This window comes from Tachyglossus aculeatus, chromosome 27 (genome assembly GCF_015852505.1).
Source record: "Tachyglossus aculeatus isolate mTacAcu1 chromosome 27, mTacAcu1.pri, whole genome shotgun sequence".
Taxonomy (NCBI): Eukaryota; Metazoa; Chordata; class Mammalia; order Monotremata; family Tachyglossidae; genus Tachyglossus; species Tachyglossus aculeatus.
The window spans coordinates 2,906,037-3,345,870 of record NC_052092.1 but is presented as its reverse complement, the minus strand read 5'-3'; the positions used below and the strand labels follow the sequence as shown (position 1 = coordinate 3,345,870).

Genomic DNA, 439,834 nt, shown 5'->3' with positions numbered 1-439,834 from the left:
ACTGACTGACTGATCCATCCTGGCTTTTGAAGGAACGTGCCAGCGGCTCTGGGAGGAGCGCATAGAACAGTGCTTTGCACATAGTAAGCGCTTAACAAATGCCAAAATTATTATTATTATTATTATCCCCACTCCTCAAAAACCTCCAATGGTTGGCCATTCTTCTCTCCTTCAATCAGACACTCCTTACCTTTGGCTCCAGGACACTCCATCAGCTCTCTCCCCGTTACTTATCCTTGCTCCCCTCCCACTACATCCCAGCATGCAGGCTTCATTCCTCTCAAGCCAATCTACTTTCTATACCTCGACGCCGCCCCTTTCGCCACTGACCTCTTGCTCCGTGGCTCAGTGGAAAGAGCCCGGGCTTTGGAGTCAGAGGCCGTGGGTTCAAATCCCAGCTCCGCCAATTGTCAGCTATGTGACTTTGGGCAAGTACACTTCACTTCTCTGTGCCTCAGTTCCCTCATCTGAGGATTAATTAATTAATGAGGATGGAGACTGTGAGCCCCACGTGGGACAAACTGATCACCTTGTATCCCCCCAGCGCTTAGAACAGTGCTTTGCACATAGTAAGTGCTTAACAAATACCATTATTATTATTATTATTATCTAAGCTGTCCGATTCCTCGCCTTCCAATCCCCTCCACCGGGGAACCTTCGCTGGGAGAACGGCCCTGTCAAAATAGGCTGGGGCCTTGAGTCAGCCCTGACTAAGGAGGAAAAGACTCCACCTTCTGAATCACCGTCTCCACTTCCAGTAACGCCCGAGCCTCCTCCTGGACGGGTCCCAGCTTCTCTGCTGGCCACGCCTGACCGGCTTTGATCGAACCAGTCGGTTGGTCAGTCAATCGAATTTACTGAGCGTTTACTGTAATAATAATAATAATAATAATGATGATAGCATTTATTAAGCGCTTACTATGTGCAAAGCACTGTTCTAAGCGCTGGGGAGGTTACAAGGTGATCAGGTTGTCCCACAGGGGGCTCAGAGTCTTAATCCCCATTTTACAGATGAGGGAACTGTGGCCCAGAGAAGTTAAGTGACTTGCCCAAAGTCACACAGCTGGCTATTGGCAGGGCCGGGATTTGAACACATGACCTCTGACTCCAAAGCCCGTGCTCTTTCCACTGAGCCATGCTGATTCTCTGAGCCATGCTACTGTGTGCAGAGCACTGTACTAAGCGCTCGGGAGAGGACAATATAACAAAATAACTGACACATTCGCTGCCCACAATGACCTTAGGTGGGATGGAAGCCTCAAAGCCCGGGCTTTGGAGTCAAAGGACCTGAGTTCTAATCCTGAGTCGGCCACTTGCCTGCTGCGTGACCGTGGGCAAGTCATTTGCTTCTCCAAACCTCAGTGACCTCATCTGTAAAATGGGGATTAGGACTGCGAGCCCCATGGGGGAGAAGGACTGTGTCCAACCCAATTAGCTCGTATCTACCCCGGCACTTAGTTACAGTGCCAGGCACGTAATAAGCGCTTAACAAATACCAATGAAAAAACAAAAACTCGGCTGCAGCTGTCCTATTTCCTTCAGGGAGGAAGTCGTCGCTAGCTGGATGCCCCAGTAAGGTTTTCCATGATCCACTGCTTATCAATCAGCCGGTGGTATTTATTGAGTGCTTCCTAGAGTGCTAAGCATTCAATAAATACCAAGTGTGTCAACTCTGGATTCATTATCATGATCACCATCATCATCAATACCTATCGAACATCTCCCCCTCCATTCATTCATTCAATCATATTTATTGAGTGCTTACTGTATGCAGAGCACTGTACTAAGCACTCGGGAAGTACAAGTTGGCAACATATAGAGACTGTCCCTACCCAATGATGGGCTCACAGTCTAGAAGGGGGAGACAGACAACAAAACAAAACATGTAGACAGGTGTCAAAATAGATTGAAAGACCTCTAGACTGAAAGCTCCTTGTGGGCACAGAATGTGTCTACCAACTCTGTTCCATTGTCCTCTCCCAAGCACTTAGTCCAGAGCTCTGCACACAGTAAGTGCTCAATACAGTAGCAGTGATTGACTGCACGCAGTAAACACTCAATAAATATCATGGATTAGTTGATCTGTTCAGTGCAGACCACTGTACTGGGCATCTAATCGATCAGTATTTCTTGAGCTCCTTCCATGCGCAGAGCCCTGTACTGAGCTCTGTGGAGAGGACAATAGAATTAGTAGACATGCTCCCTGACGTCAAGGAGCTTACAGTCCCAGCGGGTACAAAGACACTGAAATAAACTTTGGGAAGCGTTAGAGTTTAAAAATTTGTGCATTAGTGCGACAGTGAGACATGAGTATCCAAAAGTAAGCACTCAATAAATATGACTGACTAGACGAGTGAATGAAAAGCTTAGGTGACAAGAAGGGTTGAAGTAACTCTATTTATATTACTTGTACATTTTGTCAATGATGTCCATCTAGCTTTACTTCTATTTATTCTGATGGCCTGACACCTGACCGCATGTTTTGTTTTGTCGTCTGTCTCCCCCTTCTAGACTGTGAGCCCGTTGCTGGGTAGGGACCGTCTCTATATGTTACCAACTTGTACTTCCCAAGCTCTTAGTACAGTGCTCTGCACGCAGTAAGCGCTCAATAAATACAATTGAATGAATGAATGAATGAATCTTGGAGGAGATAATAACTGTTATTTGTTGAGTGCTTACTCTGTGCCAAGGACTATACTAAACACTGGGGAAGATACACAGGGACTTTCCCACATGGGACTCACACCCCAAGTAGGATGGAGAACAGGTATTTAATCCCTATTTTACAAATGGGGAAAGTGAAGTGACTTGTCCAGGGTCACCCAGCAGGCGTGGGGTAGAGCCAGTATGAGAACCCAGGCCTCTGCTCTTGCCACTAGGCAATGTGCAAAGCTGATCCAGTAATGTGATGTCCGTCAGGTCCTTGGGAAGGCGGCCACTACCCCTCCCAAGGATCTGGCCTGGGGCCTGCAGGCGAAGACAATTCAAAAGGCTGATGAAGAACTTTTACTGGGAGTGAGCGCAAGGCGGGACGGGAGCAGAGAGGAGGAAAATCAGTCGGTTGTATTTGTTGAGCACTTACTACGTGAAAAGTACTGTACTAAGCGCTTGGGAGAGGACAGTACAACAGAAAAGGCATCGCGGAACTCCTGGCCTGGCCACTGAGGGAAGGATCAAACTTGGGATCCACCACTTTCTCTCTCCTCATCCCCTAAGTGAAAGAAGCCAATAGAGTAACTGGAGTCAGATATGTGGAAGGCAAGAAAGGTGACTGCGAGTGGAGGTAAAGATTCGTAAAGACGCGTAGGTGGAAAAGCCGAGGGGTTCATCTTCGATTCTTAAATTATAGATTATAAATGATGTATTTATACGAATGTCTATCTCCCCCTCTAGACTGTAAATTCGTTGTGGGCGGGGACCATGTCTGCCGACTCTTGTCCTCTCCCAAGCGCTCAGTCTACTGCTCTGCACATAGTAAGTGCTCAATAGATACCACTGATGATAGTGATAATAAATTCTCAAATTCAGTACTGGTACTTATGGGGAAGCAGCACGGCATAGTGGATAAAGCCCAGGCCTGGGCGTCCTAATGCCAGCTCCGCTACTTCTCTGTGCCTCAGTTCCCTCATCTGTAAAATGGGGATTGAGACAGTGAGCCCCGCGTGGGACAGGAACTGTGTCCAATCCAATTTTCTTGAATCAGTCCCAGTGCTTAGTACAGTGCCCAGCACATAGTAAGCACTTAACAAATGCCATAATTATTATTATTATTGTTATAATAGCGGGCACTTCCTATCAGAATAGAGAGCCCGGGCTTGGGAGTCAGAGGTTGTGGGTTCTAATCCCGGCTCCGCCACTTGTCTGCTGTGTGACTTTGAGCAAGTCATTTGACTTCTCTGTGCCTCAGTTACCTTACCTGTAAAATGGGGATTAAGACTGTAAGCCTCACGTGGGACAACCTGATTAACTTGTATCTACCGCAGCACTCAGAACAGAGCCCGGCACATAGTAAGCGCTTAACCAAATGCCATCATTATTATTATTATTCCTCAAGATGCCCGCCACGCCTAAGCAGGGCAGCTCAGATCACGCTGGCTTGGTCACTCCTCCTTTGCGGGCAGTGGATGATTTGGAATGACAGCTATTGAAAGAATGCAGCAGGGAGATTTTCCGTAGGGAACGCGGCATTGTACACTCAAAACGTCTTATCTCCTGGTCAAGGCGTGGGCGCTGGAAAGGGCAGGAAGCAAAGGCAACTTGGGTGTGTTACTCTTCCTCGGGTCCGGAATCAAACGTTTGCACGTGCATCCTCTCGGGGTTGGGGGGTGGTCTCTGGTCTCACTGGCTTCGGAGGCTCTTAATGCTTGCAGTGAATCTCTCATCCGTCCCCCAGTCCTGGACCTGGATGGAAAACCCTGGACCTGCTTCTGGGGGGAAGTCCAGTGGATGGGAGCTAACAGAGAGGCTGGAGGCCTGCAACAGCTCATTCATTCATTCAATCGCATTTACTGAGCGCTTACTGTGTGCACAGCACTGCACTAAGTGCTTGGAAAGTACAATTCAGCAATAGAGACAGTCCCTACCCACACCGTGCTTACAGTCTAGGAGGGGGGAGACAGACATCAAAACAAGTAAACAGGCATCGATATAAATAAATAGAATTATAGATCGATACACATCAAAACAAGTAAACAGGCATTAATATAAATAGAATTATAGATTCCATCCGCCAAGCTAGCTCTCTTCCTCCCTTCAAGGCCCTACTGAGAGCTCACCTCCTCCAGGAGGCCTTCTCAGACTGAGCCCCCTCCTTCCTCTCCCCCTGTCCCCCTCTCCATCCCCCTCACCTTACCTCCCAAATCCCTGGGGAGGATTTTGGGAGAATCCCCCAAAACTCACCCTGCTGATCCCTCGCCCCGAAACACAGCTTTTAATTCTTGGACACCAATTTTTTTTATGAGACTCATTGAGCGCTTTCTATATGTCAAGCACTGTTCTAAACACTGGGGAATTAACAAATCAATCAGGTCGGGGACAGTCCCTGTCCCCCATGGGGCTCACAGTCTAAGTAGGAGGGAGAACAGGAATTGAATCCCCATTTTTAGAGTTTAGGAAATCGAATCCCAATGAAGTGACTTGCCCAAGGTCACTCGGCTGGCGAGCGGTGGAGTCAGGATTAGAACCCAGGTCTTCCGATTCCCGTGCTCTTTCCACACTGCTTCCCACTTAGGCCCCTGAAATTCCAGCCCCCCGTGATCTAGAGGAGAGGACATACATCTTCCCGGCATTGTGAGATGATAGTTTAAGAAGGAGATGCCTCCTGGTTAGGGGTGGGTATCGGGCCTACAGCTACTGGGCTCTGTGTGAGCTAATAATAAACCACCACCTCTCTGGCCTAAAGCGAGAGGGACTGAGAGCATCTCTATAAAGCCCTTTGAGTGCCTTGGGAGAAAATTGCTTTAGAAACCCATGCAGGTCTATGATTATGACTGTATTATGATTACTATTATTAGGTAGGTACCTGGGGCAATCATGGAAGCATAGAATCACGGAGTCCTAGAGCTGGCTGGGGCCTTGAGAGGTCATCCCATCCAGTCCCTGCCTCCAGGCAGCAGCCATTCCAGTTTTTTCCTGCACTTAGGGTCAGGAAGCTCTTCCTTCCATCCTTAATCTCACCTGCTCACTCCTGGGAGGGCTGTTTTTCCTGGCTTGGCCCTTAGCTTGGTCTCCAACCCTCAAACCAAACCTTATAGCCACGAGATGGTATACGCTCCTTGTGGGCAGGGAACGTACCAGCTAATTCTGTCGTATCGTACTCTCCCAAGCGCTGAATACAGTGCTCTGCACATAGTAAGCGCTCAATAAATACCATTGATTGATTGATTGAGAGTTGGCACTGCCCCTGATGCCCGTGGGAGATGCAGGCTTTGCAAAAGTGAGGCCACCTGAGCCAGAATCAATCTGGGACACTGTTTCTTTCATTTCAGAATTACATTCCACCCCATTGAGGGCAGCCCGCCCCGGGGACCCTTCTGGAATTCAGGAAAATCAGGAAGCTCCATCACTGACTAAATAGATTTACATTGTCTTGCAAAATCTTCCTAATTATCTCACAGTTCATTTAGTTTGATTTCGCTCCTTTATGTGGTGAGTTAACAACTCCGCTTATGTCCACAGAGAGGTAGCTGGCCTAATGGAGAGGGCACGGGCCTGGTAATAATAATAATAATAATAATGGCATTTGTTAAGCGCTTACTATGTGCAAAGCACTGTTCTAAGCACTGGGGAGGTTACAAGGTGATCAGGTTGTCCCACGGGGGGCTCACAGTCAAACCCCATTTTACAGATGAGGTAACTGAGGCACAGAGAAGTGAAGTGACTTGCCCAAAGTCGCACAGCTGACAATTGGCGGAGGCGGAATTTGAACCCATGACCTCTGACTCCAAAGCCCGGGCTCTTTCCACTGAGCCACGCTGCTGATAGTCAGAAGGACCTGGGTTCTAATCCTGACTCTGACAATTGCTTGCTGGGTGACCTTGGGCAAGTCACTTCATTTCTCTGTGCCTCAGTTTCCTCAACTGTAATACGGGGATATCTGTTCTCTCACCCTGTGAAGGACAGGTACTGTGTCCGACCTAATTAACTTGTACCCACCCCAGCACTTAGAACGGTGATAATCACATAGTAAGTGCTTAAAACACCATAAAACAAACAGTTCACTTACTTTGAATCGGCTCCTCAATGTGACAAATTAACAATACTTCCACTATTGTCCATGGAATCAAGCTGCTGTTTTGAAAGATGACGTCTGGAAAAATCAGCCCTTTTTAAATGCATTATACATATTTTTTCCCTATAGCTATTTTCTCCCCATTATAAAGCCTAGGGAAGTGGTTGGCTTTTGCTCCTCTTTTATTTCACTGCTGGTCTAACTCCAAAATGTGGCTGTTAACCCAAACATCAATCAATTTTAATTAATGAGCCCTTATTGTGTGCAGAGCACTATACTAAGTGCTTATTAAGTTTTGGATTGATGCTGAAGTCCAATTTCCTAAACTAACTGAGGTGACCTAGCCCTGTTTAGACTGCTAAGTCTCCAGGCAGGTAGGCGTGATACTATAAATGCCAAAACTGACCCTCCACATCTGTAAACCTTGGAACGAGCAATTTGACCGGGGAAATATTTGCAAGGCAGATGTTTGCTCCATGTAAATCATTTAAAGATAAAAATGCTAAGTGGAAACCCAAATTTAGAAACTTGCCAACTTCACTTCTCTGTTCCTCAGTTACTTCATCTGGAAAATGGGGATGAAGGCTGTGAGCCCCACCTGGGACAACCTGATAACCTTGTAACTCCCCCAGTGCTTAAAACGGTGATTGGCACGTAGTAAGTGCTTAGCAAATGCCATCATTATTATTATTATCCGACAGTTTGGCAGACACCTTAGCAAACATCACCAGTATCAACTAAAAGGAAGCATAATGATTCCCTCTGAATGATATTTATCTTTTCAATTCACGAGAGGAACTCAATAAGTACCACTGCTATATATTCGTACATATTTATTACTTTATTTTACTTGTATATATTTACAACTCTATTTTATTAATGACGTGCATATAGCTATAATCCTATTTCTTCTGACAGTTTTGACACCTGTCTGTTTTGTTTTGTTGTCTGTCTCCCCCTTCTAGGCTGTGAGCCCGTTGTTGGGTAGGGACAGTCTCTGTTGCTGACTTGTACTTCCGAAGCGCTTAGTCCAGTGCTCTGTACACAGTAAGCGCTCAATAAATATGATTGAATGCATTGGGAGTCAGAGGTCATGGGTTCTAATCAGCCCGTTGTTGGGTAGGGACCGTCTCTATATGTTGCCAACTTGTGCTTCCCAAGTGCTTAGTACAGTGCTCTGCACACAGTAAGCGCTCAATAAATATGACTGAATGAAGGAATGAATGAATCCCAGCTCCACCACTTGTCTGCTGTGTAACTTTGGGCAAGTCACTTAACTTCTCTGGGCCTCAGTTCCATCATCTGTAAAATGGGGTTTAAGACTGTGAGCCCCCTGGGGAACAACCTGATCACCTTGTACCCTCCCCAGCGTTTAGAACAGTGCTTCTCACATAGTAAGCGCTTAACAAATGCCATCATTTATGCTTATTATTTTTATGAATGAATTAATGGTGGATTCATTATTTATTTTCTTAATTTAGGGGAGGCGGAATCCGAGGCCAGGAGAGACAACCTGTTCACCTCGTATCCTCCCCAGCGCTTAGAACAGTGCTTCGCACATAGTAAGCACTTAAGAAATGTCATCATTTATTATTATTATTATTATAAATGAACGGTGGATTCATTATTTAATTTTCTTAATTTAGGGGAGGCGGAATCCGAGGCCTGGAGGGACAACCCGATCACCTTGTATCCTCCCCAGCGCTTAGCACAGTGCTCCGCACATAGTAAGTGCTTAACAAATGCCATCATTTATTATTATTATTATAATAAATGAATGGTGGATTCATTATTTAATTTTCTTAATTTAGGGGAGGCAGAATCCGAGGCCTGGAGGAACAACCTGATCACCTTGTATCCTCCCCAGCGCTTAGAACAGTGCTTCGCACCTAGTAAGCGCTTAACAAATGCCATCATTTATGATTATTATTATAATGAATGAATGGTGGATTCATTATTTAATATTCTTAATTTAGGGGAGGCGGAATCCGAGGCCTGGAGGGACAACCTGATCACCTTGTATCCTCCCCAGCGCTTAGCACAGTGCTCCACACATAGTAAGTGCTTAACAAATGCCATCATTTATTATTATTATTATTATTATGAATGAATGGTGGATTCATTATTTGATTTTCTTAATTTAGGGGTGGCGGAATCCGAAGCCTGGAGGGACAATCCGATCACCTTATATCCTCCCCAGCACTTAGAACAGTTCTTCGCACCTAGTAAGCGCTTAACGAATGCCATCATTTATGATTATAATTATTATAAATGAATGGTGGATTCATTATTTAATTTTCTTAATTGAGGGGAGGCGGAATCCGAAGCCTGGAGGGACAACCCGATCACCTTGTATCCTCCCCAGCACTTAGCACAGTGCTCCGCACATAGTGCTTAACAAATGCCATCATTTATTATTATTATTATGAATGGTGGATTCATTATTTGATTTTCTTAATTTAGGGGAGACGGAATCCGAAGCCTGGAGGAACAACCTTGTATCCTCCCCAGCGCTTAGAACAGTGCTTCGCACATAGTAAGCTTTTAACAATCAATCAATCAATCGTATTTATTGAGCGCTTACTTTGTGCAGAACACTGTAGTAAGCGCTTGGGAAGTACAAGATGGCAACATATAGAGACAGTCCCTACCGAACAGTGGGCTCACAGTCTAAAAGGGGGGGTCTAATTATTATTATTATTATGAATGAATGAATGGTGGATTCATTATTTAATTTTCTTAATTTAGGGGAGGCGGAATCCGAGGCCTGGAAGGCTTTACCTCACCGCCTTCCCGAAATGCTTTGCGACACGGGGCGCTGCCCGGGCGACGGTTACCTCAGCCGGAGAGCCGGGCCTTCGCCGCGCGCATGCGCGCGTCCCTCCCACGCCATTGGTCGGCGTGCCCGGCGGAGCCCCCGGTCGGCATCCTCCCGGCAAGCACCGGGGCCGAGCGCGGCGCTGATTGGCTGGCGGAGTTGGCGCCAGGGGGAGGCGGTAAGTACGAAAGAGCGGCTAAAATGGGCGCCTCAGGGGCAGGGCAGGGCTGAGGCAAATGGGGGGCTGGGCTACCAGGTGGGGCCTGTGGGCCACTGGACACCCAATCCCCCGCCATGGCCACCACAGGAGGAAGAGAAGAAGCCACAGGCCGCCCTAACACCTTTGGACAGGCGGAATAAATCCCTTTTGTCTGTGGGACTCTCCTTCTTCTTGCCCCTCACTGCCCTTTAGGTGGGCTCCACCACAGGGAGCCATCTTGGTTTCTTCCCCATGGCCCACCTTGGCAGAGGGAGGAGGTCTTTTGCTGGCAACCCTTCTGCTTCGCCCTGACTTGCTCCCTTTGCTCTTCCCAGGCCCACACGACTTAATAATAATAACTGTGGTATTTGTCAAGCGCTTACTATGCGCCAAGCACTGTTCTAAGCGCTGGGGTAATAATAATTGTGGTATTTGTTAAGCGCTTACTATGTGCCAAGCACTCTTCTAAGCGCTGGAGTAATAATAATTGTGGTATTTGTTAAGCGCTTACTATGTGCCAAACACTCCTCTAAGCGCTGGGGTAATAATAATTGTATTCGTTAAGTGCTTACCATGTGCCAAGCACTCTTCTAAGCGCTGGGGTGGTAATAATAATTGTGGTATTTAAGCGCTTACTATGTGCCAAGCACTTTTCTAAGCGCTGGGGTAATAATAATTGTGGTATTTGTTAAGCGCTTACTATGTTCCAAGCACTCTTCTAAGCACTGGGGTAATAATAATTGTGGTATTTGTTAAGTGCTTACTATGTGCCAAGCACTCTTCTAAGCACTGGGGTAATAATAATAATAATTGTGGTATTTAAGTGCTTACTATGTGCCAAGCACTCTTCTAAGCACTGGGGTAATAATAATTGTGGTATTTGTTAAGCGCTTACTATGTGCCAAGCACTTTTCTAAGCACTGGGGTAATAACTGTGGTATTTGTTAAGCGCTTACTATGTGCCAAGCACTCTTCTAAGCACTGGGGTAATAATAATTGTGGTATTTGTTAAGTGCTTACTATGTGCCAAGCACTCTTCTAAGCGCTGGGGTAATAATAATAATAATTGTGGTATTTAAGCGCTTACTATGTGGCAAGCACTCTTCTAAGCGCTGGGGTAATAATAATTGTGGTATTTGTTAAGCGCTTACTATGTGCCAAGCACTTTTCTAAGCACTGGGGTAATAACTGTGGTATTTGTTAAGCGCTTACTATGTGCCAAGCACTCTTCTAAGCACTAGGGTAATAATAATTGTGGTATTTGTTAAGTGCTTACTATGTGCCAAGCACTCTTCTAAGCGCTGGGGTAATAATAATAATAATTGTGGTATTTAAGCGCTTACTATGTGGCAAGCACTCTTCTAAGCGCTGGGGTAATAATAATTGTGGTATTTGTTAAGCGCTTACTATGTGCCAAGCACTTTTCTAAGCACTGGGGTAATAACTGTGGTATTTGTTAAGCGCTTACTATGTGCCAAGCACTCTTCTAAGCACTGGGGTAATAATAATTGTGGTATTTGTTAAGTGCTTACTATGTGCCAAGCACTCTTCTAAGCGCTGCGGTAATAATAATAATAATTGTGGTATTTAAGCGCTTACTATGTGGCAAGCACTCTTCTAAGCGCTGGGGTAATAATAATTGTGGTATTTGTTAAGCGCTTACTATGTGCCAAGCACTCTTCTAAGCACTGGGGTAATAATAATAATTGTATTAAGCGCTTACTGTGTGCCAAGCACTCTTTTAAGCACTGGGGTAATAATAATAATAATAATTGTGGTATTTGTTAAGCGCTTACTATGTGCCAAGCAATGCTCTAAGCGCTGGGGTAATAATAATAATAATTGAGGTATTTTTTAAGCGCTTACTATGTGCCAAGCACTGTTCTAAGCATGGGGGTAGATACAGGGTAATCAAGTTGTCCCACGTGGGGCTCACAGTTTTAATCCCCATTTTACAGACGAGGTAACGGAGGGCCAGAGAAGTTAAGTGACTTGCCCAAAGTCACAGAGCTCTGTCACATACTTATTTCTATTCATATCTGTCTCCCCAACTCTATAATAATAATGATGGTCTTTGTTAAGCACTTACTATGTGCCAAGCAGTGGGGTCATCAGGTTGTCCCCCGTGGTGCTCACGGTCTTGATCCCCATTTTACAGATGAGGGAACTGAGGCACAGAGAAGTGAAGTGACTTGCCCAAAGTCACACAGCTGATAAGGGGCAGAGTGGAGATTAGAACCCACAACCTCTGCCTCCCAAGACCGTGCTCTTTCGGCTAAGCAGACTGTAAGCCGCTTATGGACGATTGAATGAATGGTTGAAAGCCAAAGACCAGGGGAATAATGATAATAATGATGGTATTTGTTAAGCGCTTACTATGTGCCAAGCACTGGAAAAGCAGCGTGGCTTAGTGGAAAGAGCCCGGGCTTGGGAGTCAGAAGTCATGGGTTCTAATCCCGCTTCTGCGACTTGTCAGCTATGTGACTTTGGGTGAGTCACTTAACTTCTCTGGGCCTCAGTTCCCTGATCTGCAAAATGGGGATGAAGCCTGTGAGCCCTATGTGAGACACCCTGATTACAATGTATCTACTCCAGTGCTTAGAACAGTGCTTTGCACATAGTAAGTGCTTAAGAAATGACATCATTACTGTTATTATTACTATTCTAAATGCTGGGGATCCAAGGTGATCAGGTTGTCCCACTTGGGGCTCAGCCTTCATCCCCATTTTACAGAAGAAGTAACTGAGGTACAGAGAAGTTAAGTGACTTGCGTAAAGTCACACAGCTGGCAAGTGGCAGAGACAGGATTAGAACCCACGACCTCTAAGTGAGACCAACCTTCTAAGAAGAGTCGAAATCATTAACCCAGGATCACATAGGAAGGCTGGAATTCTGGCTCCCGGTGTGTTGTTCTGGCCACATCTCCATCGCTGCACTTTTCCATCAGTCATTCCATCAGTGGTATTTGTTGAACACTTACTGTGTGCACTGTACTAAGCACTTGGGAAAGTACAGCATAACAATATAACAGACACATTCCCTGCCCACCACCAGCTTAGAGCCAATGCTCCCCCACAGTGACCCTCCAGATGGATTTTGGAGTGGTTGGATCGGAGCAGAAAAGGGGCTTAAATATCAACCGTTAGAGAAGCAGCGTGGCTCAGTGGAAAGAACCCGGGCTTTGAAGTCAGTGGTCATGGGTTCAAATTCCGGCTCTGCCAATTGTCGCTGTGTGACTTTGGGCAAGTCACTTATCTTCTCTGGGCCTCAGTTACCTCGTTGGTAAAATGGGGATGAAGACTGTGAGCCCCTCGTGGGGCAACCTGATCACCTTGTAATCTCCCCAGCGCTTAGAACAGTGCTTTGCACATAGTAAGCGCTTAATAAATGTCATCAACTTGGGGCACGGGGTACAAAAAGGTCAGGGGCTGGGGTGCCATCCAAGCAAATGGAGCAGATCCTCGGCTTGCAGGGAGACTGTGGGGCGAAACCCATTTTCCCCTCCCTGCCCCCATTTTTCCATCCGCTCTATGGCATTCTCCCAGGTGCTTAGTACAGAACTGACAAAACGGACTCTCCCTCTCCCGCTGGCCTCGTTTGGTTCCTTGTCCCGGCCCTTCCACTCCCCCACCTCGGAAACGCTGGCCAGCCAGTTGTGGGGATCATGGCAGCAGCCCCCACCCACCGCCCTCCCACAGGGCAGGGGTCCCCACCCAGGGAACCGGGGCAAAGGGAAAAAACAAAAGCGGCCCCATGGGCTCTTCGGTTCGCAGTCAGGGTCGGGGGCTGTGGAAGAAGGGGGGGCTGGGGCTGTCTAGTTGGCTTTTGGTTGGCCTGGCCCTGCCCCTGCCAGCCGTCATGGAGACCCTCGTGCCCAGCCTTGCATTCCAGAGCCCAGCCGAGGTAATGATGTCCGGGAGTCGGGGAGCGAGCGGGGAGAGCCTCGACAGTCAGTCTGCCCGGCCCGGAGATGCCACCTTGTGCTTTGGGCAGGTAGGTTGTTGCTGCTGTTCCCCACCCTCCGCCACCCCTGGGCCCTGGGGGCCCAGGGCTCGAGGACCATAATGGATGGCCCCAGAGGCCCCCCTCTGTGGGTCCTGCTAGGAGGTTCACCCCCCACCCCGCCCCCCAGGCCTGGGCACTTATCATTAGGCTTGGAGAGCCAAGTGGGTGTCTCTTTCAGCTCCCAGGTCTTCCACCCCACTCCAAGCCTCTAGGCCCGGGCATCAGCTCCTGGCTCCTCCGCTTCCCCCGCCTCCCCGCAGGTCCCGCTACGTGGGTCACCACCATCTCCCCCGCCCCGACCGCCCATCCGAATCGGGAAGATCAAATGGGGACAGGAAGAGCCTTGAAAGGTGGCCGGGGAGTGGCCGCAGCGGGGAAGAATTGTGTCTATCCACCCCCGCCCCACCACGCCCCGACTCCTGAGCATCCCTGGCCGCTCCAACCTAGGAGGGTGGACTCCCGGCAGGGTGGGATGGGCTGCGGGAGCAGGGGGGTGGAGGGGCTCACGTCCCGTCCCGTCCCGTCCGGTCCCGGTGGGGTCCGCAGTACCAGTACACGGCCGCCGAATACCAGGCCATCCAGGAAGCCCTGCGCCAGAGGCTGGGCCCCGAATACATCAACAGCCGGCAGGCCGCCAATGGACAGAAGGTGGGCGAGCTCATCGGGCCCAGTGCCCTCGGGTGCCCACCACCTGGCGGGCGAGGGCAAGGGCACGCGGGGGCCGAGGCGGGAGGGGGTCTTCAGCCTGCCGGACTCGCAGCCCTTCCCGGGAGCAGGAGGAGCGGGTCAGGGGCCGGGTGGAGCCGAGGGGAATGGGAGTAAGCCTCCCTCGGACTTTGGCCCCCTTCTCCCTCCCTTCCCGCCCCCCAGGTGTGCTACATCGAGGGCCACCGGGTCATCGGGCTGGCCAACGAGATGTTCGGCTACAACGGCTGGGCTCATTCCGTCACCCAGCAGAACGTGGGTGAGTGGGGGACTGGGGGCGGGCTCGCCTTCTTCATCTCCCTCCCCCGTTCCCCAAATCCTCACCGGCCAGATTTTCCTGTCTCCTTCCTGCTCCCCCAGATTTTGTGGACCTCAACAACGGCAGGTTCTCCGTCGGGGTCTGCGCCTTCGTCAAAGTCCAGCTGAAGGCGAGTGGAGGACGCCGAGGCCCGGGCTGGGGGCGGGCCCCCTTTGGGCCCAAGGACACCCAGCCTGCCCCAGCCCCGGGATTCCCCAGATGGAGGATGGCTCTGATCGCCCCCCTCCAACCCCTCAGCTTCTGGACCCAGGCCCCCGTCTCTCCCGCAGGACGGCTCATACCACGAGGACGTGGGCTACGGTGTCAGCGAGGGCCTCAAATCGAAGGCCTTGTCCTTGGAGAAGGCGAGGAAGGAGGCCGTGACGGACGGGCTGAAGCGGGCCCTCAGGTGAGGCTGTGGGAAGGTCAGCCCCACGGCCCGGGCCCCGCGAGGCTCCCCCGAACGCCCGGGGAACTTGGTCCTCTCAGGCCTGGGTCAGGCGCGGCCGCCGTGCCCTCCTTGGCCGGCATCCCCGGGGTCTGGAAGCTCGGCCGCGGGCGTCCGGGCTGGAGAGCCTGGGTGGGCCCCCGGCGGTCGGGCCCGGCTGCCCGCTCCGTCCCCCGCCCCCCGCCCACCTCCATCCGTCACCAGGTGCTTCGGGAATGCGCTGGGGAACTGCATCCTGGACCGGGACTATCTCAGGTCACTGAGCAAGCTTCCTCGTCAGGTGAGCGGAAGAGCCGGGGTAGTGCTGGGCTCTGACCCCCCGAACTTCCAACCTCACCGTGTGGCTCCTGGGGCCAGGATCAGGCTGCTCCCTGCCACCTCCTCTTCCTCCCCAAGCTCCTCCCAACGTTCATCTCGTTCAAACAAGCGGCATTCCCTACTGGAAAGAGCCCGGGACCGGGAGTCAGAAGGACCTGGGTTCTAATCCCGGCTCTGCCCCTTGGCACTGTGACCTTGGGCAAGTCACTTCACTTCTCTGGGCCTCAGTGACCTCATCTGTAAAATGGGGGTCAAGACTGTGAGCCCTATAGGGGACAGGGACTGAGTCCAACCTGATGACCTTGTATCTACCCCATCATCATCATCAATCGTATTTATTGAGCGCTTACTGTGTGCAGAGCACTGTGCTAAGCGCTTGGGAAGCACAAATTGGCAACATATAGAGACAGTCCCTACCCAACAGTGTGCCCACAGTCTAAAAGGGGGAGGCAAAACCAAACATACTAACAAAATAAAATAAATAGAATAAATAGAATAGATATGTAGCGCTTAAGCTCCCAGCGGCCCCCTCCCGGACCCCCCACCGGGGACGGGGAGGGGTTCAAACAACACCATCGTGTCTCCGCCGCTCCCTCCAGCCGCCTCTCGAGCTGGACTTGAGCAAAGCCAAAAGGCGGGACTCGGAGCCGCTGGTGGAGCAGGCCAGATACAGCAGCTGCTCCGGGGCCTGGCCCAGCCGGCCCCTGCCAGCCGCCGAGACCCCGGCCTCCTCCTCCTCCTCCCCTCGCCCGCCGACCCCTCCAGAGACGTCCTGCCCCCGGGAGCCACCGGACTCCAGCGCGGCCTCTGGGTAAGGGACCAGCACCTCCCCCTCTGCGGCCAAATCCTGGCCATGCTGACCGGACTGACTGGAATTCGTCCATCAGTGGGATTTACTGGGCGCTTACCATGTGCAGAGCGCTGGGAAGAGGCGGAGACTCCGTCCGAACTGCGTGGACACCTCGTCCACCTCGCTTGGTGCCGCCGGCTCCTGTTTCCCTCGGGGGGCTGAGCCTGCGGGCGGGGAGCCGGGGCGGTAACGGGGGGTAGGGGAGGCCGGGTTGGAGCCAAGCCTGAGCCCGGGCCCTCCTCTCCGTCCTGGAGCCTGGTGGCCTCGGCCGCGGCCGGGGATGCCACGTGCCAGCGGAAGCTGAGGCAGAAGCAGCTGCAGCAGCAGTTCCGGGAGCAGATGGAGAAGCGGCAGTGGCAGCAGCAAGCAGGCCCTCCCACGGACCCCGCGGGCTGGGGGGCGATAAGCGGTGGTAGGCTGACCCCGGGGACGGCGGGGACGAGGGCGAGGGACACGGTGGGCTCCATCTCGGACGCGGCGGCCTGGCCGGCCGGCTGGGAAAGAGGACAGGCGGTGGGGCACCGGGAATGACAGTCATCCCTTACACTGGATGACCTTCGCGTCATTATTTCATTAAAATTGAGCAGGGGAGAGGCGGCAATCGTTCTCCCCATTATACTGATCAGGTGGGGGAGGCCCTGGGGGGCGGCGACCTGCCTCAGGTCCCCCAGCCGATCGATGGCTGAGCCAGGACTAGATAAATCCGTGCCCCATCAGGCCAGACTGCCTGCCTCGGACCACGCTGGCCGGCATCCTTTGTTCCAAGCCCACAGGCTGCAAAGGCATATCGTGAACCCTGATGGTCCAGGAGGGGCTCCAGCCTGGCCCGTTCCTCCTCCACCTCCTCCACTCCAGGGACCCTCTGTCCCTCCCCGTGCCTGACACCCGCCCCCTCTCTCCCTGCCCCCCCCGGGGACAGCTCTACCGGCTCCCCCCGCAAAGCCAAGCCTTCCCTCGGCCACCACCGTCGCCGCCTCCCTGGAATCCGTGTCGGAAGAGGAGTTGCTCGCAGGTCAGCAGCGGGCGGGCGGCCTAGGGGGATGTGGGAGTCCGACCCACCGTGTTCGGGCCCAGGTGAGAGTCGGGGGAGGGCAGAGGGGTTGAAGTCCGCTTACCTGAACGGCCCCCGCCGAGGGCGGAGGCCGGGGGAGCTCAGCCTCTCCCTCGGGCTCCCTCAAAGCGGACCGGGTCAGTTTGGAGGGGGAGCGGAGGCGTCGGCTTCTACTGTTTGGCTCTCAGAGTGGGGGGTCTCCACAGATGACCCCGAGATGTGGGCGAGCGTGGAGGCGGGCGATCTCACCCCGCCGGCCCCGGCCCCCGCCGGCTACAACCTTGGGCCACCGACTTTACCAGACACCCTCTACGAAACGGGCCGCTACCACCTCCACTGCCCACCAGGTACAGGGCGCAGCAGGGCACATGGGTTTCACCTGCAGCCCGGGCAGCTCACCTCACCTCACCAACTTCCCTTCGTCTCTTCAGGAGCCGCTAATCAGGGCCCAAAGAAGAGGAAGGTGGACCCTTCCTAAATCCCCGGCCGGGTCCTCGCTCCCCGCACCCCGTGCGGCCCTGCTCCCGGTGTGGCCGGTCCGAGCCCACCCGGGCTCCCGCCTTCCTCGCTGGTTGGATCCGGCTGTCGGGGAGAATGGGAATAAAGCTGCAAGTTTGATTTTATGACCCACACCCTGAGGCCTGCAGTTGTGTTCTCGTCACCCCTCCCGCCCTCAGTCCCCTGCCCGTTCTATGCCAGGGCGCCAGCAGCCAAGGCGGCTGGCACCGTCTGGGCTAGGAAGGGTCACCCGGGCATCGGGGGTTACCGCACAGGCGTCCGCTAAACCCGGCTGCCTCCTCAGCTCCTCTCAGGGCGCCCCGGCCTTCTCCAAAGGGACAGGGCCGTTTCACGGCGGACACGCTCACCTGGTTGCTTTCCGTGGGCTGGCCAGGTGGGCCGGAAGCAGAATCCAGCTCCAAACCCGGGGTCCCGGGGAGGAAAAAAGGAGGGGGGGGGCTTGAATGCGGGGACGGGAGAATCCGCTTCAAATGAAGCCCGCGGAGCTCAACAAAAGCAGGTTTGCTTTATTGAAAGGTTTCATTAAATAAGTCTACAAAGAAGGTAAACGGCAGCACAAAGCGCAATCTTACAAGAAGCCCTGCGCCCCCGGTTAGTGCAAAGTTTACAGTTCCCGTCCTGGTGGCCGACGGGGGGAACGGAGGCCCCCCCACTCCTCCCCGCCCCCCAAACTTGGGGGGGTGGCGGCCCCCAGGGAACACAGTTAAATAAGGGAAAGCAAACGGCGCCGAGTCAGAAACAGGTTTCTTTAATGTGGAAAAAAGATACGCAAAGTGTACTATTAACACAAAATAATTTAAACAGTTCAGTAGCATTAGTTTATTCCTCTAGGCTTTCAGTTATTTCATCCACAGGAGGGAAAATAAAGAGATCAACAGGAAACAAAACCAGTTCTCGAGTCGCTCTGGAAGCGAGAAGACCTCCCGACAGATTCCGCCACTAGCATGAACCGTATGCCCCTGACGGCAACACTGGTTTCGGAGCCTTTGGGGCGGGGGAAACCTTCCCACCCCCATTTCTTTTCCTTCCCACTGCTCAGCCCTCACTCCTCGGCAAATCAGCTCTGCCCAGCCCTCCCTCCCCTGGAGCCCGGCTCCCTTGGCCCTTCTCTGATCCAAGCGCGTAGGCCGGCCGGGAAGGGTGCAGTTACGCGGGTGACAGGCCGGATCCAAAGAGCAGGGAGCCCAGCGCCCCCAAACCGGCTCCGCGTCACCCGGCGGGAGCTGCCGGGGGAAGGGAGGGGGGAAATCTGCGGACCCAGGAACCGAGTAATACTGGTTGGCCTGCAGTATCGTGACTTTGAGCAGGAACTTGTGTTCTTTTAAATGGGGAACGGCGAGGGGGGCCGGGTGGGAGGGGGCCTGCCCGGTGAGGGATGCCCTCGGTGGAGGCAGAGGCTGAAGAGAAAGGAAGAGCTCCTGGCCTCCGTCCCGAGCCCCTCTCACCCTCCTCGGGGGGGCAACCACACGGCCCTCCCGGCTCAGCCTTGTCCACACTCTAAACCATCCACACTTGACTAACTCCTGCTCCACTGCGGCCCCCGTCCTCCCACCCCATCTAGGGGGGAGCTCCCCCGTCACCCAACTTGGCCATGTCAGTCCTCCCGCCTCTTCCACTTGCCCATCCGCCTCCTCCTCCTGCCCCCTCCGCTCTCCCCCCCAGCCCCCCGCCCCCAACTCCTCTCTCTGGCCCCGCTGGATGGGGGGCGGCTCTACCTCCTCACGCCGCAGAAAGGCCCCGGCTTCCCCCTCGCTCTGCCGCCCCTCGGCCGGGCTGGGCGCCGCTGGGGACGGGGCACGAGCTGCAGAAGCAACGGGGCTCAAGGCACTAAAATATCCAGCAAGCAATACTGGGGGTGGGGTGGGGGGGGGGGCGGGAAGAGGAGGGAGGGGAGGAGGGGCAGGGGGACAGACGCGTATTCAAGTTTGGTAATTTGTACAATTTTACATTCACATTTATTTATCTAATACGATGGAAATACCAAAGGAAAAGTTAAAGTGTCTCCAATAAGTGTAACGGTAGAGCTAGCTCTGGGTTGGGTTCCGGGAAGGGCTTTGGGGGGGTGGGGGTGGGGGGGGAAACGTTTTCAAACCCTTTCTAAGCCACCCCTCGTCCCGACTACTGTTGTCCGGCGACATTTCTACGTCACAGTGCTTCCACGCCATCAAAACCCAAGGCCAAGGCAGGGACGTCTGCGGGGAAAGTCGACGGATTTCCGAGAACGGTTTCAATTGCTAACGCTGCTGTCGAAGCCGTAAATATCTTTTCCTTAAAGCGGTAATGACCTATCTGGAGCGAGGCTGCAGCGCTCCGCCTCCCCTCCCCCGGATCCCCTGACCCGCAGCCCGCCCGCCCCGCCGCTCGGGTCCAACACCGGGCCCCCCCGAGATGCTCGGGGAGCGGAGGGGGCTGGCGACAGGGCCGGAGGGGGGCGGGGGGAAGGGGAGAAGGGAGATCAGAAGCCTCATGCTGGGGCTAAGCTTTGCCCATTCGGGGCCTCAAGGGTAGGGATGGACAGCAGGGGCACCCCTGGCACGGGGGGGGGGCAGGGAGGGTCGCCCCCTCTCTCCCCCTCTCCCGCCCCCTTTCCATCCCCACCCCGGAACGGGGTCGCCCCTCGGTGGGAACCGCCGACGCTCCCCCCTGCTGAGCGGAGGCGGAGTCCGGCCGTCCAGCCGGCCGTCGCCCCCCCACCCCTCCGCTCCCCGGGCCCGGCGGGGCCCCGAGGCCGGGCTAGGTGGTCCGCAGGTTGGAGCCGGGGGGGTTGCTGATGGATTTCTGCAGGTTGCTGATGTTGAAACTCTGCAAGGAGGTGGTCCCCACGGGCTGGTACTGGCTGAGGGGCGGCTGGGCCGGGGGGCCCCCGGGCCCGCTCCACTGGGCGCTGAAGGGGGCCCCCGGGAAGCCGTACTGCGGCGGCGCCGGCGCCGGGGGGCCCATGGCCTTGGCGAAGTGGCCCAGAGAGGTAGCTGCCGCGGTGCAGATGGGGGCCGAGCCGCCCAGGTTGGAGATGCAGAGCTGACCTGGCGCCGAGAACTTCCTCGCCATGCCCGGGCCCTGCAACGACAATCGGCGTCAGGGGGCTCCCCCGCCGCGGGCTCACTGGGAGCGGCGGGACGCGCGCACACACGAACGCGGCTCATCAGGTCACACCCGGTCCCCGTCCCGCCGCGGGCTCCCAGTCCAGGGGGAAGGAAAGACGAGCGTTGAAGCCCCATTTTCTGGAAGCGGAAACTGAGGCCCGAAGAAGGGAAGTGACTTGCCTAAGGTCGCCCAGCGGGCAAGCGGCGGAGGCGGGATTAGAAGCGCCAGCCCTGGGCCCGCAGGGCTCCCGCGGCCGACACCCCCGGCCCCTCGGGGTCACCCCCTACATCCCCCAATCTGGAGGGTCTTGGGCAGGGGGCTCCGCGGGGGGTGGTCACCTCGTAGCCGGTGTGCCCCTTGCTGCCCCTGCGGCCGGACAGGTTCATGGCGTCGCGGGCCCAGTTGTCCACCAGCTTATGCAGGTCGTCGGTGAAAGTGCCCTTGCGGCTGGCGGTGGCGGCGTTGGCGGACGTGGCGTTGGCGGGCGGGGCCTGGGTCGGCGGGGCCTGGCTGGGGGCCGTTCCCCCGACCGTGTTGGTGCTGCTGGTCCCTGTCGGGGGGGGAGAAGGGGCGAGGGGTGAGCCGGGCGGGGGGCGGGGGCGCGGGGCGGGCTGCTCCAGGGCCGTGCGAGGGAGGGGCGCAGTGCAGGTGGAGAGGATGACGACGAGGAGGAGGAGGAGGGAGCCATGCACATAGGGACGGGGGGGCGGGCTGGCTGCCGGCGTCGGTTGGCCAGATTCTGCGCGCAAAGGTGCATCCGAGGGGTGGGTGAGGTGAGATTCCGGTTTCAGGCTTGGCAGGGAAGGGGCAGGTGGGAAGTCGGGCTGGCTGCTCTGGTTGCTCTCCGGTCTGGGTTGAGCGACAGCGTGTGTGATTGAGAGTGAGAGAGACAGGCGGGGCATGCGCGGGACTGGGTGACAGATGAAGGCTGGCACCTCCCTACCCTCACCCCCCTGGCCCACACCGGCCCTACTCGGCCAGTCAGAAATCCCACCAGGAAGCAGCGAGGCACCGCCAAGCTCCCAGGCCCTCGTGGCGGGCGGAGGGGGGGGGAGCCCACCCCAAACCAGAGCAGCCAGGCCCCTCTGGCGGGGACGCCCAGGACGAAAGCGGAGGGGGGCTGTGTGGCCGGGGACGAGGAGCCTGTTTGGACGGAGGCTGAGGAGAAAGGAGTCCGTGTCCTGCCTGATTTCGGCTCGGCCGGAGGGCACACTGACGGTGGTGGTTCGAGGAGGCGAGGAGGAAGAGGAGGAGGAAGAGGAAGAGGAGGAGGAGGAGGAGGGAAGAGGGAGAGTAGAGTCACCACCCGATCGCGCCCCCTCCCTCCTGGCAGACCCGTCGGAAGTGGCGGCGGACGGAGGTCGGCCCTCGGGGACCCGTCTCCTTGCCTGCCCCCGCCGCCGGGGCCCCGGCCTGCTGCTCCCCACTAGCCACCTGTTCATGCAGGGACCCCGGCCTGCGCCCGGTCACCCGGGGAAGCCGCGGGCTCCACCCAACGGAGAGTCCATAAGGGGCCCGGGCAGGAAAGGCTAAGAGGGCACCAGAGCCAAGGGAAGGTTGAGGGATGGGCAGGAGATGGGGCGAACGGAGAGGGGCGGGCTGGAGGGAAACGGGCAGACCAAGGGAAACCCGGGTGCCAGGGCCCCCCGGGCCGCAAGCGGACAGATGGGAAAGGCTAGGCCACAGCCGGGGGGCAGAGGAGAGGATGGGGCACAAGAGGGGGCCGGACTCAGACCCAACAGCCACGTCTGCCGGTCCTAGCTCGGGCGAAAGTGACGGTTCCCCGCCTTGCCCTGTTCTGCCCACTGGGGCATGTGTCTGAGGGTGAGGGGCGGGGGGCCGGGCCACCGCCAGCATGCCCGAAGGCTGGCCGAGTCACTGCCCGGCCTGGGTGCGAGGGTTGGCACCACCCTGCCGGGTACAGCCCCCCTCTGTACAGCATGCTCTCTGACCCAGAAATGTCTGTGGGGATTGGGCCGGGAGCGAAGAGCTGGACGGCTTGAGGCTGACCGTGCCCACCCCCGCTGCCCCCGGGCACCCCTCAGCCAGCACCCCGCTTCATCTGCTCCCCAGAAACCTCCCCCCCGACACTGCCCAAACCCAATCCACTCCTACAGTGGGGAGCTGCTGCCTGCTGGGCTTCCTGCAGCCCCCAGGACCCCTCCTGCCCACCCCACGCCAACCCACCAGCCCCCAGAGCGGCTACGGGGGCGGGGAAGGGGGTGTCTAGCCGGCCCCCGGCCCCACCCCCAAACGCTCCACCCCAGACCCCGACCCGGGCGCTGGAGGCCTGGCAGGTCTCTGCAGTGCCCACCCTGGGGGTTGGCCGGGCCGGGCCGGCCGCTGGCGGGCACCCAGAGATGGGGCCGCTGCCCGGGGAGCCACGCGGGCACCGGACCGGAGTCAGACTCGGGGTGGGGGTGGGCGGGGCAGGGGTCAGAAGAAACAGAAAGATAATTACTACAGAGCTGGTTGCAGGGACAGACTTTTTTCACCATCTTCCCTGAAGCACAAAGAGAGAGCAGTGGGTTAGACGGGTTAGACGACAGACGGCAGCCCGCGAGCCCACGAGTCCAAGCGCCAATCATCCTTCACTGTCGGCCGTGGCGCGGCCCTGGGCCAGCAAGAGAGTTTGAGAGGGTCTCTGGGCGGGGGGGCGGTCCCCACCCCCGGGTTCAGGCCATCCCTCCCCCAACCCCAACTGGAAGCCTCCCGGTAATAATAATAATAATAATGGCATTTATTAAGCGCTTACTATGTGCAAAGCACTGTTCTGAAGCGCTGGGGAGGTTACAAGGTGATCAGGTTGTCCCACGTGGGGCTCACCGTCTTAACCCCAATTTTACAGATGAGGTAACTGAGGCCCAGAGAAGTTAAGTGACTTGCCTAAAGTCACCCAGCTGACAACTGGCGGAGCCGGGATTCGAACCCATGCCCTCTGACTCCGAAGCCCGTGCTCTTTCCACTGAGCCACGCTGCCTCTCCAGCCAGTCTCCCGGTAGCTCGGGAGACCGGCTTCCCCCCGTCTCGGCCTCGGCACGTGGAGCCCACGAGCCCAAATCGGGGCTCTCCGCCGCCCCCGGCCCCTCTCGGTCTCTCCTGCTGGCAAGGCCACCCCAACGTCCTCCCAGGCACACCCGCCCCCCACATTACGCACACCCGCAGTCCACGGAGCCGCGTGCCCCAAGGGAGAACCCCCCGACCCCGGCACCCCCCTCCCAGACCGCCCTCCTCGGCGCCGATGCGGTGGGCCCCGGGCTGGTTCAGGCTCCCAGGAGCTCCCCAGGATCCGCCCCCTCCCCCAAGACGGACCCCCTCCCATCGCCCGACGGGCCCCTTGCTAACAGGAGGCCCCCAGGGCCAACCGACCCCCACCTCACCCCCCTCGGCGTCCACACGGCAAGTTCCACATGGGGAACGGGGCCACCGACGAGGCCCCGGGGGCCGCGGGAGGAGTCCTGAGCCAGGCCGACGGCCAGCCGGGCAGGGGGCACGGGGACGCGCAGGGGGCAGCAGGGGACAAATGGCGGGTGATGGGTTGCATGAAGGCAGCTAGGCGGCACCGATCCCCCCCACCCCCGAAAAGCAGCGTCCCTCACGCCGGGGGGCCGCCCTCCCTCCCCTCCTCCCTCCCTCCCTCCTCCTGCCCGGAGCGCATTCAGGATCCCGGCGGGCGGGTGGGTGGCGGGTTGGTCCGGCCGAGCGCATGCACACAGACACCAACGGGTCACGACCGCATCAGAAGTTTGAGGCTTGGACAGCCCAGACCGTCAGCTGACTCCCGGAGGGCCTCACTCCAGCCCCGGCCTCCGAGGAAGTGGGCCTGGGGGTGGGGGGCAGCTGGCTCTCCCCTCCGCGGCCCGCCTCCCACCCCCGGACCCCTTCAACCGCTCCAGCCACAGAGGATCGGGAGGCCAGCCCGACCCCCGAACCCGTGAGGAAATCGGGAGGAGACGGAGACAGGTCCCCACAAGCGGCCCCACCTCCCTAATGGTAATTATAGTAATAACTGCGGTCTTTGTTCCGCACTTACTATGGGGAGGCACTGGGGAGGCACTAAATAGGCAGCTCAGACCCAGACTCTGCCCACAGGAGGCTCAGAGTCTAGGTACCTGGGAGAACAGATAATAAGTCTCCAAGTAAGGAAACTAAGGCTCAGAGGAGTGGAGTAGAGGCAGGATTAGAACCCAGGTCCCCTGACCCCCAGGCCCGAGCTCTTTCCACTAGCCTGCCCTGCTCCTCCTCCTCCCTGGCCCCGAGCACTGGGTGTCACATGGGACGGAGTACGGACCCCCAGGGCGCTCCCGGCAGCCCGCAACTTCCTCGGGCTCCGTCTTTGGGGAAGAAATCCTTCTGTCAACACCCTCCCCAGCGCAGAGACAGTGCTCCGCACTGGGCCGATGCCCAGCGGAGGGAGTGAAGGCCGCCCGCTGAGCCGCTGACTGACGGACGGCGATCCCCCCGGCCTGAGGAGGTGCTTTGCCCACGGCAGGGAGGGCCACGGGGCTGTGGGCTGACTGACAGTGCCCTGCTCCGCTCAGCAAAGGCCTCCCGCCGAGCCACCGGGTGACGGGGAGCGCTCTCCCCAGCCCCAAGGCCGTGCCAGCCAGGGAGCCACCGGCACAGGAGCAGGCCCCGAGACCGCAACGGGGGCACCTCAGACTTCTGACGGTGACGTGAGAGCGGATGAGCCGTGCGGGGGTGGGAGGGCGGACGGAGGGCGCGGGGGCGGGGGGCGCGCGGCGGACACACAGACCAGGAAGGAGTAAAGGTTACACACAAAGAGCCAAGCAGGGCGTACTCAGAAATCGCGTCCTCCTGCTGCCAGGCTTGAACGTCACTCGCTCGGACGCACAGTTAAACTTCGCAAAGCCTGTGGGGAGGAGAGCGGGGGAGGACGGGGGGGCAGGGGGCGAGGAGGAGGGCGAAGGGAGGAGGAAGAGGAGGAGAAGGAGGGGGAGGAGGAGGAGGAAGAAGAGGAGGAGGAGGAGGAGGAAGAGGGGAAAGAGGAGCAGGGGGGGGTGAGGAGACAGAACACACTACAAGATGTTAGAAACTGGAGGCCGGAGAGGGGAATGCACTAAGATGAGCGCACGACAAAAAGCCCGTGGAGTGGAGTGGGGCGGGGTGGGACGACGACGACCATGACGGCGACGGGGCGTTGGGACGACGAAAGGGCGGGGGGCGGGACGACGGGGCGGACCCCCAGCCCAGGCAGTTCTGAGCCTCCACTCCCCGCTCCTGCCACTCCTCCCGGCGCTGACCGCCCCGCCAACTCGGCAGCGGCCAGGCAGCCATCGTGCCACGCGGGCCCTTCCAGCCCCCCGAGCCGGGCTCCCGAGGGGCAGCGGGTCCGATCCAGAGCGGCGCCCGCCCCTCTCCTGCTCCTCCGTGGGCCCTCGGTCCCCGGGGGCGTGAGAGCCACGCCGACTTCGGCCCGGCCGGGAGCAGGGGCCCTCCTGGCCCACGGCCCCTCTAAACGCCCCTCGGCTCCCAGCACCGTCCAGGGGCCGGGCGGGCCGCTCTCGGGGTCCTTCTCCAACCTCCAGCGTGTCCGTCTGTCTGTCTGTCTCCCAGGCCGAGGCGGGCCGCCCGCCGGGCCGCCCCCGTCTCTTACCTTGGCCTGGAGCAGAAAGGCTTGGCACCGAAATGGCACCATCACTGGTGAAGGCGGAACAGAGGTTGTCGCTGGAGGGAGACGGTTTTAGGGGCTGGAGCAGCTGGTTCTGCCCCGTCTCTGGGACGCTGCCGGGAGGGTGGAGGGCCTGCTGCTGGGGGTGCAAGACTGACGTTGCACTCTGGGCAGACAGCTGGCCTGTGAAGAGACAGAGGGGCATCAGGACCCTGACGGGGGCGTTTCCCAGCGGGGTCGCCTTCGCCACTGCGTCGTACTGGGGCCGCGCCCGTTCCTCCGACTGTCCTGGGGAGAGCGGCGGGGGCCGGGGGCCGGGGGCCGGGGCGGAGGGACGCGACTACTAGCTCGACTTTTCACAGACTGGCGGCGGAGCCCAGAGGAGCTGAAGCGACGTTCTTCCCCCAGGGTCCCCGGCGGTTCGGGCTGGGCGGGGAGGGGGACTGCGGGAGCCCCATCAGAGGCGGTGTCCCTGGGGGACCGCCGAGCCCCTCGAGGGCCCTTCTCGGCCCAGGACCCCCGAGGACTCGGGCGTCCGGACGGGTCAGAGGGCCAAGGTGCCCGTGGCTGATGAGGTCTGGCTGCCGATGGACCCTGTGTCCCTCAAGAACAAGGTCGACACCCCCAACGCCATTCACAATGGGCCATCCACCCCCAGCCTGCCCACATCACTAGCGGGATGGCAACCCTGCTTAGACACCTCGAGTCTCCCTGCCCAGATCGGCTCCCGGGCCCTCCGGGCCAGCCCAGGGTGCCCGATTTCATCCGTTGGGGCACCTGCAGCGTCACCGTGCTATCTCTCTCCGGAAGGAACACCAGGGTCCTCGCCTCTGCCGGGAGGCCAGGAGACAACTGGGCACGTTGGCCCCATTCAATTAATCCATGGCATTTACTGAATGCTTACTACGTGCAGAGCACTGTATGGAGCACTTAGGAGAGTCCAATACAACAGAGTCGGCAGACACATTCCCTGCCCACGCCAAGCTTCTTATGGAGTGGCGGCAGAGCCCACAGCCCTCCCGTCCCTAGGCCGGCGAGGAGCCTGTGGCGACGGCCTTTGGGACTGGGGTCTTGGAGGCTCCCCTTTTGGCCACCCCCTACCCCCACCGCCTTCAGCCCGGTGGAGTCTCAGCGCGCCGACACCGTACACCAAGACTGTGGCCCACGGGGGTCCGGCTCCTGCCTCCCCATGCCGCCTCGTCCTCAGGGGTCTGGGTGGTCCCGGGGGGTGCCGGCGGCTGGCCAGAGGCTACACTGAGAGGGCGCACGTGACAACTTGTGACGCAACCCGGGCTCGCCCACAGCCCGGACAGACCGTTTACGCCACCTCCCCAAAAGCTGCCGACGGCGAGACCCAGTTCCCGCCACCGCTGAAGAAGACGGGCCCCGCTCACCCTAAACCCGGGCCGGGCCCGGCATCCCCCTCCCCCTCGCGCTTCTTGGGAACAGCGGGAGCTGCGTCGCCGGCCCCCGGCGGGAAACTCCAGCCCTTCCTTCCGGCTACGGCTCGACCACGAGAAGAGCCCGGGACCCCCACGGCCTCGGGGACGGGCGCGGACACCGGCCGCCGACCCTGGAGCCGTCCAGGGCTGCGGGAGGCGCGACTGCTAAGATCAGATACCGGGGAGGACAAGCCAAAAGACACGGTCCGGTGGCCACCCCTGCGGCGAGAGCTAAGGGGAGGGAAGGGGCCGACGGCGAGGCCCGGGGGCGGCAGGAGGGACTTACCGGACAGCTGAGGGCTCTTGTTCCCCAGGGAGCTGCTACGGCTCGACTTGCTGCCTTTGCCCTTGGTGGGCCTCCGCCTGCGGCCCGACAGCGGGGCGGCCGGGGGGATGATGACCGCGGGCGGAACCTTGCCCAGCTTGGTGTACAGGCACTCGATTTCCTGCTTCTGCCGGCTCTGCAGGTCCTGGATCTCTTTAAGGTGCCTGCGGGGAGGATGGGGCGTGTGAGGGAGCAGCCCGCCATGTGACCTCCTCGCCCTCCCCCACCTCAGCCCCTACGTCTTGGGGGCGGTGGGCACGAAGGAAGGCCTCCCCCCACCACTCTAGGCAGAGAACAGAGGGTCCCATTCTGGCCCTTCCCCGCTCTCTTAGCGGCCTTAGCCCTCCTCTACAGACAGAGCCGGAGCCGACACAGGGAATCAGTTTTCCTGCGCTTCTGGGAGTGGGATTAGCGGAAATAAGAACCCAGGTCCTGGCTCTTTCCGCTAAGCCACGCCACTTCCCGGGAGGAGACGATCCTCCTCCTCAGGAGGAGACGACACTCTGCACCGTGGTCGGCCGGAGGGGCTCGGAACAACCACAGAGTGCAGCCCCAACTTCCCCCCGCCCCAGATTTCCATCCTCGAAGCCCGGACCCGTTCTCTGGACCTGGGGAAGGTGGGGTGTCGAGGCGGGGAGGAGGGATGGAAGGGGGGGCCCGAGGATTTCCCAGAGTACTAAGGGGCCCTTACTTCTCCCTGAGCCGGCGCAGCTCCGATCTCAAGTCTTCGTCCTCGATGTCGGACTCGTTGTCGCTGCTCATGTACGACGAGTTGAGCGAATTGGTCAGGCTCTGGCTGAGGCCCGGGATGGGGAGGCCGCCCTTGGAGCCCAGCTGGCGGGGCGAGCGCGGGCTCTCCGAATCCTCGCCCAGCCCCCGGGCCAGGAAGGCCGCCTCCAGGTCCGAAGATGGCCCGTTCAGGTGGGCCGGGTCCGGCGGCGCCCTCTTGGCGGTCGGGGCGGTTGGCTCCCCATCCACGGCCGGGGGCGTCCCCGGGGGCTCTCGCTCCCCGGCCTGAGTCCTCGACACCGAGAAGCGGCCCACTCGGTGGTCCGCGGTGGGCGTCACCTGGAAGCGACCGACCTTGGTGAGCTGCCCGGCGTCCGGCGGCGACTGTTGGCCGGCGGGACCGTCCACGATGTCTCCCCGGGCCGTCCGGCCTGGTCCCTGCTTCATCAGGGTACTCTCCGGGCTGCTGCCGCCGCCGCCGCTGCTGCCGCTGGACAGGACGGAGGACTCGGACGTGCTGGACTCGAAGTGCACAGACTTGGCTTCTTCCGACTTGTTCTCGTCCGGTGCCAGGCTGTCGTCCGCCGCCACGGAGACCTGGCAGGGGAGAGGGAGCCCCGGTGAGAAGGGTGGGCCGCATCGTCTCCAGCGGGCTCCGGGGTCCGGCCCGCCTCCCTCATCACCCAGTCGCCTACTCCTTGCCCTTCCGTGCTCGGGAGCCCCAGCTGGGCCCCGCCATTTCCCAAAGCAGGGTCCGCCCCCCACTACTGCTCGCCAAAAGCGCCGAGGAGAAAGGGCGGCCACAGTGATAGAGCCTGGGCTGAGGCGCCAGTCCGGAGCAAACGTGCAATCCCGGGGCTTTTCCAGGTTGCTGCTGGGGCCACCCCAGAGAATAGGCCGAGGGCAACGCTAGCCACTCAGCCTGGGGTTCCCCCGCTTCGGTCTGGTCCCAGATTTGGCCGCCTTTCAGGGCCAAGCCGAACCCCAGAACGGCACCCCGATTCTGACCCTCGGCGTTTTGGAGGTGGTTCCAGCCAGCCCCAAATGGTGCCAGAAGGAACGCTTCGAAACGGGAGAAAGTCCCAGGCTGGGAAGGAGGGAGTGGGACAGATTTTAGCAGCCAGCTCCTGGGCTTTTCTCGCATGCCACTCTGCCTAGGCCAGGGCCTCCCTGCTGCCCCTAGCTAGGGCTGCTTCTACTCAAGCTACAGACTGCACTGAGGTCCCCGCTTCTCGGGCCCCCCCCACCAGAGCCTGGTCTGTTGCAGCCCCGGTTTGTCGCTCAGAGAGGGGGCTTGCTCACTCCTGCCCTTCTCTGAATGCACGCCGGGGGATAATCACATCGGCCTGACGCTCGGCACCCGCTTGACCCAGGACCCGCACCTCCTATCTGGCATCCCCCTCACCCCAGAGCCAGAGGAGTGCGCTCCCGGCTGGTATCCTACCTGAAACCGGCCCATCTTGAGGACTCCGACCCCCGTACCGGTGCCTTCAGTGCCGCTGCCGCTTTTCTCCGGGCCGGGAACGGCTGAGACAGCTGAGTGGAGAAGGGAAACGTCAGGGCAGTCGAAGAGGCCGGCCCTCGTCTCTGGCCCGGTCTCAAGAAGGATCCCCCACAGGCGATACCAGAGACGTCCTGACCGCTTCTAGGCCGGGCCCCTAGATCCCGCCCAAAGGGGTCAGTCCGTTCCTACTCAACTGCAAATGGACCCAAGGTGCCTGAAGCACCTCCACGGTGGGCCCACACCGACCAAGTGACTGTCTGAAATGCCGGGGGACCATCGCCGAGCAGATTCTGCGCTCGAGGGGAACGGACAACCCACCCGGGTCTTCGAAAGGGCCAGCACCCTGAGGAGTACTCATCTCCCATCCCCAAAGCAGCATAAAAGCCCACTGGGTTCTGAGTGGTGCCAGGCATTCTGCTTCTGCCCGGCGGTGGATTCTCAGCAGCCTACTGCCAACTGGGGACAGACCCCACCCCAGTGAATCTGCTCTAAAAGCCTTTTGCCCAGAAGGGGAAACTCCACCCCAGAAGAATGGAAGAGACCTGTGGATGTAGCCCCGGCGGAGGGGGGAATGGGGTGGAGAGCATTGTGAAGATGTACCATCAGTCAGCAGGGCCCAGGCCTGCTATCGACGGGCAACCCTCATCCAGCCCCTGTAAGGACTGTGGATTTTTACTGCCCGTGGACTCCTTGGAAGAGAGGATGCTGGGATACTCTGATGCATTAGTGGGTCTTAGCCATCGCGAAGACCTACCAAGCCAAATACATCTTGGCTGAACCACCCCAATCCGGTGGTTGGGTGAGGGGGTCTAGAAGGGGAACTTTGCATGTTACGTCAAAACACTGAACATCCATCCCCGCGGTAAACCAGTCGGGCACGGCAGGGGCCAGAAGCCCAACTCTGGAGAGGGTACTCCCCCCCACCGTATAGCGACCTCCAGCACCCTTTATATCCCCCTTCCTACCCCCAGCACTGGTGAACGTTTGTCTAGTGAATGATCCATTCAGTTATTTAGTCTGATATTTCATTCAGGCCTCCTCTGTTCTTCCCGTATATAGACGCTTTAATGTCCGTGCAATGCCCATTACAGAACAGGGTTCTTGGAAGTGATGGGGGACGGGAAACAAGTTTTCTGTTTCTGTCGCCTGTCCGTCCCTGTCTGCCCAAAGGGAGGGTGGAAGTGAGGGGAACCGTGAGGTGGAGTCTGAGCGGGAGGAGGAAAATGGCCAGACAAAATAGGGAGGGGAGGAGGAGTCTACTAAGGAGGAGGGTGGGAGAGCGAGGGGGAGAGACAGAAAAGTCTTGGGAGAGTAAAGGGGAGAGACAGAGAAGTCTCAGGAGAGCAGAGGCAGACCCAGAGCAAGGGAGAGTGGAGGACAGACACAAGAAGAGCAAGAGGAAGAGGTGGAGGTGGGAAAAGAGAAGGAAGAGAGAGAGAGACCCCGAGACCAAAGAGAGAGTCAAAAGGGGAGGAGAAACCCAAGAAACCAAGAAGGGGGCAGAGTAGAAGACGGGGTGGACTAGGTTGGGACATAAGACGGATAAACTCAAGAGCAGGAGGAGAAAGGAAACAGAGAGGAGGGGACATGTCCGAATCCCCAGAGTGCTTTGGGGTCGTCCCCGAGTTTTCCAAGTCGGAGAGGGGAGGGATTGGGAGGTCCGGAGCTCACCGTCTCTCTGAGGTGGCGTTGCTGTCTGGACGGCCACGGGGGCCGGCGCTGAAGTCACCGCTGGTGTGGGCTGCTAAACAAGGAAGGAGAAAGGGTCATTGCCACCCTTGGCCGGTCGTGGCTGAGGTTTCTCTGAGCTCAGCCTGGCTTTCTTCCTGGCTTGGACTGACCCCCACACCATGAGCCAGACTCCCTCAAAGGCTTTTCCAAGCTAATCCCGGTGGCCACCGCTGCCACTGCCTTTCCACCAGCACCTCCCACCGGCCCCCAGGATTCGATACCACTTCTCTTTCCGTGGCCCCAATCTGGGGGGGAAGGGAGAAAGTGGGGAAGAACATGTGTGCCCCAGGGGAACCTTCTCTCTCCCCTGTTCACCTGTTTTCTTCCCCTTACTTAAACTGTGAGCCCCACGTGGGACAGGGACTGTGTCTGACTTCTCTTGTACCTGTCCGAGCGCTTAATACAGTGCTTGACATGTAGGAAGGGCTACACGAATGCAATAATAGTAATAATAATGCTATTAATAACAACAATGATAATCACTATCATCCCAGCTCGACAGCTTGCTGCTGTGTGACCTCGGACAAGTCACTTAACTTCTCTGTGCCTCAGTTTCTTCATTTGTAAAATGAGGATTATATCATCCTCCTTCAATACCTGGACTATGAGCCTCACGTGGGACATGTTGACACTGTGTCCAACCTAATTATCTTATCTCTACGCCAGCATTCAGCACAGTGCTTTTCATTCATTCACTCATTCTTTCTATCATATTTATTGAGTGCTTACTGTGTGCAGAGCACTGTACTAGGCGCTTGGGAAGTACAAGTCTGCAACATATAGAGGCGGTCCCTACCCAACAGCGGGCTCACAGAAGTGCTTAACAAGTACTATAGAAAAAGAAATTTCGTCCCCACGTCAGGCATTTAATAAATGGTACCGACTGACCACGGAAGGGCCGGCTCAGAACAGGGCTTCCGCCTCACACGCCCGGGGGAACAGGGAATCCTCTCGGTTGGAAAAAGACACCTGGGAGTGTGGCAGTCTGGGAGGGCGGGCTCTGCCAAAACAGCCAACTTACCGCCACAGGACTGGGGGCCACCGGGACGGTCTCCGGACTGAGGGTTCGTCTCAACTGAGCATCCAGATCTTCCAGAGGCTGCTGGGACTGAAGCAGAAACGCACGTTCATCAGTGGGTGTTCCTTGGGCAGGGTGTTCTCTTTGGCGCTCGATAAATACCAGCGATTAGATTGATCGACTGACACGGGCTGAGCCTAGAGAAGCATCAGACTTAACCTGCACTCGGAGGGAAATCCGGCTTCCGCTCGTTCTCCGGCCTCACCCGGATATCTTGCTTGGCCCGGCTATAGAGGCTGGATCTCCGAACCATTGTTTTGCTGTCTGTCCGTCCCTCCCCGCACCACCCTCTTCCCCACTAGCCCTTGTCCCACATCAGAACCACTGTGTACCCAGGTGAGGGCAGGGGGGAATAACACCAGGAGGTGGGGATAACTCCAGACGGTGGAAAATTTGTGCCGTGGCCTAGAGGCTTGATGGGAGATTTAACACTGCCCCAAGAAGAGGCAGCGCCTCAAGACCAAATTCCCCTCAGCAGACACTCGGGCTTACAGTCCCCTCTATGCTGTAAACTCACGGTGGGCAGAGAATGTGTCTGTTATATTGTTGGGTTGCACTCATGCAGCTCTATTCTATTTATTTTATTTTGTTAGTATGTTTGGTTTTGTTCTCTGTCTCCCCCTTTTAGACTGTGAGCCCACTGTTGGGTAGGGACTGTCTCTATATGTTGCCAACTTGGACTTCCCAAGCGCTTAGTACAGTGCTCTGCATACAGTAAGCGCTCAATAAATATGATTGATGATGATCATGTGAGGGCTTAGTACAGTGCCCCCAACACAATAAGAGCTCAATAAATACAATTGATCGATGGATTCATTGACCCTGAAGCGGCCCCGAGTAATTCTGGGCATCTTTTCCCCCTTGTTCTTCCAATCACAGGGCAGGGGGGCCTGCCAGCTACTCCCACCCAACCCTCTTTCATCACTCAACCCTAGAGAGGCTGCCTGCCGCCGCCAGCCATCCTGGGACGGCCCATGAAGTGCTGCAGCAGCGCTTAGAACAGTGCTTTGCATATAGTAAGCGCTTAATAAATGCCATTTTTTTTTTTGTGGACAGAGCACGGGCCTGGGAATCGGAAGGGTCCTAATCCTGGGTCGACCACTTGTCTGCTCTGTGACCTTGGGCAAGTCACTTCACTTCTCTGGGCCTCAATTACCTCAACTGTAAAATGGGGATTAAAACCGTGAGCCCCATGTGGGACACGGACTGTATCCAACCTGATTACCTCGTATCTACCCCACTGTGTAGAACAATGCCTGGCACACAGTAAACGCTTCGGCGTGGCTCAGTGGAAAGAGCCTGGGCTTTGGAGTCAGAGGTCATGGGTTCAAATCCCGGCTCCGCCACGTCTGCTGTGTGACCTTGGGCAAGTCACTTAACTTCTCTGAGCCTCAGTTCCCCCATCTGTAAAATGGGGATTATGACTGTGAAACCCCACATGGGACAACCTGATCACCTTGTATCCCCCCCAGCACTTAGAACAGTGCTTTGCACATAGTAAGCGCTTAACAAATGCCATCACTATTATTAACAAATACCATATTAAAAAAAAAAAAGCAACAGCCTGGCTGAGGTGCCATTCAAACCCTTTGGGTGGCTCGTGCTCATGGAGAATCAGCTGGGCCAAGTCTTCCTGCTCCGGGGATATGCCGATCCCGGGATGCGGCCCCCCGCAGCGGGAAGGGCCGATGGAGCACATTTTGGATAGGAACCAACCCCGCCCCTTGGCTTCCAGGGTCTGTGTGTATCTGTGGCCTGGGGGCACCCTGTGGGCACCTCAGAGTTCCTAGACGCTGCTCCGCCAAAGCTACCCCCAGGGAGAAATGGGCATCTCCTTGGTTAGGGTCTCCCGACGGCTGAGGGGCGGGAGGCGGGAGCCTCCTCCGCTCCGGGAGCACACATCCCCCTCCCTGGCTCAGGCACTGTTCCCATTCCACAGAAAGGGGGCTACTCGGGCAGCAGAGGAAGAGGGGAAGGCAGTGGCCAAGTCCAGAGCATGCAGCGGGGAAGCGGTTATTCCGGCATGCCATTAGAAAGACCAAGCAGGAGAAGCAGAAGGATGGCTCAGCAGAGGGCAGGGAGGAGGGGGCACCTGAGTTAGTGAAGGTCCCGGAAAAGGCGGCAACTGCTCGCTGGGTGGGGTACCAGCTGGAGGTTCGGTACCTACTGGCAGCACCTACGGACAACGGATGGGAAATTTGAGTCCATCAGCTACGAGCGGAAGGAGAGGGGTCAGAGGGCGGGCGAACGACTACTGCGTGCTCCGGGGCCGAGGCCGGTTCCCTACCCGGAAACCGTCCGCTTCACGGGGCGGGGGTTCCCCGGAGCGCCCGCTCAGAGGGGACCAGAATCAGCTGTTTGGAGACTCGGGGTGGGCCCCTCGTGGCCCACGCCGATTAACTCCGGCGATTCGTGAACGGCGGAGGGAGGCGCTCACCGGGAACGTTCACGGTCGCTAACCGCTCGCCGTTCACCCTCCAGAGCCGCCTGCCACCTTTCCAAAAATCTTCCACAACCCATCGGCCGGACGAGAGGCCGGGACGTGCACCCGGCCGAGGAAACCCAGCCAGGTTATACAGAAAGGGTTAGAGAGGTCGGAGAGAGGAGGATGCGGGATGGAGACACCCAGCCCGACGGAATCAGGAAGTGCCTGCCAGGTAGTCATCTCTCCCCTGCCCTGAAACCACGCCAGCACCTCGGCGTCGACACTAGCCTCCCACCCCTCAGCTGAGTTCCCTGCCTGAATCTGGGGACCGGCCAGAGAGGCCTTTCCCCGGATGGTTTCTGTCTCTCACTGCCACCAGGCCATGCCACCGGCCCCGACTCTTTCTCAATGCCTCCCGGATGGAGGGGGGAGGTCAGCTGAGGTTCGGCAGGCCAGACCTCCCCCAAAACCCCCGCAAAGCCCCGAGGAACGTCGCCCTCCAGCCTGCCCCGGGGACTGGGTCCAGTTCCCTGCCCGACCCAATCCCAGCAGAGCCCAATGGGAGCGAATCCCCAAGGAACCCATCTCCGTCTTGGCCTCCCCGCGGCCTTCCCTTCTGTCCAGTTCCGGCCTCTCGGATCGTGTGGGCTCCGGGCCAGACCGGTCCTTACCGGGACCCTGGTGAGGGGTGGCTTCGAGGGTGGCGTGCCCGGCTTGGGCCCCGCCGCTAGGCTGACCGGCGCCGGGGCGTAGCCGATGGGAGTGGCGGCCTGGCCGGGCGAGGCGGCGGGCGTGACCCCCGGGAGGCCGGTCGGTCCCAGAGGCAGGCTGGCGGGCGGCAGGCAGGTGCTCGTGGTGGAGGTTAGGAGCTTGCTGGGGGCGATGGCGGTGGTGGGCACGCCGGGCGGCACGGGGGTCTCCATGACCAGGGACGTCTCCAGGGAGACGGGGGCGTGCGGGGCGCCGGCCGAGCCGTGCTCGCTGAAGAGGGAGCGCAGTTTTTCCTCCAGGGTCTTAATGTCGTCGATTCCCGGGGCTTTAGGCTGGGCTTCGGGATCCATCTCGGGGTGGCTGTGCGGCTGGTTGGGGAGCGGGGCCGGCTGGGGCTGACCGTGGACCAGAGTCTGCTGCACGGCCGGCACGCTGGCCACGGGCTGCGCCAGGGGCGGGAGGCCGGTGAGCAGGCCCTGGGCCGACGGAGGCGTGGGCAGGGCTCCGGCCGCCTGGGGCAGGATGGGGGTGGAGGCCACGGCCGTGGAGATGAGCAGCGGGTGGACGCCCAACGCCCCCGCGGAGGAGGACGGAGCCGAGAAAGACAGGGATAATCCCACTCCGGGGCCGGCCGGAGCCCTGTCCAGTGAGTGGGCGCACTCGGGCCGGGGGTGCAGGGCGCTGACCACCACCGTCTCCGCCAGGCTTGGGGCCGAGCAGCTGTTGCTGAGCAGAGCCGGGGGCTGGGCGGCCAGGCTCGGGCCGGGGGGCGCGGCGGGGGCTCCGCCCACGGCCGGCTGGACGGGCTGAGACGTCACGGCCTGGGGGACGGCTGTCGGGGCAGGAGCGCCGCCCGCTCCGGGAGGCGCCAACGGGGCGGGGACCGTTCCCCCGGGTGGGGCCGTCGCAATCGCCTTGGACCCGGAGGGTAACGGGGCCACGTCGGAGACCCCGACAGAGGTGGCCACGCTAGTGACCGGCGGCGGCGGCCCAGCGAGAGCGACGGGGGCCGCTCCGGTCGCCCCCTTCTCGGCGGGCACCGTGACCACGGACTGGATGATCGGCACTGGAATCCCGCCGAATGGACTGCCGGTCGTGGGGCCGGAGGCCGGAGGCACGGAGACCGCCACCCCTGGAGGCGGGGCCCCGGCCGCGCTGGTCACGACTGGGAAGGCCGGCCCGGCCAGGCTAAAGTTTGGGGGAGCGGTGCTGGGTCCCTCCGCCAGCTGGCCATGGCGGAGCTCCGAAAAAGCCTGCTGCAGGCTGAGGGACGAAGCCGAGTGAGACAGGTTCATCCCGGGGCCGTGGGATGAAGAAGCAGCAACTGCAACGAGACGGACAGAGGGAGAGGGTCGGTCGGTCCGCCACTCGACTGTCGGCCCCCTGACGGCAGGGATCCTGATGCCCGACTCTCCTGGACTCTCCCAAGCTCTGCGCCCGGTCAGTGCTCAATAAAAAACCTTGGATGGACCGCATCCAAGGCCCTTACCACCATAAATTGGCTGCAGCCTCCACCCAGGAGATAATCACCTTTACGAGGTACGGGGAAGCTGGGCGGGCTAGCGGGAAAGGCCTGGGCATCAGAGGACTGGGTTCTAATCCTGGCTCCCTGATTTGTCTGCTGTGTGAACTCGACAGAGCTATTTCACTTCTCTGGGTCTCAGTTTTCCCGTCTGTAAAATGGGGATTCAATCCTATTTAGCCTGGGAGCTCCAGAAGGGGCTGGGATGGTGTCGATCCTGGTTATCGTGTATGGACACAAAAATAAGTGATTAATAAGTACCACAAAAAGGTAGTGGGGCGGGCACAGCCGGGGCTTGGGGCTTTCAATACCCACCCAGCTAGTGCTCCCCTCTCTCCACATAGTCTTTCCTCCCACCCCGAGGTCTCTGCTCTCCAACTTCCTCAACCATTTGAGCCTAATTTTGTGCATCTGTCCGCTGAGTCTGTCTGCAATCCCTTCTCTTCACTTAAATTCTTCAGATCGTGAGAGCATGGCCCCTTTCACGCTGAGACCCAGTGACCGTGTCTAATTTCTCCCTTGTGTAGTCTCTCCCAGCGCTTAGCCCAGGGCTCTGCCCTCCACAAGTGCTTAGTAAATATGGCCATTCTTTCCCCGAGAAGATCGCCACCTCCCACTCATGGTCGCTTCCCCCTCTGCCATCGACCCTCTATTGACGCCCGTGTTTCTTTTTTAAATTCCTGCGCAGGGAGACTCCGCATGGTACAGGGCGAGCACTGGCCGGCTCTCCCCTCTGACCCAGAACCACTTTCCCCAGGGCCGTTCAGCAGAGGGACAGCAAAAATGCACCACTCACCCAGGTCGGAGGCTTCGCCGGGCGCCACTCCCGCCATCGTGAAACACTTGGGTTCTCGTAACCGACTCTCGGGCACGGGGCTGACGATGAACCGCCTTCCCGCGGAATGGACAACTTGGGTGAAAGAGTTGGCCGGGACGCCTAATCCGTGGGAAACAAGACCCTCGGGTTACAACACAGCTCCCTGAATCTCCTGAGCTCACCCCTCGCTCCAGATCGGATGAATCCCAAGTCTGCCGATTCCCCTGGCCAACTCGGGGCATTTGCCTGCAAGGAACTTAACGGCCCAAACCCCAGGGTGGGCTTTCGCGAAGAGGCACGAGAAGCACTACACAAATACCGCTCACGGTCTGAAGTAGGAAGACTGCTTACCTATCCGCTGGGGCATGGACGATGTCTGATTTGGCTGTTTGAATTCTCCCTCCAATTTCTGCAATGAACGGAAATGATTCAGCCCGAGGTGAGGACACGTGGTGCTCCAGAGGGGCGACCAAGCTCCCACCAAAAGGCGAAAACCCGGTATTTTCCCCTATAAGCGGGAGCCCGAGGATACACTGAATCCAGAGCCTGGGACCGGTAGACCAGTGGAAACAGCGAACCGCTCTGTGGGAGGAGCACACCAGGTCGGGAGCGATCCGTTAACTTGTATCTACCCCAGCACTTAAGACGGTGCTGGACCCACACTAAGCGCTTAACAAATACCAGAAAGAAAAAAAAAAGAAATGGGGCTGCACTCACAGGTTAAGTTCTTTGGCATAACTCCTGCCCAAAGCACTCTGGGAAGTCAGGCTTGCCAAACCCACCTGGGAGGCTGAGAAGCCATAATCATCCTTTCCCTGCAGGCCCTCCAGACCCTGCTCCCCCTCTGGTTCCGCGCTGACGTCTTCGCTGAGCATCTCGTCGGCTTTCTCGATGATTTCTCGGACCTGATCCACGAACGAGTCCCTCTCCGTGGCCAGGATGAAATCGTTGTTCACCTGAAAGACAAGCCGGTCACCAGAGTGAGTCTTTCTGACAAAAACGGACCATGGAGCCTCCCTTGGTCACCTGAACCCCCGGGAGTGAGGGACTGGACAGCGCAGGATCTATGCTGGCTTCCCACCCTCTAGGTCAGTGCCTCCTGCTGGGAAAGCAAGACTGTCCATTCCCGGGGGCGTCCAACTCAGAGTCCCAACTTCCTCCCTCCTCTCCCTACCGCTCAGTACAGCGCTCTGCACTCAATAGACCATGTTTTTCGAGGGCAGGGATCGTGTCTACCTACCCTACCGACGGCCCTCTCAAGCGTTTAATGAACACCCTTGGCATGAAAGACAGCTGGACCGATTCCAAATGCCACCCACACCCAGCCTACCATGATGGATGCGATCTCCTCGGGGTTATCGCCGTCCAGGTCAAATTTGAAAGTGACCATTTTCCGATTGTGCGTCTCCAGCTGGCACTCCACCACCCGGTCTCCTTTGTTGGAAACCTGAAAGAAATTGGTTTCCCGGCTTAGAAGTAGCTCTTTGGGACGAGTATGGGGTACGAAGAGATATTCCAGGCACGAGAGCGCCCAGGGTCTCCCCGAAGACCACCCCTGAACACACTCACTTCATTCCTGCTGAGCCGGGCAGGGGGAACCAAGAGGAAAGAGATCCAAACTGTGGTCGGGGAGAAAAGGATGAACGAGCTCATCAGGGAAAACACGTGGCCTGCTTTCGACTTCCAAGAGCATGCCAAGAGAAGGGTCTAATTCCGAGGTGGGATGGCCGTCCTCTGATTCGTCATCATCCCCATTGCCAGCTATCTCCCGAACACGGGGCAAGCAGGCCAGTTGCTATAAATGCCTTCTTAGCTTACAACATGGCCTACCGGCTATGCAGACAAAGGCGATGTTCCACTTAAGGCTACGTTATTTTAGACTCCTTCACGCAGTGGAGAGAGGAACACGGGGAAACCACGAGGCCCAGTGGAAAGAGCAGGGGCCCAGGAGCCAGAGGACTCCTGCAATCTAATCCCGGCTCTGCGAACCTCGGCAAGTCACTTGACTTCTCTGGGCCTCCTTTTCCTCATCTGTCAAATGGGAATTCAACGCCTGTTCTCCCCCTCACTTAAGACTTGCACCCCATGTGGGACAAGGACCGGATCTGACCTACCCCAGCGCTTACAACAGTGCTTGACACATAGTAAGTGCTTAAAAAATACCGCAGTCATAACGTAACACTTGGACTGTGAGTCCCATATGGGACTGTGGCCTGCAGGCGACCTCGCGGCCCAAACCCCAAGGTGGGTTTTTGCAGTGGCTACGGCTGGGGCAGAGGCTGCGTCTGATTCTAGTCAGGTGTCCACCACGGGGCCTGGCAGAGAGTAAGGATTTTCGTTGTGGGCAGGGAATGTGTCAGTTTATTGTTATATTGTACTCTCCCAAGTGCTTAGTACAGTGCTGAGCACACAGAAAGCACTCAAATATGATCAAATTAATGAACAGATAGCTCTGTGATTAATTACTCTTGCTATTATTACTATTATTATTATTATTATTACAGGGCTCGGGAAAACCTCCCATTGCGGCCACCGGCCGGAGCCAAGATGACTCACATTGAGAATCCTTAGCTTGGGCCGCGCGGTCTTCTCGTGGCGCGAACGGCTCCGGACGGACCGCCGGTAGTGGCGCTTGGCGGTCCTCCCTTCGTGTCTTCCACTGGTTGACGGGACGTTCTCATTGCCATCGCTCATCCCGGAAGCGACGTCTGAATGTGCGCTGAGAAGAAAAGGGCACCGCCATGAGTTTCCCCACACGGGAGCTCCATCCCGTACCACGACGGCCAACTCGGAGGTGGAAAAATGTGTCTCCGATCGGAGTGACATCAACTGCCCGGATACAGGCAGGGAACAAATCTGCGGGTTCTGTTGTCTTGTACTCTCCCTAGAGCACAGTACAGTGCTGTTAACACCTCTGACCTGGGGCCGGGTTTACCCCGCCGGTCCTTTGGGTTCTGGCGATCTCACGGCCCCGTTGAGAGCAGCTAGCTGGAATCGTCCCTTTCCTGTGCCAGGTTTGGCCGGGATCGGGCTCAGGACTCCCTAGTAGCGACGGCAAAGCTGTGCTCCCCACATCCTACTTTAAGCTCTCTGTGGGCAAGGAATGTGTCTGTTTATTATTGTATTGTACTCTCCCAAGGGCTTAGTTCAGTCCTCTGCACATAGTAAGCACTCGATAAATGATTCAACGAATGAATGAATGTGAATGCTTCAGAAAAGAGAGAAGTGTCACATGAGGCTGCGTGGTTACCCCTGGGACTACTCGGCTACTTAGCTATTTGGCTATCCTGGGGCCATCAGGAGACCTCAGAGAAATCAATTCCCCAGCTGCGAGGCGGCTCTTTGGGGCGCACGGGTGATGGGGAGATTCCAGGCAGGAGGGAGCCCAAAGTCTCCCATTTAGAGAAAACGCTCCCTGGACATGCTCACTTCCGTCCTGCTGAGCCGGGCGAGCAGAACCAACGGGCCGCCGCCACCCCCCGACCCCTGCACCATGGCTTAACAAATCCTGCCAGCATTTCACTCCCCTGACACCGAACGTCCTCGCCCATTGGCCCAAGCAGCGGGAGCCACGGTGCCAGTAGCTTGGGTCCCAGGAGTCCCAGGAGTCTCAGGCTGCTGGCCGGATCTCCCAACGGAGATCTGGTGTGATTCCCGGAGACTCCTCCGCTTACCTGTCTATAGAGGAGACCAGCGTGGTGGTCGGGGCGGGCTGCGCCTGGGTGACCGCAGCTGCCTCCGGAGGCGCGGGCTGGGGGAGGACTGGAACGCTCTGCAAAGACACACAACCGTTTGAGTCCCCCGGGGCTGCCACTCCCTTCCTCCTCCCCGAGCCTGCTCCGCTTCCCCTTCCAGTCCTTCTATCCAGCCCTGGAGACCTAAAAGCGCTACCTCTCTGCCCCTGGCCCCAGCACCTGAGCAGCTAGTGACCGGAGCTCCCCGGGAGCACCCGGAAGCCAGTCTCCGGTTGGGGTGGGCCAGTGAGAGCAGCCACTGCGTCCGCTCGGCCTGTTGTGACACTACCGCTGGCCATGCAGCCGGCCGCTCGCCGGGAGGACGGACAACAGGGGCAGGCAGGCAGAGTGAAGGACAGAGGGCAGAGGCAAGATAGAGCTCCCCCCTGGCAGGGCGGTAGACTGGCGGAGGCCCAGGCGGTGGGGCATTCGGGCCCCCTCCCCACGCAGGTTGGTGGCCAAGAGAGTGGAGTGAGAGGGCAAGAACGAGAGCTACGGAATGTGCGATGAGGGAAGTGCTACCACTCACTTCCCAACAGAACAGCCAGTGGCAACAAGGTCCCCACATTGGCATGTCATTCTGCTGGAAGAGAAAGTCATCGCAGAGGTTAGAGGGGACGGATCCTGAGCTGGCCCAGCCGAAGTGGACCCTGGGGGTGGCCCCCTGCCCCAGGCTCAAACGGGGCTCCACCCGCGCCCCCAGGAACCCGCAAACACATGTACGTACACACCCAGAAACGACATTTACCTCCGAGGTTGCTTGCTGGGGGGATGGAGTAGGGGTTGGTGTTGCTAGGCTCAGTGCTGGCTGGGGCACTTGTCCCTGCCCTCCTAGGCTGCCCAGGGGGGCCGAGAGGTTTGCGTCCACGTAAGGCTGCACCCCGGAGGAAAGGTAGCCAGGAGGGGCCCCGGCCTCGGGGGGTAAAGGAGGGGAGAGGACGGCGGAAGGGACGCACACAGAAGCCCCGGACGGGGAGGGAGCGGCGTTAGCGTCTCTGGGGTATTGAGGCGGCAGTCGAGGCGAAAAGCCCTGCGGCAGAGAGGGGAGGAGGGGAAGGCGGGTTAGTTTGGGCAGCAGAGTGAGCGGGTGACACAAACGAGACCCCCCCAGGGTGAATGGGGAAGGTGGGGAACGGCTGCAGGGAGAGGTGTGAGTCCAACACCCTCAGGGAAAACCGGACCCTCTGGAGAGGCCCACGGCTCCGGGAAAGGGGTCCGAAACCACCCCAGTAAGACAATCAGTGTTGAACAAATCCTATTATTAACATTATTATTATATCCTTAGAGGTTTTTTCATCATCAATTGTATTTGTTGTTGGAGATGTTTCTGGGTGCAGGGTGCTGTACCGAACCCTTGAGAGAGTCCAATCTAACAGACTGGGAAGGCATGTTCCCTGCCCACAAGGAGCTGACGGCGGGGCTCGGTGGCCTGGGGAAAAACCATCGCCCGCTCGGCAGCCGCACCTCTGGGGCGGCTCCAGATGGTGATCGGAAACCCTGGCCAGGTAAGGGGGCAACTGATAATTACTGTTGCCAACGAGAAAAAAAGGCGATCCTCCAGAGCAAATTCTCCCCCACCAGCAGAGGCTGGTGGGGTGGGGCGGGGAAGGGAGAGCCGGGTTGAGGACCCCACCTTCAGACCCACAGGCAGGATTTCTTTTTCTTTTTTAATGGCATTTGTTATACTATAGAAGTATAGTATACTGTACAGGCACAGTACTAAGCTCTGGGGTAGATACAAGCAAATCAGGTTGGACACATAGGCCTGAACATCTTAATCCCCATTTTACAGATGAGGGAACTGAGGCCCACAGAAATGAAATGACTCGCCTAAAGTCACACAGCAGACAAGTGGCAGAGCTGGGATTAAAGCCCAGGTCTTTCTGACTGAGACTGAGCCCTCCCAGCATTTTTTCCTCTCCTCCTTCCCCTCCCCACAGCACCTGTATATATGTTTGTGCGGATTTACTACTCTATTTATTTTACTTGTACATATTTACTATTCTATTTATTTTGTTAATGATGTGCATCTAGCTTTATTTCTATTTATTCTGATGTCTTAACACCTGTCCACATGTTTTGTTTTGATGTCTGTCTCCCTCTTCTAGACTGTGAGCCCGTTGTTGGGTAGGGACTGTCATCTCTATGTTGCCAACTTGTACTTCCCAAGCGCTTAGTACAGTGCTCTGCAACACAGTAAGCGCTCAATAAATACGACTGAATGAATGAATGACTTCTAGGCCCGGGATCTATCCACAACACCACACTGCTTCTCATTAAAATAATTTATTTTAAGGTCTGCTCCCCATCTTAGACGGCAAGCTCTGTTGTCCTCTCCCATGCGCTTAGTCCAGTGCCCTGTAAACTGTAAGCGCTCAATAAATACCACCAATTGACCCTACTGCCAAAGAAAGACAGAGACAGGAACTCTCTCCCTTCCCGTCTCTGAGCAAACTACTCTCCGGGCATCACATTTGGCCAATAATAATTATGATAAGGGAAGCAGCACAGTCCAGTGGAAGGATTCCAGGCTTGGGAGTCAGAGGACCTGGGTTCTAATCCCAGCTCCACCTCTTGTCTGTTGTGGGACCTTGGGCAAGTCTCTTCACTTCCCTGGGCCTCAGTTACGCCATCTGTAAAATGGGGATTCAATACCTTGTCCTGCCTCTTACCAAGATTGAGAGCCCCAAATGTGACCTGATTGCCTTGTATATACCCCAACGCTTGGCATAGGATAATCTCTTAACAAATACTACTATCATCACGTGCTTTGCACATAGTAAGCGCTTAACAAATGCCATCATTACTTCATTATTATTATTATCATCGTTATTATTTATGATAATTAGGGTACCTGTTAAGTGCTTACTATGCGCCAGGCACTGTACTAAGTGCTGGGGTGGTAACAAGTAATCAGGTAGGGCCCACTCCCTTACTCTATTTATTTATTTACTTTATTTGTACATATTTATTCTATTTATTTTTATTTCGTTAATATGTTCTGTTTTGTTGTCTGTCTCCCCCTTCTAGACTGTGAGCCTGCTGCTGGGTAGGGACCGTCTCTATATGTTGCCAACTTGTACTTCCCAAGCACTTAGTACAGTGCTCTGCACACAGTAAGCGCTCAATAAATACGATTGAATGAATGAATGACCTCCATGGGGCTCCCAGCCTAGTATTCGCCCCCCTTGGCAGTCCACCCGGCCTTGTGCGGGTCTGCGCTCTCATTCCAGGTCGCTGGTCACCCCCGGTTACTCTGCCTCCCCCGAGGATGGATAATGAAACACTGCTGCCCAAGCCCTCCCATTCTCAGCTTCACTCTCCCCCTCTGCCCCCCATCTGAACCCCGTTAACCTGTGGGTGGACAGAAGAAGCCCGAGGGAAGAGCGTGGCTTAGCAGATAGAGCACGGGCCCAGAAGGGAGAAGCAGTGTGGTCTAGTGGAAAGAGCAGATCCTTAAACGGGGATTAAGACTGCGAGCCCCATGTGGGACAGGGACTGGTCCTACCTGATCGGCTTATATTTACCCCAGTGCTTAGTACATTGTAAGTGCTTAACAAATCCCACAATTATTATTATGGATCTGAGTTCTAATCCCGGCTCTGCCACTTGTCTGCCGTATGACCATGGGTAAGTCACTTAACTTCTCTGTGCTTCAGTTCCCTCATTTGCAAGATGGGGATTTAGACCATGAGCCCCACGTGGGACAGGGACTGTGCCCAATCGAATTAGCTTGTATTCAACTATGCAGTTAGTACAATGCTTGGCACACAGTTAGCGCTTTCCAAGTACCGAAAAACAAAACAAAAATGGAGCGAGCCCAGATGAAGGGCAGGAGAATCTCTGGCCCCTCTCTGTCCCCTACCCTCCCCAGGCGTGATGGCAACTGCCCGGCACCTGCCAACACTTTCTTCTCTTCCCCCAGAGTCCCCCGGCTGTGCGGTGAAGACTGCTTGAGGGTCCGGGTTTGAAGTCGGGCCCTTTCGTGCCCCTCCTTGGAAGGCTCTAAACCTTCACGTCTCTTAAGCCCCTGACACCTCTCTGATTGGCCCCGACTTAAATCGCATTTATTGAGCGCTTCACCAAGCAGTATGGCCTAATGGAAAGAGCCCGGGACTGGGAGTCAGACGGCCTGTGTTCTCATCCCCGCTCCACCACCTGTTGACCTTGGGAACATCACTTCACTTCTCTGTGCCTCATCTGGAAAACGGGGATTAAGACCGTGAGCCCCACGTGGGACAATGGAGCTTGTCTCTACCCCAGCGCTTAGGACAGTGCCTGGCACACAGTGAATGCTTCAGTACCATCAAAAATAAAATCCCCGCCATGATGATGATGATTAAGGATGCCCTTCAGGAAGGGGCAAAGTACAGGGAGGGTGCTGAGGACGGAGCCGGGCACCGGAGGAGCCTCGCTGGCTGGCACAATACCTGATACAGAGAATCTCCAGGGGGAAGAGGTGCCTTGGCAGCTTGCCCGGGGTGGGCCGGAATTCCCACGGGCTGCAGGAGCTGGGGGATTGCCTGGCTCGGCAGCTGCATCCCGGGCTGTAGGAGGGTGGGCACGTGGCTAGGGACCACTGTTGAGCCCACAGGCCCAGCGGCCGCGGACGGGGCCAGCTGGAGTAGGGGCTGGTGAATCCCGGCTGTCGCGGGCCCGGGCAGCGGGGAAAACCCCGTCTGGGCCGCGGCCACCTGAGGCACCGGTAGCGGCAGTTGAGGCACGGAGAACTGGGGGGCTAAGGGAGCCGGGAGGGGTTGCCCCAAGGGGAGGAAGTGCGTCCCGGGGAGGCCGGGGGCCACTGAGGGGTGGGGGAGGGCGGGCGCGGCAACTGGTATCTGAGGATCGCCTTGGATGGTTGGTACTGGCTGGGAAACAGGAAGCTGGGAAGGTAAAGAAAAAAACAACGACAAAAAAGACAGACGTTTTAGGAAGCAGGGCTGGAGAAAGCAAAGATTTACATGTTAGCCAAAAAGACGAAGTAAAAAGAGGCTTCTTTCAGGAGGGTGCACTGCTCAGAGAAGAGGACGGGGAGGTGACAGAATGGCTAGTGGGTGGGCTTTTGCTCCCAAAAGTTTTGCAGGTGTCCTTGGTCCTTACTGACCCTAGGCACGCTAGAACCTACCCCTCCCCACCGACAGGTATCCTGGCTGATCCCGGACCGCCAGCCTCAGGCACGCCGCTGAAGCGGAATAACGACTCCGCCCCCTGCCCTTCTGGGAAATCTTCCTCCATTCCTCTGGGGGCTGCGGCCTAGTGGACAGAGCCTGGGCCCGGGAGTCAGAAGGATCTGGGTTCTAATCCCAAATCCGCCACATGTCCACTGCGTGACCTTGAGCAAGTCACTTCACTGGGCCTCAGTTACCTTATCTGGAAAATGGGGATTAAGAGTGTAAGCCCCATGTGGGACAGGGGCTGGGTCCAACCTAACTTGCATCTATCTATCCCAGCACTTAGAACAGTGGTTGGCATATAGTAAGCACTTAACAAGTACCATAATTACTATTTTGTAGCCAAAAGTCTAACTCCTAATGGATGATCATTGAGACCAGCCACTGGGCCACCTGCAGCGAGCCAGGAGGCTGTCACCTCTAGTCCTGTGAACATAAATGCCGTTAGAATAAAAGCACTCTGCAACAAAAACCCTGTTGCTCCATCAGCGGGCAACGCTTGGGGCACAGCCAGGGTGCTGTTTGTTTGGGGGAAGCCACCAGCCACTAGAAAACACAAAGCAGAGAAAATGCGCCCCAATGTTCTGCCCTTGTGGCTCGGAGATAAGGAGTGGAAAGCGAGAAAGGGGTTCTGGAGGGGAAGGGGATAGAGAGGAGTGGGGTTCCCTACCAAGAGAACCGTCCACAGAGGGGCTCGCTCCATCACGCCAACGCGACAGCCTCACGCACGACTCCCGGAGGGAGCCGCCGTCACGCCTGTTCCCTTTCAGGGTCCTTGTCTGTCTGCCACGTTTCTTTCAGTGGCCCGAACCCCCAGGGAGGGGCAGGTGCCATTGGAGCCCTTCTGCCTCAACCAATCCTTCGTCTACTCCGATCCCCCAAGCCGCCACCTCACTCTCCGTCCTCCCATGCTTTGGTGGAATCGAGCCGCTCCCCGCTGCCCACGGAGACGTTCCCCAAAACAGCACCCAAATTCCCCAAAATGGCATCCGTCGGTGCGAGGTGGGGAGACGGGGCAGCCCATACCACAACAGACCTGCAAGTTCAAAGTTTACCTGATTCCCGGCCGACGTCTGCGGCCCCTGGGATTGAGGCCCGGGCTGCACCGTGGGGGCTGTACTGGACGCCGGTTGTTGCTGCAGCGGGTACTGTCCCGTTTGGGGAGGAGGGGGCACTGCCTGTTGAACTCCCTGTGGCTGGGGAGATGAGGAGGAGGCAAGTCAGCTTTACTTCGAGGCACCCGCTCGAGGAAGTCGGTTGTCCCAAAATGTCCGCGTCCCCGGGAGGTTCGTTATCCGCTCCCGAAGTGAGCGACAGCATAATCGGCGCTCTCCTCCCCGGGCCGGGCTCCGTTCTAAACCCGAGAACAAAAGCGGTCCGCCTTCCCGGACGGTGTTGCCCGGCGGTAAATAGTCTGAGTGGCCAAGGGGGCGGGGAGGGAGGGGTGGGTCATGAACTTCTCCCTTGACCAGGTGATCGAGAGGCGGGTAGCATTAGCCAGGAGAGGGTGAGGTCATTCACTTCTCTGGGAGTGCCAATGCTCTCCTCCAGATAGCCAGCCCACCCTGTGTCAAAAGGGGCTGGTTTTGACCCTAAGATGGCTATTTGGGTGCCCCTTTACGGGGAGCTGAGAGCCCGAGGATGCGGGTTCTAATCCTGACTCCACCACTTGCCTGCTGGGTGACCTTGGGGAAGTTCATTCATTCATTCCATCGTATTTACTGAGCGCTTACTGTGTGCAGAGCACTGTACTAAGCGCTTGGGAGGTACAAGTCGGCAACATATAGAGACAGTCCCTACCCAACAACGGGCTCACAGCCTAGAAGGGGGAGACGGACAACAAAACAAAATATATTAACAAAATAAAATAAATAGAATAGTAAATATGTACAAGTAAAATAAACAGAGTAATAAACCTGTACAAACATATATACAGGTGCTGTGGGGAGGGGAAGGAGGTAGGGCGGGGTGGTGGGGAGGGGGAGAGGAAGGAGGGGGCTCAATGTGGGAAGGCCTCCTGGAGGAGGTGAGCTTTCAGTAGGGCTTTGAAGGGAGAAAGTCACTTCACTTCCCCGGGGCCTCTGTTTCCTTATCTGTTGAATGGGCATTCAATACCTCCCTACTTAGACTGTGAGCCCCATGTAGGACAGGGACTGTGTCCAGCCCGATTATCTTGTATACTACCCCAGCGTTTTGTACATTGTTTGTCGCACAGAAATTGCTTAAGAAGTATCACTAAGAAATATATATAAGTGGAGCAATGTGGCCTAGTTGAAAGAGTATGGGCCACAGAGTCAGACGACCTGGCTCTGCCATTTGCCTGCTGTGTTGCCCTGGATAAACCACTTAACTTCTGTGGGCCTCAGTTTCTACAACTGTAAAACAAACTGTGAACTTCATGTGGGACAGGGACTGTGTCTGATCTGATTAATGTGTCTCTATCCCAGCGCTCAGAACAACACTTAACGAATCCCCCAATTATGAATTACTAGTAGAAAGTTGAGCTTCCTCCCTTTGACTCGTCTAAGGCCCCGGACTCAAACTTGAGAAAAAGAAACTTGGATAGCTGAACAAAGTTGGGTGTGACGGAGCTGGACGTAGTCCATCCAGGCCTCTTCCTTCTGGCATCCTGATTTTTTCTTTAGATTACCATTATTATTATTACTTCTGTAGTATTTATTAAGTGCTTATTTTGTGTCAAGCACTAAGCGCTAGGTAGATACAAGTTAATCACGCTGGACACAGTCCCTGTCCCACAAGGGCCTCAAAGTCTTAATCCCAGTTTTATAGATGAGGTAACCGAGGCCCAGAGAAGTAAAATGACTTGTCCAAGGTCATACAGCAGACTGTGAGCCCACTATTGGGTAGGAACTGTCTCTATATGTTGCCAACTTGTACTTCCCAAGCGCTTAGTACAGTGCTCTGCACACAGTAAGCGCTCAATAAATACGATTGATGATGATGACAAATGGCGGAGCTGGGATTAGAATACAGGTCTTTCTGACTCCCGGGCCTGGGGTCTATCCATAGGCCATGCTGCCTCTCATCGTCTACGAGAGTCCAACGGTCTCCGTAGACACATTCCCTGCCCACAACAAGCTTACGGTCTAAAGGAGAAAACAAATACTAATATAAAGAATTTACAGCACATAATTTAGAGATCTGAACCTAAATCCTTGTGGAGCTGAGGGAGAGGCGAATACCAAATACTCAGAGGTCACAGAGGCAAGTGCAGAATGGTCTATTTATCATCCTCGAATGGGTGCTTTCTTTCTGTGGGCTGAGGCGGCCCAGGTATGCGACCTTATCCCCTGTGCCACGCCTTTCCAATTGCCTTCCCACGCTACTGTGTTACTTTGTGTGAGGGCGAGGAGGCCACGCCTTAGAGATACAGCTCGGGACCCAGGCACCTCCCAGGCTGGGAGAGACATGTCAGTCAGTCGATCGTATTTATTGAGCGCTTACTGTGTGCAGAGCATTGTACTGAGCGCTTGGGAGAGTACATTATAACAATAAACAGACGCATTCCCTGCCCACAACGAGCATACAGTCAAGACTGAGAAAGCATGTGGCATGTGTGACGTGTCAACTGCAGAGCCCTTTGGGGCACCGAGCAGTGGCAGAAGGGACAATGGGGCATCAATCCATGGTTTTTACTGAGCGTTTACTATGGGCAGAGCACTGTACTAAGCGCTTGGGAAGTCCAAGTTGGCAACATACAGGGATGGTCCCTACCCAACAACGGGCTCACAGTCTAGAATTTAGTACAGTGGCTAGCACATTTGTGACAGCTTAGAACAGTGCTTGGCACATAGTAAGCGCTTAACAAATACCACAATTATTATTACATAGTAAGCGCTTAAATACCAGAAAAAAGTCACCATGGCCACCACTAGAGGGTGCTCTTTTCCTCGGCACATAGTGAGCACTCAGCAAATACGAAAACCAAACGAACAAAAAGCCTATTACAGCTCTCCTAAGACTGGTTACGTTTGGTCTGTTCAGGATGCTGTACTGAACTGCTTAGAAAGCAAAGACTTGAACCCCCTCCCCTGGCTCTGAATGGCCTTTGGGGTCAGCTGACTCAGGCCCAAACCCGGCTTCCATAGGCCTTTGCAAAGAGCCCAGGGCGAGGAGTCAGAGGACCTGGGATCAAATCCAGACTCGCCCGCTGTGTGACCTCCGGCAAATCACTTAATTTCTCTTTGTCTAAATTCCCTCACTGTTTTCAATCACTATTATCTCTCCTACTCAGACTGTGTGAGCCCCATGTGGGCGGGGGCTGTGCCCTACACCATTACCTTGTCTCTCTTCCAGCACTTAGAACAGTGCTCAACACATAGTAAGCGCTTAAATACCACAATTATCATTATCATTACTGTGGGTTGTTTCTGTTGCCCGGCAACTGATCTTTCTAGCCTTTAAGCTCGTTGTGAGCAGGGAAAGGGTCTTCCCACTCCACTGGAGCGTTCTCTCACAAGCATCATCTAGTGCTCTGCACGCAGTAAGCGCTCAATAAATAACAGTATCACCGACTAAGTGCTTTGCACATAGTAAGCGCTTAATAAATGCCATTAAAAAACCCCCAAAAACTCCAGTGTGCCCTTTTTCCTCTCCTCCTCCCCATCCCCCCTGCCCTACCTCCTTCCCTCCCCCACAGTACCTGTATGTATGTTTGTACCAATTTATTACTCTATTTTACTTACACATATTAACTACTCTGTTTTGTTAATGATGTGCATCTAGCTTTATATTTATCCTGATGACTTGACACCTGTCCATATGTTTTGTTTTGTTGTCCATCTCCCCCTTCTAGACTGTGATCCCGTTGTTGGGTAGGGACCGTCTCTATATGTTGCCGACTTGTACTTCCCAAGCGCTTAGTACAGTGCTCTGCACACAGTAAGCGCTCAATAAACACGATTAAATGAACAAATGAATGAACCAGAGGGAGTCACATGGGGGCAAAGGTGGAAGGGAGCATTACTGCCATTCTCTGGAATGCAAGTGGATTCACCCGAGTGGCCCCACCACCGGCTGGCAGGATCAGGGCACATGGGAGACGCACGGGCATACTGGCTGAAGTCCACAAGTTGCTGCCCACTGGCCGCCCCTTACCTGTGGAGCATGCTGGGTGGTGGTTTGGGAGATGGGGATGCCCGGTAGGCCACCTGCAGCTGGCTGGCCCTGACTCTGGCCCTGGGCCTAAGGGAAAAAAGAGGACAGCGTTAGAAATCAGAGACAGCGAGAGAGATCCCTACAGAGGACGAGCTTTCGGGACGCACGACTGGCATCTAGCTTCTCACGAGGCGGGGACTGGGCAGGGAGGAATCTGCCGCTCGGGTGTGGACCATATGTACCATTTCTGTTGTGGGGTGGGGGGCGTGAGGGGAGAGCTAATTACACAGGAAACCCTTCTTTGGGGTTCAATCTTCCAGAATGCACTGCAACCAGCGCTCCTCTGGATTCGATTTCGGGACGCACAGGGTGGAGAAAGGTGTGTCCACCTCTGGTCTGCATTTTGGAGGCAGGAAAGAGATCAGTTTCATGGAGGGGGAAAAAAATCCATAACCTCACGTATGCGTGCACACACACACAGACACGACACATTCTTGCCTTGGAGCCACTAGTTCAAAGAAGCTCCAGTTTGAATCACAATCAATACTAGGCCAGACTGCCACGACACGGCAGACCCGTACCCCATGGCACATCCGCTTAGTGCCAGTCTGGTCATGTGGAGGGGTCAGAGGCCGGCCGAAAATGTCACCTGCTTTGGAGAGAAGAGGGCTCGGGACTCTGAGGACACCCTGAACCCACCCGGGAAGGACCAGTTTGACTGAGTGAGCAACAGATGGGTGGATGGATGGGTGGACGGGTGGATGGATAGACACGTAGGCAATGAAATGGCATCGCTCCGATGTTGCTTTGTTCCCCCTGGCATAGCTCTCTGGGCTCACACAGGGCACCATCCCCTAACCAGAGCCTTAGCTGTAGCTCACCTGGGTACTTGACAAACAAAATCATTTTCCACCTCTGAAATCCGGGCAGGGCTCTTGGTCAGAGACTGCCAGGGCCTTAAGCGTATTCAAAAAGGGGTTAAGTGGGCAGAGTACATACCATTTCCCAAGGGAGATGGCTGATCTCTCCTGATTTGGTCCTGGTTTGTTTTCCTTTAATGGTATTTGTTAAATGCTTACTATGTGCCCAGCGCTGTAGTAAGCTCTGGGGCAGATCCAAGCAGACTGTGTTGGACACAGTCCCTGTCTTAGTCCCCATTTTCCAGATGAGATAACTGAGGCCCAGAAGTGAAGTGACTTGCCCGACGTCACACAGTAATAATAATAATGATAGCATTTATTAAGCGCTTACTATGTGCAGAGCACGGTTCTAAGCGCTAGGGAGGTTACAAGGTGATCAGGTTGTCCCACAGGGGGTCACAGTCTTCACCCTCATTTTACAGATGAGGTAACTGAGGCCCAGAGAAGTGAAGTGACTTGCCCAAAGTCACACAGCTGACAAGTGGTGGAGCCGGGATTTGAACCCGTGACCTCTGACTCCAAAGCCCGGGCTCCTTCCACTGAGCCACGCTGCTTCTCCAGTAGATGAGTGGAGGAGCCAGGATTAGAACCCAGGCCCTTCCGACTCCCCAGCCTCGGCTCTATCCATTAGGCCATTCTGCTTCTTGATGGGTTCTACATACCACAGAAGAAGAGTGACTTCAAGGGAACCCGTTGATGCCGGGGGTCTCAGACACCATGACAGACCCTAGGGGTGATTTTTTTTTCCCCTTGACCTTTAACATCTCCCAAGTGATTTACCTTTCGGTAACGCCCTGCAAGTCCTTTATTTTTTTTTTTTCCATTAAAATAGTCTAAGTGGGGTGAAGGGCATGTCGATGAGGTACAGGAATTACAGTGCTGTGAATGGAAATCACTCGCTGTAAACAACGGCCCTAATTCGGGCACGAGGATGCGGATCTGCATGTTCCCAAAGACTGGGGAGACACTTGAAAAGCTAATTAAAGTTCCAGTATTAGAACCAGGCGCTGGGGGAGTTTTAGAAAAAAAGAAAACCAAAAAACAGTAATTGCTTTTCACCTGGTGTGGAAAGAGCAAGCCGGCAAGACGTTAATTTAGGTTTTGCCTGGCACTCGCTCAACCCAGATTCAGACACGAAGAAACCAGCCTATTTTCTTCTTTTAAGTGCTGATTTTGTGACATGTCCCTAGGTGTCTTTTAATGGCCCAAATGGTTGCAGCCTGCAGCCACTTAGGAGCCACAGATTCTTCAAAACCATACCCCACCAGTCCCAGTGTCCTTTCCTGAGCTAAAAATAGTACTTGGCTAAAATCGCCCTTCCTTTCCGACCTCCAACATTTATCACATAAATAAATTCTTTCTGCTGGGCTGATTTGGAGGAATCTTTCCTTTCCTTACAGCATCCTTGGTTTGCAAACTGAGTTTCTAAATCTGCATCTGGTGCCCGAATCCGGGAGACACTGAGGTCCGGGTTCCGGCTCCAGCCCTGGCCCTGCTGTGTGACTTCGGGCAAGTCGCGTCCCTTCCTGGGCCTCCCGTTCCCTCACTGGGAAAACGGGGATACTAAAATCCACCTCTCCATATCTAATGGGGGCGTTGAGGGGGAGGACCGAGATAACTGTTGTGAAACTGCTTGGGAATTCCTGGATAAGTTCAAGGGAATCTTAGTGGGACAACCCCATCCCAAATGAATAAAAATTCATTTGGGGTTGGTTCACCCCCAGCAACTCAGAGGTAAGTATCCTCAGCCTTTTGGGGAATGTCCGCACGAGGGTTGTGTTACATCTGAAGAGGAAATGCTTTCTCTGACCGAGAAACCCAAGAAACCTTTGCTTCTCCCCAGCGCAGTCAGGAACCGTCTACGGCTCCCACGGATTCTCCGACTTCCCGAACCTCAACCCCAAGCGTGAGCTTCATGAATGCCAGCAGATGCCTGGGGGTTCCCAGGCCGGGGGGAAGGGGAGGCTTCTCACACATCGTGGCAGCCATCGACCGGCCGGGACCCATTCCCGATAACAGGGGGCAACTTATTCCAGGGAGAACCAGGAGGCTTCCAAAAGAGAAAGGGGTGGAGATCGGAAACCCGGGTAGAAAGGTCTGCCACGGTATGAGGGGGGTGTCTCTCAACACAAACTCAAACGGCGTGGGAGCGGGTTGAGGGGTGGGGGAGGAGGCATCCCAGAAGAGAGGGTCCTGTAACCTGAGGGTAGAACGCAGATCCTCCCGCCGATGGGAATGAGGAAGACAAGGCCTGCTGTGCCGTGGCTCCCTGGGGGAAACAGACGAAAAGCGGGGATTCCTGCAACAGGGCCGGAGGCAGGTGGATGTAAGGCACCGGGCAGTCGGGGAAGAACGGGGCCGACGGCCCTCCGGAGGGCGGGGGCGACTGATAGTCCCCGGTGTCGGAGGAGGTCATCTGGGAGGAGTCGCTGGAGTACTCGGGGCTCCCTAGGGGCCGGCCGGGGTAGCCTTGCTGCTGCTGTTGCTCCTCCGTCACGGGCTGAAGGCGGCCGAGGGCCCCCGCCGGCTCCTCCTGTCCCAGTTCCGCGGAGCCCCAGCGGCTCCGGTAGACCCTCTGGGCCGCGGCCCCGCCTCCGTCTCCAGGGGCGGCCCCCGCCGGGGGATGCACGTGGAACTCGAACACGCAGCTGGTCCGGCCCTCCCCACTGTGGGTCAGCACGGCGGGCGCCGAGTGGGGGACGAAGACGGGGTGGAGTTTCACACGGGCAGCGTCGGCCATCGGGGGCGCGGACCCCCCGGGCCCGGGAGACCCTGGGCTCCCCCCGGGCTCCAGCCTCAGGCTCTGAAGGTGTCCCACCAGGAAGGCCTGCCCCACCGGGAATTCGAACACGGAGCCGGCGGGGGGCCCCCCGAGGGCTGGGCTCTGGTCGGGAGGGCCCCAGCCCAGGGGGCCGGGGGTCTCGTACAGCTCTGCCACCTGGGCCGGGAAGCGCAGCCCGGTGAGATACACCGCCTCCTGCGGGAGCCGGTAGTGGGCCTCCTCCCACGTTGGGGGCCCCAGTCTGCGGTCGGCGTAAGCCAGGGCCGGCGCCTCGGGGGGCTCTGCGGCCTCGGGGGTCCAGGGGCCCGGGGGGAGGAGGAGGCTCGGTCCCGCCGGGGCCGGGAAGTGGCGGGCCTGGGCTTCCAGGAAGGAGGTGCTCTTGCGTCGCTGGGAAATGGCCACCTTCGGCGGGCAGCTGGGAGGTGGCGAGAAAGAGACTGGACGCTCGCGAATGGCGGGGAAACCGAGCTGGGAGTCTGGGGGTGTCGAGGTCACCCCATAGGGGAGCACCACGGACTGAGGCTGCATCGACAGGAACGAGACAAGCAAGTCACACGTTTAGCACCCAACGCCTGGATCATCCCGCCCAGCTCGGCGGCCCCGTGCCTGCCGGGTTAGGAAGGCAAAAAGCCCCCAGGCTTTTTGCGAGTTACGCGAACGGCGGATACGATCCATTAAATACATCCGGGGCCGAGAGGGGTTACGCAGGGGCAGTCTTGGCTTTGGTGAGGAGCTGCTCCCCTCCGCACCCCAGCATGGCCTGACTCTCAGAAACTCTTCCCTTAATGCTGCTTCTCGGGGCCCCTGGTGAGTCACAGAGATGCTTCCGCTCAATCATTCGTATTTACTGAGCACTTATAGTATGCGAAGCACTGTACTGAGAGTTTAACACTGTACTAAGGCACTTGGGCCCGACTGAGGGCAGGATGGGGAGCTGAACTGGACTTCAGTTCCACGACCGCCTGATGGCCGATTCCCCATTTAGGGCCATCCCATCCCGGAGGCTGCGCAGTCCTGATTTTGCCACGGACCGTCCACGGAGCAGCAGTTGGGCCTGGGAGTCAGAAGGACCTGGGTTCTAATCCCCTCTGTCGCTTTTTTGCCGTGTGAACTTGGGCAAGTCACTTCGCTCCTCTGGGCCTCAGTTGCCTCAACTCAAAATGAGGATTAAGACCGAGAGCCCCAAGAGGAACACAGACTGTGTCCAACCTGAGTAACCTGTATCTACCCCGGCGCTCAGTACAGTGCCTGGTGAGTAGTAAAGATTCACTAAAATAAAATCCTCATCACCTCTAGCAAACAAGGGGCTCCATCCTGGCCAATGGACCCGCTTAGACTCCGTGTGAGACGCCCATCATCACGACTCTACCGTGCTGACGTCAGAGACGACTCATCCAGCACGAGTGGGTGGGGCCGGCTGGACCCTCGCTCGGAAACGCTCACTTGCGTCCCCCCCGCTCCCCGCCTAGAAACCCCGCAGCTCGTTCACATTGCCTAGACGTGTTAAAAGCTCTTCATGCACCCCTGTGAGGAAAGAGAAGCCATTCAGGCCGTGAATTCTGGAGGCCCGTTTCCCGGGGATTGGTCCCTACAAGGAGGCGTTCTCCCCCCACGAAACATAGCAATATAAACCAGTTGGTTCCTGCGGCTGAAGCTCTGGTCCCAACCATTAGGCTCCTAGCCCTCTTTCTGGGAAACAAGCCCCTCCCCCCGGGGGTTGAGGGGATCCTCTGGCTCAGGCAAAGATTTCTACCAGGATAGGGGCGTTCATCCTCACACCAGGTGACAGGACAAGGAATCGGAAACCTCACATCCACCCTGAACCTGTCTCCCAACTCGCGACGGCTGCTGGAAGTTTGGCTAGGCTCAACTTGGAAAAGTGTCATGCATTTAGCCTTGCCCCCCTCTTTTCCCAGGGCCTAATCCTCTCTCTCCCCACATCCTCCCAGCCATGGGGTGGGCGAAGGCAATCTGAATTTAACCCCCGAAACATCCCAGCTTCACCAGGGACACGGGCACTCCAGAAGCACATGGCTGAAGAGAGGCTTCTCTAGTTTTCAGTATTGTTTTTCTTTCCCCCGCCACCCGCCCCTTAGGAAAATCCCAGAGGCCAGGATGTATTTAATGGTAACTTATCTTCGTATGCCCGGAAGGCATACAGTGGCACATACGGGATTGAGAGGGAGGGAGGGTAGGCTGGAACGTCGCTGCTTGCGTGGAGAGGCGGAGCGCATAGGCAGGAGCCTCTCCAGGGCTCCGGAAAGCCGCTCGGCCAAGGTCTCTTCGGGGGCGGGCCGGAGGCGGGTAGGAGAAAGAGGTGCGGATGGCGGCGGGGTGGGAGGAGCGCTGGGAGAGATGCGGGGCACGGGGGGAGCAGCACAGAGATGGGGGACACAGACCGACATGCTACGACCACGGCGAGGCTACACAGAGACAAAAATGAAAATGAGAACGGGGCTCGGAAAGTCAAACCGGATGGAACGGTCGCTTGTGGGGGCCCCCCGGTTTGAGGGTGAGGCACGGCCAGGACAAGGGCAGGATCGACTTATCTGAGTATCGTGGGGCACGATGGGAGGGCCGATGGAGGGGAAGAAACGAGGTACATTGTGTATGTGTGTGTCTCTGGACTCTGCAGGTTTTTCGTATAGAGGGGGGAGCAGATGAAATTCTCATTCTCGTAATTCTCATATTCTCTCTCTCTCTCTCACACACACACACACACTCACACACACACACACACACACACACACACACACACACACACACACACACACACAAGCAGGGCTGAGAGATCTAGCAGGCTTTATTCATGGCACACTGGTTAGCATCAAGGGATCTATCTGTGGCAGGGGTTTAGCACTAAAAGGGTGGAGAATCTCCAGAACCAGAGCCTTCTGGCTCTTCAGCCTCTGAAATGGAAGCTAAGACAGCCCTCCGTAAATCGGCGAATCCTGCTGAGAGGATCTGCGCAGGAAGGTCCCTGAGGTGGACTTCTGCCCTTTAAGGAGAAATGAATCTTGCCCTCTGCCTACATCAAAGAGATGCTGGGAAAATTTCTGATAGTCTTTGGAAGAAAACAACCACAGATCCCTCTTCCAGAAACCCCCCGTTCAGTCTTCTACTAAACTCCAACTTCATCCCCACGTAATTCCCAGCCAGGATGCCTTGGGCTGGGAGCTGAGCCTCCCACCCATGCTCTCCCTTCTCCAGCCCCAATGAAAAACAAGGAGAAATCCCAGAAGCAGCATGACCTAGTGGATAGATCCCGGGCCTGGGATTCAGAAGGACCTGGGTTCTAAACCCCGCTCTGCCGCGTGTCTGTTGTGTGACTCTGGGCAAGTCGCTTCACTTCTCTGAGGCTTTAATTCCCTCATCTATAAAATGGGGATTAAGACCATGAGCCCCATGTGGGACAGGGACTGTGTCCAACCTGAGTAACCTGTAACTATTCCAGCGCTTAGTACAGTGCCTGGCACATAGTAAGCACTTAACAAGAACCATTAAAAAAATAAATACAGAGCCGGCCTGAGGGTGGCCCTTACTGTGGGGTTCCTTGCCACACCCCAACTTCTTTCCTTTTGGTCCTGGCCAGGATCCAAAGATACAGAGAAGCCCCTCCCTGCTTCGAGGATTGATATTTGCTCTAATCCCACAGCATTTACGTACATATCTTTGAATTATATATTCTAAATGACATTTATTCACATTAATACCTTCCCTTCTCTCTAGACTGTAGTTCGTTAAGGGGAAAGGAGCTTGTCTGTTACTTCTGTTGGTACTGTCCTCTCCCAAGTGCTTAGTATAATGCTCCACACACAGTAAGTGCTCAATAAATATCACTGACTGATTGGTTCAGTGTCCTGTGGGCGGAGTGGGCACTTTTTAAAAAAATGTTATTTGTTAGGCGTTTACTCCGTGTCACCGTTCTAAGTGCTAGGGCAGGTACAGGTGAATTAGGTTGAACATAGTCCTTGTCCCACTCTGGATTCACAGAGCGCTTGCCAGTTCAGGGCGGGGGGCTTCTGGAAGAGGGATCTGTGACTTCTGATACCGTGGGGGTTGTGGTCTTCTACTGAACTCCAACTTCATCCCCACGTACTCCCAGCCAGGATGCCTTGGGCTGCGCTGTGCTTCCCACCCATGCTCTCCCTTCTCCAGCCCCAATGAAAAACAAGGAGAAATCCCAATTTCTCCCCCGCCAAACACATTAGTATTTTTTTATAAAAGCACTGAAATGGAAACTGTACTTTCTCCCAATGTCCCTACACCGTAGGCGAAAAAAGCAAGGCTCCTGCTTAAATGCCACCTGCCGCCCTAGTAGGATACGGATCAAAATCCAAAGTCCGTGAGAAGGCTGATTCCCTTTTCAGAGCACAGCCTCAATCAAACAACCACACAGACTCCTACTGGTTCCCTCTCCCTTGTGCTACTGGAAAAAACAATTCATTACATCAGACTGTATGAGGCAACAACAGCTATCTTTGGGACATCCACTTCTCCTGAGTTGTTTTCTTAAAAACCTACGCAGATTCCTCGCTTTGGGTGGTTATCTTTCACGGCGGGAACTAGGGAAATTTCTCCTGCCTTTCCAGCTGGCTAAGGGGCTGCGTTTCCCTGGGGACAGGCATCTTAACCTTTGGAGAGTCTCGATTCGACCGCTTAGGATGGGTCAGTGATCGCCGTGGAGTGACCGTGGCCATTCACCCCACCCCGGGGAAGCCAGCCAGCAAGATGGCTTAACGGCCTGGGAGCCGACGCTTTGTCTTTGGGGTGCGAGGCGGCAGCAGGAGGAACAAAGTGCTCTCAACATATGAAGACGGGCATCGGCAGGGTGCCAAACCTGCAGATTGGGGTAGGGGGGCTTTCAAAAAAGACGGAGGTACTGCTTGTTACCGTGCCCTTGCTCCTGGGGGTGGAGTGAACCGGGATTGAAGGCTCCTTGTGAAGCAAGCGAGGGCCCTGGTGTCTTAAGTTACCCCCTCTCAGAGGAGGTGACGCCCAGCCGGAGGCACCTCAGAGGAGGGCAGAGGGCGGCTGCGAAAATGGCGATTACCCGAAGGGATACCCTCAGCGAGCCGTCACCCCTTTAAGAAGCTAGGGAGATGGGGATCCCCGTCAGGTTCGGCTGGGGCACCTCACCAAGGGCGGATTTAGCCAACGGTCCCTCAGAGTCGCTTTTACACTGAACCAGAAATCAAATCAAGGGAAAGGGCAAACACACAGAGAGTGCGGGAGGGGTTTTGGCCCGGTGCAGACTCTCCGGGAGGGGAAATGTGCAAAGCAACTGATAAGTTGTTTGAAACAAGCTAAAGAGACCAAAAAATAAAAAATAAAAATATCAACAACCAAAATAACCGGGCACGGGGACACGGGGGTTTCTCCAATCTGGGGTGTTCTTGGCATGCAGCATTCTAGAAAAGGTGTGAATGTCTTACCTTGGCCTTCTGTCACAAAACAAAGCTTTCGGAACACACACTTATCGAGTCACGCATTCTCTCGCGCCTTTCCCCTTCTCTCCCACCAACTGCCTTCGGGACTTCTAACTCTCAAAATATCTCCCACCGCTGGGTTGCGAGCGGCGACACCCTCCCTCCCGCCCGCCCCCACCCCCCGCCCAGCCAGGGCTAAGGCTCTATCCGGCCCCCACGGTGGGCCTGGAGGGTCCGGCTACTTTGTCAATGATAACGCTGACAATGGTAATGGTGTTCCCAGTGGTGGCATTTGCCAGGTGCCAAGCGCTAGCTTACAGATGAGATAATCATGACAGCCACATTCCCTGTGCCACAGGGGGTTCACCTACCCCCTAGGCCCCAACAAAAAGGATCCCCTCAACTTTGGGGCAACAATCAGACAGTCTGCCCAAACTCCAGGGATGACCAGAGAATCCAGGCACTCCCCTTCAACTCCCCCCGCCCCCCGCAGTGCCCCCCCTGCTCTCACTTACCACTGAGGACGGTGGGTAACCTCCGTGCGGCTGGGGCGGTGCTTGACCCCCTGACGGGGTGTACCCAGGAGGCGGGGGTCCGCTCGCCGACAGCCCCTGTTCGTGCTGGGAACCAAACGACACCGTCTGCTGGCTGCTCACTCGCGACTCCGTGTACACCGAAGAGCCTTGGCCACTGTCCACCGTCCTGTCAGCTGCAGGGAGAGAGAGGGCCCCGAGACCCCCGTCAGGTTCAGACACCTAACCCACCCCCAGGTTGTCCTGCTGCCTGAAGTACAGAGGCGGCGTGGCCCAGTTACAGAAGAGGAAATTCATCCAATCGTATTTACTGAGCACTTACTGTGTGTAGAGTACTGTACTAAGTGCTTGATAATGACGGTGTTTGTTAAGCGCTTACTATGTGCCAAGCACTGTTCTAAGTGCTGTAGGGTAGATACAAGGTAATGAGGTTGTCCCACATGGGGCTCACAGTCTTCCTCCCCATTTTACAGATGAGGTAACTGAGGCACAGAGAAGTGAAGTGCCTTGCCCAAAGTCACACAGCTGATAAGTGGCGAAGCCGGGATTACGACCCACAGCCTCTGGGCCCCAGGCTCTTTCCACTAAGCATGCTAAGCTAAGGTCGCCAGCCAATGGCTGCTATCTGAAGAGGAGCTTTGCTGGGTGATCCGAGGGCAGTTGGGGCCGATTACGCCAAAGGCAGACCATTTTCCATTTAGAAGACATGTTCTGACCGCAACTGGAACAACTGTTTGCTCTCTTCTTCCCAAAGTCACCTCCCTCCCGGCTCTCCCCACACCCTTTCAGATGGGGTCGTTTACGAACGCCAGGCAAGTCAAATGCTAAGCACTTTGCATCTCATCTCAGGCAGGCCATGGCTTCCCTGTTATTAGCCACCCAACCTGGGGCGATGGCCTGCTAGACTACAAGCTCATTTTGGGCAGGGAACGTGCCCACAACCTCCGTCGTATTGGACTCTCCCAAGCGCTTCATGCAGTGCTCTGCACGTGGCAAGAACTCAATGAACACCACCGGACGATTCTTCCCAGAAAAAACGCGGGGCCCTGGAGGGGTGGAGGGTGGGTGGGCCCCCAGAACTGTCCGGGGAGGGAGATACTTACACAAGATGGATACGCTGGGCTGCTGGTACTGTAGTTGTTGATGCTGATCCGCCTCGGGTTCTTCCGGCTCCACTTGGGTGGAAACGGAAGCGGACGTGGAAGTCGTGGTGGGGCCGGGGCCGGGGCCCGGGCCGGTGGCAGGGGGGAGAGGCTTGCTCCCTGCCTGGGAGAGCCCTCCCTGGGGCTCCCCTTGCCCTTTCAGAGTGATCTCTTCCTGCTTCCTCTTCTCCTGCTCCTCCCGGACCAGCTGCCTCTGCTCCCGTTTCCGCTTGATCAGTGATACCCGGTCCTTGATGGCTTTGGCCATGGTCTTGTGGTCTCCTTCACAGACGTAACCTGACTCCACCTAGGAGACGGCGGAGCACATTTTAGGGGGCAGAAAGGAGAAAAGGACCCCCAAAAATATCAATTTCCCATGTCCGTGGCCTCCCCTAACCAGGACAACTGTCCCAAGTTCTTCCCAGCGTTTAGAACAGTCCAGAGCTTAGAACAGTGCTTCGCACATAGTAAGCACTTAAAAAATACCATTGTTATTATTATTATTATTATTCTATGGGCCCAGAACACCATCCCACTTCATATACAACAGACTCTCCCCACCTTCAAAAACCCTCCTAAAATCACAGCTCTTCCATCATCATCAATCGTATTTATTAAGCGCTTACTATGTGCAGAGCACTGTACTAAGCGCTTCCAAGTGGTCTTCCCTATGTAAGCCACTATTTCCCCTTTCTGCGCAGATCTTTCACTTGGCTGCATAGCCCTTGAGCACCTTGTTACTTCACGCAGCTCCGCAGTCCTAATGTAAAGCTTCTCATACTTTATCTCCCCACTCTATCTATTCTAATGTCAGTGGCCCCCTGTAGCCTGTAAGCTCCATGTGGGCAGTGATCACGTCCTGTCACTCTACTGTATTGCAATCAATGGGTTTTATTGAGTGCTTACTGTGGGCAGAGTAAGCTAGAACGCTTACTAGCGCTTGGGTGAGCACGCTAGAACAGAATCGGTTGACACGTTCCCTGCCCTGCCAGCAAGGAGCTTACAGTGTATTTGTACTTCCCCAAGTGCCTCATTCAGTGCTCTGTCCATAATAAGTGCTCAATAAATCCCACCGCTTGATTGATAAACTGATTTAAAAAAAAAAAAACAAGCAAAAAAAATTAGTCCCTTGATCCCACAGCTGGAAACTTTTCAGAACCACCTCACATGGTCATCAGGCAGACCACAACTCTCCCTACCTTCCAAGCCCTCCTAAAATCCCACCTCCTCCGAGAGGCCTGCCCTGACTAGGCCCTCATTTTCCCGACTCCCTCCCCGACCACATCGCCTATTCCCTCGGATCTGTCCCCCTTTAAGCACTTGATAGTCGCCCCCCAGCACTTCTGTCCGAATCTTCATACCCTGCCCTTCCTCTCTCTGTATTTCTCTCAATGTCTGCCTCCCCCTCGTGACAGTTAAGTGCTTTGTGAGTGGGGATCTAGTCTACCAACTTTGTTGTATTGGACCCACCCCCTGAACTCTTAGTCCAGCGCTCTGCACACAGTCAGAGCTCAACAAATACCACTGATGGAGCATCATCAACACTGACCATTTCTTGGGCTACATCTTCCGGGACATCTCTCTCCAAGTCAAAGGAAAACTCGATAGCCTCATTGTCTTTATATTTGCCCTTCAGCTTCTTAATGTCTTCAATGCGTAACCACAGTTTAATGGCAATCTTCTCCCCGTCATCTTCTTCTGCTAGTTCCACCCGCACACCCGTCTCCTCCTGGAAGAAGGCGTGGTTCAAAAGGTCCTTGATAGCGTATCTAGAAAGAATGAGGGAGGAGAGGAAAAGCAAGGAATGGACGTTAGTCTCTCCCCACTTCAATCCATGCTGCGCTCTACCGCCCAGATCATTTTTCAACAAAAACATTCAGTGCATGTTTCCCGACTCCTCAGAACCTCCAGTTGTTGCTCATCCACCTCCACATCTGCTGGAAACTCCTTGAGATAGATTTTAAAGAATTCAATCACATCGCCCTCTCCTACCTCCCCTTGCTGCTCTCCTATTACAACCTGGACCGCACACCGTACTTCTCTCAGGTCAACCTTCTCACTGTACCTTGATCTTGCCACCCACCTTTCACTCACGTCCTGCCTCTGACCTGGAACTCACTCAAACGAAAACCCCGGGCCTGCAGCAAAGGCACTTACCTTTCGTCTTTGTTTTGACGGATGCATCCTTCGATGATTTCCTTCACTTCGGGAATCGCTACTTTGTCAAAGCTGGCTGGCTTCACCCCCTGGAAAACAAAGGAATCCCAATGGAGAAGCCTGATGGAGATCCTGCCCCGGAGGATCTAGGGCTGCACCCAGTGACAATGGTCAAGGTAATAATTGACAATTGTGTTGCTTATTAGGTGCTTTCTCCCCCTCTGGACTGTCAGCTCCTTGTGGGCAGGGCCTCTCCCAAGCTCTGCACTCTATAAGGGCTCAATAAACACCACTGATTGATTGACTGCATACTAAGCGGCAAGCACCATACTAAGCGCTGATGTAGATACAGAACAATCTACATGGGGCTCACAGTCTTAGTAGAAGGGACACATTCCCTGCCCACAACAAGCTTACAGTCTACAGGCTGCAGGGGACAAGCTGGGGTAGACTACAGTCCAGTCCTCTAGACCGTAAGCTCGTGGGCAGGGAACGGTGTCTGTTGTATAGTGTTATACTGGACTCTTCCAAGTGCTTAGTACGCTGCTGTGCACACAGTAAGCGCTCAATAAGTATGACTGACTGGCTGACTAGAGCTATGCGCAGTCGGCTTCAGCTTCTCCGCTGTTTTTTGGAAACACGGCTGGGAACCGAGTGAGGCAGCCAACTCTCGGCCGGGGCTTCCAACGAAGTTGATCATTTCACTCAAAAAGGAAACCGGGTGCAACGGCTCGATTTTGGCTTTAGCACAGGAGGTGATAAACCGAATCCTGGACATTTGAGTTCATTTTCCAGAGCACCCTTTCTACACCCTTCTGAGCACTCAATCCAGGGCTCCTGCAAATGGTGAACAGGAAGCTGCCTAAAGGCAGGGATCAGGTGTATTAATTATATGTATTATATTCTCCTGGCACATGCGTAGTCTGTCAGCTCCTTGAGGGCAGGGAGCTGCCATGCTTAAATAGCATATGAAAGGGAAGACATTCTGTCCGCCTGAGGTAACGGATAAGCCTTTTGTGGCATTCCTGACATAGGAATCTGACCCTCTCAGTGGGTTTTCGGGAGTGGAACTGCCAAAGAGAGTTTCCACAGACTAGTGACGGGAAAGCAACGGGCCTAGGGGCCAGAGGCCTTAGGTTCTAATCCTGGCTCCGCCACTTGCCTGCTGTGCGACCGTGGGCAAGTCACTGCATTTCTCTGGGCCTCAGTTACCCCTCCCTGCAAAATGAGGATTCAATCCCTGTTCTCCCTTCTGCTTAGACTGTGAGCCCCACGTTAGACCTGATGACCCTGTATCTCCCCCAGCACTTAATAGTGCCTGGCACATAGTAAAGCACTTTCTCCAAATACCACAGTTATTATTACCACCTTTTCAAAAACCCTCCCAGGAGCACAAGGGAGATAAGGTTCTTTCAGCTTGAGGGAAGTGTGGGCCTAGACCTTGGTGGGGAAGATTCAGTCACGTAACCTACTTTTCTGCCCTCCCCACACCTTGCTACACCAAAGGAGACTTGGGGCCATTAAGTGCAGCAGTTTCCCTGGGACAACAGTGTAGAATTCACAGGAATGCAGAACCCCACCTGGACTTGAACTGTTTTTGGTTTTTTTTTTAAAAAAAAGCCAAACAGTGACTAGGCTAAGGGACCATATGCCCCTCCTACGGCGGGGAATTCACCATGGCACAGAAGCAGCATGGCTAGTGAGAAAAAGCGTGACCTACTGAAGAGAGAGCCCGGGCCTGGGAATCAGAGGCCCTGGCTTCTAATCCTGGTTCCACCATTTACCTGCTGTGTGATCTTAGACAAGTCGCGTCGATCCCCCGGCCCTCAGTTCCCTCATCTGCAAAATGGGGATTCCATACCGATTCTCCCGGTACTCTGTGAGCCTCATGTGGGACCTACTTATCCTGGATATACTATGTGCTTGGCACTTAGTAGCACTTAAATACCACAATTACTAGTCCTCACCCTGTTCTTGGTAAACCAAGCTAAAATACAATGGTACTCTGAGATTCCAAGCGTTCGATACACCACTCGGCACAGAGGAAGCGCTTAATACAACTGACTGATTGATGAGGGTCTGGTTGTTTGGCTCAACTGGGAGGTCATTTCGTCTCAGTTTCAGACAAGTATAAGAGAGGTATGGGATTGTGGAAGGCTTTTTGTTTGAAAGGCGGGAAGGAGGTCAAATGGACATTTCTGACAACTGGCTGACAGTTATCAACGAGTTATCCATGACTTAGAGGGCTCTGCACATAGTTAGCACTCAAAAAATACCACTGATTGATCAATGAAATACCCTCTAAACTACAAGCTAACTGTGGGCAGGAAAAGTGTCCACCAACGCTGTTGTACTGGCTTCTCCCAAGGGCTCAGTCCAGTGCTCTGCACATGTTAAGCGATCGATAAATACCATTAAGTCTTAGAAGTTCTTAAATTCAGTCCCTATTAATTTTTTTCCCTTTTGGTATTTGTAAAGTGCTTATTATGTTCGAGGAATTTTTCTAAGTGCTGGGCTAGTTAGGTTGGACACAGTCAATTTCCCACATGGGGCTCACAGTCTCAAATCCCCATTTTCCAGATGAAGTAATGGAGGCACAGAAAAGTGTAATGACTCGCCCAAGGTCATTCAGCAGACAAGTGACTGGGCCGAGTTTAGAACCCAGGTCTTTCTGATTCCCAGACCCTAGCCACTAAGCCACACTGCTTCTCTATAGTGATCCGCCATATGTCTGCTGTGTGACCTTGGGCAAGTCCTTTTACTTCTCTGAGCCTCAGTTACCTCATCTGTAAAATGGGGATTAAGACTGTGAGCCCCACGTGGGACAACTTAATCACCTTGTCTCCCCACCAGCGCTTAAAACAGTGCTCTGCACATAGTAAGCGCTTAACAAATGCCATCATTATTATTATTATTATCCGTTGTAATTGAGGCTGCCGCTGTTCTCGTGTACCTTCCACGAAGCAGGAGAGGGCAGAGGGGCTCCAAAATCCTGGGGAAACCAACTCTGGAGACTCCAACTTTCATTTTGGGCCCCTTCCACATAAGCTGGCAGTTCTGAGGTGCCCCACACTCTCCCGAGGAAAGTCTAGCTCGCCACCAACCTCTTGCCCATATCCTGCCTCTGGCTTGGAGTACCCTCCCCCTTCATATCTGACAATGACTCTCCTCCCCCTTCAAAACCTTATTAAAGGCCCATCTCCTCCAAGAGACCTTCCCCTATTAAGTCCTCCTTTCCTCTTCTCCCACTCCCTTCTGCATTGCCCTGACTCGCTCCCTTTATTCACCCCGACCCAACCCCACAGCACGTATATCCAGATCCATAATGTCTATCTCCCCCTCTAGACTATAACCTTGTTGTGGGCAGGGACTGTACTCTCCCAAGCACTTAGTCCAGTGCTCTGCACACAGTAAGCACTCAATAAATATGATCGACAGTGCAGGGAGAAACCAGCTTGAGACTGCTGGAAATCCTGACAGGTTGGCGAGGGATCAGTCAGCCAATCAATGGTATTTTTTGAGCACATACTTGGTGCAGAGCACTGGACTAGGCACTTGGGAGAGGACAACAGTACACACTGGGTGGTAGGAGGGGGTGGCTCCTACTCACCGCCACATCCCCTCAGCTGCCCTGAAAGCTATTTAGCCCCCTTCCTCCTCACTCCCATCCCATGCGACCACTCTGGAGCAGGCTGAAGGTAGCCCAACCCATTTCACTTGATCCTGGGGTTCAGCTACTGAGGCCTCACCTTCCCTTCATCCCGACTGGGGGTCCTGGCCTTCCTGAAAACCCTGCCCATCTGCCAGAGGGAAGAAAACAACCCTCTATCCCCCCTTACACACAAACATGCTCACACTCTGAGGCACGAAGAATTTAAGTGACTTGCCCAAGGTCAAACAGCAGACAAGCGGTGGAGCTGGGATTAGAACCCAGGTCCTCAGACTCCCAAGCCCAGGTTCTTTCCACTATGCCAAGACGCTGCTCCCTATGTGTCTGTCTCTGTTTCTCAGAATGCATAAACTTCACAGTCTGGGACCAGTTTCCACAGCTAAGGACCCAGACTCCCTACACAACCAGGAAAGGAGGGCAGAAAAGGGAAGGCAGGAGGGGGAAGGAGAAGGGAGGGGGAAACTGAGGTCAGAGCAAAGAAAGACAGACATGGAGAGACCAGTAGGGAAAAAAAAAAATAAGGGCAGGTCGGGGGAAGGAACACTGAATGAGATTACAGGAGGATCGGCTACCTAAACAGGGTGGAGAAATAGTATTTCTGCTGGTATTTAATCCCCAGTTTACACTTGAGGAATTGAGGCACAGACAGAGTGAAGTGACTTGCTCAAGGTCACACAGCAAACAATTGGTATAGCTGGGATCAGAACGAAGGTCCTCTGATTCCCAGGCCCAGGCTCTTTCCATTAGGCCATGCTGCTTCTCTGAACTTATTCTTCTTCAACAACTGTAAAACAGGGATTCATACCTGCTCTCCCTCCTACTTAGACTGTGAGCTCCACGGGGAACAGGGTTTGTGTCGACCTGACGAATTGATATCTACCCCAGTGCACAGAACAGTGCTTGACACATAGTAAAGCTCTTAACTTAGCACTTAGAACAGTGCTTCACACATAGTAAGCGCTTAACAAATGCCATCGTTATTATTATTAACAAATGCAATTCAAAAAAAATAATTCTAATCCCAGCTCCGCAACTTGTCCGCTGTGTGACCTTGGGCTGGGCAAGTCGCTTTGATTCTCTGTGCCTCATTTACCTCATCTGTAAAACAGGGATTAAGACTGTGAGCCCCATGTTGGACATTAACCGTGTCCAACCTAATTAGCTTGTATCTCCCCAAGCACCTAATAGAGTGCTCGGCACATAGTAAGTGCTTAACAAGTACCGTAAAAAAAAACAACAAAAGAAAACACAAACGACACCATACCTCCCTACAGAGAGATCTCCAATTCCCAAAGTAAGATGTACAGAACGCTCAACACAATCTCTACACAGAAAAAAGGAGACTCTGTACCTTGCTCTTTCCCTCACTCTGTTCACTCCCCGTCCTCTCCCCCCTTTCCTCTACTCTGCCAGACCCAATGCCAACGCAGATCAGAGGGGCCTGTTCTGAAAAAAATCCGGGTTTCTTACCGCCCCGACTGGAAGACCCAAATGAACCGATACCCTTCATCCTCTCCCCAACATGCTCGGGCTGCTATCTGAGTTTCTAACCCCCGACGTGCCCAGGATCGAACCACGGCTACCTGCTTTGCGAAGCGGAAAGTCACCCTTGGCAGGCCTGCTAAAGAAGGGCATGCCATCTTCAACGGATTTGCTCTGCTCCGATTAAAAGACTATTCAACTCACTTTGAATGCTGTGAACTTTCCTTTGTAGTCCATGTGCTTAGGGACTTTCCCGTTGGTAGCCCAAAAGTTCAGCTTCCCCCGCCGAGCTGTGGCATACCCCCTCAAACTCCCTCAGCGTGTGGTCTTCCCTCACAAGGCTTTCTTCTATAAAGGCGCCAGGTTCCCCGTGGGATCTGCTCGTGTCTCCGAGAGGGCTCTTCCTGACTCTTCGGAATTGAGCAAACCCTCCCTCCCTGTACGATATGGGGTGAAAAACCACATCAAATATTTGTTTAAGCTGCGTCGTACCTGTTATCGAACTGGCCCCACAGGCCTTCTCGACACAACTATAAAGAAAAAATGCCACAGTGCAGAATGCCAGTCTCCTGATCCCTAATAAGAACAATAACAATGATAATAATTGTGGTATTTGTTAAAAACTTACTATGTGCCAGGCACTGTACTAAGCTCTGTGGTGGATATAAGCAAATCGGATTGGACACAGTCCCCGTCCCACATGGGGCTCACAATCTCAATCCCCATTTTACGGATGAGGTAACTGAGGCCCAGAGAACTGAAGTGACTTGTCCAAGTTCACAAAGCAGACAAAGTGCTGGCCCAGTTAGGGGGCCGGGGGCAGGAACATCTCCGAGACCCAGACTTCCAACGGGGGCGGCCCAGGATTCTCACTCACCTCACTCGCACAGTTCCTCTGGGAGCAGCAGCAGCAGTGAGAATTCACCACCACCCATAGCGAGCAGAAATCTTGTTTTGTAAAATCCATTGGGACGGAAGAGGGAAGAAAAAAAGAAAAGAAAAAAAAACCAAAAACCAAAAAACAAGGTAGCCCCTTAGCTGTTATGGGGGGAGGTGCAAAAAATCAAATCAAATCAAGAGAAATGGTCTATTGAGAGAGCAGCTGGATTAACCCACAGCACAGGGAAGACAGACATCAAAGTTTGCATGTAGCAGAGTTTCCTGTCTGACACTGGCCATGCTTTTTCTGCTCGGGGACATGGGTTTGCTGTATTTGGCTGCTGTCTGAGGGGCTTTCTCTCTTTCTCTCTCTCTCTCTTTCCTTCTCTCTCTCTCTCTCAGCTCCACTGACCACCTGTCTACATACTAAGCAGCAGGAAACCTGCTGTGCCCCTGCAACTCTTCCTCTTCCTCCGACAACCGAAGGCTCAGGGGCAGGTGAGAAGGGATTTTTTATTTGGTCGAGGCCACACCCCTCAACTCACATGGTCAGCCCCCACCTCCCCTCTCTAATCCAACTTGGGCCCCGGGGCCTTAACGAATATGAATTAGAAATCCGTTGAGGTGAACTCTCACCTTTCAGCAAGGGCAGGAGATGGGTTTTGTTCGGAGAAGGAGAGGGGGCTGGCTTCTGTGTTCAGGGCAGAGAGGGTGGCAGGTTGATATCGTTCGAAAAGCCAACAAAGCTAAGTCTTTCTTTGAAAATATTTAGAGAAGCAGCATGGCCTAGTGGAAAGAGCCCGGGCTTGGAAGTCAGAGGAAATGGCATGCCCGCTATGTGACCTTGGGAAAGTCACTTCCCTTCTCTGGGTCTCAGTTTCTCATCTGCAAAATGTGGATTATTATTAATAATAATAATAACAATGACAAAGACAAAAACTGTGGTATTAACTGCTCACAGTCTAGGTAGGAGAGAGAGCAGGTACTGAATCCTCAGCACTTTGCTAAGCGCTGGGGTGGATAAAAGCTAATCGAATTGGACAGAGTCCATGTCCTACATGGGGCTGACAGTCTTAATCATCATTTTACAGATGAGGAAACTGAGACCCAGAGAAATGACTTGCCCAAAATCCCACAGCAGACAAGCGGAAGAGCTGGGATTCTCTCAGGCCTCGGCTCTATTCACAGGCCAAGATGTTTTCTCACTAGAATAGTAATTCTCTCGGACTCTCCCAAATGCTTAGTCCAGTCCTCTGCACAAGGTGGGCGCTCAATAAATGCTACTCTGTTGACTGTTTTACAAAGGATGCCACTGCAAAGAGAGAACTGATATGCCTCAAGTCCCACAGTAAACGGGGTACAGGCTATTCAAGGATAAAACCCTTTGCTAACGTGTGCTTTGGAGGTTTCACAAAGGAACACAATGGCATCACACGGAACCCTTTGCGGCAGCCCTTGGGACATTTTCCCTCTCCCTAGTCCAGTGCAAGTGCTTAGTACAGTGCTTTGCACACAGTAAGCACTCAAATACAACAATGAATAATCCACTTTAATGCCTGTCTTCCCCTGTAAACTGGAAGCTCATTGTGGGCAGGGATGGCATCCGCCCACTCTTTTGTATCGTACTTCCCCAAGAGCTTAATACACTGCTCTGCATCCACCATTGCTCCATAAATACCATGTAGCAGCCTGATTCTGCTGCATCTACCACAGCACATATCATGGAGCTTGGCACACAGTAAGTGTTTAACAAATGCCACAATTACTGTTACTACTAGAAACGAAGTGCTCGTTTTGAGTTGAGGTAAAACTGATTATCCTCTATATACCTCAGCGCTTAGTACTCTGCTTGGCATACAGTAAGGGCTGAATAAATACTACAATTATTGTTGTTATTATTATAATCAGAAGCTCGTTTAGAGCTGAAGCATCTCATAGATTCACAGACCGAGGGTACTGTAGCAAAACAAAGGGATGCTCTCTCAAACATCCTGTAGGGAGGGTGGGGGATGGAGGGAAAACAGGTGGAAAAGACGGCTGGGAAAGACAGCTGAGACCCTGGGCACCCCCTAAAGTTTTTGTGGGTTTCAGATGGTTATGGACCAAACGGCCAGGAAGCTGAAATACAGATGAGTTTACGGGAATATTCCAAGTCAACATGGGGTTGAAAGGCTCCACATCACATAGAGAATTTGCTACACTCTCAATCAATCCATCAATGGTATTTTTTGAGTGCTTACTTTGTGTAGAGCACTGTCCTAAGTGGTTGGGAGAGTACCATACAACAGAGTTGGCAGACATGTTCCCTGCCCTCAAGAAACATACGGTCTAGAGATCGATCGGTGGTAGTTATTGAGTGCTTACGGTGTGCAGAGCACTGTACTGAATGCTTGGGAGAGTGCCATACAACAGAATTGGTAGACACATCCCTTGCCTGCACAGAACTTAGCGTCTGGAGGGAGTTTAGATTATTTCATAATCATTTCCACAAAGGTCTAGTGGCTACCCCCAAAAAACCAAGCATCTCACAAAGTATTTTCTATTTCCACCCAGCACTCAATTTCAAGAACACAGTTTATTGGAGACGCGGCTGGTTTCAGTGATTATTTTTGCTGGCTGCAGTGGATTCACTCATTCATATTTATTGAGTGCTTACTGTGTGCACAGCACTGTACTAAGCACTTGGGAAGTACAAGTTGGCAACATAAAGAGACGGTCCCTACCCAACAACGAGCTCACAGTATAGAAGGGGGAGACAGACAACAAAACAAAACATGTGGACAGGTGTCAAGTCATCAGAACAAACAGGAATAAAGCTAGATGCACATCATTAACAAAATAAATAGAATAGTACATATGTACAAGTAAAATTAGTAGAGTAATAAATCTGTACACACATATATACAGGTGCTGTGGGGAGGGGAAGGAGGTAGGGCGGGGGGATGGGGAGGAGGAGAGGAAAAAAAGGGGGCTCAGTCTGGGAAGGCCTCTTGGAGGAGGTGAGCTCTCAGTGGAGCTCTCCCCTTCTAGACTGCGAGCCCGCTGTTGGGTAGGGACCGTCTCATATGTTGCCAACTTGTACTTCCCAAGCGCTTAGTACAGTGCTCTGCACACAGTAAGCACTCAACACGATTGACTGACTGAATGAATGGATTCTACCCAACGTGTTGTGCTATACTCTCCCAAGCTCTCAGTATAGTGCTCTGCACACAGAAAGCGCTCAGTACATACCACTGATGATGATGATGGAGCTCAATAAATACCATTGATGTTGGATTGGGAGAATCCAGTGCCGATGGTAAACCCACCTACCTACTGTAGGCACTGGCGTATCCCCCAACTCTTTAAATCTCTAACTCAATTCCAAGATCAATCTCACTGTTTCTGGAAAAGGGCAGGGTGAATGGTGTATTCAGCTGTGCAAAAGCAACCAGGAATTTCCCCCTAACTGCATTAATCCCCTGTCTTTGCACACAGAACGTTCAGCCCTCACCGGCCAGAGGCTAATGGAATCAGCGACAAAGTCAAATCACACAAACAAAGTCATTAAAAATCTCCATTACTTCTCGCTCGGTTGTTACGGAGCTGGATTCAGCCAGATGCTTACTGCTACAAACCATTAGGTTCCGGGAATTTGAGCAGACCCTATGATCCCGATGGAAAATAAAGTTCCCTCAAACTTCTCCCTCAAGTCCCCTAGGCAATATTGTCCAGTGCAATTAGCTTACTCTAGGAGCAGAACACATCAAACCTTGTTACACCAGACTCACGAAGATTGGCCTGATCCCCCCACCCCCCGACCTCTTTTATGTTCACCAAGTAGAATCTTTGAGGTCTTGGGATAAGGTTAAATACAGAAGCTCTCAACTCCGCCTTCTGCCTACTTTTTGCCAGAACCATTAGGGAGTTATAATTTACCTAATTGAGAAACTTTGTCGTTGGATCTCTGGGCGATGCTCCTCTTGAAAATTTGAGCTCCCTTCTCTAGTCAGAACTTTCAATCCGAGATAAATACCTGGCTGCGGACTGAAGAGGATTGATAGGTCCTGAGATTACATTCTGTCAGACCTGCCCTAAATACCCTTTTGAGGTGATGGCATGAATAATACCGATAACTGTGGTAATGGCAGTGAAAAAGATGGCGGAATTTTAAAGAGGGCGGAATTTGTAAAGTGCCTACCATGAGCCAGGTACTGTATAACTTATTATTATCAAATGCAGTCGAGTCATTTCTGATTCATAGCGACTCCATGGACATATTTTCTCCAGAACATCCTATCTTGGGTGGGGAGGGAAGAGGTCCCAAATTTCCCGTCCTCACCCCAGTGCACTGCACTCTGTCAATGCTTAATGACTGCTATTATTAATAATAACAGTTTCAAGTGACAGGGACAACAGGAGCCTTGTGCTCCCTGAGGCAGGCTCAAACACGCAGGGCATTCATGGGTCATTCCTCCCCATTAACTCCTCTGGCCCTGGGTCAAAGATTTGAGGCAACCCACTTCTTTGGGGGTGCCCTGGGGAGAGAGGGGAGTTGAAGAGTCACCTTTGAGGGTCAAACAGATCGTCTGAGACCTTCCTGTCCCCGCAAAGCCTGCCCAAAAAGGCATGACTGTCCACCACAATTCGTGACACCTGAGCCTACGAAAAGCAGCGTGGACTAGTGGAAAGAGCCCAGGCCTTGGAGTCAGGAGACCCAGGTTCCAATCCCGGCACCGCCACTTGTTTGCTGCGTGACCATGGGCAAATCCCTTCACTTTTCTTGGCCTCAGTTCCCTCATATGTAAAGTGGGGATTAAGACTATGAGCCCCATGTGGGACAGGGTCTGTGCCCAACCTGATTACCTGGTATCTACCCCAGTGCTTTGTTCGGGGCCTGACACCTAGTAAGTGTTAAACACCATTTTTCTTTCTTCTTTGACATTTAACGAGGGGTGTTCCATCCCACCACCCATTAGCTAACAGAAAGCCCACGGTTAAGACCTAAGCGATAAAAACCTTAAAAAAACCAAAAAGACCACGGCCGAACACATCTCCCGGCAGACAGGCCTCGGGGATTGTTTCTGAGTGGCATCCTGGAGAGAGAAACACCCAGAAAGTCCAAGCTCCTCTGAGCCCATTTCAGAGGCTCCGCGTGTGGAAAATGAACCGGGAGTTGGATTCCCTAGGATTTATCCGGAGACGTTTCGAGCGAAATAACAGACACGACCCGGCTGGGGCATCTCCGATAGCAGCCTTGCAAAACAGCAGAGGCATTGTCTGTGTGGCAGGGTGGAAATCTATGCCGGTGCCAGACCGGGACTAATGCAGCATCATCGACCACGGCTGCTGGTCGAGAGAGATATCACATGATGTTTCGGCCTGTAGGTCCCGAGTGGACCCATTCCTCCCTTCCCCGACGTGGGTGCGTTAGCAGAACGTCTGACGGGGCCCCGTGTAAAGGTATCTGACGCTCGCTTGTCCGATCGCTCCTTTGTCTTGGGGGAAACCGAAGCAACCTAGGCACTGGGCCAGCTGCAACGGGGCCTGCTTTCGCCGGGAGGCAAATACCAAGGGTGGCCACAGGTCCCTCCTCCCCTCAAACGCCAATTATTCACATGAACTGGGACCAAGAATGGTTTAGGCCTTAATCAAAGCCACCTGGGTTTGGCTCTCTTGATCAATCAATGGTATTTACTGAGTGCTTAAGGTGTGCAGAGCACTGGACAGAGTGTTTGAGAGAGGCCAATATCACAGAGGTGGTCGACCCGTTCCCTGCCCCGACAAGCTGACGGTCTAGAGGGGGAGACGGACGTTAACAGAAATCAATAATTGACGGATATGGACGTAAATGCCGGGGAGCCGAGGGAGGAGTGGATAAAGGGGTACAAATTCAAGTATAAGGGACTTGTCTGTCAGTCAGCCAATCGTATTTATTGGATGCTTGCTGCACGCACAGCCTGGGAGAGTACAACATAACAGACATATTCCCTGCCCCTAACAGTCAAGGGACCCATGTTGGGATAATCAGGTTCCCACTATGGTAGAGACCAGGATACTGCCCAGGCTGAAATTCCGAGTTTTGGCCCGGCCTGAGACCAGCCTTCTTAGGCTGGGTCGGACCGGCTTCTGGGTGGGGTGACGGGAAGGAAGAAGTGGGGGGTAGTTATAGATGTAGGCCACTTTGCCGGCATCCTGTCATCGGTTTCACCTGTGGGGAGGTGGAATCGTAGCAGCTCTATCTTGACCTGCACAGTAGACCGGGTTAATAAGCTTCTCATGGGGCCTCAGGCTAGGCCGGCCAGTCAAAAAGCCTCACGGGAGCGACAGAAGGCACAGGCCACCTTGCCCAATCAAAGCGGAGATGCAGCGTGGCCTAGAGGATAGCGCACAGGCCTGAGCATCAGAAGGACCTGGGTTCTAATCCCGGCTCCTCCTCTGGTCTGCTGCATGACTTTGGGCAAATCACTACTCTGTTACCTCAGTTTCTTCATCTGTAAAACAGGGATTTAAATTGTGAGCCAAGTGGGACAGGGAATGTCCAACCTGATTAGCTTGTATCTACCCCAGTGCTTAGTACAGTGCCTGGCACATAAGAACTGAAAAAATAGCACTTTTTTTCTTTAAAAAAAAAAAAAGCTGTCTCCTCCCTTTCCACGGGCCCAAGCCTAAACACGGTGCTACTATTCATTCATTCATTCAATTGTATTTATTGAGCACTTACGGTGTGCAGAGCACTGTACTAAGCGCTTGGGAAGTACAAGTCGGCAACATATAGAGACGGTCCCTACCCAATAACGGGCTCACAGTCTAGAAGGGGGAGATAGACAACAAAACAAAACATATTAACAAAGTAAAATAAGTAGAATAAATATGTGCAAGTAAAGGCTTGCTACGTGCTAGGCACTGTTCTAAGAACTGGAGTAAATACAAGCTAACGAGGTTGTACTCAATCAATCAATCAATCAATCGCATTTATTGAGCGCTTACTATGTGCAGAGCACTACTCTGTCCCTGTCCCACAGTGGGGCTCATAAGTATTCATTTCCATTTTCCAGATGAGGTAACTGAGGCCCAGAGAAGGGCAGTGACTTACCCAAGGTCACCCAGAAGCCAAGGGGTGGAGCCAGGATTAGAACCCAGGTCCAAGCTCTACCCATTAGGCCCCGCTGGTCCTGCAGATACCATCTGAGAATGCTTGGCTCGCACATTCTTTGCCCGGCTCCCTTTTCCCGGCCCCGGCTCACGTGCCCGGTAATGGATTTCCCTAATGACCAGGTTAAAGCCTTCTCCCCGGACGGCCGGGGAGAGGGGCCCTGCCCGGACGGCGGCCAAGGGCACTTCAGGCTGCCCTCAACCGGTCACTTCACCTCGCCGGAGGAGAAGCAGTGTGGCCTAGTGGATAGAACCCGAGCCTGGGAAACAGAAGGACCTGGGTTCTCATCCCAGCTCTGCCACTTGCCTGCTGTGGGACTTTGGGCGAGCCACTTCACTAGGCCTCCGTTCTCTCACCTGCAAATTGGGGGTGAAGACTGTGAGCCCCGTGTGGGACAGAGACTGCATCCAAACTGATTAGCTTGTAACTACCCCAGCTGTGAGAACAGTGCCTGGCACAGAGTAAGCGCTTAACAAATACCATTAAAATAATATATCATCATCATCATCAATCGTATTTATTGAGCGCTTACTGTGTGCAGAGCACTGTACTAAGCGCTTGGCAACAAATTGGCAACATATAGAGACAGTCCCTGCCCAACAGTGGGCTCACAGTCTAAAAGGGGGAGACAGAGAACAAAACCAAACATACTAACAAAATAAAATAAATAGAATAGATATGTACAAGTAAAATAAATAAATATATATATAAAAATATATATATCAAAAACCCAGGTAATGGTTGGGGAGAAACTACAGGGATTACCTGAATTTGGACACACACAGAAGATAACCCCATATTCCCTACCCCTGACACACTCCTTCACCCTCCCTCACAAATAGTGGGATAAAGCCAATGATCTCTGTGCAATCTTTGTGTGTGTGTTTGTGTGAATGTACACAAAGTGTCTATCAACTCTGTTGAACTGTACTCTCCCAAGCATTTAGTACAGTGCTCTGCACACAGTAAGCACTCAATAGATTCCACTGATTGATTACACCAGATCTTTTCCTGAATGGGAAGCAGGCACCCCACAACCTGGGTTAGTGACCTGTGAGAATAACTCCGTGCCCCCATGAATTTTTTGACTTTGTATCTGCCTGAGTACTTAGTGCAATACTGGCATAGAGTAAGCGCTTAAATACCACTATTGGCATTATTCCGTCAAGGAAATCAACCGTCACACTGTTCCGTAGTGGGTAATTTTCATGGCATTTGGTAAGTGCCTACTGTGTGCCAGGCACTGTATTAAGCACTGGGGTAGAGACAAGCCAATCACATTGGATGCAGTCTCTGTCCCACATGGGACTCACTATCTTCATCCCCATTTTACAGATGAGGTAACTGAGGCATAGAAAAGTGAAGTGATTTTCCCAAGGTCAAACAGCAGACATGCGGTGGAGCCGGGATAATTTGTTCATTTGCTTCCCTCGTTAAATCGATCAATCCGTCAAGGGTATTTATTGAGCCTTTACAGTGAGTAGACCACTGGACTCCATGAACTTGCCTCACGACCTGGTCTATTTCAACCTGATCTTTTGGCTCCTTCCTCGTGTAAGCGTGTTGTGGGTACGGAATGTGTCTGTTTATTTTTCTATTGTACTCTCCCAAGAGCTTAGTGCAGTGCTCTGCACACAGTAAGCGCTCAATAAATATGACTGTCACCCCCTGTTATTTTTATTTTTATAGTCTTGGTTATGTGTCAAGCCCTGTCACAGCACCAGAGGACTGTAAAGGTCTACCCATAGATTCTTCTCCTTCTCCCCCGTTGGACGGGAAGCTCCTTGAGGGCAGGAACCCATGTCTCGCTTCTGGCGGAGCCTCCCGAGTTTAGCGTAGTGTTCCCCTGAACATGTCGGCTTGTCTTTCCCCAGCAACCCCTCTGACCAGGGGAACTGTTCGCCTGGATAAGGCCCCATCCCAGGCCCGGAGCAAGATCTGGGGTCCGCTGAGGGGCCCGGGGCACGGGGGTTGGGTGGAGGGAATCGGAGAAATGGCGAAGAAACACTTACGCTGGTTACTCTCCTGTAGATCTGGGCGGCATTCTGACACTCCGAATAAGGGTATTCAGATGTGGCCATCTCAAGCATGCACATCCCGAAAGCATAAACGTCAACGGATTCATCATATTTCTCCTCATACATCTCAGGGGCCATGAACTCTGGGGTACCTTAAATTAAAAGAACGATTCAGACTCTAAAGGGTCTCAATGCGAGCGGGGGAGGCAGGCGTTACTCACCGCCGGGAGAAGTGGAAGGGTAAACCTGTGAGAGAAAACAGAAAGTGGAAGGGGAGGGAAAAAAAAAGAGGGAGGAACCTTTCTTAGTCAAGTCCGTTCCATCAACGTACCTCAAGGATCTTCCATTGCAAGGCCTTTAAAAGAAAACAGGGTGATGCGGGGATGGTTGGGGGGGGACCCATGTTTATTACTTCGATCTCATCCAGCTCGGCCCGGGCCAAAAGTGGGGGTTCCCATGGTGCCCCAGTTTGGGCTGGAGGCCAACGGAGGGAGAAGAGTGAGAGACTAGCCAAGTCGGGCCCCTAACTCAGCCCAACACTTGCCTCTCGCCCCGGAGATTACGGGAAAGATTCCCCCTCCCCGCCTGCCGTAGAGAGGGGGCACCGGCTAAGAGGTCCGGGCATAGTCTCTAACCATCAACGCTCCGTCGACTCCTGGCTGGGAAGGGTTCCGCTAGGGAGAAGGCCTTGCAATGGGAAACCCGGGTGTTTCCGTCAGAAGGCGTGAGGGGGGAGATCGGAGTGTAACTGGCCTCAGATGCCACTCACCACAGCCCTCTTCTTCACGTACTTACCGCGCCCCCTGCAGTACACAACATATGCCTACTGCAGAGACAGGATATAGAGTGAGGGGCATGTCCTACAGGCAAAAAGAAATACTCAGAAATACAGAGAGATTGAGTAAGAGGCAGAGAGGGCGCGAGGTGACGAGACGGATTTCGGACTTTCCGAGGGCCGGGCGCTCCTCCGGAGACGCCCCAAATCGGAGGGCCCATTCCCACAGGCGGCCGTTTGAGATGCTCTCTGTGGGGATGTGGTTCTCGGACGGAGGCGGGGGGTGTGCCCGACCTGGGGGGAAACCCAGCTCGGCTTGCCCTCCTCCCTCTCCCAGGAATCCAGAAGTGAACACCGCTCCGGTTCACCGTATCGTGACGCAGAGACAAATGGCAGAATTTTGAGTGGGAGGAGCCCGGACTGAAGTCCGGTTCTGCTCGGAGGCAACACTTGTGTTTCTGGAGGGTGTGTAAAACACGGGTAAGCAGGCGATTTTGCCATCAGATCTGGAAAATCTCCTGGACTCCATTTTTTGGCCGGGAAAGTGGGGGTAAGCTGTGCATCTCAACGCCCGTGACCCTCCTGAAACTGTCCTTAAACAAAAGGTCGGTCTGCAATAGATAGAGGATGCTGCATTTCCACCCCCAGAGATGACCGAAAGGAGACTGAAAAGGTTGCCTCGCTTATTTGTTCGACTACAACCACTTTGGAAGATCGGTAACGAGAACGGAGTTGATAAAACCGATGCCAACCGGGCTAGTAAGATAGATGGATATTGGCGTGCACATTGAAACGTCCAAGCTCAATATAAATTCCCATTAAAAACAGGGGTGTCTTTGTGTATCTCTCCCATAAACCTGGAGAAGCAGGTAACGGATTAACGGATAGAGCATGGGCCTGGGAGACAGAAGGACTTGGGTCTGAATCTCAGATCCGCCACTTGTCTGCTGTGTGACCCTGTGCAAGTCACTTCACTTCTCCGGGCCTCAGTTCCCTCATGTGAAAAGCGGGGATTAAGACTGTGAGCCCCATGTAGAACAGCGACTGTGTCCAACCTGATTATCTTCGATCCAACCCAGCGCTTACTATGGTGCCTGGCACATAGTAAGTGCTTAAAAAAAAATACCACCAAAAAAAAGTACTAATCAGGAGCGGGCCATCTCCCCGTGCAATAGAATCTCCCCACCGGAAAGAACGGTCTCAATGCCTGGTTTTATCAACGCCACTCGCCTCCCCCATGTCCTCTCCATGACCTCTTCAGCTCATTATGGGCAGGGAGATCGTCTGTTAATCCTGTTGTACAGTCACTGAGTTAGACAAGGGTATTTACTGAGCGCTTACTGTGTGCAGAGCATTCATTCAACCGTATTTATTGAGCGCTTACTGCGTGCAGAGCACAGTACTAAGCGTTTAGGAGAGTACAATAAAACACTATAACGGACACGGTCCCTGCCCACAACGGCCGTACTGTCCTCTCCCAAGCGCTTAGTTCTGTGCTCTGCACGTACTGAGCGCTCAATAAACATCACCGATTGGTCGATCGATTCGATCGAGGAAGGCCCGGACGCTCCGGCTGACGAGAGCCGGCCGGGTTCGAGACGGGCAGATTCAAGAAGGGTCGCGGCTGCCCGACGTCCTCCGGGGGATGCCCGCTGACACCTACCTATCACGCTCTTGGCAAAAGATGCCCTCTTGAGGGTGGCCAGGCCAAGGTCGCCAATCTTGACGGAACCGGTAGGTCCGGTGATGAAGATGTTGTCGCACTTGAGGTCCCGATGGATGATGGGCGGGGTACGCGTGTGAAGGAACTGCAGCCCTTTCAGGATCTGCCGGCACCAACTGCGCAGGACTTTGATCTTCATCACTTTAAACCGCTTCAAGTACCTGCGCAACGAAAGGGCGTTCGTTCATTCATTCAATCGTATTTATTGAGCGCTTACTGTATGCAGAGCGCTGTACTGAGCGCTTGGGAAGTACAAGTTGGCAACATAGAGAGCCGGTCCCTACCCAACGACGGGCTCACAGTCTAGAAGGGGGAGACAGACAACAAAACAAAACATGTGAACAGGTGTCAAGTGGTTAGAACAAATAGAATTAAAGCTAAATGCATATCATCATCATCATCATCATCAATCGTATTTATTGAGCGCTTACTATGTGCAGAGCACTGTACTAAGCGCTTGGGAAGTACAAATTGGCAACATATAGAGACAGTCCCTACCCAACAGTGGGCTCACAGTCTAAAAGGGGGAGACAGAGAACAAAACCAAACATACTAACAAAATAAAATAAATAGAATAGATATGTACAAATAAAATAAATAAATAAATAGAGTAAAAAATATGTACAAACATATATACATATATACAGGTGCTGTGGGGAAGGGAAGGAGGTAAGATGGGGGGGATGGAGAGGGGGACGAGGGGGAGAGGAAGGAAGGGGCTCAGTCTGGGAAGGCCTCCTGGAGGAGGTGAGCTCTCAGCAGGGCCTTGAAGGGAGGAAGAGAGCTAGCTTGGCGGATGGGCAGAGGCAGGGCATTCCAGGCCCGGGGGATGACATGGGCCAGGGGTCGATGGCGGGACAGGCGAGAGCGAGGTACGGTGAGGAGATCAGCGGTGGCGGAACAGAGGGTGCGGACTGGGCTGTAGAAGGAGAGAAGGGCGGTGAGGTAGGAGGGGGCGAGGTGATGGACAGCCTTGAAGCCCATATCATTAACAAAATGAATAAAATAGTAAATCTGTACAAGTAAAATAGAGTAATAAATCTGTACAAACATATTGTTGTGCTGTGGGGAGGGGAAGGAGGTAGGGTTGGGGGGACGGGGAGGAGGAGAGGAGAAAGGGGGCTCAGTCTGGGTTAAGTGCTTACTGTGTGTCAGTAAGCACTGGGGCAGTTGCAAGCTAATCAGGTTGGACGCAGTCCACGTCCCCCCATGGGGCTCAACAAATATCCTTGTTGAGGGCTTAAATGACCACTAATTTTTTTTAAATAAAAAAAAGCATCAGTGAGACAACCTCAGTGAGGATGCTATTGTGTACTCTTACTAGTGTTTAATCCTACAATTACCCCAACTTCAAAATCTTGTTGATTAAATCGGTCCAACAGAACTACGGACACATCCTGAATTTATTCATTAATGTCCATCTCCCCGTCTAGACTGTAAGCTCTTTGTGGGCAGGGAACGTGCCACAAACATCCCAGACTAAACTCCCCATTTTCCCAGACTAAGCTTCCTTTTCCCAGCTCTCCCCCCCTCCCACCACCCCAACTCACTCCCCTTGCTCTACCCATCCCCGCCCCACGGGCACTTGTGCATATATGTACATTTCTATAATTCTATTTATATTAATGCCTGGTTACTTGTTTGATGTGTACATATATATCTATAGTTGTATTTATTTATATTGATGCTATTGATGTCTGTCTTCCCCCTTCTAAACTGTGAGCCTGCTGCGGACAGGTATTGTCTTTTTGTGGCTGAATTATACTTCCCAAGTGCTTAGTAAAGTGCTCTTCACACAGTAAGCACAGAATAAATACAATTGAATGAATGAATGCCTACCAGCTATAATGAACTGGCATCTCCTTTAAGAGTATAAATTCATCCAACTAATACCAGCTACGCATTTATAAGCGACTTACCTGCCTTACCTTACCCTCACCTGTAAAATAGGGATTCAATACCTGTTCTCCCTCTTACTCTGCACAAAGTGCTCAATAAATATGATTGATTGATTAATATTTAGACTGTGAGCCCCCCGTGGGACCTGATTCTAGACTGTGAGCCCACTGTTGGGTAGGGACCGTCTCTATATGTTGCCAACTTGTACTTCCCAAGCGCTTAGTACAGTGCTCTGCACACAGTAAGCACTCAATACGACAATGAATGAATGAATGAATGAATGATCTTGTATGTACCCCAGTGAACAGTACAATGATGGCACCTATTAAGCGCTTAAATGTCACAATTATTATTATTATTAGTTAACTACTCAAAGGTCAGAGTCCACATCATTTCAAAGGCTCACAAAGAAGAAAGATTTAGAGGAAACTGTTCTAACTGCGAACTGTAAAGGGCAAGTGGAAAGCCTAGATCTAAATTTTTTTTTTAAATGATCAGGGTTCCATGATGAGATCTAAATTTTTTTTTAAATGATCAGGGTTCCATGATGAGGCAAATCTGAAGGACAAAAAATTCCTTATGCCATTGAAAACAACACTGGGGTTCCACCTTCTAGTTAAGACAGAGAGTTGTGGCTTTCTGTTTCCAATCTAAATGGATTTTTTTTCCTCAAAACTTCCCTGGTGTGAAAAATAAAAAACATAACCCGAGTTTTACTTTTACTAAAATTCTGGAATTTCCCCCACAAAGGTGAACTGCGGCATCTCCTCTCCCCTGCCTCTCCACCAGAGTTCATCCTTGCCCCATGCCCCTACTTGTCAAAGGGCAGTGGAGGAAGGGGTAAAACTACGCTGAGAGGACCCAGGCCCAGAAAGGGCTGGGATCGGGGGGCGGGGTAACATCTTACAACCACTCTGGACTATCAGCTCCTTGGGGGCAGGAATCATGTCTACCAAGTCTGCTGTATTATCCACACCCACGCACTCAGCCCAGTGTTCTGCACAGAGTGTGCTCTGAAATACCACTGATAGCCTGATTGATTACTGTCACCCTTTTCTTTTTACAGTATTCATTAAGTTATTTCTATGTACCCTACACTGTACTAAGCACTGGGGTAGATACAACATAATCAGGTTGGACACTGTCCCCATCCCACATGGGGCTCACAGTCTAAGTCAGAGGGTGGAGGATTTAATTCCTATTTTACAGATAATAATAATTATGATTATGATAATTATTGCTGTTCCTTTCTCCATCTCTCAGCATGATTTTCCTTTTTTTAACCAGTTTGGCCGGGCGGGGGGGGGGGGGGACGGGACACCTATAAGCCCCCAGTGTTTCCTGGAAAGATACAAAGGACTCTAAAGACAGTTTTGGGGCCCAGTGTAGCTTCTTCTAAAGGCCAACAGACGGGCACTACTATCTCCACGGCCTAAAGAGGTTCACTCAATCGGTCATTAAATTGTACTTATTGAGCGATGCGTGCGGAGCTCTGTACTAAGCGCTTGGGAGAGTCCAATACAAAAGTAGGGGTTCGAGGGGCCAGGTCTTCGAAAGCATCTTTGTGCACCAACCTGCCCTACGAGGAAGTCAGGATTCTCCCACAGAGCCCAACTGGAAAATCCCTCTCCAGAACTAATGCCACTGGTATTCCCCCAGCCTGCCCCCCAAAAGGAACTCTCCTCATGAGTCGCACCGCTAAATTAAATCTGTTTCACATATGCACCCACATAAGCAGCATGGCCTAATGGAAAGAGCACGCCAGAAGACCTGGGTTCTAATCCTACCTCCGCCACTCGCTTGCTGTGTGATTCGGGGCGAGTCACTTCCAATCTCTGGGCCTGTTTCCTCAACTGTAAGATGAGGATTCAATACCTGTTGCCCTTCGCACTTAGAGTGTGAGTTGCTGTGCCTCAGTTTCCTCAACTGTAAAATGGGAATTAAGGAGTTTATGGTCTCTTGTGGGCAGAGCACTGTACTAAGTTCTTGGGAGATCACAAGAATCAGTAGACAGGATACCTTCAAGGAGATATCAATTGAGTCAGTTGATCCAGTCAGTGAAAAGGCATTTTAAGACATCTTAAACCTCCTCCCTTAGGTCTGAAAATGGACAACGGTCAGACAAATGATAATTGTGGCATTTATTACATGCTTACTATGTGACAGGAACTGTACTAACTGCTGGGGTAGCTACAGGTAAATCAGGTTGAACGCAGTCCCTATCCCACATGGGGCTCACACTCAGCCCCCATTTTTGCAGATGAGGAAACTGAGTTTCAGAGAAGTGAAGTGACCTGTCCAGAATCACACAGCGGACACGTGGCAGAGCTTAGATTAGAATCCAAGTCTTCTGACTCCTGGACCTATGCTCGTTCTCCTCAGGCATGCTCCTTCTCAATTCCCTTCTAAAACGGTTCTGGGTATAATGGTGATGGCATCCCACCTGATAATCTTGCATTTACCCTCGTGCTTTGCTATATACGCAGTGCTTGAAGAACACCACTGTTATCGTGACTTCTCCTATCGCGTGCCATGTGGAAGTTCAGCTCTTGGGACTGGAATATACAGCAGGTGACAAGGTAGCTAGAACTAGCCTGTTCCCGGGTGGAAGACAGAACACAAGGCTTGGTGGGCACGGATCTCACTCTGGGCCAGCGTCACTCTCGTTTCCCCGATACGGTGCTCCGCAAAGAGTGGAAGGCAAAGGCCAGGGAGGAATTTTCTGCCAGGAATCACTCCCTTTGGTACCCGGCCCACTGGAAAGGCAGTGACATGGTTGGGAAGGGAGGGAAGGAGGCCCCGTTCCAGCTCCTTAAAGCTCCAAGCCGCTATTTCTCTCTTCACTGGCCTTTCCTGTGGGGATGGAGACCCCCTCGCTCACCGCACACATAAAAATCCAGCCTCCCTCCTTGCTCCCCAGTAAAACGGAAATCCAATCCCTCCTCACCTACAAGTGCTCAACACCAAAAGCACGTTACGGAAACTTTTTTAAAAAAGATGGTATTTGTTAAACACACCCTACGCGCCAGGCCCCGTACCAAACGCTGGCGTAGAATCAAGCCGACCAGGTTGGACGCGGCCCACGTCCCACAGTCTTCATCCCCGTTTTACGGACGACGGAACTGAGGCCCAGAAGCGACACGGCATTCAAGTGGCGGGGCCGGGATGGGAACCTGGTCCTTCTGACGGCCCGGGCTCTAGCCACTAGGCTGTGCTGCTGCTTCTTTAGTTTGAAACTTCAGCTCAAACAGCATTGCCGCAGTCATGTCCCTTTCCTTCCCATCTCCTTCCCCATCTCCTTTCCTCCTCCTTCCCCACCTCCTTCCCTCCTTCCCCATCTCCTTCCCTCCTCCTTTCCTTTCTCCTTCCTTTCTTTCCCTTCTCCTTCCCCATCTCCTTCCCTCCTCCTTTCCCATCTCCTTCCCTTGTCCTTTCCTCCTCCTTCCCTCCTCCTTTCCCATCTCCTTCCCTCCTCCTTTCCCATCTCTTTTAGACGGTGAGCCCACTGTTGGGTAGGGACTGTCTCTATGTGTTGCCAGCTTGTACTTCCCAAGCGCTTAGTACAGAGCTCTGCACATAGTAAGCGCTCAATAAATACGATTGATTGATTGATTGATTGTTGGGTAGGGACTGTCTCTATATTTTGCCAACTTGTACTTCCCAAGCGCTTAGTACAGTCCTCTGCACACAGTAAGCGCTCAATAAATACGATTGACGATGATGATGATGTCTACTGTCCTGTTCTCGACAGTCTCACGCCCCTCAGGGACGTGACGAGTGAGTGGGTTGCGTGTCCCTGATGGGTGTGAGGCAGTGAACCCCACGCGGGACGTGGGCTGGGTCCGACCTGATGGGCCTCTGAAGGGCTTCGACGCCCCGTGACCACTAGGGGGCTCCCCTGCCTCATCCTTCCGAGCACTTTCTGGGGACTCCAGTGAGTATTTGGGAGCTCGGCCCGGAATTTCAGGAGCGGCGCTCCGATTCCATCTCCCCTTCCTGTCAAGAGATGCCCGGCAAAGGCGGGGGCCTCCTAGAAAGCAGCGGCATTCGCATGCCTATGTTCAAAGGGAAGGGGTTCTTTCTAGACCGTGAGCCCACTGTTGGGTAGGGACTGTCTCTATATGTTGCCAACTTGTACTTCCCAAGCGCTTAGTACAGTGCTCTGCACACAGTAAGCGCTCAAATACGATTGATTGATTGATTTCTAGCCCCTGCCTGGAAGCTCCATAATAACAATAATAATAATAATAATGGCGGCATTAAGTGCTTACTACGTGCAAAGCACTGTTCTAAGTGCTGGGGAGGTTACAAGATGATCAGGTTGTCCCACGGGGGGCTCACAGTCTTCATCCCCGTTTTACAGATGAGGTCACTGCAGCCCAGAGAAGTTAAGTGACTTGCCCAAAGTCACAGAGCTGACAATTGGTGGAGCCAGGATTTGAACCCCTGACCTCTGGCTCACAGTCTTCATCCCCACTTTACAGATGAGGTCACTGAGGCACAGGGAAGTTAAGTGACTTGCCCAAAGTCACACGGCTGACAACTGGCGGAGCTGGGATTTGAGCCACCGACCTCTGACTCCAAAGCCCGTGCTCTTTCCACTGAGCCACGCTTTCTTCAAGCGCTTAGTACAGTGCTTTCTGCATATAGTGCGCACTCAATAAATACCACTCGTTAACTGATTGATGGCCAAAGACACCAGCTGTACAATGAAACCGAACAATCCAGTTAAATCCCTTGCTGGCGTAGGAAGTTTGAAATCTCCTCAGTCATCAATGGTATTTACTGAGCGCTTCTTGTGTACAGAGCACTCTACTAAGCACTTGGGAAAGTCCAAGCCAAGAGAATTCGTAGACGCGTCTCTTGCCCACAGCGTGCTCTCACTCTAGAGGCTGTAAATCGGACAGAAGGACAGAGGCCTCCTGACCTTTTGGCGGGTGTGCTGACTTACGTTTTAAGGGTTCCGGATGTCATCAGTTCAGTCACCAGAACGATACACTTCTTCCCTTTTACTGTAGACTCCCAGGAATCGTAGAATCGAACAATATTGGGGTGCTGAAGCCCCTTCAGCATTTCAGCCTCCTCTTTAAATCTCTGTCGCTCTGACTTGGTCAACTTCCGATCCTGGAAAAGAGGAGAAAAGATGCAACGTGTGAGTGGATCGGGCCAAAGTGGTGAAGCGTCATATGGTGCTACTCAGCAAGTCAGAAATTCATTAACACTCAGGGGAGGAGAAGACTGGATAGTTCCCTCAGATCTAAAAGTACTATCATCATCATCATCATCATTATTATTGTATTTGTTAGGCATTTAAACCACCAACCACTGTTCTAAACCCTGGCTGGACACAGTCCCTGTCCAATATGGAGGAAGTAGAATTTAATCCCCATTTTAAAGATGAAGACACTAAGGCTCAGAGAAGTGAAGAGACTTGTCCAAGGTCACACAGCAGACTGCTGTGTTGTACTCTTCCACGCACTTAGTACAGTGCCCTGAACCCAGTAAGCACTCACTGATTGACTGACTGATTGAGACTTCTCTAGACTGTAAGCAAGCTGTGGGCAGGGAATGCGTCTACCAACTCTGATATTGTCCACTCTCAAGCACTTAGTACAGTGTCTGCACACAGTAGGTGCTCAATAAATAGGATTGATTGATTCAAGTGGCAGAGTGGGGCTAGAACCCAAGGCCCCTGTCGCTCAGGACCATGTTTTTTCCACTAGGAAATGCTGCTTCCCAGCCTCACCCTGGCCTTCCTAATAATTCTCATCTTAGGGCAAAGGACACATTTGCTTTTAAACTTGTAATTTCCTTTTAGTTGGCTTAAAAAGACGTCATTCATAAAAAAACAAAGAAGTACACAGTGTTTCTTGGAAAACCTGGACGACGACTGTCACTGTCTCTACCAATGGATTTCCACATTGATGCCCACCTCTCTGTTGATCCTTTGGAATTTTACAGTTTGCATCTCAAGTCCAGGATCTTCCACCTCCACATCAATCAGTTGTATTTACTGAGCACTTACTATGTACAGAGCACCATACTAAGCTTCTGGAAGAGAACGATGCATCCAAATCATCCAATGATAACCCTAATTTGTTAAACTCTTATGTGGCAAGCACTGTACTAAGCACTGGGGTGGATCCAAACCAGGTCGGACCCAGTCCCTGCCCCACATGGAACAGGGAATGTGTCTACCGACCGCTCAAGTGTCCTCTCCCCAGTGCTCAGTACAGTGCTCTGCACACAGTAAGCACTCGCTAAATCCCACTGATGATGACAGAGCTCACAGTCTAAGTAGGTCACAGGACAGGTAATCCCCATTTTACAGATGAGGAAACTGAGTGAAGTGTCTTGCCCAAGGTCACCCAGCAGCTAAGTGGCAGAGCCGGGATTGCAACTCAGGTCCTCTGATTCCCAAGCTGCTCCTCAAGCCTGCCAACCAGCCACTCGTCACCTTGGGCTGAAGCAATCGCTGAAACTCCTCCCCAAACGGACTTCTGAGGCCTCTCGTATTCACGGACGGTGAAACTCTGCAAAGGGCGAAGCTTTAAGAGCTACTACAAAGAACCGGCATTGTGAAAAATCCAGTTTCTCTGATAAAAGGAACGCGAGAGCCTTGAGCAGCTCGGTCTAGTTGATCGGTCATGTGAATGATCACCGCGGCCTGGCATATTACTCAGCCTTTGAAATGAAGCTGGACGCTCTCCTGTCATAAATAATGACTGACACACTTTCAGCATCATTCTACCCGACGAGAAACAGGCTCAGCCTTGCCTTGCTATCAGGCAACCTTCACAAATACACCCTGCTCCCACCGCCCGCTCCGGGAATGGAGGTCACTTCCTGCTGTTCCTCAGGGAGATGGAACTCGGCTGCAAAAGCCCATCCGTGCCGGGGGGATTTAATGAGCACTCCTGACCATCTCCTGTTGGCCACAACCCGAAAATTTGGATTAGTCAAACGTATTCCCCCCCAAATGAAGGCGGGTCACCTAGTGGAGAGAGCCTGGGTTCTGATCCTGACCCCACAGCTCATCTGTTGGGTGGCCTTGTTACCCGTCCTCCGTTACCTCCTCTGTAAAATGGGGGATCCCTCCTACTTAGGCTCACAGTCCAAGTAGGAGGGAATCCCCATTTTCCAGAAGAGGTAACAGGCACAGGGAAGTTGGAGAGCATCGCTGTCTGACCTGATTTTCTCCAACCTACCCCAGTGTTCAGCAAAGTCCTTGGCATACAGTATGTGCTTAGCAAGTATCATTTACAAACGGGGGGAGGGGGGTGTCATGGTCTCTCCTGCATTTTGGGGACAAGCCCTGCATTAGGAGCTGTGGTCCCACTGAGCAATATGAGATTAGGACACTGAGTTTGGGGCGTCTAATGGCCATACGGGCGTAAAGTCCACTTGCCATTCTGTGACTCCCCCCACACACCAAAAAACACACACATACACACCTCAACACCGCCCCACACACCAAAACATACACATACACCCGCCCCACCCACCAATCAATAACCAGATCAGTTAGCTGGAAGCTTCCTGTTGGGAAGTATCACTATCATGAGGAATTCTTCTCCCAGGAGCAATCTCATCTCTCTGTTCCCCTAAAGGGAGTGCCCTGGTACCTCAGATTTATGGATGTTGGGGTGGACTTCGAATCGCGGACTCCAGAGATCGAGGGATTTGCTGGGGTTTGGGGAAGAGAGTAACATATTCCCACGCTAGAGAAGATTTATAGCCAGCCAAGTGCTCGGACAGCACTGGGGGACTAAGTCCTCCTTCTGCCCATTTAGACCCTGAGCCCCGGGCGGGACAGGGACTGTAACCAACCTGATCATCTTGGGTCTACCCCAATGCTTACAACAGTGCCTGGCACATAGTAAGTGTTTTTTAAAGTTCCATTTTTTATTTTAAGATTGGAAAGAAGGAGGAGCATGGACCACAGTGTTCTACAAAGTATAACTCGCTTGAGTCTCCTCCTCTAGTCAGCCATATTTATTGAGCGCTTACTCTGTGCAGAGCACTGTACTAAGCACTCAAAAGAGAACACTATAACAATATATAATCTATGAGCTCCCTTCGGGCAGGGAACATGTGTGCCAGCTCTGCTTTATCATATTCTCTCAAGCTACTAGTCCAGCGCTCTGCACACAGTAAGCACTCAAATACTGATTGCTTCCTAGAATTGAAAAATCTCCAGACTTCCCCTGATACCTAGCTTGAACTACGATGAAGCATTAGGTATGAAGCAAAATGATGAACATTCTCCATTTTTCACCTTTGTTTCCTTATCTGAGGAACTTTTCTGTTCAATGAAAGCATTCCATTCTACGGTTTAGACCATTCTTTCATTCATTCATCCAATTGTATTTATTGAGCGCTTACTGAATGCAGAGCACAGACCAAGGCTGTGGGGAGTGAAGAGCCCTCTTGCAAACATCAGGGCAGCACGTGAACAGGTTTCTTAAAATAACCACATCCCACATTCACCTATCAGATCATCAAAAGTTTTTTTGTGTTTTTTTTTAAATGGCATTTAAGTGCTATGCGTCCAGCACTGTTCCAAGCACTGGGGTACATCAAGTTTCTTTAAAAAAATAAAAATAAAAAATAAAAATAAAATAATGGTATTTGTCAATTGCTTACTATGTGCCAGGCACTGTACTAAGTGACGGGGTAAATGCAAGCTAATCAAGATGGACACAGTCTGTGTCCCACAGGGGGTTCTCATGGGCTTAATCCCCATTTTACAGATGAGGGAACTGAGGCCCAGAGAAGTGAAGTGACCTGCCCAAGGTGACACAATAGACAAGTGGCAGAGCCCATATGAGAACTCAGGTCTTTCCAACTCCCAGGCCCATTCTTATTAAACTTCACGCCATAAACCATTTACCCGCTTTGGGCCTTGAATCCCATCACCCCATCATTCAGGATCCTTTGCATCAAATACAGAAGCAGCCTGGGGGTGGGGGGCTCTCAATCAAAGGTATTTATTGAGTGCATCCTATGGGCAGAGCACTATACTGAATGCTTGGAAGAGGACACAGAATCAATGGATATGCTCCCTGCCCATAAGGAACTTACAGTCTAGAAGGGAGAAAAACGTCAAAATAAATAATAACAATAATAATAACAACAGTATTTGTTCAGTGCTTGATATGTGCCAAGCACTGTTCTAAGCGCTGGGGTAGATACAAGGTTATCAGGTTGTCCCACACAGGGCTCAGTCTAAATCCCCATTTTACAGATGAGGTAACAGGCACAGAGAAGTTAGGTGGCTTGACCAAAGTCACACAGCTGACAAGTGGCAGAGCTGGAACTTGAACCCATGACCTCTGACTCCCAAGCCCATGCTCTCTGTGAGCCAACTGTGGGCAGGGATTGCCTCTGTTGCTGAACTGCATTTGCCAAGTGCTTAGTACAGTGCTCGGCACACAATAAGCACTCAATAAAAATGATTGAGTGAATGAACGAAAATAAACGATGGAGGTGGATTTAAGTGCTGAGGGGTCGAGGGTGGGGTACAAATCCAAGTGTGAGGGCGATGCAGATGGGATTAGGGGAAATGAGGGGTAGTCAAGCAAGGCTTCTTGGAGGAAGTGTGATTATTAATAAAGTTTTGAAGGAGGGCAGAGTGGTGGTCTGTCTTTGGTTGTTACAACTAGTGTTTCTATCCTATCATTCCCCCCACCCATCTCTCCCCAAACCCCTTGGGACACACCGCTCCCACCCCCCAAGAATCACCAAGGGGCAAGGATGGCCAAGCTGCCCTTCCACTTCAGGGTGGAATAGCGTCGGATGTGCGACCTTGGGTGGGTCACTTCACTTTTCCGGGCCTCACTTACCTCATCTGTAAAATAGGATTCGTGCAGTGCCTGGCACGCGGTAAGCACTTCACACATACAAGTACCCCACGGAGGAGGGGAGGTGGGATGGAAAAGCAGAAACGAGAACCTATTTTGGGGAGACGTGGAAGAAGGCAGAAAAGGAAATCCTTCTTGTGGACAGAGAGAAGTGGGGCCAGCTGGCTAGAGCCCAGGTTTAGCTAGGGGCCTTCTCCCTGAACAGGAAAAATCTTGTTCTATTTTTTTTTTTACGTTATTTGTTAAGCGCTTACTACACACCAGGCACTGTACTAAGCGCTGGGTGTGGATATAAGATGATTGGGTTGAACTCTGTCCCTGACCCACATGGGGCTCCCAGTCTTAAACCCCATTTTGCAGAAGAGGCACAGAGAAGGGAAGTGACTTGCCCATGGTCACACAGCAGCCAAGTGGCAGAGCTGGGATTAGAACTCACGTCCTCTGACTCAAAGGCCCGGGCTCTATCCACTAGGCCATGCTGCTTCTGGGGAAATGCATCTAATCACAGGGGAAGGGGCTAGTTTGGCAGTTTTCCCAATTTCAAAACTCCTGTCCCCCTTTGAAATATTCCCGACACTCACCCCACCTGGCTCCAGTTACTTCAACCACTCTAGCAATTTCCTTAAGACTTGAGGAATACGTCTGTTTGGCTGTAATTGGTTATGTCAATGTTTACCGGCCCCATCGTTTGTGTTTATGTGTGTTTTTCTAAGCTTATTCAGTCTCCTTCATCCGACTTTCACTCCTCAAGGGCAGGGCCTGAATACTACACTTCCTTTCTAACGCCTCACGGTACAGAACACTGAGCCCTACACAGATCGGATGCTGAAGAAATTTGAGTTTATCCACTTAAGTATATCCATAAAAGTTGGCCTTTCCCGAGGCGATGTGCAAAAGGAAAGGATCTTTCGGAAAATGGAAAACGAGCACGCAGTTTGGATCCGTAGGCAATCAATGAATGAATGAGCTTCTGTACATCTTCAATGAACACCCTCCCCTCTTTCATCTAGATTTACAGATGCTTATTATGATCTACTACCCCAACGTGAACACAGCATTAAGCCTTCATCTCTTTTACCGCAATGCATAATTTTCCCTACAGATACTGGCTCGGGAATGAATACTTAATGATAAAAATAATTACGGCATTTAAGCATTTACAATATGTCAAGTGCTGTACTAAGTGCCAGGGTAGATACAAGATAATCAGGTCCCACATGGGGCTCACAGAGTAAGTAGGAGGGAGAACAGGTACTGAATCCCCATTTTGCAGATGAGGAAGCTGACGCCCAGAGAAGTGAAGTGACTCGCCCAAGATCACACAGCAGGTAACTGGCGGAGCCAGGATTAGAACCAGGGACTTGTGATTCCCAGGTCAAGACTCTATCCACTAAATCACGCCGCTTCCTAGATATCAGGGTACGTTTGGTCACCGGAGGGGGGTTGTTGGAATATTGATGCATATCAGGATAGTCATTTCCACGATGGTCTGTTGGGTTTGAAATGGGAAGGGGTGAGAGGTCGGCGGCAGAAGAGACGAAAACGAGGCACCAGTGGGGGAGGCTGGTCGGTGAGGGACGCGGGGTGCGAGCTGGGGTGTGGTGGGAGGAGAGAATCGATCGCTACGAGGGAGAGAGCTGAAGAAACTGGAAAGGTCTCCTGGCCCCCGCGTGCGGCAGGGGCCTGAATACCACAGCCCCGGTGCCCTACGATCCAGAACCGGGTGGGCTGTCGAGGAGACGTGCAGACTGGAATGGCTCAGTGGAAAGAGCAGGAGGGGCTTGGAAGTTGGAGGTCATGGGTTCTAATCCCCACTCCCCCACGTGTCTGCTGTGTGACCTGGGGCAAGTCACTTAACTTCTCTGAGCCTCAGTTACCTCATCTGGAAAATGGGGATTAAGACTGTGCGCCCCACGTGGGATAACCTGATCACCTTGTATCTCCCCCAGGGTTCAGAACATTGTTTTGCACATTAGTAAGTGCTTAACAAATGCCATTATTATTATTATTATTATTATTATTATTATTAATGGGAAATTTTATTTTAGGCAGGCGGGTTTTTAGTTATTATTACAAAGCCTGGCCAAAGAGCAGGTGACTACCTTTATCTACAACCCCGGTAACAACAAGCGATCTCGATTCCTTACACGATGGCTTCAATTCGAAGTGGCCTGGACACAGTTAAACCCATTTTTGGGGAAGTGAGATCTAGGCAAGTTGGATGGCCTGCATATTTTTAGTAGTCCCCGAAAAATGGACAGCATTGTTCTTCTGAAACGACAGCTCACGGGGGGTGGGGTGGGGTGTGTGTGTGTGTGTGTGTGTGTGTGTCGGGGGGGTGAAATGTTGTTAGGCTCACTCATTTGTAGGGTTGCCTTTAGAATAAACTGGAGTAGACACACAAAAAGCCCACTCCATTACATTCATTCCTTTCCACCTACATTAAATTGTTTTGACAAGCCAGATCAACAAAACCCAAGGCTGCCTAGCATGTGATTCACAATCCCCTTCCCCCTCTCCAGTCCCCTTCCCCCAGTGAGTGGAATGAGACAATTGTTCAACTCTGTACCATCTGGGCCAAATGGGCTGAAAGAGAATTGTTCAATTTCTGGAGAGGTTTCCCTCTTTCAGTCTAAGAACGGTTAGGGTTGGGCACTGTGGCGGTTGGACACCCCCCAAACCCCAAACCCTCCCCACCCCTCCACCACACTACTCTGAGGCAACATTGTAAAGAGCCCCCTTTACTGGAACAGAGCTGTAAGCTTGTAGCGGACAGGGAATGCGTCTGTTCTATTGTTCTCTTCCAAGCACTTAGTACAGTGCTCTGCTCTGGCCTCTGCCTCAGGTATACTGGGAGTTCTAGGTGGGACAGGGGCTGTCTCTACCCCAGTGCTTAGTGCAGTGGCTGGCACGTTCGAAGGGCTTAACAAGCACCATTAAAACAAAACAAAAAGCCGGCCTTCAGGCAGCACCATGGTAGGTGAGGATTTGATCATGGCTGTGTATCTGTCTTTTTTATTACTATTCTTCTTATTAGTAATCATCATCATAGCGGTATTTGCGAAGAACTTACTTTGTGCCAGGCATTGTACTACGCACTGGGGTAGATAAAAGCCAATCAAGTCAGACACAATTCCCATCCCACGTGGGGCTCACGGTGTTAATCCCCATTTTATAGCTAAGGGAACCGAGGCACAGAGAAGCCAAGGGCCTTGCCCAAGATGATCCAGCAGACAAGCGGCGGAGTCGGGATGAGAACCCGGGTCCTCCTGACTCCCCGCTCCGGGCATCCTCCACTCGGCCCCACTGCTTCTAGGCTTGGCGATGGTCGTGCTGTTGCGGCCGTTGACTTTGGGCGCTATCAAACCTCAGCCCCGGAGCGAAGCCCTCCACCGCCACTTCTCCGTATTGCCATTGGGGTGGGGCCACGGGCCTGAAATTGCTTGATTGCAAGTATTTTTAGCCACGCTCCAGTCCTCCCTCGTTATCATTGTCTGCACCCCACTGACCTACCCGGGCCCCGCGCCTTCCCTCCACCTGTAAAAGGTGATATCCTCCAAGATGCTTAAGGGGCTACAGAGCAGGGAAAGACACGGGGTGAGGGGACAGAAGTAGCACAGTTGATCCCTCTAGATTGTAAACTCATTGTGGGCAGGGAATATGTCTGTTACGTTGTCCTCTCCCATGCGCTTAGTAGCATGGGATTTACTAAGTACAATTACTAAGCGCTCAAGAAGTACAACTGACTGACATATCCTGGCCAAGTTTTTTTTTCTCCTTTAAATGGTATCTGATAATAATAATAATAATAATGATGGTATTTGTTAAGCACTTACTACGTGTGACACACTGTTCTAAGTGCTGTTAAGCACTTACTATATGCCAGGCACTATTCTAAGTGCAGGGGTAGATACAAGGCTAAGCAGGTTGGTCATGGTCCTGCCCCATATTCATTCATTCTTTCAATTGCATTTACTGAGCACTTACTGTGTGCACAGAACTGTACTAAGAGCTTGGGAAGTACAAGTTGGCAACATATAGAGACAGTCCCTACCCAACAACAGGCTCAGTGTCTAGAAGGGGGTGACAGACAACGAAACAAAACATGCGGACAGGTGTCAAGTCGTCAGAACAAATAGAATTAAAGCTAAATACACACCATTAACAAAATAAATAGAATAGTAAATATGTACAAGTAGAGTAATAAATCTGTACAAACATATATACAGGTGCTGTGGGGCGGGGAGGAGGAGAGGAAAAAGGGGGCTCAGTCTGGGAAGGCTCCATACAGAGCTCACAGTGAATAATACCAATAATTACGGTATTTATTAAGCACTTATTATGTGCCAGGCACTAAATGCTGCACAGGTACTGAATCCCCATTTTGCACATGAGGAAATTGAGGCCCAGAGAAGCTAAATGACTTGCCCCAGGTCACACAACAGAAAAGTGGCAAAGCCAGGATTAAAACCCAGGTCCTCTGGCTCCCTGGCTGGGGCTAAATGGGGATTAAAAGTGTAAGCTCCACGTGTGACAACCTGACTACCTTGTACCCCCCCCCCCCAGCGTTTAGAGTAGTGCTTGGCACATAGTAAGCGCTTAATAAATGCCATCATCATTATTATTACTACCAGACCACGCTGCTTCCCATCATAATCAACATCATCACCTCCCAGCACTTTCCTCTTCCCAAAACATGCGGCCAGGAGGGGGAGACAGGAGAAAGATAATCAGAGTGATATTTGTTAACCACTTACTATGTGCCACACACAATAATCCCACATGAGGCTCACAGTCAAAGGGACAAAGACAGCAGGTATCTAACCCATTTTATAGATGAGGAAACTGAGGCCCCGCTCAACGTCCCAGAGCCGTCAAAGTGGCAGAGTTTCCCCAACTCCCAGGCCCTTGTTCTTTCTGCGAGGCCACACCGCTTCACAATAATAATAATAATAATAATAATGGCATTTATTAAGTGCTTACTATGTGCAAAGCACTGTTCTAAGCGCTGGGGAGGTTACAAGGTGATCAGGTTGCCCACGGGGGGCTCACAGTCTTAATCCCCATTTTACAGATGAGGTAACTGAGGCACAGAGAAGTTAAGTGACTTGCCCAAAGTCACACAGCTGACAATTGGCAGAGCCGGGATCTGAACCCATGACCTCTGACTCCAAAACCCGTGCTCTTTCCGCTGAGCCATGCTGCTTCTGCTTCATGAGAATGAATTCTGAAAGCCCTGGTCATTTTTCTTCTTCCCACTCTAATAAACCCGTCAACAGCCAAATGACTGGGTATCTCCGACACCAGCTGATAATGGAGCATCAGAAGGGCTGGTGGAGAGGACGCCTAGAAGAAAGGGATAGTTTAAGCTTCGCAGAAACTGTGGAACCCAACTATGTCCTTGTGGATGCTTCCAAGCCCCTCTTCCCAGGAAAGACCAATGACTAACAAAAGGAGGAATCTGGTCTTCCAAGAGCCAAGTCAGAGAGGGAGAATTCCAGCGGAGGCGGTTCTACATTTAAGATCTGTCAATGGATGCAACATCAATCTGTCCACCCAGCGGTAGCTGCTGAGTGCTTACTGTGTGCAGAGCACTAGACTAAGCACTCGGGAGAGGCCCATATGCAGCGTGGCCTAGTGGACAGAGCACGGGCCTGGGAGTTAGGGGACCTGGGTTCTAATCCCAGCTCTGCCACTTATCTGCTGTGTAACCTTGGGTAAGTCACTTCACTTCTCTGGGTTTCCGTTCCCTCATCTGGAAAATGGGGATTAAGACTATGAGCCCCACGTGGGACAGGGACTATGTCCAAACTAACTTGTATATATCCCAGTGCTTAGTACAGTGCCTGCCCTATACTAAGCGCTTAATACCATAAAAGATATTTTTAAACCCTCTATTATCTTCCCAAATGCTCAGTCCAGTGCTCTGCACACGGTAAGCGCTCAATAAATACTACTGATGGATTACATGACCCTCTCGTGTTGGGACAGATTGCACAATGTCCACTGGAAATCAAAACCGAGCTCAATACTTAACCACTCTCAAGCACGCACAGAAAAAGTCTCTCCCATGACACGACACCAGCCGAAATTAACCAGAATGAGAGGGAAATTGTTGTCAGGTCCCAAATGCCTCAAAGAAAGGCTCTGACCCGAGGCTTCCTGGAGGCAATGGAGAGCTGAGAGTCTCAGTCTGGGGGAAGAAGGGGAAGACCACAGAGGGGTGGGGAGCCCTGACCCACTATGCTGGAATGAAATTTTACACCCCAGACAGAGACAAGCATTGCTCTGTGTGGTTTGAGGGGGAGATAAGAGAGAGGGCTTTCTGAGGCTTTTCGGCTGGGTTAGCGAGGGGTCAGCGAGGGAGAAGCTGGCAAGGCAGAGCTCAGACGTTCGAATGGCGGGTGTTCCAACGGCAGGGAGGCCCTGTGGACCAAAGTGCTGTCATCCTGCAGGAATCCGGCCACCCTGGGGGAGGAGAAGCTCCGCGCCCTTCACAGGAGTCTCCCAGAGCCGCCGAACAAAGAGGCCACTGAGAGAGTCGCCCAGAACCACTCGCTTTTTGGCCCCGAATGGAACCGGAGAGAGACGGTGGGGCAAGTGTCAACCCCTCGGCGGCTCTAGCGCTTGAATGGGGTCCTGACCTTTAGCTCTATGCGTCGCTTCCCTGGGCCTCAGTTCCCTCATCTGGAAAATTGGGAGGAAGACTGAGCCCCATGTGGGGACAAACCCATTTGCTGCTATCCACCCGGGTGCTTAGTACAATGCCTGGTACATGGTAAGCGCTTAAATACCACAATTATCACCATCATATTATTTTACAGAAGAGGGAACTGAGGCCCAGAAGTGGAAGTGACTTGCCTTAGGTCACAAAGCAGGCACCTGGTGGAGCCGTGATTAGAACCCAGGTCCACCTGACTCCCAGGACTCTGCTCTTTCCACTAGGCCATACTGCTTCTATGTATAGTGCAAATAAATAGGTGGACTCAATGCTTGCCCACAAGGCATGCACTGTCTAGCGTGCACAGAGCACTGGACTAAGCACTTGGGTCTGCCTTCCATTCTATTGTATTCACTGTAGAGCAGAGCACTGTACTAAGCACTTGGGAAAGTACAATAAAGCAATAAGCAGACACATTCCCTGCCCACAACGAGCTCAACGTCTCCGCCTCCAACTCAGCCCTCGTTTTCTCCTCTCCCACTCCCTTCCGCATCGCCCTTGCACTAGGATTTGCCTGGCTGCGGGTAGCTTCCACTCCTTTGGATTCCTATCTTTTGCCAATCCAGATTCCTGCTGTGCTTCTCCCACCAGTCCCAGGTGCTCCCTACACTCTCGGCCCCGGGACTCAGCCTGGTGTCATCGGCTGACGCCGAATCGTGTTGCTGGGGAATTTACATGATGGGGCACAGCCCTGATTCATCAACCAATAGTATTTGGTGAGCGCCTACTGTGTGTTGAGCGCTGCACTAAGCGCCACTGAAAGGACAATCCAACAGGGTTGGGAAGCACTTTCTCTCTCTGCCCATGAGGAATTTACAGTCTAGAGGGGGAGGGGGGCATTAAAATAGGGACATATGCCCAATAAGTACAACTGATTGATAAATTTTGTGGGGCTTAAAGGGATTGGCTTAAAGGAAACAGATGCAAGTGCATAGGTGAGGCAGAATGGAGAGGGGGCGGGGGGAAATGCCGGGAAGGCTTCTTGGAGGAGATGTCATTTTATCCCTCCAGCAAAATCCATGAATCCCACGACGACGCACCCAGTTCATCTGCCATTTCCAGGTTTCCCTTCCATTCTAGGGCCGCCCCCTCATCCTTTTCTCTGCTTTTATTCTCCTCCAGTAGACAAAGCTCTCTACTCTGCCTGGAATGCAACAGGCGTGAGGTCAATCGATTGTATGTATCAAGAGCTTACTGTGTGCAGAGCGCTGGACTAAGTCACGGTAAAAACGCCACCCAAGATTCTCCAAGTGGGTTTCCAGAGTCTTTTCAGACAAGCTCGGCCTTCTCGGGCCAGTCGGAACATGGAAAGCCAGCGATCCATAAAGAGATTAAGCAAGGATTTGAGGATCCGACATGAGCCCGGTCTGTCAAACCCTCCTTCTCGTGTCTTCCCTTTTCTATTCTTAGACAATCCAGTCATGCACTCTTCTGGTGTGGTGGGATTGGAACAACTTTCAGGGAAGGGTCCAAGAGGCACGGGATGGAATGGAGGATTTAAATCTTTCTATCTCTCTCCCCACCACTCCCTTCTGTCTGCCCCCAGAGTCAAGTCGCCAACTTGAACGGTTGCTTCTTTTCTTCTACTTTTTCTAGTTTTTGTTGATTGCTTACTATGTGTCAAGCACTGTTCTCAGCACCAGGGTGGATACAAGTTAATCACGCCGGATGCGGTCCCTGTCCACGTGGGGCTCACAGTCTAAGCAGAAGGGAGCACGGGTATTGAATCCTTACTCTGCAGTTGAGGAAACTGAGGCACAGTGAAGTGACTTGCTCACAGTCACACGACAAGTAAGTGGTGGAGCCGGGATTAGGACCCAGGCCCTTCTGACTCCCAAGCCCGGGCTCTATCCACTAGGCTACACTGCTTCTCCATTTTGACGGCTCAACCTCAAATCCATACAGTAGCAAGACCCCGATCCCCACCACATCACAGCTGGAAAAGTAAGGAATGAGAAGGAGAAGAATGAGAAGAATTTGATTTCTGCATTGGGAATTTCTCCAAAACCACCACGGACTTTAACTTGACTAATCTGTAGGGTCACCTCGATACCGGGTCGTCAACACCAGGACAAAGTCAAGTGAGTTAAGTTCTCCCTTCCCAGTCATCCAGAGTGACAACCACACAATTTGGAGTGTCCTTTGGAATTTTAAACAATGCAGTGCAGTGCACACTCTGCCCAATGTTCCACCACCTTTGGTGCCTGGCACTTGATTTTGGTGCCACTTCTCACAGCGTGGCATGAAGCTGTGAGGTTTTAACCTCCCCAGAGCCCTGTCAAACACAAGACTTGTGGACTCGGAGCAGGTTAATCATAACTGCGGTCTTTGTTAAGCATAAGGTGAGCACCGTACTAAGAGCCGGGATGGTCAAGAGATCTTCAGGTTCCACATGGGGCTCACAGTCTAAGCTAGAGGGAGGATGGAGGTCGAACTCGTATTTTGCAGACAAGGGAGCTGAGGCCCAGAGAGGTGAAGTGACTTGTCCAAGGTCAGCCAGGAGCCAAGTGGCGGAGCCGGGATTAGATCCCAGGTCCTTTGACTCCCAGGCCTGGGCTGTAGCCACTAGGCCAAGCTGTACCGCTCTAATACAGACCAGGCCTTGGATGCAGGCAGGAAGAAGGTTTTTCGCAAGACAGCGTGACTCACAGTACTGTGGTTTTTTCCCCCCCTCCACCCACTAGGATATTTAGGGCGGAGGGAAATAAGTGAGTGTATAGAGCTGTATTATTATATAACAGTCCCCTACTAAGTACTGGGGGAGATATAAAATGATCAGATCAGACCCAGGCCTTGTCTCACAAGGGAAACACACAGGGTAGTGGGGAGGGAGGACGGACCGAAACCTCATTTTACAGATGAAGAAGCTGAGGGTTAGGAATTAAGTGACTTGTCCAAGGTCCCACAGCAGCCAAGTGGTGAGGTGGGGATTAGAACCCAGGTCTTCTGAGAACCAGGTCCATGCTCTCTCCACTAGGCCAGGCTGCTTCTCAAATTCCATGTTTTAGGGCAACTGACAAGCCCAAGTTAAAAATACATGCAGCCTGGTAGGCTTCTAGGCAAAGTACAACCAAAGCCAATAATTCACTTGTTTGGGGGAGTAAATCTATATTGCCCAAGTTTTTGTGGGGGTGGGGGGGTACTTACTATGTGCCTGACACTGTACAAAGCGCTGGGGTGGATACAAGTAATCAGGATGGACACAGTCCTTGTCCCACATGGGGCTCACAGTCTTAATCCCCCTTACAGATGAGGAAATGGAAGCCCATTTATTCAATCGTATTTATTGAGCGCTTACTGTGTGCAGCACTGGTAGCGCTTGGGAAGTACAAATCGGCAACATATAGAGACGGTCCCTACCCAACAATGGGCTCACAGTCTAGAAGACAAGTGACTTGCCCAAGGTCACACAGCAAACAAGTGGCTTGAGCTGGGATTAGAACCCAGGCCCTCTGACTCCCACTTCTGGGCTTTAACCAGGCCTCGCTGCTCCTCCGTAAATGTCAGCGAGGGAGAAAGGAAGTCCGAATACCCCAAAGTGAGTTAAACCAATCCAGACTGTGGCGGGGAGAAGACGTGGCTCAATGGAAAAAGCCCGGGCTTGGGAGTCAGAGGTCATGGATTCAAATCCTGGCTCCGCCAATTGTCAGCTGTGTGACCTTGGGCAAGTCACTTAACTTCTCTGAGCCTCAGTTACCTCATCTGTAAAATGGGGATTAAGACTGTGAGCCCCACGTGGGACAACCTGATCACCCTGTATCCTCCCCAGCGCTTAGAACAGTGCTTTGCACATGGTAAGTGCTTAGCAAATGCCATCATTATTATCACTATTTTTATATTCATTTCCAAGTGACTTGGATCCACCAATTGAGAGCTGCCTAATAATCAAAAGAAGTCATTTCTAGCTCTAAATTACCATGAGATACTTAACACCAAAAGTTGTTTTTCAAAGGCAAAACCAGGACAATGGGGAAGGGAAAAACAAACACTTTCAAAGAAGTGCATAAAGGCATCAGAGACCCTGAATATTCAATCCAGAAGAAATCTGACAGGGGACGAAATCTGAACGGCTCTAATGGAATAAGGAGCTAGGCGTGGATTTCAACGGTGAAATAACAAGGTAGCTATCTTGGCTGCCGGGAGACCAGTTCTATTTTCTATGCATTTCAGAGCAGCATCATATTACAGAATTAAACTGCCACAGGGAAAGAAACTGCATTCAACTTTTGACAGAGTAATACAGAAACGTGGTTTAGAACTGAGTTTTTTTTCCTAATGGTATTTGTTAAGTGCTCACTATGTGCAGGCCCTGAACTAACCACTGGAGTAGACACAAGCTAATCAGGTTGGACACAGTCCCTATCCCACATGAGGCTCAGTCTTAATCCCCGTTTTACAGGTGAGGGAACTGAGGCCCAGAGGAATTGAAGTGACTTGCCCACAGTCACACAGTAGACAGGTGGCAAAGCCAGGATCAGAACACAGGTCCTTATGACTTTTAGGTCTGGGCTCTATCCACTAGACCACACTACTGCCCTACCCAGTGGAGCAGGTTGAAAAATTACAACAGAGGGAATGAGAGGGAGGATCCAAGCACTGAGTTACAAAAACCCAATTCCATAGAGTTGGTATTCCCGTTCCCTGCCCGCGACTTGTCCTCTTGTAATTTAACATCTGTCCCCATGAATAGAGGTAAGCTCCTTTAGGGCAGGATTTGGGTCCACCAGTTCTACTGGCGGGAAAGCAGCATGGCTCAGTGGAAAGAGCACGGGCTTTGGAGTCAGAGTTCATGGGTTTGAATCCCGGCTCCGCCAGTTGTCAGCTGTGTGACTTTGGGCAAGTAACTTAACTTCTCTGTGCCACAGTTACCTCATCTGGAAAATGGGGGTTAAGATTGTGAGCCCCCCCCGTGGGACAACCTGATCACCTTGTAACCTCCCCAGCACTTAGAACAGTGCTTTGCACATAGTAAGTACTTAATAAATCCCATCATTATTATTACTACTATACTGTGCTCTTGCCAGCTCCAGTAGAGCGTTCGATAACCTTTCCCCTCTTCTAAACCCTCAGCTCGTTATGGATAGGAAACATCTCTGCTAATTCTGTTCTATGTATTCTCCCAAACGCTTAGTACGGTGCCCCACACAGTGAGTGCTCAATAAATATCACCGATGGATTGATTCAACAACGCTGATGGATACCTGAAAAAATTCAACTCTTCCGCAAAGCACTCTCTCAAGCACAGTGCTAGAGTGAGTGAGCGCTTAATAAGCAACGCTGATTGATACCCCCAGAAAAATTCAGTGAGGACGTGAGACTCTTAGCAGCCTCTTCAGGGCCAACGCTTGGAATCTCAAGAAAGGGATCGCACGGTATAAAGGGGCCAGACAAAACACTTGAAAACAGAATGCAAAGAAGAATTCAAGGCTTGGCAAGGGGCAGGACAAGATGACCTAATGTGCCTTTTCCAGCTCAGATTTACAGGATTGGAGGAGGATTCTCTGACTCAGACATCCAGGCCTCCTGGCTCTCCCCGGCAGAATCTGTTTTTCATTACGCAGCACTTTCGGCACACACTGTCCTTGGTTTGGTGCCACTTGGTCTTTGAATGGTATGAAGAGGATCTGCTGGGTTTGTTTCTTCTTTCAAAAAAAAAAAAAAGATTGTGTGTACGTATGTCTGGGTGGGTGAATATCGAAAGAAGACCCGGAAAACCTGGACAGAAATGGCAGAGCAGAGGGAGCAGGTGAGAAGAAAAACCGTTCAATCAATCAATCATTTACGGAGCACGGACTGTGCGCAGAGCACTGGACTAAGCGCTCGGGAGAAGAGAATATGACCAAATTGGGAGACATTCCCCCACCCTACAACGTTCAGGCTGCTGTCGCCGTGGTACCAAAAATGAGACCTCTGCCGGAAGGCCACGATGGGAAGCAGTGTGGCCTAGTGGACAGAGCCCAGACCTGGCAATCAGAAGGACCCGGGTTCTAATCCTGGCTCTGCCACTCGTCTGTTAGGTGACCCTGGGCAAGTCACTCCACTTCTCTGGGCCTCAGTTACCTCATCTGTAAAATGGGGATTAAGACTGTGAGCCCCATGTGGGACATGGACTGTACCCAACCTGATTAGCTTATAACTACTCCAGCACTCTGTACAGTGCCTGGTGCACTTAATGAGTACCATAAAAAAAAAAAAGCCCAGCAAGAAGCAGACTCACAACCTTAATACGCAGAGAAGTAGCAAGACCTAGAGGCAAGATCCAAGGCCTGGAGTCAGAGGATGGGGGTTCTAAATCTAGTTTCATCTCCTGTGTGACCTGGGGCGAGTCACTTCACTTCTTAGTGCCTCCAACACTCCATCTATGAAATGGGGGTTCAATACCCATTCTCTCTCCTCCTTAGCCCGTGAGCCCCACCGGGGACAGGAACTATGTCTGCCCTGCAAGAACTGCATCTTCGGTGGCACCTGGCCAAGAGAAAGCACTTGATACCACAATGCTTATTATTAGACTCTGCAAGGCTGGCCATGGCAACTGGAGTTATTTATTATTTATTTTTTTTGTTCTATGCAGCAGCAGCAGCTGACAGGCCTGTTCTCTGTGGACGACCGACAAGCAAGGCGATTGACTGAAACTTTAAGACGGCCAGAACAGAAGTTGCTTGAGATGGCCTATGAGACCAAAACTAAGCCTACCTAGTATGGAAGTGGGGCTTCACACCTTTTTTTTTTGGGGGGGGGGGGGGAGGGCACGGAGGGAAGGTGAGACTCTGCTATAGCCTTGTGCCCCCATTTTATACGAACCCACCGCTCTCTCTTTCCACAGCCAAAGAAGCAAAATATCACCAAATCTAGTTTTAAACATGTGGATTTGAGACTCACCTGACCAGAGTGATGACAGAAAAGTCACTATTCCCAAACCGAAAAGCAGTGTGGCCTAGTGGAAGAAGCCCAGGCCTGGGAGTCGGAGGACCTGGGTTCTAATCCCAGCTCCACCACTGGTCTGCCGTGTGACCTTGGGCAAATCACTCAACTTCTCAATGTCTCAGCTTCCTCAATTGTAAATGGGGATTCAATCCCTCTTCTCCCTCCTACTTAGACTGAGCCCCAAGTGCAAACTGATGATTCAATCAATCATTCAATCATATTTATTGAGCGCTTACTGTGTGCAAAGCACTGTATTAAGCACTTGGAAGAGTACAATACAACAACTAATGGTCATATTCCCTGCCCACGACACGCTCACAGTCTTAGAGGGGGAGACAGACATCAATATATATATAAATAAATAAGTAATCTAGCTCTTTAAATAATCTGGCCGGGCTCTTTCCACTAGGCCACGCTGCTTCACTTCAGTTCCCTATGCCTCTGTTTCCTCAATTGTCAAACAGGGCTTCAATATGACGTAGTGGATAGAGTAACGGGACAGAGTCAGAAGGTTATGGGTTCTAATCCTAGCTCCACCACTTCTCTGCTGTGTGACCTTGGGCAAATCACTTCGTTTTTCTGTGCCTCAGTAACCATCTATAAAATGGGGATTGAGATTGTGAGCTCCACATGGGACAAGGACTGTGTCCAAACCGATTTGTTTGTATCTACCCCAGAGCTTAGAACAGTACCTGGCACATAGTAAGTACTTAAATACCGTAATTATTATTATTATTATTACTTAGATTATAAGCCTCAGGTGGAACAGGTACTGTGTTTGACCTGACTGATTTGTAGCTCTCCTGCTTAAGTATTGTTTAAAAAAAAAAAAAAAAAAGCTGCTCATTTCTCTGGTGCATCACTTAAAAACCAAGACCCGACCTCTGTATTCTTGATTGGTGGCAGGACGGCAGGGAGACGGCAAGGCGGGCCTGACATCTCCATCTGCTACGGGGTGGAGAAAACGGACCACGGCCCAAGTGAGTCACCACCCCGGGCCAGATCGCCACCCTAAATACGCCGTCAGGATCCCGTCTTAGCTGACGAACTTCAAAGCCCGCTCCAGTTTCCGAGGCGAAAAACCCACATGGGTTTCTTGGCTTTGCAGAGACGGTCGCCTGAGCCGACGGGGTGTATCGGAAGGTTTCGAGTCCAGATACACTGCTACCTCTCCACACTGGTTCTTTCTCCTCCCTGATTTAAGGAGGACTCAGAAAATAAACACCTTTCGAGGACTACCCTTCTATGTGGATGGCGCTTGAGAAATTCCAACCTCTGAAGCGATGACAAAGAATTCCCAGAGTTGAGGTTCTTGATACGAGCAGGGACCAAGACTGCTAATTCTGTTATATTATCCTCTCGGTCAGTCAATCATATTTATTGAGTACTTACTATGTGCAGGGCACTTTACTAAGCGCTTGAGAGATTACAAATATAGCAATACGACAGACACATTCATTGCCCACCATGAGCTTACAGTCTAGAAGGGGACACAGACATTAAATAAAGTTACAGATACTGACCTAAATGCTGTGGCACTGAAGCAGCGTGGCCTAGTAGATAGAGCATGGGCCTGCGAGTCAGAAGGTCATGCGTTCTAATCCCGGCTCTGCCACTTGTCTGCTGTGTGACCTTAATATTTCACTTCTCTGGGCCTTAGTTACCTCATCTGTAAAATGGGGATTGAGACTGTGAGCCCCAAATGGGACTGAGACTGTATACTACTCAATTTGCTTGTATCCACCCCAGTGCGTAGTACAGTGCCTGGCACATAGTAAGTGCTTAAATACTATTATTACAATTATTATTATTATTATTATTATTATTAATAGAAGGAGCAACTCAGGGTGATGCAGAAGGGAGTGGAAAAAGAGGAAAGGAGGGTTTTGCCAAGGAAGGCCTCTTGGAAGAGGTGCTTTATACAGCGCTGTGCACATAGTAAGAGACAGATCAATATACCACCAATGGATTAAAATTCCTCCGCCTGAAGCACATAACCTGAACTGTGATTGCCCGTCTCCTGAAACCATTTCCTTGTACTGCCATGCAAGGGCCGGAATCACTTCACTGGAGTGGGTGACTTGCTTACATTTCCGCTTCTACCGAGCACTTTCTATAGCATACTATATTTACTGGACTACAGGAAGCACTTTTTGACAGGAAGAAACCGCTCTCAAATTTCCTCTTCCGAAAATTTGCATGCGAGCCTGTCGTGAGTTCAACTGACGGGGGACGAATAATGACAGGAGAAGATGACTAGACAGGAGTTTAGCTATTGTGCTGCTAAACCTTCTTAAAACTGATAACAATCATGTTAATAATGACAATGATAACAACAACTGGTTATCTTTAAAGTGCTTACTATGTTCCCAACGTCTTACGAAGCGCTGGGGTAGACACAAGCTACTCAGGTTGGACACAGTCCCTGTATCACATGGGGCTCACAGTCTTAATCCCCATTTTCTAGATGAGGAAACTAAGGCTCAGATAAATGAAGTGACTTGCCCAAGGTCACCTAGCAGACAAGTGGCGGAGCCAGGATCAGAACCCACGTTCTTCTGATTTCCCAGCCTGGGCTCTATCCACTAGGCCATGCTGCTTCTCAGTGTTTGGCATAGAGTAAGCACTTAACTACCACAGTCCTCATTATTATTAGCTCTCCACTCAGGTCCTCAGATCAGGTGTTGGACAGTGAACAGGCTTCCCAATCCTGAGGCTCTGCTCCAAATTTCAAGCCACGCAGGGCCCTGGAAGGCCCATTGGTGGCCACTTCAAGCCACAAGGCTAATCATTCCCTCACTAAAACTACTTTTTACTGCCTGGGCAAGAAACCCAGAGAAGCAATGTGGCCTAGTGGATAGAGCCCGGGCCTGGAAGTCGGGTTGGACACAGCCCATGTCCCACACGGGGCTTACAGTCTTAATCCCCATTTTCCAAATGAGGTCGCTGAGGCAAATAGAAGTAGTGACTTACCTCAGGTCACCCGGCAGACCAGCAATGGAGACAAGATTAGAACCCAGATCCTTCTAACTACCAGGCCTGTATGGGAGGAAACGTGTCTGCCGACTCAGTTCATTCATTCATTCATTCAATCGCATTTATTGAGTGCTTACTGTGTGCAGAGCACTGTGCTAAGCACTTGAGCACTGTACTAAGTGCTTGCCCTCCCCCAAGGCTTTGGCACCATGCTCTGCCTGCAGTAAGCGCTCAATAAATACGACAGATTGACTCAGAAACAGCTTAGATATATACACGAAGAACACATGGACTGTGTTCAACCTGATTACTCTGCCTCTCCCGCAGCGCTCAGAACAGTAGCTGGCACATAGTAAGCGCTTAATACCATTAAGGAAAAAAAAAAGCTAGGGAGCCATCCTGGATAATTTAATGGAAGGATCTGGTTTCCTGGTTGAGCGGATACCTGCTCTCCAGTGGATCATCTGGGGGTGTCTCCTTGCTTCCAGGGAGTTCGGGGTTGAGGGGAGAAACGTCTCCTCCACCAGTGGGAAATAATTATCATGATGGCACGTGTCAAGCGCTTGCAATTTATTTATATTTATGTCTGTCTCCCTGTCTAAACTGTAAGCTCATTGTGGGCAGACGATGTGTCTGTTTCATTGTTATAGTGTACTCTCCCAAGCACTTAGTACAGTGCTCTGCACACAGTAAGCACTCAATGAATGCAACTTAGGGACTGACAGGTGCTGAGCACTGTACTAAGTGCTGGGGTAGATACGAGATAATCAGGTTGGACACAGTCCCTGTCCCACATAGGGCTCACGGTCTTAAGAGAAGCAGCGTGGCTCAGTGGAAAGAGCACAGGCTTTGGCGTCAGAGGTCATGGGTTCAAATCCCGGCTCCGCCACTTGTCAGCTGTGTGACTTTGGGCAAGTCACTTCACTTCTCTGGGCCTCAGTTACCTCACCTGTAAAATGGGGATTAAGACTGAGCCCCCGTGGGACAACCTGATCACCTTGTAACCTCCCCAGCGCTTAGAACAGTGCTTTGCACATAGTAAGCGCTTAATAAATGCTATCTATTATTAATATTATTAACCCCCATTATAATGGTGAAGAAACTGAGGCAGAGAGAAGTGAAGTGACTTCAGCGTAGCCTAATGGTTAAAGTATAGACCCGGGAGTCAAAGGACATGGGCTCTAATTCTGACTGCCAAGTAACTGCTATGTGACTTTGGGCAAGTCACTTCACTTCCCTGGGCCTCAATTCCTTCATCTGAAAAATGGGGATGAAGACTGTGAGCTCCATGGGGCACAGGGGACTGTGTCCAACCAGATTAGGTTGTATCTACCCCAGCGCTTAGTACAATGCCTGGCTCATAGTAAGCACTTAAATAGCACAAAGAGGAAAAGAAATGATACTGCAGAGTCTCATCTGGTAGGGAAATGGGGAATGAGCGGCATATATGTTTGTTCGTATTTATTACTCTATTTATTTATTTTACTTGTACATATCGATTCTATTTATTTTATTTTGTTAATATGTTTTGTTTTGTTCTCTGCCTCCCCTTCTAGACTGTGAGCCCACTGTTGGGTAGGGACCGTCTCTATATGTTGCCAACTTGTATTTCCCAAGCGCTTAGTACAGTGCTCTGCACACAGTAAGAGCTCAATAAATACGATTGATTGATTGATCTTGGAGGGATTTGGGAGCTGGCACCTTCCAACTGTACTGACCTCTCCCGACCACCTCGTCCAGTGCTCTGCACACAGTAGGTGCTCAATAAATCCCACTTACAGACTGATGGAGTCCTGGGCTCCCACACTGCCAGATTCATTCATTCAATCATATTTACTGAGCGCTTACCGTGTGCAGAGCACTGTACTAAGTGCTTGGGAAGTACAAGTTCCCCACTCCGCCAACTGTCAGCTGGGTGACTTTGGGCAAATCACTTAACTTATCTGTGCCTCAGTTCCCTCATCTATAAAATGGAGATTAAGACTGTGAGCCCCCCGTGGCACAACCTGATCACCTTGTAACCTCCCCAGTGCTTAGAACAGTGCTTTGCACACAGTAAGCGCTTAATAAATGCCATTATTATTATTACAAGTTGGCAACATATGGAGACGGTCCCTACCCAAAAACGGGCTCACAGTCTAAAAGGAGGAGATGGATCTCTTCCTTTTGGCCACCAACAGAAACTGCAAAATTCCCCAAATTCCTACAGTTGGAAAAAGAGGGCCAGGAACAGGCTTCCCTTTCCTCTAGGAAGTCAAGCGGCAAAGCTTTTCAAGATAGAGGTGGCCCCTTGGGAAAACAAAAAGGAGTGGAATTGAGCAATAGGGTAATTCAGCAGCTACTGACTTAGGGAGAGAGGATGGGGGAAATGGCACAAGATCTTATCTCTGAACCTGATTGCTTGTGAGTCAGTCAGTGCTATTTATTTAGTGCTTACTGTGTGCAGAGCACTGTACTATAGGCTTCGGAGAGTATGACAACAATTTAACAGACATTCCCTGCCCACAATGATTTTATGGCCTAGAAGGGAGGAAAGACATTAATATAAATAGATTACAGATATGGACCTAAATGCTGTGTGGTTTGTGATTAACAGAGAGAAAAGAAATATGTCTCGGTGTAAGCTTTTGGGGCTTTTTTAAATTGTTTTGGACACCATATTATGAGTCACAAAGGAGACAATCGAAAAAACAGAGCAAGCACAGGGATCGAGAAGATTGATATTAGCAGATGTTCATAAGGAGATGGGTGGGGGGGAAGGGAACGGAGATTTAAAATTCCACGTCAGCTAAGCTATTGTCACTTTAAAAAATACAACCGGTGCTTTGGGTGTTAGATTTTAACCCTGTGGTACTAGTATCAAGTTTACTCACGGAGGGAGAATTCTCACCTGCCTGGAAATCATCTATTTAAGGCTCATATCCCAGAGAATGAGAAAATGCTCCCTTTCTGAAATGGCTTGAAAAATTACAAAAGTCGCCGCACATTAGCGGAAGAAAGTCGCACTACCATAAGCCACTCGGGAGTAGGGAAAAAACTTCTCTAAATTATGGTGACAGGTAAAATAATTGTTAGCAGACTATGAAGTTTTTGAAAGGAGTCAGAAGTTTCTTCAACATGTTGAAAAACTCTGTGGCCATACGGAAAAGTCAAAAGTGACAAAGGAAGAAGCAAATCCAACAGGTGCCCAGTTAATTCCCAATTTAAATCTAAAAACGAGAAGCAGTGTGGCCTAGTGGATAAAGCATAAACCTGGGCATCAGAAGGACTTGGGTTCTAATCCCAGCTCTTCCACTGGTCTGCTGGGTGACCCTGGGCAAGTCACTTCAATTCTCTGGACCTCAGTTCCTTCATCTGGAAAATGGATATTAATACTGTGAGCCCCATGTGGGACATGGTCTGTAGCTTGTATCTACCCCAATGCTTAGTACAGTTACTGGCACTAGGGAGCATGACAGCTAATTCAGCTGTATTGCACTCCCCCGAGAGCTTAGTACAGTGCTCTGCAAGTAAAAAGTGCTCAATACCATTGATTGATTAATATATATAAGTAAAAAGACTAAAAGATTTTTTTAAAAATCCAAATACATACTAGATGGGAAACAAAAAAAGCAGCTTTTACAAAATATGAGAAACTGCCATGTTTCATGAACTTTCCCTATCCACTCAGTTCCCTCAGGATTTCGCTGATTTTGAAAAATCAGCAAATATTCTCCAGAGTGTATAACTTAATATGAAGTTTGGTTTCAGCCCCACACCTGGAAATTACATTCGGGTTCTACGATATTACTGAACTCCTGAACAGATCTTCGCTTCAGCACAAAAACCAAAAAAGTTAAAAAAAAAAAAAAAGGCAAGGCTGTGCCACTTGCCAACTTCAAGAGCTTTTCTTTTTTTTAAAGCACTTGTTAAGTGCTTACTAAGTGCCAGGCACTGCACTAAGCACTGGGGAAGACACAAGGTAATCATGCTGGACTCGGTCCGTGACCCATAAGAGGCGCACAGTCTTAATCCCCATTTTACAGTTGAGGAAACCGAGGAAAAGATGAAGCGAAGTGACTTGCCAAAGGTCACACAGAGCAGATAGATGGCAGCAGGATTAGAACCCAGGTCCTCTGACTCCCAGGCCACGCTGCATCTCAATCAGTGATTCTTTAACTTTATCACTGGGGCAGGCTGCTTACAAGACTACTTTACCAGCAACGATACATTAAATCAAATCAATGCTATTTACTGAGCACTTACTGTGTGCAGACCACTGTACTAAATGCTTAGGAGAGTGCACTACAACAGGGTTGGTAGACATTTCCTGCCCACAACGAGCTTAGCATCTAAGGGAGGAGACAGACATTAATATAAATAAATTACAAATACGGACATAAGTGCTGTGGGGTGGGGGTGGGGGGTGAATAAAAGTGAGTAAGTCAGGGCAACACAAAAGGAAATGGGAAGAGAGGAAACGATCGCCAGAGCCAACATGAAAGTTTTCCATTCTCCAATGGGAAGACGCAGAGTCCGTACTTCAGCTGCTGTTTTGTCCCCCATTAAAGTCAGGGAGCAAGCAGGTAGTACTCCAAATCCCACAACCACGCAAGACATTCAGACCAGGAGAAGCAGTGTGGCCTAGTGGAAAGAAGGACCTGGGTTCTAATCCCTGTTCCTCCACTTACCTGCTGTGTTATCTTGGGTCAGAGACTTCACTTCTCCAGGCCTTGGTTCTTCTATTCTCCCTCCTACTTAGACTGTGAGCCCCTGGTGGGGCAGGGACTCTGTCCAACCTAATTAACCGTGTTCACCTTAACTTAATTAATCCAAGCACCTACAACAGTGCCTGACACATTGTAAGTGCTTAACAAATACCACAATACTACTACTATTAATAATAATTCATTGTATACTTGTGAGTATACAGTGAGTACAGAACACTGTACAAAGCGCTCGGGAAAGTACAGAACAGCGTTGGTAGACTCCGCTGGCCACAAGGGCTTACATTTTAGAGGCGGAGGCAGACAGAATAAGACTAGGGATAAGGGAAAAAGTATATGCAGTATTTTGGGGTTAGGTGGAATATCAAAGTACTTCAGGGATACAAAGTCACAGTGCGAGGTTGACGCGGGGTGGGGGGGGTGTTCATTAGGGTAATAAAGGGTTTAGTCTGGGAAGGCCTCTTGGAGGAGACGTGATTTTAGGAGAGCTTGCTGAAGGTGGACCGTCAGACATGAAGGGGAAGGAGCATAAAGACAAAGCAACAAGGTACTGTCACTACCTGTTTCCTCCCCTTACGGACAGCAAAAGGAGAAAAAAGATATCGAATTTTCCCCCTTAACCAACCTACCTCTAGTACTATATCGGAAGAAAAAAAATTTCACTTTTCCGGCTGGATATATTTGCGGCCTCTCTCCAGATCTTCTGGCCCTAATTATGGCGATCGGGTCCAACAGTATCGAGTTATAAATGTTCATTTCTTCCCCCAGAACCTAGAGCCAGCATCTGGGAGAAATTTTCTAACAAGCCAAGCTGGTGAGTAAATGATAAATCAGGTCCAAATTAAGGAGTCAATGAGAGCGAGGGGCTCGGCCATTTTGAAACAGCGGGGGAAGAGTCTGGGGAGAACTCAACAGAAAAATGGATGTTGCTAAATTTCTCTCTTGCTGAGCCTGGAAAATAGTTTCTACTTAATGTTCACGTTGGAGACAAACATTTGGATCTTGCACAGCTCTGAGGAGAGGCCAGTGGCCGGAGAGAATGGGGGCTTTGTTTGATGCTCTGTTGAGGAAAAGAATCCCGTGTTTAAATATTTTATCAAGTTGGCTACTTGTGCAATCTGTCCCATTGGACAATGGGGCTGGATTCTCTGTTCGAGTTCTGTGGCTGTCTGACCGACTGTGTTTGTTATCATTTGGCGGGGGGCAAGTGAGGATTTCTTGGAAGACACAAAAATACCAGCGTGGGGAGGGAAGGAGAAGAGGACGAGAAGCGTTCATCTACAAGGAGCCTGAACTGAGAAGTGGAGAACAGAGATCTGGTTCACCCTCGCACTTGGATTTGAACCCTTAGCACTTACCTTTCAGCCCCACAGCACTTCTGTACATACCCAAAAATGATTTATATGCCTGTCCCCCCTTTAGACTCTAAGCTCCTTGTGAGCAGGGCATGTGTCTACCAACTTTATTTTACTGGACCCTCCCAAGCGCTAAAAACGGTGCTCCGCACACAGTAAGCACTCAGTAAATACGACATCTGCCAGTCAACGTCACAAGGACCAGGTTAACAGAATGAAGAGATGAACAAAATATGCTTAAATTGAAGTTGGGGGTCGGGGGGGGGGGGGGGCTGAAAACCCCATTTTAGATTAGGCCTCAATGTTGTCACTGGCAGCCAAGCCTGAAATCCACTGGAAAGAGTTCTCATTAATTAATTAATTCGGATATTTGTTACGTGCTTACTATGTGTCAGGCACTTTACTAAGCCCTGGGGTGGATACAAGCAAATCGGGCTGGACACAGTGCCTGTCCCACATGGGGCTCATAGTCTCAATTCCCATTTTACAAATGAGGTTACAAGCACAGAGAAGTGAAGTGACTTGCACAACGTCACACAGCAGACAAGTGGTAAAGCCAGCATTAGAATCTATGACCTTCTGTCTCCCAGGCCCATGCTCTATCCACTATGCCACGCTACTTTTCCACACTGTCATTCATTCAATCATATTTATTGAGTGCTTACTGTGTGCAAAGCACTGTACTAAGCACTTATAATAATGGCTTTTATTAAGCGCTTACTATGTGCAAAGCACTGTTCTAAGCGCTGGGGAGGTTACAAGGTGATCAGGTTGTCCCATGGGGGGCTCACAGTGTTCATCCCCATCTGACAGATGAGGTCACTGAGGGACAGAGACATGAAGTGACTTGCCCAAAGTCACACAGCTGACAAGTGGCGGAGCCGGGACTTGAACCCATGACCTCTGACTCCAAAGCCCGGGCTCTTTCCACGGAGTCATGCTGCTTCTCCAGTCCACCAATCAGTGGTATTTATTGAGCACTGACTGTGAGTAGAGCCACTGTACTAAGTGCTTGGGAGAGGTCAACACAAGAGTCAGTAGACCTGTTCCCTGCCCATAAGGAGCATACAGTCTAGGATCTCAAGCCCTTCGCAGAATGCTCTGTGCTCAGTAAGTGCTCAATACTGATCAATCAATTGATTGATCAATGAACTGATCATGTTTATCAAGCGCCTCCTGTGTTCTCGATGAGAGAATATCAGTTCGTAGGGTTTACAAGGCATCAGAAACAAGTGCAAATCCTCGAGAATTTGGGAAGTTGGGGGAGGTAAAAGTAAACCTTTAATACTACAGCAGTTTAAACCCCGATAAAGAGAAACAAAGCTTGCATATGATCTCCGAAAACCCTCTGACAACTTCAATTAATACTCCATTTGTGTTGTTCTGATACGGGCTCAACAGCCAGAGGAGGAACACTACATCTCTGAGTCCAGGGGGTGGGGGGGGAGCGCATTGTAACTTTCCAGCAGGCTATCAAATGGATGAGGTCACTAACGTGCCTCCCATCCAGGGTGTCAACATTAGCTCCACGGAAATGTGAGTGCCGAGGTTCAGTTGTTCGTTAATCGCCTAGGTAACAGCAAGTGGAAAAAAAACAGGATGCAGGGCAATGCTTTTTTTTTTTTTTTTGAAAAGCCGGAGCTGGCTTGAAATGACTAGAAATCTAGCGAACGGCCTGGCTTAACGGTACCCACCCGACCGGAAGATAAAGGAACTAGAAAGACGTTCGAAGGTCTCGTTCTGCAGAAGCTGGGGAAAGCAACTGTATTTCTGCAGGGACGTGAGTTTGGTAAAGCACGTGGGGCTCTGTGAGAAGGAAGCTCCTGGGGAAAATCTGAAGAACTATAACTTAGGCTGGTTAGCAGCAAGGGGGGGGGGGGGGGGGGGACATCCGTTGCCCCCCAAAATCTGAGGAGCAGCATGGCCTAGTGGAAAGAGCCCAGGCCTGGGGAGTTGGAGGACTCGTGTTCTAATCCCTCCTCTGCCTCTTGTCTGCTTTGTGACCTTGGGCAAGTCATTTCTTTGGGCCTCTGTTCTTTCAACTGTAAAATGGGGATTAAGACTGAGAACCCTATGTGGGACAGGGACTGTGTCCATCCTGACCAGCTTGTATCTACCCTAGTGCTTAGTACAGTTGCTACCACATAGTAAATGCTTAACAAATACCATATTAAAAAAAAAAGTGTCATCCATCTGCTCTACTCGATTTTAAGAATGGAAGCCTAGGAATAAAATAGATTGGATTGGCAGAAAAAGGCCTGTGGAGCAATCTTTTCGTCTTTGAACTACAGCCCAGGAAAACTTTTAAAGTTAAGGATTTGACTTCCAAACAACTTCCAGAAATTTCCAAACCCATTCAGAACATAAAGACAAAATTCCAGGCCTGGGGGCCTCCGGGGTATTCATACAGTCACTTCCTCAAACTGCCGCCTCTAATAATAATCATTGTGGTATTTATTAGGTGCTTACTATGTGCTCACTAAGCACTGGGATAGACAGATATTAGACAATCAGGTTGGACACAGTCCCTGTCCCACATAGGACTCCCAGTTTCAATCCCCATTTTACAGATGAGGTAACGGAGGCACAGAGAAGTGAAGTGACTTGCCCGAGGTCACCTTGCAGACAAGTGGCGGTGCCAGGATTAGAACCCAGGTCCTTCTGACTCCCAGCCCATACTCTATTCACTATGCCATCCTGCTGCCCCAAGCGTTATCTATTCAACAAGAAAAGGGTCCTCTAGATTAGAAGCAATGTCTTTCACATTCAGAATGAACACCACTGACAGTGAAGTTAATCTGTGGGTGAGAATGTGGCTGAGATAGGTAGGTCCTGACCTCATGATGCACACGCACATCCTATATTTTAGCATCTGCCCATATACTGTATTTACTCGCAAAAATACCTTTACCGCATGCTCTCCCACCTATGTTTGAGGAAGAAATCAGAGATTATTTTGTCATCAGTGATCGTCAGCATGTACTGGGATAGGAAGTACGGTTGGAACATAAGCTTGTAACAGCAGGAGTTTCTCTGTTGCGGAGGAAGACAGGTTTCTCCGGCTGTCCTCATCGATTGGCCGAATTCCCTGCCTAACAGCCCCACCCCTTTTTGGGAGTTGCACATATTTTGCCTAAAAAGTGGGAGAATTATGTTAGTGGATATGGAATAGGTAGCTCACCTAACATATTTCACTGGCAATCATACGTATTTATTGAGCGCTTACTATGTACAAAGCACTATAACAACTGCTTGGGCGAGGACAATATAACAGAGTTGGTAGGCATGTTCCCTGCCCACAACAAGCTGAAAGCACCCAAGAGCTGTCCTTCATTTCCAAAGATGACAATACAGTAATAAAAGTGAATCATCAGGACATTAAACAAAGCATCAGCCAAGAGTGAGTTTAGGATTAGCTTCACTTAGATTTCTGTCCAATGTAAACCTAAATCACCAAATGCAGTTTTCTCCCTCAGCACTATCCTCAACCAGTTAAGATTTCACTTTATTTTTCCCTTTGCTAGGTCTTTCAAGACGATGAACGTCCAAAGAATAGTCTAATCAGTGTTACTTCCAGTGTGGAATCTCATCACCGTGAGAGAGATGCTTTGTCTGATAGAGAGTGACCTTGATTTTGAAATTGATTTTTAAGGACCGTCTCTATAGGTTGCCAACTTGTACTTCCCAAGCTCTTAGTACAGTGCTCTGCACACAGTAAGTGCTCAATAAATACGATTGAATGAATGAATGAATGGAAGTTGAACCAACAACTTAAAAACCAACAATTTAGAGAAGCAGCATGGCTCAGTGAAAAGAGCTCGGGCTTGGGAGTCAGAGGTCACGGATTCAAATCCCAGCTCCACCAACTGTCAGCTGTGTGACTCTGGGCAAATCACTTAACTTCTCTGTGCTTCAGTTACCTCATCTGTAAAATGGGGATTAAGACTGTGAGCCCCCAAGTGGGACAGCCTGATCACCTTGTAACCTCCCCAGCACTTTGAACAGTGCTTTGCACATAGTAAGCGCTTAATAAATGCCATTAAAAAAAAACCTTTCCAACCACAAGCCTGTCCGCCATTTTTATTTTTCAATTCAGCAATCAAATTTGGGTTTATCAAAATCCTGTCACTTCAGATTAGGAAGTGGCTCTGCTGGCTTTTTTTTTTAAGGATGTTTGTTTTGTTTTTAATGGTGTTTGCTAAGCGCTTACTATATGCCAGGTACTGTTCTAAGTGCTGGGAAAGATAAAAGCTAATCAGGTCGGGCACATTCCATGTCCCACATGGGGCTCACAGTCTTAATCCCCCATTTGACAGATAAGGGAACTGAGGCCCAGAAAAGTGAAGGGAATTGCCCAAAGTCACACAGCAAACAAGTGGCAGAGTCCAGATTAGAACCCTGTCCCGCATGGGGTTCACAGTCTAAGAGCTGGTTGACTTTTACTAAGTACTTTTTTACCAGAAATATACTACATAATCACTTAGGGCTTTGCAACAACTCCCTTCCTTTCACTACATCCAACAGGTTCCCAATCCCTGGCCTATATGCAACAAAGCCAACGAAGGGAGAACAAAAGCCATCCCACTGATACTTAGAAGCAAAACAAACTGAGATGTAAGATTGAGTTTGGGGGCAAATATAGCATCAGGGCCAAGGAAGGGAGAACAAAAGCCATCCCACGGATACTCAGAAGCAATACAAACTGAGATGTAAGACTGAGTTTGGGGGCAAATATGTATTAATATAGATATATATTTCTACACATAAAAGTGCACTCAATCTTGCCATAACACAGCTCTGCAAGACACATCTTGGTTAAAATGCTATCAACAAATCAATCAGTGATTTTTTTTTAATGGTATTTGTTAAGCACTATGTTCCAGGAACTGTTCTGAGCACTGGGGTAGATAGAATGTGATATATATATGTTGCAAAATCCCCCTTCCAGGAGAATACCAACTACACCTTCAACATGTGAATGGCCTCAGCACAGGAGACCCTAGGGGGCCTGTTCCTCTTTTGTGCTGCTCAACTAGGCCTGGGACCCCTGCCACCCCACCCCCAGCCCATCTTCAAGTCTCCTCAGAGTCCTAAGCCCCTCTGAGGGGCCGGCTGGCACCTTGCCCATTCAGCTGGGTGGGGGATCTTCAAAATAGCCGGGCTGAGAAAGGGGAGCCAGCTGTCTCAGGATTCCGGGACCGTGTGTTGCTCCTTAAAGGGAGGGCCGGCTGGCCCAAGAGGCACGGGAGAATTTGGGAATGGGTATTTTGGAGTTCTCCAGTTGGGCATGAACGCCAAGAGCATTTGGTGAGCTGGGCTTTCAAAACAACTGGCGCGGGGGTAATGGATTTGGGGCCTGTTGAGCTGCAAACTGCAGGAGAAGCAGTACAGGCTAGTGGAGAGAGCACACACCTGGGTGTCAGAAGGACCTGGGTTCCGATCCAGGCTCTGCCAACTGCTTCCTTTGCAACCTGGGGTGAGTCACTTCACTGGTCCTCAAGTTTCCTCAACTGTCAAAATAGGGATACCTCTTCTGCCTCCTAAACTGTGAGCCCCTAACAGGACAGGGACAGTAACCAACCTAATTAATTTCTATCTACCCCAGTGCTCAGAACAGTGCCTGATGCATTACCAGCACTTAGCAAATACCATCATCACTTAAATACCATTAAAAAAAAAAAAACTTTGAAAGCAGCCCCCTACTCCTCCTGCAGACCTGACTGCACATGGCCCTTGTACAGCGAATTAAAAAAAAAAAAAAAAAACCAGCTAATAGAAGAATTTGTGGTTAAAGTGAACTAGCTCCTTGTGGGCTGAGAATTTGCCAGTCAGTCAATGGTATTTACTGAGTGCTTACCGTGTGCAGAGCACTACGCTAAGCGCTTGGGAGAGGACAATTACACATTCCCTGCCCACAATGAGCTTACAGTCTAGAGGGACTCAGACTGGACTCCCAGGCCCCAGCTCTAGCCACAAGGCCACGCATCTCATTCTAGGAGGCTGCCTGGGCTCCTTCCTGATAAATATGAGATGTCCGCTCTATGGCCAGACTTCTGTTAGTGGAGTTACGCTTTTACTTCCGCTTTTACTTCCAACTTCCAGGTGGCTCATATGTACCTAGACACTCAGGGCAGGAAGCCTGGTACACATCCTGGTTACTAGGACACTAAGCTGTCACGAGATCCATGCGATAAAGAACGGGCCGGTGAGCCAAGCCAAAGAGACCCCCTGCCCAACTACAGGCCTTTCTGGAAGAGGGGGGGTTTGAGCTATTAAACAAGAGCAGCGTGGCTCAGTGGAAAGAGCATGGGCTTTGGAGTCAGAGGTCATGGGTTCAAATCCCAGCTCTGCCAATTGTCAGCTGTGTGACTTTGGGCAAGTCACTTAACTTCTCTGTGCCTCAGTTACCTCATCTGTAAAATGGGGATTAAGACTGTGAACCCCACATGGGACAACCTGATCACCTTGTAACCTCCCCAGCGCTTAGAACAGTGCTTTTGCACATAGTAAGACTTAATAAATGCCATTATTATTAAGAGCACTTTTGGAAATGCCCATTTAAAAGGCTTATTTTTGCAATGCAATTAGGAGAAACATAGGTCATCTTCTCTCCCCAGGTCAATGCTGTTAATAAAATAATAATGACAATGATGATGATGATAGAATTGTAGTATCTGTAGTATCTGCATCTCGTTCTGCAGGTGAAGGAACTGAGTCCAGAGAAGTGAAGTGACTAGCCCAAGGTCACACGGCACACACATGGTAGAGCCGGGATGAGAACCCAGGTCCTTATGACTCCCGGGCCCGGATTCTATCCACTGGACTACGTTGCTTCTCCTTTAGGACGTTGGCTCTGACACATTCTTCCTTGTCCCTGGGGTCTAATACAGGCTAAGGACGTGTAAAGTCAGGCTAGGTAATGGCAGGTCTTGCATGGGTAATTACCCTGGTTGCTGCTGGGCTCTGTAGCTACAGCAATCAATGCTATTTATTGATCACTTCCTGCATGCAGAGAACCATACTAAGCGCTTGGGAGAACTCTACAACACAGTTGTTAGATGATATCGCTGCCCCTGGGAGCTCACAGTCTACAGGTAACATATATGGCTCTATAGATTATAAGCTCATTGTGGGCAGGGAATGTCTCTACTGTTCTATTGTACTCTCCCAAGCGCTCAGTGCAGTGCTCTGCACACAGTGTGTGCTCAATAAATAGGATGGAATCGAATGAAAAGCCACTGTGGCTATTGTGATGCTTTCCCCTAGTTTAAGGGGCACCAGGAGGTGGCCCTCAGACAGGATTGTGGCCACCTCAGTCGGATACACACTGGCCAAGCAGGTCTCTGCTCCTCACCCGACCAGGACTGAATGAGCCCGGCAACATTCAATTATCTTTGCTAATGGAGGTCAGGGCGAGCGTGGATTCATAAGCTCCACAGATAATCCTGAAGCTTTGGTTTGGCCAGCTTCAACCTACTTCCTAATTTTTTTTTTATAGGGAGTTAAGCTCCTGGAGGGCAGAGGCCAGGGTTGTTAAACTTGGCTTATTCAACATAAAGCTCCTTTAAGGCAGGGAACGGTTCCATACATTCCCGAGTACCTAGTAAAGTGCTCTGAGCACTGAGGATGCTCAGTAATGCTGCCCATGACAACTCTTCAAGAACATCCAGTGGTTGCCCACCCACTCTGTATCGTATAGAAAGTCCTTATCGTCGGTTTTAGAGTGCTCAGTCACCTTGCCCCCTCCTACCTCACCTCGCTGCTTTCTTACTGCAACCAAGCCCACACACTTCGCTTCTCTAATGCTGACCTTCTCACAGCACCTCCATCTGGTCTATCTGGCCACCGACCTCTTGCCCAAGTCCTACCTCTGACCTGAAACTCCCTCCGCCTTCATATCCGACAGCCTTTCAATCTCCCCACCATCAAAGCCTTATCGACGGTGAGACTTCTCCACCAGGTCTTCCCAGTCTAAGCCCCCATTTCCTCCCCTCCCTCTCAGTTCTGTGTCAGATTTGCCCCCTTTATTCACCCCTCCCTCAGCCCCACAGTACTTATGTCCACATCTGTCATTAATTTCTTTTTATCAACGTCTGTTTCCCCCTTCGGACTGTGAACTCGTTGGGGACAGGGAACGCTTCTACCCACTCTGTTGCAGTGGACTCTCCCAAGCACTTAGTCCGCTGCTCTACACATAGTAAACGCTCGATAAATACGATTGATTGGCAGCCTAGGGCAGCACATGAGCAAGTGGGGAAGGAATGCCTTCCAAGGGGTAACTGCCGATCCATCTTCATTTACTAAACATTCCCATTATCGAGAAGGGGTTCTCCTTTCTCTGAACGGTAAGCTCATTGTGGGGAAGGACTGTGTCTGTTCATTGTTATACTGAACTCTCCCAAGAACTTAGTACAGTGCTCTGCATACAGTAAGTGTTCCATAAATACCACTGATTGATTCCTGCCTCATTCTCCAGCCTTGCACAACCCAATACTGTTTCCTTAAACTTAGTCTACTGGCCTTTGTTCAAAGGCTCAAGGAAAAGCTTTATTCCTCACTGCTAAATTAGATGTTGGGAAGAGTTATTAAAGCTCTTCAAAATTACACAGTTGAGCTCTCGTGAAAAAAATTAAGAGGCCTAAGGTTTTTTAATGTAAAGTTGGTTTGCACCGCAGAAATATTTCAGAGAACTGAGTAAACTATGACTAATATAGTCTTCCTAACCAAAATGGGTCACCTTTATTTACTCAATGCCATAGCTACTTCAATGGCAACACACTCTTGGGGCTATCTGCTATGGTCACAATGTTAATCACCAACAAAAGAGTATAATACTCCACACCCAGCGTTCTCACCCTCTAACACACAAGTTTCAAGTAGATTTTCTGGTCCAGAATATGAGCAAAGTATGTTCACCATCATCATAATAGTTATTACTGTGGTATTTGTTAAGCACTTACTTTGTGCCGAACAGTGCACTTAGCAAAGGGGTAGATACGTGATATGGTTCCCATTCAACACAGGGCTCAAAGTCTAAGTAGGAGGGAAATCCCATTTTACAGATGTGGAAACTGAGACCCAAAGAAATTCAGCAATTTAGCCACGGTCACACAGCACGTAAACGGCCGAGCCGGAATTAAAAACCAGGTCCTCTGACTCCCAGCCCTGGGTTCTTTCCACTACACCATGCTATTTCACTCTAGAGTGATTTCTACATAAATTCATTACCTAAATAGCTTCCCAATCTTTTGTCTGAACCTAACCCCTTCAATCTGTTCCTGGTTTGGCTCAAATCCTTGGCTTTCAGAATCTTTGAATACTCCAGCAGCTTAATATTCTACGCTTTGCCCCGAATGATTATTGACTAGTCAGACTATTATATGGTCTGGCCCAGATGTTCAACTCTGAGATACTGGAATCTTTTATATTCAGGCAATACTTAACAGAAATTTGAATTAAAATGGCTTCAGTAGAGTTATCCTAATAAATAAAAACCTCCTTGGGAGATTTGCTTCTTGAAATAAAAGAGCCCCAAAATGATTAAAAACACAATTAGATTTCCCCTAACATACCAGCTTTCCCCCTCTAGACTCCAAGCTCATAGTGAGCATGTAACATGTCTACTAACATGTCTACCAACTCTGTTATATTGGACTCTCGAAGCGCTTAGTACAGTGCTCTGCAAACAGTAAGTGCTCAGCAAATACAGTGGATTGATCCAGACTGTTTAAGACATGCCAATCTGAGCAGCTTTCGACGCAAATCATGACACTCTGCTATTTGGGGAGAAAAAACAGGAAAAACCACAATCAAGGCTGGTCATCATGCTGGCGGTGACAAACATGACTTTGGACAATAGTCTGTCCCGCTGTGAAAATGGATCTTCGGGCCTTTCGTGGCCCCACAGCTCTCACCCCTCCTCAGGGCCTGAGGGATTTCAAAATTCCCTCGGCTCTCGTTTCTCTTTCCAGGCATCTTATCAGTGTGAACTCACCGACAATGAAGTCCAATTCAAAGTTCATAAAGATAACCACCTCACAGTCTCAGGCTACAGTGCCAGGGTGGACAAAACTGTGGTCCCCTCACCAGGGCCAAAGGAGGAGGTCCAACTTTTCCCCTCACTGGCACCAGACCTGCCGTATATGACTTCAGTGACCCCCACGTGCAAGCTCGTAAGGGAGGCAGTATGGCATAATGGATAGAGCCTGGGCATCAGAAAGACCTGGGTCTGTCTACTGTGTCATCTTGGGTCACTCTCTTCACTTCTCTGGGCTTCAGTCTCCTCATCTGCAAAATGGGATTAAGACTGGGAGCTCTGTGTAAGAGTGGGGCTGTGTCCAACCCAGTTACCCTGTATCTACTTCAGCACTTAGTACAGTGCCTGGCACATAGTAAGCACTTAATAAATACATAAAAAATAATGGCAGGAAGGAAGCAGTGGGGCCTAGTGGAAAGAACACGGGGCTGGGAGTTCTAATCTCGGCTCTGCCACTTGTCTGCTGGGTCTGTTTTCTCATCTGAAAAATGGGGTGGAATCCTACTCCTTCCCACAAGTTGTGAGTCCCCATGTGTGATTATCTTATATCTACCCTAGCACTTAGTACACTTCCCAACACAGAGTAAACACTTAAAAAGTACCTTAAAAAAATGCCAAGGCCAGAAGGGGTAGGCTTAGTGATAGTCAGGAAACACCAAGAGATAAAATGATTCCATTTTCCCCTTTTAGAACCCACTCTCTTGCCCCTGTTTATCACCATGGCCCCAGGAGAAGTTTTTCTGGAGAGCCCTGATGTGGTCTCCCGGGGCAAATAAGGACCCTCCGACTGCTGGCCAAAATAGTGGGCAGCTCTGCTCGAGAGTGTTTTAGAGACTAGACACACAGTTAACGTCACATTCTCATGCTCATCTCTATTTTTAGACTTTGATTCTTTAGTAATGTCAAGGTGCCAGATGTAATTTAGTTTGGGTACACTGACAATCTACACATATTAGAGAGTGTTCTATTGGGTTTAGTTACAATCTCATTTGCTCTACAAGATATTCTCCTTATACTCAAAGGTAAAAGATGCCTTCCAATGTGATATTGAGTTTATGGGGAGGGAGAATGCTGGATGGGGAAGGGAATAAGCTCTTACAAGAAGTTCTTGTATTATACTGTGGTGAGAAAGGCCAATAAGGCTTTCAGCTGAAGGGAAGACAGGGATAATAAAACAGGGATTAAAATACTGAAAGAATCTGCACAACCCGCTTGAGACAAAAAACTGACCAAAAAGAACCATTGGAGGGTGTTCTGTAAACAGAGCTGGCTACAGTTTTCATCGTGGTCCCCAAAAAGTCCCCCCACACTGGAAATGGAATAGTTAATAATGATTAGTAAAGTTGGGGCTGTTAGGAAAGACGAAAAAGTAGTATATAAACACACACCAGTGTTCTGAATGAGAGTCAGAAGATAAACTAAGTGCCAAGACAGAGCGATCAATAAGATTTGTGGTGCATGAAAGCGGTCGGGCGGCTTTCTCAGAATAATAATTGTGGCATTTGTTAAACGCTTACCATATGCCAAGCACTGTGCTAAGTGCTGGGGTGGATACAAGATCATCATCTCAGTCCCAATCCCAGTCCTACTAGGAGTTCCCAGGGCAAGGGGGAAGGACAACAGGCTCTGAATCTTCATTTATAGAAGAGGCATAGAGCTCAGCGACTTGGCCAAGGTCATGCAGATGGCAGAGCCGGGATCAGAACCCAGGTCCTCTGACTTCCAGGGTCAGGGCTCTTTAGGTCCGGGCTCTTTCCATAGAGTTTTGGGCCAGTTAAACCTAACCAAAAAACAAGCCATTTCCATGTTTCCAGCTGGAACGTGGTTGGGCGAGGATAAGAGTATGAGAGGCAATAAAGGAAAATTTAAAATAAAATCAATCCATTCCTTGGCCAGGGTTTTGTCTAGAGGCTCACGTATGGCTCCTGATGGGAGACTTCCACCAAACTCAAGGAGAAGCAGGTCAAGGATAGTTCTTAGCCAAATTATGATGAAGCCTTAAGAGTGCAGCATGTCCTGGTGGCTTGAGTCCTGGCCAGGAACTCAGAAGGCACTGGATTCTAATCCTGGCTCTGCTACTTATCTGCTGTGTGACCCTGGGCAATTCACTTCACTTCTCTGGGCTTCAGTTCTCTCATCTGTCAAATGGGGATTAAGGTTGTGAGCCCCATGGGTGGCAAAAACCGTGTCCAACCTGATTATCTTACCCTGGTGCTTAGTACAGTGCCTGGCACAAAATAAGTGCTTAACAAATACCCTTAACAACAACAATCCTGCTACTGGAGTTAGATCCTCAGTGTGGTGAAAATACACCCTAGACAAGGAAATTTCACATCGGCCTAGAAATTTAGGTGGACGATGTTATATAGCATTTCCAAAAATTTAAAGCCCAAGTTAGCTTTTTCTCCCCTGATAAGAATATTCTTCTACTGCGGTCAATCCACCCATTGTATTTAGAGTGGTTACTGTGTAAAGAGCACTGTACCAAGCACTTGGGAAAGTCCAATAGAACAGAATTGGTAGACACGTTCTCTGCTCACAACAAGCTTACAGTCTAGAGGGAGATGGGCATTAATATGAATAAATAAATCACAGAGAAAGGCATGAATGATGTAGGGCTGAGGGACGGGCGAAGAAAGGGTGAAAACCCAAGGGCAATCAATCAATGGGCTTTATTGAGCGCTTACTGTGCGTAGAGCACTGTACTAACTGATTGAAAGATGACAATACGACAGCGTTGAACATGCTCCTTTGCCCTCAAGGAGCTTCCCCTTAGGGCACTTGCCCAGCTGAATGTGTAACCGGTCATCTGTTCCAGCACTAACTCAGATGCTTCTCTGCCAAGAATAAAGGAAGCTGCCAAAAGAACCCCGCGTGCCTCGGGCAGTCCGATCATTTCAGCTACATGATCGGGTACAAGGGTGACTGTGCGGCAACAAGAAACACGTCACGGTGGGGAAGTGAGATAAAGCAGGGGAAAGGAGATTGGAAACCGTTTACGGTCGACCGTTTCCCCTGCTCTTTCCTCTCCGCTCCTGGCGACTTTGCCCTGAATCTCAGAAGTCTGGCTGGAATCGGTCAATCCTATTTATTGAGTGCTTACTATGTGCACAGCACTGAGCTAAGAGAATGGGAGAAGACAATGCACAGTTGGAAGGCACCGTTCCCGACCACAATGAGTAAGGGTCTAGAGGGGGAACCCTTCCCACCCCCGCCCCCCCAAACCCATCCTCAGATGAGAATGAAACTTATGGACAGAAGAAGGTAACCGGACACTGAAGGCTGGCCGGGCGGAGGTGAGATTCAAGGCAAGAAATATCCTGCAGGTGAAGATAATGCATGTCATACCACAAACAAGTCACTACATGTTCTCCTAAGAAGCCAGTGACGCATCTCTCATTCTAGGTCAAACTGGATTCTGAAAGAAATGTATCAACTGACAGATGAGCAATGAATGTAGTTGGTTGACTGGCTCCTTTATACGAGTCTGAAATTCAAGGCCCCTCCTTCTGTAACAAACGCACACACACACGCATTAGCACAGATGTATTAAAAAGAAACGCAGGGCCCAATAAGGATTGTCACCAGGTCACAGTTTGCCGATATTAAAATCAATGTTTTTTCTTGGGCACTTACTGTGTGCAGAGCATTGTACTAAGCACATTTGGTTTTGTCCCATTAAATAAATGTGAGTTCATCCGCTCAGTTTAAATTGTGAGACCCCTGGGGAACAGGGACTGTGCCTATTTCCCGGCTGTGTATTCTCTCCCGGCGCTTAGCACAATACCTTGCACACAGCCTTTAACGAAAACTACTACTACTAGTTCTTTGGGTGACAGACATTTGGCTTGGTTGGTTGCATTTTCACTAATGAACTGGTAAAAAGTTGGGAAGCAGCATGGCTTAATGGATAGAGCACAGCCTGGGAGTCAGAAGGTCATGGGTTCTAATCCTGCCCCCACCATCTGTCTGCTGTGTGACCTTGGGCAAGTCACAACTTCTCTGTGCCTCAATTACTTCTGTAAAATGGGGATTGAGACTATGAGCCCCACGTGGGACAGGGAATGTGTCCAACCCAATTTGCTTGTATCCACCCCAGTGATTAGTACAGTGCCCTGCACATAGTAATCAATCAATCAATCGTATTTATTGAGCGCTTACTATGTGCAGAGCACTGTACTAAGCGCTTGGGAAGTACAAATTGGCAACACATAGAGACAGTCCCTACCCAGCAGTGGGCTCACAGTCTAAAAGGGGGAGACAGAGAACAGAACCAAACATACCAACAAAATAAAATAAATAGGATAGAAATGTACAAGTAAAATAAATAAATAAATAAATAAATGAATAAATAGAGTAATAAATATGTACAGCCATATATACATATATACAGGTGCTGTGGGGAAGGGAAGGAGGTAAGATGGGGGGATGGAGAGGGGGACGAGGGGGAGAGGAAAGAAGGGGCTCAGTCTGGGAAGGCCTCCTGGAGGAGGTGAGCTCTCAGCAGGGCCTTGAAGGGAGGTACTTTAATAAGTACTTTAATAGAAAAATTATTAATTATTATTATTATTATAAAGAATGCTACCTCTAATACAGTCAATTAACAGTATATACTGAGCACCTCCTAGTTCCAGAGAACTATGCTAAGCACTTGGGGGAGTGCAATAGTATCTGTCCTCAGGGAGTTTACAATCCAGCAGGGGAGACAGACAATGAAATGAAGTGCAGGGAAGAGGAAGGAAAAGGGCTACTTAAGACTGTACAGAAGCCCTACAGACTTCATGAATACTTCAGGTTTCAAAGGTGTTGAATTAATTTCCTCTTCTCCCACTCCTTTCTGTGTCGCCCTTGCACTTGGATCTCCTCCCTTGATTCACCCCTCCCTCAGCCCCAAAGCACTTATGTAACCACACCCATCATTTATTCATTTATATTAATGTCTGCCTCCCCTCTCTAGACTGCAAGCTTGTTGTGGGCAGGGAACGTGTCCATCAAGTGTTATACTGTACTCTCCCAAGCGCTTAGTACAGTGCTCTGCACACAGTTAGTGCTCAATAAATACAAGTGATTGACTGAGGGATGGGGAAGAGAAGCAGGGGAGATCTTCCCTGAAACTGCTGGTACCGCAAGCCATAAATCCGCTCCAGTGAAGAAATCTCACAACTAGTCATTTTTGAAATTACTGCGTTGGCAAAGATGCTTTAAGCTATAACATACATCCCAGAGACAAGGACATACACTGAACCGTCCCGGTATTTCAACTTGCTATTCCACAATTATGATGCACGTTAAACATTTGGGGAATTAACCAGAGAAAAGAAAATGACCAGTCCTCTATAAAGGCGAGAAAAGAACTTCTGAATTTCCACCATATTTGGCACAGATTGACTGGAGAAAGACCCATTCAGGTCTACAATGAGTCAGATAAATTCAACAGGTAATCTGCTCTCGTGTTTTCGTAACCCCAACTCCAAAGCCCTAATCAAATAATATTAATCCATCAATGGTATTTATTGAGCGCTTACTATGCTCAGAGCACTGTACTAAGTACTTGGGAGAGCACAACAATTAGCAGACATATTTCCTGTCTATAAGGAGTTTAATTCTACTTCAGATTTGGTTACCACTTTATCAGGATGGGTAGAAAATAGTTGGCAGGATGGCCATGTTTTTCCAGTCAACTGTAATCAATGTTATCAGTACTTGCAAATTCTTTTGGCACACTTTTCCAGGATGCCATGGAAATGTCCCAGGGAGACCTCACGCCAATTTTCACCCCTAAGCTCCCATAGGTAGTCCCCCCCTGCCCCGCCCCCCCAAACACACACAAACTCACCCACTCTCTCTCTCTCTATCCCCCTCACCCCCGTCCCGAGTCCCTGCAGAAGGAGGCCGTGTCAGCTCAGGCCTGGGTGGGAACAGCTGCCGATAAGGCCCGATGCCAGGGCTCGGGTTGGCAGGGGCGGCTGTGCCCGTGTGACAGCCAGGGACTTCTGCGCCTGGCCTGGCATGATGATGTCATCACGTGGCGCTGGGCACAGAGTGATGTCATTCTGTTTGGCTTGTCTGTACAACTGAGACGAACTCAAGCTCCCTAGAATTCCCGTGCACACAAGGGGCTTCTGTGGCTACGAGATTATTGGAAGGGGCTGGGTGTCGGCAGCGTATACAGCTTTCAGGGTATTAGTGCTCCCTTTATTCATTCCGCCCACCCTGAGCCCCACAGCACTTACGTCCATATCTGAAATTTATTTATATTAATGCTGTCTCCCCCTTTAGACTGTAAGCTCTGTTGTGGGCAGGGAATCTGTCCTAGTGTACTCTCCCAAGCCCTTAGTACAGTGCTCTGCAGACACCAAGTGCTCAATAAATGGAACTGATTGGTACTTATAGAGCTCTATGGGCATCACTGTAATAAGGATAATAATTCACAACTATGGTACTTGTTAAGCACTTACTATGTGTCAAGTCGACAAACTGTAAGCTCGTTATGGGCAGGGAACAAGTCTTCTAATCCTGTTTTGTTGTACTCTCCCAAGTGCTTAGCACAGTGCTCTACACATAGTAATCACTCAATAAAGACCACTGACTGACTGTCAAGCATGGGTCTAAGTGCTGGAGTAGACATAAATTCATCGGATTGGACACAGTCCCTGTCTCACATGGGGCTCACAGTGTTCTGACCCAAGTTCACTGTGAAAACACAGGTTATGGCAGAGGGAATAAATACCCCTTTTGCCTCTAGCATATAAAGCTAAACAACATTATCCACACAAAATTCCGAAACCAAGGATAATGTGCTTTTAATAATAATAATAATAATAATGGCATTTATTAAGCGCTTACTATGTGCAAAGCACTGTTCTAAGCACTGGGGAGGTTACAAGGTGATCAGGTTGCCCCACAGGGTGCTCAAAGTCTTACTCCCCGTTTTACAGATGAGGGAACTGAGGCAGAGAGAAGTGGGGTGACTTGCCCTAAGTCACACAGCTGACAATTGGTAGAGCTGGGATTTGAACCCATGACCTCCGACTCCAAAGCCCGTGCTCCCTCCACTGAGCCACGCTGCTTCTTTGCGGGTGCGAGGCTACTACATGCTGAGCTTCTAAAGAAGGTGAGATTTTTTTCCTTATGATTTACAAATCATTTTCTTAAAAGAAAAAAAATAAATGGCAGGCTTTTTTTTTTCAATTAAAATCTACAGAAAAATAAACTTCATAAAATGGCTATCAAAGCCGAATGAAAGATAATGAACCTAGTTACCTGAGAAGTTTAACAGACGGGCAAACTATTTTAACATCATAATCAATGGTACTTATTGAATGCTTCCTGTGCCAGAGCACTGTTCTAAGCACTTAGGAGAGTACAACAGAGTCTGTAGACACATTCCCTGCCCACAAGTCTACAGTCTATAGGAATAATAGCTATACTGCAATGATTGTTATTTCTTGTATTATGATGGTGATAATAGTTATTTCAGGGATAAGCAAGTTTATGTATGCTATATTTGTAGATATATACACAAACACATATACCTGTGTATACATACATGCACACACATATATACATGTATACATGTGCATGTGTACACACACACACACACACAGAGTTTATATTTTCACTATTGTCAGAACAGACCATGATATGAGTGACCCGAAACTCCAGGAATTGGGTATCAAAAAAGAAATTTAGATTCCTTTAGACAGTGGATTGGGCCTTTAAAAAAGACATATAAAACTGGTAATTTACTGCTGTTAGTCTGTGAACTCCAAAAGGTACTGTGATTTAACATGCACAATCGACTCCACAAAACCCGCTCTGGCAGATTAATGACCGTGCCTGCTCTCCCATTAGGGACTTTTCCCAGCTAGTTACTTGGTACTTAGCTTTTTATGGCACTTTTCTTTTCGCATTATGCTCAGCAGTGCATGCAAGAACCGGCATTTGGCAAATGCAGGGCCACTGGTGCCATAAAACATCTCCCGGACCCATTTTGGCAGACAGTCCGCCTGCCCTGGGAAAAAGCACATCCCTGCAAAACTGAATCCAACCTAACCCAAACCATCGAGCAAGAATTTACCACCTTTCGCTCCTCGAGAGTAACTTCAGCCCAAGTACCGATCTTTCCATTCAGCCCCACTGAGCACAGGGAAAGCGTGAGAACACCAGGTAGAGTGTGCAATTTGCAATTTGTTTGATGCCCATTCATTGATCTTGAAGCGGTGGCCTCCAGTGAGAAGCAGTGTGGCCTAGTGGATAGAGCATAGGCCTATTCTGGGAGTCAGAAGGACCTGGGTTCTAATCCCAGCTCTGCTATTTGTCTGCTGTGTGATCTTGGGCAAGTTACTTCACTTCCCTGGGCCTTCGTTTACTCATCTGTCAAATGGGGATTCAATTCCTGCTTTCCCTGCTACTTAGACTGGGACCTCCATGTGGGATAAGGACTGTCTGACCTGATTAACTTGTACCTATCCCAGTGCTTAAAACAGTGCTCGACACATAGTATACACTTAACAAATGCAATAATAATCATAATAACAACAACAGCAACACCACTACACTGGAACAATTCCATTTCCATTTGGAAATGATATCCTTGATACCGGGTCCCAGCTGCTGAGGATGGTAGCTGGGAAACAATCAGAATATTTCCGCCGAAATCTGACGGGCAGGCCAGAACACGCTTCCAAACAAAACGCAGGGAAGAGGAAAGGGAAACTGATGAGGTGCTCTGTCCTTGACACCTAGACAAAGAGAGGAAAGACTTCTCTCAGCTGGCACTGGCTTCTCAAATGAACCAGAGCCTAGCATTGGGGACGGGTGAAATCCAACACGTCAGATGCCGTCCAATTCAAAGCGTTTCTTTTTCCTTCCTAAGGAAAGGCCGAGGGAAATTCTTTATGGGGGGCAGGAAAAAAAGTGGTATTTTAACCAAATGTGGGTTCAAAGAGTAATGTCCTTGCCAAGAGGCCTAATACAGATGAAGTGCGGTGCGTTCGATCTGTTGGAATTAAAGAGGAAAGTGAAAATTAATTAGTGTTGCACATTCGAGCACGATATGGATTGAACTGCAGCTGCTGCTCGGGACCCGGAATTCTTTGGGATAAGAATCTAAACCCTATTTAAAGAAAGAGGAATATCATACTCTATTATCAACCCTTGGGGATTTTCCAGGAGCTTCAAGAAGCAGTGTGGCCTAGTGAAGAGAGCCCAGGTCACGGAGTCAAAAGGACTTGTGTTCTAATCTGGGTTCTGCCACTTGTCTGTGTGACCTTGGGCAAGTTCCTTCACTTTTCTGTGTCTCAGTTAACTCTTCTGTAAAATGGGGATTAAGGCTGTGAGCCCAGGTGGGACAGAGACCATGTCCAACCAAATTTGTTTGTATCTACCCCAGAGGCTGGCACATAGTAAGTGCTTAATACCATTTATAAAAAGAAATGGCCACTGGGCTAGCAAGTCTGGATACTGATGGCCAGCTTCGGCTTCTTACTCTCATTCTGAATTTAGTCTTGAACCAGAGGCTAAATCATGTTCTCAGCTCAAATCAACAGTTAAGTTCCTCGAGGGTGGGGGATCCTGTCTTTCTCCTTATAATTTTCCAAGGGGCTTCAGATAGCACCCCCTCACTAAATAAGCCCTCAAACACTGTGGATATTCCGGGCGAAGACGAAGTCAGTGAACTCCACGCCACTAATGGGCTTTCAGAGGGCAGGCAAGGCGAGTGGAGAAAAGTTCTAAAAAGGAGCTTTTCCTCCTTCAAGTAATGGCCATTTATTTTAGAAAGCTCCCAATTAGCAATGGACTAAAGAACTTTGTGCTAACCAGGGATGGAAAGAGGCGATTGACTTCGAATGGGCAGGGAAATTCCTCAGATCCGTGACAATGCCAGAATGGAGATCTGGATTCCAGTACCGACTGCTTAGAACCGAGATTCCACCACCAACTTGCTGTCAACTGTGACATTCAACACTTTCACCAGGCAGCCACACCTGATTCTGTTAAAGGTGCAAGACATGTTCCAAGAAATCAAGATTTAATCAAAGCAGACCTGCGACCAGTGTTCCTGGGACTTCTTGCACCTGAGACAGAAGGTCAGTTTCTTGGGAGTCAAATGCAAATAATAATGATGGTATTTATTAAGCGCTTACTATGTGCAAAGCACTGTTCTAAGCGCTGGGAAGAGGAGTTCTATGGATGATTCATGAAAAGACTATGACCCTCTGTCCACATGCAGCTAGTGAGGGGCTATCTTTAAATAGCACTTCAGTGCTTGGTACATAAGTGTTTAACAAATACCATTATTATTATTGTTGCTATTACTTAGATCTCGGGCACCAACTCCTCAATGGAAAATCCACTTGGATCCAAAGCAACTTAGAGTCATTTTTTTTGTTTTTAATGGTATTTGTTAAGCACTTACTATGTGCCGGACACTATATTAAGCTCTGGTTACAAGCTAATCAGGTTGGACACAGTCGGTGTCCTACATGGGGCCTGCAGCCTTAATCCCCATTTTCCAGATGAGGTAACTGAGGCCCAGAGAAATGACTTGCCCAAGGTCACACAGCAGGCAAGGGGAAGAGCCAGGATTAGAATCCAGGTCCTCCCAACTCCCAGGCCCGTGCTCGCCCCATGAAACTAAGCTGCTTCTCAAGTCCCACTTAACTGGACCATGCTGGAAGTCAGCCCTATTCGATGCTTTAATTAATGATGGTATTTGTTAAGCACTTACTATGAACGAAGCACTGTTCTAAGCGCTGTGGGGGGGGATACAAGGTGATCAGGTTGTCCCACGTGGGGCTCACAGTCTTAATCCCCATTTTACAGATGAGGTAACAGGCACAGAGAAGTTAAGTGGTTTGCCCAGGGTCACAGAGCTGACAAGTGACTGAGCCGGTATTCGAACCCATGACCTCTGACTCCCAAGCCCGCTCTCTTTCCACTGAGCCACGCTGCTTCTCTTCGACAATTGGACAATTCTCCAATTGTCAACTGTGTGACTTTGGGCAAGACTCTAGTTACAGGGAAGTCTGGGTTTCAAAACTGGCTTTCACTGTGCTACCCACAAAAACCTCAGCCCCCCAATCTCTCCCTTCCTTGCTCCCCCCACAAAGTAACAGAAGCGGCATGGCCTGCTGGAAGAAGCCCGGGCCTGAAAGTCAGAGGACCTAGGATCTAAGCCCGACTCGGCCACTGCCTGCTGTGATCTTGGGCAAGTCACTTCACTACACTTGGCCTCAGTTTCCTCAGCTGTAACATGAGGATTCAATACCTGATCTCCCTCCTGCTTAGGTTGTGAGCCCCATGTGGGAAAGAAACTACGTCCAACCTGATTACCTGTGCATCTACCCCAGTGCTTAGAACAGTGCTTGACACACAGTAAGTGCTTAACAAATACTACTAAAAAAAAGCATCTCAACAACACAAAAACTACCACTAGTCCAACATCATCCCCAACAGCGTGCAATCATCACGTTAGAAGGATCAGCAGCTATCTGACAACAATAAACTCTCTCGAAACTGTAAGCTCATTGTGGGTAGGGAATGCGTCTACCAACTCTGCTGCACTGTACTCTCCCAAGCGCTTAGTACAGTGTTCTGCACACAATAAGTGTTCAATACCTACAATTGATTGATCCATCTTCTATTACCCAGTCGGGGCAAGTTAGCTCCCACCTTTGGGTTCTGTATATTGCTGGAACTCTTACTTCCATCTGGAGGTCAACTTTTCTCAAAGTTGGTTAAGCATCCTCCTCCCTCCCTTCTCAATGGAGGTCAGAGTGGTACACAACAATGGAGCTAGGAGTTAAGTTGTCAGCCTCAAAAGCAGAAGTTTGTATTGGTGATGACACAACGTTTTCGTGTGCAGTAGCAAAAAGCACAAAAGTGGAAGTTATCATTTTATGGTAGTGGTGGCCTACTGGAAAAAGCAGGGGCCTGGGAGCCAAGAGGACCTGTGTTCTAATCTTGGCTCCGTCATCTGCTCTGTGCACAGAAAGCACTCAATAATACCACTGATTAATACAGTGCCTGACACAGAGTGAGCGCTAACAAACTCCATAAAAAAGATCAGAATTCCTTTTCTATTTAATGAGGCTGATCTTATTTCAGTTCTTGAAAAACAGAGCACTGAGACATTATCCCAAGCTTGAGTGCTTCCCTTTCCTCTTGAAGACCATAAAAGCTGGGGGGAAGGGAGGGTGGGGGAGAAGAGAAGGACCACCATATTACTACAAGTCCTAGAATGCCTCGGGAGTGACCCTGAAAACATCCTGAATAAACACCAGCTCAGTCTTTTCAAGAAGCAAAAAACAGTTGCCAGTTTGGGACCAGCTTAACTAGGCCACTCCTAATTTTTCTGAAATTGCCTAGGAGAACCTGCTAAGTATCTTCAAGTTTCAAAAAAAAAAGGAAAGTGGCTTACAGTAACCCATCAGAAATGGGTCCAATCTGGAATTAGTAATAAAAGCAATAATCCAGGCCTCCCCCCTTCAAAAAAAAGTAGTCATAGTAAATACAAAATAGTAATAATAATAATTAATAATGATGGTACCAAGTACTGCCAAGCACTGAGTGCGGGGTAGATGCACTTTAAACAGGTTGGCTATAGCATCTGTCCCAAATGGGGTTCACAGTTTAAGTAGGAGAGAGTAGGACTGAATCCCCATTTTACAGATGAGGTAAATGAGGTCCAGAGAACTGAAATGACTTGCCCACAGTCAGACGTCAGATATGCGGTGGAGCCAGGATTTAGAACCCAGGACCTCTGTCGCCCAGGCCCTGGGCTCTTTCCATTAGGCCACACAGCTAAGAGAAAATGGCAAGTGTCAAAGAATATGCACAATTGAGAACTATGCTTAGCTTCGGAATAGCAGATGAATCAAACGAGCCGAGGGCGCAGGGGGAAAACCACAAAAAGGAAGGTACGATTTTTAAAAGGGAAGTTGTGAGCGTAACTTGCTGTGGCATCAGCTCTTTTTTCAGAATTCATTATTAACGGACTCATCTCGCATGCCACGTGCTTCTGGTTAAAAAAGAAAAAAAAAGTCAGGGAGCTCACGAGTGACAGCCCCAAAGGGGACAGAAGCAACATGGCCTACTGGAAAGATCCTGGGGCTAGGAGTCAGGACTGGGTTCTGATCTAATACCACTTGTCTGCTGTATGACCTAGGGCATGTCATTTTGCCTATGCCTCAGTTCCCTCATCTGTAAAATGGGTATTAAGACTGGGGTGAAAGGACTGAGTCCAACCTGATTACCTTGTATCTACCCTAGTGCTTAGTATAGTGCCTAGAGCACAGTAAGTGCTTAAATATCATGTGAGAGAAAAAGAGTGACTGTGTGCGTGTTAGAGTGAGTGAAAGAGAAAGCACTAACACATACTGAAAGTTTTCTCCATTCTGCCTCCCCAAATGCACAACCCTTTGCCTTTTGTTAAAAAAAAACCCAAAAAACACCTTACTCTGAATCTTGCCTCAGGTATACAACTCCTTGAGGGTGGGGGCTGTACCTGTTACTTTATATGCTTTGGCACAGTGGCATACTTTGAAAAGTATTTTTATACCATATCCATGAAAAACATGGCCTTAACCTCTCCAGCCAGAAATTAGCTCAAAAAAGTAGTTCGGGATCCCAAAGAGTTAAGACAAAAACTCATTTTCAGAAGGCAATGCTTAAGGGAGTTTCGTGATTGAGCAATTCAGGCCATACTGAGGGAAGGTACCAGGTTTTGGTTTAATTTAATCAATGCAATTTATTGAGTGCTTATTGTGTGCAGTGCACTGTATTAAGTGCTTGGGAGAAGTACAACAGAATTGGCAGACACGATCCCTGCCCTCAGGAGCTTCCAGTCTATAGAGGGGATTCAGCAATGGCAGTGGCCAGAGCAGGTTGTACCTACTGACCTGAAGGGCAGTTTCTTTGTCCTCAAAGTACCTGGTTTCCCCCAGAATCTTTTGTTTTCAGGTTGATAAATAGGACACAAAACAGTTCACGGGAACTGACTTGTTCCCTTTATTCATCATCCCACAGCACTTATGTTCGTATCTGTAATTTTATTTATTTCTATTAATGCCTGTCTTTCCCACTAGACTTGTAAGCTCACTGTGGGCAGGGAATATATCTGGGAATATATATGAATATGTCTGTTATATGGACTCCCCCAAGCATTTAGTACAGTGTTGTCTGTCACCAGTCTACATGTTTTGTTTTGTTGTCTGTCTCCCCCTTCTAGACTGTGAGCCCGTTATTGGGTAGGGACAGTTTCTATATGCTGCCGAATTGTACTTCCCTAGCGCTTAGTACAGTGCTCTGCACACAGTAATCACTCAAATACAATTGACTATTTCAAGATTAAAGATGGCCACCCACAAAACCATGTTAATGTCAAGAATGAAAGGATTTCCTTTCACCACTGCTCTGCGAGACAAAGCTGCCCAGATGCCCATGAATTATAACAAAGTCATGCTAATGGGGACAGGCTTGGCAACTGCAGTCTAAACTGGCATTTCATCCAGGGGCACCTCATTTCTGTGGCTGACAAGAGACGGTTGGAAATACTCTCCTGACCATCAGCTCCACGTGGGCAGGAATCCTGTCCACCAACTCTGCTCGCCTGGACTCTGACAAGCGCTTAGACCATTGCTCTGTTAACGGGAAGTGACCCATACATACCGACTGATTGATTCTGACACCACACATCTGTCCGAAGAGAACGGATATGGCTTTAGAAAACAGGACCGGGTGGGTGTTCTCGTTGCTCGTGGTTTGACTGCACGAGGCCTGGGCTTGCCTGGCACAATGGCATCCCCATTCCTCAAGGGCATGGTCCCCTCCCCTCCACACCGTGAGACTGGAGAAGCGGCTACAACGGTTACCCAAATCCAAACCACCTCCTTGCAGCTAGCTCAGAGCACAGAAAAGTGCGGGAGAGACATGTCGTCCCCGCCCAGGGTTTTGGTGAGCAGTACGGTAATCCAACTGAACAGAACTTTGACTCTAAAAAAAAGTTCTGGGTGACCAGGGATGGGGCACCCACAGCAAATCAATCAGTGGTATTTATCAATCGATAAATGTAACTGACTGACACACAGTCCATGTCCCACATCTTAAGCCTTAATCCCCATTTTACAGACGAGGGAACTGAGGCCCAGAGAAGTGAAGTGACCTGCTCAAGGTCAACCCAGTGGACAAGTGGAATATCAGGGTTTAGAACCCAGGTCGTTCTGACTTCAAAGCTCAGGCTCTAACCATTAGGCAATGCTGCTTCTCTTCAGTTGCCACCTCTGCCTCAGATCTTCTGGGGAACATTTCAATAAACAGTGGGGAAAAAAAAAATCACTCAATGGTATTTGCTGAGCACAGAACTAAACCCTTGGGTTAGTATAATACAACAGAGTTGGTAGACAAGATCCCTGCCCTCAAGGTGCTTACAGTCTACTCTGTGGAGCACTGAGCAAAGTCCTTGGGTGAGTACAATAGTGAGTTGGTAGACAAGATTACTGCCCTCAAGGAGCTTAGGGTTTACTGTGTGAAGTGCACTGTACTTGGGAGAGTGCTTGGGAAAGGACAATACAGTTGGTTGTATTGGTAGATCCCTGCCCTCAAGGGAGGAGAAGCATACCCGCACCCTCTGCTCCTCTGCCGCTAATCTCCTGACCGTGCCTCGTTCTCACCTGTCCCGCCATCATCTCCCGAGCCTGGAATGCCCTCCCTCTGCCCATCCGCCAAGCTAGCTCTCTTCCTCCCTTCAAGGCCCTACTGAGAGCTCACCTCCTGCAGGAGGCCTCCCCAAACTGAGCCCCTTCCTTCCTCTCCCCCTCGTCCCCCTCTCCATCCCCCTCATCTTACCTCCTTCCCTTCCCCACAGCACCTGTATATATGTATATGTTTGTACATATTTATTACTCTATTTATTTATTTAACTTGTGCATATCTATTCTATTTATTTTATTTTGTTAGTATGTTTGGTTTTGTTCTCTGTCTCCCCCTTTTAGACTGTGAGCCCACTGTTGGGTAGGGACTGTCTCTATATGTTGCCAACTTGTACTTCCCAAGCGCTTAGTACAGTGCTCTGCACACAGTAAGCGCTCAATAAATACGACTGATTGATTGATTGATTGATACCAAGTGAAATGTACCAAGTTTGGCAGCAGTGGAGGGGATTAGTAGCCCCAAAAAGCCCACCAATTGGCTAATTTGTTCCTGAATAAGAGCTATTAATCAACTGTATTTACTGAGCCCTGACTGTATGCAGAGCACTTGAGAGAGTCCAATACAACCCACAGTGAGCTCAGAGTCTAGAGGGGAAGACAGACATTAATGTAAATGACAGATATGGACATAAGTGCTAGGGGGCTGAAGGAGGGGTGAATAAAGGGTGACACAGAGGCAGCATGACCTACTGGATAGAGAACGAGCCTGGGTTCTAATCCCAGGTTCTACCACTTGTCTGCTGTGTAATCTTGGGTGAGTCACTTCCCTTCTCTGTGCCTCAGTTACCTCATCTGTAAAATGGGGATTAAGACTGTGAGCCCCATGTAGGACATGGACTGTGTCCAACCTGATTATCTTGTCTCTACCCCAATGCTTACAACAGTGCCTGGCATATAGTAAGTGCTTAAATACCATATTTTTTTTAAAAAGGGGGGGGGGTGGAAGAGTTGGAGGTTCGCCTGGTCATCTCCTAATCAGTCCACTGTGATTCACGATTATATTGCTCCATCTTTAAAATGGTTACTGGTTCCTCTTCAAGATACACTCCCAAAGAAATATGGGGAGGAAATTGGCAGAACAAAAGCCAACTGCCTTCCAAGCTAACATTTCAAGTTACATTAAAGGAGACACATACACAAACGTTTGCCTAGATTCTAGCACAAACAAAAGAAGGTGCTTATTAACAGATGTGGGTCACATAAATAAAGCAGACGTTTAAGCCCTTAAAATAACCAGGCAGGTCTTGAGTTTTTAATGGCGATGCTTATGGGTAGCATTTAAGTGTCATTAGTCATTTTAGAAAGGAGAGAAAAAAAGTGTAGGTTTTGAATCGAAAGGGACAGAAGTGTCGGCAATATTAGTTGTTGGCTGGCCAGAAGAGGGGCCGTCAAACATGACTAGTTTGATTTCAAGAGGGATGACAATGGGGCGGGGGGGGGGGGGGGGGGGAAGAGAAGAAAAGCAGGCTATAAATAATAACAGAAAATGGATTATTAGTGCAACAAGAAAAACTGAACCAGGGTGCATGTCTAACTAAAGACAATGGCCATCAGACTGCTAAGCACAAGCCCCTCCTCAACTCAACAGCCCGTCAATGGTGAGAAAATGACTTGCCACAGAGTGGCCATATCTAGCAACATATTGGAAAACGAGTCCATTTCGCTGCATTCATGGTTAAGAAATTTTATTGCATGCTACAGACTCTGGTTAAGCCTGCTTCCCTCTGACAAAGCTTTTGTTTTGCTTTTTCCCCAAAACACCACAACAATATAAAAATGAAGCAAACTTTCCACATGCTAAATATTAAGCGGCATGGCCTAGTGTAGAAAAAGCACCGGTTTGGCAAGCGGGGGACCTGGGTTCTAATCCTCCCTCCGCTGCCTGCCTGGTTTGTGGCCTTGGGCAAGTCACTTCACAACTCTGTGCCTCAGTTTCCTCATCTGTAAAATGGGAATTCAATACCTGTTCTCTATGCTGCTTAGCTGGGAGCCCCAAGCAGGACAGCGACTGTGTCCAACCTTATTATCCTCTACCTACCCCAGCACTAAGTACAGTGCTTGGCACATAGTAAGTACTTAAATACCATTATCATTAGACCCCAAGTACCTTTTAAATCAAACACAGCTCCACCTCAAACACATCCACCTCATGATACAGTAATTGTTTCCCAGACATTAACAGATATCACATAAGCTTGACCTTTGGGCTTTTGGTATTCACCCCACCCTCAGCCCCATAGCCCTTATGTACATATACAAAATTAGATAGTATAAATTATTGATATTAATGCCTGTCTCCCTCCCTATACTGTAAGCTCGCTGTGGGTGGGGAACATACCTACCAACTCTGCTCCACTGCCCTCTCCCAAGCGCTTAGTCCAGTGCTCTGGACAGAGTAAACACTGAATAAATACCATCAAATGACTGAGAAGCTAACACTGATCTCAGATACAGGGATGTCAGAGGTCCTGGGGATTGGGATGCAACCCAAACCACCAAGTGCTTAGTAATGGCGGGTTGCCGACGCCATTATAAAAATGTAAAGAACTTGCACTCGCACTGGAAATTAGGGACGTTTACCGACAGCAACAGTGGAAAGAAATTTCCAAGTTCTTTTCTTGAGGTATTAGGTTTATTCCACCATCCCTGGCAATCTCGTATTTATGAAGCGTTAAGAGTCTACGCAACTTCTGCCTCCTTGACTAATGTATCATTTTGGTCAGAGGTGGAAAAATGTACAATTTAGAAAGGATAATATTAAATATCAGGCTCCCAAATGAATTTTTGACAGCAAAACGGCTTCAAAATTTAGGTGTATCCAACTGCAAAACTGTCAGTGTTTAGAACAGTGCCTTCCACATAGTAAGTGCTTAACAAATACCATCATTATTATTATTACTTGGCCATCTTTGGAATGTCCTAATTGACAAAGGGATACAGAGGTCCCCCTCAAGACTGTCAGCTCCTTGTAGGCAGAGATTAGGCCTACCAACTCTGTCGCATCGTACTTCCCCCAAGTGCTTAGTGCACTGCTCTGCACGTAGTTAGTGTGTAATAAATAGCACTGATTGACTATCAGGGGAAATACTTCTGGAATCTGGGAGGTGACAATCCTACGGTAGTGGAAGAAATCCCTTTCCCAATACAAGTTGGGCAAAAAACCCAGATAAGGGGGAAAATATAGGAAGGAAAGGAGAAGTAGAAACGGCTATTTTAAAATTTTCTCCCTCTGACCGTGTGGCTGGAAAAGTAAGCCTACAGTCTTCCAACTTTCTTTGCAGTATCCCAAAAACCAGTGGATAAAGAGTGCATCCATCTGACCGAATGATAATTAATCACCGTGACATTTATGAAGTATTTTTTGCTAAGCACTGGGGTTGATTCAAGATAATCAGGTAGGACACAGTCCCTGTCCTAAGGGCTCAGGGTAGGACTAAGAATGAGTATTGATTCCCCATTTTGCCTAAGGGGAAACAGAGATCCAGAGAAGCAAAGTGACTTGACCAAGGTCACACCGCAGGTGAGCAACACGGCTGGGATTAGAACTCAGGTCCTCTGATCTCCTAGGCCCAAGCTATTTCGACTAAGTCATGCTGCTTCCAGCCCCATACTCCCCAAGCACCCCTGCTTACTCCCTGCCTTGCTACTTTGCATTTAAGGGGTTTTTTTTAGTGCTTACTATGTATTATGTTCCTGCCTGCCTATACAAGCTCTTGAGGTAGACACAAGCTAGTCAAGTTGGACACGGTCCATGTCCCACATGGGGCTTTCAGTCAGAATCCCCATTTCACAGATGAGGGAACTGAGGCCCAGAGATGTCAAGTGACTTGCCCAAGATCACACAGCGGTCAAGAGGCGGAGTTGGGATGAGAACCCAGGTCCTTCTGATTCCCAGGCCCGAGCTCTATCCAGTAGGCAACGTTGCTTCTCTACATTTACACTTCTTCAGTTTACCCAACTCGGGTTTTCAAAAAAAAAAAAAAAAAAAGCTATGGGTCACAGAATCTTACATTCATCAAAGGAAATGCTTCTCAGAACTTTAATCTAATAACGGGGCCGTTCTTTTCAGACCGCAAATTCAAATCCCCACTCTAGCTCTTCAAAAGCAATGGAATACAGTCATGTCTAGCTATAAAGACATTTTACGGCTGAGAAACTGAGTCACCAGAGGTGGGCAAATCCCAACCTAGCCTGCAGAGGAGGAGATCATCCACACCAGGGTAGAGTCAAATAGAGGCTTGGGGGCAGACTGAAAGGAAACAGAGTGGGAGGCTGTAGCCGAGCTAACGTGGGGGCAGGGGGAGGGGGGCAGCGGTGCTTAAATCCGGCATCAACTCAGAGTCTCACATCTGGTAGCAGCTAACAAAAAAAAAAAAAAAAAAAGGCCCGGGTTCCTTTTTTGGGTGGATAGGAGAGGGGGGCTGGGAGAAGACACACTGTATACAAAAACGGGGAGAAAAGAGAAGTTGGGGGTGGGGAAATCGGATCCTTTATCTCCTTCCTGTACCACCAAAGCCCAATAAAGCCCCTTCTATCTATGGCTGGTCCCTGTCATCTTGTCCAGTTTCGGGTCCCCGATTTCCCACCCTCGCGAACCTGTAGGGTCCGCACTCGTGTTATGCTGGAAGTTCTAAGAGCCCCAAATATACATTATAACTTTCCTATTTAAAATGATATAATATCTGTCATTTCCTCCTCTTCCCTTCGCTCCCCTTTAACACTCTTCCTTGCAGACACCAAGGGGTACACCCTACCCCAGTTTGTACCCACTGAATTTCTTGCATAATAAAGCTAAGAACCGGAGATTTTTGGTGTTCAAATAATTGGGGGTGGGTGGGTCTTCAATTTTTTCTAAATTTGGACACAAAGATGGGCTGAGATTCCAAATCTTTCAAAATCTGGGTTTCTTTAGCTCATCTGTATTGTTTCTACACTATAAGCTCTTTGTGGGCAGGGAACATGTCTACCAACTCTGTTCTACCATACAGAGAAGTCCTAGGCTCTGCACACAGTAAGTACTCAATAAATACTACTGATTGACTGATTGATTATACACATCTACAGGGTACAAGTTTATTATTAATAATAATATTACCATTTGCAAATGGCTTAATGCCCACTCTAAATAACCGCTAAGTATGCCGACAGGGATGCAGTGATCAGAACCCTATTTAATTTAGGATTTAGGATAGTCTAGAAGGCTATTTAATTTAGTCTTCTAGACTGTGAGCCCACTGTTGGGTAGGGACCGTCTCTATATGTTGCCAACTTGTACTGCCCAAGCACTTATTACATGCTCTGCACACAGTAAACGCTCAATAAATATGACTCAGTGAATGCACCCAAGTCAACCTAAATTCAACTAAGCCCTCATTTCCTCCCCTCCCTTCTGCATCGCCCTGATTTGCTCCCTTTTTTCACCCCTCCCTCAGCCCCACAGCACTTATGTTCATCTCCGTCATTTATTTATATTAATCTCTCTCCCCCCTCTAAACTATAAGATCACTGTGGGCAGGGAACGTGCCTACCAACTTTGTGATATTGTCCTCTCCCAAGCACTCAGCAGAGTGCCCTGCACACAGTAAGCGCTCAATAAATACCACTGATTGATTGAATAACACCCATATCTTGGTTCTGAGGTGAGGGATGTAACTCTGAAGTGAGAAGAATCCTGAGATTCATACAAGAGCAATCTGTGGATGTCCCAGCTACTCTAGGCTTTACAGCAGAGGGAAATAGTCCAGGAGAAAAAAGGAAAAAAAAAAGTATGATTCACTTTTAGATATGACATTCCAAAATAAGTGTTCATTCAGAGGATGGCGGCAGAGAAAAGGACAATTCATCCTACAAACACACAAACCGACTAAGTCGATAAGGGTAGAATTTACATGCATTTGGAGATCCATGTGGGTGGTAAAAGTGTTAAAAAAAAATGTTTACTCTCACTGGGAGAGGAGAACTAGTGTGGCCAAGTAGAAAGAGCTCAGGCCTGGGAGTCCAAGGACCTGGGTTCTAATCCCTGCTCCGCCACTGGGCTGCTATGTGAGCTTGGTCAAGTCACCTCACTTCTCTGTGCCTCAGTTCCCTCACCTGCAAAATGGGGATTCAAAAGTTGTTCTCCCAAGTTAGACTGTGGGCCCCACCTGGGACCCGATGATGTTGCATCTACCCAATGCTTGGCATGTAGTAAATGCTTAAATACCACAGGTACAAGAGAAGAGAATTCAGATTCAATTGGGTAAAAAAAAACAAATCCAAAATTCATACCCTAATGATCCACCACCATGATCACTGTAGCTGATTGAACACAAAGCCCAGTACTTGGGTTGTAAAAGTGTTAAGCAAGTTTTACCTCTTTGGAAGAGGAAAAGCAGAGTGGCCTGGTGGAAAGAGCCAGAAGAGTCAAAAGGACCTGGATTCTAATCCCAATTTTGCCACTAGTCTGCTGTGTGACCTTGGGCAAGCTATTTCACTTCTCTGTGCCTCAGTTACCTTCTCTGTAAAATGGGGATTAAACCTGTGAGCCCCATGTGGGACACAGACGGTGTCCAAACAGATTAGTTTACTCCAGCACTTAGAACTGTTCCTGGCACTCAGTAAACACTTAACTAAAATCATAAAAAAGTTACATACCACTGAAAGATATTCAAACGAGGGGAAGAGTACAAAGAAATCCAGGCAATTAAAGGCACTTTCCTCCAAAGTCACTAAACAGGGCCCAGAGTTCAGCAACATTGTGGTCAGTCACGCCACCAGCAAACAAAAGGCAGGAACCGATGCTTCGAAGCCACCCATTCATTAACTGTGAAAAGCCCCTCTCCATCACAGTCTGAACTTGGACAGGCCAGAGGAAACTGCTGTTCTGCAAACCTGGACTTTTTCCTAGAGTACTCCTGACCTCCGACGACATCAGAGGCCAAAGGCTCCGAGCAGCAGACGCCAATGAGGCGAGAAAAAACTGGTCTTGGACTGGTTTATGAGAGAGAAGCCCTCCACGCAGCCCGAGTTTTGACCTGGGAATACAGAGTTTCCGAAATCAGCCCTGGCCCAGGTGCCGACCAGGCCAGGGAGAAGAATTCCATGATGCAGCGACTGACAAAAACAAAAAGCCAAAATCAATTAGACCAGCCCCTGATCCGAGAGACTGGCTGGCTAATATCGTGGACCCAAACTATCAAAATCCAGAACTGAATCTTTTCAGAAGGGGCATGTTTAGCCTCCCTCTAAGATTTGATTTCAAACCAAAGATAATTAACTTGAGGTCAGGGGTAATACCAATCATATTTACTGTAATTTATTTATATCTATTAATGTCAGTCTCCCCCTCTAGACTGTAAGTTCGATGTGGGTAGGGAATGTGTTTGTTACATTGCACTCTCCCAAGCTCTTAGTACAATGCCCTGCACAACGTAAGCACTCAATAAATCCAACTGAATAAATGAATACTGAGCAATTGCAGTGTGCAGAGCACTGTACTAAGAATTTGGGAGAGTACAATAAAACAGAGTTGGTAAACATAAGAGGGAGCTTGGCCTGGTGGAAAGAGCTCTGTACTTCTAGACTGTGAGCCTGTTGTTGGGTAGGAACCATCTCTATATGTTGCCGACTTGTACTTCCCAAGCGCTTAGTACAGTGCTCTGCACACAGTAAGCGCTCAATAAATACGACTGAATGAATGAATACTAGGAATCACATGACCTGGGTTCTAGGACCAACTCTGCCTCCGGCCTACTGTGTGCCCTTGGGCAAACCACTTCCCTTCTCTGGGCCTCAGTTTCTTCATCTATAAAATGGAGAGAAGGTACCTCCTTCTCTCTCCCTCAGACCAAACCCTGGATAAGACAGAGACTGATTATCTTGTCTCTGTCCGGACCTTTGGCACAATGCTTGGCAAATAGTGTTATCACCACCACCATGGGAAGATTTATCAGCTGAGAAGAGCTGGAAGCAGCGTGGCCTAGGGGAAAGATGCTGGGCCTGAGAGTCGGAGGACCTGGGTTCTAATCCACACTCTGCTACATACCTGTTATGTGACCTTGGGCAGTCATTCCCTTCTCTGTGCCTCAATTTCCACAACTCTGAAATGGGAATTAAATACCTGTCCTCACTCCTACTTAGACTGTGAGTGCCACGCAAGACAGGAACTGTGTCCAACCTAGTTAACTTGTACCTAACCCAGCACCAGGACAACCTCCCAGGATAAATAATATATAATAAATAATCATTTATTTATATCAATGCCTTCCATTCATTCATTCCCCCTCTAGACTGTGAGCTCATTGTGGGGAGGAATGTGTCTGTTGTTATACTGTACTCTCCCAAGAGCTTAGTACAGTGCATCGCACACAGTAAATGCTCAATAAATATGGTTGAATGAATGAGTGACCGCCCAGGACTTGCAGGAGTGAATCGAGGGCTGCTTCCAGCTCAGCCCAAACCCGACCTCAGCCTGGGCCCTGGCAGGTTGGATTTGTACACACCTTAACCCAGAGGGCACAGATCCCATGGGATGCCCAGAATGGTCCATCCACGCAGACCTTTGTTTGGAGAGGCCTGGAAAATGCCGGCCTTCACGACACAGGGCAGACCCCGACTCACTGCTACATGGCTTCCAACCAATGTCTAAAAATGGTATTCTGAGTGTGGCAAGGAATGTGCACATGGCCCTGGCATAGGGCTGACAGTGGGAGAAGGACGGAGAGACGGAAGGACGGACACACACACATACGTTGCCAAGGCCAGGGCTGGGACTGTAGACAATGAAATTTGGCTCCTCCGGCCGCTGTTACCTACTGTCTTTGTTTTTTCTCTTTACGCTGTCTTGGTGTTTTGTTTCATCTCTCTTTAGGTAACCATCACTAGTCCCCCTTTCTCCCCCTCTTGTGATATCTGGACTGTGAACTCCCTGAGGAACAGGGATTAGGTCTATTCGTTCCCACTGCTTAGTACAGTGCTTTGTGCACAGCAAGTGCTTAATAAATACTACTATTACTCCTCCGTTCCCAATGCCATTGTATAAATTTTATCAAGAGGACTTCCCCAACTAAGCCCTCATTTCCTCTCCTCCCACTCCCTTCTGCAATCACCCTTGCACTTCAATTTGCCCCCTTTATTCACCCCTCCCTCAGCCCTACAGCCCTTATGGACCATTTCCAGACTTTATTTCTATTCATGTCTGTCTCACCCTCTAAACTCTAAGCTTGTTGTGGGCAGGGAATGTGCCAACTCTCCCAAGCGCTTAGCACACAACTCTGCACCCAGGCAGTGCTCAACAAATACATTTGAATGATTGATAAACTGGATCAGGAATTGGAAACCCTAAGCAACCCTGTAAAAAAGGAGCTAGGACTCCCCTGCCCCCAACCCGTCTCATCCCTCCCATCCCCTCACTGATTTGTCATTTGGGGGCTGGACAGTGTACCATAAGAGATCCAGGAGGCCACAAACCATCTTGCCTGGCCCATGGTTCAACCACACAGATTTACATCATAATTGAAATACAATCTACACACATACACACACACACTTTCCTTCAGCATGTGTTCAGCACAGCCTGCTCCAAAAATTCCCAGTAACTCCACCCCCCGTAAGCGATTTTCAGACCCTGACCTTTCTAGAGGAACTGAGCAAGTGGTGAGCTGGCTTTCTTTGCCCGTCACAGAAGCCCAGCCAACGAATCGACACAGTTGGCGAACCGAACCGAGTCACAGAGCAACGTCCACACACCGGCCGGCTGCTCCAATCTCTGTAAACTACGCCCACCGGGCATTGTGGGTCAGGAATGAGATGCAATGGCCGAGAAGACGGAGAGGATTTGACCCCGGACAAAGGAGGAATTCAAACAATGATGTCAGTCCCGGTTTCACAGATACTTAATTGGTTAAACTCCATGAGTCCTTTGTAATGCTCTTATCCCTGTCCCACACAGCAAGCTTCTAGGAGATAGCACTGTTCCCAAAGGGGAGGTACCAAGTTTTCCACATTTCTTGGGTTGTCTAAGAGTTCAGTTTTACCTCGCTGCAATACCACATCTCTCAGTCCGCTGGCCCAAGGTAGAAGGTGGACAGGCTCTGATGAATGAAAAGTCACCCCCCAGGAATCCGACCTAACTTTTGGAAAGCTCCAAGTCAGTAAAGAAGGAAAAAGATCACCTCAACTCTGTAAGAACTGAGAAGCAGCGTGGCTTAGAGGGAAGAGTCCAAGCCTGGGAGTTGGACGGACCTGCGTTCTAATCCCAGCTCTGCCACTTAACTGCTGTGTGACACCTTGGGCAAGTCACTTCACTTCTCTGGGCCTCAGTTACCTCATCTGTAAAATGAGGAGTTTGTGAGCCCCAGGAGGGACACGGATTGTGTCCAACCTGATTTAGGACTTTGTACAGTGCCTGGCACAGAGTAAGCACTTAAATACGGAAAGAAGGTTAAGGAGGAAAAGAAGGAAAAGAAGGAAAAGAAGGAAAAGAAGGAAAAGAAGGAAAAGAAGGAAAAGAAGGAAAAGAAGGAAAAGAAGGAAAAGGACTTCCACTCATACCGGACTCACTGAGAACCCAGGAAAAACTTGGGGCTTAGCTCAAGACTAAACTCACTGCAGGTGGATAACGTGTCTACCAACTCTCAGTACCAAACAGTACTGTACTCTCCCAAGCGCTTAGTTCGGTGCTCTGTACACAGTGAGCACTCAGTAAAAACAATCGATTGATAGCTCACAAACCGTGCTATTCCAGTTACAAGTCAAGCAGCTGTGTTGGCTACTGAATTCTTAAGGGAAAAGAAAAGTTCCCTGGTAACTGCTACTCCACGCAGACCTAAAACAAATACTCCGGAACAGGAGATTTGAGTCCGATTAACCTAGGGAAGCCGGAGTATTACCGGTCTCATTTTACACCTCTAAACTAGCCACTCTTCCGTTCAGTCACCTGCAAAGGGACGGGTGTTTTTCCACTTCTAACCTATCAATCGTATTTGTGGGTGTACTGCGTGCAGGGCACTGTACTAAGCGTTTGGGAGAGTACAATATAACAGACGTATCCCCTGCCCACAAGCTTGCAGTCTACAGAGAGAAGCATCACAGCAAGGCCATCAATTGGTATAAATTAAAGCCCAGTCCTGACTTACGGGAGCTTCACTTCGTTAAAGTATCAACCAGGATTTAAAGTATCAACCCGTGATACTTATTAAGCGTTTACTGTGTGCAAAGCACTGTACTAAGCCCTTGGAAGAGGATGGTACAAAGGAGTTGGCAGACATTTCCTGCTCACCACGAGCTTGCAGTCTAAAGGGTTGAAACTCCTCTATGGCTCAGCACTGCCAGTGAATGCAACACAAGTCAGGACACCTCAAATCTAAATTTCCTGTTCCAGACTTCTAATTTCTTCAATTTGTAGTTCAATTCAATGAGAAGCAGTGTGTCTTAGTGGACAGACCACAGGACAGAGTCAGAAGGACCTGGATTCTGATCCTAACCAGCTCTAACGCTTGTCTGCTGTGTGACCTTGGGCAAGTCATTTCACTAGGCCTCAGTTATCTCATCTGTAAACCTGTCTCATATTTCTCTTGCACTGTACTCTCCCAAGTGCTTAATACAGTGCTCTGCATAGAGTGAAACACTCAATAAATACCACTGATTGATTGTAAAATGGGGGTTTAAGACGGTGAGCCCCATGTAGAACATGGACTGTGTCCAACCTGATTAGCCTGTATCTACCCCAGTGCTTAGTATTGTACATAGTAAGTGCTTAACAAATACCATAAAAAAAATTAGGATATACAACTTGGCTAACACACCAGGAAAAGGGTACTTCCATCATTTTAATGCTAACTCATCATCAGCTAAAGTTTTAGGTCCTTATTGTGACATACACTTGGGGGGGGGGGGGGGGGGGAATACTTGGCCCTGACTATAATAGCAACCTAAAAACATAAGAAAATGGCATTTCTGGAAGAGACTAATGTAAGCTCATTGTGGACAGGGAATGTGTCTACCAACTTTACTCCCAAGCACTTTGTACAGTGCTCTGCACACAGTAAACACAATTGACTGATTGAGCAATGGGCCAAGGAAGCCAGAATTCTCTCATTGTGGAAAGAGAATGCTTGGGGAACACCAGAGGAAAACTACTTTCTTTGACATGCAATTCTTAAAAGCTTGTGGGCGACTTGTTTGCTTTGCTTAAACACCAATACGGCTGAGTAGAAATAAAGCTCAGAACACTAGAGTGACTAAACTGTGTGAGTGCACGGCCACACACACCCACCCCCGCCCCTTAAGCAGTTTTAACTCTCCAGCTAAACAAAGCCAAAACTTAATACATAGTTAAAAGTACCCTGAGAAGTCGGGGGAGACCTAAATGCTTTGATCCCTCTAGAATGTCAGCTCAATGCGAGCAGGGAAAGCATCTTCCAATCTGTCCTGCTGTCCCCTCCCAAAGCACTTAGTATAGAGCTTTGCACACAGTGAGTGCTTAATAAATACGGCTAGTTGACTGACCCAAGCTTGAAGTGTTCAGTGTACGGGTTTCAAAACCTGATCATCCCAGAAAGGCAGGGGTCACACTGCCCGGGGGGGAGGGTTGGGGTCTTGGAGATTTCCTTAGAAAGTGACAGCGTTTCAGACACCATAACCTGCTGTAGCTAGATGATTTTCCAGCTCTTCCCCTTCAGTAGTCTCACATTTCCTCCTGCCTTCAAGACATCTCTACTTAAATGTCCCGCCACCTCCAACTGAACCATCCAAGACAGGACTAAAACCCTGTGCCCTCCAACGATTTTCCCATCATTGTAGGCAACACCACCAACCTGACCACAGAAAGCACTTGATAAATACGCCCAACTGATTCCCACCACTCTCAATGGGAGGGAGACTTTCAACCTGTGCACAAAAACCAATCAGCAAGGGTACTCGGAAGAGAGACAAGCAGAGCCCAACGTTGGCAAAAGTGACTTGAGCATCGGGCCAGGGCGCCGTGACGCAAAAGGAGGCTGCCGATGGTGGCCGACTCGGTCTCACCTTCCTCCTTAGGATTCTGGCCAGACCTTGGGGATTCTCCAGTCAGAAACTTGTAGCATATGTCCACGGCCAGCTCGGGCGACTGAAGTCCGGCTGAGACCCTGGTAGGGCAGTGGATACAGTGCTCTGCACACAGTAAGTGCCCAATGAATATGATTGACTGACTTTACCGTGACTTTCCTGGAAAGGAAGCTAAGAGATAGTCTCATCATCACCCTTAAAGTTCTTGGCCAGTTTAAAGCCTCAAGCCTACCTTTTATTAGGGAGGCAGCATGGCCTAGTGGATAGAGCCCAGGCCTAGGAGTCAGAAGACTTGGGTCCTAATCCCAGCTCCACCACTTATCTGCTGTGGGACGTTCGGCAAGTCTCTCTGTTTCTCTGGGCCTCAGTTCCCTCATCTATAAAATGGGGATTAAACAGAGCCCCAAGTGGGACACGGACTGTGTCCAGCCTAATTATCTTGCATCTACCCCAGCACTCAGTAGAGTACCTGGCATATACAGTAGACCTTTAACAAGTACCATTTTATATATATACACATACATACACGTGTGTGTGCGTGTATTTTAGTACTGAAAAAACTGAATCCTTTACCAAATAAAACATCCCCCCCCCACCCCAAAGCTGAAAACGTTACTTGTCCGGGCTCGAGACTGTCAAAAACCTGGCCGCTGACTTTAGTACAGATCTACACGAGAATAAGCAAACGGAAATTTGCCACCCTAGCATTTCACACTTGGGTCCGTGCTCTCTAAGTACTTTGACACTCACGCTACCCCAAACATCAGCCGACCCTTAGATTCCAGTGCTTACCCTCCTGGTCATTATTTTATTTTCCTTTAATGCCTGTTTCCCTACTGCCTAAGGGCAGGGATTGTGTCTACTGACTACCACCCCCTCCCAAGCGCTTAGCACAATGCTCCGCACACAGTGAGTGCTCAATAAGTACCACTGATGGATGGATTCCGGAGAGAAGGTGGGCGGGCCTCCTCCTCTGCTGCCATGACAATTTTTCCAAAGTGCTTTTAGCCTTATCCTCGTGAAACAAGTTTAAGTAGAAGTCAGCACCCCAAGTTCAGGGGCACATGGAAAATCCGCCCCACTTATCCCAACCCTGGGAGACACAGAAGAGGGAACTCCCTCTCCCGCTGCTGGGGAAAAGCAAGAGAGGCAAGCTGTCCCTGCCTCCACACCCTTCCTTGCACTTGGAATCGTACCCTTTATTCACCCGACCAAGCGCTTACTACAGTGCTCTGCACCTAGTAAGTGCTCAATAAATCCGATTGATGGATGGGCTGGGCTACCAATCGGCCAGCATCCCCCACCACCCAGAACTGGGAGTAGAAAGCTCGTTGTGGGCAGGGAACGTGTCTACCAACTCTGTTACAGTGTCCTCTCCCTAGTGCTCAGTACCGTGCCCTGTGCACAGTAAGTGTTCAATAAATACTCTTGATTGATGAATTGAGAAAAGAGTGTCTTCCATGTCTTGGTGGGAGAGGAGCAGGTGGAGGCTGTGAGCCCCAGTTGGGACTTCTTCCCCAGGTGACCAAGAAGGGGCTCTATCCTGGGCAGGACTACCATTTGTCATTACATTGTTCATGCCCCCGTGTGCCAAGATCCTGCTCTGCCAAATCCCGTCAACACAGGGAAGCCCGGCAGGAGTCGCGTCTGCATGGGGATCCGCACTCTAGGGAAAAACGGAGCTGCTGTGGCTAAGTTCTTTTCAAGCGTGAAATTAGTATGTGATTCCTGCCTCGACCCAAGGGGAACGAGGAGCTGTTATATTTCCAAAGAAGCAAGCAGCGTGATCTTACTTCTACTGAACGCTTCCCAAGTGCCTGGCACAGTGCTCTGCACTCAAGTACTGATGCTAGTTGACAGAAGGGCCCAGGTAATATAAACAAAAGCTTCATCTGTTCATGACACTGGAAATTCGGAGCAGCCCTTATTTGAGTTTGACTGACAGTCACCTTCGCAGAAAGAAATAAATCCATTTGGGATCCCTCCCCACCCACCCCCACCCCAGCTTCTCAATCAGTAGTATTTACTGAGTGCTGGCCATGTGCAGAGCACGTACTAAGTGCCTGGACAAGTATGACAGGGCAGATTGACCTGATTTCTGCCCACAAGGACCTTACAGCCTAATAATGATGGTATTTGTTAATAAGGACAGTATCTGTCAATAAGGATGGTATTTAAGCGCTTACTGTGTGCCAGGCACTGTTCTAAGCACTGGGGTAGATTCAAGATAAACAGGTTGGACAGAGTCCTTGTCCCACATGAGGTTCACTGTCTTAATCCCCATTTTACAGATGAGGGAACTGAGGCCCAGAGAAGTGAAGTGACTTGCCCAAGGTCAGGCAGCAGACCAGTGGCAGAGCCAGAATTAGAACCCAGATCCTTCCGACTCTCATGTCTGGGCCTTGTAACCTCCCCCGCGCTTAGAACAGTGCTTTGCACACAGTAAGCACTTAATAAATGCCATCATTATTATTATTATTATTATTTCCACTAGGCCATCCTGCTTTCCCTGCAGTCTACAGTTGGATGTTGCCGCTAGCTGCAATCAACGAGAGTTTGAGTCATGTCGAACAGGAAACAGTTAATAGGAGAAAAATGCCAAGGGGAAGAGGGAAGTTGGTGGGCCTTACCCTCCAGGGAGACCAGACTGAATCATCGCGACGCAGAGTCCGGGCGCAAAGCAAAGCGGTGGGAGGTTAAGCAAAGGAGACTCAGACCAAGGAGCACAGGAAATCTGGACTCCAAAGTAAGCTCCACCTGCCAACATGCTGAACATGTGTTCCCACGCAAGACAGGGAAGCAGCGTGGACTAGCGGAAAGAGGCCGGGACTGGGAGTCAGAAGACCTGGGTTCTAATTCTGGCTCCGCCACTTGTCTCCAGAGTGACCAAGTCACTTCACAGCTCTAAGCCTCAGTTCCCTCTCAGCTCTTAAATGGGGATGAAGAGTGAATGACAGGAACTGTGTCTGATCTAATTATCAAACCCCAGTGCTTAGTGCAGTTCCAGGTACATATTAAGCACTCAAATACCATTAAAAAAAAAAAGATATGATAAAAATGTTACCCATCACCTACCACTTGAACAACGCTCTCATTTAACAGGTCAGTTGTAGAGGGGCTGAATTGTTAGCAGTAGCTGGGCTCAGCCACTCATTTAGATTTCAGTTCCCAGTTCCATGTGCAGTTCTTTAGTTCTTTACATTCTCTCACCCTGGGTGCTGCTACAACGGTGGGCGGTTTCGGGGTACGGAAACCGTGGAGCACTTTAGCCATTTTAGCCCGGGTGGTTCAATACCATTTACCAGAACAGACTTCAGTCGGCTGTCATCTCGTCTCTGTACTTTCAATCAAACCATCGCTCCCGTCCGATGTTGACTGTTCTAGGCAGCTAACTGCCTCTCAGGTCAGTCAGGGAAGAAGCCAGGTCTAGTGAGTCGTGAGAAAGACCTCTGGGTTCTAATCCTGGCTCCGCCGCTTGTCTGCTGGGTGACCTTGAGCAAGTCACTTCACTACTCTGGGCCTCAGTTCCCTCGTCTGTAAAATGGGGATTAAGACTGAGAGCCCCATGTGGGACATGGATTGTATCCAACCTGATTACCCAATATGTACCACTGGCACATAGTAAACTCTTAACAAGTACCATAAAAAGAAAACAAAAAAGTTCACCAACATTCTTCCTGAGTTTTAAACTGTTTCAAGACCCCTGCTGGTGAGGGCACAACTACACAACTGACAAATCAGGTGACAGAGACAGAGAGTCCTCTGACAGGGCCTGCACAACCTTTCCATTCAGGAGCAACAGCTTCAAACTAAGGGCATTAAAATAATTATAATAATTATGACAACCACCACAACACGAATGCTGCGGGGGGGGGAAGCACAACCTGTGAGTTGACAGCAAACTGGAGGAAAAGATTCCATCAGCTGTTACCGAGGTTTCAAGGGGAACATTTATCCTCGTCACACTGCACACCAGGCACCGAGATAGAGAAGCAGCTCAGTGGACACAGCACGGGTTTGGGAGTCAGTGGTCATGGGTTCTAATTCCAGCTCCCCCACATATCTGCTGTGCGACCTTGGGCAAGTCTTAACTTCTCTGAGCCTCAGTTACCTCACCTGTAAAATGGGGATTAAGACCGTGAGCCCCATGTGGGACAACCTGATCACCTTGCATCTCCTCCGGCGCTTAGAACAGTGCTTTGCACATAGTAAGCGCTTAACAAATGCCATCATTATTATTATTATTATCATCATCTATTGGAGGGTCTGATGAACATGCCTCAGATCCACGCTAGCAACTCCAAGACCAGTTTAACATCATTCAGCCCAGATTAGAACCACCACCCACCAAACACACTAGTGCATTCTGTTAGCACCTAGATAGTTCACCGAGCCAGTTGTGTTGTGACTCACAGTCCGCATTCACGAAAAGCCCTTCAATGAGGGGATGTCTCAGAATCTCTCTCTCTCTCTCTCTGCTCTCTTGAAAAGGAAAATTGGTTGTGGACGGTTGGAAGCGGCACAGCTAAGGTGTTTTCGCCCCCACTGCGGTGCTCTGGGGAACTTCCTGGACTTCCCGGTGATGCTCCCGGGGCTTTTTTTTATTCCTCAAAAGCTGGGACTCTCCGTTCTCAATGGAGTTACCGGTCACAGATAGCAGGGTCATTTCTCAAACTGCCCAACAGGTAGCCCCAATCCTCCTCCAAGATCCTTAAACCAACTGGACTTGTCCTGAAAGCCCCTTATGGCCCGTGAATGCATCCACTAACTTTGTTTTACATACTGTACTTAGTACGGTGTTCTGCACACAATTAAGTGCTAAAAACCATGGTTTGATTGATGACTCCTATAGGCAGAGCTTCCCACAGACCCTCATTATATGGGGAGTAACGGATTGAGAGAATTTTATCCCAAACAGCACAACTGGGACTCGTCTAACTCAGTCGTATTTATTGAGCACTTACTGTGTGCTGAACACTGTACTGAGCGTTTGAAAGAGTACAATACAACAATAAAGAGATTCCCTGACAACCACGAGTTTACAGTCTACTAACTCTATTGCAACCTCTCAAGCGCTCAGTCCAGTGTCCTGCACCCACTAGACTGGAGGCTCCTTGCAGACAAGGATCATGTCTAGTAACTCTCTCCTAAGTGCTCAATCCACCGCTCTGCCCGCAGTAAACTGTAAGTTCCTTGAGGGCAGAGATTTTGGCTACTAACTCTACAGTCCTCTTCTAACAGTAGCCTGTCTCCGAGCGCAGGGATTGTGACTACTAACTCTCTTGAACTCTCCCAAGTACTGAGTCCAGGGTCCTGCCCACAGTAGAACAGAAGCTCCTTTAAGGCAGGGATTGTCTACTAACTCTACTGAGACCTCTGAAGTGCTCAGTCCAGTCCTCCATCCACAATAGACTGGACTCTCCTGGAGGTCGGGGATCTTGTCTACTAAATCTATTGCACGCTCTCAAGTGCTCAGTCCCATGCTCTGCCCACAAAAAAAGCACAATAGAAGCAGCATGGCTTGGTGGAAAGAGCCCGGGCTCGGGAGTCAGGACGTGAGTTCTAACCCTGGCTCCACCACTTGTCTGCTGTGTGACTTTGGGCAAGTCACTTAACTTCTCTGTGCCTCAGTTACCTCAGCTGTAAAATGGGGATGAAAACTGTGAGCCCCCATGGGACAACCTGATTACCCTGTATCTACCCCAGCGCTTAGAATAGGGGTAGGCACACAGTATGCGCTTAACAAATACCATAACTATTATTATTATTATTATTATTAATAGAGGTCATGGATTGTGTCTACTATTGTGCTCTCTCAAGTGACTTCTAGACTGTGAGCCCACTGTTGGGTAGGGACTGTCTCTGTATGTTGCCAACTTGTACTTCCCAAGCGCTTAGTACAGTGCTCTGCACACAGTAAGTGCTCAATAAATACGATTGATTGATTGATTGATCAGTCCAGTGCCCTGCCCACAGTAGATCGGAAGATCCTGGAGGGCAGGGATCTTGTCTAACTATTGCGCTCTCTCAAGTGCTCAGTTTGGTGCTCTGCCCACAAGAGGTCAGGGATCATGTCTATAATGCTACTGCGCTCTCTCAAGTGTTCAATTCAGCCCTCTTTCTACGGTAGACGGGTAGCTCCTGGAGGGCAAGGGGTGTGTCTACTAACTCCTGCTCTCTGCTAAGCGCTGTGCTGAGAGAAAGCGCACAGTACAGCCCCCCAGAGCGTTGGGCTGATGGGTTCGGGTCCCCAAAGGGCAAGTGAGCAAGCAAGACCCGGCAGTGTGTGGGATGAGAAGCAGCGTGGCTTAGTGAAAAGAGCCCGGGCTTGGGAGTCAGAGGTCATGGGTTCTAATCCCACCTCTGCCACTTGTCAGCTGTATGACCTTGGGCAAATCACTTCCCTTCTCTGGGCCTCAGTACCCTCATCTGTCAAATGAGGATGAAGACTAAGCCCCACGTGGGACAACCTGATGACCCTGTATCTTAGAACAGTGCTTGGCACATAGTAAACGCTTAACAAAACACCAACAATAGAGAAGCGCTGGGCATAGTAAGGGCTTAACAAAACACCACCAACAATTGAGAAGCCCTTGGAACATACTAAGCGCTTAACAAAACAACAGAGGTTGAACTGAGGCGCAGAGAAGTTAAGTGATTTGAGCAGTCACGTAGCTGACAAGTCACATAGCTGACAAGCGGCGGAGCTGGGATTAGAACCCATAACCTTTTTCCACTGAGCCACGCTGCTTCTCACCTGATCACCTTATAACCACCCCAGCGCTTAGAACAGTGCTTCTAAGTAAGCGCTTAATAAATGCCATCATTATTGTTATTATTGTTAAGTGCTTACTATGGGCTGAGCGCTGTTCGAAGATACAAGGTGATCAGATTGTCCCACGTGGGGCTCACTGGCTTCATCCCCACTTGACAGGGGAAGGGACTTGCCCAAAGTCGCCCAGCTGACAAGCGGCGGGGCCGGGATTAGAACCCACGACCTCTGGCTCCCCAGCCCGGACTCCTTCCACTGAGCCACGCGTGGGCTCACTTAACTTCTCTGTGCCTCAGTTCCCTCATCTGGAAAATGGGGATTAAGTCTGTGAGCCCCCGGTGGGACAACTTGATTACCTTGTATCTACCCCAGTGCTTAGAACAGTGCTTTGCACATAGTAAGCACTTAATAAATGCCATCATTATTATTATTATCTAGACTGTGAGCACACTGTTTTGTAGGGACCGTCTCTATATGTTGCCAACTTGTACTTCCCAAGCGCTTAGTACAGTGCTCTGCACACAGTAAGCGCTCAATAAACACGATTGACTGAATACAGGGCTCCGCACGTGGTAAGCGCTCAATGAAGCAGCGGGGCTCAGTGGAAAGAGCCCGGGCTTTGGCGTCAGAGGTCATGGGTTCAAATCCCGGCTCCACTGCTTAATAATAATAGTAATAATAATGATGGCATTCATTAAGCGCTTATTATGTGCAAAGCACTGTTCTAAGCACTGGGGGGATACAAGGTGATCAGGTTGTCCCACGTGGGGCTCACAGTCTTCATCCCCCACTTTACGGATGAGGGAACTGAGGCACAGAGAAGTGAAGTGACTTGCCCAAAGTCACGCAGCTGACAGCTGGTGGAGCCGGGATTTGAACCCATGACCTCTTGACTCCAAAGCCCGTGCTCTTTCCACTGAGCCACGCTGCTTCTCTACTTGTCAGCTGCGTGACTTTGGGCATGTCACTTAACTTCTCTGTGCCTCAGTTCCCTCATCTAGAAAATAGGGATTAAGTCTGTGAGCCTCCCATGGGCCAACTTGTATCTAGCCCAGCGCTTAGAACAGTGCTTTGCACATAGTAAGTGCTTAATAAATGCCATCATTATTATTATTATCTAGACTGTGAGCCCAAGTCTGTGATTACCTTGTATCTACCCCAGCGCTTAGAACAGTGCTTTGCACAGAGTTTAAGCGCTTAATAAATGCCATCGTTATTATTATTATTATCTAGACTGTGAGCACAAGTCTGTGAGCCCCCCGTGGGACAACTTGATTACCTTGTATCTACCCCTGTGCTTAGAACAGTGCTTTGCACATAGTAAGTGCTTAATAAAAGCCATTATTATTATCTAGACTGTCAGCCCGTTGTTGGGTAGGGCCCGTCTCTAGATGTTGCCAACTTGTACTTCCCAAGCGCTCAGCCCAGTGCTCTGCATGCAGGGCGCGATCAACAGATACGATTGAATGAACGACTGAATCAATCAATCAATAATAATAACAATAATGATGGCATTTATTAAGCGCTTACTATGTGCAAAGCACTGTTCTAAGTGCTGGGGAGGTTACAAGATGATCAGGTTGTCCCATGAGGGGCTCACACTTTGAATCCCCATTTTACAGATGAGGTCACTGAGGCCCAAAGAAGTGAAGTGACTTGCCCAAAGTCACCCAGCTGACAGTTGGCAGAGCTGGGATCAATCAATCATATTTATTGAGCGCTTGCTGTGTGCAGAGCACTAGACTAAGCGCTTGGGAAGTCCAAATTGGCAACATAGAGAGCCGGTCCCTACCCAACAGCGGGCTCACAGTCTAGAAGGGGGAGAAATGGACTGAAGGGGTATTATTCATTCAATCGTATTTATTGGGCACTTGTGTGCAGAGCACTGGACTAAGCGCTTGGGAGGTACAAGTTGGCAACATTCATTCATTCAATCGTATTTATTCATTCCTTCATTCAATCGTATTTATTGAGCGCTTACTGTGTGCAGAGCACTGGACTAGGCGCTTGGGAAGTACAAGTTGGCAACATTCATTCATTCAATCGTATTTATGCATTCAAATGTGTTTACTGAGCGCTTCATCATCAATCGTATTTATTGAGCGCTTACTGTGTGCAGAGCACTGTTATTATTCAATGCGACCGAGTGAAGGGTGGTTATTATTATTATTTTTCAATACGACCCGGCGGAGGGCCGAGTTCTGTCAATCAATCAATCGTATTTATGGAGCGCTTACTGTGTGCAGAGCACTGTACTAAGCTCTTGGGAAGTACAAGTTGGCGACATATAGACAGTCCCTACCCAACAGTGGGCTCACAGTCTAGAACAGGGAGACAGAGAACAAAACCAAACACATTAACAAAATAAAATAAATAGAATAGATATGTACAAGTAAAATAAATAGAATAATAAATGTGTACAAACATATATACAGGTGCTGTGGGGAAGGGAAGGAGGTAAGACCGGGGGATGAAGAGGGGGACGAGGGGGAGAGGAAGGAGTAATAAATCTGTACAAACATATATACAGGTGCTGTGGGGAAGGGAAGGAGGTAAGACAGGGGGATGAAGAGGGGGCCGAGGGGGAGAGGAAGGAGTAATAATAAATACGTACAAACATATATACAGGTGCTGTGGGGAAGGGAAGGAGGTAAGACGGGGGGGATGAAGAAGGGGGCCAGGGGGAGAGGAAGGAGTAATAAATCTGTACAAACATATACACAGGTGCTGTGGAGAAGGGAAGGAGGTAAGACGGGGGCAATGAAGAGGGGGACGAGGGGGAGAGGAAGGAGTATCTATTCCATTTATTTTATTTTGTTAGTACGTTTGGTTTTGTTCTCTGTCTCCCCCTTTCAGACTGTGAGCCCACTGTTAGGTAGGGACTGTCTCTATATGTTGCCAACTTGTACTTCCCAAGCACTTAGTACAGTGCTCTGCACACAGTAAGCGCTCAATAAATACGACTGATTGATTGATTGATTAATAATAAATCTGCGCAAACATATATACAGGTGCTGTGTGGAAGGGAAGGAGGTAAGACGGGGGGATGAAGAGGGAGAGAGGAAGGAGTAATAATAAATGTGTACAAACATATATACAGGTGCTGTGGGGAAGGGAAGGAGGTAAAACGAGGGGGATGAAGAGGGGGACAAGGGGGAGAGGAAGGAGTAATAATAGATCCGTACAAACATATATACAGGTGCTGTGGGGAAGGGAAGGAGTAATAATAAATCTGTACAAATATATATACAAGTACTGTGGGGAAGGGAAGGAGGTAAGACGGTGGATGAAGAGGGGAACGAGGGGGAGAGGAAGGAGTAATAATAGATCTGTACAAACATATATACAGGTGATGTGGGGAAGGGAAGGAGGTAAGACGGGGGGATGAAGACGGGGACGAGGGGGAAAGGAAGGAGTAATAATAGATCTGTACAAACATATATACAGGTGCTGTGGGGAAGGGAAGGAGGTAAGACGGGGGGATGAAGAGGGGGAGAGGAAGAAGTAATAATAAATCTGTACAAACATATATACAGGTGCTGTGGGGAAGGGAAGGAGGTAAGACGGGGGGATGAAGAGGGGGACGAGGGGGAGATGAAGGAGTAATAATAGCTCTGTACAAACATATATACACGTGCTGTGGGGAAGGGAAGGAGGTAATCAATCAATCAATCGTATTTATTGAGCGCTTACTGTGTGCAGAGCACTGTACTAAGCGCTTGGGAAGTCCAAGTCGGCAACACATAAAGACAGGCCCTACCCAACATTCATTCATTCAATCGTATTTATTGAGCGTTTACTGTGCGCAGAGCACTGGACTGAGCGCTTGGGAAGTCCAAGTCGGCAACACATAAAGACAGGCCCTACCCAACATTCATTCATTCAATCGTATTTATTGAGCGTTTACTGTGTGCAGAGCACTGGACTAAGCGCTTGGGAAGTCCAAGTCGGCAACACACAGAGACGGTCCCTACCCAACGGCGGGCTCACAGTCTAGAACGACAGTCTAGGTAAGACGGGGAGGATGAAGAGGGGGAGAGGAAGGAGGGGGCCTGAGCCCGGGAGTTACCTGCAGCTCGCACCAGGCCACCTCCACGGTGGTCTCGGTGTCCAGCCCCCGGTAGACGGTCTTGAAGGAGCCTCGCCCGATCTCGATGTCGAACTTGAGGAAGCGGCCGTCGTTGGAGAAGCCCACCGCCTTGGTCTCCAGCTCCTCGGTGTCGTCCTGCTGCCGCCGGCTGCGCTCCTCCGCCTCCCGGGAGCCCGCCGGGCTGCCCCCGGCGGGGGCCCTGTTGGGCGGGGACGACGAGGACGACGACGACGAGGAGGACGAGGAGGAGGAGGACGGGGCGGGGGGCGCCGACGACGACGACGGCGCCGACGCCGGCGGCGGCGGGCGGGCCGTCGGGGCGGCCCGGGGCAATCCGGGCAGCTCCAGGGCGGTGGTGTTGGAGTCGCAGATGACGCTCCGGCGGAAGAAGCGATGCTCCGGCTGGGCCGCCCCGCGCCGGTCCTTGTCCATGGTGTGGCGGCGGCGCCGGAACGGCGCGGGGAACGGAGGCGGCGGCGGCTCCTGCTCCTCCGACGGCTGAGGGGGGCCGTCCGGGGACTCCCCCGCCGCCGGGACCCAGCCGGACCCGTTCTTGGCGGGCGGCGGGGCGGCTGAGGCGGCGGCTGCTGCTGAGAGGAAGCGGTCCGCCGACATGTTGATCACGGACGGGCGATGAGGAGGAGGAGAAGAAGGGCGGCCCGAGCCGCCAGCAACGCCCGAGGCCTGGCCATCGCGAGGAGGAGGAGGAGAAGAAGGAGGGCCTCAGCGGGGCCTCCCCCCATGCCCGACGGGGGAGGGGGGAAAGGAGGCCGCCCCTTCGTCCCCTCAGGCCCGTCGACGTGGAGCGCCTTCTTTCCGCCCCTCACGGCCGGGGGACGCGCACGCGCAGCCCCCCCTCCTCCCGCTCCTCCTGTCAGAGGGGCTAAATGGCGACGGGCCCCGCGCCCTCCGCGCAGCCCCTCCCGTCCGAAGCCTCGCTCCGCGCAGGCGCAACCGCGCCCCCCCTCCCCGCAACGCCCCCTGGGACTCGTAGTTCGGGGCCGCGCGCCGAAGGCGGGAAAGCCGACGACGGCGCCCCCGGGGCATTCTGGGAGTCGTAGTTTTCTCCTCAGGCGCCCCCCCCCCACCCCGCTTTTCCTGATGATGGTGTTTCAATCAGTCAATCAATCAATCAGTCGTATTGATTGAGCGCTTACTGTGTGCAGAGCACTGTACTAAGCGCTTGGGAAGTACAGAGAAGCAGCGTGGCTCAGTGGAAAGCTACTGTGGCTGTGAGCCCACTGTTGGGTAGGGACTGTCTCTATATGTTGCCAACTTGTACTTCCCAAGCGCTTAGTACAGTGCTCTGCACACAGTAAGCGCTCAATAAATACGATTGATGATGATGATGAAAGAGCCCGGGCTTTGGAGTCAGAGGTCATGGGTTCGAATCCCGGCTCTGCCACATCAATCAATCAATCGTATTTATTGAGCGCTTACTGTGTGCACAGCACTGTACTAAGCGCTTGGGAACATATAGAGACAGTCCCTACCCAACAGTGGGCTCACAGTCTAAAGCTGATCAGGTTGTCCCATGTGGGGCTCACAATCTTAATCCCCATTTTACAGATGAGGTAACTGAGGCACAGACAAGTGAAGTGACTTGCCCGGAGTCACACAGCTGACAAGCGATGGAGCTGGAATTTGAACCCATGACCTCTGACTCTCAAGCCCGGGCTTTTTCCACTGAGCCTCGCTGCTTCTCTGGTAGTAGTATTGGTAGTATCAAAAGCTGGAGAGAAGGAGTAAACTATTTGGAGCCACCACCTCTTTCATCCCATGCCAAATGAAGGCGCAATTCTTCCTGCCCCTCCAACAACAGCATTACATTCATTCAGTCATATTTATTGAGCGCTTACTGTGTGCAGAGCACTGTACTAAGCGCTTGGGAAGTACAAGTTGGCAACATCTGGAGACGGTCCCTACCTAACAGCAGGCTCACAGTCTAGAAGGGGGAGATGACAGACAACAAAACAAAACATATTAACAAAATAAAATAAATAGAATAGTAAATAAGTACAAGTAAAATAGAGTAATAAATAAATAATAAATAAACAGCAGCAACCTGAGTCACCCCGAAAGAAGATGCTAGGTGTGTGACCTCGGGCAAGACACTTCACTTCTCTGGGCCTCAGTTCTCTCATCTGTAAAATGGGGATTAAGACCGTGAGCCCCACGTGGGACAACCCGATCACCTTGTATCCCCCCCAGCGCTTAGAACAGCGCTTGGCCCATAGTAAGCGCTTAACAAATACCATCATTATTTTTATTGCAGAGTTTCTCCTTTGCAGCTCTACTCAGAGTTGGGTTCAGCCATCGACAGACCTAATAGTAACAACAACAGTGGGCAGGGAACATACCCATCCCGCCGTCGACCCCCGGCCCACGTCCTCCCCCTGGCCCAGGATGCCCTCCCTCCGCACAGCCGCCAAGCTAGTTCTCTTCCTCCCTTCAAAGCCCTCCTGAGAGCTCACCTCCTCCAGGAGGCCTTCCCAGACTGAGCCCCCTTTCCTCTCCCCCTTCCCATCCCCCCGCCCTACTTCCCCACAGCACCTGTATATATGTTTGTACAGATTTATTAAACTATTTATTTTGCTTGTACATATTTACTATTCTATCTATTTTATTTTGTTACTATGTGCTGTTTTGTTGTCTGCCTCCCCCTTCAAGACTGTGAGCCCGCTATTGGGTAGGGACCGTCTCTATATGTTATCAATTTGTACTTCCCAAGCTCTTAGTACAGTGCTCTGCACACAGTAAGCGCTCAATAAATACGATTGAATGAATGAATGAACGAATGTGACTTCCTGGCTCGCCACAGCAGTCCGCAGAGCATAGGAGAAGAGCGTGGCTCAGTGGAAAGAGCACGGGTTTTGGAGTCAGGGGTCATGGGCTCAAATCATCATCATCATCATCAATCGTATTTATTGAGCGCTTACTGTGTGCAGAGCACTGTACTAAGCACTTGGGAAGTACAAGTTGGCAACATATAGAGACAGTCCCTACCCAACAGTGGGCTCACAGTCTAAAAGGTAGTCACAAGGTTTCTGCTGCATAGGGACGGGGCATGGGCCTGGGAGTCACAGGGTTTGCTGCCATTTGTCTGCTGCATGGGGTTAGGGCACGGGCCTGGGAGTCATCATCATCAATCGTATTTATTGAGCGCTTACTGTGTGCAGAGCACTGTACTACGTGCTTGGGAAGTACAAGTTGGCAACATGTAGAGACAGTCCCTACCCAACAGTGGGCTCACAGTCTAAAAGGTAGTCACAAGGTTTCTGCTGCATAGGAACGGGGCATGGGCCTAGTAGTCACAAGGTTTGCTGCCATTTGTCTGCTGCATGGGGCTAGGACACGGGCCTGGGAGTCATCATCATCAATCGTATTTATTGAGCGCTTACTGTGTGCAGAGCACTGTACTAAGCGCTTGGGAAGTACAAGTTGGCAACAGATAGAGACAGTCCCTACCCAACAGTGGGCTCACAGTCTAAAAGGTAGTCACAAGGTTTCTGCTGCATAGGGATGGGGCATGGGCCTGGGAGTCACAGGGTTTGCTGCCATTTGTCTGCTGCATGGGGTTAGGGAACGGGCCTGGGAGTCATCATCATCAATCGCATTTATTGAGCGCTTACTGTGTGCAGAGCACTGTACTAAGCGCTTGGGAAGTACAAGTTGGCAACATATAGAGACAGTCCCTACCCAACAGTGGGCTCACAGTCTAAAAGGTAGTCACAAGGTTTCTGCTGCATAGGGACGGGGTACGGGCCTGGGAGTCACAAGGTTTGCTGCCATTTGTCTGCTGCATGGGGTTAGGGCACGGGCCTGGTAGTCATCATCATCAATCGTATTTATTGAGTGCTTACTGTGTGCAGAGCACTGCTCTAAGCGCTTGGGAAGTACAAGTCCTGGCTCTGCCAATTGTCAGCTGGGTGACTTTGGGCAAGTCGCTTAACTTCTCTGTGCCTCAGTTCCCTCATCTGTAAAATGGGGATTAAGACTGTGAGCCCCCAGTGGGACAACCTGATCTCCTTGTAACATCCCCAGCGCTTAGAACAGTGCTTTGCACATAGTAAGCGCTTAATAAATGTCATCATTATTAGTAGTAGTAGTAGTACAGTGCTCTGCACACAGTAAGTGCTCAATAAATACGATTGAATGAATGAATGAATGAATGAATGAACTTCCTCCTGGCTTGCCGCAGCGGTCTGCAAAGCATAGGAGAAGTAGCATGGCTCAGTGGAAAGAGCACGGGCTTTGGAGTTGGAGGTCATGGGTTCAAATCCCGGCTCTACCAATTGTCAGCTGGGTGACTTTGGGCAAGTCACTTCACTTCTCTGGGCCTCAGTGACCTCATCTGTAAAACGGGGATTAAGACTGTGAGCCCCACGTGGGACAACCTGATCACTTTGTAACCTCCCCAGCGCTTAGAACAGTGCTTTGCACATAGTAAGCACTTAATAAATGCCATTATTATTATTATTATCATTATGAGAAGCAGCGTGGCTCAGTGGAAAGAGCCCGGGCTTTGGAGTCAGAGGTCATGGGTTCAAATCCCAACTCAGCCACTTGTCAGCTATGTGGCTTTGGGCAAGTCACTTAACTTCTCTGTGCCTCAGTTACATCATCTGTCAAATGGGGATGAAGACTGTGAGCCCCCCGTGGGACAACCTGATCGTCTTGTAACCTCCCCAGCGCTTAGAACAGTGCTTTGCACATAGTAAGCGCTTAATAAATGCCATCATTATTATTATGGGAGCCTGAGGCTGTGCCACAAACGCGGCCACCAGGGGGCGCCAGGCCGGGTCTGGAAAGGGGGGCGCGGGCGGTCAACCCCGGTGGAGCGCGCCCCCTATGGGAAAGGATTGAGTGGTGCAGCCCAGAGGTCCCAGCTGTTCCAGCGCCCGTCGACTTTGCGGGAGAATTTGGATTTTTGTCCCTCTTCCCTGGAGCCTGCGCTGGATATTCCAGTTGTAATGGAGCGATGTAATGTAATGCCTTACCCACGCATCCATTCAATCGTATTTATTGAGCGCCTACTGGGTGCAAAGCACTGTCCTAAGCGCGTGGGAGACAGCTTTCCTGTCCCACCATTGACCCCCAGCCCACGACCTTCCCTGGGCCTGGAATGCCCTCCCTCTGCCCATGCGCCGAGCTAGCTCTCTTCCTCCCTTCAAGGCCCTACTGAGAGCTCATCTCCTCCAGGAGGCCTTCCCAGACTGAGCCCCTTCCTTCCTCTCCCCCTCGTCCCCCTCTCCATCCCCCTCTCCATCCCCCGCATCTTACCTCCTTCCCTTCCCCACAGCACCTGTATATATGTATATATGTTTGTACATATTTATTACTCTATTTATTTATTTTACTTGTACCTATCTATTCTATTTATTTTATTTTGTTAGTATGTTTGGTTTTGTTCTCTGTCTCCCCCTTCTAGACTGTGAGCCCGCTGTTGGATAGGGACTGTCTCTATATGTTGCCAGCTTGTACTTCCCAAGCACTTAGTACAGTGCTCTGCACACAGTAAGCGCTCAATAAATACGATTGATTGATTGATTTATTGATTATACCAATAAGCAGACACATTATTACTCTATTTATTTATTTTACTTGTACATATCTATTCTATTTATTTTATTTTGTTAATATGTTTTGTTTTGTTCTCTGTCTCCCCCTTCTACACTGTGAGCCCGCTGTTGGGTAGGGACCGTCTCTATATGTTGGCAACTTGTACTTCCCAAGCGCTTAGTATAGTGCTCTAGCACACAGTAAGCGCTCAATAAATACGATTGATTGATTGATTGATTCCCCTGCCCACAGCGAGCTTACAAACGGTCACTCATTCATTCATTCAATCGTATTTTATGAGCGCTTACTGTGTGCAGAGCACTGGACTATGCGCTTGGGAAGTCCAAGTCGGCAACATATAGAGACGGTCCCTACCCAACAGCGGGCTCACAGTCTAGAAGGGGGAGACGGACAACAAAACAAAACATATTAACAAAATAAAATAAATAGAATAGTAAATATGTACAAGTAAAATAAATCGATTAATAAATATGTACAAACATATATACAGGTGCTGCGGGGAAGGGAAGGAGGGTACTGTCATGGAGAAGGTAGCAACTCTCTTTGAACCAAAGCTTCGTATGGAAAGAGACACAAGGGGACAAAAGAGAAAACAGCTCCGGGACCTGTATTAATTCATTCAATCATATTTATTGAGTGCTTACTATGTGCAGAGCACTGTACTAAGCGCTTGGGAAGTGCAGGTCGGCAACAGAGACGGTCCCTATCCTGTGTATATTCTATGGATCTATTCTGATGGTATTGACGCCTATCTACTTGCTTTGTTTTGTTATCTGTCCCCCCCTTCTAGACCGTGAGCCTGTTGTTGGGCTGGGATTGCCTCTGTTGCCGAATTGTACTTTCCAAGCGCTTAGTACAGTGCTGTGCACACAGTATGCGCTCAATAAATACGATTGAATGAATAAACTCGATTGAATGAATTAATGAAAGTAATCAGGTTGGACACAGTCCACGTCCCACCGGGAGCTCACAGTCTCAATCCCCATTTTACAGATGAGGGGACTGAGGCCCAGAGAAGTGAAGTGACTTACCCAAGGTCACACAGCCAGACCAGTGGCAGAGACAGAATTAGAATCCAGGCCCTTCTGACTCCTAGGCTCAGGCTGTTTCCATTAACTTTTTTTTTGTCCCAGCGCTTAGAACAGGGTTTGACTCATAGCAAGTGCCTAACAAATACCATTAAAAAAAAAAAAAGAGGCAAGATGGATATAATTAGTCTGCCCATCCCCCTGGCTCCACACCATTATTTAACGTGCCTGTGGTTTCTGGTATCTGCGGAGGAGGTTTTCCCTTTCCACCCTGCACTGGGTGACTATTTTCTCTGGGAACCTGAGTCCGGCAACGTCTCCCCAGTGAGAATCTCCTCAGCAGTCTCCCACCAAGTCTCAACCCTCTGTCTCCTCTTGCTAGCAGCGAGGGGTGTGAGACGCAGAGTGGCCCAGGGGAAATAATAATTAACAATAGTTGTAGTATTTGTTAGGCGCTTACTAGGTGCCAAACACTAGGGGACATATAAGATTATCGGGTCCCACTGGAGGACTCAGAGACTAAGTAGGACTGTGTCTGACCCAAGTGTGTTGTATCTACCCCAGAGTGTAGTATGATGCCTGGCACATAGTAAGCACTTTAACAAATACCAACAGTAAGCGCTCAATAAATATGATCTAACGAATGAATGAAATACCCCAAGTATTATTATTATTACTAGGAGGGAGAACAGGGATTGAATCCCCATTTTGCAGATAAGGGAGTTGGGACACAGAGAAGTGAAGACCCGTAATTGTGGCATTTGTTAAGTTTTTACTATGTGCCAAACGCTGTTTTAAGAGCTGGGGTATACACAGGATAATCAGGACACACATGGGCCTGTAGTCTAAATAGGAGCAAGAACAGGAATGGAATCCCCAGTTTACAGGTGAGGGAACTGAGGCGTAGAAAAATTGAGTGACTTGCCCAAGGTCACACAGCAGGTAAATGGTGGAGCTGGGTTTCAAACTCTTGCTATCAGGCTCTTTCCACTAGGCCCCGCTGCTTCTCTGAGTATAGGCCTGGAAATCAGAGACCTTTTTTATCATTATTCAAATTATTATTATTATTATAACAGGGAGAGAACAATATAACAGAGTTGATAGATTCCCTGCCCACAGAATGCTTACGGTCTAGAGGGGGAGACAGATATTAATATAAACAAATGACAGCTATGGACATAGGTGGTTTATTTGCAATCGGTAATTTTATTTATTTATAGTAATGTCTGTCTCCCCCTCTAGACTGTAAGCTCACTGTGAGCAGGGAACATGGCTACTAATTCTCCCAAGCACTCAGAGTAGTGCCCTGCACATAATAAGCGCTCAAAAAATGCAATTGAAAAATTGTGGTATTTGTTATGCGCTTACTAGGTGCCAGACACTGTACTGAGCGCTGGGGTGGATACAAACAAATTGGGTTGGACCAAGTCCCTGTCCCACATGGGGCTCACAGTCTTAATCTCCATCTCACAGACGAGGTGACTGCCACACTGAGAAGTGAAGTGACTTGCCCAAGGTCACACAGCAGATGAGTAGCGGAACCAGGATTAGAACCCCGGTCCTTCCAACTTCCAAGCCAGTACTCCTTCCACTAGACCTCGCTGCTTCTCTGAAAATTGTCACCGACTGTCTGACTGGCAAATCTTCATTTTTCCAGGGAAGGTGCTGAGATGATATGCCATCCCCATCCCAAGCGGTCCCCAGGCAGATGGGCTTTTCCCCAGCGGGATGGCCTCGGAATGATGTGTGGGAGGAGCCCCTCCACCAGCCAAGACTGAGAACGACTCTCCATCCCCTCACCCCCTCCTCCTTCACCTCCCTTCTCTTCTTCATCCCAGCCCACACCCTCCACTCCTCTACCGCTAACTTCCACACTGGGCCTCGTTCTCACCTGTCCCGCCATCCACCTCTGGCCCACCTCCTACCTCTGACCTGGAATGCCCTCCTTCCTCACATCCAAACTATCCCTCTTCCCCCCTTCAAAGCCCTACTGAAAGCTCAACTCCTCCAGGAGGCCTTCCCTGTCTGAGCCCCTCTTTTCCTCTGCTGCTCCTCCCCTCCCCATCGCCCCTACTTCCTCCCTCTGCTCGACCCCCTCCCCACCCCACAGCACTTGTGTATATATGGACGTATTTATTATTCTATTTATTTTATTCATGATATGTATATATCTAGAATTCTATTTATTTATTTTGATGGCATTGACGCCTGTCAACTTGTTTTGTTTTGTTGTCTGTCTCCCCAACTTCTAGACAATGAGCCTGTTGTTGGGTAGGGATTGTCTCTATCTGTTGCCAAATTGTGCTACCCAAGTGCTTAGTACAGTGCTCTGCACACAGTAAGCGCTCAATAAATATGATTGACTGACTGACTGACTAAATGAATGAATGAATGAATGAACAGGTCCCTGCCCTTGAGGAGCTTACGGTTTAATCGGATTATCTCTGCCCCAATACTCGATGTGTCTGTTCCTGTTGCCTCGGGATCAGGCTGCCTGCTGGCTTGGCAGATTTTTCCCTGAGAACTTCCAGCCCGGGTGTGTCCAGGGTGCACGGAGTTTTTCCTTCTCTCTTTCCCCCTTTGCTCAGGATCTCGTTCCTTCTTCTCCTTGGGCACACCTCAGGCAGCGTGGAAGGAGTTGGGAGAGGAATCTGTCTCTTTTCAATCGATCGTTCATTCATTTATTCATTCATTCAATCAAATTTACTGAGCGCTTACTGGGTGCAAAACACTGTACTAAGCACTTGGGAGAGTACAACACAACAATAAACAGACACATTCCTTGCCCACAACAAGCTCACAGTCTGGGGGTGGGGGTAGACATTAATATAAATAAATACATAGATAGATCAATAAATTAATAAATATCAAAAATCAATCAATAGTACTATTGTGGTATTTGTTAAGTGCTTAGTATGTGTAAGGCACTGTACTAAGCACTGGGGTAGATACAGGCGATTCAGGTTGGACAAAGTCCCTGTCCCACATGGGGCTCACGGTCTTAATCCCTATTTTACAGATGAGGGAACTGAGGCACAAAGAAGTCAAGTGACTTGCCCAAGGACACACACAGCAGACAAGAGGCAGAGCCGGCATTAGAACCCAGGTCCTTCTAACCCCCAGGCCCGGGCTCTAACCATTAGGCAACGCTGCTTCTGTTGGATCTTCTATCCTGAAAATGGACTGGAAATGTGGGAGAGAGCCACAAAGGCTGGGTCTTGTTCTGGTCCGCTCAGTATTCATCGACTCCTTACATGGGAGCTCAGCAGCATCCTGATGCTTGCAAGTCCATATTGGAAAACAGACATGGCCTCAAGGATCTTCCACTCTAGTAGGGGAGACGAGGCAGAACCACATGAAGTAGTGTGGCATAGCGGCTAGAGCCCAAGCCTGGGGGTCAGCGGGATCTGGGTTTTAATCCCACATCCGCCACTCGTCAGCTGTGTGACTCTAGGAAAGTCACTTCACTTCTCTGGGCCTCAGTTCCCTCATCTGGAAAATGGGAATCAAGAATGTGGAACAGGGACTGCGTCCAACCCGATTAACTTTCGTCTATCCTAGTGCTTAGAACAGTGCTCGGTGCATAATAAGAGCTTACAAGTATCATAATGACAATAACTATTATTAGTATTATTGCTACATAAATCTGTAGAGACACAGTCAACGCAACAGGGAACTGAGAGGGAGAACTGATTCTGGGATGATGCTGGGGGTGGGAGGAGAGAGTGGGGGTAACCCTGGAGAGCTTCCGGAGGGGGAGAGGCAGGCTAGAGCCAGTGGGGAGTGAAAATGTCCATTGGCGACTGGTTCCAGGTTTGGGAAAAGAGGCTCTCAATCAATCAATCAATCAATCGTATTTATTGAGCGCTTACTATGTGCAGAGCACTGTATTAAGCGCTTGGGAAGTACAAATTGGCAACACATAGAGACAGTCCCTACCCAACAGTGGGCTCACAGTCTAAAAGGGGGAGACAGAGAACAGAACCAGACATACCAACAAAATAAAATAAATAGGATAGAAATGTACAAGTAAAATAAATAAATAAATAAGTAAATAAATAGAGTAATAAATATGTACAGAATCTCAGAATCTCAACAACGGATTCTGACTCATCCTAGAGGAGGGGAGAGACAATCACTCTGGCTCCCAGTTCAGAACATGGAATCTCGGCTTCCGGAGACAGTCGGGGAGGGACGAGTTTTTGGAAGAATTATCATCAGCAACAACAACCACAAATTCCTGGGGGCTGAGACAGCGCAGGGCTTGACGGTTAACCCAAGCTGCCTCCTTTTCAACCCACGAAAGAGAGGTTTTGCCGCGAACTCTTGGTGTCCCAGGAGCAGCCTAAATCCATTTTCAATCAATGTATAATTTTGATTCAGTGTCTACCATGTGCAGAGCACTGTACTGAGCGCTTAGAAGGGGATAAGGAGATAGAGAATCGCTTTTCCTGGACAGCATTTTCTCGGACGGGGTTTCTGATTCATCCAGGAGCCTGTCTGACTGACAGCTAGTGCTCAGGGGTGCTAATCCTGGACCCTCTAGTACAGAACAGATAAAACAAAGGAATTGCTTTTCACAAGGAACGGGAGAATCTTCGAAAGCAGTCGGTCAGTCAGTCGCTTAGTGTGTGCGGAGCACTGTGTTAAGTGCTTGGGAGAATACAATATAACAATAAACAAGACACATTCCCTTCCCACAGAGAGCTTAAAGTCTAGAGGAAGGCAGGCTATTATTGGCTAAGTCTCAGTGTCAGTATCAACTAGTTGAGAAGCAGCATGGCCTAGTGGATAGAGCCCGGGCCTGGGAATCAAAAGGACCTGGGTTCAAATCCCAGCTCTGCCCCTTGCCTGCTGTGTGACACAGGGCAAGTCACTTCACCTCTCTGTGTCTCAGTTATTTCATCTGTAAAATGGGGATGAAGACTGTGAGCCCCATGTGGGACAGGGACTGCGTCCAACCTGATTAGCTTGTATCTACCCCAGTGCTTAAAACAGTACTTGACACACGGTAAACACTTAATACCATCATCATCATTATCACTAGTACAGTGCTCTGCACACAGTAAGCGTCCAAAATATATCACTGACGGACATTGTAAGAGCTTAACAAAGACCATACAAAAAAAGATAATACAATGAATGAACAAACAATGAACTGGGGCTTTTTGTGTCTGTTGGATAGGATCAGCTGACTTCTCTGCCATCCAAGCCAGTTGAATGTTTCCAACGATGACTCTGCAAGAGCCACAGCTGGATTTTGTTGATGGTGTTGTAAGAGACATGTCACAACGGGTAGTTGCAGATTACCAATCGTACCATCACCACAATGGCACACTACAGGTGTGAACAATCCCATCAGCTGTTCCGCTCCAAGTAAGATGCAATGCCCTCTACACTGCTAGCTTGTTGAGGGCACAGAAGGTGCCTGCTCATTCAGTTGCCTTGTCCTCCCCCAAGTGCTTCATCCAGTGCTCTGCACATAGTAAGCGCTCAATAAAAGTGATTGACTATTATTAGTATTAGGTAGGCTTTAGCAAATATACATATCTGAGGGTGAGAAAATGGGTGAAATAGACCAGAAGGAATGGAATAATTGAAGAACAGATAAACTGAAAAATCGTGGGACTGGCTTTTTTGTCATTGTTTGTAAATGGTATTTGTTAAGCTCTTACTATCGGAATGGATACAGTCCTTCCCTCTACCTTCTCCATGTCCTCCAGCCCGGGAGGTGTATTTTGGCTCTTCCCTACCGGGAGGGAGAGGAAAGAGTTTTCCCAGACAGACCGGAACACCCTCCCTCCTCATATCTGACAGACAATCACTCTCTTCCCCCTTCAAAGCTTAATCGATCTCCTCCAAGAGGCCTTCCCTGACTAAGCCCTCCTTTCCTCTTCTCCCTGTCCCTTCTGCATCATCCTGACTTGCTCCTTTTATTCATCCCTCCTCCCAGACGCACAGCACTTACATCCATATCTGCCATTTCTTTCTTTCTGTTAATATCTGTCTCCCCGTCTAGACTGTAAGCTTGTTGTGGGCAGGGAATATCTGCTTCTTGTTATATCTTACTCTCCCAAGAGCGTAGTCCAGTGCTCTGCACACAGTAAGCGCTCAATAAATATGATGGAATGAATGCACAGCATTTTCTGAAATTATCTGGCTGAGTTCTTTGAGCATAACTGGGCTGTGGTTTCCTCTAGCAGTCAATGAGGCTCTGTGCAGATTTCTCTGGAGTGGGGGAGTGGGGCGGGGGAGACGGTGGAAGGCTGCGGGGAATGACCACATGGGAGAGAGGGGAGTTGGGATTCTAGGAAAAAGGTTTGCCTGATCCAGTGGCCAAACTTAGCCCCAGCACCCAGTGGTTCCTGGGACGCTGTCTCCTAGTGTTCTGCACACAGTGAGTGCTCAATAAATATGGCTGACTGAATGAGCAAATATAACTGCCCATGCTCAGCCTGGATGTCAGGAGTCCCAGACTTGAGTCTCGGCTCGGCCCTGACCTCTTTGCTGTGGGACCTCGGGCAAATCGCTTCACCTCTCTGGGCCTCAGTTTCCTCATCTGTATCATCATCATCAGTGGTATTTATTGAGCTCTTACTGTGTGCAGAGCATCAGACTAAGTGCCTGGGAGAGGACAACAAAATCGAGTCGGTAGACAGGTTCCCTGCCCACATCGAGCTTACAGTAAAAAGGAGGAAAGGGACATTAATATAAATAAATAATTTATGACAGATTGTGGATTGGGTCCAGTCTCACAATCTTAATAATAATAATAATCGTGGTATTTGTTAAGCACTTACTATATACCAGGCATTGAATTAAACACCAGGGTGGATACGAGCAAATCGAGTTGGACACAATCCTTGTCCCACATGGGGTTCACAGTCTCAATCCCTAATTAACAGATGTGGTAACTGAGGCCCAGAGAAGTGAAGTGACTTGCCCAAGGCCACACAGCAGGTAAGTGGCAGAGCCGGGATTAGAACACAGGTCCTTCTGACTCCCGATACCTTCCCTATCGGCGCTTAGCACAGTATAGGTGAAGAAGAAATGCCATAATTATAAGGACTCCAAGGTGCCATCCTTAGACTGTCAGCTTATTTTGGACAGGGAATGTGTATATTTATTGTTATATTGTACCCTCCAAGGTTAGTTCAGTGCTCTGCACATAGTAAGTGCTCAATAAATAGCATTGATTGATTGAAGTCGACCTAGTCAGCCTCTCTGGCCCTGATTCCCGATTGTTCTGCGTTAGTAGAAATACTCAGTCCACACTGAGATTAAGTCCCACGGCATTCTGGGACTTGTGGTTAGGATATCCCAGATCGCTGGGGGTGTTTTAACCCCACATCTCTCCCCTCCTACCCCCAGGGAAGCATGGGAGTCAGGCTTATGAATTAAAGGGACAAGGAGACGTATATGACGTCCCCCCCTCCCCGAATCTAAAGCTTCTCTCTGGGGGACCACAGCTCCCAGCTCAGACCAAGGCTGCAGTGTCTCCCCCCGACACCCCTGTCGGCATGGACACAGACCCTGAGCCACGGTACTCGGTGGCGGAGGGAGGCCAGACCCCTGTGATAAAATCACCGGATGGAAAAGGCCGCCACCGAACAGCTGGAAACCGGACTGGTCCTGACTGTGTGATCCCTGGGAGGTGGCCATCCTAGTCCAGTAGGCCAGACTGTACCCCCAGGCCCCACCCCCTGGATCCCTATATGCACAACGTGCGCTCACCCTCTGCCCTCCCTCCGGCCAGAGGGGTCAGATGAATAGCGGGTCTGTAGGGCCGGCCAAGGTCTCCCTCCCACCCAATGATCACGGCGGGCGGAGGCCCACCGAGGCGGTGACCCTGGCGACCGAGCTGCCTCTGCACACGGCTGAGAACCTCGTCTGGGGAGGCAGACTGGACGGCGGCAGGATGGCCTCGGTGGAAGAAATAAGCAACTTCCAGGTAAGTCCTCTAAGGGGTGCGGGGGGCTCCCTGGACACTTTGGGGGCTGAAATCCAGCCTGGGCCAGGTACTCTCTCCCCCTCTTCATCCTCTTCTTCTTCTCACCACCACCACCCAACAATGGGCCTTTCTGCTTGCCTTGAAAAATCTGTTGGCGAAATCCCCGCCTTTTCCCCCCTTCCCTCCCACGCTGCTTCTGCTGACTTCTTTCAATGAAGTGAATGATGAGTTGCAAGATGCTGTGGGGACCAGAGGGTGGGCTTGGGAAGCCCGGCAGCTCCCTGGAGATGTGGGTGGGGGGGGGCGGCAAGGAAGATGGTCTCCCTCCTTAGGGAAAAGGGCAGCCAGCCAAGGGTTTCTGGAAGCTGGAAAGGGACCCTACCTCAGCCTCGGCCACAAAGCCCTTCTGTTGCAGGCTGGAAAGTGTCTCATTGAGGGCGGTCACTCAACGCCCTCGGCCCTGGCAGGCCCAGTGAAGCTGGACCTCCCCCCCCCACACTGCTCCTCAAATAGGCACCTCTTTCCCCACCCCATTTCTCTCTGGAGAGAGGGGTTGGGAAGATAACGGAAAGCAGCTTGGCCTAGTGGAAAGAATACGGGCCTGGGAGTCAGAGGACCTGGGTTCTAATTCTGGTTCCACCATTTGTCTTTTAGACTGTGAGCCCACTGTTGGGTAGGGACTGTCTCTATGTGTTGCCAATTTGTACTTCCCAAGCGCTTAGTACAGTGCTCTGCACATAGTAAGCACTCAATAAATACGATTGATTGATTGATTTGTCTTCTGTGGCACCTTGGGTAAGGCCACGGTTTCCACATCTGTAAAGTGGGGATTAAAACCGTGAACCCTATGGGGGACAGGGACACAGAGACTCTGTTCAGCCTGATTAACTTGTATCTCCCCCAGTGCCTGGCACAAAATGATGGCATTTATTAAGTGCTTACTATGTGCAAAGCACTGTTCTAAGCTCAGTACAATGCTCTGTTCAAAGTAGGTGCTCAGTACAGCACTTTACACAGAGTGGGGGTCCAATACGATGCTCTGTACTCGGTAATCAATCAATCAATTGTATTTATTGAGTCCTTACCGTGTGCAGAGCCCTGTACTAAGCGGTTGGGAGTGTACAATAAAACAGAGCTGGTAGACATGTTCCCTGCTCAGAGACCCAGTAGAGTGCTCTGCCTTCATTAATAATAATAACGATGGCATTTATTAAGCGCCTACTATATGCAAAGCACTGTTCTAAGTGCTGGGGAGGATACAAGGTGATCAGGTTGTCCCACGTGGGGCTCACAGTCTTAATCCCCATTTTATAGATGAGGTAACTGAGGCACAGAGAAGTTCAGTGACTTCCCCAAAGTCACTGAGCTGACAATTGGTGGAGCCAGGAACCCATGGTGCTCAATACCATGATCTGCTCACAATAAGGGCCAACACCATGCTCTTTACTCAAGTGGCATTCAGAACAGTGCTCTGGGAACCAGTCCAGTGTCCTGCACTCCATACTACAGTGCTCAGGACCCCATTAGGTGCTCAATTCGATACTTCATTCGCAGTTAGGGCCGGGACAATGCTCTAAACTCAGTAGGTGCTCAGTTGACTGCTCGGAACTCAATTAGGAACTCAATTGTTTCCCTGTGGGACAACCTGATCACCTTGTAACCTCTCCAGTGCTTAGAACAGTGCTTTGCACATAGTAAGCGCTTAATAAATGCCATTATTATTATTATTAATTAGGGCCCAATTTAGTACAGTCACCCAGCTGGAGAGTGGTGGAGTAAGGATCAGAATCCAGGTCTTCTGGCTCCCAGACCCATCGTCCCCATGGCTCAGAGACAGGGGACGTTCGGCCTGAGGGGAGGTGGTGGAGGGCCAGCTGAAGGGAAGTTCCCACCAGTTCTCTGAGACGTGGCTCCCGGGTCCTGGTGGGCGCGGGCCCAGGCTGGCACCCAACTGGCTCCGGGCCGGGCATGCCCAGGGCTGTCCTGGGCGTGGTGGGGCCCAGGTGCGAGGTGATGCAGGGGAGGGGACCTGTCAGTGGTTCCCTGGGAGCCCAAAGGAAAGGACTCTGTCGTGTGAGTGGGTGTGTATGTGTGTGTAGTCAGCAAGCCCGAACCGCCCGTTTCTGGCCCCGGACCCACCTGCCGGTGCTGCCCCTACTTGCCAACCACATTCCTAATGGGTTCGTAGCCGCCGCCTACTGAGAGAGGGCTGAGGCTGGGCTACGGACCGGCCCCGCCAGGCCCGCCCCGACTGGCGAAAACAGCTCAGCACGTGCCTCATCTCGCCCCCACGGCGAAGGCCCCTGGCTCGGAGACTGGCCCGAGGCCACTACATCAGCCCTGACCCTGGCGGGGATCTCCATCTCAGTGGGATGGAAAGTGGGGGAACTCGTTCCCATTTTACAGATGAGGGAACCGAGGACCAGAGGGGTGAAGTGACTCACCCATGGTCATGCAGTAGGCTAATGGTGAAGCCAGGACTAGTGCCCAGGCCCCCTTATTTCCAAGCCTGTGCTCTTATCCCTACCCTTCCCCCCCATCCCTGCTGTCCCCCTTCCTCTCCACTCTACCTTTCGGGCTAGAAGACCTCCCTTTATGGGGGCGCTAAGTGAACCTGGGATAGGTTGGATTGATTGATTGATTATGAATAGCCCAGCACCTCTCTCCTCTATTTTCTTTTTTTAGGTATTTGTTAAGAAGCACTTACTATATGCTGGGCACTAAGCATTAGGGTAGATCAGGTTGGACACAGTCCATTGCACACTCGGGGCTCACAGTCTTCATCCCCATTTTACGGATGAAGTAACTAGAGAAGTGAAGTGGCTTGCCCAAGGTCACCCAGCAAAACAGGTGGTGGCACCGGAATTAGAACCGAGGTCCTTCTGACTCTCAGGCTCGTCTCTAACCACTAGGACCATGCTGCTTCTCCGCTTGCCCCAGCCTGCCCCCGAACCCTCGGAGGAGAGGGGTCCCCACGATTCAGCCCCAGCAGGTGGGTGGGCCCTTCCTGGAAGGCGTCCACGGCCCCTCCCGAGCGTGACCAAGCCGGTGGCCCCTCCAGCCGGGAGCTCCCTCTTTCCACCGTCCTCCCGGTCCAGGGAACGAGGTTGGGTCACAGAGCAAGGGCGGCACCGGGCTGGGATTGACTGTTTTCCTGCTTTTGCCGCCAGCCTGTATCCGGTCGGAAACATATTTTCTCCCCCGTCCCGGTCCAGGTCGTCTCTGCAACTGTGATATTTCACCTCTGGAGGGGATGTCCTACAGATGACACTGCCCAGGCCCCCGATCTGCCTGCCCTTTCGGGCCAGGGAGGGGCTGAGTGATCCCCTCCCTCTGCCCCCTGGGGCTCTTAGAGCAACACAAACTGCCGTTGTTACGATAATAATAATAATTGTGGTATTATTTTAAGCACTTACTAATTGCCTAGCATTGGAGCCGTTACAATGTAAGCTCATTGTGGGTCAGGAATGTGTCTGTTACACTGTTGTGTTGTCCTCTCCCAGGTGCTTAGTTCATGGCCCTGCACATGGTATATGCTCAATAAATACAATTGATTGATACTGGACATAGTCTCTGCCCCTCCTGGTCCTCACAATCTGAACACATTGAAACAGTGAGTCAGTCAGTCAATTATATTTACTGAGAGCTTAGTGTAAAGCACTGTACTAAGCGATTGGAAGAGTACAGTGTAACAATAAAACAGTCACCTTCCCTGCCCACCTTCTAGACTGTGAGCCCGTTGTTGGGTAGGGACCGTCTCTATATTTTGCCAACTTGTACTTCCCAAGCGCTAAGTACAGTGCTCCGCACACAGTAAGTGCTCAATAAATACTATTGAACAAATGAATGAGGCAGACATTAATATAAATAAATAAATTACAGACATATACATAAGTACTGTGGGGCTGGGAAGGGGGATGAATAAAAGGAGAAAGTCAGGGTGATGCAGAAGGGAGTTGGAGAAAAGGAAAAGAGGGCTTAGGGAAGGCCTCTTGGAGGAGTTCTGCCTTTAATAAGTCTTTGAAGACTAATTGTCAGTTATGAGGAAGGAGGGTATTCCAGGCCGGAGGCAGGACGTGGGCAAGAGGTTGGAGGTGAGATAGACAAGATCGAAGTACAGTGAGAATGTTACCATTAGAGGAAAGAAGTGTGAGGGCTGCGTTTTAGTAGGAGAGTAGGGAGATGAGGTAGGAGGGGGCAAGGTGATTGACTGCTTTAAAGCCAATGGTGAAGAGTTTCTGTTTGAAGCGGAGGTGGATGGGTAACCACTGGAGGTTCTCGAGGAGTGGGGAAACATAGCCTGAACGTTTCTGTAGAAAAATGATCCAAGCAGCAGAGTGAAGCATGGACTGGAGTGGGGAGAGACAGGAGGCAGGGAAGTGAGCAAGGAGGCTGATACAATTATCAAGGCGGGATAGGAAAAGTGACTGGATTGACATGGTAGCAGTTTGGATGGAGAAGAAAGGGCAGATTTTAGAGAAGTGGTGACTGTGCAACCTACAGGATTTAGTGTCAGATTAAGTAAGTGGGTTGAATGAGAGAGAGGAGTCAAGGATAACGCCAAGGTTATGGGCTCGTGAGACAGGATAGATGGTAGTGATGTCTACGGTGATGGGAAAGTCAGCGGGAGGACAGGGCTTGGGTGGGAAGATAAGGAATTCTGTTTTGGGCATGTTAAATTTGAGATGACCATGGGACATCCAAGTAGAGATGTCTTGAAGGCAGGAGGAAATGCGCGACTGTAGAGAGGGAGAGAGATCAGAGCTTGTGGGAATGTAGATTTGGGGATTATCCACGTAAAGGCAGTAGTTGAAGCCATGAGAGCAAATGAATTCTCCAAGATAGGGAATAGAAGGGGACCCAGAACTGAACCTTGAGGGACATACATAATTAGGGGGTGGGAGGCAGAGGAGGGGCCCTCGAAAGAAACTGAGAATGCATGGCCAGAGAGGTAGGAGAACCAAGAAGGAGATCATTGGTGATCTTTGAGAGGGAGGTTTTTGCGGAGCTAGGGGAACAGAAGCCAGATTAGAGGGGGTGGAGGAGAAAATTAGAGGAGAAGAATTTGAGACAGAGAGAGTAGCAACTCACTCAAGGAGTTTGGAGAGCAATGGTAGGAGGGGGATGGGGTGAAAACTGGAGGGAGCCATAGGGTCGAGGAAGGGCTCTTTTAGGATAGGGGAGACATGGGCATGTTTGAAAGCAGTGGGGAAGAAGCTACTGGACCGCAAACAGGGGGAATGAAGAGGAGGAAAAAGCTGTAGGAGGAGTAAAGGAAAAAGAAAGGGAGGAGAAGGAAGAAGAGGAGGAGGAAAAGAGGAAGAAGAGGTGGGGTGAAGAGGGTGGAGAAGGATATTCTACAATCCACTCTGCCTTTCCCAACCCTAAGCAGGGCCCAGGCCCGGCTTCAGGTAGAAAGTACGAGAGGCAGCTGCCTTGGGGTACACCATCAATGGGTACACAGTATGCGCTCAATAAATACGATTGAATAAATGAATGAAAGAGGGCAATGATAGACTGTAGAGGTGACTTCCATATGACATCATCACAGCGGGCCACGGGCCTGGGGTACAACAGGAGAAGCAGCGTGGATCAGTGGAAAGAGCATGGGCTTTGGAGTCAGAAATCAGAGGCCCAAATCCCGGCTCCACCAATTGTCAGCTGTGTGACTTTGGGCAAGTCACTTCACTTCTCTGGGCCTCAGTTACCTCATCTGTAAAATGGGGATTAAGACTGTGAGCCCCCTGTGGGACAACCTGATCACCTTGTAACCTCCCCAGCACTTAGAACAGTGCTTTGCACATAGTAAGTGCTTAATAAATGCCATAAAAAAACCATCATCCCATTATGGTGCGAGCCCACTGAATGACATCACCTCAGTACTTTCTGTGCCCGCTGTGTGACGTCATCACACTACCTGCATATCGAGCCGTGTGCCACACCTAGAGAGGAGGCGGCCATGTATTCCCCTGCCTCAGTGAGATTCGGTGGGACCTAATGTCTGAAGCCAAGTCTGGTCCTGTGGTGAAGTGAGAGTGAGGGGACGCTCAGTCAGTCAGTTGGCCAATCGTACTTACTGAACATCTTCCATGTGCAGAGCATTGTACTAAGCACTTGGGAGAGGACAATACAACAACCAACGGACACATTCCCTGCCCACAGTGAGCTTACAGTCCTGTCCCAAGGGAGAGACAGGGAATGGGTGAGACCTCAGATCACCCAGAATCACCTGTCCCAGGACCCCCGCCCCTAGGAGACCAGCATGAAATTCCTCTATGGCCCCCAACTCAAACCCTGCCTTCCCCTCCTGAAACAAACTGAAACAAAGGGTCTGGGGGACTCTGGGAGAGGATGCACTTGGGTCAGGGGGGAGAGGCCTCCTGGAGGATGAGGTGGAGACCCTCCAGGCTGAGGACCCTGAGGCTCAGACTCTGACTTCCCAGGGAGGGGCAGAAGCTCCAGGGCATTGTGGGAGAAGCTGTCAGTCCTGCCCAGAGTAAAACTCACCCTCGGCTTCAAGGCTCTCATCACCTCGCCCCCTCCTACTTCACTTCCCTTCTCTCCTTCTCCAGCCCAGCCTGTACCCTCCGCTCCTCTGCCGCTAATCTCCTCACAGTGCCTCGTTCTCTCCTGTCCCACAATCAACCCCCAGCCCACGTCATCCCCCTGGCCTGAAATGCCCTCCCTCCACACATCGGCCAAATTAGCTCTCTTCCTCCCTTCAAAGCCCTACTGAGACCTCACCACCTCCAGGAGACCTTCCCAGACTGAGCCCCCTCCCCATCCCCCCCCACCTCCTTCCCCTCCCCACAGAATCTGTATATATGTATATATGTTTGTACGTATTTATTACTCTATTTATTTATTCTATTTGTACATATTTATTCTGTTTATTTTATTTTGTTAATATGTTTTGTTTTATTGTCTGTCTCCCCCTTCTAGACTGTGAGCCCGCTGCTGGGTAGGGACCGTTTCTAGATGTTGCCAACTTGTACTTCCCAAGCACTTAGTACAGTGCTCTGCACATAGTAAGCGCTCAATAAATACGATTGAATGAATGAATGAATGAAAATCCTCAGCCGAGGGGACATGCCCAGCATGCCAGGGAGTTGCAAATAAGATTATTTCTTACTTTGTCATTGGCAGGCATTTACTTAAAACGTTTGTCTGTGGGGTGTGATGAAACCAATCCAATAATCTGTTTTTAACGCCCAACTCCTTCTCTAAACTCCTTGTGGGCAGGGGTCACATCTACCAACTCTGTTGTAGTGTACCCTCCCGAGCGTTTTGTACGGGGCTCTCCGCAAAGCAAGCGAGCGCTCAGTACATACCAGAGATCAATCGATAGCCATCGATAGATAAGCAGTATGGCATAGGGACAGAGCATGGGCCAGGGAGTCAGAAGGTTTGCTGCCATTTGTCTGCTGCATAGGGTTAGAGCACGGGCCTGGGAGTCAGAAGGTTTGCTGCCATTTGTCTGCTGCATGACCCCAGGCGAGTCACTCAACTCCTCTGTGCCTCAGTTCCCTCATCTGCAAAATGGGGATCATCATCAGTCGTATTTATTGAGTGCTTACTGTGTGCAGAGCACTGTACTAAGCGCTTGGAAAGTACAAGTTGGCAACATATAGAGACAGTCCCTACCCAACAGTGGGCTCACAGTCTAGAAGGGGGGTGACAGAGAACAAAACAAAACATATTAACAAAATAAAATAAATAGAATAGATATGTACAAGTAAAATAAAGAGTAATAAATACGTACAAAAATATATACAGGTGCTGTGGGGAACGGAAGGAGATAAGGCGGGAGGGATGGAGAGGGGGCGAAGGGGGAAAGGAAGGAGGGGGGGGCATTCCAGGCCAGGGGGTGTATGGCGGATGTGTAGCGGGCCAAAAGCGAGTAAAAGTGAGGAGCTGGATGTTCCCCAATACTGTAGGTGTGAGATCCAATTTTTCTTCATCAAACCGAGTAACTAAGCAGAAGCCATCATGAGGCAAAAATTAAAGGGTTCTGCTGAAGCGGTAGCAAGCCGAGACTAGATGGCTACATCTTCACGCTTCCTAAAGATTATTTTTTATTTTGTCATTGGCAGGCATTGACTGAAAACGTTTGTCTGTGGGATGTGATGAAACCAATCCAATAATCTGTTTTTAACGCCCAACACCTCCTCTAAACTCCTTGTGGGCAGAGGTCACATCTACCAACTCTGTTGTAGTGTACCCTCCCGAGCGTTTTGTACGGGGCTCTCCACAAAGCAAGCCAGCGTTCAGTACATACCAGAGATCAATCGATAACCATCGATAGATAAGCAGTATCGCATAGGGATAGAGCATGGGCCTGGGAGTTACAAGGTCTGCTGCCATTTGTGTGCTGCATAGGGATAGGGCACGGGCCTGGGAGTCACAAGGTTTTCTGCCATTTGTCTGCTGCATAGGGTTAGGGCACGGGCCTGGGAGTCAGAAGGTTTGCTGCCATTTGTCTGCTGCATAGGGGAAAGTGCAACGGGGCCTGGGAGTCAGAAGGCTTGCTGCCATTTGTCTGCTGCATGACCCCGGGCGAGTCACTCAACTCCTCTGTGCCTCAGTTCCCTCATCTGCAAAATGGGGATGGAGACTGTGAGCCCCACGTGGGATAGGCAGAGGGTCCAACCCAATTTGCTGGTTTCCACCCCAGCTCTTAGAATAGTGCCTGGCACGTGGTAAGTGCCTAGCAAACAAATAATAATAATAATAATAATAATGATAATAATAATAATAGCATTTATTAAGCGCTTACTATGTGCAAAGAGAATTACTATGTTTTATTTTGTTCTCTGTCTCCCCCCTTCTAGACTGGGAGCCCACTGTTGGGTAGGGACCGTCTCTATATGTTGCCAACTTGTACTTCCCAAGCGCTTAGTACAGAGCTCTGCACACAGTAAGCGCTCAATAAATACGATTGAATGAATGAATGAATGAATTAAAATCCTCAGCCGAGGGGACATGCCCAGCATGCCAGGGAGTTGCAAATAACTTCACCTAGGCCCTGTTTTATTCTGTCAGTCAATCATATTTATTGAGCACTTACTGTGTGCACAGCACTGTACTAAGCACTTGGAAGAGGACATTGCAACAGTAAACAGACACATTCCCTACCCACAGCAAGCTTAAAGTCTGGCGGTGGCCTGGAGGGGTGGTAGAAAGACATGAATAGAAAGAAAGAAATGACAGATAAGGACATAAGTGCTGTGGGGCTGGGAGGGGGAATGAATAAAGGTAGCGAGTCTTCTACGGAGAGTCAGTCCCTCCCCTCTCTCCTCAGGACCCACAAGGATGAATCAATCAAACAATCGTATTTATTGAGCGCTTACTGTGTGCAGAGCACTGTACTAAGTGCTTGGAAAGTACAAGTTGGCAATACATAGAGACGGTCCCTACCAAACAGTGGGCTCACAGTCTAGAAGGGGGTGACAGAGAACAAAAAACTTATCAACAAAATAAAATAAATAGAATAGATATGTACAAGTAAAATAAATAAATAGAGTAATAAATACGTACAAACATATATACATATATACAGGTGCTGTGGGGAAGGGAAGGAGGGTAAGGCGGGAGGGATGGAGAGGGGGGAGGAGGGGAGGAGAGAAAGGAGGGGGGCTCAGTCTGGGAAGGCTTCCTGGAGGAGGTGAGCTCTCAGTAGGGCCTTGAAGGGAGGAAGAGGAGCTAGCTTGGCAGATGTGGGGGGGGGGGGGGGGGGGGGGCATTCAGGCCAGGGGGGTGTATGGCGGATGTGTAGCGGGCCAAAAGCGAGTAAAATTGAGGAGCTGGATGGTGTCCCCAATACTGCAGGTGCGAGGATCCAATTTTTCTTCATCACACCGAGTAACTAAGGCAGAAGCCATCATGAGGCAAAAATTAAAGGATTCTGCTGAAGCGGTAGCAAGCCGAGGACTAGATGGTTCCATCTTTCCACGCCCCCTGAAGATGATTTCTTACTTTGTTGTTGGTAGGCATTTCCTTAAAACGTTTGTCTGAGTGGGGGTGTGAGGAAACCAATCCAATAATCAGTTTTAATGCCCAACTCCTCCTCTAAACTCTTTTGTGGCAGTGGTCACATCCTACCGACTCTGTTTCGTAGTTGTAACCCTCCCCGAGCCGTTTTGTAGGGGCTCTCCACCAAAGCAAGCGAGCGCTCAGTACATACCAGAGATCCAATCGATAGACCATCGATAGATAAGCAGTATGGCATAGGGATAGAGCACGGACCTGGGAGTCCACATGGTTTTGCTGCCATTTGTGTGCTGCATGAGGGATAGGGCAAGGCCTGGGAGCACAGTTTGCTGCCATTTGTCCTGCTGCATAGGGGTTAGAGCACGGGCCTGGGAGTCACAAGGTTTACTGCCATTTGTCTGCTGCATGACCCTGGGTGAGTCACTCAACTCCTCTGTGCCTCAGTTCCTCATCTGCAAAATGGGGATGGAGACTGTGAGCCCCACGTGGGATAGGGGAGGAGGGGTCCAACCCCAATTTGCCCAACCCAGCTCTTAGAATAGCGCCTGTCACGTGGTAAGTGCCTAGCAAACAAATAATAATAATAATAATGATGATAGCATTTAGTAAGCGGCTTACTTATGTGCAAAGAGAATTACTATGTGTTTTATTTTGATCTCTGTCTCCCCCCTTTTAGACTGTGAGGCCCACTGTTGGGGCAGGTGACCGTCTCTACTATGTTGCCAACTTGGACTTCCCAGCCTTAGTACAGTGCTCTGCACACAGTAAGCGCTCAATAAATATGAATGAATGAAGGAAGGAAGGAATGAATGAATGAAAATCCTCCGCCGAGGGGGACATGCCCAGCATGCCAGGGGAGTTGCAAATAACTTCAACCTAGGCCCCTGTTTTATTCTGTCAGTCAATCGTATTTATTGAGCACTTACTGTGTCGCACAGCACTGTACTAAGCACTTGGAAGAGGGAACTTGCAAAAAAAAACAGACACATTCCCTACCCACAGAAAGCTTAAAGTCTGGCGGTGGGCTGGGTAGCAAGCCGAGACTAGATGGCTCCATCTTCACGCCTCCTAAAGGGTTATTTCTTACTTTGTTCATTGGCAGGCATTGACTAAAACGTTTGTCTGTGTGGGGGTGTGATGAAAGCAATCCATAATCTGTTTTGAACGCCAACTCCTCCTCTAAACCCCTTGTGGGCAGGGGGTCACATCTACCAACTCTGCTGTAGTGTACCTTCCCCGAGCGTTTTTTTACAGGGGCTTTCCATATATGTGGACTCTCCACAAAGCAGCGAGCGCTCAATACATACCAGAGATCAATCAATAACCATCGATAGATAAGCAGTATGGCATGGGGATAGAGCATGGGCCTGGGAGGTCACAAGGTTTGCTGCATTTGTCTGCTGCAATAGGGTTAGAGCATGGGCCTGGGAGTCACAAAGGTTTGCTGCCATTTGTCTGCTGCATAGGGATAGAGCATGGGCCTGGGGGAGGTCAGAGAGGTTTGCTGCGCATTTGTCTGCTAAATGACCCCGGCAAGTCACTCAACTCTCTGTGCCTCAGTTCCCTCATCTGCAAAATGGGGATGGAGACTGTGAGCCCCACATGGATAGGGAGAGGGTTCAACCCAATTTGCTGGTTTCCACCCCAGCTCTTGGGAATGGTGCCTGGCACGTGTAAGTGCCTAGCACAACAAATAATAATAATAATGATAGCCTTTATTAAGTGCTTACTATATGCAAAGAGAGTTACTATGAATTTATTTTGTTCTCTGTCTCCCCCTTCTAGACTGTGAGCCCACTGTTCGGTAGGGGACCGGTCCTCTAGATGTTGCCAACTTGGACTTCCCAAGCGCTTAGTACAGTGCTCTGCACACAGTAAGCTCTCAATAAATACGATTGAATGGATGAATGAATGAATGAATGAATGAATGAATGAAAATCCTGAGCCGAGGGGACATGCCCAGCATGCCAGGGAGTTGCAAATAACTTTACCTAGGCCCTGTTTTATTCTGTCAGTCAATCGTATTTATTGAGCACTTACTGTGTGCACAGCACTGTACTAAGCACTTGGAAGAGGACATTGCAACAATAAACAGACACATTCTCTACCCACAGCAAGCATAAAGTCTCGCGGTGGGCTGGGTAGCAAGCCGAGACTAGATGGCTACATCATCATGCCTCCTAAAGATTATTTTTTACTTTGTCATTAGCAGGCATTGACTTAAAACGTTTGTCTTTGGGGTGTGATGAAACCAATCCAAAAATCAGTTTTAATGCCGAACTCCTCCTCTAAACTCCTTGTGGGCAGGGATCACATCTACCAACTCTGTTGTAGTGTACCCTCCCGAGCATTTTATACGGGGCTCTCCCACAAAGCAAGGGAGCGCTCAGTACATACAAGAGATCAATCAATAACCATCGATAGATAAGCAGTATCGCACAGGGATAGAGCATGGGCCTGGGAGACACAAGGTTTGCTGCCATTTGTCTGCTGCATAGGGAGTAGAGCACGGGCCTGGGAGTCAGAAGGTTTGCTGCCATTTGTCTGCTGCATAGGGATAGGGCACGGGCCTGGGAGTCACAAGGTTTGCTGTCATTTGTCTGCTGCATAGGGATAGAGCACGGGCCTGGGAGTCAGGAAGGTTTGCTGCATTTGTCTACTGCATGACCCCGGGCGAGTCACTCAACTCCTCTGTGCCTCAGTCCCTCATCTGCAAAATGGGGATGGAGACTGTGAGCCCCACGTGGGATATGGACAGGGTCCAACCCAATTTGCTGGTTTCTACCCCAGCTCTTAGAATGGTGCCTGGTTCGTGGAAAGTGCCTAGCAAACAAATAAAAATAATAATAATAATGATAGCATTTATTAAGCGCTTACTATGTGCAAAGAGAATTACTATGTTTTATTTTGTTCTCTGTCTCCCCCTTCTAGACTGTGAGCCCACTGTTGGGTAGGGACCGTCTCTATATGTTGCCAACTTGTACTTCCCAGGCGCTTAGTACAGTGCTCTGCACACAGTAAACGCTCAATAAATATGAGTGAGTGAATGAATGAATGAATAAATAAATGAATGAATGAAAATCCTCAGCCGAGGGGACATTCCCAGCATGCCAGGGAGTTGCAAATAACTTCACCTAGGCCCTGTTTTATTCTGTCAGTCAATCGTATTTATTGAGCACTTGCTGTGTGCACAGCACTGTACTAAGCACTTGGAAGAGGACATTGCAACAATAAACAGACACACTCCCTACCCACAGCAACCTTAAAGTCTGGAGGTGGGCTGGGGGGGCGGTAGAAAGACATGAATAGAAAGAAAGAAATGACAGATAAGGACATAAGTGCTGTGGTGCTGGGAGGGGGAATTGAATAAAGGTAGCGAGTCTTTTACGGAGAATCAGTCCCTCCCCTCTCTCCTCAGGACCCACAAGGATCAATCAATCATTCAATCGTATTCATTGAGCGCTTACTGTGTGCAGAGCACTGTACTAAGCGCTTGGGAAGTACAAGTTGGCAACACATAGAGACGGTCCCTATCCAACAGTGGGCTCACAGTCTAGAAGGGGGTGACAGAGAACAAAACAAAGCACATTAACAAAAGAAAATAAATAGAATAGATATGTACAAGTAAAATAAATAAATAGAGTAATAAATACATACAAACATATATACATATATACAGGTGCTGTGGGGAAGGGAAGGAGGTAAGGCGGGAGCGATGGAGAGGGCGAGGAGGGGGAGAGGAAGGACCCCAGGGGCTCAGTCCTGGGATGGCCTCCTGGAGGACGTGACCCTCTCAGTAGGGCCTTGAAGGGATGAAGAGAGGTACTAGCTTGGCGGATGTGGGGGAGGTGGGGGACATTCCAGGCAGGGTGTGTATGGTGGAAGTGTAGCAGGCCAAAAGTGAGTAAAATTGAGGAGCTGGATGTTCCCCTATACCTGCAGGGTGCGAGATCCAATTTTTTTTCATCAAACCGAGTAAACTCTAAGCAGAAGCCATCATGAGGCAAAAATTAAATGGTTCTGCCTGAAGCAGTAGCAAGCCGAGACTAGAATGGCTACATCTTCACGCCTCCTAAAGATTATTTTTTACTTTTGTCATTGGCAGGCATTGACTGAAAACGTTTGTCTGTTGGGTGTGATGAAACCCAATCCAATAATCTGTTTTTTAACGCCCAACTCCTCCTCTAAACTCCTTGATGGGCTGTTTTTAACGCCCAACTGCTCTCTCTAAACTCCTTGTGGGCAGGGGTCACATCTACCAACTCTGTTGTAGTGCACCCTCCTGAGCTTTTTGTACGGGGCTCTCCACAAAGCAAGCCAGCGTTCAGTACATACCAGAGATCAATCGTAAGCCTTCGATAGCGTAAGCAGTATCGTATAGGATAGAGCACAGGCCTGGGAGGTCACAAGGTTTGCTCCCCATTTGTCTGCTGCATAGGGATAGAGCATGGGCTTGGGAGTCACAAGGTTTGCCTGCCATTTGTCCTGCTGCATAGGGATAGGGGCACGGGGCCTGGGAGTCAGAAGATTTGCTGCCATTTGTCTGCTGCATGACCCCGGGCAAGTCACTCAACTCCTCTGTACCTCAGTTCCCTCATCTGCAAAATGGGGATGGAGATTGTGAGCCCCACGTGGGATAGGGACAGCGTCCAACCCAATTTGCTGGTTTCCACCCCAGCTCTTAGAATGGTGCCTCGCACGTGGTAGGTGCCTAGCAAAAAAATAATAATAATAACAATGATAGCATTATTAAGCGCTTACTATGTGCAAAGAGAATTACTATGTTTTATTTTGTTCTCTGTCTCCCCCTTCTAGACTGTGAGCCCACTTTGGGTAGGGACCGTCTCTAGATGTTTGCCAACTTGTACTTCCCAAGCGCTTAGTACAGTGCTCTGCACACAGTAAGCACTCAATAAATACAAGTAAATGAATGAATGAATGAATGAATGAATGAATGAAATCCTCAGCCGAGGGGACATGCCCAGCATGCCAGGGAGTTGCAAATACTTCACATAGGCCCTGTTTTATTCTGTCAGTCAATCGTATTTATTGAGCACTTACTGTGTGCACAGCACTGTACTAAGCACTTGGAAGAGGACATTGCAACAATAAACAGACACGTTCCCTACCCACAGCAAGCTTAAAGTCTGGCGGTGGGGCTGGGTAGCAAGCCGAGACTAGATGGCTCCATCTTCACACCTCCTAAAGATTATTTCTTACTTTGTCATTGGCAGGCATTGGACTGAAAACGTTTGTCTGTGGGGGTGTGATGAAACCAATACAATAATCTGTTTTTAACGCCCAACTCCTCCTCTAAACTCCTTGTGGTCAGGGATCACACCTACCGACTCTGTTGTAGTGTACCCTCCCGAGCGTTTTTGTACGGGGCTCTCTCACAAAGCGAGCACTCAGTACATACCACAGATCAATCGATAACCATCGATAGATAAGCAGTATCGCATGGGGATAGAGCACGGGCCTGGGAGTCACAAGGTTTCCTGCCATTTGTCTGCTGCATAGGGACGGGGCATGGGCCTGGGAGTCAGAAGGTTTCCTGCCATTTGTCTGCTGCATAGGGACGGGGCATGGGCCTTGGAGTCAGAAGGTTTGCTGCCATTTGTCAGCTGCATGACCCCGGGCAAGTCACTCAACTCCTCTGTGCCTCAGTTCCCTCCTCTGCAAAATGGGGATGGAGACTGTGAGCCCCACGTGGGATAGGGAGAGGGTCCAACCCAATTTGCTGGTTTCCACCCCAGCTCTTAGAATGGTGCCTGGCACGTGGTAAGTGCCTAGCAAACAAATAATAATAATAATAATAATAATAATAATAATAATAATAATAATAATAATAAAAATGATAGCATTTATTAAGCACTTACTATGTGCAAAGAGAATTACTATGTTTTATTTTGTTCTCTGTCTCAACCTTCTAGACTGTGAGCCCACTGTTCGGTAGGGACCGTCTCTAGATGTTGCCAACTTGTACTTCCCAAGCGTTTAGTACAATGCTCTGCACACAGTAAGCGCTCAATAAATACTATTGAATGAATGATGAATGAATGAATGAATGAATGAATGAATAGAAAATCCTCTGCCGAGGGGACATGCCCAGCGTGCCCGGGAGTTGCGAATAACTTCACCTGTTTTATTCTGTCAGTCAATCGTATTTATTGAGTACTTAACTGTGTGCACAGCAACTGTACTAAGCACTTGGAAGAGGACATTGCAACAATAAACAGGACACAATTCCCTAGCCACAGCAAGCTTAAAGTCTGGCGGTGGGCTGGGTAACAAGCCAAGACTAGATGGCTCCATCTTCACCGCCTCCTAAAGAGGATTTCTTACTTTGTCATTGGCAGGCATTGACTGAAAACATTTGTCTGTGGGGTGTGATGAAACCAATGCAATAATCTGTTTTTTAACACCCAACTCCTCCTCTAAATTCCTTGTGGGCAGGGGTCACATCTACCAACTCTGTTGTAGTGTACCTTCCCGAGCGTTTTGTACGAAGCTCTCCATATACGGGGCTCTCCACAAAGCAAGCGAGCGCTCAGTACAAACCAGAGATCAATCGATAACCATCGATAGATAAGCAGTATGGAATAGGGATAGAGCACGGGCCTGGGAGTCAGAAGGTTTGCTGCCATTTGTCTGCTGCATAGGGATAGAGCACGGGCCTGGGAGTCACAAGGTTTGCTGCCATTTGTCTGCTGCATAGGGATGGGGCACGGGCCTGGGAGTCAGGAAGGTTTTGCTGCCATTTGTCTGCTGCATGGCCCTGGGCAAGTCACTCAACTCCTCTGTGCCTCAGTTCCTTCATCTGCAAAATGGGGGATGGAGACTGTGAGCCCCACGTGGGATAGGGACAGGGTCCAACCCAATTTGCTGGTTTCCACCCCAGCTCTTAGAATGGTGCCTGGCATGTGGTAAGTGCCTAGCAAACAAATAATAATAAAAATGATAGCATTTATTAAGCGCTTACTATGTGCAAAGAGAATTACTATGTTTTATTTTGTTCTCTGTCTCCCCCTTCTAGACTGTGAGCCCACTGGTCGGTAGGGACCGTCTCTAGATGTTGCCAACTTGTACTTCCCAAGTGCTTAGTACAGTGCTCTGAACACAGTAAGCAGCTCAATAAATACCATTGAATGAATGAATGAATGAATGAATAAAATGAATGAATCTCCTCAGCCGAGGGGACATGGCCCAGCATGCCAGGGAGTTGCAAATAACTTCATGTAGGCCCTGTTTTATTCTGTCAGTCAATCGTATTTTTTGAGTGCTTCCTGTGTGCACAGCACTGTACTAAGCACTTGGAAGAGTACATTGCAACAATAAACAGACACATTCCCTAGCCACAGCAAGCTTAAAGTCTGGCGGTGGGCTGGGTAACAAGCCGAGACTAGACGGCTCCATCTTCACGCCTCCTAAAGATGATTTCTTACTTTATCATTGGCAGGCATTGACTTAAAACGTTTGTCTGTGGGGTGTGATGAAACCAATGCAATAATCTGTTTTTAACACCCAACTGCTCCTCTAAACTCCTTGTGGGCAGGGGTCACATCTACCAACTCTGTTGTAGCGTACCTTCCCGAGCGTTTTGTACGGGGCTCTCCATATACGGGGCTCTCCACAAAGCAAGCGAGCGCTCAGTACATACCAGAGATCAATCGATAACCATCGATAGATAAGCAGTATGGCATAGGGATAGAGCATGGGCCTGGGAGTCACAAGGTTTGCTGCCATTTGTCTGCTGCATAGGGATGGGGCACGGGCCTGGGAGTCAGAAGGTTTGCTGCCATTTGTCTGCTGCATGGGGACAGAGCACGGGCCTGGGAGTCACAAGGTTTGCTGCCATTTCTCTGCTGCATGACCCCGGGCGAGTCACTCAACTCCTCTGTGCCTCAGTTCCCTCATCTGCAAAATGGGAATGGAGACTGTGAGCCCCACGTGGGATAGGGACAGGGTCCAACCCAATTTGCTGGTTTCCACCCCAGCTCTTAGAATGGTGCCTGGCACGTGGTAAGTGCCTAGCAGACAAATGATAATAATAATAATAATAATAATAATAATAATAATGATAGCATTTATTAAGCGCTTACTATGTGCAAAGAGAATTACTATGTTTTATTTTGTTCTCTGTCTCCCCCTTCTAGACTGTGAGCTCACTGTTCGGTAGGGACCGTCTCTAGATGTTGCCAACTTGTACTTCCCAAGCCTTTAGTACAATGCTCTGCACACAGTAAGCGCTCAATAAATACGATTGAATCAATGAATGAATGAATGAATGAATGAATGAATGAATGAATGAATGAAAATCCTCAGCCGAGGGGACATGCCCAGCATGCCAGGGAGTTGCAAATAACTTCACCTAGGCCCTGTTTTATTCTGTCAGTCAATCATATTTATTGAGCACTTACTGTGTGCACAGCACTGTACTAAGCACTTGGAAGATGACATTGCAACAATAAACAGACACATTTCCTACCCACAGCAAGCTTAACGTCTGGCGGTGGGCTGGGTAGCAAGCCGAGACTAGATGGCTCCATCTTCACGCCTCCTAAAGATGATTTCTTACTTTGTCATTGGCAGGCATTGAATTAAAACGTTTGTCTGTGGCATGTGATGAAACCAATCCAATAATCTGTTTTTAATGCCCAACTCCTCCTCTAAACTCCTTGTGGGCAGGGGTCACATCTCCCAACTCTGTTGTAGTGTACCTTCCCGAGTGTTTTCTACGGGGCTCTCCATATACAGGGCTCTCCATATATGGGCTCTCCAGAAAGGCAAGCGAGCGCTCAGTACATACCAGAGATCAATTGATAACCATGGATAGATAAGCAGTATGGCATAGGGATAGAGCACGGGCCTGGGAGTCACAAGGTTTGCTGCCATTTGTCTGCTGTATAGGGACAGAGCACGGGCCTGGGAGTCAGAAGGTTTGCTGTATTTGTCTGCTGCATAGGGTTAGGGCACGGGCCTGGGAGTCACAAGGTTTGCTGCCATTTGTCTGCTGTATAGGGATAGAGCATGGGCCTGGGAGTCAGAAGGTTTGCTGTATTTGTCTGCTGCATAGGGTTAGGGCACGGGCCTGGGAGTCACAAGGCTTGCTGCCATTTGTCTGCTGCATAGGGATTGAGCAGGGGCCTGGGAGTCAGAAGGTTTGCTGCCATTTGTCTGCTGCATAAGGATAGGGCACTGGCCTGGGAGTCGCAAGGTTTCCTGCCATTTGTCTGCTGCATAGGGTTAGGGCACAGGCCTGGGAGACAGAAGGTTTGCTGCCATTTGTCTGCTGCATGACCCCGGGCGAGTCACTCAACTCCTCTGTGCCTCGGTTCCCTCATCTGCAAAATGGGGATGGAGACTGTGAGCCCCACGTGGGATAGGGACAGGGTCCAACCCAATTTGCTGGTTTCCACCCCAGCTCTTAGAATGGTGCCTGGTACGTGGTAAGTGCCTACCAAACAAATAATAATAATAATAATAATAGAATTTATTAAGCGCTTACTATGTGCAAAGAGAATTACTATGTTTTATTTTGTTCTCTGTCTCCCCCTTCTAGACTGTGAGCCCGCTGTTGGGTAGGGACCATCTCTATATGTTGCCAACTTGTACTTCCCAAGCGCTTAGTACAGTGCTCTGCACACAGTAAGCGCTCAATAAATACGATTGAATGAATGAATGAATGAATGAATTAAAATCCTCAGCCGAGGGGACATGCCCAGCATGCCAGGGAGTTGCAAATAACTTCACATAGGCCCTGTTTTACTCTGTCAGTCAATCGCATTTATTGATCACTTACTGTGTGCACAGCACTGTACTAAGCACTTGGAAGAGGACATTGCAACAATAAACAGACACAATTCCCTACCCACAGCAAGCTTAAAGTCTGGCGGTGGGCTGGGTAGCAAGCCGAGACTAGATGGCTTCATCTTCACGCCTCCTGAAGATTATTTCTTACTTTGTCATTGGCAGGCATTGACTTAAAACGTTTGTCTGTGGGGTGTGATGAAACCAATCCAATAATCTGTTTTTAATGCCCAACTCCTCCTCTAAACTCCTTGTGGGCAGGGGTCACATCTACCAACTCTGTTGTAGTGTACCCTCCCGAGCGTTTTGTACGGGGCTCTCCACAAAGCAAGCGAGCGCTCAGTACATACCAGAGATCAATCGATAACCATCGATAGATAAGCAGTATGGCGTAGGGATAGAGCACGGGCCTGGGAGTCACAAGGTTTCCTGCCATTTGTCTGCTGCGTAGGGATAGAGCATGGGCCTGGGAGTCACAAGGTTTGCTGCCATTTGTCTGCTGCATGGCCCCGGGAGAGTCACTCAACTCCTCAGTGCCTCATCCCTTCATCTGGGGATGGATACTGTGAGCCCCACGTGGGATAGGGACAGGGTCCAACCCAATTTGCTGGTTTCCACCCCAGCTCTTAGAATGGTGCCTGGCACGTGGTAAGTGCCTAGCAAACTAATAATAATAATAATAAAATAGCATTTATTAAGCGCTTACTATGTGCAAAGAGAATTACTATGTTTTATTTTGTTCTCTGTCTCCCCCTTCTAGACTGTGAGCCCACTGTTTGGTAGGGACCGTCTCTAGATGTTGCCAACTTGTACTTCCCAAGCGCTTAGTACAGTGCTCTGCACATAGTAAGCACTCAATAAATGCGATTGAATGAATGAATGAATGAATGAATGAATGAATGAATGAAAATCCTCAGCCAAGGGGACGTGCCCAGCATGCCAGGGAGTTGCAAATAACTTCACCTAGGCCCTGTTTTATTCTGTCAGTCAATCATATTTATTGAGCACTTACTGTGTGCACAGCACTGTACTAAGCACTTGGAAGAGGACATTGCAACAATAAACAGACACATTCCCTACCCACAGCAAGCTTAAGGTCTGGTGGTGGGCTGGGGGGGCGGTAGAAAGACATGAATAGAAATGACAGATACGGACATAAGTGCTGTGGGGCTGGAAGGGGGAATGAATAAAGGTAGAGAGTCTTTTTCGGAGAGTCAGTCCCTACCCCTCTCTCCTCAGGACCCACAAGATGAAGAGAATTACTATGTTTTATTTTATTCTCTGTCTCCCCCTTCTAGACTGTGAGCCCACTGTTGGGTAGGGACCATCTCTATATGTTGCCAACTTGTACTTCCCAAGCGCTTAGTACAGTGCTCTGCACACAGTAAGCGCTCAGTAAATATGATTGAATGAATGAAAGGGGGCAGCTGGGACGGAGCTGGGGGCTGGGGGCCAGGGAGACCGCAGAAGAGAGGAGGGTTGTTCGCACAAAAGCAGGGTCGGGGTCACTGGCAGAGCAAACAGAAAGAGGGGAAACTGTGCCTCTGCCTCAGTAGAGACCCCCGCCCTTCCCCCAGCCCCACCCCAGCCCTGTCTGGCCTCTGAGCTGACCGTGGGCTTTTGCCAATGTTGGTTTTGGAGAACCCTTCCTCCACACCCTCAGGGCAGAAGACCACCTTTCCTGGCTGGGCCTGGGAGCCGGGCTTTCTGCTGCCAGTTAGCCCAGAGGCCACTATGCTCAGGTGCGCCTGATTCTGCGGCTGTAATATTAACAATAATTATGATGGTATTTGTTAAGCTCTTTTTATGTGCTAAGCCCTGGGATGGATGCAGGCAAATCAAGCTGGACACAGTCCCTGTCCCACATGGGGCTCACAGTCTCAATCCCCATTTTGCTGATGAGGTAACTGAGGCATGGAGAAATGAAGTGACTTGCCCAAGGTCACACGGCAGACAAGTAGCAGAGATGGGATTAGAACCCATGACCTTTTGACTCCCAGGCCCAAGCTCTATCCTCTAAGCTTAGTGCAGTGCTCTGCACACAGTAAGCACTCAGTAAATACGATTGACTGACTGATTGACTGACTGATACATTAGTAATGGTAACTATTAAGCCCCAACCCAGGAACGCCCTCCTTCCTCAAATCTGACAATGACTCTCCCCACCTTCAAAGCCTTACTGAAGACACATCTCCACCGAGAGGCCTTCCCTGACTATGCACTCATTTCCGTTTCTCCCACTCCCTTATGCATCGTCCTGATTTGCTCCCTTTATTCACCCTGCCTGAGCCCTGCAACACTTATGCCCATATCCATAATTTATTTATTTATATTAGTGTCTCTCCCTCCCTCTAGACTGTAAACGCATTGTGGGCAGGGAATTTTGTCTGTTTTATTGTTATATTACACTCTCCCAAGTGCTTAGTACAGTACTCTGCACACAATAAGTGCTCAATAAATACAATTGATTGATTGACTGATCGTTATGAGCCAAACACTGAGCTAAACACTGGGGTAGGCACAGCTCTAACAGATGAGGCACAGTCTTTGTTCCACACGAGTGGCACAATTTCGGAAAACTACTGCTGTAATACATAATTATACTTGTGGTATTTGTTATATGCTTACTATGTGCCAAGCATTGTGCTCCCTGCTGGGATAGCTATAGGGTTTTCAGATCAGATGTCATGCAGGGCTCACCATCTAAGGGGGAGAGAGAACAGGTATTGAATTCCCACTTTACCAGTGAGGAAACTGAGGCATAGAGGAGGCAAGGGACCTGTTCAAGGTCACACAGCAGTTATATGTAACATCACGGCTGGGGCCTCAACAATCTCACTGGCCCCAGGAATGGAGAGGAGGAGGAGAGTGGCCTAGGCGATAGAGCACAGCACAGGGAGACAGAAAGACCTGAATATTAATCCCAGCTCCATCACTTGTCTGTTGTGCGACCTTAGGCAAGTCACTTCACTTCCCTGTGCCTCAGTTCCCTCATCTGTAAAATGGGGATTAAGACTGTGAGCCCCATGTGGGACGGGGACTGCATCCAACCTGATTAGCTTGTATAATAATAATGGTATTTGTTAAGTGCTTATCATGCACCAGACACTACATTCATTCAATCATATTTATTGAGCGCTTACTGTGTGCAGAGCACTGTACAAAGCGCTTGGGAAGTACAAGTTCCCAATGAATGAATGAATGAATGAACAAGTTGGCAACATATAGAGACAATCCCTACTCAACAGTGGGCTCACAGTCTAGAAGGGGGAGACAGACAACAAAACATATTAACAAAATAAAATAAATAGAATATGTACAAGTAAAATAAATAGAGTAATAAATATGTACAAACATACATACATATATATACACTGTATCTAACCCCAGTGCTTAGTACAGTGCCTGGCACATAGTAAATGTTTAGCAAACATCATTAAAAAAAAAGGGGGGGGGGGGGGAGATTCCAGTGTCGCTTTGTGAGAACATCTGTGGAGATTTGCTTCCAGCACAAAGCAAGTAAAGTAGTGAGTGTGAGCCCACTGTTGGGTAGGGACTGTCTCTATATGTTGCCAACTTGTACTTCCCAAGCGCTAAGTACAGTGCTCTGCACACAGTAAGCGCTCAATAAATACGATTGATTGATTGATTGAATGAATGAATGAATGAATGAATGAATGAATGAATGAGTGTGTGGGTGGGTGAGTGTATGTTTTCCAAGGGTGAAAATGAAGCCAGGTTCAGACTAAGGGGTTCCCGTGTCCCAAGTGTTCCCAAGGATGGGTCAACCTGCAGGCTCTGACCACGGGAGGGTTGGTGGTCCGGTGACTTGTATAGCCCTCTCCCAGCTGGCCCCTCTGGCTCTGGCCCCCATGGGCCACTGCCAGCTAAAGCTGTGACCGCCCCCCTGTCCGAGGTAAACACACACACCCCAACATTCCTGTCTGGGGTTGCCCGGGATGAACAAGGCTGAGTCACGCCAAGCAGTCCTGAGCTCTTGTGGTAAGAGCCTCTGAATGAGAGGAAACCAAGGTAACAGAGAGGCATCCAAGAGGTAACACAGAGGTGACCAAGTTCCCATCCCTTGGTCTTCTGGGCCAGCCCTCTGCTCCCCAGGATATGTGGGAATGGATGCAGGGCACTGTACTGAGCGCCTGGTCTGTGCAGAGACTGTGCTGGGTTCCCCCTGTGGGCATTCATTCATTCATTCATTCATTCAATCGTATTTATTGAGTGCTTGCTGTGTGCAGAGCACTGTACTTGGGAAGTACAAGCTGGCAACATATAGAGACGGTCCCTACCCAACAGTGGGCTCACAGTTGTGTATGCCACCTGTGTGAAGGGCACAGTACTGATACAGCATGGCTCAGTGGAAAGAGCAGGGGCTTTGGAGTCAGAGGTCATGGGTTCGAATTCCGGCTCCGCCACATGTCCACTTTATGACATCGGGCAAGTCACTTAATATCTCTAAGCCTCAGTTCCCTCATCTGTAAAATGGGGATGAAGACTGTGAGCCCCCCGTGGGACAACCTGGTCACCTTGTAACCTCCCCTAGCACTTAGAACAGTGCTTTGCACATAGTAAGCGCTTAATAAATGCCATCATTATTATTATTATTAAATGCCCTTCTTAAATACCCTACTTCCTTCTATCTGTAATATACTTTAGATTTCTGTAATATAGTTAGGTCTGTCTTTCCGGCTAGATTGTAAATTCCTTAAGGAAAGAGATTATGGTCTAATTCTATTGTACTTTCTCCAAAACTTGACGAAATACTCGGCACACAGTAGGTGCTCAATAAACATTATTGATTGATTAATCAATTAATTGATTGATTACTTTATCACAAACACTATACTAAGTACCTACCGTATGTAGAGAGCTGTACCAGATTCTCGGGAGCATATCACAGAAGTAATTTGATCTGATTGCATTATATCTATCCCAGGGCTTAGCAATTGTTTATAAATAATTGTTTATTGTTCTCTTGTATTCTCCCAAGTACTTAGGACAATGCTCTGCATACAGTAAGCAGTCAATAAATACAACTGACTGACATTGGTAATGCTTGACACATTGAAAAGCAATCAATCAATGTTATTTACTGAGCATTTTCCATGTGCAGAGCACTATACTAAGCACTTGGGAGGGAACAATATAACAGAATTGGTAGACATGTTCCCTGCTCACATCAAACTTACAAACTAGAGGGAGGGCCTGGGGGGCCCTGGTTTCTAAACCTGGCTCTGCCACTTGCCTGCTGGTAGACCTTGGGCATATCACTTCCCTTCTCCAGGCCTCGATGTCCTAAAATGGGGATTCAATTTCTGCTTTCCCTTCCCCTTGGACTTGAGCCCGTGTAGGACAGGGACTAAGCCCAATCTAACTGTCTTGAATTTACCCACGTGCTTAGCTTGGCAATGCTTGGTACAGAGTAAGCACTTAATAATACCATCATTATTACTCTCAACCCTTAAATCCTTAGGTCCAAGTTGGGCACTGAGGGAATTCCCCCCGACACAGGTATGATTCCTTCATACCTTCTCCCCATCACCCTTTAGAACTAAACTGACTGACAGACTGTGCCAGGATTGTCCCGGAGTCACCAATCGATGGTATTCATTGAGCACTTACCGCATGCAGAGCACTATGTAGTAGATGGAACATGGGCCTGGGTTCTAATTCTGCTCTGCCACTTGTCTGCTGACTGGGCAAGTCACTTCACTTCTCCGTGTCTCAGTTTCCTCATCTGTAAAATGGGGATAAAGACTGTGAGCCCCATGTGGGACAGGGACTCTGTCCAACTTGATTTGCTTGTATCCACTCCAGCACTTAGTACAGTGCGTGGCACACAGCAAGCACTTAATACCAGAATTATTGGTATTACTAAGTACTTAGGAGAGTACAATATAACAGAACTGGGAGACATACTCTCTGCCCATAGGAGGATACAATCTAGCGGGGGAGGCACACATTAAAATAAAATATTTTACATTCCCCACCATCCTCATTCCAGCCCAATCCGCACTGGCAGATGGATGACCTGCATCTTCGGTAGGCGGGAAGTTTCTCCTTAGATATCGCTTTCCTCCTGGCCTCCCCCAGCTCTCTGGTTCCTGGGGCAGCCTTCCAAGATGGTTGCTGGTTCCTGCCCTTTCCCATCCTGCCCTGCTGTGGGGTCAAACCTTCCTCCATCTGCTCCCCTTGTCCCGGCCCGATCTTGGCGGCGTCCAGCTGGTGCTGGGGGGTTTAGGGAAGAGGAGGAGCAGCACGCTGGGGGACACCGGATCCCCAACAACAGGGCAGGCCACCGTTTGGAGAGGAGCCGAGCCCCAACCGGGCAGAATATGGACCCCGCCTGGGTGTGCCCAGGAGGAGAGAGCATGGAGAGGAGTAGATTAAAGTGTGGCTGACTGTGGGCTGATTCACCCCCCGGGACAACTGCCCTCTTTGGGGTAGGAGCTGACGCGGCACCTGGGCTCGGCTGCTGGGAAAGGTGTCTCCCTGCCAAGCGGGCAGTGCTGGGAAGGGAGGGGGCAGGGGAAGGGAGGGGGCTGGGAGCCTCACGAGGTCCCCTAGGAGGGGTCCTTGGCCCGCGGCAGGGCCCAACTGGGTTACCCGTCTTGCCACCGACCCCTCGCCCAAGTCCTGGCTCTGACCTGGTACTCCCTCCCTCCTCAAATCCGACAATTACTGTCCCCCAACTTCAGAGCGTTACTGAAGGCCCATCTCCTCCAAGAGGCCTTCCCTGACTAAGCCCTCCTTTCCTCTTCTCCCATTCCCTTCTGTGCCACCCTGACTTATTCCCTTTAATAATAATAATAAAAATAATAATTATGGTATTTGTTAAGCATTTACTATGTGCCAGGCACTACATTAAGGTCTGGGGTGATCCAAGCAAATCAGGTTCGACACAGTCCCTGTCCCACGTAGAGCTCAGTCTCAATCCCCATTTTACAGATGAGGTAACTGAGGCACAAAGAAGTGAAGTGACTTGCCAAGGTCACACAGCAGATGAGTGTCAGAGCAGGGATTAGAACCCACATCCTCTGACTCCCAAGCCCGCGCTGTTGCCACTAGGCCATGAAATTGTATTTACTGAGACCTTACTGCACGCAGAACACTGTGCTAAGTGCTTGAGAGAGTATGCTATAACAGCCAGATTTCACCTATTGCTTTAGAGAAAGGGAAACTGAGGCATCAAGATGCCTGGAACTCAGGAGCCCTTCAGAGCAGAGAAGTCAGGTGCTCTGGCACTGATTCCAATTTCCTGGCACAACCCTGAGGGCCTTTCTGGTGCCATGCTCCTCCCTGGCTGGAAAGTGTACCCGACGCCCACCCTGCCCTGTTTTGCCCTGCCCTGTCCTAGGACAGGCTGGTCTCTCCGGGGCTGGCATGGCTGGAGGGCAAATCTGCCCAGGAAAAATGTTGGCTCAGCTGGAGCCATTGCCATGAGACAATCCCAAATCTGGGCATTTTCAGGGGTGGGGGGCAAAAAGGGGGTGGAGCCAGGGGGAGAAGCTAGAGAGAAAGAGCTCGCAGGCAGTGGGGGGAGAAAAAAGATGAGGTACTTGGTGCTGTCATCCTAATCAATCAATCAATGCTATTATTATTATACAATTAATAATTGTATTTACTGAGCATTTACTGTGTGTAAAGCACTGTACTAAGCTCTTAGGAGAGTACAATATAACATCAAACACATTCCCTGCTCCCGGTCTAGAGGGTTATTTATTGAGCATTAACTGTGTGCAGAACACTGTATTAAGCGGTCGGGGGGGTCTGGTACAACTGTAGACTTTGTAAGCTCATTGTGGGCAGGGAATGTGTCTGTTTACTGTTGCACTTAGTACAGCACTTAGTACAGTGCCCTGCACACAGTAATAATAATAATAATGGCGGTATTTGTTAAGCGCTTACTATGTGCAAAGCACTGTTCTAAGCGCTGGGGGGATCAAGGTGATTAGGTTGTCCCACGAGGGGCTCACAGTCTTAATCCCCATTTTACAGATGAGGGAACTGAGGCCCAGAGAAGTTGTGACTTGCCCAAAGTCACACAGCAGACAGTAAGCGCTCAACAAATATGATTGAATGAACAGAGTTGGAGGACACGTTCCCTGCCCGCCATGAGCTTACCGTCTAACAATAATACTTGACACATAGTAAGCATTTAACAAACACCATAAAATAAACTGAATGATAATAATAATGATGGCATTTGTTAAGTGCTTACTATGTGTCAAGCACTTTTCTAAGTGCTGAGGTAGATAAAAGGTAATCAGGTTGTCCCACATGGGGCTCCAAGTCTTAATCTCCATTTTACAGATGAGGAAACTGAGGAACAGAGAAGTTAAGTAACTTGCCCAAAGTCACACAGCTGATAAGTGGTGGAGCCGGGATTAGAACCACAACCTCTGACTCCCCATGATCTTTCCGCTAAGCCATGCTGCTTCTCAAGCCAACCCAGAGGAAATAGTGTGAGCGGGAGGGAGAGGAAGGAGGATGGAGGGGAGGGGAGAAAAGCAGGGATTTGTGGCTTGAAGGCTCTGGAACTGGGGTAGCAAGAAGGCAGGGGAGGTTGTTGGGAATTCTGGGGCAGAGAGGAGGAAAAGAGGAGCTAGTGAAGCAGCGTGCCTAGTGGATAGCGCTTAGCACAGTGCTCTGCACACAGTATGCGCTCAATAAATACGATTGAATGAAGGAATGAATGTTAGAGCCCAGGTCTGGGAACCAGAAGGGCCGGACTTCTAATCCCGCCACTTGTGGGCTGTGTGACCTCAGGCAAGTCACTTCACTTCTCTGGGCCTCAGTTCCCTCCTCTGTAAATTGGGGGTGAAGACTGTGAGCCCTGTATGGAACATGGATCGGGCCCAACCTGATTACCTTCTATTCATTCAATCATATTTATTGAGCGCTTACTGTGTGCAGAGCACTGTACTAAGCGCTTCAACTCCCAGTACTTAGTACAGAGCCTGGCACACAGTAAGTGCTTTAACAAACACCATTTTTTTTAAAGTCTCAGGGATGGAGGCTGGGGGCTGGCACCAGGAGGTGCAAGGACAGACTGGCTCGGGGAGACACTGCCCATATGGCCCCAGAATTGCTGGAATGGAGGCCTGAGTACCCACACTGAGTCCAACCGGATTAACTTGTATCTACCCCAGTGCTTGGCACAAAGTAAGCACTTAACAAGTACCATAATTACTATCGCTGTGGACTACCTTCCTTCAGTCATATTTATTGAGCGTTTACTGTGTGCAAACCACCGTACTAAGCGCTTAGTATTGGAAGTGGGTCACGAAGTGGAGCGTAACTGTGTCTTCCAGGGCCCTGATGAGGGGAGGGCATGCCATCTTGCATGCAAAGACACAATCCTACCCTCAGGCCTCTGGGAGGACTCCCCAGACAGACCTCGGAGAGTCAGGTAAAGGGCACACCCCTGCCAGCCGGGTAGAGAGGGGCGGGGCAGCCTCCGAGGTGTGAGAGCCCTCTGCCTTCTTTTCCTCATTCCTGCCTCGGGAAGGGAAGTCCCGGAGGGGAGAAGCGCACGTGTCCCAGAGAGGTGCAGAAGAGGCAGTTGGTGGGGTCAGCAGAAAGCAGGAGGAACTCACCTTCCAGCTCCCTGGAGGGGCCGGGGAGGAGTGGGAGAAGCAGGAAAAGCGAAGGAGGTGGAGGCATGTTTGGGCAGGAGGAGAAAAATCAATCCATCATATCTGCTGATGCACTGTACTAAGTACTTGGGAGAATTCAACGGACTGTGTCCAACCTGATGATCTTGTAACTACTCCAGCGCTTAGTACAGTGCCTGGCACATAGTAAACGCTTAACCAATAGCATAAAAAAGAGACTGTGAGCCCCAGGTGGGACACGGACTGTGGCCAACCTCATTATCCTTGTATCTACCTCGGCGATTTCTATTTGTTCTGACGATTTGGACACCTGTCGACATGGTTTGTTTTGTCGTCTGTCTTCCCCTTCTAGACTGTGAGCCCGTTGTCGGGGAGGGACCGTCTCTATATGTTGCCGACTTGTGCCCCTTGCCTGCTGGATGATCTTGTGTAATTTCTCTGTGCTTCAGTTTTCTCATCTATAAAATGGGGCTGAAGATTGAAAGCCCCATGTGGGACATGGGCTGGGTCCAACCTGATTAGCCTGTATCTACCCCAGCGTGGCTGTATGTCAGCCACGTGAGAAGCAGCGTGGCTCAGTGGAAAGAGCAGGGGTTTTGGAGTCAGAGGTCATGGGTTCAAATCCCAGCTCCTCCAATTGTCACTTGTACTTGTATAATTGTAACTTGTACTTCCCAAGCGCTTAGTACAGTGCTCTGCACACAGTAAGCGCTCAATACGATTGAATGAACTGTCAGCTGTGTGACTTTGGGCAAGTGACTTGACTTCTCTGGGCCTCAGTTCCCTCATCTGTAAAATGGGGATTAATGTGAGCCCCTCATGGGACAACCTGGGCACCTTGTAACTCCCCAGTGCTTAGAACAGTGCTTGGCACATAGTAAGCACTTAATAAATGCCATCATTATTATTACCCCACTGCTTAGTACAGTCCCTGGTGCAACCCCAAATATCCTTATCATTATTATTAGTTACAATTTGCTGAAAAACAGCAAGATTCGGAACATACCTGTCTGATAATCCGTGGGGGCGGTCTCCATGGGAGCCATCACTGGGCACACTACCCAGCGGAGAGTACAGGGCAGCGAAGGACATACAAACATCTGCACCCAAATACACCATAAATCCCATTCCCATGCCCAGTGCGGTATTTAGGGCTCTGCAAGAAATCCTTCTGGCAAATGATCATGCAAATGAGAAGCAGCATGGCTTAGTGGAAGGAGCCCGGGTTTGGGAGTCAGAGGTCGTGGGTTCTAATCCCTGATCTGCCGCTTGTCAGCTGTGTGACTTTGGGCCAGTCACTTCACTTTTCTGGGCCTCAGTTACCTCGTCTGTAAAAGGGGAGTGAAGACGGTGAGCCCCAAGTGGGACAACCTGATTACCTTGTATCTACCCCAGCGCTTAGAACAGTGCTTGGCACATAGTAAGGGTTGCTTTGCACATTGTAAGCGCTTAACAAATACCATCATCATTATTATTATTTACCAAATACCAACATTATTATTATTATTATTATCATTGGGCGCCCTCTAGGGGATCTAGCGGCACCCTGCATAAAATGGTCCCCTTTTAAAAAATGGTATTTATTAAGCGCTTCCTCTGTCCCAGGCACTGTTCTAAGCGTTAAGGTAACAATAACAATAATAATAACGATATTTGTTCATAGTTTACTGTATGTAAAGCACTGTACTAAGCGCTAGGGTGGGGGCAACCAAATCCGTCCCACGTGGGGCACACAATCTCAATCCCCATTTTACAGATGAGGAAACCGAGGCACAGAGAAGTGAAGTGACTTGCCCATTGTCACCCAGCAGACAAGTGTCAGAGTCGGGATTAGAGGAAGCGCTCAATAATTACGATTGATTGATCGATTGAGCCAGGTTCTAATCCCGGCTCTGCCCCTTGTCCGCTGTGGGACCTTAGGCAAGTGACTTCACTTCTCTGTGCCTCAGTTACCTCGTCTGTAAAATCTGTGGGTCGCCTGTGGGATGGGTTCACCTTGATTGGCTTGTAACAACCCCAGCGCTTAGTACAGTGCCGGCCACAGAATAAGCGTTTAACAAGTTGAAAACATGAAAAGGGCGGAGGGAGCCGGGTTCTGACTCACCCTCCTGCGGAAGGAAAGGCCAGGCTGTTCTCGCAAACCACCCACCTCCCCGGACCCCAGGGTCCCAACCTTAAAGGGCCAGCTCCCCCAGCCCTCAGGGAGACCCCTCCTCATCCCAGGACCACCACCCTAACCCTTCCCACCAAGATGAGAACATTTCCTATCTGTTAAGCGTCCCCAGCTGTCCCGGGAGCTGTCTATTCTGTGGCCCAAACAGCCTCCCTGTCAGCCCGTTTCCTCTCAGTCTAACCGCAAGCCATCCTGCTGCATGCTTAACCCATTTCCTCTCCTCTGGCCAGAGCGGAAAGTCCGTCACCAGCCCGTGGCCACTCTTCAGCTACTTGAAGGCCGGTTTCAAGGTGGCCTTTCGCCTTTCTCTGTGTCTGTATTTTGTTATAGAGAAGCAGCGTGGCTCAGTGGAAAGAGCGCAGGCTTGAGAGTCAGAGGTCATGAGTTCTAATTCATTCATTCAATCCTATTTATTGAGCGCTTACTGTGTGCAGAGCACTGAACTAAACGCTTGGGAAGTACAAGTTGGCAACATATAGAGATGGTCCCTACCCAACAGAGGGCTCACAGTCTAGAAGGGTCTTTGCCACTTATCAGCTGTGTGACTTTGGGCAAGTCACTAAACTTCTCTGTGCCTCAGTTCCCTCATCCGGAAAATGGGGATTAAGACTGTGAGCCCCCCGTGGGACAACCTGATTACCTTGTAACAATAATAATGGCATTTATTAAGCGCTTACTCTGTGCAAAGCACTGTTCTAAACTCTGGGGAGGTTACAAGGTGATCAGGTTGTCCCACGGGGGGCTCACAGTCTTAATCCCCATTTTACAGATGAGGTAACTGAGGCACAGAGAAGTTAGGTGACTTGCCCTAAGTCACACAGCTAATTGGTGGAGCTTGTATCTCCCCCAGCGCTTAGAACAGTGCTTGGCACATAGTAAGCGCTTAGCAAATACCAAAATTATTATTATTACTACTCTCTCAAGCGCTTAGTACAGTGCTTTGCGCACAGTAAGCGCTGAATAAATACGATTGAATGAATGAATCCTGCAGCCACGTCGGGCCCCGGGGGCGCAGCCAGGGAGCGCCCTCGTGTGGCTAAGAGGGAGACTGCAGACTCCAGAATCACCGGGCCTCCCTCAACAAATTAAAACATTTTTCTTTTTCATGGTATTTGCTGAGCGTTTACTACGTGCCAGGCGTTATACTAAGCACCGCGGTAGATACAAATTAATCAGGTTGGACCCAATCCATGTCCCACGTGGGACTCAGGAGTCTTATCCAGATTTTACAGATGAGGTAACAAAGGCCCAGAATTTAAGTGACTTGCCCAAAGCCACACAGCTGATAAATGGCACAGCGGGATTAGAACCCATGACCTCTGACTCCCAAGCCCGGGCTCTTGCCCAAGGTCACCCAGCAGGGAAGTGGAAGAGCCGGCAGGGGAATCTGACCACCAGAGAAGCAGCGTGGCTCAGTGGAAAGAGCACGGGCTTGGGAGTCAGAGGTTGTGGGTTCTAATCCTGTATCTGCCACTTATCAGCTGTGTGACTTTGGGCAAGTCATTTAACTTCTCTGTGCCTCAGTTAACTCTTCTGTCAAATGGGGATTAAGACTGTGAGCCTCACGTGGAACAACCTGATTACCTTGTATCTCCCCCAGTGCTTAGAACAGTGCTTGGCACATAGTAAGCGCTTAACAAATACCATCATTATCGTTATTATTATTATATTGTACTCTCCCAAGCACTTAGTCCACACAGTAAGCACTCATAAATACGATTGAATTGAATTGAGAACCTCCCTTGATGTCACCTCCGGGTCGAATGTCTCCTGGTCCTGGGGTCAATCCAAACACCTGGAAACTCCAGGTTGGGGCATAATAATGATGGTATTTTAGTGCTTTCTATGTGCCAAGCACAGTTCTAGGCACTGGGGTAGATACAAGGTAATCAAGTTGTCCTACATGGGGCTCAGAGTCAATCCCCATTTTATAGACGAGGTGACTGAGGCCCAGAGAAGTTGTGACTTGCCCAAAGTCACACAGCTGACAAGTGGCGGAGTCTGGATTGGAACCCATGACCTCTGACTCCCGTGCTCTTTCCACTAAGCCACGCTGCTTCTTGCATGGTCCTTCACCCCCTGCCAGAGGTTCCTATGAGGGCAGGGGTTTGAGTGGGGGGCAGGCAAGAGATTCTCTGTCTCTGAAGCTGGCACTCCCATGCCTTGCAGGCGGGAGACCCCGGGCCCAGCAGGGATGCGCCCATCAACCTGAACCATTACGCCACCAAGAAGAGCGTGGCAGAGAGCATGCTGGATGTGGCACTCTTCATGGCCAATGCCACGCAGTTGAAGGCCGTGTTGGACCAGGGGCCCACCTCCCAGCACTACACCGCCCTCGTCGCCCTCATCGGCGTCTCCCTCCTCCTCCAGCTGGCCATGGGTGTCCTCTTCATCATCATCGGTGAGGGGTTGGGCCCAGGGAGGGGCTCGATCGGCACAGAAAGGGCTGGACCAAATAGACCTCATATACCTTAGGTGGGCCTGGGAGGTGGGAGACCTGGGTTCTCATCCGGGCTCCGGCAAGCCAGTCAGACAATAGTACTGAGTTATTGATAACTCAATAATAATGAGTTATCATTATTATATATAATACTGAGGAAGTAATAATACAGAATAATAATACTGAGGAAGTCTCCCCCTTCTAGACTGTGAGCCGGTTGTTGGGTAGGGACCGTCTCTATATGTTGCCAACTTGTACTTCCCAAGTGCTCTGCACACAGTAAACGCTCAATACGATTGAATGGAGTGCTTACTGTGTGCGGGGCACTGTACTAAACTCTCGGGAGAATACAATATAAAAATAAACAAATGCACTCCCTGCCCATAATGAGCTTACAGTCTAGAGGGGCAAGTCACTTTACTTTTCTGGGCCTCGGTTTCCTCCTCTGTAAAAAGGGGACTTGATACCTGTTAATAATAATAATGATACTATTAAGTGCTTACTATGTGCCAAGCATGGTTCTAAGCACTGGGGTAAACACAAGGTAATAAGGTTGTCCCACGTGGGGCTTAGTCTTAATCCCCATTTTACAGATAAGGTCACTGAGGCACAGAGAAGTTGTGACTTGCCCAAAATCACACAGCTGACAAGGGGCAGAGGTGGAATTAGAACCCATGACCTATGACTCCCAAACTCGTGCTTTTTTACTAAGCCACGCTGCGTCCCTAAGCTGTTCTCCCTCCCCTTTAAACTGGAAGCCCCGTGTGGGAGTGGGTCTGATCTGGATGTCTTTTTTTCTACCCCTGGCACCGAGTGAGAAGCAGTGTGGTCTAGTAGATAGAAAAGGGGGCCTGGGTGTCGGAAAGACCACCAGCGTCTGTGTGTGTGGTAATGGGGTGACTCCGGGGCCCTGGTCTCTGCCCGGCCTCTCCCCACAGCCCGCATGAACCTGAACGAGGTGTCCAAGCAGCAGAGGTTGAACCACCTGAACAATATGGCCACTGCCCTGGTCTTCGTCACGGCAGTCATCAACATCTTCATCACAGCCTTTGGGGTGCAGAAGACAGGGTTCCCCCCTGCACAGCCCACCCAAAGAGCCTTTTGAGCCCAGCCCAGGTGAGGGGCGACAGGTGGGAGCAACAGCTGAGGGTCGGGGGGAGGAGGGGCTTCCCTTTCCCCCAAAAGGGGGCTGGGCTCCTGGCACAGATCGGCCACTCTTGGGTCAATCCACACTCCTCCCTCTTGGCCTCGGTTTCCCCATCTGAAATTTGGGGGAGTGGGTGAGCCTCACTGCTCCTCCGGAAAGGGGAGGGGAAGAGCCTGAACCCCAGTTGTCTGGGGGGACCTTCAGATCTCCCCTCCCCCTGAACCCACCTCCCCTGCTCCCCCCCGCAGGTGGTGGGGCTGAAGTTGCCAAGCCTACTTCTTCATCAGCCCGGGTTTGGCTTTTCTCTGCCCGAGACAGAGACACCTTCCTCCTCACCCCAGCATACAGAGGTGCCCCCAGACCCCACCACCCCTGGGTTCCAGCTTCTGTCTCCCCCATCTATCAGGGCTGGACTCCAGCCTCCCTCCTCCTGCCCAGGCCCAGTCGCTTCTGAGAGAGGAAGACCTCTGGAACCCTCTGAGCCAAGCCCCCAGCCCCATCTGTTGGCACCCTCCCCCAAACAGCGCCTGTCCCACTTAGCCTGTGAGCCCTCCAGGGAAGGGCAAGGTTGGTGCTGACCATCTCCGGATCCCCGTCCACCTACACTCGTTGGGTGGGCTGCTTTGGTCCCCCAAAATAAACGTCAAAGGTGTCGTAAGCCGGCCCTGTCCCTACCCCGACAGGAAATCACAGCAGATGGATTTCTAAGAAGATGCAGGTCTTTAATCCACACCCCCAACCCCCACACCCCACATCCTCACCCCCACCGGAGGCCTGGGCCATTCCTCCCTCCCCCTCCCCTCTAAGGCAGGTAGCACAAGTAACAGCCAGAGAAAGGCCAAGGGGTGACCAGCCAGGGACAGGGGTGGGGTCTCCCCTGTGAAGGGAGAGGTGGCCCCCCAGTTCAGGGAAGGTCTCCAGGAGGTAGGGGTCTGGGCAGAATGTCAGAGGTACTGATTCTGGCGGAGGGATGTCCGGAAGGCACTGAGAATGGCCAGAGAGTTGCCCAGAAGGCACTGGGTCTGGCCAGAATCAGAGGAAGTAGATATGACCAGAAAGAAAACTAAGAGGCACTGCCTGGGTATAGCCAGGGAGATTTCCAAAAGGCATTGTGTCTAGCTGGAGAGTCAGAGAAAGTGAGTCCAATCAGTGAGGTACCCAAAGCGTGCTGGGTCTGGGTGGAGAGATACCCAGAAGGCACTGAATCCGGGTGGAGGTATCCAGAAGGCACTGGGTGGAGAGTCAGAGGATGTGGGTCCAGTTGAAAGGAGGCCCGGGGTCCAGGTGGACGCCGAGAGGAAGCGGGGCCGGCTAGAGAGATGTCCAAAAGGCACTGACTGGGTCCTGCGGGAGAGTCTGAGGAACTGGGTCCAGCAGCAGAGATACCCAAAAGGCACTGGGGCTGGGTAGAGATACACAGAAGGCACGGGGTGGAGAAGCAGAGGAAATGGGTCTATTCGGAAATATACCCAGAAGGCACTGGGGAGAGGCAGAGGAAGTGGGTCCCGCCAGAGAGATGTCCAAAAAGGCACTGACTGGATCGTGCCAGAGAGTCAGAGGAAGTAGCGCCAGCAAGAGTTACCAAGACGACACTGGGTCAGGTTGGAGGATACCCAGAAGGCACTGGGTCCGGACGGAGAGTCAGAGAGACCTACTGCCCAGGCCCCACTCAGTCTTGCCTGGGTTAACCTCATCACCAGGGGCTGCCAGTTTAGCTCTGCCCCTCGTGGCCCCAAGGGTGAGACAGACTAGGGCACTGTCGGGGGGAAGGGGGCACAGGGATGAGACACAGCCCCAGGCACTGGGAAGAGGAGGGATGTGGATTAAGCAAGGGGCCCGCAGAGACCAGGCCCTGGGTATGCCCTGTCCCAGCTCTGACCACCCTCACAGTCCTGGAACTTTCCTGAGGAGCCAGTGGCCCAGCTTGGGAGCCAGTGAGACCCCTACCCAGGCACCCAGGGTGTGATTGGGTTAGTGTCGTAAAAAGGTCAGATGGCCCCTGGGGGAGTCGGGGAAAGGGTCAGCCAGGACAAGGAGCCTTTCCCTTGCCCTGGCCTCCAATGATGTCAGTTCGTCTGTCTGTCCAGCCTGGGCTCAGGGGCTCGGTAGGATGCCAGGGGAGGGGGTGGTCTCTGCTGTGATCCCACACCCCCTCTACAGCAGAGATGGTAGCACTGGCCAGTAGTTCTGCTGGCAGCCTGGGCACCTTCCTCCCCCTGGGCCCAGCCAGGGACAGAGTGTGTTCTATTATGCCTGGCTCCCACCGAGGCCCCCAGACTGGGCCAGACCCCTCCCCCCCAATGCACGCACACGCACATGCACACACACCCCCCCCCCCCCCCCCCCCCCCCCCCCACTGGGGCAGCAGGGTTGGTTGGGGCCCAGCTGAAACCCCCTAGGCACTCTGTCCTTGGAGGGAGCGGGGCTGGCAAGGGATAGCAATGACCGCCCCTACCCTAACCCACAGCCCAACCCCTCCAGGAAGCAATAGGGGCCAGGTGGGGGGCACCCACAACAATGCCATGTCTGGAAAAACTCGGAGTTGAAGGGGTTTCAGCTGCCTTCCCCGCCCCCCAGGAGGTTGTCATGGTGCCGGAGGATCCTCAGAGGGGCACAGGCTGGCAGGCAATCTGATCTCACCTTGCCTCTTCCTTGTCACCTGGTCTCCAGGGCCTAGCAGCTAGCCCCACCCCTTTTTTCCGTCCCCCCTCCCCTCTGTCCTCCCTGCCCGGGAGGGTGGGTTCAGGGCTGGAGGTGGTCCAGAGGTGGTTGGCTCCAGCCCCCGTTTCTCCATCTCCATTCACGCTCCGTGGCCGAAGGCGTGGATCCAGGGGCCGGGCCCTGGGCAGTGGGCAGTCAGGGTTGGTCCGAAGGGTCAAGGGGCCCTCATCTGGCGGCGGTTCCACATGCCGCGCTTGGAGTGGAAGCGGTGGAAAAAATTACGCAGGGCGAGGCGCTCCACCTCCAGGCCGGCCTGCAGGATCCTGCCGGGAGTGGGTGGGCGGGCGGGGAGGGTGGAGAGGAAGGGGGAGCTGGTACCGGGCACGACCCATCCAGGAGCTCCCAGTCCTGCCCACCCCAGAGGTCCCAGAACTCCCTGGTGTTCAGGCCCCAAGCCTGCCCAGGTAGCACCTGTCCAGGAACTCCAAATCCTCCCCACTCCAGCAGTCCCAGAACTCCTTAGTGTTCATGCCCTAGCCCACCCCCCAACCCCACCTCCAGTCCCTTCCCCAGCCCAGCCTGGGCAGTACCTGTCCAGAAGCTCCCAGTCCTCCCCGCCCCAGCGATCTCGGAACTCCCTGGTGTTCATGCCCCCGACCTTGTCCAGGTCCGACTTGTAAATGCCAAGCAGGCCAAAGCCATTCACCTCCCAGTAACCTAGAGCAGGAACGGGGGCCAGTCAGGGTGGGCCTCGTGGAGGAGGGATCCCAGAAAGGGAGGTGGCCACAGAGGAACGGCCCAGCATTCCCTGGGAAGGCTGGTTCCTCTTTGGAGAGTGGTCTGGGGGTTGTGGGGGGCAACCAGCTAGACCCAAGCAGGGAAGGTGAGGGGGCCCACCTCAGCCCAGGGGACTTGGGGACTCTCCTGGGACTCTGGGCCCCCTCCTCTCTCAGATCCAGGGGGCAGGGAGTGGATGGGTGAGTGTCTGCTCACCCTCAGGCCAGTGTGGGGTGGCCCCACAGTCCAGGCGCATCACCATGGGGGCGAAGGCCATCCGGCCCTCCACGCAGTGCTTCCGGATCGTGTCCGTGATCCCGGCCGGGAACCGGATGTGGAGGTCACATAGGAAGATGATGCTGTGGGGGTCCTGGGGGTGGGGAGGACCAGACCCATGGGGTCAGACTGGAACAGAAGCAAGGAGGCCCTTCCATGCGTGTGTATGTGTGTGTGGACATATGCAAGCCTGCTGTATCTCCCCCGGCCCCCCATGCCACAGCCCCCACACCTCACTTATCTCTTCTGCCTCTGGCTCCACTCCCTGTTGAGGGCAGGTCTGGGCCCTTCCCTTCAATTCTAGGTTCCCGAGAGCCCAGAACAGGGCTCTGTACACAGCGGACACCCAATACACAAATCCGCTCCCAGCAGGCCCCAGTACAGTGCTCTGCTCAACAGTAGGGGCTCAGTACAGCACTCAGCTCATAGTAGGCATCTGGACGAGTGTTCTAATCATGGTGGGCGCCCAGTACAGCTGGGCCCAGGGGGTGCTCAATAAGTGAAGATGAATGTGGTGGGGAGGATTCTCTCCCACTGTCCGGATTCTCTCCCATTGTCCCAGGAGCCCTTACCTTGACCAGGTCCACCCCAGCCTGCAGTCCCGCCGACCGCTCGAAGTTTCCCGTTAGCTTCAGGTACTGGTAACTGGAGGAGAAGAAGGGGAGGGAAAAGTCAGGTCTCGGGGTCCCCACTGGGCTGGGAGGTTGGCCTGGGATTCTGTCCTGTAGTGGTCTCACTGGATAGGGGGAGCAGCAGAATCAGATGAGGGCATAGCAGAACTGGACATGGGGAGAGGCAAAATCAGGTTGGGGAGCTCTGGAATTGATTGAGGGAGTGGAGGACCCGGATGGAAGTGACAGAACCGGATGAGGACAGCGGCCGAGGTGGACCAGGGGGACGGCAGAACCAGATGGGGACGGTGGTGCAGAGGGAGGGCAGGAAGACCGCCTCCCCTTCCCCCACCTGCGCAGGTGGGACCTCTGGAGGGCTGCCTCAACATCCATGTCATCGCTGCTGTAGTCGGTGAGGATGACGTTGATGTGGGGGTCCCTGGTGACCCAGGTCAGCTCCTCCATGTCGCGGATAAACTGCTCCACCCATCGTGCCTGGTTCTTCACTGTGGGCGGGAGAGCGGGATCAGTGAGTCGGGAGGCCTGAGCCTGTCTGTTCACAACCCCTGGCAACCTTGGGGTAAGGAGGGCATCACTGCCAGGCTCTTCCTCCTCCCCTCCTGAAGGTAGGCACCCACCCCCATCAAAGACAGATGGGTCCATTCCCCATCGCTGGGGCCTCTTAGGACCCTTCTGACTGCTGCTCCATCCCCTCACCATCCCCTCTCTGACCTCTCACCCAAACAATACTCTCCACCTACTCGTCTTAAGGGCATCAGACCCTGAGCTTTGCTAATCTGTGCCAGCTCCGTGGTCTGTCGGGCCCAGGTCTGTCTCTAGTAGAGACACAGAGATGCTTGGGAGAATGGGGCATCGGTTGTTCTCCTGGACGCCCCTTGCCACAGGTAGGAAAGGACCAACCACCCCCAACTCTCTCCTCTCCAATCTTGACTCTCCCCCGGTGACCCAGCACAGACCATCCAACACCCCCGTCTCTCCCCTTTCCATCCCCAACTCTCCCCTCTCCAACTGCAGTGCCCAGTGAGCACAGCTCCTGCCCCAATCTCATGAGCCCATTCTCGCCCCGTCCTACCGGGTACGATGAAGTGCACGACCGCCTGGTGGTTCCAGGAGAAGCCCTGGGGCCAGCAAAGCTGAGGCTCCGGGGGGCCCGAGTCCAGCGAATGGTGGGGTCTCCACTGCCGCCGCGCTCTTGCTGGGGCCCGCCGGCCGCGCCCCTCCGGCTGGTCAGCCTTGCCGGGCCCCTGCCAGCTGCGGGCAAAGATGAACTCCGAGAGTCGCACGGGCCGGCCCTCGCCCATGCTGCCGCGTTCTAGAAGCTCCAGCTCCAGCAGGTAGCGCCCTCCCCGCAGCTGGTCCTGATGCTTCTCCACGTTCACAATGCGCTGCAGCTGGTATCGCCTGTGGGGCAGGAAGGGAAGGGGCTGGAGACCACGGCACCGGGATGCCTACCTACTTGCCCATAAGGTCCCGGGCACGGGGAAGCTGGCCCAGCGTGATGACCCATGGCTCCAATCACAGGTTAGAGGGACAGGGAGGGATTCAGAGGGATGGTGAGGGATTCAGAGGGATGAAGAGGAATGAAGAGGGATATGGGGGGATGGAGTGGGATTCAGAAAAATACAGGATAGAAAGGGAAACAGAAGGATGGAAAGGGAAACAGAGGGATGGAGAGGGAAACAGAGGGATATGGAAAGATGTGTAGGGATACAGAGGGATAAGGAAGGATACCGAGAGATACATAGTGATAGGAGGAAAGGGGAGGGACACGGAGGGCTCCATACACCATGTCTCAACATGTGCGGTCCCAGGGAGGGCTAAGGTTGAGCTCTGGGCATGCCCGCTCCCAATCCCAATTCCCAGCTCCCCCACCCTGCCTCCTCAACTTTACCCCCGGGTCCTCTGGCTGAGTTTCCTCAGGAAGACGCGGGCCACCTCCAGGGCCTCCCGCTCTGGCAGCAGCACATTTCCCGACGTGTTACAGTTGAGATCGATCCAGTCGGAGCGCTGAGCCTGGAAGTCCAGCGGCCTCATGCTGAAAGTCTGGGCCCAGCTCACCGCCGGGTCAAACAGAGGCACATATTCCAAGTCCTCTACCTCCTCGTCCGCCTCCTCCTCCTCCTCCTCCTCCTCTTCCATGTGCTCGACGCCGCCCTCCGATGCAGCCCTCCCGCCCCCGCCCCCCGCCACAGCCCAGGGGTCCCGGACGCTGTCTCCCCTCTGCTGCTCCTCAATGTATGAAGCCACCCGGTTCAGCCACTGGGCCCGCTCCAGAGTGGTGCGCCCAGGCTCCGGGGGGAGACCCAGGGCCCTGGTGGACATAGGAGTTGGGTGGGTCTGTCTGTGGGCAGGCTCAGGGCTGGGAGGCTGCTGCCCCTCCCCTTGCCACGCCTGTAGTGGGGCTCTGGACTCCATGGGGTGCAGGGCAGGCATCGAGGACCCATGCCGAAAGGACAAGAGCTTCCGCCTGCTCCTGAAGGGGGTGGCGGGGACGTCCAGCCCGGGTGTCGAGATGTCCTGTGGGGCCATGGGGGTTTGGCTGCCAGGGCCGGTGGTCTCCTCTGGCTGCTCGCCATAATGAGGGTCTCTGAGGAGCTCATCCTCTGCTTCTATAAAGGGCACAGCCGGGATACCAGTGAGGATGGTGGGGAGGGGACACGGGGAATGGGAGGATGGGGGAAACATAGGGACATGGTGGAAGGAGACCATGAGGGTGGGGGAGATGATGGGTAGAGGTGGACATGGGGACCAGGAAGATGGGGGAACCCAGAGGGATGGGGCCAAGGGGGACTGTGGGGATGGGGAAGACCATGGGAGTCCATGAGAGAGAATGAAGATCACAGACCCAAGGGGAGGGGAATCTACCTAGCTGCTCCGGCCCCTTCCAGGGCTCCAGCCCCCGCCTTGAGGGCTCGTCGAGCTTGATAAATTTCCGGAAGCCAAATCTACATGAAGGAGAAAGGCCGGGAGAGCCAAGTCAGGGGGTCTGTCTCTGCCTGGATGCCCCGGCCCAGTCTTGGGTCCTGCAGACCACCAGCTCACCAACAGCTCCCAGACAATAGGGGCCCCTTTCTGGCAGCTTTCTCCTTTCCCCACCCGCTCAAGCTCAGCCCCCAATCTAACCTAAATCCCTCCTGCTGCAATAGAGACTTCTCTCTCTCTCTCTCTCCCTCCCTGACTCAGGTGAATCCTCTGCCTCAGGGCTGGGGGAGGGAGTTAGATGATGGGGCACTGGGCCAGGAGACGCACCTGTCCAGGAAGTAGGCATTCTCCTGGTAGAAACACTTGTTCTGGGTGTCCATGTGACTCAGACGGGTGTAATCATTGGGGTAAACGAAGGACAGGTGGACCTGGGGTTGGGGGGATGGGACAGTGGGGTGAATCAGCCCATCAGTTGGGAGCTTAAACTCCAAACCCACCAAGAGAGGGCTGGGCCCAGGGGGAGCAAGGAAAAGGGGGCAAAGTGGAGAATGACTGTTCATTTCATCTGCTCTAGATGGGCAGGGAGTGGTGGGTTCTGGGAGTGCCACCCAGGTGCTGCCTCAGAAGTCAGCACATTCGCCGTGGGCCTGCAGCTATTTGCAAGCCTGAGTAAAACACAAGAATCGCCAGTTGGCTTAAGGGAAGCAGGCTGGAGGGATTGATTTTTGGGAGAGGGATGGGGGGCTGGCCACAGCTGCCGGGGCTTGGGGGTGGGGAGAAGCTGGAGGCCTCTCTCGCCTCCCCCGCACTGGGCCACCGGGACATTGGACACTTACGAATTGGAGCCCCTGGTAGCGCTGCAGTGGGAAGCCGCTCACAAGGTAGCTGGGCTTGTAAACGCACTGGGGCAGGATACGTCGGAGTTGAGAGCGGGGGACCAGCGGCCCTGGAGGAGCCGAGGGGGAGACGGGGCTGCCATGCTGGTCGGGGGAGGGGTCTCCCAGCACCCATGGGCCCCCTCCCACTCCCACCACCGGGGAAGGCTGTGAGGGTGGGGCGGCCCGAACTTACTTCTGTATAGGAAGTCTCTAGGGTCCGGCCGAAGCATGTCGGCTGGGTGCATCCGGTCCCCGGGAAGGGGGCCGGGGGCGACCACGTGGCTGGCCACCGTCTGTGGGATGTGGGCCACCTCGTCCATCCTGAGAAGAGTCTCATCTGGCCACCGGGAGACAGGATGAGGGAGGTGTGGGTCAGGAATCACAGCTCTGGGTGACTCTAGGGGTGGGGGGTCCATCTCGGTGCCACCCCCAACCTTCCATCCCACACATGGAACACTGATCCCGCCCTCTACCTAACCACAGCTCCCTGCAGCCCAAATCTCCTCCTCCACCCGTGGGCCAGGCTACTAGACAGTGCCCTGGTTCACACCAGCTAACAGGTGGGGCCCAGGTCTGGCCTTCTCTGGCCCGAGGGCCCCTCGATTCTCCTACCTCCAGTTCCTTGTGGGCAATGAACATGTCTACCAAATCTGTTATATCAGACTCTCCTAAGTGCTTAGCACAGTGCCCTGCATACAGTCAGTACTTAATAGATATGACTGATCGCTGGCTGCCCCCCCCACCCCCCCACACCTCATCTGCTTCTTTTCCTCCCCTCCTCATAGTCTGGCCACTCTCCCCTCACCCCTTCTTGGCTCTGGACTCGCTCCAGACACGTCCAGCCCCCCAACCTTCCTACCGGAGCACCCCGCCTCCTGAATCCCGCCTGAACTCCGGCCAGCAGGGAGACTCACTTGCAAAGAGCGATAGGGCCGAGGAGTCGATAATGGAGAATGAGGCTCCGGGGAGATTCTGGCGCCACTGGAAGAGGAGAGTCGGGGGCTGAGGGTTGGGGGTGTGGCAGGAAAGGGGGGTCAGGGAGCTCAGGAGACAGGGAGCCATTGAGGGAGGGGTCGGCAGCAGGGAGCACTTACCGCCACTTCCACGTGGTCTGTCCCCTGATGATCTTGCTTGTGCAGTACTTCGAAGTAGTATCTGTGAGAGGCCAGAAGGCTGGGCCAGGGAGGAGGAGGAAGAGAAGGAATATGAGGGGGGCCCTTATTCCTCTTCTCATCCACTGTATCTCCCCAACACCCACTCCTCCTCCTCCTGCTGCCTCCCTGCCCCCACCAGCCTTTAAGGCCTGTGATGGGTCTTTACTGCCTTTTCCCATCTTTCCTGGCCTGCTTTGTAACCTTGGGCAAGTCACTTAGCCTTTCTGGGCCTAAGGAACCTCATCTGTAAAATGCTTGCCTCTCTCCCCAGCAGAGATAATGGGAGGATAAACAGAATACGTGCTGTGAAAGCACTTTGGGATGGTCAAGCGGGGTGGTTGAGTGGGTAGAGTCAAGAGACCTGGGTTCTAACCCCAGCTCTGCCACTTGCCTGCTACGTGACCTTGGGGAAGTCACTTCACTGAACCTCATTTTCTTCATCTGTAAAAGGGGATTCAATGCCCAGTCTCCTTCTTCCTTTGACTGTGAGCTCCACAAAGGACAGGAGGACTGGATCCAATCTAACTGCCTTGTATATACTTAAAGTTTTAGCAAGGAGCCGGGCACAGAAACGCTCAGTGGCAGAGTGGATAGAGCATGGGCCTGGCAGTCGGAAGGTGATGGGTTCTAATCCCTGCTCTGCCACTTTTCTGCTCTGTGACCTTGGGCAAGTCACTTCACTTTTCTGCACCTCCGTTAACTCATCTGTAAAATGGGGATTGAGACTGTGAGCCCCATGTAGGATAGGGACTGTGTCCAACTTGATTTTCTTGTATTCACCCTAGTGCTTAGTGCAGTGCCTGGCACAGCAGCGTGACTCAGTGGAAAGAGCAAGGGCTTTGGAGTCAGAGGTCATGAGTTCAAATCCCGGCTCTGACAATTGTCAGCTGGGTGACTTTGGGCAAGTCACTTAACTTCTCTGTGCCTCAGATACCTCATCTGTAAAATGGGGATGAAGACGGTGAGCCCCAAGTAGGACAAACTGATCACCTTGTAACCTCCCCAGTGCTTAGAACAGTGCTTTGCATGTAGTAAGCACTTAATAAATACCATCATTAAGTGATTAACAATTACCACAATTATTATAATTAGATACCACTCATTACTCCCACAATAGTAGGAACTAACCACCAGAGGGCACCCACAGACATCCCATCAGCCTAATAATGGCATTTATTAAGCGCTTACTATGTGCAAAGCACTGTTGTCTCCAGCACCCACAAGGCTGAGTGAGTTTGGGGCTCAGCATCCCTCGTGCCTCAATTTCAGGGATCTGAAAGTGGGGAGACGGGTCTTCAGGGGTGGATGCCAGGGCCACTCACCTCACAGGTCGGGAAACCTGACTCCGGAACTTCCCAAACTCTCCAGGGGCAGTCCATTCCTTTCCGGTCTGTGGGCAGGGGCAGGGCAGGGTGCAGGAAACGGGAAGAAGATAGTTAGGAACTGATCTGTTTGAAAGCAGTGGGATGGAGCAGACGACTGCTCAAAATCTTTACCAGCCTGAGAAGTCTGGGATCCTGGACCTCTTCCCCTGGCCGGTTTCATGCCTCAGTTTACCCCAGTGGAAAGCAGGAAGAATGAGGGGGTGGGGGGTCATGCCAAGGTCAGGGACATGCCCAAGGCCTAGAAGGTGTGACCCTGGATCCAGTCTACTTGCTCTTGGAAGCAGTGTGACCTCCTGGAAGAACACGGGCCTGGGAGCCAGAGGACCTGGGTTCTAATCCGGCTCCACCACATGCCTGCTGTGTGATTTTCGGCGAGTCACTTCACTTCTCTGTGTCTCAGTTCCCTTATCTGCAAAATGGGGATTCAATACCTGTTCTCCCTCCCACTTGGACTGAGAACCCCACCTGGGTCCTGATTATCCCATATCTGTCCCAGCGCTCAGTACTGTGCTTGTCAAATAGTAAGTGCTCAACAAATACCTTAATTATTATTCTCACCTCACCCACTGCGGCCAGCAGCTGGAGGCCAGAGACCTGGTCATCGGGGCTCAGCCAGAATTCTGCATTGTTGTCGGCAGCGATGGCAAACTGGACGCTTCCTGGGCAGGAAAAGGAGGGGAGAGAGGTTCTAGGGGTGACTAATCCCCTCCTTTCCAGCAGTGAACTCACCTCTGGCAAGGCACGGGGGTGGCCCCCCAAACCTCTCAGACCAGCGTAACCAGGAGCCCTGCCTGATCCTCAGCCTCTGACTCAACCTTGGTCCCCTCCCCACCTCATGCTAGGTCTCAGTCTGCCCGCTTCGTAAAGTGGGAGAATGATCCTAACAGCCTCAGAGAGTATGAGATGGGGATGGGGCCTTGGAGAGCCAGAGCGGAGGAGGCCTGGGGAAGTCCTCACCGTCCGCGAAGGGGTGCAGGTAGCCGAAGATCCGCAGCCCGTAGTTTGTCCAGTCAGGGGCCACGGCCAGCTTCTTCAGCATGGTGCGGGTCTGGGGGTCAAGAAAATGGGGGAACCAGGGTTGGGGTGGACGGGGACCAGAAATGGAGGCAGGGGAGATGCAAGAGAGGATGTATTTGTACTCTGCCCCATCACGTCATGTGGCTAAAGCACTCCAGCTTTAGCTGGAGGAGTGGCCACAGGCTGTTGCTCAGCTCTCCTGCCAGGTATACCCCCGGACCTTCCTGCTCCTCCTCCACGCTCCCCTGGGCCGGGGCCTCTGGCTGCTGCCATCGCTACCACCTCTAGCTATAGACATTTAACCCACAGGGGAAAGCACATGGAGGGAGGGGGGCACTGCCTAGGTCTAGGGGTGAGTGTCCATTCTGGGACACTGAGGAAGCTAAGGATGGAGATGGGAGAGTCAGGGAAGGTTGGATGGTCTGGGCTGGGTCACTGGAGGGAGAGTCAGGGGCATTGGCTGGTCCATCCTTAACCACACTAGTGGACATCCTGGAGGGTGACCAGCACCGGCACCTGACAGGTGGGCTGGAAGGGGGCCGACTCAGGATGCACTGCAGGTGGCCTATGATGGTGATTCTGATTATTATCACTCAGCTTAAGAATCAGCCAGGCACAGCTCCTTTGTAACCCTCTGGCACAAGGCCAGGAAGCATCCTCTGCCACTCTTCTCCCTCATCGCCATGGATTCGGTACTAGGAGAGTCACAGGGTTGGGAAGGGACCTTGGGGTTTCCCGGAGACAGGTTGGTCGGGGAACGCATTGGGTAGGGTCAATTTCAAGGGCCGGAGAAAATCTCTGCTGCCTGGAGGGTTTAGGTCATCGTCCGGCCTGGCTGACAGAGTAACGGGCAGTGGCAGAGGCAAATGTGAGTTCCCTTCTCCTGGAATCCCCATCTTGGGAGAGGAAGTGGCCAGTGGTGGCAGCACATCCTGCTCCCCGGGCCAAGGCCCAGGACTCCCATTCCCTGCCTGGCAGGTCCAGGGCAGGCCGAGTTGGCACCCGTGGGCACTCAACGGGTGCCCCCCAGCTGAGCAGCCATGAGGAAAATGGTATCTGCCGAGAGGATGATGATGGGGGACAGATCCTGGCTGTGCCTGGCAAGGGACCAACCTCTGCTCAGGATGGGGTCTGGTGGTGGGGGTGCTGGCAAATGGACCGGTGGGAAAGGAGAATCCGGATCTTGGTCCCTGGGGCTGGGCACTGGGGGGCTTCTCGGCGAGGACAGGGCCTAAGCGAAGCCGGGTAACAAACCCAGGTGAGCCCAGGGTGAAGTGATCAGTCTAGCTTCCTCAGGCCATGGAAACACCAGGTGCTGTTTTCTATGGAATGCGGGCCACACTGCAGGCATACACATACACACACATGCCAGGTGCTTTCTATGCAAAGCTGGCCACCCAGCAGGTGTACACACACACAACCACACACCCAAGTACTTTCTATGGAATGCTGGCCACACTGATTGCACACATACGCACACCAGATGCTATGAAACACTAGCCACATTACGTACATATGCGTGTGCACACACAGACACACACACCAGGTGTTTTATGTATATATATATATATATATATATATGTCTGTCTTCCCCCTTTAAACTGTAAGCTGGTTATGGGCAGGGAACACATCTGCCAACTCTGTTGTACTGTACTGTTCCAAGCGCTCAGTATACTGCTCTGCCCACAGTAAGCGATCAATAAATTCCACTGATTGATTGATTTCTGTGGAACACTGGGCACACTGCATGAGCTCATATACAGTGAACCCCCCACAGACAACAGGTGCTTTCTAGAGAACCCAGAAAACTCTCAAATACCAATGGTTAATTGGAACCCTGGCCACATTCTGTATACACACTGCTCGGGCACAGATATGTACACCCCAGGTGTTTTGTACGGAACGCTGACCTCACTCTGTACACGCCCACCCCGCGCCCCGATTCCTCTGAGCTGATTGCTGACCTCAGACAGGAAGGTTCTGACTCAGACCTCCTGGCTGTCAGCAGAGAGAGCAGAAGAAAGTGAGGAAAGAGATGCCCCCCCTTCCCAACCCTGGGAACGCTCCCTACCCATCCCCAAAATCCGGGGAGAGGGAATGGAGGTTGTAGGGGCCGGACTGGAGGCTAGGTGGGGGGCAGACTGAGGCAGTGGAGGCAACAGGGCCACGCGGGGGAGTGAGACAGGCAAGTCACTCACGTGAGGGAAGAGGGGGAAGTGTAGGTTTCTCCTGAGCTGCCGGATGGAGCCCCCACACCAGTCTTCAAACACGTGCAAGTTGGCCTGGCCCTGGAACTACACAAGTGGAAGAAGGCCCAGGTGGGAATGAGTGCTGAGGGCGGGGTGGCCAGCGCTAACTGCTGGCCTCCTGTCCCCTTGTCCTGGGCAGCCCCAGGCAGGTGGGAGGGACACTGGGACCAGGTGGGCAGCCAGCAGCTCAAGCGCTGGCCCAACCCAGTCCTGTGGGACTGACCGGATGTCCACCCCGAGCCCCCCTATGGACCCATCCTGGGGGCATGGCCAGAAGCCATCTCACCAGGGAAGTGATGATTAAGAAAGCACTATTGACCCTTCCTCCCCATCCCCTTCCTCAGACCGGCACCTCCCCAACCACCAGCACAGCTGTCTGCTGATGAAACTCGACTCTCCCGGCTTCTCCAGGGCTTCTCCCAGCTCCTGGAAGCGGGAAGCAGCTGGGAACGTTGGAGGGAAGGAACTGCCCCCCATCCCACCCCCCAAACCCATAAAGTGCCCGCCTCACCCCCCACCCTGCACCGAGGGGCCAGTCCCAAGGGGCAGGAGGCCTCAGTGGGGCAGCTGTGGACAATGAGGCAGGGTCATCTAGCATGGGAGTGCCTGGTCTGTTCCCAAGTGAGAGAGGTGGAACTGGCCAGGATGGAGGATGGGAGCGTGTTTCTGGAGTCCTACCTCGGGGTTCGATTTTCCTCTACGCCCCCTTTCCCCCTCAAGGGTTGGCTGGGACCAGTGCCCGGCCCCGAGAGGCAGCCCTGGGCGGTCAGGGAGAGATGGTGAGGAGGAGACTCTCTCCCGCATGGCTGAGGTTGAAAGGTTGGGGTAGTGGGAGGTACTGGCTCTCAGAAGCTGGGGGGCTAGGAGCGAGCCCCCCCTCCACCCAGGGCAGACCCAGCCCTGTTTCCCGTCCAGCTTCCTGGCATCTGCCGGCCTCAACGATGCAAAGAATGTGGGGCCCCGAGGGTGGGCTGGGTGGGGGAGAGCTCTGGGGAGTGGAAGAAAGGGGGCTTTGTGCCGGGGTGTGGGAAGTCCTGGAGCAGAGTTCAGAAGGCTCCTCTGTCTTGCCTGAGCTGCCGCCTCTGCTCCTGACACTGAGGCCAGCCTCTAAGTTGCAGCTCCCAGCCTCCCAGCTCCAGGCCGGTCCTGGAGTTCCAGTTCCTGGAGTGGAGGCCGAGTGTGGGGTTCTGGCTGTCAGAGTTGAGGCCAGATTTGTAGTTGCAGCTCCCAGAGTGGAGGCCAGGCTTGGAGTTCCAGTTCCCAGCATGGAGGACAGACTCAGAGTTTTAGTTCCCAGACTGGAAGCCGGGCTCAGAGTTCCAGTTCCCAGAGTGCAGGGGACGGCAGAGGCCGGGGTCTGGGTGACGCCCACCTAGGTGGGGTCCGGATTGAGGCTTGGCACTGGGATCCCCTTTTCCTGAGGCCTGAGCAGCTGGAGCTCCTGGGATCTCAGCCACCCCCCTTCCCCTCACCCTCCTCCTCTACCCCACCAATCCAAGTGGCAGATCCAGACGCCCAGGGCCCTGCTCTACCAGCTGCACCCTCTCAGCCTGATCCTCTGAAAGAAATCAGGCTGCCGGCCCTCACAAGTAAAACATGCCTTGTGTGGGGCCGGTGGGGCTTGGCATCAGTGGGGGAGGGAGGGGGCCGGGCTTGTTATTGGAGGGAGAAAGTCTTGAGGACACCTCTTGGCTTTGGACCAGAGGGTGGAGTATTGTAAGTGACCTCGGATAAGGCCCTGTCCCTTCAGACTAAGCTCGCTGTGGGCAGGGAATATGTCTGTTCTATTGTTCTTTCCCAAGTGCTTAGTTCAGTGCTCTGCACACAGTAAAGGCTCAATAAATACAATTGATTGATTGATTGTGTCTTGGTCTCCCCCACTGTGCAACAGTGGGGCAGGTCACTCATTGGGGTTGGTTGGTGGTCAGGGGGGTGGGGGTCCCAGGGAGCTCGTGGATGGAGCATTGACCCCCAGTTTGAGCAGACAACCCAAGCCACTGATACGAAGACCCTCCCCCATTCCTGACCCTGCCCCCTCAGCAGGAGAAATGGCTCAGCCAGGGTACAGTCTGGCCCATCCATCTGTCAGGAGTGGCCCCTGGGGCCCACCCACCTTGGGAATCCAGGGGGCTGGCTTGTTCCACCTCAGAAAACCATCAGTGGGGCTGCTCTCCTCTCTCGGGGTGTCTAGGTCCTAACGTGGGGGAGAAGAATGAATTAGGTGAGTGGGGGCTCGGGGAGGGGGCTGGACGGGGGAGGGTTCTGAGGAGCCTCCAGAAGGCAGAATGGAGTCCAGACCCAGGACCCCTGGTCAGGGGTGGGGAAGCTGGGTAGTGTGGAGGTGGGGCACAGGAAACCCCTTTACCTTGGGGTTTGGGCGCTGAGGGGGAAAGAACTGGAAGTTTGGATCCTCGGGTGGGATGTTCCGATTGGCCATAGCTCTGGCCAACTCCTGCCAGCTGTCATAACCTGGGAGAGGATGGAGATGGAGACACAGAGACAGACAGAGAGAGAGAGATCAATACAACCAAAGGCAAAATAACCAGGAAGAAACTGAATCCTCTCCCACTCAACTGTGTCTCCTTTCAAAGTAAGAAGTGGAGACCCAGAGAGGTTAAGCAACTTGCCTAAGGACACACAGCATTTCTGTGGAGGAGATGAGAATGGGGTTTGAGTCCCAAAGCTTGCCAGAGGAGGAGAGAGAGAGAGGAGGCCAGGTGTGCTGAGAAAACCAAGGCCCGGAGTACCTGGATTATGCTGTAACCTTGGGAAAGTCACCTCACTTTTTTTTTTAATGGTATTTGTTAAGCGCTTACTATGTGTCAAATTCTGTTCTAGGAGCTGGGGTAGATAAAAGTGAATTTGGATGGATATAGTCCCTAGCCCGCATGGGGTTCACAATCTAAGTAGGAGGGAGAACAGGAGAACTGAACTTGGAGAAATTAAGTCATTTGCCCAGAGTCATACAGCAAGCATCTGGAAGAGTCAGGATTAGAACCCAGGTCCTTTTAACTCCCAGGCCTGTGTTCTTTTCACTAGGCCAAACGGCTTCTCTGGGCCTCAGTTTTTCATCTATAAAATGGGGATTTAATACCTGTTCTTCCTCCTACTTAGACTGTGATCCTTGCATGGGCTATTTAGGATGGGTCTGCCTCCCTGGTATCTTTCCAAGTGCTTAGTACAGTGCTTGGCACATAGTAATCATTTAATAAATATCACAATTATTATATTGCTGTCAGCCTTGGGTAGCTCAGAAGAATAATTATGGCATTTATTATGTCCTTACTACGTGATACACATTGGGGTGGATACAAGGTTTGACACGGGGCTCACAATCTAACAACCTCATTTTACAGATGAGGAAAATGAGGCCCAGAGAGGCTAAGCAAATTGCCCAAAGACACCCAGCAGGCAAATGGCAGAATCAAATTAGAACCCAGGTCCTCTGACTCTCAGGCCCGTGCTCTTTCCGCTTTCCCCTTAGCCTTCCCAAGGATGGATGGAGGGAAGGAAGGAAGTGGATGGGAAGGGTCTGGGGGTGGGGGAGAGAGAAGTAGGCTCTGGACTCTGGTATTTTAGCAAACACATTTTCAAGGGGCTAAAAGATGGAACAGAGCAGGCTGACTGACCCTGGGAGGAGGTAGCTCTAAGCCCCCACCCCTGGGGAGGTGAAAGGTCAAACTCCAAGGGCTGGAGGGGGCTGGGAATGGCAGGCTGCAGAGCAAGGAGAGGAAATCCAGGGAATGAGAGCAGGAAGTAGCAGCAAGACAACAGCTTTGCCTGGTAATGACAGGTGGAATGAACAACCTTGCTACCTGCCATGCCACCTGCCCCTCCCCTCCCCGGGAGACATGCCCACACAGGTTTGTTTATTTTCACTTATCTATTACTCGACATTTGTTTCTTATCATTTGTCTCTCCCCTTCTTCTCCCCGGCACTATGGGTCCGCTGGTTTCCCTTATATTATAAACGTCCCTCTTTATTTTTTGAGGTATTTGTCCCAGCCACTGTTCTAACACTGGGGTAGGTACAACCTAATCAAGTTCAACATGGTCCAAGTCTCCCAAGGGGCTCACAGTCTTAGACCCCATTTTACAGATGAGATAACTGAGGCCCAGAGAAGGGAAGTGACTTGCCCAAAGTCACACAGCAGACAAGTGGCAGAGCTGAGATTAGAACCCAGGTCCTCTGATTCCCAGGCCCAGGCTCTACGCAGTAGGTCATGATGCTTCTCTCAAGGTAACTCTCTGAGGGTAATCATGGCATCTTCCACAGCAGAGGCGCTCTGAACAGTGCCCTGCACACAGGAGGCACCCAAAACAGTGCTCTGACCACAGCAAGAACCCAGCACAGTCTCTACACAGACCAGGTGCTTAGTACAGTGCCATGCATCCATTCCCACATACCCTTGTACAACTGCACCCTTTTGCTTTCGTATGATCATACATCTGTTCCTGTTCCCACATGCAAGCACAGGCTTATAGACACCCCCAACACACACAGATATATATATATATATATATATATATATATATATATATATATGTATATATGTTTGTATGTATTTATTACTCTATTTTATTTGTACATATTTATTCTATTTATTTTATTTTGTTAATATGTTATGTTTTGTTCTCTGTCTCCCCCTTCTAGACTGTGAGCCCACTGCTGGGTAGGGCCCGTCTCTATATGTTGCCAACTTGTACTTCCCAAGCGCTTAGTACAGTGCTCTGCACACCGTAAGTGCTCAATAAATACAATTGAATGAATGAATGAATTCTTGACAGCAAACTGGAGGTTGAATTAGTCAAGGACGACTAGGGGTCTGGAGACCCTGAACAGCAAAAAAACTGGAAATGGCTACTAGCCCATATCCCCTGCCCCAGGAGATAGGGGGTGGGAGGTGGGGCCTAAGAGGACAAGCTGGGAACTGGGAATCTGAAAACAGGGGTTCTTACCCAGCTCTGCAGCTGGTCTTCTCTTTGACACTGGGCAAGTTGCTTAACCTTTCTGGGCCTGTTTCCCTACTTTGTAAAATAAGGAGAAAGCACAAGCTCTCCCTCCCTCTTAAAATGCAAACCTTGGGTAAGATGTCAACTACATCTGCTCAGATTATCTTTTTCCCATTGAGTCCAGAGCTCAGCCCTGATGCTTGGCATAGAATACGCGCTTAATAAATGCCATGATTTTTTAGAACTCAGAGCCTAAGTCCCCAGTCATGTTCCCTGCTTTTCTCCAGAGCAAACAAGGGACCTTATCTGATCTGGAAGATGCCCAGCAGCGCTGAGCTTTACAAAGCCAGAAGACGGGTCTGCGGAAAGGGGTACGGCAGCAGAAACTGGAGGTGGAGGTAGTCGTAATGATGGTGGTGGTAGGGGGGTCCGGACCGCCACTAAGGGGAGGGGGATGGGTGCGACGTCCTTCCTGATCCCCAAAAGGGGTAGAAGTCTGGATCTCCCACCCCGACCCCAGCAATACCATCAGGTGGAAGAAAACCTTGGGGCAAAGGAGGGACGGTCAGGGCAGAATTGTAAGTGTGCTCATTTCCTTTCCTCCCACCTATGTAGACTGTAAGCCCCATATTGGGCAAGAAATGTGTCTACTTAGTACAGTGCTTGGCACAGAGTTAGCTCTTAAAACATTATTATTATTACTATTATTATTATTATTCCACGGTGTTCCTGGAACATTCTGGTTTATATCAGCTCTCAAACCCCAGCTCCGCATATACCTAACAGACACCTCCTTGAACAATGGGGTGCTCATTACCAGAGAGGGGGGCTTTCAGCGCACTTGATGGGACCCCAGGAATCAGTCGCTGGGGGAGGCAGGAAGATGAGGGGGTGGGTGGAGTCAGAGGGTGAAAAGTGAGCATTCCTTCCACTCACACCCCCATCCCTCAACGCTTCTTTCCGCTCCCCATGGATTTTGCTTGAGAATTCCTCTGGCTTCTATCTTCAATCAATCGTATTTATTGAGCACTTACTATGTGCAGAGCACTATACTCAGCACTTGGGAGAGGACAATATAGCTGAATTGGTAGGCTCATTCCCCACTCACAATGAGCACCTCCCCCAAGTGTTCAGTGCAGTGTTCGGCCCTCAGTATATATCATTGACCATCTCTCTGGCACTACATTCATTCATTCAATCGTATTTATTGAGAGCTTACTGTGTTCAGAGCACTGTACTCAGCGCTTGGGAAGTACAAGTTGGCAACATATAGAGACGGTACCTACCCAACAGTGGGCTCACAGTCTCACTACAGCCTTCAATCAATCAGTGGTATTTTTTGAACACTCCTTTCTGTGCAGAGTACTGTACTAAGTGCTTGGGAAAGTATGGTAAAACAATCGATAGACATGATCCCTGCCCACAAGGAGTTTACAGTCTAGAGGGAGAGACAGACATTAAAATATTTTACAGATGCAGCCTGGCTCAGTGGAAAGAGCACGGACTTTGTAGTCAAAGGTCATGGGTTCAAATCCCGGCTCCGCCACTTGTCAGCTGTGTGACTCTGGGCAAGTCACTTAACTTCTCTGTGCCTCAGTTACCTCATCTGTAAAATGGGGATTAAGACTGTGAGCCCCACGTGGGACAACTTGATCACCTTGTAACCTCCCCAGTGCTTAGAACAGTGCACTGCACATAGTAAGCACTTAATAAATGCCATTATTATTATTATTATCATTATTTGAGTGCTGCAGGGCAGAGGGTGGGGTGAATATCAAGTGGTTCAAAGGCATAGATCCTGGGGTGTATTCAACACAGAAGGGACGGGGGAGTAGGGGAGATGAGGGCTTAGTCGGGAGAGGGTTTGCCCAAGATTATACAGGAGGCAAGTGATGGAGTCAGGATTAGAACCCAGGTCTTCCGACTCCTAGGCCCCTGCCCTTCCCACAAAGCCACGGTGTACAAGCCACCTTATGCCATGTGCCCGCAAGGAGCTTACAGTTGAATGGTGGAGACAAAAAAATATCGAATGTGTGATTATGGCTAAATATCAGGGGAAACCTGTTCTCCTTCTGACAGACCGTGAGCCCCATTTGGGACTGGTCTGACCTAATTCATTTGCACCTACCCTAGTGTTTAGAACTGTTTGACATATAGTTAGCGCTTAACAAATACCATTAAAAAAATGGTTGCCAGGCTAAAAGTGAGGGAACGTGAGGTTCCCCAACATGCCCGTAGCACGGCCAGTGTGAAACTCAAACTCCGTCAGCGGGAGTGATCCAGACAGATTTTCCCGCACTTGTGGCAGGGTTAGAGACGGCTTCTTTCAGATACCAGACCCCCCTCATGCCCAGGTCATCACAGAAGCAGTGTTGCCTAATGAAAAGAGGCCTGGAAGTCAGAAGACAAGGGTTTTAATCCCAGTTCTCCCCCTTGTCTGCCGTGTGACCATGGATGGGCAAATCACTTAACCTATCAGTGTCTCTGTTCATCTGTAAAATGGGAATTAAATATCTGTTCTCTCTCCCACTTGGACTGTAAGGACCAGGTGGGACAGGGACCACATCTGATCTGATTATTTTGATTCTACCCCAGTGCTTTGCACTTAGTAGGCATTTAACAATTATAATATGATATTATAAAGCACACAGCATAACAGAATAATGTCATATACACTGTTTTGTGGAAGCCCCTTGCCCCCTCCTATCAATCAATCGTATTTATTGAGCGCTTACCTCACCTCACTGCTTTCCAAACACAACGTAGCCCACAAACTTCACTCCTCTCATGCCGCCCTACTCCCTGTACCTCAATCTCGTCTATCTCACCACTGACCTCTTGCCCACATCTCGCCTCTGGCCTGGAATGCCCTCCCTCCTCATATCCGACAGATGATCGCTCTCCCCACCTTCAAAGCCTTACTGAATGCACATTTCCTCAGAGGCCTTCCCTGACAAGCCCTACTTTCCTCTTCTCCCACTCCCTTCTGCAGCTCCCTTGTGCTTGGATTTCCACTTTTTAGTCACCCCTCTCTTAGCCCATAGCACTTATGTCCATATCCATAAATTTATTTATTTCTATTAGTCTGTCTCCACCTCCAGACTGTAATAATAATAATAATGATGGCATTTACTAAGCGCTATGTGCAAAGCACTGTTCTAAGCACTGGGGAGGTTACAAGGTGATCAGGTTGTCCCATGGGGGGCTCACAGTCTTCACCCCCATTTTACAGATGAGGTAACAGGCACAGAGAATTTAAGTGACTTGCCCAAAGTCACACAGCTGACAACTGGCAGAGCCAGGATCTGAACCCATGAACTCTGACTCCAAAGCCCATGCTCTTTCCACTGAGCTACGCTGCTTCTAGTAGCCACGCTGCTTCTGTAAGCTTGTTGTGGGCAGGGAACATATTTACCAACTCTTCCAAGAGCTTACTACAGTACTCTACACACAGTAAGCACACAATAAATACATTCATTGATTGATCCTGTGGATCTACTGAGGGAACAAACCCCCACCCGCCCTGCCACTCCAGAGCTGCTGCATCCCCCTGACTCCCCAGGCCCCCAAAGTTGCCACCTCTGGGCCACAGCATTCAGAGGCAAGAGGCGAGGCGGAGGAGGGCCAGACACGGAAAGGCATCCAGTGCTGTACCTGAACCCAATCTGGCAGGCCGGCTGGAACTGGACGTGGCCCTCTTTGAGCACTGATGCCAAGATAGGGGCATGCGGCCGGTGATCTGGCCAGCAGGGCCCAGGACTGGCAGGTTGCCCTGTTACCCGCCATTCTTGACTTGGCTCCAAAGTCTGGCTTGAGGCCATGAGAAACCTTTCCCTTATGTCCCCACCTACCGCCTCCCCACTTCTTCCCTTCTTTCCACCCCCCCCATGCCATTATCTTAGCTGTGAGATCTCAGCCAAGCCTTAGAGACTTGGTCTGGGGCCCCCCTGCTGCCCTCCCAGGGGTTGCTATGTGAGGCTAGGTCTCAGTTTCCCTACCTGTAAATTGAGGTAGTGGTACTGTACACACTCCTCCCCCTCTGCAAGGCACAAAGCATCTGCTTCCCCCTCCTCAGGCCCCCTCCCTGACCGAAGGGTAGGCCTGCCCCCTACCCTGACCAAAGCCCTAGAGAGAGCAGCCCATCTCTCCTGGCAGACCTGCTCCTTTCAGGCCTCCCATGGCTCCGATCATTTTACTTATTCAACCAATTAGGTTAAATGACTCATATTGCTCCCTGGGGGCTAGTGGGAAAAGCCTGACTTTCACGAGCCCCCCTGGAACTGGGCAGCCCTGCCCGCCCTCCCCTTCTTCCACCCCACTTTCCCAGCCAACAGGAGACAGAAGACACAGAGGACTTGGACGCCACTGGGAGCTCAACAGACTCCCCGCTCAGAAAAAGCATAAACCCCTTTTTGGGTGGGCTGCGATGGGCCCAGGGTCCCCCAGCTCTCCTGTTTCTGGGTCCCCACCCCCCCGCCCCCACCTCACCCCAAGTCCTCTGCCCCTTGGCTGAACAAAATCCCTAAATGTTCCAAAAATCTCATTTTGGTCCAGTTTCAGCCTCCCTCCCTCTCACCTCACTGCTGAGTCACCCCGAGTCCACAGGTAGACCAGGTGAACTCCAGACCCAGACCCCAAAGCTCTGACAGCCAAGATGGCAGACCAAGGGACCGGGGTGGGTTGGGAGAAAAAGACTCAAGGAACCTTCAGGGACTACCCTGCAGACACAACCTCAATTAATGGCACTTACTGAGCACTTACTGTGTGCCAAGCACTGTATTAATTGCTTGGAAAAATACAGACTTGGTAGACCTGTTCTCTGCCCACAACAAGCTTACAATTTAGAGGGAGAGACAGAAATTAATATATCATCCCTCGCCCTCCCATGAGTGCAACTCCCACCTTCCAAGATGAGGGGGAATGGGATGGGGGTTATGGGAGGATTATTATCATTATTATCGTATTTGTTAAGTGCTTATTCTGTACTAAGCACTTGGGTAGATACAAGCTAATCAGGTTGGACACAGTCCCTTTCCCACATGGTGCTTACAGTCTTAACCCCCATTTTACAGATGAGGTAACTGAGGCCCAGAGAGTTCAGTGACTTACCCAAGGTCCCACAGCAGACAAGTGGGAAATCAGGGATTAGAACCCAGGTCCTTCTCACAGGCCCATGCTCTATCCAATGATGGGTTGCCAGCATTGGAGCGGAGATAGCATGAGCAGGAAAAACACCAACTCGTCCTCCCAGCCCCCAGACTCCTTCTTGTAACCCCCTTCTCCCCCAAGGGGAGCTGGAGAGTCATCTAAGGAAGGTTGCCGGAAAGACAAATCCTCGATAAATAATAATAATAATGTTGGTATTTGTTAAGGGCTTACTACGTGCAAAGCACTGTTCTAAGCACTGGGGAGGTTACAAGGTGATCAGGCTATCCCACAGGGGGCTCACAGTCTTTATCCCCATTTTACAGATGAGGTAACTGAGGCACAGAGAAGTTAAGTGACTTGCCCAAAGCCACACAGCTGACAATTGGTGGAGTCGGGATTTGAATCCATGACCACTGACTCCAAAGCCCAGGCTGTTTCCACTGAGCCACACTGCTTCCCCTAATTAAGGTACTATTGTTACATCATACTCTCCCAAGCACTTAGATCAGTGATTTGCCCACAGCAAGTGCTCAATAAATACAATTGATTGAATGAATGCTTACACACTTGTGGATCTATGACAACGCAGGCAGGGGAGAGGGCAGCTGTCTAGAGACTTCAATGAATCAGTAGTATTTATTGAGCACTCACTGTGTGCAGAACACTGGGCTGAGCATTTGGGAGAGGACAATAGAGTTAGTAGACACCATCCCCGCCCTCAAGGCGCTAACATCACTTCTGTCCTCACTGTGCCCCCTAAGCCAAGGAGATGGATCTGGGGATCCAGACCAGATCTCATCCAACCTCTCCCTTGGTCCCTTCCAGAGTCTTATAAACCAAGAAGCCCCACTGGAGTGACGGCATCCAATCTTGGCAGTCTTCCTGAGACTACAGCTTCTGTGGTGTTTCCCTTCCATACGGAATCCCCATTTTGCAGATGAGGAAACTGAGGCCCAGGGAAGCAGTGTGACTTGCCTAAGGTCAAGCAGCATACAGGTGAGAAACAGCGTGGCCCAGTGGATAAAGCATGGGACACGATCCCTGCTCTCAAAGAACTTATGGTCCACTCTGTGCAGTGCTCTGTGCTAAGTGCTTGAGAGAGTACATTAGACTTTGTAGACATGATCCCTGGCGTGACCAGGGCCCAGGTGCCAGTACAGCCATGGCCCTGATGCCAGCATACCCACATGAGGGTTAGGAGTTGGAAAACATGGTCAGTGCCGACAAGGGGCTTATAATGCAGAGAATTGGAAGATTTCCTACTCTGGAGGGACTGACAGTATTATCAGGTAGACAGGGCAGACTCAGAGTGCACAGAACACTGGGAAAGCACCGTGGCCAGTGGGAAAGCAGTGTGGCCAGTGGAAAGTGGGAGTCAGAAGACCTGGTTTCTAATCCTGGCTCTGCTGTTTGCTTTTTGTGTGACTTTGGGAAAGTCATTTAACTTCTCGGTGCCTCAGTTTCATGCTTGGCACATAGTAAGTGCTTACTAAATACCATTATTATTATTATCAACTGCCAAATGGAGATAAATACTTGTTCTTCCTCCTACTTAGCTACAGCCCCATGCAGGACAGGATGTCCAACTCAACTAAAGAACAATGTTTACATTAGCGAGCACTTAAGTACCATAAAAGAAAATTCACCTTTCTAGCCCTGAGGAGGCTAACAGTCAGATGGCCATGACAGAGTAATTAAACACAAACAGGTACACACACACACTGTGCCAGGGTAGGGGAATCCTGATAGATTGTCAAACCCCTAGAGGGCAAAAATCCCATCTAGTAACTCTGCTTTCTTCTGCCAAATACTTAGTCTAGTGCTTGGCACATAGTGAGCACTTAATGCATACCTTTGTTGATTGATTTAGGGAGCCAGGAAGAAGTCACAGTACTTGCCCTGAAGGGGCTGACTATTTAATGGGAAAGCCTGGGGGAGGGACACACACACACATACGAACATATGCCAGCCTGTTCTATACGCGGAAATACAGGTGTCAGAAACAATTGACTTAGACCGTGGCAGCTGTCTAATAATAGACTCATCAGTTCTAAGCACTGGAGGGAATTGGGGTGAGGGGAGGTAGAGAAGGGGTTGTGGCGGGGGGGGTGGCGGGTGCTGGAGCTGTAACCCCCGGCCAGAACTGGGTCTTGTCCTCAGAGGACCGGGTGAGAGGTGGATATGCCAGTCTGGACTCTTAGGGGCTAATGAGAGGGTACTGGCGATTTGTCCCCAAGTCTACTCCGCATCGTGCTGTTTTATGAATGGATCCCTTGCCTTTCCCTCCCAGTTTCAATCAGCCGTATTTATTGAGCATTTACTGTGTGCAGAGCGCTGTACTAAAGTACTTGGGAGAGTACAATATAACAGAGTTGGTAGATATGTTTCCTGCCCACAATGAGCTTACATTTCAATTAATGGCACTGATTGAGCAGTTTCTGTGTGCCAACCAATGGTATTTAATGAGTCTGAACTATTCATTCATTCAATCATATTTATTGAGTGTTTACTGTGTGCAGAGCACTGTACTAAGCACTTGGGAAGTACAAGTTGGCAACACATAGAGACAGTCCCTACCCAACAACGGGCTCACAGTCTAGAAGGGGGAGACAGTACAGTGTTTTGCACATAGTCCACATATTTTGTTTTGTTGTCTAAGAGCTTGGGAAAGCACAATAAAGCAAAGTTAACAGATACATACCCTGCCTGTAATGAATTTACAATCCAGAGGATCCCAAGCCTTCTCTTCTGAGGAGCAGTGTGGCCTGGTGGAAAGAGCTCAGGACTGGGAGTCAGAGGACCTGGGTTCTATTCTCAGCCCTACCATTTATTGGCTGTGTGAGCTTTGGCAAGTCACTTCACTTTTTGAGGCCTCAGTTCCCTCATCTGGGAAAAGGGGATGAAGACTGAGAGCTCCATTTGGCACACGGGCTGAGTCCAACCTGATTAGCCTGAATCTACTCCAGCATTTAGTATGGCGCCCGGCATATAGTAAGCCTTTAACAAATGCCATAAAAAACAGGGAACTAGGACTCTTCCACAATAATAATAATAATAATAATAATTTCTGATGGTTTTGTTGGCTGTCTCCACAACCCCAGTCCCTGCAGGCCCCATGAGAATTGGCTCCTCTGAAGGGAGGCCTGTTGCTATCATGGCCTGAAGCCAGACTGCAGTCCAGAGAGGGGAGGGAGGGAGGGAGGAGCTGGCTGGCTGGGGAAGGGGCATATGGACAGTTAATAGGTGGGGGGTTCAGCAAGGTGTTTGTGGGCAGGAGGGAAGGGCTGTGCCATCTCAAGCAGGCAGGAGCTGACAAGGCAGTATCCCAGACTCCCCCAAGGCCTGGGTCCCCAGGAATCTTTCTGGGGACCTGTTCATAGCCTAGCAACCTCAGGGCCCGCCCACCCCTCCAGAGAAACCAGCCAGGGCCAAGGACTCAGAGCTAAATCACTCCCTCCCTGCCTGCCACGTTCCACACCCTCCAACTCACCAGGACTGGTCGCTTCTCCCCCCTAGGGCTCAATAAATCCCACTGATTGATTGATGGGAAATCAATCTCCCCTACTTAAACCAGGAGCCTCACGTGGGACAGGGACTGTCTGATCTGATTCACTGTATCTACCCCAGTGCTCAGAGGTGCTTGACACATAGTAAGCATGTAATGAATACCATCATTATTATTATTTTCATTAATAATAAGTTTTTCTCTGCCCTCCCTCTGCCACAGGGGAGCTGGGAACAGGAAGCCACCGGTGGCTGTCACATCCAACTCGTAGGGGTCGTCTTACAGGGCAGGGGATGCAGCTGCTGGGAATATGGGGAGCGGTGAGGGGACTGGGAGACGTGGGGAGGACAGACAGCGGCAGATGAATGAATGAATGAAGCAGCATGGTGTAGTGGGTAGAGCAGGAGCCTGGGATTCAGAAAGTCATGGGTTCTAATCTGGGCTCCAGCACGCATCTGCTGTGTGACCTTGGGCAAATCACTTTAACTTCTCTTTGCCTCAGTTACCTCATCAGTAAAATGAGGATGAAGACTGTGAGCCCCACGTGGGACAGCCCAATTACCTTGTATCTACCCCAGTGCTAAGAACAGTGCTTGGCACATGGTAAGCACTAACAAATACTATAATTATTATTATTATTGGGCTAGTGCAACAGAGTTAGTAGACACATTTCCTGTCAACAAGGAGCTTATACTCTAGAGTGGGGAGACAGACATTAATGTAAACAAATTACAGATCTGTATATAAGTGCTGGCCTCAAACAATTCCACCACAGAGTTCCCCCAGATCCCACCTCATCACCTTAACCAATGGTATTTATTGAGTATCATGAACCAGGTCAGGTAATATAATAATAATAATAATAATGATAGTATTTGTTAAGTGCTTACTATGTGCCAAGCACCATTCTAAGCATTGGGGTAGGTATTAGGTCATCAGGTTGTCCCACGTGGGGCTCACAGTCTTCATCCCCATTTTCTAGATGAGGGAACTGAGGCCCAGGGAAGTGAAGTGACTTGCCCAAGGTCACACAGCAGACAAGTGGCAGAGCCAGAATTAGAACCCATGTCCTCTTACTCCCAAACCCAGGCTCTTGCCACTAAGCCGTGCTGCTTCTCAGGTGAGTCCAACAGAAACCAGGCATTCATTCCCTGCCCACAAGGGGCTGACGATCGATCTAATGTGGTCACTTCTTGGTTTTGTCAGTTCCAAAGCACTTAGTACAGTGCATTGTACCACTCGGTGCTCAATAAATATCACTAGAGAGAGGGGAGGAGGGTCAGTGGGAGACATCTCTGCTCAATCATATTTGAGAAAAATGTAGCAAATTTAGCAAATTTTATTGAGCAAAGCAATTTATTGAGTAAATCATATTTACTGAGTGCAGAGCACCGTACTAAGTGCTTGGGAGAGTACAACACAAATCCCCTTCGTAAAGTCGGGTTTTAAACTCCGGGGCAGACGCAGCATCAGAAAGCAGAATGATGTCTGTCTCCCCTTCTTGACTATAAGCTCATTACGGGCAGGGATTGTGTCTGTTTATTGTTTCTTTGTCTTTTCCCAAGGGCTTAATCCTGTACTCTGCACACAGTAAGCACTCGATAAATATGATTGAACGAATGCCACAGAATGGAAAACAATCTTTCTTGGGAGCAGGTGAGGTAGGAGCCAAGGGGTTAAGGGGCGGGGGAGCACAGGGTCTCAGGTAGCCCCAGGGGGGATAGAGGTGGCCCAGTGTAACAGGAGAAGGTCAGAGTCCGGATCTTGTTGTTTCATGGGAACGGGGGAGTAGGGCTGAGCATGGAGGCGGAAGCCCCCGGGGAGTTGGGGAATAAAGTTGCAGCCGATTGCATCTCTAGTTAATCAGAGGAACAGCCAGCCTGGGGAGTGGAGGCCTAGAGGAGGGGCCAGGGAGGGGGAGATATAATAATAATAATAATGGCATTTATTAAGAGCTTACTACGTGCAAAACACAGTTCTATGCGCTGGGGAGGTTACAAGGTGATCAGGTTGTCCCACGGGGGGCTCACAGTCTTAATCCCCACTATACCGATGTGGGAACTGAGGCACAGAGAAGTTAAGTGACATGCCCAAAGTCACACAGCTAATTGGCAGACTCGGGATTCGAACCCCTGACTCCAAAGCCCGTGCTCCTTCCACTGAGCCACGCTGTTTCTCTAATGGAAAGCATTTTGATGTTTGATGTTAATGGGAATCTTTTGATGTAGCCAAAAGATGGTCTACTGCTTCAGCACTTGGGGAGGTTGCACCCCAAAACCCCAGACCCCAAAGCTGATGCAACCCTCAGTGGCCTCTCTGATAATAATAATAATGGTATTTGCTAAGCGCTTTCTATGTGCCATGCACTGTACTAAGCACTGGAGTGGATACAAATAAATCGGTTTGGACACAGTCTCTGTCCCACGTGGGGCTCACAGTCTCAATCCCCATTTTACAGATGAGGTAAGTGAGGCACAGGAAAGTGAAGTGACTTGCCCAAGGTCACACAGCAAACAAGTGGAGGAGCAACGATTAGAACTCATGACCTTCTGACTCCCGGGGCCCATGCTCTAACCATTACATCGTGCTGCTTCTACTCTCTACTGTACATCGGCCCCCCATCACCTCGTCCCCTCCGTGCCTGCCCCTATACTATTAATTCATTCATTCAATCGTATTTATTGAGCACTTACTGTGTGCAAAGCGCTTAGTACAGTGCTCTGCACATAGTAAGTGCTCAATAAATACGATTGATGATGCAAAGCACAGTACTAAACGCTTGGAAGAGTACAATATGACAATAAACAGACATTCCCTGCCCACAATGAGATTACATCAATCACTGGTATTAAATGCTTACTTGTGTACACAACACTGTGCTAAGCCCTTGGGAGAGTACAATAAATGTAACAGAGTTGATAGACATGTTTCCCGCCCACAAGGATCTTAAAATTTAGTTTTTAATATCATAATGAATAATTAACATTAAAATACATAATAATACGGCTGTAAACTCATTATGGGCAGGGAACATGTCTGCTAGTTTTCATTCATTCAATTGTATTTACTGAGTGCTTACTGCATGCAGAGCACTGTACTAAGCACTTGGGAAGTACTGTACTCTCCCAAGCACTTAGTGAGGTACTCAGCATATAGTAAGCACTTAATAAAACCATCAATTGTTCAAACCAAATAAAAATAAAATAATTAACAGTAAAACATTAAAATAAATTATGGATAGGATATAGGTGCTGTGAGGCTGGGGCTAGGGTGAATAAATTCTCAATGTGGTATTTGTCCAGTGCTTATTATGTGCTAAACACTGCGGGAGATACCAGACCATCAGTACTGAGGCATGGGGTTCACGGGCTTATGGGCGAGGACAAGTATTGAACCCCCAATTTACAGATGAAGAAACCGAGACCCAAAGAAGTGAAATGACTTACCCAAGAGTCATATTGCAGGCACGGGGTGGAGATTGGAACTTAAGTCTCCTGAACTCATTCATTCATTCAATCGTACTTATTGAGCGCTGTGTGCAGAGCACTGTACTAAGCGCTTGGGAAGCACAACTTGGCAACATATAGAGACGGTCCCTACCCAACAGTGGGCTCACAGTCTAGAAGGGGGAGACGGAGAACAAAACATATTAACAAAATAAAATAAATAGAATAAATATTTACAAATAAAATAGAGTAATAAATCCGTACAAACATATATACAGATATACAGGTGCTGTGGGGAGGGGAAGGAGATAAGGGGGGGGATTCATTCAATCGTATTTATTGTGTGCTTAGTGTGTGCAGAGCACTGTACTAAGCGCTTGCGAAGTACAAGTTGGCAACATATAGAGACGGTCCCTACTCAACAGTGGGCTCACAGTCTAGAAGGGGGAGACAGAGAACAGAACCAAACATATTAACAAAATAAAATAAATATGTACAAATAAAATAGAGTAACAAATACGAATACGTCCCAGTCCCAGTCCAAAATATTGGGGGTGGGGGTGAGCCTGTCCCCCGACCACCCCCCCCCCCCCAACTTTCCTCCTCACCCAGACCCCACCCTCTGAAGCAAACAAGGGCCCCTCTCAGGTGTTAAAAGCAAACACAAACCCTGCAGGTGCCTGGGGCTAGAGAGGCCAAGGAGCAGCTGACCCCAAGGGAAAGAACTTTTCACTTTGTCACAACAGGGAGAAAGGGAGGGGAAAACCTCTGGGGGAGAAAGTGGGACTGGGGTGGGGCAGGGGGGAAATGCACAGCCAAGGGACAACGTGAACCAGCCAAGTCTGGATTTCTTCCAGTCCTACCTCAGGTCTGACCTGGGGGTGGTGGGGAAGAGAGAGACAAGACAGACAGAGAGATTGGAAGTTCGGCCCAAGAAGCTGGGGGCATGGAGATGGCTTCCCCACAACATCTGGAGGCGGGGTGATGGCGCTCCGTGCACCTCCAGAGTTGGCCCCCTCATAGCCAATCTCATTCTCCCAGTGGAAAGAAGCCTGGGCCTGGGAGGACGTGGGTTCTAATCCAGCCACAGAGAAATCAAATGACTTACTCGAGGTCACACTGCTGGCAAGTGGCTGACAGCCCCCCAGGACCTGACCACAAGGACCAGCGTGGGGGGCACCTCCTCAGACTCCAAAAGAGGGGAGGGAGGGGGCCCAGCCTGATTAAATCCAGGGGACGATTCCCCAAACTGCCCAGGGGGTTAATCCTTGGAGTGAACAGTCCGGTGGTTGGGGAGGGGTGCTGAATGCCCCCCCCCACCCCGCCCCCAGCCAGCTAAACCCTGTGTTCAGAATGGGCCACCTTGGCCAGCTCTGGCCTGTGGTGGGACATTCCATCAGGCGGGAGGGGCAGGGTGGCATTGCTGGTTTGGAAAAACTTGAGTCACTGGTTGGGGTGGGGCCCTCAGCCAGCCTGGGAGGGTCCCCGAGGGGCTACTAGCCATATCCCCTTGGGTCTGGGCTGGTACCCACCCAGGGAAATGCCATGGCAACCCCAGAGCCCTGAAGAGATGGTGCTTGGACCCTCAGGTCCTCCCCTCCATCTCGCCCTGAGGATGACAGACTACATTTAGGGGTAGGTAGGGGTCACAGGAGGGAATATGGAGAGATTTGAGTATTTCCTTCTGTCCTGCCAGGCCTGGTCCTGGCAGGCCTCCTCCCTGCTCTAAAATTAGCCAGCCTCCACCCAGACAGCTCCACCGCTCTGGGGCTGTGGTGAGGTAATGACCAGAGGCAAGAACAGTCCCCAGGGACCTGGGAAGCTGGGGTCAATCCCGAGGCACACGAGGTGGGAGGCGTGGAGAGTCGGGATCACTGAGATAATTCTATGACTCCAGACTGGCAGGCAGGGAAGGCCATGTCTCCCCTCCCATTCTCGTTCCCTCTGGCTGTTAAACTCCGAAGAGGAAACTGAGGCAGGAAGTGGCTCCATCATCCCACCTCCCCCCCCCCCAGCCCAGAAGTCCTTGGCCAAGTGACGATTAAAGCGGATTACTGAGGCTCCCAGAAGGGCAGGCCAGAGTCCGGCCCCACAGCGGTCAATCCCTCATCAGTGACGGGGATGTGGGAAAGGGAAGGGGGGGAGGAGAAATGATCAGATTCCAGGAGATTTGAGCGTGTTACCAGAGCCGGTGACCTCTCCCTCCCAGCCGATCGGGCCTTGGCCAGCTTCAGCCCATCCCAGGTGACCCCCTTCCCTCTTCGGTTTCCCCACAACAAGGTACAAGATAGACCAAGAGCCGGCTGCCAGGAGCCATTTTCTTTGCAAATTGAGCAAAAGAGAATTTGAGACCTAAGCACAATGTACCACTCTAGTGACCCCACAACCCAACTCGGCTAGGACAGTCTCAAGTTGCTAGGGTAGTCTGGGAAAACTTGAGAGAGATTCCAGAACTGGGACTGTTCTGGCCTTCCTTGTTCCTAGTCAGTCCCCGGGCTCAGTCTGTGTCCAGTATTAGGCCTCGAAAGGCAGTATCTCTTAGTGGATGGAGCCCAGACCTGGAAGACAGAAGGTCATGGGTTCTAATCCCAGCTCTGCCACCTGTCTGCTGTGTGACCTTGGGCAAATCACTTCACTTTTCTGTGCCTCAGTTACCTACCTCATCTGTAAAATGGGGATTGAGAGTGTGAGCCTCATGTGGACAAGGGACCCTGTCCACCCAGATTTGCTTGTACCCACCCCAGTGTTTAGTACAGTGCCTGGGACATGGTATACACTTAACAAATAGCACAATTATTATTACTGTAAGGTCCGTTGCTCTCCCATCAAATCAGGCCCAGCTCATCACAGACCCCCACCCCTGCCGCCTCCCACAAGCCCCTGGTTTGGGAGCACCTGGAGCGCCAGAACACCATTCAGGGGTGGCAGGAGTGGTCCAGGATTCCGGCTGGCTCTTCAAAGCCTTTTTGAAAGCCCACCTCCTCCAAGAGGCCTTCCCTGATTAAGCCCTCCTTTCCTCTTCTCCCACTCCCTTCTGCATCACTCTGACTTGCTCCCACCGTTCATCCCCCAACCCAGCCCCATAGCACTTTAGGTCCTTACCTGTAACTTATTTATTTCTATTAACGTCTGTCTCCCCCTCTAGACTGTAAGCTCGTTGTGGTCAGGGAATAAGTCTGTTATATTGCACTCTCCCAAGAGCCTGGTAGAGTGCTCTGCACACAGTAAGTGCTCAATAAATATGATTCACTGACTGACAGACCTGGGTTCTCATCCCAGCTCTGTCACTGGCCCTGCTGTGTGACTTTGGACAAGTCATTTCACTTCTCTGGGTTTCAGTTTTCTCCTCTGTGAAATGAGGATTCAATACCTTTCCTCCCTCCCCGTTTAGACTGTGAACCCCATATGGGATACAAACTAATCTGCCCAAGTGCTTAGCAAATGTTTTCTCTTCTGGCCTCCTTGTCTCTTCTACCTTCTTTTCTTGAGCTGGGGTTTGACCACAATGGGGTGGGGGTGGGTGCAAAAGGAACCAGTGCACCCCACTTTTACTGCCTCTGCATGGTGGCAGAGAGCAGCCCCTCTGGAATCTGGAGTGACAGATGAGGGGCTCCCCAATCTGGGATGCTGTAGACTAGGGGTGCTGCTTGGCAGGGGTATAAACTGAGTAAATCTGGCCTCCTCTAGAGAGCGAGGGGGGGGCAATTGGATTCCTATTTGGTTCTGCCTGGAGCCAGGATGCCCTCCAGAGCCTCAGTTTCCCCAGCCGTGGAGCACAGGGCCAGGCAGACCGGAGGTTTTAAGTGTCTCGGAAGCCCGGGCTTCCGGCTGCCGACAGGATATCTGAGGGACTGCCCAAGCTGGGGCCGGGCTTTATATCTCTCTGCTCGATTCCCGCCTCACTGGAAGGCGCCTCGCCCCCTCCCTCTCCGCTCCCCCGCTGCCAAGCCCTCTCAGCTGCCTCCCTCACTCTTCCCCCCAGCCTTTTCCCGCCTTCTCAGATGGCCGCTTCTGTCCGGAGTTACTTCCCATACTTCTGGGGTCTGTCCAAATCCCCATGGGACCAACGTGTCCTCCTACCCACAGGCCCCTATGGCCCTTCACTCCATCAACCGAGTCTTGCCCGGGGAACCTGAGCCAGCTGGGAGGCACGGAGATAGCCAGGTATCACCAAGAAGAGAAGAAAAGGAGGGACCCCCCTCATCTTCCTCTCATGTCCTGGATTTAAAGTCTCTCCCCTTTCCCATCATTTCGGCCCCAGTGGGATCTAAAGTGACTTGGGGGAACCATGCCACGGGATAGGACCTTTCGAAGTAATCAATCAAGTCAGAGGTCATTAATCCAGCCCCCCACCTCCAGAGGACCATCCATAAGGAATATTGGGGAAACAGTAGTCTGGGGTATAATCAAATTAATGGTATGAGAAGCAGTTTAGCCTAGTGGTTAAAACACAGGCCTGGGAGTCAGAAGGACCTTGGTTCTATCTAATACTGACTCCACCACTGTGTCAGCTGTGTGAACCTGGGCAAGTAACTTAACTTCTCTGTGCTTCAGTTACCTCAGATGTAAAATGGGGACTAAGACTGTGAGCACCAGGGATTGTGTCCAACCCAATTTGCTTGTATCCACCCCAGCACTTAGAATAGTGACTGACACATAGTAAGCACTTAAATGCCTCAATTATTATTATGATTATTACTACTGTATTTCAATGGTACTGTACTAAGCAGTTTGGGGGAGAAAAACACAGTTGGTAGACATGTTCCCTGCCCACAACGAACTTACCACCTGGGTGAGGAGACAGATATTAATATAAATAAATTACAGATATGGATATGGGTTGTGGGGCTGGGATAGGATGAACAAAGGGTGCAAAGACCCCCCAACCTACATCAGGAGGTTAGGAAAGTCTTTTTTTGTGGTATTAAATGCTTGCTATGTGCCAGGCACTGTACTGAGCCCTGGGGAAGATAAAATCTCATCAGGTTGTGGACACAGTCCTGTTCCACATAGGGCTTCCAGTCTTAACCCCCACTTTATGGATGAAGTAACTGAGGCAACAGAGAGGCGCAGTGATTTGCCCAAAGTCAAAGAGCAGGAAAGTGGCAGAGCCAGAATTAGAACCCAGGTCCATGCTCTATCCACTAAGCCACACTGCTTCTCATGTCCTTCCCTGTGGTTACCCTACATCTCACCTGAGGGAACTTGGACCCATCTTCTCTATTTCTGGAATCTGAGAAACACATGATTCATGTCACCACCCCCCCCTCCTCATTATCCAGGCCATTGATAAAGGAGAAAGAAGAGGGACTCAGGGCAGAAGCTGGGATAGTGCTAGGGGAGTTGGGGGACTCTTCCTGCTAGAGTGAAGGAACAGTGACAGGCCATCAGTGGTATTTACTGAGCTCTGTTTGCAGATCACTGAGCTAAATACTTGGGAGAGGACAACAGCCTTCGGGCACTGGCAGACCTCTAAAAATGTCAGACAGTGGCCAGGCCAGACCTCAGTTTTTCCAAGACTGGAGGATCCAGGAAAGCACTGGCTCCAGGCTTGAAATTCCAGCTCATTCAGGATTCTAGGGTGTAATTCCTGCAGAACAACAACTGGAAAGCAGCATGGGCCTACTGGAAAGATAAAAGGGCCTGGGAGTCAAAGAACCAGGATTTTGATTCTAGCTCTGCCACTTGTCTGCTAGGGGAGCTTGGGCAAGTCTCTTAAATTTCTCTTTGCCTCAGTTATCTGTAAAGTGGGGATTAAGACTGTGAACCCCCATGTAATCTCCCTGTGGGCAGGGAGTATGTCTTTTTATTGTTACATTGTACTCTCCCAAGTACTTAGTACTGGCCTCTATACACAGTAAGTGTTTAATAAGTAGGACTGAATGAATGAATGATTGTGGGACAGGGATTGTGTCCAACCGATTACTTCGTATTTACCCCAGTGCTTAGTACAGTGCCTGGCACTTAGTAAGTACTTAAATATAACAGCAACAATAATAGTGGAAACAGCATGGGCCTAGGAGTCAGAGGACCTGGGTTCTAATCCCAGCTCTGCCCTTGTGCTTGCTCTGTGACCTTGGGCAAGTTACCTGACTTCTCTGTGCCTCAGTTTCTTCAACTGTAAAATGGGGATTCAATACTTGCTCTGCCTCCTACTTAGACTGTGAGTCCCAGGTGGGACAGGGACAGTGTCTGACCTAATTGAACTGTATTTATCCCAGCACTTAGCACACAGGGCTTAAATAACAAAACAAAAAAAATCAGTAGACACAATCCCTATCCTCAATTAGTAGTATTTGAGTGCCTATTAAGCATTGTACTAAGTGCCTTGGGAGGGGACAATATAAAAATATAACAGACATTCCCTGGCCACAATGAGCTGACAGTCTAGAGGAGAGTTTATGGTCTAAAACTCCCTTTTACCCCCTGTAGCGATCCCAACTCTGGGGCCACCCTCTCCGATGCCCTCTTTCGCCAGCCCCCCCAGGTCCCTGCCACTGTGATGGGGTCACTACCAGCTGCTGGAATCCAGAAGGTGTCCTGGGATTTCAGTGGCATCTCTGCTTCCCCCGTTGCCCGTGTGACCTCAGGAAGCGGCTTCCTTTCTCTGGGTATCGACTTTCTTGCTTGGCGCACGCAAGAAGTCACCAGCCTTGGCTTCCGGGGACAGCTCAGATCGGGTAAGCAAGACAGTCTCTGTCCATTGATCCCTTTTCCCTCCTCCATTCCTATTCTCTGAGGGCTGAGGACAGGGCAAACCTCCAGGTAGGAGCTGTGTCAGCTGTGTGACCTCGGGCAAATCACAACTTCCCTGTGCCTCAGTCATCTGTAACATGGGGATTAAGACTGTGAGCCCTATGTGGGGCAACCTGATTGCCTTGTATCTATGCCAGCGCTTAGAACAGAGCTTGGCACATAGTAAACGCTTAACAAATACCACAATTAAACTCTTTGAGGGCAGGGATTGTGTCTACCAAGTCTACTGTCCTCTCCCAAACAATTAATCCAGTGCTCTGCACACAGTAAACACTCAATACATAGCAGTGATTGATTGTGAGGTGGAGGCCTGCTCCGTGCCTCAGTTTCTCCCCTTGGAGGAGGGACCTGAGGAACCCAGCCTCCGGGACACCACAGATTTGAGGGATTTGAAGAGTGGAGCCAAGAGTCAGAAACCGAGCCAGGCTTTTTTTGTGTTATTTGGAGGGAAGGGGACAGTTTGTAGGGGACTGGGAGCTAACAGAGGAGGAAGAGGTGATGGACTGTGATCCTTAGGGGATTGGGAGGTACTATGCCATCATTTTCAAATAATTTAAGATCCAAGACCGGACCCTATTTGTCAGTGTTGGGCTCAGAGAATTGAGAAAGGTTTGGAATGGGTTGGGGGGGAGAAGATGGGGAGGAGGCTTTCTGGGCATTGAAGCTGGCCCTTGATCTAGAGGAAAGAGTCCAGAGCCCTGGCTCTTCTGTGTGACCTTGGGTAAGTTGCTTACCCTCTCTGGGCCTCGGTTTTCCTCATTTGTAAAATGGGAGAAGACCAGGGACGTGTACCCTTTAGAACAATAAGGGTCAAACACAACTTCCAGACCTGAGGGGCAGGGATGGAAAGTGGGGAATCAACTTATTTGGGGCAAGGTCACTGGAAGGCACCAGGGTTTAGGGAAGGGGAAAGGGACGGGTGGACACAGGTCACAGAAGACATCCCTTCCCCCCACCCCCTTCAGAGGACCCAGGTGGCCCATCCTCTTCAAATCCCCCGGGGTTCCCAGATCCCGCTGGTGCAGGGAGGGCGAGGACTTCCCCTCTGCCAGCTCCCAGCTCCCGGGCTCCTAATAACAATGGTATCTGTTAAGTGCTTACTATGTGCCAAGTACTGTTCTAAGCGCTAGGGACAATACAAGGTTATCAGATTGTCCCACTTAGGACTCACCGTCTTGAATCCCCATTTTACAGATGAGGTAACTGAGGCCCAGAGAAATTAAGCGAATTGCCCAAGGTCACAGCTGTCTTTATCACAGTCACACGTGGGACAGTTTGGGGGCGGACACGGGCGAGGCGTCTCGGGGCGCTGGTTCGAGGGCCCTTCGGGCAGCACTCGAACTCAGAACCCTAGGCTCACCCCCGGTGAGCTTAACAAATAATGACATTTGTTAAGCACTTACTTTGTGCTGGGCACTGTACTAAGCGCTATGGTAGACGGGTTGGACACAGTTCTGGTCCCACGTGGGGCTCACAGTCTCCATCCCCATTTTCCAGATGAGGGAACTGAGGCCCCGAGAAGTGAAATGACTTAATAATAATAATAATGGTATTTGTTCAGCGCTTACTACGTGCCAAGCACTGGGGTAGATACAAGGTAATCACGTTGTCCCCCGTGGGGCTCACAGACCTGATCCCCATTTGACAGACGAGGGAACTGAGGCCCAGAGAAGCAAAGTGACTTGCCCACGGTCCCACGGCTGGCAAGTGCTTAGACAGTGTTCCAGCGCTTGTGCTATGCACATAGTAAGCGCTTAACAAATGCCACTATTATTATTAGTATTTATAATTAAGTGGAAGAGCCGGGGTTAGAACTCAGGTCCTCCTGACTTCAAAGGCCGGGCTCTAGTCACTAGGGAAGGAAGGAGGGCGCTCGCATGGGGGTGGGGTGAGGGGGAAACTGAGGCAGGGTACTCACGGTGGTTGTGGGGGCGGGCTTCGCCCTGGGCCGCCGCCCTGAGGTGCAGGTAGAGGGTCCCGAGCCCCGCGGAGACGAGGGTCAGTGCCAGCAGGAGCCGGAACCGCCTCCGCAGCAGCAGGTTCAGGGGCCGCAGGGCCCGCAGCAGGGCCAGCCGGGGCCGGGGGAGACCCATGCCCGGGGGCCGCACCCCTCCCCGGGACCCCCGCGACCCCCGGCCCCGGCCCTCACCGCTGTCCGGGGGACGCTCGGCCCATGGCCCGGCTCCCCTCCAGGCCCGGCCCGGGGGCTTCCTCGCCCGCCTGGGCACCGTCCGGGACCAAGGGGCTGCTCCAAGGACCGGCTCGCGGATTCCCAGGACCGGCTCGCGGATTCCCAGGACCTATTCCCGGTGCCCGGCGGTTTGAGGTTAGCCTGGGGGCCGGGTCCGGTCCTCTTCTCCGCCCTGCCCTTCTTCTCTTTTCCTCCCCGCTCCGCCCCTCTCCCTGGCTCTGGCTCTTCCTCCCCCTCCGCCGTCTCTCCCGCCTCCCGGACAGGTGACCCCCGCCCCTCCCCGCCCAGGTAAGTCTCCGCCCCAGGACAGGTGACTCCGCCCCCGCCTCCTGCGGACAGGTTATAGTGATGATGGCCTTTGGCAAGCGCTAACTATGGGCCAAGCACTCTTCTAAGGGCTGGGGGAGATAAAAGGTCATCAAATTGACCCATGTAGGGCTCCCAATCTCAATCCCCCTTTTCCAGGTGAGGTAACTGAAGCACAGAGAAGTTAAAGTGATTTGCCCAAGGTTATGCAGCAGACACGTGGCAGGAACGGAATTAGAACCCACAACCTATTACTCCCCAGCCCGTGCTCTTTCCACTAAGCCACGCTACTTCTCTAGGTGAATGTTTTCCCCTCTCCCCTGCTTCTCTACTTCCTCTACTGCTCTCCACTTCCCTGCCCCGTGACCTGGTAGGACCCCACCCCACCAACACTTAATAATAACGTTGGTATTTGTTAAGCGCTTACTATTGTCAAGCACTGTCTAGGCACTGGAGTAGATACAAGGTAATCAAATTGTCCCACATGGGGCTCACAGTCTTCATCCCCATTTTACAGATGAGGTAACTGAGGCCCATGGAAGTTAAATGACTTGCCTAAAGTCACACAGCTGATAAGCAGTGGATTGGGGATTCGAACTCATGACCACCAACTCCCAAGCCCGTGCTCTTGCCACTAAGCCATGCTGCTTTCCATAGAACAGTGTCTGGCACATAATAAGTGCTTAAATCGTGGCTCAGTGGAAAGAGCCCGGGCTTTGGAGTCAGAGGTCATGGGTTCAAACCCCAGCTCCGCCAATTGTCAGCTGTGTGACTTTAGGCAAGTCACAACTTCTCTGGGCCTCAGTTACCTCATCTGTAAAATGGGGTTTAAGACTGTGAGCCCTATGTGGGACAAGCTGATTACCTTGTATCCTCCTCAGTGCTTAAAACAGTGCGTTCCACATAGTAAGCGCTTAACAAATGCCATCTTTATTATTAGAATTATTATTATTATCCACTTGCCCAGCAGCACCCCAATCACCTCTCCCTGGCATGATTGTGCTTCCCCTTGCCACCGCAGCCAGGCTCTCCCCTCCTCTCCACCTCTGGCTCCCCTTTCCTCCCACAGAGCTGGGGCCTCAACCTCACCGTCCAACCTCCCCAGCTCCTTCACCCCTATCCCCCGCCCCCCAAATTCCTCGGCACCCCGCCCTCCCGGCTTCTCTTCCCCCTGGCTGTGGGCCCTAGCCCTGTTGGGACTCAGGAGTGGCTTTGAATTGAATTCTTTAAGCCCTTTCACTTTTCCCAAAGCGTTTTCACATCAATGATCTCACTTGATCCCCACCACACCCCTGCGAGGGAAGGAGAGTCAAGGGGTATTCTCCCCAATTTACAGCTAGGGAAACTGAGGCCCAGAGAGGTTAATGGAGCTGTCGGAGGTCACCCAATAGGCCAGTGACAGAGCTGGGACTAGAATTTAGATTTCCTGACTCCCCAGGTCCACTGCTACAGTTGATTTTTTTTTTTTTAATGGCACTTGTTTAACTCTTAGTTGGTGCTGACACTGTACTGAGCACTGGGGTAGGGCACAATCAGGCTGGAGGCAGTCCCTGTACCACAGGAACCCACGGACTAAATAGGAGGGAGTAGGATTTAATCCCCATTTTACAGAGGAAGTAACTGAGGCGCAGAGAAGGTAAGGGACTTGCCCAAGGTCACACAGCAGCAAAGGGGCACAGTCAGTCTTAGAAACCAGGCTTTTGACTCCCAGGACAGTGCTCTTTCCATTAGTTTGATATTCGCCCCACCTTCAATCCCACAGCACTTATGTACATAACTAAATTACATATAAATCAATTACATTAATGTCTGTCTCCCCCTCTAGACTATAATATGGTTGTGGACAGGGACCGCATCTTCCAAATCTGTTGTACTGTACTCTCCCCAGTGCCGAGTACAGAGCTCTGCACATGGTAAGTGCTCAGTAAAAATCATACTGCTTCCCCGTTGTTGCTTGTAAGGAGTGAAATCCAAGAATCCTGATTGGGCTGGAATTCCCGTGCTTCAGTGCTTGACCAGACTTGGAAAAACTGGGGGCGTCTAGTCTGGCCGATTCAGCCAGTAGTTTTTCCAAGATGGTTGCCTGATTTAGGGGTAAAAATCAGCATGACCTATCAATCGATCAGTGGTCTTATTGAGCACTTACAATGTGCAGAGCACTGAACTAAGCACTTGGTAGAGTCCAACAGAATTAGCAGACACGTTCATTCATTCATTCAATCGTATTTATTGAGTGCTTACTGTGTGCACAGCACTGTACTAAGCGCTTGGGAAGTACTATATGTTGCCAACTCGTACAAGTTGGCAGCTCGTTCCCTGCCCAAAAGGAGCTAGTGGAAAGAGCATGGGCTTGGGAGTCTGAGGATCTGGATTCTAATCCTGACTCTGCCACTTGCTTGCTGTGTGACCTTGGGCAAGTCACTTCAATCAATCAATCAATCAATCAATCGTATTTATTGAGCACTTACTATGTGCAGAGCACTGTACTAAGCGCTTCACTTCTCTGTGCCTCAGTTCTGTTTTCCCTCCTACTTAAACTGTGATCCTCATGCGGGACTGGGACTGTGTCCAACCTAATTAACTTGTATTTACCACGGCCAACACTTAGAACAGTGTTTGACACACAGTGCAGGCTTAACAAATACCATAAAAGGAAAAAAAAAAAAAGAAAAGGGTTTTGGAGGGAGAGAGAAGGAACCATGAGCACTGGGCAGTTGGGGATTGGAGGGCAAATCTCTGTGCAAGCTAAAACTCTGCCCCTCCCACTGTATTTTGAAGTAAATAGCTTGGTGGGTTTTTGTAAAATGCCTGCAGGGCTGAGGGCTGGTTTTGATGGTAGTATCAGTCAGTCAGTTGTGGCCTAGCACAGCCCTGGGAGTCAGAAGAACCTGGGTTCTAATCCCAGCTCTGCCACTTGTCTGCTGTGTGGCCTTGGGCAAATCACTTGACTTCTCTGTGCCTCAGTTACCTCATCTGTAAAATGGGGATTAAGACTGTGAGTCCAGTGTAGGATGGGGATTGTGTCTAACTCAATTACCTTGTATCTACCCCAGCGCTTAGTACGGTGCCTGGCACATAGTAAGCGCTTAACAAATACCACCATTAATCCTATTTATTGAGCGCTTACTGTGTGCAGAGCAGGGAACTGCAGAGAAGTGGTCCTGTGAGTTTACAAGAGGCTGGAGCCGGGGGGCCTGGGAGGACCCCCACTTTCACCCCTCTAAAACTGAGTCAGCAAAGACACTAACTAGGCTGGTGAGTCAAACTCGAAACACCTTAGCCCAGGTGGCACCTGTCCCTCAGCGGGTAGCGGGCAGCCAGAGAAGCTGATCTTTGAGTCATTCCCAGCAGGGCCTTAGCAGGCGGTGACTCACTGGATCCCAACTCTGGTTCCCCCCGGGGCCTCTGGGTTCAGAGTCTTCCCACCCTGGCCCTCCCAATAATGGCGGGGTTTGGTAAGCACTTACTATGTGCCAAGAACTGCACAAACCTCAGGGGTAGATCCGGGATCATCAGGTTGGACCCAATCCTTGTCCCACATGGGGCCACCGCTCTAAAGGGGAGAGAGAACAGATATTTAATCTCCATTTTCCAGCTGAAGAAATCGAGGCCCCATAAAGTCAAGTGACTCACCCATGATCACACAACTGGCAAGGGGAGGGATTAGAACCCAGGTCCGCTGATTCTCAAAACTCTGCCCCTTCCAGTAGTCGCCGTTCTGAGGGGGTTTGCTCCTTTGCCCATTCCCAAAGCAGCTGCCCCCAAGGTCTGTACTGATTTCCAGATGCCCAGGACCCCAGCCTCTGCCACCTATTACTAATAATGGCAATTACGGTACTTGTTAAGTGCTTACTATGTGCCGAGCACTGATCTAAGCACTGAGGTAGATACAAGTTAATCAGGTTGAACACAGATGCTATCCCACATTGGGCTCACAATCTTGAGCCCCGTTTTACGGATGAGGCAACTAAGGCCCAGAGAAGTGAAGTGACTAGCCCAAGGTCACACAGCATAGATGTGGTGGAGTCGGGATTAGAACCCAAATCCTTCTGATTCCCAGGCCCGGGCTCTATGCACAGTTCAGCCCACACACGTCACTTTTTTAATGCCAAGCTTTTCGCTGTTCATCAATCTCATCGCCGGCCTCTCGCCCACGCCCTGCCTCTGTCCTGGAACGCCCTCCTTCCTATCTGGCAGATAATCAGTCTCCCTTCCTTCTAAGCCGTGGCTTAGTGCAAAGAGCCCGGGCTTGAGAGTCAGAGGTCATGGGTTCTAATCCCCGCCTCCGCCACTTGTCAGCTGTGTGACTTTGGGCAAGTCACTTCACTTCTCTGGGCCTCAGTTCCCTCATCTGTACAATGGGGATGAAGGCTGTGACCCCCCGCCCCCCGGACAACCTGATCACCTTCCTGATCACCTTGTAACCTCCCCAGAGCTTAGAATAATAATAATGATGATGATGATGGCATTTATTAAGCGCTTACTATGTGCCAAGCACTGTTCTAACACTGTTCTGAGCCCCCTCCTTCCTCTCCCCCTCCTCCCCATCTCCCCGCCTTACCTCCTTCCCCTCCCCACGGCACCTGTATATATGTATATATGTTTGTATGTATTTATTACTCTATTTTATTTGTACATATTTATTCTATTTATTTTATTTTGTTAATGTTTTGTTTTGTTGTCTGTCTCCCCCTTCTAGACTGTGAGCCTGCTGTTGGGTAGGGACCGTCTCTATATGTTGCCAACTTGTACTTCCCAAGCGCTTAGTACAGTGCTCTTCAATCAATCAATCAATCACATTTATTGAGCACTTACTGTGTGCAGAGCACTGTACTAAGCGCTTGGGAAGTACAAGTGCTTGTAAGCGCTCAATAAATGCAATTGAATGAATGAATGAATTTATTATTATTATTATTGTTATCCCAGCAGCCCGCTGTACAGATGGATACCTAAATGGACACCTTCTTCTCTTTGCACCCAGGAATCTGAACAAGTGGATCAATTTAGAAATTCACCTGTTGCAGTCCCCCCCCCCAGCTCCCAGGCGACACTTTCTGTCGATGCCAGGTATTGGCCGCTCTCCAGGGGCACCCCCAGAACCCTAAGTAGGTGACCATTTGTCTGGTTTTAGGCCAGACTATCAATCATATTTCTTGAGCGCTTATAATGTGCAGAGTACTGTATTAACCACTTGGGAGAGTATAAGAGAATTAGCAGACTATCTAGTTTTCAGCCACCCTTCCTCTGTCCAAAAGTGGAAAGAGCCTGGGCCTAGGAGTTAGAGGACCTGGGTTAATGATGGCATTTATTAAGCGCTTACTATGTGCAAAGCACCGTTCTAAGCGCTGGGGAGGTTACAAGGTGATCAGGTTGTCCCACAGGGGCTCACAGTCTTAATGATTAAGGGAGTAGGATTTAATCCCCATTTTATAGATGAGGGAACTGAGGCACAGAGAAGTTAAGTGACTTGCCCAAAGTCACACAGCTGACAATTGGCAGAGCCGGGATTTGAACCCATTCATCCATTCAATCGTATTTATTGAGTGCTTACTGTGGGCAGAGCACTGTACTAAGCGCTTGGGAAGTCCAAGTTGGCAACATACAGAGACGGTCCCTACCCAACCCATGACCTCTGACTCCAAAGCCTGTGCTCTTTCCACTGAGACATGCTGCTTCTCTAGAAGTTAAGTGATTTGCCCAAAGTCACACAGCTGACAATTGGCAGAGCCAGGATCTGAACCCATGAACTCTGACTCCAAAGTCCAGGCTCTTTCCACTGAGCCACGCTGCTCAGGTTCTAACCCCATTCACTCATTCATTCATTCAATTGTATTTATTGAGCGCTTACTGTGTGCAGAACACTGTACTAAGTGCTTGGGAAGTACAAGTTGGCAACATATAGAGATGGTCCCTACTCAACAGTGGGCTCACAGTCTAGAAGGGGGAGACAGACAACAAAACAAAACATATGGACAGGTGCCAGCTTTGTCTCTTGCCTTGCATGACCAGGGTCAAGTCACTTTACTTCTCTGTGCCTCAGTTACCTCATCTATAAAATGGGGATTAAATCCTACTCCCTCATTAGACTGTGAGCCCCATTTGGAACAGGGACTGTGTCCAACCTGATTACCTTCTATCTACCCCAGCCCTTAGAACAGTGCTTGGCACATAGTAAGTGCTTAATGAGAACCATCATTATTATTATTTAGATCGTGAGGCCCATGTAGGACATGGACTGTGTCCAATCTGATCACCCTTCATTTACCCTAGTACTTGGTACAAATTGTATTTAACAAATATCACAATGATTATTTTTTTTAATGGTTTTTGGTAAGCTTTTACTACGTGTCAGGCACTCAGCAAAGCACTGGGGTTGGACACAAATATAGTTATGTGACAAGTTAACCAGGTTGGACACAGTCCATGTCCTACGTGGGGCTCACAGTATTAACCCTCCTTTTACAAATGAGGTAACTAAGGCATAGAGAAGTGCAGGGACTTGCCTCAGATGACATAGCAGACAAACAGAGGGGGCAGGATTAGAACCCGGGTCCTGTGACTCTCAGGCCCATGCTCTATCCACCGCTTCTTAACATCTAGACCCCCCTGTAGCCAATCAATCCGTAATGATACTAACTGAGCACCTACTAACAGCAGGGCATCACACGAAGCCAAACCCACATTCCCTGCTTTCTGGTGAGGAAGACAGGAAAAATCGATTTACTTTACTCGCTGCTCTAGACCGTAAATTTACTGTGGGCAGGGAACGTGACTACCAATTCTATTACACTGTACTCTCCCAAGCGCTTAGTACAGTCCTCTGCACGTTGGAAGCACTAAATACAATTGACTTTACAAAAAGTGAGAATGAGGGAACAGCTTAAATGTCAGGTTGGTCACAATCTTTGACTATACAGATATAATTATGTGACACACCTGTGCAGAACTCAATCACCTTGCCCCCTCCTACCTCATCTCGCTGCTCTCCAGCTATCACTCAGCCCACACCTTCCGCTAGTCTAATGCCAATTTACTCAATGTACCTCCATCTCATCTATCTTGCCACCAACCTCTCGCCCACGTCCTGCCTCTGACCTGGAACACCCTCCATCCTCATATCCGACAGACAATTACTGTCCCCACTTCAAAGCCCTAACTAGGCCTTCATGTTCCCTAACAAGGCCCTCATTTCCACTTTTCCCCCCCTCCCTTCTGCATCACCCGGATTTGCTCCCTTTATTCACCCCTCCCTCAACCCCACAGCACTTCTGTCCATATCCGTCATTTATTGATTTCTATTAATGTCCGTCTTCCCCTCTAGATGGTAAGCTTGTTGTGGGTAGGGAACTTTCCTACAAACTCTGTTATACCGTACTCTCCCAAGCACTTCGTACAGTGCTCTGCACACAGTAAGCACTCAATAAGTATCCTTCAGGCCTTCCCAGACTGAGCCCCCTCCTTCCTCTTCCCATCCCCCTGCCCTACCTCCTTCCCTTCCCCACAGCACCTATATATGTTTGTACATATTTATTACTCTATTTTACTTGTACATATTTACTATTCTATTTATTTTGTTTTGTTAATATGTTTTGTTGCCTGTCTCCCCCTTTTAGACTGTGAGCCCACTGTTGGGTAGGGACTGTCTCTATATGTTGCCAACTTGTACTTCCCAAGCGCTTAGTACAGTGCTCTGCACACAGTAAGTGCTCAATAAATATGATTGAATGAAGCATGGTTGTTTGAGCTGCCCGTCTTCAAAGGAGACACCACTGAAGGTAGAGTTCACTTTCGCGAGCCTGCAGGATTGAAAAACTAATGTGGCACCCAGAGTAGTGGCTCCAATGGGCAAAGTCTGTGCCTTAAGCAGTGCCTGGCCCTGTTTTATCTTTTGTCTCCTTGTTCTCTATAAACCTTTTGATCCAAGGGAGCCACTCTTTTCTAGAGAAGCAGCGTGGCCTAGTGGATGGAGCCAAGGCCTTTAAGTCGGAAAGACCTGGGTTCTAATCCAGGCTCTGCCACTGGTCTGCTGTGTGACCATAGGTGAGTCACTTCACTTCTCTATACCTCAGTTCCATCATCTGTAAAATGGGGATTAAGACTGTGAGCCTTATATGGGATCGGGACTGTATCCCACGTGATTTGCTTGTATCTACCCCAGTGCCCGGCCTACAGTAAGCACTTAACACCATATGTAATCCACTTTAATGTCTGTTCTCCCTCCAGACTGTGAGCTCCTCACGGGCTGGGGTATGTGACTACCAACTGTATGATACTGTACTCTCCTGCACCCTTAGTTCAGTGCTCTGCACACAGTAAGAATAAATACCACTTAATGACTGATTGATTTAAATGAATGCCACTTAACAGAGGCCTTGATGTGGGGCGAACTACAGGCTCTCCGCAGGGTGACGCTAACTTCAGTCCCAGACTGCCCAGCCTTCTGCGTTTGCAAAGCACTGTGAGAAGACTCGGCTGTTCTTACAAGACCGAGGGTCCCCAAGCCGGGCCCGCGGAGCCTCAATCAGCGTCGGCCGTCCGTCTTGGTTGCCAGGCCGATGGTAGAGCTGCTGGTCTCAGGTTCCCCGGCCTGTTACCTCAAGAGCCAGCTGGCTGCGATTTGAGCGGGGCTGGGTTTGGGGAAAGAGCCGGATGCCGTCTCCTCCGCCGAACAGACTTCCTTTTGAGACCCGCCGCCGTCCGGCCCGGAGAGGTCATAACGAAAACAAAATGCTGAGTGAATGTGGCTCCCTGGAATTTAAACTTGGCTCTAGAGAGAGCAGTGGAGAGCTGGCATGGCCCGGAGAAGTGGTCGAATGCTGACAGCGGGGAGCTCTGGTGCCCCGCCCCAAGCAGATGGAGAGGTCCTGGGTGAAGAGCCGTGTCCAGTTTTGAAGGTCTCCTGGAGGGAGCACGAGGAAACATATGTCTGACTTCTCCTCAGCCTTGGCTTAAGGCGGGAAGCCCCGCCGGGCGCGACACGTCTCTCGCGAAAAGCTGGGGGCTTTCCGGCTGTCCTCCCTTGCCCAGGGTGGGCAGAATGAGGAAAAGGAGGAAAGTCTTGAGCAGGAAAAGAAGTCCTGAATAATAATAGTATTTGTTAAATGCTTGCAGTTAAATGAAGCAGCGTGGCTCAGTGGAAAGAGCACGGGCTTTGGAGTTAGAGGTCATGGGTTCATATCCTGTCTCTGCTACCTGTCAGCTGTGTGACTTTGGGTGAGTCACTTAACTTCTCTGGGCCTCAGTTACCTCATCTGGAAAATTGGGATGAAGAATGAAGACTGTGAGCCCCCCGTGGAACAACCTGATCACCTTGTCACCTCTCCAGCGCTTAGAACAGTGCTTTGCACATAGTAAGTGCTTAACAAATACCAACATTATTATAGGGAAGCAGCGTGGCTCAGTGGAAAGAGCCTGGGCTTTGGAGTCAGAGGTCATGGGTTCAAATCCTGGCTCTGCCAACTGTCAGCTGTGTGACTTTGGGCAAGTCACTTCACTTCTCTGGGTCTCAGTTACCTCATCTGTAAAATGGGGATTAAAACTGTGAACCCCCCATGGGACAACCTGATCACCTTGTAACCTCCCCAGCGCTTAGAACAGTGCTTTGCACATAGTAAGCGCTTAACAAATACCATTATTATTATTATTATTATTATGTGTCAAACACTATACTAAGTGCTGGGGCAGATATAAGATCAACAGGTTCCACAAGGGGCTCACATTCTAAGTAAGAGGGAGAACAGGCATTGAATCCTCATTTGACAGATGAGGGAACTGAGGCACTGAGAAGTCTAGACTGTGAGCCCATTGTTGGGTAGGGACCGTCTCTATATGATGCCAACTTGTACTTCCCAAGTGCTTAATACAGTGCTCTGCACACAGTAAGTGCTCAATAAATACAATTGAATGAATGGAGTTGCCCAAGGTCAACCCTTGAGATGGTGCTCCATCTCAAACTCTCCCCCAGTAAGACAGCATGGACCACCCAACCCCCCTGACTCTCCCACCAGTGACCCAGCAGGATTACCCAACACCTCCAACTCCCCCTCTGGATTCAGCACAGACCATCCAGCACCCCTGACTCTCCTGATCTAGTGCCCTCCTGTGAACTTGAGACTTCTGACCTGCTCAGATCCCACCCCTAATCCCCTCCCCATTGGGTAAGTGATCCCATTGCTCTCAACCTTGTTCCCTTCAAGATTTGGGCAGGGGGGCACATCCTGGAGTTGTGAGATTTGATGAAGGCGGCTATGTGTCTGTGCTGCCAACACATCGACTGGTTTTCTTTTTTTACCAATTTGGCTCCTGTTCCCCCTCACCAGAAATCTGTCCAGCCCTAAATCCTCGTGTGCTCAGTATCTCCTTGGAAAGGAAGCTGCTGGGAACCACCTGTGGCCCATTCCCAATTATTCATGCTTGATGAGCCCCGTCACGGATGACGACAGCTCTGTCCTGCCAGACTCGGAATCCCAGATTTGAGAGGGCCGGCTCCGGCCCCTGACCCTTCTCTTCTCGCATCATTAGCTTGCAGATCACTGCTTGCTTTCTCAAAAAGCCGTGGAGGAAGGGTCCCGGCCCCGATCCTGGCTGAAGGAGGAAACTAAATTGTGGTCCCCGAGGAAGGGGGCGGGGCAGCAGAGACCATTTCAGCAAAGGGAGCAGGGAAGGAGGCGAGACAAGTCTGGGCAGAAGCGGAGGAAGAATGGGGAGGAGGAAGAGGAAATAAAAACAGCATTGGAGGTGGGGCAGATTTTGGACCGGGAGGACAAGCGTCTGGAATTTGAGGAAGTGTGAGAAAGGGAGCAAATCAGATGGATTAGGGAAGGAGAACAAAGTGGTCAGAAGTGCGGGGGCCCAGGCTGGCCTGAAAGATTGTAAGATGGAGGAAGGTGACAGAAAGGAAAGCTGAAGTTATCAAATCCACTTATGAGCAACATGGCCTAGTGGAAAGAACCCGGGTTTAGGAGTCAGGGGATGTGGGTTCTAATCCCGGCTCTGCCACTTGCCTATTGTATGACCTTGGGTGAGTCGCATCACTCGTGCCTCAGTTTCCCTATCTGTAAAAAGATAGGAAAAATTAAATACCTACCCTCCTACTTAGACTAGGTGCCCAGATGAGACAGGGATTGGGTCCGCCCTGATTATCTTACATCTACTGGACAGAAGCAGTGATGCCTACTGGATAGAGCACAGACCTAGGAGTCAGAAGGACCTGGGTTCTAATCTGGGTTCCACCACTTACCTGCTGTGTGATCACTTCTCTGGGCCTGTTTCATCTGAAAAATGGGATTTAAGGCTGTGAGTCCCATGTGGAACAGGGACCGTGTCCGACCCGATTATCCTGTATTTATCCCAGCGATTAATACGGCATCTAGCATATAGTAAGCACTTAACAAGTATTATTATTGTTATTATGAGCTGCAAGCTAAGAAAGCTGGGGAAACATCAGTGGCTGCAGGTCCAGAAAGGGATATCAAGAGGAAACAGGTGACCTTTCACTCCTCCACCCCGCTATCCCTAGGGGCTAGCCACTTTTGGCAGGGTCCCCAAGACCCTAGTGGAGGGTCTCCTGGAGCTAAGGCCCCCGGGGCCCAGCCCAAGATCCGAGCTGGTTTTACTGATGTTCTCAGTATCAGCCCTGCACCTGATGCTGGGAGTGGTCAGCTGTCACCCAGCTGCTCATAGGAAGCAATGGCAACCTGGAACTACTGCAAGGCTATTTCACTGGCAGCCCACCAGACCCAAAGAGGGGTTTTGAACAGCAAGTGTTCAGGGAAGGCAAAGGATAAATACAGTCCAAGAAAACCGGGAGGAAAGCCATTAAAAAAAAAAGATACAAAACTTCTATGTTTAATGAAAAAATTTGGACTCTGAAATAACCTGTTTCCCAAGGGGCCCCTGCTACCGTGAGTGGCTCCCGGCCGGAACCTGGTCTGCAAGCGTTCAGGCCTAAGGTGGCTGTGAGCCCGTGGCTTCCACTTGGGAGCCATAGCCAGGAGGAGGCCGGCAGACCCAACCGACACCGGGCCTGGGCTGGTAGCCCCAGCAGCCTGGCGGGGCAACTGGGCTTGGAGAGAGCTGCCCCCACTGAAGCTGCCTTGCATCTAAGTGGGACTAGGTGTGGTCTGTAACCACATCCAGGTGGGGCAGAGCCGGGCTGGGGTGCTGGCCAGAGATCCTCTCCTTTCTTCTACCTTCTGGGTCTGATCATCCTTCTCCTCCTCATCATGACTGTCCTTGTTATTGCCAGCAGTAGCAGCAGTGCTTCTGACGAGTCCAGCCTGCTGCCCCATGCCCCACCATGGTGCCTTCAGAGGTGGCACCTGAGCCTCAGCACCTCAACCAGGGCCAGCTGCAGTTCCCCTGTCAGGGTCCCTCCAGCTCCTGCCAGGAGATCTGCCATCCTGCTGAGGTTACCGGGGAAATCCACCGGGAGCTCGATTTCAGCTGCGGTCAATCTGCCAGGCCAGGAAACAGGAGGCTGGGTGAGAGAGCGTCCTTGAAGGCCAGTCCCCCAAATCCTGGGGCTCCGCCCCCAGCCGCTCCGGGTCAAAGATCAGGTGGCCGGGCAGAGGGGGCAGGACTCAGGGAAGCACCCGCCAGGCAGCCCTCAGCAAACCCTCAGCTCGCTCTCCAGCTGGTAGATCTTGGCCTTAAGGCTTTTCAGCTCCCCCTGGATCTTGTGAGTCCTCCGGTTCCCCTGGCGGACCTCGTGCAGGATGGCCAAGTCCTGGTCTGGCCCCACGTTGAGCGTCGCCTGGAGGGGTGGGAGATGCCACACGGAGGAAGAATGTTGGGGGACTGAGGCGGAACAGAAGTTTGGGGAGGTGGAAGGTCTGTCCTCCTGCACGTACTACAGATTTTCCGGGGCCAACCCCGGGACCACAGTGCCCAACTTAGGACTCGTTCACACATGTACAGGGCAAATAGTCACTTGGGCTAGTGGAAATGTCATGAACTGGGAGGCAGGAGGCCCGGCGTCTAATCCTGGCTCTGCCACTTGCCTGCTGGGTGGCCTTGGGCAAGTCGCTTCCCTTCTCTGAGCCTCAGCTTCCTACTCTGTCAAATGGGGGATTCAATACCTGTTCTCTCTCCTACTTAAACTGGGAGTTCCAAGTAGGACATGGACTGTGTCCAATCTGATTTCCTAGTAACTACCCCAGCACTTAGGACAGTGCCCGGCACATACTAAGTGCTTAGCAAATACCATAAAAACAAAATAAACCCCTCTGCTAACTACAGTCGGTAAGAAATCTGCTAGGCTCCCTGGTAAAGGCCTGGTTTGGCCTGGCTCTCTGGGCTGATTTTTGAGGAGATTCAGGACTGTGTCTGTTATATTGTACTCCCCTGGACACTTAGTATAATGCTTTGCACACAGTGAGTGCTCAATAAATACGACAATGATTCCCACCCAGTCACTTGGACAGTCCAGGTACCCCATACTAAGCCTCCCTTTTCATTCATTCAATCGTATTTATTGAGCGCTTATAGTGTGCAGAACACTGTACTAGGCGCTTGGGAAGTACAACTTGGCAACATATAGAGACGGTCCCTACCCAACAGGCTCACAGTCCTCCTCCCCCCACCTTCCCCAGACTCGTTCCCTTTGCTCTACCCCCACGCCCCACAGTACTTGTGTAAATATGTACATATCTATAATTCTATTTATTTATATTCATGCCTGTTTTATTTGTTCCGATGGGTATACATACCTCTAATTCTGTATATTTATATTGATGCCTGTTTACTTGTTTTGATGTTTGTCTCCCCCCTTCTAGACTGTGAGCCCGTTGTGAGCAGGGATTGTCTCTGTTGCTGAATTGAACTTTCCAAGCGCTTAGTACAGTGCTCTGCACACAGTAAGCGCTCAATAAATACGAATGAATGAATGCTGATTGGTTTAGCCTCTTAGCCGTGCCTCTGGCTCCCTCTTGTGGCTACGTCTCCAATTACAGCAAAGTCCCTAAAGCAAAGGTTGCTGGAAACCTTTTTCCTTTTTTTTTAAAGGTAACTGTTGAGCACTTGTTACGGTAATTGTCAAGCGTTTACTATGTGATGATGATGATGGTATTTGTTAAGCGCTTACTATGTGCCAAGCACTGTTCTACGCGCTGGGGTATATACAGAGAAGCAGCATGGCTCAGTGGAAATAATAATGGTGGTATTTGTTAAGCGCTTACTATGTGCAAAGCACTGTTCTAAGCGCTGGGGGGGCTACAAGGTGATCAGGTTGTCCCACTTGGGGCTCACAGTCTTCATCCCCATTTTACAGATGAGGTAACTGAGGCACTGAGAAGTGGCTCACCCAAGGTCACACAGCTGACAAGTGGCAGAGCCGGGATTCAAACCCATAACCTCTGACTCCCAAGCCCTCGCTCTTTCCACTGAGCCACGCTGCTTGGGCTTTGGAGTCAGAGGTCATGGGTTCAAATCCCGGCTCCGCCAATTGTCAGCTGTATGACTTTGGGCAAGTCACTTCACTTCTCTGTGCCTCGGTTCCCTCAGCTGGAAAATGGGGATTAAGACTGTGTGCCCCATGTGGGACAACCTGATCGCCTTGTATCCTCCTCAGCACTTAGAACAGTGCTTTGCACAATAGTAAGCGCTTACTAAATGCTATTATTATTATTATTATTATTACAAGGTAATCAGGTTGTCCCACGTAGGGCTCACGGTCTTAATTCCCATTTTACAGAAGAGGTAACTGAGGCACAGAGAAGTTAAGTGCCTTGCCCAAAGTCACACAGCAGACAAGTGGCGGAGCCGGGATTAGAACCCACATCCTCTGACTCCCAGGAGTGCGCTCTTGCCACTAAGCCCTGCTGCTTCTCTAGTGCCAGTGCCAAGCACTGTACTAAGCGCAGGGGTAGATACAAGCTAATCAGTTCAGACACAGTCCACGTCCCACATGGGACTCCCAGTCTTCATCCCCGTTTTACAGATGAGGGAACTGAGGCCCAGAGAAGTGAAGCGACTTGCCCAAGGTCACACAGCCAACAAAAGATGGGGCCTAGATTAGAACTCAGGTCCTTCTGACTCCCAGGACCGGGCTCTATCCACTGGGCCACTCTGCGGAAATGCGGATTTGCCCTGTGCACATTTGGGACGGGGCACGATGGCGGGACTAGAGAAAGCCCAGCCAAAATGGCGCGATGGCAAAATGGCTGCCACTTAGGTCAAGGTGAGTTTCTAGGACGCCCTTTTCCCAAAGCACAAACGGCCCCTTCCCTCTCCCAACCCAGTTCTGGGAGAGTCGAGTGGATTTGGATTCTCAGCGCCAGAGCTGAGCCTGACTTGGAGAAAGTTGGAGAAACTTCCAAGCCCTGAGGTGATTTCCACGATGCCCGGGGAGAGATACTCCCAGCCTCGGACATGATGATGGTATTTGCTAAGCGCTTACTATGTGCAAAGCACTGTTCTAAGCGCTGGGGGGATACAAGGAGATCAGGTTGTCCCACGTGGGGCTCACAATCTTAATCCCCATTTTACAGGTGAGGTAACAGGCGCAGAGAAGCTAAGTGACTTGCCCAAAGTCACACAGCTGACAATTGGCAGAGCCGGGATTTGAACCCATGACCTCTGGCTCCAAAGCCCGTGCTCTTTCCACTGAGCCACGCTGCTTCTCTGTATTTATTAAGCGCTTACTATGTGCAAAGCACTGTTCTAAGCGCTGGGGGAGATACAAGGCGATTAGGTTGTCCCACGGGGGGGCTCACGGTCTTAATCCCCATTTTACAGATGAGGGAACTGAGGCCCAGAGAAGTTAAGTGACTTGCCCAAAGTCACACAGCTGACAAGTAGCAGAGCCGGGAGTAGCAGACATGGGAGGGCAGAGTCGGGGGCATGACCTGGTTTTCCTCTGGGACAGTCAGCTTCCTGGCACTAGGAAGACCAACCCCTACCCCCATCCCGTGAACCCCAAGGGCCTGGGGCAGCCGTTCCCAACACCCCCCGATAGTCAGCGGCCCCTCGGTCCCCCCGCCCACCGGTTACCTGGAACAACAACTTCTCCACATCCTTCAGTTTCTGCCGGAGGGTCTTGATATCCGCCTTAAAACCTTCCACTTCCATGCAACGTCGCTTCTCCAGCGCCTCGTAGCGCTGATTCATCAACTGCAGACGCTTCCCCATCTTTTCAGAGCGCTCCTGGGGAGAGCTCATTGTGGTCAGCGAACTTGTCTCCCAAATCTGCTCTACTGGACTCTCCCAAGCGCTTAGTACAGTGCTCTGCACACAGGAAGTGCTAAATACCATTACCAAATAGGGGGGTCCCGGAGAGACAGGGAGGGCACTGCAGAACAGGGGTGGCCCTGCTTGGGGAATCAGTTTAGTCTGCCTCGGTTACCTTGAAAATCTCTCGCCCCACGTCCCCTTCTTCCCGGATTCGGGCCAGGTCGTCTTCCAAGGCAACACACTGTTCGCGGTACATATTGGACAGCTTCTGCTCTTGGGCTAACTTCTCCTGCAGCACCTGTAGCCCCCACAAAAACAGAGGGACCACCCACAAATTCACAAGGCGCTTGACGAGAGGGGCACGGGGCTGTTTTACATTAGTGCCTTTCCTCCTCCTGACACCCCAGTGAAACCGAGTGGGCAAATAGGATTAACCCCATTTTACAGAGGAGGAAGCTAAGGCCCAGAGAGGTTTTTTTAAATTTTGTTTGGTAGTATTTGTCAAGCGCTTTCTACGGGCCAAGCACTGTACCAGGTTAAATCAGGGATGTTAGTCCCCTGGAGGGGGTGGGCATGGGAGAGAGGGGGCTCATTGCCCCTGAATGACTAGTATTTAAGAATGAAACTGTGTACGGCAGGGGTTGTGATCTTCTAACTCCATTGTATTCCCCTAAGCACTCAATCCCATTCTCTGCATACAATAGACTGTAAGCTCCTAGAAGGCAAGGGTCAAGCCTACCCACTCTATTGTCCTCTCAAGTACTTAGTAATAATAACAACAAGAGTAATGGTCATAATAACAACAACAACAACAGTGGTATTTGTTAAGTGCTTACTCTTTGCCAAGTGCTGTACTAAGCACCGGGGTGGATGCAAGATAATCAGGTCAAACCCAGTCCCTGTCCCTCAAGAAACAAGAGGGAGGGAGAACAGGTACTGAACCGCCATTTTACAGATGAGGAAACTGAGGCACAGAGGAGGGAAGTGATTTGCCCAAGGTCACAAAACAGGCAGTGGTGGACCCGGGATCGGAACCCAGGTCCCCTGACGCCCAAGCTCGCACTCTTTCCCCTAGGCCTCGCTGCTTATTCTGTGCAGAGTTCTGCAATTGATGGCATTTACTGAGAACTTACTGTGTGCAGAGCACTGCACCAAGCACTTGGGAAAGTACAATATAACAATAAACAGACATTTCCTGCCCACAATGAGCTTATGGTCTTGAGGGAGAGATAGACATTAATAAAAATCAATAAATGTCAGCTATGGACATAAGTGCTGTGGGGCTGGGGGGGAGAGATGAATGAAGGAGGAATGAAGGATGAATGAAGGCCTCCAGGACGCCTTCCCAGACTGAGCCCCCTCCTTCCTTTCCCCCTCCTCCCCCTCCCCATCCCACCCACCTTACCTCCTTCCCCTCCCCACAGCACCTGTATATATGTATATATGTTTGTACGTACATATTTATTCTATATATTTTATTTTGTTAATATGTTTTGTTTTGTTATCTGTCTCCCCCTTCTAGACTGTGAGCTCGCTGTTGGGTAGGGACCATCTCAATATGTTGCCAACTTGTACTTCCCAAGCGCTTAGTACAGTGCTCTGCACATAGTGAGCGCTCAATAAATACGATTGAATGAATGAATGAATGAAGGGAGCAAGTCAGGGCAATTCAGAAGGGAGAGGGAGAAGAGGAAAAGAAGGCCTCTTGGAGGAGATATTATTAGTAGGCGTTCAATAAATACCATTGGCTGAGTGACGATGACGGCATTTGTTAAGCGCTTACTATGTGCAAAGCACTGTTCTAAGCACTGGGTAGTTGGTGTTGACCCCAGCACTTAATATTATGCCTGGCACATAGTAAGTACTTAATAAACACCCCCGTTATTCCTTTTCTTCCTGCCTGTCTCTCTTGTTGTGCTTAGTACAGTGCTCTGCACACAGTAAGTGCTCAATAGATTGAATGACTGAATGAATGCCAGAGCACTGGGCCCAGGGGCTGGGCGGAGAACTAGCTACCTTAACGTTGTCGCCATTTGCCCGTGCGGGCTGCGGACGGGGTGGCGAGAGTTGCCTGCCACCTCTCTTCTCCTCCCGTTCCTGAAGCTGCTCCTGGAACTGGTCCTTCTCCCTCAGCAAGTGGTCCTTCTCGGCCAGCCAGGACTTCTCCTTGACCCGGACGTCCGACTTGAGCCTCAGGTAGTCCCGGGTGCTCTCAAACAACAGGTCCTGAGTTCGCCGGAGTCTGGGGTGTGTGTGTGGGGGGGGGTGAGAGCTGGGCAGGGGGTAGGGATGGGGGTCTCCTGCTGCCAGACTGACCTGGCATCCTCCCTCTAGACAGTAATCTCACTGTGGGCAGGGAAAGTGTCTATTTATTTTTCTACTGTATTCCCCTAAGCGGTTATTACAGTTCTCTGTGGGCAGAAAACACTCAATAATAATAATGGTATTTGTTAAGCGCTTACTATGTGCAAAGCACTGTTCTAAGCACTTGGGGGATACAAGGTAATCAGGTTGTCCCACATGGGGCTCACAGTCCTAATCCCCATTTTACAGATGAGGGAACTGAGGCCCAGAGAAGTTAAGTGGCTTGCCCAAGGTCACACAGCTGACAAGTGGCGGAGCCTGGATTCAAACCCATGACTTCTGACTCCCAAGCCCGTGCTCTTTCCACTGAGCCAAGCTGCTTCTCAGTAGATACAACTGACTGACAAATGAGGAAGCCAAGGCACAGGGAAAGGAAGGGGCTTGCCCAAGGTCACCCAGCAGACCTGCAGCAGAGCCAGGATTAGAACCCAGGTCCTTTAACTCCCAGGCTTGGGGCTCTGTCCACTGGGCCACGCTGCCTCCCAATTTCAGCAATTTCACCTCACTCCCCCCGGGAGCCCTCCCCTCCCCACCCCGCCGGCGGTCACTTACTTGTCAGCCAGCGCTTTGATCTTGTCCTGGTCTCTCTGGTGCTGGACCTGGGCTTCTTCCAGCCGGATCCGCCTGTCCTCCAGGAAGCCCTCGATCCGGTCCTTGCACAGCTTGGCCTGCTCCTCCAGTTGGGCCTGCAGGGCCTCCACCTGGATGGGACCACAAGGCCGGACTGTCTCCCGGGACACCCCACCCAGCCCATCGGCGGGCTCCCTAAGCATCTAGCTATCCTGTCAGCCTCCTCGCTCACCTCCCTGCCTTCTGTCTCTCCCCACTCCAGTCCACACTTCACTCTGCTGCCCGGATCATTTTTCTACAGAAACGTTCCGGCCGTGTTTCCCCACTCCTCAAAGACCTCCAGTGGTTGCCCATCCACCTCCACATAAAACAGACACTCATCACCGTTGGCTTTAAAGCCCTCCATCACGTTGCCCCCCCTTCTACCTCATCTCGCTACTCTCCTACTACACTCCAGCCCACACACTTCGCTTCCTTAATAATAATGATGGTATTTGTTAAGCGCTTACTATGGGCAAAGCACTATTCTAAGTGCTGGGGGGATACAAGGTGATCGGGTTGTCCCACGTGGGGCTCACAGTCTTCATCCCCATTTTACAGATGAGGGAACTGAGGCCCAGAGAAGTTAAGTGACTTGCCCAAAGTCACACAGCTGACAAGTGGCAGAGGCGGCATTTGAACCCACGACCTGTGACTCCAAAGCCCGTGCTCTTTCGACTGAGCCATGCTGCTTCCAACTTTCCAACTTAATACCAACTTTCTTACTATATCTCTCTACCTTGTCCATCTCACTGCTGAACTTTCTGTCCTAGAACACACTCCCTTTTCATATCCAACACAGAATAACTCTCCCCCCACTTCAAAGCCTTACTGAAGGCCCATCTCCTCCAAGTGGCCTTCCCTGACTAAGCTCTCCTTTCCTCTTCTCCCACTCCAGCTGTGGACAGGAGATTTCGGGACTGAGACTCTGCTCAGAGCGATTGGTTCTAAAAACCAAGCGCTTACTCTGTGCCGAGCATCGTGCCAAGCTCCGGGAGACTGGGGTAGCTTCAACTGAATTAAGACAGACACTAACCCCATCCCAAGTGGGGCTTGCGGTCTAAGTAGGAGGGAGAACGAGGAGGAAACCGAGGCCCAGAGAAGTGAAGCGAACCGCCAGAGGTCACCCAGCAGGCAAGTGGCAGAGCTGGGTTGGAACTCAGGTCTGACTGCCAACTCTAGAGCTATTAGTATTCTTAGGGTATTTAGGATAATGGGAGTAAGGTAGAATGAGAAGCAGTGTGGCCTAATCAGAGGACCTGGCTTCTAATTCCGGCTCTGCCAAATGCTTGCTGTGTGACCTTGGGCAAGTCACTTTTCACCACAATTATTAGTATCATTTTTCCCGGGCTCTGCCCCAGTGTGTTGGCAAGGTGGAGGGCTGCAGGCCCCCAATTACCCATCCGGACACGCCCTACCTGCAGTACGAGTGTCTGACTGTCCCTCTGGTAGGTTCTGGGGTCTTGGAGAGCCTCCCCTCTGGCTGCTGGTTTCGCTGCGCTTTTTGCTGGACCTGCTCAATCAATCAATAGGATTATTTGAACGTTACTGTGTGCAGAGCACTATACTAAGCACTTGGGAGAGGATAATATGACAGTTAGTAGACCAACTCAGCGTGTCTCCTCCGAGTCGGGGAGAAGGAAACGGACACAGAGCTTATGGCCCAGATTCCACCTCGCCTGCCGGCCCCAGGACCCCGGGGGCACGGTGGATACCTGTCCTGGAAACGAGGTTCTCTTTGCGTTCCTGGGGTTCCCCGGCCCGCACTGGCTTCTGTGGAATGGTGACCTGGGAGGGATCAAACGGGGACTGCGGCTTCAGGAACGATGTGGTGCTTCGGGTGTAGCCGAAAGCCGACCACTCCCCCAAATGTCCCCTTCCACCCGGCACCGTGGCGGCCACTTTCCAAAAAGCGAGAGAGCTGGGGGCCCCTGCGTGTGACTTCACGGTACCCCATCGGCCTGTACCTTGTGAGGGGGCTCCTTGTGAAAATAGGTCAGGTCTCCCGTGTCCGATCCTACCAAGGCCAAGAGGTGCTGAATCTTCTTCCGATCCTCCAGCTCCCTGCAATCCCAGAGAAGGTTAGCAGTTGCCGATAGAACTAATACTTCTGAAGCAGCGTGGCTTGGTGGAAAGAGCACAGGCTTGGGAGTTAGAGGACGTGGGTTCTTATCCCGGCTCTGCCATTTGTCTGCTATGTGACCTTGGGCAAGCTGCTTAGCTTCTCTGTGCCTCAGTTACCTCATCTGTAAAATGGGGATTTAAGACTGTGAGCCCCATGTGGGATGACCTGATTACCTTCTATCTACCCCAGTGCTTAGAACAGTGCTTGACACATGCTGCTTAACAAATACCATTATTATTATTTTAATAATTATTATTATTATAATAATTGTGGTATTTGTTAAGCGCTATGTGCCAGGCACTATACTAAGTGCTGGGGTGGACAGAAGCAAATCGGGTTGGACACAGTCCCTGTCCCAGATAGGGCTCACAGTCTCAACCCCATTTTACAGATGAGGTAACGGAGGCCATGCTGCTTCACCCCATCTCATCTGGTCAAGCCCGTGGCCGACGAGCCCCCCACCCCCGGGTCCGTCCGCCCCCCGGCCTGGCACCTGATCTTCAGCCGATCGTTCTCCGAGTAGAGACGCAGAACGTGCTCTCGCTCTTGGAAGAGAAACACCTGCATGTCGCTCAGGGCTTTCTGCAGCTCGGCGATCTCTTCCTCCCGCTGTCGCATTTCCCATTGGAGCTTGTGCTGTTCGGAGAAAAAAGGGTCCGGGGCGGAAGATCGATCACCAGGATTTGGGGGAGTGCAGAGTATAGTAGAGTTGGTACACACGATTCTGGCCCTACTGGAGTCCCAAATCCAGCATGGCCATGGCCCTGATGCCAGAATACCCACGTTGGGGGCGAAAGGCCCCACGTGGGCTGCAACTCTGCAGCTCAGCCTTCCCCTTGCAGAGCCATCGCAGAATTCCCTGTAGCTCCCACCTCGGGTCAGACACTGGCCGAGCCCTGCCGGCCCTGGGTGTATCCCGGGCAGCACCCAGGGCACAGATCTGTGACCACCCCCCCGCCCCGGTCCTCTCTACCTGCTCCTCGCAGGTGGCTTTGTACTTGTCCAGTCTGGCCGTCAGGGCCTCGTGCTCCTCGTCGAAGTCGGCGATCTTCTTCCGGTAGTGCTCCAGGAGCTCCCGTGATGGGCGCAGGACGGCCAGGCGCTGGCTCACAGTGGGCAGCGGCGGGGAGGGGTCAGGGCTACCGGATAGCGGGCCCCGCTGGCGGAGGCCGGAGCCCTGGCCCCTGGAGGAGTCCCGGGAAGCTGCCGCTCTTGGAGAAGTCAGGAATAAGTTAAAACCCCTTGTACTCTTACGGAAAAAACCCCAGTCTGATACCCGCCGTCCACAACGCAAGCACTATGTGATTCGATCAATGAAGCTTATTGAGTGCTGACTGTCTGCACAGCAGTTTTGATTTTCAATGGCATTTAAGTGCTTCCTATGTTCCAGACACTGTATTAAGCGCTGGGAGAGACACAAGCTAATTGGGTTGGGCACAGTCCCTGTCCCACATGGCGTTCACAGTCCTAATCCCCATTTTCTAGATGAAGTAACAGACACAAAGAAGTGAAGTGATTCCCCAAGTTCACATAGGAGGCTGGTGGTAGAGCCCGGAATAGAACCTCGGTCGTTCCGACACTCAGGCCTGGCTCTAAATGCCAGTTTCAGGGGCTTTTGCTGTGCAAGTGAGGCAAAATGTGAGGTATTTATCATGTTCAGAGCATTATACTGAACACTTGGGAGAGACAACCCCTGCATTCTCCCACTCCCTTGATTTGCTCCTTTTATTCACCTCTCCTTCAGTCCCACAGCACTTCAGTCCATCTCCCAAATGTATTTATTTATATTAATACCTATCTCCCCCTCTAAACTGTAAGCTCACAGTGGGCAGGGAATGTGTCTACCAACTGCTATATTGCATTCCCCCAAGCACTTAGTACAGTGCTCTGTACACAGTGAGCACTCAAACATGACTGAACGATTGCGATCTCAGTGGAGTGGACTCTAACAACTTGGTCTGTGAGGTAGCTTTAAAAAAAAAAAGAAAGAAAAGGAAAATTGAATTATTTCTGCAGGGTGCTGATGTTGCTAAGTCTCCCATAGTGTTTTTGAGCACGGCTTGAAGAAATCATGTTTGCTTCCCTCACTCACTCCCCACTGCAACGTTGCCCCCTGCCTAAAATAATAAAATCCAGTTCAGGAGGCCCATCTCTGGCACCCTCGGAGGACAGCGAGGAATTGTTCTAACTAGAGAAAACTGTGTTCCCAAGTCTGGCAAGCACCAGCAGGCTGGGTTTTTGCAAGTGCGAGATTTGTGTTAGAACAAAAAGGAAAAACAAACAACTTCAAAGCCCAAGAGAAACTGGAGAGAAACCCTCACTGAAAACTCAAACCAGCCGACTCAGCTGGCAGTTTTTTCTTTCTGTTAATGGCATTTGTTAAGCACTTACTATGTGCCTGGGACTATATTAAGCGCTGAGGTAAATACAAGATAATCAGGTTGAACACAGTTCACGTTGGACAAGGGGCTTGCAGTCAATCCCCATTTCACAGATGAGGTAACTGAGGCCCAGTAGGGAGGTGACTTGCTTAAGGTCACACAGTGGACCAGTGGCAGAGCGGGAATAGGACCTAGGGCCCTGTTCTTTCCGCTAGGCCAAGCTGCTTCTCATGGAACTCAAGTTCTTAACCAATCATAATTACTGAGCGTCTACTGTATGCACAGCACTGTACTAAGCGCTTGGGTAAGTACACTAGAACAGAGTTGGTAGACACACTCCCTGCCCACAATGAACTTACCGTTTCAAGGGGGAGACAGGCATTAATATAAAGAAATAAACGATAAATAAGGACAAAGGTGCTATGGGGCTGAGGGAGGGGTGAATAAAGGGGGCAAATCCAAGTGCCAAGCCCATTCTTTTAAACTGGATTCCAAAGAAGCGAGGTCCAAGGAGCCAGTCAGCTAGTAGCCCACTTGGAGCTAAGGCCAGAGGGCCTTCTTCTAGACTGTGAGCCCACTGTTGGGTAGGGACCATCTCTATATGTTGCCAACTTGTACTTCCCAAGTGCTAAGTACAGTGCTCTGCACATGGTAAGTGCTCAATAAATACGATTGAATGATGAATGAATGCTAAAGTTTTTCATTTCAACCCCACCAGAGAAGGCAAACGTCTTACCTTCTGGAGGCAGGGGGATCGGTCGGGGTGAAATCCATGCTGCCTATTCCAATGCCTGCTGAAGAGATGAGCGTATCAGAAATGGGGAGAGAGGTGTTCTGATTTTGGGGTGGAGCAGTTTAGCCCGGTGGAAAGCGCCAGGACTACAATAATATTTGTTGGTATTTGTTAAGCGCTTACTACGTGCAAAGCACTGTTCTAAGCGTTATGGTACTTGTTAAGCACTTAGTAAGTGCCAATGCTGCTCTAAGTGCTAGGATAGATACAAGTTAATCAGGTTGGACTCTGTCCCTGTCTCACATGGGGCTCACAGTCTAAGTAGGAAGGAGGAGAATTTAATCCATTTTACAGATGAGGTAACTGAGGCACAGAGGAGTTAAGTGACTCGACCAAGATGATGCATCAGGCATGTGGCAGAAATGGGATTAGAACCCCAGTCCTCTGACTCCCAAGCCAGTGCTCTGTCCACTAGACTGTGCTGCTTCTCTTCGAGTCTCTACTACAAGTCAGGAGACCTGGGTTCAAATCATAGGACGTGGATTGTGTCCAACCTTATTACCCTGTATCTACCCCATCACTTAGTACAGTGCCTGGAACACAGTAGGCACTTAACAGATACCATTAAAAAAAAAAAAAAGAAAAGAAAAGTGAAGTGACTTACTCAAGGTCAGACAGCAGACAAATAGTAGAGCCGGGGGTCAGCAATTTTTCACTGGAGACCTGCAATCACTCGAAGAAGCCTGAAGTGGGGAATACCAATTTCAGAGGTCCCAGGGCTCAGCATGGGTAAGGCCCAGGATAATTTGATCCCTATGCCTAAAACATGTCACCGCCTCCCTACCCTCCCAATTATATGAGTAGCAGCGTGGCTTAGTGGAAAGAGCACGGACTTGGGAGTCAGAGGTTGTGGGTTCTAATCCCGGCTCCGCCACTTGTCACCTGTGTGACTCTGGGCAAGTCATTTTACTTCTCCATGCCTCAGTTCCCTCATCTGTAAAATGGGGATTAAGACTGTGAGCCCCAAGCAGGACAACCTGATAACCTTGTATCTACTAGTGCTTAGAACAGTGCTTGGCACATAGTAAGTGCTTAACAAATACCATCATTATACTTATTATTAGAAGGGGGAGACAGACAACAAAACAAAACAAGTAGACAGGCATCATTAGCATCGAAATAAACAGAATTATATATATACAATTATATATATATAATAATAATAATGGCATTTATTAAGTGATTACTATGTGCAAAGCACTGTTCTAAGCACTGGGGAGGTTACAAGGTGATCAGGTGGTCCCACGGGGGGTTCCCAGTCTTAATCCCCATTTTACAGATGAGGTAACTGAGGCACAGAGAAGTTAAGTGACTGGCCCAAAGTCACACAGTTGACAATTGGCGGAGCCGGGATTTGAACCCTTGACCTCTGACTCCAAAGCCCGTGCTCTTTCCACTGAGCTATGCTGATATAAACATATACTATGTGCCAAACACCGTGCTAAGCGCTGGGGCAGACATAAAGTCATCAGGTTGACCCTCGTGGGGCTCACAGTCTTAATCCCCATTTTACAGATGAGGTCACTGAGGCCCAGGGAAGTGAAGTGACTTGCCCATGGTCACACAGCAGACAAGTGGAGGAACCGGGATTACAACCCACATCCTCTGACTCCCAAGCCCGGGCTTTAAATAAATAAATACCATAATTAAGTGAAAGCCCCCAGCCCCTTTCCCTCCCCATACTTACACTCAGAGAAGCAGCGTGCCTCAATGGAAAGAGCAGGAGCTCAGAAGTCAGGAGTCATGGGTTCTAATACCGGCTCTGCGACTTGCCTGTTGTGTGACTTTGGTCAAGTCACTTCACTTCTCTGGGCCTCAGTTACCTCATCTGTCAAATGGGGACGAAGACCGTGAGCCCCACGAGGGACAACCTGATTACCTTGTATCCGCCCCCCCCCCAGCCCCAGCGCGTATGAATGAATGAATAGTAAGCACTTAACAAATACCATTATTGTTAGCATTGTGGCTCAGTGGAAAGAGCCTGGACTTGGGAGCCAGAGGTCGTGGGTTCTAATCCTGACTCCGCCACTTGTCAGCTGTGTGACTTTGGGCAAGTCACTTCACTTCTCTGGGCCTCAGTTCCCTCACCTGTAAAATGGGGATTAAGACTGGGCCCCACGTGGGACAACCTGATGACCTTGTATCCCCCCAGAGCTTAGAACAGTGCTTGGCACGTAGTAAGCGCTTAACAAATACTATTATTATTAGTAGTATGATGTTTATTATTATTGTTATTACCGTCCCTCCGCTACCATCGCCCCACCTCGTCTCCAACGGAAAAGTCTCAATTAAACACGAGAGCGACAGGGTGCCGTGAAGAACCGACCAATCACCGGGCCGCTTTTCACGCCTCGCCCAAGCGCCGTCCAATAGAAACTTCGGGACCGAGTGACGTCATCGTGCCCTTCGGCACCGCCCTCGCCCGCCGCTTCCCCGCGCAAGGCTTACTGGGAAATGTAGTTTTCACTTCGCCCAGCCCTTACACTCGAAGGCGTGTGGAGAATAATAATAATTATAGCATTTATTATTATTAAAATAAATAATATATTTTATTTTATTATTTAATTTATTATTAATTTATATTACATGATTATTATTTATTTTAACATTTTGTTATATGTTAATGATAAATTATTATTATTAATAATGAAGGTATTTGTTAAGCGCTTACTATGTGCCAAGTACTGTTTTAAGAGCTGGGGTAGATACAAGGTGAATCAGGTTGTCCCATGTGGGGCTCACAGTCTTAATCCCCATTTTACAGATGAGGGAACTGAGGTACAGAGAGGTTAAGTGACTTGCTCAAGGTCACCCAGCAGGCAAGTGGCGGAGTCAGGATTAGAACCAGTGCTCAATAAATAATTCATTCAATCGCATTTATTGAGCGCTTACTGTAATAATAATAATAACAATAATAATGTTGGCATTTATTAAGCGCTTACTATGTGCAAAGCACCGTTCTAAGCACTGGAGAGGTTACAAAGTGATCAAGTTGTCCCAAGGGGGGCTCACAGTCTTAATCCCCATTTTACAGATGAGGTAACTGAGGCCCAGAGAAGTGAAGTGACTTTCCCAAAGTCACACAGCTGACAATTGGTGGAGCCGGGATTTTAACCCATGACCTCTGACTCCAAAGCCCGCACTCTTTCCACTGAGCCACGATTGAATGAATGAACCCACAACTTCTTTGTGGGTTCTTTGGAGTCAGAGGTCATGGGTTCAAAGCCTGACTCCGTCAACTGTCAGCTGGGTGACTTTGGGCAAGTCACTTAACTTCTCTGGGCCTCAGTTCCCTCATCTGCAAATTGGCGATTAAGACTGTGAACCCCCCCTCCGTGGGACAACCTTATCACCTTGTAACCTCCCTAGCGCTTAGAACAGTGCTTTGCACATAGTAAGTGCTTAATAAATGCCATTATCATTATTACTATTATCTTCTGACTCCCAAGCCCAGGCTCTTGCCACTAGACCAGGATGTCCCTCGTCTCAATGCTACATTCCTCCCCTCCCTTTTTTATTTTTAATAGTATTTGTTAAGTGCTCTGTGCCACTTTTTTTAATGGTATTTGTTAAGCACTTACTATGTGCCACTTTTTTTAACGGTATTTGTTAAGTGCTTACTACATGCCAATTTTTTTTTAATGGTATTTGTTAAGCACTAACTATGGGCCAGGCACTGTATTAAACGGTGGGGTAGATACAAGCTTAATCAGGTTGGACACAGTCCCTGACCCACATGGGGCTCACAATCTTCATCCCCATTTTACAGATGAGGGAACTGAGGCCCGGAGCTGTTAAGTGGCTTACCCAAGGTCATACAGCAGACAAGTCGGGACTCAATACACAACAAGAAGCAGCATGGCGAAGCGGATAGAGCACGGGCATGGAAGTCAAAGGTCATGGGTAATAATAATAATAATAATAATAATAATAATGGCATTTGTTAAGCGCTTACTATGTGCAAAGCCCACTGTTCTAAGCGCTGGGGAGGTTACAAGGTGATCAGGTTGTCCCACAGAGGGCTTACACTCTTTATCCCCATTTTACATATGAGGTAACTGAGGCACAGAGAAGTTGAGCGACTTGCCTAAATACCAGCTCAGCCACTCGTCTGCTGCGCTTGGAAAGTACAAATCGGCAACTTTATTTCTCTGGGCCTCAGTTCCCTCATCTGTAAAATGGGGATTGAGACTGTAAGCCCCGCGTGGGGCAAGGACTGTGTCCAACCCGATTTACTGTATCTACCCCACTGCTTAGTCAAGTGCGTGGCACATAGTAAGCACTTAACAAATACCAAAATTATTATTATTGTTATTAATGTTAAGAAGGTCTCTTGGGAGGGTCTACCTACAGTGCGCCATAAGGCCACAGGAGACCAAAGGCCAGAGGTGGTGAGTGGGGCGATAGGAAGAGTCAGTCGCCATGGAGACAAAGGGGGATGTGGGGGAAGCGGTTAGGCCCTAGGTCAGGCCAAACCAGCGGAAGCGACTGTTCAACAGAAGTGAAGCCTTGGCCTCCTCAGAGGGGTCCACATTCCTCACCGCCATTCTCCCTTCCTCTTCTCCCCCTCAGCGGGGCGACCAGTCGCTTTACCTCAGCGGAGGGCTATGGGGGGGCCACCAAATCTGCCCCTCTCCGGTCCTCTCCCAAGCACTTAGTGCTCTGCACCTCGTAAGTGCTTCAATAAATCCGATCCCTACTACTAATCAGCTGTGTGACTGTGGGCAAGTCACTTCACGTCTCTGCGCCTCAGTGACCTCATCTGTAAAATGAGGATTAAGACTGTGAGCCCCGTGTGGAACAGGGACTGTGTCCAATCTGATCAGCTTGTATCTACCTCAGTGCTTAGAACAGTGCTTGGCACAAAGTAAGCACTTAACAAATACCATCGTGGGGCAAGTCACTTCACTTCTCTGGGCCTCAGTTCCCTCATCTGGAAAATGGGGATTAAGACTGTGAGCCCCACATAGGACAGCCTGATTACCTTGTAACCTTCCCAGTGCTTAGAACAGTGCTTTGCACATAGTAAGCGCTTAATAAATGTCATTATTATTATTATTATTATTATTGTGATGATGACTATCACCTGTCTACTTGTTTTGTTGCCTGTCTCCCCCTTCTAGACTGTAAACTGATTGTTGGGTAGGGTCACTATATGTTGCCGAATTGTACTTAGCAAGTGCTCCTCTCGCTACAGCACTTGTGTATATTTTTATGTATTTATTACTCTAGTTATTTTATTAATGACATGTATATACCTATAATTCTTTTTATCTATTTTGATGGTATTGTCACCTGTCTACTTGTTTTGTTTGTCTGTCTCCCCCTTCTAGACTGTGAGCCTGCTGTTGGGTAGAGATTGTCTCTATATGTTTCCAAATTGTACTTTCTAAGCACTTAGTACAGTGCTCTGCACACAGTAAGCACTCAGTAAATATGATTGAATGAATAAATGACTAAAGAGCCAGGGTTTGGGAGTCGGAGATCGCCACTTACCTGTTATGCGACCTTTGGCAAGCCACTTCACTTCTTGAGCCTCGGTTCCCTCATCTGTAAAATGGGGATGAAAATGTGAAATGTGAGCCCCAAGTGGGACAACTTGATGACCTTGTATCTCTCCCAGTACTTAGAACAGTGCTTGGCACATAGAAAGCATTTAAATATTTTACTTGTACCTATTTACTAATGATGTGCCTATAGCTATAATTCTATTTATTCTGACGGTTTTGACATCTGTCTATGTGCTTTGTTTTGTTGTTTGTCTCCCCCTTCTAGACTGTGAGCCCGTTGTTGGGTAGAGGCCATCTCTGTTGTTGACTTGTACTTCCCAAATGCTTAGTCCAGTGCTCTGCACACAGTAATTGCTCAATAAATACGATTGATTGAATGAATGAATACCTCCTCATTAGAGAAGCAGCATGGCTTAGTGGAAAGAGCAATATTCAGCAATATTTGTTGCTGAATTGTACTTTCCAAGAGCTTAGTACAGTACTCTTCATACAGTAAATGCTCAATAAATGATTGAAATAATGAATGAATGACTGACCTACTGTCATTTAAGACAACAAAACAAAGCATTTGGACAGGTGTCAAGTCATTGGAACAAACAGAAATAAAGCTAGATGCACATCATTAACAAAATAAATAGAATAGTAAATATGTACAAGTAAAATAAATAGAGTAATAAATCTGTACAAACACACAGGCTTTGTAGTCAGAGGTCAAGGGTTCAAATCCTGGCTCCGCCACTTGTCAGCTTTGTGACTTTGGGCAAGTCACTTAACTTCTCCGTGCCTCAGTTACCTCATCTGTAAAATGGGGATTAAGACTGTGAGCCCCCCCGTGGGACAACCTGATCACCTCGTAGCCTCCCCAGCGCTTAGAACAGTGCTTTGCACATAGTAAGCACTTAATAAATGCCATCATCAGGAGGGGGCTCAGTCTGGGAAGGTCCCAACACAACAGTGGGCTCACAGTCAAGAAGGGGGGAGACAGAGAACAAAACAAACCATATTAACAAAATAAAATAGAATAAATATGTACAAATTAAATAAATAGAGTAATAAATACATACAAACATATATACATACACACAGGTGCTGTGGGGAGGGGAAGGAGGTAGGGCGGGGGGTGTTGGGGAGGAGGAGAGGAAAAAAACCCATTCATTCATTCATTCGTGCTTTGCACATAGTAAGCGCTTAATAAATACCATCGTTATTATTATTATTATTCATTCAATCGTATTTATTGAGCGCTTACTGTGTGCAGAGCACTGTACTAAGCGCTTGGGAAGTACAAGTTGGCAACATATAGAGATGGTCCCAACCCAACAGTGGGCTCACAGTCTAGAAGGAGGGAGACAGAGAACAAAACAAACCATATTAACAAAGTAAAATAAATAGAATAAATATGTACAAATAAAATAAATAGAGTAATAAATACGTACAGACATATATACAGGTGCTGTGGGGAGGGGAAGGAGAGAGGAAGGAGGGGGCTCAGTCTGGGAAAGTCCCAACCCAACAGTGGGCTCACAGTCTAGAAGGGGGGAGACAGAGAACAAAACAAACCATATTAACAAAATAAAATAAATAGAATATGTACAAATAAAATAGAGTAATAAATCCGTACAAACATATATACATATACACAGGTGCTGTGGGGAGGGGAAGGAGGTAAGGCGAGGGGGAGGTGGGAGGGGGCTCAGTCTGAGAAGGTCCCAACCCAACAATGGGCTCACAGTCTAGAAGGGGGGAGACGGAGAACAAAACAAACCATATTAACAAAGTAAAATAAATAGAGTAATAAATCCGTACAAACATATATACATATACACAGGTGCTGTGGGGAGGGGAAGGAGGTAAGGCGAGGGGGAGGAGGGAGGGGGCTCAGTCTGAGAAGGTCCCAACCCAACAGTGGGCTCACAGTCTAGAAGGGGGGAGACGGAGAACAAAACAAACCATATTAACAAAATAAAATAAATAGAATAAATATGTACAAACAAAATAGAGTAATAAATCCGTACAAACATATATACATATACACAGGTACTGTGGGGAGGGGAAGGAAGTAAAGCTACGGGGAGGGGGCTCAGTCTGAGAAGGTCCCAACCCAACAGTGGGCTCACAGTCTAGAAGGGGGGAGACGGAGAACAAAACAAACCATATTAACAAAATAAAATAAATAGGATAAATATGTACAAATAAAATAGAGTAATAAATCCGTACAAACATATATACATATACACAGGTGCTGTGGGGAGGGGAAGGAGGTAAAGCGACGGGGAGGGGGCTCAGTCTGAGAAGGTCCCAACCCAACAGTGGGCTCACAGTCTAGAAGGGGGGAGACGGAGAACAAAACAAACCATATTAACAAAATAAAATAAATAGAATAAATATGTACAAATAAAATAGAGTAATAAATCCGTACAAACATATATACATATACACAGGTGCTGTGGGGAGGGGAAGGAGGTAAGGCGAGGGGAAGGAGGGGGCTGACCCCATCATCACCTTGTCTTTCCCCCAGCGCTTAGAACAGTGCTTCGCACATAGCAAGCGCTTACCCAAACCCCATTTATTGTTATCATCCTTATTGTTATTGCTCGATGGCTGGGGGAGGGATTCCATTTCCGGCCGTGTGAGGAGAAGGAGGGCGGAGGGCGATGATGGCGCCCGGCACTTCCGGCGGGGCTGGGGCCGCCTCAGAGGGAAGGCCCCGAAGGAAACAATAACAAACGGGAGGAGGAGGAGGAGGAAGAAGAAGGAGGAGGAGGGCGGCTTGTCGTCGTTATTGTCGGGATTGTCGGGACTGTGGGGAGATGTGAGGGGGAGCGGCCCCCTGCCCCTTGGCCTGTTGCCCCCTTGGCCTGTTGTCCTGGGCCGTGGGGCCTGCGGTGGGGTGGGCGGCCATGGCGGGCGTGGGGGCCCCGGGCCCCGGGGGCTACGCGGCCGAGTTCGTGCCGCCCCCGGAGTGCCCCGTCTTCGAGCCCAGCTGGGAGGACTTCACCGACCCGCTCGGCTTCATCGGACGCATCCGCCCGCTGGCAGAGAAGACGGGCATCTGCAAGATCCGACCCCCCAAGGTACCCCGGCGGGGCCGAGGCCCAAGACCTCGCATCACGACCCTCGTGGGGATAATGATGCTCATGAGGGGATCTGGGAAGCGCTCACTGTGTGCCAGGCACTGTGCTAAGCGCTTACTATGTGCCAGGCACTGTGCTAAGCGCTGGGGGAGAGACAAGGTGTTGGTGGCATTTGGGAAGCGCTTACTATGTGCCAGGCACTGTGCTAAGCGCTGGGGGAGAGACAGGGTGATGATGGGATTACTATGTGCCAAGCCCTCTTCTAAGCGCTGGGGGAGAGACAAGGTGATGGTGGCATTTGGTAAGCGATTACTATGTGCCAGGCTCTGTTCTAAGCGCTGGGGGAGAGACAAGGTGATGGTGGCATTTGGGAAGCGATTACTATGTGCCAGGCTCTGTTCTAAGCGCTGGGGGAGAGACGAGGTGATGATGGGATTACTATGTGCCAAGCCCTCTTCTAAGCGCTGGGGGAGAGACAAGGTGATGGTGGCATTTGGTAAGCGATTACTATATGCCAGGCTCTGTTCTAAGCGCTGGGGGAGAGACAAGGTGATGGTGGCATTTGGTAAGCGATTACTATGTGCCAGGCTCTGTTCTAAGCGCTGGGGGAGAGACGAGGTGATGATGGGATAACTATGTGCCAAGCCCTGTTCTAAGCGCTGGGGGAGAGACAGGGCGTTTGGCATTTGGGAAGCGCTTACTATGTGCCAGGCACTGTTCTGATTGCTGGGGGAGAGACAAGGTGATGGTGGCATTTGGGAAGCGCTTACTAAGTGCCAGGCACTGTGGTAGGCGCTGGGGGAGAGACTAGGTGATGATGGGATTACTGTGTGCCAAGCCCTGTTCTAAGCGCTGGGGGAGAGACAAGATGGTGATGGCATTTGGTAAGCCCTTACTGTGTTCCAGGCACCGTTCTAAGCGTTAGGGGAGAGACAAGGTGATGATGGGATTACTATGTGCCAAGCCCTGTTCTAAGCGTTGGGGGAGAGACAAGGTGATGATGGCATTTGGTAAGCCCTTACTGTGTTCCAGGCACTGTTCTAAGCGTTAGGGGAGAGACAAGGTTTTGATGGCATTTGGTAAGCGATTACTGTGTGCCAAGCCCTGTTCTAAGCGTTGGGGGAGAGACAAGGTGATGATGGCATTTGGTAAACCCTTACTGTGTTCCAGGCACTGTTCTAAGCGTTAGGGGAGAGACAAGGTTTTGATGGCATTTGGTAAGCGATTATTGTGTGCCAAACCCTGTTCTAGGCGCTGGGGGAGAGACAAGGTGATGATGGGATTACTATATGCCAAGCCCTGTTCTAAGCGCTGGGGGAGAGACAAGGTGATGGTGGCATTTGGGAAGTGCTTACTATGTGCCAGGCACTGTTCTAATTGCTGGGGGAGAGACAAGGTGATGATGGCATTTGGTAAGCGATTACTATGTGCCAGGCACTGTTCTAAGCGCTGGGGGAGAGACAAGGTGATGATGGGATTACTATGTGCCAAGCCCTGTTCTAAGCGCTGGGGGAGAGACAAGGTGATGGTGGCATTTGGGAAGCGCTCACTATGTTCCAGGCACTGTTCTCAGCGCTGGGGGAGAGACAAGGTGATGATGGCATTTAGTAAGCGATTACTATGTGCCAGGCACTGTTCTAAGCACCTGGGTATATTCAAGGTGATGATGGGATTTGGTAAGCGCTCACTATGTTCCAGGCACTGTTCTAAGCGCTGGGGGAGAGACTAGGTGATGATGGGATTTGGTAAGCGCATACTGTGTGCCAGGCACTGTTCTAAGCCGTGGGGGAGAGGCAAGGTGATGCTGGCATTTGGTAAGCGATTACTATGTGCCAAACCCTGTTCTAAGCGCTGGGGGAGAGACAAGGTGATGATGGGATTTGGTAAGTGCTTACTATGTGCCAGGCACTATTCTAAGCGTTGGGGGAGAGACAAGGTGATGGCATTTGGTAAGCAATTACTGTGTGCCAAACCCTGTTCTAAGCGCTGGTAGAGGGACAAGGTGATGACGGGATTTGGTAAGTGCTTACTATGTGCCAGGCACTGTTCTAAGTGCTGGCAGAGAGACAAGGTGATGGCACTGTTCTAAGCGTTGGCAGAGAGACAAGGTGATGATGGGATTTGGTAAGCACCTACTATGTACCAGGCACTGTTCTAAGCACCTGAGTAGATTCAAGGTGATGATGATGATGGCACTTGGGAAACACTCACTATGTTCCAGGCACTGTTCTAAGCGCTGGGGTAGAGACAAGGTGATGATGGCATTTGGTAAGCGCTTACTATGTGCCAGGCACTGTTCTAAGCACCTGGGGAGAGACAAGGTGATGATGGCATTTGTTAAGCACTTACTATGTGCCAGGCACTGTTCTAAGCGCTGGGGGAGAGACAAGGTGATGATGGGATTTGGTAAGTGCTTACTGTGTGCCAGGCACTGTTCTAAGCGCTGGTGAAGAGACAAGGTGATGATGGGATTTGGTAAGCGCTTACTATGTGCCAGGCACTGTTCTAAGCATTGGGGGAGAGACAAGGTGATGATGGCATCTGGTAAGTGCTTACTATATGCCAGGCACTGTTCTAAGCATTAGGGGAGAGACAAGGTGATGATGGGATTTGGTAAGCGATTACTATGTGCTAGGCACTGTTCTAAGCACCTGGGTAGATTCAAGGTGATGATGATGATGGTATTTGGTAAGCGCTTACTATATGCCAGGCACTATTCTAAGCACTGAGAGAGAGTCAAGGTGAGGATAGCATTTGGTAAGCCTTTACTATGTGCCAGGTTCTGTTCTAAGTGCTGGTGGAGAGACAAAGTGATGATGGCATTTGGTAAGCACTTACTACGTGCCAGGCTCTGTTCTAAGCGCCTGCGGAGAGACAAGGTGATCATTGGATTTGGTAAGCCCTTACTATGTGCCAGTAATAAGTGGTATTTATTAAGTGCTTACTATGGCAAAACACTGCTCTAAGCACTGGGAGAGAGTCAAGGTGATGATGGCATTTGGTAAGCACTTACTATGTGCCAGGCACTGTTCTAAGTGCTGGGGGAGAGAAAAGGTAATGGGATTTGGTAACAATTTACTATGTGCCAGGCACTGTTCTAAGCGCTGGTGAAGAGACAAGGTGATGATGGGATTTGGTAAGCACTTACTATGTTCCAGGCACTGTTCTAAGCGCTAGTGGAGAGACAACGTGATGATGGGATTTGGTAAGTGCTTACTATGTGCCAGACACTGTTCTAAGCGCTGGGGGAGAGACAAGGTGATGATGATGATGGGATTTGGTCAGTGCTATGTGACAGGCACCGTTCTAAGCACTGGGGGAGATACAAGGTGATCAGGTTGTCCCACGTGGGGCTCACGGTCTTAATCCCCATTTTACAGATGAGGTAACTGAGGCACAGAGAAGTGACTTGGCTTGTCCAAGGTCACACAGCAGACAAGTGGCGAAGTTGGGATTAGAACCCATGTCCTCTGACTCCCAAGCCCGGGCTCTTTCCACTGAGTCACGCTGCCTCTCAAGCAATCAATTGTATTCATTGAGCCCTTGCCGTGTGCGAAGCACTGGGCGAAGTGATCGGGAGAGGGCAGGCCAACAGAGTTGGTGGACACGTTTCATGGCCACAGGGCTGGGATGGTCAGTTCTAGTCCCGGCCCGCCGCTTGTCTTCTGGGTGACCTTGGGGAAGTCACGACACTTCTCCCTGCCTCAGTTTCCTCATCGGTAAAATGTCGAGTAAGGCGGTGAACCCTATGTGGAACTGGGGCTGTGTCCGACCCTATTATCTTGTATCTATCCCAACACTTACTACAGTGCCTGGCGTGTAGTAAGCATTTAACAAATACCACGTTACTGTCAGTAAAATGGGGATTCAGTTCCTATTTTCTCACCCCAATGGTGTAAGCTCGTTGTTGGCAGGGACTGTGTCTGCCGACTCTGTAGTGGACTCTTCCAAGTGCTTAGTCCAGTGCTCTGCCCGCAGTAAGTGCTCAATAAATACCGTTGATTGATCCCTTTAGACTGCGAGCCCCGTGTGCTATAGGGACTGTGTCTGATCTGCTTATATTGTATCCATCCTAGCGCTTAGAACAGTGCCTGGCATATAGCGCTTTTTTATTCTGTGGATTGTGGGGTGGGGAGGGGCCAGGCCTTTCTCCCACATCCACTCCCTCCTCTCACTTGGTCCCTTTTCCCACCTCCCATCTCATCTTGAACGGGCTCAATCAGTGATACTGTGTGAACTCCGTGTACCGAGTGGTTGGGTGAGTACATTATAATAGAATGGGTAGACGTGCTCCCTGCCACATTGTGCTGAAAGTCCAGACACATAAATAATGGGGAAAGATGGTTGAGGCTCTCTGATCCCAGGGCAAGGCTGGAGAGTCCGTCACATGATGTCTGAGAGGAAAAGGAGGTTTGTTGTCCCCCTAGGATGGGGCTGCATGACTAGTGGATAGTCCCAGGATAGTGGAAACTCCTCGAGGGCCGGCATCATGTCTACTCACTCTGTTGTACTCTCCTAAGCACTCAGTAGACTGTAAGCTCCTTGACGGCGGGGACTATATCTACCAAGTCTATTGAATTCTCCCAAGCATTCAGTACAGTACCCTGCACAGAGTAGGCTGTAAATTCTTTGAGAGCAGGGATTGTGTCTCCTCTCTCCTGCTGTGGTCAGGGAGCGTGCCTGCTAATTCTGTTTATTGTACTCTCCCAAGCACTTAGAACAGTGCTCTGCACAGAGTAAGCGCTCAGTATATACCATTGATTGATTTGTACTCAAGCTCACAGTCCAGGGTCTTGCACTCAAATACTATTTACTGACCGATTAGAGGAAAAGGAGTTCAGGGGAACTGTTCAAAGAGAAATAGGCCCAAGCGTCAGAGACCCAGGGAGAACTGTTTGGGACCACAATTGCTGCCTAAAAGGAAATGAAAACCCAGATCTCTGCTGTGGGCAGTAAGAACAGGTAGTTATGGATTAGGTCTGCGATCTCACCTACCTGCTCTCAAAATCTTTGCGAAGTACAGAAGGGCGGAGATCGGAATTAAAGTGCAAGGGGCTGTATGAGGTTACGCAGCAGGTGGGCAGCTGCAGCCGTCACCTTTAAAACTAGGGCTGCCCTCACCCAAGGAGGGTTTGAGATCCCCCGCTCGGTTGCGGGAGACTAGCTTGTCGGAGAGCCGTAAAGGAAGGCGAGCTTTGGGCGAGGTGAAAACTGTCGGTGGAGACGGATGTTTTAAAAACAATGGGGAAGTGGTGAGGGTTTAAGGGAAGCCGGGTGAGCAGGGAGAAGCTGGCTGGGACTTGTCGGAGGGGAAGGAAATGATCTCAGAAAGGATTCCCACATTCAGTGGGCTCGCAGGTGATTGTAGTAGTGGCAGTGGTAAAATCCTAATATTAACAATAGTGGTGTTTAAGTGCCCACTGTGTGCCAAGCACTGTATTAAGCGCTGAAGTAGATATAGGACATGATCTCCAAGGAAATGTCCTTTCTTAACTGGTGGATTAGAAAACCTCTGGTTCCCTCAGTTCAGCACCTCTAAATCCCATCGAAGAATCTCCAGAACCAATAATCTCTTGGCCTGTCAGAATGATCCATTAACTTAATTTTTTTTTCTAGAGTTTTAAGCTCAACAGGACTCAAAATTCAGTCTGTCAAGTTGTTAGGGCTGGCAGACCTATGGGTTTTAATTCTGTTTCTCCTCTCCAGCCACCAAAGTGAATTCTGTGTCGCGCTGGCCCAGTCATCCTTCCCAAACTCAAGCCCAGTTCTTCCCTGCCGAGAGCCCCATCCCAAATCTATAATCCCGTTCACTCTGCGTGGGTGGGTGTGTATCTGCACACCTACAGTTGATGGTATTTGTTGAGCTTCTCTAACAAACTGGGCTCTAGTGGAAATATTTCTGGTGTCCCCTGGTTCCTCACGCTCTTAAATCAATCAGGAGTATTTATTGAATGCTTATTCTGTGCAGAGTATGCCACTGATTGGTTGGGAGAGTACAGTAGCATTAGTACAAATGATCCTTGCCTCATGGAATTTCCAGTCTACATGTGCCCAGAACTGGACTAAGCATTTGGTTGAGCCCAGCAGAATTAGGTGACCTGATCCCTACCCTCAAGGAGCAATCTCAGCACTTCTTGACAGATATTATATTGTGCTTCAGTACAGAACTCTGCATACAGGAAGCCCTCAAGAAATACAAGTGATGGATAGATGTATCACCAAAATAGAGACACTAATAGAAACTGGTTGCTTTTTGGGTGAGGGGAGGTTTTTTTACTTTACCTCTTCTTGTTTTTGAATTCTGGGATTTTTTAAAAACATTTTGAGTGTGACAGATTTGAAGTTGATTCCAGCGAGAAGGACAATTTCTAGGAAGGGGTTTATGGCAGGTAGAAATACCCTCTCTCCCCACCCATTGCGTAAAGATTTTCATGAGACATGGGTTGAGGAGGGTTTGTAGGGATCGAAATAAAAAAAACAGAAAGACAGTGAACACCCTTGGAAAAAAAAAAAACCTTTTTAACCCCGGGCCACAGGTGGAGAGAGGGGGTGTGTCTCCATCCCTGAGTGGCTTGTAGCAGGTCAGAAGGTAAGATGTTCCTAATGATTTTTTTTAAATTGTTTTTTAATTCATTCTTAGGACTGGCAGCCTCCATTCGCATGTGAAGTGAAGAGTTTTCGCTTCACTCCGCGTGTTCAGCGTCTGAATGAACTCGAGGTGAGTTTCGCCGGAACCTCCTCGCCCCATGCAGGCACAGAAGTCTCCCCTTTCTCCACTTTGGTTTCTGGCCATCCTTTCCTTTCCCCTGCCGCTGTCCCAGAGGCCTCTGCTAGGGGTTAGCCCCAGCTGGGGTTGGAGCATAGTGACACTCCTTGAGCTAGGGAGTTTAAGTAATGAACCAAGAAGTTCTTGCATAGTTTGGCCTGAGTTCCACCAAGGGAAAGGCCACTGCTTGGCTGGCCAGACTGTGATAATCGGCCCCCTCCACCCAGCTCCTTCCATGCTCTTCCATTTTTTTTTTTTAAATGGTATTTGTTAAGCACTTATAATGTACCAGGCACTATACTAAGCACTGGGCTAGATACAAGCTAATCAGCTTGGACACAATCCCTGTCCCTTACGGAACTCACAGTCTTTCCCCATTTTACAGGTGAGGGAACTGAGGCACAGAGAAGTGCAGTGACTTGCCCATGCTCATTCTGCAGACGAGTGGTGGAGCTGGGATTAAAACCCAGGTCTTTCTGACTCCACTAGGCCACGTTGCATCCTCTCCTCCAGTTTGCTTTATGAGCCTTTCTAAGAAACGTTGCAACCTCTGCTGTGATCCACTGGGAAAGCCGATCTCGCTCAGTCTTCTCGTTTACGAGATCAGACGAGCACTTCCCCCAGCACCCTTCTCCAGATTTCTCCCGAAATGATTTTCTACTCCTCCTTTTTTAATTCTTCAAACTGAAGCCCAGGCAGGAACAGAGTAGCAAGGCCGAGGGGATGGAGCCTGGGACTGGGAGTCAAAAGGACCTAGTTCTGATTGCGGCTCTGCCACCTGTCTGCTGTGTGACCTTGGGCCAGTCCTTTCATTTCTCTGTACCTCAGTTCCCTCATCTGGAAAATGGAGACTAAGACTGTGAGCCCCATGTGGGACAGGGACTTTATCCAGCCCGATTATCTTGTATCTGCCTCAGCGCTTAGAACAGTGCCTGGCACATACAATTTAAAAAAAAAAAAAAGAACGAGTTTGTGTCCCTTCTCCAGTGGTCTGGGAGGTTGCTCTTTGGAGCAAAACACAGTCCTCCCATCTCTTCCCGGTTGAAGCAGAACTTCCTACTGCCATTTTTCTTTTCTTTTACGTTTCCTCATGGAGGATTAATATGTCATTTCTGATTCCATTAGCTAAATGGCTATGCACCCACTCTGTTGTGAGCCAACCCCGCACCCTTCCCCAGGCTTCTTTTTCTGCATGAAAAAAGAAGCATGAAGAAGCAGCATGTCTCAGTGGAAAGAGCACGGGCTTTGGAGTCAGAGGTCATGGGTTCTAATACCCACTCTGCCAGTTGTCAGCTGTGTGACTTTGGGCAAATCACTTAACTTCTCTGGGCCTCAGTTACCTCATCTGGAAAATGGGGATTAAGACTGTGAGCCCCCTGTGGGACAACCTGATCACCCTGTTACCTCCCCAGCGCTTAGAACAGTGCTTTGCACACAGTACTTAAGCGCTTAGTACAGTGCTCTGCACAGAGTAAGCGCTCAATAAATACGATTGAACGAATGCTGGCTATAGTTCACACCTTCATCATTTTTTCCCCCTTCTGTCTTTCTCTCCCCCAACTCCTCGCTGGATTGCAGGCAATGACCCGAGTGAGACTGGACTTCTTGGATCAACTGGCCAAATTCTGGGAACTCCAAGGGTCCACTTTGAAAATCCCCGTGGTGGAGCGGAAAATCCTGGATCTCTATGCTCTGAGCAAGGTGATGGGGGGGCTGTGCCGGGTTAGGGGTTTCAGCCCAGGGGCCAGATTTGCCAGGCTGCTAGGAGCACAAAGCCACCTGTTTTAGGAGGATTAGGAGGTGTAAGCTCCTTGTGGGCAGGGAATATGTCTGTTATATTGTTGTGTTGTACTCTCCTAAGATCATAGTAGTAGTAATGGCATTTATTAAGCTCTTATTGTGTGCAGAGCACTTTACTAAGCGCTGGGAAAGAATTTCCAGGTCTCTGGCCCTCAGGACCCACAATCTAATAAAACATGGAGACAATAACAATAATAATAATTGTGGTATTTGTTTAGCACTTGCTATGTGCCAAAAACCCGACTGTTGTGTGCCTTTGGGCAAGTCACTTCATTGCGCACACTAAATAATTATGATTGATTGATTGGAAGGCAATTGATTTGCCGGGAAATGGGTCATATGTCTGATGTGGTTGGTCAGCATGATGGAATAGGGAAGATGACAGTAATGATAATATTTAGAGAGAGGCAGCCAGGCCCAGTGGAAATAGCCCAGCGCTGGAAGTTAGGAAATCTGGGTTCTAACCCCGATTCTGCCACTTGCCAGTTGTCTGACCTTAGGCAAGCCGCTTCACTTTTCTGGGCCTCAGTTACCTCATCTGTAAATTGGGAATTAAGGCCATGAGCCCTGTGTGGAACAGGGACTATGTCCAAACTTATGAGCTCGTATCCACCCCAATGCCTGGCTCATAGTAAGTGTTTAACAAATGCCATTTAAAAAAAAAAGAAAAAGATATGTGTCTTCACCAAGTGTTGGTGACAGGATAAGAAATCAGATCCCTGCCTATCGGTAAACTCTTGAGCAGAGGCCTGCAGTTCACCCCTGACAATTTTTTTCCAAGACAATGTGTTTCAGATTACAGTAGCTAATTGCCTGAATGGCTAAATTTGAGCCAGTAAATGATACACTACCTGGGTTGGGGAAACTAAAATCAGAACGTATTTCTTACTGTTAGGGGATCCACTCTCTCTGAGGTTTTTTTTTGTTTTTAAAGTATATTTTTCCAGAGGTTGAGCTACACAATTGAGAATTTCATATGTATATTGCTTAAGACAGTGCTCTGCACACGGTGAGGCCTCAGTAAATAAAATCGACTGGTTGTTGAGCCTGTCATGTTTCTGCTCTTGCTTTTTTGTGTAGAGAAAGTGCACGGAAAGGATTCCATTCCCCTAATTATTGGTCGGGCTTGAAGTAGGCTTTATTGTTAGCATTATTGCTATCTGCACGGAACGTATTTGGTTGGTCGATAAAAACAAAGTTGCGATTTAGTGAACCAAGCAACAAGTTAGATGAGTCATTCCTCCCCACCCGAGATTATATGTTCTTTGTGGGGAGGGAATACATCTGTCAACTCCGTTGTATCGTACTCCCCCCAAGTGCTTAGTGCAGAACTTTGCACGCAGGAAGTGCTCAGTAAATACCATTGACTGAATCAGTAGTATTTATTGAACACTTACTGAGAGCTGGGCACTATCCTAAGAAGCCCATGGGAAAGTACAATAAGAAGAGACACATTTCAGCCTAACTGAGGAGACAAGTCCGAGATTATTTACAGATAGGAGTGGGACCAAGCAACGGAACCATTAACTTAAGTTCAGTTAACTATGTGGAGAAATAAGCTCACCATTTTTAAAATAATAATTGTTATTACATAATGTGCTTACAGTGTGCGTTACTCAGTACTAAGCGCTGGGGTAGACAAGATAATGAGGGTGGACACAGTCCCTGTCCCACACAGGGCTCACAGTTTACGTGCGAGGGAATAGGATTCAGTCCCCATTTTACAGATGAGGAGACTTAGGCACTGAGAATTAAAGTGACTCGCCCAGCGTCACAGGGCAGGATTAGAACCCAGATCCTCTGACGCCCAGGCTCTTTCCATTTCATACAGGTGCTGAGGATAGGATAGCTCAAGCACTACTCGTTCTAAACTCTGCTGGCCACAAAGTTGCCGGAACACCCCCTGTGTCTGCATCTAGAAGCAGCGTGGTTTAGTGGAAAGAGCACAGACTTGGAAGTCAGAGGACGTGGGTTCTAATCCCGGCTCCGCCACTTGTCTGCTATGTGACCTCGGGCAAGCCACTTATCTTCTCTGTGCCTCAGTTCTCTCATCTGCGAAACTGGGATTTGATTCCTGTTCTCCCTCCTACTTAGCCCTGTGTGGGACTTGAATGTATTATATCTATCCCAGCGCTTAGTACGGTGCTTGGCCCGCAGTAAGCGCTTAACAGATACCACAATTATTATCTAAAAACTAGGTTTAGCCAGCTAGATCCCTGGTGAGGAGTGACCAGCGGAGACAGTTGTAAATCCTCTGAACGACGTGAACCGTATCACGTAATGTGGTGAAAAATAGAGCTACTCCGATTTATGAGAACGAAGGATGTCATCTGGTAAGATTGGCTTCAGAGGTCATTCTCTGCTCTGCCTTTCAATCTGGGATTCAGGAGGGGTTAGTGTAGCAGGTTTTGCTATCAACCATACGACGGCATTTGGTACATGCCAGCCTCTGAGAGAGAGAAAGCAGATCATCAGATTGAACACAGTCCCCATCCCACGTGGGGCGCTCAGACTGAGGGAGGAAGAATGGGCATTTTCAGTCCCATTTGGCCAATGAGGAAAACAAGACGCAGATGGTCCAAGGTCGTATGGCGGGCAAGGGGTTGGAGTGGGCATTTAAACCCCGGTCTCAGTCAATGAGCGCTTGTCTCTCTATCTGATTTCCTAATATGACCGACAAACAGACACAGATGGTTAAATGTAGACTAAGTTCCTTGTGGGTAGTGATCGTGTCCACCAACTGTAGTGAAATGTGCTTTCCCAAGAGATTAGTATGGTCCTCTGCACACAGTAAACGCTCAGTAAATACCGTTGATAAAATAGGTGGAAGTGGGCATAGATACATGTGATAAAAACAAATATAATGAATACGTCTTTTTATATTAATGGTATTTGTTAAGCCCTTAGTAAGTGCCAGGCACTGTACTAAGCTCTGGGGTCGATACAGAGTAATCGTGTGGGACACAGCCCCTGTCCCCCATGGGACTCACAGTCTTAACCCCCATTTTACAGATGAGGTAACTGAGGCATAGAGAAGGGAAGTGCTTTGCCCAAAGTCATGCAGCAGACAAAAGGTGGAGCCGGGATTAGGACCCACGGCCTTCTGACTCTCAGGCTCGTGCTCTATCCACTAGGCAAGCTCTGCCTCTCGATTAATTAACTGTGAATACGAAGAAATCTACCCTACTCTCCTAAGTGCTTAGTCCAGTTCTCCGCGCATAGTAGACTGTAAGCTTCTTGAGGGCAAGGTGCGTGCCTGTCAACTCTTTTGTACTCTCCCAGGCTCTTAGTACAGTTCTCTGCACACCGTAAACGCTCAGTAAATATCATTATTGATCGACTCTGAGCGTTTTACGGCTTATTGAGCTCCAGGAGGACAGTCAGTCCGAGGCAGAATCTGTTTTTCTCTCTTTTACTACAGCCCCATCTCCCGAGAGGAAATCTGAAAGCAACGTGGCCTGGTGGATAGAGCAGGGGAGTCAGAAGAACCTGGGTTCTAATCCTGGCTCCGGCCCTTGTCTGCTGTGTGACCTTGGGCGAGTCACTTCCCCACAAGAGGCCCAGCCAAACACAAAATACCCCTCCTAGGGACAAGTACTGAATGTCTGGGTATCTGGCTAATAGCAGCCGGGTTAGTAAAAGTTGATCACTTTTTATTTAAATTTAGATGGTGCTTTGTGATGGTCCTTGGGAGGGTTGTTTTTCCCCGTAATTTTAATGGTAAAATAAATTTCCAGCCCTAGTCTAGGTCATTAAAGTGACAAAATGATGGCTTCCTGTTGGGATTGAATCACGTCCTGTCTTCCCTGCCCCACCCCCCGGCTGACGATTTACTCCTGGGAGCTCAGCGTGGTGCCTGGAATGACTGTGGGATTCTGTCTCCAGGCTCGCTGCCTGTGGCCAGAGCGCTGGAAACCATTCCGTCTTGAGCATTGGCCCCGCTCTCTGCCGGCCACGCGGTTTACTCCCGACCGCGGATTTGGCCGGGCCTGACACTGCCTTTTGTTCAGGTTCTGACCGGGGACCTGTGTTCCTTGTGTTGCCCCAAAGAAGGGTCTTCTGTGGGCCTCCTCTCGGAGTTTATGGGGCAAGACAAGCTTATCAGTATTCGGGGGGAGGTGACTGAGTTCGGGCTAGCTGGGAGGCAGGTGAAGTGTGTGGGTTAGTTGTGTGTGTTGTGTGTGATGTGGCAGGGAAAGATTTTTGGGGATTTTTTGCGGAGGGGGAGGGGGCGGTACCCACTTTGCCATCAGCAGTCATTCTGCATGCATTTGGCAGGGATGTTATAAAATAATGATGGTATTTGTTAGGCGCTTACTATGTGACAAGCACTGTTCTAAGCGCTGGGGGGGATACAAGGTAAACAGGTTGTCCCGCCTGGTGCTCACCATCTTAATCCCCATTTTACAGATGAGGTAACTGAAGCACAGAGAAGTGAAGTGACTTGCCCAAAGTCACATAGCTGACCAGCGGCGGAGGCGGGATTAGAACCCATGACCTCTGACTCCCAAGCCCGGGCTCTTTCCAGTGAGCCACGGTGCTTCTCTAAGCAGTTACCTTTAAGTTATATGAGATGGTGCGGGTGAAACAAACCCTTCCCGTGGCACCAACCCTAGGGACCCTTCCCCGTTCCCCTTCTAGACTGCGCAATACCTTTAGCGCCTTAAAAATCATCCAAAGAAGGAGGTGATGTACGTTGTGCTGACTGTCATCCCGGGGCTTCCCGTCGCCCCTCCTGGTCAGGAAGTGAGTCCTGACATGGAATCGAGGTCCCCGCATTTCCTCCTCCTGCTGTAGCTGCAGGAGTTTAACTGCCGTTTCCATCGGGTCTGCTCTGTGTGAGGATGGAAAGAGTGGGGAGAGATGGGTGCCAGGCTGTACTAAAGTACAGAGACTATTTATTTATCTATTTATATTAATGTCTGTCTCCCCATGTAGACTGTGAGCTCATTGTGGGCAGGAATGTGTCTGTTATTATATTGTACTCTCCTGAAGGATATGTCTGTTTGTTATTATATTGTACTCTCCTAAGAGCTTAGTACAGTGCTTTGCACATAGTAAGCGCTCTATAAATGTGAATGAATGAATGAACTGGTTTGGCTGCTTGTGCATGCATGGGACTAAGTGATTGGAGACCCTGAGTTGTTGTTCCAACTCCATCGCTCTGCTGCTGGTTGACCCTGGGCAAGTCCCTTGATTCTTCTGTGCTTCTGTTTCCTCATCTGTAAAATGGAAATAACATCCCTACCCTCCCTCCCTCTTAGATCATGAACCCAGTGCTGGAGAGGAACTGTATCTGCCTCGTACCCTGTATCTGCCCCAGGGTTTAGTGTAGTGCGGGGCACAGAGTAAACGCTGAATAAATACCATCATTATTAATATTGCTTTAGCATGTTAGGGTGGCTCAACAAATATTTGCAGTTGTTAGAAAACAACTTGGGCCCATTTCTTTGACTGTGGCCTAACATCATGAAACTGGGCCAAAATTCAGAGTTAATGAGTGTTTTGAAAAGCTGGAGAATAGCATAAGGAGCTAAAAATGGCAAAAAACCCAGCTTCTGATTGCACAGTTAAGTCACTTGGAAACAGCCCATTTAGCCTTTGTCGTACAGGAGGTAGAGTGTCAATCGATGGTATTTATTGAATGCTTAACTGTGTGCAGAGCACTGTACTAAGCACTTGGGAGAGTACAGTATAAAAGAGTTGGTAGGCACATTCCCTGCCCTCAAGGAGCTTACAGTCTAGAGGTGGGGCTCCCTGGCAGAGGAATCCGAGGCATCTTGCAGCCCAAACTGCAGGGAGCGGTGGGCTGTCTAGAGCTGAACCCCCCCTGCCCCACAAAAGACCTCTCTGTTGACTCTGTTTCAGATCGTCGCCAACAAAGGAGGATTCGAGATGGTCACTAAAGAGAAGAAGTGGTCCAAGGTGGGCAGCCGCCTGGGCTACCTACCGGGCAAAGGCACCGGCTCTCTGCTCAAGTCTCACTACGAACGGATCCTCTACCCGTATGAGCTCTTCCAGTCCGGTGTTAGCCTCATGGTGAGACCCCGGTCCAGCGGGCGGGGGCCCCGCTGGGGTGGCTCGGAGTGCGATCCGGGCTGCCATTCTTGGGAGGAAGGCGGACGGGCCGTGTGTCTCCAAACCGGGGGCCCACTGGTTGTCAGGTGGACGCCCTTTCCTAGAGTCGAGTGTCAAATCCAAAGGTTGCCCCGCTGACCCCCGTGCAGGGTGTTGGGGAGTCAGGTGTCCCGGGCCACTGGAGGAACATAGCTGAGGGTGGAGCCTGCTTTGTAGCCCGCACCCCCCTAGATGGAGGCCAGAGGCCCTCCCATCCCTTCCAGTCTCCGGCCACTGTCTGCCAGGCCAGATGCATGTTGCCCAGTGAGCGTCCCCTAATCCCTCCAGTGAGTTAACCCATCCTGACAGAACTTGTTTTCCCCGCTGGGATGGGAACTTAGCTTTCTTCAGCACTGCCTCTTCACATTTGAAACTATCTTTCGGTTTTGGGGAGCACAGCCGGGCTTCCCAGGAACCCTTTTTCCGCCCCCCCTGCTGTCCCCGGCTGATTCTCTGGCCTGCTCTCTGATTCCCTGCCAATCTGTGCTCTGATCCTTCAGGGTGTCCCACTGCCCAGCTTGGACCTTAAAGAGAAAGTGGAGGCCGCGGTCCCTGACACCGATTCCCAGGCTCCCCCAGATCAGGGCCCGAGGGCGAGCCTTCTGCCGAAGAGAACCAGGCGTGTCAAGTCCCAGGTACCCGCAGCCGGCGCGGCCCCCCCGTTGACCAGTGGGCACGTGCGGGCCAGAAGTCCGGACAGTGCCCCATGGGCCCCTGACCTCCGGTACCCAGGGAGAGGCGCCTCTGTCACGGGCCAGGAGGGGCAGGGGGAGGGCCAGTCTGGGGACCCAGCCCCTGGGAGCGGGGATGCGGGCTTCCCAGCTGATAGAGCAGGAGCAGGTGGACCGCTGGGGTTAGCTGGGTGCTCTGACCTGGTCCCTTGGATTCCCTCCATCCAGACAGAGTCGTTTGGGGTTCACACCCTCTCCTAAGCTCCCACGGAGCCCCAAGCTGTTCATTCTTATCTGCCCTCCCTTATATTCACATATTCAGAGAAGGCCACTACCCTTTCAAGGATCAGGGTGTCAGAAAAAGCCCTTGTCCCCTCTCCTCTGCTTGCCTGATGTTTTTTTTCTTTCTTTCCCTCTGCCCTCCTCTACTTTCCTGCCTAGGTATCGCTTTTAATCGCATGCTTCCTGTTCAAGAGCATGGTATCTTGCTTGGTGATTTTAAGATCTATATGGGGTGCATATCATCACTAATGCTATTTATTGAGCACTTAAATTGTGCAGAGCACTGTCCTAAACCATACAGTACAACAGAGTGGAGCAGTGTGGTGTAGTGGAAAGAGCCTGGGCCTGGGAGTTGAAAGTCCTGTTTTCAGATCCCGATTCCTTCGCTTGCCTCCTATGTGACCTTGGACCCCAGCGCTTAGTACGGTGCTTGGCTTAATGAGTGCCATAAAGATGGGAACATCCCTTGAGTGAAGGAATCCTCTTGTCCTAAAGCTCTGTAAGGATGGAGAGCTTAGATCTCTAGGGAGCACCAGGACGCCTTCGCCATGGAGCTGGTGCCCACCCTTTTCCATCAGGACCTACGAACGCCTCCTTGGCGACATTTAGGCCGCCGTCCGGCAGGCCGAGCTGTTGGCCTTTCGAGCAGTTGAGGAGAGGAAGAGGGGGTGTCGGAGCTCCTGCACCACCGGCGATCTCTTCCGGGCGGCAGTCGAATTGGAGCCTTGGCTCCTGGAGGCAACTAATGCCATCTTCTTTCTTAGAGTAGGCGTGGTGGGCTGGCATCTGCTGGTCAGCCTTGATAGGATTGTCACACTCCAAACGTGGGCAACAGGGTGACTTTAGAAGCTGTGTTGTCCATTTCCGCCCCATGGCAGTTTGCTAGTCTCCCAGGAGCTTGGTGCATGCAGTCACAGCGATTCATTGATGGGGTGGGGCAAGCAGGTCCTCGGATGGGGCAGCTGCAGCGGACCGGGGACCAACAGATGATACCAGAAGGTTCTTCTCAGACTCCTGTGGAAAGGGAAGAAATCAGAGAAAAAGCAACCCCAGTCCACGAGCTGTTGGTCCCAAGGCTTCTGCTCCACTTGGCAGGGCAGGCTCTGACTTGTTGATGCCAACGTTGGGGTGTGTCCGGGCCTGGCACTGAGGGAAGGTCATCAGTGGCATTTATTAAGTACTTACTACATACAGAGCGCTGTGCTAAGTCCTCAGTACACTTCAACACAACAGAGTTGGCAGACATGTTCCCTGTCCACAATGAGGCTGACAGTCCAGAGGTAACATCTAAACTGAAAGTCTGTCGGAGGAGGAGGGGAATCTGGGAAATCTGTCCTTGCCACCCCAGTCCCGGCAGGTCCTCCCTTTTGTGTGTGGTACCTGGCTCTGACTTTCCAAGGTGTCTGTGATGTGGTCTGGGCATCGCCGGGCTTTAGCGGCAGCTCGGTCGCAACCGGAGAACCTCGGGTTGTACAACGCCCCCGGGATTGGCAGGGCTGGGCCCAGGCTGGGGAAACAGAGGCTAGGGAACCAGAGCCTGCTGGACATGGAGCCCCTCAAAAAATGTGCAAGCCCTTTGGTGGTGTAGTGGGGGTTGTGTCTCCTACAGGAGGGGGCACTGAGCTTCCCCACCGCACTTTGGTCCCTTGCGTTTACCCGACTGAGGAGGAAGGTAGATATGTGGGGAGGAAATGAAGCCTTTTCCCCTCAGACCATGGCAAGTATTGTGACTCTCTCCCAGGGAAGCAGTGTGGCTTAGTGGAAGGAGCCCAGGCCTGAGAGGCTGAGGACCTGGATTCTAATATCCCGGTTCTGCTGCTTGTCTCCTTTATGACCTTGGGCAAGCCACTTTGCTTTTCTGTGCCTCAGTTCCCTCATCTGTAATGTGAGGATTAAGACCTTGAGCCCTGTGTGGGACAGAGACTGTTCAGTCTGTGTCTACCTCAGTGCTTAGTAGAGTGCCTGGCACATGGTATGCTCTTAACAAAACCATTTCAAAAAAAAAAAAGAGTGGCAGGGGCTGGAAGAAGTGGATGAATTCAGAAGGCCACCTTTCACTACACCGGCTGATGTGTGTTTTTTTGTGTGTTTTTTTTTTTTTTGCGGGGGGTGTGGGTGTTTAGCCGGAGACCGGAGAAGTGAGTAGGAATGCCGAGCTGAAGAAGCTTCAGATCTTTGGAGCGGGGCCCAAGGTGGTGGGTCTGGCGGTGGGAGCGAGAGAGAAAGAAGGTAAATTTGCATTTGCACTCGCATCTACGGAGGGCTGCGTGGGGCCGGGCAGCAGCGATGCAGCTTGGCATCTCTTCAGGGCCTCATCGGGCCTTGTGGCCTGTCTGTTGGACCTGATCCATATTGCCCCACAAGCGGCCTTGGACATATGTCACAACTTCTCAAGTCCTTCTGTTTCCTCATCTGTAAAATGGGGATTCAGTACCTGTTCTCCCTCCTACTTAGGCTGTGATCCCCACATGAGATAGGGCGTGCCACTGTTCAGATTAATGTACAGCAGTGCTTGGCACATAGTAAGCACGTAGCAAATACCATTATAATCGTTATTATCCCCCTCCTCCCACCACAGCAAGAAGAGGCCTGAAATAGAGGCTTGTGGGCTGTGAGCACGAGCCTGGTTTCCCGCTTGGAGATTTGCTTCTGTTGCTGCAAGCAGTCTGGTGGCTGTGGTGCCGGTGGGAGAGGGAACTGACGTGCAGCCGGTCCATACCGATCACTTAAATTCAGATGCAGAGTTGATAACCCTGCTCTTGAGGGGTATGGCATGGCCCTCGGTGCAGAGGAGGGGTGACCTCAGGGGGAAGACCCTCATACCCAGCCCGGGATGCCCCGGTTCTCTGCGGGAGGAGCAGTTGCCGTCAGTTCTGGGGGGCGTCTAAGAACTGAGGCGACTTCACTGTCTACCTCTGTAGACATCTCCCCAGAGCTCAGTCCGTCATGCCAGTACTAATACTGTGTGCAGAACACTGGACCCAGCATTTGGGAGAGTACATCAGAGTTGGTAGACATGATTCCTGCACATGAGGAGCTTTCAGGCAAGGGGAAGCTGCAGTATCCGTGTCTTTGGGCATGCCTTGGACTCTAAACCGTGAAGAGCCTGAAAATCTGCCCCTCTAACCCCAGCACCCTGCTGATTTGGGGGTTTTTGTATTGTGTGTTTGTCCTTGTGTTTTAGTGCTGTGTCTTTGCTCCCATTGTGTCCGTCTCCAGTCCTTTGTGTATCCTTTCCCAGCTGCTTAGTATGTAGTGCTCTGTTCCCAGTCAGCGTGAAAGAAGTACTCTCATTATGATGGTTGTGGAATTACCTACAGCTGGTGAGCCTAGGGCTGCAGATCGATCCATCACTGAGCCATCTAGAGGTCCCCTCCCGGCCCAGCGTAGCCCGTGGGCTACATTCCCAGACGACCGGCTAGCTAGCCACTCCCGCCGACCCAACGGTGTCTGTCTTCCCTTCAACTTTGTGTACTGTACTCTCCTAAGTGCTTAGCACAGCGCTCGACACTCAGGAAGTACTCAATAAATGCGATCCGATTGATTCCAGATGCAGTCGCCCCGAGGCGCAAGGGGACCAGGCCGGAAGCCTTCAGCATGCAGATGAGGCAGCGTAAAGGGACGCTTGCGGTTAACTTTGTAAGTTGCCCCGGGGACTCCCTGGTGGGGAGGGGCTTCCTACAGCTCCCCTCTGCTGCTGGCCCAGAATACGACTTCGACTTCGGTCCAGCCCGGAAATGTGCACCTCCAGGAGTGGGAGGGGGTCTCTTTTTTTTAATGATATTTAAGTGCTTACTGTATGCCAGGCATTTTAATCAATCAGGCATATTTACTGAGTGTTTATTGTGTGTGGGATATGGTACTAAGCGCTGGGGAGAGTGTAAATAACAGACACTTTACTAAGCGCTGGGGTAGATGCACGCTGATCAGATTGGATACAGTCCCCATCCCACATGGGGCTCGTAGTCTTAATACCCATTTTACTCATGAGGGATCCGAGACCCAGAGAAGTGAAGTGACCCACCCAAGGTCACACAGCAGACCATGTGTTAGTTGAACCCTTGTGTGGCCCCTTTGCTAGTTGAACTACGTGATTGACTGGCTTAGGCCAGAAAGTGACCCCCAGAAGACAATGAAGCCTCGTGGGAAGGGCCTGGGTTGGGGACTCAGGTTTGAGTCCCAGCTCCTCCAGTGGCCTGCTGGGTGATCTTGGGCAAGTCACTTCTCTGGGCCTCAGTTTACTCCTCTGTGAAATGGGGATAGGAGAGATTGTGAGCCATCTGTGGGACAGGGACATTGTCCAGGCCCTTGGCCTTGGATCTACCCCAGTTCTTATTTCCTCATTTCCCACTTCCTTCAGCATCACCCTGATTTGCTCCCTTTATTCACCCCTCCCTCAGCCCCACAGCCCTCATATCCATATCTGTCATTTATTTATATTAATGTCTTTCTCCCCATGTAAACTGTGAGCTCATTGTGGGCAGGGATTGTGTCTGCCAATTCTGTTTTATCGTACTCTCCCAAGCACTTAGTACAGTGCTCTAAGCACAGTAAGTACTCAAAAAATACCATGAATTGATAGTAAAGTGCGTAGTACAAAGCGGTTAGATTATTCTTAAACATTTAGATCCGTTTTACTCGGTAACTGATACGTGCCTGGCTTTTATTATACCGTCCAAGTGCTTAGTCCCAAACTTTGCCCTAGAGGATTCCTGGGCACCGGATGGCCATGATTATTCCAGGATTTATTGCCCACCCAAATGACTCGGAGCCAGGCGCTGCCGTTAGGTGATTCTGCTAGAGAAGTAGTGTGGCTCAGTGGAAAAAGCATGGGCTTTGGAGTCAGAAGTCATGGGTTCTAATCCCGGCTCTGCCACTTGTCAGTTGTATGACTTTGGGCAAGTCATTTAACTTCTCTGTGCCTCAGTTATCTCATCTGTAAAATAGAAAATGGAGACATCTCTCCCGCTTCCTCTGGAGGCCCCGGTGTGACCGCACTAGCCCTTTGAGCGGAGATAAAGGAAGGGGTGTCCAGTGGCAGGGGTTGGGGTGCTCTTTCAAGACCCATCAGTCAATCCATGCATGAACTCCACTTGTTTACTGGCAACGAGAGTGGGTCCTGGGATGCTGGGTGACATGGCACCGGACTGGTTGTCTCCCCAGGTGGACCTGTACGTCTGCATGTTCTGCAGCCGTGGCAACGAGGAGGACAAGCTGCTGCTTTGCGACGGCTGTGACGACAGCTACCACACTTTCTGCCTCATCCCACCGCTGCCCGACGTGCCCAAGGGTGACTGGCGCTGCCCTAAGTGTGTTGCGGAGGTAGAGATGCAACCCTACTGGGGCCAGCGGGGCGGAGATGGGCACCGGCTCCATCCGTCCCGCCTCCTTCCCCTCCGTCCCCAACTTCTTTTCCCTCCTCCCCTTACGGGACCCGCCCCTCCCTCGGAAATGGAAGAGATCAGGTGGAGAGGAATCCAGCCGGGATATTTGGGGAGATCTCTCCGGTCATTTGGTGTTTCCCCCAAGCCCTGAATGTAGACCTGACTTCCCTATCCAGAGATGGCCACCACCACTGCCAGTGGCACAAAAGCAAACCTGAGTGAGGAAAGATGGGCTCAGGTTGGCTTTTCTTCAACTAAAAATGACATCACCACCACCGGCCCCTCCCCTGCCGGCTGACAAAGATCCCCTCTCCCAGCAGAAACACATACACACATGCGTACTCACGTGAAGTCCTTCCCCTCTCACCTTCCCTTCCTGCCACGAAGTGGTATTTGGCTCCTGGGTTCCAGATCTAACCACTCCTCTTCAGGCTCTCTAGGTAGCCGGCAACAGCCTGCTTGGCTCTCAAACTGAAAGAGAACTGTTCTAAATCTGGGAGATTAGCAAGAAGTCATCAGGGACCCAAGGTCACCCGGCACATCTTCTTGAGATCCTGGGGGGTGGCCCCAGGACCCATCCTCCTACCACTTCTGCCCTCTGACCACAGGCTTGGGCCAACACGGAGTCTGTGGTCAGCAATGTGAATTAACATGGGGATGATGATAATAGTGTCTGTTGAATGCTTAGCATTGGGCCAGGCAGGGGATGGGGAGGATCAGGATAATTGGATCAGACCCAATTCCTGTCCCACCTGAGGCTCACAGCCGTTCCATAGATGAGGCAACTGAGGCCTGTAGAAGTGAAGTGACTGGTCCAGTGTTACCCAGGTGGCTAGTGGCAGAGCCAGAATTAGAACCCGCACCTCCTGGCTCTCAGTCCTGTACTCGAATCCAGTAGGCCCCGTTGCTTCCCAATATCTCAATATGCTCCTTCATCGCTTTCCCCTGCCTTGGGCTGCACCCGCCTCCTTTCTCCAAAGCCAAACTGCCAATGTGCTGAGTCCAGGAGGCAGCCGTGGGCTTGGCCCCAGCATAGTCGCCCTGTCAGGGCCGCTGGCCCTGCCCTGTGGCTTCGGACCGCTCTGCTACCTTTGCCCTTTTCCTCCCTCCCCCACAGGGGCAGTGAAGCTCTGGTGTCGAGGAGAAAAGGGCTGCAGGTGTGGGTTCCTCAGGCGGGTCCCTCAGGGAGGGCAGGGCTGCCCAGGGCTGCCCCACGGACCCTCGGCCGTTCTCTGACAGGAATGCAGCAAGCCCCGAGAGGCATTTGGCTTTGAGCAGGCGGTCCGGGAGTACACCCTCCAGAGCTTCGGCGAGATGGCTGATAACTTCAAGTCCGACTACTTCAACATGCCAGTCCATGTGAGTGTGGCACCGAGGCCTGGGCATACAGGGCGGGGGGGACTGGCCACAAGCCTCTGGAGACTCTTCCTGACTGCGGAAGAGAAACCAGAGTGGAAGGAGCAACAGGAGAGAGGGGAATGGGGGCCTGAGGGCCCAGGTCTGTGCCCAGCTTCTCATCAGGGATGAAGGAATTGTGGCATCAGATGCCCACCGGGGAAGTTGGTTCCGGTGGCAGGGCTGTATAGGACGTGGGCACGGGAGGTGCAACAGAGCATGTTTGCCTTTCCCCTGAGGCCTCTGCCCAGGGCCCTCAGAGCCCTTGCATGGCATTTCTCATGCCCTGCCTCATCTTTGCCCTCCCCGATGCCCCATTTGATCACTGCCTTAAATTGGAGAAGCAGCCTCCAGCAGAAATGGGGCTGTGGGGCCCTGGAGAAAGAGGTCGCAGCCCCGCCTGCCAGGGACTTTTGAGGCACAGAAGCGATGCTTTGCCGTCTCGGGGCCAGGCAGGAGGGTGTCCCCTGGGAACCGGACTGTCCGGGATGCCCACCGGCCACCCCTAACCCCGAAGCCCCTCTTGCCGTGACTCAGATGGTCCCCACGGAGCTGGTGGAGAAGGAATTCTGGCGGCTGGTGAGCAGCATCGAGGAGGACGTCATCGTGGAATATGGCGCCGACATCTCCTCCAAGGACTTCGGCAGCGGATTCCCTGTGAAGGCCAGCGGAAGGAACGTGGTGCCGGAGGAGGAGGTACGGAGGAGGAAGAAGAGGAGGCCCCAAGTTGGACTCAGTCCATGTCCTAGTGGAGCTTTCAGTCTCAGTCCCCATTTTACAGTTGAGATAACCGAGACCCAAAGAAGTGAAGTGACTTGCCCCAGGTCACTCAACAGACAAGTGGCGGAGCCAGGATTGGAACCCAGGTCCTTCTGACTCCCAGATGGGCTCTATCCATTAGGCCACTCTGCTTAGTGTTTCAGAGCCCCGTATTAAAAGCCTGGGGTAGTTCAGTACAGTTCATTTGGGTTACTCATCATCAATCGTATTTATTGAGCGCTTACTCTGTACAGAGCACTGTACTGTACTGTACTCGATCCGTACCCTCGGGGAATTTAAAGTCTAGAGGGAGATGGATACGTACGTAAGAGCTGTGGAGGTGGGGTGAAAATCAAAGTGCTTTAGGGGTACAGACTAAAAGTGCATCGGCGACACTTGTAGGAGGGCCAGATTCGGAAATGAGGGATTAGTCAGGAAGGCCTCTTCAATCAATCAGTCTTATTTATTGAGCACTCACTGTGTTCAGAGCATGGTACTAAGTGCGTGGGAGAGTACAATGTAATAGAGTTGGCATTCACATTCCCTGCCTACATTGCTTCAGTTAGTCAATTGACTGGTGGTATCTGAGCACCTTCTGTGTGCAGCGCACTGTACTAAGCATTCATTCATTCATTGTCATATTTATTGAGCGCTTACTCTGTGCAGAGCACTGTACTAAGCGCTTGGGAAGTACAAGTTGGCAACATATAGAGATGGTCCCTACCCAACAGTGGGCTCACAGTCTAGAAGGGGGAGACAGAGAACAAAACAAAACATATTAACAAAATAAAATAAATAGAATAAATATGTACAAATAAATAAATAGAGTAGTAAATACGTACAAACATATATACAGGTGCTGTGGGGAGGGGAAGGAGGTAAGGCAGGGGGGATGAGGAGGGGTAGAGGAAGGAGGGAGCTCAGTCTGGGACCATTTAACTAATGGAAAAGTCCATTTAACTTTTCTTTCTTAAAATGTAATGTTCTCAGTAGGCACCAAATATATGATGATTTTGTTTTCTAACATGAAACCGAGGCCTCTAAAAATAGATACAGTAACTAGTTAGCCCTCATTTCTTTATTTTTACTGAGGAAGGCTTTTGAATATCTAATTATTTTTCCTGATATTGAATTGCCTGTTGCCTGAAGCCATGTCACCTGTCATCCTCCGAAATCTGAAAAAAGGTGCTATGGAGAGAATTACTCTGTTGAGAATTTATTCTCAACAATTCATACCTCCATCATTAAGATTCTGAGCAGGGTATGATTTGAATCTAATGATTTGGAATGTGAATCAATATACTTAAGCAAAATACGTATTTAGTGACCTAAACCTAAAACCATTAGTTCTACTTCTGAGGTCTTGGAAATTAATCAAAAGTGATTCATTGACTTTGATGCAATTTTACAGTAATCAGGATACACAATTTTTTTTCACTAATTTGTCCTTCCTTCCAGAGAAATACAGGTAATGTGGTTAACATTCTTTAACACTTTCCTGGAATTATTTTCTGGAAAATCTAGGAAACTCCAGTGTCCCAAACTCTTTTTTCCCCTTTGTCTGCTAGGAACTGAAAAACCATAAATAGCTAAGAACGTCTCAAGAACGCCTCAATTTGTGGAAAACTATTTCTCGGGATTTTAATTTCTTATCCCAGTAGTTTTCTATTTCACTGTTATAAATATTCATGCTTTAAGCACTTGGGAGACTACAATATAATAGAGTTGGTAGACACGTACCCTGCCCACAAGGAGTGTCAATCAATCAGTCAGTCGAATGTCTGACTGAGAACGTTCTGTGTGCAGTGCACTGCTAAGCACTAGGGAGACTACACTTTAGTAGAGTTGGTAGGCATGCTCTGCACCCACAAGGAGCTTCCAGTCTCCAGGGGGAGGAAATGTGATGTGAGTAGGTCTCTGAGGACAAGTCTCCCCTTCAGCCCGTCTTTCCCCCAAACGCTTGTGTGGCAGGAGTATGCCCTTTCCGGCTGGAACCTGAACAACATGCCCATCCTGGAGCAGTCGGTCCTGGCACACATCAACGTGGACATCTCCGGCATGAAGGTGCCCTGGCTGTACGTGGGGATGTGCTTCTCGTCCTTCTGCTGGCACATTGAGGACCACTGGAGCTATTCCATTAACTACCTGCACTGGTAAGGCCTCCCTCTCTGCCCGCCAGCCAGGGGCCGACCGCTGACCCTGGGACTGGCCCCCGACTGCCAGTGTTACTACCGTTCGTGATATTCCCGATGTTGGAGCGGGGGCGAGGGGGGGATACATCATCCAACCGCCCCATGGCTTCTCCGCCCCCCTCTCCAAGTGGTGTAATGATAATAATGATTGGGGTGTTTGAAGTGCTCGGGACATATCGGGTAATTAAGGCAAAGTCCCCATCCTACAAGGGCCTCGCAGTCTTAGCAGGGAAGTCGAATAAGAATCAAATCTCTGTTATAATAATAATAATTTTGGTATTAAAGTGCTTACTATGTGCCAAGCACTGTTCTAAGCGCTGGAACAGATGAGGGAACTGAGGCCCGGAGAAGTGAAGTGCCTTGCCCAAGGGCACATAGCAGACAAGTAGCAGATCCAGGATGAGAACCCAGGTTCATTCATTCAGTCAGTCGTATTTATTGAGCGCTTACTGTGTGCAAAGCATTGCACTAAGTGCTTGGGAAGTACAAGTTGACAACATATAGAGATGGTCCCTACCCATCAGCAGGCTCACAGTCTAGAAGGGGGAGACAGACAACAAAACAAAACATATTAACAAAATAAAATAAATAGAGGTTCTCTAACTCCCAGGTTCAGGCTCTCTCCACTAGGCCATGTGGCTTTGTATTACCTGGCTTTAGGATTTCTTTCCCTAAAGAAGGTAATGCTTTAGTCTGTGAGGAGGGAAGTTTCACCCTCTTCCCCCCACCAAGCCCCATTCTTCCGTAAATCATCTTGCAGCGGGAGGAATCGGCCCCGAGGCCAGAGTTTTCGGCAGCACCGCTGGTGGAGCCTTTCCTATGGGACGGATCCGGTTTCCCCTCACAGGGACTCACTTAACTGTTAGGAGGCTCATGGCAGTGGGTGGGTGGCCCCTTGCCAATGGCAAGAGGGTTAAAGGTCAGCCCTGGGACCTCAGAGCTTTGGCTTCTATAGGTTTTTAGGAAAACCCTCAGGGTTTTGGCTTCTGAGGGTTTTGGTTTTCTGAGGGAAAGCAGCTCTTTGGCAGTTTTCTCCCATGAAAGGCCCATATCCATTTCTTTGTCTCCTGCTTTGTTGTTTGTATTTTTATGGTATTTGTTCATCACTTACTATTTGCCAGGCACTGTACTAAACGCTGGGGTAGGTTCAAACTAAATCAGATTGTACACAATCTCTGTCCCACATAGAACTCACAATGTTAATCCCCGTTTTACAGATGAGGGCACTGAGGCACAGAGTAGTGAAGCAACTTACGCAACTCACCCAACAGACAAGTGGTGGAGCCAGGATTAGAACCCAGGTCCTTTTGACTCCCAGGCCCGGGCTCTATTCACTAGGCCATGCTGCTTCTCATGCTGCTTCCGTTTGCCCCCGATCTGCTTTTCTATTTCTCAGCCACTGAATCTCTCTATCTTCTCCAGCCATCTGTTTCCCCATCACCACCCGCCTCCGTGCCCAGCGTGCCCTGGACCCGAGATACTGTAGGGTTTTTTCGCCTGGGCTGTTGGATGGTTTACGCCACCTCCCCCAGGCTGGGTTCCCTGATGCCTTGGCATCAGTCTGTGACCTGGGCAGGCCAAACCGGTCCTTAGGGACCCGTTGATTCGAGCTGAGCGGCAGGCAGGAGCCATTGTCCTGAGGAGGTGTGGGCGAGGGCAGCCCCCTAACACGGAGCCGGGAGGGGTGGTTGCTTCCTGTCGGGTGACGGCCTGTGGTCCTTTCTGCCAGGGGGGAGCCAAAGACGTGGTATGGTGTGCCATCCCACGCCGCAGAACAGCTGGAAGAGGTGATGAGGGAGCTGGCCCCCGAACTCTTCGAGTCCCAACCAGATCTCCTGCACCAGCTGGTCACCATCATGAACCCCAACGTGCTGATGGAGCATGGCGTGCCTGTGAGTAATTGGGGGGGTTGCCCGGGGTTACGTCCGTTCTCTCCTGGGGGCCCCGGTCTTGGTGTCAGTCTGAGGCCGTTTCCCCTCAGGTGAGGATTCGGGGAGAGGTTCCCATGCTGATTGATGCTCAGTTCATTAGCGAGGTCGAGTGTGTCATTTCCCCAGCAAAGCCGAATTTTCCCCTCCCATGGCAGCTTTCGCCCTGAAGAGTGAGTTAGAGCAGGAGAATGTTTGGGTAATTCCCCAGGGAAAGTCCTTGGAACTCAGGAGGAGTAACTAGAAGCCAAGTCTCCATACCTGCTAGCTTTGGATTGAGAGGAAAGAGAGAAGGATAAGCCCCCAAGTTGTTTTTTTTGGCTTTTTAATGGTATTTGTTAAGTGCTTACTATCTACCAGGCACTGCAGTAAGCGCTAGGGTAGATACTAGTCAGGTTGGGCACAATCCATGTCCCTCCTGGAGATCCCATTCTCGATCCCCATTTTACAGATGAGGTAACTGAGGCCCAGGGAAGTGAAGCAGTTTGCCCAAGGTCACACAGCAGACAAGTGACAGAGCTGGGATTAGAACCCAGGTCCTTCTGACTCCCAGGCCCGGGCTCTATCCACTAGGCCACACTACTTCCCAAGATGAATGTTAGACTCTGAGTTTCCTTCTTCCGGCACCGGGCATCTCACCGGGTGGGGCCGTCAGTGTGGTCGGTGATCTGTTTTTCTGCGTTGGTTTGAAGAAAAGAAGCCACCCCCTCCTGGGGCCATTACTGTCTCCATTAGACCCGGAAAGGATTCCCAGCAGTCTCCTCTCTTCCCAACCCAGCAACATGACTAACCCTTCTTCTTGTCTCTGTTTCCCTCTTTTCTGGCTCTCAGGTGTTCAGGACCAATCAGTGTGCGGGCGAGTTTGTGGTGACGTTCCCACGGGCCTACCATTCCGGGTTCAACCAGGGCTATAACTTCGCCGAGGCTGTGAACTTCTGCACTGCCGACTGGGTGCGTAATCTGTGGGAGGGGGTGATTGTTAATGTGACGGCCTCAGGTGGCTTGGAAGCAAGGTGGGCCCGGGAATTTCTCACCGGAGCCTGGCACCACCAGCCTGGCTCAAAACACGAGTCGGAATTTCCGCCCCGCCACGGATTCGGAGGCCGTTATTATGTTGTCGATTCTAAGGTTGCCCTCATTTCAGTCGATGATATTTATTGAGCACTTAGTGTGGGCACAGCACTCTACTAAGCTTTTGGTAGAGTGCAGTACAGCAGAGTTGGCAGACACGTTCCCTGCCCATGACAAGCTTACAGTCTTTTAGCTGGGGAGGGCTTCCAGGCCACGAAGGCACAATCCTTTCTTGGTGTATACGACACAAATTTGTATGTGTTTTTTTTTCTTTTAATGACATTTGTTAAGCGTTTATTAGGTGTCAAGCACTGTACCAAGATAGATAGAAATCAATCATCAAATCAGTCATCTCGGACACAGTCCTAGTGCCGAGTGGGACTCACAGTCCAAATTGGAGGGAGAACAAGGATTGAATTCCAGTTTTGAGGTAGCTGGTATCTACCCCAGCGCTTAATACTGTGCTTGGGCACATAGTAAGCACTTTACAAATACCACAGTGATTAATTTTTTTATGATTACTACAGTATAATGGGGATAGTGTCTGGATGTTAGTTGGTGGCAGAGAGGAACGTTTGCCACAGATAATCTCCAAATGGGTGATTTCCTCCCTTTTCCTTTCTGGAGGTAGTTGTTTGGGAAAGAAGGGCTAGCCTAACCTGTAGGGCTTCTGGTCTAGACAATTTTTAGCATTTGCCTGCCAAAGCTTTGCTTCTTTTTAAGGAAAATGGGGCTGCTCAGCTAGTACTATTTCCAGTCGGGTCAAACAAAGGCCCTTCCACTGATGAAATACTTTGGAGTCATTCCAAGGGGAGGTTTCTGAGAGAATTCTGACCATTCTGACCTCTTACCCAAAAAAGATTGCTTCCAGGTGCCCTATGCGCAAGGGGCTGTTAGTGCTGCCCATCGTCTCTCAGGGGCTAGTAATGATGGTGTTTATCAAGCCCTTATCGTGTCAGCACTGGAATAGGCAATGGGGTAGGGAGAGTGGGGATCCTTTCCCATTGTACAGGGGAGGAAACTGAATCACAGGGAGGTTCAAGGGACTCGTTTAAGGTCCCACAGCATCCAAGCAGCAGAACCAGGACTAAAACTCGGGTCTCAGTTAATTAAAACTCGGGTCCCCTCCCACCCCCATAATTAGTGGGTTCCGGAACCCAGAGGAAAGGAGCCGGGATTTGAGGGGACCCCTTCCGCCCGCCCCCATGGATAATTTGGTTGCGTTCCCCTCCCGTCCCACAGCTGCCCATCGGCCGTCAGTGTGTGAATCACTATCGGCGGCTGAGACGCCACTGCGTCTTCTCCCACGAGGAGCTCCTCTTCAAGATGGCGTCCGATCCAGAGTGCCTGGACGTCGGGCTGGCGGCCATGGTCTGCAAAGAAATGACCCTCATGACGGAAGAAGAGACGCGGCTGAGGGAGGCCGTGGTACAGATGGTAAGCGTGCCAAGCCAGAGGGCTCCCGCAGCCCGTCATGAGTGGTTCCTCCTAGCAAAGCCAAGTGGGTGGACCAGAAGAGGAGAAAGAGAGTCATCCATTCATTCATTGTCGTATTTATTGAGCGCTTACTGGGTGCAGAGCAATGTACTAAGTGCTTGGGAAGTACAAGTCGGCAACATATAGAGACGGTCCCTACCCAACAACGGGCTCACAGTCTCCCTTTGTGGGAGATCTCACAGTATGACGTCTTGAGGAGAGAGCCTGGTTTGGGTATTGTGGGTTCTGCAAATGTCTGGTCCTCTGGGTTTGGAGTTGAAAGGGCAGCAGTCTGGGGTCTCTTATTGTGGGGGCGAGGCCCCTGTACCCCAGGAAAGGGCCGACCTGGGCTTTAGCTTCAGCCCCCATCAATCATGGAAGTCCTAAGACTCTGGAGTGGGGCTGAATCCCTACAGGATTATCTTTAGAGCCACTCGTCGGTGGTGTCTGGGCGACTCTAGGTGGTGGGCTGCATGAGCCCACAGGCCTCAGTTGACTCTGGATGGTGGACAAAAAGAAGGAAGTTTTGGGGGGCCTCGTGAGGATTAGGTTTGGGGAGCTCCAGAGGAGCATATGTGTGTCCCTGGATTCTTTTGGTCAACTGGGAAGACGAGAGCTCGACGTTTTGCCCGATTTTATAATAAATGTGGAGCTGTTTCTTTAGGATTTTTCCATGGCTTTTCCTGGTGAAATTCTCCAAGGAGCATCGGGAGTGAAGACGCTTCCATGGATTTGGAACTACTCGAGGTGCCGGATTGGGGAGGGTGTCTGCCCTCCCGCTTGCTGTCAGTCTCCCTGCTTTAAAACGGCGTTGAGCCGTGTATATGCGTGTCGTCTTCACGCTAGGCCAGGAAAGTCTCACAGCCGGCCATTTGCTGGCAGATTTAATGAAAAAAACCCATTAAGCTCCCTGGTGTCAGATTTTTTTCCAGAGAGCAGCGCCCGGAAGGGCTTTGCATAGCCTTTTCACCCTGAGGTAGGTCTGGTCTGGTATCAGAGAGAGGGAGAGGGGAAAAAACCAAGCAAATATTTTAATATTGTGTTATGTGTTAAGTGCTGACTACATGCCAAACACTGAACTAAGCACTGGGGGCAAATATGGTATCAACAGCCTGGAGACAGTAGTCTCTGTCCCACATGGAGCTCATAATCTAAGGAGGGGGAACAGAAACTGAGTCCCCATTTTACAGATGAGGAAACTGAGGCCCAAAGAACTGAAGCTACTTGTCCAAGGTCACACAGCGGGCAAGAGGCCTAGTCAGGATTAGAACTCAGGTGCTCTGACTCTTGGGCTCTTTCTACTAGGTCAGCCTGCCTCTCAGCATTTCCTGTCCCCTCTCTGTCAATCAATCATTGGTATTTATAGAGTACCTGCTGTGTGCAGAGCACTGGGCTAAGCGCTCGCTAGAGGACAGTAGGATAGAGTTGGTAGGCACGATCCCTGCCTCCTAACAGCGGAATCTGTCTTTCAGGGCGTGCTGATGTCAGAAGAGGAAGTATTTGAACTGGTTCCGGACGACGAGCGTCAGTGTTCAGCCTGCCGAACCACGTGCTTCCTGTCGGCCCTCACCTGCTCCTGTAATCCCGAGCGACTCGTGTGTCTCTACCACCCGGCCGACCTGTGCCCCTGCCCCATGCAGAAGAAGTGTCTGAGGTGCGCGGACCTTACCTCCGACCCGACCCCCCCTTCAGCCCCTCTACTTCCCATCACCAAACGGGAAATTGGCCAGTGTTCACCCCGATGGCCCTTACAGGCTATCGCCAGCCTCTTCTCTGAACCATGCTTGAGAGAGCACAGCAGAGGTAGCAGATGAGATCCCTGCCCTCAAGGAGCTAACAGTGGGTAGAGCATTTGGGAGAGCACAGTAGCGTTAGTACAGAAGCTTAGTGAATTGAATGCTTGGGAGAGTACGATAGAGTTCAAAGATACAATCCCTGCCCTTGAGGAGCTTACAGTCTACTGTATACAAAACATTAGGCTAAGCACTTGAGCGAGTACAGAGTTAGTAGATGTCTGTGTCCTAGAGAAGCTTACATTTTACTGTGTGCAGAATACTGGACTGAGCTCTTGAGAGAGGACAGTAGAGGTAGTTGACATGGTCCCTGCTCTCAAGGAGTTTACGGTCTTGTGGTAGAAACAAACCCTTAAGAGTCACCTGGAGATGGAGTCCTTAAGGAGCCGGACCCAGAAGGGCTCCAGGTAATCAATCAGTGATATTTGAGCGCTTACTATGTGCAGAACACTGTACTAAGCACTCGGAAGGGTCCGCTACAGCAGAATTAGCAGATACATTGGCTGCCCGCAACGAGCTTGTGTCCTAGAGGGGGGAGGCAGATGTTAATATAAATAAATAAGCAATTTATAATATTTAATGTAAAGGCAATAGGCTGGTTCTGCTGTCCCCCTTCCCCTCGTGGACCTGGCTGAACTCCGGGAGGGAATTTTGCTCCCCTCGCCTGGGCGGGTTCTTACTTGGTCCCTGGCTTCTCCCGCAGGTACCGATACCCTTTGGAAGACCTCCCGTCGCTGCTGTATGGGGTGAAAGTCAGGGCCCAGTCCTACGACACGTGGCTCAACCGAGTTACTGAGGCACTGTCAGCCAACCTCAACCACAAGAAAGGTCAGGCTTCCTCCCGCCACCCAGCAAACTGCCTACACCCCCCTGCAGAGCGGTGGGCTTCGGGAGGAGGGGGATAGGGTCCAGTCCCCCTGTTGATGCGATGGACCCTCTGGATAGGTGGGTTTGTGGACCCAGCTGAAAGTTGGCATCCTCTGGAGATGCCCCCCTCTAGTTGGAAATGGAGGCTGAGCCTGGGCGGAAGGCGTGGACCCGTCCTTCTGAACCCCTTGGTGATAATGATGACTATGGTGCTTGTTAAGCTCTTATTACGCGTCAAGCGCTGTTCTAAGTGCCGGGGTAGGTCGAAGGTAATCAGGTTGGACATAGTCCCTGTCCCTCGCGGAGCTCACTGTCTAAGTACAAGGGAGAAGGATTCAATCCAGTTTAAAGAGGAAGTAACTGAGGCCCAGAGACCTGATTTGCCCAAGATTATACAGCAGCCTAGTGGCAGGGCCGGGATTAGGTCACACTGCTTCTCGGTGGCAGGGAAGGGGGCATTTCACTCCCGAGGAGGAAGGGGAGAGGGGAGGGGTGACCATCTTGGGTGGGGAAGGGTCTCAGGGCCATGGGCCAAGACCCCCCCTCCCAAGCCATCTGCTAGGTTGATCTCTGGGAAGGCTCTGAAAAGGCTGCTGTGCCTGGCCCGTCCCCGAAGTGCTTTTTCCCACCTTGGCGGCAGATATCATCGAGCTGAGAGTGATGTTGGAAGACGCCGAAGACCGCAAGTACCCGGAGAACGATCTCTTTCGCAAGCTCAGGGATGCCGTGAAGGAGGCCGAGACGTGCGCCTCCGTGGCCCAACTCCTCCTCAGCAAAAAGCAGAAGCACAGGTAGGACCGGCTGCCAGAACCATCCAAGTGGCTCCCCACCCCTGGGAGTCTCTGGTGCCTCTGAGTCACCAGGGGGCTTCTCCGACCCCAGGAGACCCCACTCCAGGCCCTCGCTTGAGCCCTGACCCACCCGCATCTAAGAGCCTGCCTGCATTCCTGTTGTTAAGAAAAGACAAGTTTCTAACTTGGCACATTGGATATATTTGCAGAACAGTAGTGAGGGGTAAGCAGTGTGTAGACATAGGTGCGTACATTTCTCAGCACTCTTTCCCAACGGGTATGGTCTCCTCTGGTGCGGTGGGGAGACGAGACCGCGGTTACTGGACGTTGGGTTCGGCCATGGCGGAGAGCGATAGCGGTATTTACTGATTGCCATCTGAATGCAGCACCCTGTCCTAAGTGCTGATGCTCACGCCGCTGATTGCCATGACCCTTCTTTTCTGCCCTCGTATTCAACCCTGCAGCCGGCAGAGCCCAGAGAGTGGGAAGACCCGCACTAAACTCACCATGGAGGAGTTGAAGGCCTTTGTCCAGCAGCTGTTTAGCCTGCCCTGTGTCATCAGCCAGGCGCGACAAGTCAAGGTGGTGTGTCTTGGTTCTCCTCGGGCAGCGGGGTCCACCTTGGTCATGGCTTCTTCCCTGGAGGGCTAGAAGAGTTAAGGGCAATAGAGAAAGAAGTGGAGTCAGAGAAGCCACAGCTCAGCAGGTAACCCAAGTTTATCCAGTGAGTCAGTGACACGGGGCCCACTTGCGAAGGGATACCAGCTTATTGCTCAGCGACTGAGTCGGGTGGGTGATGATGATCATTGTGGCCTTTGTTTTGGGTTTACAGTGTTCTAACCACCAGGCCAAACGCTGGAAGAAGTACCTTTACCAACCCTGTCCCACCTGGGGCTCACCACCTAAACGGGACGGAGAAGAGGGATTGAATTCCTATTTTATAGATGTGGAAACTGAGGCACAGAGAAATTGATCACAAGTCACACTCCTAGATCTCGAGGGAGACGCAAGGGGGGAGTACTTGTCAATCACTAATTTGAATGTAGATCTTTGGGTAGGTTTTGTGCTGGAGGATATTTGGGAAGCCATGTGGCCTATTGGAAGGTGCACAGGCCTGGAAATCCGGGGGCCTGGGTTCCTGTCCCGGCTCCGCCACTTCCTGCTGTGTGACCTTGGGCAAGTTACTTCTCCCGACTTCAGTTTCCTCATCTGTATGATGGGGATGAAACACCCCTTCTCCCCTCCACCTCAGACTATGAGCCCTGTGTGGGACAGGGACTGTGTCCTAACTGATGATCTTGTAAATACGCCAGCGCTTAGAACAGTTCTTAACACATCGCAATCCCTGAACAAGTATCACAAAGAGTATGAGGAGTATCACAGTAATATCGTCATTAGGTTGATCTCCTTTGGTAGGTCTTTTTAACCCGCCAGGAGACAGTCAATCAGTCAATCCACGGTGTTTATTGAGCATTTACTCTATGTAGAGTGCTGCACTAAGCTTGGGAGAGTCGAGTTCAACAGAGTCGGTGGTCATGTTCCCTGCCCTCAACGAGCTTACAGTCTAGAGGACACGTTGGTTGTGATGTCCGCTCCCAAGTGCTTAGTACCATAGAGTAAGCGCTCTATAAATATTGAGGGATCGTGGGAGTCCGGGGTACGCCGTGGTCCCTCAGCCAGGAAGGGTTCTGGGAGCGTTGACTGGTGCTCCGGTGGAGGCAGTAGAGGCAGCCGGAGTGGCCCACTGCCCGTTAGAAGGGGCGCCGGCGTCCCTCCTTGCCTCGCCCCCGGCTGACGTCTCGTGGGTCCCCCATTGCAGAACCTGCTGGATGATGTGGAGGAATTCCACGAGCGGGCACTGGAGGCCCTCCTGGACGAGACACCCAACTCCACCAAGCTGCAGGTGCTGATCGAACTGGGCTCGAGCCTTTACGTGGACCTGCCCGAGCTGCCCCGCCTGAAGCAGGAGCTGCAGCAGGCCCGCTGGCTGGACGAGGTCAGGCTGACCCTGGCCGACCCCCAGCGCGTCACGCTGGACGTCATGAAGAAGCTGATCGACTCGGGGGTGGGGCTGGCCCCTCACCATGCCGTGGAGAAGGCCATGGCCGAGCTGCAGGAGCTGCTGACCGTCTCAGAGCGCTGGGAGGAGAAGGCCAAGGTCTGCCTGCAGGCCCGGTGAGCGTCTGGTGGGGGGTCGGGGGCAAAGGGGGACGGGTCATCGGACGCCCCGTGGCACATGGGGAGTACCCCGAGGGGGCCCTACCCGACCGCCATGAGAATGGGCTGTTTCAGGACATGAACGGGGGCAACCAGGATGGCGGTCAGGCAGTGGCTTTTTAGATGCCGCTAAGTGCATCCCTGATGCCTGACCCTTGAACAAGTTTGAGTCAGCTGTCTCAGTTGGTGCCGGCCCAAGCCCGGCCCGTTTAACAAAAAGAATTGTGGTATTTAAACGCTTACTACATGCTGGGCACTGTACTCAGCGCAACAGGTCAGTACAAGATTATCAGATTGGGAGCTGTCCCTTCAGCACTCGGAGCTCACGGTCTAAGGGTGAGGGAGAACGGGTCTTGAATCCCCATTTTCCAGATGAGGAAACTGAGGCCCAGAGAAGGTAAGTGACCTGCCCAAGGTCACCAATCAGGCAATTGGCGGAGCTTGGATGAGAACCCAGGCTCGTCCCACTAGGCCCTGCCTCTTCTCCTTATGGTGAGGTTGTGGGGGAAGTGAGGGGAACGGCGGGGTGAAGTAGCACATTATACCAAAGAGATGCCAGAGCGGGACATTTCCTGTGGGGTGCAGGGACTTTTCGGCAACACTCCTGTCCCTCAGGTCTGAGAGCAGCATGTTAAGTCTCAGGGTTGCTACTCAGCCTTTCGGTTGGAGCATTCTTCCATTCAGTCACTTTTTTTCATTCAATCGTATTTATTGAGCCCTTACTGTGTGCAGAGCACTATATTAAGCTCTTAAGCACTTCCAGGCCTGCTCCGAGCCCGTTGCCGCTCTGACAGTCGCACTATTCACTGTAGTATTGTGAGGGGAAGGGAGTCCCTGGAGCTCCTTCTTTCTTGGCAAGTTCCAGTACGAAGGGTTGGTCGAGAGTGCTCCTCTGGGATGAGGAACGGGGAGCTCATAATTTTTTTTGTGGTATCTGTTAAGCGCTTACTATGTGTCAAGCACCATTGTAAGCGCTGGAATAGAGATAAGCGCAGTCCTACCCCAGATGGGGTTCACAGTCCAAGTAAGAGGAAGAACAGGAGTTGAATCCCCCTTTTACCGATGAGGAAACTGAGGCACAAAAGTTGAGACTTGCCAGAGGTCACAAAGCAGCTTGTTGCGGAGCCAGGATTAGAACCCACGTGGGCCTGACTCCAAGGCCTGTGTCCTTTCCATTAGGCCACACTGTTCCTCCTCTTGGATGTGAAGCCAGACTTGTTCTCTCGGGGAGTTTCAGGGATCGGCAGGTTGGAGCCGGACCTGCCCTCAGGAGCCTCTTAGGGAAATGGGCTCATGGTGATTGCGTTGCTGTTGTTGCTGTTGTTTCATTTCCCCGCCTCCCCTTGGCCAGACCCCGTCAAAGCGTGGCCAGCCTCGAGGGCATAGTGAGCGAAGCCAAGAACATCCCGGCCTTCCTGCCTAACGTCCTGGCCCTGAGGGAAGCCCTGCAGAGGGCCAAGGAGTGGACATCCAAGGTGGAGGCTATCCAGGTAAAGAGCCCCGCGGTCCTTCTGCCTCTTCCCATTGGCCAGGTAGTGGAAGTGGACCTGTCGCTGGTGGGTCTCACTTGCCACCTGTGGGCAAGCACCTCAAGCCTCTCACTAAATTCTCTCTTTTTTTTTCTTCAGTGGTATTTGTTAAGAACTTACTATGCACCACACACTATACTAAGCTCTGGGGTAGAGACAAGCTGATCGGGTTGGACACAGTCTCTGTCCCACATAGGGCTCAGTCTTAATCCCCATGCATACCATTCATTGATTGATTTTTACAGACAAGAACACTGATTCCCAGACAAGTGAAATGACTGGCCCAAGGTCCCACAACAGACAGGGGGCAAAGCTGGGGCTAGAACCCAAATCTTCTGCCTCACATTAGTTCCTACCACTTCTCCTAGTGGGATTACGGATTATGAGACATGAAACGAGGAATGGTTGAAGGGGCATCCACAGCTATGAAGCTGCCTGTCTTATCCAGAATCAGTCAATGGTATTTTTGAGTGCCTGCTATTTGCAGAGTACTGTACTGAGCGCTGGAAAGAGTACAATACAACAGAGTTAGCTGACACATTTCCTGTCCACAGTGAGCTTACAGTCTAGATGGGGGAGACGGACATGAATAGAAATAAGTAATTTAGAGTATGTAATTTAAAGATATTGGTAGGTGCTGTGGGGTTGAGGGAGGGGTCACAGATCCAAAAAGGAAGACCTCAATCTGTTGTCTGTCTGTCTGTGACCCCTCCCTGTCTGGCTGGATCATCAGCCTGACCCCGCCTGACATTTCCTCCGTTTTGCAGTGGGTAGTCCTGAAGCCACCTTGATAGATTTCCTCCATTTGGAGGAGGGACTGACAGAGTCTGCCTTTGAACAGTCTAAGTTATTGGGTTTCCCTCTTCGAAATCCCCCCTCAGGTTTTGGGTTTTTACCCTGCCCTTGGCAGGCAGAAGGAGGTAGAGTCCTAGAAGCCAAGGGAATCGAGGTTCTAATCTACAGCTTCTCTGAAGCATAGAGTTAAGTGATGAGTCAGAAGCCATTATTTCCTGGCCAGGGACATGGATGCTCTTGATTACTACTGGCTTGATGGTTGGGGGAGGCTAACACATTTCGTCTCCAAGTTTTGAGTCTTCAAAGGGTCCGGGCCCACGAGGTTACCCAAAGGGCTTGACCATTGCCGTCTCTGCCTTTGTGTTTTTCTCTGGGCCACTGAGGGTGGATGAGAGAGAGGCTCAGATCTTCAGGGCCAGGGGTGGGCAGGGGGGGCTCTTCCCTGAGACCCTGGGCCAGACAGCCATCCCCCAGCCCGACTTCCATTTCCCAGGGGTGAAACACGGAGCCTATGGGCACTGGCCCACCCCACGAGGGTGTTTCAGGGAGATAACAAGCCCAAACAGTCCCACAGCCTTTGTGTCCCCGGGTGACTGGTGGTCTAGTCCCCTGCCGGTGACCTGAACCCCATCCGGCAGCCTTCCCGCCTGTCAACACCCCTTCGTTTTCCAGAGCGGAAGCAACTATGCCTACCTGGAGCAGCTGGAGAGCCTGTCAGCCAAAGGCCGGCCGATCCCTGTGCGCCTGGACGCGCTGCCCCAGGTGGAATCGCAGGTGGCCGCGGCCCGAGCCTGGAGGGAGCGCACTGGTAGGACCTTCCTGAAGAAGAACTCGAGCCACACTCTGTTACAGGTGAGCGGTGGGGGGCCCCTGGGACCGCCCCGACGAGCCAAAGCCTTGGGCGAGGGCCACTGGTCCAGTCCCTCAGCCGGAGGGAAGCAGCAAGGTCAGCCAGTCTGTCGGGGAGGACTTATCCAGCACTCAGCACTGGGCCGACTGTTAGGGAGCGTATCACAATAGTTCCTCCAAGGAGCTCACAGTATAACGAGGCAGGAAGCAGAGGATCAGGGATGCCCTCCCTGTTCAGTTCTAAAGTCAAGTGGGCCAGGAGTCGCTCCTGTTTCTGACCAAAGCTGACTAGGAACTTGAATACTTAGGAGGCTTTGTTTGTTCTCCTGAGGAGGCCCCGTGCTCTCCGGTGGAATCAGCCCAGGTCTCCTGTCTCCTTTCCCTTTGCTCCCCTTCTTTCCGGCTGCCCGGGTCCTCATGTTCTCTCCTACCGCCCCTTCCATGTGCCACAGGTGCTGAGTCCCCGGACCGACATCGGCATCTACGGAAGCAGCAGGAACCGCCGGAAAAAGGTGAAAGAGCTGATGGAGAAGGATCTGGACCTGGATTCCCTGAGTGACCTGGAGGATGGACTGGAGGAGGCCAGAGACACCGCGGTGGTGGTGAGCGGCTCGCTGGGAGACCCAGCCCTTATCCTCGCTGGGAAGGGATGGAGGCCCTAAACTTGCTTATGGGTACCCAGGGGCCATCCAGAGAAAGACCTTGGGGCATTGGAAGACAGGGTGCTGTTGAGACCCCACCCAGTAGCTCATGGGAAAAGCAGCATATGGAGAACAGGGTCTGGATTGGGTCAGGCTGCTTTCCTTAGGAAGTGGAGAGCAGTGCAATGGGAACGATGATATTTATTGAGCAACCACTGGGTGCAGGACAGTGTGATGATCATCGGAGAGGCCTGTGGAGAGGATTCCCCACATTTATTGGTTGTGTTTAGTCTCCGGGGACGGACCCGGAGTGACCCCCCACCGAGGATTTCATATGCCCTCACCATCGGCCCACAAGGTCATCACAACGGTGTGTGGAGGGTCTCCTTCTTTGGGGCAGAGCATTGAACGAGGGTTGGCGGTAAACAGAAAGCCCAGAAATAGGAGAACTTCCCTGTGAGGAGTAAAGGTTGGGGTGGTGGGGAAGCAAGGGGAAGCCAAATACCGCAAAAACCAGTTCAGCACCAAACCTGACGCTTTCCCCTTCCCCCTCTCCTGCTGGCCATGCGGTGTCAGCATGGTCCCTGGCGTCCCGAAGATTTTGGGATTCTATGCCTGCTCCAGTGGGAGGACAGGACGGGACCGCTACGGTTGTGGAGGAGGCGAGGCATGCCCCGCCCCACCCCCTTGGGCTGGGGACTGAGGCTGAGCCTCCCTGCCTCACCAGCCAGGGGAGACAGCATGATTCCCAATTTCCAAGTGAGCGGGGAGGATAGGGAAGGGGGCAGAGGCAGGTCGGGGTTTGGGTCCCCCCCGAGTGCCCACAGTAGAGCTCTGCCAGTAGGGGAGGAGAGGGAGTGGGCAGACCATCTGAGCCCATTGTCCTTCTGGTTGTCGCCCCGTGGCAGGTGGCGGTTTTCAAGGACCGGGAGCAGAAAGAGGTGGAAGCCATGCACTCCCTCCGTGCGGCCAACCTGGCCAAGATGACCCTGGCGGACCGCATCGAGGAGGTCAAGTTCTGCGTGTGCCGCAAGACGGCCAGCGGCTTCATGCTGCAGTGCCAGCTGTGCAAGGACTGGTTCCACGGCAGCTGCGTGCCCCTGCCCAAGGCCAGCTCTCAGAAGAAGGGGTCCAGCTGGCAGGCCAAAGAGGTCAAGTTCCTCTGCCCCCTGTGCATGCGTTCCCGCCGGCCCCGGCTGGAGACCATCCTGTCCCTGCTGGTGTCCCTGCAGAAACTGCCTGTGCGGCTGCCCGAGGGCGAGGCACTGCAGTGCCTGACTGAACGGGCCATGAGCTGGCAGGACCGGGCCCGGCAGGCCTTGGCTACGGACGAGCTGTCGGCGGCCCTGGCCAAGCTCTCGGTGCTCAGCCAGCGCATGGTGGAGCAGGCCGCCCGGGAGAAAACGGAGAAGATCATCAGTGCTGAGCTCCAGAAGGCAGCGGCCAACCCCGACCTCCAGGTTCGTGCGGGACCCCGGCCCCCAGCCATGGGGTCTTCCCCCGAGCGCAGCAGATTGAGGAGACGGGGAGGGACGTCCGGTGCTTCCAGGAAGCGGGCAACTCCCACTGGCCACGGCTCCGTCTCGCTATGGGTTGAAGAGTCCCCGGGCTAGGGTGCCCTCTAGGCCACAGCAATGTGACTTGGGGTACCGGGACTCCTTCCGAGGTAGCCGGCTACCCGGAAGACCTGTGCTGTGGTAAGGTTAGAGGCCCTCTTGTAGGGGGCATCGGGACTGACCCTCGGACGCACCTGGGACCGGTCCTTCCACACGTCAGGTTGGGGGGCCTGACTCCCTTTGCCAGTGGGTGGCCCCAAGCCCTGACTTAAGCTCCTCTACGCAGGAGTGGCTAAAGCCTCAGCCAGTACAGTTGACCACCCAGACCTCTTAAGAAAAAGAACTTAAATACAAATGGCCCTCCTCTGCACACCTTCCACATCAGCATCACTCTGCTGTCTCTCTGGTATTAAATACTCACATTGTACCCAACCACTGTGCCAAGCACTGAACGGATGGAATGTCTGCCCAGACACAGGGGCTGTCTCAGAGGGGCTCATATCCCAAGAAGGAACAAGGATCTCATCCGGTTGATGGTATTTATTGAGTGTTGACTGTGTGCGGAACCCTAAATGAAGCGCCCAGGTGAGGACAGTACAGTGGTGCTGGAAGGCATGATCCTTTGTTTTATAGAAAAGGAAACTGAGGCCCAGAGAAGTTAAGTGGCTGGCCTATGGGCAGAGCTGGGTCTAGAGTCCTGGTTGCCAGTCCCGGGATGTTTGGGTTAGCACCCACCTGCTTCACCCTCTGCTGTCCAAGTCGGAGTCCTGAGGGAAGCTGTGCTGCCTGAGCCACCTCCCCTCTCCCCAGTGCCGCACCGTGCAGGGGTGGAGGTGGGAAGTGTCCGTGGAGGGGCCTATCACACCTCCCCGATTTGCCTCCCAGGGACATTTGCCCAGCTTCCAGCCGTCGGCCTTCAACCGGGCGGTGAGCAGCGGGGCCTCCTCCCCCCGTCAGACGATGGACTACGACGATGAGGAGACGGACTCGGACGAAGACATCCGCGAGGCATACGGCTACGACATGAAGGTAAGGACCTGGCTGCCCCCAGGGCAGGGGCAGTGAGGAAGCCCGAGGGTTCTGCCCCTCGCCTACCTGCAGTCTCCTGAGCCTTGACTCGATGGTGCAGAGGTTTGTCATTCAGGAATTTTTGAGCAACTCCAGCCGTGCCTGGCACTTTTTTCTAAACTCCCAGTCTTCCTATTGCCGGAGTTGAACTGCAGGGGAACGTGCAGGCCAGGGGATGGAATGGGGGCAGGAGTCCAGTCGGTAGGAAGTATGAAAAGCGGCATGGCCTAGTGGACAGGCCTGTAAGTTAGAGGACCTGGCTTCTGATCTTGGCTCCACCACTTGTCTGATGTAGGACTTTGGACAAGTCACTTGACTTCTATTCCTCCTTTTTAAATGGGGATTAAATCTTCCTTTCTCCAACTTAGACTGTAAGCCTTAGGTGGGACAGTGACCCGATTATCTTGCCATCTGCTCCAGCATTGAGAACCATACTTGACACAAAGTAAGTGTTTAACAACTACCACAGAAATACATAGATCAGAACTTTGTACCCAAGATGAGTGATGCCCTGCCCATAGGTCTGATGGCCATGGGGGCTGCCTGAGGTTCCCCAGTTCTCTGGAGCAGCCGGAGAAGAGCCCCTGATTTCCATTACACTTTTCCTTTCATCCAGCATTCCCACTTGCACCTTGGTTTTTCCAGTCAGGAGCAGCATAGTCTAGTGGGAGGAGCACAGGCCTGGGAGTTGGAGACAGGGAATGTGTCAGCCAACTCTTTCTCGTTGGACTCTCCCAAGTGCTTAGGACAGTGCTCTGCACACACTAAGCAACAAATACCATTGATTGATAAATTATGTGGACCGTGACTTTAGGATCCGGTCTCTGGTGCCAACTGTTCCTGCTATTGGGGTTCTCAGTGGAACCCCCTGAAGGCTGGCCACATCGCCGAGCCATCGGTAGAAGGCACTAGAAGGCAAACATGATTCGTGGCCTCAGAGAGCTTACAGTCCGATGCAGGAGGCAAGGAAAAAGGTATTTAAAGTGCAAGTGGGAGGAAGATCAAGAGAAAACAGGTAGCATTGCAGATTTGTTAGGAGGAAATAGCATGCAAAGTGAAGATGCACCTATATATTCACAAGTTTGGAGGCACATGTGAAAACACCAAAGTGCAAAAACTGGCTCTTGAGGTGACATGGCTAGGGCGTAAGGAACAAATTAGGGAAGGCTTCCTGGAGGAGAGGGGAGGGTGAGGAGGGCTCAGGAAGTCTTTGGCCTAGTGGAAAGAGCACAGGCCTGGGAGTTAGAGGATCTTGTTCCAATGCCAGCTCCACCATTTGCCTGCCGGGTGACCCTGAGCAAGTCACTTCACTTCCCTGTGCCTCAGTTCCCTTATCGGTAGAATGGGAAAACAGTACCTGTTTTGCCTCCTGCCTGCCTCCTGCTTAGACTCTGAGCCCCATGTGGGACTTGATTATCTTGTTTCTACCTCAGAGCTTAGTTCTGTGCTCGGCAAATAGTAAGTATTTAACAAATACTAATTATTATTATTATTACTAATAATAATAACCAGGAATCTATTGAAGACTGAGAGAAACTCTGCCATGGCTGGTTAAAAGGGTTTTCTGTGTATGCTGCACATCTGAAACCGTTTTCTCCCCGCTCATTTATAACAAAGCCCCACAAAATATGCTCAAAGCTTCTTCTGCCCCATGACTTTGAGAGACGGCTAATTGCCACGGGGGTGAAATGGAGCGACAGCACCTTGCAGATGTAAAAGCCTTGCTGCTTTCTCTGGGGATCTTTCCTCTCACGAATAGCTGCTTCCACGAGATGTAGTGGAGGTGGTTGCAGCAGGAGGTTGGTGTTGAGTTTCATCCTGGAAGCTCCAACTCGGCTGACGGTCGGTTCCATTTTGAGATCTGGCTGTAAGAATCACTCATTCAGTCATATTTAGCAGGCCCTTACTGTGTGTGGACTGCTGTACTAAGCACTTGGGAGAGTACAGTACCACTAAGTTGACAGACACTTTTCCTGTCCACAACGAGCTTACAGTCCAGAGGGGGAGACAGCATCGATAGACAGATGAATCAATGATGGGTATGTACATGAGGGCTGCGGAGCTGAGGGAGGGGTGATTAAAGGGAACAAATCCAAGTGCAGGGGCAACACAGGAGTAGAAGAGATAATGAGGGCCTATTTGGGGAAGGCCTCTTGAAGATGTGCCTTCAATAAGGTTTTGAAGGTGGGGAGAGTCTATCACGTGAAGAGGGAGAGTGTTCCGGTCAGGAAGCGGTCAAGCTGTCGGCGGTGAGCTAGACTAGAGCAAGGTACAGTGAGTAAATTAGCATTAGAGTAGCGAAGTGTGCCGGCTGGGTTGTAGGACGAAATCAGGGAGTAAGGCAGGAGGGAGCAAGGCGCCTACTCTGCAGAACGCTGGACTGAGCACTTGGGGAGAATTCAGCGGAGTAAGCAGCCACAGTCCCTGCCTCCAAGGAGCTTACAGTGGATTGTGTACAGAGCACTGGACTGAGCACTTGAAGAGTATAGAAGAGTAAGTGGCCACTCTTCCTGCCCTCAAGGAGTTTAGTCAACTGTGTGCCGAGCGCTGTACTTAGCGCTTGGAAGTGTACAGAAGAGTAAGCAGTCACGATCCCCGCCCCCAGGGAGCGGTCAAAGAAGAACCAGTGGGCCTTGCTGACCGCCCCTCTTGGCTTCCTCAGGACACTGCCAGCGTGAAGTCCTCTAGCAGCCTGGAGCCGAATCTGTTCTGCGACGAAGAGATCCCTATCAAGTCGGAGGAGGTAGTGACCCACATGTGGACAGCCCCTTCGTTCTGTGCCGAGCACGCGTATTCTTCAGCATCCAAGAGTTGTTCTCAAGGTAAAGCCCCTTCTGCTTCTGGGGGTGGTAGACGGGGTCTGAGACAGCAGAGGACTAGAGAGAGATGTGAGATGTGAGAGATGTGAGGCATTGATTAATGTCAATAAGAGGCATTTATTACGTGCTTACCATGTGCAGAGCACTGTACTAAGCGCTTGGGAGAGTACAGTGCCAAAGAGTCGGTTAACACGTTCCCAGCCCACAGGAAGGAGCAGCATGGCCTAGCACGTTCCCTGCCCACAGGGAGGAGCAGCATGGCCTGGTGGAAAGAACCTGAGCTTGGGGGTCAGAGGACCTGGGTGTTAATCCCGGCTCTACCAGTTGCTTGCTGTGTGACCTTGGGCAAGTCGCTTCAGTTCTCTGGGCCTCAGTCCCTCAGCTGTCAGATGGGGCCTGGTCGGTGAGGAGCCCATTCCTACTTGGGGTGTGGTCCCTGGGGGAGGCGGGCGTTTGGGCCGACAACACCCTTGCGTGTTGTTCTCACCTTGGCCTTGTATTCTCCACTCCGTGGACCCCCCGCCCTCCCACCCAGGCTCCAGCACCCCTCGGAAACAGCCGCGCAAGAGCCCTCTGGTTCCTCGCAGTCTGGAACCACCAGTGTTGGAGCTGTCGCCGGGCGCCAAGATGCAGCTGGAGGAGCTGATGATGGTGGGCGACCTGCTGGAGGTGTCCCTGGATGAGACCCAGCACATCTGGCGCATCCTGCAGGCCACGCATCCTCCCGCGGAGGACCGCTTCCTGCACGTCATGGAGGTCCTCTGAGCCGGCCCAGTGCTCACGGGCTGGGGGAGGGGGGAGGGGGCTCGCCCACGGCCTCAGAGTCCAATCCCTGGGGCCCCGATCTGTCCAAAGCAGCACAGCTTAGTGGATAAATCCCGGGTCTGGGAATCAGAAGGACTGGGTTTGAATCCCAGCTCCGCCACGTGTCTGCTTTGTGACCCAGGTAGGGGCGTCCACCTGAACAAGACGGGGGCAGATGTAGCCTTTGCCCTTCTGGATTTCCAGGGGGTCAGAGGTGTCCAGATGGAGCAAGACGGGGGGCAGACGTGGCCAAAGGGGGTTGGGCATTTCCAAGTGGCCCATAGGACCACCAGCGGGTCACAGGTGTCCAGTTGGGGCCTTGTAATATTGCCTCCCACGCTCCCATTCCCCTACCCTCCCTCCATCTCCCAGAAAAGCTCCGCCCTCCCAACACCCCCATGGCCACCGGTCTGGAGCTCGGGGCAGACATCCCGCTCCAAAGATGCCCCCGTTGATCTCTCCGTCCAGGAGGACAGCATGGAAGAGAAGCCACTGCGGATCAAAGGCAAGGACTCCTCGGAGAAGAAGCGCAAGCGGAAGCTGGAGAAGGTGGAGCAGCTCTTCCCCAAGTCGAAGGAGCTGAAGAAGCTGGACAAGCCCAAGAAGAAGAAGCTGAAGCTGAGCCTTGGCAAGTCGAAGGAGCTGAGCAAGCTGGCCAAGAAGCTGGCCAAGGAGGAGGAGCGCAAGAGGAAGCGGGAGAAGGCCGCAGCCGCTGCCGCCGCCAAGGTAGAGCTAGCCAAGGACAGCGGGGAGAAGAAGCGGGAGAAGAAGGTGCTGGACATCCCCTCCAAGTACGACTGGTCAGGCGCCGAGGAATCCGACGACGAGAACGCCGTTTGCGCCGCCCAGAACTGCCAGCGACCCTGCAAGGACAAGGTAAGCCCAGGCCGGGGGTGGCCAAGGGCCCCATCGTCCCCCGCCCCTTCCAACTGGCCACGGCCCTGTATGCCTGGTGACTAATTTCCGGGCCACTTTGGGGAGCAGCAGTGAGCCCCTGGGCAGGGTGAGCCCTCCCTCTGTCAGTCAGTCTGTCAGGGACACTTACTGAACTTCGCTGGGGTGCTAGGCTTGGAGTGTACGGCAGGCACAAGTTCCCTGCCCTCAGGGAGCTGGCTCTTACTCTCTGAAATGCTCAGTCCAGTGCTTTGCACCCAGTAGACTGGAGATGTGGAAGTGATAGCCTAGTGAATGGAGTGTGGCCCTGAGAGTCAGAAGGGCCTGGGTCCTAATCTCAGCTCCGCCACTTGTCTGCTGGGTGACTTTGGGCCGGTCACCTAACTTCCCTGGGCCTCAGTCCCCCCATCCGTAAAGTGAGCATTAGGATTTTGAGCCCATGTGGGACATGGACTGCATCCACCCTGATTAACTTAGCTTAGCAGAGTGCCTGGCACAAAATAAGCGCTTAACAAGTACCATTAAAGAAGAAGAGCGATCGTGTCCACTGACTCTGCTGTCCTCTCCAAAGTGCTCAGTCCAGTGGTCTGCACACAGTAGACTGAAAGCTCCTTGAGGGCAGGGATCATGTCTCCTAACTTTGTTGTACTCTCTCAAGTGCTCAGTGCACATAGTACGCGCTCAGTAAATAGCACTGGTGGATTGACTCACTGACAGAGGAGCAGGGGGAGATTGAGACTGTGTGCACCCAAGCCCCCGCAGGAATGAATTAGGGAGCGGCGGGTGCCAAAAAGTGCGGCGGGAGCCTAGAGCAGGAATGCCAGCAGCTGCCAGCCCGCGGGCATCTCTCCAGACCTTGGGCGGACAGCGATGGCATTCCCCGGGCTCCAGCCAACCTGGGCGGGAATCACCAATCTAAGCCCCTTCTTGGCTTCCCGTGGCGGCCGGTAAGGATCCCGGGTCCGAGCCGCTTCCTTTGGCGGCGGCAGTGGTTCCGCCCTCCCGAGACTGACATGTCACCACTGAGCCCAGGCCCTGCCGGCTCCTCGGCAGGGAACTCGGCCTCCGGCTTAGGACCGGGCAGCTTAGCGTCCCTGCCCCCTGACAGCCATTCCCGCCAGCTTCCCACAGGGCCCACTGTGGGAATGGGACACGAGGAGGGGATATGTGCAGCACCTGACCCCTGGGAAGTAAAGCCACTTAAGGCAGGGTGCCCGGCTCTGCTGAGCTTCGGGCTCTGGCTTCCCCCGGGCAGGGAGTGAAGCCTGCACAGAAGGAGCCGGCAATGGGGGCAGTAAGTCTGTCTGCCCCACAAGCTCTCCCTCCTCACATCCCATCTGATTTCTCCTCTGTGATCCCCGGTCCCCACACCAAGAAGATTTCTGCACAAGGCAGACTTCTCCACATCTCCCTCCCTAACCACCCCCACCTCTGGGCCACCTGGCCTCAGTGGGCACTAGCCTGGAACCGCTCCCCACAAACAATTGAGCCCAGAAGCATTTTAGGCAATCGTAGTCATCATCATTAAAGAATAATTAAGGCGCCGTGGGGCCTAGTGGAAGGAACCTGGGCCTGCAAGTTGGGGGACCCCCCATTCTCATCCCGGCTCCGCCACCTGCCTTCCGTGGGACCCTGGGCTAGTCTCTTCACTTCCCTTGTTCCCAGTATCCTCATCTGTAAAATGGGGATTACATACCTGTGGCCAACATGATGGTGTTATATCTCCCCCCAGCACTTAGTGCAGTGCTTGGTGCACAGTAAGCGCTGAACAGTGCAACGAACACCCCAGTCCCAAGACTGTTAAGCCTGTACATGTTAGGAGCCGGGACTGAGGTCTGACCCAGTTCCTGTTCTGGGCTGGGGTCGCCCGCGTCCAGAGTTTGGCCGGGGAGAGAGGGAGTGGGATTGAAGTGGGGTTTCTTGGGGTCCTGGAACTCCCCCCCACCGCCCACATCCCACCCCGGTCTTGTGTCTCGCAGGTGGACTGGGTGCAGTGTGACGGCGGGTGCGACGAGTGGTTCCACCAGGTGTGCGTGGGCGTGTCTCCGGAAATGGCCGAGAGCGAAGACTACATTTGCCTAAACTGCGCCCGGAAGGCGGGGCGGGGCAGCCCCTGCCCCGTCCCACCCCCTGCTTTCCTAATGAGCTACAAGTTACCGCTGGACGGCACCAAGGACACCAGTTAGCAGCGGCCGCAGCCCCGTCCCGCCGGGCCTCGGGGGAGACGGACCCCGCCGAGACCGCCCCCCCCGGCGGTCCGTCGAGGGCGGGGGCGGTCCGGATCCAACGTCGCCAGCTTGGAAAGCCTCGGGCCCGAGGGGCCTGTGGTCGGCGGCAGGGAGGGATGGCCCGTCCCCTGCCCCCGCCAGCTCTGAGCCGGATTCTTCTCCGCCCCGGGGTGTCCCAGCTAAGTACTGTCACGGCCCAGTGAGGTGGAGGGGCCTCCTCTGACTCTTCCGCCAACGTCCTGACTCCGGTGTGCCATGGGGGGCCGCACCCATCTGGGGACTTGCCCAAGCAGCTGGGGGGCCAGGGAGCATAGGCCTAGTCGCCTGCTCATGGGTGACGCGGGCCTGGCTGGGGGCCAGGGGCCAAGGGGTAGGTGGCGAGAGCCCCGGGATTCCCTCACCAGGCGGCCGCACAGCCCGAGAGCCCATAGGAAGCCGGGGCCTTGGTGGGGATGCTGTTCCCAGCCGGATGGGGTGGCGGTTGGAGCATCGCTTCCTGGACGGCACTGGTGTGCAGCCCCCTCGCAGTTGGGATGGGGGTTGGGCCGTTCAGAAGGCAAAGGAGCACAGAAGTCAGGCACCAGCGCCGGGCCTATTTACCAAAAAGAAACCTTCCTACCCCTTTCCTGACTGCGGCCTTCGAAGAGGACCGTCTCTCCCTTCAGCTGGCCCAGGTCATCTCAGCTGCCCCGAAGAGGGGCGGTCCTCTCCGCTCGAGTGGTTGGCGGGCCCCACTGGAACCTGGTGGCTGGGAACTCCTGTTCTCCCTGAGGAAAGGGGCTGGCTCGGAGTGTTCCCTGGGGCCCAGGCCCCCACTGCGGAGAGGAAGAAGAGCAAGACAGCGAGCTCTAACACCCACACATGGGGAGGAGTGCCGCCCGGCTGAGCTGCAGCGGAGCTTGCTGGGGCATCGGCCTTGCACAAATGTCACCAACGTCATCAGGCCTGAGGCTCGGTTACGGGGGCGGCAGCCGCCCACCCCTGCCCCGTACCGCACGGGGCCCATGCCGACCGCCTTCCTTGGTTCACGGGGGCGCCCAGGGGTCGGAGCCCAGGGATGGTGGTCCACTAGTGGCAGCCACATAGCACAGGGCGATAGAGGTTATCCCAGTTTCCCCGGAGGCCACAGGGTGGTGGCGCCTCTGGGCACCGAGGTGGTTTTAGTAAATCCATTTTTCAAAAGAAGACTTGTTTTTACTTTTTTCTAAATGTCTCTGACTACTGGCTGTTCTATACATAGAATATTTTTCTTTTTCTAATATGCATATGTACAAAAAAAAAGGCTATATTCACCACTGTTACCAACAGCATAGGGACAGGGTTTCCCACATCGAGAACTCCTCTGGGCGCCTCTTTTTGTTCTTCAGTTTTGCTTTGGAACGAGACCTTCCATTCCTTCCTTGTAGTGCCAGGAGCTGGTGGTCAGCTGCCCCACCCTAGCCCACCATCTTACCTTGACCAGACCCACCGTCTTGCTCTTGTTCAAATAGGTAATAGCGTTTTCTTGCAGGCCTCTGAGCTTCTGCTCCGAACGGGCCACCGTACCCCTTCTACCTGCCACCCCTGGCTTTCCATTTTTGGGCAGATGGAAGGGATATGGGCTTTGAAAAAGGAGGGAGGGGAACGTCCACCTGAAATGATGTGTGCTCTCTGTGCTCTCCCTGTCCGGCCCTGGTCCGTGCAGATTTGGGGTGGAGCGGCTGAGGGGGAGTGGGTGGGAAGGGGAGGAGCAGGGAAGGTCGCGTTCATTAAAATTCTGGCATTTCTCCCTGTCCCCGCAGATGGAAAATGGACCGCAAAATTCCCAGAGGCCTGGGGGGCCAGAGACGCCGCAGCGTTCTCCCAAACCGCACAGAGTTTCCGGCGGGGCTTTCTCCATAGGCTGCAATCTGGCCATTCCTGGGCCCCTTAATATCATTCCGATTTGGAGGTAACCAAAAACCAGCTTAGACCACCGGCCTAAGAGTCTTCCCCTCCTGGCGGACCTTGGCCCGCTCAACCGGAGAGCTCTTTTTCTGGGCCCCGTGATCTTGGAGGAAAGATGCCCCGTGGCTACGGGTTTGCCGGCTCTGGAGATTTCTCCAGTGTTAGCAGAATCACCTCGATCTGCTAATGCAGCTGGAATGATTGGACACAAACCACTAGTGATCCAGAGTCCCAGGAGCTTCGGGCCAAAGCCGCTTCTTGATGTGAACTGAGAATGTGGGAGTGATCCCTTTCATCCCCCTTGACTCTGGTAGGTCATATGATGGGGCCTTTGCTGTCCCATAGCCTCTGCAGCCTGTGGTTTGGGGGGCAGCCTTGTGACCGCTCCCCCAATCCTCTTCTCCAACTCCTATGGCTTGTGGAAGACCAGGGGTCCTCGGGCCAATGGGTCCTGGATCAGAGGTGGTCAGTCAGGGAGTACCCACACCCTGGCTCTCGGCGGGGACCCTTCCCCGAAAGTCTGACGAGACATCATCCACCAACAGCCGGGGATGGCCTCATCTGGCACTTCCTTGCTTCTGCCCCAATTCTGGTGGGGGGTTTCTGAGGCAAATTGTCATGGAAACCCGCAAGAGGGTAGTCTGATCTGACACTCCAGATTCAGACCCCCGGCCATTCCCCGGCTTGATGAAGTTTAGAACAAGGCCAACTGCTGTATGATGATCCTGGCGTTATCAAAGTGGGGCAGGCCGTATCTATTTAAGGACTTGGCCATTGCACCTGATTAATGATGGGGCACAGAAGAACCAGTTTTTTCTCTGTGGGCAGAGGGGGCCAGGGCAGGGCTGGATCTTTTCAGCACTGCTTGGAAAAACCAAGGCCTCGTCAGAGATCGGGCATGAGCTAGTCTGGGAGAGCAGAAAACTGGCCCCTGAGGAGAGGGGGCGACCCATGAGAGGAAAACGTACTCGATGGCCTCAATCCATCAGTGGTACTTCCCGAGAGCTTACTGTGTACATAGAGCACTGTACTAAGCACTTGGATTTGTGCAACGCAGCCGGTTTTGGGGCTAGACCTGAAAGCAATCTCCCTTTCCCCCGAAAGTGGCAGCTCCCCACGATCTGGAGGAGTGTTTGTACAAACTGCCTTCCCCAAGGCTAAGACTCTTGCTACCCCACAAACACCCGAGGCATTAACAGAAAGTAGTAGGAAGGAGCTGACCGGGAGAGCAGCATTCATTTTTCCATGCCAGTCACCGTTGTCCTAATCCAGGGCCTGGGAACAGATCCAGGCCCCTTCCCTTGTTTCCTCTCCAGATTCCAAACACGAGCAGGCACCATGTTAGGAGGAAGGGGCCAGTAGGGTGCTTTTAGCAACAGGTTAAATCAAAAGAGGACCTGCAACCCAAGTTTGAGGAAGGAGATTGGGGTTAGAACCACCGTTGGTTGAGTGCAGGGAGAAAGCCTGGCTCCAGGTGATGCTGAGACTGGCACGATGTAAAATGGCTGGGGCCCACTGGTTTGCTCTCATCTGACCCCCGATGACCCCCAGCCTCTGTTAAAGAGCCCTGGGAGTCTGGGATTACAGGGGAGACGGAGGATAATCTGCAGACCGCAGACCAGAAGGGAACTGTGGCTTCCTGCCATCCTGGGGATCCCGGATGGTGCAGGTGTGAGCCCGGTGGGGTGGGAAGTGAAAATCTGGATTCAAGGCAGGCTCTGATGCCTCCTGTCCTGCCAGGTCCACCCACCTATGGGCTCCTGGGGAATAGGTGGCACCTGCGAGTGTGACCCTGTCCAGCCGCCTTTATTGGTCCATCACCTGCTTTTCCCTAAGGACACTCTATGGTCCTGCCAGGGCCCTTGGGGCCTCACAACAGCCAGAACTTGGACTTAATGGTTTTGTGATCTACTGAGCCCGAGACAGAGAGAGGCAGACAGGCAGTCACATGGGCAGTTAGGAGTCGGAAAAGGAAACTCGGTCTCCGGCTCAAGTGGTTTTCATCGGCAAGCTTGCCCTCCGGGTTCACAAGCCACCAGTGGGTCAGCGTGGCCGGCTGGAATGGCCTGGAGGCAGGTTAGCGGGGACGGAGGGATCAGGGAGAGGTGGGCGGGCGGCTGGCGGGCAGCTCACTTCTTTCGTCCAGTCTCTCCCCGCAGATGGGCGGGCAAGTGCTCCGAAGCGACCGGTCTCAGGGTAGCAGAGGAATCGCATGCAGCCTAGCCCTGAGCCGGGGCCAAGGGTGAGGGGAGCCCAGCACAGAGCCAGTAACCCAAGACCATGGTCATTGCCAGATCAGTGTCCCCGGCGGCCTCCGTGGGAACTGGTGGGAACCAGTCGGACTGGACTCCGGCCTCGACCGGAACGTGAGGTGGCGGTTTTGCCCAGCGACCTTCCCTCCGCTCCATCATGCGCGCCCCCTCCGAGCAGGGGAGCTTGCTCCCCGGAGGCCGGATGCCCAACCTGGAAAACGGTTGCCGGCCAGGGGTGACTTCCCTTTTTCTCTGCCCACCCCTGTCTGGAGGAGCGGGAGGAGGAGACAGAGCTTGCTCCCGTTTTCCCTCCAAGTCACCTAAGCCATTGAGGACAGGGCACTGCTTCTCTTTCAAAATTTGTGCCGGCGGGCTCTCTACGCACCCCTCCACCCCTGTCTATCCCTGTATTGTATAGGCTTGGCTTGCCAGAATCAATCCATCTTATTTATTGAGTGTGTACTGTGTGCAGAGCACTGTTTTAGGCGCTTAGGAGAGTACGGTATAACAGAGTTGGTAGGCATGTCCCCTGCCCACAAGGAGCTTCCAGTCTAGTGGAAGAAGGCAGAAGATGCTTCCCTAATTCTGCCGCCACGTCCCAGCCCAAACACAAGGCAAGAAGCAGCATTCAGGTGGGGCTGAGCATGCAGGGCTTTGGTCGGGCCAGAGAGTGGGGCCGGGCGGTGAGCGATGGGTCCAGCCACAATCCCAAGGAGAAGACTCGGCAGAGCAGCAGGGCTATGGGCCGGTCTGGGTCCCCAGGGATTCATTAAATCGTATTTCCAGCCTGGATCGACCCTCCCTCTGGGGCCAGGGACTGATTCCCAAGCAGGGAGAGGTCATGGGCCAGGAGCCCGGCTAACTCACTTTTGAGGTTTCCCCACCTTTTCTCTCAACTGGACTAGCACCTTGCAGTTTCTCTTGCTCCTGTAAAGTCTGATTTTTGAGGTCCCCTTAGGGCAGACAACCCCCAGAGTTGGGAGGGATCCCAAGGCTCAGCCTCCTGCCTCCACAGGGACCAGCCTCACCCAGGAGCCTGACGTTTGGTGAGGCGACTTGCCGTGGGGTCGGGGGGTCCTCAGGTCAGCCCCAATCTCCTTTCAGGACAATAACAATAGTAATTGTGTATTTGAGCGCTTACTACGTGGCAGGCACTGTACTAAGCACTGGGACAGATACAAGGTAATCAGGTTGGACACTCCCTGTCCCCCATGGGGCTCACAGTCCTGATTCCCATTTTATAAATGAGGTGACTGAGGCCCAGAGAAGTGAAGTGACTCACCCATAGTCCCACAGCAGACAGGTGGCGGAGCTGGGATTAGAACCCAGGTCCTTCTGGCTCTTTCGCCCAGGCTCTTGCCACTAGACCACACTGCTCCCAAAGCTTCGGCTCTTCTGTACCTAAACCGCCCCCGAAACCCGACTGGCTACCTCATTCCCGAAGGCCTTGCTCATCTCCCTCCAGTTCCTAGAGACAGAGGGCTGAGAAGGGACCACTACCGGGTCATTCAGTCCACCCCCTTGCCTCATCAGGACCGAACCCACCCAGCCCTACTCCCTCCACCGAGCCGCGAGGACCTCGGGGTGTGAGCTCCGACTGTCTTCGCGGCCTGGCGGTCAGCGTGGCCCCAACCTGCACTCCAGGGTCTCATAGACACCATTCTTGATTCTGTCGGTTTCTTTTTCTAGTCCCGTGCCTACTTTGGTTTCTTTCTCCTCTCTCTGAAACCTTTTGAGTTGATTCCGTGTGGTGTTATTTACATGTGTCAACGTCTTCATCTCTGCAACGTGTTTGGGGAAATATATAGATATGTGTATCTATATATTCCATTTGTACGAAAGATGTTCTAAAATGCTGCCCGAGGAGGGAGGACATCTCCCTCAGGATGAATAAAATTTATGGTCAAATAATTCTCTGCCTTCCTCTCATTTTCTCCTTTAAATTTGTTTTGTTTTATAGCTAGGCCAGTAGGTGCATGCACGCACACGGGCGTCTGTGTGTGTATAAATGTGTGTTTATACTGTACTTTTTAAGTGTTTTGGAGAGCATAATACAACAATAGACACATTTCTTGCCCACAGTAAACTTACAGTCATGGGAGTTGGGGGAGTCAGACATAAATACAAGTAAAATTACAGATATGTACATAAGTGCTGTGGGGCTTGGACAGCGTAAGAGCAAAGGGAACAAAGGGTGATGCCGAAAGGAGTGGGAGATGAGGAAAGTTGGGGCTTAGTCTGGGAAGGCCTCTTGGAGGAGATGGGCCTTCAATAAGGCTTTGAAGTGGTCAGGGGGGAGAGTCATTGTCCGTCAGATTTGAAGAGGGAGGGTATTTCAGGCAGAGGCAGGATGTGGGCAAGAGGTGGACCACATCTCATCTGAATCAGTTCCCAATTGGCTTTTTTGTTGTTGTTGAAGTGGTATCTAAGTGCTTACTATGTGCCAATCAACCATATTTATTGAGCACTTACTGTGTTCTGCGCTCTGTTCTAAGCACTTGGGGAAGTACCATAGAATTGGTAGGGTTTTTTTTCTTTTTTCTTTAAATGGTATTTGTTACTGGCACTGTACTAAGCGCTAGGGTAGATACAAGGTAACAGGCCATATTTCACATGGGGCTCACCGTCTTTATCCCCATTTTACAGATTATAATAATAATAATGGCATTTATTAAGCGCTTACTATGTGCAAAGCACTGTTCTAAGCACTGGGGAGATTACAAGGTGATCAGGTTGTCCCTCGTGGGGCTCACAGCCTTAATCCCCATTTTACAGATGGGGTAATTTAGGCCCAGAGAAGTGAAGTGACTTGCCCGAAGTCACACAGCTGACAATTGGCAGAGCCGGGGTTTGAACCCACAAGCTAGGACTCCAAAGCCCGTGCTCTTTCCACTGAGCCACGCTGCTTCCCTCAGATTGAGGTACTGAAGCACAGAGAAGTTAAGTGACTTGTCTGAGGTCACCCAGCAGACAAGGCAGAGCTGGGATTAGCGTCTAGGTCCTCTGACTCGCAGGGCCTCTTTCTACTAGGCCACGCTCTGTCTTTGTCTCTGCATCTATCTGTCTCTCTGCCTGTCTTTGTCTCTCTCCGTCTCTCTGGCTGTGTCTTTCGTCTGGCTGGCTATATCTGGTTGAGCTCTGGGGTCTGTGTGTGGGGGGGGGGGGGGGTAGTGGGCAGTCTGTGTTGGCCCGTCTATGTCTCTCTGGCAATTTCTTGTGTCCGGCCACGTCTGGCTAGCCACCCATGTCTGCCTGAGTCTTGCGTGTCTGCTTCACGGTGGTTCAGTATGGCAGGGCCAGCAGCTGAAGCCTTTACTTCCTAAGCAGCTGCCCGTCTAATCCAGGCTGTGGGATGGAACCGGGAAGAGCCCTGAGGCCGGGGCTGGGCCTCAGCCAGGGACGACCCCCTCGCCCCCCGTCCCACGAGGAGCACGAGCCTGGAACACGCAATCTGACACCAGCCGACTTGCAGCTGTCCCCCTCCTCCGTGGTCGGTGGTCAGAGGGTCATCGATGTGGGGAGAGGAAATCCTCGGGTCAGGCAGCGCGGATTAGGGAGCAGCTGCCTGGGGGGTGAGGGAGGAGCAGGAGAGGAGACCCCGTTGCTCAGCACTGCATCCTTTCTGTCTTAGCCAACACGTGTGGGGTGGGAGTGGTGGCAGGTGGGCGTCCAGTAAGGGGATGAAGTAAGGCAGGGGCACCCAGCAGGGGCGCAGAGTATATGGGGAAAACAAGAAACCGCTGGCTCCTCCCACTAGTTTGCTGTCTCTGTAATAATAATAATTAATAATTGTGGTCTTTAAGTGCTTATTTTGTGCCAGGCACTATACTAAGTGCTGGGGTGGATACAGGCAAATAGGGTTGGACACAGTCCCTGTCCCATGTGGGGCTTACAATTCTCATTTTACAGATGAGGTAACTGAGGCACAGAGTTGCGAAGTGACTCGCCCAAGGTAACACATAAAGTGGCGGAGCTGGGATTAGAATCATGACCTTCTGACTCCGAGGACCATGCTGTATCCACTAGGCCTCGCTGCTTCTCTGTAGGTAATGTGTTGGGGCATCCTTGGGCATGGAAATCTTTGCTAGTCACAGCACCTGGATGGTCTCTGGGAGAGGAGAAGGATGGAGACCGTGGGAAGTGAACATTGCGTTTCCAACTGATGCTTGCTGCTGTCCACCCAATATGTGACAGGGCCCATCCGTGGCCAGGATGGGCAGCTCCTCCCAAAGGCCTGAGTTGGCCAGAGAGGCAGAAGAGCCATTCTGGCCCTGAGGGGCCAAACTTCTGACCTCCCCTTAATAATAATAATGTTGGTATTTGTTAAGTGCTTAGTATGTGCCAAGCACTGTTCTAAGCACTGGGGTAGATATGAGATAATCAGATGGTCCCACGTGGGGCCCAGTCTTCATCCCCAGTTTACAGATGAGGTAACTGAAGCCCAGAGAAGTTAAGTGACTTGCCCAAGGTCACACGGCTGACAAGTGGCGGAGCGGGATTAGAACCCACAACCTCTGACTCCCAAGCCCGTGCTTTTTCCAATAAACCACGCGGCTTCCCCTTCAAGGGGCTGAGCGTTGGCCCTGAGAGGAACCAAAGTAAGCCTTGCCTGGTGGTTCTGCCTTTGCTGGATGCCCGCTCTCTTCGCTCCCTCCACTCACACTGGATACCCACTCTCTTCACTGCCCCACTCTTCGCTGGATGCCTGCTCTCTTCACTGCCCCCACTCACACTGGATACCCACTCTCTTCACTCCTCCCACTCAAACTGGATGCCCACTTCACTCCCACCACTGGATGCCCCCCTCTCGCTCTCTTCCCTCACTCACTAGAAGCCCATTTACTTCCCTCCTGCTCCCTTTACCCCCTTTCCTCTCTTTCTTCATCACCAGGAACCCCAAGGAGATGCCTAGTCTGGTTTGGTTTGGTTCCCCTGACCACCCGACAAGATTCCCGGCCCTGGCATTTAACCAGGTTCAGAGGCTTGGTGCAAGCAAAGGAGGGTGGGGGTGAAAGAGAACATGAGTGAGATGGGACAGGATAAGTGGGAGAAGAGCAGGGAAAAGCAGGGAAATCACCACCATCTTCTAGTCTGCCCACTCGTGTTCTGAAATGAGGCCTTTTCCCCCACATAACAGGGACCGGGAAAATGCGGAGAATCTGACGTGGAGGTCAATGAAAGTGGTGCAAGATTTGGAGAACAATTTAAGAGGGAGAATGGAAGTTCCATGTCTGATCTGGTGGTTTTACACCTACAGCGTAGCCTAGTAGGAAGAACGAGGGCGTGGGAGTCGGAGGTCCTGGGTCCCAATTCCGATTTGGCCACCTGCCTGCTATGTGATGCTGGGCTAGTCACTTCACTTCTCAGTTCCCTTAATCTGTAAAACAGATCAATACCTGGCCTTCCACCTTAGTCTGCAAGCCCACGTGGGAAAGGGATTGGGTCTGACCTGATGATCTTGCCCAATTGCTTACTGCAGAACTTTGACACAAAGTAAACACTTAACAAATACCACAATTATTATTATTGCCCCAGCGCTCAGCACAGTGCTCAGCATATAGGAAGTGCTTAATAAATACCATTCTCAATAGGAATAGGCTTGCATAAGAGAAGCCTTCATAAGGATCTTTAAGGATTTGAAGGGTGGCCTAGTAGAAGGAGCCCAGGCCTGAGGATCAGAGGATCTGAATTCTAATCCCGGCTCCACCTCTTGCTTGCCGTGGGACTCAAGGTTAGTCATTTAACTTCTCTGTGCCTCAGTTACCTTCTCTGTAAAATGGGAGTTGAATTCATTCATTCATTCAATCGTATTTATTGAGTGCTTACTGTGTGCAGAGCACTGTACTAAGCGCTTGGGAAGTACAAGTTGGCAACATATACAGACGGTCCCTGACCGACAGCGGGCTCACAGTCTAGAAGGAGGAGACAGACAACAAAACAAAACAAGTGGACCTGTTCTTCCTCCCTCTTAGACTGTGAGCCCCACATAAGACAGGGACTTAGTTCAGTTCTCTGCACACAATAGACCATAAACTCCTTGAGTGCAGGGATCATGTCTAGTAACTGTTGTCCTCTCCCAAGTGCTTAGTCCAGTGCTGTGCACACAGGAGGCGTTCATTAGTATCATTATTGCTATTATGGGGAATAAGCAGTGAGACTGTGATGCTTCCTAGGAAGTGCCCCTTGGGCTCTGCCGTTGTAAGGGGGTGAAAAAATGAGAGAGAAAATCTGAGAAGGGTAGAAATTCCCTTATTGCCAAGCAATCACAATGATAACTGTGGTATTTGCTCAATGCTTAATAAATAATGGAATTTATTAAGCGCTTACTGTGTACTGTACCTAGCACTGGGGGAGATAAAAAAAAAGGTTGTCAGACACAATCTGACACAGTTCCTGTCCCCCATGGGGCTCCCATTCTAATGTGGAGGGAGTACAAGTAATAAACCCCCATCTTACAGATGAGGAAACTGAGGCCCAGAGAAGTGACGTGACTTTTCGAAGATCATAGCCAGGAGAAGGGCCCAGGTCTCTTGACTCCCAGTCCTGTCTTTTTTCACTAGGCCTCACTATGTAAAATCCCGGGCTCACACCTGGAGTTCAGGCTTCGGGATGCTCTCCCAAGCAAGCCCACCCCACCCCCTTAAATGGCCTTCCTGTGAAAATGGACTGGGGGAAAAAACCCTCTTTTCCCAGGCTCCCATTCACCAGTGCCCATGTGAGACATGGACTGTGTCCAACCTGATTACTTTGTATCTACCCCAACACTTAGAACAGTGCTTGGCATATAGTAAGCGCCTAACAAATACCATTTTAAAAAAAAGGGAAGCCTGGATTCCGGAGTAGGAGCAACATGGCCTAGAGGAAAGAGGTCAGACCTGGGGGGGTCAGGAGGACCTGAGTTCTAATTCTGGCCCCACCATTTGTCCGCAAGTCACTTCTCGGGCCTTCACTTCCCTCATTTGTAAAATGGGGATTCAATATCTGTTCTCTTTCCTACTTAGATTGTGAGCACTGTGTGAGATGGGGACTGTCTGACCTGTTTATCTTGTATCTTCCCCAGCACTCAGAACAGTGCTGGACACATAGTAAGCACTTAGCACATACCAAAATGATTATTATTATTATTATTATAGGTCTCCAGGCGCAAGGGGATTTAAGGAGCTGAGCAGGCCTGAAGGAGTCTCTGGAGTTTACCTAGAGCTTGGCTGTTGGCTAATCGTTAATCAGCATGGAGCCCCTTGCCCAGGAGAGTCATGGGAATGCTGTAAACTGTTCTCTCGCCACCCTCCAGAGCGGGATCCCCCACTGAGAGGGGAAGAGTCTCACTTGGAGGGGGTCTCTGGACCCCACCCCTGTCTGCGGTAAGAGCTCATTCCCGTTCGGTCTGGGAGGGAGTCGCGGGCCGGGGGCAGGAGGGTCAGAGCCTCGGCTGAGAGAGCTGCATCACCATTCCAGAGTTTTCTGGGTGACGCCACGGTCTGGGGGTGGGGGCAGGCCTACAAGTCCAATTAATCAATCGATCAACCAATGGTATTTATTATTTCCTGTGCGGAGTATTGGGCTGAGGTCCGAACTGGTCCACAGGGGCCTGGTCAAGAAGAGAGGGAAAAAATGCCTTGTGGAGGTTGAATAGTAATGATTATGATATTTTTTAGGTGCTTCCTAAGTGCTAAGCACAGTGCTAAACCGTGGAGGAGAAACAGTACAGTCAGATCTGACACTGACCCTGTCTCACACAGGGCTTACGATCTGTGAGGGAAGGAGAACAAGTATTTGATTCCCATTTTACAGATGAGGAAACTGAGGCACAGAGAAGTGACTTGTCCAGGATCACACAGCGGGCATGTGGCAGAGCTGGAATCAGAGCCCAGATCCTCTGACTTCTTGCCCCCTGCCCTTTCCACTAGACCAGGCTGCCTTTTCAGTCCCAAGGGGAACAGAAAGGGGAATTCTGGTCTTTTGCCCCCCAGTAGAGGGGAGAGGTTGGAGCTTCTCACAACCCTTCCCTCGTCCCAGTCTTGGGACAGGAGTCCCCAGGAATTCCAGGCTGCCTTCACTAACTTTCTTAGGGAAACTCTACACACTTAGATCTAGTTCCTGTAGTAAGAATACCTGACCCCCGATCCTGGTTTTCTCCCTTTCCAGGGCAGCCGGGAAGGCCCATCCTTTGACCCCAGGTGACCAGTGGGTGGTAGAGACAGGCTCCAGGCTGGGCTAATGCCACCTCCTTCCGGAAGGTCTATCAGGAGGCCAGGGTCGATGGGGAGAAGATGAATCCTGGACGGGAAGAGTGGGATGGACACTCCCTTGGCATCCTAGGGGAGAGATGAGCCCAGGTGTATTCGGCTTGTGGTGGGGTGCGAGCGAGGGGGGTTGTAAAGGGGTCAACTCCACCCAGGGGAGAGGAAAGCTCTTGGGACACACATGTGGACACAAACACACACGTGAACAAACTCCCTGATACGCCCCCTCTTTCTCCCTCCCTCCTTCCCTCCCAAGACCATGAAGTCACTCATGTGTAGGCAGTTATTCAGGGGCCGTGGGGAGGAGGGAGGCAGGCAGGAGTCGGAATGTGGGCCGGGTGAAGTTTAGAGTTACAGGGCGGCAGAGCCGTACTGGCTCACACTTTAAATAGCCAGCGCTGAGACCCCCGACAATTCTTCTCCAGCCCCCCAGCCCTCTACCCCCCCTGGGAAGACCCCCTCGCCGGCTCCTTCCTGCAGGTCAGTACCACTTCCTTTCTGGGACTCCCGTCTGGGTTGCTGGTTCCCGAAGGTCCTTCCGTCCTTCTGGAGTGGGGTCTCCTCTCGGGCAGGAGGGGAGGGGGACAGGGATAGAAGAGTGGACTGTCTCCTTCCTTCCTGGGCAGTTCTGAAGGGTGCTGGGGCTGGAGGAGCCGTTGGATTTGGTGGAGAAGGGACTGCCTGCCGGGGGATGGGGGGGAGTTATGCCTGGGCCTCGGTTTCTCCCTCTGTAAAATGGGGGCGGCGCTCCAGGTCCAGTGGGGCACACTTCCTCCCAGAAGCCTTTGTGCGGTCGCACCGTGGGGCCAATAGGGAGCAGGGTCAGGGACCCAGGAAAGAAAGGTGGTTCCAGACTATCGCCCTGGGGATGGGGCTCATGTTTGCCTCAGGTGCAACTCCCTCCATCTCCAACTGCTGCTTCTTTTTCTAACAGTATTTGTTAAATATTTACTATATGCCTGGCACTGTACTAAGCTCTTTATGAGCAGGGAACATATCTACCAACTCTGTTGTTTTATACTCTTCCAACCACTTAGTCCAGTGCTCTGCACCCAGTAAGTGCTCAATAAATACGACTGACTGAGTGATTGACATTAAGCACTGTGGTAGATACAAGCTAATCCGGTTGGACACAGTCCATGACCGACATGGGGCTCTCGGTCTTAATCCCCATTTTACAGATGAGGGAACTGAGGCCCAGACAAGTGACTTGCCCAAGGTCACACAGCAGACGAGTGGCAGAGCGGGGATTAGAACTCAGGTCCTTCTGAGTCCTGCTGCTGTCCTCCTGTTGGGAGAGGGGGGGAGTCCACTGGTGTGAGTGAGGGTCAGCAGCAGAGCTCCTCATCCCTGCTCCCCTTCCACCCTTCCAGAAGGGGCAAGTCCATCATGGAGTAGGGTGGAGCTTTTGTAAATGTTGTAGAAGCCAGCCTGCAGCTTCGCTCACCTAGTTTCCAGCTACCTGGACCTCTCCTCTGCATCTCCTCTGCACCTCCCCACTTAGAGCTCTTCCCCCTGCCTGGGGTGCAGGTGATTCCAGCTAACAGTCCAAGGGAGCATGGAAAGGCCAGCAATGAGCAGGGGCAGCTTAGGAAGGGCAAGTTCTCCCGCTCTCCCCACCACCTGTCTACTGCGTGAGCTTGGGCAAGTCACTTCACCTCTCTGGGCCTCAGTTACTTCATCTGTAAAATGGGGATTAAGACTGTGTCCAACCTGATTAGCTTGTATCTTCCTCAGTGCTTAGAACAGTGTTTGACACATAGTAAGCGCTTAACAAATGTCATAAAAAACAAGGGGAGTGGGTTCCCTCAACTACTCTCCCTCCATTGATACCACTCAGAATAATACTGGGATTCCCCTAGGCTGCCCTTGGATGATGATAATCATGCCATTTGCTGCATGTTTACTTCGTGCTAAGCGCTAGGAGAGGAATGAGGTAATCGGGCCAGACACAGTCCCCGCCCCGTGGCAGGGCTGATGGTGGGGTAGAATGGCTGTTGAACCCCCATTTTACAGAGGAGAAAACTGAGGCCTGGGGAAGTTAAATGACTTTTCCAAGGACACACTTGTCCTGATTCCTGGTCCTATGCTCTTTCCAGGTGGGATGGATAGTGGTGGGCTTGGACCCAGCAGCAATGGGGAGAGGAAGCCAACCTATGCAGTCGTGGAAAAGGCGGAGGAAGAGGAGGAGGAAGAGGCAAAGTCGGAGGAGGGGACCCTGGAGCGGGACCAGTGGAACAACAAGATGGAGTTTGTGCTGTCCGTGGCCGGAGAGATCATCGGGCTTGGCAACGTGTGGCGCTTCCCGTATCTCTGCTACAAGAACGGGGGAGGTCAGTGGCTTGCCCACGCAGCCTGCAAGGGACGCTGTCACAAGAGGCCTGCCAGGGACTCCCTGTGGCTGAATCATAGCTGAGCCATTATGTATCCCTAATCGTCATCGTAAGAATGGTGATGGTATTTAAGTGCTTTCACTGTGCTAAGCAAAGAGGTTGATACAATGCAGTCAGATCAGACACAGTTCCCGTCTGTACCACTTGGGTGCACAAGTCCAAGAGAGAAGGCGAACAGGTATTTCATTGACAGCTTACAGATGAAGAAACTGAGGCCCAGGGAAGTAAAGTGACTTCCCCAAGGACACACAGTAAGCATGTAGTGGAGCCAGGATTAGAACACAGGTCCTATGACTCCCAAGCCTATGTACTGTCCACTAGATTGTGTTGCTTCTCTCCTTCTCCTCTCCCCAGAGGGCCACTTTATGGTCAACTGCCCCTTAAAGGCTGGGGCCTTCACTGTCCTGCACGGCAGAAAGCCTAACTGTGGGGAAGGGAGGGGGGAGAAGGTGGCTACTTTGGCACTGAGTGGTCTCATGTTAAGCCTGGGAGTCAGATTTGAACCCCAGCTCTGCCACTTGTCTTCTGTGTGACCTTGGGCAAGTCACTCCAGTTCTCTGGGCCTCAATTCCCTCACCTATAAAATGGGGATTAAGACTGTGAGCCCTATGTGGGACAGGGACTGTGGCCAACCCAATTTGCTTGTATCCACCTCAGTGCTTAGTACAGTGCCTTAAATAGTAAGTGCTTAACAAATACCACAATTATTATTACCATTATTAGAGGGACGTATCACTGGTTCCAGCAGTGCCTGGGTCATGTGACTCTGGCCTCTGGCTCACAGGCAGCCAGGTCTTGACCACCCGCTCCAGCTTGATTGTGTCGGGGGGCCTGGTTGGGGGTCCCGCTGATTGGAGGTGGGGTCCCGAGCTGGGATCCCAAAGATGGACAGGGCACTAACACTCCCACTTTCCTCATTTTCCCCAAGACAATTCCTAGGTTTGCGGAAGGGGCTGCAGGGAGGAAGTGGGGAGGTCTCTGGAAGGCCCCCGTGAATTAAATTCTGCTGGACTCCTGGTGGTGGGGATGGCTGGCCCCGGGCCTGAAGGTTTAGCAGAGGTTTCCTGTATGGCCTAACCCGCTTAGCTCTGTGCATTGGTCAAAAGAGGATTAGGGGGTGAGCTGCTTCCTCGTGGTCCCCTCGGCCCCCCTGAGCTCCCTCCCTCCCCAGCCTGCAGTCCGCCAAGCTTTTGGGGCCAAGGGGTTGCCGTCCATGCTGGGGAAGGGCCTGATCAGGGTTCAGAGCAGGGAGCGGTCCAGTTAGGGGGTCACACCAGGAAATGGTTCCTTTAGGGATCAGCTTGGGGAACAGTCTGGTTGGGGATCAGAACAAGGAGCTATCGGGTCAGGGGTCACCCCAGGGGACAGTCCAGTCAGGGGTCAGAGCAGGAAGTGGTCTGGTCTGGGGTCACCTTAGGGAAGGGTTCAATCTGGAGACAGACAGATATTGCTTTCTTACAGGAGCCTTCCTGATCCCCTACCTCATCTTCCTCTTCACCTGCGGCATTCCGGTTTTCCTTCTTGAGACAGCGCTGGGCCAGTACACCAGCCAGGGGGGCGTCACGGCCTGGAGGAAGATCTGCCCCATCTTCGAAGGTCAGCCAGTCCCCCCACTGCGTCCAAATCCCCACCCACAGCCCCAACCGCAGGGCAGATTTGGGGGTGGGGGAGACAATAATAACTGATGTTTGTTAAGCCCTTTACTATGTGCTAAGCATTGGGCTAGAGGCAATAGCTCCAGGTAAGACATAGTCCTTGTACCGCACGGGACTCAGGCTCCAAGTGGGGAGGGAGAACAGGGATCTAAATCCCCATTTCACAGATGAGGAAACCGAGACTCAGAGAAGCATGTGACTTGCTCAAGGTCACTTGGCGGGCAAGGGGCAGAGCCGGGAGGAGAGCCCAGGTCTCCTGAGTCGGGGGTCACTTCGGGGGTTAGTGGGGCGGTTCCAGGAGTCCCCATCTCATCCTTACTTGCCCTCTGGGTACCCATGTTCCCCTTCTCCCTGCCCATCCAGGCATTGGCTACGCCTCTCAGGTGATCGTGGTCCTTCTGAACTTCTATTACATCATTGTTCTGGCTTGGGCTCTCTTCTACCTCTTCAGCTCCTTCACCACCGACCTGCCTTGGGGCAGCTGCCATAATGAGTGGAATACAGGTAAGGGAGTCCCTCCCCCTTTTCCTCCTCCCCAACTCCCTTAATCGCCTGCTGCCACCCCCAGCCTCACGGTCCAGCTCCCTTGCTAGGTGGGGTCCTGACTCCTCTTCAGTGCTCACCACCTCAGATGATCAGGGGCTGGGAGAGCGTCCATTCGAGGGAAGACATGAAGGTTCAATCAATGAATGGTATTTATCGAGCACTTATCGAGCACACAGCACTTATGTACATATCTCTAATTTATTTATAATAAGGTCATCCTCGACCATGTTTTGTTGTCTGTCTCCCCCTTCTAGACTGTGAGCCTGTTGTTGGGTGGGGACTGTGTCTATATGTTGCCAACTTGTACTTCCCAAGTGCTTAGTACAGTGCTCTACACACATTAAGAGCTCAATAAATGATTGAATGATTGAATAAATGAACGAATGAAAGGTCCATCTCCCCCTCTAGACTGTAAGATCACTGTGGGCAGGGAATGTGTCTGTTCACTGTTACACTGTACTCTCCCTAGTGCTTAGCACACTGCTCTGCACAGAATAAATGTTCAATAAATACGATTGACTGCCTTGGAAGAGGACAATAGAGTTTGTAGACTTGATCCCTTGAGCACTTAGTACAGTGCTCTGCACAAAGTAAGCGCTCAATAAATACGATTGAATGAAAGAATGAATCCCTCCCCTCAAGAAGTTTACAATCTAGCGGTCAGTTTTTTTTTTTTTTTAATCTGACAGTGGCATTGGATATTTGTGCAATCATTGTTGTTTGCTGATCTGGGTCTGATCTCTTCCTCCCCTGCCTCCTCTTCTCCTTCTCCTCCTCCTCATCCACCTTCTTCCACAAACCGCTTCTCCCCGGCCAGAGCACTGTGTGGAGTTCCAGAAGGCAAACAACACTTCCTTCACGGTGTCAGAGAATGCCACCTCCCCAGTCATTGAATTCTGGGAGTAAGTGGGTTCCGCTCCCTGATTGTCCCTTCTCTCCTCCCCTCACAACTCCTTGCTCCAGCTCCTTGCCCGAGGCTGAGGGGAAGGCAGAGAGCTTTTGGTGGGTAGGGGCTAGTCCTTACAGCAGATTGGGGGGCTCCAAGCAGATTGGGGTCTGGGCAGGGAGCTCTTGGGGGATAGGAAGATCAATCCTCATGGTGGATTGGGGGCTCTTTACTGGTGGGAGTCTGGGCAGGGAGTTCTGGGGGGATGGAGGCAAGTCCTCAGAGCAGGTTGGGTACGTGGGCAGGGAGCTCCAGAGGGGGGGCATCCTCAAACCAGGTTGGGGGGCTGGGAGCTTTGGGAGTCCCCGGCCTCAGCCCCCAAACCCCATGCCCCCCTCCAGGAGGCGGGTATTGAAGATCTCGGCGGGCATTCACGACTTGGGTGCCCTGCGCTGGGAGCTGGCCCTGTGCCTCCTGCTCGCCTGGATTATCTGCTACTTCTGCATCTGGAAGGGCGTCAAATCCACGGGCAAGGTGGGTCTGGGTCCTCTTGGGACCCAGGACTGGCTTGGGCCCCGCCCTTGTCCTGAACCGTGAGGTGGGGGTGAGGCTCTGGAGAAGAGAGAAAGTTAAGGGCTTCCTTAGTCTTTCAGGGGGCTGGGTTGGACCTGCTGGAGAAATCTGGGAGGGGGCCCAGACTATGGAGAGTTTGGGGGGCTGCCCTTCCCTAAAGGGCAGAAATCGCTGGTGTGACAGACAGATCTAGGGGTCAGAGGGCAGAGTTTCAGGAAACACTCCTCCTGCTAGTGGTTCAGAGCCACCCATCTGCTGTGTGATCTTGGCCAAATGGCCTAACCTTTCTGGACCTCGGTTTCCTCCTCTGCAGAGTGGGATGGATGGTGAGGCCTTGCTCTCGGGAAGGGCTGTTTTAGGGGTTCCGGGAGTTAGCGAGGGAGAAAAGAAGGAAACGTGGGAGAGAATTCATAGCAGGATGATGGGGCTGGCAGTGAAAAAGCTGGGGGGTTTCTCCTGGCGGGGAGGAGAGGGCAGAGCTGGGGGCCCCCTGCTGTGGGCTGTCTGCAATAGGGGGCGAGAAAAGAAGGACCGAGATGGGATGGCAGGGCTGGAGGTGCTCCTGGAGGGTTAAGTGGTCATGCTCCTTGTCCCGTCTCCGGTCAGGTTGTGTATTTCACTGCGACCTTCCCTTACCTCATGCTATTCGTGCTGCTGATCAGAGGGGTGACTCTGCCTGGAGCCGGCCAGGGAATTCAGTTCTACCTGTACCCAAACCTCACCCGCCTCTGGGACCCCCAGGTAAGGAGCCGGGGCGGGGGCCGAGGGCCGAGGGTCTGACCGGGCTTATGCCTGGATCCTCCCGCTCCCCCCTTCTCTTCCAACTTGTACTTCCCAAGTGCTGAGTACAGTGCTCTGCACATAGTAAGCGCTCAATAAATATGATTGATGATGATGATGATGATGTGGGACATAGACTGTGTCCAACGTGATTATCTTGTATCTCCCCCAGTGCCTAGTAGAGTGCTTGGTGTGTAGTAAGTACCTAAGAAAACACTCTTATTGTTATTGTTATTATTATTGTTATCATCACCATCCCTCTTCTTCCAGGACGTGCAGGATCTTGTGGGGGCCTCTAGCCCCCCTCCCCTGGCTGGAATGCTCATCCCTGCAGGGAGGGAGAGATGGAGGGGAGGGAACTGGAAGAAGGAGGTGGGGACCCCTGCTCCATGCTGGCCCCCACTGGGCCTTTAGGGGCCCCCCAGGCACCTCGAGAGGACAGATGTTAAAAGCTGGCCACAGGCCAGCTCCACAGGCGGGCTCCCCCCTTCTGGGTGTGGGATGGAGTGGAGTCTTGACCTTCGAACTCCGGCCCTGTTGCTGGCGCTCTTTCCTCTCTCTGCTGGGCCAGACCCCTCGGTAACTCAGGCCCCTGGGGGGCTTCCAGATGCCTCAGGCAGAGACCCTCCCACTCTCCCCAACCCCCCTCCCCCAGGGATGGAAAAGGCTGGATAAGTTGGGATGGAAAGGGAAAGGGAGGTCAGATCCAGATTCTTCTTCCTGGTCCTTTTATAGGACCCACAGAGGTCATCACCACCATCCCCCTGCCTTCAGGAGCTGGGCTGCCTTAATATTCTCCCACAGCAGAAAGGGTTGAGCTTCCAGTGGAGGTGAGGTCTGCAAAGGGAAGGGGAGAAATCAGAACACAGAGTCATCTCTGGGCCTCCTGCACAGGTAGCGGTAATGATAGTAGTAGTAGTATTTCTTCTTTTTATGGTACTTGTTCAGTGCTTGCTATGTGCCAGGCACTATACTAAGCACTGGGGTAGATAGAGCAAATCGGGTTGGACACAGTCCCTGTCCCATGTGGGGCTCACAGCCTCAATCCCCATTTTACAGATGAGGGAACTGAGGCACAGAAAAGTGAAGTTGCCGAATTGTACTTTCCAAGTGCTTAATATAGTGCTCTGCACACAATAAGCACCCAATAAATACGATTGAATGAATGGATGAGTGAATGAATGAAAGTGACCTGCCTAGGGTCACACAGCAGACAAGTGGCGGAGCCGGGATTAGAACCCATGACTATCCACTATGCCATGCTGGAAGATGCCCGTTTTCCCTTTCATTCAGATTGGGAGCCTTGGGTGGAATAGGGACTGAATCTGAGCTGACTATCCTGGGTCTACCTTAGTGGTTAGCTCAATGTTCTGCACATAGTAAGCACAATTCAAATTCCCCAGTTAAAATTTTTATTATAGGAGACAAGGATAGGGGGTTGGAACATCCAGCTGTCATGACTGAGGTCTCCAAACTGGGCCAATTCAGGGACCCATCAGGAAGGGCAACTTTGGACACCTCGCCATGCCTTCTGCCCACCCCAGAGACCTCTCAATCCCTGCTCGTTTAGCTTCTCTCCCTCTTGTCTAATCTCTCTAATAATAATAATGATATTTGCTACTCTCGTACTATGTGACAAACTATACGATAAATGCTGGGGTAGATAAAATCCCTTTATTCATCACCGCCCCCATCTCCCAGCCCCACAGCACTTATATAAAGATCTGTAGTTTATTTAAATGGATGTCTGTCTCCCCCTCTAGACCGTAAACTCGTTGTGGGGAGGGAATGTGTCTGTTATATTGTTGTACTGTACTCTCCCAAGTGCCTATTCATTCAATCGTATTTATTGAGCGCTTACTGTGTGCAGAGCACTGTACTAAGCGCTTGGGAAGTACAAGTTGGCAACATATAGAGACGGTCCCTAGCCAACAACGGGCTCACAGTCTAGAAGACAGGCTCACAGTGCCCTGCACATGGTAAACACTCAATAAATACAAATGACTGACTGGCTGACAATTGAATCCGACAGCCCCTGTCCTACACGGGGTTCCCAGTCTAAAGGGGAGCAAGAACAGGTATATCTCTGTTTCGCCCATGAAGAAACTGAGGTTCAGAGAAGTTAAATAACTTGCCCAAGGTCACACAGCAAGCAAGATTAGAACTCTGGTCTCCCGACTAACAGTTTTGGGCTCTTTCTCCTAGGTCATGCTTCTTCTCTTTATTGGGGAGTGGAGCTTGGTCGGGGTGATGGAACAAGTACGTGGGGAGCCTGGGGAGTAAAAAGGGGAGCACCGGGAGGAAAATGGAGGGGGTGGGATTTTTGTGAGTATGCAAAATTTACATCAACTGTTCTTAAGTCAACAGCTTGGGCACTCTTTGTAATAGGACAACAGCCCTGCAGGGGTGCAGCAACGAGAACATTCAGGCTGAGACCAGAAATCCTCTGAAGTCAGGAAGTGCCTAGGGGAGGGTTCCATCCCCAGTGGGATTCTTGTCTCCTGCAGGCCTAAAGGATTGCTTAGCCTCGGTTCCCTTGATCCCCATCTCCTTGGGTTGTTATTCTAGCTGTTAAATCAGAATCATCACAAGTACGGGCCTCTCCGGGCAGCTGAGATAATAACTGTGACCACAATAACCTGGTATTTATCTAGCGCTTTTTATTTCTCAAGAAGACCGGGTCCTTTTTCCTACAAGACCGCTTTCATCCCCTGCTCCCAAGCACGTCCCTGAAAGCCCAGGATTGTCCTCTCCAGGGTGTAGTTGGGGAAATTGAGGCTGGGAAAGGGAACTGGGTCCAGATTTGCCTCTCTCAAGGCGTTGCCCCATCCTACCTCCCCGAGAGCCCCATAGAGAAGGAGCATGGCCTTATTGAAAGAGCCAAGGGCTGGAAGTTAGGAGACCTGGGTTCTAATCCTGACTCCACCACTTGTGTGATCTCGGGCAAGTCAATCAATCAATCAGTCATATCTATTGAGTGCTTACAGTGTGCAGAGCACTGACTAAGCACTTGGGAGAGTACAGTGTAACAGAGTGGGTAGTCATGTTCCCTGCTATTTCTCTGGGCTCCACTTTCCTCATCTGTAAAATATAAAATACCTGTTCTCCCACCCCTTAGACTTGTGGGACAGCTACTGTGTCCAACCTGATTGTTTTAGTACAGTGCTTAGTACAGTGCTTGGTACAGAATAAGTGCTTAACAATTATTATTATTATTATTATTATTATCAGTAATTTGCTGTATAACTTCCCAGTCCCCTAGAGAAGCAGCATGGCTCGGGGGAAAGAGCACGGGCTTTGGAGTCAGGGGCCATGGGTTCAAATCCCGGCTCTGCCAACTGTCAGCTGTGTGACTTTGGGCAAGTCACTTCACTTCTCTGTGCCTCAGTTACCTCATCTGTAAAATGGGGATTAAGACTGTGAGCCCCCTGTGGGACAACCTGATCACCTTGTAACCTCCCCAGTGCTTAGAACAGTGCTTTGCACATAGTAAGCGCTTAATAAATGCCATTATTTTATTGATGGATTCCCTCACCTCAAGAAGCTTACAGACTAATTTACAACATAACACCACCCTCTGGCCCAGTGAGCCTGAGCTCCTTGCCCCCTCTGGGTTCTCAGTCAGTCAGTTGTATTTCCTGAGAGCTTACTATGTGCACAGCACTAAACTAAGAGCTTGGGAGAGTAAACCAGAACAGTATAACAGACCCATTCTCTGCCCAAGAAATTCTCTGCCCACATTGTACTTCCCAAGCGCTTAGTACAGTGCTCTGCACACAGTAAGTGCTCAATAAATATGATCGAATGAATGAATGAATGAATGCCCACAACAAGCAAACAGTCTCGAAGGGGATTTTGATCGACCGTGCCATAGAGCCATCACACAGCCCGGTCTGGAGGGTCCCGGCAGGTGGATCTCGGCACCCACGGCCAGTCTCCCACTTCTCCGTCGTGTTCTCCCTGGCATCGAGTCCCCCAGCCCGACTCTCCGGGCTGCACTGGAGACCCAGTGCCCATCCCACTCCAGCGGGGAGGGGAGAGGGTCTTCCCGAGCCTCAGCTCTGTCGTCCTCTCCCGTTGCAGGTGTGGATGGACGCGGGCACTCAGATCTTCTTCTCTTATGCCATCTGTCTAGGGTGCCTGACTGCTCTGGGCAGCTACAATACCTATCACAACAACTGCTACAGGTAACGGGGAAGCTGGGGTGATGTTTGGGCACCGCACCCCGGAGGTTGCGGGAACACAGGCCGGCTCCCCCATCTCCTACTGGAAAGGGGGCTTAATCCAGGAACGTCTAGGTGGGCACTCAGGCCTGGGTGTATTGAGCATGAACTAGTGGATAGAGTCCAGGCTTGGGAGTTAGAAGGTCATGGGCTCTAATCCCGGTTCCACCACTTGTCTGCTGTGTGACCTTGGGCAAGTCTCTTCTCTGGGCCTCAGTTATCTCATCTGTAAAATGGGAATTGACACTGTGAGCCCCACGTGGGACAGGGACTGTATCCAACCTGATTTGCCTGTATCCAAGCAAATTCTTGAGAATTGCTTACTACATAGTAGTAAGCACTTAACAAATACCACAATTATTTGTTAGCTGTAAGTTCGGTGTGGACGGGGAATGTATCTGGCTATTGTTGTATTGTACTTCTCCCAACTGCTTAGTACAGTGCTCTGCACACAGTAAGCGCTCAATAAATACAATTGACTGACTAACTGGGAGGCCCAATCTTAGGATCGCAAAACCAGCCACTCTTCAGAAGCTCCCAGCATTTTTCCCCACTCTGGTTTCCACAGTTGAGTTCACACCAGTCCAGCAAACCTTCCCTGGGCAGGGGACCATCTGAGAGCAGGCACCCCTGGGAATTGGGGGCTAAGGCCTGGAAAGAGGAAATTCTTTCCTGCCTACAGGCTGGATTTCTTTTGGGCTCAGGGTGGGACCTGGGCCAGTTTCTATGGTCACATTTGACGATGCATTTCTAACTCCTAGGGAAGGAGTTGGTGAATGTTTACATCTAAGTGGCCAATCCCCCAGACACTGTTCAACCATGATTGACTCTAGCTTCTCTTGGGGGAGGGAGGTCCTTTAATTGGTTTCTGGATGTGCCTCTTGATTAGACTAGCCCCAAGCCTCCTGTGTCTAGGATTGAGGAGTGGGGGGCCCTGATGCCAAAGGTTGCTAAAATTGATCTTCCCTTCTCCCCTTCTTCCTCCTCTCCTCTTCTTCCTCCTCCTCCATCTCCCCCTCCCCGTCATCGTCCTTCTCATCCTCTCCCTCCTCCTGCTCCTTCTCCATCTCTTCCTTGTTCTCTCACCCCAGGGACTGCATCGCGCTCTGCTTCCTGAACAGCGGCACCAGCCTCGTGGCCGGTTTTGCCATCTTCTCCATCCTGGGCTTCATGGCTCAGGAGCAAGGGGTGCCCATCTCCGAGGTGGCAGAGTCAGGTGCGTGGCATCCCTAAGACCACCCCTGCTGGCTGGATGGGGAGGAGGGTGGGTAGGGAGCTAGGTCAGACCTTGTTCACCACTCCCCAGGGATCTCAAGCCCACCAAAGGAGGGTAGCCATGGGGCGAGTTGGAGGCAGGCTTGCCAACTTCTCATTTTGATTATGGGGGTAGGGGTGGGGGTGTGGGGATTTGGGGAGGGGGGATAGGCTTCGATAGACTAACACAATAGGAAGATCCCAATATGGGGCTTTTCAGCCCTGATTTGGAATTCTCAGACCAGGAAAAGCAGCATAGTGGAAAAAGCTCGGGCCTGGGATTCAAAGGACCTGGGTTCTAATCCCGGCTCCGTCATTCATTCATTCATTCAATTGTATTTATTCAGCATTTACTGTGTGCAGAGCACTGTACTAAGCGCTTGTTTATCTGCTGTGTGACCTTGGGCAAGTCACTTCACTTATCTGGGCCTCAGTTACTTCATCTGTAAAATGGGGATTAAAACTGTGATCCCCATGTGGGACAGAGACTGGGTCTAACTCGATTATCTCCCATCTACCCCAGGGCTTAGTACAATATCTGGCATGTGTAAGAGCTTAACAGATGCCACAGTTATCACTATTAGGAGTCCAGCTCACACAGATCAATCACTTATTGACATTTATTGAGCCCTTACTGCGTGCACAGCCCTGGGCTCGGCACTTGGGGGAGTCCAGTAGAGTTAGTTGATGCAATCTCTAACCCTCGGGGAGATTCCAATCTGCTGTGTGCAGTACAGTAGACCGAGCTCTTGGGAGAGTATGATAAAGTTAGTAGGCATGATTCCAGCCCTCGAGTAGCTTACATTCTACTGTGTGCAGAGCACTGGCTAAGCAGAGGCAGTTGAGGGGGCAGGGGTCCCCATTTGGGGCCATCCTGGGGGGACGCTGAGGGGGCTCTCTGGACTTCTCGCTACAGGCCCGGGCTTGGCGTTCATCGCGTACCCACGGGCGGTGGTAATGTTGCCCTTCTCCCCACTCTGGGCCTGCTGCTTCTTCTTCATGGTAGTCCTTCTGGGGCTGGACAGTCAGGTACCTGACAGAATGAACACCCACCCCATCACTGCCCCCAGCCCAGAACCAATGACCACCTCTGGAGACAGCCCACAGACGATGGGGGAGGGGGATGCGCTCAGTCCCGGGTCTATTTTTGTTTCGATGGCATTTATTAAGTGCTTACTATGTGCAAAGCACCTAGGCCCCATTCCTGTGGGATTTTCTGGGGTGAGCAGTGGCCTGGGCCCGGGTCCAGCCCTCACCCTCTGTGTGCCCCCGCTACCCAGTTTGTGTGCGTGGAGAGCCTGGTGACCGCCCTGGTGGACATGTATCCACACGTCTTCCGCAAGAAGAACCGGAGAGAGACCCTCATCCTGGGGGTCTCCATCATCTCCTACCTCATTGGACTGGTGATGCTCACGGAGGTGAGGGAGGGGGCCGAGCTCGGGGAAGACTGGGGATTGGGGTCTGGGGCGGGCATTCACCCAGCAACCGGGAAAGGCTGAGCCCTGTCCTGGGAGCGATATAGGGGTGAGGGTGGTCACACAGGACCTGCCAGAGGGGAAACTGAGGCTGGAATTGACCAGGAGCAGGCTACCCCCAACACTCCCCTTCCTCCCCGCGGGCAGGGAGGCATGTATGTGTTCCAGCTCTTCGACTACTACGCGGCCAGTGGCATGTGCCTGCTCTTTGTGGCTATCTTCGAGACCGTCTGCGTGGCCTGGGTATATGGTGAGTGTCGACCCCAGGACACCTCTGCAGCTCTGCTCCCACCCCGGAAACCTCCAGCCCAGGGCAGCTCAGGACAGCCTGGACACTCCTGCTCCAGCAGGACAGCAGCTCCACAGAAAGGTCATCTTGCCCAACCCTCTGCCTCCAAGCAGAACCACACTTACAGATATCTCTCCAGTCCCTGAGGGTCTTCAGGAAAGGAGAGTTCACAAACTCTCAGTCTCCCCTACCCGGGTTCAGTGTCCCTGGCACCTAGGAACAACTTTCATTGGTTTAATCTAAGTCCCTCTTACTGCACCCATTAGAGAAGCAGCATGGTGTAGTGGAGAGCATGGGCCTGGGAGTTAGAAGGTTGTGGGTTCTAATCCCCGCTCCGCCACTTGTCTGTTGTGTGGCCTTGGGCAAGTCACTTTTCTTTTCTGTGCCTCAGTTACCTCATCTGTAAATGGGGATTGAGACTGTGCTCCCCATGTGGGACGGGGACTGGGTCCAACCCGATTTGCTTGTATCCACCCCAGCCCTTAGTACAGTGCTTGACACATAGTAAATGATTAACAAATACCCCAATTATTATTATTATTGTTACTCCCAGGAAGGAAACTGCCTTTCAGCCAATTATACCTGCTTCGAGTCCACAAGGAAGACTTGGGCTTCTCCCTGCAAGTCCCTTCCCTGCTCCTCTTGACCCCCACAATTAATAGATGGGATTTTCCTCCTCCTCCTCTCCCTGTAGGGGCGGGGCGTTTCTATGACAACATTGAAGACATGATTGGCTACCGGCCGTGGCCCATCATTAAGTATTGCTGGCTCTTCTTCACGCCTGCCGTCTGCTTGGTAAGAGTCCCCGAGACAGAGTGAAAGGGAGCAAGAAGCCCACAGTCCACTTTATCAATCAGTGGTATTTATTGAGCACTTCCTATTTGCAGAGCACTGTACCAAGCACTTGGGAAAGTACAATATAACAGGACTGGTAAACATGTTCCCTCCATTCACCCTCTTCTTAGGTACCTGAGAGAATTTTAGGAGAGCTCTTCCCATTCCCCGGAGGGGAGAAACTGAGGCCGAGGGAGGTTAGACCCCACTCCAACCGAGCGTGACAGAGTGAAGCAGCGTGAACTAGTGAATACAGCCCGGGCCGGGGATTCAGAAGGACCTGGGTTCTAATCCCGGCTCTGCCACTTGCCTGCTGTGTGACCTTGGGCAAGTCACTTCACTTCTCCATGCCTCAGTTACTTCATCTGTAAAATGTGAATTCAGACTCTGAGCTCCATTTGGGACAGATACTCTGTCCAACCCGATTTGTTTGTACCCACCCCAGCACTTAGTACAGTGCCTGGCACACAGTAAGTGCTCAATAAATACCACTGATTGATTGACTAATTGTTTAACTCTTCCTCCTTTCCCCGGCCCCACCAGGCCACCTTTGTCTTCTCCCTGGCCAAGTACACACCGCTGACGTACAACAAGAAGTACCTGTATCCATGGTGGGGTGACACGCTGGGCTGGCTCCTGGCCGTCTCTTCCATGGTCTGCATTCCCGCCTGGGCTGGCTACAAGCTTGTCACCACCAAGGGCTCCTCTCTGACAGAGGTGAGACTGGCACTTGGAATGTGGGAGCCAGAACTGGGACTCGTCATGGGGAAGTGGGTGGCTGGAAGTGGAGAGCCAGAATGGGGAGGAGAGGGGAGACTAGTTGTGGGAGAGCAGGGAGCGGGAAGAAGGGAGCAGGAGGAGGAGGAAGAGCAGAGGAGGAGAAGGAGAGAAAGACGAAGGATGAGGAGAAGGAAAGAGAAAGTTTAAGGAAGTAAGAAGAAGATGAGGAGGAGGGCAGAAGGATAAGGAATAGGAAGAAGAATGGGTGTGTGAGGGAGGGGAAAGAGGATCACCCACTTTTTGACCCTGAGCCCTCTGGGATAAGTAGGATGTGGAAGGGCTGAAAATGAGGCGTGAGGACAGAACTGAAGGGAGAATCCAGGGGATGGTCGAGGGAGCTGGGGATGGGGATAGAAATTCGGGATGAGGGGGGCTAGGGTATCTAGGGGAGGGATTAGGAGTAGGAAGGGGGCTAGGAATCTGGGATTTGGGTAGTAACATGTGGCAGGAATAATGAGCTAGGGTTAGGGATCTAGAGAGGGAGCTAGGATTAAGGACTGGCATAAAGGAGTCTAGGGGAAGGATTGGGGTCTGAAGGAGGGGCTGGGAATTTGGGAGGCGGGATGGTGGAGGTGGGTTTTAGGGCATGGCCGGTGGAACTGGAGGGTGGTGGGGCTAGTGAGAGTGAGGCCAGGGAGCTGGGGAAGGGACTAGGCTGGGCTGGACGTTTCCCCATGGCTGCCCCTCCCCTGTGTCTTCCAGAGAGTCCGCCAGCTCGTGTGCCCAGATGGAGACCTGCCCCAGAAGCTCCAGGCGGTGATGGCGGCCCCCACCCCCAGCGGCAGGGCACTGCTCCAGGTGGCCCCTGAGCAGCTGGAGTCCCCCTGCTAGGGACGCCCCCCCCCATGGACCAGACTGGGGGCTGCCGCCGGTATGAATGGGGAGATGTGGCCATTCCCTGGGGAAGCCCCCAGCAAGGGGGTGGGAGTGCATCCACCCCACTCTCCGGGGAGCTGAGGGGGGAAGGGGCCCTACCCACTGCCTGCCTCCTGCTGAGGACCTTCACGGCCTGCTGGGCACAGAGCTGGGCACTTCTGGGTGCAGAGCGCAGTACTGGGCACCTCCTGCATGCAGAGCACTGTACTGGACACCTCCTGGATGCAGAGTGGACCGGGACTTTTCCAAGCTCTGGGGGCTGTTCTCTTCATTCCATTAAATTCCTCTTTATCCCACGGCACCCCCTGCTGAGCCTGGTCTCTTTCCCCACAAAGCCAGCTGGGCAGTCAATAGTGGGTCCCCAGGAGTGGCCTCACAAGGGCTGAGGTAGTGGGATGGGGTGGACACCTATCGTGACCCTGACGGAGTTGGGTCTGTCCGAGAGGTGGGGGCAGTGGGGAGGGTGAGGGTGGGAGGGGGCTGTCGGACATCAAAGGAGCGAAACCTGGGAGTCAGAAGGACCTGGGTTCTAATTCCGACCCTGCCACTTACCTGCTGTGGAACCTCGGGCCAGTCACTTTACTTCTCTGTGCCTCAGTTGCCTTATAGTGGTATTTGTTTGATAGATGGTCTTCCAGCATGCAGGGGCAGGGTGAGGGGGGGTCCCTTACAGAGAGAAGGTCACCTCCTCCCCGCCCCCTGAGGAAACGGCCCCGAGTCACCCTCGCCATGGACACACAGAGGAGCCCCAGCTGTGACCAGGCCTCCCCTGGGCCCTGATTCTCCCCTCCACCCGCAGAAAGTCCAATGGCCCCCGGCCAGGATACTTTTTGGTATCTGGTTTTTATGGCTTTTGTTAAGCGCTAACTATGTGCCAAACACTATTCTAAGCACTGGATCTGGGAGAGACAGGCCTGCCCCCCAAGGCTTGATGTTGTGGGGAGAAGGGGCTGTTACCTGGGTCACCAGCCTGTGCCAGGCTGCGCTGGACTTGGACTCTTGCAAGCTCAGGTGGAGGCGTGTGTCCAGCGCCATGCGTGTACAACTCCGGGGGCTGGGACAATCTCAGCTTCGCCGGGCAGAGGTGTGAGTGCCCATGGTGTTTCCTGGCACTTGTGGAGGTGTGGTCTGAGTGTGTGTGTGTGTGTGTGTGTGTGTGTGTGAGAGAGAGAGAGAGAGAGAGAGAGAGAGAGAGAGAGAGAGAGAGAGACATGTCAGAATACCTGGCTCATCTCCCACCTCCCATCTTGGAAGTTCAATCACTGTGGCTATTCTCTTGGTCACTAGCCCGGCCCTGGCTATTCACTGATCAGACCACACCTGGGCAGGTGCCTTGGATTTTGGCCCCAGATGGACCAGCCTCTCCCTTCCTCTGGTCCAGATGTGGTATCCTGCCAAGGGTGCCCACAGGGCACTCGCCCAAGCTGGGGCAGAGGAGGGAAGGGAGGCTGCACTACCTCAATACGGGTCACCTAAGCTCCTCGGGGACCTTGGATGGCGGTTGGCGGACTGGGGCTCAGAGACAGGCAGGAGCCTGTCTGGGGTCACACAAGGGCATGGGGCAGGGCCAGGGACAGGATCTCGGGATGTGCAGCCACTCAGAGGCTTTGGCCTCCAGCCTCCAGGCCGCCTTCTATTCCTCTCCAGCCAGCCACAGTCCTGTAGGCCCGTTAACCCGGGGACACTGGGACCGGTTGGGCAGGCTAACAACAACAACAATAATAATAATAATAATGAGGTATTTGTTAAGCGCTTACCATGTGCTAGGCACTGCACCAAGAGCTGCAGTGGATTCAAGCGAATCAAGCTGGACACAGTCCCTGTCCCATGTGGGGCTCACAGACTCAATCCCCATTTTACACATGAGGTAACTGAGGCCCCCAGTGAAGTGACTTGCCCAAGGTCACACAGCAGACAAGTGGCGGAGCCGGGATTAGAACCCATGGCCGCAAAGGGAGGTGGGGTCGGGTCCTGGACGGGCCAGAGGAGCTGCATCCAGCCACAGAGGGTCGGAGACTCCTGGATTTGGGTCTGCACGGGTGTCGTCTCCTTCTCGTCCTCCTCCTTTTCCCAGGAAAGGCGTTCCCAGATACCGGTGCTCTGGGGGTGCCCAGCATAAAAGGCTGGGGAGCCGGGTGCCTCCACCTGGTGAGGACTAAACCCCATCAGAAAGACAGTGGGCGGGGAAGCCCTGGGGCGGGAGGAGGCTGGATGGGAAAGCCCAGACCTGCAGCTCCCTGCCCCTCCCTGCCCTCCAAGGGGCCCAGCAGGCATGCCCACCCAGAGTGGCCCCGAGCCCACAAAGTACAGGCATCTACATGGCTGGCTACTCCACAGGCAGCTCTGGTCACCAGGCAAGAGTGCCCTGCCCTCCTCCCCGTTGCCTCTGGTGGGTGGGTGCGCTCCTGCCCCCAGAATTCTGGCCCCACGGGGCTGCCCTTTCCCATCATCATCATCATCATCATCAATCATATTTATTGAGCACTTACTGTGTGCAGAGCACTGTACTAAGCGCTTGGGAAGTACAAGTTGGCAACATATAGAGACAGTCCCTACCCAACAGTGGGCTCACAGTCTAGAAGGGGGAGACAGAGAACAAAACCAAACATATTAACAAAATAAAATAAATAGAATAGATATGTACAGGTAAAATAAATAGAGTAATAAATATGTACAAACATATATACATATATACAGGTGCTATGGGGAAGGGAAGGAGGTAAGATGGGGGAATGGAGAGGGGGAAGAGGGGGAGAGGAAGGAGGGGGCTCAGTCTGGGAAGGCCTCCTGGAGGAGGTGAGCTCTCAGTAGGGCCTTGAAGGGAGGAAGAGAGCTAGCTTGGCTTCCCATCAGAACAGCCTGAAGACTACTGGCACACCCGCCAGGGGCAGAGGGCAAGGCCAGCTTGGTTGGTGGCTGGGATTCCCCGAGCCTAAATTTATAATCACTCTACTGGTTCAAAGCCTACTATATCCTAAGTACTGGGGAAGATATATGACCATCGGTTCGGACCTAGTCGCTGTTCCACGGTCTGAGGGTGTGGAAGAGTAGGTTTTGAATCCCACTTTTATAGATGAGGACACTGGGGTGAAGTGAAGTGACTGTCCAAGGTCACACAGCAGGATAAGGAGCCAGTATTTAGATGTACTAGCAGGAGTGGGGAGAAGACTAGGCCTCTCCCCCACTATCTTTCCATTCCTGTTTTCCTGGTCCATCTCTCCCTTCCATAGTCTCAGTCAGATGCCATTCGAGTCTCATTTGATCGTATTTATTGAGCTCTTACTGTGTGCAGAGCACTGTATTAAGTGCTTATTGGCTTACTGGGGATACAGCACTATGCTAGCTTCCTCAAAAGAAAAAGGAGAAGGTATAGTTCTGCCTTCAAAGAGCTAACCATCGAATGAGGGAAGCAGGAGACAGGGCTCTCACTGTACCGTGATTAAGAATGCGAAAACAGATACGAATAACAATCAATCAGCGGTATTTATTGAGCCCTTACTGTGTGCAGAGCGCTGTACTAAGCACCTGGGAGAGTCCAGTACAACAAAGTTGGTAGACAGGTCCCCGGTTCACAAGGAGCTTGCAGTCTAGAGGAGGAGATAGATTTTAATATAAATAAATTACAGATACAGACATTAATGCTGTGGGGCTGAGGGTAGGGTGAATACCAAGTGCCCAAACCGTTCAGATCCGCCTTCCCTATCCACAATGAGCTTACAGTGTAGAGGGCGAGAAAGACATTAATGTAAATAAATAAATTACAGACATGGATATAAGCGATGTGGAGCTGAGGGTGGGGTGAATACCGAGTGCCCGAGTAAAGATTCTTTGCATAGATGCCATAGAAGGGAGAGGGAGTATGGGGGGGAAATGAAGACTTAATAAACTCCAGGGACTAAAGGAAAAAAACCAACAGCTATTAGAAAACATATGTAAGTGTAAGAAGATGCCATTAATGGGTGTGGCTGAATAGACTAATGAGGGAGATCCAAATCTGGCACAAGCACACACCACACACACAAACATGCACACACACATAGGCTGTCCTTTGTGGTCGTGTGTTTGCTGTTCTGTCTTTTGCCTCTGTCTCACGGTCCTCTGAAAGCAAGCGTGTCCTCTTGGGATCGATGCTATTTATTGAGGGCTTACTGGGTGCAGAGCACTCTGCTAAGTACTTGGGAGAGACCAATATAACAGAGTTGTAAGGCACGATCCCCGCTCGCAAGGGGGTGAGAGTTTAGTGAGGAAGGCAGATGGAAAATAAATTACGGCTAGAGAAAGTGGCAGGGTATAAAATCTGCTACGGGTGCCTCCCAGGCTCCTAATGTCCAATGGTCATGCTGCCTTGACTGTAGCGATGCTTTAAAACATTTCCTCCATTTGTTCATTTTATGGTATTTGTTAAGTGTTTACTATGTGTCAAACACTGTTCTAAGTGCTGTGGGAGCACAAATTCCAAGTCAATTAGGTTGAACAAAGTCCCTGTCCTGCCTGGGGTCACAGTCTTCGTATGAGGGAGAACAGGAGAACTGAGGCACAGAGAAGTGAAGTGATTTGCCCAAGGTCACACAGCAAGCAATTGGCAGAGCGGGATTAGAAACCAGGTCTTCTGACACCCAGGCTCTTTCCATTTCACAATTCCCCCCCTGCTTTTTTTTTTTTTTTTAAAAAAAAGGTATTTATGAAGTGCTGAGGATGTGTGGGGAAGATACAAGGTAATCAGATCGGAGCCAGTTGCTATCCCTTTTGGAGATTGGGTTTGACAGATTTGGAAACTGAGGACCAGAGAGATTAAGTGACTTGCCTTGGCAGAGCCAGGATTAGAGCCAGGTTTCCTAACTCCCAGTCCTTTGCTCTGTTCACTAAGGCTGACTGCCCAGGGTTTATGGTGAGGGTTCATGGTGAGAAGAACTATGGCCCAGTGGAAAGATTACGGCCCTGGGTTCTAATCCTGGCTCCACCATTTACCAGCTGTGCAACCTTGGACAAATCACTTCTTTGTGCCTCAGTTCCCTCATCTGCAAAATGGGGATTTCAATACCTGTTCTCCCTCCCACTACTGGGGAGTACTACTAATCCTACTACTACTATTTCTGCCCCTCACGGAGGGAAACTCTGACACTCTGGGGTTATCTCTGCCTCCTTGGAGGTGTAGGTTTGACACTCTTGGAGGGTATCTCTGACACTGGGTGAGTAGTTCTGACACTCTGGAGGGATAATTCTGCCACTTAGGAGGGGAACTCTTTGGGGATGTTATCTCTGACTCCCTGAAGGAGTAGCTTTGACACTCTTTGGAAGGTATCTGAAATTCTGAGGAGGTATATTTGACACTCAGGGAGGGAAGTCTTCCCACTCTGGGAGAGTAGCTCTAAAACTCTGAGCAGGACATTTCTGTTGCTGTGCTCTCTGGGAGGTACAGATCTGTAATTTATTTATATTAATGTCTGTCTTCCCATCTAGACTGTTAGCTCAGCTTGGGCAGGGAATGTGTCTGTTTATTGTTCTACTGCACTCTCCCAAGCGCTTAGTACAGTGATCTGCACACAGTAAGAGCTCAATTAATGTGATTGAATGGATGAATGAATGAATAGCCTTTGCCAAACTGGGGCTGGTTTCCAGGATGTGGGGGTGGGGGTGGGGGTGGAGACCTCTATCTTCTGAGCCTCTTGCTCAGATGCCCTCTTGTTTCAACTATCTTAATGGGACATCGGGGGAGGAGAGGGAGCAGGGAGAGATTGGGGTGCTGGGAACATGGTCCGGAGTGGGGAGGCTATTCCTGGAGGAGGAGGGGGTTGGGGAGAGGTTAATAATAATAATAATAATTGTGGTATTTGTTAGTGTGTTCCAGACACTTTAGTAAGAGCTGGGGTGGATACAAGCAAATTGGGTTGGACACAGTCCCTGACCTACCTGGGGCTCGCAGTCTCACTCCTCATTTTACAGATGAGGGAACTGAGGTACAGAGAATAAGTGAAGTGACTTGGCCTAGTTCACACAGCAGACAAGTGGGATCAGAACTCACAACCTTCTGGCTCCCAGGCCCGAGCTCTATCCACTGTGCCATGCTGCTTCTCCAGAGAGGGAGGGGGTCAGGAAGAAAGTTCCTGGAATTGTGGCCGGAGAAGGAGAGGGGAGAAGGTTGCTGGGTTTGTGTGTGCCACTTGCATCCTCCTCCTTCCCTTGTTTGTGTTTCCCTGGCAGCTCTGGCCTCTGCCCATCACCGTGGGATTAGCCAGGTCCACTAGTTGCCCTGGCACGTGCTGGTGTCCCTAGCCTCCCAACCCCCTCTCTCCAGCCCCCAGAGACCCCAATCCAATCCCAGGTGGGAAATGAGGGCCCGGCTACTCCGATACCATGCCCCCAGATCATCATACAGGGAAGCCTCCGTCAAGGCTCTGCCATCCCAGGCTGGGTGGGGGCTGTGCCTGGCTCAGCCCGGGCAGGGAGCCAGGGTGTCTGTAGGACAGGCCCTGCGGCAGCGGGCGGACACAGGAAGTGCCCTGCCTGGGGACTTGGCTTCCCTGGACTGGATGTTGAAACAGCCTTTCGCTCCCTTGCTCCCTCCCCTTCTTCGCTTCGCGGGGTGTCTGCCCTCCTGTGACACTCTCACTCTCTCTCTCACACACACAGACACACACACACACAGCGACACACACACACACACACTCCCCTCTCTCTCTCACATTCTCACACCCCACCCGCAGTCAGGTACTGCCAGGGAGTCCTGGGACTGCTGTTTTTGGGTTGCTGCGAGGAAAGGAGGAGGAAGAGAAAGAAAAAGGAGAAGGGAAAAGGAAGGGGAGAGAGAAGGAGGAAGACAGGGAGGAGGGAGAGGAGGAGAGAGGAGGGCTGGGAAGTGGAAGACAGGGAGGAGGAGGAAGAAGGGAGAAGAGGGAGGAGGACAGGGAGGAGGGAAAGGGAAGGAGGTGTTTCTGCCCGTTCCCTCTCTGCCCCGGCAGTCTCTCTCTTTCCCCTGGCAGATGCAGTAGAGGCCTGGCAGGGCACAGGCCAACCGGGCCCAGGATCGAGAGCCCTCAAGGGATCAACTGAGATTAAGGTGAGCTGGACATCATGGGGGGAGTGGTGGGGAGAGGGATGAGGGTGATCCTGGGTCCAGCTCTGAGTGCCACATTTATAGGGTCCTGGGGGGACCCCCGCAAGCTGGGTGCAAGGGTGGGAGTTGGGGCTGACTGAGCCCCTGGAGGGGGACCGGACGGAGGAAGGGGCTACTTCTGGGGGCACTGGGAGGGAAGGAAAGGAAGCACCTCCTACCCCACACCCTCACTTGTGGCTTGGAGCCCCTTGCCTCTGAGAGGGCGGGAAGAGCGGTGTGGGACTTTTTCATGGGAAAAGCAGAGAGGAAGCAGCAGGTGGCACCAGATTTGGCAGGAGAGGGACAGTGGAGCTGCCATCGTTTTGGAAGGGTTGACCTCCGGACCCCTTCAGCCCCAAGCCCTGCGGATGTATCCGCTCTGAGTCCCAGGTCAGGGGTGGACACAGGCCAGGGCTTGTACATGAAAGGGCTGGATCGGCCCTGGGGATGGGCACGGGCCGGGGCCGGACCCTGTGGGTCTCAGGGCACCAGACTGAGCCCCTGTGGCACCCGATCCCTGTCCCGGGCCCAGGCCGAGCACCCTCCCCCACCTGGACTTCGGAAGCAGGGCTGACCCTTGGACTGTATCGAACCCCATGCAGCTTTCCCTGGTCCCGAGGGAGGAGGAGGAGGAGGGTCCAGGAGGGGCTGATTTCTGATCCCCTCCTCCCTGCCCCCAGCCCTGCTTCTCTTGGGGGAATACCCCTGCCCCACCTCCGGTCCCCACATGTTTTCTTTTTTCCATCCAAGGAAGTCCTATCTTGGGCCACACTTAACTCCTTCTTGCTGCAATCAAAGCATTTCCTCTTGGCTTCCAGCAAGTTGGCTCCAAGCCAGTTTCACCTTTTCACCAGCTCCTGCCTGGCCCCTCCCTTCTCCCCAAGCTTTCCTTCCCACCCTCAAATCCTGCATCCCAAGCCTCAGTACCCTCCCCTCCAGAGCCCCCCCCCCAACTCTGCCAATCGAGGCCACCCCTACATCCATCCCTTGGTCTCCCTGGTCCTCACCTCCCTCCCCAATTCTTCCTTTTCCTCCCCCTTTCCCCACTGTGAACCTCCCTACACCCCTGATCCACTCCTCAAGGGAGAATCCATCTGGCTTCCCAGTCTCCCGAGACCCTCCAGTGGACTCCCAACACCCCAACCAGCCCTGCCCACCCTCTGCCTCGAGCCAAGAGCCCTCTGGAAAGTGGCTGACTGGGTATTATTACAAAAATTTCACCCATGAGATGCCCAGTCTCCTCTCTGTATAACCTGCACCCTCTGAGTCACCTTCCAAAATTTTCCACGACCTTTAGTAGCAGTCTCCCTCCTCTCCCCTACTCCAGCCTTAGCTGTTCCCTTGGCTGAAAAGCAAACAAACAAATGCCCAACATCTTCGGAATAATAATGCCCTGTGTTTCTCCGGCTCCTCTCTCCTAGCCGCTGAAGAACTTTACCCAGGCCTTATCCACTTTGGGGCTGGGGAATCTGTGAGCACCAGTGGGGAAATTGAGGCCTTGAGAGGCAGGGCAGTGTGTGCGGGGGGGGAAGAAGGGGGCTTCCCTGTAGGCTTGCATGCAGGTTATATAGGTATGGAATTATGGTATGTTCATTTAGGGCTTAAGGGGCCGGTTGGTGACCGTTTGTTCCTGAGAGGTTTATGTGACTCTGTGGGGTGGAAGTCACCTCAGTTCACACCTCTTTTTCACTCCTGCCCCTAGCCTCTCCCGGGCCCCACCCTCTCCACTCCCCACAATCAACTGCCCCCAGGCCTAGTACCCTGGTGGCTCCCCTGTTTACCCGGGAAAATCATTACCCTGCCTGGCAAGGAGAGGCAGCCAGCCCCTGGTGGGAGGAGAGGCTCTAGGGTAGAGGGCAGGAGGCCTGGGGGACAGAAATGGGGGGAAACAGTGGAAAGAGAGAAAGAAGGTGTGCAAGGAGGTGGGGAGAAGGGAGGCAAGGGGAGACAAAAGGTGGGAAAAGGGGAGGTGGGGGAAAAGGGAGCAGGTGAGGGAGGGAGGTGGGGGGAAAAGAGCAGGGGAAGAGGTGAGCTGGGGAAAGGGGTTGTGGGGATACAGGAAGGAAGGGAGGCAGGGGGAGGCGGGGAGAAGGGTGGTGGGGAGAAGGGGGAAGAGAGGGGGAAGCAGGGGAAGATGGAAGGTGGGGAAAGGTGTGGTGGGGGGAGAGGAAAGGTAGGGGAGATGGAAGGCAGAGGGAGATGGGAGGGAGGGGTGAGGGGAGGTGAGGTGAAAGAAGAAGACGGGGAGAGAAGGGAGAAAGGAGAGGAGAGATGGGGAAAAGAGAATTGGAGAAAGTGAAGATGTGGGAAGAGGGGAGGCAGGAGGAGAGGAGAGGTGGGGAAGAGGGGAAAGAGGGAAGGTGGGGGTTCTCCCCTTCTGAACCAGCTCTTTGGGCTCCTCCCCAGATCCTGCTTGCTGGGGCTGGAGGGGCAGTGGGACCACCTGCTGCACACAAGACCACTTTCTTGACCGGCATCTCAGTCTGGCTTGGGCTCTTGTGAGTTGCCCTCTCCCCAACCTGCTGACACCCTGTGGTTCTTTAGGGGGGCTTGGGGACAGGAGGGGATGCTGGGAGAAGAGGGGCCCTGCCGTTTACTCTGAGTGGTGGCGGCACAGAGCCAGTGGTTCACAGACAGACATGATTTCCAGCCTCTCTTGGAAACTTTCAGGTCAGAGCCTGGGGGTGGGTAAGGCTGGAGTCCAGCCCAGACCGCTGAGGGGGAGATAGTGGCTTCACCCCAGAGCTGACACCCAGCGGGCACCGACACCATCACTTCCATTGCTGGCACTTAGGACCAGGGCACCAGTAGAGGCTTGTCTTTTTCAGGCCCCACAGATGGGATGGGGGAAGACAGCTTGGAGATGCTCTGAGGGTCCTGGGATAGAATGAGGCCTGTGGGTCCTCCTGTTTTATCTGGGCCAGAGGGCAGCTGAACTAGCCACTGCTCTGCCTCGAGTGCCACCCCGTCCCCACCCAGGGTGCCAGGATGCCAGAGCAGTCCAGGTGCCTGGTGCCCCTGCTCCCAGAACCCTCCCCCGGGGCCGCCGTTGGCACTCCTGGCTCCACCCTTTCTCACTGACCCTGGGCTGCCTGAAGGGAGAGGAGGAAAGAGCCCCTGACTAGGAGCCAGGAAACCTGGGCTCTAAACCAGACTCTGCCACTGACCTGCACTGTGTGGCCTTGGACAAACCACACGCCCTCTCTGGGCCTCATGCACTTTCCCCGTGGTGGAATGGGGCTTGTCTACCTCACAGGGGTGTGTGAGGAGCCAGGGAAGTGACAAGGGTGGAGAAGGACTTTGGGTTCTTGAAGAGAGAGAGAGAGAGAGAGAGAAAGGGGAGTGGCAGGGGAGGAAGGAGGGAGGAGGAGAGGGAGAAAAAGAGGGAAGGAGATGGAGAAGGGAGAAGGGGAAGATGGGAGAGGAGGGGTTGGGGGAGGAAAGGAGAAGGAGGGGCTTGTCTCTCCCCTCATGGGGTCTTAGCTCTCCTTCCAGACATTCCCCTAGTCACCTCCGTCCCATCCCCACTTCTTTCCCAACCACAAAGACACGGATGGACACATCTTGGGATTCTCCTTACCTGCACACACAAGGACAAAATCACACACCTATCCTTCCCTGGGCCTGGTGGCCCCGCTGGTGTTGGGAGGGGAGGGGGCAGCCAGGCACACAGGAACTCCAGATAAATCAATCAAGAGTATATACTGAGCGCTTACTGTGCACAGGGCACTGTACTAAGTACTTGGGAGAGTGCAATACAACAGAGTTGGTAGACGTATTCCCTGCTCACAATGAGCTTACAGTCTAGAGAGGAGTTTAAGAGTCTGGGACTCTCACAGCCTGGTTGGGGGAGGGAGAGTCTATGGACACAATCCCCCTCTCTCCCCATCCCTCCCTGGGGTCTTCATGGCCCTGGAGAGCTCTGCAGAGATGCCCACACTGGTCCCGCCTCTTCTGTGTCGAATGCCCCTCACTCTGGTGGAGCTTGGAGAGCTGTCTCCCCCCCCTGCTCCCCAGCCGGTACCCCCCGGCTCCAGGGTCACCCCGGAGGCCAGATGGGGCCACAGAGATGTTCCATTCCCCCGTCTCCCCCCTCCTCTCCCTCAGGACCTGCGGCCCCCATCCCTGGAGCCATGGGCAAAAAGTCAGGCCCCCCCTGCGCCCCCGAAGCGGGGAAGGGGGAAGGGGAAGGGACACTGGAGCGGGGCCAATGGAACAACAAGATGGAGTTCGTGCTGTCCGTGGCCGGGGAGATCATCGGGCTTGGCAATGTGTGGCGCTTCCCGTACCTCTGCTATAAGAATGGGGGAGGTCAGTGGCAGGGAAGGGGCTGAGCTGGGGCTGGGGCTGGGCTGATCTGGGGCTGGGGCTGATCTGGGGCTGGGGCTTAGCTGGGACTGGATTGGGATTGAGCTGTGGCTGGGCTGGGGCTGAGCTGGGGTTGGGCTGGGGCTGAAACTTTTACCCCTCCTGCTCGGTGGGACTCCTGGGTGCTGTGCTTTGCTCTTCCCATGACCCTCTGGACCGGTAATAATAATAGTGATAATAATGAAGCTGGTCCCTCTGGCTTCAGTTTTCCATCTGTATTATGGGAGCAGGGAGAAATGGGGGCAGGGGGCATCGCTTACGCCCAGTGACCCGAGTCCTTCTTTGACCCCCAAGCCCACAAAGTGCAGCCAGTGGCAGCTAGTCCTGAGAAGAGAGTGAGAGAGAGGGGAGGAGGAAGGAGATGGATAAGGGGTGCAATGGGGGGCAGAAGACAAGCTTTGGGTGGGCTCTTCCTCCAGGAGCCTTCTTCATCCCCTACCTCATCTTCCTCTTCACCTGTGGCATTCCCGTCTTCTTCTTGGAGACGGCGCTGGGCCAGTACACCAGCCAAGGGGGCGTCACAGCCTGGAGGAAGATTTGCCCCATCTTCGAAGGTCAGTCAGCCTCCTGCACCAGTTTTCCTCCTGCTCGGGCCAGACTGGGTTCCCAGGTACTTTCTGGACAGGTCCAACCCCACTCCTCTCTTCTACCCACAGGCATCGGCCTAGCTTCTGTGGTCATCGAATCCTACCTGAACATCTATTACATCATCATCCTTGCCTGGGCCTTCTTTTACCTGTTCAGCTCCTTCGCCGCAGAACTGCCCTGGGCCACGTGTTCCAACTACTGGAATACAGGTGGGGGTGCCTTTGGGGAGAGGGGCTTGCGTTGGGAGTGGAGAACGGCGGCCAAGAGTTGGAGCAAGAGAGCCGGGGGGCAAGCAAGTTCCCAGGATACTGGGCCGCTGGACCACTGGGTGGAACTTCCAGGGAGGAGGCTTCTGGGAGCTGGGGAATCACCTCTGTCTGAAGGTGGGGTGTCCTACCCTGGGGTCGCGCCTGACCTGCCCCCGACCCCCAAACCTGTTGGCTTCTGTCTCGATAGCCCAGTGCGCGGTTTCCCTGAACAGCTCGGAAAATGGCACCTGGACGGTTCTCTCCAATGCCACCTCACCTGTCGTGGAGTTCTGGGAGTAGGTACCTGCCCTGCCCTGCCCTGCTCCACCCTACTTCCTCTCCCAAGATGCCCCAGGGCTGGGACCTATGGACAGGGAGAAAGGAATCCCTGGGAGTAATGGGGGCCTGTGTGCCTCTTTCCCATCACACACACACACACACACACACACACACATTCTCACAAACACACCTGCTCACATACGCCCTCTACACATGCTCATATGTGCTCACAAACACAAGGTCATACAAAAACACATTCTCACATAATCAGGCACATGCTAATGCTCACAAACATACCTGCTCACATATGCCCCCCCACACATGCTCATATATGCCCACACACATTCATTCATTCATTCATTCAATCATATTTATTGAACGCTTACTGTGTGCAGAGCACTGTACTAAGCGCTTGGGAAGTACAAGTTGGCAACATATAGAGACGGTCCCTACCCACACTTATGCTCACACACACACATGCTCATGCTCACAAACACACATTCTCACATACACTCCCACACATATGCCCACATACGTTCAGATACACACTAACAAAGACACATGCTCGTGTATGTACGTGTGCACACTCACCCACACTTAAACTCTCTGGACACAGGCCAAAGAGCCTGACCTCCTGGCTGAGGGCAGGGCCACGGGGCTGGTGGGCTTTGGGTTTTGGGCAGGGGGATCCAGGTTGAAGAGTCAGGGGGCGGTGAGGGGGAAGCAGGGAAGAAGGAGGGTGTGGGTCAGTGGCCGGCCTGGAAGACCAAGAAATCCCAGACCCCGGGAGCCCTGGGCAAATCCCATGTTTTGGGTGAAGAGTCAGCAGGTCTGGATAGTTAACTTTACCCTGTGGGTTACCGTTTGTCCTTGCCAGGAGGCGGGTATTGAAGATCTCGGCAGGCATTCACGACCTGGGCGCCCTGCGCTGGGAGCTGGCCCTCTGCCTCCTGCTTGCCTGGATCATCTGCTACTTCTGCATCTGGAAGGGTGTCAAGTCCACGGGCAAGGTGGGAGTCCTGCCCCAACACTGCTCCCCAACCCAGCCCCTGACCCATGGCTGCTCCCCACCCTGGCTCCAGCTGAGTAGCTAATTCACTGACACACCAGTTAATAGTAGAACCTGAGCAAAACCATCCTGACTCAGACCCCTGAGTGTCCAGCCCAGAACTCTGTTTCATTAGGGCCACCAGGACACTCAGAGAAACCATATGCTGGTCACCCTCCCGGACACCTACCCTCATGATTAGGGTTAGACCATCCGACAGCCCTGGTTCTTCCCTCTCCAACCCTCACTCTCCCCCAATGACCCAGTATGGACCATCCAACACCTCTGGTCCTCCCCGCTCAATTCCTGACTTTCCTCCAGTGACCTAGCCCAGATCATCCAACATCCCTGGTTCTCCCCTCTCCATCCCTGACCCTCCCCAGTGACCCAGTCCAGACAATCCAACATCCCTGGTTCTCCCCTCTCCATCCCTGACTCTCCCCAGTGACCCAGCCTGGACCCTCTACGACCCCAGTAGGACCCCCTGGTTTTCCCAACTTCCAGCTCCCTGAGATCAGGGTTTTCCCGGGTTCACCGGCCTTGGTAGGATTCCTTTCACAGACTTGACCCAGGGCTGGGGCTGTGAGCAAAGGTACACTTAGGGTGGGGGGAAAAGGGGTGACCAACTCTCTCTAGTGTCCCCTACCCTCACGGCTCCTCCCTCCCTCCCATCCAGGTGGTCTATTTCACAGCCACATTCCCTTACCTGATGCTCATCATCCTGCTGGTCCGGGGTGTCACCCTGCCTGGAGCCACCAAGGGGATCATTTACTACCTGAATCCAGATGTGCAGCGTCTTGCAGACCCACAGGTGGGCACTGGCCCAGCTGCACCTCCTCGGGGCTGCCCCTGCGGACACCCCTCAGTCGGGGACCGCTGGACATGGAGGTGGGGGCCCTCGCTACCCCTGCCATCCCATTCACAGGAGCCACTGGAAGTCATCTTGGAGCAGAGCTGGCCCTATTATCAGTAGTAGTAATAATAGTTAGATTTTTTAATGGTATTCGTTAAGCATTTTCTATGGGTCAAACACTGTTCTAAGCAATGGGGTAGATACAAGTTAATTGGTTTCAACACAGTCCCTGTCCCACTTGGGGCTCACAATCTAAATAGGTCTTCTGTATTTGTATTATTTGTTTGTATTTGCATTTTTATTTATATTATTTTTAATCATTTGTGTTATTATTATTATAATGGGATGGCATAGGGTCTGGAAGTCAGGTTTTGGGTTCTAATCCCACCTCTGCCACTTGTCTACCGTGTGATCTTGGGCAAGTCACTTAACTTCTCTGGCCCTCAGTTACCTTAACAGTAAAATGGGGATTGAGACAGTGAATGATTGAGACTGTGAATCCCACGTGGGACAGGGACTGTGTCCAACCCGATTTGCTTCTACCCACTCCAGCACTTAGTACAGTTCATGGCACATAGTAAGTGCTTAACAAATACCTCCATTATTATTATTATTGTTAAGCGCATTCAATATGCCAAGCACTGTACTAAGCACTGGGGGAGATACAAGCTAATCAGGACGGACAAAGTCCATGTCCCACCTGGGGTTCACAGTCTAAGGGGGAAGGAGGACAGGTATTGAATCCCCATTTTAGCTACCCCACCTGGTACGTAGTAAGCCCTTAGCTAATATAATTTAAACAACAACAAAAAAAGAAAGTGACTTGTCTGACATAGCAGGCAAACGGCAAAGCCAGGATTAGAACCCAGGTACTAGAAGGGAAGGTCTTCAGGCACCGCAGCAGGTCATTGTCGAAACTGGGGCTGGAACCCAGGAGTCCCCAGTAACCCAAAGCACCACCACCCCGCCCCTGTTCCTCACCTGTCTCTCTGGCTGCAGGTGTGGATGGATGCGGGCACACAGATATTCTTCTCCTTTGCCATCTGCCAGGGCTGTCTGACAGCTCTGGGCAGCTACAACAAGTACCACAACAACTGCTACAGGTAGGATCCTGGAGACCTCAACCGGGCCTTGACCCCTGGCCAGCAGGCCTCCTTGTTCTCTGGGTTGTCTCGCAGCGTTGGGGGCTGCAGGGGAGCGGAAACTGCCCCATCCCAATCTTCACTGTGGGCAGGGAATGTGTCTGTTATATTGCTGTATTGTACTCTCCCAAGCGCTTCGTACAGTTCTCTACACACACAGTAATCACTCAGTAAATACGATTGGATTGATTCCATCTCAATCTCCTCTCTTTTTTCTCCCTCTTTTCTCTCTTCCTCCCTCTACTCTCTTTCTCTCTCCCTCTGTCTCTCTCTTCCCAACCGTCTCTCTCCTCCGTCGAGCTCCCGACTTCACTCATCTCCTCTGTCTCCGGTGCCCTGCTCTCTCTTTGACTTCTCCTGTCTCTCTGAGCATTTTTCTGTGCCCATGCCCACCCCAGGGACTGCATCGCACTCTGCTTCCTGAACAGCGGCACCAGCTTCGTGGCCGGCTTTGCTGTCTTCTCCATCCTGGGCTTCATGGCGCAGGAGCAGGGGGTACCCATCTCTGAGGTGGCAGAGTCAGGTAGGTGCCCCTTGCTGTCCCCTCTGCCCCAGAAGATGGAGGGGAACATCAACCTCTGGTTCCCCAGGGATGGCTCTACTGTGGTGAGGACCAACACCTAGCCCATGCTTCGTATCCATTCTAGAGATACCACTTCCACTCACCCCAGGGTCATCTGGAACCGGGCTGGTGTGATTGGCAGGGTTTGATGCCCACTTTCTGGGAGGGATGGTGTGATTGGCAGGGTTTGATGCCCACCTCATGCCCACTGACTGGGAGGTCTGGTGTGGTTGGCAGGGCCGGGCCTGGCCTTCATTGCTTTCCCCAAGGCCGTGACGATGATGCCCTTGTCCCAGCTCTGGTCCTGCCTTTTCTTCCTCATGCTGATCTTCTTGGGGCTGGACAGCCAGGTAAGGGGGTGCCCTCCCACCCCCCTGGACAAGCTCCAGCTATGAGGGGGTGGTGGTCGTGGACCAGGCCTCATTCTCCCTCTGTCTCCTCAACCCCCTAGGCCAGCCCAGCCTCCAGGCAGCTTGAGCCAAAGATGATGGGGGATGTGGGATGGTGGTGGGGGGGGGGGATGGGGGTAATGGGGGGGCCTGAAGGAGACATACCCCAGGGATGGTGCAGAATGGTTGGGGGGAGGGGGGGAGGGACAGGGAGGGTGGTAGTAGTGGTCAGCCTTGACCTCTGGGGCCAGTCCTGACCTGCCCTGTTCCCACATTTGGGGCTGAGGATGGTGGAAGATGTTGAGGGGCAGGAGATGGGGCAGTAATGAGGAGGGGGTGACAGGTCTGGGGCCAGCCCTGACCCGCCCCATCCCCACAGTTTGTCTGTGTGGAGTGCCTGGTGACTGTCTCCATGGACATGTTCCCCAGGCAGCTGCGGAAGAGGGGTCGGCGGGAACTCCTCATCCTGGCCATCTCCGTCATGTGCTACCTGCTGGGGCTGCTCCTCGTCACTGAGGTAAGGGTCCGCCCTCCTGGGGCGTACCTATCTGGCCACTCCCGGGGAGGTGGAAAGAGGAGGATGACTGGCTTCTCAACAAGAGGGATTTGGGTTAGACAGGCGGAAGAATTTCCTGATTGCTGTGGGGAGTAGGCGGTGGTTAGACATAGGCCCGGTTGCCCAGGGATAATGGAGGGTAGGGGGACTAGTCAAGGACTCTTCTTCCCCAGAAGTCCCTGAGGCAGAGAGGGAGAGAGACCTGCTCTCCCCAGGAAGGTTTGGGGGCTCACAGTTCGGGAGGCAGAGGGAAGGATGAGATGACCTGAAAAAAGACCTTTGCTCTAGAGAAATCAGGGTCGCCCAGTTCAGAGCTACCATCCCCAGCCCTGCTCAGAGGCTCACCCATTCCCCGGGGGTGGGGGCATCCCCAAAGAAACAGCCAGCTGAGAAGGAAAGGACAAGGGTCATCGAGTCCACCCCCCTGCCTCGAGGCAGAACCACACCCACCAGGATGGAGGGAGTTTCCTCATCCTGCTCTAAACTCTGGGTGCCCACCGCGGGCAGGGTGGCATGTACATTTTCCAGCTGTTCGACTACTACGCGGCTAGTGGCATATGCCTGCTCTTCCTGGCGATGTTTGAAGTCTCCTGCGTTGGCTGGGTATACGGTGAGCATGACCAGGGGCTCCCCAGTGTCTCCTCACTCTCCCCTGATAGCGGGCAGCTGTGGGACCCGACTGGCACGGGGGGCCGATGGGGGTCAAGGGGTCTGGGTTCTGGACAAGTGACCTTGACAAATCCTTCCCTTGCTCTGCACCTCTGTTTCCCCGGTATCATCATCATCACTGACCTCCTGTTCCACTTCACCTCACTCATTTACCAACTTGAATGCACACTCAAATCTCATCATCTCGAGCCACTGCACAATCTCTATCCTTACCAATTCTGAAATTCCTCTAACTGACCACAAACTCCTCACTTGACTTCTCTCTCATACACCTCCTCCCCGTAAATCTGGACTCTTCCCCGACAGAGACATCCGATTTTTCAACCCCATCAAATTTTCTCAATTCATCATGCCCCACTTAGCCTCCTTTTATCAACTACCTTCCCTTGATGACTAAATTGATGGTTTCAACACCACCCTCCCTACTGAACTCAACTCACTTGCTCCCTATCCCTTTGTCGATCCCTGACCGACTGACATTTTTCAGTCAGCATCTGCTCAGTGCAGAACACTGTATTAAACACTTGGGAGAGTATTACAGAACTAAGGCGGCATAATTCCTGCCCTCAAGTGGCTTTCAATCTAGTGGGGGGAAACAGACAGTTAAAAAAAATTACACATAGGAGGAGTATTAGACTATATAAAATACGGACCTAAATGCTACAGGAGTTGTGCTTTCACTGGCCAACTGAGATTAGAACCCAGGTTTCCGGGTTCCCAGGCCATTCCCGTAGGTCCTGCTGCCTCCTTTGTCTAAATGTTTTTGGGTCTGAATCTTCCCAGTAATTTGCCAGTGTGGGTTTGAATTTTACTAGTGGGCTGAATATTCCCTAGCCCCTCTTCAACTATCAATCAATGATATTTATTGAGCATTTACTATGTTCAGAGTACTGTACTAAACTCCTGGGAAAGTACAATACAGCAGAATTAGCAGGTGGGTTCCCTGCCCATAACGAGCTTACAGGCTCTTAACAGCAGCCGGGAGGCACCAAATATTCTCCAGAGGAGGAAATCCGAAGCCCAGAGAGGGGTACTTACTCTCCCAGTGACACACAGCAAAGGGTCGGGGGGTGGAGGGTGGCGGGCGCTCTTGAGTCCAGCTGCTCAGCTTGGCAATGCTGACCTGGTCCAAGATGCTCAGAGTCGAGGCAGCCGACTCGCTTCTGGCTCCGACGTCTGTTGTCTCCTCCCACGCTGGGTCCTCCCACCCCCGGCCATCCAGGAGCGAACCGTTTCTATGACAACGTCGAGGATATGATCGGCTACCGACCTTGGCCGCTCGTAAAAATCTGCTGGCTCTTTCTCACCCCGGGTCTCTGTCTGGTAAGGCATCGTGCTCATAATAATAATTGTGGTGGTAGAAATAATAGTGGTAATCAGTAATAATGTTAAGCACTTACTATGTGCCAAGCACTGTTCTAGGTCCTGGGGTAAATACAAACTCTTCTGCCTGCCTGGGGGTGGTGGTCCTGGGAGCAGGGGGGAGGGAGGAGGCTCCACCTTTTCCCACCTTGGGGACTTTTCTTCACCTGTTCATTCTCCTTTTATCTCTTGTCTCTGTCTCTCTGCCCATCAGTCTGTCAGAGTCCCGGGCTGGGAGAGGTAGGAATCTCATACCCCCTGTGACTTCTTTCCTGTCTTCCCAGCTATGATACTGTGCCAGATCATCATACTGCACACCCCTTCCCCTCTCCTCTTTCACCGTCTCCACCTTCCCCAGTGGTGAGCTCTCTTCTGCCTGATTGACAGCATCCTGGAAAAGTCTCTCTGATTGACATTTCCACCGGACCCCCAGCCCTATCCTGTTGCCCCACTGCTGCACTAGAAGCTTAACCTCCTTGGGGGTCTTCGGGCATTGCCAGGAGCCCGAGGGGGGGAAAAAAGGAGGAGAATTCGGGTGGTCCCCAGGCAAGCACCCAAAGACCCCGAAAAAAAGGCAGATGATGATCCCAGCTTTAAGCAGCATGGGGGTCCGGTTTTTTGTTATGGTATTTGTTAAGCGCTTACTATGCACCAGGCACTGTTCTAAGCACTGGGCCAGATACCAGATAATCAGGTTGGACACAGTCCATGTCCCACAAGGGGCTCATAGTCTTAATCACCATTTTACAGATGAGTTAACTGGGGACCAGAGAAGCGACACACAGCACACAGCAGGCAAGTGGCAGGGCCAGGATTAGAATCCAGGTCCTCTGACTTCCAGGCTCGGGCTCTTTCCAAATAGGCCACCTGCTTGGATGCACTCTCCTCTCTCTCTCTCTTTCTCTCTCTCTCTCTCCCCCCCCCCCCCCCCATCTCTCTTATCTCTGTCTCCATCTTTTCTTTCTCTCACTCTATGCTGCTTCCCTGGCACTCTGCCCTGCCTCCATCCCAACCTTGCTGGAGGAAGTCTATATCAGATTGGGGAGATTAACCCTTTCTAAAACCCGTCTGCATTGTGCTGCCCCTACACACCCTTAGGAGAGACTGAGGGGCTGCTATCTCCCGGGGTGGGAAGGTTTTTGAGCAAGAAGGCTCTGTCTGCCACACAAGAAGTTAGAAGGCTTAGGTTCTAATTCTGGTTCTGCCACTTGCTTGCTTTATGACTTTGGGCAAGGCATTTGACTTCTCTGGGCCTCAGTTTCCTCATCTTCAAAATAGAGATTCAGTAATGGCTTTTCTTCCTCCTCAAACTGTGAGCCCCGTGTGGGACAGGGCCTGTATCCACCCTGATTCTTTTGTATCTCCCCCGGTGCTTAGTACCCTGCTTTGGCACATAATAAGCGCTTAATAAATGCCAGCATGATTATGATAAATCAATCAATCATTTTTACTGAGCACTTACTATGTGCAGACCACTGTACTAAGTGCTTGCAAGAATATAACAGAATTAGCAGACACATTTCCTGACCATTATGAGTTTACAGTCTAGACGGGGAGAACATCCAGGGGTTATGGGGATTACAACACCCACACCCACACCCACACCGGTGGGTCTCTGGAGAGGAGGGGGAGAAGGCTGTGGGGTGGGCAAAGGGAGCCAATGCTGCCAGCTCCAACGTGATACCCCTCCTTCTGCCTGCCTCCACCCAGGCCACGTTTATCTTCTCCCTGACCAAGTACGTGCCGCTCAAATACAACAACGTGTACGAGTACCCACCTTGGGGCCAGGCCATCGGCTGGCTCATGGCCCTCTCCTCCATGGTCTGCGTCCCACTCTACTTCAGCATCATCCTGGGCAGGACCCCCGGAACTTTCAAGGAGGTGAATCCATGGGGACCCCTACCTCGGGGGAAGGTGGCAGAGGGGCTCCACTGACCGCTCCAGTCACCCCGCCTCCTTGTATCTTCACAGCGGCTGCTACAGCTGACCACACCAGATTCAGACCTGCCACAGCTCAAACCACGTCTGGATGGCGTCTCCCAGCCTGGAGGACTGCTCTCCCCGGCTCAGGAGGGCTTCGGGGCTCCGGGGAAGGAGACTTGGCTGTAGGGAGTGGTGAGGGACTGAGGGAGGCTGGGCTGGACCCTGCAGGGACAGCCTGGGGAGGTGGGGCCCCTGTCTTCTCCAGGTGGACCAAAGGGGCAAAGGTCTGAGATCGCTCCGGGGCAGGCCAGGCTCAGGGACGCAACCTGTCAAGGGCAAAGTGGACTTTCTGGCTGAGGGGATGTGGGAGGCCCTCTCTGACTTCTGGTGCATCTCTGGCGGGGTGGTGTTTGTGGATCTCCGGGGGAGGAGCCCTCCTGGTCCGGTCCTAGGGGTGGTCCACACCTATGGGGGTTCTGGTCAGATTCCCTCCGAGGTCCTTCTCCCCCTCCCAGGCTGACCCGGTTAGCTCCCCTCTATCCTTGGTGAGACCATTCCCCTGCTCTGGGCTCCATGGCTTCTCTCCCTTCCAACCCCTACCACCGCCTCTCTCCCTGCCACTACCCTTGTTCCACCCCCCACCTCCATCCCAGCCCCTGCCCCCTCCCATCATGATGAAGTCCTCCAGTGGAATGGAAATGGGCGATTCCGGCCTCAGTGGCTCTGGCGCCAGCTGACCATGAGGATGGTTCACCAACTCCCCGATACTGGAGTATGTTTCTTAAACCTTTGTACTTTGAACCCTGAGTTACAGTGGAGCTCCTGGTCACAGGAGGTGGAGACTTGTTGGTGAGAAGGAGGGGGGATTGGAGAGGATCCCCAGCTCGATTCCTCAGGGCCTTGATGGGTCAGGACACCCTTAGCCCCCCATGCCCTGATGTGTGTGGCCGGGAGCTATGTTGGAAACTGGCAGAAGCCTGGTGTCAACCTTGGAGAGGGCAGATGCGCCCAGTTCCAGCCAGCGTGGCCCCATCAGGGCTGAATATAGCCCCGACTCCATCTATAGCCTTTTTATATCTGGCAACTGGCCCGGCTCCACAGCGTCTCCTGCCTCTGAGGGCTGTGGCTTGGAAGCGGTGCCCATGTTTGGAGGAGACTGGGAAGGGGGATGCTGTGTCTTTGGAAGAAGTCGTGGGTGGTCAGGGGTTGGGGCTCCTCTCCAGAGACAACCCTTAGGTTCGGATGGACTCCCACGAAGTGCTGAGAGAAAGGTTCTTGTGGCCCACAAGACACCAGGTAGGACTTGGCAGAGTTGTCATTTGCCCTCCTGGGCAGGACCACCATCTCTGCCAGCCAGTTCAGCAAATCCTCCTGATACCCGCTGCGAACACTGGAAGCCAAGAGCCCCCACTGGTACTAAGCGTGTGTGGACAAGGGATAGGGAGAGTTTCTTTGGAGTCCAGGCATCACCCCCATCAGCTGTGTGACCTGGGCCAAGTACCTTGACTCCTCCCTGTCTTGGTTTCCTCAATACCAGTTCTCCCTTCTACTTACGCTGTGAGTCCCAAGTGGGACAGAGATTTTGACCTGATTATCCTGATTATTTTGATCTACTCCAGTGCTTAGCACAGTGCTTGACAATTAGTAAGCACTTAATAAATACCACTATTATTATAATAATTATTAGTTTAGTTATTAGCCACAGCCCTTCTGCAGGGGATGTTGAGCCCATCGGTTTCTGCCACAGCATTGCAGCTCTTCTGCAGATGGCTCTGGTTCTCATAGTGATTTCTGCCATTTCGGCAAGTCTCCCTCAGCCATCCGCTACTGCAGATGGCACCAGGCCTGGCTTCTTTGGTGATAGGCTGTTTGCCCCTCTCACCTGATTGCCCCTGGGGACCCGGGACTAGAGGTCAGAAGGTGGTGGTCAGCCCTCTGGGGGCCACGGCTGTGGGGGTTACCTTCTAGCCAAACTAGAACTAATAGAGTGACAGCGTGTCTCAATGGAAAGAGCCCGGGCTTTGGAGTCAGAGGTCATGGGTTCAAATCCCAGCTCCACCAATTGTCAGCTGTGTGACTTTGGGCAAGTCACTTCACTTCTCTGGGCTTCAGTTCCCTCATCTGTCAAATGGGGATGAAGACTGTGAGCCCTCTGTGGGACAACCTGATCACCTTGTAACCTCCCCAGCGCTTAGAACAGTGCTTTGCACATAGTAAGCACTTAATAAATGCCATTTTTATTATTATTATCCATAGCTCTGCTGGGCAACCTTGGCCCTGGGGCTCAGTTTAACTTTCTTGTACCTCCCGTTTCCCTTCCTCATCAGCTCGAGTCCCCCTGTCCTTCTTCTCATCTGCCCTCCAGCCACATGCCCTGAAATGACCTGGTGGTGCTGATCATGTCTACTCATTGACCAGACAAGGAGACACATGACATCGAACAGTCAATCAAACACCACATGGGTCATGTCAGCTATGCAGCATAATGCGATGTTATCATGCATGCCATTCTGCAGAAGTCCATCTGAACCCAGAATGTTTTTCCGGGGAGACCCCTGCGCCGGACCCCTCACACTTTTCAGAGTTACCGTATCCCTACAAAACGGGCGCTGCTTCCGAGCCAGGGAACTCGGTGGCAGGGGCCATGAAGGAGAGAGTCTGGGAGCCGAGGGTGAAAGCACAGACAGAAAGGCGTCCAGTGCTGACAGGGGAAAAACCGACTGCAAACCGGATTAGTGACCACCCTACCCAGAAGCCCTTGGGGTGGAGTTAGGAAAATCAGGTCACTACTGACACTACTACTGTTAGTGTCCTCTGCCTTAGTTCAAAGACAACCAGGACCCCCTCGAGGTCTCTGCAGAGACCCTCTCTCTCTCTCTCTTTCTCTCTCTCTCCCCCCCTCCTTCCACACACACACATTCACACAATCATTCAGTAGAACTGACTGAGCACTGACTATGCAGAGCACTGTCTTGGGAGCATAGAGCAGGCAACAGAAATAGGACGAATCCAAGTGGAAGAAGTCCTGGAGGCAAGAGCTGATAAGAGATTGTGAAAGTGAGAGGTCAGGCAGAGAGATTTGGAAGCCATTCTCACCTAGATGGGAACTGAAGCCAGGTGAGACAATCTCCCCAAGGGAGTGAAGATCCAAGTGAGAAGAGATGGGGAACCTAGAGGAGGCTCCTTAAAGTTTGGGGGTGAGAGGCAGAAGAGGACTGCATGAGGGAGAGCAGAGTTGTAGGGGCGAGGAAGTGAACAGACAGCCGTTGTTGCGCAAGTGACAATTCTCAATATAATCTCTAAAACTCTAGGAATTGAACAGATAAAATACCTTTGGGCTATTTCATTATAAAATATTCGCCATTTGGACTCTTTGCTGGGCGCTGACCCTCCCCACCTCACCCCTGCCTTTCCCTAAAGGAACCTCTCCCTCTCTTTCTCTCCGGTGGGAAGGGTATATACAGCAGGACACAAGGACAGGCAGACAGATGGCATTGAGGGGAGGCTGCAGTCAGGGTACCGGTTTCAGGGGCCTGAGGTGGGGGGAAAGGGGATGGTGGGAAGCTTCAATTAGAGGGGAGGGCATCAAGCTGGGTGGGGTGTGTGTGAAGGGGCTGGGAGAGGCCTGAGTCTCAACCTAGTTTTGCATGGCAGGGGAGGCAGGGGCCACGTCATTGTTAACTGAGTCTGCATCCTTTTGGGGGGATGGAGATTACTCCCGCTTGGAATCAGGGGATGTGTAGAGGAGTCAAAAGAAAAGGCACAGGGAGGGGGCGGGTGGCAGCTCTGAAGAGACCCCTCTCTAGCTGCACTCTTCCATACGGGCTTGTCTAGAGAAGCAGTATAGCCTAGTGGAAAGAGCACAGGCCTGAGAGTCAGAGGACTTGGGTTCTAATTCACCATGTACCTGCTGTGTGACCTAGAAGTCATGTAACTTCTCAGGGCCTCAGTTCCCTCACCTGCTGAATGGGGATTCAATCCCCCTTCTCCCTCCTACTTGAATGTGAGCCCCACTGTATCCAGCCAGTTTAACTTGTATCTCCCCCAGGGCTTAGAACAGTGCTTGACACACAGTAGGTGCATAAAAAATGCCATAAAATAAGCCAAAACTAAAAAAAAAAATTTCCAATAGTGACAGAGGCCAAGGTTGGGGTGGGAAGGTCTGTGCTGATTCCAGGCCCTGGCTTCTTTTCAGCTCCCCCCTCCCCACAGAGGCCCCCGGCCCTCTGCTACCAGGGCTGACCCAAGCAGCTTTTCATGAGCCCGGCCCTTGCAGTTATCCAGTGGTCAGCACCCTGGGTCTTGGGATGCGGGAGTCAGGATGCTGAGCCTCGTCTCCACCTCCTTCTCTGATTGGCTGTGCCTCATTGACCCCCTCTGGTTTAAGGGAAACCCTGACCACCCGGGAAGGGGGGGGTTGACATTTAGGGAATCTGAGCTTTCATGACCAGTAAAGTGCTTTGAGATCCTCAGAAGAGAAGCACTGAACAACACAGTAGAGAAGCAGTGTGGCCTAGTTAATAGGCCCCTGGCCTGGGAGTCAGAGGCCTTGGGTTCCAATCCCAGCATTGCTGTTCATCTGCTGTGCACAACGTTGGGCAAGTCACGTCACTTCTCTGGGCCTCACTTCCCTCATCTGAAAAATGAGGATGTGATCCCAGTTCTCCCTCCTACTTAGAGTGTGAGCCCCATGTGGGACTTGATTATCTTCTATCTACCCCAGAGCTTAGTTCAGTGCTTGGCACATAGTAAGCACTTAACGAATAGCACAATCTTTCCCCCACCTGAGGATCAGTGAGTGGGGGTATCTTTCGGAGATCTCGGTTCCAAGACAGGGAGGACTTACAGGAAATTTGATGTCACCAGAAGCCAAGCTAAAGGGTCTTGCCTCTCTCATCAGCCCCCTCCCACCACTATCTGTACACCCGCAAGTCCCCTACTTTCTCGCCTTCCAGACTACTCCCTAGCTCCACCCTCATCCTTCCCACCCCCACCCCAAAATGTCCAGCCCCTCCCTCCTGAAGGTGCATGGAAGCAAAGTGGCCACCCCTTGTGGTGGGGGGGGTCCCTGCCCCAGGCTCTCCCACTCCCCAAGATGTGGCCGGGAAACCGGGGGTGAATCAGGCAGGGGAGGGAGTGGATCCGGGGGCTGAGGTCATTGTCGGTGGAGCAGAAGGGGCAGGATAGCAGGGGATTCGGGGCAGGTTTGCGGGGAGCTCGGAATCCAAAAATCTCCTGCACCCCAAAGCCCCTCGCACCCCAAAGCCCCTCAGAGATACTGGGGAAGGTCTTTCCAGGAACCTCATGTCCTCCGCTCAGCTGTGGGCATGAGTGCAAATCAGCCCTCCTCTCTGAGCCCCAATAAATCTGGAGAATCATCGCCATTTCCCTCGTGGGGTGGAGTGGTGTGAGGGGCCGTGGGAGAAGGGTGGGGGGATCCTGTCCCAGCCCAGGGGACAAAGCCGGAGAGCTCCCGGGGGGACTCAGGGCAGGAATGCCAGTGCCCCTCGGGAGTCAGGGAGGCATCCAAGGAAATCAGTCCCCAGCTCTCCTTAGGGAGCAGCCCCTAGCTCCCCCGGAACCCAACAGTTGTAAAATGGGGAGCCCCTTTGCTGCTCACAGCGGCAGCCTCAGTGTCTCATCTTTCTCCTAAGGTGAGGCATTCTGAGACCCCAAACTCAGCTGGGCCGGGGTACCCCAAGAACAGGTGGAAGGGAGACTGGGGAGGAGGGGGGTCTGCTCTCCTGCCATTGGGAAAGGGTCTGCTGTATGTGGCTGCCCAAAGCTGGGGGAGGGATGGGGGATGGGCCCCCTGAGAGTGAGGGAGACTGGCTCGGACCTGGGTCCAGGGAAGGATGGGGATCCCTCTAACCCTCCCCCAAACAAACCACTGGGATTACTGGCAGCTGGGGAGGTAGCAGCTGGGGCGGGGGGTTGCCCAAGAGGGAGGGGGGACGGGGCAGGGGCTGGGGGCGAGTCCGGTGGCGGCTACACGAGGCTGGAGCAGTGGTGCAGGGGTCCTGGGGCGTGGGATGGGCAGGGGTCCGTTGTGGGGGGTCGGAGGACGGCTACACGAGGCTGCGGGAGCCGCTGGAATAGCGGCGCTGGGCCAGCAAGGGCCCTGGGGGGCAATACTGGTGCGGGTGGTTGTAGGGGGGCGGCGGCGGGGGCAGCGGGGGGCGGTGTCCTGCCTTGCCCGGCGTGCCAGGCCCACGCCTCGGGGTGGCCGAAGCGTTGTAGCAAGCCAGAGCCTGGCTGAGCAGCGGCTCCATGCGGGCCAGGCAGGGCTGGTCCAGGACAATAACCTTGACGATCTGCTGGCACTGGACCACGGTGCCCGGGGGCGCGGGCACCGGCAGCTCTCGAGGAGGGCTAGGATGCCACCCCGGCCCTGGCGCTGGCGACAAGGACGGACCTCCCCTCTCCGGCCCCGATGACGACTGTCGATGCTGGTACGTTTGAAGCCTGTTGTGAATTGACACCTAGTTTAGAAACAGCCAGAGAAGCATTAAATGTTACCAAACCTTTTTTTTTTCTCTCCCCAGCTGCCGGGCCTGGCTTCTCTGAGCTCCGCTGTGACCCTCGCCCCCCGCCCACCCCAATTCCCGCCCACCTCACTCTCTCCCGGCCCCATCCTGGTTCTTCACCCGCCCCCCAACACCCGCCCCTGCTTGGCCTAGGAGAAGGGGGAAGCCAGGACACTCCTCCCCGTTCAAAGCCTTATTGAAGGCCCACTCCTCCAGGAGGCCTTCCCTGACTAAGCCCCCCCTTTCCTCTTCTCCCACTCCCTTCTGCGCCGCCCTGATTTGCTCCCTCTGTTCTTCCCCCTTCCCAGCCCCACATCACCTATGTCCATATCTGTCCATTTTTTTTTATATTAATATCAGTCTCCCGCTGCCCCTCCCCAGACTCGCTGTGGGAAGGGAATGTGTCTGTGTATTGTATTCTCCCAAGCGCTTAGTACAGTGCTCTGCACACAGGGCTCAGTAAATACGATTGAATGAATGACACTGCGATCCTAGTTCGAACTCCAGGTTTCAGTGTGGCCTGAGGCGAGTGACGTGATCTCTCATCATCATCATCATCACCATCAAAGGTATTTACTGAGTGCTTACTTAGAGTACTATAACGGTGTACTATTGTTGCTTACTTAGAGAAGCAGCGTGGCTCATAGGAAAGAGCCCGGGCTTGGGAGTCAGAGGTCATGGGTTCTAATCCCGGCTCCACCACTTAGCTGTGTGACTTTGGGCAAGTCACTTAGCTTCTCTGTGCTTCAGTTACCTCATCTGTCAAATGGGGATTAAGACTGCGAGCCCCACGTGGGACAACCTAATTACCTTTTATCTCCCCCAGGTTTTAGAACAGTGCTTGACACATAGTAAGTGCTCAACAAATACCATCATCATTATTACTGTGTGCATGGGAGAGTACACAATACAGTACTTTTGTGAGAGTCCTAGGATCTAAAATGATGCTCTCGCTCTCCTGAACCCCCACAATCTCAAGGCATGGAGAGACACAGAGGACTCAAGATTTCCTTTCTCTCTCTAGGATTGCTAATACAATGCTCTAAAAATTTAGTACAGTGCTCTGCACCTAATAAGCAGCTTGGCTCAGTGGAAAGAGCCCGAACTTTGGAGTCGGAGGTCATGGGTTCAAGTCCCGGCTCCACCAATTGTCAGCTGTGTGACTTTGGGCAAGTCAATTAACTTATCTGTGCCTCAGTTACCTCATCTGTAAAATGGGGATTAAGACTGTGAACCCCCCCGTGGGACAACCTGATCACCTTGTAACCTCCCCAGCGCTTATAACAGTGCTTTGCACATAGTAAGCGCTTAATAAAAGCCAAAAAATGCCACTGATTGATTAACTGATTGATTGATTGATGGGATCGCTCCAGGGTCAGAACTATGCCTTTCCCACACAGGGAGTAATAGCGACAAATGTGGTATTGGTTAAGTGCTTACTACGGGCCAAACACTATGCTAAGCACTGGGGGAGATGCAAGCTAATCAGGTCAGGCATACCATCCCCTTCCTGTATGAAGCTCACAGTCTAAGGGGGCAGAGGAACAGGAATTTAATTTCCATTTTACAGATGAAGAATCCGAGGCTTGCCCAAGGCCACACAGAGGGCAAGCGACAGGATCAGAACCCAGGTTTCCTGACTCCCACGAGGGCATGACCCCGCGCCTAATTTTTCCTTCCTCCTCCTCCTCCAACCTATCGTTCCCTCCCTTCCCCCTGCTCTCGAATCTCCCATTTCCCACACTGGCTTGAGGCCTTGTCCATTCCCAGTCTCTCCCAGACCAGGCACAAGGAGTTCTGTCCCCCACCGCCCCTCCCTGCCCCCATGATGGCAAGCAGCAGGCGATGACCTATCAACCAAAATGCCCCCCCCCTTTTCCCTCCCCCTCCCGTCCCTGTTGCCCCTCCTGTGCCCGCCTCATGGGCGCCGGCCGGGATGGGATGGGGGCGGTGGGGAAAACAGCTCAGAGGAGATGGAGAAGCCCCTCCCCAAGAGGGCACCGACCAGCCAATGAGCGGAGCACGAGGAGGCACTTGGCAGACTGGCTGGGAAGCCTTGGCCTTGGGCTGGCGGGGAGGGTCTCCCCACCAGAACAAGAGTCAGCAGAGGGGAATCGTGGGCTGGGAAGCCTTATGGATAGGCACGTGGTCCCCCCAGGGAGGGGCCGGTAGGACGGAGTGACGGGTGGCATCTGAATGGTTGCCCTCTCCGAGCTGGCAGGGGTGGGGGGGTGCGGCTGAGGCTGGGCTGGCAGGGCGGGCGGGTGGGCTGGTAGCTTTTGTGGGCTTATCTGCAAGGCTGTGGAATGGGCAGCTGCGGGGAGATGGGGGAAGCAGAATACCCACCCTGGGGCCCAACAGCGGCCTGGGCTGGAAGCTCATCCGGGGAAAAGGTGCCTCGCTGCGGGGGCCTGAGCTTCCTCCAGAGGTTTGGGTCGGGGGTTGGGGGTGGGGTGGGGTCTGGGAGAGAGATGGGGTGTGTGTGTGGAGGGGTGTTTGTGTGCGTGCGGGAGAACGGGGGGCACCTGCTCCTGTCCTCCCTTGAAAGCTCTTTGAAGGCAGGAAGGGCAGAGTTGGGGTCTTCTGTTGTGTGTGTGGGCATCTAATACAGTGCTCTGCACAGAGCACACACCCTTATGCATCTCTCCCCAATTCCCCTCTCCCCCTTTTTAGTTGTATTTTAATTTTTATTGGGCTCTTCCTGTGCGCAGGGCACTGTACTAAGCAATTGGGAAAGGACAGTACAATAGAGTCTTCTAGACTGTGAGCCCGTTGTTGGGTAGGGACCGTCTCTATATGTTTCCGATATGTACTTCCCAAGCACTTAGTACGGTTATCTGCACACTTAAGCGCTCAGTAAATACGATTGAATGAATGATAGACATGATCCCTGCCCTTAAGGAACTTAGAGTCTAGGTGTGGAGGCAGACATTAAAAATACATTATGGCTAGGGGAAATAAGAGTGGGCTGGTATTGTAAGCTTTTTAGATTGTGAACCCTTTAAAGGGTAGGGTACATATCTAAATCACACCTGTGAATTCTCTCCAAGTCCTTAGTACAGTGCTCTGCACACAGAAGATGCTTAATAAATATTACTACTATTACTACTGCTACTGCTGCTGCTGTTGCTACTGCTACAACTACTACTATTACTAGTGCACACAGTAAGCACTCACTTCAGCGCTGTATACACAGTAGGTGTCCTCTACAGGAGTCTGCAAATGGTTAGGTGCCAAGTAAAATATTCTGTACACAGTAGGGACTCAGTATAGTGCTCTGCAGTCTATAGGAGTCTAGTACAGTGCTCTGGTACCTAGTAGGTGCTAGTTCAGCACTCTGCTCACAGCAGGTGCTCAGAACTGTGCTCTGTACACAATAGGGACCTAATTCAGTGTTTTGTATGCAGTAGGTGGCATCGATTAATTGATTACAGCACTCTGCTCACGGCACGGGCCCGGAACAGTGGTCCTGTCAATGCTCAGTACAGCACTCTGCTCCCTGCAGGGGCTCGGAACAGTGCTCTGCACACAGTGGGAGCCCAGGCAGGCTACTGGTGGTGACTCCATGACGGAAAAAGCCAGTCAGGATGAGGCTGGGCTTGGCTAGGTCTTGGGGAGGAGGGGGGTCCCAAATGTGGGAGGAGGGGGAGGGCAGCTCTAAGCAAGGTGGGGAACAGGGATACCTGGAGGGCAGTGCAGTGCCTCAGACCATCCCCAGCAGGGCCCCAGAGAGACCGAACTCTCCATCATCTGGAAATTCCCCTGCCTTGGGACCAAAGGCATCTGAGGGGTTACATCCCCACTCCAATAAAAATGGGTCCCTGGGAAGGTTTAACCATTTTCCTCACTGGGGGGAGTTTTCAGAAGGGGGCAGGCAGTTGGGGAGTGGGTCGCTTCTCGGAGGGAGGGAAGGAGGTGGCCCACAGGGTGGGCAGGGGTCCCCTGGGGGTCCGGGCATCTCCCTAGGGGAAGAGCCTGGAGGGAGGGGCGGGCAAGTCTGTTTCCAAGGAGATGCCCTCAGAGCTGGGGGTCCAGCTCTCTACCCGGCCGGAGGATTGAGGGGGAGGGGAGGGGCGGGGTGACCCTGGCACTGCCCGCCCAAGCAGTGACCTTTAGCGGGGCTCTCTGGACAGGGGGGGAATGGCCGGCCGGGCCGGGGAGGCATTGATTAACACCTGAGAAGAGAAACAACAGAGACAGTGAGAAGGGCCGTGGGGGCAGGGGGGAGGGCCGCGTCCCCTCACCTGGTCAATAAGGCGGCTACTCACCTCCGCCGGGCTGTCCTCCGTCTTCTCGCTCACCTCCTGCTGGCCTGGGGAAGGAAAGGTCATCCGGCTGTGGCCCCGGGGGTGTTCGGGATCAGTCTGGCCCACCAGTGACTTTCCTGCCAACCCCCAGCCCCCTAATTCTGGCTCCTGGGAGTGAGGCCCACATCCTCTTCCAGGCTCACTTAGCCCCTGGTAGGACCTGGTCACTCGGGCCTTGTCTCGGGCTGGACAGCAGGGTAGGCTTTGGGGTCCTCAGACCCTCCCACCCCCTGCCCCTACTCCTATCAGTCGCTCAATAGTATTCATTGAACACTTTCTATATGCAGATCACTGTATTAAGCACTCAAAAGAGTACAACACAACAGAGTTGGGGGCCATACTCCCTGCCCAAAACGAGCTTATAGACTAGACGGGGAGAGAAATATTAATACCAATTAACTATGGATGTGTACATATTTGCTGTGGGGCTGAGGGTGGGGTGAATACCATTCATTCATTCAATCGTATTTATTGAGCGCTTACTGTGTGCAGAGCACTGTACTAAGCGCTTGGGAAGTACAAGTTAGCAACATATAGAGACGGTCCCTACCCAACAACGGTCTCACATACCAAGTGCCAAAGGACAGAGATCCTAGTGTAGAGACGATGCAGAAGGGAGGGAGAGTTGAAGATCTGATCTTAAACCTTCTCTTCCACCCCCATGGTCCGAAGAGTTATTAATTTAGCACAGTATCACGCTGGAGTCCTGTTACCTTCTCACTCCCACTGCCATTTCTTAAAACACCTCACTAGGGTTTCTCTTGCTCCTGCTCTTTTTTTTCCCTCCATTTTTCATGTAGCCCGGGTTACAGACTCGAGTCCACATTCTTCTCTGACTCAGCCCTTCCGTGATTTGGGTAAGTTCCACTCCTAATTTGAGGTTTTAGGGTACTCCAGGCCCTGATTCTGATTCCCCTCTGGCCCACCACGAGCCTTCAGTGGGTCTCGTTTTCCCCCTCTAGAAAACAGAGGGACTGGGACACTCCAATCCCCAGTTCCCAGGGGGTTCAGGACCTTCACACTCCACCAACTCTGCTACACTGTCCTCTCCCAAGTGCTTAGTCCAGTTCTCGGCCCACAGTAAGTGCTCAATAAATCCCAGTGATTGATGGATTGATTGAGCAGTGGCACAGACTCTTACCTGAAGGAGATCCTGGCTTCGACTGTGGGACCAGCTGGGCACTGTGTGAGTTGAGTGAGAGGGTCTTGGCACCATTTTGCTTCTCCAGCTCCCCTGGGGGCAGAGGGCACCCAGTGAACAGAGCAGTGGGGAGAGAGAGAGACACTGGTCGGGGAGAGGGGAGAGAGAAGGGGACAGAAAACCAGGCACATATCACAGCCCCAGGTGAAACCACATCTCCTAACCAGCAGGGAACCAAAGACTCTGGGATCAGAGTCCATCCTCCTGCCTCCAGCATTCCCCTTGAACCTGAGCCAGGCTGGAGAAGGGGACTCCCTCCCACCCCACCTCCCACAAATTCTCCCGATCCCCATCCCGAATGGGGGCTGCAGAGGGAGGGCAGGAGTGTTGGGGGGTAATTTAGAGGACTTAGCAGGACTCAGTCCTGCTGACAGTGGCCTGTGTGTCTGCTTTTTTGCCTTTTTTTTCCAATGGCATTTGTTAAGCACTTATTATATGCCAGGCAGAGAACCATTCTCCCCACCCAGGGCAGCAGCCGCTGGGAGACCCTGGAAGCCACCAGCCTTCTCTCCCCCGGCTGAGAAGAAGGGTCCAATTCCCTTAAATTCCCCTCTCTTACCCCCCACTTGTCAATTCTTTCATCAGCTTCCACCTGCCTGGAAGCTGCGGGCCTTCCTGTGCCACCCTGGGCCCCATGGGCACACCCTTAAAGCAGCATGGAATAGTGGATAGATCATGGTCTTGGGAGTCAGAAGGTCATGGGTTCTAATCCCAGCTCCACCACTTGTCTTTATGTGACCTCAGGCAAGTCGTTTCACTTCTCTTGATCTCAGTTACCTTATCTGTAAAATGGGGATTGAGACTTTGAGTCTCACGTGGGACAGGAACTGTGTCTAACCCCATTTGCTTGTATCCACCCCAGCGCTTACTACCATGCCTGGCACATAGTAAGGGCTTAACAAGTATCACAATTATCATTATTATTATTATTAAAGCCCAAACTCCCATCCGTGACTCCCTCTTACACCTGCTCGCACAGAAACACATCCATGAGTAATACGTTTGGTGGTCTTTGTTAAGCATTTCTTATGTGCCAAGCATTGTGCTAACCGGTAGGAGAGATACAAGATGATCAGGCCGGCTCAAACCGGATGCAGTGCCTGTCCCACGTGGGACTTTGGGGGAGGGAGAATAGATGTTTCACCCCCATTTTACAGAAGAGGGAACTGAGGCTCAGAGAAGGAGGTGACTTGCCCAAGGACACTCAGCTGGGATTAGAACCACGATCTCCTGACTTCTGGTCCTATGCTCTTTCCACTAGGCCATGTTGCATACATGCACACGCGCATACACACACAAACACACACACGCCTGCCGAGGAGCCCAGTCCACCACCCACACCCACAATCTTCCAGGTACTGGGGCTACCCTGGACCCTCACATTCGATGCGAATCTGCTCCAGCTCCATGACCTCGGCGATGGACTCCTTCAGGTCATCCACAAACTTCTGCATCTCCTCCGACCCCAGCGCACAAAAGTGGAGCACCTGTTTCTTCTCGGAGCCCGAAGCCGGTGTCGCCAAGGTGATCCCGTGGGAATAGTCTGTGGAGGGGGGGACACACAGGGGCACCGTCAGTGGGCTGGACCCCAGGGTGGGGGTCAGAGGATAGTTTGGGTTTTTTTTATGGCATTTGTTAAGCATTTACAATATGCCAGGCACAAGCGAATCAAGGTTGGACGTAGTCCCTGTCCCACATGTGGCTCACAGTCTTAATCCTCATTTTACAGATGAGGTCGCTGAGGTCCAGAGAAGTGAAGTGACTGGCCCAAGGTCACGGAGAAGATAAGTGGGAAGCAGCGTGGCTCAGTGGAAAGAGCCCGGGCTTTGGAGTCAGAGGTCATGGGTTCAAATCCCGGCTCTGCCAATTGTCAACTGTGTGACTTTGGGCAAGTCAGTTAACTTCTCTGTGCCTCAGTTACCTCATCTGTAATAATAATGGCATTTATTAAGTGCTTACTATGTGCAAAGCATGGGGATTAAGACTGTGAGCACCCCGTGGGACAACCTGATCATGTTGTAACCTCCCCAGCGCTTAGAACAGTGCTTTGCACATAGTAAGTGCTTAATAAATGCCATTATAATTATTATTATTACTATTATAAGTGGTGGGGCTGGGATGAGAACTCAGTTCCTCTGCCCTCCAGACCTGGGCTCTTTCCACTAGGCCACGAGGTTGCTGTGCATCCTCTGCCCTCTGGAAGTGCTTGGCATTGTGAATGGTGGAGGAAGGGCAGATAGGGCAGGACGGTAGGGGGTGGATGGCATAGGGTGAGCCTGGCTAGGGGACCCCCACCCTCGAGACGTTTGTCATCGGATGGGGCCACCTGGGAGATTGCCCTCTGATCCTCCATGGCTGTTTCAATGCTCTCTCTCCCCAGCTACTCCCTGTCCCCTGCCCGCCCCCCGGGACAAACTTACATTCATTCTTAAAGAGTTGGAATTGGAACTGCAGCCCCAGGCCCCCTGCCCCCTGCCCTTCCCCCTTGGGTGACCCCCCCACCCCCAAACCCCATCCAGGGGCAGACTTACACTCGTTCTCAAAGAGTTGGAACTGCATCCCCAGCAAGCCCACGGCCCTGCAGAATGTGTAGGTGGAGGGGCTCTTCTTCTTAGGGCACAGCTTGAGGATCTGCCCAAGATGCCCGCATGCACATGCATGCACATACACACACAAACGTGCACACACACACACACACAAACACACAGAGGTCAACACCAGCACAGGGGACAGGTGGGCGCCCGGGGGGGGGGGGGGGGGCTGAGGTGGGTCGGGGGACACAGAATCTCTCCCGGTTCTGCTGTGAGTCGGGGGGCACAGGGAGGCCCCAGTCTGTTTGTCTTTTGGGGGGGAAGGAGGAGCAGGAGGAGGAAGGACAGCTAGTGGAAGGGCTCTGGGTTAGGAGGAGAAGCGGGCTGTTTGTGGGAGCAGGGGCTGGGGCAGGGCACCGGGGTTGGGGGCGGGCCCCTCACCACGAGCAGGTCGTTGAATAGGAACACCTCGCGCTGGTGGGCGGCCTGCTTCTGCAGCTTGTTGAGGTCCGCCACCTCGAACAGGCGACTGCAGCACACCAGCCTCCGGTGCGGCGCCGACAGCACCTGTGGGGCATCAGTGGGGGCACCGGTTGGGGCATCAGCGGGGGCACCAGTCAAAGCATCAGTGAGGGAACCGATCAGGGCATCATTGGGGGCAAGCTGGGGGAAGAGCATCTAGGTGACGGCAAGCCCCTCTGGCCCCTGGCCTCTATTCCCCCTACTTCTTCCCTTCGCTGCGACACCCTGTCCCATTGGCTTCACCTTGGTACCCCTGGCTGTGCCCCTTGGCCTCTTGGGACAGTCTGGGGAAGGGCGGGGGTGGGGGGAACCCCCAGCCGGAATAACCCACCGTCTTCATGCCCACGATGGACTTCTCCACCTTGGTGACATAGGTGACGTGGTCCTCGTTGGACTTGAGCTCTTTCTGCTGGATCCGCTCATAGATGCCCACCACCAGATCCCGGGGGATGTCCGCACCGTCGTCCACCCCTGCGGGCCGGGGGGGAGGCCGAGGGGCAGAGGACATGCTTCAGGGTCAGGGATGGGGCAGACCACCCCATCCCTCTGACAGCCCCTCTCCAGCCCCTCGGTCTGCGACGTCGACCCCCAGTGGGTCAGCTTGGTGACAATCCCCGCCCATTCACGGCATTGCCGCGTCTGTATTCCGCTTTCGCCTCTGTGCTCTCCCGCTTTTCATGGTCACTTGGACAATTAGGTCTGCCACCCTCCCCCGTTTCACTGCCAGCTCCTTGAGGTCAGGAACCGTGTCTTTACTTGTAGTCTATGTTCCCAGGAGGTGCTCATTATAGCACCCTGTAAATAGCAGGCCCTCAGTACAATGCTTTGTACCCAGAAGGCACTGGCAACAGTGGTCTGAACCCAGAAGGACAATGCTCTGAACACAGGCAGGGATTAAAATGGGGAATTGGGGATTTAGACTGTGAGCCCCATGTGGGACAGGGACTGTGTCCAACCCGATTAGCTTGGATCTACCTCAGGGAGTAGAACAGTGCCTGGCACAGAGTAAGCGCTTAACAAATACCACAATTATTAATATTAGAAGGCACTTAGAATGGTGGGCTGAACCCAGAAGGCATTCAGTACAGTGTTCTGTACATAGAAGGCTCATAGTATAGTGGTATGCAGCCAGAAGATGCTCAGTACAGCGTTCTGTCCACAGAATAATAATAATATTAATGATGATGATGATGGCATTTATTAAGCACTTACTGTGTGCCGTGCACTGTTCTAAGCGCTGGTGGTGGGGGGTGGATACAAGGTCATCAGGTTGTCCCACGTGGGGCTCACAGTCTTAATCCCCATTTTCCAGATGAGGTCATTGAGGCACAGAGAAATTAAGTGACTTGCCCAAAGTCACACAGCTGACAAGTGACGGAGCCGGGATTAGAACCCACGACCAATATGCATGACCAGTATGAATGCACTCAGTACAGTGGTCTGCAGCCCAAAGATGCTCAGTACGGTGTTCTATCCACAGAAGGCACTCAGTACAGAGCTCAGCAGACAGCAGAGGTTCCACCCTCCCAGTCCAGCTGGTTCTGGGGTTCCAGGCATAGCTGGAAAGGGGCTCCATATCTTGCTCAACTCAATCCAGTTGAGATGGGGGTGGCTGGGATTCGGGGCGGGGAGAAGGGAGGGGATGGTAGGGAGCCAAGGTGGCAAGGAGGTGTCAGGGTGGAGCAAGGAGGATGGGAAGCATGAGGGGATCCACGTGCCACCCAGGGTTCCGCGGGACAAGTCATCAGTGCTGCCAGCTGCCACCTGGTCTGGCTTCCTCCTCCTCCTCCTCCTCCTTCTCCTCCAAGCTGGTGCATTCCCTCACCTCGCAGGTTGCGGATAAAGTCCTGCAGCATCATCTTACGGTCGGGCTTGATGTTGGGGCTGTACATGTCCGTGTTGAGCAGGACGATGGCGAAGGCCAGGATGAAGATGGTGTCAGGGTTGTGGAACTGCTGTACCACGTCCGGGTTACACACGCAGTACCGCTGGCTGCGGGTAATAATAATAATAATGATGGCATTTGTTAGTGGGTAGTGGGGAGAGGTGGGCCAAGATACTCTGCTAAGCACTCCTCCCCCACTCCAATTCCCACTCAAACCCTACCCCCTCTCCTCAGACTCCCCCTCCCGCACCCCAGTCCCGTCTCTAACCTCATCTCCCACATTCCCCATTTTCTCCAACCCCCTCCTCCCCCATTTTTTGTTAAGCACTTACTACGTACCAGGCACTGTACTAAGCACTGGGATAAGTACAGGCTAAGCAGGTTGGCCACAATCCCTGTCCCACATGGGGATCACAGTCTTAATCCCCATTTTACAGATGAGGTAACTGAGGCCCAGAGGAGTGAAGAGACTTGGCCAAGGTCACGCAGCAGACAAGTGGCAGGGTTGGAATGAGAATCCAGGTCCCCTGATTCGCAGGCCCAGGTTCTATCCACTAGGCCCTGCTGCTTCTGGATTAAGCCCCTCTTCCCTACCTGAAGGCCTCAATGAGCCGCTCCACCTTCTGGGCTTCCCCTTGCACGCGGATGTGAGCTTGGAATTTGCGTAGGCCCTCGTCCAGCTCCAGGCAGGAGAAGTCCATCTCATCCACCACGCAACTGCCGGCCGGGGTGGAGGTAAGGGCGGGCCGGGGCAGAAGGCCCCTCCCACCCTCCAGCCGGAGACTCTGCCCCCCCCCGCCCCCGCCCCCCCCCCGGTGGAGGTGGTTGGGAAGGTGTTAATAATAGCAGTAATAACAGTTGTATTTGTTAAGTGCTTACTATGTTCCAGGCACTGAACTGAGCGCTGGGGTAGATACAAGCAAATAGGATTGGACTCAGTCCCTGTCCCACAGCGGTCTTACAGTCCTAATCCCCTTTTTACGGATGAGGTAACTGAGGCCCAGAGAAGTGAAGCACTTGCCCAAGGCCCAGCAGACATGTGGGGGAGCCGAGACAAGAACCCAAGTCCTTCTGACTCCCAGCCCCGGGCTCTATCCACTTGGCCATACTGCTTCTTGTCTCCACTAGACTGCAAGCTCACTGTGGGCAGGGAATGTGTCTACCAACTCTGTTACATTGTCCTCTTCCAAGTGCTTAGAACAGAGCTCTGCACACAGTAAGTGCTCAGTAAACAGCATTGATTGATTCTCTCTCTTCACCCTGTGCAGCACCCCATCATCCTCCTCTTCCCACACAACACCACTCCTCCCAAATCCTCATCCATCCCCCCACCTCCTCCTAAACCCCCAACCCAACCCAGCCATTCAATCCCCTTTTACAGAGGAAGAGGTGGAAGCCCAGAGAAGTGAAGTGACTTTCCCAAGGTCACACAGGAGGTAAATGGCAGAGCCGAGACTGAGACACTAGTCCATGTTGCCTACCTTGGCATACCCAATCCCCCTCACCAAGATAAGGGTTGGAGGCCTCCCTGGTCCTTTCTTGGGGTGGTCTCCTGGCCTTCAGGCTCCCTGATGCTTCTCTCCCCCTCTACTTGGGCATCAAGCATCCTCCTAGCTCAGTGTACACCTGGGAAGCCCAACTCTATGGCCCCAGGCAACTGGGATGGCCATTGTGGAGACCGGCCAGGCCCTGCATGACATGACTAGTAATTATGGTGTTCATTAAACACTTATTATGTACCAAGCACTGTTCTCAGCCCAGGGTAGATACAAGGTAATCAGGTTAGATGCAGCTTCTGTCCCACATGAGGCTCACAGTCTAAAGTAGGAGGGAGCAGGATTGAACCCCTGTTTTAAAGATGAGGGAACTGAGGCTCAGAGAAGTGCCTTGCCCAAGGTCACACAGCAGACAAATAGTAGAGTAGGGATTAGAACCCAGGTCCTCTGACACCCAGGCCCGTGTTCTTTCTGCCAGGCCCAGCTGCTTCTCAAGGCAGCAGGGAGCTCAGCCCAGCTGAGCAGCTGTCTGCTCTCGCTCCAATTCTCAGCCCATTGGGCTGCTGGGGAAAAAAAATCCCTGGATTAACTCTGTAGTCTCACTCCTCCCCCCATCCCAGCTCCCATTCCCCAGGGACAAGGAAGGCAGTGATGTGGAAAGAGGGCCACTCTCTGTACTAATGCATCCTGGCAGGCAGGCACTGGAGGGTGAATGCACTAATGCAGCTGCAGCCTGGAGTCCCAGCTTCCTCACGCACGGTTGAGGGCTTGAGGAACTATTGAGGCCGAAGCCTTCATCGACCGCCTGGCTAGCGTGCAGGATTGCAGGACTGAGACTCTGGCTCCGCCATCTCCCCGCTCCACCTCCAGCCCATGCAGCCCAGCTTGTGGAGGGTGGGCTCACCAGTCAATCAATCAATCAGTGATATTCATTGTCATCGAATCAATAGTCCTCCATGCCAGAGGCCAGGCAAATCAGAAAAAGAGAGACTAAGATGAAGGGGAAGAGAGGAAGGGGGAGAGAGATATTGGAAGGGGGGGGGGAGGGATTGGAAGAGCGGGAGAGGGGAGGGAGGCTCTGGGGACAGGATGGGGAAGAAAGAAAGGAAGGGAGGGAGGGAGAGAGAGAGAGGGAGAGAGAGAGAAGAGAAAGAGGGAGCAGGAAGAGGAGAAGGAAGCTGTGGGGACAAGATAGGAGACAGGATAGAGGAGGGAGAGACAGAGGGAAAGGGGGAGATGGGATGGAGGAGGGAGAAAGAAAGGGGAAGAGGGAGGCTGTGGGGATAGGAGGGAGAGGAAGGAAGAAAGAGAGCAAGGAGTAAGAGGAAGAGGGAAAGGGGAGGGAGGAGGGAGAGAGGGGAGGGTGGCTGTAGGGATAGGATGGGGAAAAAGAAAGAGGGAAGGAAGGACAGAAAGAGAGCAAAAGGAAGGAAGGGAGTGAGGGGATGGAGGAGGAAGGGAAGGGAGGCTGTGGGGACAGGATTGGGGAGAAAAAGAGAAGGAGGGAAAGAGAAAACTAGGGAAGGAGGGGGAGATGGGAGGGGAAGAAGGGAGGGAGGCTGTGGAGACAGGATGGGGAGAAAGCACTCAGTACAGTGCTCTGCATGCTGTAAGCACTCAATAAATACCACTGATTGAGAACGAGAAAGAAAGGGAGGGACAGAGGAGCTGAGAGAGAGGAAAAGGGAAAAGAAAGGAGGGAGAGAAAAATGGAAAGAGAACTCTGAGAATTTCACCTGTCAACTCTTATGCTAGGATTCCGGTATGTTTATGAATTACCGAGTTAGGGAACATGGAGTCACATCTTTCTCCGTTTTACAGGTGGAGAAACTGAGGCCCAGGGAGGGACATTGATCTCACCATGGTGACAGAGTTGGGGAAAGTACTATGCCCTAGTGGAAAGAGCAAAGGGCCGGGATTTAGGAGACTTGGGTTCTAATCCCAGCTTCACCACTTGTCTGCTGTGTGACCTTGGGCAAGTTTCAAGTAACTTCTTTGAGGTTCAGTACACTTATCTGTATAATGGGGATTCAATAACTATTCTTCTTCCCCCTTAACTGTGAGACCTGTGTGGGAGAGGAACTATGTCTAACCTGAATGTCTTCTTTTTTCCCCAGGATTTAGGGCAGTGCTTAGGCATATGATAAGAACCTGGGATGTGGCCCAAGGTGAGCCTGGTTCCTATGACTTCTCTCAAACGCTCAGCCCAGTGCATAGACTGTAAGCTCCTCGAGGGCAGGGATCATGAGTGACTGAGTGGGCAGGTCACTTATTCCAGCATATCGCGGTCGAACTGCTTCTTGCTGTTCTCCAGGAACAGGGTGGGCCTGCCTGGGGACAACTGGGGGCCTTCAGGGGGCCTGCTGGAGGGGCATGTCACGTTTGAACTTTCTCCTCTTAGTTTCTGTTCAGGGGAATGGGGAAGGGCTGGGGGCAGCTTGGGGCGAGCAGGAGGTCACTTACTCCAGCACATCGCGGTTGAACTGCTTCTTGCTGTTCCCCAGGAACTCGCCGATCATCTGGCGGCTGAGACCCTTCCTCTGCAGCAGGAAGTGAGCCACGCCAGTGGGGGTGTCGGGGATGAAGCCCCGGGAAATGAGGAATTGGACCCCCTTGTCCGGGTTTCTGTGAGGGCAGGGGAATGGGGAGACCCGTCGGAAGGCCTCCCACGACCCCTCGCCACTGCCCCTGAACCCCCGCTCTCTTCTTGCACTGGGTGGGGAGGACTGAGACCCCTCTAGGATGGGGGGGTCAGTAGTCGGGAATACCACAGACGGTTCTATCAGGGCCTGGGGCCAGAGGGTTCACAACCCTCTGCAGCCCCTAGCCCTCCCCCCCGGGAAGAAACAGATGACCTCCTGAATTCTAACTCCACATCCCCCGGGCCTCAGTGTTCACGTTTGGAAAATGGGAGCAAGAGTGCTGATTGGTCCACTCTGCCTCTGTCGGGGCGTGCGGGATGGGGGTACCCTGAGGAAGGGAAGGGACCCCACTTCCTACCCTTGACATTCATGGCTCTCCTGGGCTCCTCTCACCTCTGCCTCTGCCATCCCAACTCCCGGCGGCTCTTTCTTCCACCGGTCCCATCACCTGGCCGACCTCTTCCTCTTCTCATCCTCCCCAGCCCCCAACCCCCAGCCCCCAGACCCCACAACGTCCTTTATCAGCCTGGACTCGGCATCGGAAAGATCCCTCCCTCTCCTACCGCCGCCCCCCGCATCCCGATTTTCTGTTTGCTTCTGCTTTTAGCGGAGCTCCTGGGCTTGGTGAATTTTAAGGAGGGCCAGGCAAGAATCTGGGCCAGGTTGTGTGCAGGGCTGTGTGTCTGGCTGGGGACGTGATGATGATGATGATGATGGGGTGGGTGTAGGTGTGTATGTCTGGGTGAGGACGTGATGGTGTGTGCGTAGGTATCTGCCTGGCTGAGGAAATGATGGCGTAGGCGGATGTCTGAGTGAGAATGTGATGGCGTGTGTGTGTCTGTCTAGGTGTGTATGTCTAGGTGAGGATGTGACACTGTGTGTTTAGGTGTGTGTCTGGCTGATGATGTGATGGTGTGTGTGTAGGTATGTGCCTCGGTGTTGATGTGGTGTGTGTGTGTTAGTGTGTGTGTGTTTGTGTGTGCTTGGGGAAGAGAGAATGGGAATAAGGGAAGGAGGGAGGGAGGGGTACGGGCCGTCCTTCCCTGAGTCCAGGGAGGCAGGTTGGGGGTGTTTGTCGTGTTCCCAGGGACCAGGCTGAGGTGGGAGTTCGCGTGTCTGGGCACAGGAGGGAGGGAGGGAGAGGGATTCTGGGTGTTTCCTGAGAGAGGGTATGAGGGTGAGGGTATGTGGGTCTGTTGTGCTCCCCTGTGTGGCATTCCGTCCCATCCTGCCAGGACTAGGAGTGGGCAGAGGAGGGTGGGGGTTCCGGGGATGGTGACCCCCGGGGGGGGGGGGGGGGGGGAGGCTCTGCTGCTGACGGATCCCGGGGCCCCACCCCCCAGCGGATGCTGCTTGGCCCAATTCAATTTAAAAAGACACTTCTGTCTGTCCCCCTTCCCCTCACCTCTCTTTCCTCACCTTCACCCTCCTCCCTCTTCCCCATCTTCCCTGCCGGGCCCTGGCCGGGGGGACACGGAGAGGTCAGAGGGTGGAGTCGTTAGGGGAGGGTAGCGGTTTTCAGGGGTAGGGAGGGGGCTTTCAGAGGGGCCGTCATAGGGGTGGGTCAGAGCTTCCAGGGAGCGAGGGTGTGAGAGCCTGGACGTAATAATAATAATGGCATTTGTTAAGCGCTTGCTATGTGCCAAGCACTGTTCTAAGCGCTGGGGTAGACACAAGGTCATCAGGTGGTCCCCCGCGGGGCTCCCAGTCTTCATCTCCATTTTACAGATGAGGGAACAGGCCCAGAGAAGTTAAGTGGCTTGCCCAGAGTCCCACAGCAGACAAGTGGCAGAGCCTAATAGGCAGCAAGGCGGGGCTGTGAGAAATGAAGGGGCTGGCCAGGGGGTGGGTGGGATTTTCAGAGGAGTTCAGTAGGTGGGCGAGGGGTTCAGGGGGCGGGGGGTGGCCAGCACTCACATGTTGAAGAGGTTGAGGCCGATGCGGTAGAGACGCTTGCGCAGGGTGTCCGTGGAGAGGGTGGGCGACCTGCAGCCGGCCGGATTCTCGCAGTGGTAGCGGGGCAGGCTGAGGATCATGGCCTGCAGCGCCTCTTTGGAGCCCGACGCCTCCGAGCCCGCCTTGGGCGACGTGATGGACGCCCCGCTGCCGCTTGGAGGCTCCGAGGGGCTCCCGGCCTCCGCACCTCCCTCCGCCCGGCCCTCCTCCCCCTCCGGCCCCTCGACCCCCAGGCCCGTGGTGGGAGGGTCGCCGCCGGGGGTCTCCGGGGTCTCGGCCTGGGCCTCTCCCCCGGCCAGGCAGTTGGCCACGGACAGGGAGGAGAGGGAGATGTTCTGGTGGGCGATCTGCACCGTGACGTCTCGGAAGGCCATCATGAGGGTGCTGCGACTCTGGGGCAGGGACCCCTCTCCGGAGACCCCCTCCGTCTCCGGGCCCGGGCCCGCCGAGCTCGAGCCGAGGGCCTCCGGGAGCCGAAAGCCCCCCGGACCCCCGGAGCCCCCTCCCCCGCCCTCCTGGAGGGAGCATATGGCCTGCAGACTCCACGTGCTGAGCGCCTCGTCGATGGACTTGGCCAGCGACTGCACCTGTTCCGTGAACGAGTCCTCCAGCTCGGTCAGGGGGGCGGGGGCGGCCAGGGCCGGGGGTCGCAGCCCGGAGCCGTCGCCCCCCCGGCCCCTCCGCGTTCTGCACCCGCAGCTGGCGCAGGGAGATGCGGCGGGGCCTCCGGCTCTCCAGGAGGGAGTTGCGGATCTTCTCGAAGTTCTTGCTGAGCTGGTACTGGCGGAAGGCCGTCTGGATGGTGCAGGCCGCCCGCCGGGACACCAGGTGACCCCCGTACTTATATTCTAGCATTTCAACCTGCAACACAAGGAGGGGCGGGGGACGAGGCTCGGCGGGGGGGGCGGACACTCAGAGGACCACCCCCTGGGGCTGAGGCGGCGGGAGGGACTGGCTGCCCAGAAAAGCACCCGCTCTGGGCGAGGGATAACAACAACAACAATAATAAAGATGGCATTTGTTAAGCGCTTGCTATGTTCTAAGCGCTGGGGGGACAGAAGATCATCAGGCTGTCCCACGTGGGGCTCACAGTCTTAATCCCCATTTTACAGATGCGGGAACTGAGGCTCAGAGAAGTGAAGTGACTTGCCCAGAGTCGGGGCGCCAGCTCCTGCCCAGCCGGGTCAGCTGGGCATCCAGAGCCCAGTGGGGAAATCCCTCGCCAGGGGAAGCGGAGCATACTGCTAATAATAATAATAATGATGATGGCATTTTTTAAGCGCTTACTATGTGCCAAGCACTGTTGTAAGCGCTGGGATGGGTACAAAGTGATCAGGTTGTCCCACGTGGGGCTCACGGTCTTCATCCTCATTTTACAGATGAGGGAACTGAGGCACAGAGAAGTGAAGTGACTTGCCCAAAGTCACACTGCTGACAAGCGGCGGAGCCGGGATTAGAACCCATAACCTCGGGCTCCCAAACCCGGGCTCTTTCCACTGAGCCACACTGCTGCTTGTTTCCCCCACCTCTAGATTGTAGGGAATGTCGCCGGTTTTTGTTGTGTTGTACTTTCCCAAGCGCTCAGTACTGCTCTCTGCACTCAGTAGGTACTCAACAGATACAATCGTATGAATGAATCGTGGAGACAAAATTTTAGCGTGGGCTTGGCGAAGGGGAACAGGTTGGGCAGAGGGGGCCAGAGAAAATCAGCCAGTCCAGGTTTTGGGGGCGAAGGAGGTGGGAGAGCAGGAGAGGGGGAGACGGGGGGACTGGGGGTGGAGGGGGAACCTGGGAGTCAGAGGATCTGCGTTCTAATCCTGACTCTGCCATTGCCCTACCGTGTGACCTGGGGCAAGTCCCTTCACATCACTGGGCCTCAGTTTTCTCATCTGTAAAATGAGGATTCAATACCTGACCTCCCTCCCCCTTAGACTGTAAGTCCCAAATAGCGCAGGGACCCTGTCCCACCTGATTATCTTGGAACTATCCCACTAGGACAGTGCTGGGCACATAGTAAGCATTTAACAAATACCACCTATTATTATTTTTATTACTATTATTATTAGGAGCTGAACCCACTGTCCAGAAAAGGCAAGCATCCCGGCCCCCTATCCCATTCTCTCCGCCCAACCCCCCCTCTCAGGGAGCATGGATAGCTGGGGGTGGGGGGAAGGATGAAGAGGGAGTGGGAAGCAGAGGAGAGAGAAGAGCAGGGAAGAGAAGGGGGGATGAGATGGAAAAAAGTGGGGTGTCTTCCTTCTTCCAGACTCAAGAATCAAACGTAAGTGCTTCCTTACACCGGCCTATCTCTCAGCTAGCCAAGGAGGGGAGGGGTTGTCAGGGACGGAGTCTCTAGTTTCATTCCCTGGGGTCAGTGAGCATCCCTCATCTCTATGAAAATGCCAGGGGTGAGCCCAGCTGGAGCCCTCACCCAGCAGCAGGTTGGAGAGAGAGGTTGGCATCAAGACAGGCTCAGAGATCCAAAGCCCAGCCCGGCACCCAGCCCACTCCCCCCGAGGCTCAGGGCACCTCCCTCGGGGCTGCTTGGCCCTTCCTGGGTGCCAGGACCAGCTCCGGTGTCTTTCCGTGGAGGGCAGATGCCCTTTGCAGACAGAACCCGAGCCTGCTCTATAGAAGTCCCTGTGGGTCCCGGCTCCCCAGGGGAGGGCACGCTCCTTGGTGGGCCAGGATGCCGAGTTCTTCCCCTGCCCATCTCTCTCCAGGCTGGTGATCCCTGCCCCATCCCCCCTGGCATCTTCACAAGGGCCCAACACCAGGATACGTGCCTACAATGGGCTCAGATCAGGGTCGAGTAAGGGGGGAATGAAGCGGGTCTTCCCAGGCCACACGCCTCCAGTCAGTCTCCCCCTACTCTCCAGGCCCTGAGACCCCCACCCACCCCAATGCCTGCCTAACTGGTGAAGACACAGCCAGAGGGAAGCAACGACAGGGGAGGGGGAAACATGGAGGGGGAGGGGGTGGGCACTCTTGGAGGCAGACGACAGACTATATGTCCATCTCCTTCTGGGTCAAGGATTCTCAGTTACTCCAGATTCTGAGAGGAGCCAGAGATCAGTGTGGTGGTGGTAGGGGTGGGGGGAGGGAAGGGTCCCAGGTTCAAACCCCACCACACGCAGACACACACACAGACACACACAAAGACACCACTGCAAGCTCCCAACAGCCCCCCGAGGTGCCACTTGTTCTGCCCCAGACAGCCGGGCTCACCAGAGTCCCCAGGCACCTGAGCCCCCCACTGCCAAGGTGGAGTGGTGAGGCTGTGATGTCATCCCCCCTCTGATGAGCCCCTCCATCCTCCCGCAAGTTGGACACCCACACACCCCATCCCCTGACTTGCTGTCCCCCTCTGAAGCCAGCGGGCCCACCCATCAATCGGAGGCAAGGCCGCAATCCCTGCCTCCTGTGGACTAGGAGTGGCAAGGCCCTTGAGCTGGTGGCCCCCCGGCCCCCTCGGCCCAGACGTGTGGCCTTGTGTTGGTCCCTGTGAATGCAAGCTTTGGTGGGGCAGGGTCCCAGGAGGGAGCCGGGGTCCCCGGGGGACAAGTAGGGAGGCTGTGGAGGTGGAGAGCCCGGCTTCCCAGCCCCCACCGGTACCTGCTTATTCTTTAGGTCAAGGGAGAGCTCGTAATCGGAGGTGGCCGGACTGTGGGAGCAGCGGCCCGCCCCCCTGCCCCTCTGCTGCCGCCCTGGGGAGGCTGTGTGGTGGAGGCTGGCCTTCGGCACCGGGGGAGAGACCCCCGTCGCCCCCAGCCGTTTCTCCTTCTCCTCCTCCTCCTCCTCCTCCTGCTCCTGCAGGTCCAGGGCTGGGGCCTTCGCCGCGTCTCCACTGGGTCTGCCAGCCGCCGCTGGTTCCTCGGGAGCGCCCCCGGCCCGGCAGGGGTCCACACTGTGAACAAAACGCAACGGTGCTCGGTTGGGGTGGGGGCAGAAGGGCACCTCCTGCCTAGCACGGGGTTCAGCTCGCCCCCGGGGATGGCACTGAATAGGCAGGGGGCTCGGCTGGGGAGTGGTCCTTTAGACTATAAACTCCCGGAGGATGGGGATCGGGTCTGCTAACTCCATTGGACTCTCCCAAGTGCTCAGTACAATGCTCTGCACACAGTACATTGTAAGCTCCTTGAGGTCCGGTGTCTTCACATTGTAGGATGCAAGCTCCTTGAGGGCAGGGATTTTGTCTACTAACTCTAGTATTTTCTTCCAAGTGCTCGATACAGTGCTCTGCACACCACAGAATGTAAGCTCCTTGAGGGCGAGTCATAATAATAATAATAATAATAATAATAATAGCATTTATTAAGCACTTACTATGTGCAAAGCACGTTCTTAATCCCTCACAGGATTAAGGCTCGCAGTCTTAATCCCCATTTTACAGATGAGGGAACTGAGGCACAGACAAGTTAAGTGACTTGCCTAAAGTCACACTGCTGACAATTGGCGGAGCCGGGGTTTGAACCCATGATCTCTGACACCAAAGCCCGTGCTCTTTCCACTGAGCCATGCTGCTTCTCTTAAGCATGTGTTCTGACTGTATTGTACTCTCTCAAAGCTTTCAGTCCAGTTCTCTGTACACAGTAGGTGCAGTCGGGGAGGTAAGCCGTGGCAGAATGAGGTGAGGGGGATGTGTTTCTGGCAGAGGGGTGATGGCAAATGTGTCCTGGATGGGGCTATGCCAGAAGACCTTTGGGTACTGGCCCTGGGGCCTTTGGGAGCAGCAGCCCACCCAACCCTCCCCACTAATGATGTCACATAGGCCACGGCCAACCCCCAGCAGCCTCACCCCAGGACGCCCTACCCAGTAACAATAACGATAATAATGATGGTATTTGTTAAGCACTTACTACGTGCAAAGCACTGTTCTAAGCGCTGGGGGGGATACAAGGTGATCAGGTTGTCCCATGTGGGGCTCACAGTCTTAATCCCCATTTTACAGATGAGGGAACTGAGGCATAGAGAAGTTAAGTGACTTGTCCAAAGTCACAGAGCTGACAATTGGAAGAGTCAGGATTTGAACCCATGACCTCTGACTCCAAAGCCCGTGCTCTTTCCACTGAGCCACGCTGCTTTTCTAGTTGGCATCATGAGATTTGGATGTAGTTGGGATGCAGTTTGGCATCATGGGATTTGGCCTGGGTCACTGAGGGGAGCTTGTCCTACTGGACACCGGTAGTCTCTTCCTTCTACCGGGGATGGAGGACAGGCCTCCCCAAATCCCCCTGCCTCCCCTGGCCCTGGCTTGGAAAGGGCTAGCGAGGCTAGTGGCTGCAAGTCTAAGGAAGTGGGAGGCCTGGCTGGTTTAAGCGGACCACCCGACTTTCCTTGCCCTGGTGGGTTCGTGTCCGTGCCGTTAATCTCAAACGCTATCATCCAGTATCCCTTGGAGTTTGTTGAGCACGTTTGAGAAGGTAAGGTCCTCGTGGGCAGGGAGTGGGCAGCGGGTCACTTCTTAGTTTGGGGCCTGACCATGCCCCCAGATGACAGTCAATGGAGACTGCTTCTCCTACGACAGCCTGGTCTCATCACTATATCCCTGGGAGATGGGTGGAGACAAGGGATCCCCATTGAACAGATGGAAAACTGAGGCTCAGGGAAGTTCAGGGACTTCCTCAGTGGTTACTCAGCATTGGCAGAGCAGATCCAAGCTCTTTCCTCTGGACCCTGCTTCTTCCTTGGGGGTTTAGTGAAGTAATAGTAATAATAGTAGTAATTAATTGCAGGGTTTGTTAAGCCCTTACTATGTACCAAGCACCGTGTTAAGTGCTGGGGTTGATGCAAAAGTAGATTTAAGATACACTCCCTGTCCCACCTGGGACTCACAGTGTAAGTAGGATGAAGAACAGGCAACAAATCCCCATTTTACAGATGAGAAAACTGAGGCACGGAATAGAAAAGTGGCTTGCCCAAGGCCGCACAGTAGGCTGGAAAAAACATAATAAAAATGATGGCATTTATTACATATCTACTGTATGCTAAGCACTTCAGGAGGCACAAGATTACGAAACTGGACAAAGTCCCTGTCCCCCATGGGGCTCACAATTTATCCACATTTTACCCATGAGGAAACAAAGGTCCAGAGAGGTTAAGCGATGTGCCCAAGGTCACACAGTGGGCCCATGATGGATCTGGGACTCCTTGACTTGCCAGCCCAGGCTCATCCCACCAGGCTAACCTTGGATAGGAGGGGCTTAGTGGAATTGGGCTGCAGCAAGTGACCTAACCTTTAAAGCAGGTTCCACAGGCCTATTCGAAGCCACTGATATTTCTCCCCAACTCCCCAAGCCCTCCAGGTCCATCACTGTTCTGACATCTTCCCCCAGCTCTCCACCCCACTGACTCCACCCCCGCACTCTTCCTTTGACCAACCCCCACCAGAAGCCCCTCTCTTCCCCCCAGATTTAGAAGTACCCAGCTTGGGGTACCCAGGAGAGATCTAAGGGCTTAAAAGGTGCCAGTCAACCCACCACAGGGCCTTTCAGAGTCATCCAGTCCATCCCACTGTCTTCAGACCAGTCTTTTTCGTGCTTGAATCAAGGGATCTTCTCCAGCACCGACCCCGAGGTCCAGAAGTCCCGGGGCCCCCCACCACCACACTACTGCCAGAGGGGGAAGGGATTCTGGTACCCACTCTTGTCATGAGCAAGAGCTTAGGGAGGAGGTGGGCAATGCTTTCTCTGCCCTTGATTGGTCTCCCATCACCTAGAGGCAGGCTGAAACAGAGGCCACCCCCGGGCTTTCCCCCAGGGACCCTCCCGCTGTCCTTAGAGAACCCAGATCCCCCTATCTGCTCAGCCTTGCTCCTCCTCACTCACAGCTGCCTGCAAAAGCAACCCCCTCCCTCTGACCTTCCATTTCAGCCACCTCTCCGGCCTTACACGATTCCGGCGTCTGCTCCCAGAATAGAAATCCCTGACAGGGAGACAGACATGGCTCTCCTGCCTCACCGTTTCTCGGCAGCCCCCACCCCCACCCCCACCCCATCCCCGATAGCTGAGACAGATGCTTTATCTCTAGTTTTCCCCAGGGCCCTGGGAAGCAGCTACCCCGCCTTCCCTCACCTTCCTCTTTTCCCTTCTCCCTCTCTCCCTTCTGCTTCTCTTTCTCCTCCTTCACTTTCTCCAACTACCTCCCACCTTCCAACTCCTCCTCTTCCATCTCCTCCTCCTTCTCCTCTTCTTTTTCTTTCTCTTCCTCCTCCTCCTCATCCTTATCCTCCTTCTCACATTTACAGTTGTGTTTCCCATGGGGAAGGCCACTCTACTAGGATTTCCTTGATTTCCTGAGGCCCAAATGCTCCACACAAAAATCATGTGACGTGGGGGATGGCGACAGGCAAGGGGTTAAACAACTTCACCCCTCTTTTTTTTTTCAATGGTATTTGTTAAATGCTTACTATGTACCAGGCAGGGTACTAAGTACTGGGGTGGTTACAAGCAAATCGGGTTCATTCATTCAATCATATTAATTGAGCACTTACTGTGTGCAGAGCACTGTACTAAGTGCTTGCACTGTATTGGACACAGTCCCTGTCCCATATGGAGCTCCGGCTCTCAATACCTCTTTTACGGGTGAGGTAGCTGAGGTCCAGAAAAGTGAAATGACTTGTCCAAGGTCACACAGCAGACAAATGGCAGAACCAGAATTAGAACCCAGGTCCTTCTGACACGCAAGCCCAAGTTCGATCCAATAGGTCATGTTGCCTTCTCTAGCCGCCAGCAAATGGAGAGCCCAGCTGTTGGAATTGTCATAAGAGGAATTGAGTGAGGATTTAATTGCTCAGGATTTCTCAGGTCCCGCTGCTTCTATTATGCTCCTGCCTCGATCCCATCCCCTGAAGCTCATAGAAAATGGGAGCTGAGAGCTCCCAGCCCTGATCCCTCTCCCTTGTTGGATTAGCCCATCTCCTCAGCCTCCCCCATTCACCCAGCCTGCTCCCTTCACCCCCACCTTCTGTTGGACTAGTTCCCCTTTCTGACCAGTGGTCCAACTTCTCTTTCCCTCCCTCACCCAGGTGCCCCCTACCAGTCCATTTCCTCACCATTCTTCCTGACCACCCCACCCTGATGCTTCCTGATCATTCCATGTCCCTCCCTCACATACTTCCTGAACATTCCATGTCATCCCACTCCCTTCTGTGTCGCCCTGACTTGCTCCCTTTATTCATCCCCCCTCCCAGCCCCATAAACACTATAGGCCATATCTGTCATTTATTTATTTCTATTAATGTCTACCTCTCCCTCTAGACTGTAAGCTCATTATGTGCAGGGAATGTGCCTGTTTATTGTTATTTCGGACCCTCCCAAGAGCTTAGTACAGTGGTCTGCACGCAGTAAGCACTCAGTAAACACAATTGACTGAATGACTTCCCCAAACACTTCCTGCAATGCTTCATGCGTATTCCATGCCCACCTGTCCCCCTCCTCTCCATGCTTCCTGGACACTTCAGGCCCTCTCCTCCTCCCCAGAGGCCCAGCCAGCCTGTAAACTGTAAGTTCGGTGTCTCGATATTATTATACTGTACTCTCCCAAGCAATTAGTCCAGTGCTATGCACACAGTAAGATTGAAAGAATGAAAGGAAGACTCCGTCCCTGCATTTCTTGTCCACAGTGAGCCACAGGTACCATGATCCTCCGTTGCCCCCAAACTCTCACCGCCCCCACCCCGGCCTGGGATTCGGCCCTCTCCCTTGGGCAGGCAATGGGTGGGGGCTCCTGATTCTGTTCTGCAATCCCCCCCTGCCCCAGGCTGAGCCTCTGGCTGACAACCAGGATCTTCTCTGGTTCCACTCCCGATTAGTCCCAGCTCTGTAAGCAGCTTGGGCTGAGGAAAGGCCACAACCCCATAGGGAGGAGGGTGGGGGGCTCAGCCAGGATGGGGTCTCAGCTGGACTGGATTGGTCAGCCACCATGCTTGCCTCCAACCACGAGGCCTCTAACGAAGTTGGTGGGGAACTGGAGACAATGCCACACCGAGATCTGGTTGGATAATTCTGAAGCCCGTAAGGAGCCTCCCCTCTAGATTGTAAGATTTCTTGTGGGCAGGGAATGCATCTACCAAATCTGTTACATTGGACTCTTCCAAGCGATTAGTAGAGTGCTCTGCACACAACAAGTGCTCAATAAATATGATTGATTGATTAGATCACCACTGAGATCTGGTTGTCTAATTTCAGAACATTTAGGGAAGATCACCTCTGAGATCAGATTGGATACTTCAGGAATCCTGGCAAGGGTGAGGTCTTTGGGAGGGTCAATTGGTTTGTTTGTTCATTCATTCATTCATTCAATCAATTGTATGTATTGAGTGCTTACTGTATGCAGAACACACAGCTCGGTAGGGGGAACGTGATAGGCTGCTCAGAGGGACCCTCACTTTTCCTGAAAAAGTAACGATTCCAGACCCTTTTGGGACCCTCAATCCATGAAAGTCCACCATCACTGTGGGCACCCACTGGAGGTGGGGGGTGGGGAGGTGCAGCAGAAGGTTGGGCCAGGAGAGGATCCCTTCAGAGTAAGTGCTCTGAGCCCTGGGGAAGCTTGAAGTGGTGAGGTTGTGGGGTCAGCACTGTGGACAGGGGGGTGGTCAGGGAGTGACGGGGGAGGACAAAGCCGAGAGAAGGTGGACCGGACCTTGCAGGGAATGGGGAAACTTGCAGACCGACCCAGACTTTGGAGGGCAGCTGAAAACCGGGCACGGGTGACAAAGACAGCTCAGGCAGACACACAAGCAGGCAGGCAAACAGACTGACAGGCAGGCATCAGACACCAGAACATCCCAGGCCCGGCCTAAGGAGGCCCAAATGGACAAATGGACAAAGCTCTCTGAGCACCACAGGCCGGAGCTGAGAGTGGCTGAGACAGAGACGGAAGGACGTGCAGCTGGCCTACTGACTGACTCCCCAACTATTCCTGGCCTCTCCTTCCACACTCCACTCTCCCCATTCCTGTTCATTTCCACTCAGTTCCCTGATGTGAAGGGCAGGCCACAAAGCCTGCTGGGAAATGGAAAGCTCTCCCTCCATCTTGCCCTGCAGTGGGCACCTCCATCACAGGGCCTCGGTTACCTCATCTGTAAAATGGGGATTGAGACTGTGAGCCCCACGTGGGACAACCTGATCACTTTGTGACCTCCCCAGCGTTTGGAACAGTGCTTTGCACATAGTGAGTGCTTAATAAATGCCATCATTATTATTATTATTATTAGTAATCCCTATGGGTATTATCATCTCTGAAAATCCCTGATATAAAATTTTTTTTTTCCCCAATCTCCCCTTTGGAAAACCTTTTCTGGCTCTTTCCTCAAAAGTCCACCACACTCTTTGCATGTAAACTTTCTTCCCTGAGGAGAGAAGCTTCTGGGGTAGGAATTTTCAAGAAGAGGGCTTTAATCAATCAATCAATGGTATTTATTAAGTGCTTATTATGTGTGAAACGCTGTACTCTCAAGGCCCTGCTGAGAGCTCCCCTCCTCCAGGAGGCCTTCCCAGACTGAGCCCCTTCCTTCCTCTCCCCCTCGTCCCCCTCTCCATCTCCCCCATCTTCCCTCCTTCCCTTCCCCACAGCACCTGTATATATGTATATATGTTTGTACATATTTATTACTCTATTTATTTATTTTACTTGTACATATCTATTCTATTTATTTTATTTTGTTAGTACGTTTGGTTTTTTTCTCTGTCTCCCCCTTTTAGACTGTGAGCCCAATGTTGGGTAGGGACTGTCTCTATATGTTGCCAATTTGTACTTCCCAAGCGCTTAGTACAGTGCTCTGCACATAGTAAGTGCTCAATAAATACAATTGATGATGATGATGATCACAGCAAGCCACTTGGATAACTACAGAGTAGTCCCTTCCCTGGCTCTGGGTGGGCTTTTAGGATGATTCCAACAAGCTTTCTCCCCTGCTCCACCCAATAGCATCACAGGCTCCAACCATCCTCCACTCTCTCCCCCGTCTCCCACTCCCGCCCTCAGTCAATCTATAGTATTTATTGAGTACTTACTCTGGGCAAAGTAATGTGTCTCTCAGCTCTTTGTGGGAACTGACTATACCTACTCTTTTGTACTGAACTCTCCCAAGGGCTTAGTCCAGTGCTCTGCACACCGTAAGTGTTCAATAAATACCACCGATTGACTGATTGTAAGCTAAGCAGGCTGAGCAGAAACGCTCATCAAGCCCTGGACATGTGAAAGGGCATCGGGGAGGAGTGGGAAAGGCCAGGAGACAGGGCTGGGGTGTTGGGAATTAGAGTTGGCCAAGCCCTTAGAAACTGCAGAGTTACCCTCGGGGGACTTTGAAAGGGGGTGTACCCTCTCCCCCGACTCCACATCTCTTCTCTTTACCCTCTGCCCCAGCTCCACATCTCTCCTCTTTCCTAAACTTGTCTGCTCCTGGTCCTCTAGCCCCTTCCCCTTCTTCCCACCCACTGTTCAGGTCCTCCTTCCTGGGGTCAAGGGTCTGCCTGATGACCAGATCTCTCTTTTACTCCACCTCTGACTGTCCATTTCCTACCCTGCCCAAGTGATTGAGATCTCTCCGTCTCCCCCAAAACCTCACTCCTTCCCGACCCTCCGGGAAGTGGGGAGCTGGCCTGGTTTGGGAATTATTCCTTGGATCAGTCTCCTTGTTTCCTTGGGCTTTGGACCCTGCCTTCAGGAGAGATAGAAGATAGTTTAGGGGAGGGGCAAAGCAAGGGGGACAGTACAGATCTAGCCAAGGGAAGCAGGGAGTTTACAGAAATGAATCATGATCATTCCCCATTTCTTTACTGAAGCAGGAGTAAATAATAATAGTAATAATAATGGCATTTATTAAGTGCTTACTATGTGCAAAGCACTGTTCTAAGTGCTGGGCACTGTTCTAAGTGACTCGCCCTGTCTGGGAAAACTTCATCTGGGGTAGCAGGGTATGCATCCACAGAGTGAACAGGAGAGGGGGCAGTCATGTGATCAGTTTGCTCTGTTTAGACAGCCCACCTGAATCATTTCAGCCCCCCCAACCCTCTGACTGGCCCTAGATGGATTCTCCCTATGGAAAAAACTAGTTAGGAAAAGCTATTGCTTCCTCCAGGGTGTGTAGAAGCGAACTTGTCAACTCTCGTCCCATTTCTCCCGAAGGATGGAGTTTTGGGGGGCCAGGAGGGTCCGTGGGGAGAGGATGGTGGGTAAGAGGGAGAAGGAGAAAGAAGAGGGGGACAGATAGACAAGCCGATGAAGAAGAAAGAGGTTCAAATCAGGAGAAACGCCAGAAACCCAGTGACTTGGGGTCACTTCTATGCAGCCATCTCCTTGCCCACAAAGTCAACCTGGGTGAGGCTCAAGAAACCCCCCAGCCCCAGAGAGGGGGCTGCCGGCTGGGGTGATGGAAGGCTGTCACAGTCATGACAACTTGGCTAGCCAATCAGTCAATCAATCGGATTTATTGAGCACTTACTGTGTGCAGAGGACTGGACTAAGCGATTGAGAGAGGACAACATAACAGAGATGGTAAGATGTGATCCCTGCTCATCAGGAACTTACAACCTACAGGGAGAGATAGACATCAATATAAATTACAGATAGGGGAAATAGTAGAGTCTCAGAATATTTATATATGCCGGGAAGCAAGAAAGAGTCCCTGCGGGTTCATAGCCAGGAAAACAGCCTTATTGAAATCACATCTCCAAGAGGCTTTCTGCAACTAAGCCCTCCTTTCCCCTGTTCCCCCTCCCTTCTGAGTCATCCTTACACCCTTTATTTACCCCACCCTCAGCCCGTCAATACTTCTATACACATCCGTAATTTATTTTAATATCTCCTTCCCCCACCACACTGTGGGCAGGGAACTATCAACCAAAGCACTTGTTTTCTCCCAAGTGCTTAGTACAGTGTTCTGCAAACAGTAAGGGCTTAATATATATCTTTGATTGATTGATAGAACGGGTGTCTCCTCTAGCTTCAGGAAGCATAGATGAGAGAGCTGAGTATATCGCGCTCAATTGCCACACTAATGCTAAGCACTTGTGAACTCATAATATCTTAACACTTAGGTACATACCTTTCATGCCTTATTTATTAAGCATTAACTCATGCCCCAATTTTTCCTCCTCCTATCTGTAATTTATTTCAGCGTGTGTCTCCCCTGCTAGATGGTAAACTCACTGAGGAGCTCGAATGTACATATCTTTTTATTCTGTTGTTTCTAATATCAAACATTATTTTAATGTCTGTCTCCTCTGCTAGACTGTCAGCTCCCCGAGAATAGGGTCCATGACTACTAACTGTGTTATACTCTCTGAGGCCCTGGTAAAGCTCTCTGCCCCACAGTAGATGCTCAATACCTGTAATTTATTTATTTATTTCTATTAATGTCTCTCTCCCCTTCTAGACTGGAAGCTCATTGTGGGCAGGGAAAGCGTCAGTTTATTGTTATATTGTACTCTTCCAAGCACTTAGTACAGTGTTTTGTACATAGTAAGCGCCCAATAAATATGATTGAATGAATGAATGAACAATAAATCCTGTGGACCGATCGATTAGGTGAACAACTAAGTGGAGGAAGAGGAGGCAAGGAGAGGAATGGAGCCTTCTTAGATTGTGAGTCCTGTGTGGGCTAGACTGTGTCCAATCTTGTATCTACCCCAGTGCGTAGTGTGTAGTGTGTTGCACACTGTAAGCAGGTGTTACATACCACTATGATGAGGAGGAGAAAAAGGAGGAGGAGAAGGAGATGTAAAAGGAAGAGAAGAAAGAAAAGGAGGAAGAGGAGTGAGAGGAAGAGGAGATAAGCCCAGAGTGAAAAATGAATTCAGGGAAGGAAAAAGCGGGAGCCGGGGGTAGGGAGGAAGGGGCTAGAGAGTGGAAGGAGGGGAGCGACCGCGTGCCAAGATTCCCACCTTTGGGGTGACGGTTTCTGCTCTGCGTCAGCGGCTGGGCAGCAGAACTGGTGCAGCACCGTCTCATTCCTGCAACAAGAGATGCGGGTCAGAGATCAAGGGTCAGAGATCAGAGCCCCAGCCCAGGCGGGGCAGAGGGCAAGCCGCCCCTTGCCTTGCACACATATGACACTCCATCAATCAATCGATGGTGTTCATTAAGTATGCACATATAGTCCCATGTCCCTGCGCATATACCCCCGATATACAAAGGCATTCATGTGCACACACATAGGCACGTACATACACACATGACCACACATGTGTATGTGTGATTGCATACTGGTACATTTTTCACACCGCTTCAACGCCCCCCCCAACTAAGGCTAGCCTCTAGTCTTTCCATGACCACCCATCCCAACCCCTACTGATCCTCCCCACATCCCCACAGGCTCTCCATGCCAACAACCTGGACCCTGGCAGTGGGCATTTGATGGTAGAGCCTGCGGGAAGACCATGGTGCTCCCTCTCCCTCCCCGGGCACCCCAGGACTGCAGGAAGGCCAATGCCAGTGCGACTCGAATGAATTTTCCCTCTCCCCAAAGAGACCAGAGAGATATCCATCTTGTCATCTGACTAGAGGTGCCCCAGGGAGGGCATGGTATTCGCCCAAAAGCCCACAGGCCACATCTGAGCCAGGATGCCAACCTTGCAGAGCTGGGCCTGCTGTGGCTTCTACCAGGTGAACATAGCCCCAGCCCCTCCAGACCCTCCGGCCCTTCTAAATGGGATCTGACTCAGGGGCAGAGATGTCCCAGGGGTGTGTGAGGGGAAGAGACACACCGAGTTTGGGGAGCCCGAGAGATGAGTTGGAGATGTAGTGTGGAGGGGACTAGAAACTGGGAAGAGTGGAGGTGGAGTAAAGGGGCATGTTTTTCTCATCTCTAAGCACCCCTGACGTGTGAAGCAGGGTGCATGCATATCTTTGTGTGCTTGTGAATGTGTGCATGTATATGTATATGTGCATAGGTGTGTTAGTGTTTTTGTGTGTGTGTGTGTGAGAGAGAGAAAGAGAGTTGGTATTTGTAATGCTTTCTGTGATACAGTACCCCTTTGGTACCTCTGCGTGTGTGTGTGTGTGTGTGTGTGTGTGTGTGTGTGTGTGTGTTTGTGTGCGCGCGTAGAGGGGGATTCTGGGAGATTCCCGGGCTGCCAGGGATTTTGATAGGCTGTTTATGTGTGGGTCGGGGGAGATGGTGAGCCTGAGAGAATTCGGGCTGTCAGGGATTTGTTGCTAGGAGTGTGTGTGTGTGTGTGTGTGTGTGTGTAGTGGGGGATTCTGGGAGAATCCAGGCTGTCAGGGGCTTTGCTCGGCCGTTGGTGGTGGTGGTGGTGGTGATAGAGATTGGGGCGGGGGGGTGGGGGGGGAGCCTAGGAGAATCCAGGCTGTCAGGGGCTTCGCTCGGCTGGCACGCACAGCTGCAATCATGACTGTGCTTCGCTCCCTCCCTCCCACGCAGCTCCCAGGAGCGGCTGAGGGTGGAGGGAAGGGGGGTTTCCTCAGGCGGAGGCCGGGCTCTGGCCGAGGGAAGCCTTGAAGCTGAAAGGAGCTGCTCCTTCCTGGCCTGACCCGCTCTGCCTCCAGCCTCCTTTTGCAACCTCCCTGCTTGGGAAGTCCATCGTTTTGTCCAACCTCGAGCCTCCCTGCTTCATCTTGAGCCCTGCCTAAGGCCCTAAGGTAACCTCTATATGTCCCAAGTCGGATCTCTGCAGCTGCAGAGAAGGGCCAAGGAGTCCTTTGAACAGAGGAGGACACCGAAGTTCAAAAAGAACCACAAGGCATGCCGGAAAAGTGGAGCCCAAACTCAGGGAAACCCAGAGCAGCTGGCTGGACAGTCCTTCCCCTTGCCTGGGGGGGCCTGGGATGGGATGGGGGTACAACCAGCAGAGTTTGAAGCTCTACTCAGACTGAAAGCTCCTGGAGGGCAGGGATTGTATCTACTAACTCCATTGTCCTCTTCAAGTGCTCAATACAGTGCTCTGCACACAGTGAGTACTCAAAAAATATAACTGATTAATTGATCAATCAGTCCCTATGGGAATACTGAGCTTCAGACACCTAATCTTGGGAATCTGGAAACCAGTGGATTGTTGGATAATCAGTGCCAATTAGAACACCAGTATCTAACACACAGTGGAATACTAGGGAATCTGGTTTCCAGGGGAATGCTGAGTAATCAGTCTCCATTAGACTACTGTTATCCAACACCCAAAAGAGTATTAGGTACCTGGTTACAGTAGAATGCTGGGTAATTAGTCTCCATGAGAATACCTGTATCTGACACTCCATGGAATATTGCATATTTGGTTTCAGTGGAATGATTGGTAATTAGTCTCCATTAGAATACCTGTATCTCATGCCCCATGGAATATTGGGTATCTGGTTCCCAGTGGAGTACTAATTAGTCAGTCCCCTTTGGAACACTGGTATCCAATACCCAATGGAATTCCGGATATCTGTTCCCCAATGGAATGCTATCACTTTTCACTGTTTCCTCTCCAGTCTCCCAACCCCTCCTCTTATATTATGAACTCCCTGGGGGCCGGGACCACATCTTATTTACCCCTTAATATATGCTTCTCCCGCCCTTAGTATAGTGCTTGGAACATCCTAGGCGTTTAATACATACCACTGAATGAAATATTGGGACAACGAGAGAGGATGAGACCAGAGGACCAGTTTTTCTGGGTGCGAGAAGGACTTGGGTGGAGGGGGCTGTGGAAGGATTCTGGGGAAATTGAGGGGCGAGGGTGGGAAAGAACAGCACGTTCTGGATCTGTGTTTCCTTGATTGGGATGCCGGGCTTGGGGGGCTCTGGATGGTCTCTTTGTCTGGCCCCCAGAGCCAGAAGATGCTGTTGTGGGATGGAAGGGGGGTAAGAAGGGAAAAGGGGTCAAGAGGGAGATTTAGAGCCAAGTAGGAGGGCAGGGAGTGGGTGTAACCCAGGGACACAATTCCGGACTCCAAAATCTTCCCCTCCCTTATTGGGGAATCCTCCCTCCCTCTCTCTTCAAGCACCCCCTCCTCCCCAAAACTAAGGCTGGAGGAAATGGCTGATGTTCCAGCCCTCAGTCCCCCAGCTTCCGGGGTCCAGCCCCCCAAACTTCTAGCCCTCCAGTCTCACATCCCAGCCCCCCAAGGCTCAAGCAACCCCTACCCCCAAACCTCCATCTCCCCACCCCCCCAGCCTCCATCCTCCATCCCCCTAGCCACCTCAATCCCCAACATTTCTCGACCCCTCCTCCTAATCTCCCACCTCCGGCCATCCCGCATCTCCCAGGCCCTTGGACCTCGCAGTCCCCAGCGCTCCCAGATCCCAGAGGTGACCGTGGCTGGGGAGGGGGCTTTGGCCCTGGCGGGGGGCTGTGGCCTCTCTGCAGAAGCCAGCCAGGCGTGACCCTCCTCCGTTATGTAAGTGGCCCGACCCGCCGCCGCCGGGCGAGCGAGCGACTGAGCGAGTGGTCCTGGGAGAGGGAACACACACACTCACACACATACACACCCCGAGAACCACCAACCGCCTCCGCGCCAAGCTAAGCCTCTAGTCAAAGCTCCTCGTGGGGAGGGCTGGGAGTCCGAATTCTTGGGTTCCTACCCAGGGGTCTGCAGCTTGGCCCTTCTTCTCTTGCCCACCTCAAGGGACCTCTCTTCTTGCCTCTCTGCGGAATTGGGGAGAAGCAGTTTGAGGGGATGAAAGGTGTGTGTGTGAGTGCGTGTGTGTGTGTGTGTGTGTGTGTGAGTGTGTTATTATTATTAGCAAGACCAAGCTAGTAATAATAATAATAATGTGTTAAGCACTTACTATCTGCCAAGCACTGGGGAAAGCATTCATTCATTCATTCATTCAATCGTATTTATTGAGCACTTACTGTGTGCAGAGCACTGCGCTAAGCGCTTGGGAAGTACAAGTTGGCAACATATAGAGACGGTCCCTACCCAACAGCGGGCTCACAGTCTAGAAGGCGGGGGTGTAGAAGGGGGGAAATGTAGAAGTGCTCTAGAAAGCACTTTCTACAGTGCACACAGTAGGCACTCAATAAATACTACAGGTTGATGGAATGATTGGGGCAGATGTAGTACAATCAGAACGGACACAATCCCTATCGCAAGGTCTAAGATGGAGGGAGAACACCTATCGAATCCCCATTTTACAGATGAGGAAACGGAGGCACGGGAGGCAAGTGGTAGAGCTGGGATTGGAACCCTGGCCTCCTGACTCCCAGATCTGTGGGCCTTCCACTGAGCCATGCTGCCTTTCTACCGGGGTGTGGCCTGCTCCTACTGTCAGTCAGTCAATCATATTTACTGAGAACTTACTTTGTGCAGAGCGCTGTACTAAGCGCTTGGAAGAATACAGTGTGACCTTTCCCCACCCTCCTCTGTAAGTCTGGGAGCTGTAGAGTCCCCGCAATGAGGGGATGAGGAGGGGGCAAACGTCCCCAGGAACAGTATAGGCTGAGGAGAGACCCCCACGCCCCCGGAGACCCCCTGTGGGCCCTGGAGAGTGATGAAATCCACCCAGATCCTTCCCAAGGCCAATTCTGACCGCTGCCCCCTGACTGGGGGCAAAGCGGAGGTGGGAGGGGCAGAAAAGTGTTTAGTGTAGTACTCAGCACATAGTAAGCACTCAGTAAATTCGATTGAACGAATGAGGGGGGAGGGCCGAGGAGGGGTCAGCATAAATAGCTTTCAGTAAGTGGAGAAGCTGGGAATCTTGGCGTCCCCCGCCCCCCCACCAAAAAAAAACTCAGAGGGCCACGAGGGGATTTGCACTTGGATTTATACCCTTTATTTCCCCATCCTCAGCCCCACAGCATTTATGTCCATAGCCGTCATTTATTTGAATTTCTGTCTCCCCTCAAGCCTGTAAGCTCGTTATTTTGTCCTCTCCCAAGCGTTTAGTAAACGCTTAATGCATTCCATCGATTGACTGAGGGGGAGAAGGGAGGATGGAAGGTCGGGGTGGCCCTGAACTGAACACTTCCCAGTATTTCCCTAGGAGGCATCGGTGGGGGGGGGGGGGGGGGTCGGGGGGTCGGTAACCCCTTCGTGGTCAGCAGACCCTCCTCAGGCAAATGAGAATTCCAAGGTTTCCTGCCCCGTCTCCCTCCCTCCTGCCGCCTCTTGGTTACTTGGTTACTGTCCTGCAGAGAGATGAGGGGGAAGCCACCTCCGCATCAAACAAAAACTCCTCACCATCGGCTTTAAGACACTCAATCAGCTCTCCCCCTCCTACCCTACCTCCCTGCTTCTCACTACAATCCAGCCCTCAAGCTTGGCTCCTTCAAAACCAATTTACTCTCTGTGATTCCATCTTGTCTTTCTTGCTGCCGACCCCTTTCCCACGTCTTTCCTCCTTCCCCCCTCCATCTGGCTCGGAACTCCCTCCCACTTCACAAGCGACAGACCATCACTCTCCCCATCTTCAAAGCCCTTCCTAAAAATCACATCTCCTCCAAGAGGATTTCCCCACCTAGGCTCTCATCTCCCCTATTCTAGCTCCTTTCTGCATCGCCTATCCAGTCGGATCTGTCCCCGTTAAGCCATATCCTCAGCCCCACAGCACTTACTTACATATATCAACTCACCAATCGTATTTATTGAAGGTTTACTATGTGCAGAGCACTGTACTAAGCGCTTGGGAAAGTACAATGCAAACAGAATTATCAGACACGTTCCCTGCCCATATCGAGCTTATGCTGCTTCTTACTACTTAACCTTACCTCTGTCATTTCTCCTCCCTGTAATTTATTTTAACTTCTGACTCCCCCTCTGGACTGTGGGCAGGGATTGGGCCTACTAATTCCGTCGAACTGAATTTTCCCAAGCGCCTAGTTCAGTGCTCTGCACACAGTCAGTGCTCATTAAATACCCTTAATTAATAGGGGGAGATTAATAGCAAAGCGGCTGCTCTCCCCCCACCCCATGATGTACGAGAGGGAGTCGAACTTGGGAAGGTACCCAAAACGTCTCTGGCTACGGGAGACCCTACTAGCTCCCCCCGCCCCCTTCTCGCCTCCTATCACCAAAGTAGGCTGTCCTGATAGCCAGCAAGACCTGGAGCCCCCAAGCCCCCGTCTGTGGGCCGACCCTAGCAGAGGCCTAAGGAAGAGCAGGGGGCAAGATATTTGAGAGCCCGGGCTCTGGGTTCTAATCCCGGCTCTGCCACTTGTCTGCTGTGTGACCTTGGGCAAGCTACTTCACTTCTCTGGGCCTCAGTTACCTCATCTGTAAAATGGGGTTTAAGAATGTGAGCCTCACATGAGACTAACTGATTACCTTGTGTCTACCCCAGCTCTTAGAACAATGCTCGGCACATGGCAAGGGCTTAACAAATACCATTATTATTATTATTATTATTATTATTATTATTATTATTATTATTGAGGGGGAGCCGGAGGGTGGTGGCGAGCAGCATTATCTGACCCTACCTGCGCTTTCTCCAGCGTTCCCCCTCACCCCCAACCAGACCCAGCAGTTCCCTAGGCTGTATTGGACTCTCCCAAGCGTTAGTACAGTGCTCTGAACACAGTAAGCGCTCAATAAATGCCACTGATTGATCGATTGATCGATTGATCGATCCCAGGACCCTAAAGCGTCCTGGACTTTCTCCCACTCTCGTCGATTGGGGAAGAGAAAATAAAATCAATCTAAGCCCCCTCACCCACCCCCTGCACCCAGGCCTCGGGCTCCCCTCGCCCACCTGCAGGAGGTGGGGCAGGTTTTGAGCTGTTGAGACGCCCCTGTGCCCAGAAGCCGCCTTCCACCCGGTCCCCACATCACCTATCTGGTGGGGAGACGGGGCGGAGCGAGTTCTCCCTCCTGGCTGGCGGCCCCCCGCCCCCAGGCTCTCCGTTACTCCTTCCCCACCTTCCCACTGCTCTGCTCTCCCCTGGGTCCAGCGGGAAGTCGGGCTCTCCTGGGTCCAGACAGGGTCACCTGGGTGACGGCGGGGGCCCGGGGGTGGGGGAAGACTTGGCTTCAGCCTTTTCCCCCGCAACTAGCAATCGGCCTCCCCCTGACTGTGCGGGTCCCTGATTGCATTCGCCTGCTGCACCTACAGCCACCAAATGCCAAGCCTGTTTGCAAAACATCCTCTTCTTCTTCTTCCTCCTCCTCCTCCTCCTCCTCCTTCTCCTCCCCCTTCCACACTCTCATCCTGCACACACAGACACACACACCCACACACACGTTCACAAACACAGCAATGCACACACACCCATGCCCAGAGGCCAAAAAACCCCTAACCTCATCCACAAACGCCCAAGTCAGCACACGCACCAATACACATAGGTGCTCACATACAAACACACACACACACACACACACACACCCCAAGCAAACACACACGGTCGCAAACACAGCAATGCACGCACACCCATGCCCAGAGGCCAAAAAGACCCCAAACCTCATCCACAAACACCCAAGTCAGCACACGCACCAATACACATAGATGCTCACATGCAAACACGCAAACACATACACACACACACCACACACACACACGCACAATCGATCTCCCGCTCCCGGGAGAGAGACCATTCCCAACTCCAGCTAAGTTTCCTCTACACAGGCCCGAGAGAGAAATCTCTGTCGGGGTGGGGGGCATTCCGGGTTGTCCCCCACTGAGTCACCCAACATCCTTCTCGCCCAAACCGAGAGTCCCCCGCTCCTCACCTTGCCCCCCAGGACCATCCGGGGTGGCACCCCTCGATCCCAGGCCCGGCCCCTTCCCTCTCCCCTCCTCCGGTCCCTTCCTCCCCGAGGCTCTAAGAACCCAGGCTTCCCGGGCCTCCGAGTTCACACTCACTCTGGTCTCCGGCTCAGGGCGCCCTTGGCCAGGGCGGCGGGGGCTTTCGTCTGGAGCAGAGAGGAGGAGGAGGAGGAGGAAGAGGAGGAGGAGGAGGGGGCTGGGGGTCCGGCGGCCGCGCAACAGCCGGGTGGTCGCTCCCTCTCCCCCTCGGCCGGGGCCTGCGCGGGCCCCGTTGGCTGCTGCGGATGCAGGGATGCCCGGTTGGTGGTACCCAGGCGGGGCTGCGCCAGGTGCTGGCCCTGGTGCTGCAGCGACGGCGGGAGCTGTCCGTCCTCCTCCGGGCTGCCCTCCGGGCCGGGGGCCGCGGGGTAGGCCCGGCCCTCCTCCGCCTGCAACGGCTGCAGCTGCTGCAACGCCTGCTGCAACGGCTGCTGCTGCTGCTGCTGCTGCTGCTGCTGCTGCTGCTGCTGCCACAGGCTGCGGTTCTCGGCGCTCAGATGGCCCAGTCGCCTCTCCAGCTCGTCGATGCGCTGGCGCTGGGTGTGGATGAGGCTCTGCTGGTTCTGCACGATGGCCGTCAGCTCCTTCAGGTACAGCACGGCCCGCACGGGGTTGTCCAGCAGATTGTCCATGCCGCCGCCGCCGGCCAGCGCCAGCCGGGGCCGCCAGCAGCCGCGTCGTGCACACACACGCGTGCACACGCGCTCCCACGGTCACACGGGCTCACATACGCGTTCGGGCGCCCGGGGGGGGCGGGGCCGGACGTCCAGACCACTCACCCTCCTCCGGAGGCATCCCGGCTTGAGAAAGGGGGAGGGACGAGAAGGGAGGGGCGGGACCTGCGGAGGAAGGATGGGGACGAGGTGGGAGGGTTCTTGGGGCAGAGACACTCGGGGTGGACTCCTCCGGCAATAATAATAATAACACCAACAACGACGGTATTTGTTAAACACCCTGTTTTCATTCATTTCATCCATTCAATCGTATTTATGGAGCGCTTCCTGTGTGCAGAGCACTGGGCTAAGCACTTGGAGAGTACAATTCGGCAACATTTACTCATTCATTCAATCGTATTTATGGAGCGCTTCCTGTGTGCAGAGCACTGGACTAAGCTCTTGGGAGGGGACAATTCGGCAGTAGAGACAATCCCTACCAGACAACGGGCTGTATTCACTCAGTCAATCGTATTTATTCAGCACTTACTGTGTGCAGAGCACTGGACTAAGCGCTAGGGAGAGGACAATTCGGCAACATATAGAGACAGTCCCTACCCAGCAACGGGCTCACAGTCTAGAAGGGGGAGACAGACAACAAAGCAAGCTGACAGGTGTCAATACCATTGCTGAATTGTACTTTCCAAGCGCTTAGTACAGCGCTCTGCACTCCGTAAACACTCCGTAAATACAGTTGAATGATTGACTCTGCCAGGCACTGTACTAAGTGCTGGAGTGGATACAAGGAAATAGGGTTGGACACAGTCCCTGTCCCACGTGGGGCTCACAGTCTCCATCCCCATTTTCCAGATAAGGTCACTGAGGCCTAGGAAAGTAAGGCGACTTGCCCAAGTTCACACAGCAGACAAGTGGTGGAGCTGGAATTGGAACCCATGACCTTCTGACTCCAGGCCTGTGCTCTAGCAGTGGTGCTCCTCATGCTGTTAGTCCTACCCAGACATCAATGGGGAAACCAAGGCTTCCCCCCCAATCTCTGGGGGTGGGGGTTGCCCCCTTCCCCCTCCTGGAATCGGCTCCCAAGCAGAGAGGGGCCAGAAGGAGAGGAAGAGATGAGGGGAGCTCCCTGAGAAGGGTGGGCAGGGGAGAGGGGAAATAGGCGAAAGGAGCAGAGGAAAGAGGAGGTAACAGGAGGAGGCCAAAGAGCCAGCAGGTACTAGGAATGCAGATGGGGAAGTGGGAGAATAATGAGGAAAGGGGAGGGGAAGGAGGAAGTTCAAGAGAGAGAGAGGTGGGAGGATGACTGCGGACTGAGAAGAAGGGGATGGATGAGCTGAGAGGGAGAGCAAATGACTGCCCCTGGAGATGGCCAGTTGGAACAAGCCCAGAACTGGGAATCAGGGGACCTGGGTTATAATCTCAATTTTGCCACTTTTTAAATGGTATTGGGTAAGCGCTTACTATGTGCCAGGCACTGTACTAAACATTGGGGTAGGTATATGCTAATCAGGTTGGACCCAATCCATGCCCCACCTGGGGTTCCCAGTCTTACTCTCCATTTTACAGATGAGGTAACTGAGGCACAGAGAAATTAAATGAGTTTCTAAAGGTCACACAGCAGATAAATGGCGGAGCTGGATTTAGAACTCAGTTCCTCTGACCCCCAGGCTCGTGCTCTTTCCATTATGCTACGTTGCTTCTCATGCCATTTGTCTGCTTTGGACCGTGGGTAAGTCACTTGACTTCTCTGTGCCTCAGTTTATTTACCTGTAAAATGGAGATTTGATACCTGTTCTCCCTCATATTTCTGGGCCGGGGTGTGTGTCCAGCCTGGATGTCTCGTATCTACCATAGCACTTGAAACATAAAGAGCACTTAACAAATACCAGAATTATAATTAGGGAAGGTGAGGAGCTAGATTGGAACCCAGGACCAGACAAGTTCTCCTGCCCTTTATATTTTCTCTTTGTGCCGCCCACCGCCAAACTCTCCCAGTTTATTCAACCTTTTCCAGATTAGGGTAATTTTATTTATTTGTACTGATGTTTGTCTCCTTCCTTTAGACTGTGAACTCGTTGTGGTCACTATTTTTGGTCACTATTTATACTATTCACTATGAGAAGCAGCATAGCTTAGTGGAAAGACCCGGGCTTGGGAGTCAGAGGTCGTGGGTTCAAATCCCGGCTCCGCCACTTTGCTGTTTGACTTTGGGCAAGTCACTTCACTTCTCTGTACCTCAGTTACCTCATCTGTCAAATGGAGATTAAGACTGTGAGCCCCACATGGGACAACCTGATTATCTTGTATCGACCCCAGAGCTTAGAACAGTGCTTGGCACATAGTAAGCACTTAAAAATACCATTATTATTATTTATTGTTGTATTGTTCTTTCCCTAGTGTTTAGTGCAGTGCTCTGCACTCAGTAAGTGCTTAATAAATACAATTGAATGAATCAATGAATTCAATATTCCCCTCCTGCTCCTGCCAACACATTCAATCTTCTCTCTTCAACCCTAGTCTCTTTCTCTAAAGTCTTCCATTGTCAATCAATCAACCAATCACTGATATTTATCGAGCACTTACTTTATGCAGAGCACTGTATTAAGCGCTTGATCACTGTATCAAGTTCCTGGGAAGGCAAAGAGAAGGAGTGTGTGGGTCCTGAGCTGGTAATAAGCTTGGCCTTTGGGGAAAGGCATGGGTGGCTTCATTTGACTCTTTGTGTGTGTGTGTGTGTGTGTGTGTGTGTGTGTGTGAGAGAGAGAGAGAGAGAGAGAGAGAGAGAGAGAGAGAGAGGGGTAGGAAAGGGGGAGATGTGTCTGGAGGAGAAGAGAAAATGGTAACTGCATGGCACTTGACAGTTACTGAAAAAATCTCTTCCTCTCTATATATCAAGTAGCCTCAGGTGGCCAGGACATGGGGATTTGTGGAGAAGATTTTCCATAGAAAAGGTCCAAGGTTCATTTTTGTCCTGGATTTTCCCCGACAAGCCCATCATTGGCCGTGGGATGAGGGGCAATGTTCCTGGAGGGACAGACCATTAATCCTGACCCCAGACCAGCACATCCATCCAACTGACAGTTGGCAGTTCAGGTTTTTGCAACCACAACCATGTTCCTTCAACCCTCTATTACTACTTTTTTTGGTATTTGTTAAGCGCTTACTATGTACCAGGTATTCTACTAAGCACTGGGGTAGGTACAAGCTAATCGGATTGGACATTAGAACCCACGACCTCTGATCCCCAAATCCGTGCTTTTTCCACTAAGCCACGCTACTTCTTTGAATGGGATTCTTGGGGAGGCTGGTAACTTACGCCCATTTTACAGATGAGAGAATTGACACTCAGAGAGGTGGCCAGCTCTTTTGACCTCTTAGAATCTGAGCTCCATGTGGGACAGGAATGTTGGGGGTGGAGGAACAGGAGTGATCAGAGGAGAAGGGGAGGGATGGAGGAGTGCCAGGAGGAGGAAGAGGAAGAGGGTGGGATGGAGGGCCCTCAACAACGGGCCTGGGAGTTAGAAGGACCTGGGTTCTAATTCCCATTCTGCCACTTGTCTGCTGGGTGACCTTGGTCAAGTCACTTCACTTCTCTTTGCCTTAGACACCTCGACTGTAAAATGGGATTGGAAACTATGAGTCACTTGTCAGTAAAATGGGGTTGGAAACTATGAGCACCATGTGGGACATGGACTGTGTGCAACCTGATTAGCTTGTGTCTACCTCAGTGCTTAGTACAGTGCCTTAGTGCAGTGGCACATAGTAAGCATTTAAAAAATACCTCTCCTCCAAGAGGCCTTCCCTGACTAAGTCCCCTTTCCTCTTCTCCCATCCCTTCTGCATCTCCCTGACTTGCTCCCTTTATGCATCCCCCCACCCAGACCCACAGCACTTACGTACGTACCTGTAATTTATTTATATTAATGCCTGCCTCACCCTCTAGACTAAACTCATTGTGGGCAGGAAATGTATCTGTTTATTGTCACATTGTACTCTGCCAAGCGCTTAGTACAGTGCTCTGCACACAGTAAGCGCTCAATAAATATGACTGACAATGAAATATCATTAAAAAAAGGCCTGTTGGCGTGGGGATGACTATAGTTTTGGGAAAGGGGTGACCTGCCACCACTAAACCCAAGCACTCTAATGCTTAGCAATCTCAAAATCAGGTGGGGGAAGGGTTTGGTGGAAGACACAACAGGGAAGATGAAATAACAGAAACACAAAACGCCATAAGAGGCAACATAAAAATCCAAAAAATCCAGTGATAAAAGGGCCGCAGGGTGAGGAGGTTTTGGAATGGGTGAATCTTTTCGAACCTTTCTACAAAGCCAAGATGAGGTTGCGGGGCTGTTTTGAGTCATAAACAACGTCTTGTCTTAAAATAGCCAGCTGAATAATTACAAAGTCCCTCCTATAGAGACCCTTCATTCCTCCTCCTCCTTCTCCCTCATCCTTTTCCTTAAGATGTGGGAGGAGCCAAGACTGGAAAAACAAAAGCCGAGGTCTGTGTCCTGTTTTTCACCTCCCAGCCTGTTTCCTTACCTTTCCTGCTCTTCGCTTCACCGTCACTCATGCCCCACTGGCCATCTCGGGAGGTCAGAGTGCTTTTGGACCGAGGGGGGACAGTCTGGGCATTTCATGGAAAGAGGTATAATTGGGCAATTATGCGTTTTCTTCTATGAAAGCAGTCAGAGCAGTGTATGCAGTGAGCTCCCCTCGAGCCCCCAAGTGGATTTTGGGGGCCTGAATGATCCGAGTGTACAGTCTAAAGGGCAGCAAGACATCAATTCAAATAAATAAATCACCGATAGGGACATAAGGGCTGTGGGGCTGGGGAAGGGGGATAATAAAGGGAGCAAATCAGGGCGACACAGAAGGAGTGGGAGTAGGGGAGGTGAGAGCTTCGTTGGGAAAGGTCTCATGGAGGAGAG

General features: G+C 51.7%; 9 protein-coding genes across 14 annotated transcripts; 5 read left to right on the top strand and 4 right to left on the bottom strand.

Moving 5' to 3' along the window:
- The first annotated feature begins 9,667 nt into the window (after positions 1-9,667).
- Positions 9,668-18,043, top strand: RAD52 (RAD52 homolog, DNA repair protein). 2 transcript variants are annotated; one of them, XM_038767984.1, is made up of 12 exons: positions 9,668-9,726; positions 13,626-13,740; positions 14,299-14,400; positions 14,623-14,716; positions 14,818-14,885; positions 15,046-15,164; positions 15,408-15,483; positions 16,121-16,332; positions 16,626-16,783; positions 17,291-17,383; positions 17,629-17,769; positions 17,854-18,043. In XM_038767984.1, exons 2-12 carry the CDS (start codon positions 13,654-13,656, stop codon positions 17,898-17,900), a joined length of 1,197 nt encoding a protein of 398 aa, XP_038623912.1. In that variant the 5' UTR covers positions 9,668-9,726; positions 13,626-13,653; the 3' UTR covers positions 17,901-18,043. The 2 variants fall into 2 exon arrangements, with proteins under 2 accessions (XP_038623912.1, XP_038623910.1); XM_038767982.1 differs by lacking the exon at positions 9,668-9,726 and having other exon boundaries at positions 13,602-13,740.
- Positions 18,044-19,616: 1,573 nt separating this feature from the next.
- On the bottom strand, positions 19,617-168,513 carry WNK1 (WNK lysine deficient protein kinase 1). The gene is made up of 33 exons (XM_038767736.1): positions 167,985-168,513; positions 167,670-167,927; positions 90,460-90,632; positions 83,550-83,770; positions 81,106-81,263; positions 65,928-66,016; positions 65,320-65,539; positions 63,732-64,077; positions 62,611-62,804; positions 56,025-57,188; positions 55,860-55,934; positions 53,846-53,879; positions 53,153-53,211; positions 52,965-53,051; positions 48,902-49,042; positions 47,106-47,558; positions 43,424-43,705; positions 42,616-42,713; positions 41,498-41,660; positions 40,272-40,388; positions 39,724-39,897; positions 39,293-39,350; positions 38,921-39,061; positions 36,563-37,926; positions 35,559-35,642; positions 33,410-33,496; positions 32,329-32,401; positions 30,598-30,689; positions 29,116-29,750; positions 28,386-28,588; positions 26,643-26,840; positions 21,364-21,575; positions 19,617-20,998 (listed from the first exon to the last, which is right to left on the bottom strand). The coding sequence occupies exons 1-33, from the start codon at positions 168,303-168,305 to the stop codon at positions 20,675-20,677; spliced, it is 8,298 nt and encodes a 2,765-aa protein (XP_038623664.1). The 5' UTR covers positions 168,306-168,513; the 3' UTR covers positions 19,617-20,674.
- A 13,677-nt stretch (positions 168,514-182,190) lies between these two features.
- Positions 182,191-218,038, top strand: NINJ2 (ninjurin 2). The gene is made up of 4 exons (XM_038767854.1): positions 182,191-182,252; positions 216,024-216,255; positions 217,233-217,410; positions 217,690-218,038. The coding sequence occupies exons 1-3, from the start codon at positions 182,220-182,222 to the stop codon at positions 217,397-217,399; spliced, it is 432 nt and encodes a 143-aa protein (XP_038623782.1). The 5' UTR covers positions 182,191-182,219; the 3' UTR covers positions 217,400-217,410; positions 217,690-218,038.
- Positions 218,039-219,803: 1,765 nt separating this feature from the next.
- On the bottom strand, positions 219,804-257,293 carry B4GALNT3 (beta-1,4-N-acetyl-galactosaminyltransferase 3). The gene is made up of 20 exons (XM_038767853.1): positions 257,119-257,293; positions 233,758-233,861; positions 233,506-233,586; positions 231,342-231,437; positions 229,084-229,174; positions 228,685-228,785; positions 228,064-228,131; positions 226,682-226,760; positions 226,502-226,568; positions 225,781-225,924; positions 225,546-225,655; positions 225,037-225,137; positions 224,653-224,732; positions 223,679-224,396; positions 222,860-223,188; positions 222,119-222,272; positions 221,728-221,800; positions 221,096-221,249; positions 220,693-220,819; positions 219,804-220,425 (listed from the first exon to the last, which is right to left on the bottom strand). Exons 1-20 carry the CDS (start codon positions 257,291-257,293, stop codon positions 220,317-220,319), a joined length of 2,961 nt encoding a protein of 986 aa, XP_038623781.1. The 3' UTR covers positions 219,804-220,316.
- A 12,271-nt stretch (positions 257,294-269,564) lies between these two features.
- On the bottom strand, positions 269,565-283,859 carry CCDC77 (coiled-coil domain containing 77). Its single transcript, XM_038767943.1, has 13 exons — positions 283,827-283,859; positions 282,744-282,822; positions 282,083-282,140; positions 279,939-280,176; positions 279,459-279,601; positions 278,808-278,904; positions 278,556-278,628; positions 278,259-278,353; positions 276,784-276,932; positions 275,884-276,109; positions 274,040-274,165; positions 273,688-273,840; positions 269,565-270,451 (listed from the first exon to the last, which is right to left on the bottom strand). The coding sequence occupies exons 3-13, from the start codon at positions 282,118-282,120 to the stop codon at positions 270,305-270,307; spliced, it is 1,485 nt and encodes a 494-aa protein (XP_038623871.1). The 5' UTR covers positions 282,121-282,140; positions 282,744-282,822; positions 283,827-283,859; the 3' UTR covers positions 269,565-270,304.
- A 6,504-nt stretch (positions 283,860-290,363) lies between these two features.
- On the top strand, positions 290,364-344,771 carry KDM5A (lysine demethylase 5A). 4 transcript variants are annotated; one of them, XR_005456428.1, is made up of 30 exons: positions 290,364-290,723; positions 297,364-297,441; positions 299,068-299,190; positions 305,158-305,328; positions 305,907-306,041; positions 308,483-308,588; positions 309,910-309,998; positions 311,523-311,681; positions 312,983-313,102; positions 313,676-313,834; positions 315,869-316,050; positions 317,819-317,981; positions 318,849-318,968; positions 320,331-320,525; positions 322,037-322,218; positions 323,061-323,185; positions 323,865-324,015; positions 324,480-324,597; positions 325,835-326,190; positions 327,584-327,722; positions 329,229-329,408; positions 329,858-330,007; positions 330,955-331,506; positions 332,488-332,631; positions 335,333-335,492; positions 336,025-336,245; positions 336,762-337,169; positions 339,167-340,905; positions 341,197-341,651; positions 343,488-344,771. XR_005456428.1 is itself a non-coding variant. In XM_038768011.1 (28 exons), exons 1-28 carry the CDS (start codon positions 290,550-290,552, stop codon positions 339,371-339,373), a joined length of 5,067 nt encoding a protein of 1,688 aa, XP_038623939.1. In that variant the 5' UTR covers positions 290,364-290,549; the 3' UTR covers positions 339,374-341,110. The 4 variants fall into 4 exon arrangements, 1 of the variants encoding a protein (XP_038623939.1); XR_005456427.1 differs by having other exon boundaries at positions 341,197-344,771; XR_005456429.1 differs by lacking the exon at positions 305,907-306,041 and having other exon boundaries at positions 341,197-344,771.
- Positions 344,772-350,894: 6,123 nt separating this feature from the next.
- Positions 350,895-368,694, top strand: LOC119946468 (sodium- and chloride-dependent GABA transporter 2-like). The gene is made up of 15 exons (XM_038767781.1): positions 350,895-350,954; positions 353,936-354,169; positions 355,691-355,825; positions 356,248-356,388; positions 357,248-357,332; positions 357,718-357,850; positions 358,496-358,630; positions 362,753-362,856; positions 363,984-364,108; positions 365,063-365,175; positions 365,427-365,564; positions 365,769-365,871; positions 366,605-366,705; positions 367,288-367,461; positions 368,227-368,694. Exons 2-15 carry the CDS (start codon positions 353,941-353,943, stop codon positions 368,353-368,355), a joined length of 1,845 nt encoding a protein of 614 aa, XP_038623709.1. The 5' UTR covers positions 350,895-350,954; positions 353,936-353,940; the 3' UTR covers positions 368,356-368,694.
- Positions 368,695-375,299: 6,605 nt separating this feature from the next.
- SLC6A12 (solute carrier family 6 member 12) lies at positions 375,300-391,018 on the top strand. Of its 2 annotated transcripts, XM_038767782.1 has the most exons (16): positions 375,300-375,457; positions 377,900-377,991; positions 379,601-379,804; positions 380,281-380,415; positions 380,518-380,658; positions 380,906-380,993; positions 381,854-381,986; positions 382,701-382,835; positions 383,877-383,980; positions 384,418-384,542; positions 384,819-384,931; positions 385,350-385,487; positions 386,034-386,136; positions 387,418-387,518; positions 389,268-389,438; positions 389,529-391,018. In XM_038767782.1, exons 3-16 carry the CDS (start codon positions 379,627-379,629, stop codon positions 389,664-389,666), a joined length of 1,803 nt encoding a protein of 600 aa, XP_038623710.1. In that variant the 5' UTR covers positions 375,300-375,457; positions 377,900-377,991; positions 379,601-379,626; the 3' UTR covers positions 389,667-391,018. The 2 variants fall into 2 exon arrangements, with proteins under 2 accessions (XP_038623710.1, XP_038623711.1); XM_038767783.1 differs by lacking the exon at positions 377,900-377,991.
- A 3,483-nt stretch (positions 391,019-394,501) lies between these two features.
- On the bottom strand, positions 394,502-434,930 carry IQSEC3 (IQ motif and Sec7 domain ArfGEF 3). Its single transcript, XM_038767857.1, is given in 15 exon segments — positions 394,502-395,962; positions 400,276-400,319; positions 401,456-401,548; positions 402,897-403,058; positions 404,047-404,146; positions 404,488-404,613; positions 404,900-405,039; positions 406,394-406,560; positions 407,048-407,170; positions 410,413-410,574; positions 412,509-413,218; positions 413,220-413,408; positions 416,163-416,454; positions 426,437-426,505; positions 434,287-434,930. Coding segments are annotated over 15 exon segments (3,366 nt in total). The 5' UTR covers positions 434,862-434,930; the 3' UTR covers positions 394,502-395,548.
- Positions 434,931-439,834: the final 4,904 nt, after the last annotated feature.

What these genes read in the sequence shown, in the direction of transcription:
- RAD52 (XM_038767982.1), top strand. Translation starts at nt 13,606, where the DNA reads ATGGAGACCCTCGTGCCCAGCCTTGCATTCCAGAGCCCAGCCGAGGTA. An exon ending in GGGCTGAAGCGGGCCCTCAG is followed by an intron (nt 15,165 to 15,407) that starts GTGAGGCTGTGG and finishes ATCCGTCACCAG; the next exon opens with GTGCTTCGGGAATGCGCTGG. An exon ending in GACTCCAGCGCGGCCTCTGG is followed by an intron (nt 16,333 to 16,625) that starts GTAAGGGACCAG and finishes TCCGTCCTGGAG; the next exon opens with CCTGGTGGCCTCGGCCGCGG.
- WNK1 (XM_038767736.1), bottom strand. Translation starts at nt 168,305, where the DNA reads ATGTCGGCGGACCGCTTCCTCTCAGCAGCAGCCGCCGCCTCAGCCGCC. An exon ending in ACATCCGGAACCCTTAAAAC is followed by an intron (nt 83,771 to 90,459) that starts GTAAGTCAGCAC and finishes TTCGTTGCGCAG; the next exon opens with GTACTTGAAGCGGTTTAAAG. An exon ending in CCACCCAGCATGCTCCACAG is followed by an intron (nt 49,043 to 52,964) that starts GTAAGGGGCGGC and finishes TCATCTCCCCAG; the next exon opens with CCACAGGGAGTTCAACAGGC.
- NINJ2 (XM_038767854.1), top strand. Translation starts at nt 182,220, where the DNA reads ATGGCCTCGGTGGAAGAAATAAGCAACTTCCAG. An exon ending in AAGAAATAAGCAACTTCCAG is followed by an intron (nt 182,253 to 216,023) that starts GTAAGTCCTCTA and finishes CATGCCTTGCAG; the next exon opens with GCGGGAGACCCCGGGCCCAG. An exon ending in TGTCCTCTTCATCATCATCG is followed by an intron (nt 216,256 to 217,232) that starts GTGAGGGGTTGG and finishes CTCTCCCCACAG; the next exon opens with CCCGCATGAACCTGAACGAG.
- B4GALNT3 (XM_038767853.1), bottom strand. Translation starts at nt 257,293, where the DNA reads ATGGGTCTCCCCCGGCCCCGGCTGGCCCTGCTGCGGGCCCTGCGGCCC. An exon ending in CCTGCACCCCTTCGCGGACG is followed by an intron (nt 228,786 to 229,083) that starts GTGAGGACTTCC and finishes TTTCCTGCCCAG; the next exon opens with GAAGCGTCCAGTTTGCCATC. An exon ending in CGTGCACTTCATCGTACCCG is followed by an intron (nt 222,273 to 222,859) that starts GTAGGACGGGGC and finishes TCCCGCCCACAG; the next exon opens with TGAAGAACCAGGCACGATGG.
- CCDC77 (XM_038767943.1), bottom strand. Translation starts at nt 282,120, where the DNA reads ATGGATTTCACCCCGACCGATCCCCCTGCCTCCAGAAG. An exon ending in GAACCTCGTTTCCAGGACAG is followed by an intron (nt 278,354 to 278,555) that starts GTATCCACCGTG and finishes TTGATTGAGCAG; the next exon opens with GTCCAGCAAAAAGCGCAGCG. An exon ending in TGGAGAAGTTGTTGTTCCAG is followed by an intron (nt 270,452 to 273,687) that starts GTAACCGGTGGG and finishes CCACCCCTCCAG; the next exon opens with GCGACGCTCAACGTGGGGCC.
- KDM5A (XM_038768011.1), top strand. Translation starts at nt 290,550, where the DNA reads ATGGCGGGCGTGGGGGCCCCGGGCCCCGGGGGCTACGCGGCCGAGTTC. An exon ending in GGGAGCGAGAGAGAAAGAAG is followed by an intron (nt 308,589 to 309,909) that starts GTAAATTTGCAT and finishes GATTGATTCCAG; the next exon opens with ATGCAGTCGCCCCGAGGCGC. An exon ending in ACGTGGTGCCGGAGGAGGAG is followed by an intron (nt 313,835 to 315,868) that starts GTACGGAGGAGG and finishes CTTGTGTGGCAG; the next exon opens with GAGTATGCCCTTTCCGGCTG.
- LOC119946468 (XM_038767781.1), top strand. Translation starts at nt 353,941, where the DNA reads ATGGATAGTGGTGGGCTTGGACCCAGCAGCAATGGGGAGAGGAAGCCA. An exon ending in CCCGCCTCTGGGACCCCCAG is followed by an intron (nt 358,631 to 362,752) that starts GTAAGGAGCCGG and finishes CTCCCGTTGCAG; the next exon opens with GTGTGGATGGACGCGGGCAC. An exon ending in AGGGCTCCTCTCTGACAGAG is followed by an intron (nt 367,462 to 368,226) that starts GTGAGACTGGCA and finishes TGTGTCTTCCAG; the next exon opens with AGAGTCCGCCAGCTCGTGTG.
- SLC6A12 (XM_038767783.1), top strand. Translation starts at nt 379,627, where the DNA reads ATGGGCAAAAAGTCAGGCCCCCCCTGCGCCCCCGAAGCGGGGAAGGGG. An exon ending in CTGCGTTGGCTGGGTATACG is followed by an intron (nt 386,137 to 387,417) that starts GTGAGCATGACC and finishes CCGGCCATCCAG; the next exon opens with GAGCGAACCGTTTCTATGAC. An exon ending in CCCCCGGAACTTTCAAGGAG is followed by an intron (nt 389,439 to 389,528) that starts GTGAATCCATGG and finishes GTATCTTCACAG; the next exon opens with CGGCTGCTACAGCTGACCAC.